Here is a 527,406-nt window from a genome sequence, read left to right on the forward strand (position 1 = left end):
CTTTGCAGGGAAAGGAAGTCTTGAGACGAGGACTGAGGAAGATAGAACTGGACATCCTCGGGGAGGGAGAGACCTGATGCAGTCCGAGATGAAAAGAGAAAACAATAAAGGACTTAAGACGCTACCATGAGAAACCCCTGACATGCCTACGAAAGGATCGGAGAGCACACCGTCGACCCTTGCCCTGTAGGTGCGGTCCTTCAGGAGGATCAGAACCAGAAGGAGTGGACCACCGAAACCTAAGCATTGAAAAGCCTATTTGACAGGGCTCCAAATGTTCCATACAAAAAATCTTTGAAGTGTTCTGAAGGGGTCGAAGCGATATTCACACCGCCCTCCACACCACAGGTCCAAGAGGATCGATTCCGGATCGTCTTCTCGTACGAGCGACTGACTGCCAAACTACTGTAAAATCCAGCCAAGGAAAGCCACAAACGGGGCAGACCGACACCTTTCGAGGACTTCGGGACGGACCAATAATACATCGGAAAGTGTAAAAATAAACTTACTCAACCGCATCCCGAATCCACTGACGCCTGTCTTCGGAATGTTCCGGCCACATGGCTGTGGGATATTTCAGCAAAATTTATAGCTTCTTATATCACATGGAGAGGAGTCTGCAAGTGTCTGTACAGACGAGATTTTGCGGCCACATTTAAGACATTTTGGGATCGTAAGTTCCGCGCTATATTCTCAGGCATTCGACGTTCCACCAAGATATGCAGTATTCACCATTGTCCCAACATCCTAGAGTTGTAGCTTACGCGTTACTTTGGCTTGAGACAATTTCAACCCGGGAATCGGGAAACACCACCTGTAAATATAGTAAATCTAATTATCACATACTCTGATCCAACAAATTGTGGAGCGTTTGCGGCACTGAACTCTCCAAATTCAATTGATGTACACAAAACACATTTTTTCAAATTTTAAGTATATTTTTATGGTTTTTCTCTGCCATAGTATTTTCCATTTTGCAGTTTTGTTTGTTGCTTTCGCATTTTATATCTCTGTAAATCTTCCCTTTATAGCTTCTTCGGTTTATATCGTCCTTTCCTCCCGCCCCTTCCTTGCTGTTCGGACTGTTGCTGTCCCGACCGACATTGCCTAGCTTCTTCTTCTTCTTCTTCTTCTGCTTCCTTCTTGCTACGCGTACAACCACACATACCCAGCCACACCACAGCACATCCGGACAACCCGGTTTACGATGATTTACGATTACGTTTAGCTACTCCACTCCTTCTCGGCCGATCGCGGTTTAATTTGCTACTAATTTGGTTGAGTTTCCTCTCTGTGTGTGTGTGTGTTTTTTCGCTCGATCTATCGCTCGTGTTGCGATGCACTTTGTTAGCGTTTAGAAAATGCATCGATATCGACCGCTTCGGGAGTTACTTTACCGCTTTCGTACATCAAGTCTGTATATCGGGGCCGGTGGTGGTGATGGATGGTTGAATGAATAGAAGTAGCTGCAGTAGTAGTAGTAGAAGTGGTAGTAGTAGATGATGATAGCAGGATTATCGTCTTGATCAATATAACGTTTTAGCAGCTTCAACTTCAACTTCAGCAATTCGCTCGCATAGCGTTGTGTGGTCTGTTTTGTTTATCTTTTCGCAACTCCTATAACAGCTCATTTCAACAGCAGCATCAATGTACAGTCACGATTCTTGTTTATATATATATGTATATAGGTGTGTGTGTGTTTCTCTCATCATTGCTGTCTCATTTTCGTTTCCGCTTTTCAAACGGAAACTCCCCGTGAGTGCAGCGGGGGGCTTTTTCGCTGTTCCACACCTTCCAGCAGATATTGCGCACAGCACATCACAGCACCTTTCCAGCAACCCTTTTTTTCTCCAACCAAATAAAGGTGGTGAATGAGGGGGGGGGTAGGGGGATCTTTTGTTTAGGAGTCCCCTGCTTTCCCTACGGTGCGATTTTGCTTCCCGTCTGTGCGATCAACGCACCACCGGGAAGCATCAATCCTGCTGATAATGGTTAAGAAAGTCCGACACATGTGTTCACCGTTGCACCCTTAACGTTTGCAACGATCAGGACACCAATCTCACACGCACAACAGGATTTCAAATGCCTTTTGTAATAGCTGGCAGGATGCTTCTTGCCCTGGTGGGCTACAGGAAATTGGAAAAGTGCTTGCCAATGCTTCTGCGCCTGGACGATGGAGTACACAGCGAAAAGCGATCGTTAAAATCAATTTCATCGAGCGTTCTCTCTCTCTCTCGCTCTCTCTTGTGTGTTTTTGTATAACTCGTGTGCCATTTTCCTCTTCGTCCAACCCAATGCAGCAGTGGTAGAGATTATGAAGAGCGGTGTTTTTGTTGCCGTATATAGCGCTACTTGTAGTATATATAACTCTATGCGTATATTGCAAATAGTATGTCATTCACCCACGCTGAGCTTATGATTCGCACCCAATTTTCCTTTTGTTTTCTCTGTCTCTCGGGGGGCGCGCTTTTGCTTGCTGTTGGCTGCTGTTTCGTAATATAAATTCAGTAATCAATAATAACCAATAATAAATGGTGAAATATAGTAATATAGTACTTTCATCATCACACATCCCGCCGGTTTCGCTCGTTGTTGCCCAACATCAATGCAGCGCAGCTGGGGCAATGTAATAGATAGATTTGTCGATGGGAAATCAAAAACAAAAATAAAACAAAAAAAAAACTACGGCCAATAAAAAATGGGAAACAAACGTTCATCCAATGTGTCCAACGAGAACGCCATATAAAGGGGGTGGTAAAATGCTTCATTGGTGGTGGTCTGCTGGCTAATGCTAATGCCAGTCCACAACGCATATGGCAAGCTTATTATGTGCCCGTAAGCAACCGCCGTTCAACAAGCGGTGGCGGGGTTTCGTACAGACGGAAAGCTTCTACGCGCCTGTGATGGACGCTCACACATTAATATAATAAGACATTTTTAACAGAACGATGGGTGGTTTCGATCCACACAAAGGGAACGGTGTTTCGTTCAGGCCAAAGGGGGGAATTGTTTTAACCGTCTAGTGGATTAAGTGGCCAAAATCCACTAGGTGGTTAAATCTTTTCCAACATAATGGACCAAACGACGTTCTCGCTGGGTGGATCGGAGCTATATAATGATAAACTAACTGTCCGAAATGTGACAAAACTTTGTTTCTATTCCGTTCTCTTCCCCACTGTGTTCTTTTACTTGAGGCTAGCCCCGATGGTCGACCGGCATACAGTGGGATCAACCCGAAATCGTCAATCCCGCAGGCAACGACTAACTATCCAGGTTAAGGTAAGGTCCGGATAAGGTAAGTGAAAACGAAAAACAAAGTGGGAATAAAAACAAAGTTTTGCCCAAACCCCTTTCAAATTGGAACATTAATGTCTTATTGTATTACTAAACAATGAGCATGCTACTGCCGTTTAAAAAAACCTCCCACTGAGAAGCCAATCGTCTGTACCCAAACCGCCCAACCGATGCCGACCGATGGTTGAGTTAGTCTAGTTTGTTAATTTAGTATCAAAAAAACAGAATTGCTTGTGTCAATCCCTCAACTCAAAAAAGGTCACTACAGGCCACAAACCATCGTTTAAAAATTTCTTCAACCTGACCCTTCTCAATGTGCTAGATTGCGGACGCAGCTTGGCATACGTGGGCTCCCTCTTTTTTTGCTTTCACAACACACAAAGACGCTGTACCACCAAAAAAACCCGCCCAACCAAGATTCCGAATCTGACCTGTGTCTTCCCTTAGCAGTAGTATTCCTGCAAAAGAACACCACCAACCCAGTTTGACCATTGAGTTCACCGCATTCCGGACTCAACCCGACTGAAATCTTAATTTGCTTCGCTTCTTTACCGATGTGTCGATTGCTCGTCGAAAGCTCTCCACCGCACGCAACCATCCATTGGCCCGTGGTTGTCGCTCGTACTGGGTTGTTTTTTTTTCTCCTGGGCAATGCAAAACTAATCGAATCAATCTGTGCTTGATTGCACAGAACAAAAATACCACATACGAACGACTGGCGAATGGTGCGCGCGCGCTTTGCTTTAACTTTTCCATTCTTCGTTTCACTTATCGTGTGTCAACGATCGCTCTATCTCAGACGGAGGAAGCTGGCCGGTGTTCACTGTTGGGTACAACAATCAATGGGCCCTTCACTTCCTGCACTTCCCTACTACCCTCGTGTCCTCGGCATTCACCCCGTGGAATGCGTCGGTGTGGATGAAAAGTTGACGCTTGCTGCGCTGTTGTGTTTGTGTTTGATTGCTTATTGAGGTTTTCAAATTTTAATGCTCTTTACAAAACAAAACCAAGTCGTAGACTAGAGGTACTTACTGCACATTTTTGCTTGCTTGCTCTCTCTCTCCCTTATTCGCACGCACTTTCGCATTTTTGTTTTTGTTTTTGGCTTCTGTTATCCGTTGTGTAGCTATCCTCCCATTCGGGGAAAATCGAAAACAAAGCGCCATATTAACTGGGAAGATTTGGTTTTGGAGGAGGGGGAAAAAAAACAAAATAAAAACCAGTCCCCGCCTGTATCCGTCCTGGCTGGGCTTGACTGGGGCTGACTGACTGATGCTGCGACTGACCCGGCGGCGACGAGCAGGAAAATGTGTGATTACTTGTGTGTGTGTGGTTTGCTTGGTGTATTACATGCGGCCAGATGTTTATTAGTTGATGCACTCCGTTTTCTGCTTGTTGCTGCCGGGGACGTTGTTCTGGAAGCCCGGCGGCATCGGGATCGAGTACTTGTCGAAACCGTTCGGGAAACCGCAGTTGGCGGCCACCTCGTACATGAAAACGTTTCGCTCGTTGTTAATGATGTTGACGTGAGAAAAGTTAAGCTGCAACCAAAAACGGGGGGAAAACAGATTAGTATTGTTGTTGTTGACAAAACACATCAGGACGAAATGTGTTCCTTACAACTTGAGGGTCTTTGCTACTCTTTACCCTTTAAACTTATTGATTTGAAAACAAATGTAGTTTTTTACAAATATAGAAAAGCGGCTCTTGGCGGCGTATTTCTATTTCGTTAGAATCTTTAGCTTTTCCATCGCTTTGGAAGGCAAGCTGGCTTTTGCCTATCTCTTCAAAAAAAGGATCTCGCTCAACAGTCAGCAGTTATCGTGGCATATCGTGTTTATGCGCTAGTGTAAAGCTATTTGAGTCAGTGATCCTCCCAGCACTACTCTCCCAGTGCAAATCCTCGATTATTCCCCTGCTCAACATGGGTTTATGTCTGACCGTTCGACGACGCCGAACCTTCTAACCTTTGTTTCGTATGTAACACCTCGAATCTTGATTCCGGGGGGGTCAGGTCGATGCCCATCCATATCGACTTTCAGGCCGCTTTTGATCGGGTGTGTCATGGTATTCAACCAGCCTTTTCTATCGGTGCTACTTGATTGACTGTCGTCCTACCTGTCCAATCGCACTTCAAAAGAGTTATAATTGGCAGTGCTAAATCTTACAGTAACCCTTGCCTATCTGCTGTTTCATTTCACATTTCACATTCGCATACGACTTTTCGGCCAAATAACTGCTCCTCTACCACCTTACTCAATTCACTGCCAATTACTTGAACTTCCCACACTACAGTCCCACCGCTCACAGGCTCTAGAAGCAGCTCTAATTGCCGGCTTAATTCTCGGTGAGACGGACGCGCCCTTTGTCTTCTTCCCGTTCCCTTTGTCCTCACCCTACGTTGGCGCTCCCTACACGACGTACGCGCTATGGTTCAGACGACAAACTTCTTGCTGCAATTAGGCAATTTAACAACTCTGCCGACCTTTTTGAATTTTCTATATCCTTATCTTCTCTTTTCGTGCACATCCTGCTTCATTCCTTCGTCCTGTTTTATATTTCCTTTTTGTTCTTCTTTGTACCTACAAGGGTTCGACAAAAAGTTCAAGTGCACGCATTGCAAATAGACTTCGTCGAATGAAGACGATATTTGATGCCACAATCTCAAACCTACATCACAAACACTTACTGTTAGTTTCAGTTTATTTCCTCAACTAACAACTATGAAATTTAATTTCTCTCTTTCCATTTAAATTTCTCCTGCCTTCCCTTCAGTGCGATATGCCTTCTGTCCTCATAATTCACAGTAACGACGCGTTTGCTTGCTATTGCGACGATTCGTACGATATGGTTTGGTGCTTACCTGTGGATTTGCTTGCTGTTGCTGCTGCTGCTGCTGCTGCTGCTGTTGACCCATCAGGTTCGACTGCAAGTTGAGACCATGGTGTCCGAAACCTTAACCAGAGCAAAGCAAGAGAGAATACAATGCGTTTATGCAACGTTGTCAACCCATATGCAGCGTGTTGTTGTTGTAACTCACCCTGTCCAGGTTGAAGATTTTGCTGTTGATTCATTTGCTGCTGCTGCTGCTGTTGCTGCTGAGCGTTCAGAAACATGTCGCCCCCGGCCGGTTGGTTGGGACCGTTCATGAAGGAGAACTGACGGTAAGAAACGATGGCCGGATCCATCGACGTCCAGTCGGTGAGATTGTTACCATACGCTGCTGTGGATACACAAACACACATTTGAGCGGCGAATTAGGATTGGCAGACGACGGCGCTGGACCGTGTGCGGTATCGAGCAGCAGGCCAAGACCGCGAAGCGATTGAAGCGCCGAATAACATCCGAGAAATTGATTTTGTTTACAACAAACTTTTCCTAATGCTTACCTGCTTTGTTGAGACCGTTTGGCTGTTGAGCTTGCTGTGCCATGTGCTCACTTTGCTGATATCCTAGGAATGGCTGCTGCATCTGCTGATTCCAGTTGCCATTTTGGGGCGGTTGCTGTGGTTGCTGTCCGTTGGGCATCTGCTGCATGCCGCCGCCGTTCATGAATGGCAAAATTTTGCTGCCTGAAAAGACCAACCAAGCGTAACTTGTTCATAATGAGCCCCTAATGACAGACTTGTCCCGCCAATAGACAGTAGACATACCTTGTGCCCGGGGTACACCGTAACCGAAAGCGTTCATGTGATTGAAGCCTGGTGGCGGCATTCGGGTACGTTGCTGCTGCTGCTGCTGCTGTTGCTGCTGCTGTACGTTTTCAAGCAGCTTGCTATGGTTGGTACCGCTCTGGGGCAGCTGCTGCTGATTCATCTCATCGTTCATCAGTTCAGCCAGTGCCTTCTGGGTCTCCAAGAACGGATCGAACCCAAGATCATCGTCTACGGTCGGATTTTGGGGATATTGGGGTTGCTGCTGCTGCTGCTGCTGCTGCTGCTGAGTTCTGTTGCCCGACTGCTGCTGTGGCGGTTGCTGTTGCGATGCAGCCGCAGCTGCTGCAGCGGCGGCGGCTGCCGCTACCGCAGCCTTATGCTGCTGCATCGAGCGCTCATTACCGTTTAACAGCGGATTGTGTGTGCCGAGATTGATATTAAGCAGTCGCTGCTTCTGAAGCTGCTGAGAACTTAATAAACCTACAGGAGGAGGAAAAAGTACAACATGCTGATGCTTATAGCAGTCTGCAGTGGAAGTCTGCCCAAAAACACGATGGTTCAACTTTACTTACTTTCGTTGTGTTGTTCGAGGAAATGGCCATTTAAACGGTTGCTTTCCAGCGCTAGCAGGTTCATGTCTAGCGCCTGCTGTGGGATTGAAGTTTGTCCATTGAGTAAAAATTGCTGCTGCTGCTGTTGCTGCTGTTGCTGGTTTTTGTGAAAGTCGAAGAACTTGTTCAACTTGGACATGTTTGCATTGCCATACATCTGGCTCATGTCTGTGTGTAGCCTTTGCTGTTGCTGCTGCTGCTGATGCTGCTGCTGCTGCTGTTGGCTTAGGAAGTTGTTCCGCATAGCGAGTGTTTTGTGCCAAAAATCATTTGTTCCAAATTCTGCAACAAAAACAGACGGAAAGTGAGAATTTGAAGGTAAGCCAATTTTAAACGCATCCCAAATGATCGACTCTTGCAACAGCTTACCGTTAAAATTATGGAATGGCGGTAGTCCATTCAGTCCATTGTTCAGGTGGTTGCGTTTCTGCTGCTCCTGCTGCTGGTGCTGCTGTAGTTGCTGCTGCTGCTGCTGCTGCTGCTGTTGCAGACGAAGCCACTCTTCCTGCTGGTCCTCCAGCATGTACTTCTGCCGCAGTAAGCATTTGCTGAGGGCCGGGTCCAGGTCGTCGGCAGCACCGCCGCCAATCATGCTGCTATCACCGTTGCCGATAAGTCCACCCGACAGCTGCTGCAAACGGGCGACTTGCTGTAGCAAATGCTGTTGATGCTGCTGGTGTTGGTGTTGCTGCTGGTGATGCTGTTGTTGTTGCTGCTGCTGGTGCTGCTGCTGCTGCAGATTGCCCATGTTTTTCAACAGCTCCTTTGCGTGCTGTTCGTTTGTGTCGTTTGTACCGCTTAAGAGATCGGGAAGTTGCGAAGAAGTCAGGCCAACGTTCGGTATGCCGCTACCACCGTCCACGCCAAGATCCGTCACGCCCGTCACACCCGGCTTGCCGTACGGATCGAACGCGTTGTACGAGAAGAAGCTGCTATTGTCGTCCAGTATGCTGTCGAGCTTGCTGTACCGTGCGCTCATGTCCAGCAGCTCATTGGCAAACTTTTGATTCATGATGCCACCGTTGCTGCCGGTGTTGGTGGTGTCGGTGACGGTCAACTTGCCCATCGACGCCTCGATCACAGCCGCATTGCTTTCCGCACCATCATCCAACCCACCGTACAACGAGGTTGTAGTAGAGGATGAGGAAGCCACCAGCACGGTGCTTTCGCTGTCCGCCTTTTCATCGCCCAACGACGAGCTGGACGATGGTGAGGAGGAGTTGCGATTCGATTCACTGGCGCATTCCGCATCCGGTCTCGGTTTCGGTATGGCGCTCGTTTCGCTTCCGTCGGCGGTGCTCGCAACGGCAACGTCACCTTCGGGCACAGCGTTTATCACGTTGCTGTCACCATTGCTACTGAGCGTATCGACAAACGCACCAGGCGTGCTCTTGCCGCTAGCCGTTTCACTGTCAACACCGTTCCGGGACGAAGCTGAGCTACTGCAAGTATGAAGCAACCAAAAAAAAACCCCATTAACGTAAGTAAACGATTAGTTTGTAAGTTAATTAGTAGCACAGTGCACCAGTTACCTTAACGAAGGTGAATCCGTTTTGCCATCGTTATCCGACGACAGCGCGTCGTTGTCCAGATCCTCAAAGTCCAGCTCATCATCATCATCGTCCAGATCGTTACTGATAATATGACCGTTTCCATGTGCGGTCCCATTGCTAATGCTGGTCGCCGCCGTCGTGCCATTGCTGATCCCATTCGTTTCTCGCTTCTTGCCCTGCGCCTGCTGCTGGTCGCCGGTATCACCCTTAAGCAGTGCCTGATGCTGCTGCTCCCGTTCACGTTCGCGCTGCTGTCGGAGGTTCTTCGTGTTGTTCTGCGCTTCCTTGCTGCTTCCGTTGACGATCGCCGTTTCGTGGGCATCCTGGCCACTAGCACCGTTCCGCTGCTGCTTGCCATTGGTACCGTTCGCCGCAGCCTTGCCTCCCTTTCCGTTCACCAAGGACGCCGCACTGGTGCCCTTGGCAGCTGCCGCAACAACACCGTTGGCACTAGTCACGTTGCTTGTACTATCTTTATGATTACTGGAATTGTCGTGACTATTTTTGTTATTGTGTTGTTGCTGCTGCTGCTGCTGCTGCTGCTGCTTGTTCTTGCCTCCTTTAGTGCGAGATTTCGTTTCGTGCTTTCGGTCGGTTCGATTCGTGTTTTCCTTGTTGCTGCTGCCATTCACTGCTAGATGGAGGGATAGAACAAGCGAGAGGCAGATTGCCGATTAAATTCATGCCCTTTAAGCCTTTGAACACGATCATTCTTGGAGAGTTTTTAGTACAATCAATTAGCACCCTCGTGCAGAATAATCAAAGTGGTGGGGTGGTTGGTTGGTTGGTTGGTTGGTAGGTCGTTAATAACAGTGACGATTGCGTATCCTGTATGCAGCTCACACACACACACATTTCCGCGCCAAAGTATCGAAATCAGAGATAATACTACAAACCGTCGTAATTGATTCGTAAAGAAGAACCGTTAGCCTGACTGGTCAACTAATTCAAGTTTGCAAAACAGCAACAAAAGAGCGATTAATTGCCATTTATCATGAGAATAACGGATAAAAGTGACTTTTGTACACTACAACAAGACATTAATGAAGTTGTAATTTGCCTCTAATTCGCCACTACTCTTTCACAAACAATTCACATCTACACAGAGCAAATTGCACACGCACGCACGAACGACGGGTGAAGGAAAAGTGAAAGCAATATCCTTTGAGTTATGGTCGTAGGGCAGCCGAAGATATCCTTGAGCACAACATGAGACCTGCTCATGAGCAACTTGCCGTCACTCTACAGTCACCGACCAGACAGTTGATTACTTATTTGTGGAAAAGGAATGTAGGTGGTAGGATGAAATCGTGCCACTAAACGAGCTCTCGACACACACACACACTTCTATCTTCACTTCAGGCCACTGTTCTGTTGCATTGGAGCGAGAAATTCTTAGCCGCGCTCTCGTCGTTAGGGTTTTTTGGTAACTCACACACACCTGTTTTACCGTTAAGCTTATTCTCCTTATTGCTACTTCCGTTCGGCGTCGTCGATAAGCTGGGCCACGCTTCTTTGCTCGGTATCGGTCCATTGGTAATGTCGCTAATCTGTTTTATATCACTGCCGGACGACGATTTGCTGGTTCCTCTTGCGACGCTGCCGCTGGTGGTGTTGCTGTGGGCGCTAGTGCCGCCGCCGCCAGACCTGGGTACACCACTGTCACCACTACCACCACCACTACCCGCACTACCCGCACTGCCGCCATTTACCACCAGCGTGGAGGAGGACGCACCTGCAGTTGTTCCTGCCGCAACGGCCGCCGCTGCCGTAGTTGCTGCCGCCGCCGTCGCCGTCACCACTGCCGCCGCGCTAGATGACACCGCGATCGTGCTAGCGGTAGCAGCCGTACTACCGCCGGCAGTGACCGCCGCCGTACTACTGCTGCCAACACCATTTTGACTATGCCCGCCACCTGCTGCCGATGCTGCTGCTGCCGCCGACGTCAGACCTAACTGCGCCTGCATGGCATCATGCAACCGCTTCTCGTACTCCTGATGCTTCCCCTGGTGCATCTCCTGCGGGAAGGAGCGAGACAAACCAAGGCACGAAAGCATTATTGTATCGACCGTTTTTTTTTTCGTCGATCTCACACATCCTCGAAAGTTACCTCCTTCGTAAAGCTAGCCTCCTGGTCGCCCAGCTCGTGCAAGTACATGCAGTCCGGCTTGGGACAGGTTTGGTTTTTCATAAAGTGGCTACAGTACTTCGTCGTACCTAAGCTCGTCTTTATCAGTCGACCATCGATCATGATGTTGTTCACGCTTTGGATTGCCCTCAGCGCGTCGTTGTTGTTGATGTACGTCACGTACGCCGACGCCGAAGGACCCTGGAAAAGCGTCAAACGGAAGGCAAAAGAAATCATTGTTAGTACTGCAGCTAGATTCGACCCTCCCACCCAGCCACTCGCATAAAACCTACCTGCACACCAGCATACGTCGTACTAGGGTTGATGACCACTTTATGGATCTTACCATACTTTCCGAAGTATTCATGTTTCTTCAGAATCTACAAAACAAACAATACCAATTTTCACACACACGTTCATGAGAGCGCCGCACACACACACACACTGACCTCCGGATCGGCCAATCTGGGTGGCAACCCCACAACAAACACCAGATTCTTCTGCACCACCCTCACATTGGCAAGGTGTTTGCGGTTTTCGGAAATCTTCGCCCTTCGCTGCTGGTCCCGCTGCCGCTTCTCCGCCTTGAACGCCGCAATCTGCTCCTGCGACAGGGGCGTAAAGTCGGCCGGATTTTCCGGGTACGCTTTCCGGCACGCCGGACACAGCTCGTTCTCGTCCGTGCGGATCCGGTGCCAGCAAAAGCGACAGATCTTGAATCGAGAGATGGGAATTTATAAATGAGCATCCAGTGTTAATCCTTTCCCTCGCATGCCCACACCCACACGTTACCTGATAACCACAGGTACAGGGGTAGAAGTTCAGATCGTCCACCTCTAGCGGCTCCATGCACAGTGGACACTCAACCTGCTCATCACCACTGCTGTTGTTGTTCATCATGCCCAAAATGATGACCAACTGCGGAAAACGGAAACGAATAACCTAACGCACAACGAAGTGAGTTCCGATCTATTCTGTTTTCGCACACACACACACGCACGCACCCACTGAAGCGTTGACACACACACGAAACAAAAATGTCACTCTATCGAACGGACGGACGCAGCAACGTTTGCAGCGCACCCGTAGGTTGATGCAAACACCTGTAAAGAGAGGGGGAGAGAGAGAGAGAGAGAGAAAATTAGTGCAAACTGCCGCAATGTTCTGACACCCAAATGCGTTTGTGTGTCTCTGTGAGTGTGTATGTACCACCTACCGGAACGAACAATTCGACCAGTTGTATTTCCCTTCTTTGAAACGGAAGTAAGAAACCGGAAGGACCGTGGTGGCACCGTGCACAGTGCCGCCTCGACTACAGAGAATCACTCACAAAGGTCGCTCACGAAACGGAGCGAGGATCACTTTGCAACAAATACTGCTGGGTTTGTGGTGTTGGGTTTGTTTCGGTGCGTTTGCCCGTTCGTTTGTTCGGCTGGCCCGGGATCGGGGGGATCGATCGCGGGAAGCTGTGTCGACGGTACAACACCAGCACACGCGGTCTCTCTCTCACTGAAACGGAACCTGCTACCTGTATCTGCGAACCGATACTAAGGTACGTATGTGTTGGGGGCGGTTCGTATCGGTAGTGCAACCGATTTGACAACAAAATTACGCTTCCTCTTCTTTCACCACACGATAAGCTTAGTTTGTACAAGTTTAATCTGCAAAGAAAGGATTGCAAAGAATGAAATATATTAGTGTTACTTCAAAAAGCAAAAAGGCCCGAAGATTGTTGTGCCCTCCGCAAAGGAAACAATCCGACCTTAAGTATATTCGATACGATTTGTTTATGTTACAATTATGGTCTCCCAAAACACCAACTCAAGCTAGCATAAGAACTCCAAGAAATCGCTGACGACCTATACTGGACGATCGCGTTGCGTTGTTCGCGCCGAAAACCCCCGGATCCTCGAATTGCTTACGCTAAAAATATTCACATCCTTAACTTCAACTGCAATCTTCTCAATGGTTCTAAAATGCTTTACAAATGGCCACTCTTGTCGGTCGTCCACTCGCTACGGTGCTACTAATAGACGGCCGGCCGTCACACACCGTAACAGTTCGTTTGTAGTAAAAGTAGACAGAAGCAAAACAAAACTTACTCATTCTCGAAAACCGACGAGTAAACCTAAATATAGCTTGCCTAACTAGAAATACAAAAAAAGCAAACCAAAAACCTCATCCAAACCGCGACGACAGTTCGACCCCGATCCCTTGACCATCATTTTTCGCCTCTTAATCGCTTATATTAGTGGAGCAGATACACATCTCTTAGCGACGGCACACACACCGAAACACCCATAACAATAACACAAACGGAGACGCTCAGGCGTAGAGACGAGTTGTACAAATATTTAACGCCGTATATACGAAGAGTAACCCGAACGAGTGCAGCCGACCGAACGTGGGGTGGTGTTGCAATTTATGTTTGCATTCGGTGCACCACATTTGTATATGTCTGTGTGTTGTGTGATAGTGGCGAAGCAATTGACGGATTTCTTTGATCAGCTGGAAGATGACGTTTTTGGAAGATTCTAGAGAAGAGTCTCGAGCAGCCACGTGTAAGGTACGGAAATGTAACCACTGAAACTGTTCGCTCTAAATCGGGTTCACTTGAAGTGACTTATGCAGCTTCTTCATGCACATAGAAAAAAATCATAATATTCGTATAGCTCTTTGGAATCGATTCAACTGCCACGCATCAACAACAACGAGCAACACACGGTGACTCACGCTCGATTTCGCACTTTGGGGGAAGTTTTGCTCACAAATACTGGCAAACCTGTCTAACCCCGTTATGATATGCCAGCGGTTATGGTGCCGTACTTACAAATGGGAAGCAAACCTTAAACAATCAAAGGATCCTCCACCGTTACCTGCCAAAAGGATGGCGTTGAATAGAAGGTTAGCTAACCCCCTATGTACCTATGGGCAGCTCTCGTTTGAAGTAGTGGCGCGAATGAACCACCACCATTTCGTTGATGCCATGTAAGGTCATCATGGCATAAATCAGGTGACGGAATTATGCGTGAGTGGAGCTCGCAATGACGTACAGAAAATCGCATTCCTACCAACTTCTGTCAACGTACTGCCACCCTCCCCCCCGGGAGAAGGATGCAAAATTCTATACTCTAATTAAATTCACACCACTTCTCGCCCACTCAGCTGTTAAGCGGTGCCACACAGAGCCTTGTCTTGTTCACTAGTCCCTTAAAAGAAATATACTATTCACTGCACAGTATGATGACGATCACGCTAGATGCTTTGTTTAGCGAGAAGATAGTAAGCTCTTGGGCGCGTTTGACATCAGACGCAAGCTTGCTGTTGCCGAGCAACCAGCAAACATTGGAAAGGAAACTCCAACCGGATACTAAGCCAGTTTCCCACTCGCTGTCTTTTTTTCACCCTCGCCCGTTTTCCTTTCGTTACCGATGTTGTGCTTCTCAAGCGTCTGAAACGCAGCTGATTCCAATGCCCAGCGCGCGCTGGGGAAGGAAGGTTTAACGATGGACCACCGCACCGTTCGCTCGCAGCGTTCGTTTATCTCGGCAAAAGTAGGAATTGCGGCCACGACAAGAAAAACGCATAATTATGGATCTTTGTTGCAGTGGATGGATATGAGAGGGTGATGGCCTTGGCGTATGGGGAAACTTGGCTGTGGCACACTATGCTGGCGTGCTTGATCTCTTTCGCTCCCGCAGTTCCAGTTTGTTTGCAGCAAGCCAGCCATTTGTTACTGCATCTCGGTATCTAGTTAGTAGCCATTTTAGTGTAGATTCCAGGCGTAAGCGTCCATGTGCACTACATAATGATTCCTCTGCTTCCCTCCATTAAACGCCAGCCATTTTTCTTAAGCGGTGCATCTTGGTAGATTGGCAATTGGACCCGAGATACTGCTCCCGCTGACATCCAGACAATCAAGGCGTACCTTTCGGTGCTTCAAGGGCACCACCTTCAAGCGTTGTGGTACCCGCAAAATGCAATGTTTAGAAAACTTTCATAAAAGTTCGAAGTCGGACGGATGGAGCCCGTACAATCACCTCGTCTTCTCTGCCTTGAAATTTGCCTCCTTAACAAAACCGGCCCGTGGATTTGTTCAATGACCGCAGCACACACAAACACACACTCGGGAAACGAATACTCTGCCAATATATTGATACAAGCGCCTTGCTGGCGGCGGTGGCTAAAATAGCATCTCACATCACCATCATCAACATTACCCCCGTCGACGTGTGTCCCGCGAGATGCTGATTCATGCGTGACCGCAAAATCGCGAGGGTTTATGCATTAAGCGCGACTTCTTCTGCGTGTTGCTTTTCTTTTTCTCTCTCTCTCTCGCACTACACTTCAGCATACACGACACATACACACACACGCGTGGTGAGGCTGAGTGCGATATGTTAGCACGACGCACTGACACCGTTGCAAACCGGCTGCTGCTTGTGTTTGTGGGCGCCAGTAGCATGCAGTGTGTGCTTCACAGCTCCTCACTTCGGACGAACCGAAACTAGATGCTGCCTACATTGATTTTAGTAAAGCCAGCCGGAATGTGGTTGATGTCTGGTTTCCATCACACCGAAAGAGCACTGGTTGCTTTGTTCGTTCTCCGTTCGTTCGAAACACACTACACAACAGCGGATCAAGGCTGACCTTTGCCGGCTTTTCCGGCTGATCGGTGCTCTTTATACACACACACACACACACACGCAAATAACCGTTCCACCGGTTCATTTTTTGCCGTTGACCTCCACATCTATGCCCAACGTACAAAAGGAACTTTAAGCATACATACGTTTACGGTACGTAAACGCTAGCAAGCATTTCACTGCACTCCACCATCATATGGCCGCCCTTGAACTTTCGAAATCGCAAATGTGTCTCCTTCCTTCCCGAACGCGGTGTGCGAAAAGGTAAGGTAATACTACCCACACCATTCCTATAAAACCTTACCCTGTCAGCTAGTGGCAGCAGTGTGCAATGGGCAGCCTACTTCCTTCTGCGTTCGGGATCACAATTTCCATAAATTATCTTCTCTTCTCCTACCAAACAACCCAAATCCGTACCGTACGAGCTACTGCTACTGGTTGTTCCCTAACAACAGCATCCTGCGATTCCTTGCTGTTGTCGCCCGTCAGATACCAGCCAGACACGGCAATACGGTGACAAAACACGTCAAACCCTATCAACACACACGGTTTGACAGCTCATTTGATGGTTAATTGTTTTTGTTTTCTTTTCCTCCATTCACATGTTGCAAGGTTGTTCCGCTTCGGAAATGAATACCATCGTCCACACCTCACATGTTGCTCTCCCTGCCACCGTCCCCTGCATCTACCCACCTTGTTCGTAGGCACTATGGGAACTGTATGGCCGAGGAAGGACCGCCACACAATACGCTGCACGCGGAGAGAAAGTGGAGCAACGCAAAAGTGAAACGGCCACCGTGAGGAGCGAAAAGAAAACAACGTGCGCGGGGTCACCCCGTTCTCCACATACCCTACACGTTATCGTCCGTCACATCGCTTGTTCGACATGTCTGTCAAAATCAGCTGCTCCACCGATAGGCCGCGCGGTGTGCAGCAGGGGTGAGTGTTGGAAGGAGAATGTCATAGATTGCCGAACAAGAGGTTGCGCGTGTGTGTGTGGCGCGCGTTTACTTTGCGTGTGTGAGTACACTTCGAGGAGTATATGCGTGAAATAGTAGGAAGAAGAAAACATAGTACTACATTTGCTGCGCAGCTGCCCATTGCGCACTTCCGGTGTCCGGGAACCTATATACGCTTTGTTGTTGTTGATATGTTTGAAGATAAACTGACTGAGGAGAAAGACAGTTTGTAGATTCGTACAACACCATTACAACCCGGTCAAAACGATTTCTGCACAAACACTAAAATCTAACTTAATAAGTGATGGCTTCCTTCTCGCTAACCACCATCACACCAAACAGCGTTGCCACAGGAGCAAACAAAAAAAAAATCCAAATGACACCATCATCTGTATTCAGCGCTCTAACTCGTCCACTCGTGGCAGTTGTGCAATCGAAGAATAAAATTACAAAACTGCATTCGTGTGCACTCACTATGCAACTCATCGTGCTCGTCCTCTTCAACTGCTGGGTGAGCTAGATCTCAGCTGTGCCACTTAAAGTCCTCGAAGCTCCTCCTGCTCATACACATACTGCAGTAGTGACCAACATCTCTCTTAGTGCACCTACAAAGCATTCGATTCCCCAATGTACACGTCATGTTCCACGACGGCAGGCAGTTCACAACAGGCAAAATATCACTCACTCTCTCTGGTTATTGAAGATAGGAGAGCCACAAAAACAATTTGCCATTACATTACAAACACACAAAACCTACACCACGTATCAACTGAAATACAGCTGCCCTGCAGCTGTAGCGTCGTCCCTTCCTTCTGTGGCGCACAAGAAGAGGTTCCGCGGTTGCTAATGTGCAACGACAGACAATCTTACAATAAAATCCACTACCACCAACACTCTAGAACTCTCCGTCCGTGTATGTGTGTATATGGTGTGCGCAATGGATTCGCCCTTTTTTACCTATCTCTTTCTCTCAATATTCCTCTCTGCCATCTGATGCATAATGTAGTAATTGCATTCGGTTGCCATCCTGTACCCCATCATCATCACCAAGGTTCTGGAACATTTTGTTGATTTGGAGAGATGCGGAGTTCAGAGCACTAAGAGGGATTATGGAAAGAGCCACGCGCAACCAGCACCAAGCATCGAATGTTTCATAACTGCTGCTACCACAATCTCTCCTCAGTTATCTTATCGTTGGCAGCGGCCATTCTCCGAAATCTAACTGCCAAAACGTATCTTATCACCGGGAAAAGTAATCCCAACGACAGATAAAAGCCAACAAGATAGATGAACTGATAATGCTACCAATGCTTAACGTGGAGGTACTCTACCTGATCTGAACGATATCCTTCCATTAGATCAGCATAGCAAATACTTATTACTTAACATAAACCTGCACCACATAATTGACTTTAAAACAAGCGATTGAATCATTTCGGCCTAGGCGTCCGCGGTACAATTTTCAAGGATACGCGAACGTAGAACTTTGTTTACCACGACCCCAACCAACAACGAGAAGAAAACGAGAAAAGTCGAAATAGCGGCTTTAAACAACAAAAAAATCTGCCACCACCCCACGACGCGACATGACATTGAAAAATATTCCACGACGTTTGAGTGAAACCAACCCGCGGGGCTTGGTTCGAAACGCGACTGAAAATGTGCACAAAAATACCTTGGCGGGAAGCGTACTCCGGATCGGTACGACACTTGCACTACCAGCAGCAGCAACAACAACAAAATTGGCTTTGGTAAACATTTAAGCAATCAGCTTCAATTTAAGCAAAGTTTGCCCCTGCCCCAAAGCTGCTTTGCCCTGTACGTTCCAAAGCTGCTTAGGACTGCATTATTTACAACAACAAAAACCTCGGGGTCGGGCACACGGCTGTCGTCTCTGCACCGTCCAAATTATGAATTTATCTAGCTTTTTAGCACACCAACAATGCTTTTCGTTTGGAATTTTAAAACCATTTTTATGGTAAATAAATCGAAGGACTGTGAATCACTCCCTCGGGAAGGTTTTGCAATGGATGACATGCGCCCCAACTCTTCTCGAAAAGAACGAAGTTTGTTCAAAAGTGAATGGTGAGTTGGTTTGTACATCAACCGTTGGGATTTGTGCTCCAGGGAAGAGACCATTCAATCCAACAGGAATGATGGATTAAGGCAGATGCTAACTCTGCGTGCAGTGTCGCAATGTCAATTCTCCACACCCTCTTCTATCCAACGCAGTGTTATCAAACTAATTCTGATTGTAGCACAAGCCAAACTAGCTTTTGTGTGCAGCATGCAAATATTCTATATTATCAGCTAAGCGTTCATAAGCGATGATTTGATGGCAATGTTGGTTTTCAGGGCATCAATAGCTTGTGACTAACTAGCATCGACCTGAGATTAAGCCACAAAATCTTGGCGATTACTTGTCATCTCGCTTTCGCACGAGACAATTATCGTCAGTCATGTCATGTATGTTAACATCATTGACCAGGAGAATCATCGCTTGTTGCCGGTCTCACCACAAAACGCATACCAAATAATGACTTTCTGGAGATACAAAGCGTCATGGTGATCTTTGTGTGAATTTGTCTTGTGCCAACTTTTGACACTTACGCTTGTTAACTAACCTTCTCATTCACAAATTGATGGGTTCCAGAATCGCCCAAATCAAGCATATTTGAGGTCTGATTCCAACAGCTACAAAGCCTAATTGGAGTTGCAATTATCAAAGTTGACGGACCAGATGGAAAGTACACGAGTGCAATATGTTTAATCAGGCTCTTTTTTTCAGGTCAGGCTTTTAGATAAAAGTAGTAATATTGGGTTCTTTCCTATTAGTATAAATACCTCTCGCACATGATACTGATCTAGATGCCCAGATGTCTTATAAGAACCAGAAGCATTATTGCTTCTGCACAAACATTGGATCTCTCTTTCAAGATCCTAAATAAAACAAATGATCCAGCTACCCCACATCTGGTCATTCACTATCAATTCAAAACTTCGGACAAAACAACATGGACGCGACTGCTTTGTATGAACCGTGTGATCTCTACTCTATATGTTCACGTCCGGTTTGGGTTGGTGTTGCTGTTTTCCCCCATAAGCACCAAACCAACCGCACCACCAGTCGCTCAGCTCATCTTTCATCTTCAATCAGTTAGTTTTGGTTAGAAATTGGTAGTCGAAAGCGTACCGTGCAGCGTTTCACCTTCGCGCATCGCATCTGGTACTAATAGATACGCTTTTATTGACGACTCTCCCTCAAGCAGCACACACACACACCCAGAAACCCTCCACATCCATCCAAAACTGCACCGTGTTTTTTGGCTCGTACTATGCTGATGGTGTACTATTTTTGTACTGCAATAGCCACACCGGCTGACCACAGAGAAGTCGCTTCTGGGGGAGTAACATATACACCATCCGAAACGGAGAAGGAAACCAGGCGACCTATTCGACCTGAGAGCAAGAAGTGAGAGTTCGGCTCATTTTGGGGGGGGGGGGGGGGAGCGCTTCAACCCCCGTGCAGCACCGGGCAGCGGAAAGACAACAAACGCACAATCAAAGATGTTTGGACGGTACGTACCTCGGTACCTCGTCGTCCATTCGTGGTCTTCAGTAGAGTGGAACGAAAAATCGAAAGTTCTTCAACCACGATCCAGCCGAATTATACTCATTAACACAGCCAAAGATTGGCCTAAAAATGAAACCAACAAAAAAATAGGTCCACAGCCCACGAACACATTCACCGTAAAATAGGAAACGTTCCGTTCATGCGACGAGGGTTTGCACACTTGCACTACTCGCAGTGGTAGAGGCGGGTATGCGAAATACAATCCCAACCGGAAGCTATACGGTGTTGTAGTAGCGCAGCCGGCCATTGTGGGGGGGGGGGGGGGGAAAACAATTACAAAAACATGCGGCATCATCCGGTGAATGTTGTTTATTAAGCGAATCAATCAAGCGGAGCAGTATTATCTGTTTAAGCTGGTCGGTAATAGACTGTTGCCACTGGGAGATCGATCTGCCATATGAATGACACTAGAATGTGAGGCCACCGATCTAGACAAAGTAAGTAGGTACTCAAATTGGGATGAACAAACATAATACAACGTTCATAGTATAAGAAACTGAACAAGCAAGCATCTTTGAACTGCATAGGATGTATAGTCATAGACAATGGCCAAAAGCCCTTAATTTTTTTTCTTAACACGAGATACCGAAAGTATGATCAAGCTGGCTAAACATTAATCTTGGATCTGTGATCAATTCACTTTCACATATTCTAATGGGCTGGTCAAGTCATGAAAATGACACCGTTCCACTTGAAAAGAGCAACACAGTTTCTGTTATCTTAAATATGTAAATATCAGTACATGGAAAACGTGTTATCATAAAAAATGCAACTATTTAACGCACAACAATTGCATCTTGCGTCGACCTTAATTGCGTAGCTCTCGCTGACAAAAAAAAGCCATGCTGTCGATTTATCAGTCCGTCAATGTTTCCCTCCTCCCCAATAACCCGATAAGCCTTATCGCATGGTCAAACGGAACACAAGGGACCCTAAGACTAGCTGGCTGGGCAAGAAACACCCGCTGCTTCTTAAGGTCAGAAAGCGCAGCTCAGATGCGAGTTTTGCTGTGCGATAGCTACAGCACGACTCTGCTGTTGAACAGGCCTCTTCTTTTCAACCCCCTCCCACCCATTACCGGAAGGACGACTTGAGGACAGCAGCAACAACAAAACGAAGAAACATCGAACGCATTTCGTTCAGAGCGATTGCGCAAAAATTGCGTCTCAAAATTAAGTAACGCGGAATTTGTATGTGCGCAAGCGGGCGCGCTCGGCGTTGCATACGCGTTCGAAAGAACAAACACATGCACACGCACATGTACGATCGCAAAACGTTCGCGCACGTTGAATATTAACGCAGCGAACGGTTGTGCGCGGACCATCATCCATCTTCCTTCCCGATCATTCCAAAAGCAGGCAGGCAGAGGACAGCACCACCACCACCACGGCAAGCAAATGCACCACGGTTGATCACACTCGATCACTCCGGGGGGGTGGGGGGGTGGGGGGGGGCGGTTGTATGTAACCCGGGGGAAGATGTTTCAATTCTGGTCGCATTAAAACTGCAGCAACCGGCGCGTCGGTCCCCAAGCGATGGTGGTCAGCATCGGTCAGCTCGACCAGACCATTTTTCCCTTTCGCTTCTCATGCTAATGTTGGAAACACTCACACCGAATAATCGGCGTTATTGCGTGTGCGTGACTTATTTCGCTTTTTTTGTCGGTACGTGACTAACCCCCACGCGCGCGCTAACAGTTTTCACGCATTTCAAAGCAACATTCAAGCAGACGTCAATCAGTGACGGTTGTTCCCCCGGGTGGGTTACGGAATCGGTTGACGGAGGTGCTCTTCTGTCGCCTCGCACTGACCAAGCAACATCTTGGTGGGGTCTGCCTAAAGTCGTCGAGAAACCAATACGCCCACCACAGTATGTGTGTGCGTGGACCTCTTTCTGGGCGTCCTATCGACGTGCATGTTCCTGTGTTCCGACCGACCTAAAACAAACATTTCACACCTCAATGTATTAATGCGTTCGTTATCACATCCTCGGCCCGCGGTAATTTTCCATTCGATTGTCGTCCAAGCGACGCGCATCTGAAAAGTTGTACATCGTATCATGCTGATATACTGTGCAGCGACATCACTCCAAATCGGGTTTTCCAGAACCAAACCAGCGGATGTGTGTTTTGGTTTTTGTTTTGATAAAAACACCTGCTTGCCGTGCGTAATACATGCGCGAAATCAACCACAATTTATCGCGCACTTTCCTGGACCGATTAACATTAACGCTCAATCGTTGCGTGTTGGTTCGTAAAAAAGGGTTGAGGTGTGCAGCAAACATAGCACATTGAACGTGGGATTCACGCTACGAAAATATTTACACGGTCGACACGATTAGAAAATATCGTATCGAAACACTTAAACATTTGTTAAGTGAGCATTCACATATTTCTTCTGCTTCCTTCTCGGCCTGCCATTTCTGGCTTTCTGTGACTTAATCTAACCCGTAGTAAAGTAGTCAGCCTTACGTACGGGAGAGGTGGTCTGGATGGGATTTGAACACCAGTCCTGCCGTGGGAAGACCGGCGCCGCTGTCGCCTCGGCCACCGGACCGCCCCCCATTCACATACAGTACGTCGAAAAAGATATTTTACTCCGAAAAGAGTGTTTGAAGAATAAAAGCTTATCTAAGTTTAAGGGTTGATAGTCACTACCACAATGGACATTTAAAATAGTTTATAAGTTGAACTAGTACGATTAGACGAGAATCGATTATAATGTGCTCGTGGGTATCTTTTTGTCAGGGAAAATCAATTTAAAATAAACTGGAACGATATGTAGAGTATGTATAAAGAGGCCTCATAGTCATAGACATTGGACATTGGCACAAACGTGTCCAATAGTTTTCCATAAAAATTACTCATGAAAAAACCACACATTAAAATTCAACCATAACACAAGCAAGGCGTAGTTTTCCACGACCACCAGCGTTCCAATTTCTAAAGTCGACATTTCAACGCTAAGCAAGAGATGTTCGACATCGTATCATTAAATCCCACACCAGGGAGAGAGAGTGAGTATCATTCGTTCGCTCGTAAATAAAGGTCAAGCTACGATGCTGCACGAGGGAGTTTACACGTAAAACCCACCAAAAAAAAAGAAGGCAAACCAGTTGTTGCCCTGATGGTGGTGCAAAAGCAGATCGACACTATCCTCTTTACCTCCCGAAGAGCCATAACCACCGAGGATAGCAAGACTGCAAAGAAATCAGAATAGCTCGCTAGTGAAGGTAACCGCAACCTGCTTTGGTGCGCCTTCCCAATACCGAGAGAACACCATTCGTACGTACTCTGCCAGAGTGTGAATTAACACCGGAATCCTAATGTTTGGAGCCTACAACCACAGCACCTAACCAACATACACACCTCCACAAGCACAACGAAACGATAGCATAATGCAGTCGTTCTCCTATGGTTCTACCGTTCTATGAAGGAGCATGTACTTACATGCAGCAGCATCGTAAGCGAACCTGTAATGATCGAAGATCGCTTTTGTCGTGGCGGTTTTTGGTCGTGGGGTTATATGGTGCATGGGTGGAGCTGGGCTGCAAGCATTCACCATAAATCCAGACCGTTCTTTACGGTCGTGTTTCTGTCTTTTTCACTCGCAATGCATTCCTTCACCGGCTTCGATGAATCCATTTTGCCTGTCGTGCTCGGGATCGATCGAACACAAACCGATAGAAGGTGGTAGAAGCACCGAAGAAGCTGTTTCTTTGTGTATGCACCAACTGGCAGCAAGAAGGGCAATACTGCAAGGGCCCAATCAGAGCCGAGATTTTTCCTACGTTCCGCTCTCATTTTGGTACGCCGTACGCTGCAACTGCTTGCAACGATTTATCCTGGCACGGTCGGTGGTGGGCGTACTGTGGGTCCCACCACCACCGACCGCATGCACGAATCAGCGACAGCGTTACGCAACAATTTGCCCAGGATAAATATTGAATGTAGTCACCGACCATTAGAAGGTGTGTTTCCAGACAGTGTCGAGGCGGTGTAGCTGATTGACACGTTGAAGAGAATGTTTCAAATGTTGGAAGCTCTATGTAGTTCTCTTATTGGTTAACACTGGTGAATAATGATAACGTTCGTCTGTAAAGTATTACCAGAGCTAGGATGTCATTCAATCTGGGCCCAAGTAACTCGTAAACTTCAAGCAGCTTTTGAATAATCAAATTAGAACATGCCATTCAATCGTTGTCCAACCGATAAAGCGATCAAAAAGAGAGTCTCCTAACTGCAGTAACGTGAAGACATGATTGTAACCATGGTAAAGCAGGTTGACATTACGACATTCTCCTAGCATGATGCACGGCCGTACTGGGCGCTTTAGTTACAGCCTAGATAATCCTTGTTTCCAAATACCATGCCGTAAGTTTTCGCCTTTTCTGCACGTTCACTTGCTTCGTTCGTTTCGCTCAATGCTTTGAGTGGAACTTTGGAAGCGATGGGGGGTCTGGAACTGTTGCCTGAGTTCTCCACCTTTTTCCCGGTTGAAGTTCTCCGACATGCTCCCAGCCATTGTGTTACGTCGAAAATGGCATGTTGCATTGTTAGCTTGGTCAAATGCAAGACGCACTCTCCCTCGTCACACCGGCCACACATTTCCCACCTTTACACACAGTGTTGAACATTATTAAAGCGTGTGTGTGTGGGTATTGCAAGCGCGTTGTTTCCAACCACTCTATGGCAAGAGTTCGATGACGCTTGGAAGCGGATTTGGCGATTTCATTTTCACTTTCTATATCGACAGGGCACCGATGGTCGCCGACGGTCGTTGGTAATTTTTGTTAAGCAAAAACTCCAAACGAAGAGGAAAAACAAACCAATATTACGCACCGACGAAAACTTCTCCCGTAGATTTACACCAAACGCGAAAAGGCAACACATTTTTTTTACGATCTTCTTCTACAGGCGCTGCAATTTTCCAGTTTCTGTTTTCACTTTTCCACGGCCTGCACTTCGATGGCACCTTCTTTCTTCTGCAAACTTTTCTCACTCACACTGGCCGACTGGCCGCACACATCAATCGAAGTAGTGTGGCCATTGCTTGTGCGACCAATAAATTGAATGCTTTCGTCGCCTGCTTAGCTTGCTGTCATGTTGGGATTTCCAAAGGACAAATGCAATGACAGGGTAAGTGCGCTATTGTTTGTGTCACGAAATGTCAGCACTAATTGTAGGTGCACAATGAATAGAAAAAAAAACCCATTCATTAATCGTTTGCATAATGTTGTCTGTACAATTGGGTCGACAGATTTCATCAGCTGGTTTTGACATTTCTTCTTCTTCTTCAGGAAACCAGAACAAACCACCAATTAGCTAAATATACTGGTGCAACTTCTTTTCCAGTTTCTGCGTGTGTGTGTGTGTGTGATTGTTTGTCATGCACGTTGAAAATGATTGAACTAGCTGCATTCGGTGTGTGGATGGGCAGAAAATGTCAACCATCTACAAAACCTGTACCCAACGCGCGATATGCCACGTACGCACAAAACCACTCTGCGGGCACCTCTTCGTCACTGCTCAGGTTGGGCGATGGGGCCTTCATTTCGATGCATTCTAGGCACGGTAGCAAGGTGACTATATTCTGCAACAATAATATCAACCAACACTTTAAACAGCTCCCAAGCGCATACACACACACATAAACACTCGTACACGACCACTATTTCTTCCCCAACTCCTATTTGGTAGAGTGGTAATTTTCTTTTCTCTTTGGCATCAACACAACAAAAAAAGGTGCACCGATGCAAGTTTCGCACGCCAATAGTTGTGTTGTGTTTCTCTTTTAATTGTTCTTGGACACGCAACAATGAGGCAAAGAAACTGCAGCACTGCTACCACACACCATGGGAGACGTCGTTATGTCCGCTCATGCCGTCCCATTTTCGGGGGAACTGTGCGACGTTGATAACATTTGCCAGATCTTGGGTATTTCAATGCGTTTTAGACTCACAAAAATTAGAACGCAAAGTTTAAACTACATTACAAAAAGATACAGCTAGAATTATGAAATACACACACACACTCAGTCCACAATACCACTGCTACTGCTTCTGCTTACGTGCGTAGTGGGATACAGCAATCAATATACACAAAGTAATGCTCACCCCAGTTGACATTTAAACCTGTGCGAAGGTGTTCAACAATCACGACCGAACAGCTCTCGAATGGCAGCCATAACTGAACGGCCAGCATAGGCAACCCAACCAACGGTTGGAAAAGCAGAAACGGTACACCAAACCAAACAGGTACCGCTTGTACGTTTCGCTTTGCCACGCTAGTATGAGTGCTTGACGTGTGTGTGTATGTGCGTGTGTTTCGCTGCTTTGCATTAGTGTTGGTGTCATGGAGAAGGACAGAACCTCCCTTTCATGTTCATGCCACCCTCCCGGACAACGGTTCACAAACGCACAACACAAACTCCCCTCATACGCGGCACTACATTCTTTGTTTAGGCACGCAGTGTGTGAAGTTGTCATTCAAATCTTAGCCACACAGCTACACACACACACACACACACTCGCAAACAGTCATGCGACTGTTAAAGGGAATACCCAACGACCTGATACGGTGTTGGTTATAAAGAAAACCGCGGTCCATCCGGTTATAAATACAACCATTCATTAATAAATTCATCCGTCCTACCAAGCCCAAGAACAAAAAGAGTAAACAAATTTACAAATCATAAACTTTTCACTATCCAGTTCCTTCGTAATGTTTTACGCACGCTCGACACACATACACACAGACACCCTTTTGCTTGCTTGCACGGCCCTACACACACACGTGCACACATAAGTTCACTGCGGGTAATGCTGTCTCGTGCGCTTGCCCTTATGCTACATATCGCCTACTTTGTCTCTCTCTCTCTCCCGCTCTCTTCTTGGCGATCTATAAAAGGCAATCGCGAAGCAATAGCGAACGGGTCGGGAAAATACACAAACACCACCTTGTGCATTCGTCTGTCACAGCACACACCAGCACACCACTACCACTACACACACTAGTGTGTAATTGGTTTTTTATGTTTTTACACAACATTTTTCGATGTTGTTAGATCTCATTTGTCTACCTTTTCTTAATTATGCTCGCTTCCCTAATCAACAAAACGCACGATAATTGATTATTTACATTCAATCTCATTCATTTACAAAAACGAGCACATGTAACTGTGTGAGAAGAAAAAAGTACTAATAAAATCTCTACAAACAAATGATACATAATGACGCGAGCGCACGTACATAGAATAGTAAAATATGATAGTACGCGAGATGCAAAGAGCAAATCGAAAAGGAAGCGGAGGGCCAAAATACTACCAGCGAACAAAAGAAAACGTCTCTGCTCGTAAGAGTAAGAAGAGAGCGCACGAACGACAAGAACATTTCCCGTAAAGGGAAAAACAAAACAACCAAATTTACGCTGGTAGTAGTGTACAACATCGTCTCGCGGTATCACACACTCGCCCCAATACAACCCCAAGATTTGGGATGAAGAGGCGCGCTAATGCGCTGCTACAATTCCTGCACACACAGCTCTATGTATACCACCTTTCGCCCATTTCATGCTGCTTCAATGCGCTGTCTGCGTTTTGTGTGTGTGTGTGTGTGTGTATTTTTTGTTTCATCGGTTGAATTGTTGGGAAAATGGGGTTGGGGAGGCGATCGAATATTGCCCTCACACATTCCAAAAATTCGCTAATCCATTTTCCGTTTGCGTTGAGTTTGTTTCAACCAGCACACGACGAACAGGATCGGATGTAAATATGTTTTTGAACGTCCGCGCTTCTGGCAGGTTGGTTGCATTATTCTGTCTCTCTCGCTTCCGCTGCTGCCATGCTGCGCCACACACACGCTCTTTCTTTCCAGTTTGCTGCTTGGATCGATGAAATCTTTCCAGAATTGCAGCAACCCTTTACATGTGTCGTCTTTGTCGTGTGTGTGTGTCGTATCTCGGTCGATGTGTAACGGTGCACCAAGGGTTATTGATTAACCGTTCGCTGGCAGATTCCGATTCCGAGAGTAGGCCACAAGCTCGGTGCTATTCTGTCACACATGTCTTCGGGCTGCTGCTGTGTGCTGCAGGACAAACTTAAATTGATCAAATGGACAACCTTGATGGTTTAGCAGCATCTGCTTCTGAATCACTTTAGCGTAGTTTAACACAATATCCATTGTTGCTTCGGTGGTTTCCAGGGGCAGCATTATCTTAATTTTCATCTTCCTCTGCCGGGTCTTCAAAACTGTTGCATAAAATAACCTTCATGCGCCTAACAGCTGACAATTACCGACAACCGAGTTGGGCGACAATTAGCGGGGGGGGGGGGGGAGGTCCCTCTCACTTCATGTTTTCTGTGTCGCCCTTTTTGTCAGAAATCACTAGAAGAAATGTATTCCACCGCTCCCACACAGCGCTGCTGGTTGCTTTTCGCACATGAAACGTACACACAAAATTCACCAATGCACAAACACACACGCGCGACGATGACGAACGATCACACCAATTACCACGGCAACACGGTGTATCCCTCTCTGCTCTGGTGTGCACGGATGCTGACGATGCTGGGTCCGCCGCTGTTGTGCCGCTCTTGCATTTACTACCGATGTGTGTACTACACAACCGTCATCATCATCATCATCATCATCAGTGCTGCGCTACTAATACATATCCGCTTACTCTCGTCGTACTATGGACCGTGCGGCGAGACGAGGACGTAACCGTACGCCTGCTGTTCGCTGCCATAACCCGGACCCATCGATGGCCCGTGTGGCTGCGAGAGGTGGTGCTAGCGGTAGCCCCAAAGTGGCGGGGGGAGGCGAAAGCGGATCACAATCGGAACGTCGGTTCCGTCGTCGTCATCGCCATTCCCTCACAAAGCAGCCCACGGGAGAACGGGAGCAGCCGTAGCCATCAGCACGGGCCAAAGGGAGATAGACAGACGCACACGAAAAAAAAAAGACTAGCAACAGAGCGAGCACCACACATGCACCATTCACAGCTGACAGAGAGAGATGACCGCTTACGGTATGCGAGATCGGAAGCGGAAAAGCGAAAGAGCGAGCGAGAGAGGGAGATTACGAATCCGAGCTACGTAGGGGCAGCGAAAAAAAAACTTCGAGAGCCGTCCACCATAGCGAATTTTTTTTTCCTTTGCTCTTTACGGGCCACTTTTTTGACAACATTTTTCGACACTTTCCATACACGTTTGCTACCGTACTCGACCGTTTTCACACGGGGCACGCTGTTACGTGCCGTTTAAGCACAATTTTAATTACCTGATACGCAAATATGCAAGGTAAAAAGCAAAGATTTTCAGCCAGGAAAATCGAACGAACTCCGCGGAAGATGGAAAAATACCCAAGTGACGAATTTTGACACCGTTCGCGTTGTGGTCGAACTGTCAACTGTCAACGGGGTTGTCAATATTTTTTTTTACACTTTGATTAAGAATAAAATGTCCTTTCATCTGATGAATAAATTTGAAATCGAAATGATTCTCATTTCGTTCAGATTAAATGCAAATTTCTGTATGTTCATTAATGGAAACTAAATTAAATAAATTTTCAATGAACCTGAGTTATCAGTGCTGTTAGGTGTGTAGAATTGCGCCACGCTGTGGACACTAGCGGAAGCTATTTAGGTGAGCAGTACAGTGGGAAGCCCGTATGAAAACAATTTCCTATTAAAAAAACATGAAAGTAGATAAAAATCGTTCATTATTGCAGTAGGAAGTTGGCGCCCCAGTTGACATGCCTATTTATGTATATTTCTAGAATTACGGTTTGACGTAATTTTGTCTGGCATGTCTATTTCGCCGATAAAAATATAACTTGTATCGTAAAATATCACGAAAAATATTTGTTTCGTAATCTTACGACTTAACCATTTAATGTTCATAGAAACCAACAAAAATTGTCAAAAATTCCAATAAACATTTACAAAACGTCATTATGTTAGCTGTCACCTGCCAGGACCATACCAACCGACCGCTGTGCTACGCTGCTACGCGAATCTGTCTTTTTATTTACAAAGAAAAACTTCCTGCCAGTGGGAAAGTCAGAGCCAAAAGGAAACACGCAAAACTATTCGTCTTGCCCTGCTGCACCAAGCGGTCACAGAAAATCGTACCACGCGAATCGAAAGTCGCGTAATTTACGCGTTGCACCGCCTGCAAGTGATCTGTGGAAGTGTTGCCCTCTCGCGCGGTTCGTGTGTTTTCATTACGGGCAAATCGTGCAAGAGAACGGGTGATTTTAATCAACGCCAACTCAAACCACTTATATGCGTGCGCGTGTGTGTTGCTGCATCTGTGTGTGCGATAAACAAGACACGACGATTTGTTTTGTTTATCAGCTCGCGTTCCCGAAAAAGGCACCGCAATCGTTCCAAGCGCGTTACCCCTTTTGCTGAACACTGCGGATTGCTGTTGCGTCGTAGCAGACGGGCGATTTCCGTATTTTGCGTATTGCTTTCGTCGTCGTCGTCATCAGCTCGCTGCTGGTAGTGGTGGTAGAGTGGTTTGTGGACCGCAGCGTTCCATTGACCCCACGTGCGCACTATCCGCGATTCTCGTATCCTTTCGCGTGGCATTTGCAGCAGCAGCAGGACAGCACCCAGCTTGTGGGACAGTCCCAGACCATCCAGAAGCTCATATCAACAGCAGCACCCGTTGCGTTGATTAGAGCGCGCGTGATACGGTTTTCTGTGCCGCCACATCACGTCACCGTCACCAGCAGCATCGGCCGCACCGTGTTTCGCGTACGCGCTCCTGCTTCCAAACCACCGTCGTCAATGTACAGCAGCAAGGATGAATTGCGAAATACTACCGCAGGACATCCAATCATTATTGGAATACTTCGCCAAGAACATGTACCGCGCGAAGGATTGTGAAAATGTACGTGAACGGGTAATATCGATATGGTGTGGGAATAATCGTGTCGCCCCATGTCTTTCCTCAAGGGCAGTGTGGAGTTGTATGGTAGCGCAAACACCATCGACGAGCTGCAAAATTTTGCAAAAAGAAGGTCATATACACGACGGAGGTGGCCGTGGTGCTGCTAGAGAGCCACAAGAAGAAGCCCCATCACAGTAACCGTCCATAACCTATTCACCCATATTCCGCGTGACGTTGACGTTTATCGCACGCCCAGTCTACTTGATCCCTTGGGGTGGTATTGATGGTGTTCCATGTGCACACAATTTGTTGTTTCTTTTCACCAGCACATGGGAGGGGGGGGGGTGGCGGAGCAGGGCCTTGTGTCGAAGTACATTCCGCGATAAGCGGAACCACAGCCGTACGCGAAGACCTTGCTGGCGCCACCGTCCTTGTGCTATGGTCCGGTTTCCGGTGGGTGTATTGGTGATCCCACGGGAATTAGCAGCAAATCTTGAATAATATCAACATACACACGTGGATGTCATAGTCAAGTGATAATGGGTAGTGGTGGCGGTGGGGTAATGAAGCTGGCAGACACAAGCATTTTGTGAAACGTTGTCAAATTTGTGTGCCCTCGATCAAAGCAGCCACACGCACGCACACCACTGCATTCACAAACCGCCTTCTACACACAGCGAGTGTGTGTGTGTGTGTGTGTGTGTGTGTGTGAGAGGAGTGAGCAATTCGCTAATTTGTAGCAATACACGTGCTGTCCTTTTCTCTCCCTTGCACAGACTCTCCGAAGGGGTGGTGGGAGCACTTTATTTACTACGCGCTTAAGTAATCCAGCGCGGCGGCAACGACGTACGCGTACGGAACGGCGGAGGTTGGACGGAAATCGCGACAGTACGGAAATGATATTCTTGGACTATTCGCAGCTTGACTGTGTGTGTGTGTGTGTATATAGCAAACAAAAGCGAAAACGTAACAGCACACCCAATAGAGGGAGAAAGGCCAGACAACAACAACAACAACACAACTCGTCTTTTGCTCTTTGTTGCGGCACTATCGATGCTTTGTGTGTTTGGACACGTTTCGGATTGTTATTTTTATCCAAAGCACCGCATCACCCAACCACCCAACTTTCCCATGGTTACTCACCCTGTGTGTGTGTATATATCGTCATCCTCACAGGTTGCTCTTTTCCCTGTCCTTTTTCGAGTGGGTAGAGCTTGATTACATTTTATACCGAAGGGCATCCTAGTTGCAGAAGAAGAATGCTCAGAAGGTTGTGATAAGCTCAAGGCAATTTTTGAAGCCGAAGCCGGCTTGTGAGTCCTCAACATTTAAGTGAATGCTATTTTAAAACTAATTCGAACAAACACGTAGAATAAATCTACAACCCTTTTGGATGCTGTTGATAAAAACCTCAAACGATATCGAATAGGAATTCCCCCGGGAGGCAAATCAAAGCACCTGTAGTGTGTATACACCGTTCTGCACCATTTTAGCGTTGTTTGTTTACATCGCAATTGATTCTGGTTCATGCTAAAATTGCAAAGCAAAATAGGAAGAAAATCGTGTTGAAAAAGGGGTTGGGATTGTGTGATTAATATTTGCAAACGGGGGCTATTTTTAGTTCTAAAGGTGTTTTGGTCCTGTGAATGTGTATGTGTGTGAAAAGTTTCCAACAAAGAAAAAGACAACAGCTGACTGATTGTACTTGCATGGGTTTTTTTTTCAAAAACCCAGCACTGAACATAGCACTCATAGCACATTCATGCTATTCATGCTGCTACTTCTAATCAAGTAGCCAATGGTTACGCCAAGTGAGTATTTTTAAAGTGTCAAAGTGCTTAAAATAATAAACCGTTCCGCATTATTTTAAACTTGTGTACACTTCTTTTATGACCTGGAATACACTGGAACACTGACACTGAGAATTTTCAGTTCTTGTACAGGACAAAAATGTATTATAAGGCGATATGTAGAATCAGAGAAGAAGAAGAAGAAGACGTTAACGAGGCACATGCAGACGTAAATTGCATCTTTATTACCATAAAGATTGTGTTGTCAGACACTGTAGATAGCAGAAGGCAATGATAACAAATTTAAGAAATCTCATCCAGTAGACAATGCATAACAAATAGAGTCTGTCCTCCAGAGAATCGAAGTTTAGACATTAAAACAAATTAAGAGGATGGCCACCGAGGTACCGAAAACAAGTCAAACGTTGTTCCCTTTCTATTCAATCCTCCCAACACACGATTGAACCCTATTACTGGAACCAAGAAAACGAGATTTAAGAGCCCTCTGAGCAAAGAGATCACTCCAAGGAACCTCCACTACGAATCCTCGTCCTGAAGATCTGATCTATGAGATCTTGTTGAACCAAGAATCATAGTCCCGCACTAAAGTTAAAATCTTCTCCTAAAGTCTAACTTTAACCTTTTGCCACAAGCATTTAAAACCCTTCATATGGCTCTGTGTCGGTGTAGGGGGAAGATAGAATATAATCCTCGGACCCAATTCTCCATTCAACTTATAGAGCTTCCTTACAAGGTAGAAACATAAGTAATCGACCAACAGTTACTGCCCATAGCACGATAGTGCTCATTAGTAGCTATATTCATCAAATCATGAAACGAATGTGCAAGTTTCTTGTATCATATACCACCGCATTCCCTCACGCTATTTGATAGCCTAATTCCAACTATAAAGGGGCCCAGTTGGTTGGCAGTCCGCACGCGAGCTTACCCAATCTGATGTGTGTTTGTTGTTCGCCTTTTTTCTTCGCCAGGGCAATGACGTTATGCACCGGTGTAACGTACTACTCCAGCAGGACTACAGCGTGATCGAGATCAGCAACACAACCGGTGAACTATCCTCGCACTATCCCAGCACGCTGCTGATACCGGAGTACGAGTACAAAAACCTCTCCGGCAACTCAGGCAACAATACTCAGGCACCACCACCACCAACAACCGGCGGCCCAAACAATGGTTTCGCCAGCATCAACGACTTTCTCACACGGTCGGCCCAGCCACAAGCGCCTCAACAGCAACCGCCACCGCCACCACAAACCCAACCACCGCCATCCGCTCCATCCGCCGGCCCTGGACAGCAAACCATCTACGAAGCGACGTACGATGGTAACAAGCTGCGCGATCTTATTAACAAGGCCCGATTCGCACGGTGCCGGGCACGGTTCCCGCTGCCGGTCATACTGTACAAGGGCAAGTACATCTGTCGCTCGGCCACACTGTCCGGGGGGCCAGAGATTTACGGACGGTCCGGGTTGGATTACCTCTTCTACAGCCTAGACTCAACAGCTACCTCACCGACGTTAGATGGTAAGATGCGGCGCCAGGTGCGGCGATTCTTTTTCAAAGCAAATTTCAAATGAAATGTCCCCCTTTATGTGTTCCCACAAATTTGCAGAGGAAGCGTACGAAGCGCGCGAAACCTCGCTGCCGGAGGATACGTTCGAGGAACCGATCACCAACAGTGACTGGCAGCTGTTCGATCGCGTCCGCAGCCAGGACATTAAGCTGCTCAAAACGCTAAACGTCGGCACGATAGTGGACTTTATGGTGGAGAAGAAGAAGGTCAAGTTCGGCATGAACGTCACGTCCTCGGAGAAGGTGGACAAGGAAAATCGGTACGCCGAGTTCAAGATCATCTCGCTACCGTACCCAGGTTGCGAGTTTTTCCGCGACTACCGTGACAATAACTATTCCGGCGAGGGGCTCGTCTTCGACTGGTCGCAGGCGCACGTCGACGCGAACATTGGCGTGCCGGACGATACGGTGACGGCCCAGCTGCAGATCGACTGGGAAAACTACAAGGACTGGGATCTGGTGAAGATCACGCAGAACTATCTGAAGCTGTTGCTGCGCTACCTGCAGGACAGCAGCTCGGGGCTGCTGATACACTGCATCAGTGGCTGGGACCGTACGCCACTGTTTGTGTCGCTGTTGCGCCTCTCGCTGTGGGCGGACGGGGCCATCCATCAGTCGCTGAGTGCGGCACAGATCCTTTACTTTACGATCGCGTACGATTGGCTGCTGTTCGGGCACAATCTGCCGGATCGCTTGAACAAGGGTGAGGTGATATTTTTCTTCTGCTTCTACGCCTTAAAGTATATCGCCGAGGATGAGTATAGCATTTTGGGACAACGGTAAGCGGCTGGCCATGGGCCAGGTGTGTGTGTGTCGTTGGTTCGCATGATTGATCGGTGTCTCTCGTACGTAGGTACAAGAGCAAGCACAACAGCAGTGGCAGTAGCAGCATAGGCGTGATACGAACGGACAGCGAATCAATGCTCGACGGTATACTGCTCGATGGGGAAAGCAGAGGCTCGAGCGTTTCGCTCAACTCTACGTGCAGCTGCCTGAGCGGACGCAGCTCGTCCCAGCACGACACCCAAACCTGCATCAGTGTCGGTGCGAACGGTGCTACCGTTGGCAGTGGCCAGCCCGGTAGCGGCGGTGGCATTAACGTAACGATCGGCGGTTCCAGCATCCATCATCATGCTACGAGCGGTAGCCGCCCGATTGTGGCCGGTGTTCACAACTCGCACGACGACAGTTTGAATGCGAGCAATGGGTAAGAGAAGCAATGTACCCCCTTTTAGCTACCCAAAACCTAAATAGCATAGCAATCACCATCCTTTTTATCCCTTTTATTCGTTTTCGAAGGATTTTAGCAGGTCGTTAAATTTAAATTTGTGGCATTTTCATGAGAGCGGTTGAGTTTGTCGGAAATAGGCAATTGTTTTGCTTGCTCCTTGCTTATGCTGGCCTCTTTTGCTCGTCTTTCTTCTTCTTGATATCGCAATAAGCTTTTCGATCAAGTGTTTTCATGTGAACTGGACTAATGGCTGAGGGTCAGCATTTCCAAAAATATACATTCGTTAAGCAGTTTGCAGTTAAATGCCACGAATTAATCTCTTTAAAGTTCCAACTATTCCACATTATCTGAAAGTCTAGTGAGCCTCACTATCAGAACAATCCCACCGCAACAGAAACAGGCATAGAAGCGTCTTTAATCTCTAGGAGCTCACATTCCCTCGTTTTGGACGTACTTATGCCTTAGAAAATAGATTGATTTTATCGATCTTCAGTGCAATTGCCCTGCATCCGGTCGAAGCCTGGTCAAAGCGTATAGGTTACAGCATCCTGAATTATATCGGTCATGTAGGTTTGTGAGGTTAAAAAAATCAATTGCTCTCTCCCCTAAGCGAAACTTTAATCTGCATCTTATACTTTATAGGCTTCAAGCTAAATTTTTGCCATCCTCATCCTAAGTTAGTCTATTCCTCTACATGCATACGTTAGTTTCGTACAATCTGGCTCCTTTTGCACGCGTGACGCCACTACACGCACGATTTCTGTCTCATCTAGTACCCTTTTCAATGCTTTTCTTTATTTCTTCTCTTCCTCTCTACCATACCGATTCCTTTCCTTATTGCATTCCTCATGCCTATACCTTATATGATATAAAAAAAAAACCAAACCAAACACACATCACACACACACATGCAAACACATCTCATATTCCAAATCTTTTGCCTCCGGATAGCAATGGCTGGTTAGCGCATAGTCACGATAGTAGTAATAGCAGTATTGGATGCATATCGAACGATAGTACTACTAATCTCAGTAATCATTGCGCTTGGTCACCGCAACCGAAAAGGTTAGTAGTTATGTTTTTTCTCTCTCTCTCTCTCATGTATTCTCTCCTTCTATGTCCGTACCTTTCATATCCTTTCAAAATTCAGCTCCATGCAATGGGATTTCAATGCTACCTATGATTGATATCCCCACTATAGATAGAACTGTTTTTCACAAAACGTTCGTTGAACAGTTCATTCTTCGTCTTTGTTGTAATAATGTTGTGGCATATTGCTTCCTTCTTCGCAGAACTAGTCCCGTCTCGGTGCCGGTAGCGAGTAGATTAAGACAGCGGCAGGAATCCACGTCTTCGCTGTCCGTCGGAAGTTGGCAGATGATTTCCGGCACCGGTAGCCTTCGCAGTACAGACTCGGCTACGGAACTGCACCATGCAGCTGCACCACACAATGCGCATCACCACCATCATCATCATCACCACCACCAGCACCATCAGCAACAACAGCAGAACCCGTTTCACCATGTATATAGTAATCTGTACGGAAGTAATCATGGACCAACTGCCGATACGATGACCGCAACGACGCCCAACGCTAATCAGCACCACCACCATCACGGTCCGGGGCATGGTCCGCCTTCGGCTGCGCCTCACTTGCACCACATGCAGCAATCCCAAGACTCTAGCTGCTGTACGCTGCTGGACGATGAATGTTTCAGCTCGTCTTACAGCCACGACTTTTACGCGATGTAAGTTGAGTGGTTTTGCGTTCCTGTGCTTCCGATCGCTTTTTTCTAATCTTCCCTTCTCCCATTGCAGGCGTCGTGAACGATTGAATCAAGTGCGGACACTATTCTACAACTGCTACTACTCGACAATCGCATTCAAATTCAAATCGGTCCCGGACTCGGCGCTCGGCAGTTTGCTAGGAAACTTTGCGGAAAAGGTCGGCCTTGCCCACCGGACATCGGTTTAGAAGGCACCGTACACCGTGCTCTGCCCGCCTAGAAATTAAATGCTTAGCCGTACAACAGTAGCTAGGACTCTATATAGGACCTTGTGTGTGGTGTGTGTGTAAATGTTGTGTAAAAAAAGCGGGACAGGCTGATTGTCTTCCACACACACACACACACGCACGTGCACGCTGTTGGAATTGATTCGTGTTTAATTTGCAAACCTTCCGTTTTTGTTAAACTTTTATTTTTTCGTTTAGATTTTGTATCCATAAATACCCCCTTCCCCACTTTGTTCGTCAAGCGAAAGCGTGTGTGTAACTCAGGTGAAGTGTTTGCTCTGCACCCTGTTTAAAATCAACCAGCGCAGGTTGATATAATGGCGGGGGGAAAAGTTGTTGTTTTGTTCCCAATAAAGTGCAAAACTGTAACTACATCAAACGTGGAGTTTTTTTAAATTTAAATACAAATTTAAATATTAAACTGCCCATTCGTATTACAATTAAAAATCGAAGAAAGCGGCAACACTGGCAAAATCAGCCAAAACAAAAATCAGTGCTGCCAGCCACTGCATCGCTCGTGCTGTCATTTTACACTTATTCCGTTTGTATTGTGTACACCTATCAGCAAGGCAAAATCGACCCAGGCTGTACATAACGCACACAGACTACCTGTTGGCTATTGGCTAGCGAGCGAGTGCATAAACAACAGCGTCAGCATAAATAAGCAACACACCATATGCACTGGTAAGAACGCGCTGCAGTTGCCTCTGTCTTCTGTAAATTACTATCACGTACCTACGTGTCTTTCCAGGTAGCAGCTCTTAACACCATGTCCAACGTACGCCAGTGTCCGTTCGATCCTCTACACATAATTTCGGCGAAATCGTTCGCCATACATCTGGTCAAGTGCAAGCGTCAGCATCCGGAAATTAAGCTGGTCGAATGCTACTTCGACTCGTCCCATCTTGTGAAGGAGGAAGAGCTGAAGCAACATATGCGAACATGTTCCGGACGAAATCATTTGCTTGAGTACAAAACTACCATCGATCGAACAACTACTGGCTGTGGTGCGGACAGGCTGGATGATCCAGCCGCGAATCTTATTTACAACACCGATGAATCCAACAGGCAGAAAACCGAGACCGGTGGACGGTCGCTTCAGGACGACACCGAGTGTTGGGATGATTTTGCGTACGAGGCGTACGATCCGCTGGCGAGCTGTAAATCCAAGATGCAGAACAGCAAAACGTTCATCTTGCCCAATCCGAACAAGTTTGCTGGACAGATGAAGGCAGCTGCTGCGACTTTGGCCGAAACGCACCAGGTAGACGTTCCGGATGCCGAAGAGGCTAGTTGCGAGGAAGGAAGTTTGGAGGACAATGCTGCCAGCAGTGAACATGCTGAGCGAAAGTATGATCCGCCTGGCCATGAAGTTTCAAGGACTCGACATCGTGATGTGAAGGAAAGTCCGAGTGACTACGACGACGCTGCGTCTAGTTCGAGCAGCAGAAGACACCGCAAAGACAGACATTTTGAAGACCGCTCCAGTTCCAGACGGTATGAGGCTAAGGATGAAACGAGTTACCGACCCGAATCAAAAGGGAGTTCCCATCGTACCAGTGATCGGTCACGATCAGATAGTACAAGTAGTGGCGATCGAAAGAGCCACGTTTACGATGGACATTACGACGGTTACACCTATCGCGGATCGTATGATGCTTCTCGTAGCCGTAGAGATGACCGTGGGGAGAGGTACAAAGTAGAGACGGATAGAGGACGATACGATCGACAAGGGGAATACCATCGCAGTAGCAGTCGATCTTACGATTCCAGCCAACTTAAGTACGAACCCTACCAAAGATCTCATCGTTCGTACGACGACCGGCCCCGCCATTCGCGTGATTATGAATGAATGAAATGTCCATAGTATTAGCGCATTGAGGAAATAACTAAATACGTTAAGTTTCAGTTAAATGAAATATTTCAATTAGACTAAATAGAGATTTTTCTATTATACGATTCATTTATGCTCATTTCTTTTACACGCGAAAGCGATAGATTTTTTTAATTCCTAAATTTATGTGGAAAGCTTTCTTCTTCCTGAACATTTCTTTACATCAAACGGAAAATCGACTCCCCATTCGGAGCCATTGCGAAAAGGCCTTTTGCGAAACGCATCTAAAAAATAATCTCTGTCTATGGCAACACTGCTGTCAAATTTGACACATCCAAGGAAGAAAAAAAATACAATAATAATAAAGCCCTGGTGTTCACAAATCGAGGAAGGTGAGCAATTTTCGTGATAAATCGCATTTTTTATGCATTTTAGAGCACTCTCCGTACATTTAACACAATCTGGAGCTGTTTTGGTGCAATGTGCTTGAAAGAAACCTATGCATTTAGCATTTCATTCGGCAGTAATGTGCATCAATTTCTTCCAGCCTGTCGTAAACGTTACATCACAAATGCTTTATTTTGATGTCTCGCCTCGCAGGACGTAGATTTGTGTCCCGGTAGTGCAGGACCGGTGGTGAAGGTTTACTAACCATTTTAACCTGTTTGTTTCGTCGTTCTCGGAAACCCCGGCACAGGCTAGCAAGATGTCTCTGGGACCGTTCTTCCGCTCGCCATTTACCGATCTGACCGCTTCGATGGTCAATTTCCAGCAGTACCACAAGTGTGGCGAGCTGGAGATGGCGACGATCGACTGCCTGGAAGCGTACGGTACCGTGCGTGGTGCGACTAAGTGTGCCGATCTGCTGTCCGACTTCCAGGAGTGTGCGTTCATGGCGAAACAGATTGCACGGTTCCGGGTATGTACACAAACCGAGTCAGCCTCCGGTATTATGTGTGTTTGGGACTATTGCTCACCATGTTTCCTTGTTTGCAAATCATTGTAGGCCATGCGAATGGAGAGACATCGTCAGGGATGGAACGGGGAACGCAAGGGTGACGAATATTACGCACCACCGCCACGTGTCGATGCCTACTAGAACGGGAATCTGGGAGAATGGCGATGTCGACCGCGCTATAGGGGAATACATAAATTCCTTGTAAATTACTATTGAAATACATTCATCCGTTATCTAGGCGAAAGTGCGTGGTTTAAAGCATTCGTCTGGTTTGCAACGTTGTTTGCTGTTGGAAGTACACGGTGATACTCAGTGAAAGTGGCCATGCGGGGGTGGGGGGGGGGGGGGGGGGGGTGCTATGTGTTTGTCCCCGAAATACATCGTAGAATTCCAGGATCGGTACACTTTCTATGGATTTAGAAAAGTTACAGTTTGAAACTGTGCTCAAAATAAGATGCCTACACGTCAAGTAAGTTTAGACAATGTGGCTGCTTATGCCGCTTAGTAGATGGGTTCTGGACGATGATCCCACAGATTCTGGGATTTTGATGGATGAAGGCTTTGCAGTGTTTTACTTTGGCTTTTGCAATATCTCAGGGATCTTTTCGGTTTCTGACGGTTTTGAACATAGTCCACTTCTCGGAGAAGTACTATAAAAGTCCTATATCGTCGTCGCGAGTTATTTCTGTTGTAGCGGCCGGCAACATTCGCCTCATTAATCTCCTGCCCGAGGTTTAGTGCCACTAGTTACACTACCTGGGTGAGCCTCCAAAATAATGATGTCTAGGGCATTAGCTTTTGCCAGAATCAGCAGCGACTCTTAGGAGACGGTCCTTCGAAGTTTTCAATTTCCGGGTCTCGCGTGGCCTCTTTGGTGGTATTGGTAATTCACAAAAGGATTGCGAACTTGGCTGAGGTCAACGAGGATATGTTAAAAGCATACCTACCGCTCTGCCGTCTTCTACTATGGCTATGTGGCATTTCAGTAGCTTTTCTCCCCTCTTGTATATGAGGAAAATATGCGCGTTCTGGGCATATTTCTTACTTATCCGGCGCCTCAACTCTAGGTAGTATCTCTGTGGCAGGGCCTTGGCCTGCTGCAGCAATCCTAGATAAAGCTCCAGCGTCCAGCGGTCCAGCACCTTCGTCTACCGATCGATTATCCCGGCCGTTCCTGTGGGGGCACTTACGTCTTCACTCCATCTCTGTTTGGTCCTACCACGCCTCCTTTGTTCGTGTAGACGGCCCATAAGGACCTAGCGGGCTGGATCGTCTGGTGTCACTTTCATGACATGACTAGCACACCGGAGCCTGACGAGTCTAATTCGCTGCACGATGGTGAGATCATCGCTCAGTTCGTAGAGCTCGTCCATTGTCCATCGTCCACACATACGGGGCCAAAAATCCTTCTGAGCATCTTCCTCTCGAACGTGGTTAAGAAGGTTTCGTCAATTTTAGACAGAGTCCATGTCTTAGAGGCGTGTATGTGAGTAGTAGGACTGTTCTTCTTCTTCTTCTTTTTCTTTCTTGGCCTGCTCCTATCGAGCAAGTCTTAAAGACATGGCCTGGTGTCCAATCCGAAATACGGTCCATGGCTACACTCCTCCACCCGATCTTCCTCAGGTCTGGCTCCACTTGATCCAGCTAACGAGCTCACTGCAACTCCTCTAACCCTCTAGCCTTGTCCTACTATGGCAAACCAGTCATCATGAACCAAATTCGTAACGGCGGATCATATCCACCAGCAACATCATCATCCTCAGTTTGTAGTTCAATTTTAATGTCTCTTTCGCGCTGGTTTCATGGTATGAATTTTGATCCGACATCATGCTGCCGATGGTGGTTAACCATATGAACGGAGTGGGGGAGTGGGTGGAGGGTATGGGGCAGATTGAAGGATCGGCTTAACACTTTCGCTCACACAGAAACAGAGAGAGAGAGAGAGAGAGTTGCGCGAGCTATTGTTGTTTCAATCAACGTTTCATTTAACATACAGCGCCCATTATTGACTTGTTGATGCGTTTTACAATGCGTGAGTGTACGTGTGTGTGTGTGTGTGAGTAGTATTGGTTCTTAAATTAGAAAGAAAAAGAATATTTTTTTAAAAAAAGTCTGTCTATCTGAGAAAGCGTCCCCACCCGCCTCTCGGGGGGGAAACGCTACACTTTACACAATCTTTGCCTCTATGCATCTCTGCATGTTGACTGACGCATTTTTCCTTGTCTCTTCACTAGCTAGCAGCCGTACAAAAAAGGAGTGGGGGGGGGGAGTTTGTTTTACTTTATGGCTCATTTACACGTTCGATCGTTCGTCTTTCTTTGTCTTGCCACGCATCAAATTAAATTGCTTGCCACTGTGTCCCGTGTCTCAGTCTGTCCCCCGTGCGATTTTTGTTCCTTCCAAGGTCATTATTTAACACTAAACAAAATGCACACATACTAGTATGCAGACAGGACATGTGTGAGGGAGAGGGGGGGGGGGGGCGGGCTTAAGGGGTTGGAGGGGACAGATGGATGATGTTGATTGTATGAAACACTCACTAACGAGCTTAACGCAAACAAACACACACATACGCACACGCATACAGCAAACATACCAAAATACGTACGCACAATACAGACACACAGTCTAGAGTGAGGATCACTCCTTCCGGGTGAGGATTAAAAAGGAAAATTCTCCGTCCCTTGCGGGTTTGATGGCGAGTGAGCTGACTGCTCCTTCCCACGTGTTAAGCATTTGAATTGCAGCGGAAGATGATCAACCCGCCCCCCGGTTTCGTCGTCCGCTTTGTGTACGTACGTACATATGACTTTTAATGTGTCTCGGTCCCTACTCTCGCTCATTTTCTTATTGCTAGAAACAATTACACACACACACACACACACACACACACACTTTTCACTTTCCCTAAATGATACACACTTTCCCATCCCCTAACGCTCCTTTGCCCTAGCTTAAGCTGCTGCGCGGTTCGTACGATGGTAATGATGACGTTGGTGGTGACGGAACAATCGCAGTACCGTCGTCGGAAAACACAGCAGCGCTCTCCGGTGCTGCGCCAAGGAGCTCGATTAGGGGATATTGTGGCGGTAGCGGCTGTGCTTGCTGTTGTGGTTGCTGCTGCTGCTGCTGCTGCTGCTACTGCTGACGGTATGACGCTCGTTCTACTTGAGTTTGGCGTAGAAATCCACCTGATCGTTGAACCAACTATAGTACAGTGCAGCAGCCTGTTGGGTACTGTTGAAGGCTTTTCCCAAGCTTTCCATGGAAAGTTTCCCACTGTACGGATATTGGATGGAGAAAGCAAACGCGTTAGAGGCTTAGAACAATCGTGCATCAGCTTCAAAGCAAAATTGCAACCAACGCTCAAAACAAACAAACGTAGCAGAGGAAAGCTTTTAAAAGATGGACCAAAAAAAATTGAAATGCGGAAAATTCCTATGACACGATCTGCGATCCACGATCAGTGATCAGACTCAAAATTGAGTTGAGCAGATTTGAGGCAATCCTCTATCGGAGAATCTTATCAAACCATCCGGTGGACAAGACGGAGGAACATTATTAATATTTATTTTAAACTGGACAAGGTAAACACAACAAGGGAACAGGGATGAAGTAAAGGTATTACTGTGGCCAAACAAATCACCTACTGCATTGAAGTCAGATAATGCGCACATCCAAAGGTCATTTTGAGAAAACCGCGAGCGTCGCAATGGGATGGGAGGAGTGGAGGGCAAACGTGCCAGCGGGGTAGGATGGAATGTAAATGGGTAAGGCCGCCAGGAGGTTAGGAGAGTCAATGTTGGCAAATAAATAGCCTGCGCGCCTGACAATGACGATCGTTTCAGCCAACCAGTCCCATCAACTGACACCGTGTCGAGTATGGAGGAGAAGCAGCACTGGGGACCGTGCTCGTTTATCCTATCCATAGAGGCGACACCTGCTGGGGACCAAACGACGCTGGCGTAGTTCAAGATAGGACGGACCCAGCAGCAATACAACGTCTTCAAGCACAACGGATCACGGACCGTAGACGCCATTCGGGTGATGAGGCCCGCTCGAGGGCTGAGTTGATATGTGGCTCAAAAGACAGTTTGTCATCGAGCCACACACCAAGGTCCTTTACCAGAGTGACTCGTGGGAGTGATAGGCCACCGAGCTGGTAGCTATATAGTTGCTTGTTGTGAGAGCGGCCGAACGAGATTGCGCAGCATTTTTCAACATAAAGGATGAGCCCGTTAGAGGAGCCCTGATGAACCCCTGACTTGCCTGCGCAAGGATCGGAGAGCACACCATCGACCCTTACCCTGTAGGTGCGGTCCTTCAGAAAGGAACAGAACCAGAGAAGCAGTGAACCACCGAAACCTAAGCGTTTCAGCTTATCCAGGCAAGCAATCGAACACAGCTTTGAAGTCCGTGTACATGACACGTCAGCCTGTCTACCAGCATTCAAGTGCTGGGAAGAAGGGATACGCGAGTGGACGATAGGAAGGATTGAAGAGAGCATACCTCGACACGACTTAGGACGCAGCACAAAGGATAGAGATGGCTCGGTAATTGGATGGGCTAGTGCGACATCCTTTCTTGAAGATCGGAATCAAAGCAGGCTGATTTCCAAAGCGAGGGAAAAACTCCCATACTAACCGACCTCGCGAAAAGGCGCGCGTCAATGTGGGACCCAACACCTCTCTAGAGTCGTTCAGCACTGAAGCGGGAATGCCGTTGATGATCAAGACATCTATGGCTCAGGATTGCCGCACCAAGGATGGTACAATTTCCGTCGAATGTTCCCTAACTTCCTACGCTCAAAGCTACTCTTTACAAGCCTTGGTCAGAGAAGAAAAAGCTCAGAGCGACCCAAAAGAAAGATGCACCAAACGAAGCTTTTTCTGCAACTGCCAAGCGCGAAGCGACACACTTACACAAACACCTGTGTTTTGAAGAACTCGTACGTATGCTTGTACGCATTGACCGCGAAGGTGCTCACGGTGTCACACAGCAAGCATGAAGCATCCCCGATCTTCTTCGGCAGTCCCGGTGCGTACTGTTCGATCTGAAGCAAAAGAAAGGAAGATGAGAAACAGTTCCTTCACACTGTCCCTTCCGCTTGGTGTATTGTGGCTGTTTCCGGGTACTACTTACAAAATTGGCCACCACTGGTAGCTTCTGTTCGACCAGCAGCTTAGCATTGGCGAAACCCTTCTTCGTGCCATTCCAGAGAACTTTACCAAAATCTATCGAAAATTCTACGTATGGTCCAAGGGCCTGGAACAGAGGGAGGAGGTTAATGGAGGAGGGTTCACATCGCGTCACGAGAAACGCACGACCGGGGGCTTACCTTGCTGGTAGCCTGATAGTACACCGGTACGTTTGCTTCGGCCCACTTGTAGCCGCGGGCACTGTACTTCATCGTGCAGGTCCATGCGTCCTGTACTGCCGGCAGCAGGCCCGCCTGCTTCAGCGTCTGGCCGGTGAACGAAGCCTCGAACTTGCCGCCGGCCCGGTACGTGTCGTAGCCTATGAGGGCGCCTGTAACACCGAACAGCAGGAATGTGGCCAGCAGGAAGCTGCAGAGGACGGACGTCACCGAGGAAGAAGATTTACTGCTCGCTTTGGACGATTGCTTCTTCTTCGATTTGCCCTGAACTTCCTGCGAATTGAAACGCAGAAGGAGAACAACACATATTTAGTACGATTATATACAAAATGTGTATCTAATGTTTAAACTAAATAAATGCACCCCCCACGACAGTTACCTTCTTCTGGGTTTGGTTTTGGTTAGCGTTTTGCGGCTTCTGTTTTTGGGTTTTCTTGTCAGCGGACGACTTCGAGGCCATGGTTATTGCCGAGACGGGGACGTTCTGGTTTGGCTCTTCTATATATGTAAATAACTCCTAATGTACGATCTTGCTCCCTCTCGCTCTCTCTCGATGGGATGTATGTACGAAAAATCGATTACACACTTTACACTTTACACTGCACGATCAAATACCACAACTTTACACACGAACGAGGTAAATGGAATGCACAGTTTCACGACCAAGAGGGGGGAATGCAACTAATTTGTGGGAGGGAAGTGCAAATGTTAAGTACAAAAACGACACCAAACAATAATCAAACAACGGCGAATCGGGATTGGTTTCCGCGGCGAAAGCAAACGATTCTTGACGATGATATCGCCGTGCTGCTGCGGCGGTGTGTTCTTGCGTAGCTATCGGAAGGAACTAGCTATTTGTTTGAAGACGTGTTTGATCGAGCTGGCAAACCGCAAGCAATGAATTAAAGCTACTTCTTGCAACGCATGAAGATCATATAAAGGCGATGAGAAGGCTCCACGAGGTTATGTATCACGTGCATACCATCGAACCATTATGATCGCTTCATCGAACGACGGCGGAAGTGTGTGTGTGTGTGTGTGTGTGTGTGTGTGTGTGTGTGTGTGTGTGTGCACTTGTTTGTGCCCCATCGTCATGCTCGACCGAAAGGACAAGTTTAACTGCGCTGCGTGCAGTGTTTTAGAAGGATGAATTTTAGCCTCCGATTAACATTATCGTGGTGTGGAGGTGCCGTGGAGGAGGCAGGAGAGCCTTATTGGGGCAGGTAGAATAGGGCGGAAAGGGGCAAAGGATTGCATCCACATTGCCTCCCTTGCTGCTGCTAAACGATTCGCTAATCATTTGCAAACTAGACTCACCGGGAGCCGGAACGATCCATCGCAGCAGGGCATCACAACAAGAGCGGACGAAGAGACAACGGTGTCTTAAAGTCGAAGGGGAACAACTTGTAGATTGTTGTAGAAAACATATTTGAAAGGCCAATTTTCAACTGTCCCCATTCACCGAAGAGATAGCTGAAAACTATCTTCTGGCTTTCTGTGACTTGGTCTCACCCGTCACTGGATCAATCAGTCCTACGTACGGGGATGCGATTCAGATGGGATTTAATCCAATATCCTGCCGTGTAAAGACCGGTGCCTCTATCGCCTCGGCCACCGGACCGCTCCAAACAACTTTCACAGAAACTTCATTTATCTGGGGACAAACATCCTCAAATATAACAACAATGATTTTGAGTTAGGGGTAAGGGGTCATACTAAAGGCTGAGGAAACTTTTTTCGCTCATAATATCTGCACGACGCACAAGCTGAGCTGAGACTAACGTAACCGTCTGACGAAGCCGAGTGTGGGAGAAAGATGCTCAGAAGGATTTTTGGGCGCCGTATGTGGGAAAGAACAATGGAGGCCCTCTACGAGGTGTATAGTGATTTCACCATCATGCAGCGAGTCATGTCATGAGAATGAAACCGTACCACCCAGCCCATAAAGTCCTTTGAGGCTGTCCACAAGGAGAGAAGAGGCGTGGTAGCGACGATTTGTACCATAAAGGACTATCTCTCGGGACTTATTTTGACTGTCTCTGGCGCTGAATCTAATATCAATCGCATCAACCAGCTTGTCTATTGTACTATACCACTGGCCATTTATTCTGGAGTGAATAGCTGTCGTTGAAGGTTTTTGTGCGCTTAAGGAGTCTTATTCCAGGAGGGGCGGTGGCCGAGGCGACATCGGCGCCGGTCTTCACACGGCAGGACCCGGGTCCAAATTCCATCCAGACCGTCTCCCCGTACGCAGGGCTTGACTACCTTGCTACGGGTAAAATTAAGTCACAGAAAGCCAGAAATGGAGGCAGGCCGAGATCTCTCGAGGTTGTAGTGCAAAGGAAGAAGAAGGAGTCTTATTAGCCCTCATAGTAACAAGACATGATCGTGAGACTACACTTCAATGAAGTTACTTCAGTAAAGACAGACAGCGCACCCAAGGGATGAAACCACACGCCGAAAGGCCTTGGACGGTGCCTGCTTCTTCTTCATACCTCTTACCTGGCTTACTAGACTTATTGATATCGCATAGTTGGATAGTCAGTCCCCACTGTGGGCGGAATGGCCCAGATAGGATTTGAACCCCGGTCCTGTCGTGTGAAGACCTAGTTCTTTGCAATGATTACAAATTTCTCTGCTGATCTAATTACTCTCATTAAATATTTGTACGTTATTTGAATTATGTCTGTAGTGCAACCGCAACAATATACAAATTGGAAGCAAAAGCTGCGATCGTCGTTTACCGACTTTGCTCGATCGTCATGATCGCCATGATCGAATCGATATTTCTTCCCGCTGAGCTGCGATTTATTTAAATCGATACCGTGCAGCATTTAAAAAGTGCGTAGCAGGGTGGTTTATTTATAAAACTTCGTCACCTCACCCAGATTTGCCAATCGCACGTTAGCTCCGTTCAGATAACATCTTTATCGATTAATCGATCGATCATGCGCACGCACCACAGCACAGCATAGGTGATGATGCTGCTGTCGATGCGCCAGACCCGATCATCATACGCATAAAACCCTAATATATCGTTTGATTCGAACCCCAATCGGTGGGAGTGGAAACGTTTTCCCCCCTCTTTTTGTGTCTCGCGCTCTCTATGAGTAGTAGTACGTGCACGTTAACGGCGGCACTCATTACGTAAGTACGCCAAGGGCGTAAATTACGCTTGTAAAGCCTCGAGAAACGGTAGGTTGCAAAGCTTCACATACAAACCGGTACTTGTACGGGAATTACAATGAACGTGCTTTGGCTGTGTAAGCTCAGACTGTTATTGAAAAAACTGCATTTATCTTCCCAAAAACTTTTCTGCGCCACAAAAAAAGATCCTTTCTAAAAGCGCCTCACATCCTTGCTCTAGAATTCGTCCAGCGAACCAAGTACGAGTTCCTCAAAAAGGGAACCCTTCGACGACACTTGTTCAGACCCCGCTATGGAACGCAGTGCACTGGCATCGGTTGAAACGATTTTGCTTTTTGTTTTTTACAATCATGTCATTCGCACTGAACCGACGGAAGCGTGTGTTCGACACCAATAAATTGATGGCATCATCAGTTTTGCTTTTGCTCATTTAAGTGTGCCAAATTTATGAAGCAAAAATGTGTCAGCTTAAACGTTAGCTTACAGTTGATCATACAATAAGTTTGTTATTATTATGCGTAAATTGCTTTTAAAATTAATTGAAAACTTAAGCCGGACTTGTCGTGATCGGTAGCGTTCGCTTCACCCCCTGCTTCCAGTCCTTTCTATCGAGCAAAAGTGCCACGCGGCCGGTAAGCGTTTTTGTTACAATTTTCCAATTTCGCTTTCGATTGCATCCCGGTGTGGTGCTTTTGTTATCAGTGCGCCACTAGGGAAGCGGCCACACCACTCCACACTTGCAGCTTGGTATCAATCGCGCTAGCTGTCTTATCACGCACCACCCCGATGCAGTTCGACCATTCGGAAACGGCCACATCACTGTTTCGACTGTTTGACCGAAAACAGCTGTTTCGCACACGAATCTGTGGCCTGTTACTGTGGTTAATGTACAGGCTGGCTGGCTGGCGGTTTGCGATTTGTTGCGGGAAACGTGGACAAAGCATTATCTCGATCTCGATCACCGATTCGATGTTATCCGAGGCAACACGGGGAAAAGGACTGCGGTACCAAAGGTTAAACCATCAATAAATAAACTCTGTTTACGAGTAATAATCTCCGGTGCGATACGTCGTCAAAATCTGCGCTCAAGCAGTAAGCACAAATTATCGTTGACGTGCATGGCTGTGTTGTTGTGTGTTGGATTTGATCATCTTTTCGAGGTGCGAGACGACTGTTCAGTGCGAAGGTTGAGTCTGGTACCATTACAATCGCAAGATTCACACCCACTCGCAAAACCATGCCGTTCGAACGGCAGGAATACATCATCAATCGCACAATGATCATTTTCTAAGGAGCATTACTTTACACTAAATGCTAAAATTGTATCTAGCTTTGTTCGTGGAAGGCTTCAATTAATATAGTTAAAAAATCATGATCATCACCTTCAGCAAAGATTAGTTTACAATTTTATATAGATTAATTCCTCTATCATCTCCTTTTGACACTACAACCTTTGCGGGCCTTGCCCTGCCATTCCTATCCCCCTGGATGTGTGTGTTTTTTTTATTAAAATTCTTCTTCGTATTTGATCTACAATTACAAAAAGTATAATGACTAAATGCAAGATCAAACTAGCTTCTACTCCACACTGGGAGATCTGAAAACCGATCGTGATGTCTATATCAAACATGTCTAGCTTTTTCGGCTGATGGGACATTTTTGCTTATAGGAACTTATAGAAATCATTTGAAGTGCAGAATTCTTTGCATTTTTTTATAACTGACCACGAAACACTCAACTAAAGATATATGTTCAAAAGTTGGATTGAACCTTTGAATTCGGTGTCTTTCAACGAGATTTTCAAATATTGGCATCGGATACACAGCAACATATGGGGCGTCCGAAGAAAAACATTCTTTCCAAAGCTGCTGGAAAAAATTTAAAAAGTCGCACAATTTGTGTGAAAATTGTCCAGTGTGTTCTTAAGATGTGCCTTACCGACCATACTATATGACCGGTTGACATCATACACAGGAACACCGCAAAGTGTTGTCTGTTTACAGGTTTCAAGCTTCACCACCAAGCCACCATTATGCCCGATGCACTTTCTAATCGGCTACGAACATCACACAGCCACGGCCGGCGACCGTAGCACGGTTAGTGCCGCCGGTGAATAATTTCTGCATGCCAAATATCGTCACGTTCGCACCCGGCCTACCACGTAATGGCATTAGCCATTATCGAGACCTACCGGCAGTAAATGAGCTGCCAGCCGGTCCCCGGCCAATGGCTCTTCCTTTTACGAAGTGGATTTGACGTAAGAAGGAAAAACGAAACGGCAAATTGGTAAGAAATCGCGACTTTGGCCGCAAACCACGTTTTGCAGCCACACGCATCATCCCCTCTCCGGTTGCTGGCGTCGATTATTTAACGGTATCTTTGCTTTCGCGCACACAGACACACGGGGAACTGTTCCCTAGGTTCTCAAAAACGCCTTGGAATCGCAACCGTGGCAACCAACCCCGTAGACTTTTCGAAGATCCATCGGGGTGCCCGCAGACGCGACAGGTTTGGTTCGGTCAACTATCATCTTCTACGGGTGAAACGATCTAGCAACCGATGAGCTGAAAGAAGCGATAAAGTGGTGAGTGAAGAAGACGGAACAAGAAAGTGTGTGTGTGTGTGTGTGTGTGTGCGTGTGTCTGTGTGAAGATATGCAAGAGAAATCCTGCTTCGCGTATGTGAGCCGGTGTGATCGCGTAGCCAATGTCCAGACGTCGTCTTCTCTCGTTGATGTGGGGTACGCCACGCGATCTCTATTTCGCCGCGATGCTGCGCGAGACTTTAGTAAGCGCTTGTCTATGTATGCGTGTTTGGATATGCGTATTTGTATAAGTTTAATCATGGTAAGTTTAGTACTATCGAACTTTTTACGAAAAAGTTTATAGAGTTTTTTCGGGATTCCCATTACATAAGGAACACATTCTCATGGCGATTCGAGCATACCTTCGATCGAGGCGGAGGTCAGCAACCTTCACACTTAAAAGTATGCACCACTGCACAAGATAAAAGAAAGTGATAACAGCAGCACACAACTCAAAACATTCAGAAGCCTCGGAAAGATTATTTTCCTTTTTCTCTTTCTTGCACGTTTGCGTGGTGAAGATTTGCTTACTACGAGACAAATTTCATAGCATGCTGTGCGTACCCCGGTGGGCTAGAGCAGACACGCTGTACAAAACACGGGGCAGGGTGGTGGTTGCTATGTGTTAAACAACCGGTGTACCCAGTAGTAGGCTCGGTCCGGGATGTAGAAGGCTCGCCACCTCCCAGAAGAAAGTAAGCACACGGATACGAGATGTGAAATCCGCCCATACCCTGGGGCCGGCGGCACGAAACACTGACGGCCGATTGTTAGTTCTCACATTAAATCAACACACGGGCTCGTCAGAGGGGTACGGTGGGGTGCAGTTACAGTACGGGTGCATGCATAACTACCGGTGGGGTGGGTGAGGAAGTCGTACCATACACGCAAACCATCACATTTCGCATGTAAACGCGTACTACTACTCATTCCGTACATGCCTGCTCTGATCGCAAAGAAAACTGATCATGCAGTTGGGCCTACAATACCTTACCATCAGCCGGCTTAGTGCACTTGCTTTAAGGTATGGGCAGTACAGTAGCACATACACGCACACACACATACATCTAGGTGATTTTTGGTGAGAAAATGTTATCTGTGGAAAGTAGGTTACTGTCGCCTGGTTTGGAAAAACTCTCTTGTTGTCTTGTATCTGCGCGCCAAGCACATTTCCACAGTGCTAGTGCGTACTATTACCGCCCTCTGAAAGGGCTCAATTAGCAAGGAGTCGTCTTGAATAACACATTTCATCTTTGAATTCAAAATCCAGTGCCAGAACGAATTGATAGCCCTGCTCCGACGTATGAAAGTCAAATTTTCTTCTCAGTTCCTCCTCCTGGCATACGGCGGGTAAGGAGGGGGATGTTCGTGACGTATCGATTTTTCCCACCCGTGCCGTACAAAACGCATGAAAGGATAGAACACATGCCGCCCGCAAAGCTAGGGGGGTTCTGGACCAGTTTTAGGAGATCACGGGGCAGGTTTCTGCTTTCAGGCTCCTCTTGATTCCCGGACACACTTTTGCCGGATGCTCACACTACGTGCACACACACACACACGCACACATACACAACATCATTGACAACGTGTGCCGTTGGAAGGTGAATTTCTTCGTGGCATTTTCCTTTTTTATGAAGGTATGCTGGCGTCCTCCGGAAAGCGTTGCAGTTCCGTTGTCTCTCTGTCCACCCAGGGGCGGAGGTAATACACACGCACACGCAGCCACACACACACGCGCACGTTTAGGCGAGGGAAGCTGCTGGGAAAATTGAATCGCAGCAATCACACACGCACACACAACACGAATCATTTACACGATCAATGAAAATGGTCAATCGACCCGCGCGGAGTTACATTGAGCAGCGCACATCATCATCATCGTCATCGCGTCGGCACCATTGGCACCCCTCCTGTCCCTTTCGGCACGCTATTACGCGGCGTGCAAGCGGTTTCTGTTCAACCACCCGTCGCGATTAGCGTGGAAAGCGGAGGAAAGTTCTTTATCACCAATATATATCCTTCGTTTTGGGGGCAAAACGCACGCATTTAACCAACCGTAGCAACCGTGTAGTGTTTGGGGGGGGCCTAAACAAGCTAAACCTAGCAGTTTTCCGTCGTTGGAAAGGTGTGCGAAGAAAAAATCGGCAACGACAAAATGCGTGGCTTCACGATGCACAAGCAGAAAATCAACTGTGCGTTGTGAAAAAAAAATGCTGTTAACGACCGAATTGTTGGTTTTCAAGGGAGGGGTGCGGAGTCCTGGGGCAGGGACAGGGAGGTAAACCGTCGTGTTGTCAAAACGGCTTTCGAGTTGGCAGCCGCAAACGTCAAGCGATTAGGTTTACACGCGATGGTTGAAGTTGAATTGAATTTAAACGTGATTATGGACGGTGTGACGGTTCGTTTGAATGGGAAAGGATCAGTACGGGGGATTGTGTTGTCCTTTATCGCAAATGTTTTTGTAAATGTGTAAATTGAGCCATAAAATTAAAATTAAATGATACAGTATGAATCAAATTAATCTGATACAATTAAACGTTTTTCCTCTTTTTCCAAACCAATCATTTAGCAACCCATGCTGGGGTCTAGCAGATCGGCTGGCAGTTGCACAAACTACAAATGCATAGACAGTACCGCTCAACGCTCAGAGCGTACGAAATTCATTCACGATTTTTACCAAAAACCGAGCGTATCGCAATATTATTTATAATACATTATTTTAAAATTATCTTACCTTGAGTATACTTGTGACCGTTTTCAGTCCTTCCGGTTTCTTCTTCGACTGTAGTAGTTCTTCGTTCAGCTTATCCACGTCCGATAAAAATCTGATAAAGTGATCCTCCCCTAATAGTTTACTACAATATTTTTGAGTCGAAGTATCTGTGAACAAGAACCGCATGGTACGCTTGGATAAGCACCTACACAACCATTTCAAACACCAGCGATGTTTAAACTCGTTTTCGTACTCACTTAGGTAGCTCAAAATTGCGAGCGAAGTTTCCACATTCTGCCGGTACAGACCCAACCACACGGCAGCACTTTCAGGATCTTCCAAAAGGCACAGCGCCAGCCCGTAGTAAATCATTTCCGGTCGCGTGATGAAGGAGACGTTCTTGAACAGCATCGCAAACGTGGCCGATGCTTTCGGCGCGCTAAACACGTACCGTTCGACCAGCAGTTGGGCGGCTTCATCCAGCTCCCGGTTCGCTTTCGGCTGCGTCGTCAATGAGCTCAGGATGGTGAGGAACTCGCTGCCGCCTAGGTTGAGTCTATAAATAAGCACAAACAGTCAACACAATAGGTTGCGATGCGGTGGGGTGGCGGGTTTAGTATGGAAGGATCGGTCTTTTCGGGGTAGCTTTGAACTGAAGTTTATGGATTCGCATCAGTATCGCGACGGCACATTGGGTCCGTATTGGCATTCAATAAAAATACCAAACTCGGCAGCTGTGGAGAGCGAGCTGAAATGTGATCCACATTTCGTAACGTTTCGGGCAGCGAACAACAGGTTGTGGTTCGAAAAGGGCTACCGTGACGGAACGGGAGGATTACAACACCGGTTTAAGACAAAGAACGAACGACGAAACCCATTAATCTCTTTTCTGTGGAAAGATTGATGTTCTAGGGCTTACGGTGAGCTACGCACTAGGGTAAACACTCTATATTTTCCAACAAACCGACACGATCATAATCGACGAAAAAAAAAGTGCTTTGACCAATTTTTGAGCCTCCACTTATTAATCTCCTAGCCGAAGCAGTTGTTTTTAACAGTGTAAGAGCTCCATTAGATAATTATTGGTTTAAAATGCGAAAACTCACCTGTGCGATCGATGCAGCTTCAGGATACGCTGTACGTACTCACACGTGTACCGGTTGTAGTTTTTCAGTTCCATCACCGGCACCATAATGTCCTGCCACACCTTCAGCCCCACGTCCAGATCACTGTACCCACCCTGCCCTAAAGCCCACAGTAAGCTGAGCCCGATATTGTTACGATTCTGGTACGAATTGCGCAGGATTGCATTGCGGGCCAGATTGTTAACGCACGCCGCCGGATAGTGGATCGCTATTGCCTGCAGTATTAGCTTGTGGCCCAGATAGGGTAAACCCTTGTTCATGTCACTGGCCAAATTCGATAGCGTTAGGTCGTAAAAGTATTTCCCATTCTCCTCGTTAGCCTTCGCGATACAATCGTCGATAACATCGCGCAACGGTTGGGGCATCGATTTGTACGGATAGCTGGCCGGTTTGTTGCTGTACAGTGGGTCCGTTTCGTCCACCCGCAGCTTGTCGTTCAGTACACCAGTAAGCGCCTTCAGCAGCATCAAATGATTGTCCTTGAAGCTCACGTTCACGGCCGTAAGCTGGGAGTGCAGATCGGGGGCACTGATCGCACGTAAGGCCGCATCCAAATTCCTGTAAGTTGGCTTCGACGGAACCGTCTGTTTGGCGGGTTCTGGTTCCTTCTGATTGCTTTTGTTACCGCCCGGCTGCTGCGGATCGCGTACAGGTGTTGCCGTGCGCTTGCCGTTCGCGGCGATAGCAGTCTTTTTCGGGTCGGCCTTCCCGCCGTTTGCCGCGTCCTTCAAGCCGTGAAGCTTTGCAAACACATCGTCCTTCACGTCGGTGTACAGGGAACAAATTTCATCCATATCAACTAAAAATAAAGCCACGGAATCGTCACGGTTTCAGAATCTGCTTCTCGATAAATCACTATAGCTCGATCGCTACCAACCAACTCTGTGCCGGTTTTACTGTGCGTGCACGAAGAGCAAACTAGCAACTGAACTGCATCTTCTAAGCTTCCGCACGTACGACCGATTCTGAATTTTGATTCAGCCTAAGCACGGTTCGGCGTGCACGATTGGAATGGGTTAGTATGTTTCACCGGCACCGGCAACAAAAGAAGCCGGCACGATTCGGCCTATCCCGCGAGTCAGTTCTGCTGCTAATTCTATGCATGCTTGCTGCACGCATCCATCGGCGTTCCAAACTTACCCATATCTTCTATTTTTGGAGCACTCTCGGATCCATTCTGGGATTGCGTTTTTTTGTCGCCGCCGCCCGTCTGTTTACGGGATTTCTTCTGTTTGCCAACAACCTCCCAGTCGGAAGACATAGCGGTAGGGGCGTTTTTGTTTTATTGTTTTGACCAAATAAAAGGGAGCTAATTAAATTATACCGTGGGCCGACTGCGGAAGGAAGGCCCAGCTATTGCACAAGGAAGGGAGATACACGCGATAGTAGAACCAGGGATGGACACAAACGATGCTCCGCCCGGTGTTGATGATTAACAGGGCCAGAAACAAACAACCAAACAAAGCCAACAGCACTGCTAGATAATCACCAACAGCTTGTAGTTATCACAGAAAAGAAGGAATGGATGGATCGAGCACCGAAATTCGATAAAGTGTGCTGCGGTTGCAAGCGAAACAGCGGGTGAAACGAAAACGCGGAACACGAATTCACGCTCAAAGCGGGACGACGAGAGAAAACATACGGTTTGACAGCCGTTTGTTATGCTGCGATACGTGTCTACAGGGCGTGCCATAATAGTAGGTATAGTTTTAGACAACCGCATAACGATTTATTTATGTTTTAGATGCTTCCAAGAAGCATTTTTTGTTGTTGTACATTCAATACTAGCGAACACGCCGCATGAATTTGTTCGATGGTTCTTTGATTATCACAAAATATTACACCAATTCCCTCTGCAGTTCAGTATCATTCACGTCATCAAAAGTGCCGTGATGTGATTTTCTAACACAGCTTGCGCTAAATTGGCATTGTTTTTCACCGCCAGTGAGTAGGCGGACTCTCCATCTTCGTTCGTATCGGTAAAGCTGGCCCCGGCGTTCAACAGCTCGTTGCAAGTGTGCGGATGATTGCCGGCCGCCGCATACATGAGCGCAGTATTGCCCACAATGTCCATGTGATTAACAACCGCTCCCTTGTCCACCAGCAATCGTACGATCTCGTTGTGCCCACCGGCACCGGCCAACAGGATGGGTGTGATCATATCCGTTGCCTGCTTGTTAACATCTGCACCACACCTAAAAGGCATGCCATTTGAAGTAGTTAACAGTTTGTAGATTTTAGAAACAAAATACGTACTTTATCAGTATACTGGCTGCAGCCAGCTGGCCGTAATAGCACGCCCAGTGTAGTGGTGTAAAATGGTCAGAATCTACCGCATCGACTGCCTGTTCGGCTCGCACCTGCTCCTCGGTTATTTCTCCTTGGCCCGTTTTTTCGTGAAAATTTAGGCAAATTTCACTGGGAATGTTTGCTTCGGTGTTTCCGCGCTGCAGATTTGTTAGCACCGTGTTTGATGGTTTGTAGGGCAGGAAGGCACTTTTCCTTTTGCCACTCGCCAGCAGCAGCGGATTGAAATCGATTTTTCTGTACAAGAAAAAGTAAAACCGTGATAGAGGTAGTGGAGAAAGAAAATGCCTTGGTGAATTGAAATTACCTATCCTCGTCAGAATTGGGCGACGAGCTCATCGTGGATCGCGATTCTTTGAGGGGTTGTTTTGTCCGCTGGTCTTTATTTACATTTTAAATCAAATGGTAAACACACATTGACAGGGTGTGTCAACGTGACCAAGATTCATATAGTAAGGTAGGGACGCTCTATTTCAAATCGTTCAATTTATTTTCTTTTAAATAAAAAAAAATAAAAAAAACACGAACAAACGAAATGCTTAAACAGAAACCGGTAAAAGACTCGAGAAGGCCCCCCCCTGACAAAACTTGTTAGGCGCTGTAGGATTTACGCCTAAAGATATGCAATCCGCAGTACACGTTGCGAGAGCTTCACAGTGAGCTTTCAGTGTGCTTTCAGTGTGGTCAAAATTGGTTGATGAAAGTCGAATAAAATATTGTTATTATTTGATTAAAATCCCCTCTCCGCTAACCATACCATTCATTTTGGGTTACAGGGCTTCGTACTAGTTTTCAGTCGCACTAGGGGTGAACAATCGGGTCTAAAACATGCACGGCGTTCTCGGACGGTAACGGAACAGTAATTCGATGAATACTTGTTACCTTGCATTGATATTCAGCAAAGGAGGAAACATAAGAATATCATAATCTCAAACCACTTGTTACAATGTATTGTATCAAGTTTTACTCGCTGTCTATTAACAGTATTAAGGAACAATGCACAATGTTTACATCAAATGGGTTTTGACCATATAGAAATCCCACCGTACAACAAAAATGACAGGCCACAGTGCTGCACACAAAAGATTCTAGGGGGGGCCTTCTCGAGTCTTTTACCCAGAAACCAATTACCGGATAGCTTTTATTACTATGTATATACGCCTAGCTGACTCGTTGAAGAGAATTGTACTACCACAAAACATTCATACATCCATGCCTCTAGCATGGATGTGTACAGATTTTCTAGCAACAATCAATTTTGCTCTTGTATCAACAAATGCACGCAGAGCCGACCACCCATTCATTCCTTTTCCTCTTCCTGCAAACGCAAAATGTCTGCTTTGTTCATGAAATAGTAGCTCGGTTGCCGTCCCTTTAAATCCTTCAGTACACGCTTGGCGCCATTCTTAATCAAAATACGGCTCAATGCTTCCACGTTGCTTACTCCCATTGCATAGTGCAACGGGGTGCGTTCCAGCTGTAAAAAAAAAGAAAAGAACAGTCTTGAATACACTTAAACCAATAGCGTGCAAGTAACGTACATTGTCCCCAATCTTGAGCGCAGCCTTAAAGTTGCTCGCCAAATAATCGACTATGTCTTCGTTTTCCATCAGTATGGCTATGTGCAACGAGCAGCGGCCTTTAGAGAAGAACAAAGAAATATAAAATGAGCTAATAGCTTACAAGAAAAAATACTTACCATAATAGTTCTTTGCACGAACAAGCTTGGCACCATCCGGCAACTTTGAAAGATTGACAACGGCTTCAAACTTTTTCTGCCTTATGGCACCGAGCAAGTTTTCTCGATTTTCCTGAGTCAATAAAATAATTACGTTAGTGTTGCGAATGCAAGGGCTGTGTAAGTATCTCACCTCAAATGTACGTATTCCTTCCAAAAATCGCACAATGTCCTGATGCCCACGAGAACTAGCTACCTGTTCGATGGTGGTCCCATCCGGAGCGACAACATCCATGATGTGATCGTACCCTTCCAGCAGCATACCATTCAGTGCATCAAGATCACCTAAGGAGATGATTTTGAGGGGAGAACGGAAGGATTCAGAATCTCCAGTTTTAGTTTCAGTCATTGTTAAATTTGATGGCCTGTACACTTTCTGAAGAATAACCAGCCCCTAAGGGTATGCAAACGCATGATATGTCTGACCAAATTTTGAAGAATTCTGATACCAGTTAAAGATTTTACTCAAAAATTGCATACTTTTAGGTGTCATCGATAGGGGGAAATTCAAAGACTATTGTACTAACTACTGAAATTCTTTAACTCGTTATTCTTCAAAAATTGCATACCGTTTGGCGTTATTAATCGAAGAAACGGCTTGTTATCAAGAGAACTATCAAACGCATAGGATAAACGACTAATCTACTACAGCTCATACCTTTCGCTACCAGCCCGATAAGGTAGCGATCTATTTCTTTGGCATTATCGGGCTGGGTCGCTTGCAGTGCAACGTCTCTAGCTGTACGGTACAGCTCATCCCGATACGTTATATTAGTGCCGGACTCCTCAATCAGCTGAATGAGCGCGTTTCTACCATGTGATCGAGCACAGGCAAAATGTAGCATGCTCTGACCATGCTCATCCTGTAAAATAAAAGATCGTTTAAATGGATTAATCCCCATTAAAGCCGTAATCTCATCTCCTGCCAACTGTACCCGATCATCGGATGGTGCCGGTACCAAATCCGGCTCATCGGGTGACGGTTGATTTTCATCCCGAGCGTTCGATTCCATCGGTTGGGCAGGAGCCACCGTCCCTTGAACCGGTTCCGGTTGGATCGTTTGCTTGCTCGAGCTTTCCAGCTCCTTCTCAGCCGCTTGCTTAACGGAACCTTCGATGAAGTTATTGTTGGTATCGTTATCCGACTCCTTGCGCACCGTTTTGGATTTCTGATTGGCAAAGTTGAACAAATAGTTTGCTAGATAGGTGATGGGATCAGGCGGCCGTTTATTCGCTACCTCCGTCAGTCCCTTGATGAGCGGATCTCCCAGCGCTAAAGGGCAGACAAAGTTTGACGACGATATCAATCTATGGCAGTAATCGATTGATTGATGGGCGGGAATCACGGTATGGTACTTACATGTAGCCAAGTATCGTCCTTCCTCGGTACGGAATAATGGTATCTCAACCTGTTGCTCGCCCAGCTCTGGAAGAAAGAGTAACATAAACAGAAAAGAATTTTAAATTTTCGATTCACGTTAAAAGTGAGAGCATTCAACAACAATATCAGCACACATATACAGCTTAAGCATAGCACAGGGTTATGCGGATGCGAAAGCACTAAGGTACTCAGAGTGAACAAACTACCAACAGTAATGCAAATTATAATGAAAAATGTGATTGATAGATGGCTTATGCTATACGATTGCAAGAACTGTCATGTTTAATTCTTGTTGCGTAAAACACTGCCAGGCTTAGCAATTGCTAGCAAGGACAGTCGAAATGTCTCGCAAAGAAATAATTAGATCAGAATGAACGCAGCAGGAAGGCATGCGAGTTGTAATTACAGCAATGAGGGCAAACTTACTGTGAAATGAGACAGATAAAGAGGCAGGCAGAAAGAAGGAGCGGGAAGGAGTTGTGGGGACAAATAGTTACGATAACACCCTTTCCGGTCATGGCAGCACCAAGGCCCATGATCAGCGTGGAGTAACTCGGTTGCTCAGTGTCGGTCACGCACACGCACAGCACTCCATCAATAGAACAGTACAACGAATTGTCACACATGGCCACAACGAATTATTTTTTTTGCGATAGAGTAGGAATGATTGATGCACAAATAAGGTACTAAACTAAACTCATCGCAAAACCAAGGCATGGCTCTACTAACCCGGAGCTGGAATTGTCTGTGTGTGTTCCTCCCTGGTTTCCTCCCGTCACGATCACACCCGATCGTGGGTCTCCTTCTTTCTCTGTCTCTTTCTCCTCTTCGCATGCATGCGTATCGGTTTACTACTTGCGCGCGTGCTGTTACTATGGTAACGATACAGGAGAGCGCAATGCGCGATAGGCGAGGAAACTCTTATGAATGTCGCACACGAGGACAATATATGGATGGTTTTTTTTACATAAAGTTCGCATATAACTACCACACCCACCACTACCACAACACAGGAAACACTAGCGTACATACTACTACTTTGCGCCCGCTAATTGCGCCAGGCAGCAAAGCGCACTAGCTGCGCGGGAAACAACAAGGGGTTCAAACTGCTCGGCACGTGGCTACGCTGTCGGTACACGGACAGTGTTCGGGATCTTCCTTGCCATGCACGGGCAACGTTCAGTTTTGCGGTACAGAGCCCTCCGCAGCCAGGCTGTGTTTCTTCTTACGAAATATGCGCAGCAACGTTGCGGCAATGTGCAACGAGTTCGACATCGACAGTTCCTTCTCGAGTGCGACGACGTTCGTAATGGCGCTGCTAAAGTCCTGAAACAGTTGCCACTCGGTTTGCGCGAGACTGCGCATATTGCACATCCGTACCGAGGGAAGTCCATCGTCGGTCAGAAGATGCAAGCCGCGTACAACGCACAGATGGCGCAGGTTTTCCTGCTCCTTGCGCAGATGGGGCAGAACAAGCGTTAGGGTGAACTTTAGACCGGTGCCTAGAAATGAGGGCCGCGATAGGAGGTACCCGAGGAAGTAGCTGTGCTTGAACTGGATCCACTCCTCGAGGTAGTTCATGGCACGGCCAACTTTCGAGTACGCTGCGCCAATCGAGGCTGGATCCTTGCTTTCCGTGCAGCACAGCAACCTCAGGTGGTCCTGCGTGTTGACCCACACTGCTAGCCCCCCGTCAACACTGACGTACACACCCCGGCCGTACGGCCAGTACCGTCCATTAATGGCGATTGATTCGGCCGTCTGGTACGGATCGGTATGATCCAGCAACGGTATGAGCAGTCCGCTGGTGGCCAGCACAGTGCGGATTTCCGAAGGGTTTTCCAATATTTCGTTCATACTGTAGTACGTGCCGAGTTCCGTCTCACCGATAGCGCGCACAAAATCCATCGACAGTACCCTCGCGGTAATGACACGCTCCACCTGTTCCAGCTGGGCAATGCCCAGGTTGAGTGGAAACTCGTATGCATCCAGATTGCGTGCACACTCGATGACACAGCCGGTAATGTACTTGCCCGACGTGTCCAGGTTTAGCTGCACACTGTCGGGGTTTTCGCGCAGAATGTTACCATTGCTGCTAGATGCTGAGGTAGGTCCTGTTTCAGGCTGTTGATCGTTTATTGCGTAGCGCGGGAAGTACTGCATCGCAGGGTGAGGCATGAACGGTTGCGTCGCCTCCATACAGTGGACGTCCTTGATTAGTGGTACGAGAAACTCCTGGAACACGACAAACACATCGTAGTCCGGTATGACGATACCGACGTTCAAATCCTCATCCAACCGCTTCTCCTTGGTCGCCTTCTTCATCGCCGGCCATATCACGTCGAACAGATTGTGATCTAGACGGGTTTGTCGCTTTTTCACCTTATCGAACACACTTCGCTTGAGGAAGCGCGCCAGGTACGAGGTGATCAGGATGCGGAGCGATGAGGCACTGCCCGGGACACTGTTGGTGGGCAGCCCGACCGCTTTCACTAGATCGTCGATAGGTTCGTGGATGATTTTGAAGCATCGTTCCAGTGTGGTCAGCGTGTCGACATCGTCCAATGGACGGCGGGCACTGTGCAGATCGTCCGGAACTGTTCCATCGGCGGGATAGGGTGTGTTGAATTGAAGAGCATTTAAGTTTATCAACAATCAGGGCAGGGCGTGTTTTACGGGCTTAGTAAAGCTTTGTTAAAATATAGTGTATAATTTTCCTTATCGATGCTACGGTACGGTAGTACTGCTGGAATTATCATTTATCAGTGATTGAGCAATGGGAAAAGTAAAATGACATGAATGTTCAAAAAGCAAAACCAACGATTCAAAGTTCGCTACCGCTGTTCGCACTGCTGTTACACGGATACTGTGCAAAGGACTTCGAAACTAAGGTTTGTATTGTGTGCGCCATCGCGAGGATTTATAAAACAAAAGTCCAATGACGAAAAACCATGTGTATTAACCTTTTCTAGGATATCTTGTAATTTAAAAGCGCCTGAAAGTATGCAATGAACTATGCATGCGTAGCATCTGAAGCCTCAGCAAATGGACAAACTGTGATTCGATTTAAAGATTAAATTAGATAGTACAGTTTAATATTCGCCTTGTAAAAGACTTGGAAAAGCTTTACCTAGATTATCTAGCAAGATTGAATATATAGCCCCCAGTCATCGAGTGCTCAAGATTGAAGGGAGAAAGTGCCAATTCAATATATAGCCATATTTTCTTAGATCGTACTGTGATTACTAGACACTGTCTTTGATCGTTGTGAAATGTGTTACTTGCATACATTTAGGCGTTTTTCGTATAGAGATGAACAAATTTCGACGGAGTGTTTTTTTTATTCTTTTACCCGGTCGATACTCTGACGAGGCATCATTTGGCCCGTTAAACAAGATACTGATTGATGAAATCGTCTTTCTATCTACATTGTTTAACATTGTAACATCGTTGAACTATTTGAAACATCAGCTGAAAAAGTGTCGTTGTTTGTCTCAAATTTCATAACTGAAGGCTGTTTGTGAACAAAATTGCATAACTGCAGGCGCTTCCTTTCAACAAACAATTGCTTAGAAAAATCATCCCAAAACTATCTAACTTTGCAAAAATACTATTGAAAAAAGCGTAATCATTTGTAACTTTCACAATGGCGCACATTCAAAAACGGAAACAGGCGGTACTAAAATTAAGTAAACTGTCACAATTGGCACCGCTCGGCATGGAGTTCATTTGTTTGTTATCAAACTGAGGGGAAAAAACACTAAACACGGTAACACAATACGCCCGCCGGGGGGCCAACATTCGCTTCTATCACTGTTTTACCACCGTTTCGATCCGTCCAGCTTACCTTGATCGTTCAGCATCTCATCGGCGAGTTCCTCCTTGGCACCATAGTCGCGCAACAGTTGTCGATGGGAAAGGATGCCCTGGGACTGCACGTGACCCAGATAGTATTCGGCCGAATGGTTGAGCTGATCGGAACGGAATGAAAGTGACTGTTAGATGCATGCACCACCGCCACATTCGTCGGGCGATTGGAATCGATCGGTGCTGTCTGCAATTCGATGCAGTTCGATCGATAGAATGCTCGATGTGAAGCTGCATATTTCATGCACTTAATTTAACCACAATCTAACGGAACTCTTCTGCATCGTTTACCCTTTAAGTTGCTGGTACGTTTCTGACTGGTAAATGTCGGTTCGGTAGAAGTTGTGACATATAATTTACATACACAATCCGCTTCGCGGTCCCGGCTCGCCCGAAAGTTTAGCGCATAGTGTTATGAATGATTAAGCGCCGCACAACCTGTATACTTACATTGTCCTCCACCTTCGGGTTGGCTCCGAGATGTGTTAGAAGATTGTAAAAGTGGCCGTTGTCCTTCAGCGTGGCCGCATAGTGTAGCGGCGTTCGTCCATCGTCGTCCGTCGCGCTGAGTGTCTCGGGAAAGCGACCGGCCAGATACCGGACAATGCCTGCAAATAAGAGCCGGAAACAAATGAATGGTTTTGTCCCACAATTAGTCACCTTTGGGACCGATCGGGACCGTTTATATCGATGGGTGAAGAAAGTGTGTTCTCTTCCGCGTGCGCCATGCTAGCCGGACGACCCAACAGTCACAAATGAAGACGCATTTTCTTACGCTTACACCCCAAGGTGGTAAAACGGGATGTCACCGTTTTACCACCGCACCAGCCCTGAAGGACGGTGAGGAGTACAAAATTATGACACAGAAGAAGACACGCTAACGTGTTTCGTGTCCTTCGTTGGCCTCGTTAGGTATGCATCGCGTGAAAACGGCTTCCCGAGCCGAGTTGATTTGTCAACCGGCAAACGGGAACGCGCAATGTAAAACAATCGATAAACAATCGAACAGACAACGATTACACAGGTGTACGTGACGCATCAGCCATTTTGACGCTCATTACGTTCAAGCGTGCTGGTGGCAAGGTGTTGTTTAGCTCCTGCACCAATAATGACCACGGTATCGACCAGTCGAATCGGGTAGATTGTGAGATGAAATTTTCGGAAGGACCCAAGAGAAAAGGTGGCGTACCTGCATGACCGAATATTGTCGCCACGTGCAGGGGTGTTGCACCGTGCGGTGATACCTCATCCTTTGCCGTGGCAAATTTACGTCTGTCCAGTGCCGACTGTAAATCACGCAGGCTTCCCTCGCGTGCTGCCAGATGTACGCGCCGTATTTTACCCTGCAAAAGTGAACGACAGGTGCGTTAGGGGTTTGGGGCGGGGAAACAGATGTACAGCCGTACAATGGGCTAATGAGGTGAGGCAAATTAAATGACCATTAGGGAATATTAAATCATAAAATCTTTGTACTTGGGTTGGTGAGAGGTAAAGTGAGAAACTAATAAATAAATTGGGGTTTTTATCAACCCACATTTCTATGATCAAATTTAGTTTTTTACTTGAAAACTCATATTTGATGTCTAACGAACAGTTTGCTCAACAGCGCCTATAAGTATGCATTTTAAAATTATTTAAAATTTTGTGCCTAAAAGTATGGAACATAGTATTATTTGAAATTTTGCCGAGCCAGACTCTGGACTAGGGCGGTCCGGTGGCCGAGACGATAACGGCGCCGGTCTTCACACGGCAGGACCGGGGTGCAACTCCCATCCAGACCCGCCTCCCCGTACGTAGGGCTGACTACTTTACTACGGGTAAAATCGAGTCACAGAAAGCCAGAAATGGCAGGCCAAGATCTCACAAGGTTGTAGTGCCGAGGAAGAAGAAGAAGAAGACTGGTTAAAGACATTTCAAAATGGAGTTTTGCTTTTTGTCTTCTTGGCCCATCAAATAAAATCGGCAATGCAATACATTAGTGATTTTTACTTCATCTTTAGGTTGTCATCAAACCAAGGATAATTTTCCACGTTTAAATTTACTTTTCTAGTTGAAAATTACCCAAAAAAAATCTTGATGTGTATCGCATAGTTAACTAATTGTTTTAAAGCGCCTGAAAGTATGCAATGTCTAATTTTTGAACAATTTTGTTTGACCAAACTCTGGTTGAATAATTTTCAGGCTTTTTTCAAAGTTCTCTTGTTACTTTTGGCATCTCGGTCCATCTAACCAAAATAAGCATGAGCAATAAGCATACATGGAATAATAATAACAATATTTTTAATATCATTAATTATTAATCAATAATATTTTTTAAGAATAGTTTTCTTTATTGAATGTTACGTTTCAACTTGAACATTCCTCAAAAAAATCGGGATGTCTCACGGATAGTTTCCGTAGTGTTTAACAACGCCTCAAAGTATACAATAATGCATTTTAAACTATTATTCCTGAGACAGATTCTAGCCAAAGAAATTTCAAGCTAGTTCTGGAGATTTTCTCCATAGTTTTACGTTTTTAGATTTTTTCGGCCAGCTGTAATAAAATCTATCTAGATCCTAACATTGCATACCTCCAGGCGCTTTATCTTGCATACCTTCAAGCGCCTCACGGGAAACATTTAAACCCTGGAGGCTTACACATTATTAAGCTTTGGCAACAAATGTTTAAATGCATCAACGACCTGCACTTACCATGTACGCCGGAACATTGTCCAGAAAGGCCTGTATTTCCGACTGTTCCGACTTTCGTCCGATTAACTGCTTTCCTTCGCCGTTAAGCACGATTGCAGCCAACTGCTCTAAATCTGCAGCATCAATAGCGTCCTGCACTGTTTGCTGTATCTGTTTTACAAAAGATAAGAGCACATAACAAAAAAGCGGGAAGGCAATCAGCATTAGTCCATACAACATAACTTCAATGTAGCACACTAGCTAACCAGCACACAAAACACCAAGCACGACGAATCTAGGACGATCGATACGATGTGAATAAATGAGCTGTGTTGAAGATCGTTTCCGTGCAATAGGACACAACGGAATGGCTCTCAAACGAGTTTCTTAGTAGCGAATTGCTCGTGGAACAAAAGCGACACTCACTAAACTACACGAAAGCTACTAATACGAAACGAGACACTACACGGAACACAACGACTAACGGACACCATACAAATCAAGAATTACATTCGGCTGCTCGTTAAGTTCTACTGCTGGTTCGTTTTGAGACTGGAGCTGTCCTTGATCTGGTTCTCCCTGTACTGTTCCTTCAATTTCCAGCACTTGGCTGGAAAGTTCAGTACCGTTGGCTGATTTTGGTGAGACGGATTTCGCTGTTGGTTGCGTTGCTGTGTCTGCCTCGTTGGATGGTTCTGTAGATTCCTCTAATATTTGTTGCGCCGATGTTGGTTGGTTGGCAGGATCCTGCTCTCTAACGCTCGCAGCACTTTCTAATCGCGTTGTAGTTGATTTCTACGCCCGAGGTACCGATGATGTAGTAAGCAATCGTTCATCAGTAAACAGTTAACAGTAATGCAAATAAGAAATCCAATGAAAAAAGGGAAGGAACGATACCATTCCGCCATTAGTAATCATTAGTAGCGCATCTGTGTAACGCATCTTCGGGCGAAACAATACTGTTCACCGCATAGATAGTAACGCATTTGGATGCATTCAGCAAGAGAACGCAGTGAACGCAACAACGGCACACGGGTAGTATAGAGTTCCTCAAGAAACGAGCAAAGATACAACAGCAGCAAAACTACTTGTAGCCATCAGCGGAATGTGAAATTGCATTAAAAAGAATGAGTAGCAGAAAACGAAAGCAAAAGAACAAGACGTTTTACATGAAATGCTTGGTACTATATTTGAGTAAAACCAACACCGACAACAAACACACATACAAAACAGTGTAAAATGTAGTAAACGAACTTTAGGGCTCACTTGCGCACACTTTCGCTCTCTTTCTCTCTCTCTCGTTCGCACAAGACAAGTCTCTGTCTGTCCTTCTCACTCGCTCAATCCCTCCTTTTATCGCTCTTCCTCCCAGTAGCTGTCGATCACAGTGTGTTTAGTGAGCGTTCACATTGTATCATTCATTCAGATCATTCAGATTCAGAGATGCTTACTATGTTTTCCATTTTTGTACGGATTTCCATTTTTGAACTGTTTACGTGTTGTACGTCCACAAACAAGCTTGCTAACGTTCTACTACAACCCTGCACAAACGTCAACGGCGTGTGATACAAAGGCACAGTAAAGAGATACTAAGCTCTACAGCAGCTAGTAACTAAGCGCACTAGTACATTAGTGTGTGTGCGTGTGTGTTTTGCTGTTTATAAGCTTACTAGAGAGGTGCTGGCGTGTTTTGGATAGGATTTGGTTTTGTTTTTTAAAGAAATTGGGCACGACACTTCCTCTTTCTCTCCGATACACACGGACACACAATTACAAACAAACACGCACACATACAAACGTACACACGTTCGCGTTAGACAGCGATCGGTAGTATTGATTGACGATTAAAACAGAAACAAATGTGACGGCAAAGCCTTGGATCTAGGATCGTTCGATATGAGTTGTTCAATGGCTGCAGGTACTGTTAGTCCTTTGCTACTCACAATTCGATGAATGAAATTGGTAATGAAATTGGCTACGGTCTATATCTGGCTTGAGGATTGCAATTCTACTTGATGGACGTGTAGTTGAAGCTCTTGAGATTTTTGAAGGTAGATTTGCTTTCAATTTAGAAAGTGTAGATCATGTTCCACTGTCCACTACGCTTGCTAAGTTCTATCACTCCAATCAGCAACAACAGTTACAGATCCAATGATCGGTTTTGCTCTAGGGTTGATTTTTCCCATTTTCCCCAATTTTGTGACAAAGTTCCAAAAAAACTCGCCCCCAATTACAATTACTAGACACTACACAAGACAAAAAAAAAAACGATGGGACAATCCCTCTGGCGGAGGGTTTTCTTCCTTCCAAAAGTACAAATGTGTCCCCACAGTGGATGTGGTACGTCATTCAAAGGACAAAGTTTATCTATACCTCGTCAGGCGTACGGTAACTAGCGATCTGCACATCGGCATTGTTTGAATCATCGTTTGCTTCCGAATCGTCACCATCATCGTCGCCATCACCGTCCTCCTGGTTAACCGTTTTCGCTCGTGTTGCGCTACTGGCGGTGGAGGTCACCGACTTCTGTGAACCGATGGATGCTTTCCGACTTTTGGTGGATGAATGAGACGACCGATTGCCCGATGGGCGGGTGGTGGGTGTGAGCGTTGACGAAGCCACCCGTGACATGGCCTCCAATGGAGCATCGGTACCGGTCGGTGGACGCGATGTGGATGTTATCGACTCCTTCGCTGAGTTTGGATACGTTCGATGGCGTCCACTTTTACCGGATGTTAGCTCGTCACGATTCTCCAGATCATTAACGTCCGGCGTGTCTTCTGGTTCAGAATGTCCATCCACGCCATTAGAAGGGGTCAATCCGTTTGAAACAACAGCAGCAGAAGATTTTCTACTAATCGGCTCCTCTACACCAGCTTGCTCTTCCACGGTGATGGTTGATTTGATACTTTTCCCTGTAGTTACCCTAGAACCGGACTGCGAGTCCGGGGTTTTAAGCGATCCTTTAGCGGATGCTGCAGAAGGACCGCGATCACCACCCGTTACAAGCTCTTCCGGTTCTAAATCCTTTCCGAGACTATCCAGTTCGATTTCGTCATCTTTCGCTAGAACCTGTTCCAGGCTGTCCTTTGACACCTCTGCCTCTTCAAGCGCGACCGGTGAAGGGTTGTCCTCCTGTTCGATCTCCGTATCGGATGCTCTGTCTATTTCGTTGCTTTTAGCACTGCCCGTAACTTTAGCTTCTCTAGCGGACGAGTTACGGCTTACTTGTGGTTCGTCTTCCGGTGCATCTAAATGACCGTTTTCTTTTACTTCCGCCGAATCTGTTATATCCGGTTCGTCATTATGTTCAGACATTCCCTCAGCTTCCCCACGATCCGATTCGGTTTGCTGTGTTTCTTGTGCTTGATCATCACCGTCCCCATCTACCTTATCGTTCGATACGACCGGGGCATCGGTTTCAGCTGCGTCCGGCGGCTGAACACTAATTTCTTCATTATGCTCCACTACCGTCCCGTCCTGTGGAGTAGACAAATTGACACACTATTTGTTCCTAGCCATTCCGACATTGATACCAGTATGTACAGTTCAGAACAAATATGTAAGACCCACAACAAATGCGCACATTCATACATACAGACACGGTTAAGAGAGAATGAAAGACAAAACTAGTACACAGACAGAGAGATAGAGAGAAGGAGAGATAGTGGTAGACGTTTTATTAGAAGAATAAGTAGTAGTGGTGCAACAGACACGCTTACACCGAGGTCGCTAGTCCCGCACCAGTACTGTTTTGGCTTTGGCTTCTGTCGTACGATGGTGTTTTTGGGTGATGGTTGGCACATGTACAGCCTAAGTCACGCTCCTCGCAAGGATACTAAAACAGTTGCTAGAAAATCTAACATTGCTCATTGCAGCATATCTAAGCGCCAGTGAAACTAAACGAGACTGGACAGATTGGTTTAATTCATTGCAGTAATTCGACGACGACACCCTAAGGATTTTGTATTAGTGTTGGTATTGTACAATACGGTACGAACGATTTATTTAATACGCCAGAACTTTATTTAGAAACATAAATATCATACGGGTAAAAGATGTTATTTTATTGTAAAGAATAACATGGTTTTAAGGCTAATTTTTCGTCTGGAAAGTTCAAAGCAAAGTTCTATTTGAATTTGAACTTCCAACGAGTATTTCGTTCTCGTGGATATGAATTCAATTTTCGTGGCGTTCTATTTCAACATCACAAAAAATAGATAAAAACGATCACCATTACTCAATACTAAACTTTAATCATTATCTTAAGAAAGTAACTTTTGATAAAAGTAAAAGTAAAAAAAACTTTTGATTACACCAGATTTTAAAATAAACTTCTTTTTTTTTAGTCATGAAGTACAATTAAATTTCACTGGATTGAGAAATATTGCAAGGAGTAAAACAAAGCTCGGAATGACATATTTTTTGAAATGGAACGTCACGAATACGAAATTCATAGCCACGAAAAAGAAGTATCGAACGGAAGTAGAAACAGTCGGTTTTGCTAAACGAAAAGCACTTTTCATGCCTTTTTATGCCTCATTTTTGGAAAATTGTACCATCTATCTTACTGTCGTGTACTGATCTTGCGAGTGTACAACCCCTAAAGGTATGCAATGTTTGTAGTTTTTATATGCGTTTTGATGAGCTTGATTGCGAACCGCAGCAAAAAGAATATTGCATACTTTTAGGCGCTGTATACTCTATCGCCAACCATTAACTGTTATACACGAAGCATTCTTTTATTTAAAATTTTTCAGCATTTTTTACATCGTAGATAGGAAGAGATGGCCGACAAAGGATCCCAAAGACCTCCCAGAAACTATGAGGATCGGAAATCGAAATAATCGGAAGTAATCACACCCGTTTCTAAATACCCATAACCGTCACCATTGTTAGTTGTTGAAAAGAGTTCTAGAGAGGCGGACCGTCACATGCCGAGAAAAAGAAAACGACTCGGTGAATCAAAGAAACATGAAGAAAAACAAAGGACAAAGAAACGATCCAAACCAATTTCGGAATGTTTCTCAAAGCCAAACTGTTACCTTTTCTTCCGTTGCTTCCTCACGATTGTCCTCCTTCTCAGACAGTGCCGCTTCCTGCTCAGTATCGTTTTCCTCCTTCGGTTTATCATCCACTACCTCGCCCTGTTCAATTTGTTTTTCCTCCGTGCTAAATAATAAATAGAGTTAAACGCTCAATTCCACAGGAAACAAAACTGATCGACGCCCTTGCATAGATACCTTTCCACTCCATTACTTTGCTGCTCGTCCCGACCCAGCTCGGTCAGCACACCGTTCGTGAGATTGTGTACCGATTTCGATTTGCTGACCGTGTCGGCCACCCCGGCACCTTCCTCGGGCGTTTCCGCATCCAGTAGATTATTCTGCGAAAGAAACGGTTTCATTCGCGTTGGCTGTGAACCCTGCGAGCATGCGATGCAAGGTGCGTTGAGATCAACCGAAGATGGGCAAGAAAAGGAGAAAGAAAAAAACAAGAAGAAAAAACGCCCCATCCCACCGCCCACCGAGAGAATCCAGCCCAGCCCAGCACGTCCCAGCAGGTGGGTTGGAGTGGTACGGATGCGGTAGATCGGTAGGTGGACAGGGACGTTTTTGTGGTTTTTGGTCGGGATAAGAAATCGGGCTGAAGAAAGCCTGGAACACACCGTAAGCTACCTCATCGGAATCGTCCGGGAGCGTAAACATGGCCCAATCGAAGTACGCCGGGAAACCCTGCTGCGATATTCGGGGCGCTTCCGGGATGACGGACAGCAACGATCGGTCAATATCGCTCGGTTTGTTCTTGTAGTGTTCGGCTGGTTTGTGGCGCTGTGGAGGTAAACAAAAAAGGGCACAAAGTTCGTTAACGTAATCGGAGCTTTTAAGCGGTCAGTTTCGAAGCTCACATCGTCCAGTGCCGTCTCGTCGGCACCGGCCTGCACGAGCAGGTTAAAGCTACGCGCGTTGTTTTTCGCGCTAGCCGCCCAATGGAGCGGCGTCTTGCCGGTGTGATCCTCATCCGACGAAAGGCTGGGCCACACGGATAGGATGTATTCGACGATCTGTGTGTGCGCCAACCCGGCGGCCTTATGCAGAGGCGTCAAACCGTTCGCATCCTTGCTGGTAAGTATGACTCTCGGTGCCGGTGGAGCCGTCTTTTCCTTCAACACATCCAGATCATTGTCTATTACGGCTTGATGAATGTCTTTAATTACACCCTGCGGTAAGTAGAGGCTCGATTAGTCCCTCACTCGGTACGGCCTATCACTCGCCCGTTCCTACCATAACGTGCGGAACGCACTCCAGGAACCGCTTCATACGCGGATGGTGTGAAGTTTCCGTCCGCAGCCGCATACCCTGACCGGCCCACAGCACTTTCGCCAGCTTGGACATTTGCTTGTGATGCAACCATATTCGAATGTTGGACGGTTTGATCGCTGTCGAAGTGTGGGTGTCCCGATAATGGAACGAACGATCCGAAATAAATGAGATTAGGAAACGGTATCGATCGATCGATCGATAGGATTGCGTGTCGCAGATGGGATGCGAACGGAACTTACCGTCTCTGCTCCTGTAATCGTTGTCCTTTGCTGCTAAGTGGTTATTCATTTGGAGTACTGCAGTAGAAACGAAACGAGTGCAAAAAATAAGCATCTTACAAGTACGGCATTCACTGTGTGGCGCCTAAAGGTATGCAATATATAAAAAATAGTTCTTTTGTTTTTCAGTGCTAATGAAGCCTATGAAGCCTATTCAACGTTTTTTTGTCTTTATTTCAAAATTAAAAATAAGCGATTGAAAAGTATAATAACTGTATCTCAACCTTTACTAAATCCTCTCCGAAGATCGTTCACATTGTCTGCATACTGAAAGCAATTGCATACATTTAGGCGTTGAAGGCAAATTATTCATTTGAATATGGAAATTGGTCAACTTTTTTCACATTTCTTTTTCCACAATAATTAATTAAGTTTAAAAGAGGCAGACAGCACTCCATCATAGAAATTTGCAGTAGAAAATACAACTACTCTATGAAGTCTTTCTTTTTCTTACCCTTTTCCTCTACCACGGATCAATATTTAACGATTGACAACAATTTTTCTTCAGCGTCAATAGCGTCTCTTAAGAATGTTTAAACACTTTCACATAATCTCGTGCTGTAAAACGAAGTAGAAGCAAAACAAAACTTTGTTCGTGTTCCAGTTTGAACAGGGGTATTAAATAATTCACCAATTACACGTAGCACAAACAACTTTCCGTTGTCAATAAAGGTAACACACTCATCAACACGATGGCCCTTCGCTGTGCATTCACTTTCGACGGTCGAATGAACCGTGAACAATTTTCTTTGCCGGTAAATTTCTTTCTCAAAACTCCAAACGAGTCACCACACAACAGAACACTCGTAGAAGCATTTAATCATCCAGCCCGCGCAACATGGGTGTTATGCGTGGCAATTGAGCAGCAAAACATGTAGTAACAAATAGGTCATGAGAACCGAAAACACATGACACACGGCTGAAGTGGCAAGCGACAAAACAACCGAACGGTGCGCGGGGGACCCTGCGATCCAAGCTGGTAGAAAGTAAAACTTCTTCTGTACTGGCAGAATCGATGGATTGAGTTGAATTTTATCGTTCCTTATTGCCACATGTGGTTCAAGGTGTTTGCCACGGTTGTACCAGGCTATCCACCGGTTCATGCGGTTCCTGAGTAAGGACTAACTTTCAAGTGTACTTTCACTGGGCAGGCACGTCAAACTGTTCCAACGTCAGGAACCGACAGCGGACAGAACAAGACTGGGACGTACCATTACCGAGCGTGGCCATGTAACGTCTGCCTGCCTGCCTACAGAGGACTAGAGAGTGAAAAAGGAAACAAAGCCAAAGGCGTCAACCATTATTACACGGACGCGTGAGAGGCGTAAGAATCTATTTCCTCTATTCGTTCTGCACCACCACAGTCCACCGCCGCGTCTCCTTCCCACTTAACTTGGTTTGATAGATTGGAAATTGATTTCCCCAAAAGATATAATTTATTCGTGGAGCTTTTAGTCCGTTTTTTTCTGTTTTGGTTGCTTGCCTCCCGCACTGCTTCGAACCGACCCCGACGGATATGGTTGCATTCCGCGTGTCATCTCCATCTGCGCTGTACATAGGACACGTGTGTACCTTCAGTCCTTTACCTCGGCACGAAAATGAGTAACACTCAAACGGCGCTTTGTCCTTGCCGGCCTCCGTCGATTAACGTTCGATTGTTTGATTCGGCTGTAACGGTGGTTGCTTTTATTGCAGTCTGGGGCGTGCCATATTGCGAGGTGTTGGGCGTGTGTGTGTGTGTGCAGAAAATTGTGAAGAGGCATGGCGTGACTGCAGATACGCACGAATACGGTCTTGGAAAGGGTACATGCAAGGTTAGCTGTTGACTGAGATGTATCGCACGTTTGAAATCAATCCGATTAAAGTGCGATATGGGAAGAAATTGTTTCGCGAATGGAATTGATTTTGAAGATAGCTCCAGCTAGTATTGACGATGAAGGATTGTACCGTTTACAAGAGACTAATAAGCGATAGGCTATGGTGCAGACGCGATCCAAGCTATTAGCTGAGATCTGATCTAGGAGACGGTCGACGTTGACAATTTTATTTGCAGAACTTTTCTTGTCTTGAACAGTAGAATCATACGTATAGTAGAGTCCTAATACTGACGATCACTGTGAAGTAACTCGTATCATGTCAGACCGATTAAAGAATGAGGATGCTAAAAAAACCAAGCGGTCCAGTGGCCGAGGCGATAACGGAGCCAGTCTTCACACGACATAGCCAGGATTTAAATCCCATCCAGACCACCTCCTCGTAGTGAGGACTGACTATCCAAATACGTGGTATCATTAAGTCCAGCAAGCCAGATATGGCAGGTAGGACCCAAAAGATCGTTAGGCCAAAGAAAAAAAAGAAGAAGGATTTGGTTCTCTTCGTAGTTGACCTGTTTCTCAAGTATACTAAAATTATTAAAAGAAAATCGAAAAAAGCGATTGCTTACCTTCCGGCGCTACGAAGCATATGTCTCTGCTTCGGGGAATTGAGGATCGTAATGTACTTGAGCTATTTGTCATTTTCTTCATCGTTTTACGGAAATATTTACTTTAATTTGGTTTACAAAAGCTGCGCACAGACACGGCTTTACAGAAGAAAGAAATCCTTGGGAAACAAAGTCCTCTCGAAGCTCATAAATAACAAGTATGCTAAAAAATATTAAAGTGTTATCAAATTGATGTAAAAGACTCGAGAAGGCTCCTCCCTGTCATAATTTCTTCGTCACTATACGTTTTACGCCTAACAGTATGCAAACCGCAGTACACGTTGCGAAAGCTTCACAGTGTGCTTGCAGTGTAGTCAGAAATAGTTGAATAAAGTCTAATGAAATATTGCTTATTATTTAATTAAATCCGCTCCCCTCCCTCTCCCCTCAATCCTTAGTAGTCATTTTGGCCTGAAATTTCTATTTACTTAATCTCGAACACATAAGGGGTGGACAATTTGGCCTAAAACTCGCATGGCATTCTTGGACGGTAACGGATTATTTATTCGATGGATACTTGTAACTGGGGATAGATATTCAGTAAAGGAGAAAAAACGGAATTTAAACTGGGTAAATCACTTGTTATAATGTATATTATCATATTCTACTCAGTGTAGAGTAATAGTGTTGAGAAACAATTCACAATGTTTTGATCAATCGAGTTTTAACCGTACAGAAATCACACTGTGCAACAAAAAAGACAGGTCACAGTGCTGCACACAAAAGATTCTTAGGGGGGCCTTCTCGAGTCTTTTACCTTTTAATTTAATACAAAACAATACTTTCGTCGTTTCATACATATATCGAATTTATGTGAAAGTATTTAATTGAATTTAAGTCAAAATTACAATGAATATTCCTTCTACACTGATATTGTTGTAAGACCACAGCATCAGCGGATGAAGCAGCCAGCCTGCTCGACGTCGTTAACGGCTGACAAGGCACGATCGAAGTTTATGCCAAGTTTTACGATCATGGATCACAAAGAGGGAGGCGATACCGAGCGCTCACAGGTATTTGCCGTTCCTGCACACATTCCCAACACGTTATCCTGTTTACTGTCCAACTTCTGATTTACTCAATGTGTAAATCAAACTATTGCGATTTAATAGTATAAGATGCAAGTTTTTGGGATCATAGTTAATTATCTAATTGCTTTTAAGACAATACCGCACACAAATAAAAAAGCCAAGACCTCTTGGGTAAAAGATGAAGAAGCAGACAAAATTAACGACTGTTGCATACTTTTAGGCGCGTATTGAATGCACTTATATCAAAGTGTGTGTGTGTGTGTGTGTCCACTTTCGTAACATTAGAGGCGAGCAAAAGACTGTAGATCTGCAGTTCCATCATTTGCTGCAGTTCAACGACAGTCTTGACCATCAATCGCATGCTTTAAGCTGCTGCTTGCGCCTCTGAGTACAGTCAACAGCACATCATTATTTAATTTCCTTTTGAAAATAATGATTTATCGATTCGCTCCGAACCACGTGCTACAGTGGAAAACGATTCGAAGTAAATTGTTATTTGCATAGAGTGGACTGCACACGCCACCCGACAGACAACGGGCAAATGTCATTCTCATTATTCTCGGCTTCCCGTGAATGGAAGGAACTCCGTTTCCGTTTCGCTTTGCATTAAACAGCAACTTGTACAGAAACCCGGTTTTCAGAATGAACCCTAGTCCAATTGCTAAGAAATAATCCATCAAAATCATTCCCTTATCCAACAGATTACCACAGACATTGCTGCCGTACACATTTTATTTGAGACATCATTCGTTCCACAGGTAAGTGGTGCTTTTAGAGAGGTTCAACATGCCCGGCAGGATTGAGCTATCCGGTCTGAGGAAGTGAATGACACTTTCAAGACAGTTCGAACGCACCGATGCGTAAGTGCCCGTCCAATGACCTTCGAATGTGAATGACTTTTACAAATTGGCCGTGAGTGTCCGTGAGACCGACAGACCGATCCTTGATTTTGACACGTTGTAAAGGTAAATCGAAATGATTGACATTGGAGCAGTGGCTTCCAAACGAAAGGTCAAACTATCGCTATTGATGCGGTGTCAGGGAATACCGGGGTACAGCAGCAAAGGTACTTTACTTAACTAGCCTGTCCTCAACCCGTCTTTTTAGATGACAGTTCTTAGACGAGCGCGAGCGTGTATCTTCCAAGGACTCGTAATAAACTTAATTGAGCTTTTGTTAGAGTCGCCCCGTGTAAATGACGTTAAAACGGGTTAATAGCATATCCCGAGGGTGTGCATCGGAGCACCGAATGGCATTGGAGCAATCTACTCTCACCTTGAAGATACTGAGGGCTGAGAAACATGCAGAAGGATACATACATCGATGTTCTTAAAATTGGTGACATCTTTGTAGAAAATAGAGCCTGATCGAATGCTCGAGGCCACAGCTATCATCATCAGCAGCAACAACAGTCCGATGATGAAGAGAGAGAGAGAGAGAGAGGGTGGAAAACAAGCTGGCGTGACAGTGGATTATTAAATAGCTGGACATGTCTGAGTCATTGGGTGCTGCCGGCCGATCAGAATATGGAACAGATAAACAAAAGCGGCCGCCGCTATATAGTCATCAGCACGTAGACTGATCCCATTCCCATCGCCAGTATTTAGGAACATTTGTGGTGGTTTAATACATTTAAAGCACTATGTCTCTCACAGGCCGATATATGTACGATAGGCCTGTAATTTATTTCCGGTCAGTATTGGTTCGATGTCGGCCCGCAATGACACACTTTACGTGATGTGTGACACCGTTTTTCTTTGCGGCTTATTAATGTGTGGGTAGCCGCCACCAGTGTTATTTTCGAGCCGCTATCAATTATTAAGCCTACCAGCACTCGGGATAGCAACCCGAATGACGCCAGTAACGCCGGCAAACGGCATCGAACATGTCTCGAAAAACGGCCGGTTTGGATTATTCAGCGTGATGTATCTAGGTTATCGAAATAACTGTAATAACTGTCAACAAGTGTCGTTTGGTGCGCGGATGACATTTAAAATAGATTAATTAGACACGGTTTGACCTCTAAATCCGGGGTCCGGTTTTCCAAAATCTCGAACATTGCGATAGATTTGTGCGCGACAAGCATCGAGAAGCAGATGAATGTACATAATTGATCTTTTTAATTCATTTTAACTAACGATCAAGTCACGCCCAGTGCTTTTAAGCTGTGTTAAAAAAGTAAAAAAAAACTTGAGAACACAAAAATCAAGTGTTTTAACATAAAAAAGCTCATGTTTCTGTTAAATCCCTACACCTTTGCCCCGTACTTAACGATCTGTTTTTTTTCGCTCTCCACCAATACAGAAACTATTGCAAACTTTATGTCCTAGACCTAAAGTAACGGAAAAACTGTTGATAGCCTTCAAAAAAATCATAACCAACCTCCTGCCACGTGGCATGATCATAAATCACTGGGCGTCTCCATCGGCGTGCGTGCCAATCAATACGCCTTCAATGTATGTCTGTATCGTGCGCATCAGGCGGGCGATGATAGAGAGAAGCGACAGCGCAAAAATGGTAAAAAGTGCCCACTCACACGAAGCATGACGGATGGGTTCTTTCAATTTCAAACAAACTTACCCTTCGGTGGTGATGAATGGAAGTACAGCCCGTGAGCACGCCGACGGTGATGATGATGATGCCGTTCCCGTGCAGCTGCGTTCGGTGGTCCAGGCAGTGGCGGAAGTGTTGCCATAGCTTACTGGGGCCCTTTGGCGAAAGCTTTCACGCACACGTCTACACTGCTACACCACCAGCGGAAGAGTTCGACTGGGTGACGCTCCGTTACGCGTTGCGGACCGTGTTGTCCATCGATGAAAAAGACGAGTCACCTTAGCTAGGTTAGTTTACCGGTTCTTGCAAACCATGCTGTACGTATGGGATTTCCCGCTGTACTTCAGAGCATCAATCTGTCTATCTGTTTTTTTTTTTTTTTTGTGCGCTACAGAAAGTAAACAGTTTCGTAAGCTTGCGTGGTTCTTTGGCCGGTCGCCATGTTGGACCCCCTTGTTTACCTTCTAATTACATCGAGCGCTCATTGTTTTCCAAACTGTGCTGTGGCTTACGGACGGGACCTGTGAAATGGAGTGAGGGGCAAACGAAGGGCTCGTTTAATTTAAAAGGCTCATTTATTTATGCCTATCGTAAATCGGCACACTCGGATCAACGCTTTCCCAGAACACCGAGAAACGGCCCTATTGCGCCGTTAATTGGACCCACATTCCTGTTGTCAATATTTGTAGAACGGCTTGCTTGGATGGAGTTTGATTGCTTCCAAAAGGTGTGCTGCGTACGTACGCATTTTTGTTCAGGTTCCTGTTCGCAAGCAAATCGGGCGTGCATGCCCGAGTAGCAACACGATAATGGCTCAACAAACGGTCCGGCCAATTCACTCGCTTTCCGCACAATTACTCGTACTGCTTTTCGATAAATTATCATCATCGATCGATGATGGGCAGGCAAATGCAAAGTCCTCTCCTTCCGCACTGTCTCACATACCGCTCCCGAATTCATAGTTCAAAATGGGGGGAAAGCTTCGAGTCAATGGACAGACATTCAGGCTGGCAACAGCTACACCGCCACACCGCGCCATCATACGGACCACTGGACTGCAATCGATAAGCTTCCAAACACAGGAGAGACAGCATGGAGTCCGTTGACAAAGCATTGTCTCGTTGGTAGAGCAAAAAATCGGACCAGTGGACAAGATGGACTTAGGAGTGAAGCTTGAAACAGAATAAGCACGCTAAAAGCCTTCTGAAAAGCGAGTAGGATTAAGCAATAAGTTTGACTGTTAAACCGGCTTAAAGTAATGTTGTTTTTTGGGATGTTTCAAAATGTGGATTTTGAGTTTTTCCCACCTTTATCTCGTGAGTGTGAGCGATTTAAATGCAGAACCCATCCTGAGGTCATCTACACAGGTCGCATGTTGTCACCAGCCAAATCCATTACGGTGGCTATCCAAGAGTTTTAAACCGCTGTTTGACATTGACCCAAACTACTTCTCCTGATTCTGAGCATTTGTGTGACAAAAGAGAGCTTTCTATTTTTCTAGCTTTTAAAAGCATCATTTTCTGTTTTCTCCAACAGTGCAATAATACATTCAGTAATTGGATTGATACATTTACTCAGTAAAACCTCTGCCTCGTCCATTCGGAATTGGTTTGCACGAGATTGGATTGTCTCGTGCTGCCTGGCCTGGATAAATTGCCCTTTCCTCTCCGCTCGTATCGATCGCAGTTAAATAACGATTGTCAACGTAATTTTCAATTCCTCCACCAAAGGATTCAATAGGCAGCTGAGTTGATGCAATAGCTGCAACTTTCCAATTTTCCCTACTGCAACCTCGTGCCACGATGGCCACAAAATCAGCTCAATTTACCGAAGGACCTTGACACTCGGTAAGCTACAATACAAAGCACCCGGCTCAAAATTGTTTCCTGCTCCCCCTGGATGGAGCGTTACACTACACGTGCAAAGTGTTAATGCGTTCCGCCTGTTTTTATGTTGTTGATCAAGCACGACCATCACCACGATACATGCTTACCTTGGGATCAGATTTAGCTTTTCGAACCCCTCTTCGAACCGTCCTACATCGGCCGGTGTAATAATGATGGCGCGAAAAGGGTGCAAACGTACACGCGAAAACCGATTTCCGGCCAAATTTGGTGTAGCGTGCTAGTGCCGGCGGGAAAACTCCGGGAAAACTTTCGCTTGGCTTTTCTAGTACCCGAAATGGTCCATCAAATGGCGCAACTGACGCCTCACCGACTTGGTGCAACTTTGTTTACCGGTAGGTTAGCAATTGAACGAATACTACCATTGGCACCATGATGCACTACATTGCTCTATTCAGGTTTTGACTAGGAGACGCCGATCTTTACCTTTTGAGTAGCTGTTTTACAGCTGTTTAAAAATAAACTCACCTACACGAACTTTTGCACACACACAGGAACTTGCACACAAAAACAAAAACCGATTTACACTGTTTTCACTTTCGCTCGTAATGGTGGGAAAAGTTCCACAATAGGATCACACTTGTCGTGCTTGTAACGGAAAAGTTACTCCTCACAACCGTCACGTACATCAACTCCGGCAGTCACACCTCACGCGTGTGCACTTCACGAGGTATAAATAGCTACTGACGGATGCATTTGTGTTCCTGCACACTCCCGCGTGCGGAGTGTTTGCTTCCCGATGGTCAGTCAATCAGCTGTGGTGGTAGCGATGCAACAACACCACCCGCCCGCAGGAAGCTTCGGCAGTACCTCCACAGTTAGTTGGGGCTATGCCGTTGCGCCGCTAAGGTATGCCAGCGTAATATTCGTGGTCCTTCCACTGGACTGCTCTTTTATTTCCTTTCGTGCTAGGCACACGCACACACCAACTAACTGAACCACCGTGCTCACTCCCTCTCTCTACCCACCCAAACAAACAGCTAAAGTAGAAGAGTATCTATCCTGAAGACAGTCAAATGTGTGACGGACGGTGAGGAATTTTAACTGGAAGATGTATAATTTACTGGACACCATTTGGCCCATTTTCGGTAACGGCTTGCACCTTCACTCTCCTTGTTTCTTCTCGAAAGCCACCCATTGTCTTAATGGTCGGTTTCCAAATTCACACGCTTCTCGAAACGTACCTGTTGAGTATCGTCAAACTATTTAAATGTAAGATGTTCGAGACAGCGGGTGAGACTTTAAGTTGGCTTTCGGGTGCCTGACAGTATACAATATGATGTCAATGGTATCAGTTGTAAATGAATCAGAAACGAAACAGTTGCAAAGCTTCTAGTTAGCTCGGATTAGGTTAGCAAAGCAATAAAATTGAAACTGCATGTAATTGATTTGAATTTAGAAATCCATACTAGTACTGTAAACTCTATTTTGAAAACTTCTCTCCGATGATGGTTGGTGGCCACAACGGTAGCGGCGCCTAACTTGATCAAGGCCGTATCGTATCCCAAAATACTTTAATGGTTTTAAACCAAGAACTTTAATGATATATTCAATCAATTTGATCATATTTAACATTTCTTCTTCTTTTCATTCTTAACATAAAGAGCATCGTGGTCATGGGATGGGATGGGTGGGATTTGATCCCCGATCTTGCCGTGTTCGTTGTTGTCTTGGTTATCGGAACACTTCTTCATTTTATTTTAGCTTTGTAATCTTCTTAATCAAGATGCTTCATTTGCTCTCCTAATGATCTGAGACTCCGTGTGAGGTCCCACAGGCTCTCCTACCCAACAGCTATTCCATCACATCCTCGTCAGCCAGAGTGGCAACTTGACCCATCGCATTTCCCAGCTTGGGATATTGCTTGAACCTTGGGTGGAAGGTAGAGAATGACAGGAAAACAGGAATGGGCAACCGGCTGCCCGAACGGAGAGTAACCTACTAGTTGCGAGCTTAGCCTTAATTACTTCACGCAACTACGGAGAAACACGACAATTTTTTAATTACTGAGTTTCTCGCCTTTCATACGTGGTTCTCAAACTGACGAAACCATATTAGCCGCGAGAGGAGGCAGTTCAGTAATATTGTTGACATGACTTACGGGACTTGTATGGAGGAACATTGTAGGAGCCACTACAATTACGAGCTATATGAGCTGTTCAATATCCTCACCATTGTGCATTGAATTAGATACGCCGAAGCACCGGATAGGTAGGTACGTAATTAACGACTCATTTATACCACATTTTCACATACTAAAATATCAAATGCATTCTACATAAAAACAAAAGATCGATTTTCGTGCATTCAGAAAAAAAATAAAGCAACATGAAAGTGGAAAAATGTAGATAAAGCTAATAAAACTTCTACAAAATAACCGCCTTTTTTATTCAACCGCTTCCACAGCGTGCGCACACCTTACCTCATTCAAACGCGTTCTATATACCTTGGGTGCTGTCAAACAAATCTAGAGCAAAACAACAAAGCATCATCGAAACATCCTGTTGCCGGATCTTCGAAACACGTTTCGAAATCATAGTTGTACGCGTATGTGTGTGCGTGGATTGCCGCATACCGCGAGTTGTAGCATTTATCGATACTATTTCTTTTCAATTCCGTATTTCAAAGTGAACGGACGTGCGGTGATCTAGCTGTGTTGATGGCTGTCTTTGCATTGAAACGAAAGCCTCTATGTTGCCCGCTAGTAACCAGGTGACATTGATATCCGTCCTACGATGGCTGAACGGCTTGAAGATAATATCGACGCAGAGACGAGCAAGGAACGATTTCCGAAGCAAGCGGCGTTCAATTTAGGCGATGTAGTGACGGAAAACGTGAAAATTCTCAGCGACGCCGAGAAGGCCAAACTGGAAGAGCAGAACAAGCGCATGGTAACCGCGTTCCAAGCGCTGAAGCTCGAACAAGAGGCCCGCAAACATTGGGATTTGTTCTACAAGCGGAATGAGAACCGTTTCTTCAAAGACCGGCACTGGACGACGCGTGAGTTTAGTGAGCTGCTGTCCGGCGAAGAATCAGCCGGAAGCGACGGTTCCTCCTCAACACCGCCGCATAGCGGAATCCCGGCCAATGGGGAAAGTGACGGCAGCGGCGGCGGCAAAAAGCTGCTCGAGATCGGTTGCGGTGTTGGAAATTTAATATTTCCCCTGATCGAAGACGGGCATCGTGATTACTTCATCTACGCCTGCGATCTTTCACCACGTGCCGTCGAGCTGGTGCAGAAACATAACCTGTACGATGAGCGGTACATGAAGGCGTTCGCGTGCGACATCACCACGCAGCAAGTATTCGAAACGCTGGCCGACGGTAGTCTGGACATTGTAACGCTAATTTTCGTGCTGTCCGCAATTCATCCGGACAAGTTTCGCTCGACGGTGGCCAACATTCACCGGCTGCTGAAACCGGGCGGCGTTGTGCTGTTCCGCGACTACGGGCTGTACGATATGGCTCAGCTGCGGTTTAAGCCGGGTCACAAGATAGCGGAAAACTTTTACATGCGACAGGACGGCACGCGTAGCTATTATTTCGCCGAACAGGAAGTGTCCGAACTGTTCCGGCAGGCTGGGTTCACGGTGCTGGTGAACAGCTACATTCATCGACGCACGATCAATCCGAAGGAAAATATCGATGTGCCGAGAATATTCGTCCAGGGGAAGTTCCTTAAACCACCCAGCGCATAATGAGTGGTGGCCAGAGCGAATCGAGTGCTGGAAGATAAGGCATCGCATGGCCAAAATGGCCAAAACTGGGAGGGATATAGTCGGCGCCACGCTTGTTTCAGGTAAGCTATAAATCCACACATGCTTGTTAATAATATCTGATTAGTTTCAAATGATGAATGTTCTCATTAGCATATGATCATAATGATTCCGAAATAAGAACGGCCAACTGACGACGTTTAAGCTTCTGTCCAATATTGACTAGAAACAATTAAACATACATCTAATCTGAATTATTCTTCCACATTTTTTCTCCAGATCCGGATGAGATCGAGATGGATTGTAGCATTGAAACGTGTTCATCGCTTCCACTTTTTACTCGGGGTTTTATCCGTCGTTCTAAAGGTGAGTTAGTGATGGAATAAAATTTAAAAAAACATCGTTCTACTTCCTATCTTATCTGATGATAAAATGTTTCAGACGCATAATGATCGATACCACACATTCATACGTTATAACCAAAAGGATTCTGAACAAGATAGAAGTACTACTTGCAGGAGAGAGAGAGAGAGAGAGAGAGAGAGAGAGAGAGAGAGAGAGAACAAATCGACAAGTAGAGTGCTAATGTAAACAATTTCTTTCCTTATTTCAGAGTCTTTGGTTACACTTCTCGCATGGACGATGGATGTTCCCAGCTAACACCGGCGGCCATGCAATGCTCTTCACTAGACTTAATAGACGGCTAGGATAGTTGATCCTTCCTACGGGGCAGCAGCGGTCCGGATGATGGGTCTACTAGGTAGCTCACTCACAGGTGCTACCAAACGAACGAAAGGTGAGTTTCGTAGTTTGCTGATGTTACTTTTTTACTTTGCTTTATGCATTATTCTTTGATGATATATAGTTCATATGAACCAAAACAAACCATGATCACAAGTACTATGGCAAGGTCTTTCGCTCCTATCTGAAATTGTGTAATGCTTATGTAATATGATGCATTTGCATTAAAATTATGTAGTTGTTTATATTAAATTACATGAAAATATTTGTTTTTTTTTCTGCAGGATATATTCTAACACGGATCTGTTCTTTCTATGGCTGCTACTTCGTCGACTTGCTGGCATTTCTGGCTTTCTTGACTTGATTTTATTCAGTCCAGTGTTTCCAACGAGAAGGAAGATTCCCTTAAGGTGAGTTTCATAAGTTGCTAGAAGTGCCTATCAACTAATGTTATATTATTTTCCTTGATGATATATAGTTCATATGAACCAAAACCATGATCACAAGTACTATGGCAAGGTCTTTCGCTCCTATCTGAATAAGATGAAACTAATGCATTCGCTTCGTACTTCTGTGTATGAATCAGCAAATAATTTCAGTAATTATTTTCATTCGCAGAATCTTGGCGCTCACCGTACCACAACCTCCATTAAGTTGGTCGTCGACTGGCGTGATTCGTTCTCAATGCGTTGCGGATAAACTGTACATTGATATTGATGAAATAAAACAGCCGGATGTGGTCAGCTAATATTAGATGTGATTATAATTTTATTCGATATTCGTATGAAAGAATAACAACTAATTAATTAATGGATGTATCGATAAGAGAGGGGGGATGATGTTCAAACGATGTTAAGATGTTGCATTGAACAGCCGATTACAATACCACAGTGCTGGTGGGAAAGAATTCTCATTTGCAAGTGAGAAACTTTCGGAAGGAAAGTACCGTACCACCGGCCACCTGGAATGCAATTACCCCGGTAATGCAGAGCACCAGGTACGAGATGCTTAGCGTAACTCCGAACAGTGCATTCGCGTTCAGCAGCGTCATGCAGGAAACGAACAGATGGCTCGTCACCACGTAACCGATGTGGTAGTAGTTTTTCACATCGCAAGCATTGAAGAAGATGACGCTCCAGAAGGTGTGCAGCAGAATCATGGCCAGCGACTGTGCGGCACTGATCAGCATAAACACGTCCGAACCCGCCTTCAATCCCACCGTAGCCGGACCGACCGAATCAGCGAGAATGTTTACCAGGGAAAATGCTCCACTTATGATGCCGAATCCGAGCCCGGAAGCGTACGAGAGAATGTGTCGATAGTCGGCGATTCGAACGATGTCCGTTACCTCCTGCAGACCACTTTCCGTCTTTCGCAGCACCTTGTACATGAGGTATCGGAATCCTTCCTGTAAGCAGATCACCAGAGCCGAACGCGTTAAGATGACTCATAGGGTGTACGGATGAAGGCAATCGGGTCGTGACCCTACCTGTATGAAGACGGAGCATATCAAGCCGAAGGTAACGCGTGATGTGATGGGATGGAATGCGAGCCACACGGTGGAGGAAAGCAGCAACGATACCAGCCAGAAGAATGAGGCAGCGATCAGTATGATGATGCGGATCGGATCGTGCGCTATCGTGAGCGCAAACATGGCCACCGGCGGTCCAAACGCTAGGAAGCTACAGCCAAAAAACTCTACCACAGTCATCTTGCTATTAATACTCGTTTTACGTTACAATTTCCCCCCTGAAAATACTGCACAAAGCGCACACGTTCGTACTTGGTACGAAACGTGAACCAACTTTTCCTAGCGTCCGATTATTTTTGCCTACGGGTCTTCTTCTTCTTCTTCTATTTTGTTGAAACAGGGTATAGCCTTCTATGCGTATGAGCAACTATTGTTCCCCCCACATATTCAAAGGTTAACTGTTTCGTTTGGGCTTTCGACTGAGTCCTAGGACTGCTCAAGAGTCATCTACCCGGTTGCGGAGTCTGTTGTTTTTCTGCTTGGTCTGTTTGTCAGATGAGTGGTGTTATGCTTTTCGTTTATGCTGCATGTTTCATGTCTTGCTTGGTTCTATTCAAAGTGAGATTTTTGTTTCTCGTATGAATTTGGTTATATTTTTGACCATGCGTCCGTTCGGCTCTTTCCATTTCTCTAAAAATGCGTCGAAGGAGATGTCGTATTTTTCTCGTTGGGTCTGGTATCTGTTGCAGTAAAAGATGTTATGTGTTCCTGTTTCGGGAATATTACATGCATCACAGTTTCCGTTTTCGGTGATTCTCATTTTGTTGAGCCAATATTTTGAGAGATCATGTCCAGCTATGATTTTGTTTGTTGTTTTGATGTCGTGGGGTGTGATGTTTAGATTGTGATGCCACGGTTTGTCTTCGAACTCTTTTTGGAATCTTTGGAATTTTTTTCCCTTTTGCTCACACGTTTTTTTGTACCATTCTCTAGTTTCTTTTTTCATGTTTTCAACTAACATATGGTTTACATCTGCCAAACGTAGTTTGTTGTTGTATATGTCTTTTGCGTGCACTCCTTTTTTTGCTAGTTCATCTGCCTTTTCGTTTCCATATAGACCTAAGTGTCCTGGAATCCATCTTATTTGAGCGTTAGAGTGTTTGCATCCTCTGAGTATATTATAGACTATTTCGTCGATGTGATCGAGGTTTTGTGCGTTAATGAGGATTTTACATGCAGCTTGACTGTCTGTAAGGATGATTGGGTTTTCTATTTTTTCTATCGTTATGATGTTAATGGCTTTTTCTATGGCTGCTAATTCTATGGACGTAATTGGAGTTATGTTTTTTGTTTTGAATTTATGTGCCCAGTATCTGTTATTGTTATTATTGTGAGGTCTTATGTATATTCCGATTCCGCATCCCTCATCGCTCTTGCTCCCGTCAGTGAAAATTAGAGTGTTCGTTGTTCCTAGCTTTTTTATTTCCTGTTCGCAAAATTGTTTGAGGTATACTTTCCCTGCTGTAGAGTTTTTTGATATGTTGGGTTCGATTTCACAGCGAATTTTTGTGCTTCCATTGATGTCATTTGTTTTGATTCTTGCTGTTTCTTCAAAAATATTCAGATTGTTCTGGAATAAATTCTCCATGTATGATTTGTTTCTTGATCTGGTTCTTGAGTTTTCTCTCATGGTTCTTCTCATTTGGTCCCTATGGATCGGAGAGTAAATTAATGTTTTGACCATGTCCTTTTTGGCTATATAACTTGCTCTAATGTGTGGTGGGGTTTCGGCTGCAATCGCCATTAGCGTGTTAATAGGGGTTGTTTTAGAGCAACCCGTTACTTTTCTGAGTGACTGGTTTGTAATTGAATTCATTGAGTTTAGTAAGTTTTTTTTTGCATTTAGAGTGTACAGGGAGCCAGTTTCCAAAATGTTCCTTATAATGGCTCTGTGTACAGTAATGGTTTTCGTAGGGCTGAGGTTGTTTTTGGTGTTACATATCCTTCTCACTAACTGTAATCTTTTTCTAGCTTTATCCTTGAGTTCTTCTACATGTTTTTTGAAAAATAGGTTGCCATCAATCCACACTCCGAGATATTTGTAAACTGTAACTTTTTCTATTCGCTGGTTTCTTATTTGTATAGTGATGTTTTGGGGTTTCTTGCTGAAGATCATAAATTTTGTTTTGTCTATGTTAATTGGAAGCTTTAGTCCCTGGATTGTATTTGAAAAACTATTGATCGCTGTTTGCATCTTATATTCCAGTTCTGTGGCTGTTTTCCCTTTTTGAATGATTACGAAATCGTCCGCATACTGTAAAACTTTTCCGTCGCTATTGTTGAGTGTTTCGTGGATTTTTTTGGTGTAGATGTTAAATAAGGTGGGTGAGAGGACATCCCCTTGTGGTAAACCGTCTGACACTAATTTTTTTAGCTTTTCTCCTTCTGATTTTATTTCTATCGTTCTGTTGTTTAAGAAACTTCCTACCCATCTAATGATTTCTATCGGAATCTGGTTTTGCTCCAAAATTTGTATGAGCGAGTCTGTGTGTACGTTGTTGTACGCGCTTTTTAAATCTATAAACATTATTCCAGTTAACCAGTTTTTTCTTTTGTTGGATGTAATTTCATTCACTAAATAGTTGACGCATTGGTTTGTGGTACAGTTTTTTTTGAAGCCAAAAGAAGTTGTTGGTATAATGTTGTTGTTGTGACAGTGTCTGTTGAGGTCTTCTAATACTGCTGAATTTATGATTTTAGTGATAGCCGGAATCATAGCTATGGGCCTATAGTTTTTAGCGTTGTTTCTATCAGCCCCTGGTTTGGGGATCGCCACTATTTCTATGTGTTTGTATTGCTTTTTTAAATTTCCTTTTTCCCACATGTTATTTATCTCCTTTACTATTTTACTGACCGATGGTCTATTTATATTTTTCAGAATTTCGTAGGAGATTTTGTCAGGCCCTGGGGCTGTATTTTTCTTTTTTTTTAGAATGTTATGCCATCTTTCTTCGTCCATGATATTGTTTAATGGCCTAGCATATTGATAAGGTTTTTTGTTCCCTTTCTTATTTTTTTGAAAATTTTCTTCTAAAAATGTTTTTGCTGCCTCTTTGTTGTTGTGGATGAGATTTTCATCTTTTGTGTTTGTTTTTTTGCCTTCGATTTTTCCTATAAATCTCCATAATTCTGTGGTGTTAGTGTAATTGTTTATCTCGCTAAGTTTCTCTTCATATTTTTGGATTTTGTGTTTTCTTTTAATTAGTCTGAATTTAGCTAGATTTTTCTTGAATTCAATTTCGTTCTCTATTGTTTTGTTTCTATTGAAAATTTGTCTACTTTTGTTTTTTACCTTCCAAGCTTTTTCCGTTTCTCTATTCCACCAGATTTTTAGTGGTTTTTTTGATTTAGAGGTGTTTCCTTTTACTAGTGTGTCTATTTTCTGGAAAATTTGTTTCACTGAGGTGTGTTCCTCTATTTCCATTTGTTTTAATTCATGGTAAAGTTTTTTCCTGTTTGTTATTAGTCGGGCTTGTTTGTGATTGATTGTTTCTATAGTTGTGATAATTGTTTTGTGATTGGTGGCTCCCATGTGGTGATCTAGTACTACCCTTGTGCATTTATCGGTTATGTTTTCTGTTACGAATGTTAAGTCTATTGCTGTATTTCTTTTGTTTAAGTCTGTGGGGATGTATGTAGGTTCTTTTTTGTGCAAAATTGTTAGTTGAGTATTGTCTATTTCGTTAATTATAAACGTACCTTTATTGTCGCTCCAAGGGTTTCCCCATGAGGTGTGATGCGAGTTGAGGTCTGCGGCTATTAGGCATTTCCTGTTGTTTGTATTGTGTATTATTTGCGTAATGGTGTCTTTGAAGTCTTGAATCGGGGTCCTAGGGGCTGCATAGATGCAAATTATTTTGAATTTATCCTGTATGAGTTCAATTTCTGTGATTTGTATGTTTTCGTTACTAAGTCTATTGATTGTTCTAAATTTTTTGTTTTTTTGGAGGTAAATTGCAGTGCCTCCATAGCCGTCCGATCTATTGCTGTTTATGCGGTTGTAGTTGTGGATTTTGGATTTATGTAGATTATTGTCGTCTAACCAAGTTTCACAGATGCAAGCTGCTGTGATGTCTTGTGCGAGTAGAATTCTTTCTAACTCGTCTTTGTTTTTAATGAGGCTGGTTATGTTTGTTTGTAGTATTTTTAATGTGGATGTCATAATATTGAACAAATTTATCTTTTCTTTTTTTTTATATGTTAACAAAAACCTATACAACAAAAAACCTGTTTGGCAGTTTATAGTATGCTACGTTCGTTCGTTTTGGTGCTTTTTTTGTGTGACTTTTTAAAATCATGCTGGGAGACCCCTGCTTTTTCCTCGTCTGTGTCTGGATAGGAGCTGTCGGACATTGCTCTTTTGTTAAGTGTCATAGTGTTCGAGACACTTTTACCGTAGTCTATGCGTTCCAGTGCTTTGCTGCAGCCTGGTTCGTCAATGGATTTTTTTCTAGTAATTGTACCCACTTGGGTGGGGACACTTTTTGTGGTTACCACTTTTTCTGTTGAGCCCTCTTTGGCCGTAGTGTGGTTGCCCTGTACTATTGCCGAGTATAGGCGCTGGTTGACACCTGATGCCTTTTGGCTGTTATTTTTCCTGTTTTGTGTGCAGGAAACACCGTAATGGACCATTTGATCGCAGTACATGCAGGTTTGTTCCTGCCCGCGGTATGTGATCCTACCCCGCTCACCCTTTATGGTGATGTATGATGGAATGGGCCTGTTAATTAACATTTTCACCGCTCTGTTGCCGTTTCTTACGCCTGGAAAAGGCGTAGGCTCCTCCCAGAGGAGGTCCTTTGCCCCCTTCACCTCCCCGAAGGCCTCCAAAGCTGATATAATATCCGCGTTAGTCACCTTGGCGGATACCTCCTGTATGGTTACGACTTTGGTGTCGTCCTCCATTGTGATTGGGATCGCGTGATCCCGACCGTTACACGTGATGGTGTGCTTTCTATCATGCACCTCCACTATTAAGAGAGCATCGCCCTCCTCTTTCATCTCCACCACCACAGATGTGGAAAGGTTCAGGAATTGTACCATTTCCAGCTTTTCCGGTTTTAGGCTTAGCTTGTCCGTAAGGAAGCTAAAAATTTCCGTGCGTGTGGGCTTTCTTGGGATTTGCGAGAAATCCACCTTAAAGGTTCTGTCGCTAACCGACATTTTTCAAATCAAAATCCTCTCTTTTTTACGCAAAAATTGTCCGTTACGGAAAGACACGTTTTTTGACACTCGCTGGTAATGACAGACTCCTTGCCTACGGGTCGCGATTTGTAAACAAAGCAGCCATTGGGCAGCTGTCAAAAGTGTTGCTCCAGCGCCTGTCAGCCCACTACTGAGCAGGTCCGGGCATTTTCGTCGAAATGTCAAAACACAACAAAAGGATGGGTTGACGTATTTTGAAAAAAGTTTAGCTGTGTGAAACGCAATAAAATTTGCAGCTGGTAAACAACCGTGGTTAGTGGCTAGCCCGCCGCCCCCCCCCCCACCCATCCACTTTTCGCCCGGGGACGGATATATTGAGTTTGCTTCTCGCTTTGCAGGTGTATTTGGACGGGCACGCCGTTGCGCGCGTCACAGCGACGATGAAGGCAAACGAGGTGTGGAACGCCGTTACGAAGGGCGACATGGAGAAGCTGCGCCAGCTAACCCATGCAAAGTCACCGCGGCCCGACTTTGGCAAGCGGCTCGACAACCATCACTGGAACATCCTGCACCATGCCGTCGTGAGTCGCAATCTGGACTGCGTGAAGCTGGTGGTGGACCACTTTCAGCCCGATACTGGCGCGCAGTGCTACGAGGGTCTCACACCGCTGGCACGCGCCTGCGAGCAGTCCGTGTCGGCCGAGATTGTAAGCTACCTGTTGCGTTTGGATCGCGGCGTGGTGAACACGGGGGACACGGAAAGCATCACGCCGCTGCACTACGCCGTGTCGAACGATCGGCTGGATCTGGTCGAGCTGCTCATCGCGCACGGGGCCGACGTGAACCTGATCGATTACGCGGACGAAACGGCGCTCCATACGGCCGCCTTCGATACGGGCAATATCGAAATTTTAATCTACCTACTGTTCATCGCCAAAGCCAAGTGGCAGTTTCTGACCGAGGCGGATGATTTTAACGGCATAGACATCTTCAGTGCACGGGGCCCGTGCTCGGCGCGCAACAAGGTGGCTTGCTTCAAAATTCTGTACAACTACGAGCACCCGGACCATATGTATCGCCAGCGGTACCAGGTGAACGACATCCTGAAGCCGGCCCTGCTAAGCTATCGCTCCCAGTCCTCCCTGATCCCGTATTTCATCGAAACGGAACTGAAATGGGAAAGCCAGGCCCGTGTTCGCTCGCTGTACGAAAGACTGATTCCCGACTACGAGCTGCTGGCGATGGTGGTGCTGTGCGAGTGCGGTCCGGTGACGATCGAGCGCGAGGAGCTCGAGTACACCTGGCCGCTGGTGTGCTGCGTCCCACTGCTAACAGCCGACCTCGTACGGTTGTTAACATTTTTCATCCGAGGCGATGCGAACAGACCGGCCGAGGCGGTGTCGCAGCTGTTGATGGATTTTGTAGAATTTGCTAAAACCTCGCTGAAAACCATGAAACAAACCGTGCGCAACGTGATGCCAACGGTGCTGCAGGAGCTGTACGCGTTGGAAGGCGTGAAGCTCAACTCGGTGCTGTTCGATCAGTACCGCAAAGCCGTCGAGCGGATGGCGCTCATGTACGGCAACGATATGGATGCACTCGTTAAACATTTACTCACCGAGACTGGTCCCGCGAAGCTGGACATAATTTTCCCCTGCCTGCAGTACTGCTCGTACGGCTTTCTGGCCCGCCGGGTTAGCGATGTAATGGCCAAGCAGCCGTCCTACCAGTGGCTGCTGCATCGCTTCGGCACCTGGAAAGTGATAACCAGTATTTTAGGTAAGCCCCAGTTCGAGCTGTTCTCGCTGAAACGGTTCGCGCGCGATACCGTCCGTGCGACGGTATGGCGCTACATGAACCGCCTGGCACCGGACAAAGTGTACATCCTGAACGGACGGCTCCAGTCGCTCGATATTCCGAACGAAATGAAACTTTATCTCATCTATAGCGACAACTCGTCGATGATGTACTTCATGTAGAATGCGTCAATTGGAAAGTTGGCATTTGCATACTTATCACTGCATGTAATTCACGGTATCGTGTATATGTGTGTTTGGCTGTGTATATGTGTTAACGCCTGTTGGTAGGCAACTAGCATTACCGAATGGGCGAGAGACTAGCGAAACGCCCAAGATCGTTCTGGATCACATAAATAATAACAAATTATACTCAACCCAGCGCAGAAACAGAAAACAAAAAAAAACAAAAACAAAAACTAACAAAAAAAAGAACATACAAACAAAACTATCCACCGAGTTCAGATGATTTTACGATGGCTCGTAATAGGCTTTTTTACTTGCTTTTTTGTTACACGGCTTCATTTTTACAAAACAAAATCAAATGGTAAAATGAGGCTTGTTGTGATCGTGAGGCTAATTAAATGATAAATGTTTACAAATAAATACATCCTATGCAACTGTTAAAAGCAAACGTAAGGCGTGCATCGGGCAAAGTTGTAAACACAAAGATGACAAGCAAAATGAACTGCAACTCCGTTAATAACTCCTAATACCTTTATGGCTTTATACCGATTTATGGCGAACGAATTGCGAGGTCGAATAGGGAAGCGCCCTCTCACCGACAGCTTGACGCCATGTGTTCTAGTCGATGATCCCGCGGTGTTCCTCTTATCCCTCCATGCCTGATCAACTATGCTTTCGGCTTATGCCACCGTCAAGATCATTCTCGTTCTGCTCACATCGCCAACCACAGTCACTAGCGAGAACACTTGTGCGTGTCGCGCCCAAAGCTTAAAGTTGAAGAAGCTGAGCCGACCCTCACCACTTGATGTTTAGATCCTAACTTTCGTCTATATTCCAATTTATTCGTCAATATTTGGTCTATAAATTATGCAATTGATCCATGTATCATTTTCCCACTTCCCACTGATTGATCGGATCGGCTGGTCTCGCAGGCCGTGCCTCACTCAATCGGAGCGCAGCATCGAGCGGCCAACATTTCTTCCGATCATAATTGGACTTAGTGATGCTTCGCTGAATTGCATGTGACCATTTGGACGAAGTTAAAACGTAGGTTCACCTCATTATGGTGTGCCTGTCTGGGATTCGAAAATGCATTAGAAGCCGGTCGATTATCAGCTAACAGTTTAATGTTTAATTTTCAATGAGCCATCCGGCACACAAATTTCGCAACTTATAGAATAGAGCAATAGAGCAAAGCAATTGTATAGAGCAATTCTTATAGAATAGCAAATAATAATTAATCTAGGGGTGATGGAGCCGCCTGGTGGTATGTAGATTAGGGCGCTCGTGTATGCTCTAGTACTGACAGCTGATGACATCACTGGCTTACACAAACCACATGTCGATTTGATCAAAAGCGTTTGTATTCATATATTGTACCATAATGTAAGCGTAAGCGTCCTGGAATCATACGGGTAGTATTCCTAATTCGGTAAAAGACTCGAGAAGGCCCCTGCCTAGAATCTTTTGTGTGCAGCACTGTGGCCTGTCATTTTTATTGCACAGTGGGATTTTTGTATGGTCATAACTCGTTTCATATAAACATTGTGCATTGTTTCTTAATACTGTTACTGGACAGCGAGTAGAGCATGATAATATACATTGTAAGTGATTTGAAATGTTGATATTCTTTTTTTTCTCCTCCTTTTCTGAATATCTATGCCCGTTAACAAGTATCCATCGAACCAATGTTCCGTTACAGTCCGGAAACACCGTGTATGTTGTAAGCCTGATTGGTCACTCCTAGCATGACCAAAAATTACTACGTTGCTCCTGTAAGCCAATATAAATGGTCAGGATAGAGAAAAGGGGATTTAATCGAATAATAAGCATTATTTCATTCGACTTTATTAAACCATTTTTGACCACACAGAAAGCACTCTGTGAAGCTCTCGCAACGCGTACTGCGGATTGCATACATTTAGGTGTAAATTCTACAGTACCTAACAAATTTTGTCAGGGGGGGCCTTCTCGAGTCTTTAACCCCTAATTCTAACGAGTTCGGGTAGACTCGTGGGTGTAACGAGTCCTGTATGTGCAGCAAAGCATATGCGAGTTTGACCCGTAGGTTCGAGACGACCCGGTTGTACTGTGAGTTTAGGTCGTCCGGTGATTTTGGCGTGTTCGGTCTTTTTATGTTATTTCCGATGAACACAAATAAAACAAAGTCACGGTCGTACAAATATAAAAACACATATTATATTAAAACTAAAACGCACTGAGCCCTTAGCGCACACGCACGCACCCAACCCGTTCGCACGCCCGTTGTGAAGTCTTGTATCCATCCGCTCCTTGCTACAGGATCGCGATGGCTGCGCCCTGTAGCAGCACGTACATCTCATGACAGCTAGCGTCTGAATGTTATCGCTCGTAGAGACGACTCAGCGCAATGCGACTTACCTTAGCGCATTGCCTAATGATGAGACTCAAGTCAATTTCACAGCTCTGACATACATTGCCACCATATTTTGTTTACCGAAACGCCATCGTGTGCAAATGGCTCGATTTTGTTTGTTTTAGATACAAGCCATCAGAAATCTGTTTATTTATCAGTTCTCAGCTCTAATGGTGGTGCCATATGTTTAGCTGAACTGCGTTCTTTGTAACCGAGTGCATTGCTAACTACCATCTGTACTAACAATGTGTGTGCATTTACGTACGCTTGCGAACGGTTCTCTCAGTGTCGGATAAAAAATCTCTTTAAAAAAACCATCATGTAATTTATCAAACCTTGTGATGTCATACTCATCGGAGTCGGATTATTCACTAAAAAAATAAAGTTGCAATAAAGTTGCTTGATGGCAGCAGAGGAACCATGAGAGTTTTCTATCCACCTTTACTTGACATATGATGTGCCTTGAAAAGTGAAACCTCTTACATGAAACCTCTCCATTGCCCCGCTCAAACTCGATACGTTCACAGCGTATAAACCCGTAATATGTCTTCACGAATATCTGAGCTTGAGTATACCGGGGAAAACCCAATCGCTTGGGAGGATGAAACAATTTATGGCAAGGAATAGTTGACGGATGAGTAAGCATCGACCCAGAACGCCAGAATCTTTGCGTTGACAAAAGGGTACAGTACCAGTACAATCCGAAGCTCAACATAGATCAAGACGAGATGATACTTATTAATTTATACAGGGATGATGGGGCCGCCTGGTGGTTCATTGGCAGAGGCTCTGATTCTTATAACTGACTTCTTCTATCATCAAACCTTATCCGTACTAATTTTGTCGTTATTTTTTCGGCTCAGTACTAAAGATTTCGACGAAAGCCACCAAAATGTTTTTTTATTGAGAAAAAATCTATCATCGATCAAGTCTTCACGCCATGGCAGATCTACTATGGAATGCCAGAAACAGGAAACCAACCTGTTAATCTTGATGCTTGAACTGTTTGTGGTGATTGATGGAGAGGGGTTTGAAAGTGCTGTCAGCACCAATCGAAACTTATCAGGGACTGAGGCAATAGAAATCGCTTGTTAGGTGATCAACGCTGCGTCGTTTAGGATACTAGTTTCACCCTATCTATCCAATCCCTTAGCTTAGTGGATGAAATCTTTATTATGAAACTTTTGGTGGTTTACCAGCCATATAATCTACTTAAATATGGGGCTCTCAAGGATGGATTGAAGAAGACGATGTACTTGATTAATTCGGATACCTTTGAGTCATCCAGAGCACTACAGCAGCCCAAGAATGGCAAGGTATATCGCACACTGATTTATCCAGTAGTCCCCTAGGATGGAGATGCTCTGTCGAATCGGATTCGGATGGCCTAGTTAAGTCATTCCGACTCACTCAACTGTGAGCAGCCAAAGTAGAAGAAGTTTAGGTTAAAAATAAGCTCCATCAGCGCACAATTCGTAGGAGCGAGATCATACGTCTTCGCGCATACTCTCAACATTTTAATGGATCTGGGGGATGAATTTCTATCCATTTCTTGTGGATTGGAGGTTTGAATAGCTTACTTACTTACTTATCCGGCGCTACAAACAATTAGAGATCATCTTAAAGCTCGTAGAGCATCGTCATTGTAACGTCATATATGGATAGCTAAATATACAATAATACTGCATGTCGTGATGTGCCATCAATGAAAGTGACATTCAGTTTTTATTTTCTCCCCATTACTCTTACTTCTAGATTCCCGCTTGGCTTCGAATAAAGCTGCGAACGCTGGGGCCCATTATCTTCGCGTACACCGCTGGTGCAGAGCTGGTACAGGGAACACGGCCGAACGAAACGAGTCCAGTCACTCGACCACCGCACACGAGGGCACTGCCGCTGTCTCCCTTGCAAACCTCTATGTTGCTGCCGTTGATCGAGCAAATTTGACTGTGGAAAACAGGTTATGAGAGGTTATGATTCTTGGCTTGGATTTCACCGGTATGGCCAACACTTACTCAGGCATAATCGTCTGCTGGAACGTTGCAGAACACGAAGACTCCGTCACGATCTGCACGTCGGTGCAACGCAAGCTGTTTGATGCCTGTCGAATGTTATTGTCGTACCAACCCCATCCAACGACGGAGCATCTCGTGCCAGCTGCTACTTGGGTGTTTTGCAGTTCGATCGGGGCCATGTTTGGCTTGCCTTGGAAAGCGTTCGTGGCCACCGTAATGACAGCCGCATCGTAGTTCTTGGAAACTGAAGGGTTGTAGTTGGGATGGATAGCTATTTTACTCACGGCAATGCGGACCACTTGTCGATTGAGGAATGAGCTTCCTCCGTACAACGTTACCTGAAAACATTACCCGTCAGGTTAGTGGTTCTTTTGATGGAGGGCTAATATTAGCGATGTAACTCACCCTGGAAGCAGCAATGTTATTTACGCAGTGTGCAGCGGTTAGGGCGTGCGAGCCCGTGATGATGCTAGCACCGCAGGAGTACCGGTTGTCTACCCACAGACTCAATGAATACCGGTAGTTGGAGATGCTCACTTCTTTGCCATTGATAATGCGTCCAGATTGCGAAGGTCCATCCGGTTTAGTGTTTTCTGCCGGTAGTGCATTGCAGCAGAAGAGCCCCAAAAGTACTAGACCAATGACTTGCTTCATCGTTTCGATCGTCGGTTACAACTGTGAGGACTGTGGGATCCTTCCCGGTATTTAAACCCCCCCAAAATCTATTACAAATCCGGAATAATTCAACGTTTTTTGTACTGCACAAAGCTAGTCTAGAACGATGTTTTTCCGCATTCGATTGCTAAAGGAACATCTGAGCAAATAGCAAAGACGTTTGCATGCGTCACGAGCGATGATTATAGCAACAGATTTTCAGATTCGGCTGGCAAACTTCATGTGAGTGTAGGTTGTTAAAAAACATACATGACAAAATGAATTTAAGAGAAGAAGCGTCAACTGTTCTACTTCTTCTTCGGTGGCACTACAACCTTCCAAAGCCAAAAAACGGTCTCGGCCTGCCATTTTTGGCTTTTTGTGACTTGATTTTACCCGTAGCAAAGTAGTCAGCTCCGCTCGCGGGGAGACGGTCGGGATGGGATTTGAACCCCGGTTCTGCCATGTGAAGACCGACGCCACTGTCACCTCGTTCACCGGACCGCCCCAAACAAGTGTTAATCGGAATTATTGAGTCTACAACTGTACTTCAAAGTGCATGCACGATTAATCCCATGTTCAGCAGGGCCTTACAAGACATGTTAAAGCGATAGCATCGGAACTCACCACACACAATATTACGATCGTCTCACTGCGGCTTTCCAGTCAGAGCCCTTAGATTTGAGAACCATCAAATTCGATCCATTCATTCATTCAGTGCGTGCAACAATATCGAGCTATTTCCAGTATGTGAATATGCTAACATACCCGATAAGTAAATTGTTTTCCTATTGACTGTCTAATAACAGCTATACAGCGACAAAACCCAACTCATCATAGAGAACAGCTTCCCTGCTCTTACGTACGTTGACCCAGCGCTACAAAAAAAAAAGATCGCACCACGGGAAGAAATAGTCTATTTTACCTAGAACCATACAACGACTGTCTAAACGTTATCGCGCGCAAATGTCTGGATTTTATTTGTGTAACAAACGATTTATCGGAAATCTGTTGTTTTTTCTAAAATAAAGAAAAAGCAACTCCAACACATATTGTGCTGCCATACGCCTTGTACAAGTTTTTTTCCTATGAGGAATTGCGAATTACCTGCTGTACTACAGTGCGCGTTGATTTGTGTACGCAATGCGAACGTTTCTTTTTTAATTCCAGCAGCAGAAAGCTTTTCAAAAAAATCACAAGCGATTCGCTTAGGCCAGTGATGTCATACTTATCGGGTTTTTTATGGCAAAAAAGTCTATCAGCGGCCTTGGAAGTTTTTGCTGCCAATGTACATTTTTTTAGCGAGCCTTGTTCCTAGTACCGGGACGATCCGGTGGCCGAGGCGATAACGTCGCCGGTAATTTATAATTGTATTCAGCATATAGTTGAACATTAAAAAAATCCTCTGTTCTGGGTTTTATTAACTATTTAGCAATAATTTTTTATCTAATTACAAAACAAACAAACTTTCCGTTCAATAACCTAAGCAATCTACGCGATCTACTAAGCTTGCGCTGCGTTTTGCATACCTTCAGGCATATAAAATGAATGCTGTCTAAATGTTTACAGCAGCTAGCGCTAGTAGAAAGCAAATGCTGTCAGTTTTCCCACTAGGATTGCTGCTCCCCGAGCCTACAATCCAACAAAAAGAGATAGTGAGTACATGTTGGTTAAATTCATACACTTAATACTAACAGCCTGGGCTTTTCGCTTTAAACAAATATTTTATATTATCCAAACAAAAACATGGGTAGGAAACCGCTCAGTTCGTTCATTCGAATAGAACGTTAAACTCGCACGAACCGTTTCCAATAAGCTGCCACGTTGCCTAGCAACCGTTGCTACATCCGTACGACAAGCACAAACAAACAAACAAACAACCCGAACGAGACATTCTCTTCCGATATCCACAAGCTGGCACGTAAACAAATCGCCCGGATCTGTTTAAACAGTTCCGATAGTGATAATGAACGAATCCGCTGTTCCTAAATCACCGAAAAAACGTCGGGCCAGACACCGGTATCGTCGACGATCATCCGGCAAAGAGACATCAGCGCGAGGTAAGCCTCCCGTTTCAAAAACCCTCGCAAAGACACAAACAACGTCACCGGCCGGGGAACGATCCGTTGAAGCGGAACGAGAACCGAGGGTACGAAAGTCGAAGCTTGATCCAACATTTGTCCAGGAAGAACGTGAGGTAATAGCATCTCTCGAGCGGTTACATGTGGCATCGTCCAAAGGTAATGGTGAAACCACCAAGCCATTGCTGCATGAGATCGATAGAGCGATTCTCTTTTTCACCGATACGCTACCGGATGAAGAATTTTTCGATGCTGAAGATACTGATCCGGGGATGGTGCGCCCACTCGAATCAACCGGGGAGACCGACGGAAAGAAAACGCCTTCGCCTCGCTCATCATCTTCCAATGAGGCGGACACTCCGACCCATCTAGCATCGTCGTACTTTCACGCCGAAGAGGGAACACCGGTGGTGGTACCGTGGAAAACCCAAAAGTACACCTTTTGTGATGAGGATCTTCTGTACTATCAACCCGCACGCACGTTACCCGAATCACGAGCAGCACTCGAGGAGATATGTGTTATCGATCCCAATGAGGCATCGGGTGAAGATGGTGCAAAAGGCGCTCAACCTACTCCGATCGATAAACCAAGCGTCAGTTTAGCGAACAAGAACCGATTGATGAATCGTTTGCTGGAGGAGGAGCAAGAGGAATGGTTCGATGCGACCGGAGAGTTGGTCGATTTCCGCTCCTTCCTCAAAAGCAAAACCCGTGTCCGTGGGTTTTGCAGTAAAACGTTTGTTCCGTTCTTTGTGGAACCGATACCGCTCGCTAAAACCCTGGACCGATTGCCGATGGAACGTACGGTGAAGATTCTGATCGGCAGAGTACATTTCGATGCACATCCGTCCTTCGAGCAAGTGGTGCGTGTGCGTTTACGGATCGAGGAACTGTACAGACAGTACTACCGCATACGGAAGCTAAACCGGAAAGAGATTTTGCAGACAAAACTGAACGAACTTCGGGCTCGTGGTGTGGACGACACGGAACTGAACGACCCGGAGGAGGAACCGATTGATTTGTTTCAGATCAAAATGGCACGTCGAGAGTATAGAAATCTCGTGTATCAAGAGATACGTACCGAGCGCTTGCTAGCGAAGCAAATCCTGGAACTTTGGGAAGAGTTGAAAGCGAAGCATCAGGGGGAGTGTGGATTGAAAATGTCTGTAAACAGTCAGGACACGGATGAGGAGCGTGATGGTAGTGAGTGGCAGGAACGGTACGAGCTAGAGCTGAGAGAGACATTCGAAGAAGAGCATGAATTGTATCTGCGTGATAAGCAGGAGTACAAGGCATACCTGCGGGATCTCGCACTGGAACAACAGCCGGACACTACCGATCTAGCTCCAGCGATGCAGAAACCTAAAAAACCGGACACTGTGAAGATCAAAAAGGAGTTCAGAGTTTTGTTTGATGAGACATTCCGTGCTCCGGGGGAGCCGCTCGTGCACATTGTCTTGCGGCGTGATCCCGAAGGGGTTACGGCCGACCAATGTGGACATCAATCCGGACGAGATTTACTGTTCAAAATGAAGCTGTTTATCGATGGAAACCATGTAGCTTCGACCAAAGCGCGACACTTTCAGTTGGACGATCGCACCATGATCGATTTCAATACATCCTTCTCGATCAAGCTAACGACGAAGATACCCGAAACGATCGCACTGCATCTGTACGAGAAGAATCGGCTGATGATGAAAAGCCTGCGGGCGGAGATATTCCTTCCCCTGCCCAGTACGGAGGAGCTGTACGAGGGCGTGGAATCGGTAGACTATCAGTTTGCATCCGGCAAACCGTACTCGGCCCAAACATACACCAACGGTACGGTAGAGCTACGGATTGGATGGTTAGAACCGTCCGATGGGACATTCCCCAGCCCCAGCCAACGTCGCACGCTACCGAAGCGTGTCACCATACCGAAGGAACTGTTGCGCCGCTGGATCGATGAGCGAGCTTTGGAAAATGAAGATCAACCGGATGCCGATACGGATGCGGCGCTGCTGCGCGCACTGAGAGAAGGAGATGGCGAAGCAGCGATCGCACTGGATCACGGTCGACGCCATTCGAAAGATTCCGTCCCGCCCGAGTCAGACGAAGCGGAGTTCCATTTCAATGAGGATAAGCTTGCGTTTTGTTCCACGGAAGCTATAGAACAAAACGAGCGTCTTATCTTGCTGAGCAAACGGTTCCAGCGCAGCCTTAAATATCGGGACGCTAAATTTATTCCTCAAACCGAGCGCGAACTAGCGATCGCGGTATCGTCGAAGGAGGATGAGGAGCAGATGAAGATCATCGATGAAACGCTCGGTACGGATCCGATCGATCTCCAGCGGCACCGGGGCAAACGGTACCTGCAGAAGGTGTACGACATCATCAGCAATCACTGTCGCGTGCTGAACCAGGACAAGGTGAACAATGCAAATCTGTTGGTCGGAGGCGATCAGGTACCATCGTTCGGCTCGCTTAGTCTAGCTTTTCTGGAGATTTTCGGTCCGCGGCGTCCGCTGAAACCGTCGCGCCGTTCGCCCAACAGTCGTGCCTCGGTGCGGGTAAGTGACGTGACGCGCTTCAAGATTATTGTCACGATCGTGCGTGCGTTCGGCATACCGATGCGGATGGAGGATTACCACCAGGCTGGCTCGATCGGCCGGCGGAACAGCAACATGTCCTCATCGAACGGGAGATTCTGTAAGTTATTTTTTTGTCTCCAAATGCTGCGGTTGTTTCTCAACTGAAGTCTTTCTTGCTTTACAGCTTTTCGCACATCTAACGTACGGCCGTACATAGCGGTATCGTTGAAGGATCGTATTTTCCGCACTTCGACCGCTGACGGAACGGCCCCGACATGGAACGAACAGCTTGAGATACCGCTGGACTGCAGTACGGACCAGATTCGAAAGCACTTGCACATCGATCTGTACGACGAGTACATGGAAGATCTACTGGAGGACGATCGTACACGGCCGACCGAAGTGTATCAACGTATATCCAGCCGGTGGCTTGGTCAGCTACGCATCCCCATCAGCACGATCTATCTCAATCAAAGGGTGAGTGTTGATACGCCGATCAGAGAGGATCACTACTGACTACATTCGTTTTAACAGTTGGAAGGAACGTTTGAGATCAAGACACCGCCCATCCTGTTCGGCTACGATCGCCAGATGCAAGACCACCAAGGAGGAGAAATTGTGGACAGCTACGGCAACCCCATAGGGCTGATTGGTAGTGCGACTGGTAGTGGTCTTCCGGACATGCGTGAACTAACCCACGTGACCCTATTCATTAGCCTGGAGCCCTTGATTGAGCGACCGTCACTTGATACCGGGAGCTTGGAGTGTGTGGAGCTAGAACGGATAAGGTCCCGCATCTATCTATGGTATGAGGAGTATCGGCACGAGTTTCCGACGCGTGCCATCGTTCCACCGATGGTAACATTGCTGGGAGGGAAGCGAATCTGTGCCACGCGACTGCTCGGTCCACTACCGATACCGTTCTCGATCGACGAGCTGACCGAAAGCATGATCCGGCGTTACGTTTCCCTGATTCCCATCCACTACAGTGTGGATCCGTGCTCGCAGCTGAACGGGATATGGCTCACGAATAAGGTATTTAAACTGTTTTAAGTCGATAAATGGAATAGCGAAGAAATGCACGTACTTTCGGTTTCCGCGACAGGAAATTCTTACGATGATGTGTGCCTCACCGAAGGATCTAGGTGTTCTGCTGGCCTGCTTCTACCTGCAGCTAGGCTACGAAGTGTGGCTCATCTTCGGTAACAGTGTCCTGATGGGGGACACCACCTTCGTACTGCTGCTGGAGGGAGGAGAATTCTTCATCATCGATCCATGCAGCGGCAAGAAGTACAGCTCCACCGACACCTACTGTCCGCTGAATCGTATCTATCTGATCGTGGGACAAACCAACGTGTGGGGCAACATTCAGAAGGAGAACCGTGTGTTCCTGACGCAGCTTGATGTGCGCAAGTCCGGATACTGGCGTTCGTTGTTCAATCGGTTCCACGAACCACCGGTTGGATGCGTGCAGGAGAGTGGCTTTCCGTTTAGGGAGGCACTGCCGGCGAAAGAGTTGCAGCGTGCAATCGAGCGGAAGCTGATGCGAAAGATCGCATCATGGCGTACGCACCGGAAAACGGTTTGGAATCGGTAAGTGTGAGGGCAGCGGATTTCAGTTGGACTAGGTTGGTGATGATAGTATCTGTTCTTCTTTCAGCTACATCAGCGACCACCTTCGAAGCACCCTGATAAGCTTGGAGCGGGATACCTGCCTGGAAACGAACACGGAACGGCTCGGTGAGACGTTTAGTCAAATGTTCGTATCGTACAAGGTGAATGGGTTCCCGATTAACTTGCCGTACAACAATCTGTCCACCATTGTGGCCCATGTGAAGGGCACCGGGATACATCTGAACTCGGAGGCAACGGTGGAGTTTGGACTTGGCGTTTACATTAAGGACTATCCGTGCAATGTTTACTCGGTGTGGATATTTCTGATGTCGCTGGTGCCGAGGGCTTAAAACGTTTGAGGTAAATTATGATTTCTTGCTACAATTCTTGTCCATTACTACCGGGTACGGTTGGTTGTGTTCCTTAAACTCCTGAAGTAAAGAGGCAACTATCATTCACATGCACGTATGACAATTGTAGATCTTATCCGAAAGGTCGATTAAAACTGCTCTCTCTTTCTCTCTCTTCTTGGCCTAACGACCCCTTAGGTCATGCCTGGTTTACTAGACTTAATGATACCACGTAATTGGATAGCTAGTCCTCACTACGGGGGAATGGTCCGGATGGGATATTATGAATTATGGTCCTGCCGTATGAAGACCGGCGCCGTTGTCACCTCACCCCTGGCCGCCCCAACTAGTGCCATGTTTTTAATTTAATTTGAAGCAATCAAAACATGCTCAATTCCACTTTGTAGATCTTGTACGTTCGTACGAGAGGAATTGTACGTTCTTTAAGCTCTATCCCTAGGAAACAATGTTGGAGTTCCTCAGATACTTCTTGACAATATCCTATCCCTTCTGAAGAAAGCTAAACATATAGGCAAGTCTGTTTTTGTCGTTCAAAAGACTTTTTTATTCAATAGAGACAGCCTCACTGCTACTCAAAATTATTGAAAGATCATGAAATGCATCAGTGACTTTTGAGAAACCTCGTGCCCCTGGGTACTCTGTTGCTCCACCTTTTTGGTTAATAAAATTCTGGAGAAGCTGGGCGTTGTGATACAACATTGCAAGTGATAGTTGTGCATGTCTGAGCAGTAGACGATAATTTAAAATCAAAGCTGAGGACAAATTTTATTCGATCAGTAACCACGCCATCGCTAGATGATCTTATAGCGTCGCTCAACTCTCTGCATTGGTTACCAATAGGTTTTTTTCGACAATCCTCAGTAGGAAAATATTTGCCTAAGACATAGAAGCAACAAATCGTCGATGTCTTGAGCTAACAGCAAACCATCTTACTGTCCTTCTGGACAAATTTTAACTATGAGCAGCCGATGCACATTCCGGATTGAACCTGGCAGGTTCGTTCCGTTCCTCAAAAGGAACGATAGGAAGTAGGTTCGATTTCTTTTGAACCTAGCAAGTTCATGGATTTTAGTTCAAAATTTAGATCAGGTTTACCTCAGATCACCTCCCTATTCTTGGAAAAGAAGAGCTGGTGAAAGAAAAGGACCTGGCGATAGGAAAAAAAAACTGCCCTAACGACCCAACCACCTCCCTCCCCACCTCTACCTTCGCTCGGTATATTCATCTCACGATGCCATGTCAGCTAACTTTCCATTCCCGTTCCGTTCCTTTTCCAAAAGAACTCAGCTCCGTTCCGTTCCTTTTTTATCCCCTCACTACAGTTGTGATAGTGGAATGCGGAACAAGAGATTTAACTTTTTAGAGTGCTGAGTTCAATTATGGGGCAGTTTGGTGGCCGAGGCGACAGAGGCACCGGGCTTCGCACGACAGGACCGGGATTTAAATCTCATCTAGACCGCCTCCGTACGTAGGGCTGACCACTCTACTACGGGTAAAATTAAGTCACAGAAAGCTAGAAATGACAGGCCGAGACCTCTCGAAGTTGTAGTGCCAAGGAAGAAACAGAATCATCAGATCTTCAACAATCATCATTCAGATCTTCTCTTGCTTTTTACCTGCCCTGTGTTAAAGTGATATTTATAAGGTTTACTTTCACACGACAGGTCCGGGGTTCAAATCCCCATGCAGACCACAGCTCCCTGTACGCAGGATTCACTATACTGACTATGAATTATTAGGTAGGTATGTCTTAAACCAACACTAAGTCTGTTGTTGTCCAACCTACCCAACATCTGAGGACACTCACTGATAAAAGGTAAGGGAGCAATGGATACAGGCAGTTGTATCGAATGGTGATGATATTACAACACAGTCCATCTAGATTAACAGATGCCCTTTTCATGATCTGATCCTCTGTCCTTACGGTAAAATGCCTTCCGAGTCCTGCTCGAATTACTACTTTCTTTGCCATTTGAAATGCCCATTTTAATTCATCGTTTACTCACGATGAAATGAAAATAAAAACACATACACACCCGCCATTTATTTTGGGAATGATGAATTGTCTATTTTTCTCGTTTATACAATGATGTCGGGGTTCGTTTCGTTTTTTTTGTTCGTTTTGCTGCTACAGTTTTCTTTTCCTGTTCTTCTTCGTTACGAGTTTCTAACAAACAAACGAACAAACAACCAAAAACAAAAAAAGATCCTGACTTTGGACAGTACGTGAATTCCTTTCAATCGGCGCTCTGCTCTGCCATTCAATTAGTGAATTGTACAACAGCACCGACCCTTCGCACGTACCGCACTGGTGGTGGTTGATGTCAGAAATTTGGACACAAACAGAAAAGTGTTGTGATTTTATGTCTTTCTAACGTTTCGAAAAGTCCGTTTCGTTGTGTAAATTATATTCGGTGCTGGAGTATATAGAGTGAAGCGAAGTGTGTCGCGATCGTACATCCGTTACATCGTTCTTAAGAAAGAAAAAGGTGCTCAAGATTAGGTAAAACCAACCACCGTCACTGTTAGTTGCTTTTTGCTGGTGTTTTTTTTTGTTTGTTTTTGCTTCCGTCTCTGTTCCGAATGTGATAACAACAGGATCGCTACTATACTATGCCCTCACTCACACACACACACACGCTTACGCTACATCAACAGGGTTCGGATATTGCGAGTACCGCTCGGTTGGCCGTGAAGCTAGTGAAGATGGGTTTGCTTACATTTTGTTTGCGGATTCAATCTATAAAGTCCTTACCGTCCTTTCGGGGCTAACGGATCGAAATTGCCATTCGTCGGTTCCACTGTTCCACAGGTTTGTCTACTAGTTGCTGTATCCTCCTGGTGCTAGAATTTATAGGGAACTATATTGTCTATACATTAGGCACTTCACCCTATATAAATTTGATTGAAAAACCTCCTGTTTTCTTCACCAGCTTCGAACCGATCTGCTTGCTAGCGCTAGCCGGCGCCGTCTTTACTAATGCTTTCGTTCCACGTTCCTCGCTCCATCGTTTGGTGCCAAATCGTATGTCCTGTATCTTGGTTCCACTAACTGCCCCCCATATCACGGTTCCAACTCGGAGTCTACCAGTTTTGTCTGTCTGTTTTGTCTGGTGTGTCGTTAACCCCTTTCCAAATGCTAAATTCTGAGACTGAAACTGAAACGTCCAGCCTGGATGGAGGCGCCCGGTAGGCTTACAATTATTACTGTACCTTTCGAAACGTTCGAAACCAAGGGCATTTTCACGATGTATGAGTTTTGATTTTGATGTAATGCTTCCTCACCGACGTCGGCCTCATTCAATTGCTTCTGAGATTTTGTCGTCGTTTATTTGGGTTTTTTTGTTTACTGCGGTACGCAATGAGCTTCCGCAACGCAAATGAGGCAGCGGCACACGGGATATACGTGCCCCACCATATATTTCGGTCTGGCCATGATTATGTTCGATTAGATGGCTGGCGTCAACGGTTAACAATAAGAGAGTTGTTCTTCTCATTTTCTCTTTTCATGTGAGTTCCACTAGTTTTTAGTAATCAAACTAAATAAAATAAAAATTTAATTGAAAAAATTTAAATATCCGTTCAAATTGCAAGAAAAAAATGCATAAATTTGCACAAAAGAAAAATTTATAGTAATTTGGTAATAATTTTCATCGTTTCGTTAGCTCATCCTCTCGCCTAGTTGCTCCGACTCTCTACGGTACCGCTGTACAAAAATCCAATTTTTTTCCTCCATCCATCCATCACGATATCGCTCCAAGAATCTCGCCTTTCGGTTATATTTCTGCTGGCTATATACAACACCAATGTTGTAGGAATGAATGTATGTGTTTTTGTTTTGTTTTTTGTTCTGTTATATCATTATAGCGGTTTATAGTTCACTTTTTTAAATCTTTAATGCGCTCTCTGTCGTTTAACAAATCTATCTACAGTATGGCTGAGTGTCTATGTTTGTTTACCCCTTCTTCTTCTCCAATGTATTAGATTACTTTCATTTACTTTACCCGGAAATCGGAGCTCCTGCTCCGGTACGTACGTCATCGTTTCATTTCGATAAATGGCTGTGTTTGCTTGTTTATTACTCCTATGATTATTTTTGCTTTTACAATTTCTACTTCAACGGCAATCGTTCTGTGTGTGTCTGGTTTGTGTGTGTCTTCAAATATACTTTCCATCCATCGCATCGTTTCCACCGCTTATTATGCATTTAGGCTATCGCTTTTTTGTAAAGTTTTCGCATGTTTTTGTTTCATATTCCATTTTTAGTTTGTTTTTTTCTCGTTTTGTCTACTACTTGTTGTTGTTGTTGCCTCTTTTTTTGTTGTAATACTTTCAATCACATTTTTTCTCCTCCTTCTCGTCCTTCTCCTCGAAACAAAACACACATCTCTCTCTCTCTCTCTCTCTCTCTCTCGCTCGTTTACCCTGTAAAAATATTTCCTATGGCCGATTCGGTATTCGCGTGAATTTTGCGCGTGGTGGCATCAAACGGAAACGTCGTTGAAAACTCATCTACTAACAACCTTAGCGTTACGCTATCGTACTTGATATCAATTGGGGTTTTCCGTGGTTTACGTGTTATATCACTCCGCCTAAGGTCAAATGTATGCCGTTCGTGTCGTGCAAATTTTGACCACCGTGTTTTTGCTACTGTTATCGAAAGAGAACACAAATTAAATTAAAAACCATGGCGTGGTAACAAAAAAACCTGCCAACGCACGAACGCTGTATTATTTTACGCCTAAAACGAAACGAATGCGCCACACCCACTTGCGTTTTTTTGCCTCTATTGTTTCGCTACCTTTTTTCCAAAACTGCACCGCATCTGTATCGTGTTTCTAAAAAATCTACCATACCAGCTCTCTAGTGGACTTCTTTCTTCGTTTGACTAAATTACGTGCTCGCTAGCAGTTCGCTCTATTTTTTACCAATTTTTTTGTTTTTGTTTTTTTCCTTGGCTTGTCTTGCCTGCACCGTTGCTGTGACTTTGTGGCAACTGCTGCGTTGCCCACCTACCTCCAAATCTATTTGCTCTGTGGTGTGTGGGGAACCCTGCTCAGTGGTCTCACCCTACACGCTACGATTTATCAACTTTAGTACTAAACGCTGACGAGCGTGGGGTTTTTCGCTACGTTAGCAAAATTCTTTGGCAGTATATTTCATTAGTTTCTCACCAATACGGACCAACGACCTTTTCCCTCCCAACATCTCAAACTTAGCGCGGTGAATCGATGCACCAAACATGATTTTTTTTTGCTTCTCTGTTTATTAGTGTTTCTGTCTCTTTGTCGATTACTATTCTCGCAAAACTATCTAAAAACTAAACTATGTACAATTCGTACGGCGCCTAATAGCCCCTTGATGAACCCGCTCGTAAACGTACTGAACCGATGGCGCGGTAAGATCGTGTTACGCGCCGGATTTCGATTGGTGACTCTTAGTACAGTAAGGGCGATAATAAAGAAAGACGTTTATTTTCCTAAAATACTAAACTAAAATTAGTAACTAAATCCATACTATGGAGAGAGAAAAAAACATGTCTAGAAGTGCACACCGCTCTTTTGTGCGTCATTGCTAGCAGGAGGGGTTTTCCAATGCCCCGAAATAACATATTGGCAATTTAAATGTACTACTGGTCCTCACGTTAAAATCGTGTCAAGGTGATTGCACGAGGGCAGAAGAAAGAAATGGTATAAATGTTTCCGTCTGGTTTCCTAGTTTGCTTTTTTGTTTGGTTTTGGTAGTAAGTACTAATAACTATAACATCTAGAACACCTGATTTCCTGAGCATTGTAACGAATCGTAACTGTTTGACGTTTGAAACGGTAGGAGCACACAAACCATCCGTATAAACCAGTGCAAGAAGAATGGGATAGGAATGAGAGAGCGAGCGAGAGCGAGAGACAGAGGAGCGAAAGCGAGAAAGGGAAAGAAAGGGAACCAAACCGGAACAGAGTAGTGAGTGGGGTTCTTGGTAGACAATCTAAGTAGGTACCGCTCTAAGCGCTTTGTGCTATGTGACGATTATTTTCGAGGTTCCGGTCTGCGTGCTTACTTCATGTGCTGCAAGTGTTTGCTGCCGACGTGCTATAAACGGTGCTACTTATAAACAGTGCCGCTGTCATTTTGTAACTGGGCGCCATATTGTTCGGTTCCGAAATCCATTGTGATATATAGGTAGATGTATGCAGTGCGCGTCTATGGCGCGTATATGGGTTTCCCGTTTGTTTTTTTCGTTTTGTTCAAGTTTTGTTTGTTGCTGTTGTGGATTATTGTCGATTACAAGTGTTTGCCTTTGCTTCTCCCCTACTAGAGTTGGGTATATTAACGTCCCGGCATAAAACGCATAAACACTAAACAACGATAATAGCTACGACAGAAAATAAAAGCCAACCTTTGCAAACGCAAAAACAAAATGATAATCTACACAGCGAAACGTAAAGGACACACTGTGCGCTACACCGAACCGAGGAGTACACGCTATTGCTTGTCAAAACTGGGCTTCAGGGTTTTGGGTTTTGTCTATCATTTCTTTTCCATTGCTCGATTACCATTCGTACTTTGGACACCACAGCAAACCTTAAGTCCGTGTGCTTATTCGCGTTTTTTGTTTGTTTTGTCTTGCATACCCAAGGATCATTAAGTTGTGCGTCATCAAATCGAAACAAATAGCCCAAAAACGGAAGGAAAGAAAGTAGACTACTGCCAGCACGTTGTGCACGAATCAATTTAAATCTATCTCACATCTCTATCTATTGCACAATTATTTATACAAACGTATCAGGCGCATTTGTCGTGTGTGGGTGTGTGGGTGTATGTGTGTGTACAGTACTGCGAACTATATGCTTTCCACTACAAAACAACCAAAACACTAATCGGCACGGTACGTTTCCAGCTACTAATAGCAACTTGTGTGTGTGTATGTGTCTGTTATTTATTGGACGGCAGATTATGGAGACAGAGAGAGAGAGAAAGAGATAGGAAAAAGAAAGAGATGAAACTCAGGGCCACCGGTTTCACTATAATTCCGCGCTGTACCACACCTATAAGCAAAAACGCTACGCATTTAAGTATACGTTCGTAGTAGACGAGTCAAAAAACAAATCTCTCACAGAGAAACTACAAATGCCACCGTTCGTTCGGTTTTTCGACCAGTTTGCTTCTATTCGTTTGTCCTTGTCTCACTCCCATCCCCCCTCACGTTAGCACAAAATGGTTCCGCTTCTAGCTACTATGGCGGGTTGCACTACACGCGCTGGCTCCATCTGGCGGAGGATAGCGAAATGAAAACGGGGCATTGGCATTGGAAAAGATGTTGGTACAAAAATATATCATGCTTTCGTTTCGCACGCTGCTGCACTGTTTTGCTACCGGTTCGTATTGTGGATTTCTTTGTTTTTAGTTCTTTTATGGGAAAATATAGGACGGACGCTAGAGTATGTCGGGTTTTGGTTTCAATTTCTGTTCTTTTAGAATGGAATGAGCTAATTCAGTACCTTTTGGCTGGGATTTTAATAGCAAGAGAGAGAGAAGGAGATTTTATAGCGAGAGAGAAAGAATGAGATGTGAACAGAAGAATTCCCAATTATCGGACTTTTAACCACCCAAAATAAGAAAACTAATCTATTTGTTTGGAGCACACCATATGTTTTCTTTTTTTGCTCTTACGATCATGTGGGGAATGGTTGCTTTTGTGTGGTTTTCTTATTTGGGATCTTAGGACTGCAAGAATTGTCGATCTACTAACAGAAAAGTAATTAAAAGCCACACATTTTGTTTTATCATGCCTATAAAGGGGTTTTGTTTTGCTTGTTATACCTTCCGTTAACAGGTGCCGTACCGAGAGATAAGTGGAATAATTAAATTTTTCATTAAAAACACACTCCACAACCTCAATGACCCGAATGGCGAGCGTTGGCCATAGATGTTAAAACCGATTTCCTCCACCCTGCATTGTGCCTACCAATTTGACACACCACTCCGAACGACCACCCAGTCAGTGTTCGGAAATAAAACCACCCTCCCCCCCGCCTCGTCCCAAACACGCTGGCGGGTCTTTTCTTGCTGAGGGTCCGGTAATACTTATAGGAAATACTTAACCGACACAAACGTCTCTAGAAACGGAAACCAACGATGTTTCGATATTTTTGTCTGATAAAACCACCGCGCGGGTGCGGTCGGTGCGCTCGGGAAGTGTCCAGCGTTGCGGTAACTAGTGTCCGATACCCGATACCGGATGCATCACGCACTGGAGTAGTCGAGCGAGCGGGACGATGGGCCCGGCAGTGCATCCTCGTCCAGCACGAACGTTGGACTTTGCCGGGACGTTGAGGCTATTGGTTGATAGTGGTAACCCTGACGATTGCGATGATTAGACTTCTGCATATTACCTAGGGTAGGTCGCTGATTATACGATTGGTCGGGACGTTTAACTGGAATAGACGGAGCAAGGGTGAGGATGTTGGTTCCTTTTTTTGGATTCGACCATCCCTTACCTGGTATATAAGGTTTTTGGTTACACGTTGGAGTAATGCTATCACCCGTTTCGATTTTATTATAGCTGCGATGGTTCGACAGATCGTTCGAAGCCGTAGTGTGGTTGTGGTTTGTGATGTCGTTACTACAGATGGGGCTCAGTTCGCGCTCCTCCAAGCACATGTCGCTGTACTCGTCGATCACGTGCCGGTACTGGGATGGGCATTTCGTCAGGGCCGCCAGTACGAACGCTTCGATCGAGCAGATGTATCCAAGAATCTGCCAAACGGAAGGCGATTTTACTCTCCAATGCTGCAGGAATTGAATTGTCCGTTGCAAACTTACCGCTGATATGAATAGTGTGTCCTTGGAGTGCTTTGGCACCCACATGAATTCTTCAGCGAAAAACACCATATGTATTAGCAACGATGAGCCCACAATAAATAATAAACCAATCGTCAGGTACATCCATGCATTCTGGAACGAGTTTGGGCGAGATAGAAAGGCCTTACCGTAATTGTTGGGAATGTCTCCTCTCGATGCAGATACATACCAACCTTCCCCAGTTGAAGGGAAACATCAATGCTATGTGTGAGATATCCAAAAACAGCATCAAACAGGTTACTAACAAGGAGAACAGGGCACAAAAAACCTGCAATTCAAGGAAACTATCATTACCAATAGTGCCAAACCCGCATGTGATGTCATGCCAAAGTTTCGTAAAAATTATTTAAATTCTCCCCCGTGGCCTACTCTAAGCGACATCATTGATTCTAGCCCGGTCCGGTTGCCAGAACCATTTATCGGGCCATCAGCACCATCATCATTAATCCTGTTACCGCGTGTCAACAGCGCTAAACGTGTCAACAGCGTGCTTATCGAATGGAGAGCGTTTTTAGTGCCTCTTCTTAACTCTACCATCCTCTCCCCCCCCCCCTCCATTTACGGATGTCCACTTACCATCAACCTCAGGCGCCCAATCAATGGCAGTAGAAACAGACCGACCTGTACCGTGCCGGCGGAACACTCACAGGCAAGACATGCGGCGGATGAGACCTACAAATAATGTCGGAAGCACATACACACCATTAGGTATTTGGGTCAGCTTGCCCAGCTTTCGACACGGGCGGACACGGGACAGCGAAAACAGGGGAAAACCGGGTGCCGGGAAAGGAGTTTTTCGTTTCATTCTGACATACCACCAGCAGTATCCGCACGATGCCGGTCGGGCTGGTAAGATGTGAGGCGTCGCAGTGTAGCGCAACGCCCCACGGTAGCGGTGTGTTCCCTATCCTTTGACGGTAATGTGCATGCGAATCCCAGGACGTGCACGTGCCGATCGGTGATTCGAGCGATATGGAAAGCTCCCCTGCTCTGCTGCCAGCTATTTCAAAGTCCTGTGGAATGTGGGAGCAGACCGAACCGGTGCCAATGAATGGTTTGTCATCGTCCGCGTGTGACGGAGGGACGAAAGCGGAAGACTTACCTGGATGTCCTCCAGCTGACAGCAGGCTGGTTCGAGATCCCGTATTTCGTCCAGGAGGAACTCTATTTCGTCCGTACCGTATAAATCAGAAACTGACGGTATGTAACGTTGGGGTGGTTGCATCTCCCGTCAGGGGGCCCTCCCCCATCACCGTACACGATACTGGGTCCGGTTGCCAAAGCTAGCGCGAAAAACAAAAAAAAAAAACGAAAACCCGTTCAACGTTACAAAACCGACACCGGAAAGCACACTTGAGGCAGAGACTCGTTTAATTAAGCATTGTCACTATGGTGCTGGAAAATGGGTGGCATCGAAAAAAGAAAATACTCATACACACGTCCACCGAAAGAGGGAGAGAGAGAGAATAGGGAGTGGGAGAGAGAATGAAAGGGATGAATGACATCCACTTTGGAATGTTTTGAAGTTTGACAGGGTGAGCACAAAAATAATGAAATTATTTCATCCGACGACGACGACCGCAACGACGACGACCGTAGATAGTGAAAGGTTTCATGAGTGCGTGTGTGTGTGTGGGTTCCAGTCATTCCAGCTCGGCGAGCAGAAGCGACCGCGGTTCCCAATGTCCCATTTCGCAGCTACCCTGTCAGAAGTGTGATGATGGCAAATGGAGATGTTACGCGGAACGGATGCATCGAAAGCCACGTTTGGCAGGATGAAGCGCATACTAAACGGGGAGGCTTTACATAACAAAGCATCCTCCCGCCCCCTCGTCGCCGTGTGCGCTATTGTGCTTGAATGTGTGCGATACCACACAGTACAAGAAACACTAGGCGCCTCCATCCGATGGTGAGCAATGGACGCAGCCAAAAAGTGAGAGTTGTAGTGCGTTCCGTTACTCACCGTGAGAGTAGTGAAGGCGCGGAAAATTCACCACCGGCCTGTGTGAGCAAAAGGTGTGCACATGATGAGAGAGAGAGAGAGAGAGGGTACTAAGAGAGGGAGAGAATAAATGAAGAGCACACAAACAGAGAAAGAGAGAACAGGAGCGAGTGTGGTGGTGAGGGGAAAATGTCAGCGAAGGGAAGAAGAAAAGAGCCAAAAAAAATGCACACTTCATAATGTGTCACGAAAACGGAAAACCCATCACCACGAAAAGACGGCACTTTTCCTTCTGCTGGTGGTTTTTTGATTGATTTCGCTTTTTACCCATTTTTTTCTGTCCGTTAGCGTACATGCATCACAACACGCGAACAGAAAAAAATACACACACACACACATAGGGAAAACACTCACACTCATGTAGATGAATCACGCAGCACTAATACACTCACAAAAAGCATAGCGTTCCTTGATGTGACAAGATACGGATAGGGAAAATGAACGTTTTGCGGATTGTAATTGGGACCACTGGAATTTGCAATACACAGACAGAAGGACACCACGTGCCCGCGAAACACACACACACACACGCAAACGTGGACGAGCACCAAATTTCTTTGAAAAGCATGCAAAGAGATCGATAATCATCTAACGAGATTCGCTGGTAAGAAATGCAAAAGGGATTCGAAAAGGACACCAGCAGCAGCAGCAGCAGCAGCAGTCGACATCACGTTGCGTCTACACATACACAGAGCGCGTACACACGTGCGTACGAGTTTTTTTGGGTTACGCATACTAGAGCACCGCAGCACGGTGGTTGTGTTGGTGCGCTGGGAGCATCGGGCACGCATCGCTATATCCTGGAATGCGAGCGTGCTTTTGTGAGCACGGAAGGTCGAAATGTTACTTCACACACCACGGCACGGCGGTGCAGATGTTGAGTCCTGTGTACGTGTTTTTCCCCGGGTTCCTTCGATGTGTACGGGAGTCCGCATCCAATCACACTAGCGCATGGTGTGCAAAGGGCGGTGGAGAGTAGGGAGCACTCGGGAGTGGGGAGCAAGATGGAAAAGCGAATCATGATTCTTATGAATGAAGCACCACCATGGACGCAATGTGGTGAGTGACCTACAATTTCCTTTCCACTCTCGCGCCCATCCTGCCCCTTCCCCCCTACGCCCGAACCCCGGAACAGGTTGGATCGCTTTTCTTTGGATCAATTTTTCAGTGCTTCATTCGCACCACAGTCGGGAAGGTTTTCTTGTGGCACGTTCGCTTCTGCTACTGCTGCGGTGGTTATAAATGACGATGAATGATGTTAAGGTGCGCGCGAAAATGTGGTCCACACTGACCGCGTACGTTAATGGGGAGTGTGACAGATACAAACACACGCTATGCCAGGACGTTCATCTAGCGGGGATATTCTGATGGGTTCTCTGGATGATCCTTTGCCTTGCACCAAACACTTGCTCCACTTCACGCAGCCTTCTTTCGCACGCCGTCACAGTACAGCAATTTTCCAAAGGGTGCAGAAAAAAATCATTTCTCAGCATGTGCGTATGTGTGTGACGCGGCAACCAGGCAAAGCAATTATACCACTGTACTCCTTTTGTGCTGGAGAAGATTTATCTTTCAGGCTAGCCTGGGCCTCCTGCCGTCACCTTTCACCTGGGTACTAGGTCAACGGGAACGTGGTCGCCGTCGGAACGCCACCCAACCATGGAACCGAATGCGCACACCGTAACTTTTCTTCGTTCAGCCACTCAAATCCACACACACACACACACACACAAAACAGACACTTCATTTTCACAGCAGAATAATCTGTATCGGAAGGATGGATGGAGCTTCCATGACGCGTTTACCTACCACAAAGGAATTCACGGGAAATCGGTCCACCACCAAAGGGAAGAACAATCACGCACTCACGGGTGGCTCCGATCGTACAGCAGCAGGGCACCAAAAAACCCACCCACCACGAACAACCCGGACGGAATACACGGCAGACAGCACGTCCGCTGGCCGCTGAACGTTGTGTGCCCTGCCTGCCGAGAGGCCTTGAGGTTGCTGCTAACTTCTACTATTGCTTCTGCGGCACCAGCCGTAGCAGCAGCTGCTGCTCCCGTCGAGTGGTCCGGGGGAAGACCTGTATCCTTCAAGTTTCCTGCAGGATGAATCGACTGCCATCCATCACACTGCACAACCGAACTGCTCTCACTACTTCACCAATCGACACACACACACACACAGGCGCGCGCGCTCACTTACAGTAGCCTTCTATTTCCGATGAGTGGCAGCAATAGCAATCGAATCGAGACATGGACAATCTAGAGAAGATTTCCACCACGGTTGAAAAATTCGACCGAACTCGTGGGGGAGGGGGGAGCTGCTTCCTGCTTCCCGCAACCACCGACGGCCCACTATAACCACCACCGACCACCACCGACGGTAGTACCGCACCGATGTAGATGAATGAACAACGGGGACGACTCCGGGTAGACCAGCACACCAGCAGGGGACGGTTTGCCGTACGCTCGTCGTTGCATTCCCGAACCAAACTGCGGATCCGTACCGAACGGCGGATCCACACACCAGTGGACGAATTTTTTAGGGAAAAAACTCTCTCTCTCTCACTGCCGAACACGCGCTCTCTCTCTCTCTCCTGGAAAGTGGGAAAATTTGTTCGCTCTTGGCGTATGTACAAGTGGGAGGAAGGTAGCAGCATAAGAAAGATAACACACTTGCGTGCGTTACGTGCGTCGTCCTGAGATGCGATGATATTGGAGCTGTCCAGTCCGGCACATGCGTACCGTGTGGTGTAACGGTTCTTGGGCTGATGGAATAACGAGGCCGGTTACGGGCATGATAATTTGTGTAGAGTTCAATTGTTTAAATAGGCCGTTATCGTGTATTATTGCTGTACAGTTTTCCTATGAAGTAGAAACCCACCAAAGGCTCGTGTGGGTGCCTGAAGCTAGAGAGGTAATTTAAGTAAAGAATTAAGAATTTCCCGAGCCTTCCAGGTACCTTCCTTCTTTTCTTGGCCTACTCTTATGGATCAAGTCTAAAAGTCGTGGCCTGGTGTCCAGGAAACTCGGTCCATGGCTGCACTCATCCACCCCCGGCTGCTTTTGATCTCTCTCAGGTCTGACTTCACTTGAATCCAGCCTCGTGCCGAACGGGTCGCTGACGAGCACCTTCCTGGAAGGGCATGAGTCCGGTATCCTCATTACGTGCCCCAATAGCTCGGCCCGATCTGGTATGGTATCGTAGGCTACCTTGAAGTCGATGAACAGATGCTCTCGGCACTGCTGTAGGATCTGCCGTAGAATGATGATTTGTGATCAGTCCTGGGTTTCCCTCCAACAAATCCAGCTTGGTAGCTTCCGATGAAATCTGTAACAAGGGGCACAAGTCTGTAGGTGAGTGTGCGGGACAGGATCTTGTAGGCAGCATTCAGGACTGCGATGGCTCGGAAGTTAGCACAATTCACTCTGTCGCCTGGATGAATGATTCCCGGCCTTCACTTGTCTGGTAGATCTTCTTGGTCCCATATCCTAACAACCCGCCGATGAATAATCGCGGTAAGCCTCTCCGGCTTCACCTAGAATAGTTCTGCCACCAGCCGACTTGTGGGATTTGTAGGGTATTAAGGAATGCAAAGAGGCCTCCATCCAGGGGCCTATCTTCCAAGAAGCTCGCTGATCTAGAGACCTTGCATCTGGACTCCTTAACGCTTAGTCAGACCTTGCTACCGGAGGAATGGTTCAGATGGAATTCGATGTCTGCTGTATCAGAGACTGGTGCCACTATAACTATAGCATTGTGCCGCCTTTGTATTAAATACGTGATTTCAGGAACCACTTACAATTCTAATACGTAACGTTTGTGCAAAGCTCCCAAAAATCGAGTTCGAAAATAAAAATAACCTAGCTAATTTTTGGCCCTTATGTATAGCAGATGTATAGAATGTATAGCAGACCATTATCAGGAACAACAGCCTGACCATTACCCCGTGCACAGGACTGACAGGTGGTCTCTGTGTCCAAGGGGAAAAACATTTGCCGTCCGGAAAAGTAAAAATGAAAACAACATCGAAAACAACAGTCATGGAGGGAGCCGTTTATCTTCTCAGGCTTCACCCTTTAAAAAAAAGGAAAGGGTAGGAAGTGATTTTTTTTCCATTTCGTAGGACGTTCGTTGCTTTTACTTCAATTGAAATCTCCTTCTTTCCATTTTCGGCATGTGTGAACTACGTGTGAACCTAACCTCAAGAGATCTCGGCCTGCCATTTCTGGCATTCTGTCTGATTTTGCCCGCAGCATAGTCAGCCTTACTATTTTTTGCTGAGAAGGTCTACGATGCTGCTTGGAGTCGAACATCTTAATCGTCATCTCCACAAGATGACTGTGAAGGTCAACAGGAGAAGATCGCAAAAAAACATTCTAGCAACTTAGCATTTAAACTATTCGACTATTCGACCACAGCAGTACGCGTTCACCTTTTATAAAATGCTAAAACGTTCTTTGCAATCCCAGAAAGAGTAAATCGGAGGCAGACATTAAACTTCAACACGCGTTTGTAACCAAATAGGCACATTCTCATATATTAAACAACTTCGTAAAGACATTACGTGAACACACAAACATCATCCCCGGTCTACAAATTAGTACCGTAAAGATTGACGGGACGATTTTTGTACCGCTTCGAGATGTCCCTCTCAATCTGTCCCTGGAGCGTTTTCGTTTGCTCGATCACCTTCGTCATGGTCGGCTTTAGTTCCACACTTTGCTGCTTAAAGCTGACCGATTTTTCCTTCTTCATCGCAGCCGTTTCCTTCATCTTCTCGATGGATGATAGTTTCTGCTTCACGTTCGACGTTAGAATGTCCACATACCTGGTGGGAAGAAATGTAAAGTCATTAGAGACGACGGTTTGAAAGCACTTGTTCCAAAACAAAACCTACACTGGGGAATGTTTAATCTGAAGTAGATGCTGCATCAGCTCATCCGTCACACCGGTATACACAATTTCCACCTCGGCCAACATGCCTGCCACCGACTTTTCATCGTGCGCGGCAAAGTTGTCCATCATGGTGAAGGACAGCATTTGTGCCTTGTCCACGCTTGCGAGCTGATGAAGCCGCATCTTCAGGAAGGATTGCAGCTCCAGTATATCGTTTATGAACCGATCGCGGTACTGCTGTGCGTCGAGTACGGTATACGCTTCGTCTCCCTTAGCAACGCCACCCAGATTGCCATCCTCTTCCACCACTATACCGCTTTCTTCGAGTGAAATATCGAAATCGATCACATTGTCGTCGGCTACCGGTTCGGCTGCACCCCAATCGATATCACCGACTTCCAGCTCGACCGGTGCATCTAGATCTAGCGCATTACCGTCACCGAAATCGATCGCACCGCCATCGTCTCCAAAATCAATCGCTCCATCATCGCCCGGCTGCGAATCGGCCTGCTGTGTGACGAACTGTACCGGCGGTTCTTCAATCGACAGCGGTGGCTCACCGTACACGTACTCGTACACCGTAGTGTTGCCCTTGGCGAGGACGTGCTTCAGCAAAGGTAAGCATTCCGGATCCGTCACAAAGGATGCGTACAGCTCTACGGTTTTCTTCAGTGGCGTCACCGAACCGGCAACCTTGGCTAGCATCCCCGGCAGATCGTTAAATACTTTGTCCACCAGCTCCTGGCGTAGGTTTTCACCGGAAACGCCCAAATGTTTGCACATGTTCTGATACTCCGCCAGCACCACCTTCTCGGAACGCTCCAAATCTTCCACCTTCTTTTCGGCCTCCTCGCTCAGCTGCTCGAGATGCTTGATCTGTTTGCGAATGCCGGGAATTTCGTAGCTAATGTTGCGCACCAATATCTGAGCCGCTTCCGCCAGGTACAGACTATCCTTTTCGTACATCTTAACGATCTCTTGCCATTCCTTCATCCGCTGACTACCGTACCGGCCGAACACGTTTTTCGAATCAGCCTCGGTAGTTTTGAGGATTTCCACGATGCGCTGGCAGTGGAAATAGTTGATATCTGGAAAGGGGGTGATAACGAATGGGTGAAAATTATACACACAAACAGCCGTTCGGTTGGAAACAACGTCGAATCTTACGTGCTCCGGATAGTAGCTGTAGCAGCTCGTCGTGAGCGGGCATGTCCGTGATGGCATTGCTAATTTTGTTACGAATGTTGCGTATATGCAGGTGCCAATTTTTATCAACGATTCGTCGCGAAATCAACCAATCCAGCAACTTGCCTGCAGCGATGTCGATCGGAATATCTGCTTCCTGTGGGAGGGAGTATGAAATTGTAAAGGATTACGCATTGCTCACAACAAAAACAGCCCAAAAACTTACATTCATCGTTGATAAAATACACTTTCCAGATGTTGAGCCAAATCGGTGAAAGGGACCTGCGTGCGAAAGCAAAACAAAGTTTCCACGTATCCCACCGTAGGGTACATAGAACAGGTAAGTCCACCGTGGCTTTTTTGTTGACAATTAGTTTTGACATTTCAGGTGTTTTGCACGGAAGATCTATGCAATAATCTGAAATTTTCACAAAAATATGCAATTTGTAAAGCCAATCGTAGTCAAAAGAGATTTTTCCAACCTTCAAAGAAGCATTTGAATAGATTTTTAATGGTTTTTAAACGAGCAAACAAACTGTATGTTCTAACAACCTTGGTGGTGACAGCTGTCTAGTCGCGTACTCACAAAAGCGATTGTTTACTTCTGTCTGCGTTTTGACAAACCGGCCCAAGTTATCTATACCCCTTGTTTTCGTAAATGTTTTGGTAAATACATTCGTTAACGAAATATCCTCGAAAAGATTTACGAGATTCCAAATTATTTCGAGGATAATTTGTTTTTGTTTTGATTCTGTTTGTTTACATTTTGAATGAACCCTGTCATAAAATGAACCGGAACCATGTTCATCGAATGTAGATAAACAAAAGTTCACTATCCTCGAAAAATCTATGCTTCGATAAATTTTTCGAGGATAGCCATGGAAAATGTAAACAAATATTCGAGGATAAGTTTTTGTCAATGTATTGTGTCTTGTCGTGTCTCGTCATGTGTGTTCGGGAGTTTCTCTATTCTTGTATTTGCTCTTTTCTCTCGTGATTTTGCTTTGCTTCTCTTCATGTCCGTAGACTCTTCGCGTTGTGTGGTGGTATGTTTGTGTGTAACAACGGAACTTTCGCTGCAAGGTTGGAGGGGGTGGGCGTCGAGTGTGTTGTTTATCAGCTGTGATCTGTGCGTGTGAAACTTTTTCGGTGTGCTGAAACGGGTGAGTAGGAGTAAGATTAGAAACAGAATGCCGTGTGCATGTATACCTCAGCCTGAAGACTGAACCACCAGACTTTCTCAGAGCAGGAATGAAATACACGTAATATAAATTGGAGCGTGGTACGCTTGCGCGTAGCAGATCATGGTGTGGTTAAGAAGAAATAAAGAAGCAGTGCTACAGTTGTACTAGACGCTGGAATGGCTTGTATCGGTTGAAATTTTCTTATTTTTCAGATTCAAAAATCTGTTTGCTCTACAAAGTCGATGAGTGCATCTAATCAGGTAAATATAATTATATGCTTTTATCCCAGTTATCTGGCTTATAGTTTTTTTTGCCTTTTAGTTCTGCAGTGCCATGGTGAACGTTGAGAGGTGTTGGCACGGAAGACAGAGCGGGAAAAGGTTCACGACAACTATGCGGTGAGGAGGATATCAACGGATTGTGCATTTACAGTTAGCGGGTGAGCACACGCTGCACCTCGTAGGAGAACCTGGTCATGGGTATCGGAGAATGCATATCGTATGCCGGAATCGTGCTTGGCCCTGAACACTGACTCTGCTCGATCACGGGTTCCAAATTGGTCATTACGTTACCGGCGGCTTGCCAGCAATCAGCATTGGGTGTTCTTTTTCCGTTCAGTTCTTCCTACCGTCCTTCTGTGTATAAAGTGCCTTCCATTAACAGTAAGTTTGATCAATCATCATTCTACACAAATTTGTTTGCTTTTATTTAAGATCAATTTTGCATCTTTTAGTCTCCCGACAGCAATGGTTGCTGCTAGCACGGATTGTGATGGTGCTGTTGCTGAAGAGGAATGTTGTGTTGCCTGGTTGCACTGGACAGGATGGTTCACACAGTGTAGTCAATCTCCTGTTGGTGTCTATTGTTCCCTTCGAGCCGGAGGCCCATCCCGGCCGCTCAGTGCGATAGTGTTAGATGCTAGAAATACAAGATGTAAATATAAAATGGTTACTTTACATGTTAATACAGAAGAGGCGATTATAAAGGTTATAGAATTACGATGTTTACTTACCAATAAAAACATGAACGAGCGAAATGCATCACGTACATATTGCCCAGCTGAACCAGACAAAGAAATGCTCCAGTGTCGTCCCCATTTATGTCCGGAACATGGTCGTCGTGAAGGTTAATGTAGTAACGGAATTTGAAGGCATATCCTGAGCCGATCCCTATGACGATCGAAAGATCCGCAGCATCCTTTCTTATTGACGAAATCATTGCCTGCACAAATTGCTCAAAACAAATCGCACGACTTGAAACCTAATAAAATTTTCCGCAACATTTATTGGCGGAGAAGATAGAACGAAGACGATCGGATTTGTCAACCTCTCCCTCTCTTCTAACCAAATCACGCATTAACTCTTACCCCTTCTCCATGAGCAGCCAGACCAAAAATCAGCGATCAAAGATACAGGGCTCACCTATTCACATTGCGATGCGAACGGCATATTTTGTACAAAGTGTTTCAATTTGTGATATACATTTTTTCAACAAAACCTACCGTCTTGACAATAAAATCATATCGAAAACCATGTGAAAGAAATTGAAGAACTAAAAACACTTCGGGATTGAATGAAAATACTCGAACGAATTGAAAAAACAATAATGACGGTATAATATATGCCGTTCATATCGTAAAGTAACGAGACAAACCCTGTACGAGTGCACACATGCCCATACACATATTCACCCAAACAAGGTGAATCTATAGGCGTAAGCGAGATGGGTATAATAATAAAAGGAGAGCAAAATGTAAACATTTAGGTCATCATGAACCAAACTCGAGTGTGTGACAAATCATCCATGAGTGCGAGCGGAAGAGGTGTATAAATAGAAAGAGAGGGAGATATTTATCCTCTAAAATTTCCCCTTGGGGGCAATCGAATGTAAACAAATCCATCCCACAGGTAGCAAGGAAGCGTTTGTGTTCAGGTTTCATTAATTTACTCTCCGATCCATAGGGACCAAATGAGAAGAACCATGAGAGAAAACTCAAGAACCAGATCAAGAAACAAATCATACATGGAGAATTTATTCCAGAACAATCTGAATATTTTTGAAGAAACAGCAAGAATCAAAACAAATGACATCAATGGAAGCACAAAAATTCGCTGTGAAATCGAACCCAACATATCAAAAAACTCTACAGCAGGGAAAGTATACCTCAAACAATTTTGCGAACAGGAAATAAAAAAGCTAGGAACAACGAACACTCTAATTTTCACTGACGGGAGCAAGAGCGATGAGGGATGCGGAATCGGAATATACATAAGACCTCACAATAATAACAATAACAGATACTGGGCACATAAATTCAAAACAAAAAACATAACTCCAATTACGTCCATAGAATTAGCAGCCATAGAAAAAGCCATTAACATCATAACGATAGAAAAAATAGAAAACCCAATCATCCTTACAGACAGTCAAGCTGCATGTAAAATCCTCATTAACGCACAAAACCTCGATCACATCGACGAAATAGTCTATAATATACTCAGAGGATGCAAACACTCTAACGCTCAAATAAGATGGATTCCAGGACACTTAGGTCTATATGGAAACGAAAAGGCAGATGAACTAGCAAAAAAAGGAGTGCACGCAAAAGACATATACAACAACAAACTACGTTTGGCAGATGTAAACCATATGTTAGTTGAAAACATGAAAAAAGAAACTAGAGAATGGTACAAAAAAACGTGTGAGCAAAAGGGAAAAAAATTCCAAAGATTCCAAAAAGAGTTCGAAGACAAACCGTGGCACCACAATCTAAACATCACACCCCACGACATCAAAACAACAAACAAAATCATAGCTGGACATGATCTCTCAAAATATTGGCTCAACAAAATGAGAATCACCGAAAACGGAAACTGTGATGCATGTAATATTCCCGAAACAGGAACACATAACATCTTTTACTGCAACAGATACCAGACCCAACGAGAAAAATACGACATCTCCTTCGACGCATTTTTAGAGAAATGGAAAGAGCCGAACGGACGCATGGTCAAAAATATAACCAAATTCATACGAGAAACAAAAATCTCACTTTGAATAGAACCAAGCAAGACATGAAACATGCAGCATAAACGAAAAGCATAACACCACTCATCTGACAAACAGACCAAGCAGAAAAACAACAGACTCCGCAACCGGGTAGATGACTCTTGAGCAGTCCTAGGACTCAGTCGAAAGCCCAAACGAAACAGTTAACCTTTGAATATGTGGGGGGAACAATAGTTGCTCATACGCATAGAAGGCTATACCCTGTTTCAACAAAATAGAAGAAGAAGAAGAAGTGTTCAGGTTTCGATTAGTAGTTTACGCTTCTTAGCAATGGCAAACGATAAACGCACCGTGTACGTGGGAGGCCTTTCGGAAGAGGTAACAGAAAAGCTCATCACCGACGCGTTCATCCCGTTCGGCGATCTCGTTGACATACAGATGCCGATCGATTACGAGTCGCAGAAGCACCGTGGGTTCGCTTTTATCGAGTTTGAAAACGCAGAAGATGCGGCCGCTGCCGTCGACAACATGAACGATTCGGAACTGTGCGGACGTACGATACGCGTGAACACGGCCAAACCTCAGCGTATCAAGGAGGGCAGCAACAGACCGGTATGGGCCGACGATAACTGGCTGCAGAAGCATGCGGGAGCAACGCTAAAGAACGGTGGTGGTGATAACAACGGCGACCAGCAGATGGATACCGATTCGGGCGAGGTACAGCCAACCGAACCGAAAGCGGCAGAGGAAAAGAAACGCAATCCACAGGTGTACTTCGACATTCGGATAGGAAACAACGATGTGGGACGCATCATTATGGTGCTGCGGGCGGATGTGGTGCCAAAAACGGCGGAAAACTTTCGGGCGCTCTGTACGGGCGAGCAGGGTTTCGGTTACAAGGGCTCTACGTTTCACCGTATCATACCGGAGTTTGTAAGTGGACCACCATCTCTCAAGGAATACTTTCATCTATAGCAAATTTAATGTTTGTCTTTCTGCTTCAAATTTCAGATGTGCCAGGGAGGTGACTTTACCGCCAACAATGGATCGGGAGGAAAATCAATCTACGGAAAAAAGTTTGCGGATGAAAACTTTACCCTCAAACATACCGGGTTCGGTGTGCTTTCGATGGCAAACTCCGGCCCAAACACGAACGGTTCACAATTTTTTATCTGCACGGAAAAGTAAGCTAGTCCTTGTGGTCAAACCTGTTACGAAGCAAATAGTAACGTCGTCGTTTTCTTTTCCCCGTTATTACTACAGAACCGATTGGCTGGATGGAAAGCATGTCGTTTTCGGGAACGTTATTAGCGGTGCGGATGTGGTGCGAAAAATGGAACGCTGTGGTTCGAAGGGCGGCCGAGTACAGCAGAAGGTAACAATCGTTGCTTGCGGTGAGGTGAAGGGTTGATTGGAGCAGCGGTATTCACACAATAAATGTTTCTTAATTTTAGTATAAATCAAACAAAATAAACACATTACATACATTCGAACAACATTGAAAGGATGCAGAATGCAGGTTTTTGACCAAATTAACTGAAAAAAATCATTTATTTGGGGCTTATTTAACAAATTACTTCACTCAGTAAGAATGTACAACAAAAACCAGATTGAAACGGGAAAGGATGCCGTAGTAAAATTCGTAAGGTGTGTTTGCCAATGTTCGAAGAAGACTGTCGTCATGGCTTTGGTTGCCCAAGGATTTTAGTCGTTCAAGGAAGATTATCCTTCATAATACATCTGACTTCCATCGATATACCTTCTAGTCGTTGTCCTAGCTAGTCGTTCAAGGAGCGTTATCGTCTTGTTCCAGCCCCATTCCCGCAACAGGCCATTTTTGGATATCTTTGTGGACAAAATAGTATTTATGAAACGATAACAACGATCGATTGAAACTGCTTTGCTTCTGCAAGGGGTGAAACATGTCTTTAAACCCCTAACGAACTTCAGATTGTATTTGATTTGCCTTTTTTGCTGGTATAGATAAAACAGATAAAAATAAACAAATTATCATAGACCACAACCTAAGCGAAAATTAGCCAGATCGCAACTGTCAAACCAAGTGACAAACCAAGAGCGCCATGATCTGACCAGGTTTTGCTGTCATTCCAGCACGAAACGTCAACCACACCAAAAGTGTATTCCGCAAAGATGTCTCATTATTGTGATGAATTTGGTGCGTGAAACTTTACCTCGCACGGGCTGGTAGAATTTCGTGTCGCGGCCCTATTGTGTTCATCGTTCCTCGCCCAGTGGTTTTCACGTTTGGAACTGCATTGCGAGGGTGCTAGCATTGTCGAACAGCGTCGCGGCTACCGAGACAAACCAGTGAAAAGATTGTTGTTGTTTACAAAGTGCAACGTTTCGATTCCGCGATACACGCAGTCAGCACTGTGCAGTGTGTGGCACGGAAATTGTGCATTTGCCTCAAAATAGTTAGTTAATAAATCGTGTCCCAGACCAAGAAATTGTGTGAGTGGCGGTTTTCAGATGCATAAGGTCCGTTTGGTGTAGTGTTCCGGAGTGCGGTAGTGGTCAGTGGCTGGTGCTGTTGGGTTTGTTGTGGGTCAGAGCGGAAGGGTGTTGCCTTTCGTATCGGGCCAGCGTGCGCGGTGTGGTATGGTGTGGTGCTGCAGCATTCGTTGCAGTGGTGAGTGGTCGTGAGTGGTGCGGGAAAGGTGGTCATGGTGCAGAAAGAAAGCTTAAAAAACGGGGTCATCCTTCAGTCAGCGACTTCCACCCTATCGGTGCACTGCGGAAGCTGTGAAAAGCGGGTCAGCTAGTGGAAAAATAGAGCGCCCGAAAAAAAAGAAGAAGTGCCTTGCACTGTCTCGTGTGCGTGAGTGTGTGTTTGTTTTCGGGAAAAAGGGTGTGTTTGTGTGAGCGTGTGTGTGTGTGTGCATGGTGGAAACGGCCACACGGGTAGAACACTTTGACAAAGGCCCGCGTGCCAGAAGCTGGATACGTATGAGCGCCCTGGCAGCGGAAGTAGCTTGGTAAAGCTGGGCCACCACCACCACCACCCCCACCCATCGTTGTGCCGGTGCTGGTCGCAAACTCATGGAGAAAGTTGCTGTCTTGGCGGGTGGTCACGCAAACAGCACGAGGAGAAGCAGTGGTGGCAGCAGCCAAGCAGCCGCGCGGGAAAGGATGTCGCGTCGTAAGAATCTTGCCGGCCTGTGTGCGGCCACCGTCGTCTTCATACTGGTGGTGTACGCCAGCCAGCGGTACACGTCCAACAGTTACGGCACGGAATACTTCCGGCCCCGGGAACGTCCGGCCAATCTGCGAATGCTCAACTCTCACAAGTACTACGGGTAAGCGGCATGCATCCGATACACTTCCTCTAGCTTCCTTTCAGCCCACTGCGACCGTCGACCGGAAAGTGTAAAGAGACGTGAAAGCAATCCCAAAATTACGGCATGCGGCCGCTGAAAATCCGAGCGCTTCGAGCTAAAATTCCGCTCGGAAAAGCTGCAGGATGAAGGAATGTTTTTGTTGTCTTCCTATTGCTGCAGATCGTGAATGGGATCAACATGACGAAGAAAAAAAATGCGTCTCTTTCATCAACCAAACGGATGCTTCCTATCGTTTCTTAGCCGGAAGATTGCTAAAAATTACACTTTTTATGATTGTATTGTGTAGGAAGTTCCTTGCACGGTTCGTGCAGATTCTTGGCATCTGTCGGCAAATTTTTGTTGTTGCTAAATTCCATAGCAACCAACCACCACGGTCCAACCGGGCTACTGTATAGCAACAAAGATGCACGAGGAAACAGCTTTGCAGTATTGAAATACTTTGTCTTTGCCCCGAGGCGCAAAAGCTTAATACTGGGGGAGAAGAACAATAGCAACTTATTAACTTTGAATAAGAAGCTAAGAACTAGTATGAAGAATGTTCAAAAAATGTAATTTTTATTTTATTTTATTTTTTAGTGTAATTTTAAGACATCTCAAACGTTGTTCTTATATTTTTGAATATGTTTGTATGTTATGTAGACAAAACACAGGAAAAATCAAGTACAACTTGTACAATGACATAAAAAAGGTTATAGCATTTGAATATATGTTATAGCATATTTGAGAGAATATGTATAAATTGGTGATAAGAAATATTATTACAATATTTAGGATACAAAATATAGAAAAAATCCAAAGAATACTTATTTATTACCATTAAAATACAAAACAATTACTTTGTCGCACTGATTAATCATATTCAGCTCCCACATCCTTGCATCTTTACGACATAGAATTTACAATTTTATGAAAAAAATCAATTTGGAATTGAAATCCATATTTGCTGCACCCTTTCAATCAGTCTTACTCACCTGTTTTTGTAAGACTTCGTATAAGATTGTTGTGCTGGACACTCATCTTTGGGTCATTATCGTTGCATTCAGTGTACAGAAGCATTGACCTTTAGAACTGCATGAAACGGTTAATTGTTGCATTTATACCGGTAAATTGGACAGATTCCATGGCCAGTAAGACAACCGGAAGACATTTTTTTGTACGTCTGATGTTACTCGTGCCATCTTACTCGGCATATGTAGCCAATTTCCTGCGATGCAGCACTTAGGTTTATTGCTAAAAATGATTCCTTTTCCTTAATTTCCAAACTCCAATTATATCATGACTTTAATTTTATAAGAAAAATGCGGTTGATAGTTGTACAACTTTAATGGAATTTTACTTTGTAAGGGTTCCTACCTTTATGTTATTCCAATATACCTCGATTGCCTTATTCGCTTTTTCCCTTCTCCGAATGCTCTAAAAGCGAAGGCAAGAAACTTGCTTGCAGGCAGAATAAATGCAATGAACGCCAAAGCAGAACGGAAAAATCGTGTAACTGAATTCCAAGGTGTAATTACAAGAGGAAACAACAAACACACATAAAGATCAACAGAGGAAACAATAAGCCTGAGAGTGAAGAATTTGAAGGATTGTTAAGTCGTAGACAATTTGAAGAATGTGTCCACCATTGTGGTATGGCCATAACCAGGGCATTGCTGAGCTATGAGATGTTTGGAGTGTCGTAGAACTGTCATAATCATACATTGAGCCGACTATCGGCATATCTTTCTAGACTAGTTTAGTAAATATTGTTGGATGTTTTAGAGCGGCCCGATGGCAGATGCGATAGCGGCGCAATAGAAGAAGAAGACATAAGATTCTAAACTAACGATCTTAAAATGCGACGAATTCCCGTTTTTGTGATATTCTCGAATTACATATTACTTGGTACAAAACCTTGATACCATGTGTGAGTTGTCTAGCAAGCCTTGGTAATTAATTTTTATAATTTTACACACAGTCCTTTCGCTCTTGTTGATGATGATAAACGACTTAAGAGGAAAAATAAAAAAAAAACATGACGTACGGTGTTGTGGAAATTTTTTGCATACTATATAATTCTATCTTTTTTATGGAAGATGGTTTAAGGGGTTATAAGAGCAAGTAAAGTATCGTTCAAAATCAGAGCCTTTAAAGAAGATAATGATCAATTTACTACAACTACAGCCAATTTGCTTGGCACTACAACCTCGAAAAGCCTTGGCCTGCTATATTTCTGGATGGGATTTAAACCCCGGTCCCACCCAGTGAAGACCGGCGCCGCTGTCGCATTGGACTGCCCCTTAGGTGGGGCTTACTACTAATGGAACATATTTTATTCGATTTTTAATTTATAATTGAAGTATGACGGCTTGCGCCATTTTGTCAATATTTTACTCTATTCAACGATTTATTTTTCTCTAAAAAGAATAGGATAGGAGAGGTAAAAAGTGCCTCTCAATGTACAAACTGGTCTCATCGGGGCTCTGTTAAAAAGGGCTGAAAGTTAAAATTAGTTTTTTTTACTGATACATTAGGTGCGATTTGTAACATGGATCGAGAAAAATATTACCCTGAAAGGTTCGCTAGAGATAACTAAAACTGTCACTAGAAAACTTAGTTTATTGGCCACTATGTCAATTTGGAAAGTATGGGATTCTATGCGCCAAGCACTTGCAACAAGCACTTCGAAATCGTGCAAAATGTTTAAATACTAACTTAAGATGTGGCGACTTGACAGAATCGGTATTGAATCCCAACAGGAACATTTCCCCCAGAAAAGCCGACTGACTATTTGGCTATAATTTTTTATATAAGTCTGGCAAATCATTAAGAGAGGATTATTATTCAAATCAAGTAGAAGTAATAAGAAACTTTGGAGTTTAAAGACGATTAACTACCTAGTGCACCTGTGGTGCGGAAAGAGATGTGTCCAAGTGTCGAACGAGTCATCTTCGCAAGCGTCTAGACAGGCCAAAACCTTCAAATGTTGAAGAGTGAAATAAGGAAATGGGTAAAGCTTGTTACATTAAGTCTAGTAAGGTGCTGTACTTCACTAATTAAATTAAATCAAGGCTTGAATATTCTGAAGTCTCAACTCAGCTTTCCGAAATGTCTCTCACAACCGAATGCACCCTCAGAAGTGAAAGCTACGAAACTACTTTCAGTTCTTATGTCTTTTGCCCATTCCTTTGCACTAGGAAAATCCCTTCGAAACTTGATCCAATTCTACCTTCACTTTACTTTACATTAAATGCATTATTAATCACCTTTCGCATGTTTCGTTCCTGCCCGTTAGACAGCAAACGAGAGACGTCTCTCACCCATTTGCGCACGTGTCGCAAGCGAAAAGTTTTTGCGTTGACAATACCCCACCGAGTGCATTGTTGAGAAGCATGTAAACATGTACTCTTCTTGGATTAGTTCGCTTACTGCGCGCGCCGAAGAAACGCACTCACACACACGTTCGTCACTATTGTCGGAAAAACAATAGCGAAAATGTTGTTCCCCGGTGCAGCGGCTGGCTGGAGAGTCCATTGGCCTTTCCGTGTGGTGGCACCACACCGTTGGAAGCCGAGATTGGTGCAACGCGGATAATGCGTGGGAGCTGCTGGGCCAGTGTTTCGCGTACTGCACTTTCTCACAGCAAAGCAAAAACGGCCAGTAAACGAATTGTTTCATGCCGCTTTGTCTCACGTCTATTCTTTGCACGGTCGGTCGGTCGGTCGGTCGGGATGGTTAAGTAAATGATTTTCTTTCTAAACGTGCTAAAATTATTATTCATTGTTGGCCGTTTGCTACTAGGTGGTATACTAACGGTCCGGTCCGATCTTCTGGTTCTCTTTGTAGGTCACGATCGTACGGTGGAGCGGCGGGTGGCGGAGCCGGTGGAGCAGGCACCTCGTACGACACGTATCCACCGATGCCAACGGCGCACAACTCCACCATCAGCATCGAGGACGTGCTAAGCTATCAGCGGGCACTGATAGCGGCCGAATGTACCGACAGTTCCTACGGCGAGCGAAAGCTTCCGGACGGGTTGACGCTCGAGACGGGCGGTAAGCCGACGCGCAGCCTCATCATCACCACCTGGCGTTCCGGGTCCACGTTCCTCGGCGACATACTGAACGCGCTGCCCGGCAACTACTACCACTACGAGCCGCTGCTCGACTTTGACATCGTGCAGATCCGCGGCCCACCGAACGATAGTGTGGCGCTGCACAATCTGCGCCATTTGCTGCACTGCGACTACGGCGAGATGGAGAACTACCTCGACTTTGGCCGGACGCACAACTATCTGTTCAGCCACAACACGCGGCTCTGGCAGCAGTGCGTACGGTTTCCCCAGTTTTGCTACGAGCCCCGCTTTCTGGGACCGTTCTGCCGGTTGTTTCCGCGCCAAAGCATGAAGGTGGTACGGTTGCGTGCCGCGCTTGTGACGCCCCTGCTCGAGGATGAAAGGTAAGGACGATTGTATTGATCTGTGTGCGCGGGTCAGTTTCCGTTTGTGTGCAAATCGATTTTTCGGCTCCTTTTTTAATTTAGTGCTGCATTCTGACCTGAAATATGGCAAGTACGGCCGGAAGCACCACATAATCGGCTGCTTCGGAGCATCGGTTTGGACAGCACAGCGAAGAAAGGTGGTGAAATGTGTGCCCTGGTTTCGATGTTTTCTTTCCCATTTTGTCGTTTACGACGGGTTGCATATTGCAAAAATATTCAAATCACGATTTTGTACGGTGCCCTGCAGCTGCCAAGTTTTGGGTGCCGTAGGTTGGACACATTTTTTTTTGTGGAGAGTGTAGAAAGTTCAATGAAAAAAAGTGGAACAATTTCCTTAGTTTTATGTATCCTGTAGGCATGAAAACTTTTAAAGTTTTTTAAATCACCTCTATTTGGGAAAACGTTGAGCGAAGTAATGTCATAAATGAGAATTGATTGCCAAAAATTTAAAACAAGCAAGACTCAACCAGAGTTAAAATTCACACCAGAGAGATTTATGTTCAAAACCAATCCCCCCAATCCATTCCAATTGACATCGACGAGAAAACCAGATTTCGGTTAACCGGTTTATGTTTTCGGCAGGGTTTTGTTTTTGTTTTATTTTTGCTTTTTTTAATTTTTGCTCGAGTTCCATAGTTGCGCAAAAAAAAACTATACAAAGCTTGCCTCGCGCCACACTACTCTCACTCTTTCGTTCGATGTGATGGCGGAGTTCCGTGGTTGGGGTTTATGCATAACATTATCATATCGCAACATGTGTGTATGGATCGGTCGTCGATTTCGATATCGCTGGTGAAGTGAAAGGGAGATTTTTATTACGGGTCTTTAAACGGTCGTGATAGAACGGTGTGTGAACGGTTTTACTAAATAAGACATAAATTAAAATAATTTCATATTTTTCTGACGCATTTTTATTAGAATTTTCGTATCATATTTCACATTTAACGGACACCCAGCTATTCTCCAGCGGTTGCCTACCTTCAGGCGCTCGATAAGCAAATGGAGCGCATTTAAATCCCGACGGATTAACACATTGTTTGCACAGTTCCAAACACAGCGTGATGGAGTGATTTCCCATCACTTGATACTTGTTTTACCCTATTGTTTGTTTTTGTTTATAATCTGACGTTGGCAGAGATTATTTCTATACAACTTCTGGAAAACGATACAGACGCTCCGTTCAACCCGAAGCCACTGCCATGGGATTCCGTATGTGCAACCAGTAGACAATCGTTCGGTTTAGCTAGTGACCACCGGGTACGGTTTCTTCGTTCCCTTAGGCGAAACCGACGTCACGGTTCGTTTCGCAACTCGCATCTGAGCTAAGAAGTAAGCGCGCGCGCGCGCCCGGTAACGGTTCTGGAAACCTGTTGAAGAAATTTTATCCTGAATTAACTATCGTTTCCGCAAGCCTTTTTTTTTGCTGTTGTTGTCGTTTGCCATCATCGGTGCTATCCCGCTGCGCTCACCGGGTAGCTCTGGCTGGAATAGGAGAACGGAAAACGGGATGATGGAAAAATGATGCATTTTGTATGGTTTTGAGCGAAATTGCGGTAGATTCTTGAACCGTGTCGTGCTCGATTTGCACTGAACGGTTACGAACAAGAGGAAACAGATAGATTTTGGAACATCTTAATGAGTGGAAGAACTCGATACAGTTAGAATGTTTTAGTTATGTGTGTAACCACCGTGAATTAAACTTAAAGTTTGTTATGCATGACGCAAACATACAAGAGAGCATGCGGAAGCGATTAATGCCTCGCTGATGATTAATTTTGTGCAGAGCTAACCTACAGGTCAGCTCGCCTTCTTTGTGTGTCCAATACACACCATCCTTATCTGCTTAGCCAAACAAAAATCCGTGTGATGTATTTGAGACCCTCGAAATCATCGTGCACGCCATGGACAATAAGAGAAAGTAATGTTTCAAGGATCGTCAAACACTTCAATTTAGCCTGCCGGTAGAAGATAGGATGACCTGTCTGGTACTTCTTGTGTATAACCAACAAATCTCGCACAAAAAACTTTACATTTTTGCACAGAAACCCAACCACTGATGGGTGAACAGATTGGCTGCAACAGTTTGGCATTGACTTCGGCACCCCAATGATTACACGGGGAGAACGTACCGTGTACGAAACGTACAAGAACCGGTTAATGCTTCACCGGATCTCTCGTCCGTGTACCAAAGCCGGCACCAAAGCGTATCTCGTATGTGCGTTGCGTACAACCTGACGGCATGAAACGGCGAACCTAGCGAATATCTACTGTTGTAGCGCATATAGGTTTGCTGCGTGTGGGCACCGCGGCCTAGCAAGTGTGTACATCTTCTAAAGCCAGGGTTTGGCAAACTTGAAAATAGGTTAGAGAAATTATAAAATAAACGGGTGTAATTTTAACGATTTTCTAAATAATTTAACTTTTATTTAATTCTGAAATAGTTTGTGTTATTTACAACTTGTTAAGGATTATACACTATTAATAGATGAATGAGATCTCAGAAACCCAAAGTCCCTGTAAATAAATGAATAATAATGATTATAAACTAACTATCTTTCCATGCAAGTTATACGCTTTTGATGAAACCGCGAGAAGTGTTTACCTGCCATTTTTAACATTTTTCATTTGATTTTCTGCTGGCGAAAGCAGAAAAGCTTGTCTTGTCTGTGGAGAAAAGTTCCATGTAGGATTTGATTCTAGTCACTTCATGTTAGCAACTGGGGCTATACGATAATGTTAAAGAAGGTTAGGGAATTACATTGGCAGTAGTCTCTCTTCTTGACCTAACGACCTCATAGGTCATGCCTACTACTTCTGACTTACTAGAGCTAATGATACCACGTGGTTGGATAATCAGTCCTCATTAAAGTGGAACGGCACAGATGGGATTTAATCCCCTGTGCTGCCGTGTGATGACCTGCGCCGCTATCGCCTCTGCCACCCGACCGCCCCTGGCAGTAGTGTAGTTCTCTGTTATTGGGATTTATGTAGAAGTATCACATTATTTAGAGTAAAGAGGACAGCTCATTTATCCCTTTGCTATATATGTTTACCTAGAACGATGGCAAAATTTAAAGAAATCAAGTTTAAACTTGGCAAACTTTATGTCGAATCCTTTTGAAGAGTTTCAGATCTATTCAAAAAGATCGTTCCTTTTGATCTTCTAACAAATAATTGAATTGCAAATCGGAAATAGACCCAACATTTGCTTAATAATTTAATTTAATCAGTAGGTTACTTATCACAATTGAAGAAAATAATTTTTTTCTTCTCAATTGAGGGAACACTTCAATCCCTCAAATTGGAATTATTCCATTGAAAAAGTGGGTTCGGCGCCAACACGAACAAAATGATGTCAAATTAAATTCTGATGTGATTATTCCATACTTCAAGACTATTCAGTTATGCCATATTTCTAGTAAGGAAGCTTAAAAGTCTTCCTGAGACTGTGGTGCTGGATTACAGAGAAGAAACTTCTTCTTCTTCTTCTTACTTGGTGAGACCTCGAGAGGAATCGGTCTGCAATTTCTGGCTTTCTGTGACTTGATTTTACCCGTAGTAAGTAGTCAGCCTTAGCCTTACGTACGGGGAGGCGGTCTTGATGGGATTTGAACCCCGGCTCTGCTGTGTGAAGACCGGCACCGCTGTCGCCTCGGCCACCGGGCCGCCCCAAAAAAGAAAGAAACTAAAAAATATATATAACAAATATATATTCTGATAGAACGGCTAAAAATTGCAACCTTTACAAATAGTTACAGATTTGATTCGAATGCTTTGCCATCCCCTGACTTACCGGCCCGTCACGTACATATTCACGCTCGTCAGTCATCTTTTCCTTTAACGGAGGCTACTGCTGACGTAGACCGTTCCGCTGCGCGTTTGGCGAAGAATGTAACGTGACGAAGAATATGCGTTGCAGCAAAAACACTGCCTGGCAGGAGGTGTCTTCCTTACACCCTTGCCCAAGTTAATCGGCTGGCGGCTAAATAATCTTGCCACTGTTGCAAGACCGCACTCTGCGTGTGTGTGCGCAACCCCAGTTGCGCGAATGAGATCACCGTCACGCGGCTAGTGATCGCTTGTGCGCCCACCACAGGAATCTTCATCTCGATCGTGACATCGCTGCGCGGCTGAACTTGTGTCAGTTCGACTGGCAGAACGTTTTGGTCGAACGTTTGCCAGCCAAGAACGACAAAAACCTACGCACCGGCGGCAGTGAAGCATCGTTCGGGTGAGGCTGGTCCGTCATTCACATTCTTTATAGTAATTGTGGCCGATCTTGGCTTACGATCACGGAATCTACTTCGCTCATCGGTTAGGTGTGGCCGTAAGTACGCCGCACATACCAGAAACTGATGAGGCTGGTGGGGCAGTCGGTCGGTACACAAGTAATTAAGCTAGAAGACTGATTAACATCGGAAGCTAGCAAGGGGGAGGAAGGAGAGAAACTTGAAGGCGGGATAAGTAGCCCATCGTAACCGCTCGTTAACCAAGATCGTCTTGGCGAATGCTTACAGCAGCTGGACGCTTGTTGCAGCGGACTTCACCGTTGGGGCGAATGTACCGTTTCGCCAGCCCCGAAAAGAAGAAAATATCATTGTTTGTCGATATCTGTGGCATAGCGCACATTAAATCAGTCTAACGGAGTTGCAGGTTCGTTTTGGTGTTTTGGGCCACACCGCCCAACCAATCCCCGTTAAAGTTGGTGAGATGGTTAAGCGGATTAACTTTAGCTGCAATGTTCAGCTGTTGGATGCTCTAGTAAGAATAGGGGAATAAGAAGGGTTATTTATTGTGCGGGAATTACATTAATTTATGTTAACCCCGGAAGATTCGGCACGCATGGTAAAGGTTTGCCACGCCAAAAATTGCTAAGCGCTTTCACCGACAAAACTCAAGTTTGGGAAGCTGTTTATAGAAAGCAGCACGTTTCGATTGGAAGTGAAATGAACCCTTTCCGGACTGTTAGTTAGGTAGCCCTGTGCTTAATGAGGACTTTAAACCTCGTTGAACAATGTCTGGTTTAAGGTCTGAACATTGGTCTAAATCGACACATTTATTTTTCTCTTTACTATAAGAGAGATGCACTAAAAAAGGAGGACGAAATCTTTGCGTATAATCGATAAAGAGAAGATGTACGAACAATGTGACCAACACTTGTTTGTTCGATAGTTTGGGACACGTTTACCTCGAGTCCTTGAACTTAACTTGTATGTTAAGCTTCTGAAAGTTTGTTTATTGATTAAACACAGCTTGTCCTTGGTAAGGAAAGAAGCTATATCCAAAAGTATTTTGGTAAGGATACATGATAAAGGATACATGCAGGAACATGGTTCAACTTAAGTGTATTATTTCTGCTTGTTTTAAAATGTTGTTTGCGGTACTGTAAAGTGCAGCTTCATGTCTGCTGGGACATTAAGAGACAGTTTTGACATACCGCTCGTGTACAGGTGGAACCGACGGAGAAGAGATAAACCAACATTTCTTGTTCTGACATACGTTCCATGTATTCTCCTTGTAGCTTGTCTTATCTCACTCCCTGTTTGGGGTCTCTTTGGGAGTTATAGAGCGTAGTAACAGTGGTGTTGTCTAAATATTTGCAAACACTTGCTATCTTGTGTCATTTATGTACGACACGTGTATCAAATAAAGGAGAGCAAGAGAAATAGGGAGCGCTGTATCGTAGATAAAATCCCAATGAGCCACAAGTGTTACGGGTCTGGGTGCTCACAGGTCACATATCGGTTAAAGCATATTAACCAGTAGGGAAAATTCTTGGAGCTAGAAAATGCCTCTATCGTAGGGCAATAGCGCAATAATTGAATACCTAAACGTTCCTTTTCTTTAAATGTCTAAACTAACTCTAGCATGTCTACGTGACATTCGAACTCCTAGAACCGAACTTCCAGAGTATTAAGAACGATACATTGCTTAGTTTAAAGCTTTAGTTTAATCCGGATAGTCCACCTTTCGTGCCAGTCGTTTTCTGGTAGTTCTTAATTAAAGAACTGGCAGTTTTGAAATTGTCGAGGTAAAGAAGCTGAAGAAGATGTTGAAATCCACGGATTTCAAGTGGTTTAACTTGAATGTTTGATGTGATTTACCCGTGCAATAATTACCTGACTGAACTTAGGAGGATGATGTTCCTCACAACTTCATCATATGCCATGTTTCAGTGTGATATCGTAATCGGCATCGAGTCCGCTTCCTAATGCTTTTTCTTTTGAATCCATAATCGATAGCTGAGATAGACAAACTTCGACCTGTTCTAACCATGGATTCTAGTAGGAATCATTCGGAGTTTCTTATCGAGAGAAAATGACGAATAAAGACAAGTGACTCAAAGTTTCTAAAATGTAACCAAAACCAACCAACTCTTATCGAATGCTTTTTATGGCTTCGAATTGCTTAACCTTGACTAATGGTATACAAATCGTGACAAATAATTACCAAAAAGTGCGAGAAGCAAACACACAACACAATATTTTACTTGACTTCTCTCCCGCAAATCTTAAATGCTCTCGAACCTACCTCTCGCCGTACCTATCGCATCACGATCATAGAAACGTGTACCAAATGAACCAGAAAACCAAGCCAACATTAGCAATACCTGGCTCGGCAAACCCAACCCCCACTGGCTAACCTAAAATTAGGTTCCGAAACAATGAAGGCACCCCCACCCCCATTCTTCGATGGCTTCGAAAATCAATAACGATCGGACACCGGACACAGCAACACGACAGGCACTGCATTTGATTTATCCGTAAATCAAATCGTCCCGTTCCTAAAGTGCCTGCTAAATGCTTTTGGGATTTGGGGACAGTAGAGTGGTGAAGAAAGCTGGGGTTTTGCGGGGGAGCTGTGGGTGGCTTAGCTGTTCTAGGCTTCCACATTGGGCGTTATTGGGCCGACGGGTTTGATCAGGCAGGTTAGATTGAGCGCTTTTGCTCGATGCCTCGCGTGCCTTGTGCTGGGATTCGTCAGCATTTCGTTCTGGCCGGTTCTTCGTGATTACCCGGCCACCATCAGTTAGTATGGCTTGTGTGTGTGTGTGTGTATTATTGATTGCGGTTCGATGAAGATATTTGATTTTCGGGGTCGGGTAGAGAAGCCCAAGTAGCGCAGGAAAACAATTGCGTCGTGCTGTTGCCATTAGAAGCGGTCGAAAGTGGTGGTCAGCTATATTAGCTGGTCCGCGTTTCCCTGGGTGCTTCGGTAATAGAGGAATGTATTTTTTTTTAGGGATCCGGAACCTATAATTGGATCCGAAATCCGTCTTCGGGGTGCAATAACTCCATGGGTTCATTGGGAATGCAGGGCAGACTGAAGGGGGGGTAGGTTAGGCACACTGGAATTGTGTCTTTGCCAGGTGCACACCGTTCCGGACACCACGGTAGGCTAATGGATTTACGTTTTTGCTACCAAGTGTGTGTGTGTGTTGGAATTTCTTACGCCACACAAAGCTTTTCGGAACATTTCGGACAAATGCGATGGCAGAAGGAGACAACCTTGTCTGCAATGGTTGGTCGGCCAGCAATCAGGTGGGATGCGGCTTGTGTGCAAAGTTAGCCTGCCAAACACAAATGCCTCGAGTGAGTAGCCCGCCGATAGTGTAGTGAGGGTTTTGTGGCACGATGCCCTTGACATTATTTGAAAATGGCTGCTCCAAGTCGGTAGCAAGTGATGGGGGGGGTTGCTTGCGAGGCTCTAAGGCATCATTTAAACCGAGCCATTTGTCTACGGGCAATGGGATGGGAGTACGAAAGGTAAGACGAAGCTGTGGTTTGTTGACGGGAGAAGATCCATCCTCCAACGAAGACGATAGCCAACGAGCTTATTAGTGCAGCACGATGGCTATCAATTAGTGTCAATCAGAACAGATCGATCAATAATCTGTGGGCACTTTGTTTGTGGTTTTGATAAAAAACGCGCCCGCTCGGCGCGTTGGGAGGCGTTGGATTCAGCTCATTCGAAGCATTCAGTTCAGTTGCGTGTGATAAATAATGTCTGGCTCATTTAGCTGATGTGTATTTTCCTTACACATACATCGTGCTTGTTTTTCATGTAAATGTCGTTTGAATTTGAGACCAACTGCTGGAGGCTTGTTACCCAAAATGTGGCTAATGCAGAGAAGAAAAGACAAGCCCGGTATCGATGGCTCGCATAGCACCCAAATCAATTTTTCACGGCAGCAATTTATCAACGTCTACCAATTAGCGCTCTTAATTGGCTATTCTTAATATTGAAGTTTAACGCTTATTGAAAATTTGAGGGTCGTGTGGTTTTGGGGTGAAGTGTCGAAATTGATGACTTCTTTTCCTTAAATCACGGTAGGTGAGAGCTTGAAGATCTTCTAGTCTATTAAAATTAGCTTGATCGTTGTTTGAGATATTCGTCAATACAGGTAGGACTCGGTACTATTCTGCGTGCCCATGAGAGTATGTTGATTGTCCCAAGTTATGGGTGACAACTAGCCGTGGGATGGAATCTTCGACGGTTCTCTATTTCATAGCCAGATCTTACTATTTGCCTAAGTAATGATCCAATAACTTGATCAAAAACATAGGTATGACAAGCAAAACGACGAAAGATATCTCAAACTTAATAGAACAGCAGCCTTGAACTCGCCTTTAGTGTCTATTAAGTAAATAAATAACCTCAGTTACAGTTCGACCGATTGCTGTGGAGTCAGTGAGAATGAAGAAGCAAGATGATACATTAATTGGAGCCAGATACAATGGCTAATGATTGTTGCTTGTTGGGAACTACGCTTTCTGATTACTTCATTTTGATTTTATTGATGTATTGAAGCTCTATTTTTTGGGCGATTCTTATAGTAAAAATACCGATAAGAGCGAGATCTGAATATCTAGGTCCCAGATGTGATCCAAAATATTCTTCCGATCAACAAGAGAGGCAGGATAGCAGGGCTATGGCTGATAACGGTATGAGTTGAATTTCCATGGACATATTATCAGTTCTTCACGAAGTGGACTCAAGTCTCAAATGTTGTTGGTCTTGCTGTAGGCTTAAAATTTCGACTCTTCTGCAAACTGCTACCACACTACCAAAAAACAATGAAGTAATACCAAATCTCACTCCAGCTAATGAAAACAACGATTGGGAAGGTTTGTTCCTCGCCGACTCATTAAAATCATATCATGCATCTACCATATGTCGTGACAAATCATATGCCATTGGGATGCGACTATTCTCGTCTCGTGCGCTAGCTTCTATCGGCAGTATCTCACCGGCGTTATTGTCATGGGACCCAGCTGTCCGGCTGTCCGTGAAGATAGATAATTCCGGTCCGATACCTAACAAAGGCAAATTAATGTACCATTAGCGCGTGTTTTAGCATTATTGATGTGTGTGCCGGTCCGATTTGGACACCTCCGGCCGGCCATTCGCCAGCCGAGATTGACGTCCACGATGGCCTCCACTAATCCCAGCGTGTATGATGCATGCCGGGCTTGGAACATAGTACAGAGGCTGCCATTTGGTTGACGAATTAATGACCCTCGGCAGATGATGGTGTTGCAACGAAAGGCGGATTTGCGAAACATTGCTGATAACACTGTTGCTGTATATTGTTTGTAAGTTTTTTTTGCATTCATTTCATTCTCTCTCTCTCTCTCTCTCTCTCTCTCTCTCTCTCTGTCTTTCCTAACAGCCTTAATGTACGTGTGGTGCTGCTAATACGAGATCCACGGGGGTCAATGCAGTCGCGAAAGCATCGTGTCTGGTGTCCCGGACGGCCGGACTGTGATGATCCCAGCACGGTCTGCAGTGATATGCAGCTCGACTATGAGGCGGCCATTGAGCTAAGCCAGCGTTTTCCACGAAGGTTTCGGTAAGTAGCTAGAAGCAGACGGTAATTGCATAGTAAAGACTGGACTGGGAACTGAAACAGAAGAACAACTTTCTTGACAAGTTACTTAAACAAATCAGTATCATCGCATGTGTGTACGATCGAAACAGATGTACGGGTACAACTCCCAGCCAACGCTTGAACGACGGAAGTAAACAAGCGACACGGTTCCTTAAGCCGCTTGTTTACGCACCAACCCATCCAGCCCAGCCTCAATCACACTCCACGGCCTGATAAACCGCTGCGGAAAGTGTTTGCGAATTCTTCGTTCTGCAGTTGTTGCTTTGCTTTGGTTTTTGGCGCCGAACAAGGGGGCAATTAAGTTGTGCCGCAAGATCTCACACACTCCGAAGCCTTGCTGACTTTGATTGCACTGTGGTGTACACTCCGAATGATAAGAAACATTTATGATAAGCGAAAAGAGAGAAATGCCACCCAGTATAGCGACGTGTTGGTTAGAAAGTAGTTGGTAGCTTCCAACATTTGGGAAGGAAGCGCTGATGACTGTGGTCACACGTGGCTTGTGCTATTTATTTTGGCAAAATAAGCAACGTTAAAGAAAAGGGTCGTAAAGCTTTATAACATCCTGTGCGACTGACTGACTGGCTGTTTTGCACTCTAAACTCTCTCGGGTCAGGGATGAGCAACCATTTTGTGATTGTGATTGGAAATCGTAAATTGAATATAAAATTTTTAAGATGCTGGCAGGATGATTGTCTATAATTAAAATTTCAGTTAGTGCTATCCATTTTTTTCACTTTAATAGAACGGCCTGGCATATTGCTCAGTGCAATCCAATTCAAATAGGAAAAAGGGATCTCTGTGTTGGTTCAGGTTAATAAGAAGTTAACTAACCTAATAAAAGTTAATCCAAGGCTCTAGTTGTTAATCAATTCTACCGACAGCTACTCAGCTATTCGCTACTCAGCATAGACAGATTTTGGGCTAGAATGAATCCTCCCAAAGATGGATCCAAACGAACGAAAGCTTCAGAGATAGGTCTTTTGGCTTGCCGATTTCCGGCTTTCTTATTTGATTTTCTGTCCTGTCTGTGTCCTGAGTAGTCCAAATGGAAATTGACACCGGTTCTTGCATATTAGTAACTGGCCATGCAACCTTTATGGCCATTAAACTACCCCTCATTTTAAAGAGCTAGTCCATAGTTACTAGGGCACCAGGGCACTCCTTATATGCCTCTACAACCTCGAGAGGACTTGGCCTGCCATTACTGGCTCTCCGTGGCTTAATTTTACCCGTACCTGAACAGTCAAATCCTGCGTACGGCGAGGCGGCCTGGAAGGAATTTAAACTCCAGTCCTGCCGTGTGAAGACCGCCAAGTCCAACAGCCAGTAACGAAGCCAGCGAAGATTTGGTACAATCGGAACCATACAAATAGTTGCTTTGCAAATGCCACTGATTTCTACAGCTCCATATGAACAGCTGAAACGTATCAGCGCTTATCAAGCGACTGGCACTGGTTCAGTCTGTTTGCAACGTATCCTGAAGACAATCCATATCATTCTATCCTTTTTCTCTCTATCATCGATTCTTTGAACGGAGAAATAGAAACGGATATATATTTATGAAGTCAGCAAGAAAAGGTTCTGCAATATATCTCCCACCGACATCGTGACTACTATTAGATTATGGTGATTTGAACACTGTTTAAAGAAATGTTTCGAGTCAAGCACGTTTTATGCAGATTCAAAATTAAATTTGAATAATCGATTTAGAACTTAGGAGAAAGTGCTTGGCGTTTAGTTTTTTTTATGAAGAAAAGGCAATTGAAAATTAGCCTTCAAGTAGCAACATTATTACCTTTGACTCAACGGAAAAGAAAACATAACCGTTTAAAAGGTTAGTGAAAATAGAGTAAAGTAAAGAATGTATTTAAACAAAACATAAAATTAGATTAATGAAAAGAAAAACTTTAAGTAAATAGGAAATTTTCAAACAAATCGTTTATTAGTTCACTTTTTGTTCCTCTAGCCGTCTGAATAACGATCTCCCACTCAAGAGTACTTAATGTTCGCATCTGAGTTACCTCAAGTTTAGGTATAGGTTAGGGTAAAATTTAAATAACTATTCTAATATTAGCTAATATTTATATTTTTACCCAGATTCATTCTTCCAGATTGGATACATTCTTGAGTATATCTCTATTCAAAATTCGTAGGTTGCTCACCCCTGCCGCTAGTGCGCTTGCGGGGCGAATGGAATCGAAAGTTTTTGGCTAGCTTTCTATCAAACTACTCCCGACGTGCTTCCAATTAACAGGTGGATAGATTAGTCAATGGCACACGCGTAGCACGATTTGCCGTTGAGTCATTCAGCACGGCTGGATTCAGCAAACGTATCGATCCTCTCGATCCTCCATCCAGCCCGGCGGCGCACTGCTCGATGCACGATTTGCATGCGAATGTGATCGACGGCATACGGTTTTCTGTGTGGCGGGTTCGACACGGAGTCACCTGAATGCATACCACCGACACCGACAGATTGATTATATGCCCTTGTGCAAGAGTAAAATTGTAATGTGCGCTTAGTCTGGTGGATGGTGGTTCCCACCTGGCCGGCCGAAGCGTCTTTTGCTTGAACCTTTCCATTTCCTTCGATTTGATGACAGTAATCAAAGCGCTCCCGTCGCTGGCGTGATGCCGAAGACAACTTCGTCAACTTGGAATGCCACACACACACACACACACACACACACACAAAACAAAATGGGAAGAAATAGGCAACACAAAACGCTCGATGTGGCTCCATCATCGACCGAAAAAGTGAAAGGCCAAAACGAGGGAGGAAAATAGGGAAAGATCCCGTGGGGAGTTGGTTGGTCTTGTGCGATGAAATATTTCTTCATAATGTTTTCTAATTATTTTGGCTTCATCCAATCCCACCGTTTCGGCCAGTTCGCATCCAACATTGCTTCTTCTCGACCAGTTTCTGTCCGCTTCGATATTAACGCGCCTGAATAGTTCACTGACCATGGTGATCTCCTCCCTGGCGGTGAGCTTAGCGAATCCCACGATGCCTTAGATAATGTGTCGGATGGGAAGGAAAGGTGTTTTTGTTTTCGGTTTGTTTGTTACATCCGTTTAGTTGCTTTGTGTGTATTATTTTTTTTTGCCTTGAACAAATTGGTTCTAATTATTGGCAGGAGCGAGGGACCGTTGGTTGCTGAATCTTTCGCAGCACTGCTAATGAGCGTCAACGTGATATTGAATAACGTTAACAACTCCGCATGCTATATAAGCTATATCTCTGTTAATTACGGTATAATGGAATAATATATCATATCTGTTCTAATTATAAATTATCTCCCACTGAAATGGTTGGCCCAGTGGTCGTAAAACCTTATCTACTCCGTCACGGGCGCTGTTCAGATACATTGTAATTCCACAGTCAATGTTATATTCTACCTTCTTCTACTATCTTACAGAGCCAGACTTTGTTTCTAAGAATTCTATCCATGTAAAAGTGTTTAAAATAAAGTAGGATAAGTGAGAAGAAAAGTACTTCATATTGAAACTCTTAAAGGGTGTTTGCTAATTCATACAAACCATATGACAGCTTCCTAGACTTGTTTATTATTTAACTTTCAGGTAAACTGCTACCTTACTTACTTACTTATCAGGCGCTACAACCGCTTTGCGGTCTTGGCCTGCTGCAACAATCCTCGATACTGCTCACGGTTTAGCGCCGTCGTCTGCCAATCTGTTATCCCGGCCGTTCTGGCGGACGCATCAACGCCATCACTCCATCTCAATTTGGGCCTACCGCGCCACCTCTGTCCGTGTGGACGACCTAAAAGGACTTTACGGGCTGGGTCGTCCGGTGTCATTCTCTTGACGTGACCAGCCCACCGGATCGTACAGTTCGTAGAGCTCGTCATTGTAGCGGCTCCTCCATTGTCCTTCCACACATACGGGGCCAAAAATCCTTCTGAACATCCTCCTCTCGAACGCGGCTAAGAGAAGCCCTCTTTGGTCAGTATTGAACAGAGTCCATGTCTCATAGGCGTATATGAGTACTGGGATTATAAATGTTCTGTACAGTCCCAGCTTCGTCCGTCGCGACAGAAATTTAGAGTGGAGTGAAGTTTCCTCAGGCTGTAGTATGACCGGTTGGCGTAACTCAACATCAATGTTGTTGTCGGTGCTGCCTTTTGACCCCAGATAGGTGAAGTTTTGGACGACTTCGAAGGTGCGGTCACCTATCTGTACATCACCCCTGCGTAAATCAGTGTTTGTTAGCAGGGTTTGCTGGTGGTGCCACCATCATTTTGGTTTTCGCCTCGTTAATCTCCAACCCGAGGTTCTGTGCCGCACGCTCGATCTTTTGATAAGCTTCTGCTACATAGAAGAGCCTCAAACCAATGATGTCTATGTCATCAGCGTATGCCAGGATCTGGATTGACTTACAGAAGATGGTCCAAACTGCTACCACTCTTAGAAAATTGCATAAACTTTATTAGATATCAAACTCAAAGATCTCTTTAATATTGAATGGGTACTCAAGACCTACTACTGGCCGGATGATTAAGACGTAGTACTTATTTATGTTTGAAATCTTCCATCAGTCTTCTTGTGAACTCAACAGTTTAAAAGCTACTGCAGATAGCCGGGCAATAATTGGTGTAACTGAATATGATTTGGCCTTATCGGTTTCTAGATAGTCTGCTCTTTAAATGTTACATCCTATGTTATCTCCTATTGTTCTCCTAATTATTATACGTAATACGATTGTTTTAAATTCTACTCCATTTCTACTATCTTAGTAGTTTATTTTCACTTGCCAAAAGTTGTTTTCGCAATTAGGTCTTCCTATGACCAGTGGTGGGTCAAGATATTTGGAGGCCCCTCTAATTGTGATGTTAGAGCGAAACAACAGGATTTCCCTTTCCGAGGCTCCCCCGTGGCCGACGAGGCCCCCTCGAGCGGCAGCTCCTTCCTCTCCTAGGTTGACCCGCCACTGGATATGGCACGAACGGCGTGTCGAATCCCGTCCAGATCGTCTCAAGACCAGAGATCGCCCAGACCTTTCGAACCAGCATTTATATTCCCCAAAAAAAACATCTTATCTTATCCTATGAAAGTGTATTAGATTATTTTTACTGTAATTGAATACTTTTTTAAACTTGTTATGCCTGCACAAGCCACTAAAATGTCTGTAACATATCTTTGAGGAACGTTCCACCACCATGCTGTTCATACAAACTGTTCCTCTTCAAATTCGTCAGACTGACAGGACGATGAAGATGTCTAGCGTAATGTAACGCTTTCTGATTGCGAGGGCATTTAAAGTCCTCCTACTTATAATGTGAGTCCTGAATGTCTGTGCCACTCCAGTTAGTAGTGAAGGAAGGAAGAGCATCACGAGTCTTTCGCACTACCCCCAACGTTAGGTCCTCGATGATTCGAACGCATTCAGTTTGAGCAATCTCTTCTAGATTTCTAATGATCGACTAGACGATCGATTCATGTTAGATGCTTTACGAGTGCTTCCAACACGCGATTGAAGTAAATATTGTGTCATATAAGAGCTGATCCATTAGCTAGAAATCAAGAGATTTTTAACTCCCTAAATCAATACAATAGGGAGTGTCAGTCAAGTCATCCAGGCTGAGAGTCCTTCCCTATTTGTGGATATAGTTATTGATCTATTAGCTCTATCTCCCGAGAATGCAAATCGATTTACAAGGATTATGTCTCAATTCTCTGTGTAGAAGTGGACACAACGGTGAAGCCTGTAATTTTAAAATATGTTAAAGATGAATTTGGGGCGGTCCCGATGCCCGAGTCGATAGCGATAGTCGATAGTCTTCACAAGGCAGGACCGGGGTTCAAATCCCATCTCCGACCGCCTCCCCTTACGCAGGACTACTTTCTTTGCTACGGGTAAAATGAATGACAGGCCCAGACCTCTCGAGGTTGTAGGTCCAGTGATTAGCCAGAAATGGTTGGCAAGCCCTCGTTAGGCTAAAGAAGGAGAAGAAGAAGAGTAAGATGGGCTTCATAAAGGCATCCCTAGTAGTTGACTGAGGGGTGTCAATGTTGTCGGATTCGAATATCTTTGTGCCTTTGTTGAAGCCTACCTTCAGAGCTTACTGTAGCACAATTCCTGCCTGGTTATGCGTCTTAAAAATAGTAACGTCTGCATAAAACCTCGGCGATACGACACATCTCGTTGCGGTGCAGACCAAAGAAATGAAATGCAATCAATGTGGAAATAGTATTTTTAAACCTTAATGACAACAACCCTTCTTCCACTTGGTACAGCCTCTTAATGATTAGTACTTTAAACTTTTAATTGCGAACTTAATTAAGCGCATGTAAAACCTTTTCCCCTATCCTCACTCTCTTGCTTTTCAGGGTTGTGCGGTACGAGGACCTGTCGCTGAATCCGTACAAGATGACCAAAGAAATACTGCAGTTCTACGGGCTTCCATACCATCCGGAGGTGAAGATGTTTCTCGACACGCACACCAAGCAGGACGTCGGTGGCGTTAGCTCCACGTATCGCGACTCCAAATCGGCCCCCTTTCACTGGACGAAGGATCTCACGTTCGATGAGGTATGAGACGCGCCACTCGTTTTTTGTTTGTTTCCTCTTTGAAGATTAGCTAACTCCTTCGGTGCTTGATATCTTTGTTATTTATAGGTAAAAATCATACAGGACAGCTGCGTGTCGGCGATGCGAAGCTGGGGCTACCGGAATGCTACCAGCGAGCGGGAACTGTACGACAACTTTAACCCACTGCTACCGTACAGCGTTTCGTGAGACTTCGACACTTCGATTGGGGCGTGCTGCTGCTATCGTGCATCGGTGAGCTGCAAGTTGTCACAGCAAGTACGAGCAGAAGACGCATGCATTATCACGAAGAGAAAAGCAATGCCAAACAATGCATATAAAAAAAGGAAGGAAGGAAAACAATGTAGCATCTGTGATTTAAGAAAAATAGATTGAACGACGCGACGTTCGGCTACGCGAAGCAGGAGGACAACGACGGTGCACACGCACCGGGACGACGGTTTTGGTTTCAAATTGTTTATCAGCCAGTCAGGCTAGTTACTACGGTAAGCATTGAGCGCTTGATTTTATAGAGACATAAGGACCGAAGAAACGCATGATAGGTTTACGCTAAGCGATACGTTGCCCGGGTGTGTATTAGCAGGTATTAGGTTTTGGGTTTTACGTTCGTTTCGCAAGACTGGAAGCTGCTGTTTTGCCTTCTCAACTTGATCCAGTAGAACTAATAGTAGTAGCAGAGCAGACATCCTTACCACCATCGGTAGCAAGCATTTTACATAGGCCACGGTGCAACAACTCGCAGGCAATAGAAGGGACAAATCGCTACGGTAGGTCGGTTCGATAGCAAATAGAGGTTTAAATTGAACACTCACACACACACACAAAAGCAAATGCATAGTATTATCAAAAATAGGAGGAAGGAAACCTGGCGCCTAGCCTATCACGAAGCTCACGGGGTAGATGGGATGAGTAGAGATCGAGCGACCGGGCGCGCACGCTCGAACGCGCGAAACGACCGGCCGTTTGTTGAGCTGTCGAGCAGCAGCCCATTCACTTAGAGTGCCTTTTTTTGCTGTTTCACTACTGAACTATTCACTAACCGGTTAGTAAGTACATTTAACGGTAAAACAAAAAGAAAGCGAGCATATAAACACACATACCAACACACCCACATACAATCACTCTATTCAATCACTCTTGTAGAGCCTAGTTATATATACATTTAGTAACTAAAATAGATGCGAACAGATGTCCCCGGGCGTGTCCTTCCGGTGGCACGCCGGCGCGAGCTACTTTCAATCTTTCTATATCCACTCCGTTCCTTACGATCCCGGAAGGATCGGGTTAGAGTGTAACGCGGTGTTCGCAGATACTTAATGAATTGCAATGCTGATGTAAAGTAATAATGTAGTTGCGTTAAAGAACAAAAAAACAAAACACTCACACACCCCACACATACACACACACGGTCGTTTGTAGTTTCGCTCTTTACTACAAGCGCGGCAAATTTAGTGAGCGAATCCGTGCGAAGATAAGGAAGGCGAGGAATTCTGATTTGCGTGATATTATTGCGTACGGTTATGTGGATTATGTTATTGTCTCTCTTAAAAAAAATTAGCGCCCGAGCCCCCATGCTTTCCGATTGCGTGCGTCACGTGTGTGATGGACGGCGGGGTTTCGTTTTAATTAATTCAATTAATTGAAGTAACGCAATGGAACGCGATGGAAGAAGAAAAAAGCAAGCATTACCTTTTCATTATGGCCAAAATTTAGTTATTTATTATTAGAGAAGAAAAAACAGTGGATAAAAACGAGAGTTCCCCAATTTCAAACCACCATATCCTAGGTGCGGCGTTACAGCGTAACGGCGTAACGGCGTTACTTTCAAATGCACGACGACACACGTGGTTTAGGAAACGGTCCTAACGGTCGCAGTAGGCTATGTGTTGTGTTTTTTTTTTGTTTACAAAAGTATGTAATGCGTGCGTGTACGCAAAACCAACAGTTCCTTTTTCGTTTCAGTTTCGTTGTTTTTCGTTTGCGATTGATAATATATGAACTAAACACTAAAAAAAAAAATGGAAACCGCACGACGACGTGTATTTCAATGGAATTGATATAGGTAATAGAACAAATCGGAGGCGAAATTTTGAATTTTGAACAAAGTTGCTGGCGGACACTGCTCAAGAACAAACCGATCAAATAAAGTAAGATTAATTTAACGTTTGTTTTCGTAATATAAGTGAATGTGTTTTTTTTTTCGTCGTTTTTGTTAATTGCTGCTTTTTATTTTCTTATATTGTACATGCACACGGGCGTCTGGCAATGCCCCTAATTCCTTCGGGACTTTTTCCCTCCCTTGCCACCCTTGCCGCCACCCTTCGCGTTGCCCGGTTTCAGCCGCTTGCGTACACCGTTGAACTGTTCCGTGTCTTCCTCGTCGGAATCGTCCGCCCCGCGCTTGCCCTTGCCCGTTTTGCTTGCCTTCCGCTCCTCGATGTCCCGCTGCTCGACGCGTGCCGTCCGGAGTGCTTCACCCACCCGCTCCTGCAGTGCCATCACTTCGTCCTGTTCGCACTTGAACTCGGGCAACTTTTTGCCGAGCAGATGCTCGATGCGCTGGTACAGCTCGACGTCGTACTGCGTCACGAAGGTGATGGCCTGACCGGCACGGCCGGCACGTGCGGTACGCCCTACCCGATGGATGTAGTCCTTGCTGTGCATCGGAATGTCCAGATTGAGCACAACGTCCACGTGCGGGATGTCGAGCCCGCGGGAAGCAATGTCGGTGGAGATGAGGATTTGGCGGGCCTGCGATTTGAACTTGTTCAATGCGGCCAACCGTTTGTTTTGTGTCATTTGACCGTGCAGCGGGACGGCCGCCAGCCCGAGCGCACGGAGCATCAGGGCCGTGCGGACCGTGTTGTTGCAGGTGCTGCAGAAAATCATGAAGCTATTGCCGGCCAGCTCGTTCAGCACGTGCACGAGATACACGTTCTTGAAGCGGGCCGGTATGAAGAGATAGTACTGGAGCAGTTTCTCCACCGTCTGGTACTTGCTCGACACTTCCACCTTGACCGGGTCGCGCAACGACGCCCGTTCGAGCTTTTTCACCTTCTTCGTCATGGTGGCACTGAACAGAAAGGTGCGACGTTCGCGGGGCATTACCTTCAGGATTTTGTTCACCTCTTCCTCGAAATCCATGTTAAGGATGCGATCCGCTTCGTCCATCACGAGGTATTTGATGGCCTTCAGATTGAAACCCTTCGTGTTCTCGAGATGATCCACCAGCCGGCCGGGCGTTGCGATGATGATGTGTGGTTTGCGGGCGAGCTGAATTGCCTGCGTTACCAGATCCATGCCACCGACGATAACGCAGCACTTAACGCCGATCATCGCACCGAGCGCTTCAAACTGTTCCGATATCTGGTACGCCAGCTCACGTGTCGGCGTAAGCACGACGGCAAAGTAGCGCTGCGGGTTGTCCAGCAACGCTTGGAGGATGGGTAGCGCGAATGCACCCGTTTTGCCCGAACCTGTCTCGGCCAGGCCGATAATGTCCTTACCATTCAATGCGAGTGGGATTGCTTCGCGCTGAATTTTCGACGGCGCTTTCCATTTGAGACCACGGCACGCTTGGCAGAGAATGTCGATGAGTCCCTGCGGCGAGGAAAAGGCATTGAATACGTGCATGAAACATTAAAAAATGCTTCCAACTTACTAAATCTTCCCACGTTTGCTTGTTTTCGGTACCATTTTCGGCCGTTTTGTCTTTCGCCTCACCGTCATCGCTGCCGGTACCGGATCCGTTCTCCTGTTCGTCGGACGAAGCACCGTCCCCGTTCGCTGCAGCCCTTGCTGCTTCCTCCACATCGGACATATCGTCACTTTCCGAGCTAGACATTTTGGGGTGCAAAGGCACTAAAAACGAGACCAGAAAAAGCGGATTTTTGTGTCCCGCAAATCGGAAAACACGACGGAACGACGGAATGAAACAACGTGCACTTGGATAGGGTGTAAACACAACAAGCTGTCAACGTGATGCGGTTGTTTATACACCCGGGTCGAACTTCGTACACAGGAACTGCTCGAAAGTGGTCGAGTTCGAGCAGTGGACCTAGCACAGTGGTAATGAAAAATGTCCGTTTCTCTTTTCTTCTTTGTTTTATTCCAGATTTCACTTTTGTATAGAGGTGAAATGAAGTTTAAAAATTATGACAATGAAATCATGAGAAACAAAATGCAGTTCAATCTCTATTTTCCTTCCTTTCGAACGCCCTTGTGTCTGTGTGCGTGTGAGCGCTTCGACGTGTTTTGAAAACACACGCACGTCGCCCATTTGACAGCGGCAAAAGCTTTGACAAGCGAAAAAAGCCAATGGCGGATTTTTTAGCACCAGCTTTGGCGGGACAACACAACAGTGTGACAACAAGCATTCCGTTGTTGGCGGTGTTTTCTGACTAATTTAAACTATTCGTGTGCTGCAGTTGCAGGTAGGTGCTGGCAAGAAATCATCTGTGTGACGGTAAATCGTCGCTGGTAAATTCCACAATCTATGCGCCGCGGTGAACGGCACCCTGTTGCCTCCCCGTCGTACCGAACACTCCCAAATTTGGTGCCGAAGATTAGACGAAGAAGAAGCACTGCCCGGGATTCCCTTCTGGAGTGATGTGTGATTGGGAAGATTGTACATGGATTCCTTAGCCTGTTTACCTTATTTCCATCATCAGTACATCAACATGCCACGGAGATAAAGCGCTGGTTCCGCAACATAATGTGTGTGCGACGGTACAAAGCAACGGACAAGGCACGGACCAACACACCGTATGTAAGGTAACAGGTGGCAAGGGGAAACGCGTCAACGAGGCAACCGGTTCCTCCCACAGCCGGGCGTGTGATCATGAGCGAGAGAAAATCACCCAACCGGCGGAAAATCCGTGTTACGAAGAAGAAGAAGTCCAACGCCGCGTTGCTGCAGCATGCCGACCGCTCGCTCACCTCACCGAACCCGGAGGATGAAGACGATGGTGACTTTGAACCGACATCCAGCCGACGGTACGACAAATCGCTGACCATGCTGACCCGAAGCGTCGTGAAGATGCTGCGAGACACGCCGGACGGTGTGCTGTATCTGCGTGATGTATGACCGAGCATGTAGCGCGCGAGTGTCTCTTTGGCTCATGTAAACTTAATTTGCAGGTTTCATCGACGTTGTCCAACCGACAGAAGCGACGCATTTACGACGTGACGAACGTGCTGGAAGGAATCGGGCTGGTCAAAAAACAAGTGAAGAACCACATTAAATGGATGTAAGTAGCTTTCGCCATTGTGCTATTGTTTGGTCGGATCTGTGCATCTGTCAAACCGAGCGGTCGAATGGCGCGCTTCGTAGTTCATGCGCACGTCCAAAGCATGCTCTCATGTGCTGCGTATTGTGGAATGAATGTCGATTCGTTACAAATTGTTCCCTCTCATGCTCCCATTGCAGCGGCGAAGAACCGACGACACAGTCTTGCCTCGGTACGGCGCGCCAAATCGGGGTAAACATGCGGGTGCGTCGAAATCTGGAACTCCGCGAAGCGTACATCGAGAGCCAGATAAAAGCCATCAGCAAAAGCACACAAATGCTGCTTCAGGATTCGGCGCTGCGATCGTACCTGTACGTGACGAGCGACGATCTAACGTCCGTCTTTGGCGATAACCGAACGCTGCTCGTACTGAGCGAGGATGAGCTCGCTCGGCGCAAACAACCGGATGCCTACTACCACCCTTCACCACCACCACCACCACCACCCTTCACCGTCACCCCCAACAACAGCACGTCCCTTCCGCACGGTGGCAACACGCGACAGATCTGGGTAAAATCACGACCGAGCGGACCACCGTTATCGTTGATGGTGCTAAAGGAACCGGCCGGATCATGCTACACGCGCCCAAGCCGAAGGCCAGCCGTGCTCCGTGCGGGGGCCGAACAGCGGTACGTGAAGCTCGCCGACGAGCAGCACCTGGAAGGTGGTACCGTCGCAACGGAGCGATCGTTTTCCCCCGGCATGTACGACGATTCGGACGAGGAAGAGTACGCAAAGATTCAGCAGCAGCGGGAACGGCTCGCACGGATACTGTTGGACGATGGCAGCAACGATGTGCACCACAGCCTGTACCGACCGCACGGCTGGAGAAACAGAAAGAGTGAAACGCGCGGCCTGCTCATACCATTCGTGATGATCAAACCGCGGTACTACGGCAGCTTCACGTTTTCGTTGCTCCCGCACGAAGGTGTGTTCGACCTGTTCGGGTACGCAACGGTCAGCAGCAGCAGCAGCAGCCACCAAAGAGCGATGAGCGAAGAGCGCAGCCAGCTGGTGTAGCACGGCAAGTCGTCCGGCCTGATGGTGCGGAGCAAAGCTTAGCTATAGGTGAATTCGTACGGATTCCATCCGTACCGCATGTGGCCTGTTTGTGCGCCAAACAGTTCATTTGTCCGTAGCAATTTTCTAGACTAATATTTTCCCCCTATCATAAGTATCAGACTGCCACAGTTCTTTGTACGTGCGTGTGTGTGTGTATAGAGAGCTTTCATATATTTTTTCCTTCGTCTAAATTGCTCCATCTAAATTATACACCATCTCTTGTTCGTGATGTCGTGATACATCTTTATATTTTAGATAAAACGGACACTATTAAGCATCGTGCAAGCGTCTTTCGGTAAATAAATTATAGCTTTGACCCACATTCAATATTGCGATTGCGAAACGTTTTCGAATTGTTTGTGGAGGAAGAATGATTTTATCATTTAAGTGAGCGAAAATGTTTGTCTGTGAATAATTAAGGAACGTGTACGGCTGCCCAACGCCCGCTACTCTGCGCGCCACTAACGATGGCTATTTTCCGCAAGCTACACGTGCTGCTAACGCTCTTGCACTGGTGCGCACTAATTCCGTACGTTCCCCGGCAAACGAGACCGAACCGCAGTACATCAGGGCTCCGCCGTTCCTACCGGGTTCGGATAGCTCTAGCACTGCTGATAATCGGTCTCGTGGCGTACCTCCGGGCGGCCGTCCTTAACGGTTACTCACTGTTCTTAAACCACCTATCGTACATTTTGTGGCTTCTTGCGTCGATGGTCGATACGCTGGTGATAAGTGCGATGCTCATTACGAACGGATTTAATGCGGCCAGTTTCGAAACGCTCGTGCAATTGCTGGGGCGAATAGAGTGCGCGCTCGATGCGTGGATGGCGGCCCGGCAAAGAAAGCGGTCCGATCCACCGTACCGTTTGCTTGCGCTGCTGTCCTTGCTGCTCTGCATCGTGTACCATTTGTTCGTTTTCTATAGCCAGTTTCTGCTCGACGTTCATCTGGTGCTACAGATACGCTGGGAACTGTTGATACAGGACCTGTACCTTTGCCACGTGCTGCTGCTGCTGGTCGCGATCGGACAGTGTGCTGCCGGTTTGCGCTCGATGTGCCGTGACGCGATAGATCGTGACAGTGTGGCCGAGCTTTGTGCGGTCCTTCGGTTGCGGGACGATCTGCTGCACTGCGTCGGGCTGGTGAATCGTCTTCACGCGGTTCTGGTTCTCGGTGTCAGTGCGTCCTGGCTCATTGCCATCACGTGCATAGTGTACTTCGACTTTATCTACAGCAATCTAGAGTACAATCCGAACCATCCGTACATCTTGGACCATTTGTTGCTGGTGGGGTGGAAAAGTTTGCTTGTCGTTGGGTTGCTGGCCACAGCAGGAGCAGTTGCGGAACAGGTAAACACAGCTTATCTTTTCCCATGATCCTTAACCATGTGTCTTAATGAGCTATCCGACTGTCGATTGTCTTGTGTATCATGTCTGGTGTGTGTGTGTGTGTGTGTGTGAATCTTGAGTGTGGAGTTAGTTGATTCGGTGGAATAGCTATGGCGTTGTAGTGATCGCGGCGTCATCTATGTGTGAGTTACAGAAGCACTTACCACTCAACTGTTAGCAAAGTACCATTACTACTGCGAGAGACGATCGGTTGCGTAGTTCTAGTAGGAGAGAAGATCGGATGCGCAGATCTAGCTAGGTGGAACGACACTTCCTCGAGCCAGGACGCTCGATAAGAGATACGTCCGCAAACATCAACAAATGTAGAATCGTAACTATCTAATAGCTATCAATCTACAGCATAAGTACTTTGAGGATCACTGTCAGGTGTGTCCTGAAGTTTGGAACATCTTCAGACAATCGAATCGTATTCGGATTTTAAAATTACCTTCTCATTTCTGAAGAAAGACAAGAACGGCTAGAAATTAAGGACCAGCATGTATGGTCGTTCCGCGCCATGCATCCTTCTAAAGGACAAGTCCTGGACAAGATTCGATCCAATTAGCATACAAAATCTCTTGTCGAATCTATCCTTAACTCTGCTGTAGACTATATTGTTATCAACCTATCCCATCCTGGGCATGGGTTTCACGGCAGTAAGATGATCCTTAACTCCAAGAAATCAGAGTGCGTTAAGGACCAGGAAGAAAGTTTTACCAGCAAAATGCGGTTCGCCGAAGTAACTTCAGACCTTAGATGACTTGCTGTCGGAATAAGAATCTGGGATGTGGTCAGTTTGCCAGCCCAGAGGTCCTCTCGCGCTGGGCTCAAGATTTTGAAGAATTGGTAAAAGATCAATAAAACAAAAAGAACAGAGAGCATTCCGAAAAGGGAAAATCAACCACTGATCACTGCTCTTCAAAGTGCGGCAAATCTTGGAGAAGATGGCGGAGCAGCATCTGTACATTGATTTTAAAGACGCGTATGACAGTATAGCTAGGGTAATATACGGGGCGGTCCGGTAGCAGAGGCGACAGCGGCGCCGGTCTTCACACGGCAGGGCCGGGGTTCAAATCCCATCCAAGCCGCCTCCCCGTACGTAAGGCTGACTACTATACTACGGGTAAAATTAAGTCACAGAAAGCCAGAAATGGCAGGGCGAGACCTCTCAAGGTTGTAGTGCCAAAGAAGAAGAAGAATATACGACGCAATGAGCTTTTTTGGAAGGTGGATGGAAAACTCTCAGGGCCCTTTGCTACCACCAAGGGCCTGCGCCAGGTAAATGGGCTTGCCTGTCTTCTTTTCAGTCTGGCGCTAGAGAGAGAGAGAGCCATCCGTGACTCGGAGGTGGAAACTGCATAGACGTAGACATCATTGGTTTGAGGCGCTCCTATGTAGCACAAGCTTACTAAAGGATCGAGCGAGCGGCACAACAGGCATGATACAACACACGATTGATAGTTGTATGGATTACTGCGACACAGGATCAAACATCGTACGAACAAGACTATTTTACTTAAACACATTGTACGGTACAAAGCTGTAGGTATTTGAAGGAAAACAGCGAATGTTTTGAGGTCATTTCAGACAGGGGTTTAACGGATGAAATACAAGCGATTTGTTAACACTTTTATCACGTTATCACGTCTTAGGTAAAGAAGATAACGCAACTAACGCAACACTGTGGTATTGCTTCGCTCCGCAACAGGCGGCTGGCCAACATGCTCGATAAGCTGCTCATCAAGTGCCAGTTTCAGGACGTTCGTTTTACCGTGTACGGATTGTTTACCATCGACAACAGCTTAAACTATATGGTGAGCATTTAGTTATGCCTTTACTATAACTCATAAGCGATCACTAATGTTGTTAACTTTATGTCGTTACAGGTTATTAGTTCGGTCGTAACGTACCTAGTGATTATCACACAGTTTCGTCAGTTGGAAATTGAAAATGAAAACCGAGTGCCGTGAAACAGATGGGCAAAGGCTGTGACCAGCGGTTGAGATAGCAAGAGGCAGGCAGTTGATTAGACTTCATCGATCGGGTGGCTTCTTATAGAGTTTCTCAGACCATTGTTACACTATTTGTCAACAGTTTAACACGTTAAAGCTGGTGGCACAGCTCGAGCGGTTCCTCGTACGGTTTTTCATCCAAAGGTTCTATCAAACTTAGTAGGTGATTTGACCGAGGGCAAAGGCTTAACAATTCCGTCTTTGTTTGTTTTTGTTTTCGGAAATTTACAGCTTTATCCTATGCAATTCGTCTTAAGTCTGAGAACCCTATTCAGACTTTAGTCTGCAATTCAACCTTGAAACCCTTTTCCGACACCGGAAAACAGACGTTAAATTCCGTGACCCGGTGACCGAGGGGATTGCGGCGCCAGTCTTCTGGTCCTGCCGTAGACCGGGGATAAAATCTCATCCAGCCCGCCTTCCCGTAGGCAGGACTGACTATCCAGCTACGGAAAAAATCAAGTCGAAGAAAGAAATGGCAGGCCGAGACCTTTGGAGGTTGTGGGTTCAAAAAGGAATAAGAAGAATGCGTTATAAAACAGGAGGTAAAAGACTCGAGAAGGCGAGCCCCATGACAAAATTGGTTAGGCACTGTAGGATTTACGCCTAAATGTATGCAAACCGCAGTACACGTTGCGAAAGCTTCACAGTGTGCTTGCAGTATGATCAAAAATGGTTTCATAAAGTCGAATGAAATATTGCTTATTATTCGGTTAAATTCCCCTCCCTCTATCCTGGCCATTTAAAATGGCTTACAGGAGTTACGTAATATTTTTTTGTCACGCTAGGAGTGACCAACCAGGCTTACAACATACACGGTGTTCCCTAACAGTAACGGAACATTGGTTGGTAAAAGACTCTAGAAGGCCCCTCCCTAGAATCTTTTGTGTGCAGCACTGTGGCCTGTCATTTTTGTTGTACAGTGGGATTTCTGTATGGTCAAAACCCATTTGATGTAAACATTGTGCATTGTTCCTTAATACTGTTAATAGACAGCGATTAGAACTTGATACAATACATTGTAACAAGTGGTTTGAGATTATGATATTCTTATGTTTCTTCCTTTGCTGAATATCAATGCATGGTAACAAGAATTCATCGAATTACTGTTCCGTTACCGTCCGAGAACGCCGTGCATGTTTCAGGCCCGATTGTTCACCCCTAGTGCGACCGAAAATTAGTAAGAAGCCCCTGTAAGCCAAAATGAATGGTAGGGTTAGCGGAGAGAAGGTTTTAATCAAATAATAACAAATATTTTATTCGACTTTCTTAAACCAATTTTGACCAAACTAAAAGCACACTGAAAGCACACTGTGAAGCTTTCGTAACGTGTACTGCAGATTGCATACCTTTAGGCGTATATCCTATAGTGCCTAACAAATTTTGTCAGGGGGGGGGGGGGGGGCTTCTCGAGTCTTTTACCCATTGGTTTGATAGATATTTGTTAACGGGCATAGATATTCAGAAAAGGAGGAAAAATAAGAATAATAACATTTCAAATCACTTCTTACAATGTATATTATCATGCTCTAAACGCTGTCCAGTAACAGTAAGCACAATGTTTATATCAAACGAATTATGACCATACACAAATCCCACTGTGCAATAAAAATGACAGGCCACAGTGCTGCACACAAAAGATTTTAGGGAGGGCCTTCTCAAGTCTTTTATCTTTCCATTATCGAGTTGGGATTTAACGGAGTTGAAAATCTGTTTGCCCAGGTTGAGATGGGTTAAGCGAGGTTGAATTGCAATATTCGATGTCGGATTATCGTTTTATGCTGTTGACATATAGTGGTGCAATGTTAAACTGACCTGAGAAACCCTGGATCGCTGTGCTTAGCGATCAGTTTGATAAGGATCAGTCTTAGAAAGAATTGTTCGTTACCTGTATCCTTTAAACTTGAATGAAATGAGATAAAGAAATATATTATTGTGTTTGTGTGGAATTATACAGGGTAAGAGCAGTGTGCTAATGTTTAAAGCAATGCATCGGACGTGATTACAATAATCTAAGATCTTGTTTTAATCACGTGGAGGCTTGTGCTATGGTCTGGAAAACACTGGCAAAGTCGGCGTCACTCAGGTGCAAGCAATTTCGGACACTCCTGGAAGAAAGCGGTCAAAATGTACCATCAACCGTTAGTTGCTGACAACTTGTTGCTTTGGAGTGGAGCTGAGAATTTTCGCTACAATAGTAACGAAACTCCCCAATCCACACCCCACATTCATCCATCTCCCTTTAATGCGTTTACTTTTGATCTTCTACTCGCACTTAAACGATAGCAAAATCTCAACCATACACTGTTTTTCCCTGTCTAACACATTTCGGAACCTAATTGTACTTTTCTCGTACTCGCTGCTACCCTACTTGGGAGCATGAGCCTGGGCATTTAACGATTGTAAGATTTGATGTGGTGTTTGTGTGTGTTTTCCCTACCTAGAGTGTGATGTGTACCGCAAAGCACAACAGCCTTTTTGTATTCTCTCTTTGATTTTGTTTAACAAACATGCATGAGCCATACATACCCCACGGATGCAAATCAAAGCTTTTCGTCAGTTAAGATCAACTACGTCGCATGTAGCAGTAGCCAGTAGAATACATCACCACCCTGCTCACCACCTACTCCTCTCCTAAGGCAATACACGATACACCGATAACAGCAACGGTATCCCTGCCTTCTGCTCACGATATATCCAACAATTCACTAACAAGCTACTAACGATGCCTAAAGCTAGTAAAAAAAAAAAACAGATTAACACTACACGCTGTGCTTAACATCGTACAACTAAGACAAACCGTTCGCTTTCCGCTAACGCCTCGTTCGTGGATGAAACAGGCTGGCGCTAAACTGAACGCATTAGCGCAAAGTACTCCTTAACAAGACACATAGAGTAAAACCAGAGTGGGGATAGTAGGAAAAAGAAAGCTAACAAAAATCCTTAACAACAATCTAATGACGACAGGCTTAACGTAAACATAGAAAAGGGTGCTAGTAAGAGGTGTGTGCAAAAAGTTAGGATTGATACGATAGAAAAGCTTACGCTTTGTAGGATGATTAGGGTAATAAAACTCAAAATTCGTACTGACAAAATACGAATAACAACGAACGAATAGACTAAATTAGACTCTTCTCTTGTTTAACCCCGACGGTAGTTCCGGTCCGCGATCTGCTAGCTAGCTTCACTGAGATTATGGTAACGTCATTTAGTTATGCATCGCAAACACCTGATTTAAATGGGGGGGTTGGCTGGGTAGCAGCAGAAGGCACTGTTTCTTTACATTGTGTTTGGTGTATTTTCTTTCCCCCTAGCTTCACACCAATATTTTCCCTTATTTGAGCGCATTTCATCACGGAAGGTGATTTCCTGCTACGCTGATACACCTTAGCACGTGTTGTAATCGAAAATGTTGCAACGCTCGCTCGTTCTTCGTTATTTTAAACAAGGACAGAATAAACAAAACAACAAGGAAATGGGAACGTGGATTATGATCGATGGGGGCTCGTCTCGGTGCTACTTCCTCCACGACTGCTTCCTTTGCCGGAACCGCGCGGTACGAGACAGTTGCTGCTCGAGTTGGAGATCGCCTTAAGTACCTCCTCCTGCAGTGAGCTCGGAGGATCCGACAGGACATCGGTCGTCGTGGACAGTTGGCGCAGCTGATTGGAAACGGCTAAGAATGAGACGGTGGGAAGGTTAATAACCGAAGTCTTGTTAGCTAGCTGACGGTAAAGGCGGTGAGTATGACTTCCATGCGTCGAATTACTACTGGAGACTAGTGATGTGTCATACGACTCTTTTCATGGTTTGACCCTTTTAGGAATCGAGTTCGACCCGTGGCGTGTAATGGGTTCGAGGCGACCCGTGGGAGCGACGAGTCCGAGTCAACCCGTAGCGATTTCGAGACGACCCATGGATTAGCCTGAATTCGTCGCGCTCCTAGGCCTAGGCCATCCTTAAAATGGTATCATTGCTCGGTCGTATACGGCTAGTCGGATGACAGTTGAAATCCCATAAAACGATTGTACAATTAGTCGTTTACGACAGAGCAATGACTCCCAGTGTTGGGTCAAGATATTTGGAGGCCCCTCTAATTGTGATATTAAAGGGAAACAACAAGGTTTCCCTCGCAGACGAAGCCCTCCTGACCGACAAGGCCCCGAGCGGTCGCTCCTTCCGCTTCTTGGTTGATCCACGCGAGTTGAAATTTGAACCGTGGTGGCATAAAAGTCGGTATTGGTTGGGCGGATAAGGTGTTATTGAGAGGTTAATATTATTTGGCTAGGCTCAACATTCTAGCATATTCACATCTCTTTAAACACTTACAGAAAAATCATTTTTTTGTTTGAAAATTAGTAAAAAAAAATCCAAAAATTTGGAAAAATGGAAGCAGCACGCAAAATTTTCCCTCAAAAAGTATTCCTTACCAGGCCTTAGCTCCACCAGCGAACAGTGCTGATCGACCCACAGCTGGCTAGTGCGGTACATCTCATCCATGCTCGCGACGGAAACCGTCTGGTTGTAGGAATTCAGCAACGGTTCGAAGATCAGCCCGAACTGTAAACGGTGACGAGACGGGTAAGACGAGAACCATCGCCACTCGACGGCAACCACTACTTACGATCCAGAATTTCCAGTTCTCGAGCGTTCGCTGCCGGACGTAGTGCTGGTACAGCTCCTTCACGCGACCGGTTCGCTGGCGGGACACGGGTGCACCACTGGCAGGCAGTGCGGTGTGAAGATTGCTACAATCAAACGGAACGGCATTAAGGTACACGGTCGGTCGGTCGGTCGGTCGATTTGCATCGAAGCGCTTTCTTACTTTAATGAATTATTCAACTGATCAATCTCCCGGCGCAATGCATCCATCTGATCGTTAGCGGACGTGCGTTCCGAGCGCAGCTGCTTGATGTAATCGGCACCCTTCTGCAGCATGGCCGCTTTGCTTAGCTGTTGCGGGAACGAGAGAGAGAGAGAGAGAGAGAGAACGAAAATGCGTATTATTATACCGGAATCTTCACCCCCCAAAATTGAAATGATCGAGCCTTACCTTTGCATTCGGATTCTGCTGCAGCTGCGGTATCAGCGAGTGCAGCGTATCGAACCCATTCTTGATGTTGTACCGACGCTTCTGTTCCGCGTGAATGTGCCCGGTACGGCGCTGGCTGTCGCTGCGCGGAAACTTGCTACCGGCTCCGGTCGTACTGTTGCTGCCGCTGCCGCCCAGCCCGGTTGGCGACATGGGACCGTCCGTGTCGTGGGCCGAATCGGGCGAAAGACTCTGCTGCGATAGCGACATGCCGGTGGAGGAGGCAAAGTTCAGCACGGAACTGTGGCTCGCTTGGGGTCGCATCGCGCTGCTGCTGGATGGGCCGGGTGTTGCACTGGACATTTGGTGGTGATGGTGCTGCTGTTGCTGCTGCTGCTGCTGTTGTTGCAGTTGATGCAACTGAAGCTGTGAGGATGATGGGGAAATCGTATTCCCCATCGACATCGACTGGAACAGACTCGTCTGTTGTTGGTGTTGATGTTGCTGATGCTGTTGCTGCTGCGACGACGACTGCGTTAAGGTACTTATGGCACTTGATGATGTACTGTGCGATTGTTTGCTCAGTAAGGTACTTGCGTCTGGAAAACAGAGAAAAAAGCAAAATAAGCACAAGCGCTCCTGCTCCCATTTGTTTCATTTACCGCGCACTCGTACTTACTATTAGTGGTTAGTAGTTGGGCAAGCAGCGCACTGTTGGTAACGTTGAGCATCGGTTCGCTGGAGGTAGCGTGCAGGCTCGGTGACATGTGCTGCGTGTTACCTCCACCACCGGACATTCCCGCACCGCCGGATCCCAACACCATCCCCATGCTGCCGCCACCGGGGGTCGTTATGACGCCGGTCTGCTGCTTCATGATCATGGAGTTGCTGCGCGTGCGCAACTTTGCATTGGGCTTCTGCGAGGACTGGTGGTACCGAGGCATGGCAAAGTTTTCCGCCTCCTTCGGTGGAAGCGGAAACGTTGCATTGATCGGAAGACTGTTCGAGCGGAACATCTCTTTGGTGGGATGTGGTGGATGACGTTTGGCTTGCGTTTGCTGCTGTTGCTGCTGCTGCTGCTGCTGCAGGGCACCGGCTGACGATACGAGCGACTGTTGCTGCTGTTGCTGTTGCAGCTGCAGATCCTGCAGCTGCTGTTGCGATTGCTCCAGCGCGTTCGATATTCCAACGGGTGCTCCGGAGCTCGAGCTCATACCGATCGCTGCGGCTCCACCGGAAGATCCGGATGTAGGCTGCAGCAGGGTACCGTGCGGCGGGGACGAATGGCGCATCGCTCGCACACCGCTGGCATACGAACCACCGGCACCGACCGTTTGCGACGGTATCTTGTACGGTTGCGGCTGATGCCCGTGGTACGATTTGTAGCTACTGCCCGACTGCGATGCATGCAGACTGCCGGGAGGTGAGTGCTGCGAGGCCAACATTTGACTGTAGTTCGGCCCGGTCGGCATTGAGGTTGAGCGGGGTTGCGGTGGTGCTGGCTTCGCTTGCGGTAATGCCGGAACCGGTAGCGATTGGCTGTGTGTTAACAGTTTGGAGTTCATGCTTTGCATAAGCATTACCGAGCCACCGGACACATTATTCGGCGGTTGCTGTGCGCCGCCACCGGTGCTGCCCATTTGTGCCGGTGTCCGTATGGTGCCGCTGCCATTACCACCAGCGCCCGATGCTCCGGGACTGTTGGAGAGGTTCACAGGATTGCTAGCTGCGTTCTGCAAAGCGGAATGGTTGTAGTGTAGCTGCATACTGCTGGGCGTCAGGGAGGCAGGGATGCCACCCGAACCCATCTGAAGAATGCCCGCGGAGGAGGAGGAGGAGGAGGAGGAGGAGGAGGAAGAGGCCGCGGCAGAGGCGGAGGCAGATGAAGAAATTACGTTCTGGAAACCGATGGAAGTGTTACTACCGTAGGGACCGGGCGTCCCAAGGACCGCACTGTTGGTCCCCGTTTGTCCCATGTGCGGTTGCGAAACCATGTTGTATGCCATCGTTTGATGGGGCGTCGGTGGGTATTTGGGGTCGTAGTTGTGTTTGGCGTACCCGCGGGAAAACTTCGATTTAACACTGCGCGCCAGATCGTCGCTACTGCCGCCGCTGCCGCTAGCTAGCGATGAATGCTGCTGATGCGGTTGAGCTGATGCCACCTGACCTAACCCGAGCGTTGAGGCAAGGGACGCAGAACCCTGGCTGTTGCTACTGACACTCGCACCACCAATAAGCTGATCGGATAGGTACGAATCGATTGCGTTGCTAAGCTGCTGAGCAATGGAGGACTGTACCGTGGACGAGGATGATCCACCGCCACCACCCGACGGTTGCAACGTTTGGCCGTAGAGCTTAGCCGAGTATTGAATGCCAGGCGGTGGTGGGTGCTGCTGGATGCAGCTGCTCGCTTGGTGAGCCTGGTTCGTTTGCTGATTGCTGCCGGAGACTGCCAGTGTCTCCGGCGCTTCCTGTATGCTACTACCTGTGCTGGTTAATTGGTTGGATCCTTGGTGGACAGAAAATGGGTTCAAACAGGTGTACGTTAGTGGAAGATTAGCGGGGATGCGCGGGTGGCTGTGTACATACCGAGTGGATAGTTGTAGTCGATCGCTTTCAGCAGATCATCCGATGCTTCCTCCGGTACTGGGGCAAGTCGCGAGAAGTTCAGGAAGTCTAGGTCCAAATCCATCAAATCATCTAGGTTGGGCTGTAGCGGGCCCAAGCTGGGCTGAATGAAGTCGGCCCGACCCGCACCACGAGCTGAAGGAGAAAACGGTTAGTGTTGTCAGGGAGTGGGACCCGCGTCAGGGAGTTTTGCAAGCGCTTACCTATCTCTCTAGAGTCGGGAAACGGATACTGGGCTAGTGTAGAGAACAGCGTATCCGTGGGCATATTATCGGTGATCATAAATATATCATTACTGATCGGAGACCACTCCAAAAAGTCTAATTCGCTATTCTGCAATGAAGAAGAGAGTATACGCTGCATTACTTCAACAGGAATTTAGATCTGGGTGAAATTGAATACTTTTAGAGAATTAGGATTCGGTCAAGGTTCTGCCACGGAATATGTACTTCATTCACATTATTCATCAGCTGTCCCCATACTATAAATAACGCTAGTGCATGTAACGCATCGATCGACCAGTTTGGGGCTAGGTTTCCCACATGCTTTTATAAGCTAAATACTTAATGAATTTATGTGTTTGCTCGACACTCAACTGAGTCCTCGTAACCTGCTGCTGGATTTTTCTGAGTGTATGCCAAACAGTTAGTGCTACTTCTGTGTTCAGTTGAGCAGTAGAAAACCATGTACGTTACCGACAACCTGCATGTCCTGTTGCGTAGTTTACGGGTTCTGGGTCTGCTTTCGATACAACAGAATGCACGCAATAGTCGTTCAACGAGCTGCTCGTTCGAAAGTACCTACTATGCGGCCCTAAAGTTTGTGATTCTCTTCGGTGCAGCCTTGCTGGGATGTGGATATTCAAGTTTTTTGAGCATTAAAGACAATTCCCTGAAGGTGCTAGAGAGCCCAGGAACTACAATCTGGCCATTCGTGTACGTTGTGAATAATTTTACCCTCTGTGGGGTGTGTTGTTCTCTTCCGTGGCAAACTTTTCGGCAGCGAAAACGACTTGCAGCCGCTCTGAACAATCTTCACCAGAATGAAACGTATCTAGTGGATGTGACAGGCAAAGCCACTAACTATCGCACCGTACGATTGCTAGCGATCGTTACTATATGCAAAGGTTTCATGGCGCATATATTTTATCAAACACTGTACATCAATGTATACTACCGTCCAGACAGATCGTTCATCCCCATATACATTTACAACTGTATGTTTATGTACGTTGATGTGGCGATGGAATTAGTGTTTGGGCTGTGCGATTGTTTGTTGCTTATGGTTCGCCTTCAGCTCGAACGCTTAGTGCGCATTGCGAAGGATCTTGGTGCTGGAGGTATCCCAGCTGATCGTCTGCTACGGCTGTACGTAGCAGTTTACTGCAAAATTCGCGCTCTGCTGAGCCACAACTTGGGTCCGTATTTTGGACTATTGATCGTACTGCATTGTTCGTACGTCTGCCTTGAGGTGGCGATTTGTATACTGGACCTATACCAGCTTATTGTGAGCAAAGCAACGTTCGGTAGCATAGTTTTGGGCTACATAATTTGGCCGTTAATAGATGTTCAAAAATTGCTGGTATTGTTTCTGCTCGGCGAAGGTGTTAAAACGATGGTAAGTATTTGATGGACTGTCACTGCCTATACTAAGCGTCTTTAAAGAAGCTCACTCACTCACAGGTAATAGCGCCTGAAAGTATGCAACCACCATTTTGAGGATCACTTTTATGAGCTCATTGCGTATATACGGTGATCGTGACAATGAAACATACTAACACGATGTGGAAAGTGATAAGTAATTGTATTCTTCCAGGCGCTCCAGTGCACTACACCAATATAATTAAGCAGCATACCTGTTCAAGTGACAGTAATTAGACATTACCACTATTCATTTAACTTTTGGAAATGTCCACACATGATTTACATACAAGATATGTCAACGCTTTTGGCGAACTTGTCTACAACTGAATGTGAGCTAACCAGCTATTAACGCTATTAACTAACGTTAATATGGCTACGTTGATGTTAGAGTAATAATTGATGCAATACCTGGAAGGCTCATAATACACCTGTCCCATGTAACATTAAATTCTGCCACGAGAAAAATTAGAACATCGGGCAAACATATCGGTTCGGGCAGGAATTATAAATGACTTATCTGATCGCCAACCTGGTGCATCCCGCTCCGGTGCTGCTGCTCTGCAGTACAAAGGCATGCACGTGTGCGACCACTTGGAAGTTTTAATTCGCTATTTGCGACTGTTTGGTTTACTTGCCGTAGTAAAACACGGCGACGAAAATGTTGTTCCTTCGTACAAAAGTGTCCACAATGCGACACTGAAGCTCGTCCTGTTCCTTGGCGCGTCCATTGTGGGCAGTGGATACCTGCTGTTGATTAGTATCCTACACTACAATGCATTTTCTGCTACCGAAGGTAATATTTGGCTTTTTGTGTACGTGGTGCACAATGCAACGTTCGGTATCGTGTTTTGTGCCCTCCCGTGGCAAACCTTTCGGCAGCGCAATCGTCTGGCAGCCGCGATGGATGCGCTGCACGAGAATGAGCTATGCTTGATCAAGCTTACCGGGGTTGTCACTAACTATCGCTCAGTGAAAATGCTGGTGGGTTTGGTCGTCTTTAACGGAGTGATCTTTCATGTCTTCTTTCATTCGTACTTTATCAAGCAACACTATTGGGGCGATAAACCGTTCCTTCCAGTGTATGTTTCTTGCCTGATGTACATGTACGTTGATCTGGCAATAGAGTTAGTGTTGGGGTTGTGCGATTGTTTGCTACTGATCGTGCGCCTCCAGCTGGAACGGCTAATGTGGATAGCGAAAAATCTGGACTCCGGTACCCGGACGGATCGGTTGTTTCAGTTTTATGTTGCCATATACAGTAAGACCATCGTCATCCTCAGGGACAACCTTAGTCCTTACTTTGGACTAATAATTCTGATGCACTGTTCGTACGTTTGCCTCGAAGTAGCTGTTTGTTTGCTGGATGCGTACAGTTACGCTACCGAGCGCTCCTTTCTGTCGGTTGTGGCGAACATTTTGTGGCCGGTTAGTGATGTTAAAAAATTGACGGCACTGTTTTTGCTCGGCGAAGGAGTCAACGCGATGGTAAGTGAAACACTGCACATTACTATAAATAGCAACATTTTCATTTGCACTGTGAGTGAGAACCTTAACTGCTTTTCTAAAGGTGTGATCTGGTTGGATCTGATCACAGTCGTACTGATGTTCGTTGGGCTTAGTATAAGAGTTTTAGACACATTCCCAAACCTAGTCAAACTCACTTTTTTAATCTGGCATCTATCTGATATTAGTCTGAAATTTGGTATTTTCGCTTCCAGCATGTTAATCTGTGAGTGTTGACTGCGCAATTTCCTTCATTGATTTCCTTCAGTTTTTTCTTCATTGATATTATTCATTAGCTATCCTCACACTAAAAATAAAGTTCTAACGAAATATGTTCAATCGACCAGTTGGGCCTATTTAGCCCACATGTTTGCCCAGGTAAATGTTTTATGAACTGATGTGTTTGCTCCACGGCCTTCTTCTGTGTTTAGTTAGACAAAAACAAAAAATGCAAGTCACTGAAAACCTGGAAGTCCTGATAGGTGGTTGTTCACGAGTTTAAGGTCTACTTACGATACAATCGAGTCAACGCAATGGCCATTTAAAGAGATCCTCGTTTCACTTAAATTTTCACTGGCAGAGGAACAAAATACGACCTGACCGTGATTGGAGTATAAATATATGGAGGATTAAATTAATTCTTTGATGGTGCCAAAAGAGTCTAGGGAGTATAATTTAACTCTGGTACCTTAGCTAACCTGATAGTCGCTGAGACTTTAAACTCTCTCATATTTTTTTTCTTCAAGTGATACTAATGATTTTAGGCACTATTCTTTGAACTATTGTATATGTTTCATATGTAAGATCAGACAGAAGTCTACCTCTTAATGACGATGTTTCCGATTAACCTCCCACAACTGAATGTGTCACCTAATCATCGCCAAGGTAAGCAAACCAGAGAGTCAGCCATATTACGTCAATGTTAGAGTAATAATTGATGCAATACGTAGACCGCTCAGAATGGATCCAACTCTCGTGCAACTGTCACGTGAAATATCTGAACATCAGCAAACATTTCTGATCGGGGCAGAGGTATAAATGAATTATCTGTCTGCTACCAACATGTTGCATCCCGCTTATTAGCATTGCTGCTCTGCAGTAGAAAGGCATGCACGTGTGCGACAACTTACGGGTTTTGTTCCGCTGTTTGCGATTGATTGGTTTGTTTTCTGTTCAAAAACACATCGACACTAATTTGGTCCCTTCGTACAGAAGCGTCCAAAATGGGACACTGAAGCTCGTGCTGTCTTTTGGCGCTTCCTTATTGGGCAGTGGGTATCTACTGTATCGTAGCATTAAAGAATATGATGCGTATGCTCGTATCGAAGGTAACATTTGGCCATTTGTGTTCATCATACACAATGTTTCGTACGGTATCGTGTTTTGTGTTCTCCCGTGGCAAACCTTTCGGCAGCGCGATCGACTGGCAGCCGCGATGGATGCGCTGCACGAGAATGAGCTGAGCTTGAGCAAACTTACCGGGGTTGTCACCAACTATCGCTTAGTGAAAATGCTGATGTGTTTGGTCGTGTTTAATGCAGTGATCTTTCATGCCTTCTTTCACTTGTACTTTATCCAGCAACACTATTGGGGCGATAAACCGTTCCTTCCAGTGTATGTCTCGAGCTGCATATACATGTACGTTGATCTGGCAATAGAGTTAGTGTTGGGGTTGTGCGACTGTTTGCTACTGATCGTTCGCCTCCAGCTGGAACGGCTAATGTGGATAGCGAAAAATCTGGACTCCGTTACCCGGACGGATCGGTTGTTTCAGTTTTATGTTGCCATATACAGTAAGACCATCGTCATCCTAAGGGACTATTTAAGCCCCTATTTTGGACTAATCGTTCTGATGCACTGTTCGTACGTTTGCCTGGAGGTAGCTATTTGCATACTGGATGCGATGAGCTACATTACCGAACAGCATCACATAATGCCGATTCTGGCGAACATTTTGTGGCCGTTGAGTGATATGAAAAAGTTGATGGCAGTTTTTTTGCTCGGTGAAGGAGTCAACGCGATGGTAAGTGAAAAAAAAAAAACTGCACAATAGTCAGAAGTCAGGGATGTCGCTCTGTTCACTGTTTTCGATTTGTACTCCGAGTGGGACCCTTAATTATTTTTTAAACGGTGTTTTCCGGTGTTGGAAGACGGCTTGCCTTGCTGGTTTACTTTGAATATTTCATGGAGCGCTCTCGTCTGTCGCTGGAATCGTGAGGTTTTAACCTAATTAAAGGAGTATTGCTAACCCCACACCAAAAACCGCACTCAACTGCCAGTGTCGGATCATGAGCGTGTGCGATAACATGCGTGTTCTAGTTCGCTGCCTTCGCGGGTTGGGTTTGTTTTCAATACAGCAGAAGAGTGGCAACCACTCGTTCGAAAGCATCCCTTATGCAGTGCACAAGTTTGTCATCTTCTTCACGATAACCCTGCTGGGGAGCGGATACTCGATGTATCGTAACGTTATCGATTATCCTGCGATGGTCGCCATCGGTAATCGGACCATTTTGCCATTTTTCCATATCGCCCATACCATTACATTCTGTGCAGTGTTTTGCATTTTACCGTGGCAAACCGTCCTACAGCGCCGACAGCTTGCTAACCTTATTAACACTCTCAATCGTAACGAGGAGGATTTAATAGGGCTTACGGGACACAAAAGCAACAGTCGAATAGTTTCACTGCTGGCAGCTGTATGCTGCACGAACGGTGTGATATTGCATTTGTTTTTCCATTGCTACTACATTGATGAGTTCCTAGGCGTTGGTCGCGATATGTTTATGTCGCTGTACATGGTGAGCTGTTTGTTCCTCTACACCGATCTGGCCATGGAATACGTTTTGGGGCTGTGCGATTGTTTGCTGCTGATCGCCCAACTTCAGCTGGAACGATTAATGTGGCTTGTGAGGGATCTCAAGCAAGGCACAACAGCCGACCGCGATAGGGTGTTTCGGCTCTATTTGGCACTGTACAGTCGTACTGTTCATGCGTTGCGGCACAGCTTGAGCCGGTACTTCGGACCCCTGTTGGCCGTATTTTGTACGTACGTATCGTTGGAAGTAGCAATCTGCGTGCTGGCGATCGTTGGCGATACGACCAGCTTCTTGGGACATTCGAACGGTTTTATTCTGGCCAACGTGCTGTGGCCGATCAGTGACCTCAAGAAATTGGCCGCCGTTTTTATGCTCAGCGAAAGGACAAACAGCATGGTAAGTTTTGTGAGTTGGGATACTACACAATACCATTTGGTCGTGGGAAACGCTATAAATTAACACCATTTTGTCATTGGTGCGGACATGTGGTACTGGCTTAAAAACGCCTTCAGTTATAGGTAGTAGTTATAGGTAGCAGGACAGTGTCCTAAGTCCTCTCTTGTTCGTATTGTTTCTCAATGATATCAGTACTGTCCTGCCACATGATCACTTTCTTTGCTACGCCGACGATGTGAAAATATTTTTCCCTATCTCGTCGGAGGCGGATTGTGTTTGTCTGCAAAATGTTCTTCACCGATTCTCCTCTTGGTGTGCTCGTAATTCCCTCACTAATTGTTCGGTTAAGTGTCAAGTCATTTCGTTTTCCCGTTCCCGCACTCCTTTTCTTTATCGCTATGAGCTGGACCGGGTTCAGGTCAACCGAGTTTCTTTGTTCAAGGACTTAGGGATATGGCTCGATAGTGGACTTTCCTTATCGTCCCTATATGGGATTCTACGGTTGCCAGAGCCCGGAAAACACTGGGTATCCTTAAACGTATCTCGTGCCTTTTCCGATCTTTTGTGTATGAAAGCGCTATACTGTTCATTGGTCAGGTCTTTGCTGGAGTATTGTCCAGTAATATGGTCTCCTACGGCTCGGTTCCACATGGAACGTATTGAGCGGGGGCAGAGATCTTTCACCAGGTTTGCGGCTGGCAACATGCATGGAAGATCCTCTAGCGCCCTGCTCGATTATGAGTCTAGGTGTCAGTTGCTGGGTCTGGACACTCTTGAGGTCCGTCGTTCTCACTCCCAAACCATATTTGTCGCCTCCCTCCTGCTCGATTGTATTGATGCCCCTTCTCTGCTTTGCTCCATCCCATTCTATGTTCCCAACCGTTCCCTTCATATTCGTCCGCCTAGTCTAGTAATACCAAGGCCGTATCTCGATTGGTCGTAACGACCCGTTCTTGCGTGCACTTCGTTTGTTTAAATCCTCGTCTCATGTTTTTGTTTTCCACCACTCATTACCGTCATTCCGCTCCATGTTAAGATCTTCTCGTTATTCCCCTACTTCATTCCCTTCCCTCTAAATTTAACATTAACTAGTTTTAAGTAGATTGTTCGTATGTTCAGCCAGCAGGCAGGCTTTCTTCTTCTTCTTTATTGGCACTACGACCTCGAGAGGTCTCGGCCTGCCATATCTGTATTTCTGTGACTTAGTTTTACCCGTAGCAAAGTAGTCAGCCCTGCGTGCGGGGAGGCGGACTGGATGGAATTTGAACCCCGGTCCAGCCCTGTGCAGACCGGCGCTGTTATCGCCTCGACCACCAGACTATACGTAGTTATAAATAAATAAATAAATAAATTGACAGGCTTCTCATAAGTTATGCAATTTACATTACAAGATGGCTAAGCTTAGGGCGGCTGGGTGATGGATGCGACCACGGCGCCGTTCTTCATACGGCAGGACCGGGATTCAAATCCCACCCTGACCGTTCCCCCGTAGTGAGGACACAGACTACTATCCAACTACGTGGAACCATTAAGTCTAGTAAGCCAGAAATGGCAGGCATGACCTTAAGAGATCGTTAGGCTAAAAAGAGAGAAAGAGATGACTTAGCTTCCCTTTAGTATAACATTAAGACAGTCTAAACTAGGAGAAAGGTTGAAGCGCCTAAAAAGTAAGTAACTAGGTAGTAGCCCGCGTCCTTTTTGAAAGTAACAGTTTACATTTCGGTGACTGTTATCACTTAAATTTAATTTGGTATAGCTATCGAAAACCGGCAAATAGAAGATATCTTCACACCCAGGTGATTAATGAATAATCGCACTCACTACCGATCAATTATGCAGCCACGTGACAATGGGGGATTGGTTTTTGACAATCCCCCAAACGAAAGGAATAAGGCTTTACAACAGCACAAAGTAAACTTGCTATTGTTTTACCTCAATGGAGTGGTTGCAAACGGTCGTTTACAACATGAGCGCAATAGGTCTAGCATTGGTTCGATACGACGGACGGCGTCAAACCTACCTAAGGCTAAGCGTGTTCAGATCCGCTCTTCAGATTCTGAACGCACTTTTCTGCGTTTGTGTAGCGATTGTGGGCGTTTATGAGCATTTCGATATAACGGTACTGCAGGACTATGTACTAGCCGAGGCACTGTTCCTCGTAACCACGGCGAGCTTTTGCGTCATTTGGCTGGTAGTTCCCGTGTACGTGTACATGCGCTGTGCTCGGTTGGTCTGTGCATTGAACAGTTTGCTGGCGAACGATGCCGAGCTGCGGCGTGCAACTGCCACCATGAGGATGAGTGATAGTTTGTCCTATCAGCAGGCAAAACGTTTTGCCCGGATGATCCAATGTGATGGTATGCTGTGCTGTCTGCTGTTAACCAGTGGATATGTGGCCTATTTTTCGCTGAATCCCGAAGCGTGGTATTTTTACCTGCCTATCATCGTTTACATTTACGAGGATTTATGCTTATCGTGTCTGTTTGGGTTTTATTCTACTGTCCTGTTGCTGTCTGTGGCACAGCTGTCCTGTGCAGCGAACCTGCTACAAACGCATCTGACGCAACAACGCACTGGACGAGTGGAGGAACGTGTGCACTGTTTTTGTGCGATATACGATCGAATTTGTACACTGATAGCGCAACCGATCTACGAGTACTGTGGACCAATCATTGTGGCCTTTTGTCCGTTGGTCATTTTTGAAGGATCGCTTAAACTGTTCCACTTGCAAGACATAGACGCGATGGATGAGTATGGGCCTTTATGGTTAAATGTTATCGAGTGGATTTGGTTGTGTTTTGATTGCAAGAAACTGGTCGTCCTGCTGTACGTGAGTGAGGTATTTAAGCAAAAGGTAAGAGAATGCAAGAGTTGTTGTACGATAATTCAATGTTTCTTAGTACATATAGTAGTAAATTGTCATGGGTGATGAGGAATATAATAATCGCGTTATAGGCAAATCGTCTTTGCAAGTTATTCCTCTGTGCTGTGTGCAGGGTTCATGACCCCTGAAAGTATGCAACGCGTAAGTCTAGGAGTGTAATTAGTATTTTTATACAGAGACTACAAAACTTAGCGTCTTCACAGTTTTAATGATGGAATGAATAGTCGATCGAGAGGATGTCCAAAAACACACCCACCCCCCGTCCGTGAACGTCCTAATGCACCCAATTCCAATTAAGCGCGGGTGGGCTAATGGCTTAATTTATGTTCTGTTGTGTAGAGGCGTACATAATACATAATTCAGTATTTTGCTGACACCTGTACAAAGAAATTCTGCTAGAATAGACGAACGGAAGCCATCTGGGGATCGTAAGAGTTCCAGTACACGCTGCGAACGTGTGATACGTGATGGTGGCGATGAGGTGCATACGGATACATCTCGAGTACATGCGACGGCTAGGCATAGTTATGGTGAAATACGATCCTAAAAATCAAACGTTCAACAGTGCCCAGTATGGACAGTTAAAATTTGCCATCTGCTTCACTGTGGCGCTACTGAGCTCTTGCTACCTTTTATGGCGCAGTCCTATGGACTACATCGTGTACAAGCTGGACAGTAAAATGTTCGACATAAGCATCTTCATCATCAACACGGTAGTTTCGTGTATCGTTTGTCTTATTGTTCCTGTGCAGTGCTACTGCAGGCACATGGCGCTGGCTGGAAGCTTGAACGCACTCCTAAGCAATGAATGCGCTCTTCGGCGAGCGTTTGTGCTGGTGGCTGGTGTATCGCCGCCCTGCTACAAGCACGCGACCTTATTATCCCACATTGTCCTGTGGGATGGATTAGCATGTTTCAGTTTCTTTTACTGTTGCTACGTGGTCACATGCTGGAAGAACGACACCTTCGTTCATATCCATCTGTCGATCTGTATCTATTTGCTGCTAGACATAAGCCTCGAGTGGACGTTCGGGCTCTGTTGTGTGGTGATGTTGGTTGGCGCGCAACAGCTTGCTTCCATCGATGAGTTGCTGCTGAAAGCTTCCAGCGAACGGACCGTAGCATTCGAGCAGATATTGATACACTTTTGCAACGTGTATGGCCGAGTGTCGATTGACGTACGCAAAGGACTTAGTGTGTACTATGGACCGCTGGTGGTGAGTTTTACATCCATGCTCGTGCTACAGTGCGCGGTAAAGATGGTCGACATCTGGGGAGCGGTTAACGATGGTACTGGGGATCTGCCGATACTTGCATTGAGTTGTTTGTGGCTATTGTTTGATGTTAAGAAGTTTGTTAGCTTGATGCTGGTGAGTGAATATTTAACCCGTAAGGTAAGAGTTTCATCATTTTCTTTGCGTGTTATTTGATGTTAATTACACAAGTCAAATCAAGTACTCAAACGAATTGACTTATTAATTGAGTTGTGAGTGAAATCATCCGCTTGCTTGCATCTTCTTGGTAGCTTAACCATCAATCCTATCATTTTCCCAAATTGTTCCCAAAGTGAGCTAATCGGACTTTACAGATTATTACGTTGAAGTTCACCACTATTCGCTTACCAGGAGTAGTAGGAGGTGTAGCGTTCAAGGCACAAAACTTGTATTTAATTGTTCATATTTTATGTCTCATTGCAAGCACAACAATTTGTTACGTGTCAATCGAACTGGTTTATTAATTATGCTACAATTGAAAGCAGCCCCACGCTTGTCTTTCTAGATAGTAAAGATGATTAATTAAGTTATAAGCGTGTATCCATTAACAACCCTCCGCTTCGTAGCTCATCCGTTAAAATTCTCATTGCCGTACCCCTAACCGAACTTCGTCATACCAGCATGGTTTCGTCATTTGCCGAACATATTAAACCGAGTCTCACAACAGCCCGAACATTGGGCGTCTGTTACGTGAAATACTGTTCCTCCGCCAGTGCAAAGTTCATCATTCCCGAGCAAGTGACTCTCAAATTTTGCCTATCGATTGTTGGTATAGTTGCAGGCGGCTGCTACACACTGCTTCGCACCAAGCAGGACGTGCAGGATCGTTCAGAGAAGGATAGCTTTTTTGACTTTGTGACAAACTTTGCTAGCAATGTGATGCTCGTGCTGGCTCTGCTGCAAATGTCCATTTGTGGATACTACCAGAAACAAGTGCATGTAGACCTGTTGAACAGTATGGTGGACATCGAACGGAAGCTGTCAGTGTTGATTAGAACTAGACGCGTCGGTGGCGGTGTCGCGCGGTTAACAAAATGGCTTACTCTTTGGAGCACCATTTTCTATGTGATCGTTATGCACATTGCGTACATAGTTAACGAATATCAGTACGAAACGTTCGTTATGATGTACATTGAGACGTTGCTGTTGCTGTACGCTAATGGTTGTATAGATTTTATCATCATAATTTGTTGCACGACCCAGATACAGCTGTGGTCCTTTCTGCACGAAATAGCCCAAGCATTGGGCGTGAATGAGCGCCATTGTCGGCGCGATTGTGCAGCACTCTGCTCGTGTATGCAGCTGATCGATCGTATCATAGCACTGATCAGCGTTAACCTTAGTAAAGTGTATGGTTCGTTCGTTGTAATTCACAGTTTCTATGTATTGTATGAAAGTGCGACGATATGGCTTGCGTTTCTGATGGAAAACATGAATATGGGGTTTCGAATAGTAAATGAGGAAAAAACGTTGTCGCTAGTGATCTATCTTCTTTGGATTGTAAGTGATATGAAAAATGTTATGCTTTTGGCAATCTCATCATCGCTGCTGCAGCAACAGGTAATGCATTTTGTGGGAGTTGAAATACTGGGAAAGGGCACAATTGATTACCTTGAAACACGGAAGGGACATGCGCTAGTAAATAACAAAACAACCCTTTTGTTCCTTCGATATGGTGATTCTGGTCGTAGTTATTTGAGGGCGATAAACACTACTAACACTAGGTAACAGTGGCGCCATCTGTTGTAAACCGTCGTAAACGAAAGGAATTGCTCGCCAAAAAAACATTCCAGTGTGGTGATACATGCTATGGTATCAAATGATGATAAGATTACATCGCTTCGATTGGCCCCTCGATTTGGTGTAACAAATGACCACAGCTAGTATACAAAATGGTTAATGGATTGTAATAACGCGTCTCACAATCAATGCAGCCAATACATATGGTTCGGTTGTCTTTACATCGATGACAAATATTAATGGCGAGCAGCTGAAGCAATGTGTCGCTGATGTTCGATTAGTTTGATTACCAGTCCGATTCCGAGAAAACAAAATAATACGGAAACAGCTGCGTTGGTTCATTTGCTGAACCTGTTTAATGCACTGTTGGACAAGATGTCAGCCTTGCTGAAGCGTTATCGATCGTTGCTGGCTGTGGCTGCGTTAGGATACATAGTACCGTGCCACTACAACGTGCGCACGAGGTCCTTCGAATGTTCGCACCGCAATTCGGTCGCTTGTGTGTGTATCGGTGTTTTTTTCGGGTTTTTTGTTTGGTACGATTACTTAATGGTTTTAAAGTTTAACACCACGCTGCCGACGGTACTGGTCGGTATAATAGCGATCGACGTGACGGTGTACAACCTGCTAATCTACTGTATCATTCTGAACGGAGTGTACTACCGGAAATGGTTTGTTCAGTTGTTAAACGATCTGTTCGCGTACGACGATTGGATGCTAGAGTGGATTGCGATACGTTGCGCGAAGGATGGCATCGACAGACCAACGCACAGTGGTAGTTTGGGCCGCTTGATCGGGCTGGTGGTGCTGTACTGCTTGTACAACATCTTGTTTGTGGACGACTATGCCACCATTTTGATGGACTTGATTATTCTGTTAAGGTATTGTTTCATGTTTCTGTTCCTAGAACTATATCGGGCCTGCGCTTTAATTATCAAGGAGCGCATGAATCAGCTGAAAGTGTTGCTCACGCTAGGCAAGCCCGACGATCTAGCGATCGTGGAGCATACTGTGCATATGTTCTTGGAGCGATTCGAGCGATACTACCAACTGATCGATGATGTGAATAAGTGTTTCTGCTTGCCATTAACGAACATTCTGCTGCTGATTGTGCTCGAGCGGACTGTAGCGGCGTACGATGCGTTTGTCAATTCAATACCCGCGAGCAATATGGAGATTAGGTATTTCTATGGATTTCTCTACCGCCAGATTTGGGAAGTTACGTACGTTGCAATGTTGGTACAGTTGGCGATGACTTGCGACGCAACGAGTGCTCAGGTAAATGATCCTTACGACGATTTAAAACTGCGATACAGATTAACATCCAATTTTCTAAGCCCATGTCCCATCAGCTGCCGACATCTTCGTACCTTTCGGTCGTATGTTGGTTGCGTTGCATATCGAAGTTTACATGATACACGCAACAGTTACGTGGCAAACGAACAAACAATGGAACGTTGGTAATAATTTATGTGCAGGCGAGTTCTTGGAACGCTCCGAGGTCCTGTGTCTGGTCGTACTCCTTTGTCATCATTACGACATTCCGATAGTAGCGTACGATTAATTGGTGAATACGGACAAAACATGTCTGGCTACATTCGACAGAACCGTTTCATGTTCCGGATCATGACAACGATCTACTTTTTACCGGCTACCTACAACCACCATGAGCACAGTTTCATTGAGCAACGCTTCAATCGAGTATCATTCGGCATCGGATTGCTCATGTCGATCGGGTACTTTTATCACGATTTCTACATACAAAACGTGTTCCTGGACGATCTGCCACCGTTCTCATTTGCGATCGTGCTGGTTGAGCAGGCGCTGTTCGCCTCCGTTCCTTTGTTTATAGTCTTGAACAGTTTCTACCATCGTAAGCGAATGACGAAACTACTGAACGTGCTCTTCAACGACGACCAGCTGCTAGATTCGACGAGCATTCGAATGGACCGTGCGTACCACCTGTACATGACCGTAGTGATAGTGCTGATACTACTATTCGAGGTGGTCACTTTAGGTTCTGCCGAAAATTTGCCACACAAAATGCTAGCCACAACGTACGTGATAAGGTTTGCGTGTGTGCTACAGTTTGTCTACCTTATCCATCTGTGCGTCGGCATGGTAGGATTGCGGATGCAGCAGCTGAAGTTGGTATTTGATCGAACGCAACGAGAGGAGGATTTTGAATACATTCTCGAACAGTTCATAACACGATTCGAACGATACGTGGTGCTGATCGATGAGATCAATCGTTGTTTCTCGTTTCCCATCGTTACCGTATTTACGCTGGGGATGGTCGAACTGTCGTACTTTGCGTTCGAATGCTTTCATACGATGAGCGCCGGCGTTCCGGATCGTGACATGTACGATGGGTTTCACGACTGGATATTCAGCCAGTTTTGGCAGGCGTTGTACAGCAACTTTCTACTGCCGGTGGTATTGTCCTGTGAGAGCACGCAGCAAAAGGTAAGGGATGTCTGTTTTCTTGGGGAAAAAATGCTTGATATCTTCCATTTTTGTTTCATTGCTATACTTCATCTAACTCTGACGCGATTAAGTATTTACGAATCTAGCCTTCGCACGAGCATCACAGCGGGGTTTAATATCAGTGAGGAGGTTACAAGGCGCGTTGCAGCAGATGGATGCTACTATATTCAAGGTTGAAACATATGAGCACCGTATGACTATTTCATTACGATGTCAATTAACGGGATTGGACTCCCTGTCCCCAATCCTGTCAAGAATGCTTGCTGCTTCTTCTGCCGAGGTTTTCATTGGCCTCTTGTGCCTCCTCACTACACAGTTGGCAACATGTCATCGTGTATCAAGCGTTACCGGACGCTGTTCATCTTGGCGAACGTTATGTATTTACTACCGTGTAGCTACAACTACCGTACAAGAACGTTCGAAACCTACTGGTACCATACAGTGGCATTGGTGGTGAACATTACGTTCTACTCTCTCGGTCTATGGTTAGATATTGTGGCTATTGAATTTTCCATCGGCCACATGTCACTAGTGATGTTCGGGATTATTTTAATTTACATTATAACGTACGCCTTAATGCTGTTCGTCTTTGCCATCAATATGCTCTACCATCGGGAAACATGTATACAGCTGTTCAACACACTATTCGGCCAGGACGATTGGATACTCGAGTGGGCAGCGATCAAACGGACAACGAACACCGCGATCGTCCGCTCATCAGCGACACATCATAGTGGCAGCTTGATCGCGTTGGCACTGCTCGTAGTATCCAACTGGTTCTACATTTTCTTCTTCATCCAGGAGGGAACCATTTTTAAACTGTACGGGCTCATTTTGCTAAGATTCTGCAGCATGTTTTTGTTGGTGGAGCTGTACCGGGCGTGTGTGATCACTATCCGGGAGCGCATGATGCAGCTGCAGACGTTTATAACGCTCGTGCAAAGTGATAGTAACGTACAGATCTTTTTGGAGCGGTTTCAACGATACCACCAGTTGATCGACAGTGTGAATCAGTGTTTCGCCATTCCACTAACAAGCGTGCTGTTGCTTATTCTGCTCGAACGTACTGTGTCAGCGTACGATTTGTATGATAACTTTGGCCGAATATATGATATGACGCGGTGGAATTTGTTCGGATTTTTGTTCAGACAGCTCTGGCAAGCGATATACCCGGTCATCGTCTTGATGATCTGCATCACCAGCCATTTGACATCCATGCAGGTAATACATCCACCAATTTCCATTTGTTCTAGACACTTAAGGACCAGTGGAATGTCTATCACACAAAGATGCAGCAGACAAACAATAACAATTTGGCTAATAATTTATTCACTAGCGTTTCGTTAATTACAACAGCGTCCCCTTTCCAGTGCTGTGTCATCGGGATTGGAGGATGGGTTCATTTCGTTTTTGCCATCCCGTTGGTGACTTATGGGCTAACAAAAATGTCCGCTTGTGTTCGAAGCAACCGTATAACGTTCCGAATTCTCTCCATGATTTACTTTCTGCCCGCCGCTTACGATACGGCGACGAATTGTTTCGTGAAACGGTGGTCCAGCTTCGTATCGTTCGGCGTTGGATTGCTAATAACGCTAGGCTACATATACCACGATCTGCTGTTTGTGCTTTTAAACTATTCCCCAAGCGTTTCGGCCTTTTCGTTTGCTGTCTTCGTCATAGAGCTGCTGGTGTTCTGCCTTGTACCGTTCTGTACGGTGTGCAACTGTTTTATCCACCGCAAGCAGATCGTAAAGCTGCTGAACGTACTGTTCGTGGACGACAATGCACTGGAAGTGGGTCGTGATACAGTGAAAAATACCCAACTGTCGAGCTTGTTCAGCAATTACATGAAAGTCCTGTACGTGGTCATTGCGCTGCTGTCGAGCTACAACTTTACGACCATGAACAACACTGCCCATGCACTGTTGGAGATTACATTGCTTTCTAGATTCATACTGACATCCCAGTTTCTGTATCACTACCATCTGTGCGTCAATATGGTACAGCTGCGAATGAAGCAGTTGAAAGCATTTTTTCTTCAAAACCAGTGCGATCCCGATTTTGAGCAGCTGTTTCGTCTCTTCACGGAAAGATTCTACCGTTACGCTGGCCAGATCGACCGGATCAATCAATGCTTGTCCGGGCCACTGCTGGGCATGCTGTTGCAGGTGATGATCGAGCTAGCATACTTCTCGTACGAATGCTTTCGCGTGTTAAGTACGCGCCAGGTGGTTGACGTAAACTACGGTAACGTGAGTGACTGGATCATCACCCAGTTCTGGCAATCGACGTACGGGAACTTTCTTCTACTGATAGTACCTTCGTGTGAGCTCGCGATGAACGAGGTAAGCGCTAATCTATAGGCCCCTGTTTGCGTGTGTTGCCGTGGGGCAGCTTCCCGGTATCGTACTAGCGCGCTTGACCTAGTACACCCTAGATTAGGGATTCGAATCTAATCTGGACCGAGTCCCGGCGTAGTCGTAAGTAGAGATAAATATAGGATGAATAAGCCTATATCTAATAACCAATGGGAACCACGTAGGTTGTTGTTACACACTCAAATAATGGGTACCAAGAACTATGTTGTTGATGAAATCATAATGAGGTGAAGTAATTAGCACTCAGCCGTGTGTGTAGATCGACGACATTTATTATGTACAGCGGTTCAACAAGTTCAGCCAGGGTAATGGGCCACTGTGACGTCATCAGATGTCCCCATCTGAAACATTCTGTGTACCTTTATGTATTGTCCTCAGTCCTCTATATACCATGTTAGCACAAAGAACTGTTCTAGGATAAAATGTCCTCAATATACCGGCAGCATGAAAGAGTATTTGAAATTGCCTCACTACTATACTTCACACCCTGTAGCTACAACGAGCAGCGGGGGTTGTTTGTGGCCACCAAAAGGAATACGGTAGTGTTCGGTGTCGTGCTGACGGTTACTATACCATTCTGGGTGTACGACGTTCGGCTGATGGTAACCAACTTTCTCAGCACGTACACGACCGTTTTCGCCGCTGTTGGCGGCATTGAGCTGCTAATATACGCCAGCGTTATGTTATGCGCTACGCTGAACGTGTTTATCAAGCGGAAACGTATTACCAAGCTCATGAATGTGCTGTTTCTTCCGGACCGAATATTGGATCGGTACAGTCCCACGACGAAAAATCATGATCGTTATAATGACAATGGAAAGCTAGGCACGTTCTCGGTTATTATAGTGATAATGTTTTGTTTTAAATTTTCCTACCATTCGACGATCGAGACAAAGATTCTGACGATAATGATCGTGAGCCGTTTTCTTGCGATATGGGTGCTAATCTTTATTTACCGGTTCCACGCGAGAGCGATCGAGCAGCGCATGGAACAGCTCCGGGTGCTTTGTGCGAGTGAAGAGTTTCAGCACAACATAAGCCACTTCCTGGATCGTTACGATCGCTACACCGAACAGATTGCAGAGGTTGACCATTGCTATTCGCTGCCAGTCGTACTGATATTTCTTCTCGTGATGGTTCAGCTACTCTACTTGGCAGAAAACTGGTATACCATACTGGAAACACGCACACCGATGCCGATAACGAACAGCATTTTCAACTCCATGCTCAGTCAGTTATGGCAAACGTTTTACGGTGTGCTGGGTTTCTATGCCATAACGGCTTGTGCAGACACATCCAGAAAGGTACAAATCGAAAGAACCACCGCGGAGTGTAATTGCAACCCAAAGCTCTCGGAACACAACCGAAGGGATTGAATTATGTTGCGCTTGATGAAAAATCACTTTCTTTGTATTTGTTTTTCCTCTCTCTCTCTCTCTCTTGTCCACTAACAGGTAGAAGAAACGGCCCTTTGTACCAGACACTTTGACGACTATCGGCTGCAGAATACTCGCGCGGCAAAGCAGATTCAAAAGTTCCTGCTAAAAAACCTTCACCAGAAGAAAAAATTCTCCGCTTGTGGGTTCTTCGATATCGATAATACCGTCATCTACATGGTAGGGGAGGATGACACGCATTACAATCGCAACCGAACCAGATCGCAATTTTCAACCGTGTACTTCGTTTCCGATCTAATTGGCAGGTATTCAGCTCCATCGTGACGTACCTCGTAATACTGATACAATTCAAACAGCTAGAAACCGACCTAACACAGTCCCAGGGCAACTATAATGGTACGAGCAACGTGACGAATTATGACAATTAGTGTAGTCGTGGTATCTTAAGGAACTTCATACTGTGGTACACTATTAGTTAGCTAGGGCGTTGTTGTTTTCTTTTCATTGGAGTCAGTAAATTATTTGAACACCGCAAACATATACTGCTGTGAGCAACTCGATTCAGCAGACAAAAAGTTTAATTCCTAATATATGACACTCTTTCCAATGGCACAACATTGTAATGATCTTATATTAAAAAAATCGTATTGTATTACATTTACTTTGCTTCATGACGAACGTAACAAATAATAAATACCGATTGGCCATTTAAAGTATCTCGCAGCAGATTACATAGGTAAATAGCAAAATAGTTCTTCAATATTATATCCTAAATAAGGCTGGCTATCACAAGGCAGGACCGGGGTTCATATCTCATCTGGGTCATTCGCTCATAGTAAACCAGAACTGGGCGGCATTATCTAAAGAGGTCTTTAGGCCAATAAAGAAGAAGATGGAGGCTTGCTCTAAAGCCGCAGTCATCTCAAGTCATCAAGTACCACCAAATATACTCATATGTTGTTCTTGTTTGAGAACCAAAATGTATAATTCTGCTAAAAATCAATTTTATTGTGTCTACTAATTGTATGCATCTTTTATAAAGTGTTTCAATCAATGGAAACATTGAAACCTTGTGTTTTTCTCCGATTTAATGTAAGTAATTGTTAGCATTTCGGCATTGACTATACACAAACAGTATCTCAATGACTAATATTCAAACAAAGTATAGAAGAATAGCTAACCTCCACTTCGGATATCGCGGATATCGTATCCCTTCTGGCTTGTCAACACGTAAGCAGGACTAACCATCTAACTACTGGTAACATCAGGACAAGAAAGTCAGAAATAACAGTCGGACACCAGTCGAGGTCATAGTATCAAAGAAAAAGAAATAGACTTTTCTATACTACAATAATCTTATTGAAATTTTGTATCTACAAAGTTGCTTCAATAAAATTTTCCTTATTTGTGGGGATAACAAAAGGAATAATAATTCTTCTTTCAGAAAATGAGGTATGCACATAATTTAAAATATATATATTTTTTGCTATAACATTTATTCAATCTACGATCTGCTTCCAAAGTGCATTTTTGATCACTATCACTCACATTTGCTTATCTCATGTAAAGTAGTGCACTTTATAAAGATAAATGTTTTACGATCACTCTAAGCTCTTGAGTCTTCTGATTTGAACCTTACAACTAGTAGCTCATAAAAAATTGAGTAGAAATACTTAAAGTCCCGAATTCTATTCTATATTCCGGCGGTCCGGTGGCAGAGGTGACAGCGGCGCCGGTCTTCACACGTCACGACTGGGGTTCAAATCCCATCCAGAACACCTTCCCGTAGTAGGATTGACTACTTTATTACAGGTAAAATCAAATTTTTGGCCCCGTATGTGTGGAAGGACAATGGAGGATCCGCTACAATGACGAGGTCGCCAGGCTCCGGTGGGCTGGTCACGTCATGAGAATGACACCGGACGACCCAGCCCGTAAAGTCCTGTTAGGCCGTCCACACAGACAGAGGTGGCGCGGTAGGCCCAAATTGAGATGGAGTGATGGCGTTGATGCGTTCGCCAGAACGGTAGGGATAACGGATTGGCAGACGACGGCGCTAAACCGTGAGCGGTATCGAGGATTGTTGCAGCAGGCCAAAACCGCAAAGCGGTTGGAGCGCCTGATAAGTAAGTAAGTAAGTAAAATCAAGTCCCGGAAAGTCAGAATGCCAGGCCGAGATCTTTCGAGGTTTAATTGCCAACGATGAAGGAGATTAGACGACAGACACCTGTTACTGTTGTGTAATTGGGTGACTCGTGATAGATGAACAATGCTTCGAGGTGGAGTAGACTTACTTAATATTGAATACTTAGTTTCCATATTCTGAGAACATTGTGTTTTAAAAATAGACACTATTTGCTTACAATACACTAACTAAATGAAAGGGATGTAGCCGGATTGCGTCACAAGAGATAGTGAAGACAATTTCTTCGAAAAAGCATATTCCAGACTGATATCACGAAAACAGCAATTTAGAAGAACAAAAATTGAAGAGTGAGGTTAGTAAGCGAAGTACGTCAGCGCCACATGCTCATCATTGGTATGAATATTTTACTCAATGTCTGGCAAGCTAATTAAAAACTGTCGCAGTAAAACATCAACACTACAAACTAACCCAACCAGATGTTCGATCGCCGTCACCGAGCACCATCTCACCTTCCAACCAACGGTATGTGCGTTCGGGCAGTGCCACAATGCGTCCAGTCGTTTGCCGACAACTGTTTCTGGATTGCATTCGTTAACCTTCCCTCAGTTCAGTTTCGATGTCCAGCTACTATCGCCGGCATGCAAGGATATTCCAGGTCGCCGCCCTGCTCTATCTGGTACCGTGCAGCTACAATCGCGAAACGGACCAGTTCGAGGAGCAAGTCTCCAACAAATTGGCGTTCGCGTTCGGTATAATGATGACGGTACCGTTCTGGTACGTCGATGTGAAATTTATGACCGAGTTCTACCTGGAGAACATTTCGCCCATCATGACGGCCGTCGGGAGTATCGAGATTGCGTTGTTCGTGTCGATCGTGGCCTGCACGATCCTGAACACTTTTGGCAGGCGGAACCGGTACAGGCGTATGCTCAACGTACTGTTTCATGCCGACTGGTTGCTGGATCGGTACGAACACCCCGAGAAGGATTTTGACAACCGGCGTCCGTTTGGTGGATTCATGATCGCGCTAAGCACCATGGTGTGCTGCAATATGTTGTACCATCGGGACATCAAAATTCGGCTGCTGAGTTTGAGTGTGTCGATGAAAATCTTTGGCGTTTGCTATCTGACCATTCTGTACCGGATTTGTGTGGGAGCGATCGGTGTACGTATGGCACAGTTGAGGGCGCTGTACCAGCTGAATCAGGTGCGCCACACGCAGGAACAAACGGTCCGCTACTTTATCGAAAGATTCGATCTCTACGCGGCACAGCTACGGCAGATTGACTATTGCTTTTCATTCCCACTGACGATGATTATACTGCTGGTGCTGATTGAGATGGTTTACCTGATGTTCGATCTCTTCACGATACTGGAACTCGGCCGGCCAGCCTATATGGAAAATTTGGAAATAGATTACCTGCAGTGGACACTGCGCCAGATGTGGCAAACTATCTACGGTGCCGTGGTGCTGCTCACAGTGACTGGTTGCCAAAGCACCTGCGAACAGGTAAGAGCACGCAGCAGTGTTCCTGCATCCGATAAACCGTTCTTGCATTATTTGCACAGCTTCAGCAAACGGCTCAGCTGGTACGGCATTTTGATGACGATCGAAATCGAAACTCGCGCGTGGCGAAGCTGATACAACGATTTTTACTTCAAAACCTCGATCGCAAAACATCGTTTTCGGCGTGCGGAATGTTTCACATTGATTACGCGATGCTACACATGGTACGGCGCTTTCGAGCGATTGCTGGTCTAAGAAGAAAGTCTATTTTGTTCTATCTTGTCCTTTGCAGCTGTTTAGCTCCATCTTTACGTACATGGTCATCCTGATCCAGTTCGACCAACTGCAACCGGAACGCCTGTCGTACACGAACTGAACCAGTAACGTTCCATTAGTGGCCAACTGGGAGCAATTGTGAATTTGAAAATTCTTTAGCTTGGTAGTAGCATTATCAACAATTAACGCACTCTGTTGCAAACGGAGGTAATAAATGTTTTGACGTACAGCACACGGAAGAGAGATTAAAATCTAAATTGCAGCGTGCAAAATTATGGTTGCACCCCGGTCCAGTTGGATGTGGCCTTCTGCCCGAGGATGGCACAACTTTGCGCCCATCTACGGGTACTGTTTTTCGTGGGCAATCTGTTCCATCTTCTGCCCTGCCGTTACAACAGCAAAACGGATCAGTTTGAGTCCAACTCGAAGCTAAGCCAGCTGGCGTTCGTCATCAATTTATCTCTGTGCAGTTTGCAGTTGTGCTTCGACTGGTTTCACGTATGGCACGGTGACCGGAATCGTATGTCACGCATTTTCAACTTCCTCCTGTTGCTGCACATTGTCTCGTTCCCGATGACCATCGTGTACATGCAGCTGCTCTCGTACACCAAACGAGCGCGCATTGCGATACTGCACAGCGAACTGTTCACGGACAGAAGATGGCGACTGTTCGGTGAGCGTACCGACAGCTGGTACGTTTCGTCCCTGTGGTTGGGAAGGTTTACGACCACAGTCACCATCGGAGGGGTTGTCTATCTGTTTCCGCTGATAGTCACAGGCAAGGAGTCGATCACGCGGATTCCAATCTATGCCACTTTCTTCGAAGCGGTCCGCTTGTACATGACGATGGTAGCGATCCTGATGTACGTCGTGTGTGTGCTGGTCATTAAAATGCGCTTCAAACAGATACAGGAAAGGGTTGAACAGTTTAGTCCATCGCTCAACACCGACCGGCAGTGGAGAATGTTTCTGGACCACTATCAGCTAGGCGTTAGCTTGGTGAATGAGATTAACGATAACTTTTCGGTGCTGTTGATGATGATCCTGGTGCTGGTACAGGTGCAGCTCTCCAATCAGGCCTTTGTGTTGTACTGCAGCACTCAGGTGGTGAACAGTCCGGCGGTTAGTGTAGCGATTACGGTGCATACGCAAATGTGGGAGAGTTCATTCCTGCTTATGCTGCTTCTTGTTGGGTACGCGTGCGATAGCTGTCACGAGCAGGTGAGTAGGAGAGGTTGGAAATTGGACACACTTTTTTTCTCATCTCGTCCGGTTTTGGCTTCCAGATCGACAGTGTGAATGTCGCCATACGGAACTATACTGGAGCAGACATTGGAGCAGCGCGGACTGTGCAGGTATGGAAGCGGTTGGATCAATTTCATCTTCAAACCTTATACCAGAAACACCGGCAACGGTTTACGGTCGGTGGATTGTTTGTGCTTGACAACAAGCTTGTTTGCATGGTAAAAAAAAATCACGGGTTTGAGAAGCGAACGTCATCTGCTCCTACATCTAATAGCTTATTATCTTTATTTCCCCATCCACACAGGCACTGACATCTATGGTCACCTACTTGGTTATATTAATACAGTTCCGGCAGTTTGATGAGGAAGACCTGCTCATCACATTCGGAAACGTTTCTGAGCTTTCATTTTAAATGTAAAACATTTTATTTAAATTCTAACAAACCCCTATGGGCAAACATTTGCACCGGAAAGTCCGTTTTTGTCAGCTGTGTTGCCATCCGCACCGTTCAACACTCTTATCAGGAGTCGTATGATATGATGGAACGTCCGACACGTCATACACGAATAGTGAGCACCTTACGCAGAAAATCAAGGTCACCGGTACGGCGGTAAGGCGCGTTCGAAAGCCACACATCACCCTACATAAATGCTCAAATAAATGTTCCCATTGCGTACGCATTACAATGCACACATACACTCGTGGTACATTGGATGTGAATGAACGCTGTGGAGCTTTGATTGCTGATAAACGCGTTCTGTGATAAGAGTATCTGCCGATTTTAGTTGGTCGTTTTTTTTTTTGGCAACATGCGTGTAGATAATGGAGAAAAGCCGTTTTTCGCACGTTGCATAAAAAAACCCAACTGAACATCACTGCCACGGAAGCAATAAACATGGCTCCAAAAACCCTGGTTAACTGTCGACTCATGGTGCATAAACCGGGTACGCATGTATGTTTTCGCAGAACATATTGTAAAACGGGCAATGATAGCAGGGACAATCATATCTTCATGTACACTGACAATGTGGCGGTTACAGTTTCGGTAAACATGAGGTAACATTGCTTGCCTGGTATGCTTATGCTTAAACAGGGTTAGTGTACAGCTGGTAGAACTTACCGTATCGACAATGTTTGTTGCACCTAATGCTCTGTTTACGTTAAACCGTCGCCATTTCTTGTACTCCGCCTTGATTACGTTGCATTTTCTCTTCCAGTACTTTCCTTCCAACAAAATGGCCTGCAAGGGGATGGATGGAGATGCAATGCAATCGTCAGAATGGGAGATGATGCTTGAATTTTCGGCACTGCTTCGTATGCAAGTGTTACATACCTGTGGAGTACTGTGAACGTCTACGTCTAGTGGGGAAGCAAACTGACAGACTAGAGTTTTCCGCTTCATGATAACTGTGGATGAAAGAAAAGGGAAAGTAAAATTAAAGTCTCCAATGGAATGAGGTCTTCTGTGATGTGATTGATTATCCTTAAAAGAACCTTGAGCTAATCGGAAGAGAAAGGGATATTTACCAAGCGGAAGCGTCTCTTTTGACTTTTCTTGTATCGGGTGCGTCTAAGGACGCAAAATTCAGGAATTCTCTTGCCCATCTTCGTTACCATGTGTGAAGTGTATTTTAAAGCCTTTGACGAAGCCAGCAGGATGGTTTTAGGCACCAGAGCGAGAGAGAAAACAAAGCTATATCTTTGGGATATAGCTTACGAGTTTATACGGGACACTGCACACACGCAGAAGCGGGGTTTTGCGCGAAACTGCAGCTTTCAAAATCTCGCTTCGCCTCTCCAAAGTCTTACACCCAAACTAACTAATCTCCTTAACCTAGAATCGTTCTATACGATCCGTTTTTAGCACTATCTTCACGTCCTCACTGCAACACCATGCCACACCACACTGCCTCCCGCTACACCGCACGACCGCGTACGATCACTCCAACGCCACGGTGCTCTATACACTTTGTTCGTTTGCTTGACGATACAGAAGAAAACTACCCTCCCTAAGCGCGGTACAGCAAACCACGACCGGAACTTCACAACCGGATCCTGGATCCTCTTATTTTGTATGTGCAAATTTTAATTCCTTTGGAGAAAGTCAAACGGTGAAAAGTATGACTGAAAGCGACGCTAGACGATCCCGTCTCTTCGGTTGAACGCGAACTGAGCCGCGATATGGTTTGCGAGTGGGGCAACACGTCGTCGACAGCGTTCCCGTGACGGGTAACTCAAATCCATCGGGCGGACTTTTGATAACGAAGATTGCTCGACTATTGCCGGTACGTTGCCCGTCCATTGCTGCCACCCAACCCGGGCTTCTCTATCGCCCCCCCAACCCCCGCTGAACGGTGGTGGTCCATCCATCAAGACAAACTGCTCCAGCCTATCCGGTCGCCGAACGGGAGGGAACGGGACCGGGACTCTCATCAATCTCCTCTCCTCCGACGGAGGCGAAGGGAGGATTTTTCCACAAACCCGCCACCACCACCACCACCACCACCAACCAGCGTTACATCCAGCAGCTGTAGAAGGTGTACAGTACTGCCGTTGGCTGTTGCTGTACACCTCTTTGCTGCCTCAACCACCATACCACCGGTGCGGTGTGGTGTGTTGCTGGGACACATACAAGCGCGGGACGCATCCCCATGTTTTCGCGCCACAAACTCTTCCATGGTCAAAACGGGGCGGGCAGGGCAAGAGTCTGCCGAGTTTGGGTGATGAGAGATTGTAGTCGCCTGCTGCAGTCCACACTACCACCGAACAGTGGTGCCTGGGGCCTAATATTTGGTCACCGCTTATCAGGCCCTATGCAAAGGCGTTGGATCGAAACAACGCTTCCGCGAGTAGGTGAACAAGTGCTGCCCCTGGCAGAGGAGAGCTTCTTCCCCGATGCGATAGTGATAAACGTGAGGAAGAAAGTCCGTACCCGGCCCAAGGGCAGGATTTATATGTTGATTAGAATGACGAGGTACAATTGCATTCAATTGCAGCCCGATGCCGTTGCCGTTTATAGAGCCCGAAAAACAAAAACCGGATCGAACCGTGCTGGTACGTTTTCTGATAACAGCACCGACGACGAGGTTTTTGTGTTTTCCCGAATTTTGATGCAACACTGTTCCTGGGGCAGTGGGCCTTCGCTATCGCCCAGATATCGCATCGAATCGTGCGAAAAACGCTAACGACGTCGCTTGGAGCGCGCTTCTGGAGCAGCGTAGGGATGAAGGCAGAAGCCGGGTAGAGCCGGTCCCGGGGTGTTTGTGTGTGTGGACAGCAATTGAGATGGATTAAGTCCCCGCGGACCAGGGCTCAGTGTTCGGGGCGGGGGAGAGGTTTGGAACCGGCCCCTTGTCACGCGATGTTTGATTGTTTATCTAATACTGCAGGTGCCGGAGTTGGTTGAAGATGCACGATTCGCGACGTTGGCGAGTTTTATTTTAAGTATATATCTTGTGCCCAACACCAACAGGAGCTCTTCAGAGATACTGGAGACAGCGCGACTCGGCCGTGCTGTGTGGCATAATCTTTAGACAGGCACAGGTGCAGGTGAACGCCAGAATATGCCTCGGCAAACATGGCGAATGTGAGTGTGTGTCCACTGCACCAACGGTCTCGGATAGTTGTGGGTAAAAGGGGAGGGACGATGGAAACTTACATTGCATGTGCCAGCAGCGCCAGATAACATTGTTCAGACGGATCTTCTCCTTCCACCGTAAACGGATCCCTTTGAAAGGGTTCCATTTGGGCGACGTCAGCTTTTGCCTGGAACGAAGAGAAAGCAAGAAAGAAGCAGATGTTTAGGAGACATTTCTAGCATGGTGGTTTGAAAATAGATTTTCCTGGAAGCCCTCTAACATTCGTTGGATAATTAAATATAAAGTAAAACATGAAATCGTAGAAATATAATTAGAAATTGCAGGGTTAGCGCCCACGACTCTGTCATGTGCTGGCGAATGAAAAGATAGGATTTCTGGATAGGAGACTGGCCCAACGCTGTATTATCCTCTACGCCGCCGATGGTAACGAAAAAAACCCTTTCCAGTGCTATTTCACCACATTATGAAAGATAAGGAAGCGCCAGTACGTACGTAGTGAGAAAAATAAAAATTCCAACGATAAAGGTTAATGAAGAAAATAGGCGTTATAGTTTAACGTTGGTTTAAATTATACAAATTTATGAGGATCGCAACGATCATGCTTTACTGCTGCACGCACCGAAACAGATGCCAATTAGCAGTAATTAGAATGTCGTAAACGATATTTACTGCCCGAGCTCGGTTACAACTATATCGCCCAATTTCCGACCCGACTAAGGTGGAAGCCGGAAACATCCAAAACAATCACGGGTGAAGCGAAACGTCCCACAAACATAGCAATTTATTCAATCTTACGGCTTGTTTGGAGCCTTTCCCGCTGTCGAAGATGGCAATAGTGGCGCAATCACCATTCTGCAGACATTAAAAAATGTGGACGCTATATACGCGTCACAAAATCGTACGATTTGCAGTCAGTGGATCGAGGCGCTATCCACTGGATGAAGCGGCACGAACGAAACATTGTAGCGCGCGAGTTGAAATCGCGAGCGCGAGGTCGATAAGGAGATAAATATGAACGTTGGGCGAAGGTGTCTCGTGTTTTGCCGGGCGAAAAGAAACGCCTAGAGTTAGACCATCGCTTGCAACGGGCAGCGCGATACTTTGTAGGTTGCTGCTGTTGAGAAGTGCTTGCAATTTGGGGCAACCGTTGCCCCCCGGATGGACGCGTACTGGGCGAACTTGAACCGGGGCAGTGTTTGTGTATGTGTGGGAGGCGAAAGCTTTCAAGACGGTGATATGGGACATTAGTGGGTTGTATTGAACCTATTTAGTAGATTAGTAGATTTTTTACGTTTTAAGGTAAGATATGTATCGTTAACTCAAATTGAATATTTTATTTATAATAAATCTTGCATTACCACGAAAGATTATTCGAGTACTGAAAGTTAATTCTTAAAAGAGCAACAAAGCGCGCAAAATGTGGGCGCAATTTAAATAAATAAATTGAATAGTATAATTAAACTCACTGAATTATTCTGATTGTTACAGTAAGATGTTTATCAAATTTTCGGCATAATTTCTGTACGATTCGAAGTTCGAAGTACAAGCGTTATTAAACGGCTTTTTTTCACAAAATTCTGAAACTGTACTCCCCTTTTTCCCCTACTATCTCCTGGCCTCTTTTACCCTTATACCTCCTGGTTCTTGCGCCCTCTACCGGAAACGAGCGGAACTCTTGGACCAAGTCATTTATATTATGATATTGTTATTTTTGAATTTTCCTTATCATTTTTTTTCATTTATCTCATATTCAATTATCTCAAATGCAGAAGTAACAGTTTAAATGCTTAAATTTCGATCGGTATTAATCCCTAAGTGATGATTTCACTTGACTTTAGCATTTCAAAACACGAAGTTCATTTTGGAGCGGCCCGGGGTTTGAACACACGGGCCGAATCCTCGTAGTGAGGATTGCCTATTCATTTACGTGGTATCATTTAGGTTTAGTAAGCCAGAAAAGGCGCGCATGGCCTAAGAAGGCGTTAGGCAAAGATGAGGGATTTAGAGAGAACACCTTGAAATGCAAAGTTCTACTCAAATGTCGATATATTCAGTCTACAATAAGTTTGTTATTTAACAGATATCTATCTTTTAGACTCCTGACGAACTGCTAGATGATGCTAACCTAACAATCGTACTCTAGACTTCACTCGCTTAGGTCTTTTCTCGATTATTGGCTGGATTTATTTATACATGTGTACACTGAAACGTGATCTTCAGCTTGATCAAAGATCCATAAGGTTTGATGGGCCGACACATAGACTGTAGCAAAGTATTTCTCGGCAACTTCTGACCTTATAGTTGTGAGAGACGACAGACTATCATTTGTATCACGTAACAGGATAGAGGGGTTCTTGCTACGGAGGATTGGGCCGAAAAGGAGTTAATAACGGGCTTGTTATAAGATGGATCGACGCAGCTATAGCTAAATACTCAATATTTTAGCATAATAGTATGGACAAATGGTAACATTTATAATATTATCGATCGTATCTGATCGATCAATCGATTCAATTCAATTTCAACAAAAAAAAAAATTGGATTTATAAAACTCAACGCTATCCATCGCTCTGTATGTGCAACGATCAGTGATTTTATGTATTCCCGATCTTATAATTTATGTCGTTTCATAACGAAACGTTAGTAGAGCTCTTACAATTTACACTGATATTTAGTTTTATATTAAAAATTCTTTATTTCTTCAAATTCCCAAAATAATAAGGAATAAGTACCTGCGAAGCATATCCCTCAACGTAGGATCAACAAACAATATAAGTGGATCAGCTGTAGTACATGAATAGAAAAAGAATAATTTATGTTCAACGTCATCAATCAACCGACAACTAGCCGCGCATCTTTACGGATAGCGCTTAATGTGCAACGAAAAAAAAAAAGCATACAGAGCCAACAAATAAACATCCACCCAGTTCATCCCACATTCCGTAGCGAAAAAAAACACACACACACACACACTCCTAAGGGGAGTGTGTTCAAGCGCATCAAGCGCCGATCTTGCAACGAACCCGTTAGATCAGGCAGGCCTGCACCAACAATAATGGCCACGTGCATCCAACATTAAGTCGTGCCCCCGGGCGACGAAGTTGTAGTAGCGCTTGGATGTACTCTCGCCGACTCTCTTTTTAGATTAACACACAAACCCCCCGTGTCCCGACTACTGCTGCATGACGTCGCTCGAAGAGGGGTGTGTGCATCTCGGTGCATCCGGGCAGGCAATACGGTCTCTATCGCTGTGAGCGAGAAGGCGTGTCCGTGCGCTTGTATGTGATTGTGCCGTGTGTGCGCGCGCGCGCTCTCTGTGTCATGGAAAAGGGCATAGAGACACATTATCAAAACAATACTAAACCCGGGCCACACACACCACTACACTGCGAAATGTTCGGGGTGGCGTCGTGGCGGGTGTGGTGCACTATTCTACCCCCTCGATTAGCGACTCATCGATAGGAGGAGATGCATTTTTAACATTCTTCAACAAGGGACAGGGAAAATACTAGCAAACTAATGCCAAAACATTCAACACACGTACTACACACACACACACACACACACACACACACACACACACACACACACACACACACACACACAAAGACATTTAGATGGACGCGATCGTGAGAACGTACGTCGCAGCTTAGCGCCGTGCGCCGTTTGCAAGTGCAGCCAGTGGACTTCGATTCGCCTGCAAGTTGGGTGTTTTTTTTTTTGCGAGGAAACCGTGTGCGTCGCCATTTGGAACTGAATGCTAAATGCGTAATAAGGGGGTCGAGAGTAGCACGTTGCCACTATCAAAACCTGCCTGAAAGTGGGAAAATTTCAATGTGAAGTTGGGAACCCGATTCACCGTCTGCGTTTAAGTGCGCCAAAACTGGATACTTTTACGACCGGTTCGATTACGCACTGGCGTATGACAACGTTTTGGGGAGATAAGATGGGGGGAGACCCCTATCTGCGACCAGTTGAAGGTTATTGAAGCCATAATGTTATATGGACGATTGGCAATCGGTTACGGGGAGATTACTGCACCGTTCAGTGACATTCAATCAGGAAGGACGGCATGAATATGCTGTTTCTTGGGAATGTTTTCTAATGATTCACTGTGCTGGAGCAATTCTTGTAGCATCACCACGTGCGGAGAGATTTAAATCTTTATGACGAGCTAGGGTACATGATGTCCAAGGTTTGTCCATATTGAAAGTAAAAAGTATCTGAAGAAAAAGTCAGGTTTGATGCTTCTTGTAGGACGTCATCAGGCACGTGGCTATTCTGAAAATTGGGTCCACGTGTACAGGGAGACTTGACATCAATTTTAAGGGGTTGCGACAGCCAGGAGACTAGAGATCTTTACATGACAGGACCAGGGTTCAAATCTCATTTGGGCCGTTCCTCCGATAGTGAGGACTGACTATCCAACTATGCGGTATCAATAAGTCTGGAAAGCCGGAAATGACAGGCATGACCTTAAGAGAAGTCGTTAGGCCATTAAAGAAGAAAACGAAAACAGTTGCACAGTTAGAATATCTCAAACCGATGTCTCGTCAAGTCTGGCTCCACAACGATCGCCAAGAGATCCAATTCCAGTGAGAGTGTGCAATCCTTCAAATTGAGCACCATAGCCATATATCCATCCATTTTTGCACCCAACTATTCAAACCAGGACTTCCAAGTCGATAACTTGATTTCGGGAGCAGAAATCTGGTTTTCGCACGTGAGGTACACGCTATTATCCTAGGTTTTTGAAACTGGCTCACCGAGCAAAACCTCGCCAAAAAAGCCTACCTCCATTGATGTAGGCACCATACATCGACTACATCACTCGTCAGCTTGCCCTCGCCCCATCGCACTGTTTGTCAAGCGCATGAATAACACAAATCGAACCGCTTCGCACCGGTACGCTGTGCAATCGATACGAACAAACAACAGTTGTACTCGGCAGGTCGGCAGGTTGTACACGCTGCTGCGCTGGTGGGTAAGCGCATTTCATACCTCAGCACACGAGAAAATTGGCGTGAAGTGATGCTAAAAATATAGTCTCCATCACTCCGCTCCAAGGGTCCTCCGCGTTTCGGCGATGGAATCCGAACCGGGAGGGTTCGCGCCCAACAATAACTGCCCAATCATGTTTTGCACCACATAGCAATGCTAAAATGGAGAATATTCTTGTGTTGGTTTCTCTTTCGCCATATCATCTACTATACGGCTGAATCTTGTGTTCTGCTGTTGCTTTTTTGTCTAGTAATAAAACTTCGTCATGTCTCGCCAGTGACGGTAGTTGTTCACTATTTAACAATGATCGCACACACACACACACACACACACTACGGTCTATCATTTGTTTGTGCAAATAAAGTTTTGCAAACCGTGAAGCCCTAATCAGCGCAGAGAACAACAACAGAGAACGCTGCAGCGCCTGTGTGTGCGCTGTTGCCCGCCGTTTAGTTAGAGGAGCCGAGAAGCAAACTGCGGGGCCTAAAAATACGTTTGGCGGTACAATTTTTATTGCCTCTTTGCGCACCCCGACGATGACGTACGCGCGCTCACGCAGAAACGGTGGTCACTGTTTGCGCCGACCAGCAGCCGTTTGACGCTGGAGGTGTGGCGAAGTAACGCAACAACCAACGGCGCATCCAGTTGAATCCGGTTCGCTTGTTGAGGTGCTGTTGCTTCCTTCTTGTTCTCTTGTTTGCCGTTGCGCAATAGGAAAAGGGCGGACGGGGTGTGGGCACGGATGGAAAACGATTGCGAAATTGTGGCGAAATTCTAACCACGAGTTCGCAGTGTATGATTGGATGCTCCAGGATAAATGTACGATATTTGTTTAAGTGTACGTGAAAAACATCTCTATAAACAACTCGCGGCATCAGCGTTCTACTGGCGGGTTTTGTGGAAAGCACCAGTGGACCGATTATTTTAATAGTACCTTCGACAAGCTTGAAGGTTGAAGTCCGTGATAAGCGACCGTTCTCACTTGCTCAGAGAGATTCACCAACACCGATGATGCAATGACACGCACCAGCTGGGTGATTATGTGGCGCGAAGCGACCGAATCCGCGGCATTCTGCTCATCAGCTGTGCTGTGATGGATCGTTGGCAGCGGCGTTGTAGGAGACGCCGGGTCTCAATCCACCTGGTGTTGGTGCGTTATAAATATATGTATGACCATGCCATCAATAGGTTTGGCCGATAGAAGCGGCGTCTTCTTCGCCGGACCAGTAGCGCACATGGTACCCGTACTGTTTTGATGCCACAGCATCCACTGCAACCATCGAGGGCCGCCCCAAAGGTTATCGGCGGGGTACGATCCCGGGCGGAGTTTTCAAACCCACACGCACAAACACAAGCCCAAGCGGTGTGGTGGACCCTGGCACACACGAATCTACTGTTTGCTTTCAGGGTTGAAAACTGGGCTAGCCGACGATCAAGAAGATCCGCTGTGCTGGGTAGGAAAGGTGTATAGCCTTAGTCTTATCAGCCGTCAAAAAGAATTGTTTTAATTAACTGTACATCGGATTAACGGAATGTTTCTATCTTAGCAAAACATAACGCATAGACAACGAATGCATCTAATAACGTTTAGTGTTGGGTTATGGGAAAAACGCTAAACTGAAGATCAGTTTAATTCATTTTTTCGTACTTTTGCAAACCTCATTTGATATTTATTCAGCTTTTTAACGACTGGGAGTGGTCCGGTGGCCGAGGCGATAATGGCGCCGGTTTTTACACGACAGGACCGAGGTTCAAATCCCATCCAGACCGCCTCCCCGTACGTAGCGCTGACTACTTTACTAGGGGTAAAATTAAGTCAGAGAGAGCCAGAAATGGCAGCCCGAGGCCTTTCGGGGATGTAGTGCCAAAGAAGAAGAAGAAGATTCAATGGCTAATACAATAACAGAGTAGAGCATCATCAGCACGCCTTTAACAGGATCAGATATTGATTCTAGCGTCCTATTATACGCAAGAAAAACTGAATATCAGACTATTGAAAATTTTTATTTGCAAACAGCAATCAATTACGAAAGCTAGACCATGGATGCTTTTAATGTTCCAAATCTCCTTCCAAAACGCATTAGAGATGATGTTAGGTGACGTTGATAAGTTGAACATTGACTACAGAGCAGATAATAAGACTCGTCTGACTCTGGTGGGCTGGTCATGTCATGAGAAAAGCGCCGGGCGACACGAGACCGAGGGTTTCAGATTAAGTGAGGAAAGATCAAGTAAGTTTGGGATTTTTATTTGGACCTTCCGTTGGTAAGACCGGTATGCTATCCCTTCGGAACCCATAGTGTCCTAATTACTAATTATAACTTTTTTATGGGACGGCCCGGTGGTATATGCAATAGCGGCGCCGATCATCACACGGCAGGACAGGGGTTCAAGTCTCATCTGGGCCGGCCCCCCATAGCGAGGACTGACTACCCAACTATCCAGTATCAATAAGTCTAGTGGCGTCCTTAGAGTGAACTATGTCCAGCAAGTTCTGTTAATCAGGCCCGCAAATAATACCTGACAATTGTTAATTATAATCCGGCAGGGTTTTCATCAAGGAGTTTATTTATTTTACAAGCAGATTGTATGTACTTAGTGGGCCTTTCGAAAAGTGATTGGCGGTCTAAAAATACACTCACTTACAATAATCCTAGCATTACACTCATTAAATAATATCTCTCTTTCAGTGATGGAGAAGAAATTCGATAGAATCAATCTGCCAGGAAAAATGTCCCAGTATGCAAGAGTGAATGAGAAATTCAAGCAGTCGACTCTAACAGAACTCAAAGTCAATCAAGAACACTCCTTCAAACTTCCAATTGGTAGATACTCCGTGGCGGCTACAGTGTGCGACTAGCTCAAGAGCTCAAGCTTGACGAGCATAGACAGCGCCCTGTGTTTGCTGATTTCTTGGAGTCCCACATGAAGCGGCAAAGCGATTTCAACTGCCTGCCAAAATCAATAAGATGGGGAACGCGCAATCAAAACCCCTTTATGATTAACACTCATCATGCTGGCCCGCGAATTAGCCTTTCGCCTGCAATGTCGAAATGTTTACTCAATAGGTATGATCGTTTGAAGCTACGTACAGCCCTTACTTACAGAAGGGGATAGCATCGTCGATCTTCACATGGCAAAACCGGGGATCAACTACATCCGGACCGTTACCCCGTAGTGAGGACTGACTATCAAACTATGCGGTAGCATTAAGTCTAGTAAACTATAGAATGGCCGGCATAAAAAATCAACGACGGATTTAAACTAAACAAGGGTTCTGGAACTGATCAAAGGTTCTAGCTTGAACTTATCACATAACAAATTATAGATGCGAGAAGTTCAACCGGTTCTCCGCAAGTTCTTAAATAAACTTGCTAAGCTCCTGTAGCATACAATATTGGAAATAACACACGGTGCTATATTAATTTCCTGCTACGTTTCTACATAACGCTTGCCCTACAGAGCGACCTCTAACGTCTGGGTCGTTTTAACAACCGTCATGCATTATGAAAACAATAAGCAATCGATCGTGGATGCGATTAAATAGAAGCTAGCAATCGATTTCGGAACGCAACGCAGTGCGCGATCGATTTGATCGACGCAGAAACCTATCGCCTAATCATGTTCTTTTTGTCGCGACAATCGCTACTAGGGATGGGCAGTGCTGCTTTGGCTCATGTTAATCGAACCAACCCCGATGCAATCAGTCAGTTGTTTTAGGAGAGTGGCCTGTGACGCTTCAAAGGCAGGCTATACCCCTCGCTGGTGCACCAGCGTTCGCTCGCTGGGTACATCTACACGCACCTCGGTCAAAGTGGCGGGTTTTGGTGGTGTTGGCCGAAGCACATGCTCAAGCTTCTGATAAGCGCACAACTCCAATCAATTCCAATCGTCTGCGAAGGGCTATTCGTGGGTTTTCTATCGCTTTGTCTCACGTTTCCTTATCAGCTAGCTGGTTTGCTTTTCTCTAAGCGTTTGCAGCGAGTGGAATCTCAGCGCATACATCGGGTAAAAACGTGTTCGGGCATTCGGAACGGGGAGCTAAAATGAATCCAAGCTGGGTACGCCACTATCGGGGGTAAAGCTAGTGTGTCTACTTACGTGTACGTTACGTTGAGCGTATTGAACACCGTCGAAAGGTCCGTATCGATCTCGACCTGCGATACCGTGGTACGGTTGCCGAAGGGCCTTGGCACGTATCGGGCAAGCTGGTTCTGGTTCTCCGTCGATCCAATGCTGGCACCGAGCGGCACCAGCGCACCGGAAGAGGTGGAAGCGGCCACATCCGACAAGGCACCCGATGCAGACACCGGCAGTATTACGCCGGCACTGTCGGTTGCAATGAGATCCGCCGGTTTGACTTCCTCCATCTGCATACCGAGATCGTCGTCGTCATCCTCAGCACCTTCCGTTTCGAAGTGTGACACCATAAACTGGCCAGAGTGGATCGTTTCCCCGCAGCGCTTGCGCTGCTCGGTACCGCTCGATCCACCACCGCCACCACCCGTCACCATCGAACGATCCATTTTGGTTGTTGGTCCGGGAGTCATTGCCGAATCCGATCGGGCACAGGTTGTCCAGACGGTAACTTAGCAACACGATCCTCTTGGCGCAGGGTTGCAGTTTTCAACCACTTGAATCTAAGTATGAATCAAAACAATTCATCCAACACACAACCACACATTCACACCCAAACTACACGAACACTAGGCGACCAGTTTACACGAGCACCAACCACACACACACACACACACTCGACCGTGTCGATGACGACACCGATGAAAAGCAACGCAAAAGCAAAACAAACAGCTCCGGAGCTGTGGTTCAACTTTCTTCTATCTGCACACCACACTGTTACACACACACGCACGCGTAAACATACTATTGAGAAAAATAGACAGGACGATCGGATGTGTGGTCCTGGTCCTGCGGGTATTTTCACTTTATCACAGATCAATTGCACTGATAGTATAGTTCCCAACCGATTGGGAATGGTTCGCTGAGCTCAACATACGGGCCTACTGTTTTACCGGAATCGTTTTTTCTAGCACAGCAACGTTGGACGCCTACTTGATGGTTCGAGATATCCCATGCTAGCGCGTACACATGCACGCCAAAATGCAGGTAATGTAACGAAAGGACTTTCTCCATCCGGCCATCGTGTGAGCCTGAATTCCGAAGACGCAGCTAAACCGTAGCAAACGAACAGCTAATCTGTTGGCGCACCCGCGAACTATCTTTCTCGCGTCGAACAGCACCAAATACTTGCACTAGAGACAGGCGCACACACTGAAATGCGAGCGGAAACCGTAGCTACTTCCTGTACGCATCCGAAACGGAACGTAATTGTGACGTACCCGTTGGGGTCTCTTCTCGAAAAAATGCTGCAGACGATGAGGATGATGAGGCTACAGAAACGCTGGGCCCGTTCCAACAGCACCCGTCAATGACGACGATGCGGATGCGGTGACGCGAGAGGGAAAGATAGCGGCGCGATACCAAACATTCGCGTGGAACATTCGATTACATTCTTTATCGTTTTGCTTTTCTCTTCTCCTAGTTTGCTCAACGCAACTACAAATCCCGTCGATGCGTTCTAGGGATAGATTCGCGTTGATTGTGCGCTCCCTTCGGGACGCACCAGGCACACACTTTCTGTTGGCTAAGATGACGGCAAAGACGACGACGACATTGATAACCTTAGCCACACACACACACACACACGGGAGAAAAGATCGTGACTCGCGGGTGATCTCGTTCTCGGTTCCGCACGGACTGGTAAACGGGGGCCTACTACGGCTGAACGCAGGGCAGCGCGAATGGCGTAACCGATGGAACACGGACAGCCAGACGGGAACGAACTATCGCGACCGGGAACGACACCACCGAACTCCGAAACGGAACAAGCAGCAGCGGCAACAGCATTAAGCGGATGCGTCGCACGATGCTGGTTGTTTCGGTTGACTCGCACTTATGCTGCGTTGTTGTTGGGCAAGAAAGCAGTGTGTCGATTAATTTTCCTTTTCTTGCTGTGTGTTTGGTTGTTTTCGCACACAGCTGTCAAACATTCCATGCGTGACGTACATATGTGGGGCACAACGTGTTGAGACATGCGGTTGATGAAATATGTGTGACATTTTATAAGATATATTTTGCTTAAACTAACACAGTTGTAGAGGAAAATAAAATGTATACACATCTGCAAAATACTGAAGCGATTAAAAAATTATCCGCTAGGCTACAACGCTTTTTTACTTCCGACTATAAGAACGGCTGTTTTGAAATTGAGATGATTAAAAACAATCTTTATATGAATCTAATTTTTATATCATTTATCTAGATTAATTAATACCACATTATCGATTGTTCTAAAGTAAATCTAGCGTTTAAAAGATCACAAACACATTTATTTTGAACATTTAATCACCACCTTCAAGACGCGTCATAGTAATACAAATAGGCTTATGAAAACGTAGAGAGAGACCAATACACGCGGCAAAATTTTAAAAAGCTAAAACCGTACAAAAATAACAAAACGTTTTCAATCGCCGTCTCTAACTTGTTAGATCGCGGTAAAAGTCACAACCGAGACAAAAAGCGTTCAACTGCACGTAATCCGCATCTACGATGGGCTCGGTGAAAAACTGGAGTTTGTTTGTGCAGCGCGTTGCATGCTGGGCGATCGTTTCCGTTGCAAGCTTACTGAACGTTTCCAGAGACCCGTCGTAACGCAGCAAAACGCCACAGACACAGCTGAGCCGTTGGGCAATCTGGTCCAGCTGCAGTACGTTGTGTTCGCATATGGGACAAAACACGGAATCGGTTTCGTACGTATCGATGAGATAGTTTTCCGCCCGTTCGTAAAACAACCACTGTTCCGTGTCCTGCATCAGCTCCTTGTAGATCAGTTCCTGCAGTTCAATGTCGTGTTCCAGCTCGGACAGCTCCTCGCGTACAATCGATTCCAGAAACGTTTTCTCCTCCTGAATGATGTTTCGCTTTCTCAGGAACTGATCGTTGCGTGCCTCTTTGATGCGGATACGACATTTCTACGTTAGGAAAATGACCATATTAAGGAGGGAGGAACAGCGAGGTGGATCACCACCATACCCATTACCTCACGCATCAGATCCACCAGCTTCGGTGAGCCGTACTTGAAGCGTCGTGCAGCTTCTTTGGAACGTATTTTATCGGCAACGGTTGTTTGATGTGAGGACGGACCCGGGTTTATAATTTCCATGGCGGGTTTGAACTGATATTTACACAAATTACACGATTAAAAAGGAGCTTACAAAATGGTGTTTACAACAGCGCGTACCGAAGCGCGGGCTCTTCGATGACAGCTGATTGTTGTTTTCGTTGAAGCCGAAGCTGCCCGTCGGTGCGATTTTGCCCGTTGAATGTGTACGTTTGCGTCCGATGTGCGAAAGTCGAGCACAGTGCTCGAATGTTGTCGAACGGATCGAGCAGTTCAAAATTTTCAACATTTTTAAATGCAAAACAACGTTTTTTTATCCTCGAATGTGAAATAACGAGTAAAACAAAGGTAAAATCAATTAAAATTATGTTTCGAAATTCAAACATATTTAAATACTTTAAATAGTTCAGTATGAAACGTAATATTCGATAATATTTCCTCACTCACATCAAAACCGCACCAGCGTTGTACAATACCAGCGTTGTTTTCGTTCGACAGCACGTCTCATGCTACCACTTAGCTTTTGGTTTTTCTCACCCAGGTTCTGATTACTGCAACTTTCTGCTCTACTTACGGCAGACGGAAAAAAACAAACACATACTAACCGATGGGCCACCCATCGGGAGCAAGTAGCACCTAATCTAATTAAACCAGATTGTCGGCTCGCTGGCGTGTCGGGTGGGTAAATTACATTTTCACGCCATACTCAACGGGTAGTAGCACATGGTTTTACCGATGTTTCGGACTAACCGTCGCTAGCGATCAGCTATCAGTCAGTCAACCTGTTGACCGTGGAACCGATCGGTTGGTTCGGAACGTTCGACCCCGTGCGATCGGTGCAATGATGGTCACCGTTTGTTACAGTTTGTGGTTGGCGTGATTTAGCGGTGTGCGGTGGCTAACCGGGAGCTAATTGTTCGTTGTGATTTAATTGAGTCTGCTAGTGGGGAAGCGTTCGCCATTCCATCAGTCGATGTGAACAGCTGTGTGAAGTGCGTAACTTTATTTAAGTTGTGAAAGGTGCATTTTAATTGTATTATGTGGTGATTTAAAAAATGATCTTGATTTTGAACGGTGCATTCACAGGATACTGAAAGCACTTCCTAACGTGCGTCATTCGATACCCAGATGCAGTTTTTCCAACATCCATTTTTTTTATTCATGAAGGACGGTTTTACCGTATTGCTTTCCATAATTATTATTAGTGTTCAATACTAAGCGTTTTACAAATACTCGTGAAGCAATTTCAATATGGTTGCCCATTTTGTTCATCGTCCAGTCTATTGAAACAGGTGCAAATAGCTGCTTTTGTTCCTATTCCGACCAGTTTGCTTGAAGCTGAAACCAAAATAAATTGAAACCCTTACGAAAGCCATACTTTCCGATCCAATCTAGCAGATCGAGTATATTTATTTTTATCCAAAAACTAACCACGGATCGTGGTGGAATTTGGAACCGGTGGAAAAAGCGGGAATGGAAGCAAGGGAAAAAGCAGTGGTTTGAACTTTACCCGTTTGAGGCTAGCGTCAACGTGTGGCTGCCGGTTTTCCAAACCGGAAAGGTCAGTATTACGCCATGCCAAGCCATTACCCGACCTCGCGCCCGACCACGTGAGCCTGTTGCAATGCTGCGTTGCATTCACCGTGGTGCATTCTTTTGTACCCCGGGTTCGGTCGGAACAAATTGGCCGTGTTTGTGCGTTCCTGCCCTGGACAAACAGCCGCCCGGTATGGGTTGTACGCACACAACGAACACACCGTGGTGGATTGTGTGTCCAGTGAATGTATCTAAAAATAGGTAAATTTCCATTTCGCGCACTGCCCGGTCGATTGCAGTGCGGCTGCAAATGACACGGAACTAGGTTTTTGCACCCCAACCAATAGATGAAGTCTTCGGACAACAACGATTGCTGCGAGGTGTTGTGATTGAAAAACGAGACCCTACAATGTTTGCCACCACTCGGTAGCCTTCGTACCAGTTGCATTCGATCGATTATTTGGTGAGCGTTTTCCAGCAAACAAAAAAAAAAAAATGGTTTCAACTATAACTATCGATCTTTGACAGCGAATCTAGTTGGCGTGCAAGTGCTCGGGTGTGGTCCACATCGATCGTCCAGAACACTTCCGACACACTCGCTAAATACTTAATCAACACGGTAAACATGAGCAACCCGGCGGGAAAATCTCTGCTCGTACAACGGATTTACGAGCCACCTCGCTCCAGCTCCACCCCCCCCCCCCACCCCTGTCCACTTCCCTTCTTATTGGTGTAAATTCGGTACCGAGATTTTCGGGGAAGTAGGGTGTGAACTAAGAACGCTTCTTCCCTTAGTACCGGGAAACCCGGGAAATTACGCAAAAAAAACAACAACCATATGGTGGAAGTTGAGCGGGCCAAAACCCGGGCCCGGTCACTTAACACAGCGTGGCCCCGAACGTCCTCCTTCCATCCGGAAAACGATGCACATGTGATCCATTAGGGTGGAAAGCTTTATTGCTTTCGAACTGCAATCGCGCCATAGGCCAAAAAGAGTGGTTGATGGAAAGTGGGGGGGGGGGGGGGAGAGGGAGGGGAGGGCACGGGTGAGGGGCAAGTGAAATTTATGTTAATCTAATACCCTACCCACCTCGCTGGAACAATGGTGTCGCTACACACATGCGACTTGCGTTGAAACAGATCGGGTTTGGTGCGTTTGGTGGTGATTTTCCCGGGTGGAAAATGGCGTGGGGTGGTCTTTTATCGATACCGACTTACGCACCGCGGCTCTGGAAGGTCACAGGTTTCAGCGAGGGGGAGCATCCGATTCTGGGTGCTTATCGAACGATATTGTTTGTATGTGTGTATGCCTCGACTGTGATGGCCGCCGGTGGTGGTAATCGAACGAATGGAAAATGGATCGTGCTGTTGGGAATTTTCACGTGCGTAGTGCTAACTCCATGGCATGGTGCAAAAGTGCTGTCGAGTTAGTTGACTTACTCCAGCAAAAGGAATGTTGGAACATTGTGCAAGAGCGTGCGAAAATGGCTAAAGGTGAAGTCGGGTAGTTTTTCTTGTAATTTGCTGTTTAATAAAGCTGTAGTAAGTCTTTGCACAACGTCTTCAATAATGATGTAGAAAACCGGTTGATATCCATAAATCTGCTGGAAATGCTGGTTTGTTAGTTTACTTACTTACTTATCAGGCGCTACAATCGTTTTGTGGTCTTGGCCTGCTGCAACAATCTTCGATACCGTTCATGGTTTAGCGCCGTCGTCTGCCAATCCGTTATCCCAGCCGTTCTGGCAGACGCATCAACGCCATCACTCCATCTCATTTTGTCTGCCTACCACGCCTCCTCTGTCCGTGTGGACGGCCTAAAAGGACTTCCATCCATAAAAGGTCGTCCGTTGTCATTTTCATGACGTGACCAGCCCACCCGAGCCTGGCGAATCTGATGCGCTCGTAGAGCTCATCATTGTAGTGGCTCCCCCATTGTCCTTCCACACATACGGGGCCAAAAATCCTCTCGGCAAAAAATCAGTGTTTGTTAGCAGGGCCGCTGGTGGTGCCACCATCATTTTAAGTTTTCGCCTCGTTGATCTCCAACCCGAGGTTCGCGTATACAAAAGGAGATATTTTGTATAATAAGACCCGTGAGTCGCCCAATCTAAGTGTTTGTTACATAAACGGCTCTGAGCTGAAGCCGACGTGGTTGGACAAGGACAGCGTGTTTTGTATTATAATTTCCATCCTTGGCAGGACATTATCCGCGAATTGATGGATGTTTTGAAATTCGTAAATCATAGTATTATAACGATAAAGTCTCGTAGCCAAAGAAGCCTCGGACTTCAAACTCTGCTTTGAAGGTCGAAATCTGTCTCCCACTAAAAAGTTTAAAATTTTCTTTATGGGTTATAAAATGTAGTAAATCTCGAAAGTGTTATAATTGAAGGTGAAGGACAAGCCCATACTTTGTCAAACATCTTCAAACAGGGTACAAATTGATCACAAGTTTCAATAGTAGATGGTTGACTGATGTTGAAATAATCCAATGATAGCATACGATAGCATCGAACTTAATAATTTATTTTTGCTGTCAAAAGACATGTGCCTTTTTGTTCGAAGTTTGTTGACACCTCCCTTAGCGTTTACCTGCCGGATCACAACACTGAGCCGTAAGAATGTCTTAGTTAGGAGCTGTAACTTCTTTGAAAAAATCCAGGCTAAATGATAAGGACTTAAATAGTTAGTTTGGTCTGTGTCATTTTTTTTGGCTTTGGAGTAAAAGATATTGGAATGTGGTGTGGCAAATGCGCTGCTTAATATTACATGTGTTATGACCAACGGCTTTCCCATACTTTGTGAGGCATCAATTCGTGTTTTTGGGATTGTCGATTCATTACTTTTGATGATCACATCCTGAGCACGGGAAACTCGGTACATAGAACTCTTGGCCACATCATACATGTCGCTTACGAGATTTTATATCCCTCTGGATCCCGATCATGGGGGCGGTCCGGTGGCAAAGGCGACTGCGGCGCCGGTCTTCACACGGCAGGGGCGGGGTTCAAATCCCATCCAGAGACCGCCTTCCCGTCGTACGTAAGGCTGACTACTTTACTACGGGTAAAATTAAGTCACAGAAGGCCAGAAATGGCAGGCCGAGACCTCTCGAGGTTGTAGTGCCGAAGAAGAAGAAGAAGAAGATCCCGATCATGAAAGCCAAACACTGTAGCCAGTGGTACGTCTTATCGTGGAATATAGCGGAGTTATTTGAAAACCACCTGGTGTCACCATAGATGCTCGAATTGAGAGTATGCCAGTCAATAGAATTGTAGCATTATTGGTAAATTATACAACCTTTTTGACGAAGAATGACCGCAAGAAGGATTTGACCTGACCCTATTGCTAAAACAAATAATTTAATAAGTTATAATTATTAATTAATATTGAATGCCCATTTTTCAAAATTAAAATAAAAAATAAACTAAATATTTCATATCATTTCCAATTTAATCGATAGAAGGCTAAATCAAAATAAAAGAAATAAAATCTGATTTAAATTTTTCCCTTTATGGTTGAAGCGTCTGTAAGAATTGGAGAACAGTTAATGTTTTATGGTGCCCATTAACATATACTGTGCTTTCTATTTGTCATCCTAAGGACTTTAACGCTTATTCTTCTTTCAATTCCTGGCTTCCTGTGACTTAATTTTGACCTATTGAATAGTCAATCTTGCGTACAGGGAGGCGGTTTGGATCGAATTTGAACGCCGGTCCGGCCGAATGAAGACCAGACCTGAAAACTACCCTGGGTAAAATTTTATTTTTTTAATCCTAAATGATTCGCTAGCTGTCATTAGACATTATTAGGCATTACTTAATTTTAATGAAAATCCAGTCAGGCCATCCAGTCTTTGGTGTAGCTTCGTTTCGATACTAAATTAGCGGCATAATATTTACATTGAATTTAACGGACGCTTCCGATCAGACATCAGTAACAGCAATTTACAGCTTTCATGCAGCATCCAAAATCTACCCATTCCATGGGTAGACAGGGACTAACAGATGCCTAAACCTCTAATGATGATGTTTCTAAATTTAGTCATCAAAAGTACACTTTGCCAGGCTCTAGAATCAAACGTAAAGCTGTGCCCAACACTTCAAAGCGCTTGCCTTAGAGCTGTGTGCTAAAGGTGGCGATACAAACAATTGGACACTTCCTGGCAAACGACGTCACAGGGTGCTTCGAAGAAGAGAACCTTCAGTGCGCGTAGTCTGTACTTCTGTAAATCGGCCCCAAAAAGCAGACGCACAACTGAGTCATGAGTTCATTTCAGTACGCGCTTGAAGGAAGGGCCCCTCAAATACCACACACACACACATATTTGGTTTCGTTCCAGGGTGATGGCGTAAACAATCACGGGCAACAACTTGCGTTTGCGCGTGGCCAATAAGGAAGTGTACGCGTGGTATGGTACCCGCCCAATGTACTCTTTCCCGCCATACATAAAGCTCTTTGCCCGCTGGCTTGCTGTGTGTGGCGTGGAATGTGAGTGATCAAAAATGCTTCTTTCTTCCCATCTGCCGCTCATATTTTGGACAGTAAACTATGCCGGCGATGCCCTCACAGAGTCGCTTCTGCAGTGGAGTTGGGGATGCCGTGCATACCCACCACCTGCAGTGTGATGAGTCTGTAAATATAAAGTCAAAACCAATCTTGACGGCCGGCCTGGACGCGTTATGATTAATGTGTGTTTAAAGTGAACTGCCGAACTGTGAGCTATAGTGGAATGGGTTTTTTTCTTCTTCTTCCCCCTAGTCACACAGCACGGTTGTTACCGGGTCTTGTCAGTACAGCTATGGAGGAAGAGAGCTTTTACCGCATGGCAAGATCTGCTCCGCTAGTCACACATCGTTTGATAATGGTTGTCACTGTTTTTTTGCTAAAGATCTCGTTACCCTTCGGTGTTTGATTCGGATAAACAAACAGATTGAGATGTTTTTTTATGGCTTAAAAAAAGAAATAATAATTGGGTAGTGTTCAATAGCAGTATGAGAGGAATGGAGAATCAAGATCTTTTTAAGAAAATAATTTACAACCGTTCAAACCGTTCGTAACAATCACAGTCTGAAAATATAGATAGACTCAGCACGAATACAATCAAACCGAGGACCAAAATTCAAATTGAGATAAAAATTGCATTCCAAAAACTCTTGAGATTATAGCTCCGGAAGGAGAAAAAAAACACAAAATAGCGCTGCACAAAGCCACTCATTCTGAGTGATTGTGTCATGGACGAATTTGCCTCAGAAGGGGTTAACAGATACGAAGCTCGAAGTGGTAATAACCAGCCTTCAGGATGTGACTCAGGCGAACACTCATAGTACGAAACAAATCTTCGATTACAGTTCCTCGACAGAATTTTCGCAATTCTCAAGTTATGGTTAAAACACAATGAACAATATAAATTAAAACAAATCATTGAATTTAAAATTCCAACACCATTTGTTTTAGAGTTTTAGGCATCCGCTCTTTCTATTTTTTGACCTCAACCTAGTGTAGCAGAATTTGTTTCGATTTTTTTTAAGGTTAATTGATTTCTACTAGATGATTTGTTAATTTTAAAGTAAAAGTAAAATTGATATAAAAAATCATTTGAAGTATCGAGTGCAGTATGCGGAGTGGTCTTATTCTATTGTCCGTCACTGTATACGATACGACCATACACTATGATCATACGTTTTACAGTTGCGATCAGCGATCACAACAGTTTATCTTAAAAAAGTTTAAACATACGAACAACATTTTTGATCGTATCGATCTTTGAAATATTATTATATAGAAACTTAAGGGGTTTGAAATTGATTTTACTCACAAACTATAGTTGAAACTGTGAAATAAAATAAGGAACAAAACAACAATCTTAGGCAAAAAATCCAATCGCTTGAATGATACTTGTTCGCTTGCATGTTTAGCACAACCTTCCCCGATTTGCATCTCATCAATTTCGTTTGACACATATATACCCGTGCCGTGCCGTTGTTTCAAACCTACGCCCTCCTCATAGACATTTACACCTCGGTGCAGTTCGATCGCACCATTAAAGCAAAACACACTCGCGATCGTGAAATTTGAACCATACGCACGAAGCACGGCGCGTGCCGCATCACAAAATAGAAACAGTGAATGAGCATGCTTTCCACTCCCAGAAGCAGCAGCAGTAGCCAGGCGTCAGATTTTTGCGGATTAATTTTCCCCAAACGCGATCGACAATCGGGATGATGATCGCGGCACACTGTGGTGGGCATGCGTGAAGGAATTGTAGTGTGGTCTCCGGGTCCGGGTGAAGAACAGTTGTCCAGCTGTTCGTCCACGATCGTTTCAGTCGTGATCGTGCTGTGTGGTGTGTAAGATCGTTGAACGCGTGTGAACCGGGTGGGGCTGACTCTACAGCACCATGTTAACAGTGCATTAAATGACTGGGAATGGCCAGTGGATCTTATGTCCGCGCACGGCATGCGTGACAGCGTGAGTGATAGAAATGAGATCATCTTCCCAGTGCGCTGGGAATACCCCGTAGCATGACAGGTACGGGAGAGCATAAATCTGGTGTTTGTGCGCTTTGTGCTAACAGTGTGCTTCCTTGGATGTGTTTACCAAAGTGGCTGCCGCTGGGCCGTACGACCTAATGTGTGTGCGCGATCGTTTTCTGGGTGGTAATGTTGTACAGTCAATCAGCAGAAGTTTGTTCCAGTGTTGGCAAGTGTGATGGGTACATGTCAGGGCAGTTGTTTGCAGGCAGCTCACTGTGAAACAAGCACGGCGAGCAAGTGAATTTAGCGTGCGCTCGGTGAAGTGAAGTGAAACTAGTGGAGAAGAAAAACACGTCCCGCGTGGCGAGGAGAGAAAGAAAAACATGGTTTGCAAGTGGACCAACGGTGGGAGCGAAGGTTCGGTCGTAATGGCCGCGTTCCTGACCATGATCGGGTCGCCCGATCGGTTGCAGCCGGCAGCTGTTGTTCAGCAGTTGTACTACGCTAACGTGGTCGGTGTGGTGGTGAGTGGTCTGGTGTTGGTCGGTTGCCTTTCCACCCTCGGCTACATCGTGTGGAAGTACGAGCAAAGGTGAGATTTATTTAAACGCGAGGCTAGGAGAAGAATACAATGCCGGCAGTAGTGGTGTTAGTAGTAGCAGCAGCAGCAGCAAAAGAGAGCAGAAGAGAAGTAAACAATCGGGAAAAGTGTCGGTAAATGTGTTGTGATTTTCCGATGGTTCGAATGCAGTGACCGTGGGATGGAGTTACGCTGTGCCGTGCTGTACTAGGAAACCCTCTTCAAACGTTCAACGGATTGTTATGATTTATTATTGTTCCAAAAACTACACCCTCGAACCGGGTGCGGAAAGGGATGAAGTTGGTCGAGTAGGAGTTGGAGATTCATATGTATTCGAATTTCGGGTTTGGAAGGAAGTGAAATGGTGAAAATGGGAAAATTGATTTAATTTCACTGTGTGTTGCTGTGGTGCCGTTTTACGAATGAATTATAGAATGATTTTGTATTGATGTGTTTCTATATCAATGAATTCATTTTACGAACTTGATAAAAACAAATTTTCAATTATAAAGGCAGCCAATGGATCGTCCCAATGGACTATTCTACTAATTTTGAGTACGGCTGGACGAAGCATCGTTTTCCATGCGGACCAGCTTTACGTACGCAGGTTTGACTATTTAGTTACGGGGGAATGAAGTCAAGGAAGCCTGAAAAGGAAGCAATAGATCAACATCATGAAATAGAGAAGCAAAACAACAGACGGTCCAAGACTGGAGATTAAATCCCACCCAGCCCGTTTCATTATGTTATCCATATAGGGTTAAATCGAGCCAAGAAAGCCAAAAAGGTAACAACAACAAGGAATTTCTGCTCTGTTATTTGTTGGAGTCAAATTAGATGACGTTTTTGAAGACTTATAAGATATACCTGTTTGAAAATCTCTTGCATTAGATTGTCATTAGAGGCTGTAGCTGGAAGGAAAGCAAAACAGAAAGGTCATATAACTGTCACTTGACATTAGCAGCTAAAATCTTCAATCAAAACACCGGCTTATTTTGTTTTGGCACTATAAACTCTAAATAGTTCCAGTCTAGTTACAGATCCGGTACTCACATACACCTCCGAGACATGAACTCTGTCCAAAATTTCTCTATGTCAACGTGGACAGGAAGATTTTCACTAGAATGCCCCATGTTTGGGTGGGATATCGGAGACCTAGAGTAGTAGCGAGGACTTCTGCAGAAGGCTATGAAACATTTGTAACGACTGATTAGAAGCAGAGAACGCGTGAGAACGATAATATATTTAATTTCATAGGTTAGTTTCTTGTTAGTTTGGGTGGTCCGGTGAGCTAGGAGACAGCGGCACAGGTCTTCATACGGCAGAACCGGGGTTCAAATCCCATTCGGTCCGGCTCCCCGTACGCAGGGCTGACTACGGGTAAAATACAGTCACAGAAAGCCAGAAACAGCAGGCCGAGATCTTTCGAGGTTGTAGTGCCATCGAAGAAGAAGAAGTTGCTTGTATAGTTGTATAGGTAATGGCTACAGTTGTCTATTCAACTGAATGCGATAAAACTGACTAGAGGGGATTTAATACTGATCCATACATGTTAGCATCCGGTACATAAACCTTTACGCCACTGGAGCACTGAAGTTGTTTTTTTTTCATTAAGGTCAGTCTGGCCGTATACTCTCTCTTCCTTGGCATTACAACGTCGAGAGGTCTCGGTTTGCCATTTCTGGCTTTCTGTGACTTGGTTTTACCCGTATAAAAGTAGTCAGCCCTGGGTACGGGGTGGCGGTCTGGATGGGATTTGAATCCCTCGGCCATCGGACCGCCCCAAGACCGTTCGAATACAGTATAGAGTATAATTAACGACGATAAAAGTGCACCTTATCCCATGAGAGCTTGGCTCAATGAACATTTTTAAAGCGATGTGGAATGAAAAGTTAAGCTAAATGTTTATATTGGGGTTTATCGTAGTGTCTCTTCAACAGAGTCGAGATACTTTTATTGTTCGTGTTACCATATTTTTGATACAAGTAGAAAATATTATTTTTTCAATTATAAAAGATAAAAAGCACAGTGCAAGATGTTGAAGACTATAGGCCAGTAGATTTTATTTTAACACTTCATCACATTTTGATGTATCTAAGTCATAGGAATTCCCTATTAGGCGAATGAGTGCTCAAAGACCCAAAGCCTCTATAAATAAACAATTAAAAAGAAACGGATTCCTCAGCAAGAGTCCCATCTTAGAAGATGCCCATTATCTACACAATGAAACTATCCGTTCAAATAGCACTTTCACATACAAAAGGTTTTTCTATGATTAGCGCCATCAGCTTCGCTCGGTTTGCTTACTTTACGAGCGTCTGAATTGAAAGCAACCTTGAAGTCAAAAGATCCAGCTGGCTTTCTTCGAATCTTCGTCTGGCACACTCGTTCTCATACCCAAACTGCTACTACTACTGCTTCTACTACTACTACTACTACTACTACTACTACTGCGTGGTCGTATACCTAACGCCGTGTGCAAATGTGCAAATATGCATCCAACGTGCCCGCTCCGTTCAAACATTCTTTGAACCCCCACTCACCTCAACATTCCCCCGTTCCAGGCGCCATAATCTGCTGGCTTTGCATAATTTGCGGTCAATCGTACTGCTGGTGGCGCTGCTCATCGGCATTGGTGAAATTGGCCACCAGTGGCTGGCCGTCGATCGGTTGGGACGCGTTCGGGTCGACTGCACCGGCGGAACGAAGCGACCGGAACTGCACTCTACACAATCGGAAGCGTTTACGACCGGCCAAGCACTCTTGGATGCAGATGCAGTCGCTTGGAAAACGGTTACGGTCGGATTCGGTGCTGCCTGGCTCGGGCTGCTGGTACATCTTGGCGTGGCGTGCCTGGTACGGGCTATCGAGCGACGCGATAAGTGTGGTAAGTGGACGCGTTAACGGTGCGTGCCGTGAGCGGAGGTTTTAAGCAGTAAATGACCAACACTTCGTCGAACGGGGTTAGTGACGGTGTCGATTAAGTGCTTTTGGTGCTTTGTTTACTTACTTGCTTGCAAAGCTACTGATATTTATTAGGCTAACGTATTACATGCACGTAAAATTATTATTGATTGTGATTGTAAAGGACCAAACTAAGTCAACCTATTCAAAGTATTAATAACGTGGTTCAATAAGGAGATTATGAATATTGGATTACGATGTGATAATTGTTTCTATATTATTGAAATGCTTGACATTTAAGTAGCTTTTGTAGTGATAGTTGTTTCTCGTTTTAATATTCTCACATCAAACTGACTGACATATCCTAAACTCTTTTAGCCATTTTTTTCTAAGTTTTTAGCCTAATACTGATTATTAATACAGGGTTAAGCGAGCTAAATTTGATAGTTCCGAGGAAAAATTGATTTTTGTTTTGGAAGAACAACATTATTTTAAGCACTTTTTAGACAAGTAGTAGCTTACTATACCCTTTATTCAAATAATTGGATATAGTCACTCACTGGCCCTGGGACTGGGAGAAAGGCCGCAAACACAGATATTATTTTTGTGACTGATTATACTTTGATGTTGCTAAATGTACTATTGGAATCTCTTTTTACTTCGCCATGAGAAAAAAAATAGTCTCAGAAACTGAGTTCTAGAGAGTAAGAAGGCCTTTTTCCGAAAAATTCGACAGGAATGAGTCGGTCGAACGCAATTCGTTAATCTGCTGGGCGTCCTTCTTTCACAAAAGTTTTTAAAAACCCCCGAGGCGATTTTCCATCTCACTTCGATTTGATTTCACGGTGTTCAAGAAACACTGCGCAACCATCATGATGCCCCGATTCGGTTGTCCGATGCGAATCACCGTTTTATATGATTTGTTTCCACAATTCGGGAGGGTTGTTCTACTCGTTTGATTCACTCGACACTTTTTTCACTGTCAACACACGATATTTGCTTTCGAACGAGGTCTCATTCTTTTTGATATGTTAAGCCAATAAGGAGTTATAAAAAAACAAAACTACCATATTTAGTTTGCACACACTGTAGAAGAGCGTCAGGTACTAGGCGTCTCCATCGACAAGTAGCAATTTAAATTTCTTGCCTATTTGTTCAGTATAATGAAGCTTCTAGTTAAATTAAATCGGTCGTTACTGTTTTCGGTAAATTTATTACGGTAATTGAAAAAGAAAATAATGAATGTGACATGAATTGTGAAAGTTTTTTTTAAATTTAAAGCCCATTTTTAACCTGATACTGACAAACTGATTTTAATTGAAAAGAATCAAACAAAATGAATGTAAAAATGCTATTGTTCTTTTTTTTGTTCGCTTCCATAGCATTAAAGCTTATATTGGTGTAGCATGTCACACCATACTGTTGCTATCGGTTCAAAAGATCAGTACGCTCGGAAGCCCTTTCTATACACCGCTCTTGATTAGTTCGATGTGATAGTACCGTCGCTGACCTCACTCAACCTATTTACTCACATTTTACTACCAAATCCACGCCATTCTTCCATCTCCACACCTCGGTCCACGCACGGTGCGTACGCGTGCATTTGTGCTGCGTGCGTTGCGTACCGTTTTTCGATATCGAGCGGTGTGAAAACAATAGGAAAAGCTCATAAATTGGTGTACTATAAACAAGAGTCAGCCCGCACTCGGTCTCTCATCGTCAGCAACGGTTCTGATAGCTTTATTGTGCGTAGGGTCCCGTGTGTCGATGGGACTGATCGGCCTCGGAACGCGCGGGGATCCCAAATCCCACAAGTGACACCACGATATTTCCCACCGGAGCACTAGAAGACATCGCAGGTGAGGATGGGAGCTTAACGGTGGGCCCGGCAAAAGGTAGTTCAACTGACGGTGCGAAGCTCAGCTGAGGCGTACCCACTGCGAATAGGGCAGCACAAGTGGCCGCACGAGTTGACTACACAGTAATAAGTTATTTACATCGCCAAATAAATTTTCAATCTGAAGCATGTCCATAAATTATGCACCCCAAAAACGGGTGCTCCCGTATTCGTTCCGCTCCGTGCCGGCTCCAGCCGTTTTCCCCATCACGGTTCCCATCCTTCTTCACGTTCTTCGCGTTTTGTGGGTCAGCATTCTAGCACTGGTGTCGGTACGATGCGTCATGTCGCATGATATTACGCCCCGGTGCGCGATCCCTACCAGCCTAGCGACTATTTATGGTGCGAGTGAGCAGCGGCAGCAGCTACGCATTATCCAATAGGACGAAATATTGTCGCTTGTACGGCGTGTGTCCTTTCCGTGTCCTTTTTGGGGTGCACTAGTGTTAAGCCATTTTTTTGTTGTTGCTTCTTCCACTAACCCTTTCACACACTCACACACCCTCTCTGCTTATTGTCTGCGTGTTCTAGTGGCAAGATCCAGCGTTCCCTGTCTTGACGCTTCTTGTAGGCTTACCATCGCGTTAACTCGCTGCCTCTCTTTCGCTTTAAAATAAAACAACTTCATCGAAGAAAGAGGGGAGACTCAGTCAGACAACCCCAGGACAGATGGCTCTGCTGAGGGACACTGACACTCGGCACCGCACGAGAGCCCTCGAGCCCATCGCTGCCGCGGTTCGCTCTCACAGAACCAGCCGTCTTTTTTATTTATTATCCCTGCAGGACTATTATACGCCGTGGTGGCGGCCGAAGGCGCCCAGTCGATAGTGCGATGGTGCAAATTTAAATATATCAACGATGTCACGGACACTGGCAGCCGCGCGGGCAGCATCCCGACGGGGAGCAGCATCCTTGGCACGCCGGAAGTGTTCCTGACGCTGGCCGGTGCGCTTGCTGCGACCACACTCACCACCATCGATGGATTCACGCTGTACATGGAGGTAAGAGTTTGGGGATTTTTTGTTGTTGTCATTTCACCAGTGGTTTCCATCTGTCGCCAAGTTCCGGGACCGGTTGCGTGTATATGCGTTTGTAATCCGAGTTTTGGGTTTGGTGACGTACGTTAAGTTATGTGGTTTACTGTGTGGACAGCTCATTCATTCAATCCTAACTGGGTGAGGTGGAGTGAGAAAGGATGCGAAGAGGGATTAACTTTTGCCTTCGAACAAAATGCATACGTCAAAATAGACAAAACAGTTTGCTGTTGGAAAGGGAGTGATGCTCTGATGGGTCTTTCGTACATGTCGAACTACTTCATAAAGAAGGATGGGCTTTATCGTTTGTTTGTGGTTTACTTGTTTAAACGAATGGATGAATGGATTAAATGAATGGATGAGCGATTTTTTTACATTCTTAGTTTAGTTCTAAAGCGAATTGATAGAAGCAAATAATTATTTTTATTGGTGGAGACACATTTTTAGCCCTGAGGCTTTCTTTTTGTCGACCTAACGGAAGGCCTGGTCTTACTTGCTATATAATTACTTACTGATTACTTACTTGCCTATTTAAATCATATTGCTGGATTCAATGTGCAAAGGCTATAATCTTCTAGGGAACAGTTCGGAAGGGATTCGATACACGACCTTGGTTCATAACATGTTCTTGGTCTGAACAAATTTAAACTACTGGGAGAAGACTACTACGACTACTTTCTTCTTACTTGGCATTACAACCTTGAAAGGTCTCAGCCTGCCATTTCTTGATTTTTGTGACTTGATTTTACCCGGAGTAAAACAGTCAGTCCTACGTACGGGAAGGCTTTCTGGATGGGATTTGTTTTGACGGCAGGACCTGGCCGTGTGAATTTCGAAGCCGTTATCGCCTCGGCCATCGAACCGTCCCTCTCTCGATATTTTCAGCGATGAAAATCTATTCTTGTCGATCCACAACCGGTCAAGCCATTCTTAGTGCATTCTAGACCTTATGGTCAAAGAATTATCTGGAATATTGCCTCGGGAAGTGTGTTGTCGTGACGATTAAAGGGAAGATGGTATCCTTTAGTCTATATTTTCACTTTAAAAAGGCTCTTCCATTGAGCGCAAAAGCTGTGTTAGGCAGTTAGGAATGCTTTTTGACGAGCAGACTCCTGCGTCGATTGTTATCCATTGGACGCAAACTCACCTGGTGCGCTTCTGGATGGTCCAAGTGGAATATGAAGGACGCTGAGTGGCTAGACTATTAGCCTTCCAGTCCCAAAACTAGCGAGAGTACAATGCTCAGAGGCTGCTTGTTCGTTGATCGTTGCTAGACGTAGGGGATCATCGATCCCGTTTCAGTGCCTCAGACCTCGTTTTATGTATGTGCCGTGAATTCAACGTCGTTTGTGATCGTCACCAATCTAAGATGTCTGACACCGCGTTTTTTAACTGTATTCGAGACGAGCGCCCTACTTCATGATCATTTGCTTCCTCTGCGATTAAGTTGCTGTATTTTTGTAATCCCGCTTCAAAGGTGTCACACACTGTCTGTTCAATTATCGAGAGAGCGAAGGGAAAGCTCACCAGTAGAACCAAGAAGGAAGCTTCAAAAATTGATACCGAATTGAGTAGGTTCGTCAGTTCAAACATCAGCATTGACTGTGAAACTTTAAATGCTACTTAAAGCAAAGAATGCTATTTTGTAATCATAATCAGCTTCTAATCATCATTCCATCACCTCGTTTGCTGACCGAAACAATTGAGGTTTATGCATGTGATTTATGGATCGACCAAGGCAATTGCAACACTTTTCTAAACACTCTTGAAGGCAAAAAAAGTGTTAAGCAGCTTACTGAAAAGTTAAACATAATCGGCTTACCATTCTATGGCGGTCATTGTATGACACCTAAACAGTTTAACGCATATTTATCCCTTTTTTTTCACGTTTCGCGTGACATAAAAGAGGATTAAAGCTGACCCACGATTTAGAAATGGAAGGAGAGGAAGGTCGTTTGCTAAACGTTTTGTTAAGCTAAGCAAACATCATCTATCTTTACATTCATTCAGTGCCGTGTTTTTTTTTGTGTGTCACCAATGACCGCTTTGTAAACCATGCCTGAAACTAATAGCAATAATTAACAGGTGCAGGCTTCGGTAGGTGGTATTTAATTTAGTGGCCAACGTTAAAGCGTTTGTCGCTTGAAAATATTGCCAGCACTATCCAAATTCATTCGTTGCAACGTGATCAAGGGTCACGAATTAAATCGACCAAAAGCGGGAGCTCTCAACAGCAACAGTAAAAAAAAGCGGGCGCCTGGTACCTCACTCGCTGTTACGCTCTCGCGTCCCACTGTGCTGCTGCAGAACAATTAGCATACATTTAGCATAATTTGTTTTTGTACCCTTTGGACCCGCGTGTTTATATGCGCACAAGAGCGTCCGTGAGAGCAGGAGCGTAAACAAAAATGGGGTGGGTACAAGTGCATTGCATGGATGTATAGAAAATATCATAAATTTTGTGGAATTTATATCGTTCTGACAGCTCTCATGGTGGTCTAGACATGACCAACGCTCGTCAGTGCTTTGGTACGAGCTTTTCGCCCGCACAATGGCACAATGCAGCACAAGGGTATGATCTGTATTTTTTGTTGTGATACCGACCGAGTGCATCGGTTTCGATTGCACACTGGCTGGTCGTGCCAGACACGCTGTGAGTGGAGAGTGAAGCAAACAAAAATAAAAAATAAATCCCAACGAAACCAAGTACAAAAGTAAACATAAAAGTGCATACCATTGCAGTGCAAATGGTTTCTTCTCGTTCCCCAACTTTCAGGCTGGGAGCCAGACTTTGACGCGAACACTGTTGATCTGTGCACCGTTTGTGTGACAGCACGTGGTCACCGGACGTCAGAACGCAATCCGGCACATTCTACCCGTCCCCAACCCGTGACGTTCGCAAGCGTTCGTAACATTCCAGGCACGAGCTTCTGCGGTTGTTGTACTCTCGATAAAGACCCCGCCCCCCTCAACACCTTTCCACCTCGCCTTTATCCACCCCACTTTCCACCATCCACCTGATCCCGGTTCGATTCCATGTTTGCTTCGCACGTCTAGTGCAGGATAACGACGCAACTGATACAGGTCGCCGCTTAGAATCGCTTAATGTGTGTAGGTGAGGTGATACACGTACCACTAGCATCAGAACTAGTTGCCAGTTTTGAAGTTCCCAAGTACTCGAAAAACACAACCAGAAAAAAGGGCACAATCCTCCGCAGCCAACGATTGTAGAACGGTTGTGCCGCAAAACTGTAACATTACTGCAAACTTGAGCGGGTCTCATTCCCGGTGGACAGTTTAAATTTCATGTGACCTCCTGCTGGACGTGCTCTCTATGTATGTGTGAGTGTGTGTTCGAATATCTATGGCGCAGGGCAGGGAAATTTAGTTCATAATTATAATTAGATTGGCGTACATAAAAAGTTGTACGTTGTGCTGGGGCTGTGCCGTGCCGGGGCTTTCCATCCCAGTTTTGCTGGCAAAACTATGCGACACAGGCGTGGCAAAAGTTTTGCCAGCAATGTTACGGGAGGAGTTTGGCTTTCGCCAACGTGCAAACCCTGCCGCAGCGAAGTTCTCTCTTTCCCCCCCTCAATAGTTTCACATAATGGAGCACAATTAGTTGGTGTAGTAATTTTCGGCAAGGATTAACTGAATTACCGAAGCGGTGGATAGTGGTGGGATCGACCGGGTGGGTTGAGGGTGCCGAAAGCTTTAACTTATTCATGTGGATGATGTAGGATTGTTTAGCGTAATGGGGTTCTAGTATTGAGTGTGATTGGAAGGACGACTCTGCCATCGATTTGAAACCTAAATGATGTAATGTGTTTATTTCGTGTGAAAGAAAGTATGTGTGTGTGTGAGGCACGATTTCGATATTGATTGTGGTTGATACCATCTATCTTAGGTCCAAGATGGTCCAAATCTTCAAGAATCCACACTAAAAGGTAACGATAATGTTGAGCATGATAAAATTTATGAGAAAAGTTGTCAATTTGTATCTCTGGTGAAAAGTTATCCGAATCATGAGATGCGAAAGATCAATGAATCCTCTATGGTTCGTTAATCCCTAAAAAATCACTAATTCTCACAGAGTCATGAGTACCGTAAGATGAACCCAGCCGAGAACTAGTGAGTTTCTGGGGATTCGTTTATCTTTGAGGATTCATTAATCTTTGGGAGTTCATACATTTTTGAAATAAAGATTCAGAAAAGTTGATCTAGTTCAAAGATTCATGAGTCTGAATCAGATTCGCCCAACACTAGCTAACAATCAAACTAAGTCCCTATAGGTATGGCGTACAAATTACAGCAGTATTTCTTGTGACTATAGAGTGTTCCAGTTCCGTCCATTGGTCAATTTAAGTAGCTTAATCGATTACTTACCCTGCCAAAGTAAGTGTCTTAAGTGCCGCTACATTACACAAGGCTGTTGTTGACTGGGCACGGCTTCTTCCAGGCGCACCTCGCGGACCTGAAGCTCATCAAGGAATCGCCCAGAAAGTCCGGATGAACGCGAAATTTCGACTTCTTTAAATGCCCACGTTTTACTGTTGTTCGCCGTTGTATGTACGAGCAAGTAAACACGGAAGTGGCTTCAACGAATGTCGTCGCATTGATGATGTCCAGCCGGAGCAATTGGCGTCTGCAGCAGCGACGATACATTCGCGTTGAAACGGAAGGTACTGAGGTTGGTCAAGGCTCTCAGCAGTAAACTGTAGTGAAGCTTTGTACTCCTCAGGCGTACTCCTACAGGCAGTATGTCACCTAAGGTGCTGGAATCCCATTAGCTCACACAGCATCCGGTGGTGGGCGTAAATGACACGCCAGACGCCCTAACCAGGTAGTCATAGCGCGGCCCCGAGACGTGTCTTATGGACAAATACGTCTTTACTGTCACTCTAAACGCAATACCCTAGTTGGTAATCTTAGAGTTACGGTGAAGGACCGTGGTGGTTTGTGCCGGTAAGAATCCGACAGTACCCAGGGGGTGGTCCCGTTTTCCTCAACGTAATACTGGATCCTTATGAAAGGTTTCCACCACGGATAAAAAAGTGCCCGTACATCAATTTTTCCCAGTTAATGAAAATAGAAGATGTGTGCTTCAGAGCAGAAAAAAAACTGGACATACAGTTGGGCTATGTGAACCAAAACTTGGACCAAAAGTCGTGCAAGTATTCAAGAGCAGTGATTTAATATCAGTACATTATGCCAAGAACACGGTAGCCCGGTACAAAGCCAACCGAGTCAAACAGCGATTCTTAAATACTGTCTCCAGCTAGACCGATTGAAACTTTTTAGGACCTGACGCAAATTTATTTGCGTAAACATATCAAGGCACCAGATTCCACTAAGATTTTTGAAAATGATTATTAAAAAGGAATCCAAAATTATTGGTAAACATTCTGTACTCTAACTAATGAGTAGTGTTCGACTACACTTGGCGCACACTTAGCAGCCTTCTGCGGGCAAAGAGTTTGAAGAGCGCTTAGAGAAATCTAGAGAGAGGGTCGAACTTGAAAAGTGCCAGGGGCTACCTCGTAAGGGCAGAGAGCTCGAAGAGAGCGATACGCATCCTTGTAAAGGTGAAGAATTTGAAGAGTGCAAAAATCTACCTCGTGAGTTTGTCAAGCTTGAACAATGTCAAGATCTACCTCCTTCGAGCGAAGAGCTCGAAGAGTGTCAAAAGCTCGAAATGTAAAAAGAGCTAGGTTGTTTGGACATTGAGGCTTTTCATTTATGTCTTGGCTATGTTGAAGTGGTCTGAGAATGCGACAAGCGTGTGAAACTACATTTGTAATCAAATAGAAGATCGCGCTCAGAGCCCTCAATTTATTGAGATGAACCCCAACACTGCCCGTGACAGATTTTATCTTTTAGTTTTCATTATAATTTCTATTTAAATTACACACTTCAAGCACTGCTTGCGTTAAGTATTGCCAAGTCTTGCGCTTTATTTAATTCCTGTTGCTTTGTTTCGAAGCCGAAACTTGGGCTAACAAATTACTCACAGAGAAAATTGTGCCCCTGTCCTGTTTACGGACACAAGTAACGTCCAGCCTCGCTTCTCGTTAGTTTGCGAAACTTTTCATGCCTGTCAAGTGGAAAAGGAAAGTTTACTGTTCGTTAGCAAGTTTTCGTTGACCCAGGTTGGCCACGTCTTAGGGCGAGTCTTTGCATCTTGGGGTAGAATTTGCATGGCACACGAATCGGGGTCGGCTCACAGTGTGTTCGTCACGTGGCGTTTTGTTCTGCTCGGAGCTCACTAGTGTATGTGTATAGCATAAAGGGTTGTGATGTGTTTCGGGCCACCTTCAGGGGTGCTGGTGAAGTTCATGTTTGTGCTTGTGATGAACTTTACAATTTTTACACTTAAAGTGTAATTTTGTCATGCTGATAGCACTTAACGGCAGCTTTGGGGGGATGGGGAACTGATAATAATGATTGGCCTTTGAGGGAAATGAGACAGCAAAGTTGGTAGTGTGACGCTATAAAATTGACCTCTAAAAACATGCAACAACCAAACAGTTCCCGGCAATCGGTCTGCCTGGTCCATCGGCAGATGTAACAACAGTACCGCCTGTCATCTGTCGGTCCAATCTCACCCGATCGTTGGCAACCATAGGTCCTTGTGGCAATACATAAACAAATGCCTCGATAAACGTTCGCTTTGCGCGTCCGCATGCGGTGCTATGTGGTGTAAAATCGATTCCGCAAAACCTCAAACCGGCCAACATTTCACGGTCATGGAAACGGCCCAATCATGTGAGAGTGTGGAAGCGTGCAAAGGTGTTTGATGGCTGATGTGATGGCTGATCGATGGTTGAATGAAAACAGCCGAAAGGGCAGAGCAATTGTGTGCTATATGCTTACGGTGAGCACGTTTTTCAGCGTTCAAAGGGATGGCAGAGAAAAGGGTCCCCAAACATTTGCAAGAGACACCCGAACCGAACTTTTTGATATCAGTTCGGATGCGGTTGTGGTTGAAATGCGCACACACGCATAAGAAAAAAAAACTGTGCGAAATGCGTAGATGAAATATCGAAATATTAACAGCATAAATCAATGCTTGTTTTATCGAGCTTTGGTTAGATGTTGGGAGTGGGGAACGGCTGCAAGGCTTCAACCAGGGCGAAAATGGTTCGTCCGCAATAACCCCGACAAGGCCCCCCGGTTGAAATGTTGACAAATGTGTCGGCAGTGCGTGATGAAATTTTTCATCCGTAAGCGTTGTAATTGAGGTGTCGGGAGGGGAGCAGAGTCGGGAGAATATTTTATGTCGTCGATAATCTGGTTAGTCGGTTCCGGTCATGAGTTTGCGAGCATTTTCGTGGTTGTGAAACGATGACACAGAATAAGCTTTTCGGCCAGAGAGTTTTAGAGTGTGGATATGGTCGTTGGTTGTGCTTTTGCTGGTGGTTTGAATTCTCTGTTCGGTGTTTACCTAAACGTTTGGGAGTGTGTACGAGATTGTTAACATCGGTATAGGAGATGGGAAGGAAGTTGAAGTAGTTTATTTTTTTTCGGGTTACTTTTGATAGTACAACCCCTTGCAAAATTTAAAAAAATGTATAATGACGATAGTTCAAGAATGCTTTTGAATAAATAGTTTCATTTACACCTCGGAATGTAAGGTGAAATGAATTGAAATTGACAGCTTATATAAATTAATCCTGTAAATATGATTGTGCCAGGATCCGATGGCAGAGGCGATAACGGCGCCAGTCTTCACATGACGGGACCGGGGTTCAAATCCCATCCAGATCACCTCCCCGTACGTAGGGCTAACTACTTCGCTACGGGTAAAATCAAGTCACAGAGAGCCAGAAATGGCAGGCTGAAAACTCTCGAGGTTGTAGGGCCAAGGAAGAAGAAGAATAGTAATACAAGTGGCTATTATTACAACTGCAGCGGATGACATCCTGGACATTCTGGAGATCCTGGGTTTACCAGGTGGATGATCGATGATCTTAAAGGTATTGCTCATGATTTTTTCGATCCAAAGCATTTAAAAGCGCTGCGCTATTCGCTGGTCAAGGCTTTGTTGGAGTATTGATTAGTGATTAAGTCTCCTTTTGTTTGGATCGATGTGAACGATATATTTAACCAGGTTTGGTGCTAAAAATGTCTTGATAAATCCTCCTGTATCCTGTCTGATTACTATTCTAGCTTTCAGCTGCTGAGTCCAGACACTCTGGGAGACCGTCGGTTAGACTTAAACCCTTATTTGTTGCTTCTACCTTGTTAGATCGTATATATCCCAAGACAAATTTTAAGTTTTATCATAGTTGTAGCAATACTGTTTATTTCCTCAATAAAACGGCCTGGCAGTTTTACTTAAAACTAAATTACAAAGATTTATACAATTCACGATGGTTTGCAGACATTTCCTTCTCCAAACCGTGAAAGGGCACCTTATCCCGGGTGAGCTCGGTCGATCCTGTTAATAACTATTCCATCATCCAAATTCGAGGTAGTGTTGGTAGCGAGGGTCGGTTTCGTGAGAGATCATCTCATCCCGTTTGTTTTTGGGATATGCCATCTTCAGTATTCTGTGTGTGTCGAGATCCAGCGTTCTTCCATCCCTCTGGCTTGTCTGCATTCATTGACCGTTGCAACATGCCATTGCAGCTGTGTAGTTTTTGGTGCTGGATCATCCAGGATATTCCACCTATGCCATACCAAGCCCCTCGATCATTGCACTCATTCATACATTCATTCATTCAATCAGTCATTCATCATCATACACACAAGCGCGATACAACACATATAACAGACATACAGTGGAGGAGTGGAAGGAAAGAAGGTCGGCCCGTCTTATACGCTGGAGATGCGCACCCGATGCGAAATGATGAGACCTAAGCCTAGACATCATTCGAATGAACGCACGATCTCCTGAGATGCTTTGGAACTAGAACTTCAAGCAAACTTAGGGAGCGATCGAATATAAAAACATCCCAAGTTCATCCGTGACCCACATACTCTGTCACCGAGCCATGCAGAGATATTGTGGGGCACGCATGTCCTCGTGAAGCAAGATCAGCCTATCAAAAAGAGAACCTTCCCAAGCCCCCTTTTTGGCCAATTGATCTGCCCTTTCATTGCTTAGAATACCGCAATGAGTGGGGAACCAAACAAGAGATATTTGGAAAGAATTTTCAAACAAGGAGCTTAGGACCTTTAAATTTCTTTCATAAAGCAGTCTGGGCTCTTAATTGCCTTCACAAACTTTAGTGCTTCGACAGCGTTTAAGCTGTCGAAGAGGATGAAATATCCGTCTGGAGGACAAGCACTTATGATCAGAAGGCCATAATAGAAATAGTTATTGATCTTAAAATCGTGCCTTTACTATTAAATTTATACCGTAGTAGTTTATGAAGAAACTTAAAAATTTATCTAAAAATGGATGTATTCGTAATGAAATATATTTATTCTATTGACAGGCAGCGAAAAGAGCCAGCATCCATTCCCTATTCCATCTCAATTGATCTTAAGAACGATTTTTGCAAAATCAATCCCAACCCTAACGGTGAGCGCTTTGTTCCGCTGTGTTCCTTCGGGATGCGGCCGGTTCGGAAGCACCAAAGCTCCATACGTGAGTTTCCTCACGTCTTGGAAAAATTAATGCCGTATTTATTAATCATTGAAAATCGTGGAAGCGTGGACTCGAAATGGATCAGAGCTTGCTATCCCCTCGCTAGCCACGACGACGTTCAGTGTGCGCACGCACAACGAAACACAACCAGTCCACCAGAGCTTCTCCGGGTCCCCGGTGCTAACGAGGTGAAACGTCATGAATAAATTATCGATGCTGATTTGATCGAGTATGGGGGGCCATCAAAAAAAAAAGACCGAAACCAGGACGCTGAGTAGACGCAAAGAAGGAATCGTTTTCGATTATGATGGCACAAAGAAAAACGAGATGTGTAACAGAATGGCGCTCTTCTAACCTTCGACAATGTGAAGGGCAAGAAGGGATGTTTCTTTGCGATTGGACTCGTTTTTTTTTTGTAACGTCAGCGTCACGGAGCGACATGTTAGAACGGTACATAAAGCAAAAGGATTTAAATGATGAATTTTTACGTAGAAGTCATCTAGAGTAGCGCTGCAAAGTGTTTTTTTTTTCGTCCGGGAATGATTAATAGTTAAAGATGAAAGGATTCAAAGATAAAATCCGAGCTTTAAAGCTTCTTGATGTATACGATTTTTTATTTGCTACAGCTGGAAGAGTTATTCAGCAAGAAAAAACAAATCACAAAAACTGTCAAATAATTTATGTGAGTGCTGATCACATCACGGCTTTCATCACATGCGGAACGAATGGGGAAAAAAAACTAAACCTAGTCAAGAGAGGGCGCAAGGACAAAGATGACATACTCAAGCGGAACAAAACGACCTAGCCTTCGTCCTCTAACCCCATGCTCCCCATGGTTGATCGTCAATCGATAGCGACTGAAGCGGGTCCCTATTATTAATCATGCTATCGATTTCGGCTTTAATAACTTTATTTTGTCCTTTCAGCGATGGAAACCATTTTGGACTCATTTTTCTTTGACCGTGGACGACATTTTTTCTTGCTCCGTTTTTGCTGGTGTGTTTCGCCTTGTTACGAAGAGGAATTTCCTTTCCACATGGTCTCCTTTTTTTGTTTGTTTATTTTACTTTTTTCATGCTCTCTGGTCCAACTCACAGGCTCTTATGGGTGTATGTTTTCTTCTCCCTTTTTGCACATGTTCATCGCACCAGCAAAACACGGGCCGCCGGCACGTTTCATCGATAATGTCGAGCGAGAAAAAGCTCGGCTACAAGACGCCTCACTCGCCGTTCCTGTCGAAAGTCACCTTCCACTGGATCGTGCCGCTGCTGTGGCGCGGCTACCGGGAACCGCTGGAACTGGAGGATCTGGGCAATCTGCACGAGAAGGACACCAGTCGCTATCACTACGATCAGTTTCTGTTCATTTATCAAAGCTACAAGGTAAGTTGGTTGGCCGGCATGCTTTTGGGTGGCGCCAGAGCCAGGGTTGTTGGGGATAGTTTTGAGTTTTGGAGTGGAATTTTCCAAGTCCTTCGGTTTTTGCATCGACGGAATGCCTCAACCCCAGCGCCAAGTTTGGGAGCGGGCTCTTTTATTGACGACCGAGTAGAGACGCTACTTAAAAGCTTTGATGGGGTTCGCTCGTTTGTTTTTTTTTTTTGTGGAAGAGTTTCGTTTCGAGTGACGTGCTGACCATAAATCAAGTATTGTGCGTGTCGGACTGTGTATTTGAAGGAATGTGTGTGTGAGTGTGTGTGAAGGATTTCGCATTTCCAAAACTAACCCTCTAAGCTACTTGCGGAACGCATTCGTAAGAAAAATTAAACGCAAAGATAGTTTCCCATTGCTTTTATGTCACCAAGAAAGTGACCCAACAGAGGGAGAAGAAGATAATTTTCTTTTCCAAAGTTCCAGAAACCTGAGTGGACTTAGCAACCGAAGTAGTGGCCACTTTGTCGACAAGTTACCGGTCTTAGCTGGCGAAGCTAAGGGAAGGACGAAAGTGGAAGAAAGAAGCTGGCTGCTTAAGTGTGAAATAATGACATGATTAATTATGCTGCAAACAAGCGAACAGAGGGGAGAGCTTTTGCATGGAGTTAGCTAGCTAGCTAGCGGGCTCGTTAATTCTCCTTGCCGTGTAAAGGGTTTTCTAAGGAAGTAGCTAAAGTTGTGGTTCGTTCGTTGTGTAGTTGTTGCCCGAGCGATAGTTTGCTGTCTTCACCTTTTTGCGTAACAAAATAAGGAGTTTGGCGAGACAATTACGGGATGGTTTTGTTTCTGTTCGGATGCTTTCTTTAGCCATGAAACCATTTTGTATGAGTTGAGCTGTCGTTTATGACGTCATTAGCGTCTAGGGAGCGATAGAAGAGTATCGTAAAATGTATAGCAGAGTAAAATATATCCATTGTGCATCATTTTAAGAACTTTGTCAAAACTTTTCACAAACTAATTGAACATCCGATGTCACTGGTGTGGAGGAATCCTTTTAATGTTAGACTTTGAAGAACTTGGGACTTCAAGAGGAAGTTTATTTTGTTGGTGGCCCCAGTTATACAGCCACATATCACAGTTTTTAAGAGTGGATTTAAACACAACATCGTGATTAAATATGTGTCGTTACACTTGTCAGTTTAATATAGAAGTAATATTGTAGAAGTAATCAGGAATCATTACGGCTTTGGTATACTCTTTTGCGAGGCGGTAAAGTGGCAGGAAGGTGATTGGTGCAAATCCCATCCGGACCGCCTCCTCGTACGTAGGATTGGCTATGCAGGGTAAAACGGGTAAAATCAAGCAACAGAAAGCCAAAAATTTCAGAAACAGAAAGACCGAGACCATTCAAAGCATTCAGTTTCGCCATAAGTAAAAACAAACCCAATATAGAGCTGGATAACTACCCTGAAATTACCTCAACTCCCCAACCGATCATGCCTGGGATAAGGCAAGTAACAGGAAGGAAATGACTTGTAATTTTTTGAGTGTAATTCGTCAAAACATTCTGTGTTGGCAATACGTGATCAAGCTGTGATTCTTAAAATAAAACTAAATAATTTAATAAAATAAAACCTTTGTTTTCAAAATGGCTCTACAACCTCAAAAGATCACGTATAGCTGTTTATGACTTTCCTTGGCTTTATTTTACACTTAGCTGGATAGGTGATCTTACGTACAGGGACCTATGTTAAAATGTTTTAATAAAAATGAGATGTTGTTTTTTACTATGAGGGAAAAGCATTAATCGTATGAGACAAGACAACCAGCTAGATAAAATCATAGAAAAGAATGAAAAAAAAAGGAAAACTGTTCAGCTGCTAGCAAATTTTGTGGATAAATGTAGTTTACAAATTCCTCCACTCACTGTGCTTTAAAATTAGTTTAGTAATGAACAAAACTTAGCTCCAAACTGCAATGGGAGTTGATTACTTGAACTTAAATCCTTTGACGAGTATTATCATTGAAACTTCGTATTCTTGTGCGGTCCGTGTCACCGCAATGAGCTATTCGGTTCCAGACCGTACTGTCGTTTCCATTCTGGCCTCGGGCCTCTTTTTGCGGGATGTTATCCACTTGTGTACGCACCATCCTGCTTAACAATTAAGTAGTTAACTACTTAACTACTTAACTACTTACTCCAGAAAAAATATCTGGATAGAAATCTGGGTTTTTATTCCTAGTTTTATCAATCCAGATATCTAGCGATTCTGATCATCATTTTTTTCGTTTTAAATAGTTTAACTGTTGATTGGTGGCTATTTTGCCCGAAAAAATTCTTTAATATTTAAGGTAGCCATTTTTCGTGATTTTTAAGGGTGTTTCCATCAGTCGATGTCTTTTTGCATTAGATTTGCGGGGATGATAATCGATAAAATCGATGATAAAAATGATAAAAAATTAGACATTTGTTATACTATTCCTTCATATGTTCCTAACTAACCAGGTATTAAACAAAGTTTAGTTAATGTGATCATGATTACGAAAGCGTTTTATTAATTAGCTCAATCAAAAGAATTCATATTTAGAATAAAAGGTTTTGAATTCATAACCTCAGCTTTTAAAAATTTAGAACATTTATTCATGCCACAAAAGTGAATCCAGGGGACGCCTGGTGCCCGAAACCGTGATTGTCCATCTACAGCCATCCGCACTTTCATCGACACGGAACAAGCCTTATCGCGCGCCGTTTAGCGCCGCGTCTGACGCTAATTGTGCGTGAATGTTGGACATGCTTTGACCCTTTTCATTCCGGGGTGACAATTCACCGTATGAAGCATTATAATTCGGTTGGGATGAGTGTCGGTTTTTTTTGGTTTTCTCTGTGGGTTGATCTCTTTTACTTGGTGGTGGTGGTGGTGGCTAATGATCCATTCTATCACTGCAGTCATTTAGTGTACGCGAGCAACCTAGGATTAGACAGGAGAGAGGACGAAACGCTTCCCTTTGAAAACGGGGACAGATGAAGCACAGGATTACACGAGCTGATAATTAATTCACTTCACCACTTTACTGTCGGGCAAAAATTCAGTGATCCCACTCGGCCTGCCTTTTGTGAACCGGTTGTGCTTTACGAATTGAGCCGGTGGATTTGTAGTTCCCGTCAACAATGGGGTAAACTAAAACCATGGGGTGGGAAAGCGAAGACAAGAATTAAAAGAAAAAAAGTGAAAGGATTTTCAGGTCTCCCGAGCCGCAGAAAGCTGGACAGACGAATGGGGTTTTGAGTTTGAAATTAAAAAAAAAATCCTGCAAACTCTACCCCTCTTTCAGAGAGGGACCAAATTCGGCGCCTCGAATGGGTGCTGCGAGGGTAGCGCGATAAGCGTTTCCTCGGTCATGCAAATCAAGCTTTGTTGGAGGGGTTTTTGCCACCACAACCGTACGAGCGCTTGCTTGTGTGACACAGTATGCTCGATCCTTTCTTATCTAGCGGTGGTTGGCAGTTTGGGCTGTCCGGTACCGGAATCGACTTCGTTTATCCGCCTTGAGGTCCAATTATTTTTTCGCATTTGCTTGGTGGAACGGTATTTTTTTGCTGTTATGCGTTAGCTTTCCTGGCGCTTGGTAAAGGGCGTTCGGTTATGAAACCGGAACCCATTTGTGTCGGTTTGTGTGGAGTGTGTCGGGTGGTGGGACAGAGATAGCTATTCTGAAAGGGTTTGTGTGAGGCTGGTGTGTTTTTTTGTGAGCATCCCTTCAAGTTCACTGATTTAGGTTGCTCTATCATACGATCTCAACCCGCTTTCTTATGACATAAATCACTTGTTTGTGTGATGTGGTGGTGCGGTCGAGATATTCAAGCTGACCGGGAAAAGGATCGTTTGTTTCGCTTTATTCGTTTCATTACGAGCTGGTTAACGAATTTAAGGTTATTTTACAAAATAAAATGAACATTGAAATGGAAATGAATGAACAGAAATGGAACATTGAATTGAAGTTTAAGGTGTGATAAACAAAATAAAAAATTCAAATGAAGACGCCTGGTACTTCATGCGATGCCGATGGAGGCGCATGGTGTTTCAAGTGTATATATTTTACGATGGAGGCGCATGGTCATTGGCCTATCTTTCAATGAAAACTTTCTTTACAATATGGGTCATTGCTAAAAAGTTATTGCATCCACAAAATTGGTATTCTTCTACGGGTTAGGAGCATTCAGCAGTGCAGTACACCTGAGCAGCCAGTTTTAGAAACAGATGTGACCCTTCCCTCAGCCTAAAAATAACCCCAAAAATGCAATTAATCTTTCTTAACGTGTTTATACTGTTCTTTCAATCCTTTCTCCCTTCTCATCTCAAGAGCACCAGAGCATCACTGTGGCGTTGCTACGTCCGGAACGGGTGGCGCATGTTTTTGCTCGGAGGGCTCCTTAAGCTTGGCGGCGATCTGTGCGCCCTGGTGGGACCACTTTGCATTTCCAATATTGTCGATTACATAGCAGCTCAGTCGATGGTAGCCGGTGTCGGCGAAACGTCCGCAGCGTCCTTAATTTCGAGCAATGAGACAGCGCGCTGGAACGGCCCAAACCCGTCCCAAACCGGCTTTGGCAAATCAAATCAATCACCTGTGGCGACAGCCGGTGGCCTGGATGAAACCGGTGACGGCACGGATGGTTCACGGCTCGCTAGCGGAGGGCTCGATACGCTAGCACTTACCTGGGCGTCTCTGTTCGCTAATGGATGGATCGTGTGCGTGCTGGTGCTGGTCGCTTCGCTCGCCCAGGGAACACTGTCCCAGGCGAGCACTCACCTGATGGACGAGGAAGGCATACGGCTCAAAAATGCTCTCCAAGGGTTGGTGTACCGGAAAACGTTGCTGCTCAGCTCGAGCTGTTTTCACGCGGTCGAAAAACTTCCGGCACGTACCGGCCCGCCCGCACCGGACGCTGACCGGCGGCCGCAACAAAGCAAACCGCGAAGGAAAAGCGTCGAAAATGGGGAACGCCACCGCCGGGAGTCACCATCGGTTGAGAACAATGTCAACAGGCGTGCAGCAGATGCAACCGAATTGGACACGGAAGTGATCGAACATAAAACATCGGTTGCAAGCGCGAACGGTGCGGCGAGTGATGAACGACGGCCAACACCAAATGCAACGCCCGCGAATGTCGATCGGGTTCACGCGGCTAGCGATCGGAGATCGACCTGGGAAGGTAACGCAGCAGAGCAGCGTCTGATTTGTGATGCACAATCCGGTGAAGAACCGTCCACGAGTGTACCATCGGCAGTGGCAGCGGAAGGACCGAGCGACCAGGGACGGAATGGACCGCACTTTGCGCACGATGCTGGCACCATCACGAACCTAATGTCGGACGATGCGTTCAACGTGATGTCGTTCGTGAAGATGGTACACTATGTGTGGGCCATCCCGCTAAAGGTGAGTGCACGTTTCGAGTGTCCCCGGCTAAAATGGAACGCGGAACACGGCCATGTGGCTTTGTTTCCTTTTTCCGGGATTTCGTTTGCGTGGCAGGTTTTTGGGTATGTTCGGTTCGTGAGAATAGAGTTTTCGAATTTTCGGTAGCTGAGCTTGGGAGTGGTTTTCTCAAAACGGCAACAATTTCTATCAATGTATCAAGGGCTGCCAGCTTTTAAATGGAGCGCCAGCTTTTATGATGGTGTTTATTTTCCCAGTTTAGACTTTGTTGCAGTTCAGCCCGGATTGCTATTGCGGAGAAAACTGTGGCTTTTGTAAAGTAAAGCAAATGATTAAAGGGTAAACTTGTGTCGGAATGGATTGTACATGATATTCTTGTTGGTTGAATGCTTTCTAAATGCGGGGTTAGACGTACACTGTAATTCGTTAGAACAATGATGGTTTCATGATTTGTTGCTTTTCATTCGTTAGCGACGGCCTGTCTATACTACTGACAATCAATTTACAAAGTTATACTCTGAGTCCCGTACGTAGGGCAGACTACTTTGCTACGGGTAGTCAGAGAGGTCACAGAAAGCCAGAAATGGCAGGCCGAGACCTCTGGAGGTTGTAGTGCCAGGGAAAAGATATACTGAGGGAAATAGTAATTGAAATAGTACCACAAGGCTTTTTTTGAAATATTTTTAACATTTACTTAACAATTTAGTGAATTCTTCTAATTTCAGAGAAGAATGTTGAAACAATCAGCGTAAAACCTTTTTTTTAATATTTTTGCCATGACTAAGAAGCCAACATATTTTTTCCAGGGTACACAGTTCGATCGGTCCACAATATTCACGAGTACGACGTTACAGCTTCTTAACACTTTCAAAATGATTGTTAGTTTTATAAAGGCGATAAGAAAAGATAGACTTAAGGTTTAACAATGGTTAACGACCAGTAACGACGGTGTAACCACTCAAAGTTCTTGAAAGAAATCATGCTTTAGTCAGTTCAGAGCTAACATAACATTTCATAACGCTTCGACTCCAACCTCGTTGAGATTGTTGACAATGGAAGTTTTCCTTGAAATGAGAACACTTCCCAAAAACTCAGTTTACCAGAATCAATGTGCTAACACATATCAGGATTGGGTTCTTAGCGTAGATCTTGCTCGGTGGTAGAGGCGTCAGCTGCACCGGTCTTTATACGGTAAGGCCTGGGTTCAAACCCCATTCGGATCGTTAGAGTGAGGACTGACTATCCAACTACGTGGTATTATTAAGTATGATAAGGCAGAAATAGCAGGCAGGACCTTAAGAGGTCGCTAGGCAAAGAAGAGAAAGAGAGACGCAGATCTTGCCAAAATTGTTTCCAATAATCTCAACCATTCATTTCATCCATAAAAATCAAAAACTTCTGATCCATAAAAACCAAAAAAAAAAAAACTGATTGTAGTTACAACGCTCTGTAATTAGAAAGTATTTTATCCGACGTCAGATACCAGATTAATAAATTTAGTTAACTCCTTACCTTTCCTCACAGCTTACAACGCTGTTTATGACCTATCATTACTAAATGAGGCGCTTTCGAAAATATTCGAATTGAGAGCAACTGAGTAAAACACTAGGAAAAACATGTCAAAAATTAGGTAGAAAGCTTTAATTACTCTCTTTTTTTGTGATTTTATTGGGTTTAAATGTAAACGGTTTTCTAAGATCTCAACTCAAAGATTCAAAAAAGTTTAACATAGATGGTTTTAACATTCTGAACTGAAAATAGAAAAACTGAAGAAGAGGTAAACGAAAGATATATTTTTTTGTAAAAAGCGTGGTGGCGTTGTTCTTGTTTCATTCAGGCATTAGATATAATTTGATTAAAGACTGCTAAATAGTAACTTTTTTAACGACCTTAATCATTGTTTGTACACAAGTTTCGGGTAACCTATTTTCAAAATATTCATGAGAAGCTCAGTATAAATTGTATTCACCACACCTATAAAATTCCCATAAATTGCTTCGGGCCACTCGACCAGCGCAATTCACGATATACTCACTAATTCACTTTCGTTTACCCGATCCGTTTTCACACACACACACACACACACACACACATACACACACACACACACACATACAAAATGCTCCACCATCCAATATTCGCAATCGGAAATTGTTTTTCTATCTTTCCCTTTAGCTTCGCTGTTTTTTGTATACGTCCAGCCTTGACCGGTGCAAACACTTGCTTCAGCAAAGTTTGTCATAAAATTTCATTAAAAAATCAACCTTGCACTGCAGTGTTGCAGTGGTCCGTGTGGCAGGCCGGTCTTGCTGGCTCAGCTGTGATAACAATCCCCGTACGTCAAAAGGGTCCCCACAACCGAAGGCGTCACCCGGTGCCGATAGTGATTATATTCAATTATTCCGAACGAATGTGTGTGAAAAAATTGATTTAACCTTTTTTTTTGTTGTTGTTGCGTTTGTTTGGTGTGAATGTTGAGCAAAATTTGTTTTTGGGCCGGATGTGCTCTGTGGTTCAGGTGTTCTGATTTCGTGTTGCACATTTAACGCGCTCGATAGGACGAGGGAGAAATTGTGTGTGTGTGTTTTTTTCCAACGATAAATACTCGTTCGTTTGAAAAGCATAAAGCTTTTCACGGTTAAGTTGAGCTGGCGACATAATTGGCTTAATTGGAAACAATAACGGAACAGGCCGGGTGGTTGTTAAAGGTAAATATCCTTTGAAAAGGGGCAGGCACGTTTAATTGACATCGTTAACTTGGTCTGCTAGGTTCATTTGATGTTTTTTTTTGGTTTGCTTCACAAAACGATCGGTAAGCTGGCCGTGACACTATAGCGGTGCCAAGTTCAATTTAACTTGAGTCGAAGTTAGATTCGGAGAGTGGAAAATCAATCAATCTGGCTGGATATTGCACGTGTGGCAATTTTAGATGTTTTATCTTTTCACTGACTGTGTGCCCATGAATGATTATCGATATATGCAATGATCACCAGAAGCTCCACAAGATTGGCTCTTGAGGTTGTAGACCCACATAAGAAGAAGAAATTCCCACAAAACACAGCAAGACAAAATCTTACAGCATTTTCAGTTAATTTGGAGCAGTTAATTTGGACCGGGGTTAATTTGAACCCCGGTCCTGCCATATGAAGACCGGCGCCATTGTCACCAACGGGTCACTACTCCACTACATTCATCTTATGTATCCCAATTAAATGCATCGTGCAGCGCTTACCCCTTGACTCAACATTTTGTTTAAAAAAGAAAACCGGTGGAGCTAGTGACTTTATCGTTCAGCAACGCGTTCCTTTAGAGCGTGGACGTCATGCGCATTTGTCTATTTATTGAAGAACACCCAGGAAAAGTTCGATATTGTTACACAAAATCCTCTGTGATGTCAAAAATATAGGATCTTCTGGAGAATTCAATTTCAACTCCATTAGCTGCGAATGTAAGCTTCTGTCAGATAAGTCTCAACCCCATCAAGTAGCGACTCAGACTCTTTGATGGGTTGATTATGTCCTGAGAATGATACCGGATGATCCAAGACGAAAAGGCCTTTTAGGCCGTCCACATGGACAGAGAAGGCGTGGTAGGTTGAGATGAAGTGATGGCTTTCACTCAAAAGACTGAGATATTGGATAGCTAGATGATGACTTTCGACCGTGATTGACTTCGAGAATTGTTTCAGCAAGCAAAGGTTGCAAAGCGACTGTAGCGTCTGATAAGTAGTTCAGACGAGTGATCTCACCCGGGAAGTTTCTTAATATGTTTAAATTTCTATCCATGTCCATGTACAAGAAACATCAAAGCGCTGTATGTTTAAATTTAACGAGAATCAAGAAACGATTCAACAATATGTTCTAAAGATAAATTAATTTTAAAGCAAATTTAAATAAGTAGCAATAAGACAAAAGAAGTAAAAGCAAGGAAATTATAATGTTTGATTATGCTTCATTTGAAACACCAGCCCCACAAGGAGTGTATGTCCAATAAAACAATGTACAGCAAACGAAGACGACGAACTTACTTACCATGCGGGCTTCCCGGAAAAGTGGAAAACACTCTCGCAACCCGTTAGCTCCCCCTCCGGGTAGAGTGAAAACAAAACCCCGGGCAGCATGTTAATAGTCTCAAGTTTCTTTGTTTATCGATTCTGTAACCGATTCATACCGGCTTCAATTTTGCTGCTGGTTTGCGTTTCCCGAAGCCCGAAATCGTTCACCGGTAGAGGCTGGTAGCTAGTTTCGATTTAATTTGTCACCGTATGGATCGCGGGGGGGACAGGCGGGACTTCACAAAAAGGGCCACAAGAACCAACCGACTGCAGCCTGTCGAGCGCATAATTAGGATTGAAGGGAAAGTTTTTCGTGCCACCTTTCCCTGCTGGACCAGCAGGTTGTTGTCACGGAAAGATTGTTGCCGCCACGCTGCTCGGAAGATTTTCGGAAGTTTTCCAATGAATGTTTTACGGCCGCTAGCAGTGGCCGGCAGCTGCGATGGCCATTATGGCGTATTATGTACCCATTAACATTCCAACCCGGGCACACGGGGGCCCCTCTCCCGTTTTGTGCAGGTAGCTTTAGCAATCTCTGGGGGTCGTCGTGCTTCCGGAACTGTGTTGGTTGATTGTTGTGTAAATAAGTGCAGAATCGTACGCCCTTCTGTAGTTAATATGAGTCTTACCGTTCCTCCTTCATTTTTAACACATTAAAGGGCCCGATGACACACGAACATTGGTAGAAAAGCTGGGACAAGGCTGAGGAAAGTTTAAAATACCCCTTTGCAACGTGTAATAAAGCGAAATGTGATAATTTAGCGTAATTAAATAGTGATAAAATGTTCTTTTCTGGTGAGCGAATGGCGTGAGCAAAACATGACGCAAAAGCCCAACCGGCGAACCTTACCAACCCGGCAAAGAGGTAGTGACAAAATGAATATTCAATACCGTAAAGCACTTCACCCCCGTGAAGCGACACATTTCGCAGTCGGTCTCTAGTTTAGTAATTAGAAGCTTTTCTTTTCCTTGCCCAGTCCAGTTAATGCTAGAATTATTCCTGCTTGCTGGGCGGATCGGGTGCTAGGTGGCGAAGTAGGTGAAAAGTAGGTCGGCGGGAGTGAGATAATTTGAAATTACAAATTACTCGCTGACATTAAAGCTTGCCTCGCCGTTGCTGCCGCCGGTGCCTCTTTCACCGGCAACTTTATCATCATTTGGCGTTGGCCCGTTGAGTTTAGTTAAGCAGTAAAAAGAAAGCGTGCTACTCGCTTAAGACGACTAATTTCTTCCTTAAGTTTTTGGTCACCGAGATGGTTAGTTAGACCGGCGGTTTTTGGGTTGGTCGGGAGTGCAGCTAAGCACTTCATTCTAGCTTATGGCGCAGTGTTTTTACTACTATTGGGTGCCAGGAGAGTCCTGAAGGTTTTTGTTTTTTTTTTTTGCTTGAGACATTCTGGGACACTCGTCGCGGGAATAATGTGTATCGCGGTGAATGGCAATTGGCCGCGGTTTTGTACACAATCTAGGTTTAAGAGCACTTTCTCAATGACAATGAAAATAATAACGACGGTGGCGATGATGAGGATGATGAGGATGATGCTGACGATAGCGCAGTAGCAAAGTGCGCAGTAGTATCGTTGATGCAGCGAGCTACTTCAGCTCGGTTGTATCAACAGAGGCAACGCGCACCGAAAACCTCTTCCCGAAGGACGCCTGGCTCATTCATTCGGGCACGTTAATGAGTGGAAACAATTTTCAATTCATTACCCTAAGGGCAAGATAACACTTGCCCGTGGAAGGTGGAGAAGTTTTTCCTACACCGATCCAGGGCCATGGTTGATGTTTGTGGTTGTACTTACTTCAGGCTTTTTCTTCCTCCTATCTTTCTACTTCTTCGCTCATCCCATCGCAAACTTTGTGTCTATGATTTATTTTACCTATTTACTTTCATTACTGTACGGCTTGTTAGTTTGCATCAGTGTCTTCCTGGCCAAGTAACCTTTCAACCTTTCACTCCTTCTTTTTTTTTGTTTCTCCCGCATAATTACATTTCCAGATCGCCGTCGTGATGTACCTGCTGTATCGTCAGCTGGGGATTAGCACGGTAATTGGATCGGTCGTTTGCATCGTCACGATGACACCGCTGCAACTGCTGATCGGTAAACTGATGGCGGCCAACTCCAAGAAAGCATCGGTATGTATCTGGTATATGGTGGTAGATGTAGTGAGGTTTTGTCATGGGCGGGGATGGTATTAATTAATTATCTCCGGCACGATTTCGATTGCAAAATTGTGTAAACACAAACATGACTTGGCGAACGTGCGTTGACGTGGTGGCTCGTGCGGGAAAAAAGCAAGATGCTTTAATGCGGCGAGCGTTGAATGAATTAAAAATTGAATTTAAATTTAAAGCCTTTCATAATTGTACTTTCATACAGCAAAGTACCTAAAATGCCTAGCCTAAAGCTGCTTGAGACATTTATAGAAATATTTGTGATATTTTGGTGAGAAATTTAATGAGGGAAAAATAATTCGCAAATTCATTTTGCTGTAGTGCTTACCACAAGCGATCTCACCCAATGCTTCGTGTTCATGTTGACCGTTGCGGATTCAACCATCATACTAATTGTTATTTGTTTGATTTGTATGGTAATCAAAATACTTTGTTTCTATCAATGTGTTAAATGAGATAGATAACTTCGAATGCAATTCGGTAAAAACCAGCAATGCATCTGCTCTCATGGATGGTGATCAATGTTTTATGCACTATCATTCAATGATCGATTCTTTGAAGTTCCAGTTAACTTGAATGGTTGTGTTGTGGTTTAATGGCTGTTAGGTATTAACATGACAGAGAGATAACTATCCCGTCTATTGTGCATTAAACTATTCAATTTGATTATGTTAGAGTATTGTTAAGAGCTCGTCTAGTGTCATCAGTAGCTTTTGTTTGGTTTTTGCCAAGAGCTACATTTTAAATCATTTCGTTAAAACGAATCCGGGATTGGGCAATCCTTCACAGTGCTTTCATTGCAAAAATTGATGGTGAGGTATTTCCGATAAAAATAGGTATTTCAGTATAAATACGGTTTTATAATCGCTTTTTACTGAATATTTCTTCATTCTCTTTTTAACTCCTGTTCGCACCAACATATGAAATTTCATATGTGAGGCATATCCACTTCCAGAATATTGTAAACAAAACTAATGCACTTCCCGTCCGTATGGGTACAAACTTCGGACTGGAATACATCGTTTCAGGAAATTTGGATCACTGTTTTTGTACACCTGGAAAGCAGAGGGGTTAAAAGTCTACTGTCTTCCGAAATTTAGCATACAGTGACTCAAACGGACATCAGTACACCGTAAAATCGATCAATTGCTGGACTTTTGTGACGATTTTGTTAGCCTAGGGACTGGACAAACATAATTTTTGGTCTCATTTTTTTATATACCTTCGAAGTAACTATAGACAAAAAAAGGTAAAAAAATGAAAAATCAGTTGCTAAATGGACAAAATAATGCAGAAAGTCAAACCGAAAGCCGTAAAACCTCATTTCTTATAAAACATCATATGAAATCGGTAGAAATTTAAGCTCTAAATGATGAATCCAGTGTAATACATTGAAATATTAAATAATGGAGAGCAGCTAGGACCATATATTTCTTTCTCTCTCTCTCTCTCTCTATCTCTCTCTCTCTCTTTGGCCTAACGACCCCTTAAATGGTCAAGCCTGCCATTTCTAGACTTAATTGACATACTAGACTTAATAATGATGCCACGTCAACCAACGCTATAGCGCGACACTACTTGAAGTTTTATCAATTTTAAATGTGTACTACACAGCTTGGGGTACAGCTTCTAAATAAGTAGTAATTCTTAATCTGCTTTAGAAGCTGTAAGAAATAAAAACAAATATTTGCTGATCGGTGAAATTAAACTTCCTGCACTATTCTGTCCATTCTGACGATTTATCAACCGATTATCAATCAACTTTTTAGTCTATGGTTATATGAAAGGTGTATAGATAGATTAGCAGAAATAGAATGATGACTGTATAGCCCTAGACCAAGAAAATCGTCCTCAAAGTCCAGCAATTGCTCGATTGTAATGTATCTGAGTTTCCGTTTGAGTCATTGTAATCAGAAATGGCAACGAGCTGGTGATGGCATTCTGAAAATTGAAAATTATCTCTTTTTAGTGATGATCGTGTAAAAAATAACAGAAAAAAATCAAACTCTGTCTATCCAGAAAATTTGTTAAAAAGTTTGGATAACACTGTATAAACCAACTGTATAAAAGTCATATGCAGCACTACCTGCTCATAGAGAATTTTATCCTAATTTCTTTCTGGTATATTATATACATCCGACTTTTTCTTGTGCCTTGAAATGTAACTCCTAGCTCCCAAAGGTTCCAGATTGAATCCATTAACCTTTTCGTAGCTGTTTTCCCCAATCTGCACGTTAAAAAGCGTCCGGGAAAGGCATTTTCAAGGAATTAAATTCTTTCCCGTGTGTCGGTCACCATCACCACAATCTCACTCACATTCACTTCCCGGATGCTTTTCACGGAATTATATTCTCTGGATTTAACGATATTTGGCCCGTACCGTCTCTCCACACATAAAACACATTCTGGGCCCTCCCGAAATGTCCTTCCCTCCTTATCATTGCAGCCGACATTCCTGTCTCCCTCTCTCTCTCTCTCTCTCGCTCTCTATCTCTCTCTCTCTCTCTTGATCCAGTGTGTATGTGCAAAAAGGTTGAACTCATTTGTGTGCCAGACAGCCGTAACAAAAAACCTCCCCCTAGCCTTTCCCCACGGTCGATGTTTCCACTTTCCGCACGGCAACACTATCAAGGTGCATCAGCTCAAAATCAGCATTAACGGCAGCAGCAGCAGCAGCAGCATCCCGGTTCGGTCCATTTTGAATTTCTGTGCATTTTCAACTGTGATTTTTCTTCAACCCCTTCTTTGTTTTCATCTCTCTCACTTGCCCCGACTCTCTCTTGGTTTCTTCCTATCACCACAATGCAGGAATGCACCGACGAGCGGTTGCGGCGCATCAACGAGGTACTGCTGGGGATAAAATTAATTAAACTGAACGCATGGGAGAGCGTATTCAAAGATAAAATTTCGCAAGCCCGCCAGCAGGAGCTGCGCCATCTCGACCTCGACTCAATCTACTGGACATTAATGAGTAAGTAGCACCAAACGGTTCCATTCTCCAGCGTTGGACGAAGCTCGTCTGGGATGAGTTGTGATGCCTTGGCGGTGGTGTGTTTGAGTTAGCTGGGTGATATGTGCTATCTGTACGATCGCTAAAAGATGAGATTTTCCCGACTGTTAATGAAATGAAATAAGGGAAAACAAGCTTTGCAGACAAAAAAATGAGGAGGGTGCGATGGTGTCCCTCACTCGTTTTTCTTTAAGTCGTTTAATAAAAATAACATTTTGAGCGTTACATTTTTATGAAAATGCGTATTCTGAGGTCTCCACAGAAAGGGATAAAACGCTGAGCTAGAGTTTGTCAAACATTTCTTTAATTCATGCTTGGCTTCAACTGCGTGGGGTGAATAAATGTATCATCCCGCATTATTGACATAATTATAACTATGCCGTAAGACCATATAAAGCGGTTTGAAATGATATTCTTTCAAAAGACCACTCCTGTGGAGTTTACCAACTACTTGCAACGGGTTGTTTCCAATGGACGATGGTCTATCGTGTCTTCAGCTCAGTCTTACAATTCCGCGAAAACGGGAAAACTATCATCGGTTAGAGATGGATTCCTTGTTTTTTTCCACAACACCAGCTGGACGACAGCGAACGAATAGTAATTTTGTTCTATTTTGTAGTTTGTTTGTTGTTATTTTTTGTTGTCTCGATCGGGAAGGGATGCATTTCCTTTAGTTACAAAGTAACGAGGACAGCTTGCGTAACGTACGGAAGAACCGTTATGCTGACAGTGAGGTGACATTTTGATTGAAGTATGAAAGCACTCGAGCAGTGTGTGTGTGTGCGTTCGTCGATGAAGAGGATGCACGATGTGGGATTGGTGAGGAAACATTTTCCTGGAAAGTGGTTTCCATGTGCAATGATGTATCTTGTACAATGTATTCTTTTCTTGTTGGTAATATTTTTGGTATGTTAGTTTGAAATACTAAATTGGTATGTTTTAAAATTTTAATATGAGTTTTAATTAGGAGGAATAAAAAAGCGGCGCAAATTATTACCAAAAAAGGATCGACATCAAATCTTAATCAGGCCGCTCCCCTGTGCCTGTACCCCTGATAGTCTGATGATTGCTTAGTTAATTTAAAGAGACTTTGAGTCCTTAGACATAATTCGTCTCTAGATCATCGAGAGATGCGTTGGGCTAATTATCTAGTAATGTGGCCAGTCAGCAACTTGGCATTATTAACTATAGTTTGAAGTTTAACCAATTGGTAAGCCGTCAAGGATAAGGCTCATGAATTGAACCTGTAGGATTATACAGCAATTTATATTTCTCTAACAGACATCTCTTGCTCGTTTCGTTTCTGTGGATATTTATTTTATTTTCCAGGCATCCGTTTTTAACACAGTAACGTCTCAGCAAACTGACAGAGCGGATTTTTTGTACACTCCTAGATTGTGGCAATTAAATTACCAATTTTAGCTCATACATTTTTGTCCGTCATGCATAAATTTTTGACTCCCAGGCTTCGACTCCAATTTTTGATGCTAAGTTGTAATTTGTTGTCCCTTAATCAACTATTTTTAACTCTGAAGCAAATAGGACAGAATTGACTGATCTTTGACTTATAGGAGGATAGGTTGATAGGATTTTATGAGCAAAAAATGTGTTGACTTAGGAGCAACATTTGACAAAACCGACTGTAGACTAGCTACAATAGAGTTGACTTTAATTGTGTTTTGTATTACTACACAGCAATGTTACCATTCTAATCGTTTACCGTTTCTAGTGCTGCTCACCCACATCTCCTCGGTGCTAATTACCATCGTAACGATAGCCGTGTTTCTCGCACTCGAAAACAACCCGATCGAGTTGACGGCCGGTCGGCTCTTTGCATCGCTGGCCCTCTTCAATCAGCTCACCGTGCCACTGTTCATCTTCCCCATCACGATCCCCATCACTCTGTCGGCCATCGTGAGCACCACCCGGTTGGAAGCTTTCCTCAGCCAGCCCGAGGTTGAGCGTGGTTCACTCGAAGGTATCCGCACGATGGCTCGAATCCTAAGCAAAAGTGATGCCTCCCTAGACATGGACGAAGCGGGCGACACGTCGGACGGTGGAGAAGCCCGGGCCACGGATGCACCAGCGCCTGCAACGCCCAGCACCGTCGAAGGCGAAAGCGAGCGCGCTAAATCGCCCGATAATGTCACCGGTTCGCCGCAAACCGAGCGGAAAGCTGCTGACAATGGTCCTTCGCCGGAAGTCAGTGGGAAAAGCTGCAGCCAGCAGTCGTCCATGAGTTCGGGCCGGTCGATTAGGTCCGATCAGGTGGAACCGGCTGTAATGGACCGGTCGCAGGTTGGCCGGCACCGACCGGCCAAGTACCAAAAGACGGCTCCCGGGCCACGGGTGAAGCTGAAGAAGAACAGCCAGCTGTCGGTGAGCGCACGGCTGGAGAAGTGTCGCCAGAAGCAGAAGCACCTGGCACGGGAAATGCGTTTCGGGCTGCCCGACCATGCGGCCGTGTTTCTTAAGGATGCTCGGTTCCGGTGGACCGGTACGGTGGGTGCCGACCGTGCCCTGTACACGCTCCACATCGAGCAGCTGACCGTGCCAAAAGGTGAGCCAAGCCGGAAGCTGTCGAACATGGAATGCGAAATTAACCTCAGTCGTTTGCTCCACACCCTTTAGCTAAGCTGACCGTCATCGTTGGACGCAGCGGGAGTGGCAAATCGTCCCTGCTGGCAGCACTGCTCAAAGAGATAAATCATCTTTCCGGCGAACTGATCTGGAATAAGTAAGTTCTGAGCTTTTTTTTGTTGTTGGTTACGGCTAATCTTTCTGCCCGAAAGCGGCACCTTTTGTCAAGTATGAATGGTGATTTAGCGCACCAGAAAGAAGTGGGAAGAAGCAAAACTGGGGATGGTTTGCATCGCCGGATGATAGAAAGAATGCCGGGCAGTAGATTCTTGTGGGCACCCGCCCGTATGACAATCGGCTGATTATTAGGAGCGGATTTTGTTTCGGATTAGCACCGGCGAGCACAGGCGGCGTTTGTGTGCTCGCCGGTGAAAACCCGTTCGGTTGGAAGTAAACATGGATTATCCCGGTTAGAAAACCGGAATCGGTTTCTTGGGCTTGGGAGAATTTCGGAGCGCCCTTTTTGGGGCAAAATTTGTGCGCTCCTCGAGGAAGATCAGTAAAACGAATTGAAAGGGTTACGAATGTCACTAAGAAGAAGCAAATTAGACAGAATGTTGTGGGCAGAAAAGATATGCTGGTTAGGGAATGAAAAACGCGGAAGGACAGTTTCGGTTAAACGGGGTTTTGCCACCCGACACCCGAAAAGGTAATGGTGCACATTCCTAAAACGCTGTAAATATTACCTTTTTGGTTACAAGGTTTTTGGGTTTTGGTTTGCGTTGACATTAGGGTCAAATTAATTGCTGCGGGTACTTTTTTCGTTTTTTTTTGGTTTCGCGGCCAAAAGTTGGTGGGACAGATATTCAATCAACACGTAAATTCACTTACGCGACTGATTGGAGCGGTGGTCGGTTTGAGTTTTAATTGATTTTGCAATGTACTGAAGGGTATGCCGCATTGGGTGAAAGTTTTATCGAATGAAAGTTAAAGTACAGATTGAATAGATTGGTGTAAAGTTTTATTCGATTTAAAGATTCTATCACGTTTACTTGGGCATCGATCAAAGACAGTGCACAATAAGGGCGTAATGATTAATGTGGAAGTGTTTTCTGACGTTAATTTGAATTTGCTGTAAAAATATTTCTTTATTGAACTGCTTCTGATTATCAATATTTATTGTATTCAACGATGTTGTATTTGTAGCTATATTGTAGCTGTGTAGCGCTATCATCTGCAATCTATTATCAACGCCGTCACATCACAAAGTTTGCTTACTATGTCTCTTCTGTCCATAGGCCCAAAAAGGATTATACGGGCTGGGTCATCCGGTGTCATTCTCATGACATGACGAGCCCACCGGAGCCTGGCGAGTCTAATTTCGCTGCATGCTGGTGAGATCACAGTAAAGCTCCTAGAACTAGCCTCTAGCTTTTATTTGCTCCTCCATTGTTCTTTTCCACATATGGGGCTAAAAATCCTTCTGAAACCATATTAAGTATTTGGTAAATGGGGCGGCTCGATGGTAAATGTGACAGCGGAGCCAGTCTTCACTTGGCAGGACCGGAGTTTTATTTCCCATCTGGGCCGTTCCCCCATAGTGAGGACTGACTATCCAACTATGTGGTATCAATAAGTCTAGTAAGGAGGAAATGGCAGGCGTGACCTAAAAGATCGTTTGGCCAAGAAAGAAGAAGAGCTTATTAAACTTGAATAGCAGCATCTGAGGCTATTCTGGGACGGACTTGCTTGTCTTCTGTTTAACATTACTTGGGAAGACGCCATGCAAAGCGGGATCGCCATCTGGGATAAGGAATCTTGATTTGGATCTGGAAAAGGTAGAGTAGCTCTGCTACCCAGCAAAATTGCCATCGAGGAATCCTGTAGTCTTGGACTGTGCTGCTTGAGAACGCCAATGCTCTCACCTCATATGTTGGATATTCGGCTGTGGCTAATGCCAGAACGGTACGGTTTTTGGGGCACTTCTTGAGAATACCAGACACCTATGTGCACGTTAGCAGACTAGAGCACGTCAGCTATCCCTTCGGCACAAGATGAAGAGGAACACATCGATCTTGTTGACTAGATTATGTGGACACTAACCTATCGTCGAACGGATGTAGTCCTAGACAAAGACAGACAAAGTATCGGGTACCAGTATTGGATGAAGCTGTTTAAAACAAGAGATTGCATACTCAAACTCAAAAGGCATCCGGATAAGTTCTTGCTGTAAAATGTTATGCAGCTATGAAAAACGTAAAACTATTTTTTTTCTTGAGGAGATTTTTTTAATCCTTTTTATCGTTATTTAAAGTGATACGTATTTTTCAAAAGCAATCAAAAATTTGCGACAGACTCAAGGACGTGATGAACAATCCCAGCCCTAGGTTTAGACTATTTAGCAGGATCAATACACGATGGCCCTAGTTTAGGGTGCTAATATTTCAGCAGGATCAAATTTGAACAGCAAATGGATTCCAAATATTGTTTTTAACTACATCATCATGAAAACAAAAAGGCGTACTAAATTTACATCGTTTTGCTTACTCAACGATGAACATTGGCAAGCAATGGGCTAGGAATGGTTGGTAGTCCCCTTTACCTTTACCATACCAGTTGATTGACCTCTATTTGGGCGCCGAACAAATACAAATGGAATGGAAGTAAAACTGGTGAACATTTTCGCCATCTTTTTTTTGCACGCTACCTTGCAAGTAGACAACTAAAGCGGATGTATAAATAAAAGTTAAGCCAATAAATTCGTCGGAAAATCAATTCATCGAAATCCGGACTCGGAAGGGGAAGGTCCGGTGAGCATAAATAATGGGCAGGGGTGAGGATTGTAGCCGGATGGAGCTGGAACGTGCTCTCCCATCCAATCTCCCGTTTCGGATGCTGGATGCTGTCCATATTTATTGCAACGAGGTGTAGAACGATTCGTTTGGTTGCTGATTTTTTTCCCCACTCCATCTTTTTTGTGTCCATCGTCAATCGGTGGCCCTCAGCTACCGGGCGGTGTGTGCGCTTATGTGAAAGCGATTTTACCGAATTTTTATGGCACACTTTTTTGGGGCAGGTGGTTGTGATTTCACGTACCCGTGGTGGTTCGCTGACGTTAATGCTATTTTATCGAAATAGTTTGATGCCTTGCAAATCGTATTCCCGTAGCTGTGATAGGGAAATGTGGAGAGTTTTTTAGCGGCATTTTTTTTTAAACAGATAGCAGGGAATTAAAATGATAGTTTTCGCTGTCCGGGTGAGAAAAAAGTTCAACAAAAGAAACGAGAAAAAAGCAACTAAAGCTCTGCTGTAACTGTGAATGGCGATCGATTTGACGGTAGCCGAGGCATGCATGGTAAGCAAATTACGATGCGCTCTTGAAATCTGGCCGAACGCTATTGCTTGGTGATGTATGCGTCCAATCAGCGAATGCAATAATCGTGATGCCTCGCTGGATGGATGAACTTTATGATCGGATTTTGCAGCATAACAGATGCTTTACGACCGTTAAATTGACTTGAATTGTGGCCCAGTTTTCGATCTGATTGAGAGAAGAAAAAAAAACAACTGGATTGTAGCTTGACGGAACTTTATTCCCGGAATAATTAGCGTGGCGTTTTGTTACCCACAGTATCTGGTTGTCTGGTTGTCTGTAACATTTTTTATTGATTGATAAATTTTTGCGTTGAATTAAATGAGTTGAAAAGCGAGGCATTCCTGTACAGTAAAGCTGATCAGATATCAGATAGAAAATATTGAATATCTCCATTCATGGCCACATCAACTTATTCACATTGTACGCTGTTATTTTAATAGATTATTTTTAAAAGCTAACCAAGCATGCTCAGGATGAGGCAAAATAACAGACCTTGTTTATTTTTTATTTTATTTTTTAAATTAATTTTGTGTCGGAAGCCGTCATAATTTTGGCCAAAGACCAGGCATACGTCAGTCGTGATACAATCTATCCATCGTTTGATGCCCAAAGAGCCAACATCTATGCAAATTTTGTGAGGATATTCTAGAACTAGAGAGAAAAGTCATTTATTTCAGAGCTAGCAAAGGGGCTGCGAATGACTCGCACAAAACAATTGCTTTTGGAGAACTAGAATAAAACCTGTTCTCCGTTGTGTTAAATCACTCGTTATGATTTCTATTTGCGCCTATCATGCCTCCTCTATTTCCATGTGAACTTTAAGGACTGGTTCGTCCGGTGTCATTCTCATGACATTTTCATGATCAGCCCATCGAGTCTAATTCGCTGGACGATGGTGAGATCAACGTACAGCTCGTAGCGCTTCTTCTCGAACGCGACTTAAATGGTTTATTCAGTCCATACCAAAGAGGCGTATGTGATGTGAAGATGTGAAGATCTCTCTCTCTCTCTCTCTCTCTCTCTCTCTCAATTATACAATATCGCAGAGTAATATTGTATTGCAATCTGCAATGAAATATTCCGACTAGCGAAAAGAGAGAAACATTTCCTGCAAAGTACTATAAAATAAATTTCATTCAAGCTGTGTAAAACATTCAGCAAACACAACATTGCAAATGGTTTCACTACAATTTTATAAACATAAACACCACATTCCCTGTAAACACGCCTGCACAGAACAGCCTAGTTGCCTTTTAATCAAGTGCACAACAATCAGCGACTTTTAGTTGAAAGCATAGCGTGCAGTGAAGCACTACGGCAGCATGAATTGCTGCTATCATCCCCGCGTGACGTTAAAACGATCGTTAATCGAATTCGCTTCGCTTTTTTTCCCTCTTGGCCAAAGCCATTTGCCAGTCGCCGGTTGCTGCTGAGCAGCGTTGGTCGGACAAATGAAATAAACGAAGTAGCGAAAGGATAACGATTGATTGTCATTGCGTATCGTGGTGTCGGTACGGGTTGCAAGGCCTCGGGCTAGCAGAATTGTTTGTACGTTTGATTTGATTTCTTCTCGTACCATCGTTTAGCGTTCGGTCGTGTGCGATTTGGTTGACCGTTTTTCTTAACAAACAGAGCAGACTGACGGAGCGATGTGATTGCTGGTAAGGATTTAGTTATAGATTTAGAATTCTATAAGAGGAGAGTGACGATTTGTTAAAGTGTGCATTTATTTATGCAAACTTATTTAACTAATATAACAGAAAAATCTCGTTAAAGAATTTAAGAATAGCTTAAGTTGTACAACATGTTGCAGGCAATGTATGCATACAATGCACCGTGAAAAGTCATTCTCTCTAGACATTGGTACCCCAATAATGGATCTTCAACCCGAGACCCGTTGATTGAGCGATCCATCCGAATGCGTGGCAGACCGTAATTGGGTGTGTACGATTTGCTTTCACAATAGACTCCGGCACTCAAGTCAACCTGTCGAAAGCAATGCACACTGCCGGATCGCCGGGTCCTGGGCACGGGTCGGCTCACTACAAGCCGTTGGGTGTCCAATAAAAGGATGTATCGTTTATGTTGTGTCGTTTTTGTTTTGTATCGTGTCCTCTGACCGGGACCGTCTCACTTCCACAACTACCAGTCGGCCAACAGTTGTCATGGTTCCTTTCCGCTTTTTCTTTCTTCATCGCTGCATTTGTCCGTTTGCTTGCAGATACTCATCGATTGCGTACGTTCCGCAGAAACCGTGGCTACAGAACGCCACCATCCGGGAGAACGTTCTGTTCGGCGAGAGCTTCCGGCCGAAGCGGTACGAGCGGGTGTTGCGGGCCTGTGCACTGAAGCCGGACCTCGACCTGATGCCTGCCGGCGATGGAACGGAAATTGGCGAACGTGGCCTCAAACTGTCCGGCGGTCAGCGGCAACGTATCGCCATCGCCCGTGCCCTCTACTCGTCGGCCAATGTGGTAATTTTGGTAAGTGCGAATGGCGCGAGCGTGTACGTTTGATTTATTTACTGTTTGAAAAGTCTTTTGTGTTTTTCGCACGTTTATTTTGACATTGTTTGAACATTTTTCGTTTTATTTTATGTTATTTAGATTACTTGTTATCAAAAGCCTTTATTTTTTATTATTATGATTGTTATTGATATTATTATGTTGTTAGCCTTGGTTTGTTTATTTATTGATTTATTGATTTATTGATTTATTTATTTATTTGTTTATTTATTTAATTATTTATTTATTTATTTACTTATTTATTTATGTAATCATTTATTTATTTATTTATTTATCTATTTATTTATTTATTTACTTATTTATTTAAATATTTATTAACTTTTGTATTTTTTATAGTTATACAGTTCGATATATGATTTTTACCCAAGCCTGTACGATATTATTTTAGATTAAATTCTTATTATTTATTTCAATTAAAAGATAATGGCCAAATTGTCACAGACATACAAAGATTTTCCTTTTTTAAATATATTTTTATGATTTTTTGTTACGTTTATCACATGTTATTTTATGTTTTAGAATTTTCTGTTTTATTGAAATACTTTCAAACGATTGGGTTTTGTAGAATTTACACTCAATCACTCGACTACATCCGCTTACCTTCTATTCACCAGGATGATCCACTGTCCGCCCTGGACAACGAGGTCGCAATGGACGTTTTCGAGAACGGTGTCCACCGGATGCTGGCACGCCAAAAGCGCACCATCATCCTGGTCACCCAGAAGGTGCAGCTGGTACATCGAGCCGACAATGTAAGTCAAACCGAACCCCCAAAGACCGATCCCTGACGGATGGGCTGATGGACGCTAGCCCAGCGAATAAATGGTCTTACCGTGTTCCGCTCGATAGCAGGACATTTAATGGCTTTCTGGTTTCTTCGTTTGTTTCTTTTTTCCCACCCTGTCCGGCCGCCATCCTTCCATCCTTTTCCCTCTACTCCAACGTTACGCTCGTTGCACGCGGACGAACGACGGACGATTGAACCGCATGCAAACGGACGATGCTGCAGATCGTGGTGATGGAGGGCGGTACGGTCAGTGCAACAGGTTCGCTGACGGAAATCGAGAACAATTATCCGCACATCCTGCGGGAGTGGAATGCAATTATAGCGAAGGAGCAGCAACAGTCGAGCGAAGCACAATCGAGGTAATTAGAAGAACTATTTGCAGCAAATCGGCGTCCGTGGCCGTAACGATTCGTCTTTACTGTTGCACCGGTATTTGGCAACCGGGAACATCCGGGCCTGCACACAGACACACGTACACACGTTCTGGTAGTCTTTTTTTTCTTTACCCGGGACCGTTTCCGGCAGAAGCCATGCGCAACAGGCAGTGCAGTTTGTTGACGATTCTAGACGATGAGGTTCGGTGCTAGAATGAAAGAGTGCTGGAGATTGCCGGAGGTCTGTGGTTAATGATCCTTTATTTTTATTTTCTTCTTCGTTCTCTCTCTCTCTCTCTCTCTCTCTCTGGTCCGTTTTCGGCTCACAAACGGGTGATGTGATGCGTTCGTCCGAAATCCATCCTAGTCCGGGACGAACGGCTCGGGAACGATGGAAGCTGTTCAAGAACATTTCACGCATCAGCTTTCAGCGGAATCATGCCACGGAGGAGAACGACTTCATGGAGGTAAGTGTGGAAAGAGACAATCCGCAATATGATGCTTTCTCTAATTTCATAATTCGATTGATACTAGGAACGTACACGGGCGTTCAACGCCGGAAAGTATGCAATTAGTATTAATAGGATTATTATGGATATAAGCGATCAGTCTAAAGACATTTATAATAAAAGCCGTCGATTGCCGAAAAGCCTTGGAATTCTTAGGAGACGTCCTGCAGTACTTAAACAGGATCTTGAAAGCTGGAGCGAGTAATGGTTAGCTTTTAAAACGTATGGACGCCTAAATGTATGCAATTGACTTTACCCATACCCATCGTTTGGACATCTTTATTCGCTCTTTTCGTTCTCATGCTTCATTTTCCTCTAAATAGCAAACAGAAACAAGTATATAAGCAATATTTGCTTACGTCATGTCATTTTTCCCCCCGCTGTAGTAATTTCGACAGGCCACCGAATAGTGCCGGTTCATTCGTTCACTTCATTCAACCATATAATCGTCCGTTTCGTTTGATTATGTTTCGGTGCGGCTAAGCTGGGCGAATGATTATTGGAAAGTTTTTGTACATTTCACAGCCACTGCCCGATGAAACTTTCGAGAATGTTCATTTAGCAGTGTGGAGTTAACTTTTTTTTCTTCCGCTTCCACTAACATCGAGTGGCTGCAGCCACCATCAAACCGATCGTTCCGATTGGTGGAACTCCAATGGGGGAGAGAGCAATACGGAAAGCCCTGGGGGGGGGAGGAAACGAGTCATCCAATCGGCATGGGGCACATCGGGTTCGGTTCGATGGGAATGGCAAATTAATATGCTCAACCGAAAAGAAATAAAGAGATAAGTTGTTGAGCCCCGTGTGCGGGCAGTGGATGGATGGAAAACTTTTGAGCTGTGAAAAGTTGGTTCCTTGTGCATCGCCACACACACACACCCCCCCTTGCACCCTTACCCTTGTAGGGGTTCGGGTTTTGAAGAAAAGTTCTACCGCCTTTCTTCGCTTCGCAAGTCGTCAACCGATTAACCTTCGGAATGTCGGGTACATTGGTGGTTTGGGCTACCAAATCGAGCAGTTAGTATCTGCCAGCAGTGACCCGGGCGCGAGATTCTTCGTCGGATGCGGATGGAAAGTTTTTGTTGTGCCCTTTCGGGAAACTCGGGAATTCGGAGGAATGAGTTCCGTTTTGGGACCGTTTTCGGATGGGTTTTGAGGGTTTTGGGCCGGGGGATATATGTTGTGGCATTGTTTTTTGTCTGCTTGCATGGTATAAAGGGAAAATCTTTTCTTACTGCCACCCGCCAACCCCCCACCCTCCCATTGCTCGATTGGGCAGGTAAGATTTCATAATTGTTCGTCAAGCTTGACCACCCTTGGCAGGACGTCCGTAGCGTCCGGCTGCTGAAGATGCTGGCAGAAAGTCCAAAGTGATATTGTGGTCGACCATGGTCCAACGATAAGATCTTTCCGGTCTGTGTAAGTTTCTCGCTCAAGAAATCGTTTGATATGTTTATTTTTCCAGAAATTTGATAGCACACTATTTATGGAAGATAATTCGTGGTAGAAAAGTCGATTATGCTACCGTTACCAGCAATTTGTTTGCAGAAGAGCCCTTGTTTAGAATGTGTTTTTGAGATTTTCCGGGAAAATGTGGATGGTACAAAATACGAGTCAGTGGAACTAAAAATACAGGAAGTTTAAATGAGTAATTCTGAGTTTGGATTGATCGTTAAATGGACAATGTCTTTTTCAAATAATCAATTACTATCAGTCTTCTTCTGGACGTCCTTCGATTCCTTATAAAATGTGTCATGAGACGCTCAATAGGTATTAAATCCCGTCGTTTTTATTTTCTTCACACACCAGCGCACATTTTACTTCCCCCGAACGATGGCCAACCGGGCGCTGTTTGGATCCCGCTTCTCGACCCACGACTTTCCGCTACCGATCGAAGACTGTCACGAACCGAACGTCGCCCTACGCCGACACTTCTCCAATCGATTGCGCAAGGATTCACCGCCCTCGTCGGCAGTTGTGTTGCGTCGCCAGGATCCGCTCGGGTCCATCGATCCAGCCGGTACCGGACATCAGAATGTGTTCCGCGCGTTGTCACTACAGCTGGGTACTTCCAGGGCCGGAAGCAACGCAACAACTAGCCCGACGGCGAACCAACGGCAGCGGCAACCTGCGGTCGTTGTGCGTCACATTTCATTCCCAACCACGCTGACCACGAGCAGGGGTAGCGCTGGTACGGCCCCCGACGATCAGTTGTACCGGATACGGGCCAACGATGGTGGCTGTGAGTTTCACCCGGCACAGTTAGCTTCCACTGCCTCGGGACCGTCGGCCCTGTCCGGCCAGCAAAGGTATGGATGCGTACGGTATTTACACTGTGGGCAGGATTTTTATTCGCTCATCGCATCGTGGGAATTCTTTCAAGTCTTCCACTCCTCACATTAAGTGTGTGCGTGTGCTTTTTTCTTCTTCTTCGCAGAATTCTTGACAACATGGACGACACGGCGACGGGAGATTCGGACCTCGGGCCGAACCGACCAGGTGTGCCGGAACAGAATGAGGCCAGAAATAGTTGCGACGATTTGAAGCGTAGCTCCATCGGATTCCGCATTCCAGAGTTCCTGCGAAGGATGTCCGTTCGGGGCCGCCGGTTTTCCAACCCGACCGAGTTTGGCCGACCGTACGGCGAGCGCGGCTCAAGGAAGTCATCACGGAAGACGAGCTCGCTAAAGTTGGTGTGCGTTGGTGTAGATGTCCAGTCCTTTCTTCTTTTTTTTTCGTTCCAATCTTGCCAGTGCCAGTTCGTTTGATTGTTTTCCTCGTCGATTTTTTTTCGCGTTCTTTTCCACAGAAGCATTCCGAAGGAGCGACATCATTCGATCAAACGATTGCTATCGACGATATCGCGCCGCAGCGAGGACACGGAGGAATCTTCCGTTGGTAAGTGAGTGCGAACTTTACAACATGATAGAATGCACGATCTGGTCGGATAGTGGTTTGGCTGCGTGCGTTGAATATTGATATTGGAACTATTTACTCGTAGCATATAGTGGAAAGGGAATACATGCATTCGCTTTGAATATATAGGCGCAGCACAAGAAGAATCGCTAGACGCTTTAATATTTTTCTTAGAGAGACAGACGTTTTACACAAGATTCTTTCAAGAGGTGTTGCAAAATATGTCCTAATGACCTGATTTTTTAACGTTGACTTCTCATGAGTCATGAACTTTCATGGCTAGTTTTGCCTCGACCACCGGACCGCCCCTTCCGGAAAGCATCCAATTGGGCTGTAGTTTTATTTTTTTGGCTGATATCAACTCGTGTCTCAGCAATACGGCCAGGCCGTTCTTTATGAATAAAAAAAAAAAAGAAAACTCGTGTCTCGAGGTTTGCACTAGGGATTGTCAAATTCTTATTTAAAAAAACAGATTGCATACCTTTAGGCGTTTACATTCCTGATATAACCGAGCAGCGAACCATCGAAAGAAATAAAAACAAAATCCCAGAATCGACCACGTGAGGTTAAATGCATAATTAGTAATTGTTTCCCACACTCTACGAGACGGTTTTTAACGACAGGAGATGATTTGAAATGCATGCAGTACAGCTGCATAGACGCAAATTACATACAAAGTAGAGGCAAATAGCAAACGATAAAGGACTCATATGGTGCAAGATTGAAGTCGTGGCAGAGTAGAAAACTGGCACTTGAGAGAATGCCATCGTCTTAAAGCATTTAGCTTTCAACCGATTTTCTCCATCTGACAGACATCCAGCAGCGTGCAGCACATCGTCATCCAGTCAGTGCAAGATCAGCCTTTTCGAGTATACTGCCACTCTTCCGTTGGCATGCATGCGAAAGATTTGCGTGCTTCACAAGACATTCCACTTGAAGCGCGAACAAGCACACCCACCTTGTGCCCGGGATTTCGATTCCGCCGAAGCCCGGTGTGCGGAAACACTTGGCAGAAGGATTTTATCGATTATGCATTCCGGATGTGGTTTAAACTGCAGATCGAGGGTGCGCTTCGCTACCCGGTGCCGATTTCCGCGGGATTAGCTATGTCGTTGTACGGGCCGGTTAGCGAGAGCTGTACGCGCTTGCAGCAATTCGGTTAGCTGTCGTGCCGGGCTGCAATGCCAATGCCATGATGGCTACGGTGGCAGAAAGTGTAACGTTCAATAATCCGATTTTGACATGGCTCGATTCTTCGGTGGCATGCGATGTGCATCGAGCGAAGGGTGAGACCACCAGAGGCGAATCAAAAAAGGGGCCAAGGAGCAAAAAAAGGAGAAAAGAAACGATGTGAAAATAAAATGCAAACCCCGGAATGTCGCTCGCCAATCTGGCCGCGTCGCGACTGCCATCGGAGCGATAGAGTGCTTTAGCATAATCGTGCATTATGCGCTGCCCCCGGGGGGAGGGAACGCGCTGACGTCCCTGTGGGAACTGTGACGGGCATGACGGGGTTATTTCGGGTCGCGCGACTGTACGCGATTGCATCATAAATTGGAACGTCACCAAGTTGTCGCAGCAGCGAGCAAGTGAGTGCTGTTGAGGATTTTTCGCTGTGTGTGTGTGTGTGTGTGTGTGTGTGTTTTTGTGCGCATATTTTTTAATGCGCTTCCCATTTAGTCTGGGAAATTTAGAGCACAAATAGAATAAAGTATGCGACAGAAAATTACCACCAGATTTTCGCTCGCGAGTGCAGAGAAGCATTTAAGTGGATGACATTGTTGAATCTGGGCGAGAGATTGGTGGCTTGCGGTTTGAAGCGGAAGCATAATGCAATTCACGAATCACGACGAGCATTGTGCTAAGCAGCCTTAAGTTGGAAGGAAGACTGCGAGGCGTAAAACGATCTAGAAATGTTCCAAAGAGTTGAAGTAGTTTTTCCCAATTCCAGTTCTAATGCAATAATTGTGAAGTTATCACACATTTATATTATTCTGATTTAGAATTTGCGAAAATTGTAGCATTGGGCAGAAATCGCCCTACCAATCAGAAGTTTGCAATCATTTGCAGATTAAGCTTACAGACTGATCGGTTCCTCCCTTGTTGCTCTCCCCGGTTACAGATTGCGGTGAAGCCGAAGTGTCCAATCGATTGATCTACGACGACGAGCGCAAATACGGCCGCATCCCGACCCGCATGTACTGGCTGTATCTGATATCGTGCGGTCCACGAATGGTGGCCATCTTCTTTCTGAGCGCGTTAGCCCAGCAAGCCCTCAAAGTGTACACCGACTTCTGGCTGCAGGAGTGGACGGATCAAACGTCGACCGTATCGCCAACCAGCGGGTCAGCAGAAATCGTCGACGGCCAACCGCCGAAACCGCTGGAGGTAACGCTTTTTCGTGGGCCGATGCTAAATTTGACTCCCGATTTGCATACCAATGTGAAGCGGCGATCGTCGCAAACCCCCTCAGCAGGTGGTAATGGATTGTTCTTTCTTTTCCCGCTGCTCCCCAGATACAGCGCCACTTTCAAGCGTACGTTGCACTGTCGGCCGTTTGTATCGTGCTGGCGGCCATTTCCGTGCCGGCCGGTCAGCGTGCGGGAAGCAATGCCCGGCGGCGACTACATCGGGAGCTGATTGCATCGGTGCTTCAGAATTCCATCCATTTCTTCCAATCGGTACCCGTGGGGCGGATCATGAATCGGCTCAGCGTCGACGTGGCTGTGGTGGATAAGGTATGAGAGGGTGGCCGAGATTCTGTAGCTCGCCCATGATCGCACGCAACACGAACCAGGCAGGTTTGGTGTAACATTTGGCAAGGATTGGCAAATTGATCCATAAATCAGCACACGCTTCCTGGCGCCCAGATGCAAGGGATACATTTCTCCGTACAGCTTCATGGCTTCACTTCAAAGAACGACTCAATCTGCAACCGCTGCTCAGCGCTCTCACTCTGCTCTTTCTCTTCCTTTAACTATTCACAGAAAATCGCTGCAACAAGTCAGAAGCTGCTACAATTCATTCTGCTGTGTCTGTGCGCCGTACTCATAAATAGTGTCGTGACGCCGTATTTCATCCTGTTAACAATACCAATTTGTGGCATTTACTACTTGGTGCAAAAATTCTACCGTGCATCGTCCAGGTAAGGGATTAAGCAGTTCGACCGTCTACCAGGGTTCCGGGGCAGGTCGTCTTGCTCGGTTTGGATTTTGGCAAGCATCTCGTTTGGATTACCCTGCTGCATCCGGCCATTAGTCGTTCGACCATGAACTTTTTTGTTGTTGTTTATTATGGTGAGAAAGGCTGCTACTGCCCACACAAGGAGTCTAGCTTCATTCGGGGCTATTTATCTGTGTAGTAAAAGGGCGACTAGATAGAAGTGCGATGGGAATTTGTTCTTTACAGCTTAATGTGTTGTTAAGCTTTTGGGTACGGTCATCTTCAGAAGCTTGGTGATTTTTCACAAGAAGAATTGGGCAAGAAAGAAAGAGCTTGAAACCAATAATTTCTTCTCTTTTTCCTCACAAATGTAGAGTTTTAAAATATTTAGTAATTTTGCTGATTTGCGTCTTACTTAGCGCCTAAAGGTATGCAAAATACCAGTGACGTACTTAATTTCGGTATTTAAAGGTATGAAATTAGGATCCTCTAAAATTGTAGCTCTTGAAGTTAAAAAAATCTTATAAGCTTAGACCACTCAATGATAGTTTAATATTGTCTCTCTCGTTGTTAAGTAGAAGGTCTCCCATATTAATTATCGCATTGCATACCTTTAGGCGTTTACCAGAGATCCCCATCAGCGCTAAGCCGCCGAGAGAAGCAATGCACCTAAAGGTAAACTTTAAAAATCTTTCTTGTACTTGTAAAAAGGGCTTCTACCAGTAGCATTATAATCAGCTGCTTGCTTCCATTCCGGGCAGCCTGTTCCTGCTTGCTCAGCCCGAACCGAGCCGCTGAGGACACATTCAGACGAATGAAGTTTCCCATCCGTTGACAACCAATTTATCGTATGTGAAACATTTACTTACGGTACGGCTACACTTTGTTACGGTTGCACTATAACCCTCTTGGGGAAACCATTCCACCATCCCGGATCTTACCATTGTCCGGAAGCGTCCGGAAAGGGTGTGCAACCTATAACAAGGAACGCAAGAGCCACCGTACCCGTACCCGGGGAGAAGTTTGCGATGAGATGAACTTCTCGCCCGTCTGTTGGGATAAAGTTGTGCACACTCGAAATGCAATGAAAGGTGCAGAGTTATCTAATATCTAAACTAAGACAACGTGGGGAGTAGTAACGGGACGGCGCGCTTGAAAGCGTACTTTGATGCACATGCTCTTTTCATTGCCCTCCCAGCGAGGTGGAGAGCAAGGTTTGGGTGCGAAGAGTCGTTGATTTATAATTTGTGGAGAAATTTTCTCACACGAGCGATCTGCATGAGTTCGCACCGTTTGGGGGAAATACAAATTTCCGGCTCAAAAGCTTGTTTAACTTTGGCGAAATTGATTACGTCGCCTGACGATGGTATGGAAATTGACAGTCGGGGAATTGGTTGCCGCTGAGCTGGCATAAATTTAGGCGCTGCGGCTAACGACGTATGAATATCTTCACCGTCGGTTCGGACAATCCGAAATTTGATTGTTCGGGAATATGTATGGGGCCAGAGTAAGTATGGCTATTGGATGCACTTCCGTCGGTTCCGGCCTTGTGACTCAATCACGAGATATCCACATTAATGCACCGGTGTGGCGAGTGTGATGGAGCTTTGCATTGCAGGCCCTAGTGTTGACCTTATTCTCTGCTGCTTGTTCTTGAAAAAATAGTTAAACTTTAATCCCCTCCCTGTACTGGTCTGTTGTCCGTGGAGGAGAAGCTCCCAAAGGGGTGATGGAGCAACACTAACACAATGCTCCAACGAAATGGAAAGCTGATGCAGTGTGGACGCAGTGTGTGAGCGAGAGTAACGCTGGACCGGATTATCTTTGTGTGCACTTTCAACGCCAGACGACATAAGTGGTATCGTTAGGACAGCGCCACATGTTACGGGGACATGATCTATGGCAGGTCGGTTCTGTACGGAACCGGAACACGTGTTCGATCGATGGGGAACCTTCTCCCCATTAGAACGGAACCATGCGAGAATTACCGAAGAAAATCAGGCGGGTTCAGCAAACTTCCTTTGAATCTGTCTGCGTTCGACGGTGACATGGGTTCCGTTATGGCGTTTTATAATTTTAGCCCAACCGAAGCAAGTGACGAGTTGAAGTTTGTGCAAGTTTAGTGCTTTGTTTCCTCCTTCTTTTCGGAACTCTTTATCGCCACAAAACCGAGATAAAGCTTATTCTTTTCCATGGTCTTGTTATAAGGTTCCACTGGTCAGCATGGTTGCGATTTGGCGAACTACATGGTTGTTGGAAGCTGAAATTTGAGAAAAGTTTAATTAACTTTGATGAACTGGCAGAAGGGTTTGATGGATGCTGCTCGTATTCTTTGCCGTATGGGATGTCATTAGAGGAACATGTATCCCTATCGGACTTTATATTTATTGTGTTCCCGAGCAAAAAGAACTCATACGATATTAACTCGCCTCGGCGGTCGATAGCCTCGCATGAAAATGATTTCTTTTTTTTTTTGTTTTCGTCCAACAGAGAACTGCAGCGGATTGAAAGCATGACCTATTCGCCGGTGCTGGCTCACTTCTCCGAAACCATCGACGGTGTTACGACGATCCGCGCCTTCGGTCAGGAAGCACGGTTCATGGAGGTCCTGTTCAAGCGCATGGAGGCGAACAACGTGGCCCAGATTGCGCTGAACTGCAGCAATCGGTGGCTCGGTATCGCGCTGGACTATCTCGGAGCCATCATCGTGTTCGTGGCCATCCTGACCGCACTGATTACAGCGAGCCTGCGACCACAGTCCACCAGCTCGTCGCTGATCGGGCTGGCGGTCAACTACGCGATGCTGGTACCGATCTATCTGAACTGGGTCGTGAAGCTGTTCGCCGAGATGGAAATGTATGGTGGTGCGGTCGAGCGGATACAATCCTTCATCGAGACCGATGTCCACCGGCACCGACGGTTGGGCGGGCGTGGCGAACGCCACCGCTCGAGGTCCGACGTACCCGGCACGCTAGAGGCACCCCTTTCATGTAAGTCTCTGGACTGGACTTAAAATGCTTTACTCGCAGGCGTCGTCGTACGTTCCGGTGGGAAAAGGCGAGATTTCAACGATGCTCAATCTTTGATGAATTATTGTGTCTTGCGGGATGTGACCGGTACGGTATGGCATTAGGCATAAGGTCACAAAACCTACCGGATGCGCAATTGTGCCGACGCTGTCTGTCGATTGGCTTTCGCATGATTGATTTTAGTTTGCAAGTAAGGCAGCCGCCCCACATAGTTGCATACATTTCCGCACATAATCAAACTCCTATCAGCCAGCAATACTTTCCGCACACAGGGGTGGCAAGAAGGCTGCAGCAAAATCACTGTTACTATTACATTTCTGCATGTTTTATGCAGATATTTACTGATGACCGAAGCGATACCAGTAACGTACAGGCAACCAGTTTCCCATCGGTTCGGTACATGTGCGAGGAACAGTCGTCCGGTTGTATTACTTCCTCCGGATCACATGCGGGAAGCTCGAACGAGATCCTTCCATTACAAGTCGGAAGCAGCGTGGAATATCATTCAACTTTTAACATTCGATCCGGTTCAGGAATCAGCAGGAGCATCTTCCATTCCACTCACAACCCTTACGCGTTTGCCTTCTTTGTTTCTCGCTGCAGATAAGAGCGTACCAATATCCTGGCCACTGAGGGGTGACATCGTGTACGAGGGTGTTTCGCTGCGCTACGAAAATCAAAAGGAGAACATAATCACAAATTTGAATTTAACAATCCCAGCGGGCCAACGGGTAAGTGAAAAAAAACGGGAAGATACAAACAAAAAAACAACAAAACAAAGTGTTAAACAAAACACGTCCATTGGCTTCTGCTTCGAGTTGTTGGGTTGGGAGGAAAAACGAACCCACGAACAACCGGGGTGTAACAAGCAACACTGCTCGTCATTCCTTTGCGTTCGGGGCATCCTTTCGTGCCACGCTGCACACACCATCAACAACGTTGTACAATTAATTATTTAAATGACTACTTTTACATTACCCAGAACGCAGCGCGCCTGGTACGCCACAGTCGAAAGGCATGGAATGGTTCCGATAGCTTTCCAACCGTTGGCATCGCGATACAGTGTGCCGGGTGGACCGGAGACTGCTACTGCTTTCACAACAACTACTTGTACTTCATTCCCTGACGGGGATGAGTGGTAGTTGAAGTTTGCCCCGTAGTCACAAGCTAATGGACTACCGGTGGTCTGAATACTGGCTGGCATCTCGCCCCGCCCCGATGCCTCACCAGGCGTTGCCCGTTATCTGCTACGGTTACGGGTGAATGTTTAGTAAGAAGCAATAGTTAAACATCCTCGTTTGTGAGGTGGTGGTCGGTCAAACCCGACCCGAAACGATAGTAAACCGATAGGGACGATATACACACAGCAGAGCGAGTGGACCAGCATGCCAACGAGCATGATGGTCAGTGTCAGGGACCAGCGGAGACGGTGCAATTCCTGTAACAATAGCGATGCAAAACAGAAATAGTAAATAAATGACTTTCATACGATACCATCCCGGCACCAGCGTTTGCACTCAGTGTCTTCTGCTGGAAGCTTCCAAGCGGAACCTCTCTCATACGCTCTCGATAAAACCGGAAACAATCGTTTGCTGTGGTGTGGTGGGACAACAACAACAACACCGTCCGATCCGGGTGCGAAATTGATGGCCAGGAATTAGTTCGTGCGCCGAACGGGTTCTTCCGTTTCCTTTGTACAATCCTGTCGAAAGCAGAGAGGGAGCGCGAGTGAGAGCGAAATATGGTGACAAATCTTGAAATTAAAAACTACTTTGCATTTACCTCGTTACGACCGGAGGAGCCAGAGTCCTTGGTGTGTGTGTGTCTATGGGGGGAGGATTTGTGACAAGGGTGCTAACACTAACGAGCAACTAAAAACATTGCAATGGTCATGGCCCTCTTAGTGTGTTGCGTCTACTAGTCATCGAATCGAGAGCAGTGGGGCTGTATCGGTTGACGTTCGGAACTGTCAATTCTGACAATTCAAACGATTGTTTTCCATTTCGCGTTGTGTCACGTTTAAATTGGTGTAGGTCCGTGTGCTCTTTTCTCATCTCGTGCGCCGTTTGCAATTTGCAGCTTGGCATCTGCGGACGTACCGGAAGTGGAAAATCATCGCTCGCACTGGCCCTGTTCGGTGCGCTGGAGGTAACGGCCGGTCGCATTCTGATTGATGACGTTGACATTGCCGGGCTCCATACGGATGAATTACGGTCGCGGCTATCGATCATCCCGCAGGAGGTGATGCTGTTCGGTGGCAGTGTCCGCGAGAACCTAGACCCTAGGGGACACTTTTCCGACCTGGAGCTGTGGAACTGTGTGGAGCTGGCGCAGCTGAAAAGCGTCGTTAAGGCATTACCGGATGGATTGGGTAAGCGCCCAATCGGAGGATCCAATATCCTGCCGTCAGAGGCAATTAATACAATCTCTGTTTTACATGCGAACCGTTTCCCGGCTGGTGTTGGTTTTTTTTTTCTCCTCCCGTTGTCCCATCTAGATACGCAGATATCGGACGATAAGCATTACTTTAGCAGCGGACAAAGGCAACTGTTCTGTCTTGCCCGGGCGATACTGCGCGGTTCGGTGTGTCTGGTGCTGGACGAGGCAACGTCCTCGCTCGACACGGAAACGGAGAAGCTGGTACTGCAGGCGGCCAAGAAAGCGTTCAAGGGTCGCACCGTGATTACGATAGCGGTAAGGATGGGCAGGGTGGGCCGTATTTAATTGCAATTAATGTTTCTTTCACTGCTTCGACACCTTCGGCTAGCATCGGCTTCATTCGCTGTTTGACTACGAACGGGTGCTGGTGCTGGAACGGGGCCGCATCGTGGAGGATGGATGTCCCAAGCAGCTGGCTGGAACGCCGGGCAGCAAGTTCGGCACCATGCTGAAGGCGACCGATCACCAGCAGCACTCGATAAAGGAGGACGATGGGTGAAATGGATGGGTCGGCAGCGGGTCGGCAGAAAGCATTATTGATGTTCTCGTTCGAGTAAAGGTAGATGAAAGCTTGTCTGATGGGTTCGGTAATGGAGGATCAGCTTTACTTAACCAACTATTGCCTTCAAATGTAGTCTTATCTGGATGAGTGGTAAAATTCTAGGTAGAATCTACATGTTAAATATTCTAGTTCAAGGAAAAGTGATACATGCAATGTTTTGCTGATAAATTTTTGTTCAAATTGTATCGTATTTTAATAAACTATAAAGTATACTTCAACAGCCTGTGCGTTTTATGGTGTGGATTATTCCTTTCCAATTCTTGAAAAGTTTTCAATGCATGAACGAATTCAATCGTTCAATAGAGCCTCAATTGCTTTCAAGCCTGAGTAATTGGCCAGCCATGTAAGTATATATAATTCGTTCTCTTCGTAGTTGGAAACACATATTGTTATGTTACAATTATCAGAATGACAGTAGAAATTGTGGCAAAATTTAATGTAATTTTGTGTCAGCATCTAGCTAGTAGTCTAGCAGTCTAGCTTACAAGTTAACCGCTCAACAGATTTTGCTTGTACAACCAGTACACACCACGTCGTCAGTCCTAATTTCAACTTGTATCACACGCACTTAATGCGTAAGAAAAATATCATAAGCAGTAGGCGGGTTGTTACTAGCGTCAAAAAGGTATGAGGAAGTATGGGTTAATGTAAGTAATTCACTAATAAATCCTTGCATTGTCAGTCACTTGCGTCTGACGTAGCGTTAACCAAGAGCTTGCTGTCAGATAACGGTGATTGACATGGTGGTTAATGTGTTAAAGAGCCTTTTGATACAATGCTGTTGTTTATGAACAGCAGCTAAGGTACTCCACACTAGAGAGTGGTGGGACAGGGTAGATGCAAGGAGGATTATGTTATTATTTTTTGTGTAATTTAACGTTGTAATGATTTTAATATTTGAGAACATTCCTCGATAAATTATGTGATCTCAGTGAAGTTAAGCACATATCAGAAATGTTGTTATTTCTAGGGTTGGTACCAGGCGTGGTATTCACTTCCCGTCAGTGCTTGGGCAGTGTTCTTTTCGTGTTCCACCATAGGTATGTAGAGCCAGTGGATCCTCCAGCACTCTACTTTATCTGTTCTCTGCTTTGTCTATGTTCTGGTTGCTCTGGAGCATTTAGCCTATGGCATTCCAGCCTCGTACTCCACACAAGACTATAGAAGATAATCTTAGTCATGGTATTCGAGGCCTCACCCACAAGCTTCTGAGTCGGTCCTATACGCTGAAAATGCGCGACTAATGCGAAATGATTAGACCTAAGCCTTCCTCTTCTTCCTTGGCACTACAACCTCGAGAGGTCTCGGCCTGCCATTTCTGGCTTTCTGTGACTTAATTTAACCCGTAATAATGTAGTCAGCCTTATGTACGGCGAGGCGGTCTGGATGGGATGGAGACCCTCAGCCTAGACATCATACTAATGAACGCACGACGATCTCCTGAGATGTCAAGGAATCGGGACATTAAGGACACTTAGGTATTCGTCATTTTCTGGCACCCAGGCCATGCAGCGAGAATGTGGAACATAAAAGTGCTTATCCCACAAGCCTTTCAAACAGAGACCCTTCCGAAATGCTCGATTTGGCCAATTAGTTAGCCCCTTTCATTGCCTGGAATATCGCAATGAGTGGGCATCAAAAGGGAGCGCATATTCAAAAAGATTCTTCAAACAAGGAGCTTAAGACCTCTCAATAGCCTTCACAGATTTTAGAGCTTCGACAGCGCTCAATTCGCCTGGAGGACAAGTGTTTATGATTAATAAGGCTTAATAGATTGCGGTGAGCTCCGCTACAAAGATCGTCGGCGTATTTGGACTCGAGGTATCTACTGTAAAACAAGAAGAAGAATTGCTTATTATTTTTTATTTTAAGTTCAAATTTATGAATTCAAACTCATCTCAAGCTCATAATATTTAAAATTATATTTCCATTGAAAGCCATTTGAATTATAAGCAAATGGGAAGCCATTCCGATTGTTTCTTGTACCACAATGTCACAAGCCAAAGTGTAACTGGATTCGAGCTTTATGAAAGCTTACTAAAATAATCATCCCCATTTGTTCTCGATGGGCAAAACATGCTCGTCTTTACAATCAATTTCACATTACTTATATCTTGTACAAAGGAGTCCCGTTTTGGCCCGTCTGAATCTAGTGAAAGAAGCGTTTGTGAGTTTAAAAAAGGAGCCGTTTCAACCTAACTTTACACAGCACGGCCACTAACACGTTCACCGTACACCGTAGGCAAGCCCCTTTTGCTTCGCGATGCACTTAATAAAATATTCACTTCGAGTACGGTTAAGCCATATGAGGACCGTGTATCGCGGAACCCCGTGGCTGACGTACGAGCTAGATGCAACTGCAGCGATGTAGTGAGGGAAAGGTTGAAATTTTCAACCCAGATTACAGAGTTTCTTGTTTTTTTTTGTGTGCTAGGGATGAGACCATGGCCATGAATTATGAAGCACTCCATGATCCGGCAGTGATTTCTTGTGAACTGCTCACGCGAAGTTTGCCGGAAAACGGTTGCAAGATTTTTAACCCCTTCCCCGAACATCCTCGCGTTAGCTATTGGTTGACTTTGTTCTACCGGGTTGTACTGGGTTGTAAAGTGTGAAAACATATTGCTATATTGCGTTGGCCACGGATTTTTGGTTTGCATCGCTGTGAAAGGTCGATCTGAAACTAAGTTTGTCCGAACGCTTCCTTTGCGGGGCGCTGTTTGATGCAAAAACCAACTCTGCTTGCTTGCTTGCTTTTACGAGCTAACGGCAGCTTTTCCGCTGAATTCCAACTCATTTGATCATCGACAGTCGTTATCCGGTGTTAGCAAAGCGAGCGTGCCAGCCAACATGCAAATGCCACGAAATGTGTGACCACGGCGAAGCGCTGCAGCTTTTGTGCTAACGATTTTCGCCCATTTCCGGTGAAGCGGTAGCACGGCTTTCGTGGGCTTTCGTAATCATATTTATGCATGGTAATGACACAATTTCCATGCTCCACATCAACCCGCCCGGTGCGGTGGCTAAAACGGCTCACGATACAACCCGCGGGTCGTTGCAGATACAAACCCCGGTTCGCGTGTCTCCCTTGCGCTCGGGTAAGAACGGGTCGGCAAGGCTACGTGTTCCCTTGGCTGGGTGTCTTTTAGCTTTGTTTTTCAGCGTAGGCAGGTTGATAGCCGTGGCCTAGACTGCAAATGGCAAACCGGATCGACGGATATCCGGAATCTGTACAGGCTTGCGTAAAAGATTCTTCTCCGCGTGTCCGTGGCCCCGTGTTGACAGAGAGAGCGTTTCCGGGTCCGAATGAGGCGACGGGCGGCTAAAATATGCGGCTGATAATCATGCAGCAATGGCAGTGGTTTTGATAGTGGCGCACAGCTTCCGCGTGTGCGGGAAGCAGCTTCTTACGATGAATTTATGCGGCGTGAGAATAGCTCCAAACGGGTGTTATGGTGGCGACGTGCGTCAGTGACAGTAACGCGGCAAAAAGGACATAGCTGCAGTAGGGTGGTAAAAGCTTTTTCCCAATGAGGCAAAGTGTCACTTTTTCGAGAGAGAAATGTGAAACGAAACATTGTTGGATAAATACAAAATGATGAATGTGTTTAGCGTTGCCCGTCGTGTTGTCCTCGAATGTTGACAATGTTTTAACGTAATTATTGTACTGTTGTGATAGTTATTTTTAAAATGCGCTCTTTTCTGTGCGCTCGACACCACGGTTTGGGCAGCATCCGATGGTAATGTGCCATTAAAATTTCATCGCCGCACATTTGTTCGCTCGCCTGCAAATGATAGTTCCGGGCACCGGGCAGGAGGTTTTTGCGACACGAAACAATTATTTTACCGGAAGTATGAAACTTTTTTAAACTCCACTCATTCGCCGCAAGCGGAACATCATTAATGTTTATGAAGAGAAACGGATGAGAGCTTATAAAACATTTGGTATTTGTAAAATTTTCCTCACAACAGCTGAATATTGATTAAACATGCTGAACCTGTGGTTTGTAATGAATAAATGTATTATAAAGAGCATTTTGAAATTGTGTGAGTTGGATTACATAAATTATCTTAAACAATGGTAAACAATTATAAACATATAATAACAGCCCTATAAATTATATCGCCTTGTCCAGTGGATTTTATTTGTATTAAATATTTAAAAATTCGGTTAAACAACTAATCCTTGAAAAGCAACTTAATGCTATCTTGCTGCTAAAATACCAAGATTTGCAAGCAATCCAAGGAGAACATTGAATTCACGATGTTATGTGTGATTCGAATCGAAACGGCAACGGCGTCCTCCCATGTCGAGTAATCTTTCAGCTCGGAGGTTTCTCGCCGGGATGTAGCGCTTGATCGCAGAGAATAGAGCTGGCGATTCTTTCCAATAGTCCATAAGACTTGTTATGAAAGATCTCTAAACAGGCACACTCTTGCAGAGCAGCTAGGGCGGGATGCGCATAGCGGTCACTTTAATCTATGGGAGTCCTCCTAGAAAATAAAGCAAGCCGTGTGAACTTTCACTGGATGGACTTCAGGCTCGCTAGGAATTTAGCAGCCGACCGATTTCTGAATGGTTTGAATCTAAGTAAACTAGGCTTATTCTTCAAAAAAGCTTTCTTTATGTTTATTCATATTACCTTACAAGTTTATCAAAAAATCCTTAAGCACTATGTCTCAATATAGGCAATGATTTTGGATGGGGTGTAAGGAGGAGCAGAGGGAATAGGCAGAGGAAGAGTTAAAAAAACGAGTTAAAAAAATGGTAAAATAGGCCAAGGCAAACAAGAAACGGGTTATTTGAGCCATCATGTGTGCTTCTAGAGAAATCAACGAGGAAAATACGAGGACGAAGAGACAAAGAAAGGATTGCGTGAGGGGATATATACATAACATAAGGATGACTACTCTACTACGGATAAAATTAAGTCACAGGAAGCCAGAAATGGCAGGCCGAGACCTCTCAAGGTTGTACTGCCAAGGAAAGAGAAGAAGAGCACGGCTCGACTGCTTTCTAATGACTTCAAACCAACCATTTAGTGGTTTTAGTAGTGCGTAGTTTCGACTATGGAAATGCTTGAAAACAATCCTAGAGAAGCGACGTTGCTCTAATATAGTAGGCCAAATCGGGGCAGAGGGGTTCCAGACAACACAGAAATACCCCAGAACGCTTCACATAAGACACAAGAAGAGAGCATAGAGGTTATGTCTGGCATTAGCCTACGTATAAAACCAAGCACTTTCAAAGCTTTGGACAACAAACTTTCAAAGTGGTCGATGAAAAGAGCTTGTAGTCATGGGTTACACCTACGTCGCGTATAATGTGACCACGGTGAAGTTGGAGGGTGTTGAAAAATAGCTATTAAGGATAGGCTGACGAGTATTGCATGGGACATAGATCAACTTGACACCAACGAGAATAGAAGTCGAGCAAGGATTGAAGTGACGAACAATCTCGGAGATCGATATCCGATTTCCGGAGCAGCAGTTTTATATCATCGGCGTACGATAAGTGACCAGAGAATACTTACATTAATATCTCGGTTACGAATGGTGAAGCAATGTGTATACTCAAATCTCTATTTCTATGGTTCTACGACCTGGAAAAGTGGTCTTTGTCTGTAATTTTCTTGATATAAAATACTCATTCACTCAGCCGGTGCTGCCGTGTGAATAGATTGGCTCCTCTACGCCAATTTCATCACTAACCGGGAGTTTGAAACAAATCATGCCATACGCACGGGTACCTAAATTTGGCCGCTAACTGTGTAAAGTGATTGAATGACCATTGTTTAACTGGACTTTTATTTTCAATTTTAGCATTGATTGTTCAACAGAATCGTGAGTTTGTGGCATTATTCATCCCTAAAAATAACCTTGTACAAATTTTCCATCATTCACGTATTTCTTGTCTAAATAAAGAACTCATATTTCGAAGAAATCTTCGAAGTAACTCATATCGAAAAATGGCAGTAACTTGCGGGTTGGTCAGACTATGTGCCATCAAACGGAACAAGTGGTTCTCTGACGGGGCAATATCCAGAGAATATGACGGGTGTGGTTTCCACGAACAACTTGAATATAGAGCTGATAACGTGTCTTAAAATAATATCTATGTGGAGCATCTATTTTAAGCGTAACGTTGATCGCACGGAGTAACAACTATCACATTTTTCCATTGTTTATGCTCGTGAGGGAAAGACGTCTTATCGTACCCACGAATAAAAAAAAGCCCCTTACACAACACCATTTGAACCACCGATCAGTCACGAAAACCGGAAACCGTTGTATCTACGATGCATTACGAGGCCTTACATTCGCGATAACAATCAGCGCCGCTGTCACACACCAAATTCTGGTTCCAGTCCAGATTGCAATCGTCGTCGACGAGTCTCTTTCACCTTCGCCCTCCTCGTTGGGTTCGTCCGTGCTTTACCGTGCTATTGTTAGCGCTATCATTATGATTACGATTATGATTGCAGACGGCATACTTCACCGAAATGGTGCGCAAACCGTAACTCAGCCCTCAGCTTCGTGGCAATACTTTATGAACTGTCCCGTGCAATAAATACATTCCGGAAAAGCGCAGATTTTTACGCACTATCCAAAGTTGGAGAACAAAAAAAGAAGGATTGTTAAGTAAATGTTGCCATGAAAGTCGTCTAAAAGCAGGATGACATTATGTAGAACGATGAAACGATGGGGGGAAAGCAACAAAAAAAATCTCCGCTCTAGACGTATCAGATTGGGTCATCGGTTATAAATTGCAGTCTGATTTATGGCCCGCATTCGGTGCAGTCGGGTAACGGAAAAATGGAGTTGATACTTGGAAAAGGAAAAACCACTACGAGACGATTGTAGCTTCCGCCAATGGATGACAATTTAGGACAGTATCATCTTCGATTCCTGCAGGTATGGTTCTTTTTATTCCTTACGCTGCTCAAATGTCCTTCAGTTAAAGTAGCGATACAAATTTTACGGGTTTTCCTTTCCCAAATAACGACTAGAATATGAAATGGAAACAGTGCTAGCAGCGATAAGGATGTACCGAACCGTTATGCGAATCGTACAAGTCATGGAGCAATGGCTGAAAAAAACATCTGATCTGATGTACAGTTACGGTCAAAGTTGGGACTTTTATTTGGTGCAATTCATGTTTATTAGGGAACATCCCTATCTGTTATTGGACTGTGTGCTTACCGACAGTCACAGTCCAATACTAAGTTTAGAGACTGCAAGTAATGCCTCATTCAATCTGTCCATGTTACAGTGAATCGCTTCAAGATTACTGATATGCTTTAGGATAATGGCCTTGAGTAACCATGTTGAGTTGTGGATTAATGCACACAGCGAACTGATTCATTCACACGTCTCAATCCTCTTTTGATGCGCCAAAAACTTTAATCCTACATCAAGCACTACAACTAAACCGATGACGTTACGGTCGCCGCGTTGGTCCATTAACTTGATTAAGGGAACGTCATCGGCACCTGGCTTATCGGTGAGCGACTAGATCTCACTGCAGTAGTTTGACATAATGTACTGCTCGTGCTGCGATGTGCGTGTGTGTGTGTGGTTCGCTTAGCTTCATTGTAGATAAAATAATTAGCAATAAAAAAATAAGTATGCGCTGATGGGAGATTGATAAAGGTGGGGCTAAGCTTTACACGACACACGGGCCACATCGTTCACGGCACGGATGATGGGCGTGCAAGAAATTTAACCTCTGAACCTGGCTGCGTGTTAATAATTCGATTGCGAGTTATTATAAAGTAAAAAGAAAGGATAATGAAGAGAGTTATTTGAAATGGTTTACATGCCCAAGCAGGATATCGACGATTTCAATAAGCGCCTTAAGTTAGGCAATTTTGTGCATTCATGTGATTTCGCCGTTAGGTAAAAGGTAAGAATTTCTTATCCTTTTGCATATTTGTTTTAAATTAATTAGTAAAGCAATTTCGTCGTATTTGCATTTATCGGCCAGCATTCACCACCCATCCAACGAAGAGCACTCACTACACCCCTTAATAAACTAAGTCTCACTATCGTGAGCTAATCTTCCACACTGTACAGGGCAGCAGCATTTTTCACTCGAATGTAGCTGAGGCAATCACTAGCGCGATTTGAAGTACCAGCAAGGGGTGACAGCAATTTAGAGCACGCGCTTATCCGCAAATCGATGAACGAGCTCAGCACACCCCAGCAGAGCCGGTTTACCGGTACAAAGTGCAATGAAGATTCCCCGTGCAGAGTTTGTGGATTGTTTCTCGCGCTACATATCGTCGTCGATTCGATTGTGCTGCAAGCGTGTGTGTCTGTGTGTGTGTCTATTAAGGTGAAGCATTTTCATTACATTAAACAAAAGGCCAAAAGGGCAAGTGGCTGATTTGGTGACGCTCTTGAACCGTTTAGCAGCCAGGAGACCCGCTCTATCGCGTGCTGGCGTCACTGAATGGAATGCAGTCAAGACGATTCATATCAGCCGAGGTGTTACTGTGTATCAGTGTTGTTTTGCTATTTTTTTTTTGTAACGCAGCACAAAAAAAGGTCCCGAAAAATCTCTCCCACTTCGACGATACTAGTGTTGGTGAGGAGACCCACAGGAATGGTGGTCTGGTTTGGGCCCATTGTCCATACCCCAACCAACGGGGGCAACGGGATGAATTTAATTTCTTTAAAATCAAACGATTGTTTACAAGCGACCTGCAATGTGCGTTCGGTTCGATAAGCGCACGCCATCTTACACGTTATCACACAAGGGTGGGCGTAGCGTTTTGATAAGCGTTCCACGCCACCACCAAGACAGTTGACTGCCGTGCATCGAAGGCCAGCCCTGTGTAAGTCGTGCCGTGTTGGTGTGTGCTGCATGGGGGGAACTCCCGCAGTGGCACCGTGTTGCGCCACCGGTATGAGCCTCCGTACCTGGAGAGGCGGAGCGGTGTTGCGTTGTAAGGTGATACAGTCGACATCAAAGAAGCACGGCACAACACAGTGTCAACAGCACCTGCGAACTACCGTCACACATGGGCGATCGACTGCAACCGTTCGGGTGTATGAGGGAAGAATAATGCTGCTGAGAATGCTAGTTTCTGGAGGTGTTGCAGGTGGAGAAGTTGCTACTTTATCTGTTACTGTGTGTTTTGTTTTGCTATTCTACCTTTATTCTTAAAGTTAATCCATTTGTAAAAGTGTCAACCTTTTTCTTCATTTCCTTTTGGCCTGCTTTTTACCTTTTATCTTATTTTACCCTTTTAAACTTATTTTATTTGTTGCTATATTTGATTTGTTTCAAGTTAGTTTTAAATTAAAAATTTGCTTTAGTGTTTTTAACAGAGGTTTTCACTTTTCAAGTTTTTTTTGTTGTAATTTTCAATTTTTTTTAAATTTATTTTCTTTCGGAGATGGTAAGGAAAGGAGTTTTCTTTTCTTTGATTTTTGTCCTGTTATTTTTAAATATTTTTTAACTTTTAATACTTATTAGTTTTTTCTTTCTTAATTTCCCAAGTCTTTGGGCTTTTTTTGTTTCAAATTTGTTTCGCATGAAAAATTTGCCTCAAAGTGTGCTTAATAGTTTTTAACACTCTTTCTGTATTATTTGTATAGATTGAAATACGTTTTTATGTGTATTTTGACAATATTTAGTATTTTACTTCTCTGCAATTTTTTTAATTTTTGCTATTTTTTTAAGCAAACTTGGTTTTGTTATCTTTTATTATCTTTCCTACTTCTTCAGAAATACTACTACTTCAGAAAACTACTACTAGAACCTAAGATAGAAGAAGATCTTGTATTACTTCAAAAAAGCAAAACATTAATAGAAAATAACAATTGATACGTTATGCACTGTCAATATGAGGCACGCATCGCTGGACACACTGTAACTGGTGTCACCAACACTCTGCTTCCCAGGTCTTGCGCCAAGCGCCAAGAAAAGACGACAGGAAGAAATGCGTGTGTGTAGATAAAGCTATCTTATGCATGGCAGTGGCATAGTAGATGACAACACTCCGGTTCGGTTCGGTAGCCGCCCGTTTCAGCCGCGTTTCCACCATGCCATCCACCCAGCCATTCCGTGCCTGCTCTTTCTTCCTACCTATCGTGGCACCCTTTTTATCGATAGATGAGGTGTGGAGGAATTTAAAAGAATGAAGACGCTTGTGTGTTGTTTTGTGTGTGAATCGGGTGCCATGTGCCAGAGGGGAAGAAAAAGGTGTTTGTGTGGTGAGTGCCCCTGTCCACCTTTTTCCCCCCTTTGCTTCAATCGAAAGGGTGCGGCATGAAGGTGACGGGGGATGATTGTGTTGTGTTAGTAAGTAATTGGTTTCTAATAATTAGCTGCCCTTTTCCCGCGGTTCATTACGATTCGAACGTCGGCAAGATTCGGTTGCTGCTGCGGTCGGGGCAAGAAATCGAGTGAATCGAGCGGCCACCGTCCGGTACGTTTGTGAGTTACGGTTAAAAGAACGGTGTCAAAATCGATCGAACCTTCAAGGTGTTTAGCAGATGATTTGTGTTTGTGTGGTTCGAGTGCGTCGCGTAGAATGAAAGTGTCTCATTATCCCTGAGCAGGTGGTTACATTTCGACACGTCGATCGTGCAAGTGTTGTACCCGAAACCGATCAAAAAACAATTTTTCCGATACAGTGCTAGATCGAACGTGGCATGGTGTGGTGCGTGTACTGAAGGGTGTGCAATTGGCTTGAAAATTCTACACCCCAGTGAAGGTGCTAAAGCATCGGGAAGAGTTCCAAGCCACTCTAAAAGAGTGAATGTGAAGTGAAACTGTGTACTGTGGTCCATAAGTGATCTGAAGACGGTTGGCTTAAGTTTGCGTACCATCGAAATGGCCTGTTTTGCAAAGATCTTTGGCAGAAAGCATGGTTCGTTCAATCTGCCCGGTGCCGGTGCGGGCGATGGCGAAGTTGTGGTGAGTATTGCGCTTCTGGGGTAAATCCGACACCACCCTTTTCCCGGGCCACCTGGATTCACAGTAAATTCGGTAGTGCATTCGAACGACGGTTGGTCGTGTTAGCGTGTGGCGAGAACGTGAAGTAAATGATGTTTTTGCTCTTATCATTTGGTGTGTGGCGGACAACCCGCAATCACAAGAGGGTCTTGATACTGTTTCGGGTTATTAGCGTTTATGATGGTACTACGTGTGGTACGGTTAAGTCACTTCGGACGAAGGAGAAGAAACGCACTAAAGACGGGGTTGGATTGAGCGTGCCTCTAAATTATCCGGGCGTATCTACAGCAGGACGCCACAAGTTACAATTAGGTCACTTTCGAGCGTGGATTTATGCTCTGGAAGTAGAGCAGCTGTCCCAGGACTGGAAACAAAATATTAATGAGACAACACTAAGGGACTTTGCTTTACGAGGAACTTGTTAAGGAATATTTCATGATTTCATGAAAAGCTGAGAAAGTCTTCAAATTTTTCATAACGTTTGCGGTAAAATTTGTGCCCCAAGCGTATCCGCCGTTGCTGTGACCCAAATTTAATTAACCAAATTAATTTCAAACCTGTGATAGCAGTACATCGTAGCTGTCGCATCTTATCGGTTACTATCAGGCAAACGTCACGAAATAAATATTTCCTTTCTATCATCATTATCAACCTATTATGACAAATGGGCTTGTGTTTTTTGTCTTGTTTTGTTTGTGCCCGTGCTTTCGTGCTTACTTGGAGGAGTTAAAAGTCATCCTGCTACAGCAATGAATGGGCGCAATTTATTTTTGGGCGTTTTGCCGAAGAATCGATTTTTTTTATCATCTGTGACTAGAAAAATGACTTGTTGAATAGCTAAGGAATGACTTTTGAAGCATAAATGTTTGAAACTAAATCAATCGATTTAACAGAAAAAACTGGCAACACTGTCTCAAGTCAGTTGAGCCAGGTCGAGCTGCTCGCTCTCTTCCTTTATCTTTTTCATTTATGGCGATCTTTGACGAGGGACTTAAGTTGATCGCTTATCGCACGCCCGGAGATAGTTTGTTTGTGAAGCACTTGAATCGATCTATTTTAGGATTAACAAAGACTTGTCAGCTCCAAAGACAACGTTGTACGACAAGCCGGTCCTCTCTGACACTTTCCTTCCTGTGTCCATTTATGGTACGAGGGTTCTAGAAACGATTCCCACCTTACTGTTGGAATGCTGAATCGACAGCTGTCGATTCGGGTTTATGTTTATGGCCACTCTGTAAGCCAATCCCCTTTGAGTTTCTGAGCGGGAACTTTGTAAAGTCGGCGAACGGTTTTCTCTGCTCTCTTCCCGAACAGGCTACACGTGTTACACGGCGGCTTTACGACGAGGAACTAAATCAAACGGTGCCGCCCGTAACTCGTGCCAATGGGTACGTTGGATTGGAGAAGGTGGCACCACCTGCAGTGGCACCTACACCTACAGTACCGCAAACTACCACCGTGATCACCGCACCGACGGTGGTTAAATCAAACGAACGTGAGTCAGGGCTGGGATCGTTGGATGAACGATTAAACATTACAAGCAACGCTACCACAAACGACACTAATCGCGAGCCCGATCCTTTCGGTCCACCAGAGGAACGTACGTGGAGCGTACAGACGAGCCCCGACCCACCGACCGTACCGTCGATTGTTGTACCGGCGGCACCCACCGTCGAGCGACGAGCATCGAGACCCCGAGATCCGGAAGTTCCAAAAATAAGCAGCAGCTCGCGAGAGACTTCCACGATCGAACCTCCTTCCAGGCAGGGCCAGGAGCAGCTGCTAAAGGATGTACTACAAAACAAGATTCTTCACATGCTGGCACTTCAGTCGAAGGGTTACAAACAGTTGTCGAAGAGTGAACGAGCGACACTGCTTCGTTTGGAGGAAGAAATACAGGAGCTGCAGGCGAAGAGTAAAACTCCCGAGCCGACGATACAACCCACCGGCGACCCAAAGCAGACGGAAGAACGAACGATCGATGAGCAGCACAACAGTGTTAGCTCGTATGAAACGAATCTCCCACCAATGGTGAAGCCACCGATAGTGGAACCACCAGCTCCGAAAAGAGACAGCCCAATCCCGCACAATCATCCCGAGGAGCAGCTGCAGGATGGAGAGATGTCCGACTACGATGTGATTCCGGTACAGAAATCGAACGACGATATAGTGCCGGAAGCACCAAGCTCAGAGGATGACCGATCGACGGTACTGCCACCGGATTTGCCACCCCGTATGAGTAGGGTTAACCACGTGGAGGAAGCGGACGATACCTCGCAGGATGAGGAACCAACGCCACCGAAGCTACCACCTCCGAGAAGTCAGCTCGAACAGAACCTCGCCGATGAAGCGCTTCACAGATCGATACAGGAAACGATCGTGCGTCAGACGGTGAACGCGCGGGAAGAAGAAAAGGTAATCTCATCGGTGAGGGTGAGGTCATATCGTGTGTTAATGGAAAAATTTCTTATCCTTACAGGAAATACCACTCCCAACAGTACCGCCCCCATCAAGGGAACCTCCCCCAGTTCCATCTTCGCACCATTCCGACCGCCAAATGGATGATGATCCGCACACCGCACCTCCGCGAAAAGAGACGTTAGTACGAAAGATATCATCTCAACGGTCTATGATCGAAGAACTGGACATTACTACCGGAACGTTAAAGAAAACGCGCAAACAGGGCGTTGTGTCGGACAAAACCGATCTGAAGGAATCGAAAGACATCGTCATCCCCACGCACCCGAAAAGCCCGGACACAGAACTGCTGATCAAGACGGCGATCGTGGCGAACGACTTCCTTAACAACATGATGGACGAGGAACGGTTACAGGCCGTTACGGCGGCCATGAGCTCGATGACATTCCCACCGAACAGTTACATCATCAAGGAGGGTGACATTGGGGCACACTTCTTCGTGTCGGAAGAGGGCACCTACGAGGTGGTGGTAGATAATAAGGTGATTAAATCGTTTGGCCGCGGTGTTGTGTTTGGGGAGCTGGCGATCCTGTACAAGGCGAAGCGATTCGCTTCGATACGCGTTACGAGTGGGGCGCGCGTTTGGTTGCTCGAGCGAAAGGTGTTCCAGAAGATTATGATGAAGAGCGGCCGGAAGGAGCGGGAAGAGAATGTCCGCTTCCTGAGCACGGTGTCGGTGTTGAAGGATCTGGAGATTGAGAAGCTGCACAAAATATCGGATCTTCTAAAGAGGGTAAGAATGAAGCAAGCATATCTGAAGCGTGATACTTATTGGTGTTATGCTTGCAGGAGTTCTATGCGACCGGGTCAACCATCATTCAGCAGGGGGATCCCGGTGACAAGTTCTACATAATACGCGGTGGCAGCGTAAACGTGATTAAAACCGATAAGAAGGGCAACGATCGATTGGTGGGAACGCTTCAACGAGGAGCGTACTTCGGTGAGCAGGCCCTCCTCCACGAGGACCGTCGATTGGCCAGCATCATAGCAAACCCACCCGGGACCGAGTGTCTGACGCTGAACCGCATGTAGGTGGACGAGCGGTGGGGCCGCGAACTGACCACGAATGCGTTGTATCTGATTGTATTGTTTGCTTTGTCACTCAACAGTGCATTCAACGAGTTCTTGGGCGGGTTGGATAAGCTCCGTGAGGTGAAGCTCTCCGACACGATACCACGCAGCTCGACGATGACAAATATTGTCTCAGGTGAGGCATCTTCCAAACCGGAAGATCCGGTGGGGCTGGTCGGTGGTGGTGAGCTTCGTACTTCGTTTAACACGCTGTGACAATTGTGACGCTCCGCCAGCCGCAAAACCCACTCTCCGTACTCCGTATTCTCTTACGTTTGTACATCGTTTTTCCCCTTGCTGTCTCACCCCCAGAGTTCGACCATATCCAGTTGCATGACTTAACCTACATCGGGACGCTCGGCATCGGTGGCTTTGGGCGGGTGGAGCTGGTACAGTACAAAAACCACCAAACGTTCGCCCTGAAGTATCTGAAAAAGATCGAAATGGTACGCCAGCAGCAGCAGGAGCACGCCTACAGCGAAAAGGACATCATGCTGAGCTGCAACAGTCCGTTCATCGTACGGTAAGGACCGGTCGGCTTTTACGGTGCTCCGGATGCTTGTTTTTGTTTCACTTTTGGCTTGGCATTTCGAAGCGCCCCCAAACCATTCGATACATGCCCGACAATCCGTATCGGGTTTTGGCATCGGTTTTGCGTTTTGATTTTACGTCCTACGAGTTGTGTGTGTGTGTGACATACAGACACACAAACATCCTCTTCGTTTGTGGTGTCCGATTTGAATTCACGTGGTTGAACGATTAGGGCAAGCTGTGCGATTGAGGGGGGAGGTTGGCTGTTTTCCACTTCGGAAAAGTAATCCCTAGTGGAGCGGAACGGAATGACCTTAGGTTGGAAAGGGAAAGGAGCTAGAAGGGGTAAGAATTCGGGAAATTCGCGTATCGCGCCGTGTGCTTTGATCAGGAACGGCGTACACCGCGGGTTTGTGCGACGGGTCGGTAACACTTTGGATTGAATTACGAGCTCGTGGAAAGCGATCGAACCGGCTCCAATCCCTTCGAGCGTTGCCGATTGAAACCGATACACCGAGGTGCGTTTTGTGTGAGATTAAAATGAATCTCTCTCGCTTTATCTCTCGTTTTTTTTTCGCGAATCGTTCTGCTCTGTATTTGTTGTTGTGTGCGCTCTATTGCTTTCCGGTGGTTGAATCCAACGGGGAGCATTTGTTGTCTCCCATCTAGCTTTGATTCGTGCTGGAGGTTATCTTTGATGAGTGGAGCAAACTGGTCATCCCTAAAGGGAGGAGACGCTTTACAGTGCGGTCATGAAGTTACATTTGTAATGGGATACGATTGATATTGTTCGCGTGGTGTAGGGAGAAGCTATGGTTAAATTTATCAGACTTATAGAAAAAATAGTTTTAAAATTCGCTTCTCTTTAAATTAGATAAACTTAAAAACTCATACTTCTATATTTTTTGTGTGTTACGCCTTACATATGATTAGAACGGATATTTTATCAACAGATTTACGGCTAAGCAGTCTTGTTAAATTGGGCATTTCTGCCGTGGGTTTAAGGTTTGTGGGTTTAAGAACTGCGATTTGAAACTCTTTTGAGTTGAGGCCAGAGTTCTTAAATGGATTTTAACAACAATTTTGCATTGTTCGTTAGCTGAAATCTGGGTTTACTTTGGTTTAGGAAAAAAATGCAAAAAAGATGGCCTTTTGGCATATTTAACTCTAACAGCATATTTAACTAATATTTAGCGTTATTAACTCCTAATGCAACTAACGACTGGGCTTTGTAATGTTTGCGATAGTATCGATGTCTTCCAATTCGTAAAATTTCAAACTGCAATCAAATCTAGTAATTTGTTTTTGAACTGCGCCGGTCTTAACCCGTAAGGACCGCAGTTCATATCTCATCCGAACTGTTCCCCAGTTTAAGTATAGTCCCCATGTATTTAAGGCTCCATTAAGTATAGTAAGCCATTCTATGAACGGCATGACCAGGTATGACGCTTAGCTTGGAAGAAGAACAATTATCTTAAAAAATAATAAGAAATGGTCAATCAAAATTTTATGCTCTTTTCGTTTGGGACGGCCTGGACGTATTGCTCTTAGTCAGTCAATATGCTTTGCCAGAGGTTTTATTCGAGTATCATCTGCACTCGATGATATTTTATACTTGTTTGAAGGCTTTTTGTAAGGAGTCCGAGAGCGATCAGGAATTTCATTCAGCAGTAAATATATAATTCATCTTAAGTTTGTTGAACAAATCCCATAACATAACAAAGCAAACTTTTAGCGTCATATGCTTCAAGGGGTTCAGTGTCTCGTGAGTGATTCTAGGCATACTCAAATTCACTTTCCCTCGTACTAAACTGCTTAACTTCTTCCGTATATATTTAGACTCATGTCAACTTCGCTTTCTCTCTTTCTCTTGCTCTCCCATTCAGCCTGTACAAGACGTACCGCGATAAGAAGTACCTCTACTTCCTGATGGAGGCCTGTCTCGGCGGTGACGTCTGGACCGTGCTGCAGAAGAGCAAATTCTTCGACGAGCGTACGGCCCGCTTCATTACCGGCTGCGTCGTCGAAGCGTTCGAGTATCTGCACAGCCGAAACATGATCTACCGTGACTTGAAGCCCGAAAACCTGATGCTGGACGAGAAGGGCTACATCAAGCTGGTAAGTGGCCGTGGAACTGTGCGCGTTGCTTGCGGACAAGACATCCGTAACGTGTGTGGCTTACGTGCTTGCAGGTTGACTTTGGGTTCGCGAAGCGCATCGGACCGAACCAGAAGACGTGGACGTTCGCCGGTACGCCCGAGTACGTGTCGCCGGAAATCATCCTCAACAAGGGTCACGACCGGGCCGTCGACTATTGGGCACTGGGCGTACTGATACACGAGCTGCTGGTCGGGAAGCCACCGTTCCGCGGCAAGAACCACATGAAAACGTACAACGCCATCCTGCGCGGAATCGACATCATCGAGCTGCCGTCCCGCGTACCCAAGAAGGCACAGGTCCTGATCAAGCGACTCTGCAGACAGACGGCGGCCGAACGGCTCGGCTACGGCAAGAACGGTATCGCCGACATCAAGAACCATCCGTAAGTATAGTTTTCGTTCGTGTGGCGGCCCGGTGGAAGAGTTAAAGCCGGTTCGCTTTAAGCGTATGTAGCGAGCTTTACCCACAATGTTTACTCTCCATTTCCAGCTGGTTCGGTAGCTTCGAGTGGCAACGGTTGAAGGAGCGCACGATGCCGGCCCCACTCATCCGTCCCATCGTGTCCGATATCGATCTGTCCAACTTTGACGAGTACCCGAAGGACCAGGACGAACCGCCGGACGAAATGTCGGGATGGGATATTAATTTTTAATTTGCTCGCATTAAGCAAACACAAAAATGGCAACAACCCAGACACAATGCACGGGAACCAGTGCGGAACGTTTTTTGTTTTTATTTTCTGTGCCGAATTAATTTTCCCAGTAAGCCATCCGTAATGAACGTTAATCAGTTTCATGCTTTACTTGTACCGGTTTCGCAACCCCTCCATCCGCGGCGCTTGATCTATTACATTTGTTCGTGCGGTTGTTCGTGTTGGTCGTCGGCCTCCCAAAGTCCTGTCGGCGGGCGCTTGATATTCGATGGAGCATTAACAATAAAATTGGATCTTATGAGTACATTTCCACGTTCATCACGATGCACCGGAGTTTTTCATTTGCCATTTGTCTGATTGATTTCGGGACCGAGGGGGCGGGCTCGGTGACATATCACACTGTAACACCTGTACGTGTAAGAGATTCTGTTGATCAGTATTCATCGGTGGTGCACCCTATCGCTTGCAGGTTTTATGAAAAGGGCGAGCAATATCAAGTAGCTTTTATTTGCATGGTGAGCTGCATACAAGGATAAAACAAATCCCAACCCCATTAGGGAGCGTAATTAAATTTGGACGAGCTTACGATGGCGGAGGACCTCATTCGGGGTCCCTCCGATATCGGGATCTAATGAGGGTTTCAAGAGTGTGTGTGTGTACCAGTTGTTGAAGCGTTTTCGGGTTCGTACTGAAAGTTTTATCGCCAAACCGTTTTATGATGATCTATAAAGCTTATTAATTAGCTTGGGTCTTTTATGATCTCTCTCTCTCTCTCTCTCGCTCTCGCCGTCACTTCCTCCCAAGGTAAGACAAAAGGACTGATTGCTCATTTGCAATTCCAAGCGCGGTAACTTATATGGTTTTGTCGCTGAATTTTTAATTGCACCCACCCCTTCAGTTTACAGCCCCCAAACCCAACCCCACCCAGATTAGCCAGCTGGCTGGTGGGAAACACCGGATGGATACTGTCATTAACCGCAAAAATAAACTTCGTTGCTCACCTTCGCCACCAACTACTGCTGCCACAAATCAGATTAGCACCGTAATGAATCATTATCATGTTAGTCACGCGGTACGGTGTTAGAAGCAGGGGGTTCACTGTTTGGGCACTCTTTTTGCACCTACCATCATCGGCCTGGACCAGTGCGGGCCGTTCGTTGCGCTTACTAATGCAATTGCATGTCATTATGAAGGGGGAAAAAAGCTCATTCCTCATGAGGCATTGCAGCAAGCAGCTTTTTTTTTGTATCACACATTCTACGGTGGAAAGTGATTTTGTTATCAGAGCGAGCGGAAACTATGTTTCACTTTTCATGCCATGGTTTTTTACTTCCTTCCTCCCGGTGCACAAGAAGGCGGTTTGGTTATCCCACTCACACCGGGCTTCATCTACGGTGGTTTGTTTGGGATTGAATCGTGGTTTGAAAGTTCTGCTCACTTGGCGAGTTAGTGAGTGAAGATTAAATTTAGCTGACGTGTCATACATCAGCCACTTCCTGGGTGTGTTCCGTGCTCCGTGGTGACGTTACCTTGGAAGGTTTGGTGAACGAGTTTAAGGATGCAGTTTTGCAATGGCAGTCGCACAAACGGTTGGCTTGCACGCTGCACACTGCCTTAAGTAAAAAGATAGGAAACCAAAACTGTGCCACCAGATGCGACAGCGAAACGGTGGCGCCAATCTGCTTATCTTGATCAGTTTTATTTATCTTGAAAATGTTTTATAGTCATTTGTGGGATTGTTATTTGACGAGATTGTTGGGGAAAAATTCAGTTTGACTAGTAAATATAGCTATCGAAGTGTAAAAGAAAGTGATGGTCAGGCGAGCTTGTATCCATCGGCGAATAAATACCGCCGTGAAGAAGGATTGTGGACGCGATTCTTGATAAGCTTGTTTTGTAAATAATGAAAAAGTTAATGCCAATATTTAAACAATGATATCGTTAATGATATTGCAAGAATGGTTCATCTTCAATGCTTCAGATCATTATCCTCACTGGACCGGTATCAAGTTGCTTGCAGGGCAGAGCAAGGACTTTGTGTAAATGTTCTTTATACTTTCTGTTGCATTGATTGTGATTTGATGTAGAGATTTAGGAGTTTTTTTATTTTAAAATTATCTTTTTTTGTATTTTTGTATTGTTGATATCTAATGTTTGAAATCAGTTGATTAAGCACAGGAGATATATCTATTTGTATTAACTTTACTTCGTATAGTAATACGGCCAGGCCGTTCTATTAGAATGAAACACAAGTATTGTTATTTTATTGTTATTTTTAAGTTGATTTAACAAATAACATCATCGAGTCAAAAATAATCCTTACCATAAAGCTTGTCCCTAATCTTCTTTTTCTTTGGCCTAACAACCCTCCAGGTCCTGAGCCTCATGCCTGCCATTTCTGACTTACTAAACTCAATCATACCACGCAGTTGGATAGTCAGCCCTCACTACGAGGGAACGGTTCGCTAGAGATTTGAACCTCGGTCCTCCCGCATAAAGACCGGCGTCGTTCACGCTACGTTAATTTTTTAATTTAAGAAAAAAATTAATTTTGATTTTCAGTGGATAAAATTCTAACAGCATTTTAGGCGATTATTGAGAGATTCAATCCTTAATTTAACCACAAAGCATTTTAAGAAATATCCTTTAAGATAAAGATGATGCGAAATCTCAAATTTGTATAAAGAAACTTATTGTTGTGTATTATGTTTCAATAATAAAAATTTAGAAGAACTGTTACATATCCAAATTGAGAAACTCTCATTGAATCTTTCGAGAGGAAGAAGTTCAGAAAAATTTTTGACCCGTGCGTGGGGCTGACTACTTTGCTGCGGGTAAAATCAAGTCACAGAAATCCAAAAATGGCAGGCCGAGCCCTCTCGAGGTTGTAGTGCCAAGGAAGAAGAAGAAGCGTGGGGAAAGATAGTAGAGAAACCGTTACGATGATGAATTAGACTCACTACGCTCTGGTGGTCATGTTATGAGAATGACACCGGACGACCCAGCCCGTACAGTCTTTTTATGCAGGTTACATAGACAGATGGGGCATGGTAGGCCGTTTTGAGAAAAGCTATAGGAAAAGCTATAGCAAGAATGACCGAAACAATAGGTTGCTAATCGACGGCGTTAGACAGTGACAGGAACTGAGGATTAAAAACCACGAAGAGTTTATAGCACCTGATAAGCAAGTAAGTAAGTAAGTTGTTTTTTTTTTTATTCACGATGCCTGGCCGTTTTGCTCAAAACTAAATTATAAAACAAATACAATTCACGATGGTTTGGAGACATTTCCTTCTCCAAACCGTGTAAGGACACCTTCTCCCGGGTGTGCCCGGCAGGTAAGGTACATTGTACTGAATTATATAAAATAGTAAAAAGAACCATTATTATCTTCTAAGACGCGTTTTCTACTAACTTATAAGCAAAGAATTGGATAAAAAATAGAACAGAAGTTATTAAAATAGAATGTTAAATAAATGCTTTCATGTATCAGAACAGGAATCACAAACAACGTTTTAAATATTTTTTCTTAGAACATGAGTTTTTGAAAATATTTTTTATAGAATTCTCCTTCGGCGTAATTATCCTATGTATGAAAAGACTGCATATGTGTTGCGATATGCGATGTTGTGGCATAGTATACATCGCAACATACTTATTTCTTTGTGACATGCTCAGTGCACGATGAATTTCAACGAAGGCGTATTTGTTGGAAGAAAACGAATGCCGATTCTTTGAATCTGCCCAAAGCATTGCCAGTATAATATGCGGGAGAGCGGAAATTGCTTAAAATTTCAAGAATTGTTTTTTCTCCCACATTCAAAATTTCACTCACTCCGGTACACTACACCCTACGCCCGTTATAGTAATTATTTCCCCAATTTAAAACCCTCATAATCACCAGCTCCAGCTGACGATAATTTTATAACAAGGTAAATTAAATTATTTAAATAATTTGGAAAACACTCAAAACGGATTAAAGTTTATCACCTTTCACGCGTCGTTATCGTTCACCCGGGATGGGGAACAGAGAAAACGGTGCTGTGGCTCCCCGTGTCATGGTCAGCCATCGACTGCATTTAGCAACAAAAACCAACAAGTAAAAAAGAAAGAAAAAAAGCCAGCTTTTGCTGCATTCACCGCATTCCACAGCCTCACAATAGGCGGTCGGGTGAGATGGCGCTCAAGGCCACCAATTCACGGGCGAACGCATCCGCTTTTCGGTGCCAACCGGAAACACCGTGTCCGGGGTCAGGTGCAACCAACCCATGGCACGGGATGAAGATACGTTTCTCACCCTTGAAGCTCACTCGCAGCTCACCGACAAGGTTCATCTGTTGTGTCCTGGTGAAAACGGAGTTCATTGGTGGTACTGATTTCTGGTCCAAAGTTCTAGTTTACTGGGGCATCGTGTTTCGGCTGGTGAGAAGCGAAATGCGAACGTTTTGTGGTGCTCTGTACGCAGCCGTGGCCGAACGTGTGAAAGTGATTTCCCCAGGCGGAGTGCTGGTACGCCAGGCTTCGGGAAGGTCGTGATTTCATTGAAAAGCATGCTGGTACGTCTGGGATGAAACGGCAGTTAATATTATAGCTGGTGCTAGCGGTCTTAAATGTTTTGCTAGGCAGTGTGAGACCAGAAATAGTAGTTAAGCATAATCTTTCCATTTTTCTACAGGGACGGCCTGAGCGTACTGATATAACAAATTTAACATAAGAAAACTGTTATAAATTTAAGTCAATAGTAGTTAATTTATTTAACCAATTGCTTTCATCCTCCTTCACACGGTTGAGTGTCGGTTGAAATACTGAAATGTCCGATGACATTCTCATGACGTGTCCACCTTTTCGTAGCACAGTCTTGAAGTTTTTGCACGGTTGATGGAGCTGACAATCAGAATCTTATCCTACGGATTATTTGGCTGTTGTGTGTTCGAATGACAGCCAAGAATAAATGTGGTCCTGGACCGGTTGAACAGCAACTTTGGCAAAACTTGATTAAACAGCAACATTGAAAGATAAATATTATTAGTCTTCTGTTAGAAATCAATGGAGGCAATGAATATCCAAAAGATACAAAAAAAGCTTGAAAGTGACGTATTTTTGCTGCCAAACTTGAATACATAACTTTGTTTACATTTTTATCTCTTAATACTATTTTGCTAAAATGGCCTTTATATTTCCAAAAACTAAAAAACTTATTCAAAGCTTTATAGATTAAGGAGCAAATTTAAAAGTTCCAGAGTAACTTTTTACATTGCTATAAATGATTTCATCTTACTTCCTTATCTTCTATCCAGCTTGCAAGCCCGAGTGATAAGAAATTCACGCGCACGCAAAATGAATTCCTATTCGCCGCTTGCGTTCATCCCTGTTTTCGGGCACTGGCGTACTTCGGGCCCGGGAAAGTGATCTTCGGCGCCGTTCGTGATGCTGTACGCGTGCCACGGCAAGGTGATGATAATCATCCTAAGCATCCGTCACTGCGGGCGCCCACCGTATGGGCCAGTTTCATCTCGCTGGGCAACGGAACCGGGTCGACCGAGGTTGTGTGCGCGTGCAACCGATCGCGAAACGTGAAACGGCAAAACTAACCCCGAACGAAACGAAACGAATCCCGAACTGCGGCTACGTATTCCCGGCACCGGTTAACGCGTTTTGCAGTGGGGCGTTTTCCAACTTGATTTGTTGGTGCGTTGTGTAGAAAGTGATTTTAAATCAATCGCCTCTCGAGAACGAGGCTTTGCAAAAAATGGTTTCGAATTGATTCCTCGAGAGTGCTCGATCGTTTCCAGGGATATCCACTGTCACCGTGTAGTGAAACGTGGTGTAGTAGCAATATTCTTAAGGTTACTGCAGTACCTAGCTACCGTTCGGATTACCAGCTGATTCTGATAGTCACCGGCATTGTGTAAAAGAAAAACGGGGTGAACCCCTGGCCTAACTGCAGACAAAAGTCATCAATTTAAATTTTCCCCTCATCAGCATACGAGCTAATCCGAGCGCAATCAGATTACCGAAAAGGATAAAAGTCCGGTGAATAAAATAAAATCTCATAAAAAGGACCAAAAGCCAACCCCGAAATAACGTTCACCCCTAGTGATTTCATGTGTCTGTGTGTGTGTGTGCTCGTGTATTAGTGCGTGTGGAAAAGGTGCGTCTAGAAGGTAAGCTTGGCCTACTAGATGATTGTTGGAAAAGCAGCCGTAAGGTAGCGCGTGTAGTGAAGCGAAACGAGCGTCTAGTATGCATGTGAAGTTTTCCATCAAGTCAAACAGCGAGCAGCTTGTGACGACGGGTCGCCCGTTTCGCGTTTGAAGCAAGATACACCAGAAGAAAGTGCTACCGAGCTACATTCGCCGGAAAGCGCCCTTCCGGGAAGTGAGTTCGCGGAGCGGAAACGACGAAATTTAAATTCGGTCCCAACGCACTCCGGGTCCCGGGCCGGAAGTGAAACGGTTCCGCGTTCCCCGTGTGCCTTTGGGGTTGCGCTGTAATTGTAAGATTGACAGCGTGAACAGGGAAAACGGAGTAAGAGTGCCCGTGAGTATGTTTGTGTGAAGCGCTCACTGACGCAGTGTGAGTTCGTGTGTAAGTGTAACAAGCGAGCGTGTGTGTGTACGGAAGAAGGTGTGTGTTCTTGTAAGTTTATTTAGTGTGCAGGAAGGCCATCTGCCATGGATGAAATTGGAATGAATAGCGTAAGCACGTGAAAGGCAGGCGTGTGGAAAAATCATTTAAGCTTACACAGTGCCAAGTAAAGAAGCGAAGCAGTGAAAAAGAGTAAGCTTTTTTTCCATTGCAGAAAAAAGTGTGCCAAGTGGTGAAAAGGCGGTGATGATGATGATGCTATAACGCACATTAAATAAGCGGCGTGAAAAGTGCCGTGCGTAAATAAAGTGTGTAAGTGTGTCCTCAGGTGACGCAAGTGAGTCTGACCAATCGAGGAAAATTCGGGCCATTAAAAGGGCCGTAAAATTGGAGTGGACTGAGTGTCGCTATGGAAAAAATTGCTTGACAAGTGGCATTTTCATTCGAATGGTGGTGAATAGTGCGAAACGTTACAAAACGAGGTGTGAAGGTGTGCAGGTCAGGGAAAAGCGAATCGTGCATGTGGAACGGCTCATCAACGCTCAACGCTGGAACGACGTCCTTCAGGAATAATGTAAATAATAGATTCTTATGCTAATGAGAGTGTTTCCTATGCTCGTTTGCCATTTTAACACAACTTTCCCCAATTCTCTCGGTTCGGTTGGTCGGTTCTCTGCGGAATAGGAAATTCTTAACTTTCCCCAATGGCGTCTGCGTTGATGGTGGTGTTTCGTTTCGTTAGCCCTCCTCCCTTAGATGGTCGATCGTCCGTTGGTTAATTGTTGCGAGGCGGGAATCTTAATATAATGGGTCGCGGTGTTAATTGGATTTAAAGTTGGACATTAACAGGGAGAGGCACGTCGTTGCTTGCGAATGGTGATGGTTTATTCAGCAAGGAAGCACAATGTGTGTAATGGGATGCAATTTATCAGGCACATCTTTTGGCTCATTGCGATTTAATTCACCTTGGGAATGTTTGGGTTATGGTGTGACGCTTTTCGGATGCGAGTGTTGGGGTCGGTTCGGGTTTATGGCCACATGGGACCGATTGGAACCGGTAATTGATAGGGTGGTCTGTGGGAAATTGTTAAGTAACTGGAGGAGGAGTTTGATAAATCGTGTTCATGGTTGATTTCGTTGCTTAAAGGGAAAATTGTTGGGGTAGGAGATTTTAGTGCATGTGAATGAAAATCCAACATATTTTAGGAAAGGTATGCATTAAGATAATGTTGACCTGGCTTTGGTAGAAAAAAACCATTGTGATACCCAGTCTTCGGTAAATTCTTCGAGGTTGGTACCAGTTTTTCGTATGATAAATGGCCATTGATTGCAAGTCTTCAAATAAGTATTAGAGGTAGATGAGCAGTACAGTGCCCTCTCTTACCAATGGAGTAATTTGATAAGGGTCAGGAATTTACATTCATTAAAGGAGGGATTATCATTCAGAAAAGTTCAAAAGCAGAAGTTATTTTTATATTGTCGTTATTATCTTTTTTTATTGGGCTCTACAACCTTGAAAGGTCTTGCCTTGACATAAGTTGTTTGCTTGATAGCAATGTTGAAAAATCCATATCTTCTGCTGCTGTCATGAGTGTCTTCAGAGATGGACTCTTTAAATCTGATTTAAAGTTTCCTCAAAACCTTGTAAAAACCGCAAATTAAACAAGGCTTTTTTGTTTATTATTTACTAGATGGTTGAGAATGCTTCAGAGTTAAATATATAAAATGCAGTTTATAAAGGGAATAATTGATAATTTTGTTATAAATCCTCTTTTAAAATATCATTGCAAGATGGTTTTCCTGTGAGAAAAATCGGTGAAATTTGATTTTTTATTTGTCTCATGGTAAAATTTAGTCGAAATTTGTAAAAAGACTTTCTAAAGATAAAGAGGATTAAAAACATAATATTTTCCATGATATTATAGGAATTCTTAACTTGATAAGTTAGTTATAAACAAAAAATTAAATTTGATTCCTTGCGACAAGCTTTTCATAGAAAAATAATATTTAAAAAATAAGCCAAAATGTTGCAGTAAGAGAAATTATCCGAAATTCAGTATTGTTGTAATGAGCCAACACTTACAATATCACCTACCCATTGCAGGAAAACTTTAATCAATTAATCATCACAAAGTTTCCCTTAAAAATAGTTATAGAAACAATTTTATATTATATTAAGGAAAATCTTAATATGTTTCAATATTTTATAAAAATACCTTTAATTCAGACAATACGGCGTCAAACCGTTTTTAATTTATAAATAAATCATTATTGTCTTTTTATTTATATTTTTATTTTATTAAAATTATAAATAATTAACCTTTCATTCTATGAAAAAAATTCAAATTCAAAACCAGGAATTCAAAATGCAGGAAAAAATATTCATTTTCATTATAAACAATGATTTATTATTACATAAAATGAATATCTGTTACACTAAAAATATAATAAAATAAATAAAATATAACATTAAATGAATATAATGCAGGAATTTATTTAACCGGAAAATTGTAGAACACAAAATTAGTGCGAATAAGATTCATAACTTACTATTGGTGTAGGTCGGTTTTGTGACTCTTCTTAGAACATGCATTTCAAAACTTCATTCACAAGCATAAAAATCGTGCTGATCCTCTCAGTCCACTTATTGTTCTACGTTTACAGTGAATTCTTATTTTAGCAAGGCAATTTCTAATTTAAAAAATCCCACTAGCCGTGAAAGTGTGCACTGAAATTATTCTAAAGCATTCTATTCTTTTCCGACGAAATCTAGATGAAAGCTGTATGAGAATGCCTAAGCAAAAACCTTTGCTTTGTTTTTCTTTTCTAAACATTTTTTTCAGTTTTTCAATTTGAAATTGAATTGAATTAGTGTTTTGTTCTGTTTCGCCTTCACTTGTGGGACGTGAGTGACAAAAACCATGACAAGACACAGAAATGACGGACACATCGCCCGGTGCAATTTATTTTTTGACAATTTCTCTGACGGACAGCTCTATCGATGCGGGAGTCGTCTCTCGTGTCGTGCAGGATGGAACAATTGGAATGGAGTTTTTGTTTTGTTTCGGGCAAATCAAAAAGAGTTTTGCATGGTTGGACTGGTATTCGTCCAGCGTGAGAACAAAATTTAAATCAACCGACATTTGCTTTACGATTTCTAGATAAAATTTTTACGCCGCTACTTATATGCGTTCATGAACAATTTATTACTCTACGGTGAAATAATTGTTGCATGACGAATGAATCGAATGGTTCGACCGGCGTTTCGTTTGTAAAATTACTGTTAAAAATTCACCCTCGTAAACCATGCTCTAATGACAGCTTAAAGGCACACGCTCGCATGCACAAACTCGGCACAATCTGTTTCGAAGCGTTTATTCAAATGAAGCATTACAGCCGTTCAGGAAATGGAAATTGCTGAGCAGAATAATTTTTTCTTGCTCCCGCTGTGTGTGAGTGCAAATAACATGCTTGCACAGAAGGAAGAATCGAGCAACCAGGCTCATAAAACGGCCCGTAAGCATGTGACAGGCGTACTGCATAAAAAAAGGGAGGCAAGCGAAGCGAGCGCATTAAAACTTCACCCTCCCGAGCCAAACGGGCAAAGCTCAATGAGGCGCACGCATGTAAAGTGATTTTGTAATCATTGGCCCTGAAACGCAACCGGTGCGGAAGCTGTTCGGTTCGCGGATGTGGTAGCGTAAAGGAAATTTAATTCCCATCATTAAACTCAACCATCGCCTCGTTCGGATGGGGATGGCCGTCACGGGGTGAAGCCATAGGAAGTCATCGAAGGCATGTCAAAATTCGGGGTAAAAGGAACAAAAAAGTTCCCGTTTGATGCCAGGCTTCACGGGTTTCTCTGTACCTAATTCGCATTATGATGATGTACTGTAGGCAAAAAGTGGGACGAGACGATGTGTTTTCGTTGCGTGTTGTTTTTTTGTTGTTAATTCAATATTTTCTTCCCAAGCTTCATCCGTAGAGAAGAAATGTGGGAGCAATTTTACTGTGTCTTAACGGGATGGGTTGAGGAATTTTCTCAACCAGATGGGAAAAAAGGATAGAATGGAAAAAACGGAGAAATTCTCATCGTTGAAGTAATTTGTATATTTATGGTATGGTTATAATGGTTAGGGAGAATTTTTATAACTTACCAACCCCTAACTGCGTAGCATAGAGTAAAACAAAAGGATTCTTCTTTTCTTAGTTTTTACATTTTCTTTTCCACACTGATAAAGAGTTGCTGGTCGCCATAATTACACCGAAAAGCTAATGCATTTGGAACTCGATTTTTTGTTGTAAGCTCGCAGATATTCCAATTCTTGATTGCACATTCTGCACGCTACTTTTTATTCGCTAGCAATGTTGGGCCAAAGAGATGTCGTCACAGCCGGTACCACGGCAAGCAATTGAAGCGCAAGAGATTGTTCCAAGGGAAGCATAAAATCTCATTTATGAGCCCCATTAAAACACTTCACCGCCAACACTACTACCACCAACGTGGTATGTTCTGTGGGAGCAAATCGAACGATATTTGTGTCCTTTTCTTGGTCCCGGTTTTCTTTTGGCCACCCTCTTTACTGCCCTTCTCAAAACAAGAGAAACCCACAGTGCAATACGCTTCAAAGGGAGAGCGTTTTCCCTTGGTGGTGGAAGTGACGATGAGCTAGAAGAAACAGCTGCCAGCAAACCGGAAAGGCTATCGAAAATTTTCGCCCCATCCTTTCGCTAGCAAAAGTTTCATAACGAATCAATTAAAACGGCTAACGATCGGTTACCACAGTGGAGTGGTGACGCTTTCTCATCCTTGCTTTCCAGCCAGCTCAAAGAAAACCCGGCCCACGAACAGCGTTTTGAGCTTTCCTACAGCTTGTGGCCCACCGAAAAATGTTGGCAATCATTCAGTTCGTATGCGAAGGAAAAGAAAAGCCCGACCACCACTTCCAAAACTGCTGGAAAACTTTTTTTTGGCGATGCTTGATTGGATGGTGAGATTTGAAGGTTTTTTTGGGGAATTTTTGACAAATGTTTCCTAAAGTGGCTTTTCTATTGCTGCTCCCGTTGGGTGTGGCTGAAGTACGCAAGAGAGTATTGTGATCTGACAAATCTACTCGCTGATGATGTGATGTTGCTCACTTTCATCATGATTGGGATTCGTGTCGATGGACTTCAAATTTTCTCTCTTCTTTTTTTTTGTTTCCTTCTCCCGTGTAGGCCAACAAATTCGTCTTTAAGCGGACCTTGTCCCAATTGTCTATCAGGGAAAGTTCACCTTTTACCATCATCAAACCTCCCGGTCCAGTTCAGCTCCAGGAGGGCTTGGGAGGATTTTTCCCCCTATAGAAAGTTCCACTTTAGCTGCTCATTTCGTCTGCCCTTATCGGCTTTAGTGTGGTGGTGAAAATTGTCCTGGGAGTCGTAAAGACCGGAGAACGATTTCCGATCAGATTTCATCTAAGCTCGCTTAGCCATTGGCATCAGCATGGTGCTGGAGAGCTCCGTTTTCATCGTTGGCAGTTTGTCCTGATACTACTGGTGAAATCTTTGCTAGTATCGGGATAAAACTGAGAAAAGCTTTACGATAAGAGAAAGGATGAAACGATTGAAACAGTGCGACACACACACAGGAAGGGCTGATGGACTGGGAATGGCGAGACAAATTGCCTATTATCGCTACCGGGAAGTTGATGGTACGATTTATTTTGATCCATGATCCGTGACCGTTTGGTTGATGACGTGAAGAGGCAAAGCTTTCGGTGTATCACGAGAAAACATGACCCAGTTTAATGAAGGTTTATTTTTTGGATGAGAGTTGGCAAACTGTTAGAAATTTAGATTGCCAGTTTTCTGCTACTGCTCGATGTCTTGAAACACGCTCTTAATGAGAAGAATATTACAGCTCGATGCCATTTTTGAGTTATTTGAATTTTGTGTAATTACATTGATTTAATAAACAAAATTTCTTATTTTAATATTTGTTTCACAAATAATAACATTACATTGCAAACTGCTGCTAGTGCCTTATTGCAAGCATTGATGTGATAAATGCTTGAATAAATAAAACATAAGTCATCTGTGATGCGTATTGCATACATTAGGGCGACAAAAATACCTACGATCAAGTCTGCTTTCTTCTTAGCAATGTAGTTAAAAGAATAAAATGTTAATTTTGTAAGGTTGAAGTGAAAAATGGAAGAAAAAACGAATAGATGTCTTATTTTTCCATAATTTTTTTGAGTCAGGTCATGGATCGCCGGAGGAAAACTAATCAATCAATCATGTGTACGTATAGCATGCACATTATATGGTTTTGGAGCAAGTTTTGATGGGAAGCTTTCCCTCTTTTTTGACACACTTCTGGAAGTGTTCGGGCGCGAGCATAAAAGGCCTCTTCAATCCAATTCAACGCATCTCCAAGTGATGGAAAGCTGCTTCACAGCCTTTCTGCCACTCTGACAATGTAATCGCTCATCGGTATTCACCTTACCTTTCACTGCAGCGTGCGTGCGTGGTAAGGGCGATGGGAATGGGGCGAAACCGGAAAAGTGCTTTCAGAATCTGAAAATCATTCGCAACGAACACACACACACACACAAACCTGCGCCAACTCCAACCACTAGTGATTTCCGTGGTTGGAAACCCGAGACGCGGCTTGTGCCTGTTGGTTGGAAACTGAACGCGCAAGCTTTTAAGGAGATAATTTACGGGATGGTGGAGTCAAATTTTGTTTTGCGGGCAAAAAAAAAAAGAAGGCAGGCGTTAAAATCTGCCGGTATTTTAGCGCGTTTTGGTCGATTCTTTTTTTCCTTTTCCTCGTCGAGCAACTTCCCGGCAGTGGATCGCTCCGAATGTGGTAATCCTTTTGCCGGAAAAATCAGTTTGGCAAGTTGTAAGCCACAGCATGATGTGGAAATGGGCGTAGAAAAACCATCTTTATGAGCTGAAATAATTACCCACAGCACGAGCCGAACGGGCCCATCCAAATCAAAGCTACACCTACACGCAGCGTTGCTGAGCGTTTAGAAGCCGCGATTGAAAGGCTGGTAGGCGTCTGAAGCTTATACATCCTTTGCCACACTGCCACTACCGACCTCACCGACCGTCGCGCTATTGAATAAAGAGTTCGGGCTGCCACACACTCAGAGAGGGGAGAGTTTTTCTTCGAGCAAAAGATTTTCTGCCGCCTCATTTGCAGATTCTTGGCACTAATCAGGCTTCCCCTAAATACTGATTACAGCACAGATTACGTCACTTCACTTTTCACGCTTCACGCACATCCTGCCGAGGTGCACCCGAATCTGGCGTAAGACGAAAACGAGCCAAACAAAATGTTTATGCTTTCACCCGGTCCCGTACGGGTGAAGTTTGGCTAAAGCGAGCGTAAGCTCTGGTAGCTTTTGCGTCAACTGCAGACAAACGGAACGGTAAGGGTGTTGGTGTGTCTTCTGTACGAGGCGTGTGCTTAATTAGGCGGTTCGGAGAATCGCGATTTGAAAAAAAAATCTGCAGACAAAACAGCTAGCACTAACTGGAGGGTGATTTGTGTATTGGATGGTATAATTAATCTATGGTTATTTATGTACCGTAGTGGGAAATTTTGACGACTGATAGTTTCCAGATTTCGAATCGTGCGATATACTTCGTTGTAGCTTGTTTAATGCTTCATTTTTTGTCATAGTTTTCGATGAAATCCCAGAGATATTGTTTTATATGGAGACATCGCTATTTATGTAGCACACTTTTCAGTTGACTTTGGTCAGAACTTCTGAAGTCGTATTGTAGATTTAAGGCTATGCCCTTTTGAGATTGCAGGTTTAAAGATAAAAGTTTGTAGAAGACCTTTTTTTTAAATAATTGTTAGTCTAGTAAGTTCAAAAGCATCATTTATCATCATCTTTACATCATTTTTTCTGTTTTACTATTTGCATTTTTCTGAATAAATGAATGGGTCTTTATTAATAAGTAATAATGTTCTTCATACAACCTATGGACTTATGCCGGCCATACAATGGATTTTATGACTAAATGATACCAAAATATCAGTAGTCAGTTTTTAAAGACCCCTCAATCTTTTGAAATAAAACAATTTTTAATTTGTTTTTACTTTTTTAACGAAATAAAGCTTGAAATAATTAATATGTTGAGACCTTTCGCGAGCGCAAAGACTTCTTCTGGTTTGACCTAGTTTTAGCATAAATATAGTACTCTGGAAGATCTCTCTTACATTAATATATGTTCAATTAAATGTGTCTGGATTTCTTCAAAAACAAATTCTTATCTCCAGGTGTCTGACAAAAGATATTAGGATTCTCTAAAAAAATTAAGATATTTGTTTTTTCTTAAATTCTGAAGCCTGTAGGAAGCTTATTGTGTACTATTCTTTCTTTATATAGGCTCTACAATAACAAACAAAACAAACAAACAAATTAAAAGTACAAAGTCTTGCATCACAGCATGGATATCTCTAATTTTCTTTGAACTTTGGGCCATGAAGCAAACGTTACCACGTAACAATCAGACCAAAAGTCATAGACTACCGAAATACCGCTTCCAGACATTCACCTCATTTCTGTTCCAGACACAAACATTACCACATGTAGAACTGTGGAGCATCTGTTTCGTTTTACCGCAAAGCACATGCCGGCAAGAATGTTCAAACTTATTCTTGTAACCGTGCTCGTGAAATTTAATTGAATAATTTTGTATATTGCAGCACATTTTCAGCCACCAACTAAGGTTCAATGTCCGTATGTCTTCCACACTTTGCACTCTACCATTGTCTCACCCGTACCTCGATTCTCTTGTCCAATTGAAATAAAAAAAGTTAAAGTCTCTCAATATAAGCTAGCATAAATTGCTATCATAATGCTTCAAAAAGCTTCCAATGCTAGGGAACGGAATGGTGGTACAGACAGCAGCACTGTGCAGTTAGGTCCTTTGAAGCTTCCACTCCAACAAACCATACCATCGAGACGGTATGTGTGTATGTGTGTGTGTGTGCGTATATGCAATGAAAAAAAATCTCCATCATATCCAGAGAGATGATTCCGAAAAGTCGTTTTTCCCATCATCATCTCGTGTTGTGTTTTTTTGCATCCCTCCCAACCCCAAGCTCTGAGAATCGTTTTTTGTGTTGGTCCTTCCATCCCGGTCTGTGTAAAATAGAGCAACGTTTGGCGCATCTCTTCTCAATAAACGAGGAAAAGTTGCACCATTTTCTTGCGGGAGAATATACCGCTTTTCCCGACACTTTCACTTGGTCCGGCGTGTAAAACTTTTCCTGGGTGGAAATTTTTTTTTTCTCTTCCTACGCCCAGTATCTGAATATAAACCCTCAGCTCGGGCCGATAGATTTTGTGCCGCGTGCGTGAGAAAGGAACCGTGACTGACCCGTTGTGTGAATGGGATCGATTTTTGGGATGGCTTGCGATGGCCAACATTCCCGGTTGTCAAGTTTTCCGTCGAGGTCAGAGAGCTGCGGTTTGTAGATGGGGTGCGAGAGTAGGCTTAGTCATTGAGGTAATGGACGCCGAAGACTCGCGCCGGAAGACATGAGTTTGTGAACTGAATTAGGTGGATTATTCTTTTGAATTGAAGTTGACTGGCCCTTTGCCTTAAGGATCGTCTCATTGTGAGCTGAATGTGAAAGCAGCGTATGGCCGCTGAGTGCTGCCGGGCTGTTATCGATTAGTTAAATCTTCGCCATTGTTGTGTACCCGTGCTGGCTGGGGTGTATGAAGGAAGAGTGCCGCTGCTTTAGGTGGTTAGGATACATTAGATAAATCCTCACAAAATTGGTTGGAAGGAAATTTATAGTGAGCGGCTGCTTTACACCAGATACGTCCTCGGCCTTACTCTTGCCTCGCTTCGTTCCTGTCCTGCTCGATTTGCGTTAATGCATGCGGAAAAAAGGAATGATGTGGCGGAAAGTACGTTAAGTTAACAGACGCTCTGTTTCGTTTCTGTATTCAACCAGAATAAGCTTTCAACCAGTGCCTTAAAATCCTGAACCGCCTGAAGTCTAACACAAAATAGAAGGAATAAAATATGAATTTTAAATACACTCAGCACACACACAGTACCAGGCGCCTCCATCGCTTCCATACAGCGCGAGACGTTACTGGATCAATGTTACTACGCTCGTATCAGCTGGGACAGCATCATTCCCCCGAAGCTCAGATCCCTGACCAGCAGTGGGTGGACGAAAATCTTATTAAAAAGTTTATTAAATATGTCAGCCCAGCCCAGTCTGGCGGAACCATGGCTCGATTGGTACGGCTTTTCCCACACCGTAAACCGAACCAAACCAAACGAAAGCTGTACCAGCTTCATCAGCTCATGTTGAATCTTTACATTGCTGTATCAAATGCTATCCCTCGACGGGATTTGAGTTGTTCGGTGTTGCTACCGTGCCAATGGAGGAATGTTAACATTGCAGTTGTTGAAATTCTTCACCGGAACCGACTGTCGAGCAGATAGTATATTAAATTGGCATGAACCACTTCAAATCATCGTCCATGAATTGCGTGGGCAGGGGAAAGAAATTGGTTAGAGTTTGATGGAGGGTTGGAAAAGGCGTTCATTTCAAGGAGTCACAAAGTAGAATCATTTCGCTAGTTACTTTCTAGTGTGAAAGTAGTAAGGGATATACCATCAAGGGTGGCGATAATATTGGAGATATAAGGACGGCCTGGCCATATTGCTTGTTTGCGTCTTAATTGTTTTAACTGAAAGTGGTAAAGTAGACTACACCATGGGTGTTTACAAATACTTTCTATCATTATTTGGCTCTACAGTCTCAAGACTGGATGGACAGTACTGGATTTCTATAATGAATTTACATGGTTGATGGATAATCTGTCATACTTACTGAGAAACAGTCAGGAAGTTGGGACGAATACCAAACATACATGAGTTCTTCGACCGAGATATTCAACATTTTCTGGATGAAAACCTTAGCTATCAACTATAATTTCTGATATTAGCAAAAACGAATTCATTCGTTGTTTTCCAAGTCACTAGATCTCATCAGTAAACTATTTGTGTATCTTGCTGTTAGAGTCATCGCTCTCCTGATTGCTTTAAGCTAACGAAATCCAACTCGACTTATACGACGGAGGTCAAATTACACGACGTATAGATTTATGGAATGCTTGAAATTGCACGCCACCGAGCAAACTTTAGGCTTCTAATAATTTTCTAATATAAATTTCCATTTGTTCTAAAATTAAGAATTAGATTAATAAGAATGAAGAAGAACATTTTAGAAAGAAAATAATTGGTTGATATTTATCGAGCATTTATCTATACTATTCATTGAAACATGTTGCCCGCGAATGCTTTTTGCATTTAATCTGTCCCGCGAGAAAAAATGAATTAGACATCACATTGACTCTTCGAAAGAACTGTGAAATGACTCAGCAACTTTTAAATGAAATGGATTTTTTTAAATGAGTTATTTAAGCAGAAAACATGTCTTTTAACATTTTTTTATAATTCTTCGAAAAAATAAAGCTGGTAAAGTATAATTTTTATATAAAATCTCTCTCTCGCTCTCTTTTTCTCTCTCTCTCTCTCTCTCTCTCTCTTTCATGTAATGTTTTTTGAAACAAAAGTTAATCATTTTGAAAGTGTTTTTTATATTCAAAACTGCTAAGGTGCTAAGGCAAATTTTCTCAATCAAGTGTTTTTTTTTTTTAAATTTTAAGTTTTAAGTTTTATGTTTTAAATTTAAACTCCAAAATTTATTTTTATAAGTAATTATAGATAAAGAATTATGCAAAAAAAACTCACAATATGATTTAAAATGTTATATCACAATGTAGATCTATCGTTCTTTTATTTTAAAATATTATGAAAAAATAACCTATATTTTGTTAAAATGGTTAAAAAACATTTTACACAAAAGCAACTTCAACCCGATTTATTTATATCTTTTCGCCTTGTAAACGTAGTGTATGTATTGTGTTTTTTTTTAATTTTATTGTTGGAATGTATTTCTCAAAAAGAAATATCTTTCATGTGGTGTTTCCAATGAATTTCGTTTCTTTTCGTCTTACTCGCCGGCTGGAAAAGTGTGTGGCAGTGTGTGGTAAAACTTTTCTTCAACTTTTTTCCGTTTCCGTAGCTGACCCCCAAAAACGAGGACCCGAGTTTTTTTTTCCTTGAGAGCAAGAGTGTGATAGATTGTGAGTGAGCGAGAAAATAGAAAGGCTGAGCCTGCCTCATACTAAGCCTACTTATCACCAACCACGGTACCAGCAAAAAAAAAAGGGACCATAGCTTCTGCTCAGGCTTCATAGCTCGGCAGTGGTTACAGCAGTAGACGTAGCAGCCGGGTGGAAAGTTTATCTATGGCTCAAATGAATGATGTGGGAAGCTGGTGTACCGGAAAAACTCGATCCCTCGCCCGTAGGGAATAGCACCAGAAGGGTGTGTGCACGTGTGTGTACGTGTGTGTGTGGTTTAGGAAATGAAGAAAAACCGGCGGGTCACCGTCCTTCAACAACTTGGCAGGTAGCGCTCGGTAGCCGGTTGTGTCCTGCTGCTAATTCTTTGGCCGTGTCCGGTACGGCTCGGCACAGGAAACGGTTGTGATTCCAGCGTATCTGTAACCTGGGTGGGATATGATGTTAAGCAGCAGCAGCCGCTCACTAGCCATAAGGGATCGAACAACGCTTCGGGTTGCGTTCGATGGGCGGTGTAGTATTTTCGGTACATCGTTACTTTTTGTTTTGATTTCTTTTGTTCGATGGGGTTGGTGTAGCTTTTCGTTTTGCTTCGGGTTTCGAGAGACTTCAGCAGGAAGACGAATAAACATGATCCTGATTTGGAACGGTGGGAGATGGGGTCGATGGGATCACCGCAGGATAAAGAGAAGAAAAATGATCCAACCCCTCGAGCGGTGGGGCTTTGATCGATAATGCCAAAGTTTTACCGATGAATCATAGGAAAGCTGTAGTGGGTGTGTGTGGGAGGCGAGGTTTATTAATTGTTTTCCAATGAAGTGCCTCTGCAAAGGGTTGTTTAAACAGGGAGGAATAGGTATTTTGAGCATTTTTTCCCTTACCGTGATGGGAAGATAAAACCGCTTGTAACGTGTCTCAATTTACATTCAATACATATTCATTTTATACTTTATTAATGCACGGTCTTTTTTCCCCTGTCGTAAACGGTGGAACAGTATCTTACAGACAGGAGTGATTGAGTAGATGTAAGATTCATGAGTGTAGAACTTTTATGATTTTATTTATTATCAGTTCAAAAGAAGAGACGTAAATCAATAATATTGTGTTTCATCAGTGGAATGTAGGAATAATTGTTTTATAACGATGCAATGTTGTATAATGATGATTTATGTATCGTCTGGATTGCATTGATATTCAGTAAAACAATTTTTGATTTACAAAAATACTTTCGTTGAAGTCTGGGCGTTAGAAATATTTTTTTTTCATCTGTTTTTGTGAGATAGCGTCTGGCTTTTGTTGATATTCACATTAAACACAATTATTCTATGCAAATTGCATGTCTAACGGGGTTTTGTTATGCAGATTGCATAGATTTAGGCAACATTTCAGCATGTGTGAAACATTTTCCACCGAAGTTCTTCGAACGTTGCAACGATATGTATGCATGTAAATGTTCGAAAAACAAGTCTGTTTTCCTTCTACCAAACATCTAATTACATATACTGCCCTAAACACAGCATCGTATACGTCCCAAAGCACCTTCGAATAATCCAGTTTTTATGCGCCAATACGTTGCCTATTTCATTGCTTTTCTCAACTAGTGACGCAACCGAAACCCAGCCCTGCAGGCGAGGAACTGACGAGACGCAGAAAGAATAAAAATTATGCTGATATCGAAAAACACCGCAACGGCGCGCGACCCTGATTTTGTGAGCCAGCCCGGTGCAGCCGGGCCCCAAACTGTCGTCATGCCTGACGCCGAGGAGCTTAAGAACGAAACAATGAAGTCACTGTCGCAGTGAGGAATTGGTCTCATGGGGCAAAAAAAAGGTGGAAGAGAACTGTGGAGAAAAAACACACTACAAAGCATTGCGAGCCAGCAGCTTTGTACGTGGAGTTGGCTTCCCGGGGTTGGAATTTGGATGCGGGGATGTGCGTAATGGCGACCCCTTGGCGAAGATGCCTTTCCCGAACCCGGCACCGTGTGCTGATGGATGATAAAATTTATAGACACTTGGAAAATTTATGCCCGCCTCTTCGCGTTTCGATAAGAGTGCGCAGAACACGCGCCGAGATTTGGCGATACTCAAAGTTTGGTGGTGCTCATTTCAATTAGTTGGAAGTTTTCGGTTCGCCTAGTACACGGTGCCAGACGGTGCGTCTAGTTGAACGATCAAGCACGGCCAAACAATCAAGCTGGAAGTGGTGGTGGAAATCGTTTTTTTTTCTTCTTCCAATGGCAAGCATGGGAAAACAATCGACCCAAACTGACGACGCTTGACGTGCCAAAAAGTGCTATAAAAGTGAATTAACAACTTCCGCCAGTTTGTGCCGTCGGTTTAGTTGTTTAAAGCATTCTAAAAATGACCACCCTGTACCACAGAGCCTCCACCCATGCGCTCAGCGCTGGATCGAAGCAGCAAAGTTCAGTGAACATTATTCCGAGCCATCAACACGGCACAGTGGGTAGCATTTGCATTCCGAAAAAACAAGCTAATCGATCGATACAGTAATGCGATGGTTGTGGGCGATGGTGTGAGAATTGATTAGGGTAATTTAGCTGGCGGACAGGGGAGCTAGATCGGTTGCTGCAGGAAATTGGCTATTCTCGGGTTCTCCGAAAAAAGAGGAGAAAAAAGAGCTCGTATTACGATGCAATTGAGTGGTTAGCTTCACAAACAACTTCATCAGAAGCTATCGTGCATGATCGGTCGGTAACTTTTCACACAAACAAAGGGAAAAGGTCATGTGGGGGTTTGAGTGATGGGTTTGCTGCGCTTCGAGTAGCTAATAAGCATTTATCTTCCGCGAGTTCTATGGAAAGTCATTAGCTGAAAGAGGAGATGCGATTGGCGAGAGGTCTTAATCATGAGATTAATACATGAAAATTGACGGATAACCAGACTAGATGAATTTGTTTGCAGATGAGTTTTTAAATGATTTATTGCCGTGGTGTGAAGCTGAAAATATATATTTAATTTATATTTCTGTTTAAAATCGTTATAAAACTTATAATTGAATAAAATAATCAATATGATATCTGTTCTTCATATGTCCATAAGCCCTTCATATGGATTCGTAGCAGGGTCTTATTTGGATGGAGTGATTGCTTTTAAATGGCAGGACTTAGGTTCAAAACCAATCCAGATTGCCTCGCTGAACGCAGGACTAACCATCCTTCTTCTTATTCTATCTTGGCATTACAACATCAAAAGGTCTCGGCCTGTCATTTCTGGATTCCTGTGACCGTAGCTAGATAGGGAGGAGGTCAGGATGATGGTGCCGTGTGAAGACCCGCGCCGTAGTTGCCTTGATCGCTCGCAAAGATGTCATAAGTGCGTCCTTCAAAGTGGCAGGGATATGGCGCTGCTGCTATATAAGTGGTGACGACGATGCTGCTAGACCTTGAGCAGTAAAGTCTGCCAATTGATCATCCCGGCCGTTCTGGCATCCATCACCGCCATCATTTAATCTCTGTTTGCGTCAAGCCTCCTCCTTTTTCCATGTGGACGGTCTAAAAGGACTTTACGGGCTGGGCCGTCCGGTAGCATTCTCAAAACCTGACCAGGCCACCGGAGCTTGGCGAGTCTAATTTGAATCATCATCAGTGAATAAACTGGATAGTCAGGAAAGTGGGGCGGTTCGGTGGCCGAGGCGACAGATGCGCCGTTCTTCACACTTCAGAGGACAGAGGCTCAAATCCCTTCCATACCGCATCCCCGTTCAAATATGAATGACTTTTAAGCATATAACACAATTTATAATTCTTTTATAAATTTACAGAAATTAAAAGAAACTAATTATAATTCAATTAAATCATTATCGCAATTATTTTCAACCAGTGATATAATATGACACGATATCCTATCATCGTAATTAAGCGACACAACAAATCGAGTTAAGCTTTCACCACTCGACAGTTGTGTACCGATATTAAACGATCCGATTTCCGTACCCTCATTAATCGATAGATGCAGCACGACAAGCGGCCTCGAAACAAACCGAACCGACCGTGCCTGTGCTACAGACCCACTTTCTCGGAAGAGCAATGTTTACCTTCCAAATCATCGAGAACCCCAACAGAACATTCGTTCGTGCGCTCGGTTCTTGCACCCGTTGCACGGTTTACTAGGTCAGTTAAAGTGTTTGAGCAAAAGTTTGCATACACCGTTGGCCTGGGCCAATGTTTTCCGCGGTCGTAAAATGAATCCTCCGAGCAGGGATGCGCATTAATTAGGCTAACTTCGACACCCACCCAGCCCCGGTCCATCCGGCTTTCTTTGGCCGAAGAAGTTGAGCCATTGAAGATGAGATTGCCTAGACAGGGGCGGAAAAGTTCTTCTTTTTTTTTTTTTAGAAACATTCCCCAATATGAAAAGCAAAGTTTGCGAAGAGAAGAAAGTTAAGCACGAAGCACACCGCCAAACGGCACAACACAAACAGAGAAATGTACGTGGTCACGCCACTTTTTTTAGTGCTTTTTAACAGTAAAATTTTATTTATCTTAAGCTGAGGAAAGTGTAAGAAAGCGCTACGGAGATATAGCGAGAGGGTCGGAAATGTGGAAGGCAAGCGCGAAATGAAAAGCCTTCCTAGTGCGGGGAAACTTTGCACCGAGCGTGGATAAAATGAAATGATTTAATTGATTAAATCTCTTTCATGCTTTCTCCGCGTGTGGTGTGGGATTTCTTTGTCTGGCAAAAGTTTCCCGGAATGTGTTGTGTGCACCGGGACGACTCTTACGAAGAGTCGGTTCTGGAGTGAGCGAGAAAAGTGCATCTAGTGTGCAGCTTAACTGTTGCAGCGGGAAAATGGAACTGTCACTCCCAACTAGTGCGAGCTGCATGGTGAGAAGCAACTTTTCGGAGCGTTCTACAAATATGAGGGGTTAAATTAAATATTAATTAAACATTTCAAAGTTGCATATGACGTAAAGAGATTACTCGCCAGTTCTTATGCAGAAGAAAACTGTCACAATAAGCTTTTTGAACTGAAGTTTTTTCCATTGTATTAAATACTGTTCTTAATGTTTAATTTCTGACTGTCTTTAATTTTAAATTTAGAGTTCAAAAACAAGTTGAGTTAAAGCTTTTCGTGGCGAAAATAAGAGCAAAAATCAAATATTGATTTGCTACATCAAAATCAAAGTGCAGTGGGAAATGGTTGCCTACAGCGTAATGTTACAATTTGTCTGATCAAGCAGTCAACAAGACCCGGCAAGAGTGCAAAGGACTCGAGATGAAACTAGTAATTTCACACTAACGCGAGTAAGTTCTCCGTGTCCTCGTTCCTCATCGCTCATTGCTTGGAGGAAAAGTTTCCTTTCATACCACCATGCACATTCACACACTGATACACAGTAAGAGAGATAGGATAGAAGCAAACGACAAATTGAAATTTTCTTCATGTCAATCCAACCCGGGTGGGGCCCGAGAGTTTCGGAAAACCCGGGAAAGAAAACACCCATAATTCGCGCACTGCTTTCGGGGCACAACTTTGTAGTGGCGAGCGAAGCGGGAAAAGGAAATTCGTTATCTTTCGTTTGTTGTTTTCCATTTCCTACCGTACGCTTTCCGAAATGTGGTGAAGGTGACCGTGACAAGTGAAACAGCAAAATCAAACGAGCAAAAAAAAAAACAGAGATGGCGTTGTAACTTCAATCGCATCAATCGAAAAACGTGAACGAAAAATGGTGAAAAACATATAAACATACTGGTATGGTCTGGTTTGGAGGGTTGAATTTATGGAGCGGGTGGAGCTTTCGTAGCTGCTTGTGCTTTAAACAGCTTTGGAGCGTTTTTCGGAAAATTGTACCACAACATGGTTTGTGGTGAGATTTTTGCCCAAGGCAAAGATGGGCAGCAAATGTAATGGTGTTGTGTAGGTGCGTGGAGCAAAGTCGAAAGAGTTTTCCTTCACCCAACTGTTGCTCGTTCCTGTTAAATTTCGAATTGAAATGATGGTTACAGGGAACAACATGCAACATTGAATGCGTAATGGAATAGTATTCATTTTTTGGATGCAGGGGGAAAACAAAACATTTGGAAAATACTATTCGAATGTTGAACAAGCGAAATAAGAGAGCATCAGTGTTCTTTTGTTATACTCAGAATTTGCTCAATCTGTTTATTTGTAAGCTAGAATGTAGTCAATTTTATTCTTTTAATACTCGAATTAACAAATGCAAACAAACGGAAATACCGTAAAGTATCATTCGATGGCTCTGAGTTCTAGCGACCAACCCAATTATCCATCACTATTAGTTTTTTTATATATCAAATCGCGTTTTATAGCGTTACCAGTATATTTGGAGCAACCATGCTTAATCCAAATCAGTTGAAAAACACAATCTGAAAGGTTTGTCCGTACCGTGCGTTTACTATTTGAAGGAAGCAAATGAAAGTAGTGAGGCAAAATCTGATGACAGGTTTTTATTGCTTCGAGCTTTATGACATTGCCCCCTAACAGTGTTTGATTCATGCTGTGCTGTTCAAACGCATAGGAATTTGAAGAGGATATATACAAGCTGTACATTCTGGAGGCTTAAGCATCAGTGATGGATCAGCGGATAGGAGCGAAAAGAGCGGCCGCTCGGGGCATTGTCGGTGAGGGAAATCCTGTTGTTTCCTTCTAGCATCACAATTAGAGGGACTTCATCTGCCATTACTCTCGGGGCCTCCTAATATCTTGACCCACCATCTTGTTTAGCATTAAGAGTCTTGGGTTTAGATGTCAGAACTCTCTACCGAAAAGTAGGAAATATTCTAGGCAAGATGAACATTGCTTTACAAATATCGCTGTCCATCTCTTAGACGATCCAGATTTTTGTGACGAGTGAGATGCATTTCCTGTGCGAGTTCGGTGGAGGAAACGATAACGGCGCCGGCCTTCACACGACAGGACCGGGGTTCAAATCCCATCCAAATTGCCTCCCCGTAGGTAGGGCTGACTACTTTGCTGCGGGTAAAATTAAGTCACAGAAAACCAAAAATGGGAGGCCGAGACCTCTCGAGGTTGTAGTGCCAAGGAAGAAGAAGAAGAGATGCATTTTGTGATGATGTTGTTCGACATGATGTTTTAAACTTTTTCGTTAAAGAAAAAAAAGACCAGTTTTACTGAGAATAAACATGTGTATAACAGCTACTACTTTAGTCTCAGATAATTGACATAAGGCCTCTGAAGACTGTTCAGGATTATTATTAAGGCTTAAGGCCTATATGGACTGCCAAAAGTTTTCTAAAGACCAAGTTGCTCTAGTTTTAAGTTGGAAAGTTGAGTTGTAGTGATAAGTTTCATTTAATTTTTCATTTCAAGTGATTTTATTTCATCAAACTGCGGTTCAGAGTTCAACAGTGCTATAGCAATGCATTATAACGTTCATTCATTCATTGAGTAGTTCATGAGATGAGAGATTTTCCGAGGGTGTTTGAAGAAGCCAATCAGTCTTTTAAAAGTATTTGCATTACAACAATCGTGTTGTTTTTAATGTTCCGGTATATTGATTCAGAATATGTACTTTAATGTGTCTACGTTACCAATTTATGTACTGCATCAGTGCAACGAATTATGTTTAAAATGTTACAAACAAGCTCTCCAAGTGAGAATCCGAGCCCATTTAACCCTGGTATGTAATTAAAACATTTTTTTTAAATGACCCAACACACTTAACTCACCAGCACTTTAATTAAACGAACACACTCTGCACTTTATGCTCATTTTGGCGTGCAATCGAATTCATCTCGAACAGGCTGCTACTCGAAAATCTCATTTATTCCATCCACTCACTGCAGCCGGCTGCCAGGCTGTTAACGGGTGCCGGCGTATTGTTTCCTGTTAATCCCACACGCTTAACGAGGATGTTCTGAAAGCTTCATTATCGTCTGCGAAAAAGGGGATAAGAGCGTAATAGTTTGTTTCAATTAGCAGGATTTATGCGAGTGATTTTGATGCGGACGCCCGGATCTATTTGGCCTCCGAGCAGAGCCGGTCTAGCGTCGTTCGGACTCGTTTCATCCATCAAAGCTCAATGAAAGTTGTTCGACTCATCGCACACTCGCACACCGGTCCATCCAACCAGCGGTGGTGCTGCTATAGGCAGGATGGGCAGTAACAGCAAATTACTTTGGGATTTAGTTTTCAGCAGTCCGCTTTCCACACAACCCACAACTATCCCGATCTGCCAAGTGTCTGCCACAGAAGGATGAACTTTGGCTTTTGTTCTGGTGGCCAAGATAATGGTGCGTTTGGTAGCATGGCGTCGTTAAGAAAATGGGGTTGGGGCGACGTCAATGTATACTAGCGACCCGACGCAACTCTGCCCAGGAAGTGTGCTCAAGTCAAGGCCAAACGGCGTTTCGATACCGAATGTTGAATTATTTCGGATTCATAATGCATAAATCTCGCACTCACACGACCATCGAAATGGGCGTTCCAGTTCAGTATACTTGAGAAAAGAAAACATAAGGATAGGACACCCTTTACACAGACACCGAGGGAAAGGAGGGTCAACAGGCCGGGTGGTTTAAAATTTATGTAGCGTCTTGTAGGAATGTTCGATCGATTTTTGCCAACACTTTTGGCAACATTGCTATCGGATGTAAAACATTGCCTATTACGAGCACCACCGGGAATGCTGGGCGCATTCGGTTTGGGCATTTGCATTTCAAAAAGCATCCCCAACAATGGGGAGTATTTATGCTGTCTAGCCTACTCGGAAGTGGAGGCTGTCGAGACTGCAATAATATTGTGTTGAGTCGTTTGAATGGAGAAACGAAGCGATTGCAAAGTAACCGATCGAGTGTTAAAAGCTGCCCAAGAAACACACACGAGTTGAGCTCGTAAGACTCGCATTCGATTGGCGCAGATTTACGACCACTGGAAGAACTCGAACGGAACTGTGGAACGAAGCAAAGAGGATGGAATAATCCTAATGGTAGAACAGTCTGGAGAGTGCTAGATAAAGTGCACTCGAGAGGAGAATAATTTACAAATAAAATTATTTTCGATACATTTACAGGAACTGAGGGCTTGTAGCGTTGCTTAAAAGGACATTTTCTCCTTATGTTTTATAGGACATAAATAGGAATGTACTTATAATGCAGGGAATATTCATTGAATGTTTTCTATTTTGTATGACTGTGGTAGATGATTTTCCTTTTTAATAATGAAAATCCTCAAATATCAAAGAGAGTCTTGAATAGACTGGCTTCAGGCTTAATGTGCTGATACAATACAGAGTGGTCAAATTAAATTTCTACATCGCTATAGAAAACCTAGAGAAAAAAAGTTAGGAAAATGAGTACCATTTAGGTTAATGTTTGTATGCAGGACGCTCTGGTGTTGAAGTGACAACGGCGCCAGTCTTCACACGGCAGAACTGGGCTTCAAATCCCATCTTGACTATCCAACTATGTGGTATCCTTAAGTCTAGTAAGCCAGAAACATAAGCATAATCTAGAGGTCGTTAGGTCAAGAAGAGGGACAGTGAATTTGTATGTAGAAAGAGGAGCTTATCATGCTTTTATTTAAAAGAATTTTTTTTAATTTTCGCCTTCAGATCACACACCACACCAGTGGAATGCAATTTTTGCCAAAATATATGCACTTTGATATGGTTATAAATGAGGTTTCCTACGCTTGGAGCAGACCTCTAAACGACAGAACTTTTGGACTACATCAAGACCAAGATACCAGGCATTTTTATATTCTTAGTAATTCGATCACGGCAGGACCGGGGTTCAAATCCCATCCAGACCGCCTGTTCGTACGCAGAGCTTACTTCTTTGCTATGTCTACTTTTTGGGGTTCTAGTGCTAAAGAAGAGGAAGAAAAATACGTCAGTAATTTTTTTTCTGTGTTCAAGAGTTATCCTGGTTAACATTATTGTCCATTGGCACTTTAAATAAAGTATCTTGAAAACATAGCGAGCGAAAATATTAGAATCTTTCGTATTGCGGTTATATTGTTGCCGTGCTGTAAAATTTAGCATGAATAAAATAACTTCATGCTTTGATATATTATATTTCAATTCAAACCCATCGCAATTCAATAGCATTCTGTAAACGAGTGTACGTTGCCACTGAATTTGAACGATGTGAAAGAACAAACCTTTTTAATCCATTTACCCTAACAATGATACGATGAATGACAATTAAATGCTTCTAATAGTAATCGATGGTGTTTTTTCCGTAGAACTACTAGTAGAGTTATGCAGATAATGTAAGAATGTATCGTTGGATTTGTACAGAATGATTTTATTGTGACTGCAATTTTCAATATAAGCATAAATTCAATGAAATTATTACATGCATACTTCAGCGAATATTTGATGGAAAATAGTTTCAAAAAATAGATACTTCATCAGAGCAGTATGTAATATGGGTGGTTATGAAGAGCAAAAAATAGCATCATGCTTTCAATACAATCGTCAACAAATGGAAAATTGAATTAAAACATGACTGAGTAGCCTTTTCCTAAAAGGTTGAAGCTAGGTTTTTCAAAACTATCTGAAGTCTTACCAGACAAATGTTTTACGCTTTATGTATTTTAACTGAAAAAACTCGGCTCGTTTCAATGTTCACGTGTATGATTGCAGTGTGTTGAGCTAGTTTACAATTCAACGTAGGTTCAACACACGTGTAAATCCGTAACATCAATCCAACAACTGTATACGTATCTCATTATACTTCTGGGTCGAGTTTTGTAAGTTTATTCAATTAAATTTATTTTTTAATTAAATAATACAGTAAGTTCAACTGCTTTTACGGCATCTGTATAACTCACTAGAAACTATTACTGTCCCCCACAATGTCTTCTTGTAGGCGCAATTAGCTGCCAAGTTGTATTTTATCGTACAAATTTGGAAAACGATACAAAAGGCTTAATAAATAGGAATCTGTTTTCATCTCAGTACAATTTTGAAACTATCACAAGAATTTTTAATTGAAATTGAGCTAATATTCACTATTTAAATAGGTCTTGATAGAGACGGAGACTTAAGACTAAGCTGATCAAATTTTGGAACTATATTCAAACTTACCGAATGAATATAACGCCAGCACAAACTGCATAAAAGAACCCCAAAAACTATCCGTTAACGCAATGTTGCATACATCTTGGTTGATGTGTGAATTCATACCACCCGAGAAACACCAACGAACCACATTTTACTACACAATGGAGCCACATCTAAAATGGGCCATAAATTTTCCAACCTTGATTCCCTGGCCAGATGTTCTACATGACCCAATGATACAGCTCTACTAGTCCCTTTCCATTCACTCTTCACCTTCGGCAATACCCTTCTCACCATGGAAGGTAAGATTAATCCATCTTAGTGAGCAAGAATAGGTAAATTCCCATTTCCTGGAAAAGATGTCGATCCGCCTGAAGAACCCGGTCGCCGGTATCTAACCGATGAACATGTCCCCTTCCCGAACGAGAGGTGTAGTGTGATTGACCTACGGAGAAGGAAAATCCCATCCCCAGCAGCTACAATGAAAACGGAATCCATTGCCCGGGTCAAAGGCAATTGATCGGGAAGTAATTTTCTCTGCAATGGGTTCCCTTTTTGCCGTTGCGTAGAACCGAACACTAGCCTGATCTCGGATAGATATTCATCAAGAAGGTTGAGGCCGCTAACCACAGGCCGGCGGTTTTTGGGCCTTGTCCGGGGCTTTTTTTCTTACTTTCGGCTTATTGTTACACCGTGTGTTGATGTGTGGCGTCCCAAGCTCAGTAAGATTGCTCGGTCTTGGGTTGAGTGATAGAGATAGAGGAGGGAGGCTGCTGTGGTTCGGGTTCGGGGTGGTCCAATTATTTATGGCACTAGCCGAACGATAATGACTTTATTGCGTACCGGTAGCAACGGGAAGGTGGGTCGGAAAATGGAGTTGCCCATTCAAGGGCGAAAAATTGGTTTCATAGAACCCTTGACGTTTGGTAAGCTTTTGTGGTTCCGTTCCGTAGATTACGCACCAATAATATGGTTGCTGGTTGGCAACGGATTGTGCGTCGGATGTCAGTCAAGGGTGGAATGTCAAAGGGTTTTGGGTTAACGGCATTAACTGTTTGCAGCCTACGGGTGTATTTTTATCCTTTACTTAGGGAAGAGTTTTGGACCATTTGTTTCGATTTAATGCTAAGATTTATTGTCAAAATGAAATTCAGCATTCAGCTAAAGGAGTCAACTGTGACACAAATGAATCTGAAATCAATTGAATCATATTACTGAGCCAAAGAAAAGGTGAGCACTGATTTGTTACTTCCCTTGCTCCATAAAACCATTTCACGGTTGCATGACTCAATAGCTTTCACGTCCACCGACCGGGGATAAGGTGAGAAAAACATTTTCACGCAGGCAAACCGAAGTTCAAGCCCAAGGTACTCGATCAGATGCATTAATCTTCGTGTGCGTACAAAACCGAAGCCCCTAGGAGAAACAAATCGGATCACCTTTGGCATCGTTTTCCCAGGCCCATTAATCTCGGCAGCCCCGGGGCGGGAGAGAGCGAGAGAGAGAGAGAGTGAGATGGAATCTATTAGCAAATTTTCCGACCACACGCTTCCCAGTTTGGCCTACCCAATGTTCAGCATGGACTTATGGAGCTTTTGGTGTCTGGTTATCGGACGAGAAAAATGACTCCTTTTAGGACTTCGTGTGGTTCGATCTCGTGGGTAGGATCCGGGCCGTGCTACCTCTTACAAAGTTGCATTTAAAGGACATTTATTTTTGCCTTTGCATGAGTTTTGCGTTTCGTTACAATTTTCCCATTCATCCATTCCAGCAAATGAGACGAGGTCAGGGTGGCACCATTTTTTCCCATTATCCCACAAAAAACGGAGCTCGCCCTGATTCTCTCCCTCGATTGCATCACAGTTTTTCACACTTCATATAGCTTTCTTAAGATGCTTCCCTTTTCATGGGCAATGTTGAGAGATTTTTCTTGAACAAACTATCACACGCCGGCCGAAAGCGAGCCTTGTGCGGCGGGAAAATGGAGCGAACGAAGTGATAGATAGAAGAGAAGATGCTTCACCCAAAAGCGGCGAAGTGTTTTCCATAGCGAAGCGTTTGGTTTAGTAACGATAAAGAAATCAATTTCGGTGTTACAATGTCAGTATTATGCAGGCGAGAAATAAGAAAGATTTAAGAAACTGGGTTCAATGATGGGAAAATGTTTTTTTTGCACCTATTTCTATGAGAGAACAGCTTGTAGGAACGCCCTTGAAAGGCCGGTTTATTGGTTTAATGAAGTTTTTTTTTTTTCTACTGTTATCGTTGCTTTTCAGTTCCAATTTCTCTTCCTGTCGTGTTTGTGTGTTGGAAATTCAATTAGTGTGCGTTGTACTGCATCAGCAAGCTGTGTGCACAGAAAAAAGATTATCCACGAAAGATAATATCGTTTTGAAGCCATTATTTGGCGAGATTATTTCTTTGCAAACAAAGGACAGGGGAGCAAGTGGTAATTCGGTTCCAAAAGAACAATATGTTGATGTATCTGAGGCAACGATAATCTGTCTGGAAATTCATACAAAATGATCTACTGGGTGAATTTTATTCCACCCGAAACAATCGAATTCCGTCCGAGACTGAGCGCAAGACCAGCAATTGTTTCTTCTGGACTGAAAAATGGCCCAATGATGAATGGAAAGGCATTAGGTAAATGTTATTTTAGGTACCATTTAATTTATTTTCCAGTTCCGTTCATCGCTTTCCGTTTCCTTTCCATTGCCCTGCTCATCTACTGGATCGTTAACTTGTTGAAGCTGGTCCTGTCGAACGCAGTGCTTTTCGCAGAATTTTTCGCTCAGAACCGTCAATTTTCTACCAGCGCCCAGCACGATGGCACGATGGATGGAAACAACCATCAGCACACAAGAATAGAAAACTGCTCCTCGGATATTTTTTTCTACCGTGGCTGTTCCTTTCGTTGACAAACAATTTTCAAAATGATTTTCTATCACAGCCTTTGCGAGCGCAAGCGAAAAGGAAGCGAAAATCGACGCGAGCCTGATTTGATTGGAGTAAGTCACTGTAATTGCAAAGTAAACAATTTCCGTGATAAATGACAGGGTGTCCGCGGATCCGCCCGGAGACTTGATTGGAGCAGCAGTCAGCTGTGTGGTTGTGCTGCCTGTTCGACGCAAATGGACCAATGTACGCACTGCCGATGGTTGGTGCCATTTGGTGCCAAACGGTCAATTATGAGAATGTAAGGAAGGCACAACGGGTGGGAGCGAAAAAAAAAACCTCGGAAGAAAATTGTTCCACGTAGTTTCGACTGCGTACTGTGGGCGAGATTGTTAGATCGTGGTAGAAACTCGAAACATTACATTTATTTCTGTTATTTCACGTGCCATTTCGTTATGATTATTATGATTTTATGTGGTCAAAATTGTGTCAATGATGATGTGAGCCTTGGCAGCTGGTTTTTGTGGAAGTGATGGCAAAAGTTTTGTTTCTGTGAGATGAAGTATTTCACAAAGTGCGTATGATGGTAGAATTTTCATTAGGGTTGATTTGATGTCAGTATCAATTGTTATCAATTTCTATAATTTTTAGTAAAAAGGTTGAAGACTTTGGGAGATATTGTACTGTTGTGAGAAACCGAACTCAATTTCATGTTAACAGAAGTAAAAAAATGCTTGGCGTTCAAGCCTTGAAGCTGTCTGGCATTACCCATTGAATTTTTTTTTGCCCGGAGACAGTCCAGTTTTCGGATCACCGGGATCAGGTTGTATGATTACTCCTGCGCAATAAATTATCTCATGCAGGGTTTAATGAATTTTCTCCTCTGTTAGGTAGGTTTTCCTCTATAGATTTCATTGATATTAGTAGTGTTTGATCTCTTCTTCCATGACTAACTTTTCTTCTTTCCTTCTAATATTTTCTTGGAATCAGTTGCAGTTTTTATACTATTTGCATCGTTAAATATAATCTTAAAAGAGTCATCTCAATCAGCGATAAGACTTCAGTCGGATTATAAATGCTTCAAATTAAAATTTGCCAAACGTCTGCCGAAGAGAGAGATGAACTCCATAGGTAGTTGAAAGTCTCAGTACAATCGCTGCAGCTGCCTTGAGTATGCTTCTGAATAATATATGCTTAATACTTTAAACAATTGATTGAAACAACTGAACAAGAAATAAAATTTATGTAAGGCCTTATGATACACTTTTTGATTGACACGTAAGCACTCTGCTTTACACAACATGATCGTCGAATTTAGCTACCGAAATGCATGACTCAAAATCATTGCTAACAGCGTTGAAGAACTGACAAATGTGTAACTACGGTGCATAGGAGCCAAAAGTTGTCTGACGTTCCCTGACGTACTGAGCGGACAGGCACGCTCAAGCCGATTACCACAAGCAGCGTTGGAGAAATCAATGCAGTTGTCGATTAGGTCCGCGATGAAGAGCTAAAATATACAGTTGCTAAAATCAAACATTTAATCAGCTTAGCAAAAAGGCATTACAATGGAGCCAGGACTGGAAGTCGATCAATGATTGCATGAAGCATTGTAAATGATCATTCTTTTCCCATTTTGACCTTCTAGTATGATACCCATCTTATGCTAATTCCCTGTGTACTTGATATTCATGTATACTAAGGGTTTTTCCATTAATTTGATTCCCACAAGCGTTAAAATCAAATTGTATAGGGAGCGATTGTAAAACTAATTAAAAACTATGCAAAACTAAACAGGCTTATTTCAATCAAAACATTTTAGAAGTAAATTTCAGGCTTTAAATTTATTTTAGTAAAAAAAGCCAACAATTAGACATAATAATTCCGTTGTGAAACGAAGCTAGATTAAAAAGTCATGTCTAATTTGCTTATAGCCCTGCAAGCCATTTAATACAATCCCGCATTACAATTTCATCCCTTCCAGCTCGCTAAAGTCATGTATTTTTGGTTTGGTTTAAAATGTTTGCTTTTTCGAAGTGTTTCCTGCACCTTTACCGGTCTACGCTGTTTGCCGAGCGTACTTTTTGTCGCACTAAAAGTATGTAATTTGGTGGCTTCTTCCGCCAGGCACGGCTTTGATTTGAAAGCCTAGCCATGATACGGGTAATAACTTGACCTTTTATCGATGGCAAACCTTTGCCACTTCGTTTAGCAATGTGTCGGCCGTTCGGTGTCCCTTTCGAAGGGTCGCTCAAGGTTGCTTTTTTTTGTTTGGTTGGGCTCATCTTCCATCCAAGTGAAAGAAGCACCACAAACCCACCACGGATAGCATGTTTGGCCAGTCCAAACTAACATTTTATATTTTTACTTTTGTTTGGTTTCCCCCTTTCTTTGCTCGAACCGGTCTTCTGCGGGGCGGATATGGAGCTGTAAAGTCTTCGGCAGGATACGGAAGAAAAATGAAATCCAAGCAAAAGTGAAAAAGATAACTGCAGAAAAATAGACTACCGTATCCGGTTTACTTTAACGTTGCAACCACAAAACCAGACCGAACCGTTGTTCGCTCGCTCGTGATGCTAGTAGCGTCGTTTGTTAGGTAGGCGAAGTGGCTCGACGAAGCAGACAGCGCGGGACAACCCAAAAAAAATGGGTAGTTTGCTAACGGTTTTCCGTCACTTGGCGATAGGAGACTGTCCAAGAAATTATGCCTAACGTTTTGTATCGTTTGTTTGTTTCCGTTGCGCACTGTTGGGTTTTGCTGTCTTCGTTTGGGATGGATCGTCTGTGAGGAGAAAAAAGTAAATGGTCGCATTTGCTCAGTGCTGCTGTTTGGAGCTTTTGGGCACAAGAAAAGACCATCTTCCCTACGGCTGACCATCTTCACAACGTCTTGACGATGTGAACCTTCACAGTCAACCAACTTATGATTGTTTGCCCAAGCGATGGCGGCTTGCTTTTTCGGGGTGATTTTAAATTTAAAGCAGTGGTTTCGGATTTTTCACCCTCCTTCCAGTTGCACATTGGTTGATTTTTCGGAATGAGAATCAAACAGAAAAATGGCTACCGTCTTAGGTTACGGATTTGATGGAAAGGACTGGAAAAATGCCTTCAAAATCGTTCTCCCTTCCGGATGTTCCGGTTGGTTCCCGGCAAAAGTAAGATTGGATCGTTCATGAAGCCTTTTTTTTGGTAGTTGTACACATACAGCACGGTATGAACAGTACAGGAAATATCATTACAAACACCATTTTACCGACACAGGAAGTGATAGAAGCCCTTTACGTCGCTCTGCTATCGTCGGGGTTGGTTGCTAAGTAAAGGGATACAGAAAGAGAGCTTCACTGGATTATGATTCGTTTGCAGCAATAGAAGAAAAAGGAACCGAACGATGTTTATTGTACTAGGTCCGGGTGGGCGTTATTGGATTTTTCATATGTTGGTATGGTCACAGGTCTGATTTCAAATAAGAGACATCAGTAGGTTTGTCGAGATAGGTTAAACATTTCTACTGCTACACGGATCGCTTTCATGGCCTTAGTAAAGGACTAAATTTGTACCGTGTGGTGCAATCGTTTAGCCGCATCAACGATTTGATGTATATCCTAGTAAATTCAATCGTAAATTCCTTTTACTTTTCTCAAATGGTTTTACGTTTTCTAACTCCTCAATATCCTTCAAATGTCCAAAAGTTTTGCTATTTTGTATCATGTGTGCAGTAAAAGCTTGATTATGTTTTTTTAAATATCCAGCAGAAAGGAAGGTTAGCATAGTTGGAAAATGAGCCATAAATCATTACTACTCTTCATTTTAAAATTCTTGTGCATAGGATCACCTCTTGTTTTCTCAAAAACCCTGGCCATTACAGCTGTATCAGGAAAGACAATCCAAATTTGCTCATTGGAAAATATTACATGGTTCTATGCATGATCTAATGCATGAGCTACTAGTAAATCTTGGATCGGTTTGAATTTGTGTTTCCCCGTATGTTAAGGTTTAAGCTTGATTTTTGATTATCACACGACTTACACGAAATTCGTGCACTGGGAGATTGATTTTACTTAAAATCTTGCAGTAACTCAAGTGATGTTTCGTTGCTTCGTGCCAACTTCCTCCTTGTTGTTTGGCTGTTAATTTGAAGTTCCCTTTTGATTTGGTCGCTGCTAACATTATTCATTGAAATGTTGCTGATAATTACATACAGTCTTTTATGCTGTGTTGATTCTTCGTGCAATCTTAAGGTAGGTTTTACGATTATCAGCCAAAGCTCTGGTTAGCTGCTTATCAACTGCGTTTGGACCGTTTTGTCCTTCCTATGTCTAGAACAATTAAAACAAGCGTTGGCATGTTCTTCAGAAATAAAACTTAACAGGAGAAAGCAGGCTTACTTCAATGCAGCGTTACTACAAATTTTGGATATTTAACGATGCTACAAGTAAAACAACGTTTAATATGCAGTGAGTCTAAACGAATGTTACGCTTCCAAATCAAAACCTCTGATATTATGTGATCAACTAACAGCTCTCATACGCTTGCATTGTTACAGCATATTTTTAAACATGGTAAAGCAGATCATTAACATATACGTACATAATTTATTACAAAAATCATAAAGCTTTCTTTCAATTTGGCTGAACGAATGCATCGCACTCAAATTGAGTACATATATTATCTATTGTTCCTCTCTATTGATGGAAACTTTTTCCTTACTAAAAAACAAATACCGAATCAAGCACAATTAAGCCACAGAAATTAAACTTACGTATTTTATTGAAAGGGCGTTAATAACAGCGACGACCCCATCGTCCCTAGAACCTCTTCTCTACAGTGAACTAGTTTGCATGAAAATTATTCGTAAAGTTAAATTGAAAATCAACGCTTCGGATGCTTGCCCTTCGGAAGGAAAAGTTTCACAGAATTGAAGGGTGCATAACGAACGGGGAAGCCTGCGACAACAAGTTTTCTGTGCCCGGGTACTGCACAGTCATCCGTCAGCGATATGATGGGTCGGATGGATAGAAGTGGCAAAACAATCGGGCGGGAATTGTCTTACAATCACGCGCATTCCCTATTTAAACTTCCAGCGCCCTCTTAGCCTCTCTGTGTTTATGGAACTTCACCCGCACTAACACATACATACAAAATTGAGTCTTCAATGATTCTTCAGTTCAACGCCATCGTTCATCGAATATAGTGAGGCAAAGCTTGAGGGCGTGAGTTGTACACAGTAGTATAAAACAAAAAACAGAAAAGAGTTCACATTGTAGCATACTGGAAATGTGTTAAACCCATCGGGTCTGGCATCTGCTCGATGCTGGTGGCTTTGAGTGAAAGTTTTCTGATTACACAACAATCAGAGCTGCTCCACGGTACACCGGGGGTGCTGCCATCGGTGCAGAAGTCCGCCAAGTGCCGTTAGACGCCCCTGCTGAAACGAATTGTTGCACAGCTGACACACCCAGCGTCCCAGCGGAAGGAGCGAGCACACGGGACCGTAGGGAAATAAATTATTTATTTGCTGACACAAATAACACCCACTATTCTCAAGCCGCTTCACTGTCGTGCTTAATTCTTTTCGAAGCGTTCATGGCGTTCGTTTGGTTTTTCGCTTTTTGAGTGGCAAAAGTTGCCGTACTGATACGGTACCGAGCAGCACGCTCCGTGCAGCATGTGGCTTGAATACAGCATCAAATTCTAAATCCTACCATCATCATCATGCATCGGTAGGCAAACGAATGGCGAGCGTGTATGGGGGGGATCCCGTCCGTATGGATTTTTCATCGGAACCAAACAGGCAACCGAAACCCCCTAGCTCCTACTTAGGACAGCGTGAACGTTTTTCCAAAGCATGAAACAAACAAATTTAGCCTCGGAGAGTTACCAGCTACCACACGGACGGTAGTCGGTTCCCGGTGACAGATCAACGACCAGGCGTCTCCATCCGTCCAGCCAACCACCAGGCGTCTCCATTCGCTCGGTACCGATGTACATAGGCGATGGAAAATAACCAAAGAAGCTGGCGGAGAAGATCAGACGTAGACCGTTGCCGAGGCCCTGTTTGTACAGTTTTGTCATCATTTTGACAGCAGTGGGACGGTTTTCGGAATTGTGTCTTAAGCTCCCGGGAGACCGTTTGCCACCGGGAGTTGGCTGGGTGTGGGAAATTGGGGAGTGTAAGCTGAAGTGGGTCTTTTACCACCTTTTTTTTTGGTTGGCACGATTTGAGCATGATGAATTGGAGAGCATACTCGTGTGTGTGTGTGTGTGCATTTAAAAAAAAAGCAGCCATGAAAAACACTGCCTCTTTCAATAAGCCGATTTCTGGTAAGCAAATGAAATTGTTTTTGTTAGCAGGGAACAGTTTCAGTAGGCTACAGAAATGTTATTGATAGAAGAATAAAGTGAGCGATGAACAATTTTGAAGCTTATGAAATTTGAAGCGCGGGTAAATTGTTTGGTATGTTCAAATATCAATGTTCAATAAGATGTTTTCATATGATGTGCTTTATCATTTTATTTATTAAAAATGTGACTCCTACGTCGTCTTAAGTTTAAAGTTTTTTTTTTTAAAGTAGGGTAAAAAGTGCTGAAGCATAATTTAGAGAATTGAATCATTAGCGATACGTTTAATATAACGATATAATAACGATTTAAGAATTGTTTGTCTCACAATTATATTTTAGATAATATAAAGTAAAATGTAGCAATACGGCCAGGCCGTTCTTTATGAATAAAAAAAAAATAAAGTAAAATGTGTAAAACCCGAAAAAACTTCTAAAGAAACCATCCCTCAAGTGCCTCATATTTCTCTAACACTATTCTTAAATTTAAATTCCGATGGTCCCACTGGCGGATGAACCGCTCGCTCAACTCACGACCAGATTACCACCCCCAGAAGGACATTCGAACATAAATTGGCAAATAAAATTGACTGTTATCGATAAGGAGTGGCAATTTCGTACGGAAAAGCCCAACGGAATCATGAGCAGCCTTACCGGAGGCGCCTGTATGAGAATTTACGAGACAAAAACCATCGTGCCCGGGGCGAATAACTGGACGTATGAGCGAACGAATAAAAAATTAACAACCTCAATCACGTAACATACTCCACCTCGTGTTTTCGTGGCATGGTTTTCGTTTCCGAAAACCTGGCAGCGCACAGTACGGCAGAACCAGCAGGAATCGCAGCACGATCGAATTGAAGTGATCTTTCCGATTTGATGACATTTTATTGAGAGGCTCTGGCCGAGTTTTATTCCCACACTTCAACGCTGCCATTCGCTGGTGGCCGGGTCGATTTATTGACACTTTAGAAATCGTGAGTCCTGGACTGGGCTGGGAATATTAAGAAACGAACGGAGAACTCAAGTCGTCCAATAGGTTCACGTTCACCAGCTAATAAATAGCTGTTCCTGCTGGCAGTTCATTAGTGGGTTTTGCTTCCAGTGGCGAGTGATTCTAGGGAAAGTGTTTGTCGGTTCGGCAATGGAAGTGCTTGTTTCGGCAACCACAAAGATGGTTTATTAATTTGCAGCAATTTTATTGACCACTCTGCTCTGCCATTCCAGGCAGTTGTTCGGAATACGTGTTCGCATGCTCCTAAATCTTAGCACCTAGAGGGCGTGCTCGGGAAAATTACATTGATGTGTCTGCTTTGCGGAAACATTGAATATTACCACGAAAGCTGTTAGATGCAGGTTGGTTCATTAAGATAATTCTCTGGTAGGAAATGCTTTGTTTTTCCAGACCATGCCTGAGTTGGGGGCGCTTCGATGGAATCAAAAATATGGATGTAAGTGCATTAATTTGCTTCCGGAATAATAAACCTCCAACTCGCCACTGATTACGGCCGAAGATAAATCACACTTTTTTACTTACATTAAGCCACCACATTACGACACAAACAAGACGGGGAAGAAGAAAATCCTCCCTCTTAACACGAACCGTACCATCAACAACTAAACACCACACGCAGGATTAGCGGACCCAGTTGCTCCTCGCAAAAGGTTGATGGATGCTCGGAACGCACACTATTACTTTAAGGCTTTCTTACCATGAAAAATCGTTTCCCACCACACATTTTTGTTACCTTTTGCGTACACGCCTAAGTGCTTTCCTTTTCGAAAGCTGCCAGCCTTACTTAGCTGCCTGCTGAGATTAAAAAATGGATAAACCTCCTCACGGCGCCCTCACACGTTCAGATGGGGCATCCAATCAAGGAACGAAAAGGAAAAAAAGACCAACGAAAATAAAAAAAACACAACATGCTTCATCACACGGAAATAAAGCTTTTGCGAAAAGCCACCCCACCACCACACATTTAATCTTTATTCGCCATTAATCATACCGAGCGCGATGATCTGCTCCCGTTGTCAAACGGAAACGAGCGTCGGTAGCCACACCGTCTTCCGATTGCCACGTTTTGTCACATCCGTTCGGTGGCAAACGTTCCGTTTTTGTCAAGGACGATCTCATGGCCGGTCTTTATATGTGTGTGTGAGTGCGTGTGTGTGCTTTTTATCTATTCCGTTTTTTCACTCCTTGAGCCATTCTTAGCACTCAAAAAAAGGTCTCTTTCTTCATCATATGCGCGCGACACGCAATAATTACGTGGCTTGTCGTATGGAAATAGGCCGTATCCTGCAGCCAGTCTGGCACCAAACGCGTTCGCTCGCTCTCGTTCTCGTCGAGGGAAAGAAAAAAATAAATAACAGAATATAATAAAATAAAGCCGTGAAAAAAAAACGTTCCAAGAAGAAAACAGCAACAAAACGAGCCCAAGAAGCTGGTAATAAATTGCTGTTGGCGCAAATAATGTGATAAGTCATCAACCATTATCGTTATCATCGTTGGCAACGAGACAGCGGGCCGTTGGCGAATGGGACACACAAAACACTCCGGATGCGCTGCTGGCAGCACAGATCCATCAGCCTCCATCGTTTTCCAATTCGTTACCATCGGAAACTTCAACCTTGTTCGCGAGAGATGTCTACAGCGCCGGGGTTGTTGTCGGTGGGAGTCGACAGAGTCGAAGGGAACTAGTCCTCATCTTGTGGTTCGTCAACGACATTCACATGGAGCGTTGGGGTTTTTTTTTCTTCTCCCTACTCAACACCAAAATGAAACTCGCGACTTCTTTTGCCAAAGGGCGCGTAAGTATGCGTGTGAAACGTCTTCGTTGTTTTTTTTCGTTCTCACCAACTCGCGCCTTGAAGCAAAACACAAGACTCGGTCGGTCGGATGATGCTAGACGGGCCGGTAAGCTGTCACCCGAAACCCAATGACGCTCGAAACTAGTTGTCGTTCGGGTGATAAATTGAATATTTTCGCTTATTATTTTCTCATGTTGACATTAACATCTGCCTCATGGTTTTCCACATCGTGCACAACGAAACCAGTCTTTTTGTTCTTTGAGGATAGAGCGGTTTCCTGTCGCCGTTTTTCGAATTTCCTTTTTGTTCCAGTACGGCTTACAACGAGACGCATCGTTAGGAGAAAATCAACTTCATATCGGGGTATCCGTCTTCTTTTTAAAAATTAAATATTTTGTCTTGCCTGATAAAAATATTGCTCGGGAGTTTATACGATATACTGTCACGTCAAGTTATTTTAAACATTTTTAACTAATTTGATTACTGATGGCTGCATTTTGTTTGAAACTTTTAATGAAATTCTAATGCTTACTTACTTATCAGGCGCTACAACCGCTTTGCGGTCTTGGCCTGCTGCAACAATCCTCGATACCGCTCACGGTTTAGCGCCGTCGTCTGCCAATCCGTTATCCCGGTCGTTCTGGCGGACGCATCAACGCTATCACTCCATCTCAATTTGAGCATACCACGCCTCCTCTGTCCGTGTGGACGGCTTAAAAGGACTTTACGGGCTGGGTCGTCCGGTGTCATTTTCATGACGTGACGAGCCCACCGGAGCCTGGCGAGTGTCACTCGCTGCACGATGGTGAGATCATCGTGCAGCTCGTAGAGCTCGTCATGAGCTCGTCATGTTGCGACTCCTCCATTGTCCTTGCACACATTCTAATTCTAATGAGTCTTACATTATTTTTGTGTTTTGTTGAATTGAAACTGACAAATTTACGTTAAGTGGGAATAGTTCCGCTGGAATAAATGTTTTCCTCTAATCTCAGGTGTTTTTTTTAATCTTTTTGAACCTCTCAGCGCTTGAAAATCTATGTCTTCTGCAATGTTTTCGATAACGTGCAAGATGAAGAACCGTTGGGTGCTAATCACCATCACCTTCTATCCACGGCAAGAGCCTGAAATGTTGTTGCTGACTGGGTCATCTGGTGTTATCTCCTTAATTCGCACAGCAGCATAAACTCTTGATGAGAATATTAGTATTTGCTTCATTTTTCTGTGTAGTTTTAGACCTCATCTTAAAATCTTCTAACATTACAATAATTAAGTTGATGTATCTTAACTGTGATAACAAATAAAACAACCATTCTAAGATATTCACCTCGATGATGTCCTTTTGGAACAATACGTTACAAACATCAATAAGTCAATCAAACCAAAATCAGCAATACTGTATGTTAATTGTGTTGGAATAAGTTCCAACACAATAAGTCATTGTGTTGGAATCTTACCCTTAGTTCTCTGCATACACGAATTTGAATATTAGGTTACCAAAATTATAAATTATGAAGCAACATCAATCAATCCCCTAAGTCTAGATTAGAGATGATTTTTTTCTGATTTGAGATGAGCCCCTCTGAAATTTCAACCGAACATCCATAACAGTCATGTATAAAACGAAACAAATAGTAACGTTTATACTTTTAAAGCACAAAACCGTCTTTTTTAATTGTATGTTTCTTATACAAGCTAAATTATTGCATTTAAATTTTAAATTTAAAATACAATTAACGAACTCTGCATGCAAGTAAATCTCCAAACCCCATAGTAACTCGTCCGGTACCAAACGTCTCATTTGAAAATTTAAATGTAATAAAACAATCACATAATGCTTTTCCACACCGGCCGAAGTAATCCCTGTCCCGTACGACAAACGAGATGCATGCACCCTTTGCTTTGAAATTCAAATACATCACCAGTTTGGCTCCGTGTGTTTGCTTTAGCAGTGCCGTAAAACCGATTACAATGCGATAGAATGCAAAGGATAGCACTTGGTAATGAATAATCAAACACATATGCTCCGAACACCCGGGCAAAGTGTCCACGAACGCAGGTATGAAAGGTATGAGCAAAAAAACAATGAACACTCATACACTCAAATTCCCTTTTGCGAAACGAGCTTCGAACTGCAGAAGGAAGGCTTCTTCGAACGCAATTCCATCGTTACGGGAGCCGTTCGAATGTGCACCAAATGGACGGTGCTGTGGAGAGAACTTTCAGCTGGGCTCATCATATTCCGAGCTTCAGCGAATGCCGGCTCCATAACATCTTCGGTGTAAGTCCCACTTTTGCATATGCTAATGTGGCTATGCCATACGGCTGGAAAGGTGAAATGGATAACTGCCCGCACAAGCATCGGACATTTGATAAATCTTTCACAAGCTGACACTGTTACGGTGGGCGCTTTCAAAAGTCTTGCTGGTAAAGAATGATCCGATCGCACTTGATTTTTACCGACAAACGGGCGGGTGAGATGGAAATTCCAGCAAGAGGTAAAATCGTACTTTTGTGGAATTTGCTTCATAAAACAACAATGACACAAAAGAGGGATATAAAAGGGCGAGATTACCAAAGCATGATGGAAATATCACATTTAATCCTACCTTTTTTTGTCAAATGGGAACAATTATAATCCAACATTATCTTTTAAAACAAATAAAATATCAACAGCACAATAGATTCCAACTTTTGATGACTGGAAACGTCCAATAATCATATTAACTTGACTTTTACGATGAGCCTGGTTTTTGTTCTTCCTTTGCTCTCTCACCCAACCGTAACGACATGCGTCGGTCAGCCTGTATCTGATGCGCACCATTGTTCATTTGATCGGTTCACCCTATTGAAAAGCAGCCGACCGTAAACCTATTAGGGCCCCTTTCGACCCACTTTCCGGCGGACAGTAATCGAGGGATATTGCTGCAACATTCCACCGCTGGTCAGTTGATTGATAGTGGCACGTACGACACACGTTCCTCGTCCAGCAGGATGTGCTTGAACTTTTTCGTTGGCTTGCCTATCGCACTTATCCGACGAAGTTCGGTGGTGGTGGTGGTGGTGGGGGGAAATCATGCGAGATTGAGAAGTAAACGGTAAAACCAATCAAACTGTCATCAGTTCCGGTGCGTGTCTCGGTAGGAAAAATCGGCTCAATGGATGCGTACGCATACAAATCAATCGGTTTCGTGTGGAAGCTTTTCCCTTTCTTTGTGAGCTTTTCCATGCCGCAAAAGGCCTTTCTATACTGTGTACTGTGTTGGAAATTGTCACACTGTTACCCACGTGGCGTGAGAAAAGCCACACACCGAACGGCTGTTTGCCGTCTGGAGACGTTTCAAAAGCTTACAAGCAGGATCAAATCCGGTGCCGGTCAACTTTCTAGCGGTTCAATGCCGTTCAAAAGTCACCCACAAAACGGTGCGCGAATAAACGGAACGAAGCCGATACGTACAGCCAGAGACAGCAGTTCAAATCAAACATGATAATGCATAAATTTGAATTTTTGATTAATGGCTAACAATTTCGTTCATCTCTGGCGCTGCCTCGCACCAACCCACCATGATTGGCCCCGCACCGTGAACAATCATCGCTCGAACGTTTTGAGCGTGGCACAGCGAAGGCCCAACGGTACGGACCGAAAATTTCATTATCCTTGCGATCGAATGGAAAATTGGCCCCCGGCATGGAAATCACTTTGGCTCGGTTTCGGCGAAAAATCCGCCACTGACAAAGCGTCAAAAGAAGCGGCCATCGAAGCGGGTGGAATGGTGATGGCCGGAAGGAACAGCTAGTACACATACACACCCCCATTCCCACAAAACCGCCCAAAATCGAGCTCCGTCCTCCATGCTTTAGCAAACAAAGTTCGAGAAAGCTGTTGCGTTTCGTTCGATGGCATATTTTACTTGTCCAGTGTATGAGTGTGTATGTACGTGTGTATGGTTTTATTTCTTTTTTGTTTCGGTGGCGGATCCTCTTCCAATCACTCGAATTTGCCACATGATTTTTCCCGCTTTTCCCACACCGTGCGCCCCGTTTGTGGGTGTGGTGTGTAAATTTAGCCGTATGGTTGTGTACAGTTGCTTTTTTTTTGTCTTGCCTGTATGTTTTAGTTTGTTAAAACACTTCAGCCCGAAGCATAATGTACTCTGGGGCTGGTGAATTCGCCACGGCAAGCAATAGTTTCAATTGATACGATACGGTTGCCTTGCGGTTCGGTACCACGCTAATGAAATTGAAATTGTAGCCACAAATCAATATGTTTTGCTGCAGTTGGAGTCGTTTGAGTGGGCTAGAATTGACTGTATGGAAATGAATTTAAAAAACTTTTTAATCGTACGATATTGATTGATTTTACATCGTTTTTTGTCCCCGTTTCCTATCAAACGCTGATGAAGTGATGGAGGCGCCTGGTTGTTCAACGGTACCGAGCGATGGAGGCGCCTGGTAGCTGAGGTTCAATTAAAGAAAAATAATTGCCAAACTTTGCTGAACGACGATTCGGGACGTTGTATGGGTAAAATAAATTGCTTTTGACAACGGAGCAGTTTTAAGAGCGAGCAGAGTTTCTATCGGTGTTTGGCTTGCAAGGGAAGAAAATAAATTAATTTGATCAAACTAGAGTACTTTTTGCGTTAGGTCAGTGAGAACAATCTCATAGCTGTGATATAGAACTGTAATGAATGTTGTTTTCATAGTCATAAATAATGTTTAACCGTCTCAAAATAAGGAAGAATTTGTTAATTATAACTAATTTGCTAAAAATAACTACTGTAAAACCATAATTAAAACTATCTTTTAGGTAATGTTTTACGTTAGGAAGCAAATGGATTAAAACCCTCCTTCGATAGCAGCTTTAATCTTTTGCAGGTCGGACTTTTTGGTTTGGTTCTAACAACCCTTGTTCCAAACAGACCCAACGTACGATCTGCATATAAACAGCAAAAAACATGCTATTAATTGTGTTTACCTTTCCGAGCACGGTCTCGCAAAAACCCACGGCACCGATGAGACCACGACGAGGTACCACATTGACTTAGTTCTTCCATTTAATTTACTGTTTATTTTTTTTGCTGGCCTTCATCCACTCCCATTAGTTACCCGTGGGTGTCGTGTCAATCTTCTGCCTGTGAGGTGTCCAGATTTTTTTTTCACCTGGCGTTCTACCTTCAAGCCCACAAACGCGGTACGCTCGTGACGATAGGAAAATCCCTCAACAAACATTCACTGTCACAGGAGCAACGTCCAAGAGGATGCTGGGTTTTTTTGGTGGTCTTTTTCGTGTGAGGACTTTACCTTCCAGATGATCCCGGGGTTCCAGCGCTTCGTTGTAGAGGTGTGCAGCAGTAGCAAAATGTTTTACTTTCACCCACCATTTCATGTTTGTCGCCAACTTCTTCTGTTGTCCCCAATCCCCGGTGACACGTTTGCTTGATGGCACCTGTCATTAGATGCTGTGACAAAATAGACCGTTTCCTACCGCAAGATTTACCCAGGCTAGGAAAAAAAAATCCAACATTCACTCCACTCTGCTACTCTGCCGGATTTCTTTAGCACGACCAAAGCACCGGGGCCCAAAAAACAGGGGGCCAGATTTTGAAGCGGGACAACAACAAATTTGAAAATCCCCAACGGTAAAGTGTCTTGAACATCGGGTTGCTCTTTGTGCTCACTTTCTACACGCGTTGGACGCTGTTCGTCTGAAGAATAGCTCATTTTATGGTGAACTTTGAAAGCTTCCGCTTTGTCCGCCATTGCTGCTTCACGGTTTGCTTGAAGTGACGCGTTTATGGTTATTTTGGGAGTATTGTTGTGACTTTTTTTATTCTTCTATCCTTCGTCCCAGTCCCACGGTGCGTATCAATCCCTCTGGTTCACCTTATCAGAGGTTTCATTGTTTTCATTTGCTTAAGTTCGCGCCATTTGTCGGTTGGTCACGTATTTACTCCCAAAACCAGCGCTGATGGTCTGTTTGGTGAGGAGACACCAGGAGCCTTTTTTTGAGCCTTGTGGTAAGATAAAATTTGTTGTCTGCCCGAGCTACTTAAGGGAGAACCGCGGGAAGTGGTGATGTGTCGGCGAGTGGGGCGAGATAAATAATTCAGTTTTATCACTGGCAGCTAACCATAACTTTACGAGGCGAGTGCTATGAAAGCATGAAAGCAGCTTTAAAATGCAAATGAAAAGCACGGCACAGTAATCCGGAGTCTATGTGTCTTCATTAGGTTAATTTTAAATGGTTCATTCACAAAACCGTCCATTTACTGAGTTTCGTTTAAACAATCAGCCTTTGTTCTCGAGACGTTCTGTGGGCGAAGTATAATGCGCTTATTGCTTATATCTATGGCTCTAGCAGAGCTTAAAAAAGGAGAGCTACTAAAATAGGCAGCACATTGCATTGCGCCTCAAGCTGTGTGTCGTTCTATTTTGGAACGAGCGCTCCGACCGACGCCTAACGATGATTTTTCGCCCGCCTCAATATGTTACCGACTCGTCCTTATCACGCATCAATCAGCTGTCAGTGAAAATCGTTAACTGATTCAGGGGCTCGTTCATCTTCTCGCCAGACGGCGTTTAGTCGTTGCCGTCAGTGCGGCGACAAAAAAGTCGACATCAAACCGACTCCGATAAGCTCGGCAGGATAAAGAGAAATCAGATTTATCGATCTGAAATGTTCCAAGCATTGTACTGTGCCCGTAACGACGACTGATAATGTTTGAGCAAAGCAAGACAGAATGAAATTGAGTGTGACGCATTTGATCGCTGGTGCTAGAGTGATTGGTTGTGCCTAAAATTAGTCTATCGGTGTGTGATTGCGGGCAGACGATTTTGACGCTGGCGTTTTTTGGTAAATCGAATAACAGTGGTTGATGTAAATGGATTAAAAAAGGGGAAGGTTTTTATCTCTCGGATGGGAGTATGTTTGATGAGACATAATTGACGGCAGGAGGTGAATTTAAAATTCAAATCTGTCCATTATTACCCATATTTAAGCGACATTTTATGCGTCAGTATTTTACATAGTCTCTGCCATGGATTTTACAACAGCATATGAACACAATTTTTACGGCACAACACTTTGCCCAAGCATGCATTTTAAAGGCATCGTAAAAGAAAGTTTATTGTATGCCTGCGACGAGTCATAAGTGTAATATTTAAGCGGCGTAAGCATGCTGTCATTTACTCTATCAGCAAAGAAAATGGCAATATGCAGGGTTGCTCAGGCCAGTTCTACAGTGTAACAGAATCTCTCAACAACACATACAGGGTTGCTCAAGCCAGTTCAACATTGTAACTCGATGTGTCAACAGCATAAAACGCTTATCGAATATGCAATTCAACCTAGTTAATTCCTCTCACGGAGAAGACCGGTGGTGGATGCACCCGTTGCCGGTCTTCACACGACAGGACCGGAGTTCAAGCCTCAACTGCGCCGTTCCCCCATAGTGAGGACTGACTATGCAAAAAATTACAGTCATGACTTAAGAGGTCATAAGACTAAAAAAAATGAAAAAGAATCATTCTTATTCTAGTTGATTTACAGCGTGGCTATATACTGCGAGGCTCGGTGTTAAACTGTTAAATATTATACAGTGCTCCCTATACGCAGGTTTGTGACTATGAAACTACGGGAACAAAATCAAAACGAAGAAACAAATGGCAGGCCGAGACATTTCGAGGTTTCAAGCATTTAATACTGTTGACATATAGCGTTACAATATTGAACTAGTCTGAGAAACCCTGTAATCCTGAATACTGGAAATGAATACTTGACGGTTATACTGACATTTACTTTTGCTCTCTTTGTTATGCTTTGTGTTACATTAAGCTTTATGTTACCTTCATAAAGAAGTACACAAAATATAAGAAATTTCTTAGGCTATCCTCAGTTTTCCAAACAGACCTCCCTTAAAACGCCTTTCCTGCTGAACATAATTTAAACGTTTACCATCACTTTCAACACGCTCATAAATAAAATATCAACCGTTCCGATCTTTACTGGTTTCACTTGGGCAAAAAGTAAAGTAACACCCGTTCATTACTCGTTCGCTGTCACCACGAAGCAGAACGGGTGGGTTCGGTTCTATCGCCGCGAAAGATTTAATCCCTTCACGGCGTTAATTTTCATCATGCCCATCTTCGTCGTCACGAACAATCCCGAAACGGACGCTGTCACGATTATCTTAATTCGTGCTTAATTATTAAGCTACTACCCCAGCTGGTCAGTGGCGACCGGGATGAAACGGCCTTCGGTGTACTTTGTTCGTTTTGGGGTTTTGTCGGCTTTCTTTAATTTCGGTTTATTGAAGAACTACATTTTTCCTCGGAACTTGGTTGGCTGAAATGGAATAGGAGTCGACTTTAAGGGAAAAAAACCTGGACGCTTTAATTTGACAGCTCTAAATCATAACGATGATGTTTGTCATCTCGTTGTGTAAAGATATTCATGTGAAGTGCGAAGGAATTCTAGCTCTATTTGATTAAAACCAAATTGGAAAAGCTTCAAAGCATCCACAAAAAACGATGAGATGAATGTCCTATTGATTGATGAGAATAACACAATCCGAAAGTCAAACCCAATATCTTCATAAATGTCATCGATTTGTCATTTTTTGTGTCTTCGATGCCTTACCACCACACCGAAAACAGGAAGAGAGTCCAATTAATACCATCAAAATCAAAAATACCATCGAGCTCTTGGCATTTTCACACAAACACACGCCCTCTTATCCTTCCGGTGTGGCCTACATATCTTCTTGTGGAATGTGAAAGGCTGGTTGTGACCTTCGATGGAATCTTTAATCATTCACGCAAGATTCCATTTCGCCTCGTTCCATCCGCTCACACCATCCGACTTGTGTTTTACTTCCGGCGGATTGATTTGAGGACGCCCTTACTTAGTGTGACAAATACGGAAGTAAATGGTTCAATATTCCTATTTGCTTCCTTTCATCCTCGAGATGAGTCATTTTTCGGAGACCGAACGACGTACGGTCGGTTGTGTACGGTGGTTTCTCACCTGCCGTTGCCTGTCGGAAGCCTGCTAAAACGAGACACCTGCTCGGAATCGAATGTTTTGCCACCGTTGCGGTGAATCGAAGCCTATCCCATTCCCGATGGCAGATAGTGATTTGGGGATCGTTCGGCTCGTGCTCGGGCTGGCTTGTGACGTTGGTTTGATAAGATATCCCTCCGGGAGCTTTTTTGCTTGATGCTTGGTGTCCTCTGTACACAGCCACGACATATTAAACTTTCGATCCTGGGGAATAGGTAATACGACGCAACGGAGAAAGGCGAGAAATTCGTCTCTCGATTATCTCCTTGTGGCAGTACTTCTTCTCGCTACAGTCGATCGGTTCAACTTTGAGGGTTTGGACTGCCTAAATTCCGGGGATATTTTGCAGACAGGTACTTCAAACCCGGTAACCACCAAATTTCACTTTTGCGGGAAAATCAGGTCTCTCTTCGGGGTTGTGGTTTTTGGATTTCCCCCCTAACGTTGTGGCTGTGGCTAACAAAGCCTTCGTCGACGACAATGATGGCTGGCAGCAAAACGAATGTGTGTTTGTTAGAGATGGGCATTATTGGCAAAAAACGGAACTGGTTCCGAAAGATTGAAAAAAAAATCAGAACCTGTTCCAGAAAGTAGGTGCAAACGAACCGTCCGGAACCGTTGGAACCATCTGGAATCATCGGAATCGTCCAGAACCGTTGGAATCGTCCGGAACCATCAGAATCGTTCGGAGCCGTCAGGACCGTCCAGAACCGTTGGAATCGGTGGAACCGCATTCCTCTGTGTGAACCGTCGGATCCGCATAATTCTACTGTTTTTCAATACAGTCCTGCATCTTCCCTAGCGTCATCTTTAAGCGTCATCAAAATGATCTTCCCTAGGAAACTTTTGAAATCGTTGGCCAATTTTTAAAAGGTGGGCACATACTTTCTTATCCTGGCTGAGTACGATTCCTTTTTAAGGTTGCGGACGGTTAAGCAGATTCCGATGGTTTCAATAGTACCATACAGTTCCGGACAGTTACGAACTGTTCTGATGGTTCCGACGATTCCGACGGCTCCGGACGTATCTGGAAGTTCCGATGGTTCCGAAGGTTTTGGACGGTTCTGGATGAATCCAAACGGTTCCACATGGAACCGACGATTTCATTTCCTCGAAATCGTAACAGGAGTCAACCAGTCCGAATCCTAACTGGAACCGTGAGTGTTTTCTCGGAAACCCATCACTAGTATGTGTGTGCGCACGTGTGGGATAAATTGGAAGGTGTCAAAAGAAGGTTAACATATTTCCACAGCAGGCTTTTCTTCTTCTGCTGCTTTTGTGGTGTTGGTTCTGTATGAAACCCACTCACTCAAAAAGCAATCGCAGCGACGATGATCGCAAAGACATTTGCGATTACCGCGGACGATGATTGAATTCGGTGTTGTGTCGCACCTTTCATCGGGGTCGAGGTATGTGGTCTTCTACCATACCGGCTCAAGAAGCTGCTGGTTGAACGGTTTCTCCACCCGGCCTTGATACAATTTTGCGACACGATAGCGGAAGCGTTGTGGCCAAAGCCAGATAAGAGACGACACTCATCATATTCATCATTTTGATTTATTTGAATCAAGGTTCCACCGAGCTTTACCCGCATCGAATGCGGGTTGTGGTTTTCTAGGAAAAGTGGCATCGAAAATTGAATCGCACACACACCGATGTCATCCGTCCTTAGCTGTCATTCCTGCTGCTGCTCAGATTTCTTCCAAATCCGCAAACGATGGCTTTAAGTGACGAGCAGCTTTATCCATTCGCTCGGTCGTGCACCAACAAGCCTTGCGAGAATGTAATTTTGATTGCGGGGAAAACAAAACAAACCGAAACATAGAAACCAGTTTTATCCGTTGATGTGTTCCGTTCCGTTCCGTTTTTTTTTTTTTTTTGTAATCACCTCACCCGCATGACGGCATTTAATTTTCTCCTTCATCAAATAAATGTCATAAAATCAACATACAATCGTCACCCGGCAACCCACATGAGGTGGCACCATTGGTGGAATGGTGGAATTATTCATGAAAATGCTGCCCCGGGTTCGTGACAAAATGCGTAAAATTGGAATCAATTTTCTCGCACGCGCCGTGTTTGTTTGCGCTTGTAAATACATCGACTGCATGGGTGCTCGCCATGTGCTCGCCACTGCCCATCGGTGGCTGGACCGGGTGTGTGGGTGTATGTGTGTGTGATTGCAGCTGAATTAATACGCACCAACCGCCCAACACCGGCAACAAGTTTTATTATGTTTTTGCACCGAAACCCATACCACCGCATCGCGAACGCTCATCGAACACGGGCACGGTGTTTTGATTTGGTTTATTTTCCATTATCCAAACAGCAACGCCCTCCTCCCGACGCTGGTGGGCCTCCACCACGGAGGGTGATCCCCTTTTTTTTTTTGTTTGGGGGGTTTGTTTTGTCACTTTACCACGAGTTAAGAGTGTGGACACGCAACGCAACTGACATTGATGGCAAAACGTGTCATCGATCCCTGGGTCTTGCGGAAGCTAATTTATGCTTCCACAGGCATACTCACTTTCGGACAAATATCATTTGCATAATTACATACCGACGTCAACTACTACACCGAGGGACGATCCGGTGAGAATCGTCCGTAGGATGGGCTTACGCTATTTGTTCATAGAATTCGGGATGTCCTGTTCTATCAACGGGACTTGCAGTTGACGTTCGATTTTGTTGATGAGTTTCGATTGTTTCGGATGCACACACACACATCCACACACCCATAGTTTGTCGCGATGGGTCATGGTCGCGTCCACGATCCCAAGTGGACAAGTGCAAACCACTCTCCATTCCGGGAGTTAGCTATGCCGGTGCTATAAAATTGGAATAATCAACGAGATTGTTCATTAGCGGGTAAAGCTGACTGTTGCAAGAGTGATTAGCCATTAGGTTCTGTTCCGGTAGGACATCGAGCGGCTCATCGGACAAATTAAACCTGCCCGAACCTGGGCCTGCTTCCAACGGCCCGACCGAGCACGAGGATTAATTTGATTGAATTCGGGAAATGAGATTTTAACAGTCGCCCAGAACAACAGAAGATGCCAACTGCCCGTATCCGTGCGTATATATGATTGGAAATTACTTCGTTACGATAATGGATCGGTCAGTTGGCATTAGCGGCGCATCTCAATAAATATGGGATTTGTCGAGGATAGTATCGCTGGGAAGAAATAAGTAATGCATTACTATCCGATTGCTTTCGATTGGATGGTTGTCTGAGAGTCTAAGCATCAATTAATTAAAATTCATAATGGCTCATTTCGCTATCGCTATTCGCTAGCCATCAGCTAGCTATTTGCAAGCCATCGGTTGCATGTTCTAGAAAATCGTCAGGGTAACTGCACTAAGCACAAAACAATCGTAAAACTATTTGATGCGAAAAGATGTACTTACTATCTTCCCAGTAATTAATTCAGGGTTTCTCGTTCAAAGATTACTCGTGAGGAATAAGTCCTCAACCCGCTTGCTTGCCTTATAATTCCAGTGAAATGCTAAAGTTAAATAAAACAACCACCGGTGTTGCATGGTATTCCGTGGTAATCAACTACAATCGCAATGTTAAATACTGCTGCAAGCCTTTTTCCGACGAAGAACAACATTTCTTGCCACCATTACCACCTGTACATGAGCAATCCGGGGAACAACTATGCTCTAACATTTGCTTTCATTCGTCTGTCCTGATGGATCCGTTTTTTCCCACCGGGAAGTAAGCAGTAATTCCTGTGTCAGCACACAAACAAAACCCCCGCAGGTACGCTAAATTTGTTACGTCGACATCCTCGGTGACACTCTGTAAGCCCTTTGCTACTTCTCAACCGCAAGACACGTGAAGCATCTTCGCTATTTGGATGCTCACCCATCACTCACAGCAGGAAGTAAAATGCATGGTAAATATTTCGCGCAATTTCAACTAGCGCTTGGTGTAACGTTTTTACACATTCTGGATAGCACGTGTTACGCAAAGTGTTACAACCTACCGTGCTCTGGCGCTATCGTTTCCGTTCGAACATAGTGCCGTGCGGAACGCATCAACGTGTTACAGGTTGTCTGGCAAGGGAATGAAAGCCTCACAGATCACCTTTGCGATACGTTTTATGCGTTTGTAGGATAGTTGGAGTTGGTCGGAGGAATATGGCAGTGGTTAGTTCCCCGAAAGTTTTATCTCAAACTACCCCCAAATAAATGTGACGCTTTGAGGGCGTCCCCTGCCACAACTGCCTGCCTGTACATCCACCGAACCGCACACTCGGGGTGGATGCTGTAACATAATCCGCTAAGTTGTTGCCATTTTGGCAGCCTCTACTCCAACTAGTGGGTAGCAGGTTTTTGGCCGGGACGTCAAACGCTGGCACGCTCCTACGATTGTTGGCGCGTTTCGAAAGGAGCAGCTGCCATAGATCGATCCAGCGGAAGCATCGCACCTTCCGGATCCGAAGCTTGATGAACTTGGTTTAAGGAAGATTGAATTCTTCCATTTTAGTGCGGTAAGTTCCATCGTGCCAAATGCCAAAACCGTTTCTACGCTTTACGTCGTCGATTCGAATCGGGCCGAGCTGAGTGACAGGCGTCTTCCGATACGTTCGTTACGGGTACCGGGGTGGGATGGTTTATTGCGAATTTCCTGTAACTCTCGATCTGAATCGACGGATGTTATTTGGTTGGTGGTGTGGACGACTGAACGACCGATCACGGTAACTGTTCTGACATGGGATGATGAAATGGATTCATTGTTGGACTATTATACTATACTGGCTTTTTGTAAATAAACAGTTACTACATAACAGTCCAGCAATTGAAACAGCCCATTAAAACTGCAACACAAGATATTAAATTAATTAAAACCCATTATCAAAGCTTAACCCTTGCGATGCGCAATCGAAAAATCCCATCATGAGGTCAAGCGACAGATAACGATTTACTGTTTCCCGTTGAGTATCCTACCTTCAGAAACACCAGAACACCATAACAATGATTAATAATTTAAATCACATTAAATGGCACAATCTTCATTGTTGCAACGGCTGCATCACAATCGCATTAACGCACGCTGCCAACCGTAAAGATCGCTTTAACTGAGTTTATCTATTCAATTGCATTCACGGGTGCACCAGCCCCCGTGCGTGTGTGTCACGAACAGCTCGTTAGTGCTGGCTGCCAAAAAAAAAACTTAAAGCCCTCCCTCCCCGGAACCGAAATCCTTTGTGTGGCCTATGCAAATGTGACGTTGTGCACCGGAAACGCGCTTAAAACGGTTTAATTAACACCATATTTAACATTTCTCTGACCGCCAACAAAACAAATGCGGTCGATTCCTCGGTTCGGCACAGCTTTAATGGTTTTCATCGGTGAATTTAGCTTCGACTTTTTTTCGCCCCCCTGTTTTACGGTTGATTAATACAAAAGCAGCGAAAGGGGGATAGTGGGCTCGATTTCTAGCGACACCGTAACCTATGCTGGCTGGCATGGGTGTTTGCTAGCATTGTGTAAACATTTGCACACAAATATGTGCACATTACGCGAAAGAAAGGATTGCAATAAAATAATAAAACCATTTAATGTGATCCACCCGCTGTGCTTCGAGAGTATCGTGCTTCGCCTCACCGTCCATCGCTTGTGGGCGGACATTCTCACCAGCAAATATAGTTTGTGTGCTTTACGGTCAAAACGAATTGATATCATTTATTTACGATATCGATGCTCGAAAGCCGGGACGAGGGAGCGACCGGTTGCATACTTTCGGGCGCTGGGAAACACAACTACATAGCAGCGAGCAGATTTATGTTCCCGCCAACTTGTGGACTAGCCGGAAGCGACTATGGATCGGGGATTGTGGGTTGGAGTTCGGTAAATGGTGTTGAGCCCCGGAACGATGCGCAATCCATGCCCTCCCGTCTCGTCTCCTCTCGACACACACACACACCACCCATTAACCTCAAATACCATCGGCCATCAATTTTCAATCAACCTAGAGAGAAATTAAATTTTAAACTCGTGCCCCTACTGCTATGTTGTGTTAATCACTATCCTTGTTTCCCCATTGCCCATCTCCAACTGTTGGGCTCCATCGCATTAAACACGTCCTCCTTTTTTATCTGTTCATTTTCAGAGTCCACCGGTAGTCGGAGTGATCGCTGCTTGCGGTGAATTGTTGTAGATCTTTTTTTTTTCTTCACCGTACCGAACCGGAAGCTTCCCATTTGACCGATGGCCGGGACGACCGCAAATGATTAACGAGCCATAATATTGAAATCACCTGTCAGTGGGCACATAAATTAAGTACCGGGAACGTAATGCGTATTGGGTGAGTTTTGTGTGTGTGTGTGCGGTTTTGGGCCTAAAGAAAACGCTTGCAACTCGACACGATCGTCAGCGCTGTTTACAAACACCTAGACAGCTGGTGAAGCACGCACAGTAAACGTCAAACGTGGCTGTGCTGCCAGTCCAAAGCACGCCCGGCAATGTACGAACGCGCACGGTAAGGTTATGTTGAGTGGTTCGGTTCGGACGAGCGGCTTGCGATCGCCGATGTACGCATCGCAGGTTAGGGTGATCTGCGTGCTCGATGCTCGTCTGCTGTTGCTGCTGCTGACACTGCTGACGCCGTACGGATGTGGCGAGCTCGGTTCCTCCCAGACCGGTTTGATCCGGGTGGAGCACGAACAGGGCCCAGCTCTGTCCGCTTCGTCGCAGCTGTGCGGCGGAAGTACACTTACTGCACCGCACGGCATCATTTCGACGCCCAACTTTCCTGCCCGCTTTCCGGTACCGATCAGCTGCACCTGGATTATTGACGCATCGGCGATCGTTGGTGCGAACGTGTCGATCGTGCTGTACCTGACGCAACAGTACGTGCTCGGTGGATTGCGGTTTACCGAGTACATGTACTACAGTGACGACTACAAGGTGCCGAGCATGAACGTGTACGAGCTGAGCGAGGACGATGTGACCAGTGTGCCGTGGATACGGTTCAACAGCCCGTACCTGGAGGTGAGGTTCACCATGGACAGTTTGTACGGGACACATCTGCGCGCGCTCGACCGGTTGCTGGATGTTTACGGGTTTAACATCACGTACGAGGTGGACACGGTTAAGCCTCATACGTGCAATGCGCTGCGCTGCCGGTTTCTGGGCAACTGTTACGCGAAGCAGGATTTCTCGTAAGTATTGCATGCCTAAGGCAAATATTCTTTAAAATCAAATTAGCATGTAAATATGAAAAAAATCTTTATACATCGAAACTTTGCACTTTGTTTTGTAAATTTTTGTTCCTAACAATCGACTTATTTTGGGAGAAATTAGTCATATCACATTAGAGTCTTAAAATTAAAATTTTAACAGGGATCCAAATCCAAATCCCAGTTAAATCCCATTCAATCCCAGTCGATTCTTAGAATTCCAATTTTTAAGGGATCCAAATCCGTATCGAAAACGAATCCTAATCGAATTCCAATCGATTCGAATCGGAATCTCAAACGGATCTCAATCGAATCGGATCGGAATCGGAATCGGAATCGGATCCTGATGGGGTTGAATAAGTGTTCAAATTCGATTCTTATCAAATATGAATCAGATTTGATTCCGTCATTTAGCCTTAAATTCCATTGAAATCTGTTTAGGACCCGCATCTTTGAATCTTCTCCTGAATCTTCTGTAACTCCGGAATCTCTCAACTAGGCTCGAACTCTTGGATTCTTCCTTAGCGTACTTTAAGGTAGAACGCTTTTTTTGAATATTAAAAAAATCTGTCTCTTCTGGTTGCTGGTTGATTAATTGTAGGTAGCAAGAACTGAAGCCCTAAACACTTGGGCTTCGTGCGATGGACACACCAGTAAAATTGTCTAGCATCATGTCTATTTGTACTTAACGAGTTATTGTCGTGTCAATAAGCGTTCTCATGCGAAAAAATAACCTCCCAAGCGACAATGTGGTTGAACCATTTCGCAACAGTTCATATTTACCAAGCCTTAAGAATATGCATTACAAGTTGATGTTTTCTTGGAATTTTCATTGCATCAACTACCAGATGCCCAAAATACTTCCCACCGTCCCATAACAGATGGCATAATTCATGCAGTCGCACCAATTGTTCAAAGTCCTTTATAAAAGTCAACGATTCTTGGACGAAATGGTCGCCTCTAACCCCGCTACCTGCCAGTGGCCAGCCCTTGTGGCACAGAAAACTCTCCTTCACCATGCCTACCGGCACCATCACTACCATCATAATTGCTGCGGATGAAAAGTTTTCCACCACCGGCTTAACGCAGACACGTCCGAACACTTGAAGCACTAAGACAACCTGTCAAAACAGTCGTGCCCGTTAATCTATCCCAATTGCGTCACTCGCGGGCACACTGCGGCCCAGTGTAAGGCTGGCCGTTCATTTTCACTTCGACAAGACACGTGTCCCTCCGTCCGGTACGGTCTTCGTTCACACTTCCTTTCCATTTTTGGGCTGCCAATTATTCGGTAATTGCCAGAGCGTCGTTTCGCCATTAAAATCTATCCGGCCAGAGGTGAGCTGATGGTGGCTCGCTGCTCTTGGGGTGGTTCTTGTTTCTATGAAAAACGAGTGGTCCTTTTATTTCGAACACAGCCAGAACGAAGCTGATATGATGCCATTTCAGTGTCAGCTCCCTCCGTTGGCTCCGTTGGAGATCGGTTGAAGTCTTTGTTGTGGGTTGAAGCGGTGGCGGTGTCACGCGGCAACGCTCGCTTCCCCTATTGACAGCGTGCGTTGGTTAGCTGAACGCTTGTAAGAGCTTTCGTTGGGTTTCCGCTCCAACATTAGTGTGCTGCTATTGAGAGCCTTCAATTAGTGTGCGTTCGATACAGCAGGCAGACGGAGCGAGCAGTTGACTTAAGCCTCTGCCCAGTAATTCTACATCGAGCAATCGTGCTCTAATCGTTTAATGCTTCGGGGTTGCGGTGGTACTTCAAGGAGGAACGATGAATTAAGCTTCCTCAGCTCGCTTCTTGACGGTGCTGCATTACGATGATGCTGGTTGTTTATGCTCGACAACAACGCACTGGTTGGTTGGTTGGTTGGTTGGTTGGTTGGTTGGTTGGTTTTGCCTCTGTCCCGGTGGTCACGCACTCACACGCACACGTATCAATTTCCTTCTGCTGCTGCCCGTAGTGCCCGTCTGGTCAAGACGTGAGCCGTACTGGATGCGAAAGGTGTGTACCATACCGTGCAATTATCCTATCAAGATCATCGTCTACGTTTTGTGGTCGTCGGTGTCGGGTCCAGAACACCTAAACCACAAGTCCAGATAATTGCTCTGCAGTTCATTTTTACCCACCTACTGAACCTCAGAAATGAAGCTAATTAAAACAATTTACGCAACAGTGTGTTGCCTATGTCGAACGTTGGTCCGACACGGTCACTGTAGACCGGGCTGACAGGGACGGGCTTGTGGTTTCTGTCGAGAAAGGCAACGGAAGAAAAGCACAAACATTAGCATTAACACCTCCGGAAAGCCATTCAAGGTGCTTCTAACAAGGTACCGAGTACCGGTGACACAGTTATCGTAAGCACGAAACGGTAGCAAGCATTCATCCACCATTTCTTCGTTCCTTTGGCTGTTCGCTGCAACACGGTTCGCCGTACCAAGTAAATTGCCATCGTGCCGAAACGAATGACAGGGATTTATTCCCCATTTTCTGCGATGCGCTTTTGCATGCTCGACGCCCCGGACCGTCTTGGGCGACCATTTTCACACCGCAAGAAATTTCACAGCTCACAGGACCGTAGCGAGGTGACAGGCCGAGACATATGCATGCTATCAGTGGCGTAGTGCATGCCGGCCAAAGAACATCCGCATGTCATCGAGAGCAATGCGTCGAAGAAGTTGGCACTGGCGCTGGGACGAACAAAAAAAGAGAGCACCAAATATGTCACGGAGCAAAATATGTTCCTGTCATTCTGGCGCACCCGCAACCCATCGTCTTGAAGCTCGTGGTGTGACGTAGCGTGGCGTTGGTTGGTTTGTCGTACGGCATCACGTTGCCAGCTTCCGGGAAAGGCCAACGCTGGGTAAATATTTTACCGCGTCGAAGAATGTCGTCCGTCGTCGGCAGAGAGATGAAGTGTACCGGTCCCGATGTACGCGCGCACCGTGTGTAAACATTTGTGCTGGTACAATGTTAGCAGAGTGTTACCATTTTTCCGGGGTGTGATGCTGTAATGTGTGCATGTGTCACTGGGTGCGAGAGAGAGAGAGAGAGAGAGAGAGAGAGAGAGAGAGAGAGAGAGCGAAAGCGCCCGGTATGCTGAGCATGTTTAGCAGCAGACTGGAGGATGCGAATACGGACAAAGATGCGATGAATAAGTAAGGCTAACTCCTTGCATTCTTGATTGTTATTCATCCGGGATTTCGTTCTGTTCGCAATGGCAAATATTGTGCCGCTAATGGTACGGCGGGGGCCTTGAAATTGAAAAGTTAAACGCAAAATTTAAAGCTTCCGAAGCACGTGCAGTACGAGATTTTTTCCATCTCGAGACGAGTCTACCTGTTTCGGAGGAAAGCACAACGACTTATTTTCACTTTCATTCCTCAACGGTCAGGTATGTACTTTGAGCTCGTTTTGAAGAATCCGACCGGTTCTGAGTTGGCCGGTGTTTTTTTTAATGAAAACCTCCATCTTATCTGCGTAGGAACCAAACAACTAGCCTTCGACTAGCTTTCCTTCGTGACTAGCTAGCTGATGGCGAACCGCTTGCACCGGACAATTTTCAACCCCCTGGAGGCCATTGGCACGAGCCAGGAAAAGCCGTCCGAAATTATGTTCCTCAATTATCGTGCGGTAATCGTAGGCCAGTGAAACACGGCCTGTTCTGTACTCACCGGTGCCGACTCCGGTGTTAGCATTGAGGATGGAAGCTTTTCTTCTCCACCAGAGTCTGTTCCGAGCGGTGGACCGTGAACCAGCTGTGAGTGAGGTTCAAGTTTATCCATTATTCTTCCCCCTGGTAGCGGTAAGCAGAAGATTTTTCGCTGGTTTACCGGCACTGGGTCAAGATCCGTACTTCGGTGCGCACCGGTGTGAATAGAAGCTTTTGAGGAGCGATTGCGATTTTCTCCGCTACGCTTTCATTATTGTGCTTCGTTTGGGCATTTTTTCCCTTGCCCGGTGGCATTTTTACGACTCCATAACGCTGTTACCGCTACATGGGAGCGTATGCCTGGACGACTACAAACCACCAGGTGATGCGCTGGGTTCAGTTGTTCGTCCTGTTGGAATAGTGCGGTCGAACACGGGCGGAGTCCCATCAGTGTCAACTTCATCTTCTCTGCCGCACCTGCCGTGTGATTACAGGGATTGTGCTTTTTAGCTTTCTTGCTTTGAGTGGATTTTTTTTTCTTTGGGGCTTGTTCCATCCATTTTCAGAGCGCCATTTTATTCACTCAGTATAAATAGTGGAAAACGGAGAATAGAAATGTTTTACGTGTTCAGGGTAATGTTTCTGGCGCTGGAAAAAAAACCGAATGCTTTCGACTACCATTTTGCCTTTTTACTATAGCTGATGCTCTGAATGAGGCATGTCTATTATCTTGAAGCCTCCGCAACACATTCATTTATTTAGAAGATTATAAGTAGTTCCAGGTATGACTTGAGAAAAGGGAAGTATGCTTATTAACGCCTGTTTGTTTTTCCTAAAAGAGAGCATTATTGTAAAAAAAGCTTTGGATCTATAACTTTAAGCTTCATAAGCAAAATAATATGAGTAGAAAATTGAGAGCTTTAATTCCTCATCTTCGTTCGTTCATTGAAACATTCTGTTCCCCTTTGTTTATTTATTTTGTGTCTGGCGTCAGCTGGTGGCAGGTGCTTAAATATAATAGCATATATCAGTTCAAGTTTTTTTTTTAATTTATTTATAAATTAAACAGACCCCTAACATGCCTAACGCAGCAGCCTAAAGCTAGTGTAGATAAAACACAACAAGCAAGATCATGATATAAACAGTACAAATTCTTGACAAGGCTGGACAAGCACAGCGAGAGCAGGGACTTTCGGAACTAATTCTACTTAAATTTGCTGTACAAGATTAAATTTGTTGCACATTGATTGAAAACAGAAACGGAAACGGCGTTGCTCTTTATCGAGTGATCTCCTAGAACGGCCTCCTAGAAGCGTTCTCGTCGAGACATACAGGTTGATCGCGGCGAGGCAGAACTGACGACTCCATTTGATAGTCAATCAGCTCCACTATGTGTGATCTTTGCATGTTGCAGGAACAGTGCCACAACGTTGTTAGTCCGAGACGTGCACAGCGTCCTCTCTAATTCTCTGAGGCTATCCAGGAATGTAGAACCCTCGTTCGTTAAAGGCACTGACGCTCGTCATGTGGTCGCAATGGAATTGGTTCTTAGACATCTATCCAAAAGGCTATGCGATGGTTCTTAGGTCTATGAGAATTTTCGATTTTTTTTGTGTGTTAAATCGATTGTTTGTACAGTTTTCTTAAATATTCTGATTGATGTTTGCGTTAATCGTGTTGCCGTCATCAAGGACCAAGGTGTTTGGTTCAACACCGAGAACGCTTGGTTAATTGGAGTGTGTGGCTTCGACCTTCTATTTCTGAACACACTGTTTTGATCGTCGGTCAGGTCAGGCCAGGAATACTACTCCAGAGTATTGCTAAGGGGTCCTGAGTCTGAGGTCCTTTACCAGATTAGCCACTCGTAAACTGTTGGATGTTCTGCCTCCGTATGAGTTCAGAGATCAGCTGTTTGGCCTGCGCCGCCTGCAAGACCGTCGTTTCATTGCTCAATCAACTTTCGCCTCTTGCCTTCTTCTCGAACTCCTAATAACTCTCGAACTCCTTGAAAGCCTAAGCAAAATAAAAACATATAATTATGAAAGAATTCAACATTAAACAAAGTTCCTTTCTGGGTTAGCTATCAAGCTAACTGGGAATGGTTATCTCTATTGTTTCACATCATTTTCAGTTGAAGAAAACCGTACCGTCAATCTTGTGGTATCTGTTTTAAGCCTTTTTTTTAACCTTCGTTGGTCCATGTAGAAGATTTCTGTCCTAGGTCAACCCTGCTTTCTTTACGACTAGTTGTTTTTCTTATTAGACTTTGGCCCTTGATTAGTCCTTGGTGACCCTGTTAACAATGGAAGGAAGCTTTTATTCATCGTTTTTATAGTTACTGTGCTGCTTTTCCGTTTAAAAAGTTGAATCTTCGTCCTGGTAAACACATAATACACTACATCAATGTATGGACTGATTACTATATATAATTATTTGCAATATGGACAAAGCATCCTTGAAGATTAAAAAAAAATCTAGAATTAATTAATGTTTCAATCAACATTTCAAGAACCACTGCAGAAAGTCATCAAACCAATCGAAACATAATAATTACAAGTACAAGATAAACGCAGCCATGAAACGATTAAACACGCGGACAGAACATCAATTTCATTACTCGTCAACATATTCAGCCAACTCTTTTTGGTGTAATTTACCAACTACTCATAAATAAATCATCACTTCTCTGCTCTAACTACCGTTTCACTAACTCATCATCACGTCGGTTCCTCCCAGAACAACAGCAGCAACAAAAAATCCCGTTCACCTGAAATCTTTCAGAGATGGCATCGGCAAATTAAAAATACATTCCGTTCCAGCAGCAAAACGGTTAAACTTTGCCAACCGACCACCGTGCGAGCCTCCGTGCAACCTGAGGTCATATTCGTTTTGAATTAAATATGATAAACTCAGTCCCGCATTCGGTGAAAGTGCTGCAAAGGATTTCGATTCCGGGAAGATGAATTTTCCACTCCGCTCAGCCGAAAGGCACGGCCGAAAGGTGATTCGTTCGTTCCATGCACCGGAAGTGGATGCTGCTGATGACTTTACCAGCCTTTCCGGGTGTAAGCACGGGACCCGAAGCCGGAAGCATTCTTGAAACGCTTCTTCACCGCTGTAAAGGATTATCCCCCCCGTTTCTAGCCCGCACGCACCCGTAACCGGTTCACTTCTTTTACATTTCCGGTTGGCTCGAAAAACCAAAAATCCTCCGCAGATCATTTATTCATGCACGGGTGTCTTTCCGTACGGTTTGAGCGAAACGGAATTCAGGTCGACAGGAGATTCAGGACGCTGATGCAGAAGTTCGCCCGGTTGCCGCCCGGCCGTGCTCATCATGAGCGCTTCCGGTAAGGGGTTTCGCCGAGCGGTGGCACCTCGGCCAGGTAAGGTAACTGATGTGTATTCCGGAAGACCGAGCAACTGCGTAACTATTCTTCGACCACGAAGCGACGAACGGAAGTTTGATGTGTTGCTCTCTCGCTCTGTCGCTCCTAGTTCCTAGTAGGAAACTACTAAATGACGCATGAGGAAATGGGCAATCCCTTCAGGGTTCAGGAAGTCGTTAGAAAGTAGACCGAACCGGATCTCCAGTCTTTGATGTTTGTGCCGTGCGAACACGTTGAGTGGTAGGCGGTTTCATTACGAATGCAGTTTTGATTTATGCAACTCATTATCCGATGCATAAACGGTTGCAGCGCTCGGCCAAGTGCAGAGTGCAAACTGGAGTTGCTTTTTTGGTTTTAAACTTTTTCACCTTCTTTGAAGTGAAGAATGTTTATGTTCGAGCGTGCATAATCGTATTGCAATTTAAAATTCAATTTCAAACTAACGGCCACATCAGAAGGTACCGAGTGACAGGGTTTTAAGTACTCGTTCGTGTGCTGTCGTATAGGAATCGCTCTTAGAGGTGGTACAAAATTCGATAAAAACTTTTTCTTATCGCTCTTGGCGTTCACCCGATCGTGCACCATTAAACGCCAAGTCGTCCAATTACCCGTGCTCGGTTTCGTTTCCAGTATCGAAGAACGTGTCTAATTCAACGGGTTTTGATCGCGGCGAAAAGCATTAAAGCGAATCAAATCGTTTCAACTCACCAAATATCACATTCGCAAAGTCTGCTTTACGGTAATTCCGTCCACCATGCTCAGGCTCCGATTAACGAAGCAAACATCAGGATTTCCCTCGTCTTAAACTGCCGCACCACGACGAAGGCAATCAAACGCCGACTCCGACTTAAGCTCTCGAACGATGCATTATTGCCGCTTAAATAGCACACGTTCTGGCACGTACACGGCTGCTAAATACGATGCTTCGGATCGGATAAGTGTTTACCCGTAACAAAAACACACACACACAGAAAACGAAAAGGGAAATGCAAACCCGAAGGTTCTGGTGTGTGTGCTCTATTGATAGTAATCAAGCATGCGTTCTTTCCAATCATTTATCTCGTCAGGCAAGCCGACAGAGAAGATTTTTTCGTCTGCTGATAGTCTGATGCTCAGAGCTAGCTGCCTTGGGTAGAAAACCAAATGGGCCTGCAACGGCACGGACGCACACAACCCAACCCATCCATTTGTTCTTGTTGTGTTTGTCGGAATGAAAAATCAGTATGCATGAGCCACCCGATGCAACCGTAATCATTTATTTGTGAGAAACTATTTGTGAGGTTAAAGGTAAATCGGAGCTTTTCAACCAAACGGCTAGCCAATCTTCACTATCCTTATTTGGTGGTTATGGGATTGTGTATGTGGGGATATGTATGTATGCGTGTGAGCATGACTGAACTGCAAGCTTCATCTGGCCGTGTCGGATGAGCGGGCGGCCAGTATTGTACCATCTGGGACGGCCAGCTAAATCATACCTTCTGCTTCATGGTTTCTGCTGGATGATGCTTTCGGGTTATGGTTTTGTGGTACAAATGTACTGACCAACGGCTTTGGATTATCATCCGGTAGGGAGGATAGTTAGCTTTTTATTAAACATTGCGATAAAAGCAACCGGTGCTTGTTACTCCAGAGGTTTAATGAATACGGACAGATAGCTGGATATTTAAGGCGCATTGTAGGTAGCCAGGATGCTAATTTTCTGTGTGCATTCTGATCTATATTAAACGCATTTTGGCTTGAAATGAAATTTCTTGACGTAAGGTTTGCCATCATTTGAGTGTAAAATTTTAAAATTTAATTTTACACTTAATGTTTCCTGAGGTAACTTTCAACTTGATAGAAAAATGGGGTAAAATCAATCCTTTTAAGATTTTTTCATGAATTTATGAATGTGTTCATTCATCATACTGATTTTGAAGACTTTTCCCAGAAATGCCCTACAGATACTCTTGCGATACCTTGATAGAAATGTTTTATTGTAAATATATCTCCATGCAAAGATGGCCCCTTAAGTAACAGAATCAATCAAATTCCAATATCATCTGTCATAATTACATCAATCATGCGCCTTCAGCTCATTCTCGTCATTCGACTAAGAATCACATCTGAGGTATATGATTTCATTGCTTATTAGGAGGATGAAGTTAGGAAAAGAACTATTGACAGAATAGGAGTAAAGGAACGTTTAGATAGAGGTTATTGAACAAGAACGAAAATAAGGGACGGTTGTTCGACTCACTGCAGTAAAACGTGTAGGAGTAAATATTGAGCAACGGTTGTGAAGGACACGGGAGCATAAAGACGGAAAGACATAAGAAATGTAGGGACCTCAACATAATCGAGGAAATGTGCGGCTTCACAGGAAGATTGGGCAACGCAGCGACGACCTAGAAGCGACTTCAGGACCGACACACGTCAGGTCCTCGGAATAGCACAGAGCGGAGGAACGATCATCAACAATTTACGCACAGCAAACCTTGGTAAATAAAGGACACAATTATAACGGGGGAAATTTTGAAGTTGTCCAAATTTGAAAGTGAATAAATTTGACAAAAAAGGAAGAAGAATCGTCCCAGCATCGTTGAGGTATACTTCTGACGAATCCCAACTGTAGAATGATTTCAAAATCCGATGATTTTTTTTTAATTTTCCAGGGATCCACCAGGATAATCAAGCATCTAGTCTACCGATGTTAACTATAGAAATAAAGAAATAAATTAAGGTATCACGTGCATATTGATGATCTACACTCCACATTTCCGTAACCGACAGATGTCATGGAGCTGATTCACTCTTTACTTAATGCATTATATAGAGCCGTCCACATAATGAAGTATACTTAAAATTATCAATTGTTCAAAGTATTGAACAAGCAATACGGTCATGCCGTTACTGTCAAATAAAAATAAAGTATCGTTGGATATCTGCTGATGTGTACACGCTCCATTGAAGCAATTGCTCTCCACAATACGAGCCAAAGTTCAAACAAATAGAGGAATAATGTATTTCGAAGTGAATTCACCAATGTGGACAGAGATCAAATGACACAGCCGCCATATTTTTCTCAGAATTTTGCACCTGTAATGGTCAAAAAAGGGGTAAAGTTTTGCAAATGTTTACCAGCTGAAAGCAACTGTGGTGACGTTCGACGAAATTGGTTAGTACCGAGCAACGAATCATAAATGTATGAAAGAATTTCTATTGGTGAAACATAATGGTAGGACGTGTAAGCTTGTAGTAGAAGCATCCGTCTGAGTATTCCTGTTGTATTGCAGGATAAGTCCTTTCCTATCGCGATACACCGTATTTTCATTCGATTGCACTAGGTTCTTTTTATTATTTCCCGAGCTATAACTTCTACATCTATTTGATCCTTCTTCTCATTTCTTAATACTGCTTTAAATAAAAGAGTTATTTTTATCTACTCATTCCACTATTTGTAGAAGTTCCCATACAAGCACAAAAAAAAAGTCCCGTACTGTCTCAAACCGTTTCCGCTAGGTCAGTCGGTTATCCTTTCCGATTACAAAAAGGTACGAAAAACAATGGAACCAACCTGGAAAAGAACCATGATTCAGGTTGATTTGTTATTGCACCTCGCCCTGCCAGCGTGTTCGGCAAATGGGAAAAAAAGCACTTGCACTGCAACTTCCACCTTTCCTTTGCTATCCTCACCGTCCACCCAGGCTACACTCCGTCGGACGAAACGTTCATTTGCTCTCGCACTCACGACACCGCTTTTTTCTTGTGTTCGTAACGAACGTTTACCAAGAAGCGGTTATTGTTTAGTCATTTGCCCCTTTTTTCCACCCCTTCGTCGGTGGTGTTCCATGTCGTAGTGTACGGATGGAACACGATCACAGCCTCCTTACCCGGATATCCGTTCCCTGTTATCCCGGTGCGGATACTACGTGCTGACGCGCTGACCGGCGATGGATAAATGTAGCCATAGTAATAATGAACCAGTTTACTCGCGTCAGCCGGGCGCTAATGGAACGTCACAAAACGCTGTCACAGTGAAAAGGGTTTTTTTTTCTCTCCACGCACCAGGACCGACAAAAGACGTGCCGTTGTTCAGTGGTTTAAATGTTGTCTGCTCGGTTTTTAACGAAAGGAGCGACGTTTCAGGTGGCTGGAAGGTTCAGGTTAGCGTTGGTTTGGTGCTAAGGTGAACTATTATCATCCGTGTTTAATGATGTTTTATGACAGAAAGGTGTATTTGATTGGACGCGCTTTGTGAATGAAGAATAAGGGCAACTGTTTAGTTTAGCGATTTTTAAAAAATTAATAATTAAAATAAAGAAGAGGGGTTTTTTTGCAGATTAGCTTTTTAAGCCCATGGGATTTGGATAACCTATAAATAAAACTGAAATAAAGCATTTAATTTTTTTATAATTGTAGTCTTTGTTTTTGTTTGCCTCTTGTATTAAAATTTTTCCCAAGCTAGCTTTTCTGGATCTGAATATTTGTTCATGATTCAAACAACTTACTATTGCATGGATGCAACTCAATAGAAGGAATGTGTTTGAATATTTTGAGTGGCGAAATAAAGGGTCCCTGAGACGGCAGGACCTTACATCGTACTCCATGCGGACCGTTCTCTCGTAGTGAGAACTGACTGTCCAGGTATGTGGTAGTAGTAAACCTTCTTCTTCTTCTTGTTCTTGGGCCTAGCGACCTCTTAGATCATTTCTGCTTTACTAGACTGAATGATACTACGTAGTTGAGTAATCAGCCCTCAATACCGGGAAGTCTAATGAGCCATACCGCTGTGGCCGACTGTGACCTAGCTCTCATTAAGCCAAGATGAATATTTTCCAACTTCTCGGAAGTTAGACCCTAGGATTTTAATGCACTATTGTTTAGGACTGTTATGGTTTAACTGTTTAAATGACACTTGAAAGTCAAAGAAAAAATAATGAAAGAGTGGAAAAACTTAGAAAAAGGTCCGAGCTATTAATTGGTAATTTAGGACCTGAATGACTAAATTACTGATTAGAATCATAATCGTTTTTGATAGCGATTTAAATCCGATTGGATTTCTATGTGGATCCGATCCGATTCAAAATCGATTGGAATCCGACAGGGATTGGATTGAGATTTGATTAGGATTATACTCAGTTTCGATTAGGATTCAGTAAGGATTTGATAAGGCTGTTTCTTATGGACCAGTAATTTTGTTGGGCAAACAACATATTAGTAAGTAGTATATGTTAAATATATTTCGTTAAGAGCATTACAAGACTGATTTTACTGAGATTATTGAACGATACTGTCCTATAATAAGAGAAACAAGCGAGGAACAAAAACAGATTCGAATCCCTACTGGGATAACGATTCAAAGATTCCAATATCAACAAGGATTTATTTTTCACATCACTAGTCTGAACTTTTCCATCTTTCTCGGGCGACAGCTGTAACCTGCTCAAGAATTTTAGTTCCCAGGTCTGTAAGCGTTCTATCATACATACTGATCCAGCAAAGCGATCGTTAAGTTAGCACTATGGACGTATTTAAAATGCTCTTTAACAAGTTCTGGGACGATATGCCGATGGCCGTGTGCCTAACTTTTGAGAAATTTCTCAAGTTCGTCAGACAGCAAAAGGAAAGTCCTTTCAGCTAATGTGTGGCAAAATTTCTCAATCAAAATTGTTTCAATAGTAATTGTCTGAGAAAAGATTTTTTTTTAAATCAGGTACGCCTTCATTAAATTCCATGTATCCCAATCAACAAAATATCTAGCGTTATTCATAGCCAAGATAATTTTTTGAGTTTTAAAAAGTGTTCTTATTTATTTTCATGGAACAAGATCAACAAAAAAAAGTTCTTTAAGCTTGAACAGGTTAATAGAAGAATTCTCGGAGATTAATAAAGCAAATGAAAAGCTTCTTACACACTTATACATCGAACTCAATACATCAAACTCATCAAATAGCCAATAACGCGCCGATAATTTCAAGCGTCACCGCAACTGTGCCCTAGACATCAAACGAAACGAATCGTTCAAACAAAACACCCCTAAACTGCACACTGATCGTTTCCTTTACGCACGTGCCAAAATTCGTGCTCCATTTGTCGTCAACGATCGTGTAGGCGAAACGCATCACACCTCGCGCGCCGTGTCGCAAGGATAAATTGATAGTACGCGACTTGAGGAATATGTGCACAGATCAATGCGAGGCAAAGCCAGCCTCCACGTCTTCATGTATTCGTCGAAATGATGCGGAAAATGATCTCACCGAAACGACTGATTGCGTCGCGGCTGCTGCTGCTGCTGCTGTCGCAGATTGCTTGTCCGCTAAGCGTTTAATGGCGCTTGAGGCCATTTTCTCACCCGCGGTCATGAATTAAAACGCATCAACATCCCGGACACGGACAGCCCGCGCAGGCAAAGACACCCCGCTAAAAGGGACATCGATTGTGCCGTGTGATGTGCCGAGAAGTTGAGGCCATTTATTACTCACCCACCTTACTGCCCGACACGATCCCTACCAGAACTCGGTATGGACGGCAACAAGAAGAAGTACGTGGGACGTACTCGATGAACAAAATGAAGGAAAAAAACGTGGCAGTCCCCATGCCAGCTGCCAGCCGGGAGGAGCCAGAGCAAGAAAAATGGCCTCTGCGCGAGTCGCCGCACACTGCCGATGGATGGACATGTGATGCCGATGTGCCCATTTCTGGCAGTGACGTACGAGTGTCGGGCAATGATTCGTTAATAAATTATGTGCTTCCTGGTTTTGTGGGCTGCCCGGCTCGGTAGACTAATGGTTCTGCAGTGCCCGATGAGACGCAAAAATGAACCGGACCGTCCCACACACACACTCACACGCACCCACTTCAGGGACAGTTTGTGTGGCGAGCTGTTGATTATCATCGTGATTCGTTTCAGGCTGTGAGCGAGGATTTGTTTTTTTTTCGTTACTGTTTTTTCTCCGTTCTTTCAACTGTTGTCGCTCATTTTACGCAATCGCTGGTGTGTTTTTTTCCGTTCCACCCATACAATGTTGTTTATGCATACGTACCGGAGGCGGTTTTCCAGCGACGGCTTCATCATCTCGATGGCACTTGACTTGATTATGATTCCCGTTGATTGTTATGCACACACGCACCAGTCCCAGCGGACACACGCGGGCCGTGAGTCATTAAATGCTTCGTCCAGAAAACCACACTCACCGGACAAGTGTGCAATGAAGTGGACGCACTGGTCCACTCGTGTGGTTGGAATCTGTCGACCGGCTCGGGGGTGGATGGGTGGACCACTAAAAGTGTGATTACAATGATCGCACCCATTATGGAAATTATGGATATTAATTATTGATTAAAATGAAACCAGCATGCAAAGCGGGATGCATGTGCGGGATGATGCGAGCGCACCTCTTGAGGTAATGTGAAATATGCTCCGATGGTGGATTTGATGGTGTAAATTATTGCACGGCATCTCTCGGCTGTGACACGATGGACTCAACTTGATGTGCAACCGTTCAGGCAGTGAATGATGAAGCAGATGATCAGAATTATGCTTTGCTAATTGTTTCTGCACTGTGGCTTGCCATGAACGTTATTGGTTTTGATGTGCTTTCAACGATAATAGTTACAATTATTGTTATTTATCTATTTTCAATCTTTTGGTAACATGGAACTTACAACTTTAGCCTGGCGAGTCTAATTTGCTGCACAATGGTGATATCACCGAACAGCTCGTAGCGTGAACCCTCCACTGTCCTTCCACTCATACGGGGCCAAAAATCCTTCCGAGCATCTTCCTGTCGATTGCAGCTGAAAGGATTTCGTCAGTTTTGGACAGAGCCCATGTCTCAAAGGAGCATGTGAGTACTGGGACTTAAAAATGTCCTATACAGTCGCACCTCCGTCCATCACGACAGCTATTTCCCCAGAAAGAAGAAAGGCGGAAGTTTTCTCAAGCTGTAGTATGACCGGTTGACAGCCAGAAACATTGCACGTAGCTCAAAAGTAATTTCCTTGTTGGTGCTAACTTTAGATCCCAGAGAGGTGAAGTTTTGAAGGATTTGAATAGTGCCCATCACATGTTTTGAATAGCTTAAAAAATAAAATAAAAACAAATATATTTCTTTTTATTATCTGTTTTATTTAAAATCACTCAAGCCTCATGTTTTAATTGTTGATCAATTTTAATATTTTAGACATTACGGTTTCATGTTGTTTTTGCATTAATATTCAAATTGATTTTTTATACATTTTAATCGTTCTCCACTCTATGAGCAAACAAACACACGTGTATTGCGTGATAAAAAACTTTTTGATTGCCTAAAATGTACTCAACGAAACCTACAACATTTGCACGCATACCACTCAAAGAACAGTAAATGAATGGTAAAACAAAATTATCTTCCCTTTTCACATCCTATAGCTGGTTCCAAAGTCTCACCGTATCAAAAAACAAGCACTCGATAAAGATGGCAAGCACTGTTTGAGCGTGAGCGTAAAAACTTTTTACCGCACACGCAATTGAAATCCTTTAACACCGTAACGCACCAGCGACCAGATGGGTTTGAAGTTACGTTCGAAAGCATCTTTCGTTTCCATTTTCCATCTTTGCTCGCCATTGCCGTGTGCATTAGAAAACAGCTAAAGCAATGGAAGCGAAAGGATTACATACCCTCGGGATGCTCGGACAGGATTTGGCGCGTCTCCTGCGCTTCCACCCGTCAACCATCTAACGAAACGTCACAAATTGAATTTCTTACTCCACCGAGACAATGTGAATCCCCCGAAACCGGCCCAATAGGGGAGATGGACGAAATAAAAAAGGATGCGGCTTGTGGCCGCGAAAGAATGTGAATTCATTTGTCTCCCCTTGCAAGGGACGGAAAATGTTGGGAAACAATGTGAGGGCAAGAGAAAAGACACCGTAAAAGTCGCTGTTGTGAGCGAAAAATACCCAACAAACAGATGGTACGCCATTGAGGTCAAATGAACCTCCCTAGTTCCCGGGTTTTTTTAAAGCAAAACAAAATGGAGCAAACAAGCAGCCGCCGAACCAGACAACCGCAAGCTGTATGCTGGCTGCCGGTGCGTAAGGGGTTGGGTACGATGATCGTGGAACATTTGCTTTCTTACCGCACATTCCTGTCTTTTCACACACCCCCTTGCCTTGCCGATCCCCGGGAAACGGAACGGAGGCTCTTAATCTTGGTGGTGAGCATAGACAACGGCTTCAAACCAGCCAGCCGTCCGAAAAGTGGGGAAAAGTAAAAGCGATGCTAATGCGGTACGCACGCTCACACTCACACACCAAGAATGAATATTCATGAAAGCACAATAAATTTCGCCGCAAAGTTAATAAAAATAGATTTACTGACGCTCAAACTGGTTCAGAAAATGTCAATCGGACGGGGAGGAAAAACGCACGGTTTGGTTTTAACGCCGGCAAGAACCAGCGGTGGCTAAACTTATTTGCTCTTCACGCCAAAGGAAAATGCGATTGACGGGTGTGTGTGTGTGTGTGTGAGAGCTTTTCCGACTGTTAGTGGCGGAGTAAATTCTGGCCCGATTGTCAGCCGAAAAGGTACGTCAATCGAAGTCGCCTGCAGACTGGTTGCAAGTAATTTCTGCATTCTTCCTTCCTTTCATTCGTTGGGAGGAAAAGAAGGTTCGAGCTCAGTGAGGAAGCAACAAATAATACACCTTGACACGCTTTATCGAGAGGTTAACAAACAACGTGCAGGAGGCTGGATGCAACGATGCTTCCACAAACAGCCAATCGGCTTGTCGAAATGTAGTTCACATGCTGCATTTTTTCCTATTTTATCTCTCCAGCAATTGGAAGATGCATTATTCGTTTCCACACTTACTGATTCGTGCACCGCATCCGCCTAGTGCAAACCTACCGAGTTTTTTCCTTCTTGTGTTGGTTTGAATTTTACTTTTACTTGTCATCGGTTCGTTCGGTTGCTAAGCCTAGCGATGCAAGTGTTCCACAGTCTTGGTAGCGTCGATTTAAATCCTACTTCATCTCTTTTCTCTCTCCGTCTCTCTTTTATTTGCAGATCGTACTACTGTGGCTGCTATCCTGGATTTAGTGGTCCCGATTGTGGCGATGGGCCGCTCTGTAAGGACGCGAATGTTTGTGAGAATGGTGGCACGTGCAAGTAAGTGTTATGTAGCTAACGATTTGACATTTTGAGTTCCACTTTTTACAGTTTTCCATTTTTTTTAAACCACGCAAACATGCTGATTTTCCTTTGTACAGAGACGAAAAAAAAAGTTTAATGGTTGAACATGGAATTTCTAAAAATAATGAAAGAGTTTATTTTTGTTTTTTCCAGTATTTAGTACTTTTACTTTCACTCGACTTTAACTGCTCAAAGCCATATTTTCATTTTGTTTTAATATTCTAGATAGTTATCTTGTGTCAAAAATGGCAAAGGAGTAGAATGGGCGCACAACTTTTCTGGCATATATGGAGAAAATGTGAGCATGATCCACATACGACATAAAGAACAAAGAAGACACATTTAAATTAACTGTAATTGAAAAATGTTATAATTTGTCATGCAATCTTTTAAAAGCATTAAAAAATATAAAAAATGTATTTTAGTTTAAATTTTTGACAAAGCATAAATTGCCGATAAACTAATTCAAACGTTACAAAAACAAGATAAAATAGTAATAAAGAGTACTTATGAAAAGAACTAATATGGATAACTTGATAGAAAAAATAAATTCCGCTAAAAGCATAAAGTTAACATAAAGCAAAATTTATTTACTTAACTGTGAGATTAAATAAAATTATTTGTACAAACTCTTCATTTGCTCATTCCACTGGGAAATTCTTACAAACTTGCGAAATAGTGTGTTCTATGCAAGTTTTTGGCCTTTTCTACTCGTTAGTCAAAATACAAGAACAAATTTGATTAAATTATGCTTTGTTTCAATTTAAATATTAAATTGCCTTTATTCAAATTTATATTACTATTTTTTATTTTTTATTTTATTAATATATTTATTATGACGGCTTGAAGCCGTATTGTCAGCACCGCATGTGCAGACGAAATACAAGTACCAAAAAAAAAAACACAAATTCACAAAAAAAATACCAAGGCATTTCCTTCCTGATATTTCGCCTTATCTCGGGTGTGCTCGGTTAAAAAATTTATATTGATTGTTAAAAATAAAAACAATTGCATTCGATCTACTGCCCCGAAAGAGTGAAAAACTCAAAAGCACCAGGCGCCTCCATCATAAAAGTGTTCCATAATATATTGTTAATTACCTACTGACAAAACACTAATCTTTTGTAACCTTCCCACCTTAACTCACACACACACACACACGAACACTTTGAAACAGCTTTTAGTGTTAAATGCATGCTTCATCATTTTACACTTTATGAGATTGTCCTTTTTGCCACCTACGGTCCCATATCAACCACAACTGTACTGAAGGCTGCAATATTAATGGGCGTATCACTGTGATACCTTCCCCAAAAGCCTGTTTTCTTCAATCGCTTTTGTTTCTCTGTCTATGTGTGTGTGTGTGTGTGTATATATGTGTGCCGTAAAGCAGCAAACCTTTGCTCATTAACAAAACATAGGCGCTAAACAGAGCTTGTCCTTCTGCTGTGCTTTTCAGGCACATCGGTGACAACGCCATCATCTGCATCTGCCCGGCCGGATTTAAGGGCAAGCGATGTGAGATCAACGAGTACGACGAGGTCACAGGTAAGCTTGTCGTCGGCAAACATCCTTTCCACCCCATCCACTCACGCTCATCTCATCGCTGATGCATTGAGGATGGTAAGGGCTTGTTCCCATCCCACCCGTATACTAATTTTCTTCCCTCCCGCTCCCCCTAACACTCATCTCGTCACTACACAGGATTCTCCGAAAATGTGCAAGAAATGCTGATGAAAGAGGATTTTAATTAATTAGCCACTTTAACGACTGTCATCTTGCCGCGATTATCTACCTTCTTGTGAAACCGATGCTTTGTTGCTGCCAGGCTGTTTAAACACCGAACGGTAAACAGTCTAGTGATTTTCAATTATATATGGAAATTTGAGAGCTTTAAGTGTTTTTATTTATTGCTTGTTTTCGTGAAAGAAAAGTATAAAGTATTGGTATAGATGCTCAATGTTTCCATAATTCCTTCCCGAACGCTGTCAACTACCACTGCAGAGTGTAATGGTGTGCTGTTTTGCTCTCTAATAGATGATCCTTCGCCCCAACCATTCGTTCCTAGCTTTTACCCTTCTTATCGTCTTGAATGGAAAGTCTTTAGCACACAGGTGCGTAACGTCGTCATCATCACAGGTCTACTCTTCGTCATGTATCGCTTGCGGGAAAACAATATCTTGCACTGAAGGCATCATGCCGCACAGTCCTTCTCAACCCAGTACAACGCAACGGAGCCCCGGACAAAGGGTGCCAACTTGTCATATTAATAAAAGCTGTTCTCAATCATGTTGCTCGACTGTACAACCGGCCTCCATCTACCAGTCTGCCTGCCTTCCATACCGATTGGCCATCTTACCTGCTGACCTGAATTTCATAGAAAGTGATTTTATGTTCGAAAAAACACGCTCCCTCCGTACAATGCCACAAGAAGGCAATGGAGGCGCCCGGTACTTCAAGTCTGGTCGGAGCTTTATTCAGCTTAACAGCATCGGTCCATCCAGCACTGTACCTTTCCGCTGTGTACCGCCAAAAGGTGGCAAAGCAGTGGCCTTTGCTTCCCTTTGTCGTCTGAGAAGGACGAACGATTAAACGAAAATTTTGAACGGGGCTGGAAAATCAAAAGGAAAATCCTATGGCACATACATAAGCATATACTTCGTGGAAGCGGACGCCGGCAGCTGTGTGGATGGGAAATGTCAGAAAATAATTTTGAAAACGAAACGAAATTGATTCTTATCTTTAATTAAATCAGCCCTCCAACGTTCGGTGCCGGGCGAACGCTTAGTGCACTTAGTACACCCGAAACGAGGCTTGTTCGCATATTGAGCACTTCCTGCCACCTGTCGTAAAGGGGACCGTTTTTGGGATCGTTTTTTGAGGTACGCTTGTTTCGGTCCGAAGCTTAGGGGTCGGTGCTTGTTACATGTACATGGGTTCGTTTAGCTGTTTGGATCCTTCCCCCATCTCCTTCTTATCGGAAAGGAGCGGCTGTGTGTGCAGGGTGATTTCCTGTGGTTTGAGAAGTGACTGTACCGAAAGAAAAACCTGTAATTGGGGTACCAAAATTCAAAGAAAATGTACACCAAGGGTCAAAGTGTGCGTACCAATCCATCCTGTGACTGGAGGTAGCTTTTGGCTTCAGCAGCATTTTGTGGCTGAATTATGGTTTGATAAGAATGTTTTTCGCAAGACAATATCAAGTTTCGAGACAAGCATTAGAAGAGGCCAAACTGGTAGGCGCGTCTGATAAAGCTTCGTTAAAAGCAGCACGTAAACAGATCATTAAAACTGACAAGTGTTTTGTGTTTGAGCTGTATTATATTGTATTTAACACAGTCTTTATGCAGTTTGGAAACAAAAGTCTTAAATAGGTACAAGGCATGATAAAAAAAAACATTGAATCCTTCCTTCCATGTTATTCCATGTTGTGCAACATTTTCCATCGCATGTTCCAACAGTTTTTCGCACCCCCTAAACAGCCATCATTCCCGCTTACAAATGAAAAAAGGACCCAATGAAAAATACTGATGCAAGCTGATGGGCATGCGAGACATTCTAATTTGGCACCCGCGGGTCCCCGAGTGTAGTGGCCAATGTTCAAAGCTGTAGGCAAATGGAGACCGGTTTTCACTTTGAAGCAATTAACTTGATTTAGTGCATTACCATTCTGCCACATTCCAGTGCGCTGCTTCGCTGCCGATCCAGTAGCAAAGTTACTGTAAAACTGTGCGCTCCAAATCAATCTAATCCAGCGCACACCGTTCCTTTAATTGAGTGTTATTTTATTGATTGACTCGAAATGGTCCACTCATTAAGCGGCAATTAGTGATGACGAATGGCTGGCTCCCGCTCGCGCTCGTAGCATCAAGTCATCGGTCGCTGGACGGATGGATGATACGAATCATTGATCTTCATTAATTAAAATTAATGTGCACAACGGTGGGTTTGTGATCGTTGCCACCGAATTTGGAACGGAACATTTCTATTTCTATCGAAATGCTAAAATTGGGTATAATCCATCCATTACTTTAAATTACAGCACAGATAAAAAGGAGTGAGCAGTTGCTGCTAAGCACGCCGAATTTTACAACGATTTCCATCTGCTCTGTAGATTTCATGGTTACTTGTGAGAGATATTCAAATTGATAAACATTCTGTAAGCCGTAATTTCGTCGTACAAATATGTTTAATTTTTCTAAACGACTAAAATTAACTGCATAATTGATTAAATGTAGAAAGAAGTACTTGTTTAATATCCTCGTATTATACACTTCTACAAAATTCATCGGATTCGTCAGATTCTGCAAGAGGAATCTTGATTCTGGGGAACAAATTGACACCATCTGCACCGACTTATTGACAGCCATCGATTTAGAGTGTCGTCATATCCTGGAGGCAGAATTGCAAACACAAGGGGTAAATCGCATGCTGATTTACCATGCTGTGGCCAAATCACATAAAAGTGATTCGTCTTCAACACGCGGTTTTCATATTCATCTCCGTAACTAGACTGTCAGTTTTAGCCCTCTCATTACCATACTTAAAACATGCTTGAAAATTTCGGCTGAAGTCTGAAATAAAAGATGGTCTACTTGATGGATCTCAATGCAAGCAGCTGGGACTCCAATCGCTGGCCTTACGATAATTGACAGCATTGGCTCTCCCTGACTATATTTTTTGTTTTGCTCCGTCTTGGATTTTAAGACAACGGATAAAAAATCGTATAAGAAACGGTAGTGATAAAATAGTGAGATCCCTTAAATTTCATGTTTAAAATATTAAACCAAAGCTGCAGCACGTACGAATTAAGTATGTCACAACCCGTACTTCGTGGACGTTTGAGTAAAATTCACCGCGTCAGTGAATACCACATTCATTTCAACACTCGTGTGTCAGATACATTTTCTAAATGTAAGAAATATTCGATGTTAGAAACAAGAGACACCGACACTTGACCTTCATGGTTAATCTTTTTCATTTATGATCACTGTTCTACACAACATACAAAAATAGAAACAAGTACAAAATATGAATAATCTATTATAATCTGCAGTTCAAAGCCTTCCACCAAATCATATCCTTCATTCGCTTTTATGTTTTCTTCCCTTCTGATTGAAAATCAATTTCACCGCAAACGCATCTTAATTCGTTATGAATAATTCAGCAAATATTGTTTACACACGGCACGAGCGAGCTCTCGTTCCAGTTCGTCTGCTGCATTGATAATCGATCGAATGTGCTCGTCGAATTCATCGGAAAAAGATAGCTTCCATTAAAAGCACTTGCCAAACGTCAGTCAACCTTTAATTTCGAGGGAGAAAAAGGTTGCGCAGGGAGCATAAGTATGAAAACGTTCTCTGAAACGGGGGCACTTTGAAGATTTTTTTTTGCAAATATTAAAACGCTAATAACCAATTTATTAGCTTTAAAATTAACTTTCAACAACGTGTAAAAGAAAGGGAGACAACACCTTAAAAATGGTTATGGGAATTCAATAATGGCAGAGAAATAAAAAAAAAAGAAAACGATGAATGAGAGTTTTTGTTTGTACCTCAGGAAAGCGGGAATCGGGTCGACAATTTTCCCCCTAATTCTGTCCATTTTGTGACCCTCAAGATTATGCTGACCCTGTCAGTAACGCTGATAAAAGTCATAAAAAGAATTTCACCAAAAGTTATTAAGATAAAATTCAATAATTTTTATTAAGTTTGCGATAGCCTATCGTCCTCCCTATTGCCTTTCGATTCGATTCGTTTGAGGGAGCCCAGTTGTACTGTCTCACAATGACTGCACCCTCTTGTGCGCAACTTTGCCAACGTAATGTACAACTTTTTTCGAGGAAGGAGAGAAAACATCGGAAAACCTAAAACACCATCCTGTAGACCCGTTCAAGCCAGATGGTCTCAGGTAGCCACGTCTACGTCACGCCACCATCGTACCGAAGCTATAACATCGTAAAGAACCAACGCATCTTCACCATAAAGCATGGCAACTCACCGTGCTCTCCGTGTGTAGCAAATGTTGCGTACACACTGGGCTTGCAAAAAAAAAACTTGAATGAAAAACGCTTTTACTCACGAGAGGTCCGGAAAAAGTTTTCCACCTCTTCAGCACACTCCGAAAAGTGTGGCCCGGGGACGATCGATAGCGAGTTTCCGTGCCGTGCTAGGTGGTAGCGAAATTTATGCCACTCAATGGTGACATTCACGGGGGGGGGGGGGAGGGTAAAGCGAAAAAACTGTAAAAAAGCATAAAAAGAAATGGCGGTAGCATACCTCGTCAACTACTTCACATTGTGGCACTTTTGCGTTGGTCGAATGGACGCGAATATGTTCGTTCGTCTGATGGGAAGGTAAAATGTGTGATTTACCTACACCAACACAGCAAAAGAAATGTCTCTGCAGGGAACTAGAATGATTTTTTTTTGTTATTTTATTGCATATAATTGAAACTAGTTTCGATCAACCTTGCAATGGCTCCGGGTTCGTTTTTCGAGTTGTGATTTTGTAACGATGGTGTATCGTTTTGCCCAAAACGATTGGTACACTTGAACGTTCATCGAGTGAGGGAATTGGAGAGCTTTTGGAAAAAGTTGAAACTACATCAATATCAATATTTTGATAAAGTGGTCTATAAGCGATGGAAATGCATTCGTTTCAATTTTTTGTAGCGCAAAGTTGTCTACACTGCAATAGGTACTTACATTTATTTGCGGTTGATACAAATCTTTATTTTTGCCTTTGAATAAGAAATTTTGTACATCAGAAAGCAATATTCAACATCAATCGTCAACCTAAATTGTTTGAGAAGTTTAATCATAGGAAAATAAAGTCAAGTAAACATAACCTCTTCAAGCCTTTCATGGTAAAAAGATCATAGTTTTCTAATCATAAAGTTAACAGCCATGAGTAAAAAACAACTTGCTGTCAGAATCGATCGAAATTAAATGAAGACTGAGGCAAAGGAACGAATTTTCCTGCTTGTAGTACAACGTTGCTCTGGATGGTGTCATACGAAGCGAGGGCCTGGACATCCAGGATCAGCGTCCAATTGCTTGATAACATCGACATAATCGGACGGACATCGGCATCGGTATGCGAGACGTACATCCGACTGAAACGCCTAGCTCGTAGGTGTAGATTGGAGGCTCTGACCGTGATAGAGTAGAAGATCAGTTGACGGTGACGATCTTACTTACTTGATCGTTGCTTCGGATAACAACGTAAGCAGCGAAATCCAGAAGAATCGTTCCTTCTATGGAATCCTCAAACTCATGAGATTCAGAAGATTACAACAATGCACGAAATGCACGATGCATCCCACACTGATGCGTTCGATAGTCTTCTGCGGGGACAAGTCATGGTTGGTGGAGGTTTCCATTTTCTAGTGGTGGGTGTTACGGACTATGTTTGGTGATGCCTGCGAGGTGATACAGCTTATGGAGAAGGAAAAAGAACCACGAGCTTTCTGAACTGTTTAGCGGCGCTGATATACTGACGATGGTCAAAGCCGATAGTATATGATGGCTGGGGAACGTGATGAGGATGCCGGAATCATGTCCTACGAGGATGATGCTCGTCAGTGATCCGTTCAGCACGAGGCCTAGAAGAGCACAACGAGCTCGATGGTTGGATTAGGTCAATTCCAACCTACTAGAGATAAGATGCAGCCATGGTTGACGGAATGCAAAATTAGACCGAGTTACCAAGAAAAGGTTTGCCTCGCATAAAGGATAAACGTCTTGATTCTTGGCTTCAGCGTTGGCCTCATAATAATGCATCTCGCAACAATGCAAATCCTCCAAAAGAAGTTTGCCCAAAAAGATCGCTTTACAGGTCAGTTAAACGTCGGTGCGATCAACGACGCGCCCGCAGTCGTGAAATGTTTTTCACAAGCACTGTTAGACACGTACGTTGTGTGATTATTTGACTATCGTCTTTAAGTCATATCACAATGTTCTTTTTCTGGAAATTCATCATTTGGATGAGTTCTCGGATAACTATATCGAAATTGCACCAAAATAAGGCCTTCTTCTTCTTCCTTGGCACTACAACCTCGAGAGGTCTCGACCTGCCATTTCTGCCTTTCTGTGACTTAATTTGACCCACACTAAAGTAGTCAGCCTTACGTGCAGGAAGGCGGTCCGGATGGGATTTGAACCGGGGGCCGGGGCCCTGCCGTTAAAGACCGGCGCGTCTGACGCCTTGTCACCGGATCATAAAGGCCACCTCTTCATAATAATGCCACCTCACATGAAAGTCTTGCGCTCCGAGGGTTTCAAAAAACTTCGGGATGGCCTTTTTCCGTTAGACTATCTTCCTCCTAAAAAAAGGATATAAAAATCATGGAAAAGTTCTATTCCATGATTGAATATGAATCAATAATCTTTTAATGTATGTGATGCAAGCAAACACGTGGTCAGTCCCTTTATGGAAGACATTCACTGGTAACTGAATCTCTCGAGATCGAGATTTGAGAATCTAGCTAAAACAACTTAAAAGAGATACATTTCTGGGACTAGCTATTGTACATAAACCATTAGCAAACTAGAAGTAAAACTTTCCCAATGAATATCTCCGTCCTTTCGTCTAGCAAACTGTACAACTCCAAACAGAATTGCATTCACCTGTCACTGTCACCGTCATCGCTGAATACCAGTTGCTCTTTCAAGTTCTATATCCAGTACCTTACATATCTCGCCACAATAAAACAACTATTCCAAACTTTCCCTTTAATATAGCACCTTTTAGCTTTTGCCGGTTGGCGGCGTTTCGTTTTCCACTGCACCTTTGGTCTTTGTCCTACACTTCGCCCACCAAACAGCGCACTCGGTGGAGTTTTGCAAAATGATATAAAATTTTAATTGGATTTTCAAAAGCTTAACTCAACAGGCTGAGACTGCTTAAGCCCCACCAAAGTCAAGTCACGCCAAGTTCACTTAGTTTGGTTTTTTTCCCTTTCCTGGTGGTTGTGCAGACGATGAAGAAGTACCGAAAAGAGATGATACAAGTGGCGCGCCAAACGCAATAAACTCCAGCGCCTAAACACCTTCACCAGCCTTCCCGAACCGTGGATGTCAATTTCGCCATCTGTCGTGTGAAAAAGGTGTGTCCGCCTTCACACACACACACACATACACACACACACATCCGTACCGGAGTTCCTCAAAAGCGCTTTATCAAATCGTCCCATTTTCCCGGAGCAAATCTTTATATTACCGCTCCTTATGCTGATTTGTGTGTGCATAAGGATATGCTTACGTCTGAGTGTGTGTGTGCGTGGCCTTATTTCCATGCCTTCCGAAATGGTTTTTTTTTTACAGAAGAGTTCCACTTCCGCCGTCGGCTCCATCTAAAGAGCAATGGGGAAGAAAAATCATCGACTCGCTCACTCAGATCATCTGGATGGGGCTCTGACGCTGGCACGAAGACGGTGCCTGGTGTAGGAGGCATCTACTTTGCACTTCCTCATCAGCAAATTAACAAGATTTATTGCTGTTTTATTTGGGAAAGTTTCATAATTTATTACGACCACAAGGGTGGCCGCTCTCGCATGCCAGGCATTCGTGGCGGACGAATATTGTCACTCTCGCGCATTTGGGCAAGCAATTTGGGCCATCACTGTGACGGTTGCACGGAAGTGTGAGTGAGAAAGTTTAACCGGCAAAATCCCAGCCAAGAAAAAGCGAACATGCATTGTTCGGCTGGTGAATGGTGAAAACGAACGTCGGAATGCCATTTTAATCCACAAGCGATTGGCTCGCGTTGCTTCACTCTCAGCTGTCTCGGGTTGGCTGGGGTCGGTTGTGGGATAGATTTTCCTTCCACCGAATCACGCTCGCACACAGACGTCGGTGCGTTCGTTGCCACTAAAAAGAAGTGAAATAAAAACTCAAACCAACACAAAATTTTGGATCTTGCCAAAAAAAAATTGGTGACAAATGCGCCCACCCCATCGATCGGAAGTCAATAATTCATTCCATCGAAAGGCTGAATGTAGTGTGTGCGGCCGGCGTTTTGTGCCGGCTGTCTTCCAACCGGGCTCCGTTGCTTTTTTACTCGAGATTTAGAAATTTCAACTACACCGGGAGCTTGTTCTCCTTTCTGTGAAAGGGAGCGAAAAAATAAACCATCCACACCGAGCGAACCGAGGAAGTTTGTGTGCGTCGGAAGTGAAAACGACATTAATTATGTCGTAAATCAACTTTGGACAATACTTTCCAGTCGGTGGGCCGATAAACTGGCCAGCTGATGTCTGGTGGTGGTAGTGATGTTGGGTTGGGATAATTGTGGCTAGGTGAGAAAAACTTTTCCTTTCACAGCTCGCTCACCATCCACCGAATCTTTTGCAGTGGAGCAGTGACGCACGGTGGTGTAGGTATGTCCGGTAAGTCGCGGCTGGAATCAACGCCAAGTGGTGATAAAATTTATATTTCTTTGGCGCTACAACAGTTGTGCTTGTTCGGTTGTACAGTAATGATGTTTGTAACAGGTTTCGCTTTGTTTTCTTTTAGCCAGATTTTTCACTCCATTCTTTATGGTAGAATGGATCGAGATGTTCTGCAGCCACAACATAATTTCCATTAGAAAACTTTTGTTCGCGGTGGCTGCTTTAGTGGCCAAAAATGAAACACAGAAATTGTTGTAATTCAATCAATATTGTGTCAAAAGTGTGTGTTACAAGAACGTTCAGTTTCGTTTACTGATTAAAAAGGTGCCAAAAGTCTTTGCTTTTCAGTGCAGATGTTATACAAGTATCGGTTGTAATCAATTAAAAATTATTTACTTAAAGTTTTGCTATACATGATATTTTGAAATGTGAATAAAAGATTATAAAAAGTAACAAAATCACAAAAAAATATCTTTTTAAACATCATCAAAGGCGTGTTAGGTGTTTGGAAAAGAGCGTGTAGAGGCAACATAAAAAGCTAAACTATTCTCCCTTGTTTAACCCACTCTTCACATGGATTTATGTGAGTTTTTAGCTGTCGATCACACTGTACATATAGTGACGGAAAGTTTAAAAAGGCTACCAAAATGTTTTAAAGCGTAAAATTGAGACTTTGACACCGCTTTTCGAAATATTGAACTTTTTTCATTTCTAAAACTTAGCTCAGATTTTCAAAAATTGATCGAATCATGGGATGCTGATGATGGGGAGATATAAACTCAATGTTTCTTATTGCTTTTGACTTCAAAATATGATGTTAACACTTTAAATGATGAAAAATGTACATTCATCAAAATTAACATCCAAATCTTCTAAATCAATCCAATCAACCCACATCGACCTAAAGGCTAAGATCGAAGTGTAAACATTTTTTTTATTGTTCATAGTACCTCTATTCTCTTCTCACACTTTTTATGGCCCGCACAAGCCTAGATTAATAATTTAATAGTTATATTTTTATGCCTCAAGCTTTTCAACATGGATCCTTTTTCATTCATTTAAACAGGATTTTAATCTCTTTGACCTCATTGGCCTCTGTCCTTTTAATGGGTACAAGTGAAGGTAAAACTATTGGCTAATAGGTTATAGCAAGCGGTTAAACTAGTGTGTTATACATTTAAATATCTCAGTTACTGATGCGTAAAAATCAGAGTTTTGGTTCTTAGTGTACCCATCGCAATCGGCAGGGATGTGGCGGATCGTAATGTTGACGTCACAAAATCCTCATAATCGAGGACAAAATCTGAAGAGATTGTATGAATGATTTAGGCAGCTGTGACCGATGCAAAGACGGGAAAGGACCCATTGCATATGGCTGGAATCGTGATCGTGTTTGGGTACAGTGTTGTGTTTGATGAAGCAGAATTCCGTGGATAGATCTACCTTGTGCCAGGTGACGTCTCAGACAGAAGTTGTGTTGTTTGATTTGACTCGATGCAGCGGATCAACATTATCTGTAATTTTTATTTTATGTATTGATACAGTTGTTTTTAAACGAATATAAAATGTCTGTTAAAAACATTAGATGGCGTTCCAAATTTCATAAGGGTAAGCCTAGGGAATGTATTGAATATATTAGTTTTTCGCAAATGAAGCTGACCTTATTCTACTGTCCTTCACTACTTACTACTGGTTCATCCTCTCTCAGATGTATGACCTCCAAAACTGATTGATTAATTCAATCAAATGAAATTTAATCATATCAAAATTAAATTCAATTGATTTTTCAAAGGTAGTTAAAAATGTTCAACAATATTTAACCAGAGCTCGTATGGTTACAATACCTAGATTTTTTAAGGAGGAAATGTCTTGTTAATCTTTTTTAATTGTATTTGTGTGAATTCATGATTCGCAGTCATTACACGCGGTGATGACAAAACGGCTTCTGACCGTAATAATAAATAAATAATGATTTATTTTCATTAATTTTAAATAAACCGTACTATAAAGACTGCCGGAGGCATTCGACTTCATTCACCTTGCTGGACTCTCTCGGAAAAAAGCAGAAAAGACAGACAATGAAATTTCACCCTGGGCCACACAGTTATCAGGTGCGCCATGGGACCCATCTCGTACATTTCCCGAATATGTCATTCTATTAAAATATGCAGTAAAGCAATCAGCTCACCAGCAATCACCAATATCATAATTTTACATCAACTTTCCTTACTTCCCAATGGCCGGAACACATTGTTCTAAAATGTGCGTCCCAAAACAAAAATGCTAGAATCTCTCGCCCACCCACAGCAAACCAAATGGACATCACAACCCGGAAAGCTTAAATTGCTATTTTCTTTTCCCGGCCACCGGCACAAACCTTCGCTCCCTTAGTTCGGTCGGTTGGTCGGTTTTGTGCCTTCGTTAAATATTTACCAACCAATGATTTATGCCAAGCGATGCGGAACCACGCCAGCGTTCCGATCCGATAGGGAGGATCCGGGGCAACACTTTTTATGCTGCAGGTAGTCAGCGAGCTACCGAGTGCGTAAATGACCACCACCCCGCGTGAGGGATGAAGCTGATTGAGTGGAATCGGTCATCGGACGGTGCCAGCAAGGACGAAGAAAGCACACAACACTTTTAGCCGCTTGCCTGGGGGGCGTGAACCTTCGTGGTAAAAGTACATTTCCTGCAAACCCCTCGGTGCGTATTGGCTGGTGCAGGTAGCGATGAGCACGATATGATAAGCATAAAATATAACAATACCATTACGTGCACACACCCATGCATACACAGCCATCCACTGAGTGTAAACGAATCTTGGGGGCCAAGTTTTATGACCGAACTGTTTGGCGAAGAGTCCTTTTGCGAAAAAGGAGGCCAACGGAGTCTGGAAAAGGAAAATAATCCTGGAGCGATTTATTCCGCAACTACCGACCACGACATTACGGCCATTTGTGTATGCCGCGTGTGTGTGTGTGTGTGTGTGTGTGTGTGTGTGTTGTGTGGTCGTCATCATTAAACCACCACCAACCAACACACACGGGCGTCACGTCACGTCCAGAGCGTATTTGTGGAGCAACGAAAAGATCGAGTCCCACATCCAGTGCCTTGGTAAATATACCGTTTTGTTCACAGCTAATGATGATGTCACCCGGACTCCTTGGGCGCGGACGTCTAAATCACCCCCATTTTGTGTTGTGATTCTGGAGCTACCTCCCGCAGATATCAGTGTACTCGCTTCGTTAGGAATTTGTATGACTTCTTTCCTGGGGAGTATAGTTTTGTAAGCCATGTAAAGCACCTCCATGCCCAGCCCAAGTGGGACACTGGGCATGGCAAAAGTTAAAGTGTCGAGTGAAGTTGTTCAAGTTCAAAGGAACGAAAGTGATCTCACTCACACTCGCGCGTATCCGTTCCGGTGACTTTCCCCGGAGTGACACCGATTCTGAATGGAAGAAGAGTTCTACGCTCGCTTGGTCGGTTCTTCGCCGGATTTTACACCTAACCGCACCGAGGAAAAGCGTCCTCGACCTGCATCAAACTGTCCTCGAGTTAATGGTCCATGGACTTACCACGGCACCACCGCCTGTGCCGACGACAGAAACTATTTTTAGCATTCTCTTTCCATATCATTCCACCTTTCGGTGTTTGGCGTTGTCCTCTTCCTACTCCCCCGTCAACCTCCCCACCCATCTGTCACATGCCACACCCACCCCATACAAGCATCGCCCACAGAAAGGCAAAACTTACAGCAAAAGCATACAATTTTGACCAACTTTCTTCTTCCTGTTCTTCCGCTCTCCCGCAGGATGCAATCTCGACAAGGAAGGCGACGACTGCTTTCGCCAGTGTATTTCACCCGGTGACAGCCTCGACGTGTGCCGCTGTGACCAGAGCATATCGTCCTCGAGTAAGTATCGAACCCTCTTGAGCTTTTCTTGCCTCACCTTGCTTCGCGCGTGAACCAGTGCTGCAACTTTTCGCAACATCGAAGTACCAACTTCTCTTCTGCACGTGACAGGTGGGTGCCCCCAGTAGCCCACCGTGGCAGGACAGCAGGCACGTGGCAGGAAGCGATAAAGTTCAGATGTTTTACGTCCAGCCCAAGAAGCTACCCCGGACGGGAATGGAGGAAGTAGTAAATTTCTGATCAAATTCTACTGCTGAAACGGGAAGAAGAAAGCCTGTGCCGAGAGTTGCGTGTAATGTGTTTTTGTTTTCAACCAGAAAGAGGTGACCGGAAAGTTTGTGATCCCTCGGGAGAATAGAGACGACACGAACGGTCGTCCGGTAAAGCAAACCTCTCATAACTTAAAGGAAAGCTTTTGTCACATTGCATCAAATCGGTTGAGAATCAGCCGGCAGGACGTCGAGCAGGGCGTGCGAATGACAACTGTACGATTAGCTTGACTTTAATACTCTAAGCTTAAACAACCAGCAAGCGTGTTCCGTCAGCTTGGCACACCCCTAAATGTATGCAATACAAATTGACCGGCAACGGAATTGCACTCCAATTTACATAAAAGCACAGTGAGCAAACAGTTTAAGCTTCCTCGCACACCGACCGGATGCACAATTCTTTCGGCAAACAAAGTGTACGTGTGTGTGTGTGATTTTGGGAGAGCAAGAGTGACCCCCGGGATGATTACTTATTTGCTTACCGAATTCGAACAAATTCCATCCGAGGAATTTTCCAGTGCGACAAAAATCGCTCGACAAGATTACTTAACTGATTGAGATATGCATCTCGGGTCGTGGCAGTACGTGATGTTGTCCTCGTATTGTTTCCTCCAGCAACGACAAACACTTAATCCTGGTGGATTGAAAATACGTGGAAACTTTTGGGTCATTTAATAATGCGCCTACGCTCTGGAGCTGTGATACATTTCGCCTTACTAAACTCATGGCAAACATTTGCATAATCGTTGACACAACAGGAGCTCCACCTCCTTTAGCTTCAACTGGTTTTACCCAAACAGCAAAAAGCAAACAGTTTGCATGATTAATGGTATCCCGGGCCTCACGGTCGGCTTTCCCAACTCTAGCGGCGATGAATATTTTATCCCAACTGATAGGAAAAATCAAAAGCCAGTCCAATCACTAGCGCTGCTGTGCGCTATAGTAGTTCTCGTTCGGTTTTTTTCCTCTCGCCCCAATGATTCAGCAGGTCTTCTTTTTTATCTGCTCTCTCTCTCTCCTTCTGTTTGCATACATAATGCACAGAACGGGAGCCAATGCTAAGCCAATGGATTAGATCTGTGCGAAAAGGCTGATACGGTTCCGCAACACTTCATTATCGTTTGCCCCCACCCGGGAGCATGGGTGTGACATAAGCGTAAATTATGCATTAGTTTAATAGGTCGATTATCAGCCGCCTAATCGGTTCGGAGCATTTTGGGGCGGGGAAAAACTGTTCGCCAAACTTCATTATGACTGTTTCCAACGGTCGTTTGGTGCGGAATGGCGGCACTCTCTCGGCACGCCACTGATAAGAAAGTAGCAAAGGCATCGTCAGCGAAATCCACAGCTTTGGCCCTGACATTTCCAACGCAAGGAGGAAAAGCGGGTGGAAAATTATATCACTTTCCTTCCACTACTCTTTACTTTATCCCTTTTTTTCTCATTTGCCATTGAAAAAGATTATGGTTTTGATGAAAGTACGACTTAGATAAGGCATAAAACGGTTGGCTAATGGTTGCTGCCGAGGGAACTGACGTGGGCAGGCAGGAGAGTGCAAAGCGCCGGGGGACAAGAATGAAAAACTAATTTCACCACTATGGTGTAAGCGGGACTAAATAGCTCGAATGGGATAAACAGAACGATAAGCCACTATCCATGTTGGGTTTGTGCGTTGTTTTTCTTTATAATCGGAGCTTTTCACAAAAACCGAAAGCTTTAATGAAAGGGTGGGCTAGAATCCGTCTAAGAATTTTTGTTTTCTCCTCTTTCAGGATATTATTCTTTGAAGAAGTAATGGAATTAAATTGCTTTAATTACGATTAGAAACACTAACAGAAAACCAACAACTTTCTAACGCTCAACTTTCAACAAACAGTTACAGATTTCCATTCGTTCCGATTTTCTCCGGCAGGTCGTGGACGAGCCAAATACGAGATGACGGTACGGTTGGCAAACGCATCACACTTCGAACTGAACGACAACGGTGAACATCAGCTGAATGAAAACACAGTGACGGTGCTGGAAAAGCAGGTACGTTGCATCATTTCAGGTGCTAACGGCTCCGGCGCTCGGCCAGACATTGGGCCAGTGGGTATGACGATCTCATTAAAATGAACAACCGTTTGCCGTCGTTGCGGTGGTCCTTTAAAATTCATTTATCCGCTTGCCGGCATAGAGGGGAAGAAGCATTTGTAAACTGATGCAGATTCTATGCGTACCACAGTAACATCCCTTTAGAAGCGTTACACCTCGGCAGGATGAACGAATGTGTGATGTGATATATTTTCTTTTTATATATATAAAATTTATAAACATTTTTTTTATATTTTTATATATAGAAGAGACTAAAAACTTATTGAAAAATATTACGTTGCTGCTACAACATAATTGCAAGTGGTGAAGTTTATCTCAATTTCTTAACACCTCTACCCAGATGCGCACTATCACGCATCTGTCACGCTAAATCTGATGGGCCATTTTTTCTCCGGCAAGAAGTAAGTCCCTCGCAGTAGCAGCGAGCCGTTTCTTTTCCGCGATGCCCATTATCCTTATTAACTTTGTCGCGACCCCGTCAAAGAATGTTCTGCGTCAAATTACTGCGCTCCTCGTCGTCGTTATCCTGAAGTGGTCCGCCGCCACTCAGCGACTGGCTGAACCGGTGCGGCGCGTTAGCGATGGAGTTCAGCACCCGCCGCACATTGCCACCCCGATCGTTCCAGGAATTTCGTCGTCCGCGGCTGCCACTGTTTCGGTCGGTGCCAGATTCCTGAATAGTTGGCATCGTTCCCTCTCCGCCCGGAGCACCACCACCACCCCCCAGCCCTCCTCCACCTGTGCCATCGGAAGCACCGGTCGGCGCTTCGTTGCGTCTTCGCAGTGAGCTTGTCGAGCGGAATGAGCGTGACATCGGACGGAAGCGTCCCAGTACGGATCCGCTTCGGTGAAGTCCTTCTGCGCGGCCATCGGTGGCGGAACTGTTGCCGTGCGTTTCCAGCAGCGAGGTAACGAGTTTCTCCAACAGCTTCAAATCGGCCGTCGTCTTCGTGCTCGAGCCAACGCCCGTTGCCATGGGATTTCCAATTTGGCCCCCATTGTTAGACACTCCCGCCGTCCCGGAACCGGAACCGCCGAACAGACGCTCGGCAATCTGGAAATAATATTTGCAATTAATGTTCGTCGTTGGGAAAGCGTTTTTTCATCGCTTAAAAAGACACTCGAACTCGAATTAACTCATTGGCATTATTTTGACAACGTTCGGTAAAGTTCAAATTATGGAAAAAAAAAACTCAACCCGACTGAGCGGTGATGGTTGTTTTGGTGACGTGGGGAATGTTCGGTGCCAGCGGGTCAAGTGAACTATTTCATTAGTGATGCTGAAGCTCCGGGTTAAGACAACCCACCGCTCGTATTCAATTACTAGCGCTGCCAGCGTTTCGGCATGGTTTCGCTCCATATTATTATTGATGAGGTGACGAGGTTAGCATTACGCATCATCAAAAACAACGGCCAGTCTGTGATGTCTTTGGGGTAGTGGAACGAAACCGAACGGAACCGTGGTGGTCACTGATGACCATCTGCAATTAATTCCTATTCATACTCGAATGGCGTATCAGTTGCATCCCAAAACAAGCTGCAAGCCGGTTTATCCGGTTCTCTAATCAACAACCCGCTCACACACTCACTCACACCTGGTGCTGGTCTAATGATAGGTCGAACAGACAAAAAGCGCACGAAAACGCGTACGATAACAAATTTTCTACACTAGTTCTCTCCCGCACCCGGTGGTGCTCACACAAAATGGCACCTTCCATTTTATTATGCGCTTCGAAAGAAAATGGGACGGGAGAAAAGCAGTGTTCGATGGCAGCTAGGGCGGTGTTCGCCGCTGGATTGAATGCTAATTAAATTTTCACTCAAACTCGGCTTAATTATACTTGTTCATAAAATGCGCTCGATTCGTGGGGTGGAGCAGTTGCTCAGCGAACCGTAACCATATTGCCATCATACGTTGACGATAGACTGGGGACCCATGGGACTGGTGGGGGGGGGGGGCTCGGAAATTGACCTACAGTTAAAACTTGTGGAAAGGGAATTCAGTTGAGCGTAATTATAATCTCCGCTGATACTGATATTCTCCCAGTAAAATAGGCATGATTGAAGCAATTGGCGAAAAAGAAAGAAAATGTTTGAAATGTAGCTCTTGATTCAAAATCCTATTAATTATAGGATGTCAAATGTCATTCAAAGATGTGAATTGATAAATAAAAATGAAGTGAAACTAAGATTTAAATTGTGATCGGATCAATGGAAGGTTACAGTTTGAGAGTCAAAAGAAATATTTTTGATGTCACGATGACTTTTCAGCTACGAATTGCATACTTTCAGGCGCTTTCATTAGAACTTAAGAACCAAATTCTTCTTCTTTCCCTTCCTTAGCGCTGCTACCTCGAGGGGTCTCGGCCCGCCATTTCTGGCTTTCTTTGACCTTATTTTACCCGTAGTAAAGTAATCAGCCTAACGTACGGGGAGGCGGTCTGGATGGCATTTGAAACCAAATTCAGTCGATCTAAAATCATGCTTGGTATAAATTTTCTGCTAAAAGCCTGGAAGTTTATTTGCTCAATAATGCAAAGGGCGTCATTGAAACCGAAGATAAGCGTTTATAGAAAAAAAGTGTTGGGCCGTCATTCGCCTATGTTGGAGGGATTTCAGTTCTAAGACCAGTCATCTAGCACGGTAACTGGGGTAAGTTGCGTTACGAAACCACGGCAAAAGATAAACCTATCACTGATGTTAGTTTTCTATGAAGTGCTATTTTGCGTTGATGTCCAAATAACACTATCAAATTGTAATGTTGAACGATTGAACAGTTTAAAGATTTAAGACTGCAAGTGTCTTTAAATCCAGCACAGACGAAAAAATGCTGTGAGTTTTGTAAGGAAAAAAATCATAAACTGACAGCGGACCGCCTCTCCGTACACAGGATTGATAATCTAGCTACTGATAGGATCAAGGCACGGAATCGCCAAGATCTCTCGAGGCTTTAGTATCAAAGAAGAATAAATAGACCAGGTTTTGTATTACTGCCCTAAATGCAAAATAAAACCTAGAAGGCGAAAACCTTTGGAAGCTATTAACTCGTAATGTTCTTGAGGTGTCATCCTACAATCTAGCAGAACCCCTAAATTTCGAATTACGTTTGTTCATGGAATAAAGTTTCTACCTTATTTAGAATCGAAAAGTGTTGGTGTCGTTTGTCTAGTGAACATTATTACAGACAATTTTTATACGTTAACACACATCAAGTTGATTGAACACCAGGACAAGAAGCTACACAAATAATATTATCAGTAATGTCATATACAGACAGACTGCAGAAGATATGACAGATATATCTTCAACTCGTCAGCCATGGTTCAATAATGCTGCCTATCTATCGAAGAAACTATCGTAAACCATTCCTCTATTAGCCGAATAGTACTTTAAACGCATCTAAAGACTGCCTACAAACATAGGATTGTTTAACAAATTATCACTCTTCGAATAGCACGCGCCAAACGTACGCTATTCCGGCACGTGACTGTGTAAACGAGCACCACCAAAACAGCAAACCTTGCGTGCGGCCGGAACCGCGACTCCAAAGGAACACATCATTAAAATGCATCATTCGTCACCATCCCACGGGGTGCCGTGTGGTGTGGTTCGCGAGCTTCCGTTCTTCGCACGCCTGTATACACACGTGACAAGACAACTGTCCAACTTTTCAAATACATCCTCCCCTGCTGTCACATATATCGTGGCGCGTTTCGCTCACGCATCCATCCGTCCACCCAATCCGTGCCAGAAATGGGTGACGCTTTCCCCTTGTAGAGAGCCTTCCGGTTGATTCCCACCATTGGGCAGAAATCGTTTACAGAACACATCAAGCGCGGATGTAAAGCTGTAAGGATTTTTAAATATGCCTTTTGCTAGCCATCAGTTTTAAAAAAACCGGGGCCCACACGACGCGGCTCAAAATCTGCGCCTGTCACACTGTCATACTTGTGCGTGCGTCTGTTTTTGCTGTTTGGCGCCAAGCAAAACTGTCAAAAAAAAGGAAAAACAATTCTGCAGCTTTCGGTAGCGTTCCTCTGCAGATGAAATGAAATGTGTACCATTTACATTCAACGCACGACTCGACGTAACTCCGCGGCGTTTGAGCTTTTTTATCGCAAACGTGTTCCTTCTTAAACGGATTATGCTGCTTACTTTTATTTGTTTATTGATTTTTGTTTATTTTATTGCTAGCAGCTTTGCTTTGTAAAGGATGGATTATATTAGACGAATGGTAGACAGTAATCGTATAGACGATGGTAAAACGAAACGATATAAAGGGCCGCAGTAATAAAACAAGTGACAGTTGTACGCTGTCTTTTAAGTAGACAACATTCATAAGAAACACTCATAAAAACATCAAAAATCAAGAAAAGAATCAGAAGACATTCCACCAAAGGACCATCTCCCAGGGACCCGGAGAGCCGTGTAAATTATTCTTCTCCCGTCGCCCAGCATTAGCTGTGACAGCTGTCAGCCATTGTTTCTTAGCGTAAAGCGTTAGTAATATTTAGCCGTTTTAAAAAATCTTCCCCAAAACTGTCAGCTGTTTGTTGTACGTGTGAGACATTAAGCGTCGGGGATGTGTCGTCCCGAACAAGAAAACAAAACCGAAATCCGCTAGCAATTGTCGCATAGAAGCAAGGTCCAAATTGTACTTGGCTCTATTCTATCCCTTTGGAAGCACACGTTTAACACACGTACTGGAAAATTTTGTGCTATGGAAAGAGAAAAAGAAATCCTCATTATTATTCCCCAACAAGCGACACAACCGGGCTGAAACAACCGTGCCCAAAAAGAGCTTACTCACAGAATCCTGCTCGACGGGCTTGTAATGGGAAAACATAATAACGACTTGACAGCCACTGGCACTAATATGAAATGTTAGCCAGAAAGAATCCCGGGTGCTGTTTTGGAAGGAAAAAAACGAGGAGGAGGAAAACCCAGGAATGCATATCTAGACAACACAAAAGCGGTATACGCCCAGACGTAATATTACTAACGAGGTGAACTAACTGGGCTTGTTTGAGGTGAAAAGCGGGCACCAAAAAAAAAAGGTTCTCTCACAAAACGAGAAATGAACGACTAGTTTTGAGCGAACTTAATGATGTATAAACTTCTCCTCCTCCTTTTTTACTTCATGCACATAATTTGATGTAAAGAAATTGTAAAGTGATACATATCATTAGTATATATGACAGCATATTTTTCGAAAGAATTTAATATTCCTTTCCCAGGGTTGCAGCATCGGTCCAATGCTTGCGTGCTCCTCATAGTAAACTCTATTTATGTTTCATGCAGGAACATCTCCACAAAAAAAATCTCCCCAACCAAGATAAAGATCCTTTGGCGAAACCGAGCAGCATAAGCTTTTGTGAAACCGTCTCCCCCATTCCGTTGCATTCACCGCGCTCGCCGCTCGTACCCACATCATGTGTACCATCTTAATTTTTGCAGCCCGGATGGCTTTCGTGCTTCCTTTTACCCATGCACTCGAGATAAAAATAAAATTCAATGCCAGCACTACAGCGTGGAGAACGTGAAGCTGATGTTTTCTTCACCCGAAGAAGTACATCCGCAAACATGCAACGGCTCACAGCATAGGGTCGCCGGTGTTGCTGCACGTTCAGGGGGCCCACGGGTGTGTATAGTTTTGTGTGCCCCGTGACTTATGCTACCAGCCATAAGTAACAATGTACTGACACACACACACACACACACACACACACACATCGTGCACAGCTAAACCAAACACGACGGACAAACACAACGGGAATCCCCTAGCCCACACACGCACACAAAACGGAAAGGGCCAAAGCCAAAATCAACATTTATCAGTCGAGAGTGAAAAGCATGAAAAATGACAAACGAAGCTGAACATGAACCGCCAAACCGTCGTTTTGCTGGAGCAATTTTCCGCGGCCCTTGGTGCGGACATAAATCACGGACGTATGAGGATACGCGGTTAGGGCGAAACGCGGGACTCGAACGACGAGTGGTCTGATGGCCGATCATTTGTACAGCAGCTGCCGTGTGTGTGTGTGCGAGTCCGGGTTGCCAATCGGTTCACCGGTTTAACCGACACAACACTGCACACGGGGCCAAATCTGCATAACAAGTGCCGACCGTTTTATGCGCCCAGTGTGAAGCTTTTGAAAGGTTGAGGCCAACATGTTTTACCTTCTCTTTTTTCGTTGTTGTCGGGACGATGGGTCTGTTTTAGTTTACACCGTCCCGAGGGCTTAGCATTAGGAGTGCGCTACAACCACCTTCGGCATTTTGGGCGTTTTGGGAAGGGTAGACCGGAAGATTGTTTGTTTTCGCGTGTGATGTCGGCGATCTGCACTGACTTGATTGCGGAATAATAGAATTTGCCTTTCCCCGCTTCCACGGCAGGCAGGCAGGATGTTGTTTGGCATGAGATATGTGAAGCATGTTTTCATTTACTCGTTCGCTCCGAGCGTTTGCACGTGGAACGTGAAGATGCATTATTAACTGTGCATGCTGCTTGAGACGAATCTTATCGTCGTTTGGTTGGAACAAACGTTGGAAAGTATCCGGTTTATGTCGAATGCGTGGCGTTCGATGGTCTTCAGCAATGGCGAGGTATTTAAAATTTAACTTAAATTGTAACAACCTTGAAAAAGGCCAGACCGTTCTACCTGAATAAGAAAAGAGCCTTGAAAAGGAGTAAAATAACGCTTGTCACTCGAATTGCATAATTTAAGGCGTTTTCCCCTTAACGTTTGATCCACACTTGGTATAGATGGTTTAATTTTAGACCTGCTGTTTAGCAGCAACATTATTATAAGCTTGTCCTCTAGATTATTTCGAAAAGCTTAATATATCTTGCAAAACGAATGGAAACCCTATACCTATACCTTTAAGAATATTTTTTGTTGAATATTATTAAAGCCATCCATTCACATCTGACACGATACCGAAAATAATTCAAGCACTTACTTTTTATTTTGTTTGAGCGTCGAGTGTAAGTTGGGGTTGAAAAATAATTAAAAATCCTTTGACTAGTATAATTTGTAACAAAAAGTATTGCATATTTTTGCTAGAGTAGAAAAACAAGGTAGAATGCACTGTTGCAAATGTTACAACTATAACGGAAAATAAGTGACTAATTGCTACCTCTTAAGCAAATTTACAAGACAGTTATCTACTCCCTATTAAAGATCTCGGCTATGGTGAGCTGACTGAAATAGTCCAATTTTCTGTTAAAAAACGGTGTTCATCGGTTGTGGTTGAAAGACTTCTGCGTTACATGAATTGAATAGCTCCAGGCGTAAGCCTTTTTTACTATAAACTACGGGGTGATTGATTGATGACACATAAGTCTAAAGAGTTTACACTCATGGAGAGCAGCAGCGGAGATGCTAAATCCACCACTCGGGGACTTCATCAGCATGCAATAGAAATTTTGAGCAAATAATTATTGGAGATTCTTATGCATCTAACGTTGTTTCATAAGTATCTCTAATAAATCAAGTAGCTTTCAACTTCTCCATCTCACGTTTAAATAACATAACTTGAGCATATTTCAGTCTCCATCATACACACTACAAAGTGATAAAATCAGCAACTCCTGTACGACAGCTGCTTTGCAGGACAAACACCTGCAAAACACTCTGCTACAGTGTCTGGTCCGGGCACCTTTTCTTTAATCACCGATACTTCACCGCTATATGTCAAAACCCGGCGAACCTGATCCCGTTCCCGGGGAGGGTTCCATCGATACCAGCATTATTCTTCACGGACAGCGGAAGAATCTCCCTCCAGTTCGGGACAGCGATAAATCGTTCTACTGCAGCCAGCCCGAATACGTTCGAGCGCACACCCCGCACTTAAGCCACCGAAACCGTTCGATGCGGATCCAGTGCCAGCAGGTCACGGTCCCAACACATTCTTCACCGTTCGCCGTGACCAGCAGAACGTCCGGCCCGGGTCGAAAACTTTGGAATTTATCCCATCGAACCATCGCCACCTGACGATTCGCTCGAGCGATTGGGAAAATGGGGAACAACGCTGGCAGCTTAATTTCTCGCTCACCTCACGCGAACCGTCGTAAACGTGTCCTCTGCAAAAATCGAACCTGCCAGTGGCAGTGGCCTGACTTACCTCGCCGGCCGCATTGCTGGAATAGCTCATCCGCTTGACCTTTCGATAGGTGTCATCGTCGACGGCTTCCTTCAGGGCCTGCTCGAGTGCATTCTCCAGATTCCGTGCCTTCGGGTCATTTTCCAGCTCGGCGTAACTGTGCCAGCAAGAAGCGGGAAGTAAAGCGTGTTTGAAGACGAACGATGAGAGGAACCCAAAAAAAAAATACAAAGAGGGAAATAAATCAAATTGAAAAACCCGGAAGATCGTCCAGAACCGGGGGCGGGGGGTGGAGGGGAATATTTGTCCTCGATGTTGCCAACGATGAGCTGGCCCTCCGTTTCAGGTTTGTTGAAGTTGTCGGTGAAAATCAAACCCCGACAAATAACTTTCCACGAGCAAGTACTCCGGGAGTCGGGCTCTCAGCTTCACTATTCACTGGAACTGCCTGCCTTTATAAGACTGTAACTGCTGCATTGACCACTGTTAAACCGCTTATGAACCGCGCTATCCGAAACCGTCCTCCATCCCCACCAAATCCAATCCATCCACCCTCGAATGAGCACTCGAGAAATTGTACCAAGCAATTGCAAATATTTATTAACTTTTCAAATATGACTCCTCGGGCGCTGTTGCAACTTTTTTATCGCTTTTCGAGCACTTTTCCGCTCTTCCACTCGGCTCGGTGTGTTTGGTGGTGGATGGATGGATGGAGAAAGGGAACACCGGCTTTTCATCAAACTGATCGGCAAGAGTGAGTGTTTTGCAAGTGATTTTTCATTTGACGCTGCTTGGAGAGAGCGCACCCGCGCACACAACTTCGAACCGGTTACACTGATAAGAAGCTTTTTAGTGGGAAATTGTTCGAAAACTTTTTTTCGATTTCGGTTTGATTTTCGCGGTGTAAATGGGTTGCGCGTGGACTGCGCAGTCAGTGGGCACAATAGTGTTAAGGGCTCGCGTTTCACTTCCGGGAAAGCCCCCGGTGTCCGGTGAACGACTTCCCGGGCATGGTAATTCGCAATGCTGAGCAGTCAAATGGCGTCATATATACTTACGTCGACATAATGTCCGCTTCACCGCCACGGTTTCGACGAATCGTCGTACGGTTCGCTGTACGGGCCGTGCGAATGTCCGTTTCCCAGAATCTGTAATTAAAACCAACGAGCACACGTCAATGTTCATCATTACAAATGGAGGCGCAATGTTGAAGGTTAAAGATTGATTGACATTTACTCGGAAACGAGCATTCCGTTGAGCATTTTTGTAAAGCGTTAACAATTATGAAAGTTCATTCCATCCATACAAAGTAGCGTGTTTTTCTTTCGAAATCGATGTGATAAATTGAAGGTCCGGTTCCCGGTCAGCAAAATATGCCACCAGCTCGATTGCTGACAAACCATAGCGATTTAAATAAAAATTGTATAGTACGACGCAGCGTCCGCTTGACAGCTGTTCATATTTACCCAACATCTCGTTCTTAATTATTTTTTGCCTTAAATCATTAAGTCGCGGTAGTTTCTGCTCCGTCCACCGTAAATACCAATTACGAGTCCTTTTTCCACGATCATCCTCCTCAGCGCATCCACTGTAACCGGTTTCCGGTAGGTTTTGAAGATCAACGTCGGATAGGCAAGCTGTTTCCAGCCAACCTGCTCCGTCGTGCAACTTCTCATCGTCGAAAAGCACCAAGGGGCGGACATTACGGCAACCGCCTACATCCGCAATTGACATTTATTTATGTAAATTTACGCACTTCTCCCACGGGAACTGGGTACCGCGGTACGGTACGGAAGGCGGAAAAGTTCACTTCTTCCGAACCAGCGACTCGTGCAGGGGAAAGTTGCCGCGAAATTTATTCAAACGCACTTCTTCACCAAAAAATATGTTCTCCACCGCGCGGTGGATGCATAGTGTGTTACATCTTATTGGGATTATGCCACGGGGTGAAAGGTGGAAAAACAATCATAAATATTAAAGTTTAGCGAAAGCACGGTTTAGGTGACCTCCGTGGAAGCCATGGTGCTGTGGTGTTGATTTTTCCAATTTCCTACTTTCCTGTGACGGTGCAGGGTGGGTTGTTGTTGAACGTTGGTAGCATTACAACGGAAGTTTGTTTCTGTGATGTGTGGAGCTGTTGGGATGGGGTCGGGAAAAACTGAAAACCTTGGCGCGGGTAACAATGCAAGCAAGACAGCACGATAAACGGCCAGTGAACGCAAGGTGAACGCTGCAAGTAACGACCTACTGACATCAAGATGGCAAGCTTCAGGTCCCGCTTAAGCGTGTCTAATTTTGAGCATCGTTTCATTTGGAGCCCATTACCGCAACTTGCGAACGGTACGGCGTCCCACTATCTGATCGTGGGCCTGGAAGCTGGTCCCAACTGCCACGGCCAAGGGTTCCATAAACATGTCAAACCGTACACCCCACTCTGGTGTTCGAGGCTCATTTTCATGTCGCTCCCGTAAGCCACTCGTAAGCGCGGCGGTTCCAGTGCTCACGCCCGGTTGCTGTACGATAAGTTCTAATCTAGTTGATTATAAAGATTTTCCATGCCCGAGCGACACCAAAAAGGTGGGATGCTCGTGAAGGAAAAAGAGAAATTGGGAATATCCGCTGCTCATGCAGCTCTCGTTCTGTGGTTAGCTCTTCTGTTTGGGCGTTTTTGGTCGCCGAGTGTATTCAAGCTCGTTTCCGTATAACTTACATCGATACCTAATGGTTTGACTTTTCTTGCCCATCGCTAAGATCCTGTGCGGTTCCAACGATTTCTTAGAGATACTACTCAATTTCTACAAGTGGATAGCGACGGATGAATAATCGACGGGGCGTTTAAGTGGTGATGAAGAAGGGATTATTTATGACGCTTCTTGTTCGTTCGTATGTGAACGTTTTCACTTAAGGTTTTTGTAAGTTCCATACATGTAACACGGTATAATGGATACATTTGCTTTATGTTCTTTGAGTTTTGGACTTAGTTTCTTAGAGATAAGCGTTTTGAAAGATAAAATAGGAAATACAGTGATTCAAACGGAAATCTGGACACCTAGCATCGAGCAATTGCTGGACTTTTAGGGCGATTTTCTTAGCCTAGGGCAAAACAATAATCATTATTTTATCACTCATCTCTCTAAACACCTCGAGGCAGTCTGTTGGCCGAGGCAATAGCAGTGGCTCATAAAAAAAGCTCTCACTTTGTTTATGCAGTTCTGATAATCTAATATTGTTTAATTGTGCAAGAAGCGATAATCAACTAAGTTCCTACAGATTAGCTCATACCCATCGCATTTCAAATGGAGAGTCGGTGGCACTTTCATGTTCATGGCATGGGCATGGAAAACCACCATTTACCTCTCTCTTTCTCTTCTTGGCCTAACGACCTCTTGGGTCATGGCTACCATTTCTGGCTCACTAGAGTTAAGGATATAACGTAGTTGGATAGTGAGTCATTACTATGGAGTAACGGTCCGGATGATATTTGAACCTAGGTCCTGGCGTATGACAACCAGACTATTTTAACCATTTTAAGTATAATTTTTTACCCGTTTCATATAATAATGCTAAGTAATACGACCGTTCCGTTCATTTCGGAACATTCTGCTATATTTTTTTCCATTTCATCCATGTAGCAACCGATTTTCAATAAAAATTTTGTGGGACACTAATAGCAAGTTTATTCTGGATCTGCTGGAGGGTGAGAATGCTGCCTAACTGAGTTCTGTTTTTGAGTTCTGTCGAGTGAATGGCACAGTAGTTAAGTACCCTTCCTTCCTTCCCACTCCTACAGTTTGTCTATTACATGTGCAGTATCTCGCCTGTATATATGATCATGAATGATTGGATGAATGGATGAATGTATGAATGAGTGTGATGATAAGGGGGAACGATAAAGCAGAGTTGAACTATCTTGGATCCTGGATAAAAAAAAACACGCTACGTCGTTGCAAGGACGTTTTGCAATAATCAACATGAAAAAAGGAATGATAAAAGAACAATGATTGCCCAGATCTAGTCAAAGAAAACCGTCCTAAAAGTCTAGCAATTTTTCGATTTTAAGTATACCACGAGGCGTTCGATGAAACGAAAAAAAAGTTATAGAAATGATTACTATTAAAATGCTGTCATGGGTCGTACAAAAAGGGATAAAAATGTAACAAACTATAACCCCTTTGTATTCTATATTCTTTTTGCCTCATATATCATGATCTCAAAGGGTCCTAGAATAGCTGTAAATGAAGCATCCAGTTTGTTTGTTTTTTTTGCTGTACCTGTTTCACAAAAGCTTTGCTCTGTTGTATTTTCAGACGCAGAAAATCTTGCTTCACTTTTGTAATACATTTTAAAGTACTACAAAAGTTTTATTTGGCTAAAAGAGAAACAAACACAAGTTTATTTCACACGTACAGCATAGTTGAAACTGCAGCTTGGAGTTAATTCCACCCTCAACTCCTTTCCAGCTAGTGCGTTACAGCAGCAAATGCAAGCAAACAAGAAAAGTGTACATTAATTTCCATCACAAACGGTTCACCACAAAACATGGCGCGCAAAACAACAGACAGCAGTCGGTCGACGGTTTTCTGACTTCATCGCTTCCCACTAAACGGTCCGTGGCCGGTGCTGTTGTGCAACCTTAAACACAAGGAAAATATTATGAACACATTCATAAATGCCCGGTCTGTTATGATTTCCCGGCTCACGGGCAACACTTCGCCCCACTGGCTTGGGCGTTTGTATAAAATTCGAGCAACAAAAAAAAATACTACAAAAACACACGCTTTTCATCGAAAGACAAAAAGAGGGTTCCTGTGTTGATTCTATACCCGTAATCCACCACCCTTTAGTAGCCCATTCCCGGGTTGGGAGTGGGTTTGTGTTTTTAAGCAGTAAAAAGTATTACATGCGATTATCGTTGTGAAAACAAACGAAAATTAGTTTTTCTCTAGTGCTCGGGAACGATTGGACGTTCGGGGAAGGAAGGTTTGCTTGTAATACCAAGCTTTTTATTAGTACCGAACAAACTCCAACGCGAACGCCACATTCGCTAACGCAAGTGTTGGATGTTTGTTGCACAGCGTTTTTTCAACACTTGTTTTCGATTTCTACATCTCATAGAGTATTGTAATGCGTGAAAACTATTTGTAACGTTTCACAAAACTATCACACTGAATCATCATTTGGAAGCGAACGAAACCGAATAAAACAGTTCGGGTGAAGCATCCAAATTAACGAGACGGGACATTCTCTATTGCGAGTAATTTTGGAATATTCAATTTTCTATAGAAAGCGATGATTTTACAGCAAAAAAAGAGTCAAAAGAGATCGGGGAAAGCAAAAACGATCGCCAGAAAAATATCTCGCCCATTCGCACTGCAAACGCAACGCCTGTGGGCTGTGGGCACGCTTGAACGGCTCGTTCATCCTCCTCGGAATATAGTGCAACGTGCAGCCAAATGGCTAAAGCTGCCGATGGCACATCGCAGAGGTGAGCCAATTATTTTACACCCATTAGTTTTTCATCCCGCGTCGTTTGGTTGATTGCGGAAAGTGTTTGTGCGCTTTTATGTGTGCCCCCTGTTAGTTGTCGTTGCTGACTGTATGCAATCCACACGCGCCAGCGTAACTATCTCACGTAACACACAGCACCTCGTTCTGTGCCATTTAACAATAGAGTATGCGGATAAATGCACCTGCTGCACTGTTGGCAAGCACTTTTCGGGTGGTACCAGACTGGAAGCTTTTAGTTCGATTTGAAGTCTTTTTTGTTGTGGTGCCCGTATCACACCTGCCCACCATATCGATGCACATTCGACACATTTTTTCGATTCGTTTTTTTTCTCTGACACCGCACTCGTTTTTTGATATGGCAAGCAACATTTTAGTTGGCCAAAAAAAGATAATATTGAAATATATTTAAAGAATACTGAAAACATGAAAAAAATCTAATCTGGTGAGTTTAAATTGTTTTGCCTACACTCAAGCGTACACCAAGGAAGAAACCAATTATGTGTTTTTAACTGCATCACTATACTAAATGAGTTGAAAAACAACAAATATATTAAAGTTTTTATCCATGTTGATGTCTGTTCATTCAAGCAACGGTGTCGAATAAAAATTTTCCTTCAAGAACAACTAATTAAAGGCTGCATGATGGCTTAAATATCAATGACTTAAATTGAAACTGAAACAACGAACAAATGTAGGGAAGACCCTTACATGAAACTCTAAAGAAATAAGAAAGCTGTAGACTAAAAAAATGATAACATTTTGCCATCTTTCAAATAACAGCAAACCGGTACAAAAAGCAAAACCCACCAAGGGTTGCTTCACTCTCGCAAACACAAAATAATCCGGTTGTCCAGCGGTTAAAACGGCCACAACCGTGACAAAGACACCCTCCGGAAGGAAGGGTAAAATGAAATGGGAAACTTGAAGACGTGGTTTTCCTGATCCCTTCCCCCCCAATCCCCCCACATACTTACCGGCGCAAATCCGGGCTGGAGGTGTACGGTGCGGCTACCTCCTTTATCTTCAGCACGATGATGGCGGTAATGAAGATGCAAATAACGTTGATCACCGTCAGCAGACCGGAAACGATGCCGTTAATTAGAAACTCCGTGGGGATGTAATTGGTGTAGATGAATTCGTAGCTAGAGTTACCGCTGTACGGTTCGCCCTTCAGGTGCGGCATCTTGATATCTTCCTCCTTGTAGATCAACCAAATGCAGGCCAGTGCCCAGAAAAGACCCTGTGAAAGGAGGAGCGAACGTTTTTTTTTTATGCAACTTTATGTTACTGAATCGATAACAAAGAAGATATTATTGGATGTAATTAGTGCTGGACAACATCCGGGAAGTAGGAAGCGGGTAGAGGAGCCTTCAAGGATGTAACCTTTCAATGAAACAGTGTTTATTTGGGAAAATACTAAAAGCGTTTACTTTGGCAGTTAATGCCGAGCTATAAGCCTTTGGTACTTACAAATTTTAGAGTAAATGCTTGAAATCGACATGTCTATTTCAATATATAAATAGTAACGGGTATTTCCCATTCAATTCAAAGATTCACTCAAAACAGACGCCTAAAGTTATGCAAATGATATTTATATCTAATTGCACTGTAACTGTTAATTACCAGTCGCACTTTCAGACCTTGTCAAACCAAAAATAATCTTGCAAACAGGCGCATTTTATCTTCCTTTAGTGTCCCATGTGGCTTAAACGATAGGATAGCTCTTATATGTACAAACCACACGCATATTCTCGTCATAAACAACTAAATTCCTCCGAACATAAACAATACATCATCAAACTAATATCGCCCCATCGTGCACTGCGCCACATCGTAAACAAATGCGTCGAGCTTAGCCGAAAACATTCGAAACGTTGAAAACATGTCTCAAACGCGCCACGTACAGTTGCTCAAACACGGGCCTCGAACATATGGACAGGTCCGGATGAGTGTTTCCCTCCTCCTCTCCTTTCCCAAATATAGGACACTCTTCAGATAAGGCTTGCCCCTAATCACCCTCAACCACGGGCTTCCTCCAAAAACTTGTCAACTTTTCAGTCGGACGCACCCGGACTCATCTGCACGCAACGCAACCGAAAGGATGGTCTTTACACGCCGATAAAACTTTACGATCCACCCACCGGCTTGGACGAACGCGTGGTGTGTAGCAGCAAGTCAAGAGAGCAAGATAGATACAAAACTAAGGTCATAAAATTAATGTTACCATACTCCACTGCTGGCTGGCTGTTTTGAGCTGCCGAAGGACACTCCGGGGAACGTGTCGTAAAAGCAAGGTACGGAACGCGCTTCCTGCCATCGTTCGTTTCGAGGAACATCCGCTCGCGATGTGCCAAGCTGAGGCTTAAAACCGGGATCATCACTCAGGATGTTAGTCGGGTCGGGACGGGCTGCCTATTGAAACCCCTTTCGGTGGGTTTCGGCGTTATCGGTGACCGGTTATGCTTCTTTCCGGCCGTGTTGCGTTTGAGTTTGGATGGAAATTTTCAATCTACAAAAGCATCTCACGATAGGGAAGCAGCCTGTCTGCCTACGAATAGACACAATTTGATGTCGCATCCGATTGGAACAGAAACTTCCGCGTACACCAGAGGCGCTGATTACGATGATGATGATGATGGTGATGATGCTGGTCGACAAAGATGACGCTCATCTGCCGGACGTCGTTGGATTCGATCCGGCAGAAACTTTCGCCGAACAATCGGCGGAAGCCGCGCACACACCGAAGAGAAATGCCCGTGAAACGGCTATTAAAACGAGGAAATAAAACCAAATGCTTGGTGGTGGCGGTGGTGGTAGACTTCTGCTTGCCGGGTGGGTCTATCGAACGCGCACGGCCTTTCGGTCCGGTGTAAGACCGATTACGATTTTTCACCACCGCTTCTTCAAGCCCTTATCTCTGGACGGCTGCTGCAATTTAGCAAAGTTTCCCCCATGGAGGCTTTGCGATGCCTGCCCTTGGAACCGAAGGCCGATAATGGGGTGCTAAAGAATCGTAATATTTTCCATCGCCCGTTTATTGTAATGCTTTTTGTATAATTGCTTCCGTCGTTTGGCCCCGGTTCTGCTGCTTTCCGCTGCTGACAGTGATGTTAGAGCTGAAGAAAGGCGAGAATCATTTAGGTGAAATGCTGCCAATTGTCGCCATTTTACGCACAAAACCCTCCCGGGGGAGAATTGGCAACCGAATGTCCTTGGGTTACACATTTGCAAATTCAATCTTTGATGAGACGGACTGTATATGCGGCTAATTAAAACAACGGCTTGGGAAGCAGGATGTATTCCGTTGAGAAAAATCCTCCTTGGATGTGAGTAATATTATTGATGATTATTAAGAAAAACTAAACTTCAATTTAAAAGTCCGATTAAAAGCCGATAAACATAATTACAATGAAATTTGCTGGGGTTGCGATACATAATAATCGTAGTAGCACTGTCTACCAAGAGACCTTGTCGTCCAAGAGGCCTAATCGTCAAAAAGCCTGTAATGGAAAACACTTCAGTTCAGGACTCTAAACTTCGTCTTTGGAGTCCCTGACTGGAATGGCAGTTGAGGTCTCTCTAATTTTGACTCGTTCTCGATAAGTAAGACCAAGCCGATTTCCCTCGCCGACAAGGCCTTCCCTAACCGACGAGGCTCCAAGCGGCCACTACTTCTGCTACTAGGCTGATCCGCCACTGCTCACCGTCCAAAGACTTCGAAATCCAAATCTAGAGATGTTGGGCTAGGAGCTCACAAAGATTCCAAGAGAGCGCATTTTCCTAGAATCAATACTGTCTCACATATCTATTTTCATGGTGTGTGGCGAACAACTTTATTGAGTAATTTAAATTTATTAGGCCAAATTTTGCGTTTAAAAATAGCTCCTCGCATAGGTCATATTTCCTTCGAACATTCGTTCGCTTACTGACGCTCAATTGAACTGATAATAAGCTTCTCCTGAAAGCTCCTCCCTGAAGGCAGCAATACCCCTAAGGCTACTGCCGGTGCTCAAATCACATAATCCCTAATGAATCTATTAACGCCTCAGGGACTTCCGAAACCCCGTGCCAACCGTTACGGGTAGAAGCTACGGCGCTGCTGTGCAAAAGTTCTCAATTCAATTGCACCGCTTGAGGCTCGAACATTTTAACGAACCGCCGTACCGTATTGTTCACCCCTAATGACAGGATGCATCCATTCGGCAGCAGCTGAATGCACATCGTTCTATCAATATCGCACCGATGCCACTGCCAACCCGATCCATGCTCGCTCACGGAACGCATTCATCGCGCGAAACGATGCACATATGGCCCGACGGCAGTGTACCGGGTACGCTTTTCGGGCTTTCCGCGACGAAGGATTTGGTGCTTTTGATCGTGGACAGCACACCGAAGCCGTGTAATCGGTTGTGGATTCGCTAAGGTGTGCAGGGAACGGACGACACATGTTTGTAACGGAAATGGAGCATCATTATTGCGTGTTTGGAAGTGTTTGGAACCGTGAGGGTTAGTGTTCCGTTCCGTTGGTTCGGCACAGTGCACAAAGGTAAGGTCGAATGGCTTCGTTTGATTCGTTGGCCCATACTTACACAGTTCACGACCGGTGGCAGCAGCGAAGCGGAAATTGCAACACCTATCAATGGACCGGCCGAGCCCTGGAGTAGTGCCACTGCTACACCGCTGCCGGATGTTAGCGCCCAGAGTATACCCATCCAGAGCGAGCGCGCGTTGCCACTAAGTGAGAAAGGATATGTTACAAAGTATGAGATAAATTTGATAATACGTCGTTATTAAAGGGCTGTTAAACTTCTCGAACGTTTTGAAATAATATTCTGGTTATTACTCGTATTCGATCAATTATCATTGCTCGTAGCGTCTGAAAGTATGCAATTACTCGCCCCTCCAGTCAAGGTGTACGGGCGAGTATAAAAATGATATTATTTGATACTTGTTCTTATGTTTGAAATTGTCGTGTGATCTTTTTGGAGTAATGAATTGCATATTATAAGGCGCTATTTTCCCAAAGGCGAAATCCCCCAACTATGCGCTTTGAGCCAAAGAGCCATATGAACGATTTATATGAATTATATGATCGTGGATCTAACTGAACAATTCTGGATAAAACTTCAATATTTATTCTGTTTTTCAGGATGGTATAAAGGAAATTTGAAAATAATTCGACAGCTTTTAAGTTTAAATATAGATGAGCTTTCTAGAAGATTTCTGTTCTATTTAAGTTAAATATTGGAATCTTCTTATTGATTTCTTAAATGCATGTTAACCTTATTCATACCATGTAGTTGGAAAGGCAGTCTACACTACGGGGATACGTTCCGGATGGGATTTGAACTCCGATACAGCTGTGTAAAGACTGTTGCCGCTATCGGCCCTACCACTGGGGCTAGATACTAGATACATCTATATAAAATTTTAAGAATAAATACTTTATCAAGCTTCGAATTAACAATTGTTACTCATTCACTTTAATTCGTGATGAAAGTTAAAAAAATCAACTAAAACGGATAAATGTTTTTTGTTCCCATACAACAGCCTGGAAAATTTTAAAAATTTGTCCACAAAATTAAAACAATGCACTTTGTATCGTTTCTAACACGCACATTTTCATTTCATCTCATGAAAACTCTCCAACCACAACATTGCGATCAATTGCGCTAAACCAGATAAAATCAATTTGTTAATCATTCAACCATTATTGCGCATTTCTAATTTAATTTCCCACCTCGTATGCTGCACAATTACCACTGCCATACATTAAAACAGTTACCGTTATCCAAAAACCAAAACGCAGCTGGAGCGCAAAAAATACGGTGTAAAGTAACATTTCATCGCCTCATTTTAAGTGAAAACTACACCGCATCCCAGCACCGACAGCACCGCCGGTGATCAATCGTCCACGTTCACGGTCGAATGTGGCACGGTGCTGTGTATTTATTTTCCATTTTCCTAACCGAAACACCATCCCAAAAAACCACACACACGGAAACCTGTGAAGTGGAATTTTGGGGCGAGAGAGAGAGAGAGAGCGTGAGCGAAAAATCAACACAGTGTGTCTGGGTGTGCGGCTACGGGAGGACTTTGGCAGTGGGCAACCGAGCTGCTGCTGCTGCTGTTGGTTATTACCATTACGGTATGGCGTAATGTATCCACCGCATACAAATTCCACCATTCTCTAGTTCATTTCCGGTGGGGTTTCAGTTTCCGGCAGCTCTGGCCACTGCGTTGTTACAGTGTTCGATATTGAGGTGAAGAGGGGGAAAAACAGTAGCAAACAACAAATGCTTCCTTCCCAACTCTTGCAAAGCTCTCCAAGGGATGGGGCGTGCATGTTTTATTTTGCTTTAATTAATTCATTCGAAAATACCCACCGGATAGGCAAGAGCGGTATGATTTCTGTGATTTCTGCTGTTTTACGAATATTTAACAACCAATTGGAGGTTTCATTCATTACATTCGTTTGCTCGGGCCATTTTTTTTTTTTCATTCTTGTTGTTGTGCGCTCACAGGCACGTGGAACAATGTTTTAGAGTATCGCATCTCTGTAACGATGAATTTGTAATTCATTATCATCCGCGCTGGCCCGACTACATCGCGCTTGGCCTGGAGGCAAATGAGGCATGAGGAAATGAAGTACCAATACCCGCATGTGTGTGTGTGTGAGAAAGCTTGGGGATATGTTGAGGCAAACGAAATTGGAGAACTCAAAACTTAAAAAAAAAAACCACACTTACCGGCCCTTCATTTCCTCCGTTGGGAAATCGCCGAATCCCCACGGCATGTCGGTGGTGCCGAGGATGAGCCCAAAAATGAATCCAAACAGTATCGAGATGAACATACCGAGGGCAAGCGCTGTAAAGCCAACCTTCTGGGGAAGGGTACCCACAGTACCGCGCGAAAAGCGTGCAACGAAACGGAAAGAAAGAAAATAGTATTAAAATCTGTACAAAAACGGTGCGTGGACGGTGCGCTGGTATCAATTAGCAGTGGGCAAGAGCGTGAGCCTGAAGGCTGGGTAAATATTTTACTGCAAATACAGTACAGCACAGTGGGGGGGGAGGGGGGGGCGATCCGGGAAGCACGAGCTTTCAATGCGTGGAGAGGGATACACACACACAGGATTAATCACCATTCGAATCATCCGTGCAGCTTCGCTGGATATCGCCCGTGATCTGACTGGGTGATGAATGTGTTGTTTGCTTTTTTGACATTCAATTTACCATCGCTCAACACGATTTTACCATGTTGTCGACATTTTTTTTTTGTTTTTGTTTCAACATTCAACATTGAGCAACGCAACGTTACGCTGGAATTTTGGTGAAAGGTGAGCAGTGTTTTTTGTTATCATCATGCACTAAAGTGAGTTGAACGACAAGTTTAAAGCTTTACCAGGAGTATCGGTCAGTAATTTTTTTAAAGAGGAGCATTTTTGTGAATCATGAGATTTTAGCAGTGATGTGAAGCATATAAAAATTTGAATTAACTATTGCGCCTAAATGTATGCAATATGTATATTTTTTCAGTTTTCCTTTTAAAGCGTTTAAAAAGAATCAAAATTATTTCATAATAATATAAACCGTGCAAATTTGTTCCTAACTTACATTGCTACATTTAATAGAGATGGATCGAATATGGATCGAGCTTCTTACGCCTACAGATAGGCAATATTCAACGCAAAGGATATTTGACCTCTAGCGTTAGGATTAGCTAAGAGTTGGTATTAATGGTTAGTGAAAAACATTGAAACGAAAACCTGAACAAATATTTGTAAGTTAGTCTTAAAGTTAACTTCCACCAGAGTGGAGATATAGTAGAACGATCAGCAAGAAGACTGCGCTTCGAAACAAGGATAAACGTTATACTGACAATACTTGCTGTCGACGCCTTTTAAACAAAAAATTTCATAATTATTACGATTTGTCAACTTTATTTACCACCACCTACTATTTCCAGCTCAATAGACCAATGGATACCAAATATTGATCATTGTTTATTGTTATTTTAATTCAGCGGGCCGCGCAGAGCCCCCTTGTAGCCTAATTGCGAAGACACTTAACAGTTATGAGCACGGACGGATCGAATACAATTTAAAAGCGCAGCGCGTGGCATATCCGGTTGGTGACGATTACTGATACAGTTATATTCACGGAACATACGGAGAAAGGGATCAAAGGCGCCAAAATTGTAATTGGCGATCCTCTACGTCAAGCAGCGTCCTTGGGCGAAGCAGGTTGATTGGGACGTATAAGTTGAGACCAGAGAGTAGCGTTGGGGAGTCAATCCGGTAGTTCAAAAGTCCCGCAATAAATAGTCTCCGAACGGGCCAGGGGCCGAGCAGCAGATGGCCACTATACAATGGAGGCATACTCCAGCACCGATCGAGCCAAGGAGCAGTAGAGCGTCTTGATGGAGACCGGGTCCGTGAAGTCGCGAGCAAGTTGCTTAAGCAAACCCATCAGCTGGCTGCCCTTGGTGACGACGTGTTTGAGATGCTCGAGGTAGCTCAATCAGAACCGTTTAATGTGTAGTCGTACACAAGAGGACTGCGCTTTTTCGTGATCGTTACGACAACACACTTCTCAACGCACAATTCAAGACCATTCTCTAAACATCAGGACTGGAATGAACAGAGTTTAGCTTGAAGTCGGAAAATCAGCCCTCACTCTGGGGGATCGCCCCAGATGAGATTTAAAGCACGACCCTGCCGTGTCAAAACCGACGTCACTGAACCAACCCAAATTTTAATTAATACCTGGCTATCGAATTTTCTTATTTTTTTCAATCAAACTCAGTTTCAAAAATCTAAAAGTCTAATTGAAGCCACTTATAGATGTTCTAGATATAATATATTTTAAAGCTTTAACTTATAAGAATTTTTGCGTTGAATTTCCATCTAGAATCTATCATTGAATCCTCTAGTCAAGATTTTTATGCTAACTAAATCTGTGATAATCTTATATTCTTTGAAAGAATTTTATTGTAAATGCCAAAAATGTCATAAAACTTGTATAAAATCCTAACACTATAGCATCCCCTGGTGAATCTTACAGAACAATTTAAGGTTGAATCATGCCTGATGATTCGGTTAGTTGTCATCTGATTCCGAATCACTTTTAAGAATCTAGAGTTTTACATCAAGGTCGTGGGTCGTTCATAGATCCCTAATAAACAAATTGAAATAAGGGGAATGACAACATCTTTTTAAATAACAAAAAAATCCTATTGCTTCCAAACTTCATTACATACTCTAGCCTGAGTCAGTCGATTAAGCCAACATTCACTTTATCACCAACACGATGCTTATGACATTGTAGAGTTACTATTTAAATTCAATAGATCCTTCAGACAAACATTTAACTTCCAAAAATCTTTTCATTAATCTACCTTTAAGAGCAGTTCAACCCATTACTTCCAGAAACGGCCAATAAAACGATCAAACAATAATTTAATGAGCTTGCAATGAAATCGTTTCTAATGCCCGTTTCCCACCCAGTGAGTGCAGCATCAGGCAAAAACAGTTTTCCCCTCAGCAACGCTACACACACCGTTCATATTCCCGTCGCATCGAAAGAAAGCTACCGCGCATCGGGTGTTCAAATGTGTGCAAAATATGGCTCCCACCATCCTCCGTACCGGCTGGGCCACTTTCACACTCTCGAGCGCGAGGCAATTAATTTTTAAACTACTCCCTTTTCTGCCAGTTTTGCTTTCAACCTTGCTTGCGGGTGACCGCGGGGAAACTTTCCATCCAGCGACCCGTCCAAATCCATCTTCCCGAACACTCCCCCGTCGCGTTGAGTTGAATGAAAATGTTTTAATTTAAATTTTCATCGACTGAGCACACCTGAGAACCGCAGAGCTTTTTTTGTGTTGTTTTATTTTGCTGTTCCACTTGCCTTGCGCCTGGTGCAGTTTTATTGCAAGGCAAGTGCTGTGTGTGTGTTTTGGTTGTTGTTTTTTGTTGTTTTCGTCCGTATCAAAAAGTCGGCTTCATGAATGTGAACTTTCACCCGGACTTCATGTACCCGCGAGTTCGCTCGACTGGGTGATGGAAAATGGCGAGCTTTTCGCCGTCGCTTTTCAACGAGGAAGTTATCTGGTTTTTTGTTTTGTTTTTAGGGTTGGACCACGGTTTGGAACTGAGTTTTTAAAATGCCAAGCGATGGATAAATTTATTGGACTTTTAAGGGAAGTTTGCCAGATGAGGTTAAGCAACCTCACAAACCAAACACCAGCGGATACGTTTTTGGGGTATGAAAAGAACTATTATTCACCAGAATATTAGTATAAACAACATACTTTTAACATAAATTGTACCAAACAATAATTTCTACCTTAAGCTCAACACACAGTTGCTCCTAGTTCCATCATCACACTCTAAAAGCAAATTCGTGTACCTAAAAATCGAAACATTTTCTCGCTAGAACTATGCACACGAATGGAACGAAAGAGCATCATGATGATCGTTTGGCTTTTGGATAGCAAAAAGGTGGGAAAAAATATCCACTTACCACCAGCTCGCGGTCGGCTATGATCGTTCCGAAGGTAATCGACATTACCGGACCCATCAGTGGGGAAACCAGCATCGCGGCCACAATGTTTGGTGCATTATTTTCCACCAGTCCCAGGGCCGCCAGTGAGCTGCAGCAGAGTGAAAGTGTGCAAGAGAGCGAGATGAATAAACTACCACTTATGCTAAAAAGATGTTCCGTACGAGCGTAAGTGATCAAGAGCCAAGAAGCGTTTGCTGACGGAAACCGTTTCTGTGGTGGCTCACCATCCGGAGTGTGCTCGAAGCGTTATGAACCGGTAGTACTTACTCGGCCGTGACGATGAGTAGCAAGTAGTCGAACGATAGTGAACCGCCGGCCCGCACACCGTCGACCACCTGCTTGACGGTGAGCTTCGACCGGATCGAGTCGACGAAGTTGTTCCATTTGGAGTTTTCCTCACATTCGTCCCTGTTTTAAGGTGAGAGAGAGAGAGAGAGAGAGAGAGAACACACCCACGGACGCACACACATGTTTGAACGTTTAATTAAGCGTCATCTAACTGTCGTTCATCGGACTTCCGCTACAGAATCGCTCACTAGCTTAAAGGACATTTAATTATGGCCCGATGACTGAGCGTTTAATCCTTCGCTTCGCTCCGAAGGAGGACAACGTCAAAATCAGCTCAAAAGCAGCTGGGGAAGGTTTAATTAAAAGTCAACTAGCTAGTCGTGAGCAACTACGTTACTATCATCCCCCCCCCCCCCCCCCCCTATATGGGATTAACTGTGGAGAAAGAAAAGGGGGTTACGCTTCATGCGAATAAATAAGGGAATTAATATTCACCCGAGCGAGGAAGTGTATATGGGAAAACTCAAACCTACAACATGAGACACTCTTTACCCGTTCGATGGATAACCTTCCTTTCAAGGTTTTTTTTATCCTGTCCACGTCCTTAATAGATGTGGAGCAAGTATATTGAATTCAACGCTTTGCAGCTCTTGTTTCACCTCGTTTTCTTCTCTTATTTTTTTCCCTTGTTCTCTCGTTATTCCTTGAGCTTGTTACTTCCTGGGTGCACGTTGCAATGTTGCACTGTGCACCGTACGTGAACCTAATCAAATTATGCAAATGCACATCGACAATAACTATGCCGTGAACGGCAAACGGGAGAACAATATCAAACAAAGATCGAGCGCGAAGAAAGAACTAAGTGGCAGCACATGTAAAAATGGGGACATAAGGAGCAGAGCAAAAAGAAAGCGAGTCGCTGCAGACGAAACAAAGCTTTTTCAATGGCAGTACAGGGAACTAGAACCGTACCGTAAGAGAAGGTAGAAGAGACAGGAGAGAAAAAGAGCGTTCACAAGGACATCTCCTGTTTTTTCCTTCCTCTTGGACAAGTCGCTACTCTTCATTTAAATAATAGTCAGCGACTGGATAGTTTCCAAAACGCGGGACATTGAGCGTCGGATGTACGTACGGAAAGGTTGAAAAAATTATGAAAAGGGAAGGGAGTAGAGGTAGCTCTGGTGGTGCTGGGGAGAAATAGGAAGCCCTTACCCATATTCATCTTCGTTACTGGTGTCATTGGAGCCGTCGTAGCTGACGCTAGCTGGAAGAACGCTGAAAGAAGGAGATGGAAGTTTGAAGCTGAAGATGAATCCATTTCTTCTATTTATATTTTAATACTTCAGCTAGTTATGGATTTAAAAAAATTCGTTCTAAAAACGTTAAAGTTTGCTCCTATAAACTACTGATTGCATAACTTCTGGCGCTTCAAGCCAGAAACACGACCGAGTTTGTTATCACTTACCTGACGCTGGAGTTGTACTTCACACCGATTCCTAGCTCCGTTAGGCAGTGAAGTGTTGTCTCGCAAGGATCGCCAGCTGCCAACGGGAACACCACCTGATAATACTGCCCCGCCTTGTCCGGGTGCCATATAACGCGTTCGACCTCTAGCTTCTTAAGTAACTCGTCCAACACCTAAGCAATAAACGAGAGGATAACAACCCGAAAAGATTCTGTTTGCTCGATTTGGAACTGTTTCGCAGTCTCACTCAAAATATTTTCATTTGCTGGCAAGTTTCCTCACAAGCAGTTTCTCCCGTACGAATGTTTCTCTAACGGCAACAACGCTCGAAGCTCGAAGCTCCCCGACCGACTCGGCCAAAAACAAACCCATCTTCACTTATCCAAACAAAGCACACGAACTTTGTCGCGCACGACAATGTCCCCCCGACCGAAACCATCGCGGGAAGCGCAAAGATTTATATCGTCCATCCGTGGTGTCCGGGCGCGTTAATGAAGGGGACGTACGTAAGTTGGGCTGCAGTTTTTCGACGGAAAATCCTTCACGTTTGCGGTCGACACGCTGGTTGGTCACACCGTCACACGCTAACAGCCGCTTGATAAACGGTTTGTGTTTGTTTTGCGAGTTGGGGTTGGGACTCTCAGGACAGCTTCGCTTACCTTTTCCAGCGGTGCGACAGCTGATCCACCATCGTTCGGTGGTCCTTTTATCGCGTTCGCCACACCGTACGGTGGTTTCGGTGGTTTCGCTTTGTTTGCCGTACGACGGCCCTGGACTGCGTGTTTGTCACGCAGCTCAACCTCAAGCCGAAGGACTGCATTTCCGGCTGCATTGTCTCCGGCTGGGCGGTGCCCTCTCGGACCGTGGGGCACGTTTTCCGGGAGATTTATATTAAGATTACGCAGGGGCTGATGGGACGGTACCGGTGGTGGCAGCTGTTCATTATTCGGAGCATAATTTATGCCTATCAAGAAAGAGGAAGAGGGGAGAAGAAAAATGTTTGAAGCGATGCATTTTATAGTTGACACTTATTTACTTTGCTACCTTATTTTGCATAATTCATCGAAAAGCATACAGATAGAGCAAAATATAATCTTCTAAATGCGAGTCAAGGATGGTTTGCAAATGGAATTTTTATGCGCCTGAAGGTATGCAATTTGTCATATCTAACGCTTTTTATTCAAGCCGCTGTGTCTGAAGTAGGGATGCGTTCTTTGGAACGTGTCCACTGTTTCATTACGGATCCGACGGTTAGGCTTCGGTTCCGACTGTAAAGCTATGGAATCGTTGGTTCTGGGTGGAATCCTTCGGAATTATCCGAAACTTTCCTCAGTGTCCGAACCGTTGGAACCGTCTGGATCCATCTGGAATCGTCTTGACAGAACCGTTCGAAAAATTGCCAGAACTGTTCGAAACTGTCCGGAACCGTTGGAATCATCGGATCCATCGGAATCGGTTGAAACTTTTAAAACCGTTGGGCCATTTACCAAAGTTTGAAACAAACTCACTAATTCTGACTGGCTACGATTCTGTTTTCAGGGTTCCGGACGGTTCCGACGATTCCGACGATTACGACGGTTCTGATGGTTTCAACGATTGCTAAGGTTCCAGACGGTTCGTTTGCTCCTACTTCCTGGAACTGGATCCCATTTAATTTTGAATCGTCCGGAACTAGTGTCAAACTCCTACACTAAATGGCAAGAAAATCAAGACGCTATCGCCTTTTTTTTTGTTTTCGACGTTCAATGCACATTAACAACAACTCGTATTTCCGTGTGCATTTTTGAGCTTGAATTTTATTTTTGAAATTTCACTATCCCCACGACGACACCACACCGAACGCCACACCACCGTAGAACGGAATCAAACTGCACTCGCTATCAATTCCCCATTTCTAGTGGGTGCATCCATTAACAATATCATTTCGTCCTTCGCTGCGCTCGACGTAGAATCGGTTCACTGCCGTCTGCTGTCAATGCGGGACCCCAATCCAAAATGGGTACACCGTCTGTAGCCGGCTACCGAGCCCGGTGGGGATGTGCGATTTGTTTTTCTCCCACCCCACGGCTCCACCATACAAAAACCGGAGTGCAAAAGTGGAGCAAAACTCATCTGCAAATATTTACCCAACCCAGTGCCCTCGCGTAGCGGAGCAGTGGAGAGTGTGCTTTCCGCTTTGTGAAGCACGAAGTGCACCACCCTGATGGCGCTTTTCCTTTTCAGAGCTGACGCTTTTTCTTATTTCTTTACCTTGCTGCGGATGTAATAGTTTTGGTAGATGATTTCTACTTCCGTGCGTGTCTTTTTACCCCACGTTCGTTCCAGTTCGGTCTCACGAACCTCCCTGTTATTCCCTCCGAAAGATTCTCCGAATCAAATGAAGGGCAACGAATCGAATGGTCCGAGGAAAAAAACGTCGCCGTGGCAGATGAAAAATGCCCGTTTTTCCGATTTATTTTTTGGAGTATAAAACAGCAAAGAGAGTGTGAAAGAGATGGAGACACCCGCACCGAAAAGACAGAACCTGTGCTCTTGTACCGCGAAATAACACCCAACCGTGAAGGAGAAATGATAACAGGGTGCAAGGAGAACGATATTTACCTACCGAGCAAGAGTGACTCGGGTCTGTTGTTCCGGGCGCAGCTGCACTCAGTCAGCCATTCCGATTCGCCGATTGATGACGGAAAGGAATTTTATTTTTCTGCCATATACAAAACGACCAAAACCAAACACAATCAAGCTTCCGGCCACGGCTGCATCGAGGTTAGCGTTCCCTCTTTATTCTCATAGTCAACATTCTACCTCGATGGATTCATGCCCGGATTCATTTCTATTCACAAGGTGAAGTCTACTATTCCGTCCACTATCTATCAGATGCAGTTCCGGGTGTATGTTTTTTTTTGCCCCGCGAAATAAAGTAAGAAGTAAGTTCATTTGCCTGCCTTTCAAACTCCCGATGCCCGGAAGCTCGCCATCAGGAAGTAATCAGACGGCTTTCGAAGAAGACGTGGTTTTTGGTGCCACGGTCCTTTGAAATATTTGGCTGCAATCTTTCTCTTCATTTCCGCACTAAACGATGCATTTGGAACAACTGCCTGTAGGCGCGATAAGGTGGATTGCGCTGAGCGCTGTTCAAGGAAAAATGCCCTTGTTCGTTTGGGACCTTCTTTCAAGTTAGGGGGTAGGAACAATTTTGTATTACTTAGTGGGATTACTGTGTGAAACCTAATATTCCCTAAAAAGACCCAGTCTTTATGCTCTTTTAAGGCCAGGAGAAGAGAGAGAGGCCATGATAGAGTAGATAGCAAAATAAGGGAAGATCATGCAAGGTTTGAAGGATTTCTTCAGCTACAATCAAACATATATTAAATATTACCTTTATACGCCATCTATCCTATACTAACCTAAGCTTTCCTAGTTGGTCATCAATCTATCTGAGTAAGTTGAGGATGTCATTTCAATGAATCATCAATCATAGATAGATTTTTTATCCCGTGCCTTCTTCAAGTGAATGTAGAGCACTACAAGCCCTTTAAAATTCCTTTCACAATTAGTATTCTCCTAAGCGCCATATCTGAAGTAGCAGTAAATAAAAGTTTAACATCACTTTTAGTCGCTCAAACCACCAGATCTAATTCGACGAAAACCTAAACTTTAAGTCAGGCTAGCGAAAGATCTAGGAGAGTGACAGTTTAATTTATTCCCTAGCTCCCTCCCTAATCATGTATTCAGATGCATTATGCCTTAAAATTGGGGCAACCCGGTAGTGAGGCGACAACGGCGCCGGTCCTCATACGGCAGGACCAGGGATTATCCAACTACATGGGTATCATTTAGTTTAGTAAGCCAGAAATGACAGGTATGACCCAGGAAGAAAGTTAAGAAACTCTTGAAGTTCGTCACACATGCGCAATATCCTTTACTACCTTTCTCATTTCCAACTTCATTGATACTCCTGTCTTATTATCAGCAATAGAGCTCTTTCGCTCCTCATTATCTTCTTCACTTCACCACTCATTATTAATTGCTAACCAGCAAACTACCATAGGCCGCAGAGATTACTGTTTCTTTCCATTGCCGCATCATTTAAAAATTGCTCCTTCTATTTCCCCGAGATTTTTCCTTTGACATATCTTACATAAACATTGATAAGCTCTCGGGGATCGATTCTGTTTCAATATGCTTCTTTTGATTATCTACAAATTAGCTCCAACCTGAAAGTCACAGTTTTGTAGTCAAAACAGTTTCCTTTTAATATTCCAATAATCGAAAACTTTTAAACTACTGGTACTTATAACACATAAAATCCTAAAGAAATTATTATTATCCTGTCAGTAAATTTAGCGAGAGAGAGCATAACAACAAAGATTGTGACTCGTTTAAGATAAAATCAAACCGATGATTGATGATATTTCGTTCAATATTTCCGCATCAACTTAGCTTACTTTCAACCAGTTATATATAATATTTACGAATATTAACTTCGAACTTTCCTTGCCCATGCACGGAACAAGGGTTCCCTTACATAAATAAAACCTTCGGATCTAATAGACGCTGACGTCTCGAGCCAACGCTTTGATCCCGTTAATGAAGATGTTTGTTAGATTGTTCAACAACCTGTTTTTTTGTATCCCCTACTCCCATTCCGCTCAACGTATCCCCCAATCCCACAGCCCTTAAGCGAAGGCTGCCATTCATTTTGCGCTGAGTATATATTTAACAACGACAAAGGAAAACAGGCGAACCCTCACGACGCAAGAGTGTGTGTGTGTGTGTGTTTGGTCTGGTGGGGTCACCTGAACCGGCTGGCTCTATTCTTAAGCTACCGGAGGGGGAGGGGGATAGGGAAAGCATAAGCATAAGACGAATGTGCAATGGGCTTGCGTTCTTACCGTTAATTAACGTCCTTTCATAATTTGCCGTCGGAACACAAACAAGAAACACCACTCCAGGCATCGTTCAGACCGCATGCAGAAAACCTTACCCACGGTCAAGAAAGGTTCAGGGGGGGGGGGGGGAGACCTACAGTTTTCCGCAGATTCGTGTGCTGTTGTGGGGTTATGAGTTTAATCCGCTTACTTCCTGCATCAACGCATGCAGCACACTGTTCACAGCACACGGCACACTGCGTCACACATTCTTCTGCGGCACAATGGGAACTGCACGGTGTGGTTGCTCTCGGTTGAAGTTGTTTTTAATAGGCAACGAGTTTTCACGCAATTACAACTGAATTTTCGTAACGGCAATACACGCGCTTCTCACTTGCTGTAGATTTCGGAACACCAAACACAAATAAGGGCTGAGGAAATGAGAAAACGCAATTTGTTGAGGAAAACTCTATCCGAGCAGAGGCATTTCTGTATGAGCAGGAACCATTACAAACGTTACAAACACACAATTTCACAATTTTCCTTCCTCATGTTTTTCCTTGAGATATTAAAAGTTATTGAGCTTTTACACTTCCCAATGGAAAAAATGGTAACAATTAAATTATCCTATCCCACGGAAAACATCAAAGTGAACAATTAATTCTTGACAGTTTTTCACACGCACACACACACTCGCACACCTACACCATCCTCGGGACAGAGCAACTCGTGTGCAATCGTCATGCAAATAAATGGCGCAGGAAAGTGTTGCGCGCTTACGCAAATTGCGTACGAAGAGGGGAAAACTTTGTCGGAAAAGTTGGCGTCGAAATCGGTGGTTGTACCGTGGTACATCGCGAGAACATCGGTAGCTGCTATGGTGTGATGTTTCTCATCACATCTTGCCCCACTTCTAGCTGCGTCCTGTCACGTTCAAACTGAACAGTTTACTCCACGCTTCGGGGCACACCCTACAGGCACAACGGAAAACGATCAAGTTATTTCACTCCAAGCTTTTAAGGTATGGAAAGTTCGCCAAAATTTCCCTTCCGACCGTCATCCGATTCGGAGCGTTTTCGGCTGGGGAAACTTAAAACACGCCACACAGCACTGCGAGCGGCTGACGGATCTCGCGAAAGCTTTGATCCCACCGAAAGACGCTATTCCATCACGTCAGAATCCTTTAGATTCACCATCGTAACGATTGTGGGCCACGTCTTCCTGTTCACAATGGTGAAGTTTTGTATCGCAAACCCTCTCACTGAAACCCCGCCTGACAGAAGTTCACTTGTCACGGCACCGTGCTCACAACTGGACTAACGAGTCGCTGCGGACTAAGTCCAAAGTTTTGCGCTTTGCACGGTCGCAAAACATCGACCGACTAATTAAGCTGACGAGCGTACCGTACCCACCGACTCGTCGTACGTGAAATGGGCACCGAAGGTAATTAGAGGTCGCGTGTGAAAAGGGGAAGAATGCACTAGATGTTTCAGTTCTGTTTTTTTTTTCTGTGGCTCCAACCTCCTGTTGAATGTTATCTGTTGCCATAGCTGCTTTGGTGGAGGGAAAAAAGGCATCCGACAGCAAGAAGGAGCAGAAAAAATACAACAACTTCTCAACGAATCAATATGGAAGCAAACAGTAGTTTTTATGTCGTTCGAAAATAAATCTTCTGCCATGCTGCAAATGCTACCAAACGATCCCGCTGGGATGCCTATGCGTTTACACACAGGCTCGGTTGATTCAGGGATATGTCCCACACTACCCGGAAGGATTGCAAACACCAAATCAAACATCGAACGGCCCGAAAGGAGCTTCTCGTTCTTGCATCAAAAGAATGATGATTCTTCAAACTAGGAACTTCACTTAAGCCTTAAGGTACACAAGCCGTACCGGGCGTGATCGGATGAAGGCATTAAAAAAGGTTTCCGTAATAGGATTGTATGATTTGAACAGCAATGGGTGGGTGTGCTCGAGTGTTTTTGTGTGTGTGCCTATGCGAGAGAGTGTATTGGTTTGATTGTACAGGAAGTTAAACAACGAAGTCCTTTGAGCCGACAATCCGATCAAGGTGCTGAAGAGTGTTTAAGACAGTGCTTTTATTTAAATGAATGTTTTACATCTTCCTTCAACATTCCTTTATCCTGGGGTCAATACCAGAACAATTGGACAAGAATATGTCGTTAATTGAAAGAGTTATACTCTTTTCGTTATCGTTAACCTGAATAGGGTAAATGTAGCAGTTTTCGGTTGGTTAGTGTAGCCGCTTATCAAATACTGAGAAAAAACCTTTCAATGTCCAATTTTAGTTGAAAGTAATATTATTTCAATTGTTAATAGCTGTTAAAGGAATGCATCATCCCGCTCATCAGCAGATCCCAAATAGGCACAAAAGGTGATCTTGCAATGTCCTGAACTCCGTCCAACAAGGTGGGTCGATCACCTTTGAACTTCACTCAATACCATAGAACTTCACTCAATCTATGTCATGATATCCGAGGCCGCTGTCACGTGCTCTGAAATTGACCCGTCCTATTCACACGATGAATGCACGATCTCGTTAGATAGCAGGGCTTCAACGACACTTGGAGAGTGATCGATTATAAAATTTTCCCCGAGCTCATCTGTGTCCCTCCTATTCTGCCATTCCTTATGCTATGCAGAGAGACTGTGGGGCACTCATGTGCTTGTGTACTAGAATCAGCCTATCAAGAAGATTACCTAGAATACTGCAATGAGCTGGCAACCAAACAAGCAATCGGTATTCGGAGAGATTTTTCAAACAAGGAGCTTAAGACCTCTAAGACTACTTTCAAGAAGCAGGGCTGGCAGTAGCTTTCATCGACTTAATTGCTTCGACAGGAGCCAAGCACTTATTATCATGGTCAGCGTAGCTGAAAAATGGTTCGGATTCTTTGTTATGTACACCAAAACCTATGCCCCGCTCTGAGCAGAATCCGTCAGTTTAAAATTGATTCCTGTTCAAATGATCACATTTTGTAACAAAAATGCTGAGAATTTCCTGCTTGCAAAGACTATCACAGGACGACTCCGTTACCTCTTTCAACGACGTATTTACTGTATGCGCCAAAACTTCGTATTGAAAGAATGAAAAATGATGATTTTTAACCCGATTTTATCCATGATTATGCTGTTATTGCGTATATGTTACCATAGGTATACTGCCTAAAACTGGTACAGTTACCCTTCTTATATGGCACTACAACCACGAAAGGTTTCGGCTTGCCATTTCTGGCTTTCTGTTACTTGATTTGAATTCTGGTGTTGTCATGTGCCGATTGGAGCCGCTCTAACCACATCCACCGTACCGCAAATTAATAAGTCACCCAAGTGATTATTTGTTAGTGAAATAAATAAGGGTGATTGGATGATTGCATACCTTAAGGATGAAGTGATCAGCTGGTCGAGACCCATGTCAAATTATAAACATTGTATTTTGGATTTTTTTACCATGATATCGAAATTGCATTGCATCTTCACTGACCTCCATAACATTTCAGGAAACGCGAATGTAAATTTTAATGAGTGTAAAGAAGCCTAAAGAGAATTTAAATTCAATGCATCCTACATATCCCTAAACATTAACCACTCGTAACATCTACATAAAAAAACACTCATTGATTCACGCATAGGAAACATAAAAAAATTTCACAAAAAATCCTCCTCGCGACACGCCTGATGGCGTCTAGACACCAGTTGGAATTTGAACTGTGAAAATTCCTTTCAACGGAAAGCATTACAACACCTTCCTACACACCAGCCTAGCTCACCCATAAACGGTAAGCGCATTTCACCTAATGATTCAACCCCAAAAGAAACCTCCGAAATGCGCTCTAAACCCCACACCTTCCATGGGCTCGATCACGGTCCTCCGCGGTAGCCATTCAGTGAAGTGCATGCTTGAAAATGGTCCCAGCCCCCTGGAATGGAGACGCCCAGTCCTTTTCACTGAAATGAAGCTTAATGATGCAGCGCTGTTCACAGGCACCAACAACAACGACGAATGGTTTTACACAACACCGGCACTCAGCTTCGGCCGTCGAAGGAACGCTTGATGCACCTGCACATTATTTACCTTTTTGATTTTGCCCTGAATTTTCGTACGCTCGTCCCAAGGGTGTTTGAAGAATGGATTTTTCTCTATCGCAAAATGATTTTTTTTTCTTTACCTTGTTGTTGTTGCGTGTGGGTTTTTTTTCGGGAGAGCTGGGAACACAGGTTAAACGACATTCACCACGCTCTTGCTGCTGCCGGCAACCATACGTCGAAACCTTCCGGAGAGTGTGAGATGGTTTGCTTGTTTGTTGCGAACCACAACCGCTAATTGAAGTATTTGTCGTGTGAAAACAGCCAACCAGCAACGGCCACGAACGGCACACCGGCCGTGGCGGCTTGATTTCCACTTAATGAGAACAACCACCTGACGGGCCGGGCCCCGAAACCATTTCCGAACCGTTCCCGTTGGACGTCCGCGTCCCGAGCTTTTGCGGAGTGATTTCACTCTTGCTGTCGCTGCCAACGGTTCGCTCAGTGCCGCACCAGCTTGTGTCACGGACAAAAAAGGGCAAAGAAAACACAAAATCGGCCCGTGCGCTAAAGGTGAAACGCGCGCACCAAGATCCAGCCATCCACGTCGGTAGGTTGAACCGTACCGTACGGGCACGGGAATGTCGGCCCGTGTGATGCTGGCTTTTTGCATTTGATAATTAAACGAATATGCTAATTAATTTTCTAGATCACGTCAAAAGCAAGCCCATATCACCCTCCCCCCCAAAGCGAACGCGCGTCCACGCACACACACACATGAAAGAGATCCACCCTTTCGGAGGGGGGAATGGGTAAGCCCGCTTCATCGGCTGTTTCGGTCATGGCCTGCGCTTCCTGGCGAGGCGCGTTGGGCAGTTGGGTGTGGATGTGTGGAAGTGTTGTGACTTGCTTCAAAACACGTTGGTGCCACGTTTAGAAATACTGTGGCATATTGTAGCGTGATAACCACCGTGAGCAAGGGGAACAGAACGTTCACTGGCAATGTTTAAAATCAGCAACATTAAACTGCGTCGGGCGTGGTCGATTGTCTGAGTGTATCTGTGCACGTTAATAGAGACGTCGAGTAGGTGCGTGGGCAGAGGAGAAACGTTCACAGAATAATTGGAATTGTTTACTGAGCAGTTCTGATTTCATGTTTTAATTTATTGAACAAATTAGCAGGTTGCATTCTTTCGATTTGTTCTTTTCAGATACTTAATCATTTTAGTATGTATAATTTTCAGTATTATAGGAAAACGATCGATCATCTCTGTTAGAGAATCACGGTTCAGCTAAAAAATCAATTCAAACAAAAATTACAGTTTATTGAGTAGTCCCTTTTAGTGGTATTCTCAGCACATAAACAAAATTTTCTGGGGACGTATAAAAAATACTGAAAAAAATATCTTAGAATTCGTCAAAAAACTATTAGAACGCGAACGGAATCTTCGGGACAACCGGTATCAAGAATAAGTGAAAAACATTTACATCAATCACAGCAACCAATCGGATTAGACTCAAAGCTTGCCAGATGTTAAACACGAATGGTTCTGCGAGGAGTAGATTGTAGGAACTACAGAGGAATTCCAGAAACAGTAAAGTGAAATAGCTAGATTCCTATGCGTGACTTAGCGATTACAAAGGAAAACTGGCGATTCCGAGGAAAACTCTTCTTCCTGCACTACCATGCAACAGAAGTTTGTGGATGAGTGATGCGATTTGGATCGCGTGAACCACAAACCATTGCAATGTCTATCTGGCTGGCTTAACGACCTCTTAGGTCATGCTTGCCATTTCTGGCTTACTGAACTTATTGATGTCAATGGGAATAAGTCAATTTTATGGCTCCCGTTTATTTAGTCAGGTCTTCACACGGCAGGATGTTTTTTAGGTATTAACACGGCATGACCGGAGTTCAAATCCTGTCCAGAAATAAGAGGTAGTAGTGCCAAGGAAGGAGAAGAAGGAATCTCAACAACTGCTTCAACTTGTGTAACAAATGGGTACATAAGTCTCAGTCCTAACAACTAAAAAGGGTTTTCTTTGTTGGTCAAATTCTATTTCTAGTTCAACATAATTGCCTTGAAGAGCATCTGGTTAATTCCATTTTAAATATATTTTTAAGCCTGTAAAATGAACCTCTAATTAAGCGATTACTTCATCATTGGATCAAAATTCCTTTCCATCCAGCATTCTTTTCTGGTTTGTGAACAGAAAAAAGTTGCTGGGAGCCAGATCTGGAAAGTAAGATGAATGGGGCATCAATTCGTACCCCAATTCGTGCAGTGAGGCCATCGTGTTCGATTATTTGTGACACTGTGCTTTTCGCTCACGCTTTCGCATGTCCAAATTTTCATAAATCAAACGAGATTTTAAAGGTGTCGCCAAAGCTTCTCCTATATCGAATCCGGTTTTATCCATGTTTTGCACAACAGAAGTTGCTCCACTGTATCAATATTAATTTCTTATGCATTGCTTTTTCTTAGTAAATTTTTATTTACAATTGATACTAAACGGCTACGCGTAACTTATGTCAAGGCAGTCAGCAATGGGAGACCAAGACCTCCCTTGGTTAGACTACTAAAGAGACAGAAGATTTTCGGAATTCCGCTTCAGGATTGAAAAGGGGGATGAAAACAAAAAGGGGTTTATTTCATACAAAACATCCAATCTAATGCTTATTCAATTAAATTTGGAATTTGGAATTTGGAAAAATGTTAATCGTAGACATTCTCAAATATGAGAGTCGTCTTTTAAGACGACAAACGTGATTTAATGTATTCTTCTTGATTTCTTCGATTGTTCCACTATGAACAGTGCTACAGTCTCTTTTTGTCCATGGAAATTAATAATAAACCATTTTATTTCCTCTCTTTCATTGCAGATCAATCGCTTTTTGAGGAATTTCAATCTATCCAAAATCAATGATCTGGAAGTATTCACAACGAAGTGAGTAGAGTGGTATTATTTTTATTGCTTACTACCTTTCACACGCCACCCATCCATTCATAACAATTTCATTTTCCATCACGATTTTAAATTTTGCCTTACGCTCCCTGTGTCCCAACGGAACCCTCGGATGGCTTTAATAGCCGTCTGGCAATGTTCCAAAAACACCTCGCTTAATTACTTCCATCCAACGATAATTACCTACGTAACCAAAATCCCGACCATCGGTTCTCAGATTAGCCTGCCATACTTTGCTTCCCGAGAGTGGCACAGCGGGAAAGCAACCTTTTCGCTAATCTCATCGGCATTCGACCCCATCCCTCGAACCGTGTCGGAACATCTCGAATGAAGTCATCACATTCCAGATCCGTTTGATCCTGTTGACCCGCGCGCACAAGCGATGCCGATACCCACCGTCACAGCATGGCTCGATGTCTGTAATGTGCTGTACCTAATTGCATCGCATGCCACCACCAGGCGGTACCCATCCGCTCTGGAAAAAACAAGGTTCAATCACCTGGGCGCGCGCGCGTGTGTGTGGGCTTTAACACGGGCGATGTTTTCATTTCACATTTTATAAAAAATACACCAACCCTCATACCCTTACCGGCCGGATCTTTTCACGCGATCTTTTTCCTTTGCCGTTTACTCCCATTTTCTTAATCCACAGGACAAACGCGATCCCTACCGGAACCGTTGGGGGCACGTCGAGTACCAAGAGTGGACCAGCTGTTGCGGCCGTTGGAGGTGGTCAGGTAATGTTTCAATTTTTCGGCCCCAAAATCGACTCCAGCCGGGTGCGGGAAGCGATGGACAAAATGACGGAACGGGGCCGCATCGGCAATGTGAGTCTCGTGCCGGGGACGAAGCTTTCCTTTCGCCAGGATGTCGGTTTAATGCTGCAGGTAGGTTACGTTTCTACGTTTTCACCGAAACACTCACCGCTCGACGCTATTCCTGTCGGACGCCTTGGCATTCATTCAGTTTTGTATGGTCCCCCGTCAGGAAGCCAGCGACGGTAATGTGCATGTTTGCACGGTTTTGTTTTTTTTTTGCGCTATGTGGACCAGGACCTTGCGATACAGTGCAGGGCGAGTCTTGCCGGTTGATGTTCCGAGAAGGTTGCATTGCTTCCATTTCCACTAAACCGTTACGTGGAATGGTACAGCTTCACTCTTCAACGTATCGCGAGTCCATCATTGACGGAGTGGATAGACTTTGACGAGTGTCCTTCCTCGAAGCATGCTGCTGAAGCAACGGTAGCTTATGATCACCCAGCGAGACAGACCTTTAAACTAGTCTGTGTTTTGGTTGGGTTGCTTAAAACTGAGAATAAATGAGGTCTCGTTCATGTTTTTCACATGTTTTGGAGGTCTCATGTCTCATTCATGTTTCATATGTTTCATATGCCTAAATGTATGCAATTTGACAATACGGTGTCAAGCCGTAATCCTAAAAATATAAATAAATAAATAAATGTATGCAATCTCCATGAGATGTTTGTCTGCACGTTTTTAGGATAATGTTTAGACAGTGCCTATAACGATAAATGCTTTTTCGCATGACTAGCGCTTAAAACACATTGCATACCTTCAGGCGCTCGTAGTGAAGCCAACAAGCTACCCGTGTTCAGATGTCCTCTTTTTTTGGACTTAATATGAAATAATATTTTAAGTACACTTTTCTGTTTGATTTCTTTTTGTAGGTTTATTTCTCTGACCCTATAATTACAATATCTACAGTGTTTATGACTCAGTTATGTTGTAAATGTCCCTTCTTTCTAAAGCTTCTCTCAACATTAACACAATACAAAGATTGATGTTGGTGTCCAATTTATTTACCTTCCATCCAATTCTCGGAGCTAAGTCGATAACGATGGCTATACATTTCATCCCAAACATCCAATTTATGCCAGCCTCCGTTTACGTCAATTTATGCACAGATTTGAACCACCAGTTTTGACCCACTTGGCGCAAGTGTCAGCAAGCCAAACCGGCACGGCACCGGGTAATGTATAAAAATTTGTGTCTTTCGGTCAAAAATTGGTGCCCACCTCATCGTCGAACCATTAACAAACGCTGCCTTCTTGCTTGGAAAATTGTACACTCTTTCTCACTTCCGGTGCCCTAAACATCCGGCTCAGCTCAAGCACAGTCCTTCCCGCCACTGAGGTGTATCGTTCTTGCCACTTGTATAGCTGAGTGTGCTCTCTCTCTCTCTTCTTCTCTTTTCATCTTACGCTCCACCACACAGTCGGTGGTCATCAATCAAAAAGGACCGATCCGAGAGAACACCGAGTTCATACTGTCCTGTGTGGCGCAGGGCTCATCAACGATGTCCTTCCGGTGGTACAAGAACGGCTACTTCGTGAACGTGACCAAAGCAACAAGGTAAATCGCTCGTATCAAGAACGTGGGATGACTAGTGTGGAGAGAGCAGAGACAGGGCTTCTGCTTCTACCGGGCCTACCGAACGCTTAGATCCTTTTGGACCATTTGAGCCTCATCCATCATCTCGCGGAAACCGGAGTGGCCGAAGAAAGGCCGACCGAAATTAGTTCAAAAGCTCGTCCAAGAAAAGGAAGCGGACAAGACTGACAGGACGACAGGATGCTCGTCCCGGAAAAAGAAGAGATTCACGTCAAGCAGCTCCGAAACAACGCTCCGTTGGCTGCGTGCTCTTGTCCACTGTTGCAGAGATTGTACGGAGATGGGCTGCGGCAACCTCAGGACGACGGTCTGATGTGGTTGAAACTTTAGGATTAGCTCCCGAGGAAGACACCACCACTGCCGGACGGTTGGAAGGCCCGAAACCTTTGATATGTTAAACATGTCATCCAGCCGTAACCCTCAGCGGTGAAGAGACAACATACCGGGTTTACCGGCTAGGGGGTTATTTCAACAGATGATGTTATTTCTTCGGAAGGCAGCACAAGCAAACTACCGCACTACCCTAAACCATCTTCTCTTCACATTTTTTTTCGGTTTGCCACACGATCTAACGAATTTCCTTCTCTCTATCTTCCTTTCACTCGCTCATCCACAACGCCACACCCGGACACTGGTCTGCCTTCGTGCGCTTCGGAACGTCATTATTAATGCAGGAACATGTGGACCCGCCTGCTGCCGCTGGACTCCAAGGATCACTACACCGCCCTGCTCGGCATCAACCGGGCAAATCGTCTTGACGAGGGCATTTACACCTGCCAGGTAGGAGCATAAGCTGTAATGAAGCGCAAATCGTCGAACCGGCTGAGAGGATGGGAATCAAAACGTTACATTTTGTTAGAAAAACGGACAACAAAACACAAAAAGGTGCTTCAAGAGCAAACGGAGCTCTCAAGAAACGGTGGGGTTAGTTTGTCGACGAAAGATGAAGATATTATTTTTCGAGGAAGCCCGAAAAAGACTCACGAGACAAAATGCTCGGCAGACGCTGGTGGTCTCAATTGGATTAGGATTTGATTGGATGGAACCTTCCGTGTATGGTGTCAGATTTAAGATAGTATGCACCAGGGGTTGTTCTGTGCACATTGTGGAGAAGTTTTCATGGAAGGCAAGCAATAATAGTTACATTTTCGAAGGTGAAAAGTTTGTCACAAGTGTTAATGAACCTGACCTACAATTGCGCCAATCGGCAAATGGAATGCGTTTGTTCTAGTTTTAAAGCGTCTTTGAAGTGTGATAAATATGATTACTCTTCGCATAAGGTTTTTTTAAGACCTTAAGTTTGGTGTCTTTAGTGATGACACTCTTTAGTGAGACACTTTACTCGTAGAGAGTATCAAGAATACAGTGGTGGACAATAGCAGGTCACCTGTTTTAAAGTTGTAACATTGAGGTTATGATGTCGATTTTCAACTAATTTAGTTAGCTTTCTAGTAAAATTTAGTTAGAGTTTTTGGACGTGGGTAACACGATGTTAGCGAGGAAACTTCTCCACTCTAAATACCTGTCGCGACGGACGAAGCAAGGACTGTACAGAACATTTATAGTCCGAGTACTACCATACGCCTCTGAGACATGGACTCTGTCCAAAACTGACGAAGTCCTCATAGCCGCGTTCGAGAGGAAGATGCTCAGAAGGATTTTTGACCCTGTATGTGTGGAAGGACAATAACGAGCTCTACGAGCTGTTCGTTGATCTCACCATCGTGCAGCGCATTAGACTCGCCAGGCTCCGGTGGGCTAGTCACGTCATGTGAATGACACCGGACGACCCAGCCCGTAAAGTCCTTTTAGGCCATCCACACGGACAGAGGAGGCGTGGTAGGTCCAAAATGAGATAAAATGATGGCGTTGATGTGTCCGCCAGAACGGCCGGGATAACGGATTGGCAGACGATGGCGCTGGGTTCAAATTTCATCCGGAACTCTCCACCGTAGTTAGAAATGACTATAACACAAGGTGGTATCAATGCATCTTCTTCTTCCTTGGCACTACAGGAGATCACGGCCTGCCATTGTTGGCTTTCTGAGACCTATTTTTACCCGTAGTAAAGTAGTCACCCTTACGTACGGGGAGACGGTCTGGATGGGATTTGAACCCACTTTCAATGCAATTTTCACAAACGCTTCCTTACAGGATGCTAATGTTTCACGAAACTAAACGCCTGAAACTATGGAAAATATTTTTCGATTTCATTGCAGTTTCCCTGTGCGTTCGACAAATTGCTTTCCCAAAGGCCCACGTCGATCTGATCATACCAACAAAAGCAATACAATAATAAAATACAATAGCAACATTTTTGCGACTAAGCTTTGTAACTTCTCAGATCACGTGAAAGGTATACCTTCAGGACGTTATTCTCGTATACACCTAGGCATGTATCAACAAATTTCTTCATATCTTAACATCTTCAACTATGCTATTTCTACAGAATAATAGTCTATTCAAGTCTTTTTTGATAAACCAGACAACTTTTTTTTAAATCGAGAAGCCAAACATCATATTTCAACTAATTTCGGCATCAGATATGAGTGCTTTTGTCATAAATGCATATGTATTCTGCGAGAGAATATACAAACCGGCACAGAACATTCCAAGAAAATTTTATTTAATTAATTTTGCAGCCTTCTGAAAAGACCAAAGTTCAAAACCCTCTGGAAAAAGTTCGGTTTGGTATATTTTTCATTCTCAGCTTTTGTTTCTTTTGGGTAGAACGTTGAAGATAATTACAAATTCTCTACTATCCTGTCTAGACAATGATCTAGAGAGCATACGATACGCATGATACTGCGTCTATTGTGTCGTCACATTCTCACCAGATTTCCTCGAAATTATTCTTTTCGTCTTAATTAATTCCATGAAGCGTTCATATGGCACACCCAGCAGAGGTTATACATTTTTAACTACCAAGGAGTTCACCCCATTTTTTGTACGGAAGCCCTTCAAAACAGCACCCATCAGGGTGTTTTTTGAAGCAGGGGTAGGGAGAAAGCTGAAGGAAAATAAAAAGGAATTTCTTCCGAAAAACTTTCCTTCACAAAATTCTACGTCTGCAAATTAGTTCCTGCCCGTCCACCCCTCTCGCGTACTCGCTTCGGATGCAGTGCAGATGGGCGAATAATTAGTGCCACCTTTAAATTATAATCCTTCCACCCCCCCCCCCCTCCCCCCTTAAGGAAAGGGGATATTTCAATGTGACCACCACAACCCAAAAACCATTGGAAACAAAAGCCTTTCAGTTGACAGGTTCCCAAAAATGGCCGTCGCTGCTTTTGTTGCAAAACGCAAAATGTCACCGTTACAACACTTCGCCGGAACAAACACCCAAACGCCGGAGTGGACGGAAGATTTCATTATTTTTCCCCATTACTGCCCCATCTTTTGCCGAGAACTGAGATCCTTTTTCTTCGAGGTGACATTTTCCGTTCTTGGCCGCTTTCTTGGTTATGGGCGGATGCGGCACGTGCCACGACTTTTTCGCATTTCATAATATTCATTTTCATTTGCCACAGTGCGGTGAAATTTACAATTTAAATCGAAAAAAAAAGCTTAGCCTTTTGCAACATGCCGGGCCTTACTGCTTTGTCTTTTGGTCGTGGAAGGACGATTTTTTCGCTCTCTCTCTCCGGTCGCTGCTTGCAAAACTAACCGAACAATAGCGCCTATAGTGTTACGGGAGGATCTTATTTCTGATGGACCGGCTTTTTCGCGCGACTGTAATTTTGTCTACCGATGTCTTTCCGCCACAGCTTATTCACCTTCTTGGCGGTACGGTTTCTTTACCGACGACCGGTCACATCCGGCGCTCCAAGACTAACGACTAATCTCCGTCTGATATAGACAAAAGAGCAGCGAAAGACGAAGCCACCGTGGCTGGGGAGACACACCGTGGGCGCAAAAGAAAATGAAGTGCGAATAATGAGCAAAGATTGCGTAAAATAGTTTCACTTTTGTGCGAATGACTTCTTCGCGCGGGTTCGTTTGCACGGGGCGGCCCGTGGATAGCGCTAGAGCGAACCAAGTCCCATCCCGGTCGGAAAGCTTGATGAGGCCGGGGCATCTCGGCTTTCCGGAATCGCGCACTATCCACTACATCTCAGCAAGAGTTGGCTCTGCGTGCAAATTTACATCCAGCTGTCAAAGCCACCCTCTCACAGTTAACTAACTGCGCCAAGCAACGGACAGCTTGCTGTTGGTGGGTGGAACGAACGAACGATGGGGCGCTTTAATTATGCAGCTTGTAATAATTAAAAATTAGAACATCTCGCGCGTTCGCGTTACTTTTGTCGAGCTGCGACGTGCGTCTGTCTGTCGGTGCAAAACTGTTTCTTATTTGAAGTGTGTCCTACAGCGGCGAGAGGTCACAGCGAACGTTGCGTGTGACGCAAAACGGAGCTCTGGTGGGTGGAATGTAAGCGGGCGTTGAGCGAGTTGCGAGGGAGCGTAGCGCAATTTACGTCCTATGTTCTATTCTGAGTAGGTCAAAACACACTTAACAATCATTAATGATTCGATCCGTTCCGTTCACGGGGTGGTGCACAATATTTCCCATTCTAGTGGAAAGCTACAGCATTAAGGAATGCATTTGAAGATGAAAACATCATCCCATCCGATTGCCCATCAGACAGCCAGAAAGGGTACGATGGGAGAAAAGGTTCTGAAAGGGATACGTCCCGCTAAGGAAATTATCTTCATCAAAAGAACCTTTTCTAACTAAGCGAAAGGGAGTTGGAGCAGCCTTGGCAGTCTAAAGCTGCCGGAACGTCTAGAAAGGCACTAAGCGCGAGCAGCAAAAAAAGCTTTCATTTGATCCGGTTCGAAACAAGATGCAATCTCTTTCTCTTCGTACTGAGCTTCTTCCTGCTAACGTTCTTAGTTTTTTGTTCTTAATTACATTTTTATGCAAATTTGTCTGTGTGTGTGAGAGAGAGAGAGAGAAGGACTGTATGTGAGCTCAGCAGTCATGACGAGGGAAAGACGAAATCCCATTTCGGAGAGATTATGTTTCTTCCTTTCAGAAGTCATTGTGTCGAGCGCTCAGACAGCCCGATCTCGGATAATTTTAATACACGTACCAAAAGGACTAATTCAATGTAACGCTTGTAATGCGTAACGGTATCTGGTGGGATGTCATTAATATTACATTTTCGGTTTATTAAAAACAAATTATACGCGACAAGAAGGCACTTACTTAGTAGGCGCTGGAAGCTACTGTACTATCTTGTGTATTGAATTAAGCGCCTGAAAGTATGCAATACATGCTCGAAAATGAACACGTATTTGATTATTGTGTGGTTAACGACTGAACCACAATGAGTGAGAGTTTAAAAAAATAGTGGATTTAGTTTTAATCAAATCAATAAGCAAACAGGATGTGTGCAGTGGCTTTTTAAATATTCAATATAAATATTTCATAATCACAACATCCACGCCACATCCCGCACTGCTCAAACTAATAAATGAACAGCGATAAGCAAACAACAACATTGAATCAATTTCACCGTAGCAAATCAACCAACATTGTAATCGACCCGACGTCCAATCACGGCCCGATTCTATTAACCGGAAATCAATTCCATTTCACATGTTTGCTTGTTCCAGTTCCGCCTCACTAGAATCCGGTCCAGCGCAGCACACAAACACCCTTACACACCTATTTCCAGTGAGATAGAACAGGACCGATGTGTGCTTTTATCGCCTTTCCCCACTTTGGCCCGGTTTAGCGCCGCCCCGCCGCATCTTTCATCGCACACATCGCGTGGAACATTGTAGTTTTATCTACGTCCGTTCCGAATTAAGAAATGGCCAACCGGGTGCCAGTATCTGGTCGGGAGTTCAAAACACACACACACACACACACACACACAGCAACAGAAAAAAGTGCAGCGTGGTAATAAATTACACACAATTTACCAGTGCACGGAATCAATTCCACTTAATTTAATTCAACAATCTCTCTTTCTCTCTCGCTCGCTTCACTACTGCCCCCGAACTACTGGCACTGCACCGACAGAAGCGCAATTGCATTTGCAGCCATTCGCAACCGAAAAGTGTGCAACTCTCCTCCCCCCATCGCACAGCTAACCGAGCTTTCCCCACACTACGCAGCGCTTCTCATGACTTCTTTCACCAGCGCCTTCACTACAGTTCAAAGCAACGTTGAGATTGAGATTGCAGCATGGTTTGTACGCGGTTCGGAGTTTGCTTCTTAGTAAAACGGGAAGAGAAAAGAAGAAAAAAGCTACAGCACAGCATCTTGCACAAACCCTGCAAAAGCTTCCAGCAAGTTTCGGCTCTTTGAAGATCGCATCTCTCGTGGGAAGTTAGCCCCATGCACGGTACTCGGTTGCCCGGTGCTTATGTTTCATTGCAATGCATTCATCTGCATCATCACTTAACTTCAAGATGCCCCGGTGCAATTGAATGTGCTGTTGATGTTAAGCGGACTGGTTGCAGAGAGAGAGAGAGAGCTATTGAAACAGAATTAATTATTTGTAAATCTTCTTCGCTGGCTTTAAGCTTTATGCGTTAAATTTCAATTCGGTTTAAGTGTCGAAACCGTACTGATAGCTTTAGTTTAGTAATGTAATTTGGAATGATCCGCATATTGTTGATTAGCTTTTTAATTGAATGAAACAGAATGAAGAGCGACTACTTATTGTCTGTTTCTATTGATTTGATTTTGTTTAGTCATTCCTTATAGCTGGATAGTCAGTCCTACGGGCATTGACGTCGTCGAGGTCGATTGAAAGATCTGTAAATGACTGTAAGAAATTCGTTTGTAACTTTTGGTAGAACAGCTAAGCGGTTATCTAAGCCTCTAAGTATAAAAGACCTCTTGGACTGTGGGCGTCTTTTGGTGAATATGGCTTCGATGACTTGATTCCTCCCACTACGAGGTTCGCTTTAAGATGATATTTGAATAGCAAAGCTTTTTAATAAATGATGCCTCATCAGCTATGAGATCTCTTGGTGAAAGATGGTTGGTTGACAAGATTCGTTGGTGGATGAGCGCTTTTCAACCACCTTCCAACAACAAGGTCCTCCGATAGATGAGGCTTAAACTCATCTTCTTCTGAAAATTTTTTGAGTGCGAGATTATTCTGAAGATGAGGTTTGCTTGACGGGTCTTCTCGATATATGAAGCTTCACCATGAGATGACTAGGTCTCTTGAAAGTCGGAGCCTTTGACTTAAAGACGATTACCGTATTGTGTGATCACTTCTATTCTTAAACCTTAGTATGCTAACATACTTTTTCACATCCTCAGCCATTCTTTTTAATTCCTCAGCTTCATTCTTTTTAATCAAGTTCTGGATTTGAACTCCGCTCCTGCCTATCCACGGTCCTGCTGCATAAATCGCCTCAAAGTAAATACCAATCAACAAAAATATAAAAATATTGGTTTTAAATTGAGTTTGGATTATTTGAATACATCAATAACTCAAAAATTGGTTTAAATTTTAAAGACAATTACTTAAAAACACACCACACACGTCAGCACCACAACCTTCTGCATAATATAATACAATTCACCCTTCCCTTCGTTAAGTGCACTCTGCTATTTCGCATACTATTTCTGGACAGTGCCCAGCAGGGACCTGTCTGCAAAACCGTTATCGGAAAGATAAATCATTGTCCCGAAATAAATGAACTTTGCTAGCCGGAAAACTAAGCACGGCCAAAAAACAAGAGACGAGCACATCGACACGTCTTCGACTCGCACGGGCAAACTAAACAAAGCGACCATTAAATGCACATTTATTTCCTATCTCTTGACAAGCTCGTTGACGGGATCGTTTCCGGCGGATATTGAAACCGAACCGAAAGACCCACTCAGTCCCGTGTGTGAGCACATCCACACCGGCGTACCGATTCTTGGCGATTTCACTTGAAGTTGGCCCCGAGTTAGAGTCTAATGATCCCACCCCGCTCCATTTGGTGTCCTGTTTGGTTGGGTCGACCGTCAAGTAGTAGCAGAAGAACAAAGCAAGTTTACGGTGAAACATAATACTACGAAAACAAATGAAAATCCAAACTGTAAGCACGGGTGTGTTCTTGTGATCTTATGCTTTTTTCTCCGAACACACGATGATGGTGATCCCCAACAAGCAAAACAACGGTGGGATTTTTTTCCCACCGTGTGTGTGTGTGTGTGTTCTTCTGCGAACAGGAAATCGATTCCTTCCTCACGTTCTCGTTTCGTATTCATTAGCCTTCGCATACAAACACACACGCTGTACTAACCGCAATCGTTTTTTTCCTCATGTTTTTTCTATGTTTTTCCTCTTTTGTGAATTTTCCTTTCAATCACGCCCAACGGATCCTATCGGCACCATCATCATCATCATCGTCGTTGTGTACGGTGATCGGCGGCAGGTTTCCGACATGGGCATCCAGCAGTGCCGTTCGACGAAGGTACAGATCCTGGAGGTACCGCAACTGCGCGTTGATCCACCGAGCGTGACACTGTTCCGGGGTGATTCGCTGCTGATCCGCTGCCTGTCCCAGGACATCGACCGACGGTTCGGTACGCTCGGTTACAGCTGGACGAAAAACGGAGCCCTATTTCAATCCGACCCGCACGGTGAGCTCTGGGAGGATCTCTACCCGGACGGAAGTATCCTTAAAGTGAACAACCTACAGGTAAGCGGAATCGTCTGAGGGAAAACTTCTTCAATAATGTTTCATGTTTCTTGTGTTTCAGAAATCGGTCGTCTTTACCTGCATTGTGTCCAACTCGGTGGCACCCGTGTCACGCAGCGTACACGTGACGGTGGTCGAACCGGGCACGGTTACGCTCTGTCCACAGAATGAAGATTTCGGTGTGAGTTGGCCTGCCAGCGCTAGCGGTCCGGCCGTGTTGGCCGATTGTCCCAAGCGGGGGACTGGGCTGGCGAGTCGTATCTGTGAGCAGCGAGACTTTGGACGGCCGGAATGGTTGGTGCCGGACTTTTCCGACTGTGTGCCGGAAGAGGTGATCGAGATTGACAATGAGGTAGGAGTTGGATTCAGTTTGGGAGAGAGAGTTGGGTTTCAGTTTTTCTTCCCTAAAATTGTATATTTTCTTTTTTTTGGTTTTATTATATTTCTTCGTATCTTTTGGCTATTTTTTGTCTACTTTTATTGCTAAAGTCCTGTATAAAATATTTCTTTTTTATAGTCTAAAAAACTCCAAACCAATCATACTAAGAAGCTGGTCGTTTTCACTCATTCCGTTTCAAATCGGTCTCATCCACGAAGCGAACATCGTAATTTCCAATCCAAAAACCGGGCGACGAAAAACATTTCTTGTTTTAAACTCAAACGGAGACACATTCCCAACCGACAGCACCGGTTAACCTCGACCAGCAAGCACATCAGAATATCGTTTCGGTCGCACTTTGGCACCCGTAAACCGATACGAATTTCCGATTGCTGTGTCATCGTTTCCAATTTCATCCGCACAACAAAAAAAAAACACAAAATTGAAGGCCAAAAACCCCTAATAAAAATCCTCACAGACACCCTTACTCCCAAAAGTCCCATACAGCCGAACCAATGTCATTATCATATTTTCGCAGCGAAACAAATCGACCGCTACCGATACCGATCATCAACCCCCGGCCGGTTTACTTGAAGAAGCCGGTGACGTTAGCCCAAAAAAAAGCGGATCAAGAACAGAAAATTTACTGACAAAACGCTCATCGACCATGCCGTCAAGCAAAGGGATAGGAGAAATTGGAGACTTCGTCTAGCAAATGGTTGGCTGTGTCTTTGCGGCGCTGCGTGAGCACATTGGAAGGGTTGTGCAAAAAGGAGTCGAAAAATCAGACTGAGACAAACGAAAAAATAAAACCAAAAGAACTTCGTTTGCTTGTGTGCGGTTTTGCGAGACCCAGTTGCGCCCCGCGATCGTGTAGCGATAGCGCGATAGGGAGATAAAGTCAGATGAGTGTTATGAGTGTTGTGTATGCAGGCACATGAGAGAACAACATATGATGCTCCTTCCCCGGTGGCACACGGCATGCGAGTTTAGCTTACGCAAGCAAACGAATAAGCTTGAAGTGTTGTATTTTATGAGATCCTGCCTCGTCGGAGCTCGGGAATTGGATGAGAAAAGACCGGGTTTGAGACAGTTTATCGTTTGTTATCGTAAGGCATCGCTTTGGTGAAGCAATTGCACTGCATTTGCTTTATCCTTACAAAGTGTTTACTAATGTTTTGCTTTTGCGTTAACGAGGCGATCATTTAAAATCTCGCTTGAATCACACTTTAACGTACAACAAATCAAAACCATTGAATCGGAACTTGTTATCACAATCTGCCCCTACTAGCGATTAATGGAGCTAACTCACTATGACATGTGTTACTAGCTATGAGAGTCATCGTTAGAATTCTTTATTTCCCTATCACAGTGGTGGTGCATCATACCCATTATCACCACACAACGAGACACGATCTAAACCACAACTTTATGTGCGCTCTGGCTACTGGTTTTGCCGTAAGCCAGCCGCCGCAAAACGACAACAGCATTACATCAGCTCTAAATGCACCGACACGTTATCTCATTAGTTATCGTTTGCACAATGACATTTCCCCGAAGCACAACTACCAGTCCCCAACTGCTAATGCCACGCTAATTACCTGTCAACTGTTGTGTTATCGGCAAAACCGCGCATTGAAATGGGAATGTTTTTCTTTCCGACCACCGTCGATCGAGTGCTCTCATTCGAACGAGTGTGAAGAGAGGGTTATTGATTACGAATGTGAGTAAAAAGTCTAACAGCTAAGCTCAAATTGCTTAGGCACTCCTGTTTACTGCGTAAAAAAAGCTTTGTAAAGGAAATAAAACGAAGCAAAACCTCCATTTTTCTCTTTCATACACTAAGTTAAATAAGAATAGTGCCACTATGATTGCTGCCGAGCAGTGGTCCGTTCGAGGAGAAGCTGAGCTAAGGGGCAGAATAGGTGGTTATTTTTAGAAAATTATTGAACCAGAAGAAAGCAGCTTTCTTCATTCTTGTACAAATTGCAATTTCAAGTGTCCACAAGACATTGCGGCGTATTCTATTAAACAAAAAACACTTGAAGCAACCTCGGAGGCTCTGTCAGTCCAAGTTCAAAGAGCGTCAGAACTCAAATCGGTTCAATATTGCCTAAAACATGCGATTTTTTAGGATGAAATGTTGTTCAAACTGGATGGTTTGGATGATCAACATCACTCTACACAGTACAGAGAACACATAATCAGATCTACTTGAAGCATTAGTTTAGAATGTATGGTTCCCAGATTTCCTTTAGCAACTGACGAATGACGAGATTCATAGCTCTAATTATTTATTTATTTATTTATTTATTCATTATGTGTTGAAACTCGATTGAATTTTGTAGAAATCTTTTACTTGCGGAAATTAAAAAATTAGTACACTTAGTTTCAACTTCTGTTCTTGACTGATTCTGCTGATTCCCGTCGGGTAGGCGCGACCTCCCTTTTTCCGATCTTTCTTCTTTGCTTTTCAACTGACAGATCGTTGGGATCCCTACCAAGCTCCAACATTATGAATTTATAGCTCTATTCTGACTAGTTTATTTTACAAAACAAACTAGTATACATACAGAAAGCAAATTTCAAGTAGGGACGATGTACAGGTTCTACAAAGAACTTCGAAGGATGTTTGATGATATCAATCAGAGCATTGTTTTCTTCCTAACAATGTGGATGATGTAGCTTGCTTATGCTAATATGACTTACAACAAGTCAGAAGAGGGATGGGAAGTTGAGGTTGTGGTTTGGGACGATGGCTTCTATAGTCTGCATCAGTATGCTCCAAGCACTAGAGCACCCTAGAACACAGGAAAAATCTGTGCTCCAGAGTCTCCAACTGGGAACATACTGTACAGGCTAAGAAAAGTAGTAGCATGTTGCACCTTGTTGTGCGACCACCGGTACAGTGTGGACCGTTGGTTTAATGACAATTTTTGGTTAGAGACTTTTTTTCCAGATTCTTCTCTAGTCTGTGGAAGACGACTCCACTGCCACCTTGGTACCCAAAAGTGTGGCGATTATCATCCGTCGTAGGCCTTTGGTAGTGATGTTGGAAGATGTGCAAGGTGCTAGAACGCCGTACGAAGGCACGGATATGATGAAGCAATAGTGCCTACATTTGGAAGATTCCCAGCACAAGCAATGTTTTAACGCCGTAGGTGATGGCGGACATGTGAAGATTGAACCCAAATCGACTGCATGAGAGGGCCAATTGGGGCACTAAAAAATGATGTTCACATACAATTTTAACGGAATTTTATTGGTTAGTTTACGGATTACAGACGTTTTACCAATCGGTATCCATTATAAATTCGCAATTCCTTATAGCATTTATGAAACCAGCAGTAGAGTAGAAAACTCGGAGAAGCTGTAACTAATCAAACTGTGTACACTAGAAAAAAGTGTTTTGACCACAAGACCTCGACTCATTCTAATAATTTGGGTTAATTACTCGTACATTCACAACTAAAATCTCGGATTTGTAAATAAATTAAATTATTTGTTGTAATGTAGGCCCCTTAAAGAAAAGTTAAGGTGATACTGCTTTTCAATCGCAATTTTTTTCGATTTAAATATAGACAATTTAAAAAAAAATGAAATAATTATTTAAAAAGAATAAAATAGGTTGAAATAGCATTCAAACAGACAGAATGGTGTGTAAAAGTTAAAAATATTTCCATAAAACATGATGATGTGTATGAAGCTTAAAAGCCTAACACAAATTGCTTACGCACTGCTATAAAGTACAGAAAAAGCTATAAAACAAGAATAAGACAAAGCGATACCTTCATTTTCCTCTTGTGTAACGAATGCTTTTTTCCACACCAAAACAAAAACAGCATTCTGTTTTTTTATTCTCATCTAAATACCACGCCACGATACATACTACACGCATAGAAATTGTGTAACTTCCAACGATAGAAAACGCCTACCACAAAAGTCCAGCACGGTTCTGTGGTTGACGGACACTGGAACAACAACAACAAAAAACCAACGGTTGTGTGAACAGAATATGGCGTAAAAAGGTTTATCCTCGCGTATGCGGAATTCCACCATGTAACTGAAACGTATTGAAATGAACCTTACAGCACGACCACCCTGAAATATGTGTGCGATTCACTCGCCCGATAGGCTTTCACTATTTTATTCGCCCGGTTGTAACAGTAACTCTGCTTTCCTCAGCTCTATTCATCGTTCTCGTTTACCCATTTTTTATACTAAACTATTTGCCGCTTTCCATTTTTCTCTATTTTCATTGCCCTGCTGCCACGGTTGATCATTCGCCGGGACAAATGGATACACGAACCTTCTGTGGCTGGGGTGTAAAACAACTACACAAAACAAAATGGTACCGCACTGGACCCAACACTCATCGCCAGTTCCGAGGGCTTACGTACGGCTATCAGAAAACGAACGGGTCTAACGTGCTGCAGTCGTGCTTGAAATTTGCTACAACCCACGCGGCCACCTTTCTGCCGGGCGAAGGTGGCGTAATGTTGGGCCTGCTGCAAGAGGTAAGTGCCGGACCAGAAAGTTTCAGGAATGAAAGTAGTTATTTTTATTCCTAAAAGACTCCCACAAATAAATACCACCCAAAAGGATGACAGGACCGATGGCAGAACTAGCTACTAGCATTACTTAAGACACCGACAAAGGGACACTCAACCACACCACGAACAATGAACAAAACGGGCATTTAAATGGGACAAAAACTAACCATTCATCACTAGCTTGTCAGGCGTCGACCGTTTTTGCATTTCTGCCCAAAACGCCTGAAGTTATGCAAAAAAAAACTGTTCTAATCCTCCCAAGACAGTCACGCTCTTGTGTGTGTGTGGTTTTTTTTCTATTTTTTTACTGTCTATTTGTGGGCTAGAGTGTTAAAAGAATTGCTGTACAGTAACTACAACAATGTACGTTTAAACATAAATCCTCTGAATGTTACCACGCATGCGAACTTCTGCGTCGGTTCAAGCAGGTGTAGAGGTTCACCAGGCCAAGGATTGCTACGATATGAGCGATATCTTCTTCTTTGTACTTCAGCAAGCTTATTACTTTAATTTATTTAACTTCAGCAAACATTTTCTCGCTGCACACAGCCCGGTTGGTGGTGGACCTAATCCACCTAAAACACATTTCACCAAACTGTTGCTTGCAGCCATCGCAGAGAGGACGATTATTCGCAATCGTTTCGTTCGCTTTTCTTCTCTTCTTGTTGCAACTTGAAGGGCGAAAAAAAGAAGCTTCACCCACAAAGAGGCACCGGGTCAGCTGGTCTTTCATTCGTGTTCGCATTGCCTATCGCAAACCGTTGGAGGCCAACGGTACGGCCACGGTCATTGTCGGTTAAACAAACCCTCCAGCTCCCCGGAGTGGATGTTTGTACACGGTTGAATTGAAATGAGCAAAACAACGGGGAGTGGCAGATGTAAAACAAAGCAACAGCACAAAAAAGTGCTCCCCTTGGGGACTTTCTTGCTAGCTAAATTTTGCTACCGAATTTTAACCCTGGTGTCCACACCCCGCATCTCCCGGTACCTCCTCACCACCAACCGAATCGGATCGGATATGGATAACGCTCAAAACCGGAAGCGGCAGCACTCACCGGTACTGCTGTGTTTGGCTTTAGCTTCAAGAAGAAAAAAAGTACATAAAAGCGAAACACACTCAGTGGCAGAAAGACGCTACAAACGCGATTTAAATATTCATAAGTTTTATGGTGAGTGAATAATTTATAGGAAAATTTAATTGCACTGCGTTTCGTGTCCGGCCGGCCGTGCTGGATCCGGGATCGGCGGAAAGGAAACTTTCGTCGGACGGTCGGTAAAGGCGGTTTCGAAACTTTAGTTTCGAAAGATTGTAGATTCGTGTACGTGGATTCTTCTACCGGTCGGCCTGGAGTGCTTAACGAAGCTTCACTTTATTCGTTTCCTTTCCTGTTGTTTCGAGTTTACTGTGTTACTTTATGATTCACGATTATTTACTGTTTCACCAGTACTGTACTTCCCTTTCATTAGTGTTGCATTCACAAAGCAATATCTCCCACAACGGCTTCAACGGATGCGGGTAATAGGATATAATAATTAAACAGTAAATCTATTTGATTATCAATTTACCTTTCCACCGACACGAGTGAAACCATTAATCAGAAACACACGACTGGTAATGGAAGTAATGACAAACATTGAATAACCCGCCTCATCCTGCTTCGATGTAGCTCACCGACGCCGTACGCCCGTATTACCATGCTCGAGTGTTTGACAAAAGTTCTCTAAATCGAGAAAATGGTATTGTGTTTGTCACATTGTGGGTATTCGTTAGATAGCGCAGTGAGCTTGAAACTTAACGAAAGCTTTTACCCTCCGGCAGTGCAGAGCATCGGAAAAGATGTCTTGTAGTGTTTTTTTGGGGCGGTCCGGTTGCCGAGGCGACAACGGCGGGTTCTAATTTCATCCAGACCGCCTCCCCGTACGTAGGGCTGACGGGTAAAATTAACTCACAGTAAGTCAGAAATGGCAGGCCAAGACCTCTCGAGGTTGTAGTGCCAAGGAAGAATAAGAAGAAGTGTTTTTAGTGTATTTTTTAGCCTTTTCAAAGGATTCCTATGATGTATGTTACTAATAGTTCATTTGAGTTCTGAATAGAGACTGTCTTTAACCTGGCTTGTTTTTCCCTAGTTGGTGCCTTTCACGAGGTAACGCTATCGGTATGAGTGAAAGGTACGACGAATATTCCCTCTTAACAAATCTGCTTCGATGTCTTCTCCATAACTGCGTCCACGCTTGGTGTTGAGGAAGTTGCGATGACATTTGCGGTTTAAGTTTAATTCAGAGATACGTAGTGCATCGTCTCGCTGAAAGATCTCGCAATGGTCCCGGAGGAGGTGTGATGTTTGTGAACCCTATTTCGTCCAATGAAGATTGAGGTTCGTCTGGGAGGAAGTTCCAAGATCAAAATTCCAACTTCTGCTATTGCTAGGCTAGTGCGTATAAGTCAACTGTAAATTCTTATATATTTATTTGAAGATGAAGTTAAATCACTTTGACAGCTAGGATTGTCTTGACTCGACGAAAACACCAGCTTGACGAAAGTTTTCTCTAGCTCGAAACCATAGTACCGATCCACACGGTATGTGATAAGACAAGGTTTGTTTGAGAGCTCCTCGATTAGAGAACTGTAATCAGCCCTTCATACGCCCGCTCATGACACCCTTCTACACGTGAATGATAACCACGCCCCCCCCCCCCCCCCCCCCTTTACTACTTCCACCACATCTGATAGGGAAATGTGTAATAAATGCTTCCATTCCGTTGCTTGTTTCCGATACAGGTATTCAGCTACATCGAAGCGACCGGAACGCGTCACGAGCAGGAAATCGCTTCGGACATCATTTTACGCATCGTGGACGTCGTGATGCAGAACAAAGCGTCACTCAACAGTCAACAGGTTGGTAAAAGCTCGCAGAAGCTTAGCGTTCGTATGTGCAATGTAATGTACAGCATTTACAGCTTCTTTTTATTGCGGGTACGATTCGCGCTTCCCGGCAAGACCACCCGTGACAATCGCTGGAATTAATTTCCCTGCTACTCACGATTGGAAAATCGATACGAACAGCTCAATCTCTTGAATAGATTATCCTGTTCCTGGTTTTCAATACCGCTCGGCGCTCTAAGCCCGGCCCATTCGTTTGGATGATCCGGCCCAACGGTTCGTTGACTTCGACTGGAAAACTCATCGAACCGGAGCCATAACATCAATCATGGAAATTTATCGAACCGAGCACGTTAGCGCACACTGCACAAATCGCTGTGCAGTAGCACAATTTTCCGATTCTTTACCGTGGCTCGTTTCGGGTCTATGGGAGGTTTGATCATTCACTGGGTGAAGGAAATCATTTTCTCCACTTTGTTTGCAGCGGATCGTGGCCGCTCGAATCACTGCTCACAGTATGCGCCAATTGGCACACAATTGGAGTCAATTGGAAAATTTTCCTAATTTTCCTAACCCTCTCTCTCTTTCTGTCGTTATTACCCTTTCAGCAAATCAAGCAGCTACAGGACCTGGTACAGGCAGCCGCTCTCAATCACGAAACTACAATGGCGGCCCCGATTTCGTCCTCCTCCTCGTCGGCCCTCGGACCAGCCGCCGGTGCAGGAGGCGTTAAACATGCCGCTTCCACCACGGCCACCCATCAGCTCAACTCCTTCTATCTGTACACGGAAACGGTCAAGGGCCTGCCGTTCAATTTGCAAATTTACGGGTAGGTATTGAACGGAAACGATTTCACAGCACAGCTTAAGGCTCTTGATTATTGCGTTTTCATTCGGTAAAGGCTGGAAGCAATTGAGAAGCTTTTCTACGTTTTCCACAACATATTGCTTTATCGATGAATGGGAAATATCATAAGGAGGTTTAGTAGCAATATTTTTTCTCCATAAACATTTTGTTTGAAAAAGCTATCAGATGAGAACAAAACAAAACTTAGATGATTGTGTTACTTCCACCGAGTTAACTCCACCAAATTGTGTCTAGGGTTTTTGGCGCCTGAATATATGCTATCACACAGTTTATAGAATCTCTTTGGTAGGTCTGGTATTTATATGGCATTTATTGCGAGGCTTTTTTTGCATTCCTTTTTTGAGGAATGATATTTGTAAAGCATTAGGCGCATACCAAAATCAATTGTATGTAGTTGGAAGAGATTTAAATTGTTTGAACCCCAAATTCTTTTGAGGACTATATTAGACTTGCTAGTCATCATAAAACAATTAAAATCACTTTAGTATTTTAAAAACAATATTTTTATTTCCACCTTCTCCATTGAATAAATACTGAACCATCCTTTGCCAGCTAGCATTGAACGCTAAATTCTGATTAGATGCAATGTCCGGCCTCGTACAGACTGTGACACTATTCGCCGAAACAAAACACCAACTTCTGATTTAAAATGTAAATAAAATCCATCCACCATCCAGATCGCTGTGCTCACTGTGATTTGTTGCCGATTGTGCAACGGAGCGCATTTTCGCTTCCGCTACAGGAAACGAATTTTACTATTTAATTTTTTTTTTCGTCCTTTTTTTATTTGGCGTTTATTCCATCTGGTGCCCTGGTGTGTTCTACTCAGCGATCAACTCTACTCCGACCAGCTGTACATGGAAATGGACCGTTCCGCTTCACTGCAGGACATCGTGGCCAACGGGACCGTGCTGGTGACGGTGATATCGTACAAAAATCTTACCAGCTTTCTGCCCCGCTTTTATTTTGCCAAAAACAGGTACGTGGCAAAAGAGCGAGTGACCAAAAAAAATCGGAGCCGTTTGCATAATTGAAACCATCATACGCGACGTTCGATAGGGTTCGGTATCGGTAGTTTTACGTTGCCAAGCTATGTGTCTATGTACTCTTGTGGTACTGAAAGCTTCATCTGCATGAGGAAAAATAGTGATAGAATGACAGTTTACATAAAGTTTAAGAGTAGGATCATTTGTGTTTTACTCAGATTTTGCAAAAATTTAAGCACCAAAACTATTTAAGCACCGCAGATTTAAATAATTGAACACTTAATAGAATGTAGTGAATAAGGACTCACCCTATAATAACGCCTAAATGTAGGCAAGTACTACAAATAGCTCTTATCCAAAGGAAAAAAACGTTCCCCGTTAGCCGTTCAACCATATTTAAACTAAACTAGTCCACTAGTAGTAGTTACTTTAAAATTGACACACTTATTTTTATCAGACCACGCTTCACGCACAATCAAACCAAAGACCACGCTCGTTTGACCACGCTCAAACCTTCATTGCATGGTATATAAGCTCAAGAAACAAAACAAAAATAGCATCCTCTCGCCAACGGAACGGACGTCTCGCTGTGCTTCAGACGATAAGCTAATAAAGGCATCAAACACACAGCTGGACACCGTCATAACCATCCGCCGTATCGACGATGGATCCGTATCCGTTTCCTAGCCAATATCCTTTTGCCTTTGCCTTCCGGAACGAATCCATGACGACACTGACGCATGTCTTGGGCCTACGTGAGCCTACACGCTCGTCGCATTGTACCGTACAAACGAAATAGGTTTTCAAAAATAATTTTCACACCACCAACCACCAAATTTAACATCATTTCGCGTACCATTTTTACGCCCGACAGCTTCGGCACCGACATCGACTACATCCCGGCGTCGAAAATCATCTCGAGCTGGCTGTACTACGCGAACCGTACCGGGAGCGAGGCTAACCAACCGTTACACGTGCCGCTCGAGGCTGCCCACGTGGAAATCATTTTTCAGCATGAAAATTCACCCACCACCGAATGGATACCGCTCTGTGGGTAAGTGTCAATACTCTGACCAATCCGAGGAATACAACGAGGGGCGGAGGTGTTGAACCTCATGGAGCAGGTCGTTTTTGAACGTTCAAATACCGTCCAGTAACGAGGTTCAGTCTATGAATGAAGGCTTTAAATCGTGACCATGTTCATGAATGAAAAAGGAATGATTGCAATCCCGTTTTTCATCATCACGTACTGAAAGGTGAAGGTTTTTGTACGTCCCGTCACAAACTCCTCGGTTCAACCTACAAATGCCGTTTCTATTTATAATTTTAACCTATTACATTATTTTAAACTGATTATTGTTTTGAAGTCAACTACCAAAACGCTTTTCCAAAAGGGCAAGCCCCAAACTTGGGCTACTCTCCCCCCGAAGAAAAGCAATATCGGGAGCAGCCCATACCAACGATTTGCTTGTTAGCAATTTTGCTTAATCTTTGCACGTGATTTACGATCAACAAAGCCAATGTGGAACGTTTTTGGACCCCCCATTTTTCCCAAGCACCTTGTATCGCCTTGTAGTGCAACAAATTTCACCAACCAAACCTCAAACCAGCCGAGTCTGCTTTGACAGGTATCGGTGGAAAAAAAAACAAAGCAAAGCAAAATCAGACTGCTTTTGATGCGTTGCGGGATGGAAAAAAGAAAGCTGACGTTGAGAAAACAATACACATTTAAGAAAAACAAGAAGCCGTAGCTGTTTGCGTTCCCTTAAAATCCATGTAACAGCCGACGGCTTTAAGAGGACTTGAAGAAAAATCCGGACGTACCGTATAACAACGCGCAATTACAGGAAAGTGTGTCCAAATAGGATGGTTCGGTGCTGTGTGGGTAGACGGTTCGTTCATTCATGCTTAGCTCACTTCTAGAGCATGTCTAGCATGCTTTTAACCGTTGTAAGCAGTTTGTTTTCGTGAAAAAGCTGTCAAAAGTGGGGGAAATTCCCGACAAAAACAATACCCCAAATTACATCTATAGAAAACACGTTCATAATTTTGCTGAACAGCGCCTGACTCACACCACTGAACCTTTGCTATCGCTTTCTTCAAGCTCATTCAACAAACGTAAGCCTACACGTTTAATCGTGGAAAGCATGCTTTTCTAAGGTTTTGCTCTCTGTCTGTTGGCTACCAATACCATCGATGGCCCACTTGTCGTAAGAGATGGCATTGCATAATTTGCTGTACGGTTCGTGCATAACCAACCTGAGCTGTTCGTATTTAAATCACCGTTGCATAATTCATTACCGCAAATGCTAATTCTACCGACGACTTTACGTGAACCAAATTGCTCGAACTGTACACCTTCTTCTTCTTCTTCTGTGGCACTACAACCTCGAGAGGTCTCGGCCTGCCATTTCTGGCTTTCTGTGACTTAATTTTACCCGTAGAAAAGTAGTCAGCCTTTCGTCGAACTGTACACCTGCCCTCTCTAATTAGTTGCTCTCAGCACAGAAATAACCAATAACAATAATCACTCCCATGTTTTGCCCCGGGGGCGTTCAGTAGCGTTCGTCAGACGATTAAAATTTCGTTATGAAATAATTCCATTGACGAAAGCTGCTCATTTGCTTGAATGCATCATAAGCCCCTGTTTACGTTTAGATGTTTTGTTTACGCTTAGACGTCACACCATGCTTGACGAAAGCTAGTTTCGTCAAGTTTTTGATAAACGAAATATTTCAAGTATACAGTGAGTAAGGATGAGTGTCGCTCGCGTGGGGGGCACTCAGAAAGTTTATAAATAGGGCAGAAAACACAATTATAACTCTCTTCGAATTTGGAATCTGAACACGACGCTTGGTAAATATTGCAACACACCTCGATCCGAAACTCCGCGAATTCTTCATGGTGCCGTGACCAGGATACATAGCTCGAATTTCTGGTGTTTTTTCGCGAGTTTGATCGACCCGTCGTTCACCGTTTTGTGTGTGGTTTGGATTTTCGTTTGGTTTGGATTTTCGTGCACCGTACAGCTGTTTTTGCCACATCACGCATTACACTGCAGGTCACTCACTCACACGCACATACACACACACGATTGCACAATGCCCGTACCACCCGTCGTTTTGGCGTCCCGTCGGACAATTTTGCTGGCGTCCCTTACTCGGTACGAGAAATTTTTGGATAGTTTCGTTCACGCACGGGATCAAGTACAAGTGGAGGTTCGCTTAAGAAAATTCGAAACATTATGCAAGGACCTAGAGAGTGTTCAACAAGAATTAGAGGATTCCGCTTCCACGCTGGAAGAAACAACGCAGAATGCTGCATTTCGAGAGAATTTCGAGAATAGATTGATTCGTGTCCAATCTCAACTGCAGGCAAAGCTAGCTCCTACCGCGCACCCGAGCACTGGATCGAACTCACTCAAGGGCATCAAGCTTCCCACCATCGCGCATCATACGTCACAGGGTCACGAACTGAGTCACTCGCGGCGAATAACCTTTCCGCGTCAAACTTGTTTTGGTACCACGTCACATGAAACGCCAAATTGCATTTTATGCAATTCCTCGCATTCATTGCTAAAATGCCCACGATTTGAAGGAATGGAGCCTAAGGATCGCTATCGTTTCGCGATGACCGCGCGTTTATGCACAAATTGCTTACGCGAGAATCATGCGGCTCGTGATTGTCCGGCGCACTACAAATGCCGGTATTGTAATTTGGCACACCACACAAAACTGCACTTCACACCGAATAGCCCTAGTTACACAGCTCCGCAACATCACACACACAACACCGCTAACGATCACACAGCCACCGATAACACACAACCCCCATTTGCAGCAGCACTACAGCAAGCACCCGAGCAGGTATTGCTCCAAACTGCTTTCGTGAATATTATTGATGATTTCGGAATTGCTCATCCTGCGCGTGCGCTGTTGGACAGCGCATCGCAGTCGAATCTTACTAGCGATCGACTCGCTAAACGGCTAAGTTTGAAGACGAGTAACGTACACGTTACCACGCTAAATTGGATTTTGTCACCACCCAACACCTGGAAAACGGTTGTGGCTAATCGTGTTGCTGAGATCCAGAACTATTCACGTCCTCGTCAGTGGAAACACATTCCCGGCTCAACAAATCTCGCCGGCCTGGTATCTCGTGGGATGTCAGCAGTGGACATGCTGAAAAGGTCGATATGGACTTGTGGTCCCGAGTGGTTGGGGCTACCTGCTTTTGATTGGCCAATATCGAATTCATTGCTGGCGGCCGAAGCTGATATTGAAATTCGTCGGACACGCACACAACAATCGTCACAAGTTACTTCATCCGCGATCACACCTAAATTCCTGGAAGCAGCTAAACTCACATTATGCATCCTGGCGCAACAAGACGAGTTTTCATCGGAGATCCGGTTGCTGAAAAAGGGAGAAACTATAGGGCGGCGCTCACCTCTACGGCGCTTGAATCCATTCCTCGATGAGGAAGGAATAGTGCGAGTGGGTGGCCGATTGAAGCTTGCACAGCTTCCCTACCAGTTCAAACACCCTATCCTACTTCCCAAGAAACATCCGTTTTCTCGTCTCATCGCATACCACTTTCATGAAAAGCTGATGCATGGCGGGGGAAGACTATTACTTTCCCAGATTCGAGAAGAATATTGGCCGCTCGACGGACGGAGATTAGTGAAAGGAGTAGTCCGTAATTGTTTTCGTTGCATACGACAGGATCCCGCCCTAGTGCAACAACAAACCGGCCAACTTCCGTATCAACGCATCACTCCGAGCCGGCCGTTTTCTGTTACTGGAGTAGATTACGCCGGCCCATTTTGTCTTAAGCCGACGTACAAGAGAGCTGCCGCTGCCAAGTGTTATTTGTTTTTGTTCTTTTGTTTTGCAACCAAGGCGGTTCACCTGGAGCTGGTCAGCGATCTCACCACTGCAGGGTTCTTGGCCGCTTTACACCGTTCCACAGCCCGGCGCGGGCTACCGTCGGATATACACTCCGACAACGTAAACAACTTGAAGGTTCGTCACACGCGCTAAAAGAATTTTTTGAGTTATGAGTTATTTTTGAGAGTGAGCAACAGCAAAACATCATCGCAACCAACTGCTCTGACATGGGGATTACCTGGCAATTACTCGTGCAACGTTTCTGGAAGCATTGGACCACTGAGTATCTGCAGGAAATGCAGAAGGACAATAAGGTTGCGGTTCGGTGCGAAATCGTTCCCGGCAGACTGGCCATCCTTGTGGACGATTCCCTCCCCATCACCCGATGGCCACTGGCGCGCATCATTGTTGTACACCCTGGAGAGGATCAACTTACAGTAGTGAAGCTGAAAACGGCAAAAGGATTAGTCTCTCGTCCTGTTACGAAAATTTGCGTTTTACCTGTTGCGAAACCGTTCTGTTAGAACCGCGTGTTAGTTATTTTGTTATGACATTCTGTCATGGGGGGGAGTATGTTTACGTTTAGATGTTTTGTTTACGCTTAGACGTCACACCATGCTTGACGAAAGCTAGTTTCGTCAAGTTTTTGATAAACGAAATATTTCAAGTATACAGTGAGTAAGGATGAGTGTCGCTCGCGTGGGGGGCACTCAGAAAGTTTATAAATAGGGCAGAAAACACAATTATAACTCTCTTCGAATTTGGAATCTGAACACGACGCTTGGTAAATATTGCAACACACCTCGATCCGAAACTCCGCGAATTCTTCAGCCCCAACCCGCGCACGGGGTGGGATTTGTCTCAGGCGCCAATCGTAACAGCAATCGAAGTACATTGGCCAACTTATTCCTCTTTCGAAATTATGTCTAGAAGGCACACTCCACAAAGCGCAGTGCTTGAACGGTTCAAAGCCTATTTCATTGTGAGCTCTCATAAAATCCTATGCCGTTCGGACCTGGGCAAAACCCGAACGCACACAACAAAACTTCAGCATCACCGATACTACACAATCAATTTAGATGATTCGACGACGACGAGTTCTGCTAGATTTGTGTACGCTTGCACTGATACAAGAGCTTTCGGTTTTAGTCTGCATTGTCCACGCCATGCCAGACATGCGGCACACCACTAATGTTCTGCTTTCTTTACGCTCCTCAGCTACGACTCAAAGGCGACGTTCGAACCGACGTGGCGTACGGATCTATGCATCACCGAGAATCTGCTGGAAAACATCACCCGCTGCATCTGCCCACTGTCGGGCACGTTCGTGGTACTGCTGGCGAAGAAGAACTACAACGTGAGTACTTTCCATCCGCTGAAGCGAAACATTTCCAAGATACGTATCTTGCACCCCGTTCCCTTGCACGCGTGTCAAACACAAAGGTCAATGAGTTATGTGGAGCTAACAATCTAAATGCTGGAAAGAAGCGAACGAATGTTTTGCCAGTGGCGAGGTTATTGACCTTTTTTTTTTGGCGCGCACAAAGCTTCGGACAATACGGCCACTTACGTTAGTAATACGTTCATGTCAAGTGCATTGAAGTGGTTGTGCTGGATTGGCGAGATGGAGATAATGGTGCACAAGGGAATTTTGTCCGACTGTCTTGATAGACCGTCTCACATATGCGAAAACTGCATTCCTCTCTCTCTCTCTGTGTGTGTATGAGTAGCCTTGATGAACAAAAAACATATTTGGACCAAACGGTAAATCATTCGTCTTCAAGAAGCATTTCCAATTTCTGTTTAATGGAAGATACTTTCTTGAGAAATTGTGTCCGGTACCTCCCTGAGGTAATATAGAAGAACGCAATGGGAGCATTAATAAGTGCGTTGCAAATCGCACGCTAGTTCTTGTGAGAATTTCAGAATGTTTAATATTATTTCGTGGAATTTTACGCCACTGCAATCTTAAACCTAGCATATTGCTTCTTGCGTTGTGAGCGCCTAAAGGTATGCAATATTATTAAGACTTTCGACCAAATTATTCTACTTCTAGGACGAAATGTGTTTATACTTTTCCGATGAATTCTAGAGTCTTAATTCCGTAAGACTCTTCACAATCTACAACTATCATCCTATCACTAAGCTATACCTCAACCTCACACATGATTCCTTACCTAATCCCTACGAAGATCTCCGTCCCAGCGTCACCAAAAAACGAAACCGTTTATCCTGCTGGAAATAATTTTACAATTCTTCCGTCTCCGACATTTCTTCCCCAACCAAAGCAAAGGAATGTGTGTTGCGGGAATTATTACACTGGAAAACAATAAATTTTCATTTGATTCAGTTTAATGATACTTAAGGCACCATTAGAATACATTCCGGGCCCAATTTGCTCCCACAACGCTGGTGCTGTGCCCACCCGCCCACACGCAAAGCTGACTAGAACCGATCCAAAACCTCCAAATGGCTTTTCCACCGCTTTGCGCCATTTGCCGGATGTAACGAAACCGGAATAGAAACGGCATTGCTACGGATACAGTGGGCTAAAAGCTCGAGGTTCTCGGTTTGGAGATAAAAATTGAAAGCGACTCCTTCAACCTGATGAGCTTTGTTGGGGGATAGATCTACATGGTACAACTGCTACCTCTCATCCGGTTGTTTGCTTATCTCCATCTCTCTTTCACTCTCTCATTTAGCAAGATGCTACACTGCCATACGCTTCGCTTCGTCCCATTGGGTGAAGAGTTAAGGCTACAAGGCAAGGCAGAACTCGAGCATCTTTTTCCGGAAGCTTCCGGTTCCAAATGCCGGCAGACGTTCGGGGTTGCCTTCTGGTGTGGAGAGATTTACGTCGGAAAATGGAAAATAGATTCAAATGGTAGCGAGTTGATTATGCTAGACAAAATATGCTATCCCGCATCTGTTCTAACGCAATGCGTGTCGTTTTCGGTCGTCGCGCAACTGTGTTCGTGTTTGTGTCACCAATTTGTGTCGGCTTCCTTTTCCCACCGAAACATACGCCACGGGAGAGGGATTACGCGGCCCGTGAAGGAATGGGATCGTATCTCGATGCTTCTCGCTGCTATCTGTTGTCACTCTATTTATTCCCACCCGCAAGCAGGCCCACACGTGGGGAGCGTCGGTTGTACGGCCAACAGCGGGAGGACATAAATAAATCATCATTTTCTATTATACATTTACGCATCATTGGTTGGGGGATAGAGTGAGTTTTTTTTTTTGTGAGATCGACAAAGGCTCGTGAATATATTTGTACATTCAAATTGCTTGCAAAATACGTTGCTGCACTTGTGCTGTGGGACGATTATACAGCCGTACAGCCGTATTTACATACGATAAGGCAGGTGAAATTAATTTCGTTTGCAGCATACAGGAGATGCTAAGATAAACGGGTACACAATTCTACACACACTTGGGAACGAATCTACCCAGGAGTTAGGTGAAGCCAATCAGATGCTGTCTAACGAATGTAAATACGGTTCTGAGAGGAATTTTCCTGTACATTGGATTTTTTTTTTGTCATCATTTATGGCCTGGCTGTATTGTTTGTACATTCTATTTTCAAGAGTGCAGAACTTAGAAGTTGGAGGAAGCTTCAAAATGATCTTTTAAAAGACTCGTTAAAGAACTGAAGAGACAGGTATTCGAACCACATCCGAACACATTTCTAATTGGTGCCGAACATCAAAATAGTGATAATATGACCCTTGCTCTCTGAATACAGTAAACACAGTCAGGCATTAACTAGAGATTTGCTAGAATATTCCGCGTGTAATGTATGCTGAAATTTCTTCAAACTGTTTTGGTATTCTTATATATATATATATATATATATATATATATATATATATATATATATATATATATATATATATATATATATATATATATATATATATCCTCTGAAGAGGATGCGATGTTTCCTAATTTTTCGAATAAGGCTTCAGGTCGACACCAGATGACTACTTGAAGTTACACAACACTGTACTTTAAGCCTTGGATAAAGAAGGAAGTCAATGGTAGGCCACATGTAAGACAGCAAGATTCGATCCGTTGTTAAGTCTCTACATCGGTTTAAATGTTCTGACCTCCAAACTCTCCACACCTTGACCACAGCTACTACTTTGTATGGAGCGCAGTTGACAAGGACACCAATCGCCCTTCCAGTAATGCAACTTAAAAGATAAAATTGAAATAATTTTGTAAGGTACCTTGCTGGGCGCCTAGAGCAGCTAGTTCAAGGTTCCGAAGCTGGAGAAAAGCTGATGAGCATTAAGCATGGCCATGGTATTGGTATCTATTATGAGTGAAACTTTTTAGAGTGTGTTATAATGTACTCTGCATATTGTTTTTGCTATTTCATTAATTGTTGTAAATACAAAGATATTTTTTTGTTATCTCTTACAAAAGTGTCAAATTTATCCCGAACCTCCAGTATATGCCCAAAACTAGGCAAAAAGTATGCAATTCGCATCACAGTTTTTCACAGCATCACATCCGCAAAGTACGGAAACAGTTTTTCTTTCCTTAAACTTATAGATACTTCCGTTTGTTAATTATTCAAACAAACCCCCGACGCCACCCATGTTTGACACCCTTGCACTATAGAAATTTATCTCCCGAAAGGAAATTCCTGCCGACTCGCTGGGCGGTCTTTTGCGTTGATAAAAAATGCAAATCTTATTTCGTGCTATTCGGCACGGTCATGTTCACCTACCATACCGGTGGTGCTAGAACGATCCGTTCTCCAGCAAAAACCTATGGGTATGGTAATACCGCAACATCCCACACGGTAGGGCAATTATCATAAATTATTAACGTGCGTGTTCCGCACACTAGGCGGCGGTGGTACGCGAGAAAGTGTTAGAAAAAGACACCAATGGCAGACGAAATATGTGGAGCCACCGCGAAAACGGGAGCTACAACCGGAAGCAACCACGATCGTTGATGACCATCAACATAAAACACTGAAACGATGATGATTCCGCTGGCAAAAGCTGCCGGCTTTTTTGATTCCCCGACACTGTGCGGTGGGAACATACCCCTTTTTTCCGGCTCAAGCGATGATACATTAAGGAAAAGCTGCAACATATACACTTTTTTCTTGCGAGGGAATAAAACAATATGTCTTTCGCTCTTTCTCTTCTTCTTAGACGTTGAAGGATAAGGCAAAACAAAACGGAGTGAAAAAAAAGGCGTTATGTGATGCTTTTCTGACATCAATATGAGATTCTTAAGCAAAGAACAGTTTTTATTCGTCGCCTGGTTTGGATCAGACGCTGCTTGGCAACATTTAAAATCATAAATTTATTCTACCCGATCCATCGTCCGCTAGCTCCAACCCCTACCATCAGCCACAATAACCATTCGAGGGGTTTCTTGAATGGCCATTGCCATCGACGACTTTTCACATGCCACATCTCACCACCACCGACCGTGCTTCGGCACAAGCCACCATCGAGAGTGGCATTAGTTTCGGATTGGCGCATATTCACCACAGCGGTCCTGCGTTCTTTGTCACCACAGCTCCATCACGTCACGTCGGCGACGATGTTACAAAGTTTTTAATGTTCTGCTCCCTGCTCCTCCTTCCCCCCACCATCTGTTCCCACTTCGGTGTCAACCTTCAGTGGGCAGCAACTACGTAGCTAGCAGCCAAACGTCAACACAGCGACTCAGCGACACTTGTCGATAGCGACCGATAGCAGAGAATGTGACCGGATTTGCTGGATTCGTATTTTTTTCTACTTCTTCTATTGCCTCTCTTTCCTCTTTCGTTCAACAAATTCCTTTTTACGATTGGCAGCATCCTTGACGCACGCATCCGGTAGCCCGTTCCGCTTTCCCCGTGAGGAATTCCGCTTTCCCCGTGAGGAAAATTCCGGCTTGAGGAATTTATGTTGCAAGCTATAAAATTTTCGATACGACTGGTTTCTTATTGAATGTCGCAGATTTGCACAACGAGTGCCTGGGGGGGGGGGGGGGTTGATTTTTAACGTCTTACCGTCTCTGTTTGCTCACACCGCAATCCCCCACCCGACACTGCACAATCTAATCCAATTCATTCAATCCATCCTGGTCTGGCCACACCAAGGACCGACTCACCCGTACACAGTAACAATCGTCACAGTCCGGCATGCTGGCACAGAATTGGTGTTTATTTCCATTTTTATGTTGGTTTTTACGTTAAATAAAATGATAAGGTTATGGTTTGCGGATGCCCCCCCAGCGCTTCCATTGTGTCCGGCACCATGGGATGGGACAGAAAAAAATATCGATAACTTTAAATGGCCGTTGGGAATTCGGGAAAGTAGAAAAGTTTTAATGCAAAAGTACGCTCGTGTGCATAAACAATCTTTCAGATCGTTTGCCCCCCTGTTCGCGCAGGTTTGCTTGTGTGCGTCGCATGAATATTATTATCGCTGACTGCGACAACATGTTCCCTTGGTGGTCTCCATAGGAAACTGCTTTAACTGATCGTTTAAAGTGTCTTAATTACCTTCTGCTAAGCGCCTTCCTGAATATTGTTGTAGGGAGGCTCATGCTCATTAAAGGCAGCAGCAGCAGCAATATGCTTGCCTAAACTACGAACCGTAAGCTTAATGAATTCCCTATTAATCACCGAAAAAGTTTCTCTGAATTGAATTTCCCTCAACCTGCTAGCCGTCTTGTAAAAAAAATCCAACCTTTCGGTTCCCACTCTTTGTCCTTCCTTTCATCTCTTGCCGCAAATACACAGGGACATGGGACAGTGTGTATACACGTTCGATACAAATTTGCACCCTTTTCTTCTCGTCGTTTCGGTATTTTCGTGTTGATCATGGTGTGGCATCATCTTCAGCTCCGGTGTACGAAATTAATAACACTCAATCAAGCGCCAATAAACCTGATCCAACCGGGTTTCTTCCATCCGGGCAGGTAGGAAGACACAAGGAAGAGTCGACTTCGAGTGCTGCACCACCACTGGAACGTTTAGTGAATTTTTAATTGCTTCCAAATTACTATCCCCATCTCGCTCTCTGTCTCTCTCGCTAAGCCAATTTAACGTATAATTCGATGCTGGTTGTGGATCGAAGGAAAGGAATTTTAAAACGTTACGACGGATACGGTACAATCATTTCGATGATGCTTGTGCACATCAAAATTAATTGATGGCGTTCCCTTTCGCCTGTAGTATATTTTATTAGCTAAGGTTTTGTATAAGAACTGTGCTGTTGAGAGGCAATTTGAGAGAAAAATGGTCAGTATTTTACTCCACTTGAAAGGCTTTCGATTGGGTGGTTTTTCTCCGGTAAAACGGCTAAGGGTATGCAATATAGTATTCTATGGCAGCTTGATTATCGACCTTTTCAAATATATAGCAATTGCATACTTTTAGTCGTTTAGAATTAATGTGAAATAAGCAAAATATCCTAAAGGCTCGCTCAAAACACACATTCTAGACTATTTTTATCACTTCATCATGAGCTTTATACACCGACAATCCTTTTTTTCCTTTTGTACAATTCGAGTTCCCAAATAATGTAAATTTTTACACACATGATCTAAACCACCAACCATTCCAACCGCACGTTGAAATTGTCTGGCACATTGTTCGTGCTGGGGCCACATTCCTGGTCGATCCTTGTATCCTTCTAAATACCACACAACATTCCTTCCATGAACTATAAAAAAACTTTTTTTTACCATATCCTTCTCCAAACCCATTTAACGAGGTGTGAGGCTATTTCGAAACTTCTAGGAATTGCGTTAAAACGAGATACGTGAAACAGTACATTCACAGCCACACACACACACACAAAAATGCCGATGTAATTTTCGCCATACTCCCCGCTGAGGGAGTATACACTACTATAGTCAGTCTCTGTGTGAATATGTGAAACAAAATTCTAAACAAACACACGGTACACAAAAAAAAACAGTTGATTTTGCCGGAAAACTTTTACTCCACGAATGTTCGATCGTTATGCTCAGGCCGGACGCACTCGCATCGCTCCACGCAAAAGAACTCATTTCCTGCAAACCCCCCGCTCCAATCCTTCGTCTTCCCATCCACACTGGCAACTGGTTTTCCCATTTGACATTCATTTCTGTTTTGCTGTTCTGCACGCTCTATTTTCTAGCCCACGGTACCGAAGACAACGGCCCGACCGATACTGGTAGTGATCAGCTGTGGATGTTGCTTCCTGCAGTCGTGCATCGCCTTCGCCATCATGCTGCCGATCCTGTATCAGCGGCGGTGCTGTGTGACCTTTTTAAAAATGCAATTCTGCTCCGCCACCTCGATGGCGATGGCAATATTCATTCTCGGCCTGCTGCAGCTGTTCCCGCCGGTAAGTAGCACTGTGCAGAGTGTGTGTTTCTGTTTCGTTGTTCCCATCGTCATGATACGTTTCGAGCAATTCTCGTAAGAGTGTGTTTCTTTTTATCGCTGCTAGAACGAATCCTTAGGGAGTGTACACGCAATTAAATTGTAAATTCGGTCCACACCGAAAGTTGTCGTTTTCATTTCACTTGGAACGAGCTGGTTTACTGCTGCGAAGACAGTACGGTGTGGAATGTAACGGCATTGTGTGACTAACAGTATTGCTGAGTGTACTAGCAATGTTCCAAAATTATACTAATCCACGGAACTATGGCTGATGCGTTTCGCGGATTCAAGTGACGGTGGTAGGTATTTTAAATCAGACATGATGTGGCGACAAATTAGATACACACTTTAACATATAAGTACGTATTGTCTGCTGTTTAAAACCGCTAGATACTAGAATACCGGCAATATCGGTATTTCTGGCCATATTACTGTCTGAGGCATCTTCGCCACTCAAAGCACTCGTCGTGGTTAAAGTCTCAGTACTCACCACTGAAGCATGGACTCTGTCCAAAACTAACGACACCATCTTAACTGTGTTTGGGACGAGGACGCTCAGAAGGATTTTTGGCCCTGTATGTGTTGGAGAACAGTGGATGTGCCAAAAACATAGACGAGCTCTAGGATTAGAACGGTGATCCATCGTGCAGCGAATTAGACTCGCATGGCTCAGGTGGGCCGATCATGTCATGTGAATGACACCGGACAACACAGCCCGTTAAGCCTTGAGAAATTTCTCTGACTTAATTTTACCCGTCGTAAAGTAGACAACCCTACGTACGGGCGGTCTACAACTGTTAATATGTACTGAGATTTTCATGACACATAGATGTGATGTTCTCGCAAGACACTTGGATATGATACCCAGTGTACAAGTTTCATTGCTCCCTCTTAATGCTCTTAGACCTTTAATCAACAGCAATCACTGATCTGCCCCTTGACATGGATATAACACAATCAACATTCTCCGATATATGGTGTTCAACAAAGAGCACTTAACCCGTAAGTTGCAGTGTGATGTCAAGAGCTAAGCTCAAGGATAAATACACTGAAGTGAATGAGTTGGTCATACCCAAGAAAAGCTCGTTCAGTTGATGATTGAGAAAATTTTATCAAATCAAATTAAACTTTGAGTTTTAAAATCTTCTACCACCTATAATTCCAAGATATCCAAAAATTTGTGTGTTACTATCAAGGTATGTTTTCAATTATGATTCAACAAGTTTTAATGGCATCAACACCTCCAAAAGATACCTCAAACACAAAGTTTTTACTTGATGTCGATCATTTTATGGAAAGGTACTCCTCCTGCAAAACCGGTTACAAACTGGAGTCGCAGCTTTCACATTTTAAACTTTCGTTATCTTCCAGCAACACCATGTCTAACCCATCAGCACTATCATAAACCTTCTTTACCAGCATGCCCGGGAAAGTTATATGTCAACAGATTTTCCATAACGCACCAGAACAAACATGATGATCGAAATCCTTTGCAAACGCATCTGCAATTTATTTAACTCTCTTCAAATAAATGTAACGCATCGCATTGCGTTCCGTAGGGAGCGGTTTCAGGCTGTCATCTACGTTCGATTCCCACCCCGAAGCTTAAGCTCCTCTGGCTGATGATTACATTTCGTTTCAGCAAATTTTCCTTCCTATAAACGTTCTCCACTCCACACTCCCATGGACGCTGGTTTCTTGCCGGGTTTGAAGCGTTTGCGTGTCGGAGTTCTCGTGTGCTGATGGTGCAATTGATGCTTGCCTCATCCATTGCCTCTGCCAGCGTAGCAAACGTGCCTGCAGTTGCCTTGCAGTTCCGCTTGTCCACCCCACCACGCAACTTTGATCCCTCGCAACATGCACTGATCTGGTTGGACTTTCTCATAAACGGTCCCCAAGCTCACCACCGCTGGCGTTTAATGAAATGCTTATAAATAACGAGAAACTTTGTTATCGTCGTTATTGCACCGCAACGAGGCCTCTCCGTCTATCTGTCGCACATGTGCAAAATGCAGCACCGGCACGGGATCGGATTGCCTCCCGAAGACTAAACTTCGACGGCGTGTGCTGCTGAAGTGCCATTGCTCATGTGCTCGATTCGCCGCCCCGCATGTTGCCGCGCGCAGGCTGGACGACAAAAACGAAACTGCATCTGCAGCAGCGCGCATGCATTATTTCATGCTCGGAATTAGTTTGACAGCTGTTTTCCTTACCCTCTGGATAATGGGGGGGGTGTTGGGCTCCTGGCCGTGGCAGAGCTGACGATGTTTAGCTAGTTCCGTTTAGCCTCGTTAATAAACATGTTTGCTGGTGGTTCCGTGTTGAGACTGTGTCAGCGCACCGTTTAATGACCTGCTTTCCGAGAAACACTTTTTTCCCGGCTCTTTATCGTTCGAGTAAAACACTGGTCTCGAGTGCACTATCAGAACCCTCTTCCCAGGCTTGAGTGGAGCGATTGTACGTCTGCTTCAGCAAATTACAATCAATTAAGCGAAACAATTCACTTATCATCGGAGCAATCCTCGGCCCCATACCTGCCCACCGGGCAAAGCACACTTGTCCAGAGCCCAGGAGAATCTCGGCTACTGAGTGCACAAGTAGTACAGCCGGGGCCGTTTTGTTCTTGTTGTGGCGAGCCTTTTTCAAGCAGTTACTCTGCGAATGGATGCGAGCGTCTTTTCAAGTGGCCATTCATTCAAGAAGGTGTTGCTGTGCGTCTTGCGGGCAAACGGAACCGTGAGCCAAACGGGACAAAGTGAGACAATGTACACGGTCTGTAGCAATTTTACTGTCAAAGTGTCGGAGTGCTTTGAGTGGGATTTCCTTTCTTGTTCCTGTCTGAGAGGAAACACTCTTCAACATCCCGTTGAGATTGATGCTACAGGTTTGGGATGTGGGAAAATGCAGAGGACATACTTCACCTTTCATTAGGTCACAAATTAGAAAGGTCTTTTCGACAGGATAATGTAATTTTGTAATTGAGATTTTTTGGTTCCATACGCAATTGGTGCTCTTACAATATTAAGCTTAATTCTATAAATTAAAGCGATGAAATATGAAGGAAATGAAACCGTTCTTCACAAATAAAAAATTAGATAGAATTACTATAAAGTAAGCAGATAAGCCCAGTGAAGAGATCAAAAACAAGCAGAGCTTAAGGTGCTCATTTATCCCACATGAAAATCAGTTGTTCTTTATCTTTGGCACTAACAACCTCGAAAGGTCTCGGCCTGCCGTTTCTGGCTTTCTGTGTCTTCCAGCCTGTGTATCCTTCTGGCTATGGGCACCTTCAGGATATTTGCTCCGCTAAACAGCTAAGCTAACTAAAGGTTCATTTTCGTCTACACAGCCAAAGAAAGTCCTTAACACACGTCGCTCAAAAATGGCGGGTGCATTGGTATCTTCCGGCAGCATCCTACCGGGTATATCAGTGTACAATATATAGCGCATTTCGTGTGTCTGGCTTTATCATTAGTTTATTGAACCTAACCTGTTCATTTGAAAATAAAAATCTTTGCAATTTTAAACCTCCATTCTTCCGCCACTAATATAGACTTTAAGCTTAAAGCTTACCCTTTATTACCTTTAAAGCTTTTGTTACCATTTAAAACACCCTTCCTGGATCAATCACCTCTACCCGTCTACTCTTTGTCGATTAATTTCTCCCAGACCGCAACGGACGCACCCATGGTCGTGTAGCCCAAATTGAATCAAACCGGGATGGAAAACTTTTCCACTGTCAGCATCCAAGAAATTCCGTAATTCAATTAGACTTTCGAAGTTTTCACTTTAAAAAATGAACCACCATCGAATCCGGCCCATTGCGGATCTTAACGGTCTGTGTTGTTTTCTTCCATGGTTTTTTCGTACTGCTATCACTCTCCCTTTCGCTGACAATCTTCCACACATATAGTGAGAAGAAGGCACACGGCCTGACAGACTGACCGTGATTATCCACGCCAGCCCGACCGTGACAGCAAATCGAGCAGAAACTCTTTAACGTGAATGACCTCGAACGATCATTCAACCTTTGCGGCTCCGGAGCGCAAAATTTTCCCCATAATGTGAACCGAAATCACCCACAAGCCGAATGTCAAAGATATTGACACGGGCGAGGGTGATACTGAGCTGGGTGCATGAACCAGTCAGCCAGCCGGTGTTGTGTTCCGGTGCGGTCGAGAGTCGTCTCTCTTCATTTAACGTTACGCTCCGTTTGCTATCAATATTGGTGGTGGAATGCTTGTGGACACATTCTGTCATTTGTATGAGTTTTTAATTGCTACCGCAATCAAAGCATTCAACTGCGTGGGAATTTTAAGCGTTTATATTCGTAAGGCTGAAAAGTACCAGGCGTCTCCATCGATGTGGACCGCAACGCATGTTAAAGTAAATTGGTTTCAATTGTGCCTTAAATAATGGATTTAACGTCGCTAAACATATCCTTGTTGTTGTTTAATTTTAATTTCTATAAAATACCCTTCTGCTACAACATATTCTTCATAACAACCACCACCGCCGAATAACACAGTCTAATGCAATCTATTTAAAACAATTTCTCACGCTTCACACTTACGGCACTACTAATCCCTTCCCTATTCACTTACAGCTGACACAAGTCCGTCCACCGTAGATAATTAAAGCTAGATTACAGCTACGGTTGGTCCTTTCGCTCGATTAGAAACAGTAGAAATAACCTCCCGCACAATGCAATCCGTGTGGAACATTTCCCCGGTGCAGTGAAGCATACTACAACTAACTCGCAAAGTCATCCACCATTTTCCACCAGTTTCTCCTGGAAAAACCCCCGACGACCCTGACGCTGCTAAAACATCCATAATCGCTCGGAAATGAATGCGTTCACACCTCCACACTCGGCACGCTCCGAGTGTCTAGCGTACGGGACTACCGTGTCAAGGATCTCCGTGACATTTGTCACTACCGGAAGGATAATGCATCGTTTTCGCTAAATGCACCGGGTGTGCAAAGAGCACGAACACACACTCACTCACACACACACAGTTCCATTGAATTGCCATAAATTGCGAACTCATGCAGTTCGGATCACGTCACACCAAAGCAAGCACAATTTTCCTTGAATGAACGCGTTCAAAAGTCAACAAGTTGCCCGAACTGCACTTGCCAGCCGGATGGTTGCGGTGCACCTGGTTTTGCAGTGCAATTTTGTTAAGTGAGGGCCCAAATAGAAACGGGGCTACGTTTTAAAATAAATCAGCTGTGCATTTATTTCGAGATTTTAATGCGATAACCAGCGAATGACCTAAATCCGCGTTCAACCGCAACGACGGTATAACAATCGAGGAAAGTCTTCATGGTTTTCTCTAATCCAGTAAATTACTAATAGCATAGCCATTTTTTTACAATACATTACTAAAACTTGTTAAAATTGTTTGATTTGTATAATCAACTTTTTTTTAAATTAAAATAATTCAGTTTTTTTATTTGTATTGTAAAAATCAAAATATCAATTAATCAGAATTAATACAATAAAAAAATCAAACTCATAACGACCGCCGTTATGAATTCTCGCAACAAAAAAACATGAATCGATTGAGCATCGTCATTAACATGAAGTGCAATTAATTGCGTGAACACACGTACTACCCTCCGAACGCGCACCTTTTACTCCATTTTTCATTCACTCGCACGAATTCACCCCGTTGAACGATAATGGGGAGCGAGCATAATGAAAACACTGCTGCTGCCTAGCGCTGTAATGATGACCATCCACGGTCATTGGAACGCGTTCCACTTCGCTGCACTGGAATGCGTCGGAAATGCTCATAACATTTCGCACATGCATCACCGACGCATTATCTCACCGCAGCCAACGGTCAGGGCGGAATCGTTCGATCGATTTTAAAACGAACCGATCCGTTTCCGACCCGGCAAATATGCACGCCGTGCACTTTCCAGTGCAGGCAAAATAATCATAAAAAGGCGCACACATTTACAAGCGAGTCCAGCGTAACCGGTGCAAAGGTAAGGCTTGTAAGAGATACAGAGAGAGCGAGGAAGCAACCTGAACCACGCCACAAGTCTCGAAATGTTCGTGCCTGCAGAAAATCCGTGCCATATCGAGTTATCCGGCGACGTTAGATAACTAGCAAAAAGCCCGGCACGCAAAACCGTTACAGTGCGCAGTTTTCCATCCCAAGTGTCTCGTTTTCAGTTCCCTCCCCCACAGTTCCCACCCTAGGCGTACTCTCATAGCCAGAGTGGACATAAAGCTGGACGAGATTATTCGCAGATCAGCAGAAAACCATCCATCTCTGCACGCGTTATTTTCCCCACGCACGAAAAACAGACTCACACACACACGCTCACGTTTCACAACACACCCGTGACCATCGGCCATTGCACGGTAACGCAAACGAACGCATGCTTACTGTCAAATGGGTACGGGAATGCAAAAAGGCAAAGAACCGTGTTTTATCGAACGATGCCTACCAAAAAGGGGACAATTTTTCCCCCTTTTAGGGAAAATGGGATCGAGAGGGCAAGGACGGATAACGGATGATGTTTCACGCATTCATAAATAAATAACGCACGGGCATAATTTATGCCGTTGTTCAACCACGGTGAGATGGCATTTAAGCCTGTTGCACGCACACCTCCAAACCGGGTGATACACGCCTACGGATGCAGTTTGGCCACTTTCCTACCAGGGTGGCCAATGAAACGGGCTAGTCGATTGCATATTTCAGGTAGTTTAATTGAAATTATTTGCAGTGATATGGAACGTCCTCATGACTGTCCTTGTTAGTGTTGTCTAACTTTGCCATCGCTGTTCCTATTTTTTGTGTCATTCCCGTTTATTGTTTATTGGTCAGCTTCAATGAATAAATGATGAATGAATATTTTTTATTCTGCCATGAATTGGTATTTAACACTCTTTCTCCATTTAAATAAATCTTGATGTATTGATTCTAGTTTAATTTTTCATCTCGATACCTTAAGCCTGCAAGTATGCAATACGAATTTCAACGTCATCCAATAAAGTGTATCCCGATATCGAGAAAACCATGCTGGAGTCTATGATGACCTAAGCCGTTTGGGTTTGGACCTCTTGCAGCTGAAATCCATACAAACTGACGGCTAAACTGACCAGCGCCAAAAAATTAGTTTTTATTCGAGTAAATTACCAAACATTGGATGCTTGTAAGTACTCGAAAATTGACAATACGGCGTCATGCCGTAATACTGGAATTATAAATAAATAAGTGCTCGAAAATTCTTATTTGGTTTATTTTTCAAGCATCTTGTATCAAGCAGCTCATGTCACTTTAGTTGGGGCACAGATCCTTCTCCGAAACGAAAAGGCGCCAACCTTATCCCGGATGTCCTCGCAATAAACAACTACAATTGTCCCTATCTCCAAAAGTAGGACTGACTACCTTGCTACGAGTAAAATCAAGTCACAGATCCTCAGCAATAGTAGGCCGTGACTTCTCGTGGTTGAAATGTCAAGGACGAATTGCATACTTTCAGACGCTACGTATCAAACGCACATGCTCACTAACGTAGCATCTCTAAGAGTTTCAAAGAGCCATTTGTTTAGGTGTTAATACATGGCATTGGCCAAGATATTTTAGCCTAATTAATGCTTTAAATCGTAGTTATACAAACCTGTAATTGAACTTACCTTTATTTAGATAAACTAGAGTTTTCGTGAGCAATCTACAGGTTAAAACAAGCTCCTAAATAAAATGGAAACGAGATCTTACATGGACAAAACCCAAAAATAAAAGAAGTAATTACTCTCAGTAATCGAAATCGTCAATAGCAAAATAGAAAGCAAAATTATATTCCCCCTGATTCGCCCACATTTGAACTTTCGCCCACTCGTATTCTTTGAGTAACCAATCCCTAAATAAGCATTTTCCCAAAAGCATTCACTTCTGCATCCCACACACAAAGACACATCTCCCGCAAGAAAGGAACTTTTCAATCATAAACCTATCAATTACCGACCGGCACGGAAATGGATAATCCCAAAAAGCTACTGGAAATTAGTGTGCTGTTTGACAGTTTGACCGTGCCATCTTCTCCGGTCCTCCGTCCGGCGCACCATGACGTCTTAATCACCGCAATACAGCTGTCAAGATCCTGTGTTTAGTGATAAAGCCATCATCAAAAAGCACCTAACCACCCACCCTGTGGTTATGGCTCTGTGTCCTCCGGTTCCGGCACTATCTTGTCCTGAATCTTTGGGCATGCGAGCTACGACTTTGGGCAAACGGATGCGCCTACGACACCGGTCAACACACGGTCAGACTGTCGCTCATACGGGTAATTAACCTTATTAAATATGTCACCCGAACCGAACGGGAGGCAGCTCTGATACTAACTGTCTACAGATAGTGCACCCCAAAACAACCTGAAGCGATGATGGACACCGTGCTGCGAGTTATCTTCCCACCGAAGAAGCTCACCAAGAATGGGAATGGGTTAAATAAATTAAAGCCTTCACGAGTGTGTGTGTGTCAGTGGATCTGCTGTTGTGCAAGCTCATCAGCGTACCTCGCCGTATCCGTTTAAGGGGGTTGCGCTGGCGCGTGGTTTGCATAAATGTGATTGAAAGTCAATTACTTACGTTTCGCTTGAAGTCACGGTTCAAGTGCCGCTGCAGTCAATAAATCGATCGTTCGCTCTGTGTGTGAGTGCATGTGTCGTTGACATGCTAAGTCGAGCGTGCAACGACTGCCGAACTGAAGGAAGTAAACCGTTGTCCGTGGGGGAAACCTGTTCCCTGCTTCTGGCACACTAAATTGACTTCGATGAAAATTTAATATTGGACCGTTGGAATTTTCGGACCAAATGCACGCTTGCACCTCCTGAGGACCTGTCGTTTGTGCTGTGAATGAAAATTAATGATGCCCGGTGCTCTGAATGGAGCGGGGTTTGTTTGTGGATTGATTAACGATTCATGTGTCATAATGTTGAACTCGCTCATTCGCGTGGAAATGATTCGCGACAACGTGTAGAGCTTTTTAAAACTAAAATTCTATGCTGTGTAAATCGAAGTCTATATGATTTAACTAGCTTTGAAACCAGGGCTATTTTCATAAGGAGTAATTTTCTTATGTGGCTTACAATAATAATGTAAATATTAATCTTATCCAGTCATAAGATCTAATTGGAAACTTTCTTCGCAAAACCATTATTAACATATCTCGAATTTTATTGCATGGATGACACATAAATCTTCTACTCCTGCTCGATATTATTACAAAACTACGTACTTGGCCATTCACTAAGCCACTGGCCGCAAATCTTCCTGTGCATCTCGTAACGGCTTTACAATAAGGTCGGCGCACTGCACCACATGCACATGCATCATAAACCAATCGTCAATTTCTTCCTCTGCAGCGTATTACTCACCGGTGCCTTTGCCACAGCTGAGACAGCTCGGCAGCTAGTTTGCTCCCATTCATTCCTTCAATAAATTCCACTTAATTTATTATCCACCAACAGAGATGCACTGCTAGAGCATCTCACCACTGTATCATTGTTTCTTGCAAGGATCCAACGATCCGGTTCGGTGTGTGCATTGGTTGAATGGTAAGGCAAATAAGGAAACCACTTGCATCACAATAAGGCTAAGCGGATGTACCGGCACTGCCAGATGTTGCCACCGAACCATTGTTACCGAGTGAAAGATGTGGATCGTGCCTTTTTGCTTTTGGGGACGATGAAACTAAACAATGGCAAATGGTGGATGAACTTTGTATGTGGATCATTTGCTTACCAGCAGTGTTGCATCGGTTGGCTCAGTCTCTTCATTTGCCTGAGCATCATCGTCAGACAATTGTTTGGACTGCACTTTCTGGCGAATAATCAAACCGTCTAAGACTTGATTTGCAAAGCTAGCAGGACACAAGGTGGAGATTCTAAAAAAAGGGCGAGGTAAAGACAAAAATTGCAATTCAGGGTGTTCCAAGGAATATTTGGATTTGAGAATTTTTAGATTTTAGACAGTATCAGCGCAGTTTTCTTAACAAAAATGTAAGATCGCTATAGATAAGGGCCTGGGGCCGAGGTCCTTAGTAACGTCGGCTCGGTGGTAGAAGCTTGTCAGCACACGGCAGGACCGCGGTTCAAATATCGTCTGAGTCGTTCCCCCAAAGTGACTATCCAACTATAAGTCTAATAAGCTAAGAAAGAAGAAGATAGAAAACGGACACCCATACAACACTAAAATGTACTATGATTTAACGACCTGAGAACGAAATGATTGTATCTTAATGCTGAGGATATTTGGCATATTATTGTAATGGCATACCGATTTTCTTTGGTTCAAGGGATTGCACATTCTTGGATCAAGGGCTCATCTTGAGTATGTTAAACTCTGAGCAGACCTAAAGGAATGTTGAAGCTTTCAAATAAGATGCATATCTGAGTGATGGTTATAAGTAATGGAACCATCAATGTTGTCCTCCACTCTCTTGGTATTGACCTCCAGTTGAGCTTTTGCTTCTTAACAGATTTCCAAGATCTCTATTCATTTATAGCATAATCGCTTTAAGCTTCCCAACACTAGCAAGCTCTTTTTCACTTTAATGCTCTGTGCTTGCCCTAAGGGCTTTAAGAATTCAAGCTAATAAATCTGCCCAGAAACCTCTGTGAATGGACTTCAAGCTGAATGTTAAATACCAAAGAATGCTTTATTGAATATTCCTTACTAGAAAATCTTGAAACTATTTTTACATTACCATTTGTGAAGTCCCGATGGTCGTCTACAAACTGCACAATATAAATATTAATATGCCATTTTTTGTTAGCTTTTTTGAAGTGACGACTTGAGTCCTAGGTCTATATAACACAAAAAAAAGTCAACTTTTATAAGTCCTAGACCGATCGCTGGAGATACTCGCAAAACCATTGAAAGATAGCAGACCTCCGTCCAGGTCATGGAAGCTATTAAAGGCACATCCAGGCCAATGAGTAATATTTTAATAGGTACGTTAAATGTTCTTTAACATAAAGGAATTTTCTACAGGAAAACTGTCCCATCTACTCTACTCTTGCAAATGCTGTTTATTTTTCCTGCAATGTCCCTCCATTCCTCAAGCATGTTTAAGCTCTTCTCAATAAGTATGACTAGTTTTTCTTTCGTTTTTATTTGTGCAGTTCGTCATGGCGTTTATTTTTTTCCGCCCCAACTCACCATCATTGGTGTTGGCAAGCATATGACAAAATCACCATTTACTGTGCTGCCGCTTATACCAGCACGAACTGGAAAAGGCACGCAAAGCACGTTTTCGTGCTTTTCCGTGCAGTTGCAGCTTGTTTTCATTTCCGTTTCGATTTATTCCCTTCCGCCCAATGCATCATTTGTAGTTTTTGAACGATTGTTGTTCTGCCTTTCCATTTTTCAAGGCTTTTTTTTCTCTTGACGCTAGAAAACGAAACGTGCTTCCTGCACACACGTCACCTTGCTGTCAGCTTATAGTAAGGAATGCTAAGAAAAGCACAGAATACAAGAAAAGCAGCATTTTTTTGGATTTTGGTCGGTCTTGGTCTTTTTGACCCACACCAACCCTGCAACTCCTTGCAACAACATTCCAGCTTGTGACATCTCATCTCATCGTTATCATCATCTTCATATTCGGATGATCCCTTGCAATTGCCCGAGCTGTTGCACTGTAGCGTCTGCTTTTGTGCAACGCTTTTTGAGTGAAGCATTTTTATGCTTCGAATCTAAAGCACATAGAAGGGAATCGAGACAAAAAAGCGGCCCCGAGGACATGCACCAGCTGACAAATATTGCTTATGAATTTCGGAAAAGTGAACCAAATGTGTTCCCAGGTTTTATGCTGCTGCCGCGCTGTATCTGTATGGGGGGTTTTATCTTCCCTTGCATCTATGACGATTGTGACCTCGGCTTGAAGGTAAAAAGAATATTTCGATCTGGAAAATTCTCCTGGAAGCCTGTAGAAGAAAAAAAACATTGTTTCTTGTCACATAAAACACTCCATTTCAAGTGCGTGACTTACCGGACCCATGACTGTATCATTTGGCAATTTATGAATAATGGTAAGCCCGCTTGTCACCCGTGTTTTTAAGGCAACAAAATAGCTGTGTCCATTATCACTCAATTAAATTGCCCAATTTATATGTTAATTTTACACCCGGTCCACTGTCTAATGCCGAGATGGGTAATTCGAGTCCTGTCAATCGATCCTGCCATCCCTCAACGTTGCAATGTACCACTTGTTTTACCGACATTTTTTTCCCCCTATTTTCACTCAATTTGTGTCATAAAACATTACCAGAACCCTTCACACACAGTGGAAAAAAAAATCCCTACAGGGAAAAGTTTTCCCATTTTTCAAATCACTTCCTCGTGCCGACACATCGACACAGCTCTCGGCGAGCCGGAACCCTCCCATGGACCATGCACGTACGATACCGGCCAACTGAACCGCACACCAGCATTTGCGTTTCACCAAATGGAACGGTCGGGACAGGTGGACCTGTTTGATGGGAAGGGCTTTTCAGGCGATTGCGGTAGTGCCGGTTCAACGTCCCCGTTAGTACGTACGAACAGGCCAATAAATTTCATTTTCACTTGATTGATAACCAATTCCAGGAGCCCGACCGCTTCAAAGTAACGCCCCAAGGGCGTACGGTTACGGCAGTGCAAAAGGGCCTGGTAGAAACAACACTCGAACCTTACGGGTCAAAGTTTCGTTCACAGTGTTCCAAGAAATTATCGAAAGCTTTCTCGAACGAACGTGTCTCAACATTCAGAACTCGCAAAAGCATCAAATGTCGGTGATTTTTTTTTCTCTATCCTCTTCCTGAAATATTAAAATAAATCATTTAAAACGTTTTTCCCATCCATTGCACGCTGAAGTACACGCAAGTGACATCAAACGTTGTCGTGTAGCGGGAAAATACAATCATATTCACTGGAATCTTATTTTAACCGCAGAAATACGTTTGCTTGATTTATGGCCGACACTAAGTTGCTATCATCACCAAGCTCTCCAGCATCAGAAGCAGTCAGTTCTGAGACATTTCTCTTCGGAGACACACAACCAGCCGATTGGAAATGCATCCGCTACGCTTGCTGAGCATTCTGGATTTATAATCCCTCCGCTTTGGAGCTATAACGGGGAAACCACAACGGGAAGATGCTTACGATGTCCATCAATTGCCCGATGGCTGCACCGACCCACAAGACGAGCCCAGTCTCTAGCGGCGTGTGGTTCGGTGAGTTCATTTATCACGAAGAAATTAATTGAGCACTACCGGAGTCATGTATGAACTGCTAATTTGACGTACTGCCATCCGGACGCTCGGGGGCATGGAGACACGCAGCTATTGACGTTCTGTGTCCATGCCCGGATATTAAGATCCCGACTAATTGGGACAAATAGCGTCGCATTTTGAATTCTACGCCTTGTGATACATCTCACTACACTCCGGGAGTCTCTTCCAGGGAGTTCCTCGGGTCTGATGCAGTAGAAATGTTCTAATAACTTGACCAACCACCCCAAGCTGTCAGCTTCAAAATGGAACGCTTGTTCCTTTACCGGGAAAAGAAAATTGAGGCTCTTTCCGCAAACTGCACAACAACACACACACACACACACACGCTGGTGTGGTGAATTGAAATGATTCCCACAAACCATGACACCACCATGAAGAATCAAAAGACGACTCAATGTTTTTGCTTTTTACAAAACCTCCGTTCTCAATGTTTTTTTTTTCCCTCGGCTTCCCTTGTTCCAGGAATGGTACGCACTGGTGATGGCCCTGCTGTCCGGGTTTCTGCTACTGAGCACCTCGACGCTGGTCGCCATCACCGTCCTGGTGACGACGGAACTGCACGGCCCGAGCCGCAAACTGATTGCCGCCACCAACCTGGCCACCGGCATCTCGGGCAGCATCGGGCTGAGCTGGTTTCTGCCGATACTCTGTGCCACCTCGACACCGCTCGTGTACAACGTGATGGTCGAGTCGCCGGCACACTGGTGGCATGCGTCCGATTCCTTCGGTTTCGTGCTGTTCGTCGTCATCGAGGCACTGTTTGTGGTGCTGTTCGTGCTGCTCTTCATCACGCTCATCAAGCGGCTGCTCTATCTGGCCCGGAAGCACGACAAGCACAACACTTCCATCCTGCGCAGGTAAGTACAGCTCGCCGCTAGGTATCAGCCACTGTCCCCGGTCCGGTATGGTGTTGTAACTGCTAGCAGGAATTTGTACGAGTTCCTTGATTACGATAACAACCCGGCCAAGTGCACGCGTCTCGAAATTCGATACATCGCACCACTGCTTGCTGCATTAGTATCCTAGAGATTGATGCTTTTTGCTTTCGCACAGCAACTCTTGAAGCACAGAAGAAAAAAACCCATCTCCCCAGATGCTTCAAACCGTAAGCTTATGATTCGTCCAATCGTTCGTTCGTTCGTTTTGCAATATTCTCCATGCTCCCTTTCGATTGAGACGTTGAGAAGCAATTTTTAGAACCGTTTTGCTTTTTCACTCCCGCCCCTCGTACTCAGAACAGGTCGGAAAACACACAGTTCCTTTCATCCAGCCAGTGCTCCAGCGAGCACTCGAGTTTCGAAAGCGGTAAAATCATTACACCATCTTTAGGGAGCGAAGGTTCAGTTTACCAGACGCTTTTTACTTTGCTTCCGTTGCCGATTGAATGATTTCCATTTCAATCGAAACCCCATTCCATTAATGTGTAACATTTTCATGCGAAAAACAAATGCGTCCCAGGTAAAAGGGCCAGATGTCTAGGTTATGTGCAGGGCACACTGCACTTATCCAAATCAGATTTAATCTGTCTGCTTTTTTGTGCCTTTGCTTTGACCTGATTTTGCAGTCCAAGTTGTGATGTATGGGAAGGCTGTTTTTTGTTTTTAATTTTGCCTTTTTATGTATGCGTGTGATTTTAGGAAATCCGTTCCAAAAAACAGTTTTTCTTGCCGAATAATAGGCTATAGGAAAAAAACACACATCCTTGAGTAACGTTAAAAAAAGGCTTTTGACGTTGAATTCCGAGAGATTTTAGTACAGTGTGATATGCAACTTGCATTTCTAAATTAAATTGTATTGAAACGGCAGATGACTTCTCGCGGAGCCCCTAAATTTATGCAAATATCATGCACCTTTACTTCTAAATTTGATAACCTACTTTAAGTTATTTATATCATTGGTCCTTTCTTTGTCTTTAACCTCTCTATCATTTCATTTAATCGTAACCTTTTCCTCCAAAACGTGTTCCAATTTAACCTCCCCGAGGCACACTTTCCGTCCTCCTGGGGACAACAGCACAATTTAACCTTTAAAGTTCGTGAGCATCGTACCGATGGGCGTTTCCTATGCAAATAACATTCATCGATGCCAGAGGCCTCGGAGGGACACGTTTAACTCTTTAAGCAGATAATAACCGTCCATTGGGACGCAAAAGGGGACCTAACAACCGATCCGGACCCACCGGTCCGGATTTTTTTTCCCCCCTTTCCTTACACACCTCGGCAAACACTTATCTCGCTCTCTCTAGGTCAACAAAGGACAATCGAAGAACATCATCCCGGGACGGACTGGATATTATCCAGTCCTCCCAGGCTATATACGTCTGAGACAAAGTTTGCTTTGGTACTTTTGTTTGAATGTGTGTGTGTGTGTGAGTGGGTGCTTTTTTCATCCATCTCCGTATCGGATTCAGCCTACCCTCGGGCAGACGGCTTCAGTCGGTTCAATAGAATTTATTAAATTTGTTTTCCATATGGCCTACGATGGATTCCGCTGGTTAACAGACCGTGCGCGGGTCCACCATCCTAGACCACTCCGAACTCCGGGAACAGGGAACCGGAAAAGTGTTACCCCTGAGGTCAACTGACGGGTGAAGGAAAAGATGACACGAACAGGAAACCTTTCCGATAATCTGATTACAGGCAAAATCGAACGTTCCAGTGAAAGCAAGGATGCGCAACGACGATGGAAGATGAAATCATTCCATCAGACCAGTTCGCCTTTCCGACCCCAAAAAACCTTGGCTACCCGCGTATATATGTGCGGCGTGTCTGTGTGATGGGTACGGCCGTTCGTCGCTACCATCCCCAAGGGTTGACTTGTTGAGCCTGGTACAGACCAGATCTGAACCGTAGGGATATACACCTTCTGGGTAGATTTTTCTTTTGCTCAGGAACTCTTTCTTACTCCGAAACCGTCCAGAGAGCTTGGTGGTGGATTCACTAGAATGATTATATCGATACCATACACACACACACTCGCACATTTCTCTTGCCTCTTCTTCAGGCCCACCCCGAGCAGATCTTCTCGACGATCTCGTCCGATTTCGGTTCTGGCTCGGGGGACCCGGTTCAAGGATGTTATTTCTCTCCTACGCACAAGAATCTATTTATTTATGAACCTCAAAACCGAAACAGACTTGCTTGCTGTCTTTTGCGTCTTCGCTTTCCATCACGCGTGCCTGCGCCATCTCGGCTAAGAAGAGTGAGCCAAATACCCACTTCGGTTGCCAGTGGTAAACCGAAGAAACAATAAGCAAACGGATTTCCCTGGAATCGTGCTAGTAGGCCTTCACACGTGTGTGTTTTTTTTGTGAGCGGGAACGGTGGGTGGGGGGGGGATGTATCCTCCCATCCCTCCCACCCTCGGTTGCCACAGATCAACAAAATAAAACAAAAATACCTTTTAACCATCTCGTTCGTCCCGTTCGCCCTGAACCTGATCGTCATTATCGTCCTTCGAGTAAACTGCTTGCAGTAAAGAAACAAGAGCGCACGTACACACACACACTCATATAAGGATTCCAGATTCCAAGAAGCGAATCTAAGTAGCGGACAAAATAATAATAAAAAAAAACTCGGGAAAATCCAGATCCGCCGCTCTCGGCTCTGCATTGTGTGTTCACAATGCAAATCGAAGGAGAAAATTGAATAAACGACGTTATTTATCGTCGGCTCTGCCGTGGAGTGGAGTGGTGTACCCGTATCACCCGTGGCCCATACTGGTACGGTATTTCATTGCTGCAATAACCATTTGAGCGTTATCGAAAAACTCGCCCTCATGGTTGTAGTTGGAACGATGATAATGGGGAATAATAGTAATCTACGCTGAGTGTGTGTGTGTGTGTGTGTTATTATTTTATTATTCAATCAGTGTAAGTTTTTCACTGTGGTTGAGTTTGTTGTCTGTTTGTGAATATTTTGGGAGAAGCATTCGGGGTTTAAATCGTTAAATTTTTAAACCTACACAAACGGTAGTATAACATTAAATTATATTTGTCAAATTAACGGTTACGTTCTGCGATCTCGATTAAAATTACGTTAAATTACACATTCCTTTCGTTTCTAAAATCGATATCAAGCTAGTTAAATTGTTCGAAAAAAGCATTTAAAATGTAATAGGACCTATAAGGAACTTGAAAAAGTATTACCAGATTTGAAAAATTTGAATTAATATTAATATAATCATAATTTCATCCGTCCGGGGTTTCAGTGTGGCTTGACAATCGATTAGTAGTCGATTATTTAAGGATAAAGTGAAAGTAAGGTAAATATTTGCAATAATTTATAATCATGATTGTCCAGCCTTGGGCTGCGATAATCGTCATCAAAGTCATTAAAACGTACAATTGAAGGAATTCCGGATTTCCACTGAAACATTCTTAGGCGCTCACAAAAAACGGGCTTTTACATACTAATATCGTGCATGGAGTAGTTTTTGTTAACTATTTTACACATTGCATCGAACGGATCTGACTGTCTGACTATCACATTTCATCTGACTATCACTCTCCTAGGATCACTGTTCTGAAGTGTCTGATACGAATTATTTCCCGCGACCTTCAACTCCTGCGATCGTCGTGCAACCACCGACTAGACTCCCAGTAGCAAGCTTCGAGTGGTATAACCTAGCAGTGCGTCATTTGGTCATTAGTGAATAATTCTTCGCTTGTGCTGCTAAATAACTATCGATTAGACACGAAATAGCAATAAACGAAGTGACTGTAGCTGAAAGGAAACTTCTCCACTCTAAATACCTGTCGCGACGGACGAAGCTGGGACTGTACAGAACATTTATAGTCCCAGTACTCACATACGCCTCTGAGACATGGACTCTGTCCAAAACTGACGAAGCCCTCTTAGCTGCGTTCAAGAGGAAGATGCTCAGAAGGATCTTTGGCCCCGTATGTGTGGAAGGACAATGGAGGAGCCGCTACAACGACGAGCTCTACGAGCTGTATGATAATCTCACTATCGTACAGCGCATTAGACTCGCCAGGCTCCGGTGGGCTGGTCACGTCATGAGAATGACACCGGACGACCCAGCCCGTAAAGTCCTTTTAGGCCGTCCACAAGGACAGAGGAGGCGTGGTAGGCCCAAATTGAGATGGAGTGATGGCGTTGATGCGTCCGCCAGAACGGCCGGGATAACGGATTGGCAGACGACGGCGCTGAACCGTGAGCGGTATCGAGGATTGTTGCAGCAGGCCAAGACCGCAAAGCGGTTGTAGCGCCTGATAAGTATGTAAGTAAGTAGCTGAAAGAAGTTATCGAATTGCATAACTCTAGGCGCTCCAAAACTAAGGGTCTTCTTGTAGCCCATTTACAAACGGCGCAATTCAGAATCATGCCAATGCCCAGCAGTGCAGAAGAAAAAGGTAAACCAGTTTCATCAAGGTTAAGAGAGATTAATTGTAACATAATTCTACAAATAGGTGAAATGTAGGCAATGTTTTGGTTTATCTATGTTGGTTATGCTGTGTTTCTGTTTATGCTTAAATCGAGAGTAGTAGATTTTTCCAAGGTTAATTTTAAACTTAAGACAAAAAAATACATTTTAGACATTACGCTAAACAATATTCTTACAAAAAGTAATAATACCTAGCGAAACTTAAGGTTTGCTTATGCAGATTGAACAGCTTTTAATATAAATATAATACAAGTCAGTGGCGCCAAAAGTTCCTTCACTAAACGGATTTGATTTAATAAATTTCCTACTACCATCAAACGTATTATCAAGACAGCAAGTTAATTACATGTTCTACTTACTTCCACACGTCAATTTGTGGCTAACATCCTCAAGCATACAAACACACACACATGAGCAATTAATTAAAAAGCATTACTTTCCATTACACGTTCAAACATCGATTCTCCGAAAAGGAGAATCGCTTCAATTTCCCGTTCGCTCACTCATTCGCTAGACGCATTCAATCGCCGATTCCCGAAACGTTCCCAAAACCCGTTCCAACCAATTGAACAACAAATCACCCTTGAAGACGTCTGATTTGGTGAACCAATTTCGAGTGGCACTAGTAGAAACCATTCCACATTTTCAAACCTCAAAACCCACACACCAGCACATACACACAGCGGCAAAGCGTAACGGAAATGGTATTGGGGCAGAAAATAAAGTTTAATTTGTTGCAGGTTTTTACTGTTCTTGTTTGCTCCTCCGGGTGCCAAAACAGCAGTACTGGTGTATTGCTCGGGCCCGTTATTGCTGCTTACACCCACCCGCTCGTACGGTATCATCAAAAGCGTATATTTTCTATTCCCACTATGTGCTGCAAACTGTTTTCCTTCCTTCTCCATGTCCAGCGCTTGAACAAACTCTGGGACACAAGCCAGAGTCGTGTCATTTTCCACTGACCGGCGTTTTGCTTCAACAACTTCCCGCAACCTAGTTCGTTGAACTTCAAGTTGCTGTAAGACTTTCTTTCGTGCGACACTTTTTGGACGCTGCGCTACGGTACCTCTACGGGAAGAAAGAATGGGACAAGAATTTTGCCTCAATTTTCACACCACATCTTCGAGCACAAAGTTTCTCGAAGAAAAAGACGCATAACAAAACACGGGGTACGATCAAAACTTTTGGCAGAATTCAAACGTAGACCCTAAGACTTGGCCGAGACAAATCCAGCAAGTTTGCCTCCCATGTCCCGGCTTAGAGCGAGCATTTGTTGTTGGTACGTTGCGGTGGTACGTTCAATATCTTGGAAAGGAATTCTACTTCCAAAACCAGCATCCAGCATACCGAGCACCCATCACCAGAAGCGCATTGTTATTCGACACTGCAATTCTTTGGCATTTATGTTATTCCGCTTCTTTCGCTTCGTTACCTTCGTTAGTGTGATTGCAATCGCCCGGCACACTTGAGACGAGACTTTTATGCCCAAGAAAAGCGCTCGCACACACGCACACACTCACGGTGTGCCATTACCAGGCTCACTTTTGCATAGAGTGGCCATGCCACCGCACAGGGTAAAGCATACCATTCGTGGCCGTCGTTGTGGATCGCCATAGTCTGGTGTCCAGACGATACTGAACCCCATTAAAATCCGCTCCACGCCACTGTATAAACGGACGGATAAAGGACAATCGGTCGCATGCATGGCGCATGCATATACGCCCAAGCCCTAGCCGGGCCAACACAAAGCCAAATAAATCCTTTCCTTATCCGGTCATCCGGTTCACCAGCCGGCCTGGCAAACTTTCAACCCAGTCGGTGTGTAAGACTTTCGGGCTCGCTGCTCGATACCAGCCCAGCCCTTCCGGGGTTGAGAGCTTCTTAACGAGCCTTCGGGACCGTGCCGGGTGAATGGGGTACCAAGTTTTCTTAGCAATCTTCACCAGCATTACCCAGCTGGGGCTAGTGTTGTTCCAGCCCGATTCCAAGAAACGAGATCCCTCTCGAAACCCCACCCCATGTCGCTGGCACACGCTTTTAATCCCCCGTGCCCCGGAAGGCATACAAGCATTACAGCAAGCTCAGCTGCTACTCAAAAGAGCACCACCGCTTACGGTACCGTACTGTCCCCGTCCGGCCAGGATTATGGAACCGACGGCTTTGTCCGACCACCCTGTACCACCGATGACCTCTAGGCACAACCGCAACCTTTTCCCAACAATGTTCGGATGTAAACGATTTCTTTCAATCATGCAGATAAAGCGAGATTTACGACAGCAAAGCCGCTGGCAGCTCGGCGAATGAGATTTCGCCTTGCCAAATTGTCCTCTTCCGTGTGAAGTGGGTGGCTTTGGCCAAAACGGGGTGTGTGTGTTATTCGGCGTTCGTAGCTCGTTAGGCATAACTAACCTTTGAACGAACGACAGCGGCGCAGCAAAAAAAAAGGCGATTGATTTTAATGATCATGATTTGTTGACGCTTGCAAATGACGCCGGATTGATTGGTGTGCGTGTTGAGAAAGGATTTATCTACCCTTACAATTTGCTGCTGTCTGTTCCAGGACGCAACATTTGCGTTAATTTACATTTCTAATTGTAAACAATTTCGAAGCGCTACTTACTAATGCGAGGCAATCAATTTAAGAACGGGTTTGTGAGTCAAGCTTGTTTGAGACTATTTTTTGCAGGTTTTCTTGGAAGGATTTTAGGCCTTGTGATAGAAAGGTTTGCCTCCATTGTCATTGTGGATTGCATACCTTCCGTACGCATGACAGCTACAAATTGACGATCATTAGTGAAGAAACTAAACATGAAATAATCCATTCTAGTTAGCGAAAAATTTATGTAAAGGATCTTTGAACAGAATTTTCCCCCTAAGATCATGATTCCTTAAAGTTTCTCTCACTGAAACGTTCTACATGCAATGATTGACAATAGAGAAAACAGCCACTCCTGAGCTCCGGTGAAATCAATCCTTGAGTTGTACAATCTATTAGCCCAAGGTACGGTGCAATCGTCTAATTCAATTTGCAAAACTGCCAGTGAAAACAAAACCCACTGAACCGCACAGTCAAACGATTATGGTCCGGCAGAGATAGTCAACCGTGTCCGGTACGAAAACGCTGAGGAACGATCTAGCCCTCAGGCATGGACCTGAGCACAAAATAATCAAACCAAACTGACCTTCCTGTGGTATTCAACTATCAAATGAACAAACGGTAACTGACCTGAACCCCCGGCAACTCTCCCACCGGTGGTGACGGTTGGTTATTCCGGTTTGGTCCTCAAATAAACCTGGGCAAAAGTCTAACCTTGCAAGTTAGTCGTTTGTGAAATCCCCGTGGACGATGATGCATCGTTTAGTGCTGGCGTCCCGTAATGTGCCATCTTTTTTTTTTTTGTTTGTGCTGTACGTTCTATTCCCGTTTTCCATCTATCTTGACCTAAAGACAGATCCAGGTAGTAAGGGGAAAAAAAGATAGTACATTTTTTCTCTCTCCTATTCTGGGAATCGTCCTGCCCCACGTACACGTTGTTCGATTTTATTGGATTGGGAAGGAAGTCGGTTGGGAAGTAAAAGAAAGAGCAATCGGATGTAAAATATCCGCCCACCAAGACAATAATAATCATGATGTACTAGCCGGTGTACTACGGTGATACTACCTTCCCAGCGCCGTAAAGTATGCAATCCCGCACGGGCCTTGCAAGCATGGTCGGGAAAAGAATTCCGGAAAGCAGCAGGTTGGTGCCGTGCTACGATAATCGAAAAATATTTGCCCCATTGGTATTGTGGAACAATTTGGAGTATTTTCACTAGCAAAAGCACATGTTGGATGGGAAAATCAACTTCCTTTGTGATGTCAGCTATCCTGAGAATACCGAAATTAAGAGACAAGATGAAGATTTGCCCACATTAAATCTAGCTCGTTTCGGCAATAGTGACTTCAAACAGCTTCGCATTTTCAATTGACCATACACACCATATATTTCAATTCGGGGTTCTAGTCATGATCCGGATCCAGTGGAACGATTTAAATTCTACCACAAGCTCATCCTATTTTGAACTACAACCTATTTCCCCCCCTACAAGCTTATTCGTTGAATAGTTGTCAGTTTGTCAACAGCGATGAACAGTTGCTAGCATGAACCGGGCTGCCGGAAATAAGGTTACAAGCGTGGGTTTTTACCGCATTCTGTGTGTTCATTCTGTCCCATCCAGATGCGCTGCTTAAGCACACAAATCCTCAAAGATGAAAGAGAACCCGGTTCCGAATATCCTGGAAGCTAACGTCTGTCCATCCTCGGTGAACGATATTGATTCGAAAGAGTGTGCAAAACTTTCCAGACAATATAAGATAGATTGCAGGTGAAGGGACGACGATTCTCGTTGCTGGTTTCAGGGCAGACGACGGGTTACATACATTGTGTGTAAAGTAAAGCCATGTGTGTGTGTGTGCGTATCAGTACAAAGTAATAGAGACGAAAAAGTTTTGTTGTCCCCCTAGAAATAGTGGCATCGGGACGCTTAACCTTCAATACAGATTGGTATCTTTAATCCCTCAGGAAAAAGGGACAGAAGGTTTGTGATGAAAGTTTTTTTCAGAACACCATTTTTAGTACAGGTTGTAGAGGTTTGGGTCATCCTAAATTAATCTGTTTTATAACAAACTAAACTATTGGCAGCCAAATACTACTATCACTCACTTAAAGCACACCTGATTGCCAACATTTAGGCGCTCCATAAAATTTAAAAATATTCAAATTCACTCTTGAATAGAATTCGGGAGTATATTTTATTTGCATTCCCCTGAATTTAGTTTATTATTTATTTTTCCTCTTCATTAACAAATACTTCAATTAAAATTTTCACAAAATTCCAAAAGGACTTCAACACATGTTGGGATATTCCAAGAAGCTTCCTGCTACTTAAATTGCCTCCTTGGAAGCAATAAGTAAACAAACGAGCAATCAATTTGATTAAAATTTCAACCTTCCTATCCACCAGCTCCTCGTCCATTTTCCAGTACCCATTAGCCTCTTGGGAGTTTTTAAGCTCATTACTGATATCCTCTTATATCGATACAATTGTTTTTCCTCTCGCTACTTCATCAACGCCGACACTCATTGGGGGGGAAAAAATACATCCCTTCATCATCATCACTCTCAATAGCTTAAAAATTCCATCGATCCAAAATTGAAACTATTCGCAACGGAGAGGAAAATTTAGAACCACTAACAGAAGCAGCGGCGAGCGAGCGGGAGTGAGCGGTTTAATACGAAAAATAAAACTCCAACCCTTAACACATGCTACATTGGACCCCACCAATTTGACCATGACTTTGTCATTTCCTCGTTTGATGTCTTACGCTTCGTACGGGTTGCTAGCGGAATGGCTTCATCCGCATCCGCATCATCATCATCAGCATGATCACCACAAGCATTTCATTTCGCTTTCATCATCATCATCCTCCTGAGCAGCAAAGCAAAAGGCTGTCCTTTCGCCAAGACAGCTGATACAGCTCACCAGCGCTACCGGGATATTTTCAAATCTGTGCCCAATTTGTGCCCAACTGCTATACTGCCGCACGCCTTCAACTCCAGGTCCCATGTGTCTACCATCGGTGAAAAAAAAAACCCCTTCCCGAGAGGACACTAGACCGATACCCGAGTGTATGTTTACTAGTTTGAGGTTCCACCACGTTCCACTTTCCTCTTGTGGATGTGGTAATTTAACTTTAGCCAAGCGAAATTCGATGCCCAAACGGAACACCAAGTTCATCCTGGGGGGATAGTATTGGGATGTGTGCTGCCGGGAGGAAATTGTTTTTCATTCGATATCAGTATAGACAAGGACAGTAAAACCGAGTGGCTCTTTTTGTTTTCCTGTACACCATTAGGCGGGAACAACTGCTCCCGGTGGCTGGAGTTTTAGACACCGTTTTGAGCAAGTGTCAATCGAGTGGCACCTGCTTCGGTACAGGAAACAGAATCCAGATGATGTGGCCTTGATTTGCTGTACATTTAAAAATACACTTCCCAGAACATAGCTGTTTTGACATGGAAAAAGGCACGGGTTTTTTGGGCATTTTGTTTTCGCAGATTGCATACCTTCTAGGCGCATTCGTTAATGATGCTCGTACTCTTTGCTTACGAAACATCTAAAAGCACATACATTTTTGGGGTTTTTTGCTTTGTATTCTACACGGATGCTGTCTTAAGAATATCGAACTAGAATCCCTCGCAATGTAGCCGTAAAACGTAAACGTAAAGCAACATGCGCCGTGTGCGATATTCAAATAAACATTTGCTTTACTGCCTTACCATGTACGGCAGGGATTTACATCCATCGACCACGTTAAATCCCCGGGAGCAGAAAAAGCAGCAACATCATCACCATCAACCGGGGACGGGTTTCCATCCTGCTTTTCGCCTTTCCGTTTTTATCGTACAAATCACACTTACACGATGATGTGCCTTTCAGACTCGTCGGAGGCTCTTTTTCCGTTTTTCTTGGTATAATATTCACGTTTGTTTGCTTCCCGTTTTTTTTTTCATTCTCTTCCTGGACGGCCACCACCTTAAGGATTCGATTGCTGTACCGGACCGGGCTGCTGTTCGTGTCGAATGTGCTCTGCCACACGTTCTACCTGGTGTACGTCAATACGGACGGTTTGACGTCGGGCGGTTATCTGTTCAGCGGTAACAGCATAGCACTGGTAAGTACAGGAAGTAGTTTCCGAAATCGAATTATCCACCACACAGCGCAGCGGTAGTTTGGCCCAGCTTTCGCTTGGGTTCCAGGATGCCGGAATGTGTGGTATGCTATTTGAAGGAGTGAATTTCAAACAGCTCATTCAACCACGATAACAACGGCCGACGGATAGAAAGGCGCATGATTTAAATAGCTACTAGCGGATTAAGATGCGTGGCTAGATGCGAGCTTGTTTGTGATCAAGTTGGTGAAAGAGCTGTATTTGAAATTGCAGAGAAAACATACCAATACTGCTCTTTTACACACCTTTAAGTAAACACTAACCGATGCTGTGTTTATTGCACTTAATAATCATGTAACAACGAGCGCGCTCCGCGATTGTTTAACACAGCTGGTGGTTGATGGCAATACAAAATGGCACACACTTTAAATCCAATAACAGTTGATACGCTTGATAAAGTGTAATTTGTAGCAGACACATTACGCTGAGCGAATCATAATCAGCACCGCAACGAAAACAATATTTTCTCCGAATCATAAAGTTGCAAAACAACTGGTTAAGTGAATGGTATTCGTTTTACTACTACCAGGAAACCAGCGTAAAATATTCACATGAACTATCCCCAGAAATGGTTCGCATTCACGTCAGACCGGTCAGGTCGAATGCATGTTGAATCACTCGAATTGTTCCAGGAATAATATACACATGAAGATAGGGAGATAGGACAACACAACAAGCAGCTGTTTTGAGTTATTATCATTGTCTGTTTGTTCAATGTTTGATAAAGAAACAGATATTTTTCAACTTATAATAATTTCAACTCCAAACTGGCTGTCGGAGCTGCGGTCACAGCGGTCCATTCCACCACAGTTGGTCACGCCAGCTTTCCACGTGCTGAGGCGTCGCGTTCTGTGGCCGGTGCCGCTTTCTAGGTACTGCATCGAAAAGTTAATGTGGTGGCCTTCTTGTAGTCTCTTCCTGAACAGGTCACCACGACGATGAGCTCCATGGTTGATGAGTTGTACATAAATGTAGAAGCCCAAAATCGTTAAGTGACCATAGATTTTAGCATTACACGATATAGTCCAGCTATTGCCATAACAATCAAGGATCTTCGTTTGAAGCTCTGTTGTCTCCAACACAGGGGACCTTTGTGCCTCTCAAAGTTGTAGCTCCACAAGGACGAAGAAGAAAGACCTAGTAACCTAGACCACATTGTGTATTTTTCTAATAAGGAAACGAATGAATATCCAATTAATATGGAGACTAGCCAAAACACCTCTACGAATTTTCCTCCACTGCCATCGGACGTCTAAATACTTTTTGTACCTTGCCTATTTGACAGACTTCATGAGCTTAAGATTACGTTTGTAGAGGTCGTTATCTGTCGGCAACTTATTTCTAGCCTTAGTATAGGGCAGCCGAAATTTTGCTATTAAATAAGAACATGAAATTGCACCGATTGAAAAACGTACCGGACAAGTCAGCGAAAAGGGAAAAGGAGGCTACAGCTAGAACTGCAAAGCGCCGGTACGACGAATACAAACCATGCATAAGACAGCAGCCTAAGGACAGCAGTTCTCTCATGGACTACATAATGATTCACACAGACTCTCGCTTTGAACAGGACTTTGCCGCGGGAACCGAGCTCACCTTGGGATAAGGAGAATGAAATGTCTCCCATTTAAAGTGAATTGAGGATTATCTGTTAATTAGTTTTAAACAATAAGGTCAGGCCGTTTAAAATAGGTACATTCAAAGGGTTCATAACACTAATAATAATATACTTCTTCTATAAAAGAGCAAATATTGTAACAAGCATTTAAATATACATCAGCGTTGAATATTTATCTCGTTCAATCACAGCGCTGAACGCCCGTAAGCTCGCTCAACATATCTGTTTCCGATTACCCACGGTCAATACGAACCGAGGTTCGTTCGCCTGAAATAAACTCCTTCACACGCGGTACCGACCATTGTCCAAGTATCCGCACAATCAGAAAAATTATGAATTATTCACCTGCCTGCCGTAGTAGAGTTCCCTAGCTCATCCCCAAATCGCGAGCAAGCCGTAGTCTATTCTTCTCCCCCAAAACACCTGAACACACGATAAATGGAAAATTCATACACTCTGGAACCGATAACCGTCCGTGGGATAGTGTCTCGTGGGACAAGTTTTGCTGAATCGCTTTCAAACTCCATCCATACTTTAACACCAACCCGGAGATCCGACAGTGCCCGGTGGCTCAAGATAGCCCAAAAAGCATCCACTTTTTTTCGCAACACAACGGGCAAAGGAACTATCTTCTTCACCTTTGAGCGCTACCACCCGAATGCTGCTGGTAGAATATTCGATTAGTAAGTGCTCCTATTTGTTCGGCGCACCGATAGCATCAACGCCGGTGTGTGTTTCGGCAGCACGTGACCCTCCCCACCTTGCCTCAAAACCAAGTACAAACAAATAGCATTAGACGGTAGGGGTCGGAATAGCTTTCCACGAGAATCGAAACCACCATTTCCTTCGTTCGTTTCCTACTCTACAGTAAGGTACAACAAAAAACACACAAACGATCAACCCGAACGCGTCATATGGGGCGAAGCGTAAAAAAAATGGGAACCTTCCATTTCAACAATCGATCGGGGAATTTTTCTCCCGGTTCGGGGACACACATAACAATCAGTGTCGTGTTGAGCTCGTACTAGAATCGTTGGTTGGTTTCCCTTTAGATCGTTTGGCCCCGTTTTTTTTTTCGTGGGTACTTTTATGCCACTTCTCACAAGAAACGCTCAACCAACCTGCAAGCTGTGGTGCATTGCAAACCGATCAGTGCCATCAACACACCCCGTCACGACAAAATCTCTGCCGTCGATGGCCGGGTCTCCAGCTGTCTGTCTCGGCACATGCAGACTCGTCTTGAAGGGAAGAATGCTTTTTTCCTCCTCAAAAAAGTGCCTTTTCTTCTTCCAATCAACACACTTTTCCCGAAGCGGAAGTGAGCTTTCGTCGAGTAAAGTTCGTTTATCGGTTGGTGTTACCGGTGTACACGGTGTAACACCATGTGCCATGTGTACAAAACGTTTCGAAACCCGGGTTAAGGAAAAAGCTGAGCACCATTCACACATCATCGCTGTGTAACGTAAGGCAAATGTTGCAGTTTAAAGTTTTTAACTATCATGCTCAGGGAATGAGCTCCTTTGAAGTGCATTAAAAGAGATTCAATGATAGGTTCAAATTAACGGCAGAATTTTGATCAGATTTTCTGTCAAATTATTGATCTCTCGGTAATTTTTAACGCCAAAATGTATGCAATGAATATGTTTTCCCATCGTTTCTCGACTGCGTCACATATTTGTGGGTTTGTCACACGATTTTTCGACGGTTTTCCAAGCACTGTTGTTTCTGTTTCACAATATTGGATTTTGAACAATAGTGCTCAATTCGAAACATTTCCCTGAATTAATTGATAAAATCGGAAGGTGTGGTGGGTGAAAGCCTTGCGAGCAATCCATTTTTTAGGATGCGCAGAAAATTGGACGTAAACATGATCCTATGGAGCACATGTTTAACCGGGAAATCTTAATGGGTTTCACAAATAACAAAGAGAGTTCTATTCGAAATGTAGCCAAACAACTATTTGATACTTTTGTTATCAATTATGGACCAATGATAGATGGACACATGACCGTCCACCAGTATTGCTAAGGCCAGATTTGGCATCGGAACATGATGCAAAAAACAGGATTGCATGGTACGATGGAAATGAGGAGCAGTACGTAATGAAAGATTTTTATCCGCCGAACTGCCTGAAAGCCGGACTAATCAAAAAAATTTAGGCACTGACTGTGTCCAATATCGTAGCAGAGAAGTCTGTGCTGAACCTGGCAAGAAGTGTTAGCGCAAAAGTGCCTTCGTTGGCGTATGATTCTCAAAGTTGATGTTTTTTCTTTGATAATGTATTTCTATAAAAACATTATTATAGTTTAATACTCATTGCAATTTCTGGGACACGTCTGTAATTTCTGGAATTCGTGTCGAAACAAGATCAACTTAGACCTAAATGTTTATTCAGAGTTAAGTTACAAGTAAGAATTTTCTACAGAGCGAAAAAAAATTTAAAAGGTTTACATAACACATTCAAAAACAATAAAAATACTTTTGTTTACAAACTGGATCATAATTTATGTCCATCTCCTCAAGTTTTTTTATTTTATTTCCAAAAATATTTAAACAATTTTTGGTAAAAGACTCGAGAAGGCCCCCCCTAGAATCTTTTGTGTGCAGCACTGTGGCCTGTCATTTTTGTTGTACGGTGGGATTTCTGTATGGTCAAAACCCATTTGATGTAAACATTGTGCATTGTTCCTTAATACTGTTAATAGACAGCGAGTAGAACTTGATAATATACATTGTAACAAGTGGTTTGAGATTATGATATTCTTATGTTTCCTCCTTTGCTGAATATCAATGCAAGGTAACAAGTATTCATCGAATTACTGTTCCGTTACCGTCCGAGAACGCCGTGCATGTTTTAGGCCCGATTGTTCACCCCTAGTGCGACTGAAAACTAGTACGAAGCCCCTGTAACCCAAAATGAATGGTAGGGTTAGCGGAGAGGAGATTTTAATCAAATAATAACAATATTTTATCGGCTTTCTTCAACCAATTTTGACCACACTGAAAGCACACTGAAAGCTCACTGTGACGCTCTCGCAACGTGTACTGCGGATTGCATACCTTTAGGCGTAAATCCTACAGCGCCTAACAAATTTTGTCAGGGGGGGGCCTTCTCGAGTCTTTTACCCAATTTTTAATATATATTATGGAAACGGTAAAAAAAAACCTAGGGACGTATACTAAATTATCCGAGACACTGTCAAAAAATCATCGGACGAAAATAAAACTATGACAGAAAACCGCAAGAAAACTGCTTCAAAAAACCAAAAGTATACAAAAACAGCGTAAATCCGTTAGTTACCAGTTACCGCCTGAATGTATGCAATCGACAGTTCGTAGTGAAGAGGTGGTTTAGGATTCTCGAAATAAGAAGCCACATTGAGAAAATGATTTAGTATTTCGAATAGTTTCCTGGTTGATAACAAATAACCACATATAGAACATTTAATCACCAGCAATATCATCGCTTCCTTAATTTAAAACGCTTCTGATCAAATAAACCTCCTAAACGATTCATCTAAAATTCCTCACGCTTCACTATTGCAGGTGTTTAACGAGATTGCGGTTTTTTTTTTCTTTTGCAAATACTTAAAAGCATAGAAAACAATCACGACCGCACTGCGAACGCTTACGGTGGTAATACAATCTGTGTCCCATTAGACCACCGTCGTCGATACATTACACCGGCGCAAAAGTAAGCCTGCCTGGGACGATTTGTTTGGCGAGTGTTTGCCGACTACATCTGTTAATGATGCAGTATCTCATTTCCTGTCCCCAAACGGTTGTCCTGTTTGAGGAGCGTGCATCGGCAGCGTCGCTGTACCGCTGGATGGCGCCTGCTGTATGTAATGTTCGTATGTTGTACTGATGCATAATGAGTGACACCGATCCCGAGCGGTTAATGACTTCATTTGTCACTCGTACTTCCGACGGTGGCTAGTACCGAAGAGGCCCTCGAATCCTCCCGAAAATCTGTTCTGGAAGAACGTGGAAAAAAAAATCAAACCAGCATCCCAACACAATTATACACGTGCACCTCGGGATTTCCAGGAGCAGGAGTACACGCCGAAAGCTAAAACAAAAAATGCCAACAGCAACAGGATCATGACGTAAGCACATCATTAATTGAGTCGTGCCACGGTTACATTTCCAATCAGATCGAAACGCTCGAGAGTCCGTGTGGAGTGGTCCGAACTCGAAACAAGCAGCTAACAACAACAAAAAACCCCGGCTATAACAGCAACAACCCACGGTTCGAACTTTGGGCTCGGTTCGGGACCGATGAGAACCGTCTCTTGCAGGGCACACTGGGAAAACACTAGATTTGCTTATACCTTGCTCAGCCGCATGTGAATGTGAATCGCACAAAAAAAGATGACGGTTCCCAAGCCGAGCAAGCTGCTCCATCATCGCGCGCAACAGTACGTGACAACGTGACATTCGTCGAGTGGATGGACAGCGTACTCCACAACCCCCAGGGGGACCGGAGAGTTCGATGAACAAACGGACTGTTTGTGAGAAAATGGGACAGACCGTCATCACATCGCTGAGGCAGCGCGCGGGAAAGTACTTCCGGCTTGCGCCAATTAGTTGACCGATCGTCTGTTGTACCGGATATGTGTGTGTGTGTGTGTGTGTGTGTGTGTGTGTACTTCGTGTACCTTTGCCGCGAAACTAATTGGAAATGCATGAATCAAACTAAGCATCCATTCGTTGGTCCTACCCGAGCAGTAGCAGAACTGCTTGCCCCTTGTGATGTGTGTGTGTGTGTGTTTGGTCAGTTTCGTTTGGTTTCGGGCTGCGGAATAGTGTTTGATTTTGAGTGGCAAATTTTAATGAAATAAACAAGTGGTTTCGATAACACACGCCCACTGCCCGCAACAAACAATTCTGGCGTAGGAGGATAAAGGATCGTAGATTGCATGATGAAGGGACAATCGGAATAAATTCGTGGAAAAGTTTTGTGAATGAGATTTTGATGCTTCAATAACTTAATTAAGTAACATAGCTTGTTCCTTCTTCTTTGTTGCTACAAACTTGAGAGGCCTTGGTCCGCTATTTCTAGCTTTTTAAACTTATTTTTCTGAAGAAGGATAGTCCATCTTGCTTGCGGATTAAAATTGTCTAATTATAATAATCTAATTGTCTAATTGTCTAATAATGTGGCTCTATTAAAGTTAAGAACGCTTTTTGCAGTGAGAAACACATAATTAGTAACAATATAGAACTAAACACTATAAGATAAATAAAATAAAGTTATTACAGAATCTCTACACAGTGATGGATATTTCTGTTAAAGCAATGCGATTGTTCCAAGAACTGCACCGAAAGCTTGATTCCCAAGCAGCAATACAGCAATAGCTCAATGCCCCATTTCAATTTACAGATAAGAAAGATAGTTATGTTGAAACCGATAAATAAGAAATTGATTTATCCCATAATCCTGAGATATATCATTGATTGAACTTAAAAATTATGTCTTGGCTTTGTTTCGATTGCATAGAAAGTTTTATCTCAATTTTAATATGTTTCTCTTGAAATATTTTATGATTCAGAGACTTCATTCGAACCGATGTTAGCTGTAGATTAAGGCCATTTTTATTTCCGATTTTAAACAAGTGCTTACTCAGAACTGTTTCGAAAGAAAAAAAAACCTAGTCCCTCGGCACCAGAAACTCAATTTTAAGATAAATAAAAATTAGGTGGTCTTATTCTATTGTCCATCTTTGACAATGGGTTTTATCGTCGAGAAAATCCTGTAAGAAAACCTTAAAAACTGTTAAATTATTTTTCAAAAATGAACAAACACCATTTTTGACGATCGAATTGCATACAATCAGGCGCAATGTTTCACTGATATAAATCGATTTTCTACTTTATAAGGAGGAAATCAGTAATGTGATTGAATTAAAACTAAGAAAATTATTCTGTGAGGATGAACAATTCCTTAACGACTTAACTTAGCAACTGATAGGGACTTAAAAGCTTATGTGTAATATAAAATTTTCCTGCCATAATATAAGTGATTCACTTTTCTGTTTTCTGCTGTGATCTTATGTACCTACTCGATATAAGATCAAATCACTTTTAATAACTTTTGAATCGCCTTGACAAGTTTTATATGTTTTTTTCTTCTTTGGCACTTCAAACTTGAAAGCTCTCGGCCTGCCATTTCTGGCTTTCTGTGACAGGATTCGAGGAGGCAATCTGTAGCGTTCGAGGAGGCAATCTAGATGGGATTCGATACCCGATTCTGCCTTGTGAAGACACACTGATAAAACAAACAAAAATCCTACCTGTTAAAGTTGATTAATGGTGCGCCATGAACCATTAGCAATACTTAGACAGTCTCAATCCCAAAGTTTTCAGCACAGCATTGTTTAATTATTAAGCCATGAAATTAATCATACCCTTCTTTTTTTCCTTCTTTTCCTTATCTATCGTTTCAGGGATTTTGTATACTGTTTAGCTTTGTAGTGAAGGCAGAACTGAAGCAAGATACGACCGAGTCGACCAGCAGTAAGTCCAGCACTAAAAATAGTCTGGACGAAAACTTTTGCTCGGGATCAATCAATAGTCCGTTAAGTTGTAAGTGTTTCGCCTCGTCAGCAAGAAACTTTCCGCATATTTACGACCACGCAATTTGTCTGTCTCCCTTTTCCTGCTCCATTTGCACACAGTTTATACAAATCAGGAACTAGATAAGGATAACGAATGCCTATCGTCGGTGGGTAAGACAACGAAGATTCCTCTGACAATACTGTCCTCCCAGCAACCGCCACCGTCAGCCAACCAGCCGGGACAGCAGGGCCCTTCCTCACAGCCCGGATCCTCCGCCGGTCCGCACATCACCACCATCGAACCGTGCCTGCAGGTGGACCTAGACGGGCACAGTATGGACACGTTTCTTGGTGCTACGGGAGGGCTCTGCAACTATGCAACCGTCACCGCACCATCGTTCGGCGGGACCGGTTGCTACGATCTGGCCGGAAGTATACTGCTACCACCGGGGCCGGGCGGCGGTACGAGCGTTCCGGCGACGGCGCTCATCACAATCGAAACCAGCCCCAGCATAGTGCTGGCCGGGCCACCTCCGATGGCGAGCGTACCGAGCTCGGCCAGCGTCAGCATCGAATGGCACCAGCAACCACCGCAGCAACAGCAACATTCGCATGCCTGCGGTCACCGGCCGGAACCTTTGCCGGCCACCGTCAGCTTCCTGCCCACGATACCGACTGCCGATGCGGGCGATTTTGTCGGCGTAGGTGCACTGGACATCCTGAAAGGCGTTGGACAAGGTAGTTAATTTATGCATTGAGAACACCGTTAAATCGGCCGCATCTTGAAGCAAGTAGTCTGAAGGACACTAATTAAGCATCCATCGTCCTAGGTCGATCGAGAACGCTATAAAATGCACACGCTTACAGCAACAAAAATCAAGAACCACACTGACATCTCATTACACAGCACAAACCCTTCTCAATCGTGCCACTTTGCACACAATGTATCAAGAACGGCGCACCCAGGCGCAAAAGAGCCCTGGGCTACATCTTCGTCAACATCTTGTCTGCCATCAACATTCCGCTCAAGTGCAGTGCCTTTTACGACGCCACTAACCCCGGACTTTCTTTCTTTCTTGCTCGCTTCCGTCTCTCGTTCTCTCTCCCTCAGACAGCATCATCGGCATACGGGGCAAAGCGCTCGAGGTCGGCAACGACGGCAAGAAGGTAGTTACGGTAATCGAATCATCCACCCAGCTACCACCGGCGGTCCAACCCTCGGGCACGCTGCCTCGACCCCCGGGGAAAGCAATCATGACGACGACATCGTCAGCCACTCCGACGCCCACCACGTCGTCCGCCACATCCTCCCCAGCCGGTCCCCTCATCCCGTACTACTCGGAGCAATCAGCAGCGGGTCCCAGTGCAGCGGTGCATCACAAACCGGTCATCCCGCCCGCGCCACCACCTCCCATCATTACCGTGACGTCGACCGAGGACGGACGGGCTGGCGGCCGTATCGACGGGATGCTGGATCGCATCTCGCACGATCTCGACTACCTGCTGAACCGTACGGGCGATACGACGGTGGCCTCCTCCACGGCGGCTTCGTCGTCGTCGTCCTCCGTGGTTCCGATCCAGCTTCGACCAACGACCGGGCCGCCGGGAGCAGTATCCACCGCATCGCAAGGCTCCATTAGTAGTGCACCACTAATGCCCACTTGCCACAGTGTTCACGAAGTAATTATCGAAGAGTCTGAAGAAGTAGATAGTTAAATATTTGCACACAAACACACACCCACACACACACACACACACACACATACACAAATGCATATGGTGGGGAGGTTTTGGGAGTGAACTTGCAGCTACAATCCAACCAACCCACTTGGAATGAAAAAAAAAACCGTTGCAGGGGTTTTCAGTTGATAAGACAAAATCATCACACTTTTATGACAATGGCGGCAGAGGGTATGTCAAAAGTGAGATGGGCACGGTAAGCGTAGCAGATCACATTAGAATCGCAGCCTTTTTTCATCATCACTACAAATGTCTGTCCAGTTGACTACATAAAACAGATGTACAGTGTCGGTCAACACAGTAGGATTAGCGCTTAATTTCTGCTGTTAAACTACTTTTTTCAATACATAAGTTAGGTGTAAAAAGAATCACCCAGTCCAAACTTTCTATCTAATTGCTGTGCCGAATTATTTCGCAATAATCCTGAAAGCCTGAAAACATATTAGATTAACAACTTTCTTTCATATTAAGTGCGATAGTCTGACAATACTAATCTGGTCTGGTAATACTAAAAATATAAATAAATAAGTGCGATAGTCTGTATTACAGTTATAAGACTTAAAAATAAGGTACCCCGAGCGATAGAAATTTGTTGTCGCAAATTTTAATTGTGGAATTCTTTAATTGTCGAATGGTTTTATTGCTTAGTCTCGCGTATTTTGGCTATGATATCTTCAGCATGACAGTCCCGTGAAAGATTTGGTTATCGATGGCAGTCTTTGAACGACGTCCATCGACATAGTCTTCCAATACGCAGAATTTACTCGCCAGATAAGGGTAAAATCAATCCAAAGGAAGCTAGAAATGGCAAGTCGAAACCTTTCGAGGTTCTAGGTTTAGAGGTCGAGCGAGCACCAACGTGAATCAGAGCCAATGTTTGGATAGATTTAATGATGATGTTTTAGTGCCTCGCTTTCCCAAAACATTCAAGCAAGTTTTACTAAAGTAACTATTTTTTATTCGTGAAATAGCGACACCCATAACCTCACTTTTACGTTTTTATCAAGTTTGGTCAAGTTTGTCCGTCACTGTGAGTTCGCTCCAATGTTCAACAAGTTATCAACGACTCATAAAACCAAAAGAACTACGAGCAGTAAAGATCAACAATTTAATATTACTAGAGACAATATACTCTGGAGATATACTTCTAGAGACTAGACGGCAGACCACAAGACATGACGCATAAGCGTAATGAAATTGTTCTACCTTTACCTCCATTTCTCTGATTGTGTCTGCTGTAGCCTTTGTGCTATAATCCGCTGAATGAGTACCCCTGTAAAATCCCTGTCTCTGTGAAATAAGACTATTGACTTCTACACACCATTTTAAAGGCGTTGATTCTGGTGTTAAAATGTCCTGCGATTTTGAAGTTATCTGCCTTATGCCAGACTTATTCTTTACCGCCATTGTCTAAAGAGTTGATAAGTTTGTCTTATTAACTAATACCCTTGTACTGATTTGTTACAGTTTTTAAAGTAATTTCCTCTTTTTCATATCTCAAAGGAAGATTTATTTTCAAAAAAAGGATAAGTTTCCTTTAACTTTAGCAATAGTTTCATCCTTTATGTTAATCGCTCAATAATCTCGAGCAAATGTTAAACCAGTTCCCCCATAATCATCACCCTGATCGACCGGTGGCATGGGATGGAACAGATTGGCCAATACTCTCCTACCGTGTCCGCTCCATTTCATTCAATAACCATTCTCATCATCCCAGCGCCAGATATTGACATCTTCATCGCCGTTCATCGTCATCGTTCCGCTAACGGGACGACGCAAAGATTGACTTCATTATTCCGTTCCGTTCGCCCCGTCGGTCGGTCCCGTCCGTGGGTGCGCAAGGGATGTCGAGGGATCATGCAATTAGCGCTAATGTAATAAGGTAACATTCGGGGGGGCACACGAGCAAGGAAACTCAAATTTCCCCCCGATGGAATGATGCTGCGAATTTGGGGACCATCGGTTCCGCGTATCTCTCATTCTGACCGGATGTGTCTTGTTCTACCCAAATCATCCACCACCGATTCTGCTCAATTCCAAAAAGGGATCCAGATTTTTTTTTCCCCCTGTTGACTCCCCGCAGAGTGAGGCCAATGAGTCGAATTCTGGAATTCTGGAATCGGAAAGCTAATTGATCGGATATTTCCCAACACATCATTCCCAGCGCATCCATCTTTCGGCGCAAACTTTTCGGGAGCCTCACGTCATCAGCACGGGAAGGGGCAAACCTTCCCGCACCTCCTCGCGCTTGTCTCACCTGTCAGAGTCAGAGATGGTGAGTTTGCTGTTGTGAGTTGCCTTCTGTTTGCTATTGTCACTTATCAACCTTATGCTGAACTACGCACTGACTTGTTATCTTGCCCGCTTACGTGCACTAGTTTTCCCTTTGATGAAAACGCCATCCCGCAAATCCCGAGGCTCTGGTCCGAGCTGAGCGGGGTACGATCGAAACTAGTCACGGAAGCGTCCTCCTCCTGCGAACATGCCTATATTCCCGGACGGATAATAAATCTTCTGCCGCCATTTTTATCTCACGCGATGGGGAAGAGGGTTGTAAGAGTGGGAGCAGATACGAACGTTATGATACGAAATGAAAGTATAAAACTACAAAACTGCACAAAAGACTAGCGTTGAAATAGGAACGGGCGAACAGGAAAAAAAAGGGAAAAAATGCTGGGATAACTACAAAACGAACGAACAAACACTCACAAATCTTAAGTAGAAAGAAAAGCGAGATATTAAAAGAGTGGGAAAACAAGCGTTTTTATAGCGACCTAATAATAGTGATAAGAAGACATGGTTAGACAGGGCAGGAAACTCGTTTAAAGAGTAAGTGTAATTATATTCAAAGAAACGAATGGGAGGTGTTCTGTAAATAGTAGTCCAGTTTGTACATAATTAGTCAAATTTAATACATACACACACACACTATCCTCACCTATGTATGCGCGAGTGGAGCTCATACGCACCTGTACAAGCATCGGAAGGAATCAAAGTACGTCTAAGCCTCACCACACCTCTTTTCGTTATCTGTTTTCTTCTGTTTTCCATCGGGTGTGGTGAAGAAAAATGATACCAAAACAACACAAATGAGCTCTTTAAGGCTGATCGAGAACCATCTTTTGTATATAGATTTTTTCTCAATTACAAACCATACGAAAAAATGTTCCCAGCATGGACGACAGTTTAAGTAGTTTCATTTCGTAACGGCCACCAGGTATGGCAGTGTAAGCGAAAGTTTTCTATTTTTTATTTCCTTTTACTGCTGCGTGCGTGTTGTTAATCGATTTGAGAAAGAGGTGTTACTTCAACAACCCCTGTTTTCTAACAGAGCAAACTCTGCGCCAGCGCCTTTTTACTTGCACGGACGGGGTTGAGCGCCAGTGCATTCTGTTTACGAAAACGATAAAGTTCTTTTTAGCAAAACTATGTGTAAGATTGGGAAAAACATTCTCCGAACCAAGGCGGCAGCAAACAACCAACCAAATACAAAGCAAAAGTGGACCTCCGTTTTTCCGATACAAACAGAGAAGAAAAAAGAGGGAGAGAGTGAGAGAGCAAAATTTCCTTAAACTTCTCACCCTCGTCTCGTGCAACATTTATAAATTCTAGCAAAAGGGAGAAGAAAAGAAAAATATATAAAAAAGGGCGAAAATTGAGTTGGAAAATGCATACCAGAAAAGGAAAATTATTACAAAAAACAGACAAACAGTGAGTGAGAAAGCGTGTAAGAGTGAGGAAGGAAAGTGGACGGCAGAAGAAGAAAACAAGAAAAAGAAATAGTGGAAAAAAGTGTGCAAAAAAGCCAGAGCGAAGTGAAATGAAAATTTTAGTTTCCTCCATGTACAGTAAAGGAAAATTAAGTGAAGGAAAACGACAACACACGAAAAAGATTAAAGAGAAAAAACACTCACACACACCGACAAACGACGAACCGGGAACTGTCGTACCGACCGAACCGCTCGTCTGTGTGGGTGTGTGCACACGGTGGTTGTGTGAAGCTGAAAATAATTAAAAAAGTTCGTTTGATTTTTCCAAAAACTCCGTATGCCGAAACGTAGCACGAGCAATAAAAAACAAAGTCCTAAGGTAAGACTCAGCTTTCGTTCAATCCAATTTTTTTCCCCAAATTTTAACAGGTTTATTTTTACTTCACAAAAATTAAAAACAACACTAAACCTGCACAAATTTAGTAGAGGTTTTTTTTCGATGTGGGTAGCAAATGGTTTTACGCTCGAAATGCGTGGGCTCTCCCCCATATATGATCAAAGCAGTTCAAAATGCTGACGGTTTGGTGCTTAGCAACGCTTTACGTCCAGCGAACGGTACGATTTACGAGGGAAGCGATCAAATCAAAGTAAGCCACCACAGTACGGGCAGAAGTTTTGGTGCCCGTTTCGTACCGTAATTTCTTGGGGGTTTCTTGCCTTTGCTGCTACAAGCAGGCAGCTTAAAAGCAAGTTGGAATGGTATGGTACACAATTTGTAGAAAGCAATTTCTTGGTGACCGTTTCACAATTATAAAGCGTAAAAAGAATCCTGCCTCAGTTGGAATTAAATTGCTGAGTTGATTTTTGGTAAACGCGCCTGAAGGTATGCAATACTCTGTATTTTCACTTGTATGACAGTAGCGTTGTATAACACCGGTTTAGTATTTCTTGCCCAAATCTATTTTTTTCAGTAACTTTTTCCATATTACAGGTTTTCTTAATTAATGTTGAGTTTTTCTGAATAACTTCCAAACTACCTGTTTTTTTACAATAAAACATATCCTTTAGGAGATGAATAATGTTCTACTTATTTAAATAGAATTGAAAGTTTCTTTTATGCTGTTAGCGTATTTAAAAAACACTATTAGTATTTCTAGCTGATTTATATATTGAGCCTGACGGCTTGGCGCATGTGCTGGCGAATTACAAATTCACAAAAATAACAATGCATTTCCTCCCTGTTATTTGCCTTCTACTCGGACATTCTCGGTTAAATGGTATTGCTTTCCTGTGAATTCCTGCCTGCCTGTGAATTCAATCAAAAACAAATTTGATTGAATATTTAGGACGAATTTTTATATTTTCGACCCATGAAATATAAAAGTTTTTAGAACCTACGCACTGGAGGGAGTGGTTCCTCTATCTTGGCGAGAGTAGAGGTTCTCTCACTCCGACTCTTACGACTTAGATCAGGCGAATAAAATAGTAATAAATATAATTTTTTTTTATCCCCAATAGAAAACAGATTTTGTGAAAATTTCAAAACCCTTTTGAAAGAAAATAAAAATATCTTGGAAAGCCTTCCAAAACAATACAAAAAAACATGGAAAAGCGTGAAAAAGCCTCGGGAAAATCTGTATCTGTGTTATACAAAAATGAGCGATACATTTTAAGCCTTCGATAGGTTTTCGACACTTGGGAAGCTCTTGAGAAAATTCAACTAAATCGAACGTTTAAGCTATTTCCTTACGCAACTTACACCATCAAAAGCAGGCCAAACGCTAGCGATTGCATACTTTTAGGCGCTTCAGATGGATCGAAGAATACCTTTTCTCTACGCTTCGAAACAGATCTTGCTAAAAAACTGGATAAACACTTTATGCGTTCATATCAAGTCAATATCAGAAAACTATTAAACTAATTTTAAATTTACCCTCAAAGAACTGTACTATGGCCCCTCGTTAAATTAGCGCCATTCTTTAACCAAAGTCATTTAAAATCTTTTTAAATCCCACACACCACCCAACCTAGCTTTAATGACCGTCCATTTCCATTGGACTGTTCTGGAAATTTGCGGGCTGACATAGAGTATATAAGCCTGTGAAGCCTTGAGGTGAATATATAGAAAAAAAAACGGAAAGCCTCTCAAAGCGTTCCTCCAATGCGCACTAATTCAAGGCCATTCGTGTCTCGTTCGCCGTGAATAAATATAATGCTATTTAGCTTACAAAAAAGGAAAAGATACCGCTCACGAACATCACCCAGGCACGTTTCATCTTTCGAGCGACGGCTTTTCGTTTTTTTCCACTTCACTTCACTGCTGCTGTCCATACGATAGTCGAGATGAGGCCGTTGCCGGCCTTTCATCGCACTCTGATGCGGCTAATTTCGCAAATGACTGCAAATCTGTGCCTTAAGTGAATGCGAACAAAACTTTTCGACCAAGGCGCCCTCCTGGCCACACGCACCGAGCAGGAAAAACGCACACGGCTCGTTCTCGAAGGTGGTACGGTTCTTTAGCATGCGAAGGAGCGAGTATGCGTTTTTGTCCTGAGTAAATGATGCTCAAGTCGCGGTAATCGTACGTGCACGGCAATCGGAATCGTAACCCCGGGGGTTGTGGAAACTGCGTCAACCACCGCTTCCACCGTCTTTGGGCGTGTTGTGTGTGTGTGTGTCGCTTTTTGTTTGTTTTAATCTCTTAAGTGTAGCGTCTTAACGCACGAACGATGCTGCTGGGGTAGGTTGGAGTGACCATGTGCAGGCGAACCCGGGCAAGAATATCCCTGACAAGTCCACAGTAGTACATCGTCTCGTTCATATTCATTCAGTGACATTTTACGCGTTTTTTACGACGAAAAGTCCACACACAGACGTACAAAAGGGCGCATGGTGAATCCTTACACGGCAGGAACTGAAGAAGTTGAGCTAGTCGTTTGGCTGTTTTTTCACTGTTTTGTTAACATTATTGGCCCATCACCAAGCAAAAGGTACTCCTCCGCGATGATACCCCGTGTGTGCGTTTATAGCTTATTTTAAAGCAAGCTTTTCAAATTATTCTGCTCATTTGCATGGTTTGTTTTAAATTTGCATGACGGAAACATGTCACTCAACACGAATGTTGAGCAGTTTAAGATAGATTTCATTTAAGGAAGTGATGAAATAGAAGACGAGTCGCTTACATTTTCTCAACTCATAACTACATTATCTATGGCCAAAGTGCTTATCGAATTAAAGCTTTCACAAAACCCTTATAGTTGAAGAAAACAATAGAATATCGAATCAGACCTGCTCACTAAGCTAGCTTGAAGGATAATAAAATACTCCGGCTGGCTGGTGAGATAATCCGAGCGCCTGGTGACCTTGTCGTTCCGCACCTTGGCGTTAGAACTTCGGTGAAGAATATTCTGGATATTTTCCAGAAGCCGTCCACAAATTTTAACCAATGATTTTCTTCTTCTTCCTTGGCACTGCGACCTTGAAATGTCTTGGCCTGCCATTGCTGGCTTTCTGTGGCTTGATTTTACCCGTAGCAAAGAAATCAGCCTTGCGTTCGGGGAGGTGTCTAAGCTGGGATTTGAACCCCCGTCCTGCCGTGTGAAGACCGGCGCCGTTATCGCCGAACATGAACAGTCTCTCAGAATTAGCTGCTGACGAGGCTCGTGAAAGGGAACTTGATATGAGTGTCTCCAAACATCCCTCTGCAACAAACAAACTTTTCAAGGATAATCAAAATCGCTGGACTTTTTCCTATCACTCTGTGTGCAAGACGGAGAATCAACCGATCACGAAGGTGTCACAAGGGCTACAAAGTAACTATCATAACGCCGTCCTGAACCAAATCGTCGAATGTCTTCTTCCTTGGCACTACACTACAACCTTTAATAGTCTCCGTTTCTGGCTTTCTTGGACTTGATATAACCAGTAGCTGAATACACCCCTCAATCAGTAGCTGCGTACAGGGAGGCGGGCGGTCTGGATAAGATTTCAGCTCCGGTTCTAACGTCCGGCGCAGCTATCGCCTCGTCCACCAGAAAGCCTCACATTCATTTAAAATTACAGGCCAAGCCTTCCTGCTAGGACCTTTGGAGGCATCCGCCTATTTCCTGGTGCTGAAACCGGTAATTAGTTTAAACCTGCAGGGAAAGTATATTTGAAATTTCACAGCGCACGGTCGACGACGCCGTCAGCAAATCTTTTTGGATTCTTTTGGAAGCGAAATGTAAGGTCCTGTGAGTGAAGTGAGCCGTAGATCTATGGATAGTGATACGTGTCTTCAGCGTGACAACTCCCATCAACAACAACAACTGCCATCAAAAACACTAAAATATCAAAGTCAAAAAAATCGAGGGCGGTCCGGTGGCAAAGGCGACAGCGGCGCCGGTCTACACACGGCAGGACCAGGGTTCAAATCCTATTCAGACAGCCTCCCCGTACGTAGGGCTCAAGGGGTTAAATCAAGTCACAGAAAGCCAGAAATGACAGGCTGGTGGCAGGCCGAGACCCTGGAGGTTGTAGCGCCAAGGAAAGAATATCTAATAAATAATCAATTGCAAATTCATTCTGTGCTCTGCTTCACATAATTTTCTAGTTGATTTGAATGTAAACATAATTAAAGTTTTGTTGTATTTTAAATAAAAATGCTTTTGAGTGAGTTGCGTATCGGTTAAAAAAGCGCCATGCCTTGCCAGCCGCACTTATTCAATCGCTTAACTAGCAATTCGTCCTAAGGTGGGTTGCCTAAGGTGGGAACCCTGATGAACTGCAAGACCATGAACCTAGCACGCTCCCGTTAATCCTTGAGAACCTTGAACACTTCAAACGATCTAATCAAAAGAATCCACAACACTTCAATAATGTACTAGTTCTTTCTTCAATCAAAACAACAACATAATCCAATATAACCCCGCGAGCTATTCGCTAGCTTCAATATTTGTTTTGTGAATGTATTTAAAGCAGTTCCGCGTAAAACACGATGGAGAGGGTTGCATATTTAGAACATAACATTTAAAAAAAAACTACCGCCTTGCTAATAAAAGCGATGGAGAAACAGACAGAAGCAGACCACATGCACAGTGGCCAAACAGCGGAACAGGTAAGGAGATGGTAAGCTAAAAACCACTAAGACGGCGTTGATCACTGATCGAGTTTTAGGCAAGTCGATGGAATTTTGATAATATTTTTCACAGACATAAAAATAAAACTGTTTTAACGATATTCCCCTACGAGAGGCACGGTTGGCCTGTTTTAGAGTTAAGCTTTGTTTGTTTTAAATTACTATGCCCACCCGCGGTTGGATGGGGAAGGGCGGAAACGCGCAGCAAGCAGCGCCATTTAGAAGGAGAACCCACCGTTCTGTGGAGTGGTTGGGTTGAACTCCAGCGCTCCATTGACTTCCTTCGGGGCACACTCAGGATTAACGTCTTCCTGCAGGGTGAAAAGGCGAAAAGGTTCATCAATTGACCTCCAAATAGGGAATAAGGTCGTAATGCTTACCGCATCGCAGAAGTACGTCTCGATCAGCTGCAGCGCCTTCTGGTAGATGTCTTCGTTCTCGTGATTCTGCAACGTTTCCAGCTTGTCCAGCGCGCCAATCTCCTCGAACAGTGTGCACAGATTCTCGATGCCACCGATCTGGGCCGCGATCTGGAAGATGTTGGCCACCCCGCTCAGCACCACCCGCACCGTGCGCGTATCCTTGGCCTCCAGCAGATCACAGTACGGCTTCATGATCGGGTACTTCTCAACCAGCTGTATGATCTGCTCGGTTGAGCCGCCCGTCGTAGTGTTGGTGACCGCCCAGGCAGCCTCTTTCTGCGATTTGAAGTCGCCATTCGCCAGCACGTCGATCAGCACGTTAAAAATGCCCGAGTCCAGCACGTGCTGGATCTGGCTCTGGTTGCCGGCCGTAATGTTGCTCACCGTCCAGGCCGCCTCCTTCACGATCGTGTTCTTTGTGTGGCGCAGCAGATTCGTGAGCAGGGACAGTGCGTTCGCCGCTATCACCGCGTCAGTCTGTGTGTCATTGCCCGTCACAATGTTACCGACGCTGCGCAGTGCCGGTGTGATGATGGCCGGATTGTTTGTTCCGAGCAGCCGGACCAGCTTGGGCACGGCACCGGCCGCTACGACCGAATCTAGCTTCACTACATCATCATCGGTGACGTAGGACAGTGCCCAGCAGGCATCGGACAGAACCTGCGCATCTTCGTGATCCAGCAACGCAGACAGCACCGGAATCATTGGCTCGATCCGGTTGAACGGTGGGGCCGGATTTTTGTTGCGGCACAAGTTCGACATCAGCCACACGATGTTGCGAAGGAAGGAGATCTGCGTATTGCCATTGCTCACCAGTACAATGATCGCATCGACACTGTTGTGCTCCAGCACGATGTCACGCGCCTTCGACCCATCACCGGCAATGTTACCGAGCGCCCACACGGCCTGTTCCGCTACCGTCACGGATGGCGATCGGAGCAGCTCGATAAAGCGTGGAATCGCGTTCGCATCGATCACGACCTTGGTCTGCTCGGACGTACCGGATGCAATGTTCGTGAGTGCCCAGGCCGCCTCGAACTGAAGGGCCGGCCGGTCGGACGCGGACAGATACTTCACGCATACCGGCACCATGCCCAGTCCGATGATTTTATCAATCGGCGGATTCTTCTCCCGGCTCAACATCTTGCGGGCTGCCTGCACCGCGGCAAGCTCCTTTTCCGGCTGCCCGCTTCGGATGTACTGCATGATTTCCTCGAACTTGAGCGTCACCGGGCTTTGACAATTGTTTTCCTGCAGCGGTGAGGTTGGGCCATCATCCTCGGTAATGTTGCGTCGTTTCAGCAGTTGATCCTCCTTCTTGTTCTTGCGCAGTTCCACTGTTACCTCGTGGCGCCGCTGACGAAGTTCCTGTGGTAGACGGAGAACCAGCAACGAAGAATGGTTAGAAGTAGGAAAGAAGCACCCCGGAGGGCACCATTCGTTTTCCCTTACCGTGTTCGATTTGGAGCCATGTTTGTACGCGGCCAGGCGATTGTTGGGGACGTTTTCCGTATCCATTTTGTATTGCGCTTCCGTACCAGCAGCTATGAACAAATCGCGATAACCTCACACTCTACTATGCCGAACCGCAGGCCTTGCTTTACGATCGCTCGTTTAACTAAACAACCAACATGCGCACGACAAATATCACAAATTCACAAAGCAAATAGCTCACGCCAGAAACTTGGAACGAAATAAGCAAGAATCGTTTGCCAGTCGTAATGCGTCCGCAACACTTGTTCCGATGGCGACCGGGGAATGCAGCCGAATAGAGCGGGAGATCGTTGACATCTGAAGCCGTTGCAACTTTAAACTTTAAAGATGATCGTTGGCCCACTCTGCACTTTTGACAGCTAGCGCTTGATCAAGCTGCGACTACACGGTGTGGAAGTGGCTTCAGGTGAAATATTTCACTGCTTGATTTATGGTGATTTTGGGAGTTTAGAAGTTTTATTGCAACGGTTTGTTTGATTTGTGTTTTTATAATTTAAATGTTGAAAAATGGCATGAATAATTCAATTATTTTGCATATCTATGCATATCTATAGAAAAATTCCCCTAGTTTCTCTCAGGAAAACAATTTTTATTTATTTTTTTTATTTCACTCAAAAAATTTCAGCTTAAATATCACAAATTTTGCATGCGATTACGATTCAACTAAACATTATTTGATTTTTTACGGTTTAACTCGCATTGATTTTCTCTTCAGCACATTCCAAACATCAATTGTTTACCAGATGGAATTCATGGTCGCTGAATTTCAGTACATTTTAATTGCATTCATCAAGAACCGCCAATAACCTACCCCTTTCAAACCATTCTATGCCGATAAAATACTCTGCATGTGTGCACCACCGATTTGAGACTAATAAGATAACATACAAACATACAAAAAAAAGCGTCCATCCTCTCTCATTATACAGCTTGTACGTGAAACGTAAAACAAACATTCCGCTCAACTTCAGTCGGACTAAGCGCACATGGTACGGAGCAACATAGCAAATCTGCTGAACCATCCGACCTTGTCCAACGTAAGGGAAGCGCGCGCACCGCACTGGGACTCTGGGGTGGACCGGCAGTATCGGGCGTAACATGGAAATGGATACATAATGCAGTAGGGAAACATCAAATAAAAGTAAATGTGAAAAGAAAAATTCTCTTTATGCTCGTTCGGGACTCCGGCGAGGGAGAGCCACGGACTCAGATTACGGCCACACATCCGTTTATAGGCTGGCTGGCGTGGTTCGTCTACCGTATGGCCAAAAGTTTGGGCACTGTTGACTTTGCATTACTATCAACAGCATGCCATGCGAGGAAAGGCCTACAATGGAAGGCAAGCTATGTAAATTTAAATATTCGTCCTGGTATTCTCAAAAGGTTTTTTTAAAATGTTTTTTAAGATTCAAAATTACAACTAAGCAAACACTAAACATTGATGCAGCTAAATGCTCTTGAATTGTAATATCAAATCAACGACCATTTTCGTAACTTAATACAACCGTAAAAATAATCTTAAAAGCCTTACCATAAATCCTTTCACTGCATAGTGGACTGTTGCAGGACAAACAGAAGCACTCACTACAACGATGGAAACAAAGTATCGATTTTATTCAAACCCTGCCCATTTCAAAGCGTCCCACGTACAACGAATGTTTGGCAATTTGTACATACAACACTGGCACTGCGACGAACAACAAGCTGCCCCGGCATTTGCAATGGATACCCGCGTGGGCTGTTGTTGTTTGGTGTGAAATGTTTAATCGCATTCATTATTCACACCAGTGCACCTCCCACTAGTTTCGAATGGACGGTTGAGGCCGATTTTTCGAAAGTTGTGCCGTGCAACACAAAAAGGCTCTTCTCGTAATCTAAATGAGCAGAAACCTGAGGAGGGAGGTCGGAAGGGGTATATTTGATTTGATGCTAATTTAGTATTGTAATTAGGCAAATACGATTCAACGATATTCATTTTAGTAAATCAAAACAACACCGAAACGACTGTTTGTTGTTGAAGTTTCACCGAATAGAGACCGGGAACGCACTCGCAAGCGGGTGCGCGCATTAGCGTTATGAAGCGTTACAGGAAATTTTATTTTGGGTTTTTTTAAATTTTATTTTAGTTTCTAAAATTAAAGAATAGAATTTTAATCACATAGAAACTTGAATAATCTTGAACACACATACAGTAGCATCTAACATAGAAACAAATTAATGCACTTTTCCGTCCACTTCTAGGCAAGAGGCAACAAAACGCTCCCATTTTCCATCACCGCAAGATGTTTTGCTCGGCGATAAATTATATGCAAAACTTTTCTTTATGTAAACCGGCACCATTCTTTCCCGCGGACTGCATTGCCGGGACCAAGTTTCGGTACTTCTTTCTCATTTCTACCGGTCCACCGCTAGGTGCTCCTACGACTTTGCCTTAACGAAATCGCCCAACCACGCAACGAGCTTTGGTAGAACCAATTTACACAAAACTTACGAATTAATGCAATAAAAGCGCAGCATTACATAGTGGATAAGCAAAACTGGCGAGGGTATCTTCCTTCCCGGCAGCATTTTTCATACCATTTCACTGCACTTATCGTACCGCTAATTGCTATTGTCGGTAAGCATAAATCCGTACTCTTGGCCAACGCCAACAGTGCAAAATAAGCATGAATTTAACCATTGAAATGGAAATGAAACATCCCGAGTGACCGTTTCAACCATTAACGATTTTACTCAAATCTTATCAAGCAAAAATAAACTAGCCCTCGCCTCTTCACTCCTGGGAGAACTCTCCGCACCCATGGACGGCGGTGGTACACTTCTAATGAAATTCTATTTCCGTTTATTAAACATTCGATTCAGCTGTTTATTTACCTTACGCGTCTATTTTTATAACCCAACCAAAGCCACACGAATCGAAGTGATGGATAATCTCCTGCACCGAACCGAACGTAAAGCAAATATCAACCTCACACTCGCCTCGCCACTATCACCAGACCTCGGAACGCTTGAAGGACACGTGGCCGTCCTTTACCGATGAGGTAAGGTGAGTCGAACGTATGATCCCGTCAACGGGCGCACATCGTTCGCATTCGTTCATTATTTGCTACCGTTTCATTTGCACGGGACGGATCCGACCAATAATGCAATAAAAATCATCCCCGCATACAAATGATAACTTATTTATCAAGGAGGGCAGCAATGGCAATCGGTGCATTTTTGCATTCCCCCAGTTCATATTTTCCATTTCGTAGATGCTTCAATCCCGACCGTATGTCTCAGGGTGGCTGCTGGCACCGATGACGCCTGATGCTGGGGCATGCTGCAGTGGACGTGCGTTGGTGCAGTGCACGTCTTCAAGGACTCGTGCAATATTTCAATGCATATATATAACTGACTGACTGGGTGGGTAACAACTGTGCAATGCAATATATCATATTCATCACGCCGGCGTCTGTTCAAAGCGAAATGGCCGAGCAATATTAGACCACAGCGTTCAGCAGTGGTCAAAGTTGGCCTGAATGGGCATGGAAGATCCGAGCAGAAGCTATATTTATACTTATTTTGTTCTGATGCTTATGCATTATGCTATATTAAATTCATCTCAGTGAAAGCTTTCGTTTCTTTTCGGGATTGATTGGATATTTTTCAATTTGAAGCTATCCGTACCTCCCACTTTGTAAACAACATCACAGTAGGCGTGTTGGTTGCTAAAGCTACAAGGTGGTGTGCTAAAAATGCTCGTTATTCATCATGTGTAGCGGTGCAAAAACGGCGCCCGATACTTTTTATCTAAGCAAACGAGGGAGCAAACACAAAAAAAAGAACAGAAATGCGACGCCTTTTGATCATTAGCATAAGGCTTTACAACTCGAGAGCTGTTTCTTAAGTACGATCCTGCCGTGATCGAATCATTTGGCACCGTACGGTTTTGCGGGACAGTGTGTCTCGAACAAATCGCACAAAGGATAAGCTCGTTTTTGGTAGTTAAAATTGATACATACTTACTTACTTATCAGGCGCTACAACCGCTTTGCGGTCTTGGCCTGCTGCAACAATCCTCGATACCGCTCACGGTTTAGCGCCGTCGTCTGCCAATCCGTTATCCCGGTCGTTCTGGCGGACGCATCAACACTCCATCACTCCATCTCAATTTGGGCCTACCACGCCTCCTCTGTCCGTGTAGACGGCATAAAAGGACTTTACGGGCTGGGTCGTCCGGTGTCATTCACATGACGTGACTAGCCCACCGGAGCCTGGCGAGTCTAATGCGCTGCACGATGGTGAGATCATCGTACAGCTCGTAGAGCTCGTCATTGTAGCGGCTCCTCCATTGTCCATGTTAGCCATTGTCATTCTTATAAGCCTGGTAAGCTTGGTCGGGATTCCAAAAGAGCTCATTGCGTCATACAGTTTTACCATGGCTATGCTGACATTTGCGGCTCTAAAATCAATGAAGAGATGGTAGGATTGGAGCTGCTGCTCCGCCATCTTCTCCAAGATTTTCCGCATCGTGAAGATCTGGTCAGTGGTTGATTTTCGGTTTCGGAATTCTCTCTGATAGTTTACGACTATCTCTTCGACGAATGGGACAAGTCGATCTTGTAAGATTAGGGAGAAAATTTTGTGGGGGGTATTCAACACCGTAATACCCCTGTAATTGCTGCACTCTAGCCTATCTTCCTTGTTGTATATGGGATAGATGATACCAAGATTCCAATCTCAAGGCATCGATTCGCTATCCCATACCTCGTTTTATTATTTTATTACCTAGTTAAGATTGTTGATGAACTAAATTTTTGTTCCAATTCTTTTATAAAACTGGCCTATAAAATATCGAAATGCTTTGAACGACTTTCATGAGCGACTTAAACTTGGTGTAACAGGGTCAAAGAATGTTTTTGCTTAACATTACAATGTACAATATACAGCATGCACTTTGGCTAAAACTGTCAAAAATTTGTCAGCCGCATTTGAGGAAAAGAATTTTTGGCCCCGTATGTTTAGATGGAGCCGTGGAAGGAGCCATTGCCGTACGAGTTGTATAGTGATTTCACCATCATGCAGTGAGTTACACTCGCCAGCCTTCGATGGGCTGATCATGTCATGAGAATGACACCGGACGACCTTACCTGTAAAATCCTTTCAGGCCGTTCGCATGGACGAAGAAGGCGTGGTAGCCCCAGATTGACACGAACTGATGCATCTACCAAAACGTCTCAGATAATGTATTGGCAGACGACGGCACTAAACTGAGAGCGCATAGCGGTAGTAACGCCTAACAAGCTAGTAAATTAAATATTCAGTAATGCCTTTTTATTGTCGTCTAGTAAAAAAAAGGCATTGATACTATTCAGGCTTTATTTTACTTTGTTTTCAATGCGAATTTACGAACTTAGCGATTCGGTTAGGAAGTTCTAAATGAATAACAAAACCACTTTCAATTCCCTGCTGTATGGCACTCGTTGCGAGCCACACTGTGTTCGCATCCTTTAACATCGTTCTGCCACGGAAGCAGCGCAAAAGTACAGACACTCGCGTATGATAAGAATTACTATCGGAACGCGCCCGGTTCATCATAAACATAAAACATGCATGGACAGCTTCATGTAACACATGCAGCCCAGCATTGACACACACACACTCGGAATGCCACATTTCGGTCCCATTCCGTTTGATTTACTTCGAACCATGTGTGTGCAATCACGATTTATCGGCGCACATTCTGTGTTGTGTTGTGGCGCACGCTTACGCAAAAGGTGCCAAAGAAGGTCCATTGCATTGGTATGCTCTGCCTCGACCATCTTTCCGATCTGTGGGTCCGATTGTGTGAGGAGAGGGCGGTGTTTTTAGTTTCATTTCAGCCTTTTTCCCCAACTTTTTTTCTTTTTTACAGAAAAACCTTTCTCTTTACTGTTATCGAAAGCATCGGGAACATTCTTGCCATGGATGTGAAGCATCCAATGTCCGCGGTACACGCATCGATTCCTTCTTACAAACATCCTTACAGCTGGAAGGAAGCTTACCCATGTTTTATTTTCCCATGTTTTACCACTCTCTATTCGGAGCACCTTTTTTGTTGTTGAGTAGTAGCGTAAAAATACCTTCGTTTCGATGAGTCTTTTGATGTGCCCGGGACGAACTGAATCCGGCAGACAGCATCTGATCTAATTACTTCGGTCTGCAGGCGCATGTGGCCCCCCTGGTGCAGGTGAAAAGGTGCTGCCGAACTCGCCTGAATGTGATGTAAGTGCTTGCCGGGTTTGAAACATTTTTGAAACGATTCTTTGCATGCTTGCACATAAATTGATTTACACACTGTTGCGAGTGAAAGATGAAATGGAATGTACCTTACCTAGCTAGTAGCAGTAGTAGCAGTATTGGCATGCATTAGTAAAGGGGAAAGCTAGCTAACACAAGTATCTGCTGCTGCTGCTGCTGCTGTCGATTGGTTAAGGGCCAGTGTTTAACACAAAACGCAATTAGAGTTTGGAAATGTGTTGGGCAAACCCATTCTGTAGAAGGATTCTGCACCATCCACTATCTTTCTTTGAGGTTTTGCAGTTGGAAGAATTAGGGTTGCATTTGCTGGATTGGCATCGTCGGCCGGTGGTGGACAATGCTTTGTGGTGCAGTATGCATGAATTTGAAATTTAAAGTTAATTTAAGGTAATTAAATTAGGTGGGAATGGTGATGAAGAAACTTGTAAATTATTTGAAGCATTTGCAGAAGACTTCAAGCGTTATAAAATGTCTTAAGGATAGCTGATGACTAGGGCGCAAATTACCAGATATTTTTAAATCTATCCTTTTGGTTTTTTTAATGGTTTACCAGATCACTAGCGGGGATCCATCCCACCCTTTATTGACCAAACAGCCTCTTTCTCTTATTGGCTTAATAACCTTTCGGGTCATGTACCACCCTGGCTAACCCATTCACTGGCTAAATCATAATGAAAAATGCTAGTCAAAAATATATCTCGTATCATTCAGTAAGGTTTGAGGATGGAAGGAGGTTGAGGATGAGGAGGAATAAATTTTAAGTCCAAAGTATGTTTAGGCTCATTCAAATACTAACTTGATGCAAAAGGGCCAGGCCGTTTCTGACGAATAGAAATATACTGTAACTTAAGTTATGTCACTGTTACTTATACATCAAGTCATTTAAATAACCACACGGACTTTAATGTTCATGAGGATAAACAAAAACTGTAACAGTACAACGGCCACGATAGGACTAAACTTGTAACCCTGTAATTAGGATTGACTATCCAACTATGTAATATCAGTTAGTCTAGTAAGCCATTAGATAGCCGGCATGACCTATCAGGTTTTTAACCCTGACAGTTCACATAGGCCATACGACCAGGCCATCTTGACAGAATTATTAACATTTGTTTCTTCATTTATTGTGGACAGTTTTACTCAAAATGTGTATGTTCTACTCTGTTTCGTCTTTCTGATATAAAACACTTTATCGCACCAACAATGATTCAGTCTAATTCAACCTTATCACATCCTTATCGACCCCCATCGAATCCCAATCAAATCCCAATCGTATCGGATCCGTCAATAAGGATTCCCCGAGATAAGGTGGGCACCTCATCCGGGTTTGGAGAAGCAAATGTCTCCATACCGATGTGAATTGTATTGTGTTTTGCTTTAAGCAATACGGCCAGGCCGTCCTTTTTTTTTTTGTTAACGAAGATGGAACCTTAAAAAGGTACCCAGATGTAGGACCCTGTCGCGGCTGAATCCTTTGAGCTGGGTCAGGAGGGACTCTTCGTAACACGTAGCCGCAGTGAAGCGGACCAAGAAGCCGATGCCTATCCATTAAACCATTCTCAACCTGAACCGATCCCTGCCGATACGCTGATGTGCGTATTGCTTCATGCAGGTTCGTGTGTGCGATGCAACTATGTTGTCGCTGCTGCGTCGTCCTTCCTTGTTGTTTCTGCTGCTGCTGCTGTTACTGCTGCTTCGTGGTTTCCTTCGGCTACTGCTGCTCCAACCCTCCCGTCGGTCCGTCAATTTAATGTTTCTGGTTACCTTAATTATGGTGTTGATATTTTAACATCTATTATCTTACCATCTCACTACTTTTTCTTTAAACCGTCTAACAACCGAATGAGAAAAATTTATATCACCAGGAAACTGTCCACACTGTCCTTCGGAAGACCCTTATTGCCAATAGTAACCCATTGTGTAATTAGCAAAGGAATACAATTATTTGATCCATAAGATACACAAGAAACCGTTTTAATACCAAATCACCATTACATTTTTATTAAACTCAAACCAGCATCCTCTTCACTTCAAAGAATCCTGCGAAGAGATGCGATCAGCACACCTGTGTTGGATTCTGGCAAGATTCACCTTAACAAATGATTTATTACGTCAATCTTCGTAAAAAAAAAACAATCTACGTATCAAAATTGCGTACAAAAAACGTCTTCAGACTCTTCCCATTAACCATTAATAAAAGATGTAGCAACGGTTGTGCAATGCATCAGTTTATCGCTAACAAAATGTACACTCAGAATTCTATTCTCATTCGTGTCAGGTGAGCCGGTCGAAAAGAATCTCGAAAGAACCGTCTTCGTGTGGCAGCTGCAGCACAAACTCTTTCGCCCACCCGCAACGAAGGACAACTCTCGTAACGTTCATCATCATCGTAGCTTGCCAGACGTCAGGCGTTGCCCTTCGGATGGGAGGATCGATTTTTCTTCAGACTCAGTTCGGTCTGCTTAAAAAAAGGCATAGGATGCATGCAAAGGTGCACACCGCGTAAGTGAGCAGCTCGAGCTACGAACATGTACGCCCAGTTCGCTGTTCGTGATTAAGCGCTCCACGGGGCAACAACGAACCATCACCGATAGGTGATTGATCGAAAGGATTTGTTCCGGCGCACAAAGTGGTACGTGTGTGAAGGATGTTGGCAGTATGCAGCTCCAAGAAGAAGTCTCCAGCTTTCCCAACGTTTCCCCGCACAGCTCTGATAAAGGAGGGCAGATTTCTACTTTATTTTATGATGTGTTTTTGCACCCTCATATATGCTTAACTACAAATCCTCTACACGAAGGCTGATGATCATCAGGTATGCGGCAAGTAGCGTGCCCAACAACAACTGGGACAAAAAACGCACACACTGAGCGCACACGAAGCCACCGGCATCGTTACAGCCGTTCGGTGCCGGTCGGAACGGGCAAGGTCGAAAAGGAATATTGCACCGGGTGAAAATTCAATTCCAATCACGTCGTCGGCTCCTCTCAGGTGTGCCGCTTCCATCTTAAAGCCAGCAACTGTTGGATGGAACCAAATTGACGAATAACCGAGTTCAGTTGCTGGTGCTATCTAATCTCGGCTGCAGAGATTCGGTACGTATGTAACGGGGGTCGGCTACGTGCCGGCTGGCTGATGAATTTATGCTGCTACAATCCACCGATCAATCGATAGTAATAACTCATCGATCAAATAGTCCTTTGAAGTGAGCGTACCGTCGGGCGGACTGTGGAGCTATCTTTTGCATCTTGCGGCCAGCAGATCAATAAGTCAGGCATATTGTTAATTAATCAGCATAATATTACGGCCGGATCGGTTGGTTCCGGTTGTGAAGGGAGCGCTGCAAGGTGGGTGGGTTTACGGTTGTTTGTATTTATTTTACTTTGCTGCCGTGTAACGCTTTCCCCGTCCATGCAATTAATCATTTATTCAGCGCTTCCGTTTATGATTTGATTGCCTTCATTTATTTACTCCTAATGGATAAAATATCTTCTTCCGAGATCTAAGACAACCGTACGAAATGCTTCAAATGCAGGAAAACACAAGTGAAGACTTAATGAAACAAGCATACGAACACTTAGGTTTGACAATGAAACAAACGCTAGAGGAGATAGCTCAAAATGATATTCTAAAAAGTCATTAAAAATAATTCCGAGTATCCAACCGGTGCTGATATTTTTATTTTAGATTTTTTAACTGATAACGACATTTAATAAAGTCATTCTAAATTTTATTTTCTTTAATAAAATTCTTTAGCTATTTCTATTTTCAAATAATATAACAGTATTGGTATAAGCAGAATTTTCCTTTGTAGCTAAAGCAAAGATATAAAATGTTCAAACTCAATCTTTAATCTAAGTGTTGGGTCGGTCCGGTGGCACAACGGCGCCGGTCTTCACACCATAGGACTGGGGTTCAAATCCTATCCAGACCACCATCACCGTACGCAGGACCGACAATCTAGCTACGAGTAATATCAAGTTACAGAGCTTTAGATTCTAAGATTAGTTCTCAAGACTAGACTAGGCTCGTTTAAGTTTTCTTGGTACAGCCCGCGTGGCAAACAAAACGACTAAATCATAAACAAATCAAATAAGAAATCCAGAAATAGCACGCCAAGACTGCGCGAAGTTAAAGGTACCAAGTCCAAGGGGCTAACTCTAAGGGGTCAATTCCAACGGGCCTAGTTCAAAGGGTATGTTAAATGGGTCTTTTCCAAGGGCCTAGCTCCAAGTGGCCTGCTCAAAGGGGCTTGCTCCAAGGAGGCCTAGTCAATGGGGCATTTTTCAAGGGGTCTATTCCAAAGGGCTTAATCATCGAAACCTATTCCAAGGGGCCTATTGCAAAGGATCTACTTCAAGGGGCCTACTCCAAGGATTGGACTAGAGTTGGGTAGTGAGCTCGAGAACAACCGCCTCACCTCCGTAAATAAGGAGCACTGACCGCGCTCTTCTACTTCAAAATGGTAGCTCCGCACTCTTTTCGAATTCAACGAAATTTCGACAGAAGTAATCATCCCAATGAAACTATGTCCTCACTATGAAGGTCTGACCTCACAAAATAGCTGTTCACACTGAGCGATCTCTTCACCCTCATGAACCGGCTCTTTGAACTCAAGAGGTAGTCCTCTCAAGAGGTAGTCCTTTGCACTCTTCATGCTCCTCACCCTCAGTAAACACGAAGCTACCGAGAGGCCTCACATGTTAGTATGCAGCTGATCACTCCTCTTTAAAATATATACATATTACAGTGTAAATATACATTATCTATCACTAACAAATTAGTTACCAATTGCATCCTTCAGTACCAGTCAATCGACAGCTCGACAATGATGATTTTAATATGTTTAAGATATTATTAGAACGAACTGAACGTGTGCTACCTATTTCTCCTTCATTTTAGTGAAGAGACGAAGGCGAACTCTTGGCTTAACGACTCCTTTCTTTAGGTTATGCCTGCCATTTCTGGCTTACTAGGTCTAATGATACCACGTAGCTGGATAGTCAGTCCTCACTAACGGGGGAACAAGTTTAGGCTAAAATTTTGTCTTTAAGCAACTTCGCCTTATCAGGAATTGCATCATCAAGGACATGAGTTTGGTCTGTGTTATGACTATGTGAGGTCAATGTTCGTGTATTTATCATAATTATTAGGCAATCATGCTTTATCTAGAGCCAGAGATAGTTTTATTCATTAAATAATTAACTTTGACTGGTTCGTGATCAATCACACATCTTATTAGCTAAAATTGATCTCAAAGTATTATTTTTATAACACTGAACGCGTACATAAACCATAACGATAAGCGTTATGCATAGATCTTATTTCGAACAACAACACCACGTGCCGTTGTAGCATTTCGGGAAACAGCACAACATAATCTTAACGTTAATGCATCCATTTATCTTAACACGCATCCATCGGGACCGGGATATCAATTAATTGGTCGCTATTTAGCGATCCCGTGTACAATTCCCATTCGCAACCCTTTTTGTTAGCATGTGGGCCAGTTCGGTGCGATACGGATCGTAATTAATCAACCATTACCTGTTCCTGTTGTGCGAGCGTTAAACGAAACAAACACAGCTACACGGATTCACCTTTGGTTGGGCGTAAATTGATTGTAATCGATTGCAGGAATCGTATAGTGAATATGCTTCTTCCAAGCAGTAGCTTCCAATAGTACAACGAACGTAAGAACGAAATCCATCGCTCTCGAAATTGCCCAAGCATACACACCGGCGTGTGAACTGATCAAACCGTTTGGAATGCCATTTTCAACACTTTACGTGTATGTGGTATTCAGGATGCGTATTGTTTGTCGATTAAGCGGAACAGATTTCTTGGTACAGGATGTATGGATTAAAGCATGCAATCTCTTAAGACGCTCAAGAGTACCTTCTTCAAGACTCTTTCGCCTTGTTGAACTTTGAACGGAACAAGTTTTAAGTAATATGATAAACGTTCTTTAAACGTTTGAAGAGCAGCATAACAAGTTCAATCGACTCCATGTGTTGCGCAGAATATTGTACTGAGGACAAGTATCGTAGTGATGATTCTCCAAACATCAGCGATTGCATACTTTCAGGCGTAAGTTGAAAGCTGTCAAGCTTACGTTAATGAATGGAAAGGGTTTTACTCGTGCTGCTCCAATACTGCTAAATATTGGGCTCCATTCCCTATCTTTCGAACAATGCATATGTCTTATCTTGCCTTTAAACTAGCTAATCTGTTTATCGTAAAATACGTACAATTGAGCAACTAATCACAGCCACTTTCCCTAACCCCGTCAGACTTTAATCAGCACATCCAAACCTGCTTCCCGCACCGTTTCGATCAGCAGCCCAAAAAGGACGTTCAGACACCGTGCCAGTTTCGGCGTTCAAGTAACCGGCCGACAATATCCGCCGCAGCATTCCAGCATTCCGGAAGGGACCGTGAGCCACTAACGTGTACGGAAGTACTTCAGAAAGTTAACTCACTCCCCGGGTTCGGCTTACAGTAGCTTCATGGGTGCCGTTCTCCTCTGTCGCTTACCTTGTTCTATTGCGCCACCGGACGCAACCTCCAACGCCGGAAGCAAAAGAAGAAAAAAAAGCATCCCAACAATGTAACGCAACGTCCCGTCCTGTGAGTCCCGTTTAGTTTAGCAACTGGAGGACCTGGTTGAGCAATATTTTACACCGTCCGTTTTGCATTCCTGGCCGGATGCAGTGTACCGAGTGAAATGAGCACAAACGAGCGAAAATCCTCTCGACTACAACCGGCTTGCCGTGCTTGACCGTTCCGGGAGTGGGCATTGAATGAATAAGTAACTAGCCTAAATTACTCCACGGAAAGTAGCGAAAGATGGCGTATTTATAAATAAACATATTATACCAAAAGAAGGAATTCCGGGGAAACGTGTATTTTACAACAATGATTAAAAGACTTCCAAAACGTACAGTTTACTATAAATTTGAAGTTTTGTACAATTAAGTGGATACTAGGTACTCGCTTGCCTTCCTTTTAAGCGTCACCAACGTGCTCATGTCTATCTTGATCTTGTGCCAACAATTAAAGCTCTTCGCCGTACCAGCTTCGATTCGCTGCGTATCCATGGCTACGTAATCATCGTAAAACTGTACCCACGTAATCGCAACGAACGATCCCGGCCTGCGGGAAACGAAATGCAAGAAGGAATGGTTTGCCAAATTATGGAGCTAAGAGTAGAAGCAGCCCGAACGTACAACCGAGCGTTTACATCACCCCATAAACCACGATCAATTCGTCCTGATCAATAGCTATTACGGGCGCTTAGCTATTACATTATTTACGCGAGTAATTAGTCGCCAAAGTCGCCACTAACGAGCCGCCGCCAAGTATCGATGTCGGTATCGGCGCGGCCGGATACCGTCCTTGGAATGTATCCTTAGAACGATTCTGCCCTTCATCCTTCACCCACTCGCATTCGGTTCAGCGTGAATGTGTGTGTGTGGGTGCATTTTGTCTAGCATAAATCATTCATCTGTCAGATTACTTTCGAGCGTCTTCGGGCCACGGTACGACGACGGAAGCAACCAGCACACACACACACAACTTAACAGCCCATTTTCCTGCAGCCATAAAATTGTCCTCTCGGCGCGGACTGGTAACCAAACCTGGTAAACGAAGGAGCGTCGCTGGCGTACGGCAAATCGAGTGCTTTGCTTTGCTGCCTGCATGCATAATAATATTACGACCGTAATAAGGTTTCCGTATCCGGTAGTGGAGAAATCGATCGATCGATCAGTACCGTTGCCCGGATCCGGCAACCGGTACCGGGATTTTGTAACGCATTTAGTAATCAGCTATCTATTCACGGTAATCAATTCCAGAGCGAAGAGCGAACATTGTTTAAAATCCTGGATCAACATGTACAAGTTTAAGCGACTTTTTATGTGACTTTTTATGTTTGCTTAGCACAGATATGTACAAAATCTCGTCACAAAACCGCTGTACCCATCGACAGATCTAGACCACCGAGAGTGCTGATTAATCCACCTATTTTAAGCAGGATTTAAGTTCGTCAGTATACTCTGCTGGGAAATCTGACCATGTACAGTATTTAAACTTTAAACTAAGTTGGAAATACTACTCAGAGCTCTCAAGGCCATTTATAAGAAAAAGAAAACTATAAGTTAGCTCTCCAAACTCACAGTTTGAGGGCATGAAATTAACTGGTAAAATTTTTAAGTCTTAGAAGACTTTGAGTCTTGGGCTAACCCTAAAGAGAGGGTATCAAATCCCACTCCCAGATTGATTTTTCTTACTTCGGAATAACTTCAGAAAACAGATAAAAGTTGGCAGTTGAGAAAGCTATCAGTAGCTATCAGTTTGTTAGGCATAAACCATAAAATCATAAGGCTTTAATAACTTTTGCGTTAAACTATTCTTTGGCACTACAACCTCGAGTCGTCTAGGCTCGCGATGATTTGCTCTCTTGAACTTTACCCGTAGCTGGATGACCAGTCTTGCATACGCGTAGACGATCTGATTGGGATCTGCCATCCCCGGTCCTTGTCGTGTGAAGAATGACTCATACATGTAGAGGAAAAATACAATCAAATTATCGGGAGTTACATTTGGTGGGACCAATTTCAAATAATGTAGAGTGAGCTGAATCATATTGAAGAAACTGTAAATTAAATCAAAGGTATTGTGTAACAGAACAAACGGAGTTTTTTTTATAATAACAGAAACAAGTATAAGAAATAGGTTAGAGTGATAAAAAATAGTTTTACTTCATGGGTTTTGCATAATGTTACGCATACTAATGCATATTTTCTTGCTGAGTTAAAAAAATAAAACCACTTACGAAAATTAATTGGAAGTTATGCAAATTATTACTTTCAAATTGGACAAATATTACAGATTGAGGTAGAGGAGGCTCCAATCATTAAAAAATGTTTAGTGAAACTTCACGCAATTATTACAGGTTTTCGTTAGCGAAATTTTGTATAATTAGAAATTAAATTCGGGCGGTCGGTGACAGAGGCGATTACGGCGCCAGTCTTCACACGGCAGGACCGGGGTTCAAATCTCATCCAGACCGCCTCCTCGTACGTAGGGCTGACTACTTTACTACGGGTAAACTTAAGTCACAAAAAGACAGAAATAACAGGCTCAGACCTCTTTTTGGTTTTACTGAAAAATAAGCCTTTTTTTGATACAAATTGATTTGAGTGAGTCGTAAATTTAGAAAATCAAACATAAATTTATACACAAAAATGGACATAATGAGAAACATCTGGGTAAAATAGAAATATTTTTTCAGGATTTTTGCTACGGACTGCAGCAGCTCTTCAAGTTTGTGTTAGTGGTTAGCTAGTGGCCTTTTTATTCTGTTACACAATGTATATTAAAATATTGAGACAGATATTGAAAGCAGCGAGTGAATAAAGCTAAATTATTCGAGAAAACTCGAATATCCCAGCACCACTGAACGGAGAATGGGAGGGATTCAAATAGTGACCCCAGCCAAATACGATTTCCAGACCGTTCAAAACATATAAAATATAGTCATGTACTAAAAAAAAAATCGACCACTTATTCTTGAATGACATCATGCTTGTTCCATCTGGAAAATTGGAACATCTGGCGAGGGCATAAAAATCCAAACTCCATAAAACTGTTTACCACTCGACCTGCCGACATTGTTTATTGCAATTTTAAACGGCATACGTCTACCGGAATTCGGTTTCGTAACGTTTATATTTAAATAAGATTTTACAAAAAACAAATAGCTTATCTGGTATTATTTCAATTAATACGAACCAAATATAAAATGTTTCACAAGTCAAATCCAACAGAGCCCACCACCTAATTCAGCTGACCAAATGACGAATAACACACCATAAAATTCCCAAAACCACACGCGTCCACACACACACACGATACTGGACGTCCGACGGCAAACAGCTCCAAGCTGAAATGCCATTTCGCCACACACTCATAACCGTAAATCGCAGAACATAAAATTTTGGCAATCTTTTTCAACGTTTCCCCTCGCCCCACGTAGTAATTGGGTGACCTAGCTACCATTTTGACGGGTGTTAAAACTGCAGAGAACTAGGTGCATTCGTGTGCAGTAGAATTAATTCCGACACACACATACTCTTGAGATTTGAACGTAAATTGTTTTAAGTCCGTACTGGCAGGTTGATTAGAAGCAAACCAAATCATTTAATTTTACAGCCAACAGGGCGAGAGACCACATATGTTTTGCCATAAATCTGGTGTATTAAAAGGAAATTGGCCCCCAAAAAAAGAATGGAAGTCCCCGGTATAGGATGTTTGTATTAATTAAATGGGAAAAGGTTTTAAAACATTTCTAAATCATAAGAGAATGATCAGAAGGGAACGGATAGCCGGCATCGTATCGTTCGTTCGATGCAGGAAAATGGTATTTTCTTTTGTCCAACCAACCATAATTTATAGTGCTGCCTACGCATTCAATTTCTGGCCAAGAATTGCTTGCCCCAAAAACGACACCCCGTCTCGTTGCAGTTTTTTTCCGAAACGAAACTCAACCGATTAGGCTAGTTGGGATCTTTGAGGATATTTTATTTCCGGTTCTTGCAAAGCCCAACCACAGCAGGTCGAATGCAACGTGAAAAAACATTATTTTTCATTTCCCTTTTTTAAATAAAAATATGTAATTTCCCACGCACCCACAAATAACGCTCATATTTCCGTACCACACAGCTTCCATTACCTTTTCGTATGGACGCTTCAATGTGTGGCTCGGCACAGGATTCAGATAACATTTAATACTTCCGGCTAAAAATCCGGAACCCTGCCCCCAATTACTTCCGTCCGTGGGATGATCATGCTCCCAGGGGGAGGGAAAAAAATGCCTAATCTTCCATTCACGAGCTTCAACCCTTGGGAAAGGAATGCTCCCCCCTTTTTGTTGTTGTTGTGCCTTGCCATAATTCAAGCGCATTGGACCAATAAAGTTGAATTTTCACTGCAGAATATTGTCCCGTTCAATGGTGCCAACGGGGAGGGAGGTCGACAAAAAGAAACAGTCGCTCCCTCAAAATGGATAACGACACCCCAGCAGAGTACCCCATACGCAAGGAAAGAAACATCACCTATGACGACGATGTACTGTAACCATTTCGTGCATCTACTTATAAAACCCACCGACAGACAAGCTCTCACTGTCTCTCTCTCTCTCTCTATCTTTCGCCTTGGTAAAAGTTGTGTACGTTTTGTATGTGTGTTTGTATGTTTGTAAGTGTGAGTGTTGATTGTGGTTAACAACTTTCGATGCAAACTTTTGACATTCACACCACACCGGTCGGAGGGTTGAGGCACAATAGAGCGAGCAGGGGCCAAAGGATTAGCATGCGGGCGGAGAAAAACGGGTCTGGGAAAATGGAAAAATTCGTTAGTGGGACTGAGAAAGTTACCACAACCCACCCTGTCCCGCCAATCACCCGGTTTGCGGTGCGTGTCAAGCGGAGACCTCAACGTGTACAAAACCCAAAGAAACTGCTGTTTGCTGTTTCTTATCAGGAGGCAACTTTTCCCTTGCCATAAGCCGTAACCGATCCTTCCTGTTAGTAGTTGAGTGAATTGAGGTTTCTTGTTGTGGGTAAACGAGAGATGGGTTGGGGGTGGGGGGAGAAAGAGACACACATACACACACACAAACAAGGTCAAACTATTAAATTACAGCGGGGCGAAATGTTTAAGTGTTTCAACTCTGTTTGCACTTCAATTTGCTAAGGAAGGTTTGATAGTTGCAGTGGTTAGCTTTAGTTGATTACAGAACAGGCACATTGTTTTCTCTATTTAATTTTTATTTTTATTTCCCTTTTCTATTTGAAAATATAATACCTTTTTTTTTGCCTTTCTGTTCAGCTTTTCAGTCTAATATAACGCCGAGGTAGAACTGTATTTAGAAACACGCCTGAAGGTATGCTATACATAATTTTAGAGACGACTTTTTATAACCGTATATTTTTTATTTGTAGTAGAGTTTTAGTAGTTTTCTGCACCTCAATCAACAACCTCAGAAATATTTTACAATGCGTCTAAATAAGGATGCCTTATTGCTGAATTGCATACCTGCAGGCTTGTGCCTCCACAATACTTACTTACTCATTCATCAGGTATTCTAACCTTAGACTTGGCCTATTGTAGCAGTCTTCGATGGGATCCTATCCAATATCCCAACCCTACTCATGGATGCATCAAAACCATGAATTTGGGCCTATCAAACCATGCGGAAGGCCTAAAAGGACTATAGGGGTTGGATGTTCTGATGCCATTCTCAAGATATAGCTTCTATATTCAATAAATTAGATAGAAAAATTGCATTAATAATGGGCCAGAAATACTATCGAACCGTTATATGAAAGTTGTCGTAATACAACCAAAAATACAAAATATTGCATACCTTTAGGCGCTTCTCGCTAGCACAGTACATTTAAATCAGAGTTCAATTGTTAAGATAGGTCATATTTATTTCGAACAAAATTATAATGTACTGGGCAATTTACGTACAAGTACCTTCACACAAATTTTTAAATTTTTTGCACATTATATTCTTTAAACTAAAAACAAAATAAAACATCTCCGGAAATATGTAAGCCATTCCTCAAGTTCTTTCGTAAACCACAAAAGAAGTGCCACACACACACATCTAGCAAGCAAAAAAAACCACAACCATTTGTAGAGCAACTGTACACAGCATAATATTTATTTATGACTTCCGCGCACTTTGAATTAACAGCCACGAACCAGCACGGATGCATCCATCCTTCGCGGGGAAGGAGAAGAACCACCATGGCGCGTAAAGTTAAACTTGTTGAGCTTTCTTCGGTGGGGGGGTGCATCGTCTCATCCAGGCAGACTGTTGCATTCGGGATTTTCCTCGTTTTTTTGTTTGCTGTTGTCGGTTTGCTCCCCTTGTTCTGTCCATCCTTGCAATGATCGGTTCAGACAGGAAGCACGGCCCCCGAAAAACTTTTCCATTGCAATCCCGTATTTTGGGGGATTGCGGTCGGTATAATTTTATTTCATTCCTCCCTCCCTTTTTTTTTTTGTTTCCTACCATAACCGACAAGCTTTTCAACTCGATTTTCGGTTTGCGAGCGAAAAAAGAAGGAAAAAAAACCGCATGTCGGAGCAAGCCGTCAGCGTTCAGTGTGCCGTTAGTGGAAGTGCAAAGTTCCCCAAACGCAAAAGACAGAAGTCATCCGTTCGCTGGTTTCGCCGTTAAGTAGCCAGCTTGAGCTTGAATTATGCTGCTCCAGGTCGGGTTGACCTAACAACCCCGTGTCGTCCCCTAACTCCCACCGAACAAGAAAACAAACAAGCTCAAGAAGTCAGGATTACTCTGAGTGCCTAGCTCTAGCCTTGTTTCTGCGCCGTCTCATCTCGAGCAAATCTGGCGTCAAACTTTTAATCTAATCAATTAAACATACTTTTTGCCCCGGCGGGCAAACATCCGGTGCAGTCTCGAAGTCGCAATTTGCCTGCATTTCGTCGTCGGTTGGGATGAGTGTAGTTGCTTTTTTTTTGGTTTCGAATGCTTTATTTAGTATTCGGGTTGGTCGATTTTTTGCATACCTTTTATTTTGCCCTGGATAGACTTCCAGAGCGCGCACAAGTCGAACGAACAAGTTTTAGAAGGATAGCACGGTTTTATATTCCTTTTTTCTCTATTTTGCCATCCTGACCTTCCAGATTTTACTAACGGCTTTTTCTCCTCGCGTTTTAAACCGTTTGGTTGCATCACTGCGACGGGAGTGAAATTACCGGTTCATTTCAGCCTTAAAGTAGGCAATGCAGGACATGCGGAAAGCTCGCCCATAAACGAGCCCCCCTCAAGCACACCGAAGCACCCCGTTAAGTGAGCTAATTTATAAGAAAACTTTGGATAATAGAATATTTTAAAACACATCCTGCCGGTACCCCTTTTCTACAAAACCCGGTACATCCCGCACCACACACGGCATTCGTTGGCGGAAGCGGTAAAATAATAATAATGCCCCGTTTTCCTTATGCTCACCTAATGCACTGGTCAAAGGTTGTGGGTTTTTTTTTTAGCGGGATATGCGGATCCCACTTCTCCGAAACCTCTAAACTTTGATTCGATTTGACCCAACGCCAAAAGTGCTTTCCCCGTTTATCCTTCCGTCCCGGCGATGGTGGTTTCGCTTTGATGGAGGTTGAAATGTGCCCTAGTTGTTCGTTTTATGGAACTCGGCCGAGAGAGAGAGAGAGAGAGAGAGAGAGAGAGCGAAAGAAAAAAACGCACGGCCACATACTCACTGCAGCATATATATTCCACTTTACCTTACGATCGGTTGCCCAACCTGGCAGCACATTATCATGAACGATAATGTAGAGCTATGATGATCCCTCGGAACCGGAGACAGGGCGACCCGTCGGGAGGGGGGACGAGTTTGAATATGGAATTCAGTTTTGTTTTTCTTTCGGACTCTAGACCTCAACCGCCCCGTTTTTCCTTTCCTTTCGTGCTGCAACTAAGTCTACCGTGGATCAATTGGATAGTTTCGCACTAGAGGAGGGTTTCGGATTGCTTAAGCTAACAAGAAAAAGCCGTAAATAGGGGAGTACAAATTTTACTGCCCCCGTCCGTTCCGCTCTGCACGGTTCGGTTGGTTAATTGTGTGTGCGTTTAATCTAATCCCGTACGGTTACTATCCTTCCCGGTGCACGAAGGACGCACGAAGGCAGCTGCCCCAGACCGATAGAGTGGGAACCGAATCCGAGAATTAGTTTCTAATGGGTTTAAGACCCATAAGTTGTTTTATTTGTTTTGGCTCGTTTGTGTTTTTGCTGGCAAACACAGTAGATTGCTTTAGCAGGGCTAGTATGAGGAAGTTTTCCGTATTTTTATTCTTCTGCTTCGAATGGAATAAAGGAATGGTGGTTTTCTCTTACGATTCGGGATCAATCACTAGAGTTGCTAAAGTAAACAGTATCTTATCGATTACTGAGTCCGATATTTTGAACTAAAAAGTTTTAATTTTAACACACAAATAGGAATTTGAGCAAGCCGATATTTGTTCAGGGAATTTTTATATTTTTTCATCGTAAATTGTAACTTGATTGCAAATTAATATAGTAAAGGTAAATATGAACAAATAGAGCAACAACAAAATTATGCTCTCAAACTTTTGGACGATGTCCTCCTCCATATGTCATAAGGCTATGTGCCTGTTGCTACGGCTGAACACACTGCAAGACCATCAAGCCTTCAATCACAACACGATTTCCCCTACGTAATGATCGATTGGACTTCTTGGACTTGGACTCCTTTTCCTTTGACTCTTTATTAACTGATTCGCCCGTTCTTACTACGGCCTTGGAGACCCATCTTTTGCGACATTAATACTCTTATTACTAATTACATTTATTACACTCTTCACTCCTTTCGTAAGCCTATCTTAGGGAAACGCGCTCTACGAGAGGAAGCAAATATTCTTTATTTTGTGGTGTGGAACGCTTCGATAGCTCAGTGCAAGATTTGCTTGCGACGTAATCGTTTGTCCTAACATTTTTTCCAATTTATTCTCCAATTGTTGCATGGTCAGCGAACTGCTAAAAGTAATTCTTATTGCACCAATCAGTTAATACAGCCCGTCCTACATAAATAAAAAGCACAAAGCGCCGTCTTCTTCCAATCCGTTATCCCGGCCGTTCTGGCGGGCGCACCAACGCCATCATTCCATCTCAATTTGGGCCTGCCACGCCTCCTCTGTCCGTGTGGACGGCCTAAAGGACCTACCGGAACCTGGTGAGTCTAATTCGCTGTTCGGGGCGTCCTACCGTAAACAGGACCTTCTTCTTCTGCTTCCTTGGCACTACAACCTCGAGAGGTCTCGGCCTGCCATTTCTGGCTTTCTGTGACTTAATTTTACCCGCAGTAAAGTAGTCAGCCTTACGTACCACCACCCCGGTCTGGATGGGATTTGTACCCCGGCCCTGCCGTGTGAAGACCGTAAACAGTAACAGTAAGTAAAAAGGACCAGCTATGGGTAAAACCATGCCAAGAAATATTAAAATAGGGAGCTTAGTCCTTTCAAGGTGTGTAGAGCCGAGCAAAAAAAAGCATCAATTGCATACTGTCAGGCGCGGGAAATTGGTTTTTGAAGGAACCAACAGCAGCGAACCTTATTCGAGTTCCAAAAATACAATTTAGATTTATCAAAATGAAAACTTTATCTTTCTTGATTCTACATATTATTTACATCATCTCTACCAAGCACTAATAACAAACAATATTCGTAAGTAATAATTAGCTTTACGCTCAACTGATCGTAGTTAAGCTTCTAAGTATGATACAGCATCACTCTTAATCTACAGCCATGCACACAAATAATTCACTCTAATCTCTACCTTTTCTTGTGAAATGCCTTCACAAAACGTTCTCCGTATTGTAGGATGAAAAGATCCCGGGTGGGTCACATTGATGGGAATTTCCCTCACGAACCCGGATAAACCATGCATTCTTCACATAGTGGGCAGGTCTCTCAAAGAAAAATTCAATGCAAGTGCCGGACAAAAATCCAACCGTCCCAAAATGTTGTACCTGTTCTAATGGGAACGCATAAAGCAGGTGAAATAATTCCTACCGCTTCTCAATTCTATCCTAGCGCCATCGTAAAACAAATCCATCACACGTCTTCATCTTTCAGGTCCTCGACAACGAAGGCAAACAAATCCTGTGTGTGTGTATGTGTGCGTGTGGACAAAATAAAAATCATCCCGACGCCAACCGGCGCGTCCAATTCCGTTCTCTCTATGCAGTGTAATGCACCACGAACGAAAGAAAAGCATTCGGTTTCTATCACCATTGCTCCGTTCCCTGGGAGCGACGGAGGCTCTCAAAGCCATCACCCACCACAACATCGAGCGCAGCATAAACTTGTGAGCTCATAAGAAGATTATATCCACAGTGAAGCGTTGGCAGGTCATGCTACATGCTTCGTGTCTACCATAGTAGATCGCCGGGATTCTGCACCTCCTTCCTACTACCGATGGCCGCAATTGCGTGATGTCCTGCCTGCGTTCTCCGCCCATGTTTGCTGCGGTCCAAAAGGTTCAAGAAGCTCGTAAAAGTACCGAATCACTTAAACGAAACTGATTTATTTCCTTCATCCCCGGGCCCGGTCTTATCGTGGCCGCAGGTTCTGGTACCAAACGAACCAGCAAAGCAAATCAACGGAAGCCGAAAATAAGAATTGAGATAGAGATGAGGGTGATGGGACAGTACTGAGACTGATAGGCGGTAGTAGAAGATGGAGCCGTCTTCTACACATTTCAACTAAATCACACATTGCGATAGACGAAAACGGACTTGAGATGCTGATTTGCGGATTTTACGCTTATACTTGACCGAAAGCTTTACGCACTTTTCTTCCCTCTTTTTGTCTCATGTGATTTTTTCCCCATTCTTTCTATCTCCTTTTCATGTTTAATACAACTGCCCCGGGGTACCATTTTTATGTCACTCGGCCGAAGCTATAGCACCCTTAAAATTGTTGTCTCAGCTCTAAATTCAGCAAAAACGCCTCATCAACCTGACACATAATTTGTTCCGCAAACGAAAGAACAATACGAAGGTAACATCAGCTACATCTACTCGTCGGCCGTGGGCTTTTCCGTGTACACTACTTAAAAATAAAGCACAATCAAACTGTAGCTCGGGAAGGGGGAGGGGAAAGCGAACAGAACAGACTAAACATGATCGGCCAGTAAAAACAAGCCGCCTTTCCCCGGAAAAGTTCAAGAAGCCCGGTGTAATCGAAAGTAAACACAATTTCCTATTAACCTTCCCTCTCGAGCTTTACATTCCACCCGTTCTTACCAACCGAAGAAGCGGTGCGTTCAGCCGGCTCACGTATCATTTCAATTAATCCGGCCGCCAGCCACTATCATTTTATTTTATCGCTTGGGTGTGTGTGTGTGTGTTTTTTTTTCTTTCATCCTTTCTTGAGCAGTGTTTCGTCTGTATTGGTTGCAAGTCAGTTTGTCCGCAACCTCTCGTTCGAATTCTATCCCCCAAACGCAGGCAACCCCTCACACGGATTCGATTTACGGTCCAGAAGGAATCATCCGGTGACATATTTTCGCTACAAAACGCTTCCTCCTTCGATGACCCGGTTATTCTTGGCCCTCCTCAACGCCAGTTTTAATCTTCCTGCAGTTCTGCGTATTTTTTGCTGTTTTTTTTTATTGACATTGAGCATGAAGGATGATGATGGTTGCCGGGTTGACCCCCAGTCCGATGGAAGACGATTCAAGCGTTCGAGCGAATTCTTAATTAATTTTCTGCCCTTTTTCTTTGTGAGCCTTGGTGGTTGTGGTAGTAGTTGCAACATAAAACCATGTAACAACCATCACACAACGTGCCAGAATCGACTGATGGCAAAGGAACCGGAACCACTCAGACCAGGACAGAGGACACGTATTATCTTCACCAAGTTCAAATCTTATTTCGATCGGCACTTCGAAACCTACTCAACCAGTTCCTTCAATCGCGCAAGACCTTGCGAAACGTTCTCGCTGCGTTTTCTGTCCTTCCGCGCGTTCGTCAACCTTTCGAAAGTCTGCACAGGGCTTTGCTTGATGCTGCACCAGTTTCTTTTTTTTTTCAATCAAAAAAAACCTAAAGCTCGTTCCGCATAGAAACATTACAGCGAAGTGAGGTGGGAGCAACTAGCAGGGTTGGCAGCGAAATTAAAAGCATATTTATAGCATATGCATGATACGGGGCACACTACAACAGGCACTCGGCGTCTGAACGATCCTGCAAACCTGCGTCATAATGCCGGTCATAAAGCATAACAAATGGAAATTTAGTTTTATGTGATTTACTTTCTCCTTCCAGTGGTGCACCCGTAATCCCTGCCAGGCTAGAATCGAGTTTGAAGGGAAGGTAAAATGGAGCACCAGCGACGTCTGCAAGCTAAAGTGGATGGAAAATTGCGGAAAGAAATGGCTGCAGCACACATTCATTTCGTAAAAAGCCTATCGAAAAAAATTGGGCGTCCTTTTTTTGTTTTCTACGCCTTGGCAGGAATATGGTCCACTTTTCGGCTTTGAGGACACAAAAACACCGGAATGTGGAGCAAAGCTATTTCCCAGACACACGTATGGATTTTTAACCTAGGTTTTACGGGGTGTTTGCATACCTAGGTGAGTATCCCATTATTCTATCTCTTCTAACGGCCATTAGCCGGACAGACACGGCGTCGAAAAGGACACCGAACGAGAACAATGTTTGGGTAGCAAATAAAGGAACCTTAGCAGACGATGGGCATGCAACGAGTCTGTTTCCTTACCGAAAGCGTACAATTTAATCTGCACTGTTTGTACATCGTTTCACTTTCGTTTATTTGCTAACGAACGGAAGAATGAATTGCAACAAATTAAGTGTGAGCAACACAAGAGACAAAATTTATTCAATGTTTTAAAGTACCGAAGGTTTTAAAGTCAGTGTTTAAATCACTTGTATTATATTTCCAATTGTTGGAACCTTTCTTCCTAGGCCTTTTTATATAAGATGCATATTGCATTTGAATTGAAAAATTTAAATGCATTTTAATTTTCACTTTAACTTCAAGAAGTCTTTGCCTTCCATTTCTCGCCTCCTTTACTTAAAGTACCCTTAGCTGTATAGTCAATCGTGCTCACGGTAATAGGATGTAGATGAGATTTGATACTTTTGCTTACTTCCTTTGGCACTAAAACCGCGAGAGTCCTGTATACGTTCAGACAATCCAGAGCGCTTGTTGTCCGATGCCACCAATTAGGAAGGACTACATCAACGAACAACCCATGTTTGTATTCAAGACTTATCAAAAACTTCATAACCAAACTACTCTAGAAGAAAAAAATGGTAAAATAATTAGTGTCAACTTATGAAACGTCTAATTATAATAGTAGATATCGGGGGTTATAGCGAAATAAAATCCCATCCCAACAGTTTGCAGCATTAGGGAGTCGAGCTATTAAATAAAAAGAAGAGTCGTACGCAATAATATGGCCGGCATCGAGTCCAGAGTTACTCTTAACTGCTGAAGCGTAATTTATTGGCATTTATACAGTTTTTTACTGTGAGTTTCGTACAAATCCTACACGCATGGAAATCATGCTAATTTTTTTTTACTCTCTATGTATATCAAGAAGCTATTGTTTTGAGCAAAGATTATAGAATGCATTTAGTAGAAAAAAGCTGGTCAAAAGACTTCTAATTGGATGAATGGTCTGGAACTTACTAGAGTAAAGTCATTCTTGATGAATAAAAAACGTAGTATACACAGTATACACAGTCAACATCTGGATCACAGAGGCGGATGAAGCCCTTTGGAAGCCCTAAGCCGAATTAAAGTTAGAGGTTCCCAAAATTTAGAATCTACTAACTGGACCAGAGTAGGACGCCAAGTCATTATAAGGAGTTCGGGCCCTCCAAATGATCGATGCTCCCAGGACCCTCGGATTCAGCTTACAGGTAGATATCCCTTGAAGTCCCTTGAAAGCTCGGGACCCCAGGCATTTGCTTAGTTTGCCTAAACTATTATCCGCACTTTAAACACAGTTATCGTAATTTTGAGATGTAACCGATAATTATCGGTCCGGGTCCAGACCGTCCAGACCGCCTCCCCATGCGCAGGGCTGACTTCTTTGCTACGGGTGAATTCTAGTCACAGAAAGCCAGAAATGGCAAACCGAGTCCTCTCGAGATTGTAGTAAGAATAATCAGTAATTATAAATAAAATCGTTGAAAAAAAAGAAGTTTCAATCTTGGGAAAAAAGAGACACAAGATTTAGATTTTTTTTATTCTACCGAAAAGCTATCGGAATTACCATACCTTCTCTCCCCGAGCCAATTGAGCACATTCCCGGAAGCTCTACGATCCTGCCTATCATTAAAGCCGCTCCTCCTGAGGTACAAATGTACATTGTCATAACAATTAGGTGTGCTGCATTCACACCTTACATGTAACCAATTAAGCCACATACCACACTGCTCCAATGCAGACAAAAAACCACCAACCAGCAACTTTGCATAACACGCCAACAAGAGAAACTCGAAGCGCAAATGAACGAACCAGCGATGAATGAACAGATCTGGCCTCGGCAAGCAGTGTACGTTTTCAGCTCTGTTGTGTCTGTTCCGTTCGGTACCGTTCCGAGCCGGGGGGCCAGCTCAATCGGTCAGCCATTCACTTGCCCGTTCGCATGAATATGCTTTTGCATATTCCGGTTATGATTTCTCGTGGCTCATCTGGTTTGCACCGTGCACTCCCAACACTCCCAACACTTCGAGGGTTACTGCCTCTCTCCCTCTCTCTTTTTCTCTCTCTCTCTCTCTCGCTCATACGATCGCCTCATCTTCATTCAGCGCTCTTCCACCGACGCTTCATTCGGTGCAATCTGCCTCTCAATCAATCGAACCAGCCGATCGAAAACAAACGGGTTTTCAGCGCTCGAAGCTAGCCCACGGTGCTACGGTGGGTCCCCG

General features: G+C 44.2%; 28 protein-coding genes, 1 long non-coding RNA gene and 2 other non-coding genes across 78 annotated transcripts; 18 read left to right on the plus strand and 13 right to left on the minus strand.

Moving 5' to 3' along the window:
* Positions 1 to 917: 917 nt before the first annotated feature.
* Positions 918 to 29,871, minus strand: LOC118513406 (neurogenic protein mastermind). Of its 10 annotated transcripts, XM_036059105.1 has the most exons (16): positions 29,761 to 29,871; positions 12,459 to 12,903; positions 12,247 to 12,345; positions 12,035 to 12,184; positions 11,692 to 11,955; positions 11,536 to 11,622; positions 11,225 to 11,443; positions 10,556 to 11,132; positions 9,094 to 9,748; positions 7,931 to 9,003; positions 7,523 to 7,843; positions 6,948 to 7,430; positions 6,684 to 6,866; positions 6,335 to 6,517; positions 6,158 to 6,249; positions 918 to 4,835 (listed from the first exon to the last, which is right to left on the minus strand). In XM_036059105.1, the coding sequence occupies exons 4-16, from the start codon at positions 12,140 to 12,142 to the stop codon at positions 4,662 to 4,664; spliced, it is 4,419 nt and encodes a 1,472-aa protein (XP_035914998.1). In that variant the 5' UTR covers positions 12,143 to 12,184; positions 12,247 to 12,345; positions 12,459 to 12,903; positions 29,761 to 29,871; the 3' UTR covers positions 918 to 4,661. The 10 variants fall into 10 exon arrangements, with proteins under 10 accessions (XP_035914998.1, XP_035915003.1, XP_035915002.1 ...); XM_036059110.1 differs by having other exon boundaries at positions 9,094 to 9,745; positions 10,850 to 11,132; positions 12,035 to 12,345; XM_036059109.1 differs by having other exon boundaries at positions 10,850 to 11,132; positions 12,035 to 12,345.
* Positions 29,872 to 30,502: 631 nt separating this feature from the next.
* On the plus strand, positions 30,503 to 38,386 carry LOC118513408 (myotubularin-related protein 14). Of its 2 annotated transcripts, XM_036059112.1 has the most exons (7): positions 30,503 to 31,379; positions 34,162 to 34,714; positions 34,803 to 35,541; positions 35,616 to 35,969; positions 36,945 to 37,058; positions 37,286 to 37,741; positions 37,812 to 38,386. In XM_036059112.1, exons 1-7 carry the CDS (start codon positions 31,293 to 31,295, stop codon positions 37,966 to 37,968), a joined length of 2,460 nt encoding a protein of 819 aa, XP_035915005.1. In that variant the 5' UTR covers positions 30,503 to 31,292; the 3' UTR covers positions 37,969 to 38,386. The 2 variants fall into 2 exon arrangements, with proteins under 2 accessions (XP_035915005.1, XP_035915006.1); XM_036059113.1 differs by lacking the exon at positions 36,945 to 37,058.
* A 151-nt stretch (positions 38,387 to 38,537) lies between these two features.
* Positions 38,538 to 39,970, plus strand: LOC118513409 (serine/threonine-protein kinase fray2-like). The gene is made up of 2 exons (XM_036059115.1): positions 38,538 to 38,691; positions 38,759 to 39,970. Exon 2 carries the CDS (start codon positions 38,777 to 38,779, stop codon positions 39,857 to 39,859), a length of 1,083 nt encoding a protein of 360 aa, XP_035915008.1. The 5' UTR covers positions 38,538 to 38,691; positions 38,759 to 38,776; the 3' UTR covers positions 39,860 to 39,970.
* Positions 39,971 to 40,121: 151 nt separating this feature from the next.
* LOC118513410 lies at positions 40,122 to 41,060 on the plus strand. Its single transcript, XM_036059116.1, has 3 exons — positions 40,122 to 40,233; positions 40,539 to 40,760; positions 40,848 to 41,060. The coding sequence occupies exons 2-3, from the start codon at positions 40,548 to 40,550 to the stop codon at positions 40,938 to 40,940; spliced, it is 306 nt and encodes a 101-aa protein (XP_035915009.1). The 5' UTR covers positions 40,122 to 40,233; positions 40,539 to 40,547; the 3' UTR covers positions 40,941 to 41,060.
* A 1,497-nt stretch (positions 41,061 to 42,557) lies between these two features.
* On the minus strand, positions 42,558 to 57,380 carry LOC118513412 (transmembrane protein 214). The gene is made up of 8 exons (XM_036059120.1): positions 56,906 to 57,380; positions 55,727 to 56,564; positions 54,878 to 55,176; positions 54,642 to 54,787; positions 46,138 to 46,449; positions 45,942 to 46,064; positions 45,722 to 45,852; positions 42,558 to 44,078 (listed from the first exon to the last, which is right to left on the minus strand). Exons 1-8 carry the CDS (start codon positions 57,024 to 57,026, stop codon positions 43,964 to 43,966), a joined length of 2,085 nt encoding a protein of 694 aa, XP_035915013.1. The 5' UTR covers positions 57,027 to 57,380; the 3' UTR covers positions 42,558 to 43,963.
* Positions 57,381 to 57,469: 89 nt separating this feature from the next.
* Positions 57,470 to 58,512, minus strand: LOC118513413 (ankyrin repeat family A protein 2). The gene is made up of 3 exons (XM_036059121.1): positions 58,380 to 58,512; positions 58,022 to 58,309; positions 57,470 to 57,960 (listed from the first exon to the last, which is right to left on the minus strand). Exons 1-3 carry the CDS (start codon positions 58,409 to 58,411, stop codon positions 57,636 to 57,638), a joined length of 645 nt encoding a protein of 214 aa, XP_035915014.1. The 5' UTR covers positions 58,412 to 58,512; the 3' UTR covers positions 57,470 to 57,635.
* A 603-nt stretch (positions 58,513 to 59,115) lies between these two features.
* On the minus strand, positions 59,116 to 83,167 carry LOC118513411. 13 transcript variants are annotated; one of them, XM_036059118.1, is made up of 21 exons: positions 80,425 to 81,383; positions 74,293 to 74,349; positions 74,015 to 74,169; positions 73,639 to 73,950; positions 73,409 to 73,561; positions 72,974 to 73,155; positions 72,776 to 72,902; positions 70,104 to 71,210; positions 68,241 to 68,525; positions 67,752 to 67,901; positions 66,248 to 66,401; positions 65,509 to 65,666; positions 65,039 to 65,162; positions 61,171 to 61,236; positions 61,049 to 61,083; positions 60,746 to 60,979; positions 60,469 to 60,673; positions 59,944 to 60,095; positions 59,772 to 59,883; positions 59,614 to 59,711; positions 59,116 to 59,549 (listed from the first exon to the last, which is right to left on the minus strand). In XM_036059118.1, the coding sequence occupies exons 1-21, from the start codon at positions 80,537 to 80,539 to the stop codon at positions 59,373 to 59,375; spliced, it is 4,158 nt and encodes a 1,385-aa protein (XP_035915011.1). In that variant the 5' UTR covers positions 80,540 to 81,383; the 3' UTR covers positions 59,116 to 59,372. The 13 variants fall into 13 exon arrangements, 2 of the variants coding, with proteins under 2 accessions (XP_035915011.1, XP_035915010.1); XM_036059117.1 differs by having other exon boundaries at positions 59,117 to 59,549; positions 60,746 to 61,083; positions 80,425 to 81,378; XR_004906456.1 differs by lacking the exons at positions 59,116 to 59,549; positions 59,614 to 59,711; positions 59,772 to 59,883; ... (1 more) ...; positions 60,469 to 60,673; positions 60,746 to 60,979 and adding exons at positions 61,921 to 63,788; positions 82,770 to 83,167 and having other exon boundaries at positions 80,425 to 80,785; positions 80,859 to 80,918.
* Positions 83,168 to 84,810: 1,643 nt separating this feature from the next.
* LOC118513415 (tRNA N(3)-methylcytidine methyltransferase METTL6) lies at positions 84,811 to 87,506 on the plus strand. Of its 2 annotated transcripts, XM_036059126.1 has the most exons (6): positions 84,878 to 86,100; positions 86,297 to 86,383; positions 86,459 to 86,522; positions 86,631 to 86,813; positions 87,043 to 87,168; positions 87,377 to 87,506. In XM_036059126.1, exon 1 carries the CDS (start codon positions 85,037 to 85,039, stop codon positions 85,997 to 85,999), a length of 963 nt encoding a protein of 320 aa, XP_035915019.1. In that variant the 5' UTR covers positions 84,878 to 85,036; the 3' UTR covers positions 86,000 to 86,100; positions 86,297 to 86,383; positions 86,459 to 86,522; positions 86,631 to 86,813; positions 87,043 to 87,168; positions 87,377 to 87,506. The 2 variants fall into 2 exon arrangements, with proteins under 2 accessions (XP_035915018.1, XP_035915019.1); XM_036059125.1 differs by lacking the exon at positions 86,459 to 86,522 and having other exon boundaries at positions 84,811 to 86,100.
* Positions 86,860 to 86,954, plus strand: LOC118514942. Its single transcript, XR_004906915.1, has one exon. It is a non-coding gene; the product is annotated as a small nucleolar RNA snR60/Z15/Z230/Z193/J17 (small nucleolar RNA).
* LOC118514941 lies at positions 87,214 to 87,304 on the plus strand. The gene has a single exon (XR_004906914.1). It is a non-coding gene; the product is annotated as a small nucleolar RNA snR60/Z15/Z230/Z193/J17 (small nucleolar RNA).
* On the minus strand, positions 87,504 to 93,623 carry LOC118513416 (gamma-secretase subunit Aph-1). 2 transcript variants are annotated; one of them, XM_036059128.1, is made up of 3 exons: positions 93,547 to 93,623; positions 88,248 to 88,589; positions 87,504 to 88,166 (listed from the first exon to the last, which is right to left on the minus strand). In XM_036059128.1, the coding sequence occupies exons 2-3, from the start codon at positions 88,467 to 88,469 to the stop codon at positions 87,669 to 87,671; spliced, it is 720 nt and encodes a 239-aa protein (XP_035915021.1). In that variant the 5' UTR covers positions 88,470 to 88,589; positions 93,547 to 93,623; the 3' UTR covers positions 87,504 to 87,668. The 2 variants fall into 2 exon arrangements, with proteins under 2 accessions (XP_035915021.1, XP_035915020.1); XM_036059127.1 differs by lacking the exon at positions 93,547 to 93,623 and having other exon boundaries at positions 88,248 to 88,759.
* LOC118513414 lies at positions 93,583 to 95,864 on the plus strand. 2 transcript variants are annotated; one of them, XM_036059122.1, is made up of 2 exons: positions 93,583 to 93,746; positions 93,833 to 95,864. In XM_036059122.1, exon 2 carries the CDS (start codon positions 93,875 to 93,877, stop codon positions 95,411 to 95,413), a length of 1,539 nt encoding a protein of 512 aa, XP_035915015.1. In that variant the 5' UTR covers positions 93,583 to 93,746; positions 93,833 to 93,874; the 3' UTR covers positions 95,414 to 95,864. The 2 variants fall into 2 exon arrangements, with proteins under 2 accessions (XP_035915015.1, XP_035915016.1); XM_036059123.1 differs by having other exon boundaries at positions 93,610 to 93,733.
* A 3,636-nt stretch (positions 95,865 to 99,500) lies between these two features.
* LOC118513417 (trypsin beta-like) lies at positions 99,501 to 100,510 on the minus strand. Its single transcript, XM_036059129.1, has 3 exons — positions 100,232 to 100,510; positions 99,827 to 100,164; positions 99,501 to 99,758 (listed from the first exon to the last, which is right to left on the minus strand). Exons 1-3 carry the CDS (start codon positions 100,478 to 100,480, stop codon positions 99,563 to 99,565), a joined length of 783 nt encoding a protein of 260 aa, XP_035915022.1. The 5' UTR covers positions 100,481 to 100,510; the 3' UTR covers positions 99,501 to 99,562.
* A 1,762-nt stretch (positions 100,511 to 102,272) lies between these two features.
* On the plus strand, positions 102,273 to 107,283 carry LOC118513418 (coiled-coil and C2 domain-containing protein 2A). Its single transcript, XM_036059130.1, has 5 exons — positions 102,273 to 105,249; positions 105,316 to 105,608; positions 105,666 to 106,166; positions 106,237 to 106,724; positions 106,792 to 107,283. The coding sequence occupies exons 1-5, from the start codon at positions 102,447 to 102,449 to the stop codon at positions 107,093 to 107,095; spliced, it is 4,389 nt and encodes a 1,462-aa protein (XP_035915023.1). The 5' UTR covers positions 102,273 to 102,446; the 3' UTR covers positions 107,096 to 107,283.
* A 7,220-nt stretch (positions 107,284 to 114,503) lies between these two features.
* LOC118513419 lies at positions 114,504 to 120,463 on the minus strand. Its single transcript, XM_036059131.1, has 8 exons — positions 119,787 to 120,463; positions 117,078 to 117,258; positions 116,791 to 116,988; positions 116,552 to 116,647; positions 116,145 to 116,243; positions 115,937 to 116,068; positions 115,612 to 115,870; positions 114,504 to 115,548 (listed from the first exon to the last, which is right to left on the minus strand). Exons 2-8 carry the CDS (start codon positions 117,198 to 117,200, stop codon positions 115,358 to 115,360), a joined length of 1,098 nt encoding a protein of 365 aa, XP_035915024.1. The 5' UTR covers positions 117,201 to 117,258; positions 119,787 to 120,463; the 3' UTR covers positions 114,504 to 115,357.
* Positions 120,464 to 122,478: 2,015 nt separating this feature from the next.
* Positions 122,479 to 124,536, minus strand: LOC118513420 (CDK5RAP3-like protein). The gene is made up of 4 exons (XM_036059132.1): positions 124,294 to 124,536; positions 124,050 to 124,224; positions 122,884 to 123,970; positions 122,479 to 122,814 (listed from the first exon to the last, which is right to left on the minus strand). Exons 1-4 carry the CDS (start codon positions 124,297 to 124,299, stop codon positions 122,577 to 122,579), a joined length of 1,506 nt encoding a protein of 501 aa, XP_035915025.1. The 5' UTR covers positions 124,300 to 124,536; the 3' UTR covers positions 122,479 to 122,576.
* Positions 124,537 to 124,693: 157 nt separating this feature from the next.
* Positions 124,694 to 126,236, plus strand: LOC118513422. 3 transcript variants are annotated; one of them, XR_004906466.1, is made up of 5 exons: positions 124,694 to 124,733; positions 125,094 to 125,230; positions 125,464 to 125,511; positions 125,573 to 125,913; positions 125,985 to 126,236. It is a non-coding gene; the product is annotated as an uncharacterized LOC118513422 (long non-coding RNA). The 3 variants fall into 3 exon arrangements; XR_004906467.1 differs by lacking the exon at positions 124,694 to 124,733 and adding an exon at positions 124,972 to 124,988; XR_004906465.1 differs by lacking the exon at positions 124,694 to 124,733 and having other exon boundaries at positions 125,000 to 125,230.
* An 882-nt stretch (positions 126,237 to 127,118) lies between these two features.
* On the plus strand, positions 127,119 to 129,792 carry LOC118513421 (peptidyl-prolyl cis-trans isomerase E). 2 transcript variants are annotated; one of them, XM_036059135.1, is made up of 4 exons: positions 127,119 to 127,183; positions 128,561 to 129,193; positions 129,272 to 129,444; positions 129,524 to 129,792. In XM_036059135.1, the coding sequence occupies exons 2-4, from the start codon at positions 128,591 to 128,593 to the stop codon at positions 129,669 to 129,671; spliced, it is 924 nt and encodes a 307-aa protein (XP_035915028.1). In that variant the 5' UTR covers positions 127,119 to 127,183; positions 128,561 to 128,590; the 3' UTR covers positions 129,672 to 129,792. The 2 variants fall into 2 exon arrangements, with proteins under 2 accessions (XP_035915028.1, XP_035915027.1); XM_036059134.1 differs by lacking the exon at positions 127,119 to 127,183 and having other exon boundaries at positions 128,390 to 129,193.
* A 588-nt stretch (positions 129,793 to 130,380) lies between these two features.
* Positions 130,381 to 154,727, plus strand: LOC118513424 (carbohydrate sulfotransferase 1-like). Its single transcript, XM_036059137.1, has 5 exons — positions 130,381 to 131,577; positions 135,445 to 136,056; positions 145,772 to 145,951; positions 152,345 to 152,546; positions 152,634 to 154,727. Exons 1-5 carry the CDS (start codon positions 131,321 to 131,323, stop codon positions 152,751 to 152,753), a joined length of 1,371 nt encoding a protein of 456 aa, XP_035915030.1. The 5' UTR covers positions 130,381 to 131,320; the 3' UTR covers positions 152,754 to 154,727.
* On the minus strand, positions 153,509 to 156,554 carry LOC118513423 (probable ATP-dependent RNA helicase DDX47). Its single transcript, XM_036059136.1, has 2 exons — positions 156,226 to 156,554; positions 153,509 to 156,164 (listed from the first exon to the last, which is right to left on the minus strand). The coding sequence occupies exons 1-2, from the start codon at positions 156,406 to 156,408 to the stop codon at positions 154,836 to 154,838; spliced, it is 1,512 nt and encodes a 503-aa protein (XP_035915029.1). The 5' UTR covers positions 156,409 to 156,554; the 3' UTR covers positions 153,509 to 154,835.
* A 283-nt stretch (positions 156,555 to 156,837) lies between these two features.
* On the plus strand, positions 156,838 to 159,241 carry LOC118513427 (transcription factor E2FC). Of its 3 annotated transcripts, none has more exons than XM_036059150.1 (4): positions 156,838 to 156,997; positions 157,235 to 157,644; positions 157,704 to 157,813; positions 157,993 to 159,241. In XM_036059150.1, exons 2-4 carry the CDS (start codon positions 157,405 to 157,407, stop codon positions 158,870 to 158,872), a joined length of 1,230 nt encoding a protein of 409 aa, XP_035915043.1. In that variant the 5' UTR covers positions 156,838 to 156,997; positions 157,235 to 157,404; the 3' UTR covers positions 158,873 to 159,241. The 3 variants fall into 3 exon arrangements, with proteins under 3 accessions (XP_035915043.1, XP_035915045.1, XP_035915044.1); XM_036059152.1 differs by having other exon boundaries at positions 156,867 to 156,997; positions 157,209 to 157,644; positions 157,993 to 159,238; XM_036059151.1 differs by having other exon boundaries at positions 156,868 to 157,029; positions 157,993 to 159,238.
* A 2,644-nt stretch (positions 159,242 to 161,885) lies between these two features.
* Positions 161,886 to 163,352, plus strand: LOC118513431 (gustatory receptor 68a-like). The gene is made up of 2 exons (XM_036059159.1): positions 161,886 to 162,116; positions 162,189 to 163,352. Exons 1-2 carry the CDS (start codon positions 162,024 to 162,026, stop codon positions 162,270 to 162,272), a joined length of 177 nt encoding a protein of 58 aa, XP_035915052.1. The 5' UTR covers positions 161,886 to 162,023; the 3' UTR covers positions 162,273 to 163,352.
* Positions 163,353 to 164,456: 1,104 nt separating this feature from the next.
* Positions 164,457 to 208,322, minus strand: LOC118513426 (hormone receptor 4). 2 transcript variants are annotated; one of them, XM_036059147.1, is made up of 13 exons: positions 208,061 to 208,322; positions 206,368 to 206,906; positions 197,325 to 197,431; positions 195,000 to 195,073; positions 194,787 to 194,906; positions 170,178 to 170,307; positions 169,936 to 170,109; positions 168,026 to 169,855; positions 167,368 to 167,945; positions 167,140 to 167,267; positions 166,939 to 167,062; positions 166,745 to 166,874; positions 164,457 to 165,990 (listed from the first exon to the last, which is right to left on the minus strand). In XM_036059147.1, exons 2-13 carry the CDS (start codon positions 206,814 to 206,816, stop codon positions 165,803 to 165,805), a joined length of 4,032 nt encoding a protein of 1,343 aa, XP_035915040.1. In that variant the 5' UTR covers positions 206,817 to 206,906; positions 208,061 to 208,322; the 3' UTR covers positions 164,457 to 165,802. The 2 variants fall into 2 exon arrangements, with proteins under 2 accessions (XP_035915040.1, XP_035915041.1); XM_036059148.1 differs by lacking the exons at positions 197,325 to 197,431; positions 206,368 to 206,906; positions 208,061 to 208,322 and adding an exon at positions 195,194 to 195,866.
* LOC118513429 (gustatory and pheromone receptor 32a-like) lies at positions 180,481 to 189,894 on the plus strand. 2 transcript variants are annotated; one of them, XM_036059156.1, is made up of 3 exons: positions 180,481 to 180,610; positions 188,550 to 188,711; positions 188,798 to 189,894. In XM_036059156.1, the coding sequence occupies exons 1-3, from the start codon at positions 180,581 to 180,583 to the stop codon at positions 188,918 to 188,920; spliced, it is 315 nt and encodes a 104-aa protein (XP_035915049.1). In that variant the 5' UTR covers positions 180,481 to 180,580; the 3' UTR covers positions 188,921 to 189,894. The 2 variants fall into 2 exon arrangements, with proteins under 2 accessions (XP_035915049.1, XP_035915048.1); XM_036059155.1 differs by lacking the exon at positions 180,481 to 180,610 and adding an exon at positions 184,583 to 184,696.
* Positions 190,941 to 194,189, plus strand: LOC118513428. 2 transcript variants are annotated; one of them, XM_036059154.1, is made up of 3 exons: positions 190,941 to 193,642; positions 193,708 to 193,776; positions 193,971 to 194,189. In XM_036059154.1, the coding sequence occupies exons 1-3, from the start codon at positions 192,740 to 192,742 to the stop codon at positions 194,076 to 194,078; spliced, it is 1,080 nt and encodes a 359-aa protein (XP_035915047.1). In that variant the 5' UTR covers positions 190,941 to 192,739; the 3' UTR covers positions 194,079 to 194,189. The 2 variants fall into 2 exon arrangements, with proteins under 2 accessions (XP_035915047.1, XP_035915046.1); XM_036059153.1 differs by having other exon boundaries at positions 192,181 to 193,642; positions 193,708 to 193,884; positions 193,971 to 194,167.
* A 322-nt stretch (positions 208,323 to 208,644) lies between the features above and the next one.
* On the minus strand, positions 208,645 to 209,663 carry LOC118513430 (RIP-like protein). The gene is made up of 2 exons (XM_036059157.1): positions 209,384 to 209,663; positions 208,645 to 209,315 (listed from the first exon to the last, which is right to left on the minus strand). Exons 1-2 carry the CDS (start codon positions 209,504 to 209,506, stop codon positions 208,821 to 208,823), a joined length of 618 nt encoding a protein of 205 aa, XP_035915050.1. The 5' UTR covers positions 209,507 to 209,663; the 3' UTR covers positions 208,645 to 208,820.
* A 5,049-nt stretch (positions 209,664 to 214,712) lies between these two features.
* LOC118513425 (ATP-binding cassette sub-family C member Sur) lies at positions 214,713 to 272,020 on the plus strand. Of its 7 annotated transcripts, XM_036059140.1 has the most exons (25): positions 214,713 to 214,757; positions 217,688 to 218,071; positions 220,624 to 220,946; positions 223,644 to 223,861; positions 234,641 to 234,871; positions 239,225 to 240,301; positions 246,355 to 246,492; positions 249,340 to 249,502; positions 251,271 to 252,101; positions 252,173 to 252,278; positions 257,719 to 257,980; positions 258,637 to 258,774; positions 259,032 to 259,168; positions 259,551 to 259,659; positions 261,502 to 262,001; positions 262,130 to 262,387; positions 262,502 to 262,590; positions 264,731 to 264,996; positions 265,125 to 265,346; positions 265,596 to 265,753; positions 268,261 to 268,760; positions 269,403 to 269,530; positions 270,879 to 271,170; positions 271,297 to 271,493; positions 271,567 to 272,020. In XM_036059140.1, exons 2-25 carry the CDS (start codon positions 217,863 to 217,865, stop codon positions 271,735 to 271,737), a joined length of 6,723 nt encoding a protein of 2,240 aa, XP_035915033.1. In that variant the 5' UTR covers positions 214,713 to 214,757; positions 217,688 to 217,862; the 3' UTR covers positions 271,738 to 272,020. The 7 variants fall into 7 exon arrangements, with proteins under 7 accessions (XP_035915033.1, XP_035915032.1, XP_035915034.1 ...); XM_036059139.1 differs by lacking the exon at positions 214,713 to 214,757 and having other exon boundaries at positions 217,156 to 218,071; XM_036059141.1 differs by lacking the exon at positions 214,713 to 214,757 and having other exon boundaries at positions 217,156 to 218,071; positions 262,505 to 262,590.
* A 9,887-nt stretch (positions 272,021 to 281,907) lies between these two features.
* On the plus strand, positions 281,908 to 289,994 carry LOC118513432 (cGMP-dependent protein kinase, isozyme 1). Of its 2 annotated transcripts, XM_036059161.1 has the most exons (10): positions 282,142 to 282,730; positions 284,084 to 284,264; positions 284,364 to 285,184; positions 285,249 to 285,980; positions 286,037 to 286,275; positions 286,357 to 286,454; positions 286,631 to 286,841; positions 288,736 to 288,967; positions 289,042 to 289,391; positions 289,499 to 289,979. In XM_036059161.1, the coding sequence occupies exons 1-10, from the start codon at positions 282,647 to 282,649 to the stop codon at positions 289,659 to 289,661; spliced, it is 3,111 nt and encodes a 1,036-aa protein (XP_035915054.1). In that variant the 5' UTR covers positions 282,142 to 282,646; the 3' UTR covers positions 289,662 to 289,979. The 2 variants fall into 2 exon arrangements, with proteins under 2 accessions (XP_035915053.1, XP_035915054.1); XM_036059160.1 differs by having other exon boundaries at positions 281,908 to 282,730; positions 284,084 to 285,184; positions 289,499 to 289,994.
* A 5,196-nt stretch (positions 289,995 to 295,190) lies between these two features.
* On the plus strand, positions 295,191 to 492,866 carry LOC118513433. 3 transcript variants are annotated; one of them, XM_036059162.1, is made up of 26 exons: positions 295,191 to 295,825; positions 296,464 to 296,823; positions 304,901 to 304,903; positions 346,681 to 347,731; positions 364,820 to 364,921; positions 366,405 to 366,493; positions 379,149 to 379,250; positions 381,432 to 381,550; positions 419,348 to 419,412; positions 420,083 to 420,317; positions 421,666 to 421,802; positions 422,516 to 422,621; positions 430,239 to 430,505; positions 430,567 to 430,857; positions 435,267 to 435,401; positions 438,217 to 438,333; positions 438,927 to 439,147; positions 440,015 to 440,164; positions 441,046 to 441,225; positions 446,279 to 446,417; positions 453,208 to 453,417; positions 467,217 to 467,611; positions 478,743 to 478,875; positions 486,997 to 487,135; positions 487,228 to 487,845; positions 488,219 to 492,866. In XM_036059162.1, the coding sequence occupies exons 4-26, from the start codon at positions 347,058 to 347,060 to the stop codon at positions 488,821 to 488,823; spliced, it is 5,229 nt and encodes a 1,742-aa protein (XP_035915055.1). In that variant the 5' UTR covers positions 295,191 to 295,825; positions 296,464 to 296,823; positions 304,901 to 304,903; positions 346,681 to 347,057; the 3' UTR covers positions 488,824 to 492,866. The 3 variants fall into 3 exon arrangements, with proteins under 3 accessions (XP_035915055.1, XP_035915056.1, XP_035915057.1); XM_036059163.1 differs by having other exon boundaries at positions 295,191 to 295,349; XM_036059164.1 differs by lacking the exon at positions 304,901 to 304,903 and having other exon boundaries at positions 295,191 to 296,823.
* On the minus strand, positions 381,842 to 413,788 carry LOC118513434. Of its 6 annotated transcripts, none has more exons than XM_036059171.1 (13): positions 413,610 to 413,782; positions 412,441 to 412,847; positions 408,208 to 408,512; positions 407,549 to 407,721; positions 407,296 to 407,358; positions 406,063 to 406,203; positions 405,754 to 405,883; positions 401,977 to 402,107; positions 399,817 to 399,961; positions 396,202 to 396,467; positions 390,778 to 390,867; positions 389,741 to 389,876; positions 381,842 to 382,667 (listed from the first exon to the last, which is right to left on the minus strand). In XM_036059171.1, the coding sequence occupies exons 2-13, from the start codon at positions 412,502 to 412,504 to the stop codon at positions 382,092 to 382,094; spliced, it is 2,220 nt and encodes a 739-aa protein (XP_035915064.1). In that variant the 5' UTR covers positions 412,505 to 412,847; positions 413,610 to 413,782; the 3' UTR covers positions 381,842 to 382,091. The 6 variants fall into 6 exon arrangements, with proteins under 6 accessions (XP_035915064.1, XP_035915058.1, XP_035915059.1 ...); XM_036059165.1 differs by having other exon boundaries at positions 401,977 to 402,110; XM_036059166.1 differs by having other exon boundaries at positions 382,092 to 382,667; positions 401,977 to 402,110; positions 413,671 to 413,788.
* A 4,590-nt stretch (positions 492,867 to 497,456) lies between the features above and the next one.
* Positions 497,457 to 499,911, minus strand: LOC118513435 (importin subunit alpha). The gene is made up of 3 exons (XM_036059172.1): positions 499,548 to 499,911; positions 498,054 to 499,463; positions 497,457 to 497,984 (listed from the first exon to the last, which is right to left on the minus strand). Exons 1-3 carry the CDS (start codon positions 499,611 to 499,613, stop codon positions 497,892 to 497,894), a joined length of 1,569 nt encoding a protein of 522 aa, XP_035915065.1. The 5' UTR covers positions 499,614 to 499,911; the 3' UTR covers positions 497,457 to 497,891.
* Positions 499,912 to 527,406: the final 27,495 nt, after the last annotated feature.

This window comes from Anopheles stephensi, chromosome 3, assembly GCF_013141755.1.
Source record: "Anopheles stephensi strain Indian chromosome 3, UCI_ANSTEP_V1.0, whole genome shotgun sequence".
Lineage (NCBI taxonomy): Eukaryota > Metazoa > Arthropoda > Insecta > Diptera > Culicidae > Anopheles > Anopheles stephensi.

Coding starts and splice junctions, on each gene's coding strand:
- LOC118513421 (XM_036059135.1), top strand. CDS start 128,591: ATGGCAAACGATAAACGCACCGTGTACGTGGGAGGCCTTTCGGAAGAG. Junction 129,194..129,271: donor ACCGTATCATACCGGAGTTT/GTAAGTGGACCA, acceptor TTCAAATTTCAG/ATGTGCCAGGGAGGTGACTT. Junction 129,445..129,523: donor TTTTTTATCTGCACGGAAAA/GTAAGCTAGTCC, acceptor TTATTACTACAG/AACCGATTGGCTGGATGGAA.
- LOC118513432 (XM_036059160.1), top strand. CDS start 282,647: ATGGCCTGTTTTGCAAAGATCTTTGGCAGAAAGCATGGTTCGTTCAAT. Junction 282,731..284,083: donor CGGGCGATGGCGAAGTTGTG/GTGAGTATTGCG, acceptor CTTCCCGAACAG/GCTACACGTGTTACACGGCG. Junction 286,842..288,735: donor AACAGTCCGTTCATCGTACG/GTAAGGACCGGT, acceptor TCTCCCATTCAG/CCTGTACAAGACGTACCGCG.
- LOC118513420 (XM_036059132.1), bottom strand. Junction 123,971..124,049: donor ACAGCTACTATCCGGAGCAC/GTAAGATTCGAC, acceptor CCCCCTTTCCAG/ATATCAACTATTTCCACTGC. Junction 122,815..122,883: donor CAGATTAAACATTCCCCAGT/GTAGGTTTTGTT, acceptor TCTTCCCACCAG/GTATGTGGACATTCTAACGT.
- LOC118513426 (XM_036059147.1), bottom strand. CDS start 206,816: ATGACTCCCGGACCAACAACCAAAATGGATCGTTCGATGGTGACGGGT. Junction 195,074..197,324: donor GCGCTGCTGGCACATGCAAT/GTAAGTTTCCAT, acceptor TTTCATCCACAG/TTATCATGAAGCGGAAAACT. Junction 167,063..167,139: donor CAGTTGAATAATTCATTAAA/GTAAGAAAGCGC, acceptor GTTTGATTGTAG/CAATCTTCACACCGCACTGC.
- LOC118513435 (XM_036059172.1), bottom strand. CDS start 499,613: ATGGATACGGAAAACGTCCCCAACAATCGCCTGGCCGCGTACAAACAT. Junction 499,464..499,547: donor ATGGCTCCAAATCGAACACG/GTAAGGGAAAAC, acceptor CGTCTACCACAG/GAACTTCGTCAGCGGCGCCA. Junction 497,985..498,053: donor AGACGTACTTCTGCGATGCG/GTAAGCATTACG, acceptor TTCACCCTGCAG/GAAGACGTTAATCCTGAGTG.
- LOC118513425 (XM_036059140.1), top strand. CDS start 217,863: ATGGTTTGCAAGTGGACCAACGGTGGGAGCGAAGGTTCGGTCGTAATG. Junction 240,302..246,354: donor TGTGGGCCATCCCGCTAAAG/GTGAGTGCACGT, acceptor TTACATTTCCAG/ATCGCCGTCGTGATGTACCT. Junction 249,503..251,270: donor AATCTACTGGACATTAATGA/GTAAGTAGCACC, acceptor TACCGTTTCTAG/TGCTGCTCACCCACATCTCC.
- LOC118513424 (XM_036059137.1), top strand. CDS start 131,321: ATGGAGAAAGTTGCTGTCTTGGCGGGTGGTCACGCAAACAGCACGAGG. Junction 136,057..145,771: donor CCCCTGCTCGAGGATGAAAG/GTAAGGACGATT, acceptor CTTTCCTAACAG/CCTTAATGTACGTGTGGTGC. Junction 145,952..152,344: donor CGTTTTCCACGAAGGTTTCG/GTAAGTAGCTAG, acceptor CTTGCTTTTCAG/GGTTGTGCGGTACGAGGACC.
- LOC118513428 (XM_036059153.1), top strand. CDS start 192,740: ATGGCACAACTTTGCGCCCATCTACGGGTACTGTTTTTCGTGGGCAAT. Junction 193,643..193,707: donor GCGATAGCTGTCACGAGCAG/GTGAGTAGGAGA, acceptor TTTGGCTTCCAG/ATCGACAGTGTGAATGTCGC. Junction 193,885..193,970: donor ACAACAAGCTTGTTTGCATG/GTAAAAAAAAAT, acceptor CCATCCACACAG/GCACTGACATCTATGGTCAC.
- LOC118513416 (XM_036059128.1), bottom strand. CDS start 88,469: ATGACTGTGGTAGAGTTTTTTGGCTGTAGCTTCCTAGCGTTTGGACCG. Junction 88,167..88,247: donor TATGCTCCGTCTTCATACAG/GTAGGGTCACGA, acceptor ATCTGCTTACAG/GAAGGATTCCGATACCTCAT.
- LOC118513414 (XM_036059122.1), top strand. CDS start 93,875: ATGAAGGCAAACGAGGTGTGGAACGCCGTTACGAAGGGCGACATGGAG.
- LOC118513411 (XM_036059117.1), bottom strand. CDS start 80,539: ATGGCAACACTTCCGCCACTGCCTGGACCACCGAACGCAGCTGCACGG. Junction 71,211..72,775: donor AGGAAGCAACGGAAGAAAAG/GTAACAGTTTGG, acceptor TCTACTCCACAG/GACGGGACGGTAGTGGAGCA. Junction 59,550..59,613: donor CGCTCAAGATTGGGGACAAT/GTACGTTACTTG, acceptor TTTTTTTTACAG/CTGGAACGCACCCCGTTGCA.
- LOC118513415 (XM_036059125.1), top strand. CDS start 85,037: ATGGCTGAACGGCTTGAAGATAATATCGACGCAGAGACGAGCAAGGAA.
- LOC118513417 (XM_036059129.1), bottom strand. CDS start 100,480: ATGAAGCAAGTCATTGGTCTAGTACTTTTGGGGCTCTTCTGCTGCAAT. Junction 100,165..100,231: donor ATAACATTGCTGCTTCCAGG/GTGAGTTACATC, acceptor TAATGTTTTCAG/GTAACGTTGTACGGAGGAAG. Junction 99,759..99,826: donor CAGCAGACGATTATGCCTGA/GTAAGTGTTGGC, acceptor TGTTTTCCACAG/TCAAATTTGCTCGATCAACG.
- LOC118513410 (XM_036059116.1), top strand. CDS start 40,548: ATGTCTCTGGGACCGTTCTTCCGCTCGCCATTTACCGATCTGACCGCT. Junction 40,761..40,847: donor AACAGATTGCACGGTTCCGG/GTATGTACACAA, acceptor AAATCATTGTAG/GCCATGCGAATGGAGAGACA.
- LOC118513423 (XM_036059136.1), bottom strand. CDS start 156,408: ATGTCTAGCTCGGAAAGTGACGATATGTCCGATGTGGAGGAAGCAGCA. Junction 156,165..156,225: donor AGCAAACGTGGGAAGATTTA/GTAAGTTGGAAG, acceptor TCCTCGCCGCAG/GGACTCATCGACATTCTCTG.
- LOC118513408 (XM_036059112.1), top strand. CDS start 31,293: ATGAATTGCGAAATACTACCGCAGGACATCCAATCATTATTGGAATAC. Junction 35,970..36,944: donor AGTTTGAATGCGAGCAATGG/GTAAGAGAAGCA, acceptor GCCTCCGGATAG/CAATGGCTGGTTAGCGCATA. Junction 37,742..37,811: donor AGCCACGACTTTTACGCGAT/GTAAGTTGAGTG, acceptor CTCCCATTGCAG/GCGTCGTGAACGATTGAATC.
- LOC118513433 (XM_036059164.1), top strand. CDS start 347,058: ATGTTGAGTGGTTCGGTTCGGACGAGCGGCTTGCGATCGCCGATGTAC. Junction 422,622..430,238: donor AGGGCATTTACACCTGCCAG/GTAGGAGCATAA, acceptor GATCGGCGGCAG/GTTTCCGACATGGGCATCCA. Junction 446,418..453,207: donor TGGCGAAGAAGAACTACAAC/GTGAGTACTTTC, acceptor TCTATTTTCTAG/CCCACGGTACCGAAGACAAC.
- LOC118513412 (XM_036059120.1), bottom strand. CDS start 57,026: ATGTCTTCCGACTGGGAGGTTGTTGGCAAACAGAAGAAATCCCGTAAA. Junction 54,788..54,877: donor CGCAATTTTGAGCTACCTAA/GTGAGTACGAAA, acceptor TCTTGTTCACAG/ATACTTCGACTCAAAAATAT. Junction 46,065..46,137: donor ACTATCAGGCTACCAGCAAG/GTAAGCCCCCGG, acceptor CCTCTGTTCCAG/GCCCTTGGACCATACGTAGA.
- LOC118513427 (XM_036059150.1), top strand. CDS start 157,405: ATGAGCGAGAGAAAATCACCCAACCGGCGGAAAATCCGTGTTACGAAG. Junction 157,645..157,703: donor GTGTGCTGTATCTGCGTGAT/GTATGACCGAGC, acceptor CTTAATTTGCAG/GTTTCATCGACGTTGTCCAA. Junction 157,814..157,992: donor AAGAACCACATTAAATGGAT/GTAAGTAGCTTT, acceptor CTCCCATTGCAG/CGGCGAAGAACCGACGACAC.
- LOC118513429 (XM_036059155.1), top strand. CDS start 184,592: ATGTACGATGGGTTTCACGACTGGATATTCAGCCAGTTTTGGCAGGCG. Junction 184,697..188,549: donor GTGAGAGCACGCAGCAAAAG/GTAAGGGATGTC, acceptor GTCCACTAACAG/GTAGAAGAAACGGCCCTTTG. Junction 188,712..188,797: donor ATAATACCGTCATCTACATG/GTAGGGGAGGAT, acceptor TCTAATTGGCAG/GTATTCAGCTCCATCGTGAC.
- LOC118513431 (XM_036059159.1), top strand. CDS start 162,024: ATGCTCGATAAGCTGCTCATCAAGTGCCAGTTTCAGGACGTTCGTTTT. Junction 162,117..162,188: donor ACAACAGCTTAAACTATATG/GTGAGCATTTAG, acceptor ATGTCGTTACAG/GTTATTAGTTCGGTCGTAAC.
- LOC118513413 (XM_036059121.1), bottom strand. CDS start 58,411: ATGAGCTCGTCGCCCAATTCTGACGAGGATAG. Junction 58,310..58,379: donor CCCAATTCTGACGAGGATAG/GTAATTTCAATT, acceptor TTTCTTGTACAG/AAAAATCGATTTCAATCCGC. Junction 57,961..58,021: donor GCAGCCAGTATACTGATAAA/GTACGTATTTTG, acceptor CATGCCTTTTAG/GTGTGGTGCAGATGTTAACA.
- LOC118513434 (XM_036059165.1), bottom strand. CDS start 412,504: ATGCCTGGAGTGGTGTTTCTTGTTTGTGTTCCGACGGCAAATTATGAA. Junction 390,868..396,201: donor TCCAGCCCGGATTTGCGCCG/GTAAGTATGTGG, acceptor TTTTAATTACAG/ATTCTGGGAAACGGACATTC. Junction 382,668..389,740: donor CCAGCAATGCGGCCGGCGAG/GTAAGTCAGGCC, acceptor TATTATTTCCAG/ATTGCCGAGCGTCTGTTCGG.
- LOC118513409 (XM_036059115.1), top strand. CDS start 38,777: ATGTCCAACGTACGCCAGTGTCCGTTCGATCCTCTACACATAATTTCG.
- LOC118513430 (XM_036059157.1), bottom strand. CDS start 209,506: ATGGAAATTATAAACCCGGGTCCGTCCTCACATCAAACAACCGTTGCC. Junction 209,316..209,383: donor TGGTGGATCTGATGCGTGAG/GTAATGGGTATG, acceptor TTCCTAACGTAG/AAATGTCGTATCCGCATCAA.
- LOC118513418 (XM_036059130.1), top strand. CDS start 102,447: ATGAACGAATCCGCTGTTCCTAAATCACCGAAAAAACGTCGGGCCAGA. Junction 105,250..105,315: donor CTCATCGAACGGGAGATTCT/GTAAGTTATTTT, acceptor CTTGCTTTACAG/CTTTTCGCACATCTAACGTA. Junction 106,725..106,791: donor CGGAAAACGGTTTGGAATCG/GTAAGTGTGAGG, acceptor TTCTTCTTTCAG/CTACATCAGCGACCACCTTC.
- LOC118513419 (XM_036059131.1), bottom strand. CDS start 117,200: ATGCAACCACCCCAACGTTACATACCGTCAGTTTCTGATTTATACGGT. Junction 116,244..116,551: donor TTGGGCGCCTGAGGTTGATG/GTAAGTGGACAT, acceptor CTTGAATTGCAG/GTTTTTTGTGCCCTGTTCTC. Junction 115,871..115,936: donor ACACACTATTCATATCAGCG/GTAAGTTTGCAA, acceptor TCCGTTTGGCAG/ATTCTTGGATACATCTGCTC.
- LOC118513406 (XM_036059105.1), bottom strand. CDS start 12,142: ATGATGAACAACAACAGCAGTGGTGATGAGCAGGTTGAGTGTCCACTG. Junction 11,444..11,535: donor CGACGTATGCTGGTGTGCAG/GTAGGTTTTATG, acceptor ACGCTTTTCCAG/GGTCCTTCGGCGTCGGCGTA. Junction 6,518..6,683: donor AAACGGTCTCAACAAAGCAG/GTAAGCATTAGG, acceptor GTGTATCCACAG/CAGCGTATGGTAACAATCTC.